Raw genomic sequence first — 514,487 nt, 5'->3', positions numbered from 1 at the left:
AACACTCATCCCTCTCTTTATATCTGGAAACACAGCTGCTCAGTGCTAGAAATGGTCTGCTCATACGGCTTGATTTAGCCAAATTTAGCTTAATGAACAGGCATTTTCCTCTCTTTCTCTCATATACTTCAGTCAATTGAAATATTTAAGTTAATAAATTGAAGCCACTGGACAAAAAGAGTAAAATAAAATAGTGGTTAAATAACTTCTTTGTCCAGAGCTTACATTAGGAAACTATGAGATTTATTACCTTTTGATAGTCAATCTATCAAGAAGAGCTGTGAAATGCACTTAACATTGACCTTGAGGGAAATAAAACCCAGGTTCTTTGCCCATCACAGTGCTATTTTTATCAGATCAAAATTAAGGAGCACAAGGAAAGGAACAAAGAACAAAAATTATTTTGAAATCAACACAAAGGGTATCACTAAAGGAATTTTTCTTAAAGTAATTTCATAAATTAAATAACTGGATATTTAAAAAACCAAAAGTTCCAAATTTCTCAACACTAAAACCTTCTAACTGTTACAATTCTCAGATGAGTAGTAATTTTCCGAACTATAATTTGTGATTACCTTCAGATGGGTAGAGGGGAAAATAACATCTCTATAATAAATATGCCCTCATTAATAACTACTGTGACATCAAAATTTCTAAATAAGTAAAATCTTACCAATTTTAAGTGATCCTTTTTATTTATTTGTTTGCTTGCTTGCTTCTCAGTACACTTAGATGTCTGTAACATTTTGAGCAATAATGTCCTTTAATTAGAATCAGCATAAATGTGCCTATGTTCAATAAAAAAGTGTCATAATGTAGATTTGACTTATAATAATTGTGACATAATAAGAAGTTATATGTCAGTTGCAACAGAGATTTATATCAGCTAAATTACAAATAAGAGAGACTAAAAGTAAAGATATCAATGTCATAATAAAATGGAAGATTTAGAATTCAGATATTCTTGCTTTAGATGAAATAAATAAAGTATTTTGGATCTGTGGTGGATTGAATAGTGTCCTCCCAAAATTCTTGAACTGCTGGAACCTCAGAATGTAACCTTATTTGAAAAGAGGGTCATTACAGATGTAATCAAAATAAGGATCAAGGGGCTTCCCTGGTGGTGCAGCAGTTAAGAATGCTCCTGCCAATGCAGGGGACACGGGTTCGAGCCCTGGTCCAGGAAGATCCCACATGTCGTGGAGCAACTAAGCCCTTGCGCCACAACTACTAAGCCTGCGCTCTGGAACCCGCAAGCCACAACTCCTGAGCCCGTGTGCCACAACTACTGAACCCGCGTGCCTAGAGCCCATGCTCTGCAACAAAAGAAGCCACTGCAATGAGAAGCCCACGCACCACAACGAAGAGTAGCCCCTGCTCACTGCAACTAGAGAACGCCCACATGCAGAAATGAAGGCCCTACACAGCCAAAAATAAATAAATAAATTAATTAATTAATTAATTAAAAAAATAAGGATCGAAGTGAGAACATACTAGATTAGGGTGGACCCCTAAATCCAATTATTTATGTCTTTATAAGAAGAGGAAAGCACACAGAGAGACACACACAGAGAGAAGAAAGTCATGTAAGATGGTTAAGGAAGGCAACTAAAAGCCAAGGAAAACCAAGGATTGTTAGGAGCCACCAAAGGCTAGCAAGAAGCAAGGAAGGATTTGTGCTTCCCCAGAGCCTTCAGAAAGAACATAGCCCTGCCAACACTTTGATTTCCAACTTATAGACTCCAGAACTGTGAGAGAAATTTTCTGCTGTTTTACACCACCTAGTTGGTGGTAATTTGTTATGGCAGCTCTAGGAAACAAATATAGGGTCTAATGTAGCTATTTTCATAACCAACCAATGTATTTTAGTATTATGCTGACTGCATTCTTTATTTTGTCCTCTTCTTTAACCTCTCTTATTGTAGAAATAGAGATTAAGAACAGTTTGTTTTATGATGATTATAGCAACCAGTATTTATTCACTCAACAAACATTTGCGCACTGCATTAGTAAAGATAATTTTGCCCAAAAGCAACAGAAATTTCCACTAAAAGTGATTTAAACCAAAGATATTTAATTACTTGGCAAGACAAGCAGTGCACTGAAAGGTGGTTTCAAGGTTGGTTTGCAAACTCAATGATTTCTTCAAAGACCAAGAGTCCTGTTCTGCCATCTCAGCCTATTGACTCTGGGATCCTGATTTGTTTGTCACGGTAGCAGGATAGCTGCTGAAGCTCCAAATATCATATCCTTGCATATCAGGAAAGACAATCTTAATGGCCTCCTAGCAGACTTCCCCTTACATGCGATTATCCAAGGCTTGGTCACATGCCTATTTCCAGACGTGACAAAGGGGCACAGGATTAATAGTCACCAAGGTCAGTCACTGTTTGTCCCTGATCTCTGGTAACTGTTTCCAGTAAAAGCTAGGATTCTGTGAGCAAAGAAGGAGGAGTAGAATCACTGAGGAAAAGATACGCATATTTAATTTCACACGGCAAAGCCAGATTTCTCACCAAAATAGATGGTCCATGTAAACTACTACCAACAGTGCATGAGGATTCCTATGCCCCACTTGTCATTTCTCTCTCTCTCCTTTTTTTCCCATTCTAACAGGGGTAAACTGATAGCTCATTGTTTTCATGTGCATTTGCATTTCTCTGAATACTAATACTTTTGAACATGTCTTCATATACTTGTTAACCTTTTAGAGTTCCTCTTTTGTAAATTGCCTATTCATATTCTTTGCCCATTTTACAGTTGTGTTTTCTATCTTTTCCTTGTTTATTTTCAGGTGTTCCTACAAAGTACAGATATTTAATCCCTATTGGTTTTAGACATTTCAGATATGTTCTACCCCTCCTGTCACTGGTTTTTCTCCTTGGTTCATGCTGTCCTTCATTGAACAGAAATCCTAATTTAATGAGATTAAAGCGTATATGCCTCACAGAGTTACTGTGAACTTTAAATACGACGATGTATATAAAACTCTTGGCTACAATACCAGGTACAAAGTTAAGAGCTTCCTAAATAAATCTCAGGTATTATTGCTATCGTTGTTATTCATTTAACCTTATTTTTTCCCAGAAGAGTCACAACTGTCTCTTGTTACCATAACACCCTACATGTATTTCTATTGTAGCAATAGTTTTATTGTCTCTTATTGTGGACTGATTGCATCTTTGAGGCCAAGGACCATGCCTTTTTCATCTTGTATTCCCATTATCTAGGACATACTAAGTAAAAATGCTCAATAAATGTATTTTGAATAAACATATGAACAAATGAGGTTTCAAAAAATTTAAATAATGAAGAATACTAACTGGGGGAAAGAATAACTATAGAAATCATGGGAAAGTTTTATATTAAAAATATAAGATAGGAGAAAATATTTTAAAAAGACACATCTGATAAAGGTCTGTTATCCAAAATACAGAAAGAAAATAAGAAAATGAATACCAGATTTTAAAATGGACAAAAGACCTGAACAGACACTTCACCAGAAAAGATATACAGGTGGCAAATAAGCATATGAAAAGATGATCCACATCATAGGTTATCAGAGAAATGCAAATTAAAACAACGAGATACCACTATACACGTATTAGAATGGCCAAAATCTAAACACTGACAACACCAAATGCTAGCAAGGATGTGGAGCAACAGGAACTCTCACACATTGCTGGTGGGAATGCAAAATGGTACAATTACTTTGGAAGGCAGTTTGGCAGTTTCTTACAAAATTAAATGTACTTTTACCACACAGTCCAGCAGTTGTGCTCCCTAGTATTTACCCAAATGAGCTGAAGGCTTATGTCCACACAAAAACCTGTGTGTGGATGTTTATGGCAGTTTTAATCTTTTTTTTTTTTTTCGGTATGCGGGCCTCTCACCGCTGTGGCCTCTCCCACCGCGGAGCACAGGCTCCGGATGCACAGGCCCAGTGGCCATGGCCCATGGGCCCAGCCACTCTGCAGCACGTGGGATCCTCCCCGACCGGGGCACGAACCCGCGTCCCCTGCATCAGCAGGCAGACTCCCAACCACTGCGCCACCAGGGGAGCCCAGGTTTATTCATTTTTGCCAAAACTTGGAAACAACCAAGATGTCCTTCAGTAGGTGAATGGATAAATAAATTGTGGTACATCCACATAGTGGAATATTATTCAGTGCTGAAAATAAATGGGCCATGAAGCCATAAAAAGACATGGAGGAATCTTAAATGTATTACTAAATGAAAAGCCAATTTGTAAAAGCTACATACAATCAATATGTGCTTCCAACTATACAACTTTCTGAAAAAGGCAAAACCATAGAGACTTTTAAAAGATTAGTAGTTGCCAGCGATTGGGGGAAGGGAGAGATGAATAGCCAGAGCACAGAGAATTTTTAGGGCAGTGAAGTTATTCTATATGATACTACAGTGTGGACACATGTCATAATACATTTGACCAACCCATAGAATGTACCACACCAATCGTGAACCCTAATGTAAACTATGGACTTCCGGTGTTAATATAATTACATCACTTGTAACAAATATACCACTGTGGTACAGAATGTCTATAGTGAAGAAGATAGTGTGTATGGTGCAGAGGAGGGAGCAGAAAATATAAGGGAACTCTACTTGCCATTCAATTTTGCTATGAACCTGAAAATTCTCTAAGAAATAAAGGCCTGCTGTATAGCACAGGGAAAAAATAAAAAGAAGGTACAATCTGTTTGCAGGACATATATTAAGTTAACCTTAAAAATGCATTCTAGGGCCTCCCTGGTGGCGCAGTGGTTGAGAGTCCGCCTGCGGATGCAGGGGATACGGGTTCGTGCCCCGGTCTGGGAGGATCCCATATGCAGCGGAGCGGCTGGGCCCGTGAGCCATGGCCGCTGGGCCTGCGCGTCCGGAGCCTGTGCTCCGCAACGGGAGAGGCCACAACAGTGAGAGGCCCGCATACCGCAAAAAGAAAAAAAAAAAAAAAGGCATTCTAATATACATTGGGTGCAGACAAATACTGTTTGATTGCACTTACACAAGGTACATAGAATAGTCAAATTCATGGAGTCAGAAAGTACATTGGTAGATGCCAGGTGCTGGGAGTTAGCGGGGGAGGGGAACAGGGAGTTAGTGTTTAATGGGGACAGAGTTTCAGTTTAGGAAGGTGAAAAATTCAGGAGATGGATGATGGTGAGAGTTGCACAACAATGTGAACGTACTTAGTGCCACTGAACTGTACAGTTAAATATGGTTAAAATACTATGTTTTATATTATGTGACTACCACAATAAAAAAATTTTAATAAATAAATGCATCAATAAAAAGTACAGACCATGTTATTCTTACAGAACAAGAAAAGACAATTGGTGAGGACCAAATTCAGTGAATTATTCTAAAAGAAAATTACATGGTATGTTAAAGAAAGCAAAATAAGTCTATTATTAGTAAGAAAAAGTAGGGACATTTTTAAATGACAAATATTTTTATACTAACAAATATTTTTAACCACATCAGCTAACAAATAGCAAGATGGATAGATTTAAATTGCAAATAAGCAAAACAGTTGTATGGGGCAGTCAGCCAAAGGGAGCAGGACAAAACTTAAAGGGCATGAATAATCTATAAGTCCATAATCATTACTAGACCTTTAGTATTAGCTATATATATCAACACTTGACAGATTCATCAACAACTAAGAAATTCTTTGAGACTCACAAAATATTTTACCAGCCTAAAGATTATTTTAAGTAATGACCCTGAATATTCCCAAATGTCACTGCATCTCTGCAGAGTTAAACTCAGCATTTTGTATAGCTTCCTTGAATGTATATGGATTAGCAAATGATCATCATTTATACCTAAGGAAATTAGGGTTTTAATTTCAGTTTCATAAATTTGGGTTAGACATCAGAAAGAAATTTATGACCATAATGTTTTTTAAGATGTTTGTAAACTACCTCCTCTGGAGATTTTTGTAAATTTTTTAAAAACTGCATCTTTATAATGGTTTTGGCAGTAAGGCTTCTGTAGTTATCATCAAAAATTATATGATTTGGGCTTCCCTGGTGGCGCAGTGGTTGAGAGTCCGCCTGCTGATGCAGGGGACATGGGTTCGTGCCCTGGTCCAGGAGGATCCCACATGCCGCGGAGCGGCTGGGCCCGTGAACCATGGCCGCTGAACCTGTGCGTCCGGAGCCTGTGCTCCGCAATGGGAGAGGCCACAGCAATGAGAGGCCCACGTACCGAAAAAAAAAAAAAAAAAAATATATATATATATATATATATATATGTATGATTCTGTATGTACACCTTAATCTTCCTATTTCTGTATTTAATTTTCTTATTGTCTAAGAAGCATACTTAAGATGTAGAGCCCCTTCCAAGGCCCCCAAGACCAACAGTGATCAGTCTTGACTAGGCATGCTTTTCTCAATATCCTATTTGTTGAATTTCCTCTGTTGAGCCTAATGATCTTAAATATAACCACCATGAATTGCTATCTATGGAGGCTAAAGCTGAACATAGAACCTCTAGAGGCCATCTTTTGGCCTCTTGAGTCTGTTATGGCCTAGTGGTTAAAAATATAGCCCTTGGGGCTTCCCTGGTGGCGCAGTGGTTGGGAGTCTGCCTGACAGTGCAGGGGACACGGGTTCGAGCCCTGGTCTGGGAAGATCCCACATGCCGCGGAGTGGCTAAGCCCTTAGTGGCTAAGTGGCTAATCTCAGAGCCACAACTACTGAGCCTGTGCGTCTGGAGCCTGTGCTCCACAACGGGAGAGGCCACGACAGTGAGAGGCCCGCACACCGCAATGAAGAGTGGCCCCTGCTCGCCGCAACTGGAGAAAGCCCTTGCACAGAAACGAAGACCCAACACAGCCAAAAATAAATATAAATAAATAAATAAATTTATTAAAAAAAAAAAAAGTATAGCCCTTGGAGTCAGTTCTGGTCTTGGCTAGACATTACTAGCTAGTCTCTTTGGTCAAGTTATATAATTCTTCTAAACTTTGGTGTCTTCATATACTAAGCGGAACTAATAATAAGGCATACTTCATGAGATATTGCGTATATATGTATGCTAAAGCCCCTAGTTCAGTGTCTGATACATGACAAGTGTTCAGTTAATAGTTATTAACATTTCCTTCTTCCCATCCATTATGGTCAGCCCCATTCCCTGTCTCCAGCAAGTTCTCTAATTTGTTCTCTGCCTGCCCCAATAGAACACCAAATTTTGGGTCTAAGGGGTCAAAAATTATTCTGGTAATTTGATTGGTAACTGCACTGCAAAATGTACTCCCAGTGCCTTCCTGAGTTTTACTTAATTAATAAAATTAATTATTTTCAATGTTCTTGTTTTTCCCATAACTTCAAGGAAATATTTGCAAAATTCAAGTTAGTATTTCTAATAGTTCTATCCATGGGAATAGTAAAATAGAGTTAAGTTATACTTCACATTGCCAGACACCTCTCTCTGTAGTGGCATATTTAGGGGAAAAAAATGAACTTTTCACATAAATTAGATCTTTCATAGAATTTTGAATTTTATTTGTCTGTTCTGATGAAAAAGCCTAATCTTTCCATGTGTGGTTTCAAAATCTTCTTCACCAATAAGAGATAAATTGTTTTGAATACAGAAGTACATATCAGTGAAAGATATGTAGGGTTATGATGTCAATAACTTTCTATAGCTGCATCCTATTGTTTCAAAAAATACAAAGTAAAAATTACTTTAGTTCTTAAGGGCATCATTAAGGTGTAGAGGTCTGAGAACAAATGTAATCAAAATAAAATGCATTTTTACTCCTTTTGTTTGTACCACAAAATGAATATGAATGCTTTGCTTACATTTCATTTCTTTTTAAAGTTGGAACTTTTTATCATTTGAAAGCTAAGTTGATTTTTCCAGTAAGTAAAACAAATTTTAATGTCCCCATGTAGCTCTCTCTTGTTTTCTTCATCCCTTCTTTAAAGGAGATTTATAATTATTTATTTCAAAAAAAATGTTAATAAGGCCATTTTAAGCCAGGCTCAAGGATTCAAAAGAAAGTTTAGACTTAATTAGAGAAAATTGTCTAAAACTGATCTTGGAGATCTTTGTGAAGACACAATTCGGGCAAGAGAAACATTTTCTGCCTAAGTACCATGTGCCAGGCACACAGTAAGCCCCATAGATGCAAAGTTAAATAGCACAGTTCTTAGTTGCAAGGGGCTCATTCTGCAGGAAGGGAGGAAAAGAGCAGCCACTTGAATAAATAATAGAGTAACAGGGTTCTAGAGCTATGATGAAGGTATATTAAAGTCTTACTGGAGTGTAGAGAAATCGTTAATTCCAGTTAACTTCTCTAAGCCTAGTTTTTCTATTTGTATAATGGAGACTAACATTAGCCCTACCTCATAGGTCATTAAAAAGATTAAATGAGATAATAATGTGAAGCATTGTAGCTTGCATGTGGTAAGTACTCAGTAAGTTTAACAGTTGTCATTATTTTTAGTATTACTATAATTATTATTAGGAAGAGTCAGGGAGGGTTTCACTGAGCAGGCAATATTAGAACTGGGTGTCCAGAGATGGGGGGAAAGAATAAGAATTTGCCTGATCAGAAGGGGCAAGGAGAATTCCAGGCAGAGGTAAGGACACAGTCCAAGATACAAACTGGGGAAAAGCATGCTGTTAATTTTTGAGGAAGGACTAGTAACCCAAGTAACTGGAATGTAGGAGCATGGGTCTGAGTGATGAGAAATGGGGCTAGACTCTGAAGAACCTTGGGCTCAATGCCAAGTGCTGAGCTTCATCCTGTGGGCAGTACACAGCCATCAAAAAAAAGTGTTTTTCCAAGTAGCAAAGCAATACAATCAAATTTATGTTTTAGGAAGACAGCGGTAAAGATACTAGAGACAGGAGGCTACGATAATAGTTTAAATGAGAAAAGTAGTGATAGCTAATAGACAATGCTTATAATGTTCATATGCTAATTATTTGCCTATTTATGTATATTCTTATTACACCTCTATAAAGAAGATGCTATTATCTCCATTTTACAGATGTTAAACTTAGGTATACAGTTGCTAAATCATTTGTTTAAAGTTTCCATGGGTAAGAAGTGTTAAGGCTAGGATTCAAACCCAAAATGTCTTACTCCTGAGCCTGTATATTTAACCACTATCCTTCATTGCTTCTCAATTAATAAGAGTCTAGCAAGAGAAAAAGCAGTAATGGAAAGGGAAGGTGCATTCAAGGGGCATTTTGAAAGTAGAATCAACAGAATTTGATGACTGATTTTTTCACTCAATAAAATTTGAGTGAGTTCCTACCACATGGCAAGCATCTGCAGCTAAAACAATGAAAAAGTATGCATGGCACCTGTTCTCAGGAAGCTTATTTGCCAGTGGAAGAGAAATTTGTGGTTTATATTAAGAACAAAGAAAGAAAGAAATAGAATGATAGTTAATAGAAAATAATACAAGGGGAGCTACTTTACTTAGGTCAATTGTGACTCTGAGAAGGTGATCTTTAAGCTAGCATATAAAGAATCCTAGTAGGCCAGCCATGAGGTAGAAAATCCGAGTTATTAGAGTTCAGCAAAAGGAGAATAGTGGCATGAGATGAGGTTGGAGAATTAGGCAGACACCACATTTAGGGCCGTGGTAAAACTTGCACATAAGTCTGAGTGTTACAAAATGCTCTGAAGAATTTCAAGGAGAGGAGTGAATTGGTGTTGAGGGAAGAGGAGTGAGTAGCAGCTGAGGATTCTCTCAGAATGGGTGACTGAGATGATGCTGTTTCCAACACGAAAGGTATATACAGAAGAAGGAGCAAATTGGAGTCATAGAGGGTAATAGTGAGTTCAGTTTGGGTTACTTAGAGTTTGAATTATCTACAGAGCTGCCAAGCCAAAAACATAGCTCTAGACTGAGCTTACTAGTAGAAGAGTCAAGGGTAGACTTCAACATTTGTGTCATAAGCTGGTCCTTGAAATCAGTGGTGATATCACTCAGGGAGCACCTGCAGATCAGGGTTTAGGCAAAGAAAGATGGAAAACCAGCCTGAAAGGAGGTGATCAATGTGGAAGAAGAAGGACCAATAGGGAGAGAATTTGGGGGTGTAGGGGATTGAGGAGGACACATGCAACAAACATCAAGAAGGAAGAGGCCTGGGAAGAAGGGCTAGATTTGGGGATTCAGAGGTCATTATGATCTTTGCTAGAGCAATTAAAAATCATCTCTCCTTTTTTCACAGAAATCCATCCAGAGCCTGGCCAATCCAATTGCGGTAACATGGGTAAAATCACTTACATGCAACTGTTATATATAGATATCTTTACATTTTATATATCTGTTAATATGATTATAATGATTCATTATTTCAGTTCCTGTTATTGTTTTGTGTTTCCAGAGGCAAAGATACAGTAAGCTGGAAGGAAAGCTTCAAGAAGCAATTTAAACTAAAATTTGAAACAAGAGTATGTTTTCCATAGATGAATTGGGGATGGGGGGTGGGGGAGGTGGGGGAGGGATTTCAAATACCCAGGCAGCAAGGCAAGTTAATATGAAGCCCTTTCCCAGTTAGGCAGAAGTCAGATGACTAGGCTCTAGCAAGTGGAGTCCTCATCAATCAAGACAGTGCACAGGGCCAGCACACGAAATTGAACAGATACCCTGAAGGACACTAAAAACAGAGCCAGACTAGAACATCCAAAATCTATTCATCCATCTAAGAAGCAATATGGAATATGAGAGCCAAGATGTAGAGTCACAACAAGGTGAGAGTAACTGAGGATCCACAGAAGGTAGACATGGCAGGAGGAAGAGAGGCTGAAGAAATTCTCAAGTCAGGTTACATAAGCTGCCACAGTCCGGTGGGGAGAGGAAGAATGTGAATGGGGTTGCAAATACAAGAGATATTTCAAAGAGAGAATCCATGAGATTTGTTGACTATTAGATGTCAAAAAGGGGGAGAGTTTTGGACACAGTGAATGCAAAAATGGGGATACCTTTAACAGACATAGGGAGAAAAGCGAAGGCTAGTTTTAAAAGGTGATGTGAAGGTGAAGAATTTAGATTTGGACGTGTTATTTTGAGGTGATGTTATGTCCAAGTAGAAGTGTCTTCAAGGTCACTGAAATGTGAGATTGGAGGTCGGGATTGGAGGTAGGCCCTGTTTGTATAGATAGAACCAGATGAAGGTGTTGGAATGCATGAAATTCCAAAGAGTTGGAGGTTTAAGAAGAGAGAAAAATCAAGAGTCAAAAGCAGAACCTCTCGTTTGAGACAAGAGTAGAAAGGGAGAAAAAAGAACTAATTGAAGAGGTAGGAAGAAAATTAAAATAGACTAATGTCGCAGAACCCAGAGAGGACTATATGGATGGAGATGGTCACAGGTGAGAGTAAATGCTGTGGGAAAGTAGCTTCAGGCTCTCGCCAGTGTGTCTGTGCCCTCTCTACATTCTCCTCTGTCCATTCCCCAGCACTTCCTCACATAGGTAACTCCCCTACTTGATCAGGGCATCCATTGCCTCCAGAGGATAGCAGGAATGTAGAAAGAAATGGTCAACACTCATATTCTGAATTCCAAAGTAGGCCCTTGAAACGTTTTTGTTTTAAAAAGCTGCACTTTAGAAAAATTGAGGCCTAATGTTTCTTCCAAAAAAGTGCCAAAGTAACACCCACTTACCATCTTCTAGGGAGAAGAGTTTCAAGAGTGAAAGAAGAAAGCTTAGACTCTGACAGGTCCTCACAATAGGCCTTTTTCCTGCCCATCCAAGAGCCAGTCTTGGGGAAGGTAGTAGATAACAGGCCCACCGTGTGAACCTTGAGGGGAGTCTCTAGACAAGGCTTGTGTCTGCTTCACATCGGTGCTCTGCACGTGAGTCACAAAGCGTCCCAAAGAAGTGCCTTGGGACACACAAGGGGAAGGCAGTGGAACAGAGAAGCCCAGTGACAGCTATGGGTGGCTCACGGCCCTGGGGAAGGGAGGGGACACCTTCTCCTTGATTCAGAGAATGAAATATACAAAGCAAACAGCCAGAGGACCAAAGGGTCTTAGAGTCCTTAAAAGGGGTCATATCTGCAGACCTCTGTGTGAACTGTGCAAACAGGAAACCAGATGCAGACCTAGTATATGTCAACATGAGCAATTACCAGCCACCTCAGAGAATTCCAGGGGAGAATTCTCTGCTTATTCAATGCCATAATGCTATACATGACTCCTCTAACACCTGCTCCCTCTCTCTCCCCCCTTAAATGAGATGCCGTCCTAGGGAGAGGAGGGAGAGCATTCTGAACTGGGCTACATTTAAAGCTAAATTACTAGAAATTACCATATTTACCTGTGTTTACCTCAAGTTATAAGATACAGTTCTCTACTATGAGGTGGAAACAAGTGCTGGAAGTAGAAATTAAATTTTATTATGGAAAAATAAAGTGAGTTATCATCTTTTGCACACCCTACTTGTTTGTGTCTGTGGAATTTGCACCTGCTACACATATAGGCCTAACGACTATGTTGCTCCTTAAATAATTACAATATTCTAGTTTTGATACAGACCCCAAAAGACACAAAAATGCTAAAAATTAAGAATAAAATCATACCTAAGCAATATGTAATAGTGCCACAAGGGTTATATATGAGGTTATGGATGTCAGAGAAAAGTAAAGTTTTTTATTCCATTGTAGATAATTAAGTGATAGTGATACAGCCATTAAATTTTCACTACTGCTCTTCTAACGATAGCTATAAAGGACATCAAATATAATCGGTACAGTTAAGTATGTCAAATACCATTCGACTTCTATTCTAAGAACATAGAAATGGAATCTTCTAAAAACAAGTCTATTAAATGCTTTTGAAATTACTTGGACAAAGGATCAATTTTTACCCCAAAATGTTATTATCAGGGAAGAAAGTGCTTTTAAAAATCCATTACATTATTCCAGCTGAGGGTTGTGAGTGAAGTGTAGTGATGATTTATTTTATTACAAAAAAAAAGGTTTATAAAGAAAATCTAACTCCATTAAGAAAAAAAATCAGTATATTCCTTTAGTGCCAAACATTGTCAGCTTTGATCCATTTAAGATGCATGCAATCCTGGCTTTCTCAGGCACCCTAATCAGATTGCAGAGGTCAAGGTGGTGAGCATAACAAAACCTAGGTAATGAATACAGTCTGGCTCTGAACTTTTATCCAGCAATTCTGCTGGATAAAAAAAATCTATCAGTGTTGCACCACAAAATGTTCCAGGAGCCTCAGGTCTCTTCTACCTTTGTGTTAATTCCTTAACCAAACAGGAGACTTACGGAGAGGTTCAGGAAGTCTCTGTTCCCGGATATTTGCTTAATAGTCTTAGTCCTGGGGCCTAGATCATCAATCTAAATGGGTCCCTTTTCTGTTTCTGATGAGTCCCTTCAGGTGACCATTACAGGAAACCTATAGTGGGTAGATGGATTGGTTCTACATCTAGGTCCTTCCTAGAAGAGACAAAGTGTACTAATCCTAAAATGTAAAAGGCACTTCCACTTCAAAAATCCAAAAGAATACGCACTCTGCTAGTACAGATTCATGATTTACCAAAGCCTGGGAAACATGCCTGCTGAGAGGGCTCTGCTTTTCCAGTGGCAGGAGTGAGGAGGGAACCCTGTGCTCTCCGGAGCTCATGGATCATCAGAAAATTCTCTTATTTTCTCAGTCCCTTCTCTCATCCTTTCCTTCACCTTCTTGCTTCATTGTAAACCTGGCTCACCCCTGGGATCCTCTACATACAAGCTGCTTTTCCTCCATTTACCTGGAAATATCGGGCCTTTCAGGTAAAATAAGGTGCAAGATAGGTGTCCTCCTTACTTCACCTCCAGGTCATTCTCTTTCTTTCCTTTCTAAAATTCTCTGACTTTGAATCTCAAATCATCTGTCTATACTACGCCTTACCTCTTCTTGTTGCAAACATCCACCAAATTTTAATTCCTGGCTTATGTCACTCTCTTCAGCACAATTACTGTCTTCACTCTCAGTCACTTCAAAATCCAGCTAGATGATCCTTCCAGTAGTCTAGCCTCTCCTCCATGATCTTGTCCATCACTTTACATCAGCCACTCATTCCTGTGATATATCTTAGATCTTGTTATTACCAAAAATTGAAAACCTTCCATAATCTAAATTTCCAGCCTCTAACTTCCCACCACCACCTATTTTTCTAGCTCACTCTTTTAGAACCCTGTCTTCAAACATCTCTGATCATATCAAAACCAATGATTCATTGATTCTATCACCTTTTCACTTTTCCTCACCTCATCTCAAGTGCTCATGTCCCTCTTCAAAGAATTTGACTTCCACATTCAGTCATTAGAATCCAGGCTTCCCTGGTGGTGCAGTGGTTAAGAATCTGCCTGCCAATGCAGGGGACACAGGTTCGAGCCCTGGTCCAGGAAGATCCCACATGCTGTGGAGCAACGAAGCCTGTGCGCCACAACTACTGAGCCTGTGCTCTAGAGCCCGCGAGCCACAACTACTGAGCCTGCATGGCACAACTACTGAAGCCCACTCACCTAGAGCCCATGCTCCACAACAAGAGAAGCCACCGCAATGAGAAGCCTGTGCACCGCAACAAAGAGTAGCCCCCGCTCAATGCAACTAGAGAAAGCCCGCGCACAGCAACAAAGACCCAATGCAGCCAAAAATAGACAAATTAATTAATTTTTAAAAATCATTACAATCCATTCTCTTACATTCATATTCACTTTGTCATATTCCAGCATACAGCGTATATGCTTGCTTAAAGCCTAACCCCTGTTACAGCCAACTCTCCATTGACAACATGCTCAAAACTCAGTCTAATCCATCATCAAACATGTCTTCAGAATATAGCCTGAATACAACTGATTTTTACCACCTCTGCCATCAACACCCTGGTCCAAGCCACCATCACTCTCTCTCTCTCTCTCTCTCTCATTGTAATAACTCTCTAACTGTTTTTTCTGCCCTCTCTCTCTCTAAACTCTACTCTCCATGCAGTAGCCATAGTAAATCTGTTAACATGTAAGTCAGATCACATCACTCAGCTGCTAAAAACCTCTAATACCTTCCATCTCACCCAGAGTAAAAGCCAATGTCCTTACAATGACTTACCAGGGCTTACCAACCAAATATTTGTACTAAGTAAATATTTGTTGAAAAAATGAATATTTGTGAATAAAGAACTATTCTAAAAATGTATCCATAGTGTCTAAGGATGCCCTCTCTGTGCTTTCCTCCCTACAGCTAAGAGCTTCAGGCTCGAAGTGGGTTACACCTGGCATACCCTCCAGACCACTAGTGGAAACTTCTTAATTGTACTTGAACTCTGTGAGGTCAAGGATGAAGTGTTGATTACTTTTATAACCTTATCCTTAACATGATGGCTGGCACAGAGTAGACTCATATTTTTGTTGTGTTTACCACAAAATACCATACGTGAGGGAAGAAAGGATCTGTGTAGAATCAGTGAACCTGCCCAGGTGGCTTGAGAAATTCATTACCAATATGAAATAATTAGATCCCTGCTGCCACTCATCCTAAAGGATACTGCCAAAACCTCTCACATGATAAAGTCCTTCATCAGAAATCAACAGCTGCAGTTTGGAGTGGATTCCCATTTGGGATCCATGTCTGAAACCCAAGTGTGGCTTCTGTGTCCTTGATCTTTTAATCTATACGCACTTCTTTCCCACTTGGCAGCACACAAGCTTCCTGTACTTCAGTGTCATTTGCTTTAGAGGATAACTGCCTGCTGCTTTGGAATGGACCCAACAGACTCTCCAAAGTGACTTTCAACTCTGCTGTACCCTCTGTATTGTAAGTCAAACCATCCTCAGTGAATTCCTCTCAAACATGATGGAATCTCATCCAGGTGTTATGGTATGCTATAGTATCACAGAGGCAAGCAGAGAGAAACTTTTATTTAAAATAAACATACATATGCTTCTGTATTTATAGATACTTCCTGGAAAGAAAAATAAGACACTATTAATCATAGTAATCCTTGGCAAGAGCATAAAGTGTTAGCATAGAGGATGAAAAAGCATAAATTTACTTTTTCACTTCTATACATTTTGAAAGTTTTAAACCTTGAGTCTATAAGTTTATGAGCTCAGAAACATCCTTCCCAGCTATGTTTAGGGATTGCTTCTGCTTCCCGGCTTACACGTCCTTACAATCTGAGCTCCTCGTTCCGGAGCCGTTGCCTAGAGCTCTCTTCAATTTCAGAAGAAAGATTCTTTTTATTTTACATATTTTCAAAGTAGTTTAATCTAAGGGAGAAACAGGATAAATCTTTATAGAAGATTTGCAAATGTACTTTGTTTCTGTGTTGGCATGTCCAGTGGACTCACTCGAACCAAATAAATAAATAAATATTAGGTAAAGAAAAAAGAAATGTGTGTATGGATTTGATCTAGTTCACTGTAAGTTTTTCAAAGTAAAATTTTGGCTAGCTAGTTTCTATTCGACATGTTATTTTATTATGAATTGCTTTCCTTTCCTCCTGCTTTATATTATACTTTATATATATATTTACTTTTGGGAAGTTTGTGTACAAGTTACAGTATCTATGGGTCTGATAGAATTGGGGACTGCTGGCTAGGGCAAGACTAGTTCCCAGTCTTTTGGATTTCAAATAAAGATAGTAGTAGCTATAGTGCAATGAAGATACTATGTTTAGTAGTCCCTTGATGAGTAGATTCTCTCACTGACCTTTCAAGATTAGAATGCAATTGTTGTAACTCAGTATCAGTTGAGGCTTCCACTTTCCCTTGGGGATTTGTGGAAACTTGACTTGATGCCTTAATTTCAAGCTTTGTGTGAGTACAGGGCCCTTTCTATATCCTTCTTTTGTCTCCACTCAGGTACTGCACTTGGGCACAAAGTTCAAGCCTCCCAGTAATTTCCATGAAAACAAAATAAAATAAGGAAGCAGTACTTTTACTGAAGATTTGGTGTCAGGCAAGTAGCATCTGTTACCTGTCACCAGCAGTAGAAGTCCAAGCACTTCTGCCCACTGCATGTTATTATCAAAGTCTCCAAGGAAAACACAACACTGTCAAGCACTGGAAGGAACAATGCTTTACTCACGTAAAGAGACAGGGCAAGATCAGCTTCAGGAGTGCACAATGGTTTCCCATAGCCAGCAGGTCCCTCTCAGCAGCCAACACAGAACAACTGGCCTACACCAACCCATCTTGTGCAGCAACAGAAGGACCTCATCAGTTTCCTGCAGGGGACAGATATAGCAGTGGGGCTGGTCAGGTGTGATATGAACCCCCCACACTAAACAGAACAAAAGAGTACACATTGGGTGTGAAACAGGGAAAGATATTCCCACACAGGTGACAAGTCTAACACAAGCTGCAGGTGCACTTTATCTCTTGATAAGTAAATGTTCCACGTTCCAGGGCCATTCTTATGCAGCCAAGAAGAGACTGAAAGACTGTGTGCATGAGACTGCCTTTCCAAATATTTAGAAATATCATAGGGAAATGATCTAGAAAAGTACAGTGCAACAAAGTGCTAGGAGGCTGAGTGAGGAGGGATTAGAGCAGGAAGGCAAGGGTTAGAGGAAAAGGATAAGAAAATGTGGTGAGAAAATGGGATATTAAAGTTAGAAATGCATTAGAACTTTTTCCTAATGTGACTTAAAATACCTTAAATGACGGATGAATATGACATCTATGGGTAATAATTTAACAGGCTTAAATACTTTTTTAAAGGTGGAAATGCTAAAAATATTCCCTAAATGAAACAAAACGTGTCACCATTCATTGCATCTGAAAACATTGAGTTAGTAGCAAAGTGTGGAGGAAAAACTATCCATTCCAAGGAAATTTCTAAATCAAACTGCAAAGATATTAACAGATAACATTATCAGTTTAAAAATAATTATTGTCTATATTAAGAACGAAATTCAACCAGATTTTTTTTTTTTTTTTTTTTTTCAGTATGTGGGCCTCTCACTGTTGTGGCCTCTCCCATTGCGGAGCACAGGCTCCGGACGCGCAGGCTCAGCGGCCATGGCTCATGGGCCCAGCTGCTCCGCAGCATGTGGGATCTTCCCAGACCGGGGCACGAACCCGTGTCCCCTGCATTGGCAGGCGGACTCTCAACCACTGCGCCACCAGGGAAGCCCCAGATTTTTAATTAAATAAATAACTTGCCAACTGTTTTAGTCAAGTATTTACATTTTTTTCTCAGCTTTTTTTTTCTTTAAATCCTTACTGGAGTATAATTGTTTTACAATGGTGTGTTAGTTTCTGCTTTATAACAAGTGAATCAGCTATACATTTACATATATCCCCATATCTCCTCCTTCTTGCGTCTCCCTCCCACCCTCCAGGTGGTCACAAAGCACCAAGCTGTTCTCCCTGTGTTATGTGGCTGCTTCCCACTAGCTATCTATTGTACATTTGGCAGTATATATAAGTCCATGCCACTCTCTCACTTTGTCCCAGCTTACCCTTCCCCGTCCCTGTGTCCTCAAGTCCATTCTCTACATCTGCGTCTTTATTCTTGTCCTGCCTCTAGGTTCTTCAGAACCTTTTTTTTTTTTTTAACATGTATATGTGTTAGCATACAGTATTTGTTTTTCTCTTTCTTACTTACTTCACTGTATATGACAGACTCTAGGTCCACCCACCTCACTACAATTAACTCAATTTCGTTCCTATTTATGGCTGAGTAAGATTCCATTGTAGATATGTGCCACATCTTCTTTATCTATTCATATGTCGATGGACACTTAGGTTGCTTCCATGTCCTAGCTATTGTAAGCAGAGCTGCAATAAACATTGCAATACATGACTCTTTTTGAATTATGGTTTTCTCAGGGTATATGCCCAGTAGTGGGATTGCTGTGTCGTATGGTAGTTCTATTTTGAGTTTTTTAAGGAAACTCCATACTATTCTCCATAGTGGCTGTATCAATTTACATTCCCACCAACAGAACAGGAGGGTTCCCTTTTCTCCACACCCTCTCCAGCACTTGTTGTTTGTAGATTTTTTGATGATGGCCATTCTGACTGGTGTGAGGTGATATCTCATTGTAGTTTTGATTTGCATTTCTCTAATGATTAGTGATGTTGAGCATCCTTTCATCTGTTTGTTGGCAATCTGTATATCTTCTTTGGAAAAATGTTTATTTAGTTCTTCTGCCCATTTTTGGAAGGGGTTGTTTGTTTTTTTGATACTGAGCTGCATGAGCTGCTTGTAAATTTTGGAGATTAATCCTTTGTCAGTTGATTCATTTGCAAATATTTTCTCCCATTCTGAGTGTTGTCTTTTCATCTTGTTTATGGTTTCCTTTCCTGTGCAAAAGCTATTAAGTTTCATTAGGTCCCATTTGTTTATTTTTGTTTTTATTTCCATTTCTCTAGGAGGTGGGTCAAAAAGGATCTTGCTCTGATTTATGACATAGAGTGTTCTGCCTATGTTTTCCTCTGAGAGTTTTATAGTGTCTGGACTTACATTTAGGTCTTTAATCCATTTTGAGTTTATTTTTGTATACGGTGTTAGGGAGTGTTCTAATTTCATTCTTTTACAGTAGCTGTCCAGTTTTCCAAGCACCAATTATTGAAGTGGCTGTCTTTTCTCCATTGTATATTCTTGCCTCCTATATCAAAAATAAGGTGAACATATGTGCATGGGTTTATCTATGGGCTTTCTATCCTGTTCCATTGATCTATGTTTCTGTTTTTTATGCCAGTACCATACTGTCTTGATTACTGTAGCTTTGTAGTATAGTCTGAAGTCAGGGAGCCTGATTCCTCCAGCTCTGTTATTCTTTCTCAAGATTGCTTTGGCTATTCGGGGTCTTTTGTGTTTCCATACAAATTGTGAAATTTTTTGTTCTAGTTCTGTGAAAAATGCCATTGGTAGTTTGATAGGGATTGCACTGAATCTGTAGATTGCTTTGGGTAGTATAATCATTTTCACAATGTTGATTCTTCCAATCCAAGAACATGGTATATCTCTCCATTTGTTTGCATCATCTTTAATTTCTTTCATCAGTGTCTTATAATTTTCTGCATACAGATCTTTTGTCTCCTTAGGTAGGTTTATTCCTAGATATTTTATTCCTTTTGTTGCGATGGTAAATGGGAGTATTTCTTTAATCTCTCTTTCAGATTTTTCATCGTTAGTGTATTGGAATGCAAGAGATTTCTGTGCATTATTTTGTATTCTGCTACTTTACCAAATTCATTACTTAGCTCTAGTAGTTTTCTGGTAGCATCTTTAGGGTTCCCTATGTATAGTATCATGTCATCTGCAAATAGTGACAGCTTTACTTCTTTTCCGATTTGGATTCCTTTTATTTAGTTTTCTTCTCTGATTGCTGTGGCTAAGACTTCCAAAACTATGTTGAGTAATAGTGGTGAAAGTGGGCAACCTTGTCTTGTTCCTGATCTTAGAGGAAATGGTTTCAGTTTTTCACCGTCGAGAATGATGTTGGCTGTGGGTTTGTCATATATGGCCTTTATTATGTTGAGGTAAGTTCCCTCTATGCCTACTTTCTGGAGGGTTTTTATCATAAACAGGTGTTGAGTTTTGTCAAAAGCTTTTTCTGCATCTATTGAGATGATTATGTGGTTTTTCTCCTTCAATTTGTTAATATGGTTTATCATATTGATTGATTTGCATATATTGAAGAATCCTTGCATTCCTGGGATAAGCCCCACTTGGTCATGGTGTATGATCCTTTTAATGTGCTGTTGGATTCTGCTTGCTAGTATTTTGTTGAGGATTTTTCCTTCTATGTTCATCAGTGATGTTGGCCTGTAGTTTTCTTTCTTTGTGACATCTTAGTCTGGTTTTGGTATCAGGGTGATGGTGGCCTCATAGAATGAGTTTGGGAGTGTTCCTCCCTTTGCTATAATTTGGAAGAGTTTGAAAAGGATAGGTGTTAACTCTTCTCTAAATGTTTGATAGAATTCACCTGTGAAGCCATCTGGTCCTGGGCTTTTGTTTGTTGGAAGATTTTTAATCACAGTCTCAATTTCAGTGCTTGTGACTGGTCTGTTTATATTTTCTATTTCTTCCTGGTTCAGTCTCCGGAGGTTGTGCTTTTCTAAGAATTTGTCCATTTCTTCCAGGTTGTCCATTTTATTGGCATATAGTTGCTTGTAGTAATCTTTCATAGTCCTTTGTATTTCTGCAGTGTCTGTTGTTACTTCTCCTTTTTCATTTCTAATTCTATTGAGTTGAGTTTTCTCCCTTTCTTTCTTGTAGAGTCTAGCTAATGGTTTATCAATTTTGTTTATCTTCCCAAAGAACCAGCTTTTAGTTTTACTGATCTTTGCTATTGTTTTCTTCATTTCTTTTTCATTTATTTCCAGTCTGATCTTTATGATTTCTTTCCTTCTGTTAACTTTGGGGTTCTTTTGCTCTTCTTTCTCTAATTGCTTTAGGTGTAACATTAGGTTGTTTATTTGAGATGTTTCTTGTTTCTTGAGGTAGGATTGTATTGCTATAAACTTCCCTCTTAGAACTGCTTTTGGTGCATCTCATAGGTTTTGGGTCATTGTGTTTTCATTGTCATATGTTTCTAGGTATTTTTTGATTCCTGCTCTGATTTCTTCAGTGATCTCTTGGTTATTTAGTAGTTTATTGTTTAGCTTCCATGAGTTTGTATTTTTTACAGTTTTTATCTGCTAATTGATATCTAGTCTCATAGTGTTGTGATCAGAAATGACACTTGATATGATTTCAATTTTCTTAAATTACCGAGGCTTGATTTGTCACCTAAGATATGGTCTATCCTGGAGAATGTTCCATGAGCACTTGAGAAGAAATTGTATTCCTTTGTTTTTGGATAGAATGTCCTATAAATATCAATTAAGTCCATCTTGTTTAATGTATCATTTAAAGCTTGTGTTTCCTTATTTATTTCCATTTTCCTTATCTGTCCATTGGTGAAAGTGGGGTGTTAAAGTCCCCTACTATGATTGTGTTACTATCGATTTCCCCTTTATGGCTGTTACTACTTGCCTTATGTATTGAGGTGCTCCGATGTTGGGTGCATAAATATGTACAATTGTTATATCTTCTCCTTTCATTGATCCCTTGATCATTATGTAGTGTCCTTCTTTGTGCTTTGTAATAGTCTTTATTTAAAAGTCTATTTTGTCTGATATGAGAATTGCTACTCCAGCTTTCTTTTGATTTCCATTTGCATGGAATATCTTTTTCGATCCCCTCTCTTTCAGTCTGTATGTGTCCCTAGGTCTGATGTGGGTCTCTTGTAGACAGCATATATACAGGTGTTGTTTTCATATCCATTCAGGCAGTCTATGTCTTTGGGGTAGAGCATTTAATCCTTTTACACTTAAAGTAATTATCAATATGTATGTTCCTATTACCGTTTTCTTAATTGTTTTGGTTTTATTATTGTAGGTTTTTTCCTTCTCTTGTGTTTCCTGCCTAGAGAAGTTCCTTTAGCATTTGTTGCAAAGCTGGTTTTGTAGTGCTGAATTCTCTTAGCCTTTGCTTGTCTGTAAAGATTTTACTTTCTCCTTTGAATCTGAATGAGCTCCTTGCTGGGTAGAGTAATCTTGTTGTAGGTTTTTCCCTTTCATCACTTTAAATATGTCCTGCCACTCCCTTCTGGCCTACAGAGTTTCTGCTGAGAAATCAGCTGTTAACCTTATGGGGATTCCCTTGTATGTTATTTGTTGCTTTTCCCTTCCTGCTTTTAGTATTTTTTCTTTGTATTTAATTTTTGATAGTTTGATTAATATGTGTCTTGGAGTGTTTTTCCTTGGATTTATCCTGTATGGGACTCTCTGCACTTCCTGGACTTGATTGACTGTTTCCTTTCCCATATTAGGGAAGTTTTCAACTATAATCTCTTCAAATATTTTCTCAGTCCCTTTCCTTTTCTCTTCTTCTGAGACCCCTATAATTAGAATGTTCATGCCTTTAACGTTGTCCCAGAGGTCTCTAAGACTGTCCTCAATTCTTTTCATTCTTTTTTCTTTATTCTGCTCTGTAGTAGTTATTTCCACTATTTTATCTTCGGGGTCTCTTATCCGTTCTTCTGCCTCAGTTATTCTGTTATCGATTCCTTCTACAGAATTTTTTATTTCATTTATTTTGTTGTTCATCAGTGTTTGTTTGCTCTTTAGTTCTTCTAGGACCTTGTTAAACATTTCTTGTGTTTTCTCCATTCTATTTCCAAGATTTTGGATCATACTTGCTATCATTATTCTGAGTTCTTTTTCAGATAGACTGCCTATTTCCTCTTCATTTGTCTGGTCTGGTGAGTTTTTACCTTGCTCCTTCATCTGCTGCACATTTCTCTGTCTTCTCATTTTGCTTAACTTACTGTGTTTGGGGTCTCCTTTTTGCAGGCTGCAGGTTTGTAGTTCCTTTTGTTTTTGGTGTCTGCCCCCAGTGGGTACTGTTGGTTCAGTGGGTTGTGTCTGCTTCCTGATGGAGGGGACTGTGCCTGTGTTCTGGTAGATGGGGTTGGATCTTGTCTTTCTGGTGGCAGGAACACATCCGGTGGTGTGTTTTGGGGTGTCTGTGACCTTATTATAATTTAAGGCAGCCTCTCTGCTAATGCGTGGAGTTGTGTTCCTATGTTGCTAGTTGTTTGGTGTGGGGTGTCTAGCACTGTGGCTTGCTGGTCGTTGAGTGGAGCTAAGTCTTAGCATTGAGACGGACGTCTCTGTAAGAGCTTTCACCATTTGATATTACATGGGGCTGGGAGGTCTCTGGTGGTCCAATGTCCTGAACTCAGCTCTCCCACCTAAGAGACTCAGGCCTGACACCCCGTCTGAGCACCAGGATCCTGTCAGCCGCACAGCTCAGAAGAAAAAAGAGGAAATAAAGAAATAAAGAAAAAATAAAATAAAGTTATTAAAATAAAAAATATAAAATATATTATTAAAAAATAAAAAAGTAATAAAATATTTTTAAAAAGAAAAAGAAAAAGAGAGCAACCAAACCAATAAAGAAATCCACCAGTGATAACAAATGCTAAAAACTACACTAAAAAAAAAAAAAAGAGAGAACAAAAAGGACAGACAGAACACTAGGACCAAATGGTAAAAGCAAAGCTATACAGAGAAAATCACACAAAGAAGTATACACATACACACTCACAAAAAGAGATGAAGGAAAAAATATATATATATAAAAAAGGAAGAGAGCAACCAAATCAATAAACAAATCTATCAATGATAATAAGTGCTAAATACTAAACTAAGATAAACTTAAAACCAGAAACAAATTAGACACAGAAAGCAAACCCCAAGTCTACCGTTGCTCCCAATGTCCACCACCCGAATTTTGGAATGATTCACTGTCTATTTTGGTATCCCACAGATGCAGGGTACATCAAGTTGATTGTGGAGATTTAATCCACTGCTCCTGAGGCTTCTGGGAGAAATTTCCCTTTCTCTTCTTTGTTCGCACAGCTCCCGGGGTTCAGCTTTGGATTTGGCCCCACCTCTGCATGTAGGTCACCTGAGGGCATCATTTCCCACCCAGGTGGGATGGGGTTAAAGTAGCATCTGATTAGGGGGCTCTGGGTCACTCAGGCCGGGGGGAGGGAGGGGTACATAATGCGGGGCAAGCCTGCGGAAGCAGAGACCAGCAGTGACCCTGGCAGTGGCGGGCTACACAGGTTCCCGGGAGGGGCGGTGTTGATAGTGACCTGTTCTTGCACACAGGCTTCTAGGTGGCTGCAGCAACAGCCTTAACATCTCATGTTGGTCTCTGGTGTCCGCACTGATAGCCATGGCTCGCGCCCATCTCTGGAGCTCATTTAGGCGGTGCTCTGAATCCTCTCTCCTCACGTACCTTGAAACAATGGTCTCTTGCCTCTTAGGCAGGTCCAGACTTTTTCCCGGACTCCCTCCTGGCTAGCTGTGGTGTACTAGCCCCCTTCAGGCTGTGTTCATGCAGCCAACCCCAGTCCTCTCCCTGGGATCTGACCTCTAAAGTCCAAGCCTCAGCTCCCAGCCCCCACCCACCCCGGCGGTTGAACAGACAAACCTCTCGAGCTGGTGAGTGTTGGTCGACATTGATCCTCTGTGCGGGAACCTCTCCACTTTGCCCTCTGCACCCTTGTTGCTGCACTCTCTTCAGTCACTCTGGAGCTTCCCCCTAGCCCACCCCCCGTCTCTTCCAGTGCAGGGGCTTCCTAGTGTGTGGAAACTTTTCCTGCTTCACAGCTCCCTCCCAGAGGTGCAGGTCCCATCCCTATTCTTTTGTCTCTGTTTTTTTCTTTTTTCTTTTGCCCTACCCAGGCACATGGGGATTTTCTTGCCTTTTGGGAAGTCTGAGGTCTTCTGCCAGTGTTCAGTAGGTGTTCTGTAGGAGTTGTTCCACATGTAGATGTATTTTTGATGTATTTGTGGGGAGGAATGTGATCCTCATGTCTTACTCCTCTGCCATCTTGAAGGTCCTCTGTGTAGAGTGCTTTTGGCCACTGTAAAATTTTGACTTTTTCTCTGAGTGTGATGGGAAGCTGCTGGAGGGTTTTGGGCAAAGAATGACATGATTGGACTTAATTTTTAACAGGATCACTTTAGCTGCTGTGTTGAGAATAGTGGTAGGCCACAGGGCATGGTAGTAAGGAGAACTGTCAGAAGGCTATTGCAATAATGCAGGTGAGAAATGATGGCATTTGGACTGAGGTGGTAGTGATGAAGGCAGAGAGAAGTGCTTGGATTCTGTATGTTGTAAAGCCACAGAAGTTTGTGGCAGATGAAAGAAAGAGAAGAGTCAAGGATGACCCAAGGCTTCTGACCTGAGCAACTGAAAGTATTGAGTGACCATTAACTGAGGTAGAGAAGACTTTGAAAGGACAGCCAGAAGAGGGATGACCACGTAGCTGGCTTTGCAATATTAAATTTGAGGTACCAGTTAGACTTTAGAGGAGGATCATCAAGTAGGAAATTATATACAAGGGTTTCTGTAGTTTGAGGAAAAGTCTAGGCTGGGATTATAAATTTGGGAAGACTAAGCCCATTGATGACATATAAAGCCATGAGACTGGATGATGTTATAATGGGAGTGGATCCATAATGAGAAAAAAAGGTCCAAGGGCTGAGGCCTGGTACCCTCTACAATTAAGAGTTGGGAAGATGAAGAAGAACCAACAAAAGTAACAAAAAAGGAGTAGTCAATGAGGTGAGAGGAAAACTGGGATGTATTATTCTGCCAAATCTAAGTTCATCCTGATTTTAATTTGAAACTTCCGTAGGCATGTGTTGGTAGTGTGAATCAACAACTAATTGTAGACTTCACCTGACTTCTTTTCTATCTACTTGAAAAATTCATAAAATCCTCCTTCCTGAGGATGGCACAAAGACAAGGGGAGACAGAGCCTGTAAGAAGGAGGTGTTTAGTGCTCATAGATGAGTGAGGATGAGGGACCAACAACACAGAATATTTGAATTTACTAGTGTCCCAGAGCACCCAGGTATGACAGCTAAAATGGAGTAGACGGGAATTGTAACCACAGGGAGCAATAACATTAAAGCGATATTAAAAGTGTGATATTGGATTATTATACGGCTTAGGAGTAACAGTGCAACATTCAATTGTGATTAACTAATAATTAATTTCTTTATTATGATTAATCATACAGACAAGAGCTAAGAAATTCAGTCAAAAGCACAAATATTTGATTTAAACAATAAAAGATACCTAGATTATAGAAATGGATGGATGCACTACAACTTCTCTATTTTCATCTCAATGGTTTTAGTCATGTTTTTATACTTTATGTCATTTTGAATTAGGAGATGAGAGTTGTTGCACTGTTGGTTTTTTCAATGTATATTATTAAACACCTTTTTAGTATGGAGAAATGCAATGGATAAATAAGAAAAAGACATTGCCAAAGACAGAAAATCTCTGTACCTTTTGTTATTTATGCATTTAGAGAACTAGTAAACTATGCTATTTTAGGAATACTTTCTTGTTATCTATCATTTTCATAAATAGTTTCTCTCTATGTCTTTTCCATCTAGACAGGTGCGTATTTAGCTCTTTAAAGAGAATTAAAGTAATTTTTGATGTTTTAAAACAAAATAATTCCTACTAGTCCTGAAAAGGAAGAACTGGGGGCTGAAAATAACCTAATTAGCTACTTTTGAGGATCAAATAAAAATTTCTCAGCTCTCCATTTTTATTGTCTAGAAAACCAGTCTCAAGAATTTCATTTATTTCTAAAGTTAATTTTCACATTTTATTCTCATTTCTTTCTTTCTTTCTTTCTTTCTTTTTTTTTTTTTGGCCACGCCTCGCAGCATACAGGATCTTAGTTCCCTGACTAGAGATCAAACCCATGCCCTGTGCAGTGGAAGCACAGAGCCTTAACCACTGGACCACCCAGGAACTACCTCTCATTTACTTTCCTGTGATTCATTGAAGAAGTATATTTTAACTTAAAAGACTCTACAAAGTAATGCCAACAGCAAGTAGAATTTAACCCCCAGTGTGGCTTTTGGTAAGCATAGGCTGTCTATATCATACAGTAGGAGAACTAGCTAAGAGATTTATTAAGCTTGATTCATCTAAAGCAAATAGTAAAGAGGGACCAGTAATTCTGGCTTCTCTGTTATAGAAAATGTAAGAAGATCACAATATATAATAATCATAAGAATGATAATTGTCAATGTTTAGCATGGTTTGTGTGTCAGAGACTGTACATGAACTCTACATTCATTACTCCTAAGCCTTATAATAATCCAACACAATAGCTGTTATTTTACATTTTCTAAAGATGGAGAAATTAAGTCAGAGAGATTAAGCAATGTGCCCAAGGCCACACACCTAATAAGCAGCAGAGCCAGGAAATGAAGTTGTGCTGTTTCTTATCAAAATAGGTTTGGTCATAGATGTTTTTTCTATATTACATTACTTCCTCAATACACTACTTTTATAAAAGAACCGAATTTTTGAGACTTTTTGTAATCCAATTATTTATTTCACTCAATAATAGCGTATAGGAATCCAGAGTCAGGTCAGGAATCCAGACTTGAAAACTTAGGTGTATAAAGTAAATGTAAATTCTTTATTTTGGCTACAGCTATTCCTGATTTCCCTTGAGCCCCTCATCCAGCAGAGTAGGAACAAAATTAACTCTTAGTTCAATATGTTTTAAAGCTTAGTACTACATAATCATTTAAATACTCATTTGGGTAGTATTTCAGTCTCTCTTAGAAAAACATATGTAGTCTCTCAGACAGCCTTTCCCTGCTTCTTTCCCTAAAATGGTTTTCATGTGATGAAGGTAGGGTGTGGCCTCGTTGGGGAGGTGCCAGGGAAGAGTCTGTCAGGCACCTGGTCCTCTGCTTCCCCTGGTCCCTGGGTGATGTCCTTTAGTCAGCTGCTGCTTGATTTTGAGCTGCTGGAGCCATGATCTGAAACCTATTGCCTTGGTCGGGAGCCAGTCATCCCTGTCTCATCTCAGGCAAGAGAAAGAGACAAACATTCCTTTCTTGACCGCCCAGGGCTACTTGACTGATTTCATCTTTCTTGGAAGTAACCATTGTTCCCTTTTATGAATACTTCCACCCTGCTGTGGCAGAGTTAATTATTCCCTTTCTGTGGTTATCACCACTGCTCTGGCTTCTGATCTACTGTCTCAGTGTGGAGTGAGTAGGGGATCCAACAGACCCCACAGATGAAGGATTCAGATACCTAAAACTCCCCTTGGACACTGATGGTACTTTGTGAGACTGGGTCTGTTCAGCTGGAGGATTCCTATTTAGCATCATGCTACATCTCTTTTCTGTGTGTGCCTCTTTGTCTCGTGCTGCAGCAGTCCCTAGCAAGTCTCTCCTTCACCCCATCTCATGGATGCTCTGCGGCACAGGGGAGGCCCATCTGCTCACAGGTATCTGCTGTATCTCTTGGAAGTAGTGAACTTGCAGAGAGTAGTTACTGCTCCCACCCACCTGGCTGACTACAGTCACAACACCTCTTCTCAGTGTTCTTTCCCTCCCTCCAATAGCCCTAGGACTGGTCAACAAGCCAAGAGTCAGCAAGCAACCACCAGGCTTGAGATGTCAGGTTGTTCTCCTACCAGCTACCCTGCAAATTTTCCCAAGGAGGGAAACTCTTGGGCTCCCTTCCCTCATCTTCAAGGAAGGAAACTATTTGAGCACCTCTCTTCCTTCCTCCATGAGGAGAGGGAGAGAAAACCCCTAAAACACTCTAATTTCCCAGTTTCTCACCTCCTCATCTCTGTCTCATTGGTAAAAGTCATCAATCCAATTTTCCCCTCTCATGTGGGAACAAACTAGAAGTCTCTTGCTAAGAATTAGGATTTCTAAATTTTAAAAAAATTTTAAGTTTTTTAAATTGAAGTGTAGTTGCTGTACAATATTATATAAATTACAAGTGTACAATATAGTGATTCACAATTTTTAAAGTTATACTCCATTTATAGTTACTATAAAATATTGGCTTTATTCCCCATGTTGTACAATATGCCCTTGTAGCTTATTTTATAATAGTTTGTACCTCTTATGCCCCTACCCCTATATTGCCCCTCCCCACTGGTAACCACTAGTTTGTTCTCTATATCTGTAAGTCTGCTTCTTTTTTGTTGTAGTCACTAGTTTGTTGTATTTTTTAGGTTCCACTTATAAGTGATATCATACAGTATTTGTCTTTCTCCATCTGACTTATTTCACTTAACATAATACCCTCCCAACCCATCCATGTTGCTGCAACTGGCAAAAGTTCACTCTTTTTTATAGCTGAGTAGTATTCCATTGTACGTGTGTGTGTGTGTGTGTGTGTGTGTGTGTATACATATATATATATATATGTATATATACACGCCACATCTTTGTTATCCATTAATCTGTTGATGGACACTTAGGCTGCTTCCATGTCTGGCTATTGTAAATAATGTTGCTATGAACATTGGGGTGCATGTGTCTTTTTGAATTAGTGGGTTTTTTAAAGATATATACCCAGGAGTGGAATTGCTGGGTCATATGGTAGTTCTATTTTTAGTTTTTTAAAAACCACCAAACTGTTTCCCATAGTAGCTACAACAACAGTGTACACGGGTTCCCATTGTTCTACATCCTCATCAATATTTGCTGTTTGTGCTCTTTTTGATGATAGCCAAACTGACAGGTGTGAGGTGATATCTCGTTGTTTTGATTTGCATTTCCCTGACAATTAGCAATGTTGAGCATCTTTTCATGTGCCTGTTGGCCATCTGCATTTCTTCTTTGGAAAAATGTCTATTTAGCTCTTCTGCCCATTTTTTAATTGGGCTGTTTGTTGAGTTGTATGATCTTTTTATATACGTTGGATATTAATCCCTTATTGGTCATATCACTTACAAATATTTTCTCCCATTCAGTAGGTTGTCTTTTCATTTTGTCAATGGTTCCCTGTGCCGTGCAAGCGCTTTTAAGTTTAATTAAGTCCCATTTGTTTATTTTTGCTTTTACTTCCTTTACTTTCAGAGATAGATCCAAAAAAATATATGATTTGTGCCAAAGAGTGTTCTGGAACTGGGCTTTTTTCAAACTCAGCATTACAGAATTTAGTAATTTTAGGGCTTCCTTGGTGGTGCAGTGGTTGAGAATCTGCCTGCTAATGCAGGGACACTGATTTGAGCCCTGGTCTGGGAGGATCCCACATGCCACGGAGCAACTGGGCCCGTGAGCCACAACTACTGAGCCTGCGCGTCTGGAGCCTGTGCTCCGCAACAAGAGAGGCCACGATAGTGAGAGGCCCGCACACCGCAATGAGGAGTGGACCCCGCTTGCCACAACTAGAGAAAGCCCTTGCACAGAAACGAAGACCCAACACAGCAAAAATAAATTAATTAATTAATAAACTCCTACCCCCAACATCTTATAAAAAAAAAAGAATTTAGTAATTTTATTCTCAGAAAGATGTTATCTCTTTTGTAAGCCTTGCACTGTTTGTAACCTTCTGTAGCTAGAGAAGATTTCAGTTAATACTTCACACTGTCCTGTACTGATGCCTAATATTTAGGATTTAAGACATTTCATTCATTTTGCTTCAATTCTAATGTAATTGTGGTTTTGGTTTGTTTTGCTTTTGTCCAGAAGATTCCCTACTTTATTTCTCTCTGTGTGGTGAAGTTCCCGTTAGTCACTGAGAGTCTGAAAATTTATTAAATGAATTCCTTCTGATAATTGTTACTGGTATATATATATATATATATATATATATATATATATATATATATATATATATATATATATTTTTTTTTTTTTTTTTTTTTTTTTTTTTTTTTTGCGGTACGCGGGCCTCTCACTGCCGCGGCCTCTCCCGTTGCAGAGCACAGGCTCCAGACGCGCAGGCCCAGCAGCCACGGCCCACGGGCCCAGCCGCCCCGCGGCACGTGGGACCCTCCCAGACCAGGGCACGAACCCACGTCCCCTGCATCGGCAGGCGGACTCCCAACCACTGCACCACCGGGGAAGCCCGGTATAATTATTTAATGACTAATTTTAATCAGCTGCTCTTTGTACAAAACATATTTTTTCACTAAGCAAGCACAGAATCATAAAGTTCAGGCCTAAAAAGGACTTTAGATGTTAATTCACGCAAATCTCTTATTTTACAAATGAGAAAACTGAAACTCAGGGTGGTTAGGTAATTTGGCTAGTGTTATATTGTTAGTTTATTAGTAGCTTGGTCAGGACTCCCTAGCCCTTTGGAGCACTTACAAATATTGAATTTGGAATTATTTGTATAATTTTTTATGTATAATCTGACTTACTCCACCCTCACTAAAATTAAAACACTAAATTAAGCTCTGTCAGGGCAGGAACTGTCTATTTTGTTCTCTGCTGTATCACCAATGCCTAGCACAGGCTCTTGTATATAATAAGTGCATAATAAGTATCTGTTAGATAAAGGAATGAATAATGGATGGTTGGATTCAACAAACAAGTATGTAGATTCTACCATGATTTAGGTACTAGCGCGTGGTTTGGGAGTTGCAAAGGTGAATAAGACTGGGTCCAGAAAAGAGGTAGACACAGAAACCAAAGGCTACAGGGACCCCAAGGAATGATTCACTGTGGGAAATTGTGCTTCTTCTTCTCCTGGAATGGGAAGGCAGCCCTGGGTAATAGGGGCTGAGAGCCTCAGCCCTGGATCCCTTCATGAGCTCCTGCAGGATCCAAGACATAGATCTCCACTCAAGACCTTGTACATCATTGCTCCTTAGAAAATTGCATATTGCGTTTCTGTTCTGTTTTATTCTAGAAAAGTGGCTCATAATAAGTTAAAAATACACCAATGTGTCCACAATTTCAGCGGAACAGATGACTCACAGTTCAAATCACATGAAGGGAAATGATTATAAGTCAGCTGTGAACTTATCGGTTCCAGAATAATTTAAGGCACTAGCCTGCCTAGTTCAATGAAGACACCGGTGGAATCTTTTCCATATACGGTTCACAGTCACGTGTAGAGTTGATTTCCCAGGTCCCTTAGGATCCTTTTGATGTTGCCATCTGGTGCTGCAATAGTAGACAGGTTATGTCATTGTCGGGTTGAGTTGTTTTTTCCATCGAGCAAAGTACCAAAGGAGAGAGATGAGATTCCTTCTCCCTGTCCTCACATTCAAACTTTTAGTCACAAGAAGTCAGAGGCCATGAAGAAGAGCTCTCTGTTCATATTAATCACTCAACGAATTATTACCAGAGTCTGTTCTAACCACTAGAGAGAAAGTGGAAAGTGCCACTGGCAAAGAAGGATAAACACTCTCCCCAGTGGCATCCATTGTAGCCATGCCATCTCTCTTCCAGGAGGGTACCCAGGTTGGGAACTACACCATATGGCTGAGGTGGAAATGAAGATGCAGCAGCTGGATGTGAGTAGAGTTGACCTAGAAAGCAGATTTGTAGAATTATATCACCAGTCCCTGACACTGTCATGGATCAGGTATTTCAAAATGAAATGCCTCATATAGACATTCAACAGTGGGCAGTGGCCATCAGCAGATCATTATCCATGGGTCAGTTGAATAATATAAGCCTTCTATACAGAATAAAATAGTTCAGAATTTTGTTTAAATAAAGAGATCAGATAAGCAAGAAAAAATAGTATATAAAATCATAGAGAATGTAGGAAGTATATAGCAGAGACATTGAATATAAAATATCTTTTACTATTAACAGAAATAAAAAATTTTAAAGAACATGGAAAGTTAAGAACAAAGTCTGTAACTGTCTCAAGGAAAAAAAAAGAGGAAGTATTTATGCTATGAAGTTTGCAGCCTGGCTGATAAAGACATAAAATGACCAAGGTTTTGAGATTTAATGTATAGAGTTGCTAAATCAACAACTAAAATTGTTCTAAAATTTCTAGCAGAAAGAGTATAAGGAAGCAAACAGGAAGAGCTCATTTGCTCCATTGTGTGGCATGTGAAAGTGTGTCTGTGAATTAGGATTAATAGTCAGAGTTGTTCACAGAGTTGATTGAAACCATTTGTACATATTCATATATACATTCATATTGTACAGCTAATTCATACATATTCATATTAATGTAAAAGTGAAGATGATGGCCATTACTACAAAACAAGGTACAATTGGCACTATCAGTGGACATGTAAAACTATACAAGGCTGTTCACTGGTTTGGTCCAGCATCTTCTGGTCCCTGCCTGGATGCTCGTGACTGCCATAAGAGTGGTGATAGTTCACCATCAAATCATGTTTACTCATCAGAGAGCTTAAGAATTTAATAGGAATCTATGAACTTTACTAACATTTGCACAGACACAGAGGTGAAGTTACTTTGTCACTGAATTTAATTCATTATGTATTCTCAAACTTTAGAACAATAGGTACCAAATTGCTGCTATGGAAAATATTTCTTGCTTATGAAGATTCAAGGTATTTACTGGTTGAATGGTCTAATGACATATGAAGCAAATGAGATTACCAGCGAAATCCATTCTTTCTTCAACAATTAAAACAGTTTGAAGCTCTAGACATTCATACCTTTCCAAGAATTCAAGACTTTTGAAAGATGGTTCAAGGAAAAATAAGCCAGCAAACCCATATTTACCAAGAACCAAGGTAGCAACTTCACTTTGAAGTGGTTCATAAAGACTTATATGAGGTAGTTTTTAGGTCTGGTTTATTACCACCATTTCTAATTTACCTTAAAACATAAAAGTGGCTTCCTGAAGACAATGAGAGGGAAGTTAAAGTGGTGAAGTGAGAAAAGTAAGGGCAAATTGAGGATTGAATATGGGGAAGGAGAAACACCCCCATTCCACACTCCATTAGTTTCTTTTTATTTCAGGGATAAGATTGATCCACCACATCTTCCACAAGCTCAAATGACAAACTGTTGTCACAGTTATAATAATTCAATGCATAGATATTAATTATCATTCTCATTCTAGTATTTGATGTACCACATCTCATAAAAACAACATTTAAAAAACGTTAGAACAGAATTCTACAGGATTATATGGGAACGAGTCATTTCATGCTGCAGAAACCAAGGAAAGCTTTATGACGAGGATCATATTTCATCAAGAGCCCTGAAGCAGGAAGAATTTAGATGTGCAGAATTGGTGAGCTATTCCAGGCAGAAAGAAGAGCCTGAGCAAAGGAAAAAGGCATCAGGCAAATGTTTCCAAGGAACAGGAAGTGAATCAGTTTAATTTGAGCTTACAATGTGGGAGAGGGAACAGTGGATAATTAAGATCAGGGTCTTAAAAGATAGAATAAGAAATTCAGTAGGCAACAAAATGGACTCTGGAGGCAAAGAATTAGGTTGAGCTTCAACTCTGAACTTACCAGTTCCATTAAGCCTCAAATAACTCAGCGAGTTAAAGAATAATATTCTCACTTTTGTAATAGAGAAAACTGAGGCTTAGACTGGTTAATAACCTGTGGGTATCAGATAGCTGGGTAAGAAAGAGACAAGAGTGGAAATTAGGACTCCACAGCCTATGCTCTTTCCACTCTGCTCTAGTGTCCTCTGCTGCATTGTCATCTTTGGTTTAGTAGCCTTTTCCTCTGTGGACATGATGAGCATTTTGCCACACGGGCTGTGTCTTTGTTTCCTAAAATCCCAGCACAGTGTCTGGCATATATATGTGATTAATAAATGTTAGCTGAATGAAAGAATAAGTATCTAACAACCTGTTTTAATGGCAGAACTGAGCCCAGGAGAGAGGCTAGGGCTGGAGATAAACAGATGTGGAAGACATCTGCTGACAGATCATTGGTGTAACCAGCAGATAGATAAGTTCATATGTGCTTGTAATAAATTCAAAGACCATTTAATGAATACATTGACTTCAGGGTGAGCATAAGAATACTTTCTCTTTCTACTCATATTGAATGGTAGCTATCAAGTCCAAAGATATCAGGATGACTGTCACAACGAAGCCACCAGGGTCATGTTAGGAAACACCTTCTTTTGAAGACATGTACTCAGGATAACAGAGATTGACAAAAACTTCCTCTTCTCTTTTCACAAAGGCAGTTCCAAAGTTGGGACTTTCAACATTTCGTTAGCATGAATAATCTTCACAAATAACACCTGCCAATTTCTGAAAAATTACAAGTGAGACTGTTGTGAAAGACAAGAGAAACACAATTCAAAATTTCCCTAAAAGGAATGTGCCATGGTCTTGTGCTGTGTTTTCTAGAGATGAGAGGAGTGATGACATCTGGGAATCCATTTGGAACTTATAATTTGATAATAGATTAACCAGTGAGAGGCTTTGTTTTGCTTTAAAAATGGAAATGTAGTAATGGCCAACAGTTTTTCAGAAAGGCAGAAACAAGGTCATAACAACATTTTTTTTTGTTCTGATGATTGTGATTCTGCAAAACCAGTGACCAGTGGCAGATGAATGAAAAGACACCTAGCCTATAGCACCAATTATCAGAGATTAGTAGACCCTCTCTTTGATTGGCTTAGATTGCATCCTGTTTTCTAGCTATAGGCATGAGAGATAATAGAGAAGGCAGTTGAAATGCTCAAGCATCGAATTACAGACATGAAAAGAGAAACTTGTATTTATAACTTGATATGGTTAAAACCCTCCGCTGCCCCCCGCCCCCAAATCTAGGCTAGTCAATGGAGATGAGGTTTGAAAATGATCATCCTAAAAAATAATGGAGCAAATAAATTTACAAATTCAAAACATATCAACACATGGGGTTGAAGAAGAAGTAATATTTAAATGTATTATAAATTACTCAAATCATCATTTTAGAGTATTCTTCATGTACATGACACTGTGATGAGCTGTATAGTGATACAACCATGAAGACATACTTTGGGGGCTGGAGCAGATGATAGGAACAAAAGTACATAAATCCTATACAGGGTACAATAGAGATACAGGTTTTCCACACCCTCTGAAAGTAGACCTTTCTTATTAAGTAATTTGTAAGCCAAAATGGTGTAAAGCAAAGAAGCAGGTATCTTAGGACACATCTTGCTAACAGATGCACAAAAAAATCAAGATATGGCTCTCATCAAAAAGACAAGAAATAACAAGTGCTGGTGAGAATGTGGAGAAAAGGGAACCCTTGTGCACTGTTGGTGGGAATATAAATTGGTGCAGCCATTATAAAAACAGTATGGAGGTTCCTCAAAAAATTAAAAATAGAGCTACCATATGATCCAGGAATTCTAATTCCAGGTGTTTATTCGAGAAAATCAAAACACTAATTCAAAAAGACGTATGCACCCCTTGTTCATTGCAGCATTATATACAATAGCTAATATATAGAAGCCGCCTAAGTATCCATTGATAGATGAATAAACAAAGAAGATGTGGTATATATATATACAAAGGAATATTACTCAGCCATAAAAAAGAGTGAAATCTTACCAGTTGCAACAACATGGATGAACCTAGAGGGTATTATGCTTAGTGAAATAAGTCAGACAGAGAATGACAAATACAGTATGATTTCACTTATATGTAGAATCTAAAAAACAAAACAAAACAGGAACAGACTCACAGATACAGAGAACAAACTGGTGGTTGCCAGAAGGGAGAGTGGTGGGGGGACAGGTAAAATAGGTGAAGGGGATTAAGGGGTACAGACTTCTAGTTAAAAAATAAATCACAGGGTTGTAAAGTAGATCATAGGGATTATAGTCAATAATATTGTAATAACTTTGTATGGTGGCAAATGGTAACTAGACATTGTGGTCATTTCTTAATGTAAAAAATATCAAATCACTATGTTGTACACCTGAAACTAACATAATAGTGTAGGTCAATTATAATTTGATGAAAAAGAAAAAGAATTCTGAAAGATAATAAATAAATCACGATAAAGCACAGATGCTCACAGACACAATTCAAAGCTATGGCAGCTTGATGCTGGGGTGCTGAGTGCAGTTCCCAGGGAAGGCGCTTGGTGGTACCACTCTTGCTGCACAGGTCATGTGCTGCCTCTATAACACTAGCTACAAAACAAGTGCTGAATGCCATTTTTTATTTTCTCCTTTTTAGTAAAAGCAAAAATCTTTGGATTTCTTTTGGTTAGAGAAAACAAGTACTAATGCAAGTCTTTCACAAAAGCAAAGTTGCGTAAAGCGAACTATCAAAAACCAGGGGATACCTGTACAAGCACATTCTAGAGAACACCAAGGACACCAAGAAAGAAATTACTTAAATCCACCAGGGCTGAATATAGATGGCTTTTATGAAGAAGGTACATTTAAGTGGATCCTTGTAGCTATGGGAATATTTCACTAAGTGGAAAACAGATGAAATTAATAATAAGTTGAGGGAATCAAGTAAGTAAGGGCTCAGAAATACAAAAGTATAGGATTCATAGGTCACATGTGATCAGTATACTGGAAGATAGACCTAGGAAGGTAAACTGGAATGAAATAATGGAGTGCTTGGAATTCCATGCTAAAAAAATTACAAGTTATTCTCTACACCAGCACTTTCCAAAAGAACTTTCTGTGATGAGAGAATATAGATATATGTATATCTATATTTATATCTAATTCCATCCAACATGGTGGCCACTAGCCACACATGACAATTTAGTACTTGCAGTGTGTCTAGTTCAACTGAGAAACTAAAGTTTTAATTTTATTGTTTTAAAATTATTATTAAATAATGTGTTAAATTTAAATAGCCATAGGTGGCTAGTGTACCAGATGGTACCATAGAGGCTAGTGTACCATATTACCATTGAAGACAATGGTAACCACTAAAATGTTTGCACAAGAGAGTGACATGATTGGAGAAACGCTTTAGTATTAGTTTTCTTTTGCAAAATCTAAAATGTTGATTTATTTGGGGAAGGGACTTTTTTAAATTAGTCACTGCCCATGTTATCTCTACTAGATATTTAGTTTTATGATTTCACCTAATTAGAAAAACACTGTGAAGACTAATTAATTGTATTATAGAAGAACAGTTAATAGAGAAAATGTGACTAAATGAAAAAGATTCTAAAAAACAGTAGCAGATGGTAAATTCTGGTAAGTTTTAAAAATTTCTAGCACACCAACATGAATGTCTTGTGACTCTTGAGAAACAGCACATTTCATTCCTTGGTTGGAAAGATTGTATCTTACTCATCCTAAGCTGATTAATATATGTATTACTAATAGACTGTTCATAAGAGATATAGTAAAAAGACAAAAATAAGCAATGTAGACACTTAAAAGGGCATACTGGTTCTGACACATATGTGTGATTTAGAAATTTTAGGCCTCTAGGCTCACAAAATTGCCAGTTTTCCATAATGATAAAAAAGAATACTAAAAACTCAAATGTGTTCTTTGCATTCTGTGAAAACAAACTTAAAAACATAAATTGGGGCTTCCCTGGTGGCGCAATGGTTGAGAGTCTGCCTGCCGATGCAGGGGACATGGGTTCGTGCCCCGGTCCGGGAAGACCCCACATGCTGCAGAGAGGTTGGGCCCGTGGGCCATGGCCGCTGGGCCTGCGCGTCTGGAGCCTGTGATCCACAACGGGAGAGGCCACAGCGGTGAGAGGCCCGCGTACCGCAAAAACAAACAAACAAACAAAAATAAACATAAATTGATGTCATAGATTTATTTTTCTCTGGGGCTTCTATGAGACTCAGAAAAGCTTTTACTTCAAACTTCTGTCAGAATATTCATTTAAGTCAAAATGAAAATGCTTCTCTATGTATTTTAGCTAGAGCATTTAAATTTAGAAACTCCTTGGAGCTCAAGTTGTTTCCTTATTTGTATTTATCTTAGCCACATTAGGTTGACTGGTGAAGACCCGATTTGATGGAATTACAGATTTCCCATTGGTAGGTAAAATAGTCATGCCAATGAGTGGACATTGAAATCCTAAAACATTAAGTTCCAAATATGTTCTTGAAATAACTGGAAATTCCTCTCTTCTACTTGCACAAGAGGTTGACTTCCTGTGACATGTACATTAACCTAACATGAGCTCAGATGGCCGCACTTAAGCCAAAGGTTGTGTATGAAAACAGAAAATTGGTCAGTGAGTAGCAGAGAGAACTCACCATGTGCCAGGCCTCCTTCAGAGCAAGTCAAAATTCCATTCCATGTATCTGCTTTTCTAAGTTAGCAAGCTACTTGTGGCCAATTAGTTAATAATCTACTACCCTCAGGCCAAAAAACATGAAGTCATCCTTGATGTTTTCTCTTTCTCTCATATACCACATGCAATCTATCCAAAAATCCTGTTTGTTCTATCTTCAAAATATATCTAGAATCTAACCAGTTCTCATCGCCTCTACTGACTTCATCTCTTATCTGAATCACATAGCCTCCCAACTGTTCTCCATGCTCCTACCTTTGCCCTCTGACCGCTTCCTAAACCAGCAGACAGATGTGCCTTTTAAAAATTTAAGTCAGATAGAAAACAAACTTATGGTTACCAAAGGGGAAAGGTGGGGGGGAGGGATAAATTAGGAGGTTGTGATTAACATATACACACTATATATAAAACAGATAAACAATAAGGACCTACTGTATAGCACAGAGAACTCTACTCAATATTCTGTAATAACCTATATGGGAAAAGAATCTGAAAAAGAATAGATATATGTACACCTGAAACTAATAAAGCATTGTAAATTAACTATACTCTAATATAAAATTTAAAAAAATGTTAATATAAGTCAGATCATGTTAGTCTTGGCTCAAAACCCTTCATTAATTTCCCATTTCATTCAAAGGAAAAGTCTAAGAACTTACTAGGTTTACAAGGTCCTACGTGATTTGGCCGCATTCCCCTCTGCCCTTCCCCTCTTTCACTCCGCTCCAGTCAACCCACCCCCTTGCTGCTGCCAAAACATGTCAGGCATCCTTCCCCCCTAGGATATTTGAACTGGCTGCTCCCCCAGTTAACTGACAGAGTTAACTCCCTCACCTTCTCAAATCTTTGCTGGAATGTCACGTTCTCCATGACACCTTTCACCACTCTATTTAAAATTGTAATCAGCCACAGGCTCATGAAAAGATGCTCAACATTGCTAATCATCAGGGAAATGCAAATCAAAACCACAATGCGATATCACCTCACAGCTATCAGAATGGCTATCATCAAAAGTTTACAAATAACAAATGTTTATGAGGATGTGGAGAAGAGGGAACCCTTGTACACTGCTGGTGGGAATATAAATTGGTGCAGCTACTGTGGGAAACTGTTTGGCGGTTTCTCAAAAAACTAAAAATAGAACTACCATATGACCCAGCAATTCCACTCCTGGGTATATATCTGAAAAAAAATGAAAACACTAATTCAAAAAGATACATGCACCCCAATGTTCATAGCACCATTATTTACAATTGCCAAGATATGGAAGCAACTTAAGTATCCATCAACAGATGAATGGATAAAGAAGATGTGGTATATATATACAATGGAATACTACTCAGCCATAAAAAAGAACTAAATTTTGCCATTTGCAACAAATGGATGGATTTGGAGGTCATTATGCTAAATGAAATAAGTCAGAAAAATATAAAAACTATATGATATTGCTTATATATGGAATCTAAAAAATATAGCAACTAGTAAATAAAAAATAAAAGAAGCAGATTCACAGATATAGAGAACAAATTTGTGCTTACAGGGGGAAGGGGCAATATAAGGATAGGGAAATGGGATGTACAAATTATTGGGTGTAAGATAGGCTCAAGGATGTATTGTATCACATAGGGAATATAGCCAATATTTTGTAATAACTGTAAATGAAAAATAACCTTTAAAATTTTTTTTAAAAAACTGAAACTGTCCTCTGGCCCTCCTTACTCTCCTCTGCTTTTTCTTTTCGCATGGTATTTATCACATTCTAACACCCTATATGTTTTATAAATATAAAATATATATATATGATTTATAACATATTATTTTATTGTTTCCACCTTCTAGATATATGTTATACGCATGCATTTTATTTGTCTATGTGCTGAGTAGCACCGCAGTACCTGGCACATACTAGGAACTCAAGAAATATTTGACTGAATGAATGATTATAAAACACTGTTTTCATTTTAATTTGTGTAGCTTAATCATGTATTTATAAACCTATAGACCTTACAAAGACATTGTCTGAATTAGATTTTCTCAGCACCTGAACTCCCACATGGTAAATCAGGAATCCCTACAAATGGCATTAACTCTTTCAAGTCATCATGGTGCAATTTAAAAAGGTTTCAACCTATTTGTTTTAAAAAAATATTAGAGGGCTTCCCTGGTGGCACAGTGGTTGAGAGTCTGCCTGCCGATGCAGGGGATGCGGGTTTGTGCCCCGGTCTGGGAAGATCCCACATGCCGCGGAGCGGCTGGGCCCGTGAACCATGGCTGCTGAGCCTGCGCGTCCGGAGCCTGTGCTCCGCAATGGGAGAGGCCACAACAGTGAGAAGCCCGCATACCGAAAATATTAAATAAATAAATAAATAAATAAATAAATAAAATTTAAAAATATTAGAAAGCTTACTTTTTCCTGCTAGGATATCTTTCTAAATTTCTTTGGCTGAGTCCTAAGCATTCTATACATATAGACACAGATAGTTCATTCCTGCATTCATGCGTATCTATTTTAAGCCAGACATTGTCCAAAGCACTGAGAAAATAGAGATTTCTAGGACATGGTCCCTACTGATGAGAAGCTCAGAATCTTACAGTGAGAAAGACTAAACTGTAAGTAAATCATTACTTACAAACAACATAGTGTTGAGAGCAGCAATTTGACTCTAAGTGCAATAATAAAGGCACAAGCAAAGGGCCACGAATTGCAAATTCACTTTTGATCTGCTTATTAAATGATAAAATAGCATGGAACTGTTAGGACGGCATGGGATTTAAGAATGAGATGGTCTTGGGTTTGAATCTCATACTTCATCATCTTTTACTTTTCAACATATGTCTTTATTGAAGTTTAATATACACACAGAGAAGTGCACATTCTATTTGCACAGCTGAGTGCATTTTCACAAGATGAGAACACCAGTGTAACCTGCACCCAAATCAAGGAGCAGAACGTGATCAGTTTCCCCTAAATTCTTCTTGAGCTCTCTCTGTCACTTCATTCTCCTATGGGTAACCCCTGTCCTGATTTCTAACAGCATAGATTTTTTTGGCCTGTTTTTGTTCTTTATATAAATGAAATCATACAGCTTGTATATTTTGTGTCTTGTGATTACTCAATATTATGTCTGTGAGACTCATCCATGTTGTTACATGTAGCTGTAGACTGTTGATCCTCATTGTTTATAGGATTCCATGCTGTGAATCTAACACAACTTATGTGTTCTACTTGTTGGTGATTGTTGGAGTATATTTTAGTTTAGGACCATTTAAAATAGTGCTTCTGTGAAAATTCTAATACATATCTTTTGGTGAATATAAAAATACATCAGCTTCAATAGTTATTCCCAGTTTTCTAAAGTGGTTGTGCAAGTTTACATTCCCCCAGTAGTGTGTGTGAGTTCTGTTCTAAGTGTTTTTTTTTTTTACCATATACATATTTATATGAGTCATGTACTTTTGTGTCCCCACCATAACAGCCTACCTCCTACCTCTACCTCTATCATATTATTAAAACATAGTATTACATTTACCTGTACTTAATTACTACAAGTCCATGTCTCCCTACTAGACAGTGAACCCTTTGAGTCTTGCTGTTTGTATTCGTAGCTCCAGACACAGGTCTGGATCATACAAGGTTATTTCATAATTGTTTGATCAATTAACATATTAATGAATAGATAGATAAATATATAGGATTTTCCTATTCTTAGTCTATAAATTATATACTTGGAAATTTTCCTAAAGCTTTCAGACACTGTAGGAGAGTTTTCAATCTCTTACCTCTAAGCTCCACTAACCCCCAAATTCCTAGAGGTCTTTGAGATCCAGAATCCAAGTGTCTGGCTCAGCTACTCGGCCAGTGTGGAGAAAAGAAATAGAGCATAGGGAAATTCTGCTTTGGCTGAAGAGTTGTGTTACACATCATTATTTCAGCCTGCATTTACCCCAGATTTCACAGACCAGTATGTATACTCCACATTTACAAAAAAGTAAAAGCCTCAGAAAGATCTTCTAAAAAAAATCCCGTAAATAAGGGGCACACTTATCAGGCCAATGTACACTATATGAAAAGTCTTATCTATTAAGATTTTTTTCTGGATAAACAAAATATTTACAAATGGCCCTGAAAATACAAATAGCCCAGTGAGTTGTCAGTTAGTGAGGGAAATAGAATAATTAGGAGGGAGATATTGGGTTTTTTTTATGCAGAATGAGAGAAATTCAACACTCAAGATTTCAATAAATAGGAATGTTGTGTTGTCTTTTCAACCTCTGAACCATGAAAAAACTTTCAAATAGAAAAGAACCTTAAACAATTAGAAAATCTGTAGAGATAAACTTGTTGTTATACATGTTTTGTTGTTGTACTTGTGTTTTGAAATACATTTCCCCTCAAATACAAAATAACATCTGCTAAAAAAAAAAAGAACGGAAGGAAGGGAATAGGAAAGGAAGAATGGAAGGTTGCCGGCCTTTGTAACATAGAAAGGCATGGTGATGATGAAGTTCTAAGGAATGAGGATGCACAGGGATTTGCAGTTGGACTGATAGTAACTATAGTAGAATCTTGGAATTAGGCTCTCTGAATCTCAGTTATTTCATTTACATAATGAAAGTAATACATATCTCACAGGTTGATTTGAGAATTAAATATGGCATATGCAATATACTTTATAAAGTGCTTGTCACAATGCCTGACTCATAACACTCAATGAATTTTTACCTTGTATTATGACCAAACTTGTCATGACATCATTACTATCAACTATACCAGGGCCTGTGGTAGATCCCGTTAGACTCCTCTCCTGGGGTGAGGAACTGCAACTGAGAAATATTTGACACTTTATCAGTAAAATTTTCTGCAGTTAAACTTGCCCTATTTAAATTATAAATGGCATAAATATCTGTTAGGAATGAATGAGCATTTAAGCATGGCTTCCAACCATCTCTGTGGGGTTTGGGAAGTTGCTGCCCTGGGTACAGAGCCCTTGAGCCTTCTCAAGTGGATGCAGCCAATGGTCTCTACCCTGAGGCAGCTGCTTAATAGCAACAGAGCAAGGTTCAGTCCTTTGCTGAGACATAGCCTGTGTGTCAGCAATGAGCTAGAGAAACATTCTCACCAAGAGGCTCCTCCTCAAGGATGTCTGGATCTTTGGAAAGTTCTAGCTATCACCTCAAAGGTTATCACCATTCCCACTTGCTCTGCTACTTCCAGCAAAGAATCTGGACTCCACCCCCTTGCATCAAATCAACAGTTAAGCATGTTTGATTTTCATCATTACATTTATCACTATCTGATATGTTCTCACTTGTGTCTTTGGTGGGAGAGGGGTTAATTATTTATCTGCTCTTCATTTATCACTATCTTATGTTGTTTCTGCATTTTTATTTGCTTATTGTCCATCTGCACTTCTTACACGCACTCTCCAGGAGAATGTATATTCCTTGACAGAAGGAATTATGTATGTCTTATTCACTGCTGTATAACCCAGCACACTCTCCCAATGTGGGAGCAGAAGAGATTCTGCCTGGAGACACTAGGTAAGCAGTAAGCATCTTGATTCTTTGCAACGATGTATCCCCAAGTAAACAAAGAAACCCTTTATTTACCCACCCTTAGAATTCCATATCAGGGAGCAATGAGCCAGCTTTCCCATGGCAAGAATGTATTTGTTGTTCCTTGTCCTTTCTATTCCCTCTCTTCCAAACAATCAGCCTGGCTTTTAAGCATTACACTTCCCCCATATAGCCCTTCCATAATAGGCTACAACTCCCTTTGCAAAAGTAATTGTGAATACTTGCTTCTTTCGTACATCTGGAACACACCAAAAAGCACTGATTGTCAGTGTATGAGGCTACCTGAAAATCTGCCATATCTCCAGCTACTATGTTTTTTCAGGCTATTTAGAATATTTAGTGCAATGCAGTCTTCATTATTCACTCTCTTTATACAAGCAAGTTGCCATCCTTGCCTGACTACACTAAAGTGCATTTAGAATCATATATCCATTCAGGATTCATTCCTCCCTAGGAGACAAGATGTGAGCTGTACTCTGCCAGATTCTTGTCTGTAAAGGGTGACCTTGAAAGGTCCTGCAGAAAGTGGCCTCTTCAGTCCTAGGTGCTTTGCCTCAGCTGGGCCTGCTCATAAAGTAAGCTTTCAGGCCATGGATCCTGGTAGTTATCAAGCATTGTTGCACAGGGAACAGACAATGCTTCACTACTGCCAAAACCTGCTCTTACACAAGGTAAAGAACGTCAGAAGCTGGAACTATAAATGATGTGGCATATTCTGAGGGCAGAAACGAATTTCTATGGAACACCTGCCTCATTTAAGGCTGCCATATGACACATGGTTTCACTTGTTCAGAAACACTTGTTCAGAAAACTTCATTTACTTTACAAAACTCAATTAATTCTTGAGTTCCCTCCCTGGATAAAACAAAACTGCAGCTATAGTGAAGGCATGAGTAGCAGTCTTTACTGTGACAAGAAATAGAACCAAGAAAAGATCTGCAAAAGATGAACTTGAAATGGACATCCAGACACTGGTTTCTGGAAGCAGTGGCAGTGTTGCCTCTCTCCCTGGTCTGATCCCAGATGGCAATGCCTATCAGAGCCTCCTTTCCTCTGACATGCCCTCCTACGTGTTGGGTCTTGTACGGAATTAGAGGTCATGTTCCCAGGGTGGCATGGACCATTTTCAAGCAGGCAGTGAAAAGACATCATAATGGGGGAAATGGGAAGATACTTGACCCGTAATGCTGCTTTATCACATCAACCCATACCCACCCCAGGGTGCTCCAACGGTCCATGGTCCACCAACAGCACACTCCGATCGGATTAACCGTGGCGCCCAGTCACCTACCAAGCATGTTTCCAGTTTAAGCAGTCTCCGGCTCTCAACCACCACCCACTTCTCGCCTCCACCTTCCCATTCCTCTCTATAGACATAATTAACTAGTTGATTACTTACTAATTCTTCTGTTAGGGAAGATTTCAGCCTCACTGTAAGGCCTTATTCTGAAATCTGTAAGGATTTGTAACACTAACAGAGAAAAATTCGAGATCAGCTAGCAAAACGGTCCTGAAGGATAGAAATACTCAAGATTTAAAATTATCTTAAGGGGATGGAGTCAACACCCTCAGTCCCCTTTTCTCCTTACTCCCAGCTCCCTGTTATGAAGGATCGGTAACCTTAGGAATAAACGATAAATTCTGTGACAATTAGGTTTCTTCCTGGGAGCTCCTCGGTCATGCACGAGTAACTCGTGGGGGGGATGGGGGTCGGGGGGTTCGGGAGAGGTGAAAGGGTCGCACGTTGCTACCGACCCCGACTCTGTTCCTTTGGCCACCTGGTCCCAGGTTGCTGCGTCCCGGGGGCGGCGCGCGCAGGGAAGCGCGGCTCCGGGTGGTGGTGTGACACGGGGGGCGTGACTGCGAGCCCCCCGCGCGCACCCTTCCCCACCCCCGCGCCCCGCTCCGCTCGAGCAGCGTGACTGGCCGCCGCCGTCGTCGCCGCCCGCAGACCGGGTTCGGGAGGCTCAGAGCGCGGCGCGCCGAGCGGGACAAGCAGGCGGGCGGGCTGCTGCCTGGCGTCCGCCGCGCTGTTCTCCTTCCTCCGCTCCCTCCGCCCCTCCGCTGGCGGCCGCACAGCCTCGAGCCTGGGAAGCCGCGGCTCCGAGCCCGCAGCTCCGGCGTGGGGACCAGCACCGAGGCTGGGGCGGCGGGAGCGCTGAGACCACAGTCGCCGCGGAGAGGCGGAGGGGGGCCCGGCCTGGGTAGGCAGAGCCGAGCGCGTATTTGCGTGTGAGAGCGAGGGCTGCGCGGTGCTCGGTGAGGACACCGCCAGCCCCAGCCCAGGTCGCCGCAACCCGGGAGCCTCCCGCCTGCGCCCCAGGGCGCGCGCGGAACAGCCATGAACACCAACGAAGCCAAGGAGTATCTGGCCCGGAGGGAAATCCCGCAGCTTTTCGAGGTAGGGGGCTAGGTCTGGCAGAGAGGAAGGGAGGATCGGGGAGGGCATCCCTGGGGTTCGGGGTGAGAGGCCGCTCGCCGTCCCACCTTGCCGACGCGGGGCACGGAAGTGAAGGCGCTTGCGGAAGCTTGCTCGCCCGCTTGCCCAGGGGTAGCTGCCTGTCTGGCGGGTTGCGGGGTCCTTGTCGGAAGGCTGGACTCAGAAGCCTCCATCTCGAAAATCAAGTTTCAGTCTTCGAACCGGGTTCTGGAAGCAGGCTGCCCCCAGCGCATCCCTCCCATGTGGACCCCCAGAATGGGCTGCTGGCAGCGGCCGGCCGCGCTCTCCGGGGGCGAGGATCAGGCCAGGTGGGTACGCTGGCGCCCAGCAGCCAGCAAGGACTCGGAACTGCGAATCGAGAACCTTAGTCCCTTCGCGCGCCGAGGGTTGGGACCCCCGCGTTGACGGGGAAGTGAGGACGAAAGCAGCCCTCCACAGGGACAGCTTGGGGGAGAGGGATGAAGATGCAAAAAACAAATCCAAACCCATCAAGTGCAGCGCTACCTCCCGGCTGGCTGTCACCCAGCGCTGCTCTGCGCTTTCGGTGAATGAACTCCTGAGCACGTTTTCCCGTCACCTTGGAAGGGATGGTTCTCCTTCCTCACCTCCCCAGCCCATAGCTTTCGCCTGCCCTCACCAACCCACGTAGAGAAGGCGAATCGGAGAGGGAGTGGCGAGGCGGGCGTGACTCCTGTTGCTCTGTCTTCCGACCGCATCGCAGCATCATCTGCACCAGAGACCCGGGAAATGGGGAACACTTTGGGAATGTGGGAGAGGAGGCTTGATGGATCAACTAGAACCTTGGTTAGTTCTAAACCATAGGCTACGTCGCGGATCATCTTGTTTCCTTTCCTTCTCTTCGTATTTGAATTTTAGAACATTCCTGAATCCTATGTGCTTTTACTTAGGTTAAGGAAAAAAAAAAAAAAAAAGGAAGCGAGCCAAGCTTCATAGAGCAAGCTCTGAAACCCGCTCCCCCATTTCTGAAAGATGATAGACTGTAGACTGATGTAGTAAACTAAAAGTTATGCGTTGCTCTTTCTCCTATTTGGGGGGTTTGTTCTGCTAAAAGGAATTTTATAACACTACTTGGGAAAATAATTTTGTCTCTGTTTTCCCAAATTATCTTTAAATGGGCCGCCATAATTACAGATCTCCATTTTCCTCTCACCTCCATAAGCCACCGGTTTCAGGTCCATCTGAAGACAAGATTTCCAGGTAAATCGCCCACTGAGCACAAGCCTAGTATGTGAAACCCCAATCTAGCAATTGTGTTACTAGTATTTGAAAATAATCAGGAGGTGTTGCATAAGGACAGGTCTTGGGGTTATGCAGGATTCTTGTTAAGAGTTTTTCTTTTCTTTTTTTAATTTTCAAAAACTAAATATGGAGATGAAGAGCTGCAGGGTTTTGTCATAAATACTACTACTGAGATCAATGTCATCCCTAAAAGAGTAATTAGAAACATCTGCAGCAGGGCCACCTGATTGCAAAGTGCTTCTTAATAGTACACCTTTTTTCTATATAAATGTAAGTACTGTTTTTCCCCCTTGGTAACCACAGAGGATTTTGATAGTTTGTGTATGAAAATCTACACTGTGCAAATAAGTGATGGCAGGCATTTTTGTTCAGGTGCTATGCTTTTCCTTGGCTTTTCTGCATATGAATGGGATGTTTTAAAATAGTGCACACCCAGAAAAGGAAGTCAACTTGCTTAGGTGAAATACAGATATACAGTGTACTTAAATGCAATCCAAGGCAATGGGAAGCTGGAAGGAGACTGCTGGTGACCTCCAAAAGCTCCATCCTTCCAGTAAGAAAAATCTGTGCTGTGCACAGCACAAGAGAGAAGTAAAACTTGGCAGTTCTCCATGTGATGAGTGTAGACAGCAAAACCAAATGCTTTAAGTTTCCAAACTTAAACCAAACGCTTTAAGTTTGAGGGAGATTTTCTCCCTCAAAACCACAATGTAGGTATACAAAGTTTCTAGGTCTACAAAGTTTAGCAGTTAGATATCTATCAAGCCCAAAACATTGAGCACAGTTGTGGATACTAGACACCATTGTAGACCAAGTGATTGATTATTGAATCTACATATTGTCAAGCAACTAGCTGTATCTAACTGACCTTTTCAGATTTCTTTCTGACTTGAAACATCATATGGGCTAAATGGGATATCTCTGGTAGGTTCAAGTTTGAAATGTGTTTCCATTTTTAGATTAAATGTTAAAACAAAAACCACTTTCCCCTGATGAGTTCTTAACTCTAGTTAACCTTATGGTGTATATATTGATCTTGTATCACTGTACCTTAGAGCAAAGATTTGGCAATTAATTTGAACACTGGGGCAAGTCAAATTAGATTGTTCAAGTTCTCAAAGGGTTGACTCAAGTAGACCGAGTAAAAAATGTTTGCTCGTTGTTTTGGATCCCCGATGGTGGCTGACTATTAGAACAATGGATTTAAACTATCTATGAAGGAGTGGACCTCATTCCCCCTTCTAAAATCAGTTCCCTTTGTGAAGTCAGATATGTTTAGGAAGGCTGGAACCATATTTTCCAGTAAAAAAAAAAAACCTTCATTGAGTGCGTTCACTCATTTTAGGCAATAATAGGGATAAAAAAACTAAAAACCTAATCTTGAGTGACTCGAATTGCAGTTGGATTATGTATGGGGCACAGAAAATCTGGCACTTTTTAAATCCCATATCATATTTTTGCAAGATGCAGAAAGAGGAATATATGGAATCAAAACCATTGACTTGGAATTCCAGGCCTACGAGTTTCTAGCTGAGTAACCTAGATCAACTCACTAACATCTCTGAGCCAGGATTTCCTAGTCTATAAATGGTGATGATAATGCCACATAGGGCTGAAAGTGCACTGGGTAAGCTAAAGCATGCAAAGATACAGAATAAGCCCTGCCACAGAGTTAGCTACATTGAGGTAGGGGGAATCCGAGGAGTTAAACGCAATGTGTGTGTATCTGTGTGTGAGTGTAGCACAGACCCTGACATACAAACTGGGTGTGGATGCCCAGGTTAGTTTTTTCTGCTCCCTCTGCAGTTGAACTCCTCTGATTGAACATTCTAACCTATGTTATTTAGGATTTCAGAGAACAAATGTACCTGGTAGGAACTGCCTACCATTTAGAGCAAATTGCACAAGAATAATTTGAAAATAAAATACTGTATTTAGGAAAGATGTCAGCTTTTCAAAGGGTGTATGTTTTGTGCATTAATAATGGTGATAATAATCCTCTATGCTTTTTCCATGAAATACTCCAAAGGAAAATATTTTGCACATCAGTTCAGTTCCCAGGAATCAGCATTTCCAAATTTATAGCATTTTTAGAAATTAGTACTTATGAAATATCAGACATCAGGTTTTCCTCTGTAATTTCAATGGATATTATAGTGATTTATTATATATCAAATGTTTTTACTTAAACTCAGTCTTTATGTTTTGAGTGAAATTTTTTTTCTAAGTAGACAACAGTTCAGTATGTACCTACCATGTGCGAGGGAAAGTGTCAGAGGCTGGATATTGCGAAATAAATAAGACCCACACTGTATTGTTGAAGAGTTTATAGGTTAGAAGAGGAGACCAACACATAAACTGGTGGTTTTAGTATGAATGACAGGTAAGATAGTTTTTTCTGGGTATCATGAACACCAAGGAAGGGTGTTGGGTCCACAAGCCAACCTGAGGGCTCAGGGGAGACTTCCTGATGATGATGATGATGATGATGATTACAACCACCAACATTTATTATTTACTATGTTCCAGGCACTTAATATGTACTTTACAAATATTTACATACATTATATGTATGTAAAATACATTATATTTACAAAATATTTACATTTTTTAATCCTTAAAAAACCCTCTGAAACTGAGGCTTGGAGCCTTTAAGGATGGGTAGGAATGAGATAAATCATGACTAGAGCATTTTTACACACTGCACTTTATCTCATATTGATAAGGTTCTTCCATTTTAAACAATATAGTTGGCCTTAATTGTTTAAAAGACAGAGAATGCTGAGCTGAAAACTAATTGGTCAAGAATTTAAGGGGGTATTTTAATTACTCAATCAGAGCATAATTTCACCTCTAATTGTTTATTTTTTTTAAATGCAAAGAATCAAAACAACCCAGAATTTAAAGATGGGATATACACTATTCTGACAAAGGTGGTTTAAAAACATATTTTCTGTGGGCATATTGTGTTGTATTTCAGAGCCTTTTGAATGGACTGATGTGTTCTAAGCCTGAAGACCCAGTAGAGTACTTGGAAAGTTGTTTACAGAAAGTAAAGGAACTAGGCGGCTGTGACAAGGTGAAGTGGGATTCATTTGTAAGCCAGGAGAAGAAGACCTTACCTCCACTCAATGGAGGGCAGTCACGGAGATCCTTTCTAAGAAATGGTAATGTATTCGTAGAATAATAGACAGTTTATACTTAGAGCAATTTTCTTTAAAACCTATCATACAAACTGTAGGCAATGATATAATTTAGTAGATTTCCCAGCACCTAAAAGGATATTTGGTCCTGGAATGTGACTATTCTGTCTCTGCTACTAATTCTAATCACCTCCATGATAAGACAAACAAAATTACATACCGTTGTCCAGCACTTCACTAAAAGCTCAATGAAATTTTTTACTGACTCCATTAATTTTGTTTTTTCTTCTTAATTAATTAATTAATTAATCAATTTTTGGCTACGTTGGGTCTTCGTTGCGGTGTGCGGGCTTCTCATTGCTGTGACTTCTCGTGTTGTGGAACATGGGCTCTAGGTGCGGGGGCTTCAGTAGTTGTGGCATGCGGACTCAGTAGTTGTGGCACACGGGCTTAGTTGCTCTGTGGCATGTAGGATCTTCCTGGACTAGGGCTCGAATCCTTGTCCCCTGCATTGGCAGGCGGATTCTTAACCCCTGCGCCACCAGGGAAGTCCTGACTTCATTATTTTGTAAAATGAATTACATTAGCAAACTGAATTTTTCTTAAAATTGCAAATTAGACTTTTCCAAATAAATGAGTAGATGACAGGCAAAATTGATAGTTATTGTATAACTACAACATTTTTTTATTAGGTCAGAAGAGATTTAACTTATTAATGTGTTTCCAAATTCAGAGTTCATATTAATGCATCTGCGTAAATGTTTATACTAGTTAACTCAAGAAGGATTTATTTATTGAATGCAATGTATGAGATTAGGCATTTGGGTGCTACAAAGGAAATGGGATGCATAAACTTGTTTAACAATTTTAGGGATTGTTTGGAACTAAGAACTGGAATTCACTAGAGGAGATTCATGGTATTCCAGCTTTCTGAAATATGTGCTTATCAAAATTAGTTCAATATCAGCCAAGCAGCCTTTTGGGCTCCAGACAAAATTGAGAAGTACAATAGTATGTGCAAAATGGAATCAGTTCCAATCAGAGGAAACCAATTAATTCTTTCCCAGTGGCCCAAATCATTCTATTTTCAAAATTTAAGCCATTCTCAAAAATTGTACCACAAAAAGTTTCAGTTATACAGACAGAATTTGAAGCGGAGACAATTCTATTTGCAATAAATACAAGGGGGAAATAAATCTTAGTTTGTTTTATCTTACTTAGTCATGACCCACTTAGATTTTATTTGAACATGATGTGGGGAAAAGTCAGAGTGTGTTAATTTCTAAGAAACACAAACAGGGAGAAAAAGCAGAAATGACGTCGTCTCAGAAACATCTCCAGAGAGAAGACTCCTTCCCTGTCAATGCAGGGTCACCACTAGGTGATTTAGGCTTGGGTGCTCAAGAGAGAACCTTTAAGCAGTTACCACTACAGCACACCACTTGGTAAATTACTGCTTAAGTGAACAAAATGATATTTTTGTGAGCTTGAAGGGTTCATACACCTTCCCAAAAGGGCTAACTTCCTTCCCAGGGTGTCATCATATGTTAGAATATGGCTCAATGTTAAATACATGCCCTTGGCCCTTGTTAAGTCAAGTGACATAAATATGGGAATTTCTTTTTAAACCTTAAAGCACTAACAAACCTTAGGTATTACTGGATTTAGTCTAAGGTATTTTTATGTTCTTAAATTTAAGTCTAAGAGGATGTGACATTCACTTAGTTGAAAAGCTGGTTATATAAAGTGACTGTTTTGTAACAAAATGAAATTTGAATGCTTCTATTTTATACTGTTACTTGACTTGATTATATGTAGAAGCCAGGCAGGCCAAGTATGTAATAGAGAATGGTGGAAACTGTGGTCAAACTAGAGAACAGAACTAGAGTGAACAATCATTGTCTAAAGGCAGTCAAGCACAAATTTTGGAAAAATGTCGAGCTGAACAAAGTACATCTATGAGGCTACATTGGGCCCACAGATGACCAGTTTGGAACTCTTGATCTAGCAGGATAAGCTAAAATAGGAATGGAAAATGTAGACTTAACTTTCATTAGAACTGAAATCACTAGTTAATTTTAGAATCTCCATATCTGCTAGTACTTTACCAGAATTCCAACTCAGAGATCTTTTAATTAATCATCAAATAAAACCTTTCACATACTATGGTGACAAGAATGTTGTATCACACTGTTTAATAACTGGAACGTAGGCTAAAAGACAGAAAATGGTTTCTAAACTGATTAATCCTATAATAATAAAATATTATTTTATGAAATGCTTTGCACGTGTGTGCTTTGTAGGTTTTTAACTATGATTTACAGAATAGCTTATTAAAATCGACAAAATTGCTAACTTCCCTGTAACTTTAAGCACTATTATTATGTCTAGAAACAAAAAGTGATTCATGCATTTTTTGCTGAAATGTTGACATAGCCATGCTAACATATAATTATCATGAAAAATTATTCCGTGAAATAGAACATTTTAATAATTTTTAAGCAAATTACTTTCCTAGGTAAAAATATGTTAAAAGCAAGGATAAATTATTAGCTGACAGTTCTTTAAAGCATTGTACTGTAAATGTGAGGTGAGCATCCATTTTTTTCTGCCGTTTGTATACAATTGAACAAATAATTACTCACAAATAGGAGTTTTAGTCCCATAGCTCCAACTGTCCATAGAGCTTTTCTTCTGGAATATCTCATTGTCATCTTTACTCAACATGTCCAAAACCAAACATATCATATTTGCTTCAAAACCAGCCCTCCTTTTCTTATTTACATGAAGTCAGCCTATGAGTCAGTTGAGCAATAAAATAACCACTTATTGAGTACTACTATGTTTCAGACACTCTTTTAAGACTGAGAATGTAGCCACCAAAAAATAACAAACATGGCACCTGCCCTTATAGTCTAGTGATGAAGTCAAGTGTTAAAAATATAATTAGAAGTACAATGGATGCTATAGAAAATACCATATGCTATGTTAAAAATATAATTAGAAGCACAATGGATGCTATAGAAAATACCATATACTATAGAACTAACCATATTAACAGGCAGATGGATCCCACCTAAGCCGGGGTTCAAGGTAGGCTTCCTGGAAGAAGTGATATGCTAATACTAAGAGACAGAGAGGTGAGTAGGTATCAACTAGAGAAGGATGGAGGAGATTGAGAGTATACTAGGGAACAGAGAACAGAGATTTCTGACATAGAGGAAGAAGCCAGGATAAAGACAGGAAGGAGAGAAGCCCAGTATTTCTGGAGCATAAAAGAGAGGGCAGAAAGATACTGGATGAAGTGCAATATGTTCCTTATTGTTTTAGACTTGACACTTGGCAATTGTTTTTGAACTGTCATCTTCTGTCATCTCTCATATCTGAATCCGAATCGTGTCCTTCATATCCAACCACTCATTTCCATTTCCCCTACTTCCCCTCTAGTCTAAGCCCTCATCTCTTACCTGTGAACTACTTTAACAGCCTCCTAGCTGCTACCCTTTCTGCTCCTAGTTTCTCCCTACTCAAATCCATTCTAACCACCACCAGGTTAATTTTCCTAAAAAATATATTTCATATTTCATCATGTCATTTCTCTACCCCCCAGAAACCTCCACTGGCTTTCTACCAGATTAAAGCTAAACCCTTTACCCTGATGATCAAGGCCCTCCACATTGTGGCCACACTCTACCTACCCATCTTCTGGCTTTTCTCCATGGGCACCATCTACTTCAGCAAGATTGTTCTCTTTGTTATTGGTTCAGCAAGTATTTATTGGACAGTAACTTTGTGCTAAGCATAGTTCTAGCTCCCAGGGATACAAAGTTCCGGATAGGAAAGGTCCCTGCTGTTACAGAACTTATTCTAATGGGAGAGGACAAACAATGGTGAAGTGGTAGGTGCTGTGCAGAGCATTATTATAAGAGGTGATGTCCTTGAAATTAACTGGCTGGCTACCCTAGATTAAAAGGTCAGTAAAGGGCTTCCCTGGTGGCGCAGTGGTTGAGAATCTGCCTGCCAATGCAGGGGACACAGGTTCGAGCCCTGGTCTGGGAAGATCCCACATGCTGCGGGGCAACTAGGCCCGTGAGCCACAACTACTGAGCCTGCGCGTCTGGAGCCTGCGCTCTGCAACAAGAGAGGCCGTGATAGTGAGGGGCCCATGCACTGCGATGAAGAGTGGCCCCCGCTTGCCGCAACTGGAGAAAGCCCTTACACAGAAATGAAGACCCAACACAGCCATAAATAAATGAATAACTAACTAACTAAAAAAAAAAAAAAGGTCAGTAAAGTGTTCTTATAGGAGGTGACATTTAAGCTGAGGTGTGAATGACAAGAAGCAGTCAGCCATGGGATCAACTAGGAAAGAACATTTCAAGCAATGGACTGTGGTGTAGAAGCAAGCAACTCATAGAGTCTACAGTAGTCCAGATAAATGATGGCGGCTTGGGGAAGAGTTGTGGTAGTGGAGATGGAGAAAAACGTGTGCATTTGGGATATGCTTTGGAGAGAAGTCTATGGGAATAGATGTAAAGAGTGAGGGAAGAAGTTAATCAAGGATAACGCTTAGAGTTTTGCCCTGCATTGGGTGAAGCAGTTCAATTTCAAGGCAGAACTGGATAATGTTGTTAGTGCCTTTCCTGACATAGCTCTTCCCAGAATTTTCTAAAGAATACCCACTGTCGGGAATTTCCTGGTGACGCAGTGGATAAGAATCCGCCTGCCAATGCAGGGAACACTGGTTCAATCCCTGGTCCAGGAAGATCCCACATGCTTCAGAGCAGCTAAGCCCGTGTGCCACAACTACCGAACCTGCGCTCTAGAGCCCATGTGCCACAACTACTGAGCCCACGTGCCACAACTACTAAGTCCGGGTGCCTAGAGCCCATGCTCTACAACAAGAGAAGCCACTGCAGTGAGAAGCCTGCACACTGCAGTGAAGAGTAACCCCCACTCACCACAACTAGAGAAAGCCTGCACACAGCAACAAAGACCCAACACAGCCAAAAATAAATAAAATAAAAAAAAAAAGAATACCCACTGTCATCTGTAGACTACTTCACTCTTTTCGTGGAATTAAAGTGAGTTCCATGAGTCAGTAGTCAATGACCTCATTTATTGTATCAACAGAGAATGGAAAGTTCTACCTGATCTCCAGAGGAAATGTGAGTATTATGCCATGCTAAAATCCAGTAATCCGCTTAGCCAGATTACTCATGGCAGGCCAGGTGACCTCTGTCTCCTTGTGCAGGTGCTTTTTGGGTAGTTAGGGCTTCTCTTTGCCTCCTTGAATACCAGTGCATGGATGAGGAAGGAAAGATCCATGAATCAAACAGTAATAGCTGGTAGAGAGCATCTGCCTCACTTGGGCTTGCCAGCTCTGTCCTCTGATCTATTTGAACATGTCATTTGTATTTCCGATTCTGAGTCTTCGTGTTTCATTTCTACCAACTAAGAAATACTTTCCACTTTTCATCACAAGTTCTAGTCTTTCGAAGTTCAAGTCCTGCCTCTTTTGCAGTCTTTTTCTACCACTCCTGCCCAAATGGATCTACCCATCAATTGAACTCCTATGGTGTTTACCATAAGAGATATTCATTTTAGCACTTATCTTGCCTGGTGTGCATACCGCTGTCAGATATAAGCATGTGAGCTCTAGTTTGTAAGCTCTGTGGGGACAGGACTACCTCTTATTTTATTCTTCTATTGAATCATCCTCAACACACTAACATGTCTGACAATAAACAGCAAAGATTTATTGCTGTTGTAGATGTAAATTTAAATCTTCATAGTTACCTTTTTAAATCAAGGAGATTAAAGATAATAAATATTGATAATGTAAGGTTAAATGATGTTGAAAGATGTTCCAAATATAGAAATCGTTTGCTACTCTTTACCTGTCTTGTGACAGAACCTTAAGTTTTTGTGCATTATGCCACCAAGCCATTCCACTGGACTACAGTAGAGTACCTGAATCATAGTGACTGCATATCTATATTTGTGGATAAATGAAACACGTTGTGCATAAGCATTGCCTCCATCGGCAGCTGCATATGGTTATGAAAGTTGTGAAGGTGTGCACTACAAAACTCTAGGAGCACCATTTTCGGTGACCAGGATGTATACCAACTACCAAGCAAGACTAGGCAGTATTTAAGAAAGTTCCTTGAGGGCAGAGGTTGGCAAACTATGACCCATGGCCAAGTCTGGCTCACTGCCTGTTTTTTATAAACAAAGTTTAATTGGAACACAAGCACATCCATTTGTTTATTTGTTTATTGATTGATTTTGATTGATTTAATTCTTGGCCATGTTGGGTCTTCGTTGCTGCATGCGGGCTTTCTCTAGTTGGGTGAGCGGGGGCTACTCTTCGTTGTGGTGCTCAGGCTTCTCACTGTGGCGGCTTCTCTTGCGGTGGAGCAGGGGCTCTAAGCACACGGGCTTCAGTAGCTGTGGCACGCGGGCTCAGTAGTTGTCGCTCGTGGGCTCTAGAGTGCAGGCTCAGTAGTTGTGGCACATGGGCCTAGTTGCTCTGTGTCATGTGGGATCCTCCCAGACCAGGGCTCAAACCCGTGTCCCCCGCAGTGGCAGGCGGATCCTTAACCACTGAGCCACCAGGGAAGTCCCCATTTCTTTATTTATTGTCTACAACTGTTTTCCTGACTAAGTGGAGTATGAGACTCTCTGTTCCTCAAAGCCCAAAATGTTGATTATCTGGCCCTTTAAGGAAAAGTTTGCTGACGACTTAAGGGGACAGGAGTCTTGTTCCAGTTGAAAAAAATGACTCATTTAATTTTTAAATTTCTTCAACTAATTGGTTAAGTGCAAAAAAATGTTTTATTGTGCTTTTTTTTCCGTTTCAAAGTTATCTTACTCTTTTGCAGTAATGCCTGAAAATTCAAACTTTCCTTATCGACGGTATGATCGGCTCCCTCCAATCCATCAATTCTCCATAGAAAGTGATACAGACCTCTCAGAGACTGCGGAGTTAATTGAGGAGTATGAGGTCTTTGATCCTACTAGACCTCGACCAAAAATCATTCTTGTCTTAGGTACGAGGACAGAAAGCAAAATTCTCATACTGTTGCTCAGTTTGTTTATATATTTACATTTCAAAAATTATGTCAACTATACATCATATTTGCAAATAGTTGGATAATGACAAACAATGGAAACAAAAGCTTGAGAGAGAGTAGATGGAAATATTTTTAGCATAATTTTCAATAAAACATATATTGTTATAATTATATAACCTAATGCTTATTGCACTTTTATAGAATCTCATTATAGTGTCATAGAAATTCTCTGTAATAAATGAAGATTTACCATCTTGTGGTTTTTATTTGCTTAATTTTTAACATAGATAGCTGAATCCATTAGAAGTTTTCTAAACATGATGTGTTTTTTCCCTTTAATTCAACAAATTGAATTTTTATTCACTATTAACTTCAGAGCAAAAAATAAATAACAATAATAATATGTTGGTAAAGATTCATGTAAATGAATCTTCCTTATAACAGACTGGCACCAATGATAAAATCTAAGTTTGGTGTTATCAGACAGGCAAATCTAATAGAATAGTGTTTTACACAGCATGTAACATCTGAGTATTAACGAAAATAACAAAGATAAAAGTTAATTTTTTAAATTGCCACTATGAATCTTATGTTGAGTATGAAAATATCAGTCTGATGCCATTTCACAAGGATTAGGTATTGAAAATGTCTTAAGTAATTTTGCAGAATGCATTTTTGACCACTTTTGCAAATTCTAACTTCCTCAAAAGCTATAAAATTTTGAAGAGTCCTGTCAACCTGAAACATTTGTAGTCATTGTCTCACTTTCCAATTTGACTCAGCTTTCACAAAGATGACCAAAAGCAAAAATCTAGCGTAAGATGTTAAAACTATTCTAGCCAGTAGCTGTTAACCAAGGGCCAAATGTATACAGCCCCCAAGCAAAGAAGTACTGCTCCCAGAAGATGTAACGATGATGGCAACTGGGGAAAAAACATGCAAATAAACACACCAAACTAGAACAAGAATTTAACTTCACCAGTCTAGAAGGAGAGATGTTTGTACATCTATAAGTGTAATGAAAATGAAATTGCAAATATGTTTATCCCTGAATTGTTATATTATAGAAAAATAATTGTAAGACGAGAGTACAGAAATCAGCTTTCTAAAAGTCAAAATATTCTCACGGTTTATGGCAGCCACTATTACGCCATAAATCTCTATTCTTGAAGGTGGAATTTTTGTGTGTGTGCTTAAAAATTTGGGGTTCTTACCTAGAAGACAAGGAAATGCTTCATTAAAAATTAGAGCTACAGGTGGAGAATAATTGGAAATTACTTCACCATTTTATAATGAGATTCTTTCAATTTTGTTTTTCTTGCTGTTAGTACAATATTGGTGATTATTATCAGGATAAACAAATGAAGGCTTGATTGTCCATGAAAAAGGTGTAAAACAAGTTGTTCTTGTATAAAACAGCAATATATGTGAATTTTTTGTGCATTGTGAATTTTATATGAAAATGATTAAACTATTTCAGTAAACTAAGATCTGTGGAGAAGATATAAATGCTTAAATCTCCTACACTTCACAGTTCTTTTTTACTCAATAAAATCAACTTCCTTCCCAAGGGTGTGATTTTGGTTTTAGACTTACACTGTGTGTTGTAACATTTTATGTATTACAAGAATGATACAGAACCAATGAGTGTAAATAACTTTTAGAGGACTGAGGTAAGAGAAGAACAGAAAAAGTGAATCTGAGGTTATCTGAGAAAATTGGGACAATTTTATGACTTTTGAGGAATTATAAAATAATTGTACCTGAACCTTACAAATTTTTATTAGTTCCAACCTGAAAAAGAGTGGGAGAGGTACAGATATCCACATCCAAATAAGCAAAATTTCCCTTCTGGCAATACAGATTTTTTTTTTTAAGGTAACCTTCTTGGTACAGATATTAATGAATCTCTCTTATGTTAGCATAATCATAAAATCTAAGAGTTAGATGGATCCTAATATTTATAAGTAGTAGAATTAAATAAATATAGCAAAATTAAACTTACTCTGGTTTCAGGGAGAAGAAAGTAAGATTAATTTGTTAGGAAGCTCCGGTAATCAAATTCATCCAATAAATTAATGCTCTTCTCTGTCAATTGTGCTAATCGTATTTTTTTGTTGTCTGCTAATGCCTCCATTAATTGACAAAAAATTGTTTTTCCTTGAAGGTGCCATAACTTTCTTAGCATGTCTGAATTTTTAAAAATTCAATATGTTCTCTTATTTTGATGATTTGTCAGATCAGGTGTGAAAATATGAAAGATAACTTTCATTCTTCAGGGATCAAATTAGTTTGAATTTGTTGACGGCATTGATCATGTAATTATTTGTCTTCAAGCCAGTCCATGGCTTGTCTTCAAGCCAGCCCATGGCTTAATAGGCCAAGAGCAGCTATTTGGAACCAAAACTTTTCATTTGTGAAGTAATGAATTTAATACAGTAGTAGTTTATAATGGTAAGTCTAATAGGGTTGGATTTAGAGTTTCTTAGAAAGACAATGTCAAAAATGTAAACAAATTTCTATCATAAGTTTAATAAGGCAATGAAAAGGTGAAAACCAGTTTTATTAGGATCATTATTTGGGATTGAGGTTAAAGAAGGGGTCTCAGTATACTAGCTGATCTTAGAATTCTGCACATTAAAATTTTTTAAGAGGAAATAAGCCCTAGCCAGCCAAGTTCACTCACTCAGAACTCTTCTTACAAAACCCAGAACAAAGCGAAGCAAACACCATTCTTTTTTGCTTATGTTATTTGCAACAAGAATTTTTTTAAATGTACTAAATAATGGTATGTAAAATGATTGCTACCCCCCAAAAAACTTGATAAATTGAATTAGTAGAGAGAACATCAACTCACTTTTCTATTGAATTTTTATTTTTAATATTGCTTAACCAATTATAATTATGTTTCAGTGAATATCACCAAAAACAATTCATTACTTATTATCATTGACTTTTTAAAATATTTTTTCTACAGTCAATAATTTATGATTAAGTATTTTACAATATTTTATTTTTATAATTGCCAACAAATAACAAATTAGACTGGGATGATTGTTATGTGCTTTATTTTGAAATTTGCTCAGACTTTAGATTCCAGTTAGTCTAGGTTGTCTAGAAATATAAATTTACTAAAATAATGTAATATGATTTGGAAATAAAATCTGAGACATACATTTTATAATTTTTTACTGCTTATGCTTTTAAAAAATAAATGGCAGTTACCGATTATTGGTATTGATTTATGTTGCAAAATATTGATTATTTCATGCTAATGTATCACAAAATCAAAACTATCATGAGTTCTATGAAATTGTTCTACCTTAAAGATCTCTTCCATTCACTCTGCGTATTTATTGCATAAAACTTCTTTTGAATTTTAAAGGATATAAGGCAAGGAGATGGATGAACAGACAATTCAAAGAAAGATTTAAATAAGCCATGTCAATATCGGTGTGCCTTTGGTTAAAACTAATTTTTACATTTCACGAAACTGCACGTTAACTCTTTGTTCGGATGTAACACATTTCTGCCATGGCAGTCATTGTTTTTTGTATCTCATAGATTTTTCTTTGATTACAGAGGATAAAAGTATTAGAGTTTACACAGAAAAAGGGAAGTGGTTTCTTTCAACTGCATTATTCAGTTTTTAAAACTAGTAGTTTACTAAAATCGGTAAGGGAAAAAATGTCTCTTTCATCTAATACAATCAATCACAACAATTCTACCCTTTCCTCGGCTAAATCTACACCTCCTCTGCATTCAGAGGTCACACTGAGATGCCACAAGTAGAATGGTTTCTGCCCTGGTACTGGTCTAGACTCTGCATCTCAAGATGAAGATAATAGTTGTATGAAAGGGTGTTTCTTGTTGTATCAGAAGGTCCCAATTTTGCCTGTTTTAAATGATAGGTGGTCCAGGAAGTGGAAAGGGTACTCAGAGTTTGAAAATCGCTGAATGTTATGGATTTCAATACATTTCTGTGGGAGAATTATTAAGGAAGAAGATCCACAGTACCAGCAGCAGTAGGAAATGGAGTCTTATTGCCAAAATAATTACCACTGGAGAACTGGCCCCTCAGGTACTGTTGTATAATTTGCTTCTATTCTGCAAAGATTTTTATACCACTTGTGAGTGTAAGTTTAACTGTGGTTTTTCATCTTTTTTCTTATAAAAGGAAACAACAATTACAGAGATAAAACAAAAATTGATGCAAATGCCTGAGGAAGTGGGCATTGTTATTGATGGATTTCCAAGAGACGTTGCCCAGGCTCTATCTTTTGAGGACCAAGTAAGAATGTCTCCTTATCTTTTAAATGACCTTTTTTTTTTTTTTGCTTAAATATTTGAGATTAAAAATATATATCTATTTCTTGGAAGACTTGCTCTTATTTGGAATGAATTCTAATCTGAAAATGAACAACTACATTCATTTGGGTTGGCAGAAGGTCATTTCGTTGGCACACATGCTTAAAAACTGAAGACAGTCTCTGCCAAAAAGAAAAGATAAAAACCAATAATAGAATTCATTAATTTTTATCAAAAATGCAAATCTCTCTAACCTTTACTTCAGAATACTTTCCCTAAGATTGTATTTTTAATCTTTAATCACTTAAAACAAGCCTTATTCAGTACTGCCCGGGGATGTAAAATATCACCCCATACTCACAGTTAAGGAAGCCCTCTTCACCGGTGTATGAAACACTAAACCACCTATCTATAACAAGGTAGGGTTCAGTTTGCCAAAGTTTACTCAAATTCGAGTAGACTATGCCTGCTCAATACCCAACAATCTATTTGAAAGAGAAATAAATCAATTAAAATATTTTGTATGTCTATTTAATCTTTGTAAAGCTAGTGTGTCTAATTTTTCATTGAAAAATGTTAATTACAAAAATAACAAATTTTAAGTCCTGGTGTAAAAAGTGAACGTCCATTAATGCCCTTCTTCCATTCCACTGCCCATCCTCTCCTGAGAAATAGAAATAGTGTTCAGCTGATTATATATCCTTCCAGGCCTTTTTCTATATACTACACTTTTACACACCCAGGCATGGACATGTGTGCATGCTCATATACAAATGCAGTTTTAATTTTCATAGCTATTTCCAAACTGTCCTCCAAAAAGAATGTTCCAAGTTATAGTCCCATCGATGTTGAATAACAGTATATTTCTCCAGACCCTTTCCAACCAGATATAATTCATACTTAAAATTTTTGCCAACCTGTTAAGTAAGAAACTATTTCACTTTTTATATTTATATTTCTTGAGTTATTACTGAGGTTAAGTATATTTGCAGATACTTATTCACCATTTGTATTTCTTTCCTGTGTGAATGCCTGCTTTCCTTTGCCTATTTTTCTACAAACTTGTTTTTCTGTTTCTTATTTAGAGAAACCTTTAATATATGACCGATATTATATCAAGGAGGACTAAGTCAAATAAGTTGTCAGTTTATGTCTCATATAAAAGAAGTGTGGAGTTAGGCAGTTCAAGGCCAAAGATAGCTTCATGAAAGCTGTCTTTGAATATTCATATTAACTGTTTTGGGGATGCTTATTGTGCTGGAATATCTTTCTCCCCTCCTCAGATCTCTCCCTCCCACAACAAGTCCAGAACCTCTTCTTACTCAGCTTACTGGCTTGGTTCTAATTGCTCTGGCCTTGAAGAGAGAAAAACTAGAAAAATCATTTTTTTGTTTTTGCTATTGCTGCCAAATGATATTGCTGTTGAAAATGGGTACTATGTCAGCCATTCCATGTGATTCATGGCTACAGTGGAAGCATGAGAGCCAAGCAGGCAGGAATTCACACCCAAACCTGGTCCACACTTCATTTCAAATGAAATGCACTTGGCGAGTACAAGCAGAAAAGCTGAGTGATTCTTTCTGTCTATTGCTTTTCAAACATGCTATGTCTCTTGCTTCTCCCCTGGATAATAACTCAGGCAGAGCCTAGAGTTTTCCTGGTCACAGATAGTTTCATTTTTAGGTATTAAAAAGCCCAGTCCACAATTATATCTCAGTAAAGCTGGAAAAAAATTTAATAAAACAAAGCCCAGTCCAATATAAATCAAAACTTCAGTTTCTCATTCAGTTTAACATGTCTGCTATCCTCAGCTTGGGCCTGGTTCAGGCTCAGAAACCTAAAGTGATGTCTCAGAATCCTGAAATTCTTCCTCATGTTGCTTGCAATGGGGCAAGTAGTGAAGAAGGGGCAGAAAATGCATGACTCTCCATCAGCTCTCTCTGCACACCTGATCAATCTCCACCTTCTCTTCTATAGCCTGGTCATGAGTGATGGGCCTTCACCACAATGGGTGAAGGGTCACGGTATCAGTTTGGGGACATCTGCTAGCAGGTTCCATGAGATGGTCTGGTATCTCTCTGTAGAATGTACAGTCACTTGCATTTACTGTTCTGAGCCACACTTCTGAGGCTAGAAAAGTCCAATGTAACATTTTCTTAGGTTGCCACTGTAGCAGCCTAGAGGTTCTTGCCCCCTCAGGCAGTCCAGTGGTGTCTGAAGTTGGTGCTGCCTTTGATGACCTGCAGGAGTTCGGAGAGTGCAGAGGCAAAGCTGCAGTGTTTATGTAAAGCAAAGTGTTAGGGTCAGCCCCTATTACTCCACACCCTAGGTAGGCTTAAGCTCCTGTGATGTCATTTTTTGGGGTACCATTTCTGACACCAAATGTGTGGGGAGTCTCCACACCAATTCTCCAATCCTCTGTCACCAACTAGATGTCCAAGAATTGAATTCAACTCTGACACTAAATATCTGGAGTTAGCACAAATCCTGCAGGTTAAGACTCAGTCCTACATGACTGCCCCCAGCTTCAGACATCATTCAAAAGTCCGAAGGGCACCTGTATTCTCTCCAAACAGCTGTAAATTTGGAGCTTTCCATGACATCCCCCTCAGATTTGATAATTCACTAGACCAACTCACAGAAATCAGGAAAATGCTTTATTTACATTTACCAGTTTATTATAAAGAATACAACTCAGGAACAGCCAAACAGAAGAGGTGTGTAGGGCAAGTTATGGGGTTGACAATGGGGACCTTGAATGCCATCTCTGGGTGCACCTCCCTCCCAGCACGTCAGTGTGTTCACAAACACAAAAGCTCCCCAAACTTCATTGCTGAAGAGTTTTTATAACCCAGTCTTCAAATCCCCTTCCCCTCCATGGAGGCGGGGGAGTGGGGATGAAAGTTCTCACCTTCTAGTCTCATGCTTGGTCTTTCCAGCAAACCAACTCCATCCTGAGGCTATCCAGTGGCCCTGCCCTGAGTCACCTCATTAGATTAGACTCAAGTATAGTCAGAAGGTGCTAATTACGAACAGCAAAAGACATTCCTATCACTCAGGAAATTCCAAGTGTTTTAGAAGCTCTGTGTCAGGAATCAGGGACAAACACTAAATATATATATTTTATTATACCACACTCCTCAAAGTTTTTCTTTAACCAGCTTTTTTTTCACTGAACATGTGGGCATGTATAAACACACAGGCAGAAAATTTTCCCCAAGACTTCCTCACAGGTCCAGAACATAAGAAGAGATGGATTTCTGACATCAGCCATATACACTAGTGATGGTAAGACCATTGTAAGAAAAAGACCTAACACTTAAGTGGACAAAGAAGTGTATTTTTTTTTTTCTCATAGGGAAAAATGTCAACGTGAACAGTCCAGATTGACTGGGCAGCTTTTCTCCTTGAGATCATTTAGGTTTTTTCCAAGTTGTTGTTTTGCCACCTCCTAGGCCATGTCATCATCTGTCTGATCGAAGCCGGGTTGCCATCACATATGGGTTCCAAGTGGCACATAAGGGGAAGAGAACATGAAGGTCTGAAGTCCCAGATCTGGAAGTGGCATCCATCACTTCTGCTAACATGACATTGTTGAGAATTTAGGTGTGCTGTAATTGCAAGGCAGGCTGGGAAACTGAGTCCAGTTCTATTACTGTGGAAGGATGGGAGAACTGACTAGCAGCTTCTACACAAGTTTGCCCCTCTGACCATCCAAATGTCTCCATGCTCCCTTCTTCCCACACAGAATGTACTCACTTGCTCCCTAAAGAACACAGACCAGAACCCCATCATCTAGTTCAAAAGTTGAGAATCTTTATTGATATTCAGTTCTCTCCATTCGGTCCAGATTTGATTCCTCATCACAGACACCTATAAACATCAAGTTATCTAACCTCCCTGCCAACAATAAGCAATGGAGGAGTAATACCAGAAGAAGAGAAATAGAGGCTCCTATTCAGAAAAGGGAATTTGGGCAATATAAATGGTAGTCCCTGAACCACAGCAAGTAAATCCTGTGAGGCAGGGATTGCCAAGGGTCTCTGCCCTGAAAGTGGAGTGATTTCCTGGCTTAGCCCATTGGCAACTCCATTTTCTCTCTCAAGGAGTAACTCTTCGCCTGGTCTCTTCTGAGTCCCCTGGCCCTCTGAGAAGTTCTCCTTATTGTCTATTATTCTGCATGGTCACAGGTCACATCAAAGTGATGTGTTGGAGACTATGCCTTCCTTAGGGGAGGTATTTTAAGTGTGAAAAATAAACAAGCTTTTTCTGGCTAGGCTTATAGTTGCTTTGCATTTTCTCAAAAATTTGGTCGGCTTCTGCTCTTTTTGCTTGCAGGTAGTTCCATGTTCCTGTAACTACATTCAAAGTTCTTTTCTGGACATATCAATAGATATTAAGCTGCTTTGTTTGTTTTCTCATCTTGATGGCAGTTACTTTGAGGCCATATAAAACAACAGGCTTGGGTAGGAAGGCAACATTCTTAGTCTGGGTTTTGCCTTAGGGCTGGGTCCCTACTTTTGGAAGGAGTTGGGTAATTATTGGGAGTCCTTTGAGCAACACTAGCCATATATTCTGCTGTCTAGAGGTATAGAAGCAGTTGGCTTTTTCAATCTTATGAGGTCTTAAATTACCACATACTTTTGTTTTTCTTTATCTGCTTGCAAATTGGTCAGTTCTTTCTTGGGCTAATCTTTTTCTTGTTATATGTTGCCAAACACAACAGAGAACATCAACACATACTAACATTCTAGCTCTTTCTAGCCATTTCATCTCTAACTATGGGCTCCATAAGAACATGGTCTGCCTTCCAAGTTATCACAATAGTTATACCAATCATTTTGCAGTGGTATAACAAGGGTCACCAACTTCCAATCTAAAATATCTGTACCTTTATTGCCCAAGAAAACCAATACCATACAATTTAGTTTTTGATGTAGTAGTGTCCTACTCATATGACTATTGTCTGTATTTTTTAGAGTGAAGCCAAGTTGCTATAATAAAAAGACAGTGGTACAGTGGAGTAACACAGTAACTTATTTCTCTTGTATGTGACAGCCTCTCCATGAATGAGGGCCCTCATTCATTCATAGATTCAGTCCTCACATTCATTCACAGATGCAGGTTCTTTCCAAGTTATTGTTCTTCCAGCCCCTAGGGCAATGGTTCTCAGTTTTTTTAGGTCATAAGACCCTTTAACACTTTTAAAAATTATTAAAGAATTCAAAAAGCTTTCATGTACATGGACTATATCTGTTGATATTTAGCATATGAGAAATTAAAACTGAAATCTTTAAATATTGTCATTAAAAATTACAATAAATCCATACAGGTTAACAAAGATAACACATTTTTATGAAAAGCAATCATGTTTTCCAAAACTAAAAAAAAAAAAAAGTGATATGAGAGGGCTTCCCTGGTGGCGCAGTGGTTGAGAGTCCGCCTGCTGATGCAGGGGACGCAGGTTCGTGCCCCGGTCCGGGAGGATCCCACATGCCACGGTGCGGCTGGGCCCGTGAGCCATGGCCACTGGGCCTGCGCGTCCGTAGCCTGTGCTCTGCAGCGGGAGAGGCCACAACAGTGAGAGGGCCACGTACCGCAAAAAAAAAAAAAAAAAAAAAAAAGATATGAGAAACATTGCTTTACATTTTTACAAATCCCTTTAAGTTCTAGCTTAATATGAGAGAGCTGGATACTTATGTCTGCTTTTGCAGTCCAGCTGCTATGATATCACATTTCACGTAGCCCATGGAAAACTCCTGTACATCTGTGAGAGAATGAGAGTGAAAAGGCACACAGTTTCTCAGTGTTAGTATGAAAATAGTTTTGATCTGTTTCCTCCCTGAAAGGGTCTCAGCAATCCCCAGGGGTCTCGAGAGCACACTTTGATAACCACTGCCCTGGGACATGGTTGACATCTGCGTGGTGAAAGCTAGGTCGCTGCCATGGTTACTTCCAGGTGGTTGGAAGAGGGAGAAGAGTGGAGAAGGTACGTGCTCAACTGCTTAAGTCCCAGACCCCAAGGCAGCACACATCACTTCTCACAGTCCATTGATGAGGACTTGAGAAACATGGCTACATCCTAACTAACAGGAAGGTTGGGACACAGAGTCACGTGGTCACGCATGGGCCTGGCTACAGAGTTGTTATTATGGAAGAGGGGAAAACGGATTTTGAGAAACAGCCAGCACTTCGCACCACAAGTGGCATCTGTGCCCTGTCTTTCCTTCCTGCCCTTACTTCTCGGCCTGAGCTGAGCTCTCCCAGCTCTCAGGCCTGCCGTTTGAGGGGAGACATGGTGACTCTCCTTATCACCATAGTCTAGCCCAGTTTCTCCTCCTTGCATTTTCCTTCCTATCTGAAACATTTCTTCTCATCTTTGGTCTGATTGTTGGCAAGAGATGACAGATTAGTGAGGGGAAGGGAATCCAGCTAGGCAGGAATGGGAAGTCTCAGATCTTTTCACCACCAACCAAACACACTGCACAGCCAAGATTTCAATAGACAGTTTAGAGTCCACAGTCAGAACCTAAGCAAGTTGGTTTTTTTTTTTTTTTTTTTTTTGGTACGCGGGCCTCTCACGGTTGTGGCCTCTCCCGTTGCGGAGCACAGGCTCCGGACGTGCAGGCCCAGCAGCCATGGCTCACGGGCCCAGCTGCTCTGCGGCATGTGGGATCTTCCCGGGCCGGGGCACGAACCCGTGTCCCCTGCATCGGCAGGTAGACTCCCAACCACTGCGCCACCAGGGAAGCCCGGCAAGTTGGTTTTTAAAGGTTGGAGAATTTCATATTTCACGAGCTAGGAGTGGGGAGAAAAGCTTGATTTCTGTAATGAGGATTTATTAACAACACAGTCAAGCTGAAACCAAGAACTCTACAGTGCTATTTTTGAAAATGAAGGTGGAAAGCTTACACTAAATCTATTTAAAAAAAAAAAACTGACAGTAATTAACAATACATTCAACTCTCTGGCCCCAGCTAATTTTCCAATTTTATGTATCTCCCTACTCATTCTACACCACACTGGACTACTTCCTGTTTTTTGCAGTGACCTGCTCCTGCTATTTCCTCAGTGCTATTTATATCATCCCATAACTTGCTTTTCTTCCCTGTGCATTCTGTTTTTGAGCTCCATCTGTTTTGATACGTATAGACCAAGTTCATTCTTATAACTGTTTCATAATGTTGCATCCTATAAATATATCCTGTTTTATTAGTGGAATTTCAGGTTGCTTTAAAATTACTGCTATTACCAACAGCACTGTGATCAACATCCTTGCACACATCTCCCTTTGCATATCTCAAAAAGATCTCTCAGAGAGGCATGGACATATGTACACTACCAAACGTAAGGTAGATAGATAGTGGGAAGCAGCCGCATAGCACAGGGAGATCAGCTCGGTGATTTGTGACCACCTGGAGGGGTGGGATAGGGAGGGTGGGAGGGAGGGAGACGCAAGAGGGAAGGGATATGGGAACAGATGTATATGTATAACTGATTCACTTTGTTATAAAGCAGAAACTAATAAAAAAAAGATCTCTCAGGAATATTTCTAGAAGTGGGTTTTCTAGGGTAGAAGGAAGCTCTGTGTGTGTGTGTGTGTGTGTGTGTGTGTGGTTTTAAACATATATTTTAAATTTGTTAACATGTCATTAAAAAGTGATCTTATAAATTTATGATTACTTCTTTCCTATTTCCCTGATCTCACCAATACTTAGTTTCAAATTTTATTTTCGGTTACCTGATAGATTAGAAATGTTTTTGTATTGCTATTTTAATTTATATTCTCCTAATGACTAGTGAACTGAAATATTTCAGAAACTGTGTTTACTGGCCATCTGCATCTCCTCTTTTTAGAACTGCCAAAACATAAGCTTGGTCCCTTGGATTACTTGAGTTTTTATTAGTGATTTGAACATTCATGATAATAATTCTTTGTTATATATCTTGATTATATTTTCTTCCATTTATATTTTTCTAAATCATGTTTGAAAAGCATATAGAATCATGTCCTATCTTTTGTCCTACAGGAGGTTTAAATTTTAATATGGTAAATTTATTAGAATTTTCCTTTTGGCTTTTGCATTTAGATCTTAAGAAAGCGTTCCCTATAGTCTCAAAAATATTCTATATTTTTCTAGCTATTTTTAGTTTTGTTTTGAAGGTTCAGATATTTATTCTATCTGCATTAATTGTTGTATATAGTGTGAGGAAGAGATAGAATTTTATTGTATGTTTTAAATGGAAATTAAAAATGTATCCAATGGTCCGAAGATCATGTGTTGACTAGTGCATCTTTTTTCCACTGAAATGACTTCTTCCTGTATAGACATGGGTCTGGTACGTGGCTTCTCGCCTCACTTGCTTTGTCTGTTTATGTATTTCTGCATCAATATCATGATTTCAATCAAGGAAATCTAAATTATACCTTGATGCCTGAAGGACAGACCCCTTCCCTTCTTCTTTTCTAAATTGGCTATGCCTATGCATTTACTCTTCTTTATGGATTTTCGAATCAATTTGTCAGACTTATTAAAAACTGTAGAGATTTTTATTCAAATTTCAATATAGATTATATTTTATACAGATTAATTTTCAGAGAACTGACATTTTCCCATCCATGAACATTACCATATCACTCCATTCATTCAAGTCTTGTTTTATGTTCTTCAGTAAGTAAAGTTTTATAGTTTTCCATAGAAAGTCTTGTACATTTTTTGTTAGCTTTGTTCCTAATTTTGCTACTATTATGAATGAGATACCTTTTTTCTAACCAATTCTTCTTAGTGTTCAGTTGATGTTTGTGGAATTAGTGTTTGTGTTTGTGAGTGTGTCTGTCTGTTTCTCCCCTCAGACAGGATCCTATTCTTTTCTCTGTGTCATTTATGCTGTAAACTTCCTTCCATTCTTCTTCCTTTCTCACCATTATCACCCCCATGACCCCCAAACCTGCCCTGCTAACTTAGCATGTTCCTTTATTGTATTGAGTTCCATTAAATGTTTGTTGGTTGGAAGTGGAAAATAAATATTAGTGTCATGGAAGGTAAGGAAACTGAAGCTCAGACAAGTTAAGTAACTTGTCTAAAGCCACCAGCAAGTGAAGTCAGAGCTAGGATTACAAGGACGGGGATACAGATATTCAAGACCACTAGCTTTCTGTCAACTTGAGATCCCAAACTGGCAGCCCTCAGGCTGAATGTAGGCTTCAGACATTTTTTTTGAGTGTATCAAATTCTAAAATTGAAAGACTGCATATTAAAAGGTAGATTTCAGGCTTGTCTGGAAACTTTTGGAGATTTGGTAGCTCCCAGTCCACATTCCTACATCTGAGTAGTGCTGCTGGCATGGGACAATGTACATGCTCTCCAGTTCATGGCAATCCCTCATTCCCACCCCAGTCAGTAGCTCGCCTTTGCATCACCAGCCTGGTCCTTAGAAGGCACTGGAGTCCATACCCCACAGTGCCATGGCCCTCCCCATGGTCCTCCCCTTGTCTCACCTGTGGCTGATTTTAACTGTTGTCACCAAAAAGGAAAAAAAACCTCACAAATATACCCAGACCCTCCATAAGTGACATATGGCTGTCTGACATAGTTGGGGCCACACTGTCAGCCTATATATTAAATATTTGTGAAGCTTAATTTCTCCCACTTGTCAAATTTAAAAAATTGATTCAAAATGAAGATCTAATATTCCTTCCTGCACTCCAGTTCATCATCTTGAGCCATCTTCTGGGGTGCTTACATCGCACTTAAGGAATTATAGATGAGGGGATTAAATATGTCTGATTCATCAGAGATCATTAGCAGTATAACTGAAGTAATGGCTTCTTTAACACAAATTCAAACTCTCATTTAAAGCAGCAGTTCACCGTGGTTTGTTTCCTGAGATGTGTTCTGAGGTGTGGTGTTCATAGTTAAAGCACCAATGCTTAGTGAAAACAGGCACTAAGCATTTTCGCTTGGGTTGTAATGGAATAAGTGGTCAAGTGAAGGAGGTAATGGGGAGGGGACTTTTAAGCCCCCTCAAGACAGCCTAGCTTTGGCCATTGCTTGGGAATATTTATTTTAAATAAAGTAATGACCCAAGATTATCCTTATAATAATGTCAGTCTTACTCATTTGCATCCCTTCAGGCTTCTTGAGTAAGGGAAAAAGGACTCCAGGAATTGTGCCCCAAAGGGTTGTGGCCCGGGACAGACACAGCTCTTGTGAATTCCCTTTCTCACGCATTGTGGGATAAAAGAGGGTGAGACATGCTGGAGCAGGTACATACGACAATTAAAAATTTATTCTTCTTCTAGTTGTGATTTCCTCTAGGATTTGTAATTTAGCCTCACCTTTGCCATTTAAAAGGAGTTTAAGAATAGAGTTAAGTTCTGAGTTTGAGTGAGTGAGATTGGACATATGAGAAATTCTCAACTAGATAAATATAGTTTTAAAAAATGCTTAGAGATAAAATAAAAAATGTTCAGAGGGCTGTCATCCTACTTTCATAGTGAATTGATTTGACAGACTCATAATTTGATTTGCTATTCCTAAGGGAGACAAATTTGATTTGCTTCTAAAGGGGAGTGATTTAATTTTAATTAACAAATTTTTTTCTAAGCATTAGCATGCTCATGCAAAATAGTAAAGAAAATGTGGATGTTTTCCCCCTGGAATTAATGACTTGAAGCTTGCTTTTTTTTTTTTAACATCTTTATTGGAATATAATTGCTTTACAATGGTGTGTTAGTTTCTACCATATAACAAAGTGAATCAGCTATACATATATATATATATATCACGATCTCTCAGGACATCGATTTAAATGGTGGTTGGAGTTAGGCTTCTTTACTAACATGTCTGATGCTTGATTTGAGAGGAAGACTCAAATAGCTGGGGTCTGGAACAGCTGGAGTTCCTCAAGCATCTTTTCCTATCCCATCACATGGAGGTCTCAGGGTGACTGGACTTCACAGTAGCTCAGGGCTCCAAAGACATGTCACCCAAGAGAGCCAGAGGAAGCCCTATCACTTTTTTTAACCTAGCTTCATAGATCATGCATCACATCTATCACTTTCTGTTTGTTAGAAATTAGTCACTAATTCTCCCATATTCAAGGAGCAGGGACTTAGAATCCACTGTTTTTTTAAATTAGGAGAGTGTCAAAAACAAAAAACAAAAAAACTTGTCAGCATGTTTTAAACCACCACACCATGACACTCAGTAAATAGATACCTACTCATTCTTCACTTTGCTCACATCTGTCCCTTCCCTTCATTTCCTTTCTTCCTAGTCTTTTCATGCTAGGTGCTCACTTCCATCTATTGTCTTCACTTTTCCACCTTTCTGGTCCTTATTCTTTCCACATCCAGTCTGTCTTGTGATCTGATTAATGTCCTATGACCAGATTAATCTTTCTAAAAGGCCATTGTCATTAATTCATTCTTCTGGTCGAAAGCCTTTAATGCCAATTACTATCCACAAACATGTTTCTCCCTGTATGGTTTGTTTCAGAATCAGGTACGTGCCTTGCCAAAAAATGTGCATTGTTCAAGTCCCTTCACAGAATTAGAATTTCTCATGAGTGGAACCCAAGAATCTGCAAGTTAACAAGTTAAAAATCTTTAGCAAAGCTGATTCTTAAGCACACTAAAGTGCAAATTGATGTAGTGTTTAACAGCACACAGCAAAGGTTCTCAGCCATAGCATGTTGCCATAGTTATGGAGCAAGCCTGCTGTTGCTAATAATACTGAAGTTCTGAAATTAGAGCATAAGCCCACAGTTATCCCAATAATGTCATCTTCACTAGTCTTCACACTTGCTTTCTTGAGTGGGAGAGAAATTCCTTAGAATGGGAGGAATTTCACATAAGCTGTGTTCTCAGTATTAGTGTTATAGGGTTCTTGGGTCTCTGTGAAATCACTGCCCCGTGCAATCTGATCTGAGATGGACTTGGCTCGTCTTACCATCTCTTGAACACTTTTTGCCCTTGCTGTCTCATTATTTGTCCCTCCTTGATAGTCATTTTTTGCTGTGTGTCAAATCTCACCCTCCCCCGGACACCTTCCCTTAGGATCCCAAGTCTTGGAGATTCCTCTCTACTCTCAGCTCGTTGAGCAAAATATTTTACTGTCTGTAATATTTGTATAGCACTTATCACATAGTACCTTAAATTGATAACTATTAGTTCTTTAAATTTCTGTGTCAGTCGGGTTCCAACAGGAAAGATATAGAACATGCAAACAGGATAAACAGAAAAGTTTTATTAAAAATTATTGAAAGGGTATGTACACCCTTTCAATAAGGAATAAGGAAACTACAAAGGATAGTTCAATATCACAAGGCTGGTAAAAGTGGGATCAGTTACCATCCCCAAGCTCACAGTTCAGTAAGGGGAAGAAGTTTCTTGAACTCAGAGAAAAGACAGATATATGAAGAAGGCTTCCTTACCGAAGCCTTGACCTTTAGTAGAGAGAGGTAGCCAGCTTATGATAAACCCAGAGGACCAGAACCAAGGGAATAGGTATCCAGACTTTCATCTCCTCCCTTCCTCTGACCTCCTCCTGATGTTGACCACAGCCCAAAACCAACTGAAAACCACAGAGCGACAGAACCCATTGATTCATTCCAGAAAGTCAGCCAGCCAGGGCCCAGAGTTGGGGAGAGAATGGTGGAGAGTGGAGCAAGAGAGGCAAGGGGAAAAGATACTGCACAATTACAAATTCATTAAGGCAGAGAGTCTTGCATCTAATTTTTGTCATCCTCACAACCCTGTAATGAGCTATTGAATATAGTCGTTGTTCTGTAACTATATCTTCATTTTTTTATGCCCGCACCCATTGGTTTTATTTGCCCAGAATGCTTGATAAGGATGAGTGATAAAAGGCTTTCCCAATGTTAACATTTTGTATTTTTTGCACAGTGATTCATTCAAACAGAAACTCCTGTATTTCCTTAATTTCCAGACCCAATTTCCTTAATGTCTTAAATAGAAAAGGCCAGTTCCTTGAGAAAATGCAGATGCATTTATAATTTGAGTCTCCTCAGGAATTACCAAAAATATAAATTCAAATTAAACTGGCTGTCATATATTTTGGAAGCCCACAGTACTCTTCTCAGATCCTACCAATTTAGCCTCACTGACTCTAAGCACATCGCATTCTGTGTAGAGTAAATATGTGCACAAGTGTGCCCCGTGTTTTGAGAAAATAAGGTCAGAGATGCTGAAGTTCTATGAAGAATAAACAGGGTCATTGTTTACATTACAAAAGGACTCCTACCTTTACAGAAAGATTCAACTAGGATTTTCATTATTTGGGTAGAAACAAACATACTTTAGTTTTATAATAGTTGCTTTTTAAAAATAAAGGCACAGACAGGTTGAAAATAAAGGACAGAAAAAGATATACCCTGCAAATACTAAAAATAAGAAAGCTGGGGCTTCCTGGTGGCGCAGTGGTTAAGAATCTGCCTGCCAATGCAAGGGACACAGGTTTGAGCCCTGGCCTGGGAAGATCCCACATGCTGTGGAGCAACTAAGCCCATGTGCCAAAACTACTGAGCCTGAGCTCTAGAGCCCGCGAGCCACAACTACTGAGCCCACGTGCCACAACTACTGAAGCTTGCACACCTAGAGCCTGTTCTCAACAAGAGAAGCCACAACAATGAGAAGCCCACACACCGCAATGAACAGTAGCCCCCGCTCACCACAACTAGAGAAAGCCCGCGCACAGCAACGAAGACCCAACTCAGTCAAAAATAAAAATAAATTAATTAATTAAATTTAAAAAAAAAGAAAGCTGGAATGACTTTATTGGTATTAGGTAAAGTAGACTCTAAGACAAAAACTTTTAACAGAAATAAAGAGAACACTTCATAGTGATAGAAAGGTCAATTCATCAGAAAGATAGGAAATTTATAATTTGTATATACCTAATAAAAATGTTTCAAAATATGTGAATCAAGCAGTCGACAGAAATAAGGTGTGAAACAGACAAATCCACACTCATACTTGGTAATTTTAACAATCCTTTCTCACTATTTCACATAAAAACGAGACAAAACATCAGTAAAGACCTGGAAGATCTGAGGAACAATAAACATAACTGGAATACAATATCCAACAACTGCACAGTAGACATTATTTCAAATTCACAAGGGACCTTCATGAAGATAACCTATATACTCGGCCATAACACAAGTCTTAATACATTTTGAAAGCTTGAAATCTTATAGAGTATGTTTTTTGGCCAAAATGGCAGATTTTTCTGCATTTGACAACATTCAGCATTGGTTTATGTAAAAAACTCAGCAAATTGGGAATAGAAGGGAGGAACTTATTTATTTATTTATTTATTTATTATTTATTTATTTATGTGGCCACACCGGGCCTTAGTTGCAGCACGCAGAATCTTTAGTTGCGGCATGCGGGATCTTTATTTTCACCATGCAAACTCTTAGTTGTGGCATATGGGATCTAGTTCCCTGACCAGGGATCAAACCCTGGCCCCCTGCATTGGGAGCATGAAGTCTTAGCCACTGGACCACTGGGGAAGTCCCAGGAGGAACTCTTTTTTTTTTTTTTTTTTGCCGTACGCAGGCCTCTCACTGTTGTGGCCTCTCCCATCATGGAACACAGGCTCTGGATGCGCAGGCTCAGCGGCCATGGCTCACGGGCCCAGCCGCTGCGCGGCATGTGGGATCTTCCCAGACCGGGGCACGAACCCGTGTCCCCTGCATCGGCAGGCGGATTCTCAACCACTGCGCCACCAGGGAAGCCTAGGAGGGACTCTTTTAATCTGATGAGGGCCATCTATAAAAAAACCAATAGCTAATATCATACCTAATTATGAAATATTGAGTGCTTTCTCCCTAAGACTGGGAACTGCAGAGATGTCTACTCTTACCACTTCTATTAAACTTTGTACTAGAGGTTCTAATAATAGCTAAGAGAAGAAAAATAAATTAGAGGCATAAATATAGGAAAGGAAGAAGCAAAACTGTCTGTAGATGTGTATGACGTGATTGTTTACAAAGAAAATCCTAAGGAATCTACAAAATGACTACCAAAACTAATAAATTTAGCAAGGTCACAGAATACAAGGTCAAGGTACAAATCATTTGTAGTTACTATATATTAGCAGCAAATTTCTATGTATTATAAAAATAGGGTGAGCCATCTCTGGTTTATTATTTAATTCCCATGATGACTCCTTATTAAAATATTGACTTAGAAGGATATCTCTATTCAAATACATAGTCATTGGTACCACTCTATAAATGTGGATGGGACAGAGGATAATACACTTGTGTTTGTCTGCATCAAAAAAGTAGTAGTGACTAATTTCCTAATGTGGTGAGTAGCACTTGATTATTGCATTTAATCTGGTGTAGTCTTCAGTTCTCTCTTTTGTATGTGTGGCCAAAAAGAAAAATCTCCCCATTTGTGCTTTAAATAATATCCTCCATGAGTACATAGATTCACAGAAGTACAAATTTTAGAGGCTACTTTACCCTGCATATCATAACTGGTGGTCTCTGCCTCTGGGATTCTGAGTCATTCCAGAGGCAAACAAAAGTAGGCAAAATAAGCACTTTCTCAATCAGCTGACAGCAAAAGTACAGCTTTTACTACATGGAAACTCAGCATTTTTAAAAAACCTTTAAAAAGAATCTTTGAATTAAAAAAGCTTGGTAGTACCAATCTCATTTTGTAAATGAGAAAATTGATTCCCAGAGAGGTTAAGTGACTGGCTGGATTTCATAAATCTAGTTAACGTGAAAGCCAGAGAAACTCTTGAGCTAGAGGAAGCAACCCACTCTTCTATGCCCAGTGCTCTTTCCACCCAACTGTATTGTCTCCCTGAGCAATTGAAAAGGTCAAGTCTAGTCTCAAAGGACTGGGTTGTACCCCGCAAAAGAACCTCTTTAGACTTAGATCCAAAAGGCAGTCCCTAAAACATTTTGAACAGTGGACAACATATTAAAATGACTTTTCAATTCCCCAAAGGATCTATTTTGAAGGAGAAAGCACATTTAGCTTTATTAGTTCTGTGATGTTTACTTCAAAATCATTGTTTGTCTTCATAGTCATTTCCGCATAACTGTTTTTCAAGCATGTCTAAGAGTTTTATCAATAGTATATTGTCTGATTCTTCTCTGCCGAGTAAATGTATTTGTATCTAAGAGAATAATTTTGAATTACATATAATGAAAACCTCTTTAAATTACATATAATGAAAGCCCCAGTTGTTGGGGCTTCCCTGGTGGCGCAGTGGTTGAGAGTCTGCCTGCTGATGCAGGGGAAACGGGTTCGTGCCCCATTCCGGGAAGATCCCACATGCCACGGAGCGGCTGGGCCCGTGAGCCATGGCCGCTGAGCCTGCGTGTCCGGAACCTGTGCTCCGCAACGCGAGAGGCCACAGCAGTGAGAGGCCTGCGTACCGCAAAAAAAAAAAAAAAAAAAGTACCAATTGTTAAGCATTAAAGCAAGTTATTAGAACCAACCATTGATTCTTCTTGTCTAGAAATTTTTAGAAATTCTTTAATATTATTTTTGCAGACACTGAACACTCAATATTTACTGAATGAGTGAGGAAATGAGTAAGTGATAATAAAAGGATAATAGTTTAAAATCTCTGGTGGGCCTTTTCATATCCATGGTTCTTTGCTTTCTATTAAAATTTAATAATGAGCCTTCTGAAAACTCACCCAAGTATGTTGTATTTGAACTACCAAGTATTCTAATATATATTATTCTTTCAGCTGTGTGTATGTACACATGTGCATGTATGTGTATACAAACACAGGGATAGGTAGATAAATAGACATGGATAGGAGGGAGAGAAATATTTGAAAAGTGTTTCCAGCTCAGATTTGTTTCTTCCCAAATTACTCATACATTTCGAAGCACTAAATGAATAAAAATATCCTGTTAGAGTTATTATATTTCAGCACTCTGGCTCCCTGTTAGAGCAAAAAGGCCAAGATGAAGGCAGTTGCTGTGGCCAAAAATGATTCAGCAGTCTGGTTTCAGCTCAGTGGCACCAGAACAGTTTGAAAAGACCCATTTTTACAATAGCCGTTGTCTTCTAGAGCCTTGGAAAATTACTCATTTACTAATGGGAAAGTAAGCTAAAGATCAGCCTGCTGAAACCGCTGAGTAGAATATTGAAAGTGGAAATCAACCATTTTGGGAAAAACTTCCTTGGTTTTAATTTTTTAAAAAACAGTCTTCTCGGGCTTCCCTGGTGGCGCAGTGGTTGAGAGTCCACCTGCCGATGCAGAGGACACGGGTTCGTGCCCCAGTCCGGGAAGATCCCACATGCCGCGGAGTGGCTGGGCCCATGAGCCATGGCCGCTGAGCCTGCGCGTCCAGAGCCTATGCTCCGCAACGGGAGAGACCACAACAGTGAGAGGCCCGTGTACTGCAAAAAACAAAAAAACAAAAAACAAACAAAAAAACCCATCTTCTCTCCACAGCTACTTAGCATTGAAAATCTAGTTAATTGTATTGCTTGTGTGTGTGTGTGTGTGTGTGTGTGTGTGTGTGTTACTCATTATGATTATAGAATGAGATTGAAACTAATTTTTATGTATGGCTTATGGAGCCACCTCACTAATGTGTATAAACCAGCAGTGACAAAAATATTTCATCTGGTTTACTATATTCAAATGGTAATGGCTCCCTGGCCTGCTATGTTGAGAAAGATGTTGAAGCTGAATCCGGAGTGCTATGATCATTAGCAATGATGAAACTCTGCCCATTCCAGATTGAAAGCTTCCGGATGGGCTGTATCTGAGGTGTATAGACTCGAGATTATAACATCTTGAATTCCCATCCCAGATGTTCTAAAACACTGAATCTACTAAGCCCATTTATTAGATCTTTAAAGGAAAAAACATATCCTTTACCCACCTTCTAGAAGTGGGGTTGCATTTAAGGAGCAGGGGATAGGATGGGGATACCCACAGAGACTACTCCTGGTTGTCAGAAAGACTCCTGATTTCACATATAGTGCTGGTCACGTCATTGGGTAGTCTCTCAGCTTAGCTCAGTACTCTGGATGTAACCATGGCTACCAGGCCATCAACTTCTAAAATAAACCTTGAGTTCATCACATTCTGTTACATCAGAGCAATTTAGAGCTGGAGGCCAGATTATGAGATACATTATTAATACAAAATGCAACTATTATACTTCTGGTGCTTGGTAGTATTCAACAAGATCTCACTAAGTGAATGAATAAGTGATAGAAGAGGAATTTGATTATATCAGTAGGATTTCTCATAGATCCAGTTTTGCTTACCAAACATAGACTTGGATATAATTTCTTCATTTCTTCCTCTCTCTACACACTTACCCCAGGAAAAGTGGAGCCCTGGAAAGTTTCTGGAGAAAGAAGATATCTCTTTTAGTCATGTGGTATTCACATGGGCCAAAAGCTTCACAACTCCAGGCCCTGTTCTGTGTCTCTGTTGTGCCCTGCCCCTGGATTTCATTTTGGAACTGTATTCCAACATAGTGGAATTTCCATTGTATTGAAATAATATCTTATGTCTCTGCTTCCACATTGGGATTGGGAGATCCTTGTGGGCAAGCACCATGTGTTGCCCCTTCTGCATCTCTTTCATCCAGTATGGTAGTTGGTGCATAGTAAATGCTCAATATATGTTGAACTGAACACCTATAAATGCATTTCCAAGTAGTGCTAGAACTCTGCTTATCAGTGTAAAAAAAAAAAAAGAAATGAATGAAAAAAGAGGGATCTAGTTAACCACTGTGGGAACATATTTAAATAGTTAATAAACACAGATTGAATGAGTGGAAGAATGAAGGAATCTTCCTTAGTGGTTCTCATACTTATGATGCCCGAGAAAATCTTAAAAACAAGATGTTCTAAAGATATGTTCTCAAATTCTGACTGGAATTTGGGTCTTACTTAATGCCTCAAAGGTTGTCTGAGGATATGAGTTTAAAGTATTTTCCATCATTATCTATATGAATGAGAAGAGTTACTCTAAGATAAGCTAAGCAGAGAGAGAATGTAATGTCTAAGGAAGAGAGGGAAATACCATCCCCCCTCCTCCAGCTACTAATAACTTAATAGTCTTTTCTGAATTTCCTTGGAGACAGCCTTTGTGTTTAAGTAAATGCTAAGCAATCAACATATATAAGTGTGAAAGAGAAGTGTATTCAGCATGCTCTTCTTTTTTTTTTAACATCTTTATTGGAGTATAATTGCTTTACAATGGTGTGTTAGTTTCTGCTTTATAACAAAGTGAATCAGTTATACATATACATACATCCCCATATCTCCTCCCTCTTGCGTCTCCCTCCCACCCTCCCTATCCCACCCCTCTAGGTGGTCACAAAGTACCAAGCTGATCTCCCTGTGCTATGTGGCTGCTTCCCACTAGCTATCTATTTTATATTTGGTAGTGTATATATGTCAATGTTACTCTCTCACCTCGTCCCAGCTTACCCTTCCCCCTCCCCGTGTCCTCAAGTCCATTCTCTACATCTGCATCATTATTCCTGACCTTCCCCTAGGTTCTTCATAACCATATATATTTTTTTCTTTTTTTTTTTTAGATTCCATATATATGTGTTAGCATATGGCATTTTTCTCTTTCTGACATACTTCACTCTGTATGACAGACTCTGGGTCCATCCACCTCACTACAAATAACTCAGTTTCATTTCTTTTTATGGCTGAGTATTGTTCCATTGTATATATATATGCCACATCTTCTTTATCCATTCATCTATTGAGGGACACTTAGGTTGCTTCTATGTCCTGGCTATTGTAAATAGAGCTGCAATGAACACTGTGGTACATGACTCTTTTTGAATTATGGTTTTCTCAGGGCATATGCCCAGTAGTGGGATTGCTGGGTCATATGGTAGTTCTATTTGTAGTTTTTTAAGGAACCTCCAGACTGTTCTCCATAGTGGCTGTATCAATTTACATTCCCACCAACAGTGCAAGAGGGTTCCCTTTTCTCCACACCCTCTCCAGCATTTATTGCTTGTAGATTTTTTGATGATGGCCATTCTGACTGGTGTGAGGTGATAACTCATTGTAGTTTTGATTTGCATTTCTCTAATGATTAGTGATGCTGAGCATTCTTTCATGTGTTTGTTGGCAATCTGTATGTCCTCTTTGGAGAAATGTCTATTTAAGTCTTCTGTCCATTTTTGGATTGGGTTGGGATTTTTTTTGAATATTTAGCTGCATGAGCTGCTTATAAATTTTGGAGATTAGTCCTTTGTCAGTTGCTTCATTTGCAAATATTTTCTCCCATTCTGAGGGTTGTCTCTCATCTTCTTTATGGTTTCCTTTGCTGTGCAAAAGCTTTGAAGTTTCATTAGGTCCCATTTGTTTATTTTTGTTTTTATTTCCATTTCTCTACAAGGTGGGTCAAAAAGGATCTTGCTCTTATTTATGTCATAGAGTGTTCTGCCTATGTTTTCCTCTAAGAGTTTTATAGTGTCTAGCCTTACATTTTGGCCTTTAATCCATTTTCAGTTTATTTTTGTGTATGGTGTTAGGGAATGTTCTAATTTCATTCTTTTACATGTAGGTGTTTAGTTTTCCCAGCACCACTTATTGAAGAGGCTGTCTTTTCTCCATTGTATATTCTTGCCTCCTTTATCAAAAATAAGGTGACCATATATGCATGGGTTTATCTCTGGGCTTTTGATATTGTTCCATTGATCTATATTTCTGTTTTTGTGCCAGTACCATACTGTCTTGATTACTGTAGCTTTGTAGTATAGTCTGAAGTCAGGGAGCCTGATTCCTCCAGCTCCGTTTTTCTTTCTCAAGATTGCTTTGGCTATTCGGGGTCTTTTGTGTTTCCATACAAATTGTGAAATTTTTTGTTCTAGCTCTGTGAAAAATGCCATTGGTAGTTTGATAGGGACTGCATTGAATCTGTAGATTGCTTTGGGTAGTAGAGTCATTTTCACAATGTTGATTCTTCCAATCCAAGAACATGGTATATCTCTCCATTTGTTGGTATTATCTTTAATTTCTTTCATCAGTGTTTTATAGTTTTCTGCATACAGGTCTTTTGTCTCCTTAGGTAGGTTTATTCCTAGGTATTTTATTCCTTTTGTTGCAATGGTAAATGGGAGTGTTTCCTTAATTTCTCTTTCAGATTTTTCATCATTAGTGTATAGGAATGCAAGAGATTTCTGTGCATGAATTTTGTATCCTGCTACTTTACCAAATTCATTGATTAGCACTAGTAGTTTTCTGGTAGTGTCTTTAGGATTCTCTATGTATAGTATCATGTCATCTGCAAACAGTGACAGATTTACTTCTTTTCCGATTTGGATTCCTTTTATTTCTTTTTCTTCTCTGATGTCTGTGACTAAAGCTTCCAAAAGTATGTTGAATAATAGTGGTGAGAGTGCAAGTTGTCTTGCTCTTGATCTTAGTGGAAATTGTTCAGTTTTTCACCATTGAGAACGATGTTGGCTGTTGGTTTGTCATATACGGCCTTTATTATGTTGAGGTAAGTTCCCTCTATCGGCATGCATCTTCTTTTGAAGCATTAGCTTCTTTCAAGCCACATATATCTAGATAACTTACACTTGAGAAAAAGATACCAGATTTTTCTTTGGACTGATACCAAAGCTGAAGGGCAAAAAAGTATATTTCCATCTAAACTTCAAATAGAAATCTTCAATAACGGCTTTTAGTGGTGAATTTTCAGCCTGTATTCCACTCAGTAAGTCTGCGCATGGAGTATTAATGGAACTATCACATAATTTCTTATCTACTTTACATTCCCATATCAGTTAGCACTTAATATACTCTTGAATTTCATTTTCCTCCAAGAAATGCTTTTAAAAGATTCGAAAATGTGCTTTTTGCTTTAATTTCTGAGTCACTTTTCTAATACTTCCTTTGAATGGATGCAGTATGTCTCAAAGCATAAAATCCAGTTGTCTAAAATCAGTAGGTCAGGGAGAAACTGCACTGTTCTTGCTTTATAAAATGAATATATTTTATCTCATTTGCTGCAACCAAAAATATACCCTGTATTTAGCTCCAACAGTTGTTTTTTTTTTTTTTTTTTTTTTTGGAAAACTGAATGCTATGCAGTAAACCAGACAGGAATTTGGACCACATGATCATTAAGAATCCTTACCTCTCTTCTTTGCTTCCATGAATTTAGAATGTAGCGGACAATATAAATGGGGTTTGTGCCCACATACCAATGATAGGATCTCTTGGATAGTTATTCCTATTGTCAGTATTATGGATTTATATATTAAATGCTTGTAAAGAGGCAAGGTATAGAGAGGCACTGGTTTAGAAGTTGGCTAAGGATGAGCAATAGCCACATGCTGAGATCTTCCACTTCAAGGTCTGTCTCTATGGTGATTTTCTTGGCTGGGTCTGGCAACATCAGCCAACATCATCATACAATTGTTTGACTGCTTTCTTAATAGAAACTGTTTTCTGTGGTCTTATCAGTCCTGTGTCACATGCAGTAGTAATGAAGAGTGCAGAAACTGACCACTATGAACCAGGCAGGCATGGCTCATCCCACAGGGGTAAGAACAGCTGTTGTATTTTTGGACTCTACCCATTTGTCTTCATTCCACTCTCCCCTCCAATGTCAGAAGGTCTTTTTGTTTTATTTCAGGGTCGTTTGCCTAATGCTGGCAGTACTGGTTTCTCCTATTTCCTAAATGTTCATTAAAATCAAGCACATCTATAAAGACAGTATTAAGAATAATGATCGTGTTTTACATTGTACTTTATTTGACCTCTATTCATAAGGGGCACATCATTGTAGACAGTTCAGGTTCATTAGCTCTTCCATTAGTTGATCTGCTTGCCTCCAGTCTCTCCCTAACCAATCTGCCCCCTGCACTACCATTGGCATTCATTCTAAGGGACAAAATAAAACATATTACTTCCATGTTTATAAGATAAAACCCCAACTGCTTAGCGTGGAAAGCAATGCCAGCCCATCTAGTCTTGGTTTACCTTTCCAGAACTTCAATTTCTGGCTCCTGATAGGATCCTAGTAAATATTAAGTGAATGAATAAATAAATGAATGAAGTAGATGCCTGCATAATCAAATTAGTGCTGGGGAAAAAATGTCTTGGAAAAAATAGCATTATAAATTTACATTCATTTCCATATTGTCATCCTGGTATATATTAAATAAAACCTTAATCTTTTCCTCTTCATTAAATTCCTCCATCTTGGCAGCTTAATGTACTCCAATTGCTTTTATTGAAATGAAGATTTGCACCATAAAAATCAAACCACAGAAATGTACTTTTCATAAACTAATGATATCTTTTTGAAACCATTAATGATATACTTTGTTCAGCAGATATCATTAATTTGACGTGTGACAAATTATGAAAAGACAGAGTAATGTAGATAACTATTTAACTAAAGTAGTGGAAGCAATATGCATTGGACTGTAAGAGATCACCACTGGGCCATGGAAATGGATAGAATAGAGTTTTTCAATGAGAAACGCCCAAACTATAAAAAATGAAGTTTCACATACTAGCTTTCTCTCTAAGTGAAACGATTAGTTTCTTTCATTTTTGTACTTAATCATATTGATCCACTTAGGATTTTTATTGTTGTTATTTTACTTTTAAAGAGCCTACAACTTCATTAAGTTACTGTTTCAAGCACTCATATCTATATACAGTGTTTCTTATAATATAAAGCAAAGGTTAAAACATAGTTTCCTGGGTCCCATCTCCAGAGCTTTTGATTCAGTAGAATGGAGTGGAGCTCATGAATTTGCATTTCTAACAAGTTTCCAAGGATGCCCATGCAAGGGTAGCTGGTGTAACGACTACTCTCTCAGTAACAGCTGTAGGGGCTTCTTCACATTGTTATCAGAGTTTGCCTCAGTGAAACAAATTTCATTTAATTCCTGTAATTTCACGCAATTGTAACAGTAATGGAAATCTGGAATGGCAGTTTTCTTGTAAGAAAGAACGCTTAGGGAGAATATGTTAACTGACATCCAGTATTATAAGAATAGGCATATGGAAGAGGCCCTCCTCTTTATTCCCATATTTTTTTAAACATTGTGCTAGTCATATTGTATTATAAGTATTGTTCCATCTCAACTACTAAACTATAGCTCCTTAAGGTCAGAGAAAATGTCTTATTCCTCTTCCTAATCAAAGCCTAATACTCTGTACTGATCAGTGGAAATATGAGAGATTAAAATGATATTTGGGGAACAAGCAAGCCTATCCTTAGTCTACTAGTCCTCCACCATGATCCCTAAATCAAATACATGCAGGGACAGCAACTAACAGCAAAAGAAATGTATATTCTTTTACTGTGAAACTTTGTCTTTAAACCCAGTGGAGCCCAAGAGTACCATCTGAACCACAGTGAGAATTCCTTTCCTCTAGGCTCTCAGCAGCTTAGAACCTAAGACCAAATCAGGCCAGGAGACCTCCTCCAACCATAATTCCACCCACTAAGTCTCAGATTGTCACAGTGTCATCACAGAAATATTCATCCAGAGAATGCCATTGAGAAGACAGGAAGTAGAGCCAGGAAGCCATAAATTGTGCCAGTGCTTAGAGGTGCCCAATGCAAGCTTTCTGAAAATTAAGTCCAGCCGATCTCACTAGCTGCACTTGAAAGAAGCAAGTTCAAAAAAAAAAAAAAAAAAAAAAGATGAGCAACAGAGAGGAAGAGAAATGGGTATTACTTCTCAACCTCTTGGAAGTAAAAGAGAGGATCTTAAGTGAGAGAAACCATGCCTCTACCTAAGACTGTAGCTCAGTGAAAAGTCTTGCTCTGACCAACTTTGGCCACACCTTTCTCCTCAAAAGTGAAGGGAAGAGGATGAGGAAGAATGGAAGAGTCTTGAACTTGCTTTCCTTAGAGATTCACATTATCCTACTTCTTGTCCTTTTCTGTAAACCCAAGGGTCTTAATATAATAGCTCAAGTCATGGAGTTTATAACCAAGTTGTGTGGTGCAGAGCCCATGCATGTTAATTGGGAGAAGAGAGCAGACCAAGAAAACAGATGACAGAACTTCATATTTGCCAGGGTCCCAGTTCATCTGTTCCTGTGTCTAGAATTTTCTACTTGTACATGTCAAACAATTTGGAGAGATTCCCAATCAAGACATTAATTGCTTCCCTTATCCTGGAAAAAAAAATTGCCTACCTCTTTAGATTGTCTCCTCTCCAGGAGGATGATGTCTAAAAGATTCTCATCTTGTGAGCTGCAAACTTCATGCAAAATTTGGGTGTTGCATTCCTCTTAGGCCCACATGCTGGCTCTTCTCTATGAATTTCTGGTCTTTTGGAAAGACCACTCTTTCCTTCCCTTCTTTCTCTAGTTAATCCTTTCTTATCTTCAGATTTCAGCTCAATTGTCAGTTCCTCATAGGAGCCTTCCATGATCTCCATGATAAGTTTGGATCTCCCTATTCTCATAGTAAGAGCTACTTACCACAGTTATAGATTTATATTTATCTGTGCGATTCTTTGATTAAAATTTGTCTCCTCTAACTGGCCATAAACTCAACCAGGGAAAGGACATACTGATTTTTGGTCATTGTTAGTCTTTGGTGTATAGAATAGAACCTAGCACATAGTAGGTGCACAGGTTTTGAGTGTGCTTTTTGATGAATTATCACAACCTTGCTCCAACCATTATATATTCTTGCTAACATTTGATATTGTTGGTCTTCTTTCTTAATTTTAGCCATTCTGGTGGGTACGTATTTCAATTTGCATTCCCTGGATTATTAATGATGTTGGCACCTTTTCAATTCATTAGTCATTTGGATAGCCTCTTTTATAAGAATACCTGATCAAGTTTCTTGCCCGTTTTTCTATTGTTTTCTCCTTCGCTTATTGATTTGTAAGATTTCTTTTCATGTTTTCAAAACAAGCCTTCTGTTGATTATATGTGTTGCAAATATCTTCTTCCACTATGCAACTGACATTTTCATTCTCTTACTAGTCTATTTTAATAAATATATTAGTGTTTTTTAATTTTAAAGCCATCCAATTTATCAAACTTTTCTGTTATGGTTAGAGTATTTTAGGCCCTATTTAAGAAATCCTTGTCTTCCCTAAGGTCTAGAAGCTATTTTCTTATATGTCACCTTCTCAAATCTTTATCATTTTACTTTTCACATTTAGATCTGAAAATCCATTTGGAATGAATCTTTGCATATCCTGTAATGTAGGGAGTCAAGAGTCATTGTTTTCCATATGAACATCCAATTGACCCAGTACCATGTATTGAAAAGACTGTGCTTTCCTCACTGCACTGCAAAACCACCTTTGTTGTAAATCATATATTTGGGCAGTGGATCTGATTCTGAGCTCTCTCTCTGTTCCAGTGGTTTACTGGTCTTCCTTAAAACCAATACCACACTGTCTTAATTACTGTAGATTTGTAATAAGTCACACTATCTGGCAGTAAGTTCTATCACTTTATCCTTTTTTTTCAAGATTGTCTTGAAGATTGCCTTGGCCCTTCTTGGCCGTCTGAATTTCCAAATAAATTTCAGAGTCAATTTTTCAATTCCCATACACACATACACAAAAAAAACCCTGCTGGAATTTAAAGATTACATTAAATCTATAGATCAATTTGGGAAGAATGACATTATGATATTGTGTTCCATTCATGAATATGGCATATACCTCATTTTATTTAAATCTTTAATTTCTGCCAAGGTCTGTGTAGTATTCTTGTACCATTTTTCACTAGATTTTCCCCTAGGTAATTAAATGATTTTTTAATTATTTAACTAGCATTTTTATTTCATTTTAAATTGTTTGTTCTTAGTATATAGAAATAAAATTGATTTTTGTATACTGTCCTTCTAGGCAGAGACCATACTGAATTTGCATATTTATTCTTATGGCTTTTAAATTCTTTTGGATTTTTTACACATACAATCATATTATCTCAAATGACTATTATATTTCTTTCCTTTCAATCCTGTGGGGTTTTTTTTTTTCATGTCTTAATTTACTGTCTAAAATGTCCATTACAGTGTTGACTAGAAATAATGATAATGGGCATCTTTATTTCATCTCAGAGGGAAGGTTTCAGCATTTCCCAGTTCAGTATGATGCCTGCTGTAACCTTTATGTATTTATTATTTATCAGATTAAGGATATTCTCTTGCATTCCTAGTTTGATAAGAGTATTTATCGTGAAGGGATGTTAAGTTTTACCAAGTGCTTTTTTCATATTTAAGATGATCATATGATTTTTTCTTCTTTTTTCTTCTGTTGGTTTGGTAAATAACAGTGCTTGATTTTTGAAAGGTAAACACATTTTTCATTCATGGAATAAACCTGAATTGGTCATGGTGTATATAATCCTTTTTATACATTGATGGATTCATTTGCTAATATTTTACTTAGAATATTTGCTTGCGTTCATGAGTGAGATTGACCTATAATTTTTCTTTCTTTTAATGTCCTTGTCAGGCTTTGGATTCAAAGATTATGCAGGCCTAATAAAATGAATTGGGAAGTATTTACTTCTTTATATTTAGTAGAAGGGTTTCTGTTATATTGGTGTCTGATACAATCCACTAGTGAAACCATCTGGATTCAGAGTTTTCTTTGTGTAAGAGTTTTGAATTGTGGATTTAATATCTTCCATAAATAAAGAGCCATTCTTGTTTTCTGTTTATTCTTTTTTTGGGGGGGAGTTGTGTTTTTCTAGAAATCTGTCCATTTCATATATATTTTCCAATTTGTTTTCATGAAGTGTTTCCTAATATCCTATTTTATCATCTTAATCTCTGTACGATATTTAGGGGTACCTTCCTGTTTATTCTCAATATTTTGCCTTTTCTTTTCCTCGATTAGTTTCACCAGGGATTATCGATTTTATTAGTGTTTTCAAAGAATGAACCCTTAGCTATAATGTGTTTATTATGCATTTTAATTATGTATGTAATTTAATTTATGCTCTTATATTTTTCCTTTTTTAGTAGACCTAAAAGGTCTGATTTTTTTTTTCTTCTTTTTTTTAAACCATTTTGAGATGGATGTTTAGATCACTAATTCCAAGCTTTCTTTTTTCCCCTAATATATTCATTTAAGGCATTAAATGTCCCTGTAACTATGGATATAGCTACATCCCACAAGTTTTGGAATGTTATATATAATTTGATCATAATTTAGTTAAAAATATTTTTATTTCCATTGTGATTTCTTTGACCCAGGAATTATATTGAAATGTATCACTTAATTTCCAAACAGGGATTTTCTATTTATATTTTTATTATTTATGCAAAGTTTATTTCCATTGTAGTCATTAAAGATAATCTGTGTGATCATTTGAAATTTGTTTAGATTTCCTTTATGGCTCAGAATATGGTCAACTTTCTTAAATTTTCTGTCTGTATTTTAAAATTTTTGTGTTCAACTTGATGGTTATAGTTTATAAATATGTATCAATTTGTTAATTATATTAAACTCTTCTATATCCTTACTGATTTTTTTCCATATTGATTTTCTTGCCACTTGTTCTATCAGTTATTTGGAAAGATTTATGAAAATCTCCCACTCTGACTGTGGATTTGTAACTTTCTACTTTTAGTCCTGTCCAAGTTCAGTATACTTTGAGCATATATTATTGGGTAATGCAAATTAAGAGTTATTATGTCTTCCTGGATAATTAAATCTTTTATCATAATGAAATGACACTCTTTACCTCTAGTAATATTTCTCTCCCTAAAGTTGACTACATTGTCTGATTTTTTTTCACCTTTATTGAGGTATAATTGGCAAATAAAAATTGCATATGTTTAAGGCATACAATTTGACGTTTTGGTATATATATACATTGTGCAGTAGTCACCACAATCCAGCTCACTAACATAGCCACACTTCACACAGTTACAGCTTTCTTCTTTTTAAAAAAATTTTTTTTGTGATGAGAACACTTGAGCTCTACCATCTAAGCAAAGTTCAAGTACACAATACAGTACTATTAACTATCTGTGGTCATATTGCTGTACATTAGATCTCCAGAACTTATTCATCTTGCATAACTGATACCTTGCACCCTTTGACCAACATCTCCCCATCTCCCCCTCCACCCAGCGCCTGACAACAACCATTCTACTCTCTGCTTTTGTGGATCTGACTACGTTAGACTCCACATAAAAGTGAGATCATGCAATATTTGTTTTTCTGTGTCTGGCTTATTACACTTAACATAATGTCTTCCAGGTTCATCCATGTTGTCACAAATGGCAGGTTTTCCTGCTTGTTTAAGGCTGAATATTTAGCTGTGTGTGTATATGTATATATATATATGTGTGTGTGTGTGTGTGTATATATATATATATATATATATATATACACATATATAATACTAATTTTCTTTACCTATTCATTCATCAAGGGACTTTCAGGTTGTTTCCATATCTTGGCTATTGTAAATAATGCTGCAATGATCAAGGGAGTGCAGATATCTCTTTGAGATACTGATTTTATTTACTTTGGATATATACCCAGAAGTGGGATTACTGAATTGAGGTAGTTCTATTTTTAATTTTTTTTGAGGAATCTCCATGCTGTTTTCCATTGTTGCTGAACCAATTTACATTCCCACCAACAGTGCACAAGGGGTCCCTTTTCCTCACATCCTCACCAACACTTATCTTTTGTCTTTTGATAATGGCCCTTCTAACAGCTGTGAGGTGATATCTCATTGTGTTGTTTTGTTGTTGTTGTTGTTTGTTTTGGGGGGTATTTTTTGCTGCACTGCACAGCTTGAGGGATCTTAGTTCCCCAACCAGGGATTGAACCTGGGCCCCAGCAGTGAAAACGCCAAGCCCTAACCGCTGGACTGCCAAGGAATTCCCCCGTTGTGGTTTTGATTTGCACTTCCCTGATGATTAGTGATTCTGAGCACATTTTTTTTGTACCTGTTGGCCATTTGTATGTCCTCTAATGAGAAATGTCTGTTCAAGTCGTTTGCCCTTTATTTTGTAGAAAATGGATTGTTAGGCATTTTATTAATTTAAAAAATTTATTGAGGAATAATTGTATTAATTACAATTATATTAGTTTCAGGTCTACAACCTAATGATTCCATATTTGTATATACTGCAAAATGATCACCACAGTAAGTCTAGTTAATGTCCATCACCGTACATAGTTATAAAAATTTTTCCTCATGATGAGAACTTTCAAGACCCACTTTCCTAGTGGATACATTCAATTGATATTTTCCATTTTTTTCTTTGCCCATTTTTAATTGGATTTGATATTTGTATGGTTTTACCACCTTTCTATTGGTTAATGTTTCCATGGTATGTTTTTTCCATCCCTTTACTTTTAGCATTTCAAGTGTACTGCTGTATCGAACACCTCTGATGCCCTACCTTATATTCTCTCAACCCACCTTTTATTTGGCCTTTGCTGCTGTGACCAGTTTTGTACCCATGTAATGCTGCCCAGGACAGCAACTCACTGACTTCCTGCCCTGAGATATACACATTGTGAAAGTGTGAAGGAGGCAATGTGCCAAGGGGGTACTTTTGACCAGCAGGGGACAGACTCTGCTAAATAGAGGCTCCTCACACATGTCCCCTTAGAAGGGCCAGCAGCATGGCATCCCAGTCTCCATCACAGTGACTAACCTGACACTGCACCTTTGCACTGGCTTGCCCCCTCCTCTGCATTCTCCCCAGTCCCCACTCCTGCTTTCCTGCCTATGGCTGCTTTGATGCTATTCCACATGGCCTGAAAAGCCTAAAATGTTTGCTGTCTGACCCTTTACAAAAAAAGTTCGCTGATTCCTGTTCTACAGATTATGACACGCATCATTAACTTATTCATGTCTCATAGAAATCAGTACTTTACCACTTCCTAAACAAGATCTTAGAACAGTTGAACTTCATTTACCTGCCTCATGACTCATCTCTGTTTTAAGTACCATAAGATACTTTTAATATTTTTTTATATGGTCAATCTTCATTTAAGTTCACCCACAGATTTATCATTTCATTGCTCTTCATTCATTCCTCTGGGCCAGATTTCTATCTTGGATCATTTTTCTTCTACCAGAAGAATATTCTTTAATATTTCCATTAGAGTAGAATTCTCTCAGTGTTTGTTTGTTTGAAAATATCTGTATTTACTTTTAGTTTTTGAAAGATATTTTGACTGAATATTGAAACCTAGATGGGCAGTTATTTTTTATTGGCACTTTAAAGATGCCATTTCATTGTTTTCTGGCTTTCATTGTTCCTTTGGCAGATTTAGCTGTCTGGTTATTGCTCCTCTGAAGGTAATCTATCATTTCTTTTTTCTGGCTGCTTTAAAGATTTTTTTTTTTTGTCTGTCTAGCCTTTCAGCAGTTTTATTATGATATGCTTAGATCTGAGTTTTTTCTTCTTGGATTTTATATTGCTTCTTGAATCTGGGACTTGATATTATTTATGAGTTTGGAAAATTCTTAGCTATTACATTTTCAAACACTGCTTCTTCATTTTCTCTCTTCTCCTTCTAGAATTTTCTAAGCATTGTCTCATATGTCTCTGTTGCTCTTTTCTGTACTTTTTCTATCCCTCTCTCCCCCTTGCTTCACTCTGGTTATTTTCTCCCGAACTTTTAGTTCACTAATTCTGTTTTCAATGCCTAATTGGCTATTAACACATTTAATATAATGAGGATATGGGATGATCCTAAATGGAATTTAGTCCTGTGAAGGCTGATTCACACAAACTCTGATGGTATAGCTCTTTAGGATTCCAACCAGGAACCTAAGTTGGGAACAGCAGTAGTAGTTTCTAGAGTTCCTCCTCTGTGGTGGGCCCCATATTCCAGTTTTTGTCCCCTCAGCCCCATAGTCCATTAAGAGCTTTGCCCAGAAATTATCTCCATGTTAAATGATAGTGAAGTCCAGGTGTCTATCCTTTTCCCCTTTTTGATCTAGTCTAGCCTCTGCAATAATGGTGTATGTTCAATAAATGCTTAATGGGTGAAAGAAATGATTTCTTTTACATTTTCCATATAGGCAGAATTAAGAAAGCCAATTTTAGCCCAGTATTAGAAAAAACATCCCAGTTATTAGAGTTATCCAGTAATGAAAGGGGCTGCCTCAAAAGTAGTGAGGCATCACAAGAAATGCTCACAAACAACATTCAAGTTTAAAGTTCAAGTTTAAAAATCACTTGTCAAGGGCTTCCCTGGTGGTACAGTGGTTGGGGGTCTGCCTGCCGATGCAGGGGACACAGATTCGTGCCCCAGTCTGGGAGGATCCCACATGCCGCAGAGCGGCTGGGCCCGTGAGCCATGGCCGCTGAGCCTGAGCGTCCGGAGCCTGTGCTCCACAATGGGAGAGGCCCACGTACTGCAGGAAAAAAAAAAAAAATCACTTGTCAGGAGACTGTAGAGATGATTACAGGTTTGGCATTAATTTGGGCTAGATAACCTCCAAGATTTTCTCATCTCTTATTTCTGTGATTCCAGTTTTTGTTCCAACTGTGATCTTCTCTCTTTGTGGTTTTTTTTTTTTTTCATACTTTGCTTCTTGCTTTCTGACAGTGATCTGAACTATGGAGTGTAGGCCTTTTAACATGTCTTCATAAAGAATATGGCAGTCAAAAGCACTGACAGTTAAGAAGAGAGCTCACTAAAATAAGCTCACTTAGTAGTCTGATACTGCGAATAATACATCTTTGCTAATCAAAGATGGTCATAGGTTCTTTTTAACAGAGTAATCATTCAGATAAGGGACTTTGAGAAAATGGATAGAGGAAGATTGACTTGTCCATATAATGACAGGGAAAAAAAAACATTGATTTAGTTGATCCAATGGGAGAAAAAATATCAGCAATTGGGAAGTTTACTTCCATGCAGACAAAAGTGATATCTTGGTCTTTGTTCTCATTTATTTATTTACTCACTCATTCATTCAATCAACAAATACATTTTGAGAACATAGGCTAAGAAAAGGTATGCCAAGGATCCACTTTGTTTGGTGATACTTTTCAATGTTTCATGAGTGAATTTCATGAAAACTTTCTAGGTGCTTCACATCTTCTGGGAAAGAATGATGTCTGCTTCTATTTTACATTTTGGGGGAAAAAACATAAACAATTAAATTTTTTCTTTTAAAATTGAGCACTGTTGGAGAACGAGGGTCCTAATGAGTGGGCATATGCGGGGGTGACTAGGAATCAGGTGAGCATGCTTGTGGCTGAGATCACTGTTGAGCAGTCAGCTGGTTATCCCAGCTGCCATGGAGGTCTCGTCTGTTCCACGTTTTAATTTTTTGTATCACTGGTAATATGCTGTTTAGTTTATACCAAGAAAAGACAGCAAGTTAATTACAATTATAAAATTAAATAGCTTTGCAGATTCACCTCAAAGTTATCTATATCAAACCTGAATTTGCATTCCTTGATCAAAAATCTTAGATATAAAAAATATATTAAAAAATAAAAATAAATATCAAATACGTAGGAATAATTTTTAAATGGGCAAGAACATTACATAGAAAACTACAGAGCTCTGCAATAAAAAGTATTGGGAGAAATTAAAGAAACAACAGCAACAACAAATATCTTAGATATTCTACTCGTTTCCTGTAAACTTATAACTGCTTTTTTTTAAGTCTATTAATTAAAATAAACAAAATGCAGTTTTATTCAAAGTGTAAAAAAGTCTTTTATAAATTTCAAGCTAATTTCAAAACCAGTTCTAAAAGACAAAATATAGTGATGATTACATATTTAAGTCTCCCCATAACCTCATTGTGTTAACTAGGGAGAAGCATATACACTGCAGTCTGAAACAAAACACAAAATGTATTAAAGCATTTAATTTGTTTAAATGCAAAATGCAAGAATTTCTAAATGCAGGTTTTACCTGCATTCAACACTGAGCTAGTAGTTGAAGTTTTTTCCGTATTTTAATATACAATATGACCAAACCAAGAACAATATAATGTCATTTTAATTTTTAAAAAATAAATTTATTTTTATTTATTTATTTTTGGCTGTGTTGGGTCTTTGCTGCAGCGCACGGGTTTTCTCTAGTTGCGGCAAGCAGCGGCTACTCTTTCTCGTGATACGAGGGCTTCTATTGTGGTGGCTTCTCTTGTTGAGGAGCATGGGCTCTAGGTGCGCCACCTTCAGTAGTTGTGGTGTGTGGACTCGGTAGTTGTGGCGCACGGGCTTAGTTGCTCCACGGCATGTGGGATCTTCCCGGACCAGGGCTCAAACCCGTGTCTCCTGCATCGGCCAGCAGATTCTTAACCACTGCACCACCAGGGAAGCCCTGTCATTTTAATTTATTTGTCAAAAATTGTCTTCTCCCTTATATGCTATTCAAACTAAATTTAAAAGGATGTCATTTGTTATGTTGGGTAAGACTGAATATTACCAAAGATTTTATTTAATTTGAATTTTGCATTATATTATTTGATAGTATAAAAGTTTTAACTTCAGATAATCTCTTTACCATATATCACACAAAAATTACAAAGTGATTTTATAAATTGTTAAGGGTTCTCAAATCTACTTAAAAGTGTTTTATGGGACATATTAAACTACTGAGATGGGAAGGGAAAAATAGTTGAGAAAACTGAAGTTCAGAGATATTGAAACTTTTACCCAAGGACAAATGACTAATAGAAGATTCTAGATATAAAATAAGGATGATCTGATTCTGAAATTCATGCTCTTAATCACTTATGCAAGTATGTGCCTGTGCTTACACAGTGGCAGTGGGAACTGGGAGAAGGGGAATCTGAACAGTGTTTCAAGACAAAACTCCACAGTCCATGGTGATAGCTCCGAGAGACTGAAGTTTTGATAAGGGTTATAAATGATATTAAGATTTCTAGCTGAGAATTCAAAAAGATACAGTGTTCATAGCAGCGTTATTTATAATTGCCAAGGTACGGAAGTAACCTAAATGTCCATCAGCGGATGAATGGATGAAGATGTGGTGTATATGCCACTTGCAGCAACATGGATAGACTTGGAGGGAATTATGCTAAGTGAAATAAGTCAGACAGAGAAAGGCAAATTCTATATGATATCACTTATATGTGGAATCTTAAAAATAAAACAAACTAGGGAATAAAACAAAAAAGAAGCAGACTCACAGTTATAGAGAACAAACTGGTGGTTACCAGGGGGAAGGGGGGAGGGGCAATATAAGAATTTTAAAAGGAGTTATTATGGGATTATATGAAATCACATTTGTGAAACTTTTGAAAATTGTAAAACACTATAGAATTTAAAGAATCTTTCATTCAGGGCTTCCTTGGTGGCGTAGTGGTTAAGAATCCACCTGCCAATGCAGGGGACACGGGTTCGAGCCCTGGTCCGGGAAGATCCCACATACCACAGAGCAACTAAGCCCGAGCACCACAAATACTAAGCCTGCTCTCTAGAGCCCACAAGCCACAACTACTGAAGCCCGTGTGCCTAGAGCCCATGCTCCGCAACCACAATGAGAAGCCCACACATCACAGCGATGAGTAGCTCCCATACCTACTCACCGCAACTAGAGAAAGCCTGTGCACAGCAACAAAGACCCAATGCAGCCAAAAATAAATAAATAAATTTATTTAAAAGTTTAAAAAAAGACTTCTAGGGCTTCCCTGGTGGTGCAGTGGTTGGGAGTCCGCCTGCCGATGCAGGGGATGCAGGTTCGTGCCCCAGTCTGGGAAGATCCCACATGCCGCGGAAAGGCTGGGCCTGTGAGCCATGACCACTGGGCCTGCAGGTCCGGAGCCTGTTCTCCGCCACGGGAGAGGCCAAAACAGTGAGAGGCCTGCGTACTGCAAAAAAAAAAAAAAAAAAAAAAAGGCTTCTAGTTGAGAGACTCAGGAAAGTAGTGTTGCTACCATAAAAATAAATAAATAAACAAATACATATATAAGCAAGATGGGAATTTCATTCAGGTAAAAAGGTGCTGGAACTGATTTGGCCTTGCTGAGTCACAGGTAATATTAAGACTTTCAGGGCTTCCCTGGCAGTCCAGTGGTTAAGGCTTCGCCTTCCAGTGCAGGGGTTGTGGGTTCAATCCCTGGTTGGGGAGCTAAGATCCCACATGCCTCACGGCCAAAAAACCACAACATAAAAACAGAAGCAATGTTGTAACAAATTCAATAAAGACTTTTAAAATGATCCACATAAAAAAAACTTTAAAAAAAAAGACTTGGGCTTCCCTGGTGGCGCAGTGGTTGAGAGTCCGCCTGCCGATGCAGGGGACACGGGTTCGTGCCCCTATCCTGGAAGATCCCACATGCCGCGGAGCGGCTGGGCCCGCGAGCCATGGCCGCGGAGCCTGTGTGTCCGGAGCCTGTGCTCCGCAACGGGAGAGGCCACAGCAGTGAGAGGCCCGCGTACAGCAAAAAAAAAAAAAAAAAAAAAAAAAAAAAAAAAAAGACTTTCAGGTAGAGCCGTCATATAAGCATTTGATAATATAGGACATAAGTGCTGTTGAAAGTCAGTGCTGAAAATGTACATTTGGAATCCATCAACAAAAGATAGGTGGTTGAAACCAGAACAGTGGAAGGGAGCTGAGAGAACAAGAACCTGGAGAGGGAAAACCAAAACAAAACATTATCTAAGGCTCATAAACATCATTATTTGTGAGTGTTACATTTTTAAGGAAAAAAATTTGAGCAAAGAGAAAAAAGAATACAGAACAAAAAGTTAAATGAGAACCAGGACAATATAGAATCATGAAAACCAAGAGATAGTAAACATGGCTAAAACTCGTTGAGCACCTACCATTGATCAAGTTTGTGTTGATCTTATTTAATCTTTATAATAACTCAGGGAGGAGGTTCATGTATCTCTTTTGACAGATGAAGATATGGAGGCTTAGTAAAGTTAAGCCATATGCCCATAGCTCAGCTGATAAATCCTAGGGCAAGAACTGTAATCCATGTTTCCCAGACTCCAGGGTCCATTTTCTAACCAGTGGTCTCAAGAGTGCACAATGCAAACCACTGTAGTGTGGGAAGAAAATGTTAAAATTACTATTATCATGTGTCATCCTTTTAAAATTGCATTTTTGTGTGTATTTTACAACATACATACTATTATACAATATATTACATACATATGTATGTATGTACATATGTAATACATACAATATATTAGTATGGTAGTACATGGCTATCATACATTCATGCATAATTTATGATTTAATAAGTATATATTTATTGAGGTATATGTTCAAATAATATACTAATGTGAGGATACAATAAAAAATTTTTGGAGATCATTTCTTTAAAGCGCTATGCAAAACTGCCTCTTTTTCTTGTCTCATTTTCAACAAGAAAGTACATTCACTTTAAATGATCATGTTATCTTTTACATACATTACTAGTTCTAATTGAGTTAAATAAAAACTGTTTAGTTCATAGGTTCTTTTTATTTTATTCCTTGGTATTTTCAGAAATTTATGAAGGCCTTTGAGCTATTTGATTCTTTGTAATAGTGGAGGGAACACAGACCAAAGACCAGACAGGCCTGGGTTCAAATATCACCTTTGACCTTACTGACCATGTGACCTCAGACAAGTACTTAATTTCTCGGAGCCTCAGTTTGCTCATCTTTAAAATGGAGATAATATTTACCTTGCAGATTGTTGTAAAGTTTAGCAACAGCATAAGGAAATAACTTAGCACTGGGCCTGGCATACAGTACATACTTTTAAAAAGGCAGCACGTAGTAATAATAGCAGCAGTACTTGTTTACTGTAGAGAATATCTGTAGCTCAATAGTCATTTCCCCTCTAAACAGGTCACATCTACCTTTGGCAGAGTTTGGCCTGTATTAATCTTAACTTGAAACTTGAAAACTTGTTTGAACATAGACAAAAAGTATTTTCCAGAAATTTGGAGGACCACTGTACATGACTCTGTGAGTTGAAGTATACCATTTACATGGACTGTAATAGCAATAGCTCCTCCTGGCCTTGTGTGGAGCCATAGCCCTAGAAATATGCTGGCAAAAACATAGAGGGTCAAAAATATAGCAGCCTCCACAGACCCAGAAGAGAGAAATGCCACTGCCCACACTCACATTGGTTGGTATGTTGAATGCCTGTCTACTTGTTTGATGCTCTCCACAGATCTGTACTCCCGACTTGGTGGTGTTCCTGGCCTGTACCAATCAGAGGCTCAAAGAAAGATTACTGAAGCGTGCAGAGCAACAGGGGCGGCCTGATGACAATTTGAAAGCTACCCAAAGGAGACTAATGAACTTCAAGCAGAACGCTGCTCCATTGGTTAAATACTTCCAGGAAAAGGGGCTCATCATGACAGTAAGTTAGATATACTTTACATGTCTAGTACAAGAACGATCTTTCAGATTTCTAATTATCCTATGTTCTTCTCATTTAGAAATACTTTTACCTTAAAAAAGTGACTTTTCTTGGGTGGACATCCAATGAAAAATAATTGGTAATTTTGACCTGATTTGCTTTTATTAAGCCATGATGGTAAAAACACTTTCACTTTAGTTTAATTGATTTTACAAAAAATGATAAATTTTAACCTTGGCTAGAATTCTGTGGCCCCCGAATTTTAAAGTATTTTTAAATAATTTTTTGATCATTTTAAGCAATATTGGCCCAGTTTCTCAACTCTTCTGTCTTTGAAAACCTAATAAAATTGATAGGCTTATAAACAGAATTGATACAGTGTTATATTAGACTTAAATTGTAAGTTAGACTTTATCATAGGTTACCACATAAAGAAATGAGATTCTGATGGCCCAAAAAGTTATTAAGGATTTGACTTGTCATAAAGAAGTGATATTGTCTCAAAATGGAAGGCATCAATCTTTCTGCTCCATCAATACAATGCAAATATTAACTTTGTTCATAAACAGTTTGTTTTGTGGTTAATGATACTGAATGTGCCAAAGAAGGATATGAAGCTGAATCACTGGTTAGTACAGTTATTAGAATACAGGAAGCTGGAGGTGAAAACTCAGCTAAATTTATGATCCCCACACATCAGAGATTCAATTATGGAATAGAGGAGACAGAGGATCATTGGCCAGCTGAGGCATTTTGCAGAAGAAGACACTAAAACCAAAGCAGCTCGGGGTGCTTTGTGGTGGTAGCAGACCTCGGCACAACCCTCCCTTCAGCCCTTAGCTCTTCTCACGAGACCAGAGATTCTTGTCTAGTGGGGCTACAAGCTGTGGAGAATCTGATGAAAGTGATACATGCCCATCCCAATAAAATGCACATAAGATGCTTTCCATAAATTTTAGGTAAATCTATGAAGCCCATCCACAGAGCTCCTATGACCTAACAATTACTGTGTTAAAAATCTCTTCACTAGGCTAAAATGCCCTTAGATTGAAAGAGACAGTCAATGACATTTGAATAATAATCTCTTTGCAGTCTTTTTAGCACTATAAAGAAATATTTATTAGAATTTGCCCTTTGAGTCAAAGTTGTCATGTCAGAGAATTATAAATCTGACCTGAAAGCTGTTCACAATGCCAGAGTCCATTTATGGTCTAAAAGAGACATTGAGTGATATGAAAGATTCAAGAAAATCAGGGTGGATGTTTCTCTGGCTCTTTTTTGTTGGGGTTGTTGCTTGTTTCTCCTGGAAATTAGCAATGCTGACTTCTATGTCGTGTCATAAAAATAGAAATTTACCCTACAGGGCTTCCCTGGTGGCGCAGTGGTTGAGAGTCCGCCTGCCGATGCAGGGGACACGGGTTCGTGCCCCGGTCCGGGAAGATCCCACATGCCGCGGAGCGGCTAGGCCCGTGAGCCATGGCCGCTGAGCCTGTGCGTCCGGAGCCTGTGCTCCGCAAGGGGAGAGGCCACAACAGTGAGAGGCCCACGTAACAAAAAAAAAAAAAAAAGAAATTTACCCTACAGACCAAAGCCCAACTGCAAGCTGCAGAACCAGAGTTTTAACTGATGTTTGCAAGGCTTAAAGGTATTACCAGAGTGTCTCTGATTACTCCCTGCTTGTCACGTTCATCATCACAAGAAGAAGATATTTCCCAAATGAATGCAGAGTAGGGACTGTTAATCTACTAATATTTTGCATGGAGGTGAAATGCCATTGCCTCTAATTCAGGGAGTCAATAACAATGCGTATGACAGCCTGTAACCTCCCTGCTAAACCCCGATGAGCTTTAAGATAAATGCCTCTAATTACTGGGAGAAGACTTGCAAAGGTGACTTGAAAGGTGACTTTCAAATGTCACCTTTTGAAATTCGGTGAACACAAACACAGGCTAAGCTCTGGGAAATGTCACCGGAAATTTTAGTCTGACAAAAGAGTGAGTGCAGTATTCTGAAACACGTGACCTTCTTCAGAACCTGGATCATAGGTCGCTCTGGGAATTAAAATATACTTGGTAGCATTTCTGCTTTTCAAGATGCGTTAAATTATTAAAACGGTTAACCTGATTAATCAAAAACATATTAAGATTTTAATAAAACTCTTGGAGTTAATAGATTAAACCCCAATATTTCCTTTTCTCTGTAATTTTTTTTTCTTTTTCTTCTACCTGCCCCTCCTAATTGATTCATTTATTCATTCAGTAAATATGTGTTGAGAACCAGTGGGTGCCAGACCCTCTGCTAGGTGCTAGGGGTGCAATGCTAAATAAGCAAAAGGTAAGGATCTTTATTTTATTTCCTGACACACTTCAAACTCCTAGAACAGTGCCGCTCTGGTATGCAGTATGTTGCCAGTAAATGAACAGAGCTTGCAGTCTATGGGGAAACAGATATTAAACAATGAGTTATTAAGTGTGATGACTGTTGTAAAGGAGAATGTACAGGGGAGCCTCACATATATGTCGTGCACTACAGGAATGCCCCGTAGTGAGTAGAACAGACTCTCTCCGCCCGCGAGTAGGATTCATCATTGATTTTGGTGTGAGGTTCTTAAAGACCACAGAGACCACATACCTCTCAGTCCAGGTGAGAAACTTTATCTTGGTGCTCCTCTTCCCTAGGGATTTAGAGTCTGAAACCCTTCACCTGGAATCTCAGCTCTACTGCTGTTTAATAAATTCATGGTGCTCTAGGACTCAGTCTCTATCTATAACTTGGAGATGATGTTACCGACCGCATAATGTTGTATGGGTGAAATGAGAGGATGCATGTAGCCTGGCAGACGATGGCAGTGCAGAGGTCGTGGTTCGGATGCACCATGTAGCCACATTGCCTGGTCCAGATTCCTGCTGCATCACCTACCACCCATGTGACCTCCTGAAGGTTACTTATCTTGTCTGTGACTCAGATGCCCGACCCATGCAGTGGGTGTAATTATAGGTCCTACCTCAGTGTAATTGTGTGGAGTAAGTGGATATCAAGTGCTTAGAACGGTGCCAGGAATGTTGTAAGTGAAATATAAGTGATTGAAATTATTTTGTAATTTTCGTATTTCCTCCTTTTTCTTCCTTCCACCTCTAATGACCATTTTTGGAACCTACAATTACCACTCACAAATCCGTGCTCTTGGAGGGTACTCTGTTGCCTTTTCTCCCATAGATAAGTGCAAAATGAAGAATTTAGATTTTAAAAACTTTTCCCCAAATTCTCTTTTTTTCTTTAAAAGTGTCTGTTAATCAGTTAGAAAATTGTCCCAGTGTTTTCTTTGACTTCTTTATCACCCGTGTAATCAAGCTGTATAATGGGTATGTGTCAATATGGTAGCTGAATTGTAACAGATGTCAACCCATTCTTTTTTCTTTTTCACTTCAACATTAACTGTATTGGTTGGCAGATTTGACTGAAGAACAAATCCAGTTTGAAGAGAAAACCTAATCAAAATAGCCAGGGAAACAGGCTGTTGCCTGAACACTGTATCTTATTGACATGGTTCCCATCACATGGACTACTTCACTTTTATTCTTTTCTAATACTTGTCTGTATACAGTCATCCATGCAAGTATGAATTAAATGATAGGAAATCACAAGGCTAGTATGTTAGGGACTTCATAGAATCTTTTCAGACAAGCTTGTATGTTGTTTTTTAACTTACCATAGGTTGCATGTAATAGCTCATCATGTCTTTTACAGCTTTTTGCTCCTAATTAAAGATTAGGATGCTGTGACTTCCCAAAGTTTATCAGTTTTTCTTTGAAGTTTGTTTTAGTATTCCTGGGACTAGGAAAGTTATGTATTTGGTCTTCCTGAGTGAGCTATGTCTCATGACATTTTGGAGCTCTTGGACTTCGTGAAACTGTATAAAAACCCCAATAATGTGTCTGCTTAGAGATAATTTTTTATCTTTATTTTATTTTATTTAGTCTTTGTTTTAGTCATCTTCACAAGGTGGAACCCTTTTTAAAGAAATAGTGCTAATTCCCTTGTGGTCCAGTGGTTAAGACTCTTGTGCTCTCACTGTGGAGGGCCCTTGTTCGATCCCTGGTCAGGGAACTTAAAATTCCACAAGCCGTGCAGCATGGCCAAGAAAAAAAAAAGAAATATTATTAGTTGAAACAGGTCAAGTCTTTACAAGCTTGATGAACTCTTTAAAAAATATATGCTGTTTTGTTTATATTTTTAAGAAAAGCGTCATTTAAATGCTTGAAAAATAATAGGGTAAGATGTAGTGTTTATGTTATTATTTTCCAGAATGCATGTGCCATTGGATATTCCACTCAGCTGGAACAACATTCAACTTACCAGGGAAATGGTTGCACACTCATGTGCATTGAACAAACACTACTTAATGTGGATGACAATCAGTGAAGGTCCACATTTAGTTTTAGACTGTGAAGTAAGCTGATGGTCATTTTTCTTCTGGACTTTTTATAGGAGGAAACAAGGGAAGCATAACTTAAAAATGAGAAGTAAGCTAGAGTCATAGGATGTATGAAGAGGCCTACTAACTAATACTCTGATTAACTGACTGGATCTCTTCAGCCAGGAAATGTGAAAGATGTTAAAACAGGATTATTTCTTGTTCACCAACACCAATTTTCCTAGGGAAGCAGGTGAGGGACTAATTATAAACCATCTTAGCATATAACAAGGCCACATAGGCCAGTGATTCCCTAATTTCAGTAATTAATAGATCAGGAAAAAAATTTTAATGGGCTAAGATGAAGTTGGGTTTTTTTTTAAGACTTTATTTTTTTAGAGCAGTTTTAGGCCCACAGCAAAACTGAATGGAGGATACAGAGATTTCTTGTATTCTTCCTGCCCCTACACATGAATGGCCTCTCCCATTATCAACATCCTCCACCAGAGTGTTATATTTGTTACAGTCAATGAACCTATATTGACACATCATAATCTCTCAAAGCTCATAGTTTACCTTAGGGTTCACACTTGGTGTGGTACATGCTATGCTTTTGGACAAATGTACAGTGACATGTATCCATCATTACAATATCATATAGAGTATTTTCACTGCCCTTAAATACCTCTGTGCTCTGCTTGTTCATCCCTCACCCATCCACATCCCCCAGCCTGGCTCCTGGCAACCACTGATCTTTTTACTGTCTTCATAGTTTTACCTTTTCCAAAATGTCATATAGTTGGAATCTATATAGCCTTTTCAGATTGGCTTCTTTCATTTTAATTTCCCCCAATGGCTTGATAGCTCATTTTTTGGAGCACTAAATAACATTCCATTGTCTGGATATACCACAGTTTATCTATTCACCTACTGAAGGGCATCTTGGTGGCTTCCAAGTTTTTGCAATTATGAATAAAGCTGCTGTAAATATCCGTGTACAGATTTTTGTGTGGACATAAGTTTTCAGTTCATTTCAATAAATACCAAGGAGCATGTTTGCGGGTAAGAGTGTGCGTAGTTTTGAAAGAAACTGCCGAACTGTCTTCCAAAGTGGCTGTGTCATTTTGCATTCTCACCAGTAACACATTTGGTGTTGTCAGTGTTCCAGATTTTGGCCATTCTAGTAGGTCTGTAGTAGTAGCTTGTTTTAATTTGCATTTCCCAAGTTGACTTTTAAAAAAATTTTACTAAATGAGGGCATTAGAAAGGGAAAAAAATCTATTATTGCCATTGTTTGAAAGGGATATTTTTAGCACAAAAAAATTAGGAATAGCATAGCTCCAAATAAAGTCTCTAAACAAATCTGTTTGACTATAAGAAAAATTCCTAACATTTGCCTTATTTTTGTCATTTTGTTATGGATTAGGGAACACTTCTTCATAAACTGGCATCAGTACTGGGGAACCCCTGGCATAGAGAACACATCCTTGTCAAAACCACACTATTAGTGATTCACCAGGCATTGTCCCTGAGCCCCCCAGATAACCCCATTAGCACTACATTTACTTAATTTGCCCCTATGACTTCCTTCAAATTTGAGAATGCGCCCATGATGTATTTCAAATTTACCACTGAAACTATGTAATTCCCATCCCACCAGGCACTCCTAGCCAGAGGGAAAATAAACAGGAATAGTAAAAGTTAATTTAGACAGAACTGCTGAATAATTATTTCTTAATTAACTTCAGTTTTCATAGGCATCAACACTAGGATTTTAAATACAAGTACACTTATCCCTAAACTCCTAGTGCACAGCCATTGGTTAATTATCGCCATCTCCACTAGCATCACTGCATGGGGTGGTAGGAAAGAAATCTAAACAGCACAAGCCCTCTGTAAATTCAGCAGCCCACATAAACAGAAGAAAGGCAATGAAAATACCCGATAACAGTTTACTCAGACAAACCCATACTCCTAAAATTACTAGGAGGAAAATTCTGTTATTGCATCCCAATGCTTGAGGTTGATAAATCTGTAATATGTAAATAATGAAGCTATATTTCCTTTATATACCATCACTGATTATATGCTGTTTAAGCATTCATTGTTATGTAACCAAAAGCCCCCACTAATTCCTATTTGGTGGATTTAGTAACTAAGATAGAAAATAGTCAGGGAGAAGTTTTCAAAGGTTAATAAATGGGAAAGTCTATGGGGGTATTCTGTAAGATATTTTCTTGGGTGATGATGGTATATACGTGCACCTGGATATATGGTCCTCTGAATTGTTTTAAATTCAAAGTACTTTTTCATACAGATGAAATTATTTCCAAAACAGAACAGACTCACAGACTTAGAGACTGAACTTATGGTTACCGGGGGGAGTTGGAGGGAGGGATAGATTGAAAGTTTGGGATTGACATGCACACACTGCTATATTTTAAATAGATAACCATGCAACTTCCCTGGTGGTCCAGAGCATAAGGCTCTGTGCTCCTAATGCAGGGGGCTCAGGTTCGATCCCTGGTCAGGGAACTAGATCCCACATGCATGCCACAACCAAAGGTCCCACGTGCTGCAACTAAGACCTGGTGCAGCCTAAATAAATAAATAAGTATTTTTTAAAAGACAAAGGAAAAAATATATTTAAAAAATAAAATAGATAACCAACAAGGACCTACTGTAAAAATAAATAGAGAAATAAATAAATTTTTTAATTCAAAGTATTTTAAATCTAGTTGACAGTACTTTCTGGCATCAAACCTAATACTGATAGAGCCTCAATGTGAAGCACCCCAAAGAAACATGAGAAATATCCATTTTTGGCTTGACTTAAAAGCAGCTTATAAGGAATCACACTGTCTGGGCAACAAGCATTTATCAAATCCTACTGTGTGCAAAGCTGGCAAGACAGTGCTGCCCTAGAAAAAGTACCATGGCCTACTTTAGGAGGGTACCATCTCTGTGTATTAGTCAGTGGGACCCATTTAATTTACCTAGTGACACAGACCTTTGTATCCTGGCTTTAAAATATCCAGAACTAAATTGAAAAGTGAATCTGATTACTTTCATAACTGTCATTATTGTGGGCTCTAAAAACTAAAATACAATTATGATACCAGTTTCATTCTCGGACCTTTTATATATAGAAAGGAAAATAAAAGCACTGAGAGATCACTATTTGCTCATAAAGTGGCAACCTACTTGTAGCAAAGTAACATCCACATTCTGAGGCAAATTATGCTGGTTCCTAAACAGCATCAAAACAAAAGGGAGAACAAGCAGATACTGTATTTACAGCTAATTCTGTTGTTCTGTCTTAGTAACAAGCAAGCACCCTGACTCACAACTTTTCCATACCCAAAGCTCACTCAGTATCAGACCTATCCATACTCTACTGTCAGAGAGCAAACTAAATGACTCAGAGAATGCGGCTCCTTTCAAAGTGGGAAATTGATGCCAACCACATGGCAAACCTATCGTCGGTGCCTGATGAGAAGAGCTCTCACACCAAGAAATGCAATACACTCATTGTGATGTTTCATACAGATGTTTACAGGAAAAATGAGGACAAACTTAAAGAATGAACATGGTTCCATCCCCAAAAGGATATGATATTTTTCTGCTGATTTTATTATTACAAATACCCATGAAATAGAGTCCAAAAAGCTCTATGCACTACTCTTTAATCAGCTAAAGTATAAACTAGGGTCCTTACATGATGGGTCCTACCATGAAATAAGTAGTATGGATAAAATCAAGGTAATATTCAAGTGAACACATGTGGAAAATTCACATTAAGAAAATCCCAATTCCAAGAACTATTATTGACAAGTCTACCTAAGAATACTTTAGTTTAAGGCCTGGGGCTGCCTTCTACAATAGCTTGTCTTTATTTATAATTTATTTTAAGTAAAATAAAGCAGATTAGTAGATAGTTGGTAGCTGAATGTCATGTCACACTAACGGCTTCTTGTAAACTCTTGTTTCAGCTCTTCAGTTCTTGACAGGAAAATGTACACACACAAACACACACACACACATTTTTAGCTGGTCACTTCTCCAAGAGAAGCTATCTGATCAGAACAATAATTATGATAATAGTGTCAGCAAGGGCTTCCCTGGCGGCTCAGTGGTTAAGAATCCACCTGCCAATGCAGGGGACACAGGTTCGAGCCCTGGTCCAGGAAGATCCCACATGCCGTGGAGCAACTAAGCCTGCGAGCCACAATTACTGAGCCCACGTGCCACATCTACTGAAGCCCATGCACCTAGAACCCGTGCTCTGCAACGAGAGAGACCACCGCAATAAGCCCACGCACCACAATGAAGAGTAGGCCCTGCTCGCCACAACTAGAGAAAGCCCGTGCACAGCAACAAAGACCCAACACAGCCAAAAATAAATAGATTGGTTAAATTAAAAAAAAAATAGTGTCAGTGAACATTCCACACTTCCAGAATTAGATCTTAATTTATTTTAATATTTTATACTGAGACTTATCAGAAACATGAGTAAGAAAATAATATTTTTTGTAAAGTTCTTGGACTAAATTCTTTCTGTTTCAGACGAAACTAATTGGAATTGATCAATGTATTTAAATAGATACACTATAGCTAAATTAAGTGACCAAAAATAAAAAAGAAGACAAAAGAAAAGAAAAAGAACAGGCATTTAAGACTTACCAGTGAGGAAAATACAAGAATATATTATGAATAGATGGTGTCAAAAAACAATAGCTAACAATTTATAAGCGCTTAATATGTGCTTGGTACTATTCAAAATGCTTCACATGTGGTAGGTCCTTAATCCTCACCAGATCTCTGAGTCTTATATTATTATCATCTCCATTTTGTAAATGAGAAAGCTGAAGCACACCAAAGTGTAGCTGGCCCAGTATCCCATAAGAGCAGTAGAGCCTTGGCCCAGACACAGAGCGCTGACCCCAGAGGCAGCACCTGTGATTGCTATGTTGTCCCTTCATTGAAACGTGACACTTATGCACTCTGGATCTTGAAGAGAAAGCCCATTACTGCTTTCTTCAAGCATTTATCATTTGATAAGCACCTCTATTCAGCTGTAATCGCTTATGTTTCTTTGAAAAGAATAAATAAGAAAATTAATTCTGTTGGTGCATTACACTGAGAGGTTTTTCAAAAAGTAATTTTACTAGATAACAGATGTAAAATAATTAAGATAATTCATAAAATTGATTAATCTGAGCACACATTACAAGAAGAAAATTTTACTGGGAATGGCCAGTTATTGAGCCTTGTATTTTTGTTTATCTACACTACCCATCATTTCTGATCTTGTTCAGTTCTACAAATCAAATGTAAAACCATGGCTGCAGTTCTGCTTCAGGCAAAACCCTATCCTTATCTACTTGAAGGTTTATAATTCATCTTCCCCATTATGACAGTCCTTTTATAGTCATCCATTTTTATCAAGGGCCTATTGCATGTCAAACAAAGGGACCACATCAGGCACTGTAGAGAACAGAAAGATGATATGGAGGTAGATCTGCCTTCATGGAGTTTGTGTGCAGGCAATAACGTAAACATAAATAACTTGAATATAGTACAGGAGGGGGTAAGTGTCACACACAGAGGTGTAATGGGCCAGGAAGAGTCAGGAGCAGGGAAGTGACTTACTCCTGGAAAGATTAAGAAAGACTTTCCTAGAAACATTGGCACTTGTGGGTTGGGAAAGAGAACCCAGAAATGGAAAGGAAGGGCATTATAAGCAGACATGAACAGACACAAGGTGGGGAGGGTATATGACGAAGTAGTGAGAATTAGAAAGGAAGGGGGACAGATGTGCTGAGGTCAAAATGAGGAAGGCCCTGAAGTGCTCAGCTAAGGAGGAAGGGTTAGTCTATGGGCAGGAGTGAGCTTTAAAGGCTCTGAGCAAGGGAATGAGACAACTGGAAATATAAGCGCATAGCTGTGTGTAAAACATTGAATGGAGAAAGCATCTGGAAGGGATTTGGTAACGACCTAAGCTGGGATAGTGACTGTGGGTGCCACAGGGTTTTACTTCTCCATGGGGCAGAATCTACAACCATCTGGAACCAACCACAAACGTGGGAGTAACCAAAAAAAGTGCTTGAGGAAGAATAGCACTCATAAATCACCTGTATATGAGATATAACATACATTTTACCAATTTAATTATTTTCATTTCTTATTTGGACAGTATTCATGGCAAAGTTGAAAGAAAAGAGGATGGGAAAAGAAAACTAATGTACTAAGGATTGTGATTAGCTAAAGCATTGTAAAGTGACATTAAAATCCAAGCAAAGAGACAGCAGAGTCCATTGAATTTCCAATTATTCTTTCCACAAATAGTTGTTTCAAAATAACTCATTGAGTAAATAAATTAATAAATTTAGTAAAAACTTATAGATATATTTGGAACCATTTATTTTCATGGCAGAGAGCCCTATACATTTTACAGATATGAGGATATAGTTCCATTAAACCACTGCACAGTAGTCAGTTATAATAAAAAATATAAGGTTTGTACCTGTTAACGATATGTTTGATTACAAGCAACAGAATAGCTGAATAACTATGGCTTAACCAAACAGGTTTATTTGACTTGTGTAAAAATAAGTAGAGAGATGGATGATCTAAGGCTAGTACAGTGACTTAATGGTGTCATCAAGGAACCATGCTCCTTCTATCTTTCTGTTCCACCCTATTTGACGTGTTTCTTCATTGTAGCAAAATGGCTGCTGCTGCTGTAGTCATCAAATCCAGAATTCCAAATAGGACAAAGAGGGTAGGGCAAAAGGCTGGGTAACCATATCTATTACCCTTTGCAAAGAAAGCAAGAGCTTTCCCATAAATCCCCTCTGTCTCCCTCATTGACTCACACTTAGGTCTCATCAGTCATAACTAGGTCACAGGTTTCCCCCTGCCTTCAAGGGAGGCTGTGAAATGAATTGTTTAGCTTCCCAGCCTCTGATGTAGAGGAAAGCAAAGGAAAAGAGTTAGGACAAATGTTAAATAAACCAACCTGCAATAACCACTACAAGGTTTAAAAAAAATTCCATTTTCTTGGTTTAAAAAGATATTGGGAAATACATTTGCTACGAATTCTGTCCAAAATAGTTTGAGTAGAAAGTGTCTGTGCTTCGTAATAGCTACATTTCAGTAAGTACTTTGAATATTCCAGGACCTTTAGCCACTTTATATCCAAGTCTCACAATCATCCTTAAAGTTTAATGAAAGGAACAGGTTCAGAGATGTTCAGGAACATACCATAAATGCCAGAGCCAGTAAATGAGGGTGCTGAGGTTTGAAATAGGTCCTGTCTCAGAGTCCACTCAGTTAATAACAAGGGATTGAGCCAGACTTGCAGCCAAGAAAAGAGTTAGCCTCCCTCTCAAGACAGTCAGGAAAGATATTGATAAAGCCATAGTAATGGGAATGACAAGATGTTATTGACTGAGAAATCTAATTCTAGAAATGGAGAAGGACTAACATACTAGATCAAATGCTATGCCAGCTCTTTACCTCTTTTAATCTTTACCACTTTTAATCACTCAACCCTGTTAGGTAGGTATTAAAATTATTTAGTGCCTTGGATGTGCCAGGTGTTATAGCTAACTTAGCTGATTTCAGGTAAAGACAAGAGCTTTGCTATCCTTTCTCAGATAAATCCTAAACGGTACAACCTGACTCTTGCCTCACCCACTTTGTGTCTCACTCTGACATTACTCTTCCGTCTTCGGTCTGCCCTGCATCACCCTTCAGACTCAGCACGTGCTGTTGTCTCATCTGCTGTGACTGGCTCACCTCTCATCCTTCCTCTCACCTAGCCAGCCTCTGGAAGCCTCAGTCCCAAGGGTGGTGCCTCCACCTCGTTTACCCTGACCTAGCAGGTGAGGCATAGACAGATATGCAGACATGCCCCTGCTCTGAAGGAGCTCAGGTGGAAAGGGGGAGAGAGGGGATAAACGAGTGGCCTCAAAGCATCTGACCATTATGATGATAGAAGGATGCACAAAGGGCTGCAAGGTGGGGCAAATTGCCTCTGCCTTCTCCATGGTAACTCCTGTGGGACTGAATGAAGTCCAAACACTCTGGACAATCTATGGAGCTTACTCCACGCATTCAAGGAAGTAATCAGACATTTGAAATTACTGAGTGAGGGGTCCTAGTCATTACCAAGTTCAGGATTGGAAACAGAAAGAGGTGGACAGAAAAGACTGAATCAAAGGCTGAACAGTGAGGGAAGGAGTGAGGAAATAAAAGAAATTTTGTATTAACCATTCTAATTTCTTGGTGATTGCCCCCTCCTTAATTTAGGAATTTAATTGTGCACAGTATCAAATAAACTTAAAAATCTACTCACTCATCAATTTCTTTTTAAGCAATTGTTTTGAGATTTCTAGTTAATAGGGGGTACTCAAATATTAATGAAGACATTGATTTCTGGCCTTCAGATCTTCTATATGAAGTAGCAAAACAACCCTGAATTTAAAAGGATGTCTGTAGAAAAGAAACCTGGGTGTACATAAGTTGTAGCTGTTCTCTTCAGTAACCAGCTTAGCAGGGACTGTGCAGCCAGAACAGTACCAGATACACAGAGTGCTTTAAAATATCAATATTTGTTGAATTAATGCATTAAGTTATGAGTTGCATTGAATGAGTTAGTTCTAATAAGTTTAGTGGTAACAAGACCTTGTTTAGACTTCATTCATTTGGATTGGATAAGTAGCTTTTCAGTAGTGTTTTAAACTCAGGCTTTCAAAAATTCATGCTTTCCCCTATGGTCTGGCCTCTAACCGTTGCCAATTCACAGGTTACTTGAAGGTGTCAGCAACCTTGAGAGATTTCTCAGAAAATACTAAGTATTGCTTCAAACAATTTCTACAATTGTTGTCAAATTTAGGATCAAGGAAGAAAAAAAGAAACAGTGGATTTTTTTTAAGAATCTTGTTTCTTTTTTAAAATATTTATTTACTTATTTTATTATCCATTTATTTATTTTAGCTGAGCTGGGTCTTAGTTGCAGCATGCTGGATTTTTAGTTGCGGCATGGGGACTTCTTAGTTGCTTCTTTTTTAAAAAAAATTAATTTATTTATTTAAAAAAATGTCATTGGAGTATAGTTGCTTCACAATATTGTTAGTTTCTACTGTACAGCAGAGTGAATCAGCAATATGTTTACATATATCTCCTCTTTTCTGGATTTCCTTCCCATTTAGGTCACCCAGAGCATTGAGTAGAGTTCCCAGTGCTATACAGTAGGTTCTCATTAGTTAATTATTTTATACATCGTATCAATAGTGTATGTATGTCAATCCCAATCTCCCAATTTAGTTGCTTCTTAGTTGCAGCATGACGGCTCTTAATTGCAGCATGCATGCGGGATCTAGTTCCCCGACCAGGGATCAAACCTGGGCCCCCTGCATTGGGAGCACAGAGTCTTATGAACTGGACCACCAGGGAAGTCCCAAGAATCTTGTTTCTTACCAGAAAATCTAGTTTGAAGATATTGAGTTTGTTATGCAATGGGAAATGTGATTTTTCTTCTATCCTGAAACTTCTGCTTAAAAATGTGAATACAGACATGGCCATCATTTGGTACATACTTGATAATGTTTATTTTTAGTTTTTCTACCACAGCTTTAGAGTTCATATGTTCATGATAAATTCATTCTGACAGAAGTCCCAAAAGATTATATGATCCCTTACAACTGAATTCAGTAGTAATTTCCAACTAAACCCTCTCTCTCTCAGAAGATCTTAAAGCCACGGGTGCAATCCCCTTAGCTCTATTAGCAATGTTGGATGACTGCAGCTTCTGATTACGTTTTCATTTCATCAATTCCATCTGAATTTCTAAAACACTGAAATTTGTTATTAACAATATCAATTAATTAATTTCCTAAAATTGTATGGGTAGACAATTCCATAATGGCACTGCTCTACTCCATGTTCTGTGAAATGATACCTCTGCTTTAAAACTGGAAGAGAAGAGAAGAAACATAGGAAACTTCAGTTGGCTCAAATTATTTTCTCCTACTTGTAGTTGCTCACAGACTGCATTCTCTTGAGCTGGGGGCTGTTGCCTGAGCTTTTCCCTCTCTCTGCAGTCCTGATCATCTTTGCCACTGCGTTGACCTCTCTGGGCTGTCACACTCGAGATGGCTTCCTCTGGGAATCCACTCTGTCTGGGACAGATGCCTCCACCTATGAGATCTCCAACACCCCTTTTGATTCCTATCATGACAGTTATTACCCTATTTTATAATTCTACTTCTTTATGATTCTAGTATCCTTCAACTATAATTCTACTGTCTTTATAATTTCACCGTCTACTTTCTTTTGTATCACTTTACTGTTGTCTTCAATATTTTATCTCTAGCACCTAACTTGGAGCCCATAAGTCCATATATGGGGGGGAGGGAGCAAAAACAAAGCCAAAAAACACCTTTCACCTTGAAAACCTTTTTTCTCATCTTTGCAGTTAATCCTAGGTTACATCTTTTAAGTATTCTACAAGAATTCCCTGGCAGTCCAGTGTTTAGGAATCTGTGTTCTCACTGCCAGGGACCCAGGTTCAATCCCTGTTCAGGGAACTAAAATCCCACAAGCCATGCAGCCAAAAAAAAAAAAAAAAAAGAAAAGAATTCTAGTCTTTACATTGCCCTAAACATGCTTTGTTTTCCTTTGAAGTGTTAGGTCTCTTGATTCAAAATTTAACTCTTAAATTGCACATCAGATTTTGATTTTTTTGTCTTTGTTGTTCCACACTCTCATAAGGTAAATTAGAATTCTTCAAATAATGCAAATTTCAAAAAGAATATGCAATGTTTGAAGCAAAAGTTCCATGAGGGAAAGTATTTTGAGTGATTTCTTTACCACTAATATCCCAAACTCCTAGAACACTGTCTGTCATGTAGTAGATGCTCAATAAATATTTACTGAATGAAACATAGATTTAAACCAACACCCTAATCACATACTGGATTGGAGACATAAAGAGAAAAAGATGAATATGGCCAGACAAGTGAAAACAGCACCATTTATCAACAGAGAAAAACAAGGCCAGTGATTAAAAACTCAGAGGCAAACCAATCATGGTTGTAGGCCTTTAACCAGCTCTTGGCCTTGCACAAGTTACAGAAACTCTCAGGTCCTCAGTTATGACATTGGAAAACTGAATCTCATATTACGTACCTCCTAGGTAGGTTGTGAAGATTAAGGGAGAAAAGGTAATTAAAGCATTCAATACAGTGCCTAGCAGAGAGAAAGCACTAATCAGGCATGGCTGTTATTATTATTATTTGGATGGTATTGCCCCCTGCACTGGCCAGAAGTATTATTAATGCTATAGCAACCACATGTGCTGTGTTACTTTCTTATCTTGATTCTTTTATTATATCAGATTTATGACAAGATAAAAATTCCTGTGATCCAGAGACATGTTTTAAGGTAACTGTTGCAGCTCCTGTGAAATGATGAACTAAAAAAATTGAACCCAGCTGGAAGAAGCGTTGCCAAACCTCTCACCAGCTGTAAAAGCCCTTCAGAAGCTATTTTATAGACTCTTGATGTTGATTTCTTTCTTCTCTCTTTTCTTCTTCCAAGCTTGCTTTCACTTGGAAGCAAATCTCTTCCTTGATTTCTTTCCCCTTTCTCCCTCCCTGAGGATGGTCTCAGACACCAAGAATGATGGGTAGGGCTGCTGGTTCCATACATTTGTTCATGCCTGGATCATTCAGAAACCCTGCTCAATTTCTAACATATTCAAAGGAACCCCATGCTAGGAAAATACTACAAGGAACTCAATGATAAATATGACATTCAGCAAAACATAGTGTAGTATCATGGGCCAAAGGCTGGCTTTTTGTTTCTTTTTGTTTTTTTTTGGCCACACCGCACAGCATGTGGGATATTAGTTCCTGACCAGGGATCAAACACATGCCCCCTGCCGTGGAAGCACAGATTCTTAACCACTGGACCACCAGGGAAGACCTCAAAGCCTGGCTTTGAAGTCACAAAGACCAGGGTTTGAATCCTGGCAAGTTTCTTGACTTCTCTGAACTGGAGTATCCTCATATGTAAAATGGGGCTGGAGTTAACTGACTTGCAAGATTAATTAAGGTTAGAAATAATATGAATAAAGAACTCATATCACATGGGTGGTTAAATAAATGACATCTGCAGTTATTAATGTAATCCATAGTCCAAGCTCTAAAACACTTAGAAAAAGTCTAATAAAAATATGTCCAAAACAGGGGCTTCCCTGGTGGCGCGGTGGTTGAGAGTCCGCCTGCCGATGCAGGGGACACGGGTTCGTGCCCCGGTCTGGGAAGATCCCACATGCCGTGGAGCAGCTGGGCCCGTGAGCCATGGCCGCTGAGCCTGCGCATCCGGAGCCTGTGCTCCGCAACAGGAGAGGCCACAAGAGTGAGAGGCCCGCGTACCGCAAAAAAAAAAAAAAAAAAAAAAGTCCAAAATATTCATAATGAATAATAGCTTACATTTGTTGAGCACTTCACTGTATGACCAACATCATGCAAGTATATTTTAAGAAGATGACTATACCCAGTGATAAATTCATCATGTGCTCATAATGTCTAAGGTATATCCATTCAAAGTGATGGATTCCATGGGAAAGCAGAAATCCACTTCCGAAAACCACTCATTACTTTTCAAAATGACTAAATCAGGAGACAACACCAACAGCTACTTATTTTAATGGAGACATTTTTCAGAAGAAATGTCAACCACAAATCTGTCTTGGCAGATGCATGCTATGTTATTTTCTATCCTTTTCCTTCGCAACATTGGCAAGCAGAGCTGCCTGAAGGATGAGCAGCTTTCAAGTTTCAATCCAGAGGATTAAAAATGGAGTCTGTTTACTTCTGTTTTTAATTCTTTTTATGTAAAAATGTTATTCTTCCTTTTGAAAACAAGTGATATTTGTGGAGAGGATGTGTGTGTGTGTGTGTGTGTGTGTGTGTATGCCTACATGTGAGTGGGTGCTGGGGGTAAAGAATGCAGACAAGTGTAAGGAGAAAATAAAAAGCATCCATTATTCTGCAACCCAGAAAAAAACGCTGTTAACATTTCGGGTCTTTTCCATGCAGTGTTTTTCTATATTTTGATAGTATGGCGGCTGAAATCATATTGTGCTATACATTAAACATTATTTAACTAAAATTATATCATGAACATGTTTGCAAGATATTTACTTTCCCTTTTAAAGCCGTAATAGTAATGAATAACCTAGTGTATCTACTTCAGAGAATTGACATGAAGTCCAGATTAGAAAAGATGTGAGGGTCCTTTGTAAGTCACTTGTAGAGCACACAAATGAGATCATTATTTACTCTGATGCATATGATTTGAGGCGTCAAAAAGCCCATATTTATTATGCATTTACAGAGCACTCTGAAAACCGCTGTGGGGATCCAGAAAAGACTTAACACAGCTCCTGACCCCAGAGAGTTCATAGTCTGGTCCAAGAAATGAAGCTAAAATATGAAAACATTACAGAAAAGCAGAGGGTTAAGCTCTTCTTTTGACTATGAGTAGAACTTAGCCTAATTATTTAAAAAGAGTGCTCAGATCTTGAATTCCTTCTATCCTTGGTTCTTTCAATTTTAAAATGAGTCATGCTTCAGAGAATTATTTTTTTCTTACCTCAGACATAATTATAATTTTACCCCCAATAATGTGATTTGCCAGTTGAATAGTAAATTTCCAGCCCACCTGGAAAAAAAAAAAGAAAGAGAAAGAGGAAAGAAAAGGTCTATTTTTGTAAACTCAGATCATTTATAATGATTTGTTTAAATTAAAACTAGTATTTTATAGAGAAAGACCCCTGGACTAAAAAAAAAAAAAAAAAAAAGAATTATAAAATGAGAAAGCTTCTTAAGATTCTATTAGTTTATGTTACAGAAAAAAATCTAAACTATTTTTTTTTCCAGAAGCATATAAGGGGTATTTTTACATAATTATGTTACTATGGAAAATTCCCATGTTTGGTTATGTCTGAAAGGTGGAATTAAGAATAATTTTAATCTTTTTTCTTCTCTTTTTCTACAAATTTTTCTACTATAATATGTATCCTGTTGATAATCTAGAAAAAAGAAAATTACTAAGAACTCATACGCTCAAAGATCAAAAATAACATTGTCAACCAGTTTAAATAAATAAGAAGTGGGAGAATTCAGCTCAAATAAACAAAGCACAGCAATACGATATCTACAGGAAACCAGTGCAATATTTTCCATGAGGGAAAAGTACATACTAAGCTTCCTTGAACTCTACAGAACCTCTCCCCAGATGATTCACTAGCTTTCCTTCAAATTATTTATTTGGTTTCACGGTATGTCAAACAACTGTCAAATTCAGCGGCAGTGTTTTTTCTCTCTCCATGAAGTCTACTGGGAATTCATACTATCAAAATTGTCCAAAGTTAAATAACTTCGTCAGAGCCAGGAATTGAATTAACAGACCAAGGGATAGATCTTGGATTAGCTGAGGCTCAGGGATAAATTGGGAAAGGGACCAAGTAGAGAGTTTAGCAAGATGTAGAAAATGCAGGAATAGCATAGGAAAAAAGTTAAATGAAACAGTCAGCAGAAGGATAAAGAAATGGATTTTCTTAGGGCTCAGCCCAAGGAAGGCATTAGGTTGTTTGTCCATTCATTAATTCAATAAGTATGTATTGTTGGTGCTAATTAGATTATATAAAGAGCAACAGAGTCTTAATTAAAAACAACATCTTAAGGCTGGTAGAGGAAGATGAGGCAAGGAGGGGAAGAGAAAGTAGTCAAAGATGGGGGAGAAAAGGAGAACCAGGTACCATACCTATACCATACCTAAATTAAAAGTGCTCCAGGAAGAGAGGCATCAACTGTCCAAAGTTGCTTCTGAGGGAAGTCAAGTAAGATGAGGACTGAAAAAAACCCGTTCCTGTTATAAATTGGAGGGTAGTTAGAGAATTTTATTGTCCATTGTTCATTTGGAGTAGACACCAGATAGGAGTAGGCAGTGGAATAAGTGGGAGGTGAGAAGAGAGCTGGATAAGCAGGTGTCAAAAACTCAAGGCATTTGACTGTGGGGGAAAAGAGAAAAATAAAGCAGTACTTAGATGGAAGAGTGTAGCTGAGGAAACAGTTGTTGCTTTTGTTTTACATCCATTGCTTTCGTTTCAGAGAGGGGAGACTTGAGTGAGTTTCAATGCTGGTGGAAGGGACATGGTTGAAAGGAAGAGGCTGACATGACCCCATGAATGTAAGAAGCCTTATCTAAAAGTCTAGAACAGGTCCAAACCAGCAATTCAACCAATATCAGCAAATATATGTTAAGTCCTTATAGGCTAGGAATCAAAACTGAACAAGATAAGTTCCCTGCTTTTTAGAAACTACAGCTTGATATCAACTCACAGGAAGAGAATCTATTCAGGGGAAGAGACAGGAAGCCACATAATTAATATGTGTCAAAATAAAATCCAGAAGACAATTACCAGAAGAACAGGACAGACAATAAAAGCCCACGAACCATTACGAAATCTCCTGAACATTCCCCACAGAGGCCGTCCCAATTCATCCTCCAGCCTTCGCCCCTCTTGCTTAAGTTGCCCTTTCTCTTCCGTTCTTCCTTTCAGATCCTGTCTTTTGTCCCTGGTTATTTCACCTCTTTTCCCTGACTATTCCAGCCTCTGTCAGTCTCCTCTGTTTCTGAATTCCTTTACCACTTAACATGTGTACTGCACAATTCAGCTCTTAGCTATTTTCCGGGAGACAGTGTTGTATTAAGGTAAGGAACCCCAACTGCATGGTCTCAGAGTGACCTGGGTCAAATCCAACCTGTATCACTCCCTACACGCAGGACCTGAGCAAGTCCTGCATCTAGTTTCTCCATCTCTAGAATGAGCAGGTAAATCTACCTCTGAAGGTCACTATCAAGAGTACATGAAATATATATATGTGTAACTGATTCACTTTGCTGCACACCTGAAACTAACACAACACTGTAAGTCAACTATACTCCAATAAAACTTTTTTTAAAAAAGCATACATGAAATAATATTTATCGGGCAACTGAAACAGTCTGGGCTCTTGACCCAGACTGTGTGTGTTAGAATCTGGGTTCTACTGGGGCATCTTGGGCAGGTTACTTAACCTATCTGGGGTTAAAATTCCTCCTTTATAAAAGGAGTTTCTAACTGCTGCCTACCTCATAGAGTTGTTGAAAGAATGAGGCAGTATCAATAAAGATCTTAAAACATCACTAGGCATGTAATAAGTACTATGTAAATGTTCGTGGTTATTATTATCTTCTTCCCTGCCGTGTATTATTAGACTAAAAAATAGTTTACTTAAAATATTTGCTACTCACCCTTTAGCAATATTAGCAATAATTCTAGTTTTCAGGTAATTTCATTTCAGTGAGCACACTGTTTTAATTTTTAAGAAACTTCTGTGTTGTTTTGACTTTTCTGTTTATTATGTGTATTTAATAATGGCTGTATTATATATGCTTCCCCAATTGTGGTTCAATACTCTAATACTTTAAAACTGCTAAAAGTTCAAGATACAGTTCCAACCTATATATGTGGTGGGTGGGTGAGGGCATCCCCACAGCAATAAGCAATTCTCTGATGCTAGCTTGGTGTCCTACAATTCAACTCAATTCTGGTACTCTCTGTTCGGAAACTGCATCAGATTCCACTGGTTAAGGGCTCAGTCCCACAAGACTGTCCCCCACCATCCCCACTTCAGAAGCCAGGTCTGTGCTTCTGACCTACTAAACTATAGCTTGGAGGTTCCAATGACCCCTACCTTGGGTTCAATTAATTTACTATCGCGACTCACAAAACTCAGAGAAACAATTAATTTACTAGATTACTGGCTTATTATAAAAGGATATAACTCAGGAACAGCCAGTTAGAAGAAATACTTATGGAGAAAGGGCATGAGGCATGGCTACGAGCACACCACTCTCCCCAGATCTCCATGTGTTCACCAACCCAGAAGCTTTCCAATCCCTCTCTCTTCTTTTGGGTATTTATGGAGACTTCACTACAGAGGCATGATTGATTAAATCACTGGCCATTGGTGACTGAACTCAGTATCCAGCTCTACTCCTCTGCCCTCCCTGGTGGGAGGTAGGGGGTGGGACTGGAAGTTCCAACCCTCTAATCACGGGGTAGGTTCTTTGGGCCACCAGCCCCCATCCTGAGTGGGGAGATGCAAAAGTCACCTCATTAACAGAACAAAAGACATCTTTATCATTCTCATTAGTCAGGAAATTCTAAGGGTTTTAGGAAATCTGTTCTGGAAATAGGAACTAAGATCACATAAGTATTTCTTATTATAAATCATAATATCACAGCCACCATTATCTGCCCAAGCAACTAAAATGTCACAACTCATGAGTCCCTGGAAAGGCCACTTCGGCATCAATCTGATCCCTCTTCTTAGCTTGTACTTATCCTATACATAAAAACAAAGGATTAGAAATAATTAACTAAAATAATAAAGCTATAAATTATGCAAATTACAAAATTTTTAAAAAGTACTCCAACAGAAGTCTTACTCTGAGCAGGCCATTAGTCAATGCACAGAAGAAATAAAAATGATCAACAAACACATTGTAAAAACGTTTTACTTCACTAGTCATCAGAAAACTCAAATCAACAGTAAGACTTTTTTTTTTTAATTGAAGCATAGTTGATTTACAATGTTGGTTACTTTCTGGTGTACAGCAAAGTGATTCAGTCATATTTGTTTTTCCAGATTCTTTTCCATTACAGTTTATTACAAGATATTGAGTATAGTTCCCTATACTGTACAATAGGACTTGTTTATCTATTTTATATATAGCAATTTGGATCTGCCAGTCCCAAACTCCTAACTTATCCCTCCAACCCCACCTTTCCCTTTTGGTATCCATAACTTTGTTTTCTATAAAACTCTATTTTTATGTGTCAAATTAAAAGAGATTATTTAAAGTATAGTACTCAGTGTTGACTGAGTACTATATAAACTATATAAACTGTTGCCACTTTGAAAAGTAATTTGGCAACATATATCAAGAGCCTTGGCAATGACATGCCTTTTGACTCAATAATTTCACTCCTAGAAATGTGTTCTGGTGAAATGACCATAGATAAGGATAAGTGTTTATGAAGAAGAATATTCATCAAAGATATATTTGCTTCCTTGGTGATTTCATCCACCCCCATATCTATAAATTCTCTATACACTGCTGACTTCCAAATTTATACCTCCAAGTTCAACCTCTTCCTTTAACTCTGGACTCCCCTATCCAACTGCCCACTTGACATCTCCATCTGGGTGTCTAATAGGCATCTCAGACTTAACTATACAAACTGACCTCCGGCTTCCTGATCTCCCACCACACCCGCCCCAACCCTGCTCTATTCTAGTCTTCAGCTGATGCCACCTCTATCCTTCTGTGGTAACTTAAGCCAAAAACTTCATAATCTTTGACTCCTCTCCTGTCTGCCAACAAATCCTACTGGCTCTTCATTCAAAGTATATCAAAATTCTTCTGCTTCTCAGGACCTCCATCACTACCACCCTAGCCCAGGATACACCATCTCTCTCCTGGATTATCATGATAGCCTCCTAACTGGTCTTCTTGCTTCTGTGTCCCCTGAAGGCTAGTCACGTAGCAGCCCAAGGAAACATTTTAAAAAGCTAATTAGCTTATGTCATTCCCCTATTCAAATCCTTTAACAGCATGTCATCTCAGAGTAAAAACCAAAGTCTTTACCCGTGTGGCCTTATATCTGCTGTGGTGTCCTGTTATCGCTCTGACCTCATGCCTCCTTCTTTCCTCTTTGTTTATTCATTTCACTCACTGTACTCGCTACTGTTCTCAGAATGCTGCAGGCACAGTTCTGCCACAGGGCCTTACTTTTGCTGTTCCCTACCCTTGGGGTGCTCCTCCCTGATATCCACATGCCTTGCTTCTTACAGCCTTCAAGTCTTTGTTCAGATGTTACCTTCTCTTTGAGATCTTACTTGACCCATTATTCAAAATTGCAACATCCTTTCACCCGCACTCTCTATCCCCTTTATCTGCTTTATTTTTCTCCAAGACTTTTATTACCTTCTAATATGCCATTTAATTTATTTTATTCATTGTCTACCTCTCCCTATTAGATTGTAAGCTCCATGAAGGCAGCAATTTTTTTGTATACTTTATTCATTGTTATTTCATAATGCCTATAATAGTACATGGTACATAGTACATGTTCAATAAGCATTTGTTGAATGGATTAACAAATTTACAAGAGCAAAAAAAGGAAATAAAGTCCAACAATAGGAGAACTACTCAATAGCGGCACATTAAAACAATGAAATGTTTATAAACATGGAGTCATGTTTTCAAAGACTTTTAGTACCATAGAAATGTGCAAAATTTAAAACTATCTAGTAACATTATACTTTTTTTAATCTTGAAGGAAATACAGCAAAATCTTAATTTTGGATACCTCTAGGTGATAATTTTACAAGACGTTTCTTGTTATCTTTTTTGTAGTACCTTTTTATTGCCAAACATTATACATAAATGTTGCTTTTATAAACAGTTTTTTTCCAAAAACCATATAATGGAAATAGGATAATTATCATCCCAGCTACTATTTTTCAAGGATGTCACAGATTTTATGTACTGGTGCTAAGTCTTTTCTGTACCTTTGGAAGCAGACAAAATAACTAAGGTTTGGAGTCAGATAGGTTAAGTTCCTACTTAGCCTCCTTAAGCCTCCATTTGTTCATCTGTGAACTAGGCTAACACTATCTCCAGAGAACTTCTATACAGATTAAAAGTATATAAAACATTTGGTCCAGTACCTAGCACATTGTAAGCCTCTGTAATTTGAATATACTATTGCTATTTTTGGTTTGGTTGTCATTATTATCTCTCATCTGTTTAACGATCTTTAACTGTAATGTGGATAAGATTGTAATATTTACAGATTAAGGAATTTGCCCAAGTTCATATAGCAAGTGAGTGGCAGAGCCAGAATTCCTTCTGTGTCTGCCTAGCTGCAAAGCCAATGCTCTTTCTATCACCCGCTTCTACCTCTACCCCAGGAATAATGATTGCAAAGTTTTATTTTCACTGTGAGTCCCAAAAAGTTTGGTATCAAGTTATCTGTCCTCAGTTGCTTTATTTTTGACACTCTGCTTTGGATGCATGTGTGAACATAAACCATATGTCTTAGAGTTAAATTATCAGGAAAGAACATGTGGTTTTAACTTGTGGACTATTTTCAGTCTAAAATCTCTCTCTTCACTAAGGTCAAGTCATAATGACAAGGGATTGTTACTGGGCTAAAATGCTGGTAAATCACTCAGTGATTTAAAATCAACTTTTGGCTTGTATACTTTCCAAGTGGAGAGCTTAGTGCTTTTTTAAATTTCTTGAATAATTACAATTAATGCATATTAGACCACACCCATCATTGACAAAAGTCAGTGATCTTGTGAGTAGTAGCATCAACTTCAGAAAGGCCGAGACTCTGCAGTTACTATCTGTTGGCCTTTGGTTCCAAAATTAAATATTCTCAGGAGAACTTGCAAGATATATTATAGAGGGTTCTTTTTTCTCCTGATTGAATAATGTGATAATAGTTTAATAGTTATATATACATTTTTAAAGATATATATATATATATATATATATAAAATATTAATTTAATAATCCAGTTCCATTTAACAATCAAATATGGCCATATATCACTCCTTAAACAACCTACACTATTTGCAGTTTGTACCAGATTACCATATGCCTGGTTCTTTGAAATGGTGCTCATTTTCATCCTTATTCAAAGCCTTATTCAAAGGAGGTTTTGTTATCTATTCTACATCAAGAAAGCTGAGGCTCAGAGAGGTTGAATAACCTTTCTTAATCAGGATATGATACAGATACAGATTTTAAACGAAGATCTATCTAATTCCAAAGCTTGTTCTCTCTCTAACACACAACCTCAAATGTATTCAAAAATAATATATGTTTACCAAGATCTACTTTTAAAACACAAATAACAATCTAAATTTCTAAGGAAGTGTTACATTAGCAAATGGTTTTTTTCAATAAAAACAGACTACTTTTATTTTCTCTAATTTTCTTCTTCAAATAAGTAATCTAAACAACTCTTTTGTAGTATTGTAGGCGCTCCCAAATTATTCAAGTTAGTATAGTCTTCTGTTATCATCGTAGTCTGTTATCACACATAAAATCTTTGTATCTCCTGTATCAATTAAACATTAGAGCTATATTAATTTTGGCCTCCTCCATCTATTTGTTTGAGGGCAAAATGAGACTATACTGCCTTTTGTATAATATACAGTATATGAAAATGGTAAATGCAAATAAAAATAAGAATCTGTAGTATTAGAATTACTTGTAATACAAGGAAAGAGTATTGATGTTTTACTTCACGTGTCATTATTACTTTTAAAGTTAGTAAACATTTAAGTAGTTTCAAGAAGCATTTTGAAAAAGCATTCAGGATAAATTCATTATAAATTATTAAAGGAAAGTGGACAAGTTTTGGAGTTGAGAGTACAGCCATGCTCTTCCAAAATACAACTTTAAAATCACTGCCAGTACCTGCCGTTTCCAATATGGCACTTTCTATTGCTGTGACGTAGCAATTACATCAGCTTTGAGAAAGCCATGTAATTTCCCAGCATTACTTTTCTTCCCAAAATAGCATCCAGTGCTCTTGAGAGACACTTCTCTCAGAGGCATGTTTCTGCCCTTGTAGACAGGCTGAAGTGACACGAGTCTGGGACCAGAGATGAGGTAGATGCCGTTTTCACAGCTCTGGTCCCTCCCAGCTGCTTCTCACCTGCTCACACCTGTCCCAGGCAACATGTACACAGCTTTTGTTTTCACACTTCACCTCCAGCCCTGAAGAGAAGTCTAGGAGTGGGCTTGGCTGCCTGACACTTTTTTCCAAAAGTCACTGAAAAGTGATTAAGCCCCAAATCTCAAAGCTGAAAGGAAGCAAATTCTCCCTTTCAGCCTCTAACAAATCATCCCCTACATGATCTCCCTCACAAATTCTCAGGCACCATCATGCCTTATAGGCTGTCTCAAAAGTAAACCTTCACACCAAGCAAAAGAAATTGCAAACAGACTGGGGGGAATTTGGATTACAATTTATTTTTCAGCTCCATGTATGATAACTGAATAATTTACTCTGTCTTAGTGAATGGGGTTTAAAAACTTCAGATGGATCAAGATTGTCAAAAGGGACATGTCAACCTAAATAAAAGGCAAGCACAAAATTGTTAAAAAGATGAGTTCATTCAGGAATAGCAGAGGAATACAGGCGAGTCCATTGATGGTTTGGGGTAGGCTGTATTTATGGGCAGAGAATGTTAAGAGGGGAGAATTCAATTAGAGACTTAAAATCAAAACCAAAGCAAGACCAGCTTTGAAAATTTCCCAAGCAGACAAAACCAGTGCAGTCATACAAAGCTCATTCAGCTTATTTTGTGAGACCGCCTGACCTAGATCAGTTCTTGTTCATGCCTCTGGAAACCATGAGTAAAGCTTCCCAAGGGTAAATATGAGGCAACCCCTGAGCAATTCCCTGTCATTAAAGAAAATTCCAATATTATCAGTTTTCTATAAATTGGGCAGTTACAGGGAAATGGGTCTTTCAGTCCTTAAGTTTTGTCTTCCTGAGGGCACATGCAGGAGATTTTCTATTTTATAGCCGATTTAGATTGAAATTCTTTCACAGACCATAGATTGGTATAGAAACACTGAAGGCATTCCTTCTCTTGGTTATCCTCCCATTTAGTATTTTTGGAAAGCCACACTGAGTAGAAGAAAGGGAATATTTTACCTCACCTCATGTAGGAGTGAGCTGCCAGCCTCCAGCCCTGGCCAGTCCAGCTCAGCATGCCTGCCTCACAGTGCAGGGCCAGTGGCCAGGGAACCAGGCTCGGGACCCTCCCTCCCAACCGGGCATTGCTTCAAAAAAGCCCAGTGCCTTCTCAGCCAGGCAAGTACCTCCAGGATCCTTCTGGCTGTCTGTTGCTTTCCTGAAGTTAACAATGACTGCCATACTTTGTTCCACAACTACTTTCTAATGTCTTCCTTTCTGCCAATCATCTGCCTTTTTTTTTTTTTTTTTTTTGGCTGCATTGGGTCTTTGTTGCGGTGCGCGGGCTTCTCATTGCAGTGGCTTCTCTTATTGCAGAGCACGGCACGCGGGCTTCAGTAGTTGTGGCGCATGGGCTTAGTTGCTCCACGGCTTGTGGGATCTACCCGGGCCAGGGTTCGAACCCGTGTCCCCTGAATTGGCAGGTGGATTCTTAACCACTGCGCCACCAGGGAAGCCCCAATCTAACTTTTTATTCTTTTTTTTTTGGTTTTTTTAAATCATTTGTGCGTGGCTGGATGTCACTTTTCATTACCTGCTAACTCCATCCCATGCAGAACAAGAGAGGATGTGGGCATGGGGAGACTATCAATATCCACACTCTTTTTCCATTCACATGTCTTCACACAGTTCAGGGCTTCTCTCTTGCAGTCAGAATTCTGCTTAGGCTCTGATTCATGATAATGTGCTTTTATTCCTAACTATAGTTCTCACATAACCAGGAGCCCTTCTTGGCATTATTGACAGCCTTCCAAGAACATATGTATGTGGCTTACTTAAAAGAACAGTCCTAGCTTGTCCAGGAGCTGGCTAGTCTGTCTAGGTAGGCAAGAGGCGACAGGGGCCCAACCTTAAAGTTTTCATTGAAGACTAGAGATGTCCAGATGGAACATCTTACATTTTGTCCAGATGGAACATCTTATATTTTATAGACTTGGAGGTGCTATTTGGAAAGGAGGTTTCTAAGGAGGCAGCAAAAGCAACAAGTTTGGAAGTCAATTCAATGACACTTTTAGGTCTGCTAGTAAGCCTTTTCTGTCTGGAGTGCCCTGGCCTGGTTCATTTTATTCTCACTGTTGCCCACCCCTCAGGCATTTGAGAATCGACTTGAAAGTTTGGTTGCAGAGAATATGGACTCTCAAGTCAGGCAGTCCTGTGTTCTGACAGTAACTCTGTCATTTACCACCCTCATGACATTGGAGCAGCTCACCTTTCACTGGGGTCAGCTTGCTTCTCTATAAAATAGAAATAATAACTCCTACTCCACAGGATTATTAGGAGGACTTAACATTTAGGAGACTCTTAATGTTAGGAGCCTAACACAGAATAAACGTTTGATACATTAAAGTCTCCATTATTTCACGACTCCATATTTAGTGTGCAAACTAGAGAATAATAGAGGGAAAGGGAAGACAATTTTTAGTTGTTAAATTTTGGTGCTTACGGTCAGAATGGCCATCATCAAAAAATCTACAAACAATAAATGCTGGAGAGGGTGTGGAGAAAAGGGAACCCTCTTGCACTGTTGGTGGGAATGTAAATTGATACAGCCACTATGGAGAACAGTATGGAGGGTCCTTAAAAACTAAACATAGAACTACCATACGACGCAGCAATCCCACACCTGGGCATATACCCTGAGAAAACCATAATTCAAAAAGAGTCATATGGGGCTTCCCTGGTGGTTGAGAGTCCGCCTGCCGATGCAGGGGACACGGTTTCGTGCTCTGGTCCGGGAAGATCCCACATGCCGCAGAGCGGCTGGGCCCGTGAGCCATGGCCGCTGAGCCTGCGCGTCTGGAGCCTGTGCTCCACAACGGGAGAGACCACAACAGTGAGAGGCCCGCGTACCACAAAAAAAAAAAAAAAAAAGAAGTCATGTACTACAATTTTCATTGCAGCTCTATTTACAATAGCCAGGACCTGGAAGCAACCTAGGAGTCCATCAACAGATGAATGGATAAAGAAGATGTGACACATATGTACAATGGAATATTACTCAGCCATAAAAAGAAATGAAGTTGAGTTATTTGTAGTGAGGTGGATGGACCTAGAATCTGTCATACAGAGTGAAGTAAGTCAGAAAGAGAAAAACAAATACCGTATGCTAACACATATATATGGAATCTAAAAAAAAAAAAATGGTCATGAAGAATCTAGGGGCAAGACGGGAATAAAGACACAGAGCTACTAGAGAATGGACTTGAGGACAGGGGGATGGGGAAGGGTGAGCTGGGACAAAGTGAGAGAGTGGCATGGACATATATACATTACCAAACATAAAATAGATAGCTGGTGGGAAACAGCCGCATAGCACAGGGAGATCAGCTCTGTGCTTTGTGACCACCTAGAGGGGTGGGATAGGGAGGGTGGGAGGGAGGGAGATGCAAGAGGGAAGAGATATGGGAACATATATATATGTATAACTGACTCACTTTGTTATAAAGCAGAAACTAACACACCATTGTAAAGCAATTATACTCCAATAAAGATGTTAAAAAAAATTGGTGCTTATCAACACTCCTTGGAAAGATCCATCCTGGGAGAAGGAGGAGGGATTGAAGTGACAGAATTCCTTGATTTAACTAATTCTGCCCAGGCTGCTTGACCCTCTCAGAAATGACCTGCCATCCTCCATGAAAGCATGCGCTCATCTGAACCTTTGGATCTCTCAATCCGCTTGTGATTTTGTTTGTTGTTATTATACCTAATCCTTACTAATGCAGCATGCTCTGTTAGCATGTGCTTATCTCTGATAAATCACAAATAATAACCCACTCTCTTCATACATTTTTAATCACTGTCACTTACTTGACCTTGAATAACACTACTGGATTTTTTTAATGTTTCCTATGAAATTTTAGAAAAGTGTTTTAAAAAAATTCTAAGAATACAAATTGCACAACACAGAAAGAAATGCATGCCATTTCCCTTTCACAGTAACAGGGATGAAAATACGGGGACTTAACCCAATCATGATAATACTTCTTTTTTTTTTTTTTTTGCGGAACATGGGCCTCTCGCTGTTGTGGCCTCTCCCGTTGCGGAACACAGGCTCGGGACACGCAGGCTCCGTGGCCATGGCTCACGGGCCCAGCCACTCCGCAGCATATGGGATCTTCTGGGGCACGAACCCATGTCCCCTACATCGGCAGGCGGACTCTCAACCACTGCACCACCAGGGAAGCCCGATAATACTTCTTTTATGAGCACAAACACCAAAATTTAGACATCCAAAGACCTACATACCTTTTCCCCCATCTTTACATGGAAAAAAATATTATTAAATTTCAGCACTCCAGGAAATTAGAAAAAGGAGAAGCCTTAACAAAACCAGGCTTGTGATTAAATTTCTACGTTTAATATTCTAAAATAGAAGTATGACTCTTAATCATTTTTAATACATTTAACTTACTAATGTCAAAATGCCAATGTTTCAGAAAGAGTTTCTGAACCCCACTCTCTCTTTGATCAAAAATGTATCAAATCCCTTTAGATTTATAAGGACTCAGATTTACTCATGCAAAAAGCAGCATTGGGTAAAAGGGACTTTGGGAGGTCTTCTCGCCACCTGAATGCCCCTAGACAAAAATCTTTAACCATAGTTTCTAAACATTTTGACTTTCTTCTAAGTAAAATATTAATAACTGAATATAGTGTGTGTGTACAAGATGAAAGCATCTTGTATGTAATTAAATGCCCAACTTTTGCTCTTAGAATTTTAGCATGAACACTTACCAGTTAAAAATTCTACATAAACACCATTTTATTGTAGGGATTTATCTAATTTGCTTAGCTTTTTTTTTGTTCTTTGATGTTTAGGTTTCCAAATTTTTACTTTTGTTTATCCGTGTCCATGCTTTTAATTACTTTTCTCAGGATTGTTTCCAAGAAGTAAAATTTCCATGTTATTTTTTTAATTCTTTTGTTTGTTTGTTTTGTTTTTGTTTTGTTTTGTTTTTTGGCTGCATTGGGTCTTCGTTGCCGCACACGTGCTTTCTCTAGTTGTGGAGAGTGGGAGCTACTCTTCGTTGAGGTGCGCAAGCTTCTCACCGCAGTGGCTTCTTTTGTTGAGGCACCCGGGCCCTGGAGCATGAGGGCTTCAGTAGTTGTGGTGCGTGGGCTCAGTAGTTGTGGCTCGCTGGCTCTAGAGTGCAAGCTCAGTAGTTGTGGCTCACAGGCTTAGTTGCTCCATGGCATGTGGGATCTTCCTGGACCAGAGATCAAACACGTGTCCCCTGCACTGGCAGGCGGCTTCTTAACCACTGTGCCACCAGGAAAGTCCCGAGTTCTTTTTATTTAATTCTTGATATCTATTGCAAAATTACCTTCCAGAATAAGCTGATAATAGTTTATACTCCCATGAGTTGTGCACAGAGAGTTCCCACCTCACTGAGTTCTTGTTAACAATGGGCACTATCTCTTTTTTAAAATATTTTATAGTTGAGACATAGGCTTAAAAATGAAAGAGTTCTTAGATATCATTTGGTGTAACCTTTCATTCAACAGAGAATTTGTCTTCTCAATCCTTTTACTGTAAGTTCCTTGAGGAGAAGGACTCTCTTATCCATCGTTATAATCCCAGTACCTACCATACAGTGATACATTATGTTTGTTGAGTCAAAGAGTGAATAAAATAAATAAACATATGATTGAATAAGGATATGTCTATCCTTAATAATCACCTAATTGCCAGATGATTTTTCAGAATTTGTTTGCATACTCCCTAAAGTAAATTGTAAATGCTTTTGATGAAGGAAGTATGTTCTTTATTTTAGAAGTAACTTCTAACTCTTAAACATTACACTGTAATCAGTATATCAGAAAAGTCTATTTTAAAATATTATTTTAACATCAAAAATTACCCAATACACATATCCAGAGGAAACTCTAATTCAAAGAAATACATGCACCCATTATTCATAGCAGCACTATTTACAGTAGCCAAGACATGGAAGCAACCTAAATGTCCATTGACAGATGACTGGATAAAGAAGATGTGGTACATATATACAGTGAAATATTACTCAGGCATAAAAAAGAACAAAACAATGCCATTTGCAGTGACATGGATGGACCTAGAGATTATTGTACTAAGCGAAGTAAGTCAGGCAGAGAAAGACAAATACCTTATGACATCACTTACGTGTGGAATCTAAAATATGATACAAATGAACTTACTTCCAAAACAGAAAGAGACTCACAGACATAGAAAACAAACTTATGGTTACCAAAGAGGAAAGGTGGTGGAGGAGGGATAAATTAGGAGTTTGGAATTAGCAGATAAAAACTACTATATATAACATAGATAAACAACAAGGTCCTACTGTTTAGCACAGGGAACTATATTCAATATCCTATAATAAATCATAATGGAAAAGAATATGAAAAAGAATATATATATATATGTATGTATAACTGAATCACTTTGCTGTACAACAGAAACTAACACAACATTTTAAATCAACTATACTTCAATTTTTAAAAATTGCCCAATAAACTGTATGTATGTCTTCAGCCGATAAAATACGTATATTGGAGAAACATGTCCTTTCTGACGATGTAGAACGTCATTTTTCAACTGAGTTAATTCTAGCTCAGAGTCAGTAAACACTCACCAGAAATTAGATTGGTGTCTCATTTTAACAAAGCATGTGCCAAAAATATAGAATTTAGTTTTAGCCTCTTGTTTGCCTACCATTCTTAGTACTATCTCATAATAATTCAAAATGGGTATGCTCATCTCGTTTACAATCCAGACCATTCTAGAAAAGCTGTGGGAAACTTGTCCTTGAACAGTTTCCAGTTTTGTTTTCTTAGCCAAGCAAAATGCCCTTGGGCTTGCTTTTATTCTTTCTGTTTTACCTCACTTGATAGTAAAGTGACCAATTAATTCTCCAAGTAGTTATCATGAAATCCTCCAAATAAGAATTTCCTTTTGAGGGCTTCCCTGGTGGTGCAGTGGTTGAGAGTCCGCCTGCCGATGCAGGGGACACGGGTTCGTGCCCCGGTCCGCGAAGGTCCCACATGCCGCAGAGCGGCTGGGCCCGTGAGCCATGACCGCTGAGCCTGCGTGTCCGGAGTCCGTGCTCCACAACGGGAGAGGCCACAACAGTGAGAGGTCCGCGTACCGCAAAAAAAAAAAAAAGAATTTCCTTTTGAGTTAAAATTCCCTATTACATTTCAATTCAGTTCTTTGATGCCAATTGAGTTAATGCTTTTTCTCAGAACCAAGAGAAGGAAACCAAAAGGTATCAGGTTTAACAATATTCCTTCCAAATATGCTTTATTTTCTGTAAATACAAGTTTGTTTTACATATAATAGAGAGACCTAAAAGTTACATTGAAAAAGCTGTTAATACATTAGTTTAATGTTCACTAAGTTTCTCTGATTCCTCAATTTTAACAGTATTAGTAAGTGCATTCTTATTAATTCATAAAATGAATAAATGAATTCCTTTGACATGAGTTATGTAACATCAATAACAGGATCACTATTTACTCTGTGCTTATTACGTGCCAAGCAGTGAGCTAAATGACTCATATTTATTATTTCATTTAGTCCTCTCAATAACGATATACTTTAAGGTATTATTAGCCTCATCTTAGAGATGAGGAAACTGAGGCGAGAGAGAGAGACTTGAAAGTACTTGGCCAAGACCACGCAGCTCTAGCGACTCAAGCCGGGTCAAAACCTTGTGCTCACACTGCTGCAGTGTAACACAAGGCAGTTCAGATCATTGACGTAAAGCAGGAATGCTGAAACATTTTGTCTGGCATGCAAAACTTGATCAGTAGCTCCCCTTGATACTGCGCTGAGGCAGGTGAGCAATTCAAGCTCTATCAGAGTGTTTGGGATGCCTAGTAGTGCCAGTCATAAAGGCAGGAAATGAGATGACAGTTTGCCTGCTGAGATCTGCCATCCATGCCTAGAAAGAAATACTGGAGCAAGTGGAAATGAGAACTAACTGTCTTAGAACTGGACTTCCCTAGAGTGTTGATGCTCTGTGTCCCATCTATATTCTCCTCATGTTTTGCTCAATGTGAGAAAAGTTGTTGTTGTTGTTTTACAGTCTCTGTAAGTCACAAATATTTTGATGCACTGAATTTGCAGCTGTTCTTCAGGGTCCCTGCTGTGCTTCCTAGGTCCCTGTCTGGGGATATTGTACAGCAGATAACCTGTAGGGCTGGGAAACTGTATCCCACTGGATCATCTTAATGTTGCACTGGCTACTTTTCCCCTACGCCCACACAATAGAATGCAGCTATTCAGAGAGACTGCAGTAATCAAACAGATTCAAAGTGCTGGTTCCATACAAGAGACAATGTCGTATAAGGAAAAGATCATGGTTTGGAATTTGGAAGCCGGGTTTGATTCTCAACCCTGCCACTTGGTATATGTGTGACCTAATGACTTAATTTCTGAACCTCTGTTTGCTCATCTTTGGAAATGGACAAATCATGTTAATATCTATTTCACTAGGCTGCTGTTATGCTCAAGTGAAAGAATGTGGATGCAAATATATTGTAAAATACCAAAGAGCTAGGTGCTTTAGTTATTAGAGGTTTGTGTAACAGCTAATGTGTAATTTTTTTAATGTTTTTCAATTTCTTATGAAAAAAATAGCAGTAAAAGTCATGCTTCAGTGCTTTAACACATTCGCCACAGCCTCAGACTTCTGGCGCTGCCTGAAAACTCAAAGAAGGCACCACAGATTTATGTCACTTGAAACTCCAGACACTGAACAATAATTAGGGAACATAACTGTAATTTGACTTACAGTCTACAGACACATGGTTCAGGCTCCCTGCCTCTCTCCTCCTACTTACTTAGTACAAATCAAGAGGGAGGGCAAGCAGTTTGAGGCAGGCTCTGAGGATGCTCACTTCCAAGCGACTGGGGAAAGGGAGCCTGCCATGTCTACAGCTGATGTAATACCAAGCTAAAAAGTGAAAACTTCAGTGCACCCAATGCCAGGAAAAAACCCTGTCTTATTCTTTTAAAATTATTACTGGTTTAGTCAGTGGTGTGTGTAGGTATTCCTGTGGGTCTTCTCTTTGATTTTTTTTCCTCTTTGATTTTCCAAAAGACCCATTAGCTTTTTGGTGTTGTGTTTACTAGAAAGGTTGCACAATGTCAACCAATGTACAAAGGGATTTGGATAAAATGAGAAATAAACAGAAGTCCCTCCTTCATTAAGTGATACCATTAAATAACATGGCTCTGTAGTAAAGCTGAAGTAAGCAATTATATCACTCTACCTGAGTGTTCAAAGTAATGTGACAGTCACTTGCCCCAGAAGTATGAAGAACATCCTCTCCTCCTCTTTTGTAGGCTGATTGTCCTCTCAGACTTTGTGTTGTCATTCTTGGTTTCTCTCTTGACCACCCCTCACCCCTTCTCCTCATACTCTGTGGCAGCTCCAAGCCCATACATCAGGGTCCTCGATACTGGGGTCTTCTCAACTTGGATGTCCCATGGACAGTTTAACAGTCCGTCCAAGACTGAATTTACAATTTCTGCCCTTCCCCAACCCTGCTTCTACCCTACATCCTTACCTCAAAAAAATGTTAATACCATCTCCTAAGGAGCCTCAATCACTCTCAGCCACCCTCTAATCAATGACCAAGTTCTCATCATCCTAATCCCTAGGTATCTCTTTGGGTTGGCCCCTCCTCTTTATTCCTACTGCTACAGTTATCATTTAGGTCCTCCACCCACTCCCGTTCCTCTTGCTGGCATTTCTAAAATAACCTACCAATTTCCCTTTTCCAACCCAATCCCTTCCAGACAATAAGCACATGCTTCATGGGTGACATGTATGATCATGTCACTCAACTGCTTAAAATCCTTCATTGCTTGCCTGTTACCTCTTGAATAAAATGAGGATTCCTTAGCATGAACTTAGGACTATACTACCATGTTCCTTTCTTACTCTGCTGAAATACTAGTGGTTCCTTAAGTGGGGAATACAGTTTTATACCTCTGTGCTTTTGTAAAAGATGCTACTTTGCACACCTTTTACCCTTGGAGAATTCCTACTCATTCTTTAAGATTTAATTTGAATGTTACAATCTCTATGAAACTTTCCTCCTCTGTGTTTCTCTAGCAACTTGTGAATACCTCCTTCTTGATAACACTTATGTTGTTTTATTACATTTTTTTAATAAAAATTATGAAACAGCTTTATTCAACACAGCCAAGGAAAGTATCAGAAATCTGCAAGGTAGTTCAATAGAAGTTACCCAAACACAGAGGGGAAAAACAAACAAAAGCCCACAGAACTGAGCATACCAAATAATCTAACATACATGTTACTTGAATCCCAGAAGAGAAAGAAAAGAGAATAGAGCAAAACAATTTAAATTTAATTTAAATTGAAGAAAAAATTTTCCAAAAATTAATTATGGACACTAAACCACAGATACAAGAAGCTCAGAGAACACCAAGCAGTGTAAATACAAAAACAAACACAACATCTAAGCATATAATAATCAAACTGCTGCAAACAAGAGACGAAGAGAAAATCTTGAAGGCAGCCAGAGAATAAAAGACACGTTTTATACGGAGGAACAAAGATAAGAATCACAACACACTTCTTGTCAGAAAACTTAAAAGCCAGAAGATAATGAAGTTACATCTTCAAAGTGCTGAAGCGAAAATAAAAAGATCAACAAAGAATTTTGTACCAGTCAAAAATGAAGAAATGAAGACTTCCTCAGACAAATAAAACTGAGAGAATTCAGTGCCAGCAGACCTACAATTCAAGAAAAGTTAAAGGAAAACTTATTTTTTCTTATTTTTTAATTACTTGAAAAGAAAACTGTCTAAAGTAAGATCAGGGAATTCCCCGGCTGTCCAGTGGTTAGGACTCTGTGCCTTCACTGCCGAGGGCCCAGGTTCAGTCCCTGGTCGGGGAACTAAGATCCCACAAGCCACGTGGCATGGCCAAAAATAAATAAATAAGTAAATAAATAAAGTAAAATCAATAGGCGTGTAATTTGTGTTTATAGCATATTTAAAAGTAAGATGTACAGCAATGTAAATTGTAAAATGCAGGAGCATAAAAGATGAAAGGTAGGAATATATGATCATAAGAGCCTTATACTACACGTGAAACAGCATAATAATGTTTGAAGGTGTCTGATTAATTAAAGGTGTATACTAAAACAAGATTGCATTGATGAAGAAACCAGGGAGACGTCATCATATGAACTGAAGTGAGTGTATGTGAAAGAGTATGCAAAACTGAGGAAGCTCTCCAGGGAGGATAATGGAGCTGCAAAGGCTACAAGGACTAGGGTTGATGCAACTAAAGTGACAGAAGTACTTAGACTCTCTAGACTGAGGGGAGGCTTAGATATCTTATGACAGCAAACTGCCATAGGTTTGAACAGAGAAGAGGTACAATAAACAGTGTTTGAGGAGGGTTATTATTCCAGCTGCTCATCTGGATGGGGGACATGCTTTCACAGGCTTGGGAAGTCTGGGCAAAAACACACCACAGCAGGCACAAGAGAGAACACACTGCATTCATTCTGTAAAATCATGTTTCTTAATTTTGCTCCCCAGTCCTAACCACTAATGCAGCATTGTCCCACGGTCCTGTGGGGCAAACATGTCATGTGCCTTTTGACCTTGGTGGGTCTAGGGTGATCCAGCATGAGAAGGACCAGTGACTAAGTAGGAGGGGTCAGTGTATGGCAGAGATCCTTAGCTCTGGGTGAGCCCTGGCAGGAAGCTTCAGACCGTCTCCCTGTGCGTAAGTGCCCCCCCTTGCAATGGGTGCTGTTGGCATCTTTGGCACCTCCTCTGGAGACCTGCTGACTGTGGTTTGCAGAGTGCATTAATCACCATCATTATCACAGACCCCTGAAAGGGAGAAGCTTCAGGTTTCTTGCTTCCTTTCTCTGCTGACGGCAGGTAAGAGGACAATTATTTGTCCTTTGCATTTATGAGTCCGAAGATTAGCATCAGAGATTCCTGAGGGCTGTACTCTGCACACTCTTAAAGGGCCATTTAGGGTCCTTTGTTTCTAGTGATTCAAATAATCTTCATGGTGAGTAACAGACCTGCAAGTGTGGTAAATTTGAGGATGGAGGATCATGTTCTATGTCCTGAATTTATGATTTAATTAGTGGTTTCCTTAACTCTGTGACTAGTACACATGGGCTGAGGCAGGTATATCTGTCTTTAAAGAATAGGCAAGATGTCCAAGTTGAAATTTGAAAAGAAAATAAATGTTGGGGCAGAAACAAAGGAGATAGTAGACTTTGTGGATAGTGCTGTTTGCTCCCCATGTTTTTGTTGCATGGCATTTTTCAGATTATAACTTGTACATGACAAGAACCTAAAACTCATAAATAACTGATCTGGGTCAGTGCTTAAAGTATGCATTTCACACAGGCCTTGAAAGCCAAAGGAGTCTAAAACATATTTGACTATCCCCTGTGGGTTTTCTGTTTCTGTAGCATGTCAACAGCTTGCAGGGTTCCAAGGAACCAATAATTATTAATGACAGCATCCTGAAGTTCGCACTGAGCCCACAGAGTAGAGTGCTGGAAACTGTCCAGAAAGCATATTCACTGGATAGGCCAGCTGACATGTGATGGCTGCCAGGTGCAGCTCCTATTGGCATCTTCCCTAGCAGGGCTAGGGTGGTGAAAAGAACTGCTGAGAACAGTATACAGTGCTGTATGCCAATTATATCTCAATAAGACCAGAGGAAGAAAAAAGAAAGGAACTGCTGAGGACACCACACCTCAACCCTGGAGGCTAGAAGGAAAGTGCAGTAACATGCAAAACCCGAGCCTAGAGCTCTCAGGGCTTCACTTCATCATAACAGCTCACTTTAAAAAATTTTTTTTTCCTTTTTTTTTTGCGATACGCGGGCATCTCACTGCTGTGGCCTCTCCCGCTGCGGAGCACAGGCTCCGGACGTGCAGGCTCAGCGGCCATGGCTCACGGGCCCAGCCGCTCCGCGGCATGTGGGATCTTCCCGGACCGGGGCACGAACCCGTGTCCCCTGCATCAGCAGGCGGACTCTCAACCACTGCGCCACCAGGGAAGCCCTAAAAAAAATTTTTCTTTAAATTGTAGTTAATTTACAATGTTTCAGGTGTAATGAATCAGCAAAGTGATTCAGTTTTACGTATACATATATTCTTTTTCAGATTCTTGTCTGTTATAGGTTATTACAAGATATTGAATATAGTCCCCTGTGCTATACAGTGGGTCCTTGTTTATCTTTTTTATATACAGTGGTGTGTATCTGTTAAACCCAAATTCCCAGTTTATCTGTTCCCCACCCCCTTTCCCCTTTCGTAATCATATACTTAAGAGCTCACTTTTAAGAGCACTTGCCAAGCATCTGATACTGTACTAAGCAATTCACAGCCAGTCCTCCCAAATCCCCATGCCGTTGTGAGCAGTATTGTTATCCCTGGTTTTACACACTAGAAACTAAGGTTTAGAGAAGGTACATGACTGCCTAAGGTCACAGAACTAGTAAGTGCAAGAGCAGGTCTAGCACCAGTGACAAGTCCAGAGCCTGCGTTTCCATCCATTTGGGCTCTACCCTCTCCCTCCTGTATGTATCTGGGGGATGTTCATTCAGCTTCTCAAATAGTTGCTATGTATAACACACTGTGTTAAACCCCAATGGAAAATTGTGAGCACACATGTCTTCATTTAATCAACATGCATGTATTGATCACCTCTGCTGTACCAGGCACTGTGCTAAGCACGGGGCACAAACATGGTTAAGATACAGCCCTTCCCTCAAGGAATGCACTAACTGGTGGTGGGGACAGACAGGTACCAAGTACTGTCAAGTACTGAGTACCAAGTACTGTCAAGATAGAAGTGTGCCACGGAGACTGGGCCCTCTAAGAAGGTCAAGGAAAATCTCCAAGAGGAGGTGTCTCTGAGCCGAGCCATGAAGGAAAATAGGAGTTAGCTGGGCGAAGAGTGGAGACCAAGGCAGTCTAGGCAGAGAGAGCATGGAGGCAAAAGCATGGCATGGTCAGGAAACAGCAGGTTTATTGTGACTGGAATTTAGACCAAGGAGGGGACGTGGAAGAGTTGAAACTAAAATCTTACTTCACTTTTCAATTTAATGTTATTAATGCTTTAAGGTTCAAGTCCTCTTGGAACATTAATAAAGAAAATTCTCTGTTTCTTAAACAAGAGATTCAGTTTAGCCCAGATTCCAGTTGTCCATTTATTTCTTCAACCAATATTTAACTCCAGGTGAGTTTGTGCAAGGCACTGTGCTCAGCACCAGAGGCTGCAAAGAACAACCCAGAGTCCCTGCTTTCAAAGACATCGTGTACGGGTGAGACAGATACACAAACAGGCAGTTATAAAATATGTCTTTACTGAGTACTCAACAGGATTACTTCAGAGGTTTGCTTAACAGAATTCTGAAATAGGAATTCTGAACCATCCTTCTTCAGCTCATAACCAAAAGTCCATAAACTTTTGGGGTTCCCAGGTAACTCTATCTCTTCATTACCAATATTCTCCTATCGTTATTACCTAGAGCACTCAGCATTCCCTATTGTATTCAGCTAAACTCTAGAAAATACTATTATCCAAAAGTAGCTACCATCTTATTATGGAAAATAAATTCCACGTTGATGTGGACACAGTCCTACTGAGAACACTAGAAAGTGTTAAAATAAGCAAGTAATAGTTTAATGAGAAAAAAACTTAAACCCAATGATTAACTTTCAGGGACTGTTTGCCAGGCCTCCCTCACCATGTACACATGGCGCCTTCCCCCACCCCTCAGTGCAGGGAGATGCTGTTCAGGTTGAAGGCCATTGCCACACTGGCTGGGTATCTCAGGCAGCAGTTTTCACCCAGCAGTTCCTCTGTGAACTTTTGTGAAACAGATTTTCAAGCATTCCTTTCATTAAGAATTTTTTTTTTGCATGAAGATGATATTAAGACCTTTCAATGTTTTCCCCCATAAATTAGATGAACTAATTCCTCTTAAATTTTATTGTAAGACTGATTTCCTAATCCTTTAGTTGTTCTTCTGTCTATGCTTAGAAATTGTGCACAAAATGTAAGACTGGGGAGAATGATGGCAATGACTATTTGATTTCAATACTGCTATCCCTTCTAAGAGCTTACAACACAGTTTTTATATGTTTTGATTCTACCTTATGCCACCAACCATCTGTGGGCTCTTGAGCAAGTCATTCACATTTTGGGGCCTCAGTTTCTTCAACTGTTAACCAAGAGTTAACATTGGATACTAGATGTTCTCTAAGGAATCTTCCAGCCCTCAAACCCTACATGGTATGATGTTATTGTTAACAGTAACAGTAACACTTCTGCAGCCAGTATCACAGGATTCTTGAGGTACCTGTCATCTGGAACCTAAATTTGGCTAAGTTTATTGCTAAAAGTAACCTCTTGTGCAGACAACTCACTGATAAGGCTAATAAAAGAAATACAAAGAGTATGAATGAATATGTTCATCAGTTTGACTGCCATAACTAAATTAAGCTTACCCCTAGAACACAATTTAGTACCATATGAGAAAAACCATTATTATGATAAATATCAACAGCATGATTTTAAAAAATCATGATGAGTTTATGAATAGATTCCTCAAAAAGACATTTAATAGAAATGTACATCTGCCTGGATTTTTTGAAAAGTAAAAATTTAAGCATGAAATGATTCTTTTATAATAAGATTTACTTAAAATTAAGAGTCACTATACTTAACAAAGACATATTTCAGACATTTCCAAACAAAACAAGAGTTCACTTTCTTGTACTTGAGCTTTCTGCATTATTTGATTCCTGCCATTGTAATAAGTTCAAAAAAGGGGATCAATAGAGAAATAAAGAGAGGACAAATATCACCATTGCAAACTATTCATAGCTAGAAAATCCAGGGTACTAAACTAAAAGCTATGTATTAGTCTGCTTGGGTTGCTGTAACAAAATATCACAGACCATGTGGCTTTAACAACAGAAATTTATTTTCTCACAGTTTTGGAGGCTAGAAGTTCAAGATCAGGGTGACATCAGGCTTGGTTTCTTTTGAGACTTCTGTTTCTGGCTTTTAGAGGGCTTCCTTCTCTTTGTGTCTTCACGCAGCAGAGAGAGAGAAGCTCTGACGTCTCTTCCTCTTCTCATAAGGACACTAGTTCTATCAGATTAGGTCCCCACCCTTATGACCCCATTTAACCTTAGTTACTTCCCTAAAGGCCCTGTCTCCAAATACAGTCACACTGGGGGTTAGAGCTTCAACATATGTCTTCAGGGGGAGGACACAATGTAGTCTACAGCAAGCTGTTAGAAAATTTAGTAGGAGGATTGGGTCAAGATGGCAGAGTAGAAGGATGTGCACTCACTCCTTCTTGCGAGAACACTGGCATCACAACTAACTGCTGAACAACCATCGACAGAAAGACACTGGAACTCACCAAAAAAGACACCCTGTATCTAAAGACAAAGGAGAAGCCACAATGAGATGGTAGGAGGGGTGCAATCGTCATAAAATCAAATCCCATAACCGCTGCATGGGTGACTCACAAACTGGAGAACAATTATACCACAGAAGTCCACCCACTGGCGTAAAGGTTCTGAACCCCATGTCAGGCTTCTCAACCTGGGGGTCCAGCAATGGAAGGAGGAATCCCCAGAGAATCAGACTTTGAAGGCCAGTGGGATTTGATTGCAGGACTTCAACGGGACTGGTGGAAACAGAGACTCCCCTCTTGAAGGGCACACACAAAGTAGTGTGCACATCGGGACCCAGGGGAAGGAGCAGTGACCCCATAGGAGACTGAACCAGACCTACCTGCTAGTGTTGGAGGGCCTCCTGCAGAGGCCGGGGGTAGCTGTGGCTCACTGTGGGGACAAGGACACTGGCAGCAGCAGTTCTGGGAAGTACTCATTGGCATGAGCCCTCCTGGAGTCCACCATTAGCCCCACCAAAGAGCCTGTAGGCTCCAGTGTTGGGTCGCCTCAGGCCAAACAACCAACAGGGAGGGAACCCAGCCCCACCCATCAGCAGACAAGCAGATTAAAGTTTTACTGAGCTCTATGCACCAGGGCAACACCCAGCTCTACCCACCACCAGTCCTTCCCATCAGGAAGCTTGCACAAGCCTCTTAGATGGCCTTATCCACCAGAGGGCACACAGCAGAAGCAAGAAGAACTACAATCCTGCAGCCTGCAGAATGAAAAACACAATCACAGAAAGATAGACAAAATAAAAAGGCAGAGGATTATATCTCAGATGAAGGAACAAGATAAAATCCCAGAAAAACAACTAAATGAAGTGGAGATAGGCAACCTTTCAAAAAAAGAATTCAGAATAATGATAGTGAAGATGATCCAGGACCTCGGAAAAAGAAAGGAGACAAAGATCGAGAAGATGCAAGAAATGTTTAACAAAGACCTAGAAGAATTAAAGAACAAATAAACAGAGATGAACAATACAATAACTGAAATGAAAACTACACTAGAAGGAATCAATAGAGGAATAACTGAGGCAGAAGAACAGATAAGTGACCCGGAAGACAGAATGGTGGAAATCACAGCCATGGAACAGAATAAAGAAAAAAGAATGAAAAGAAGTGAAGACAGCCTAAGAGACCTCTGGGACAACATTAAATGCAACAACATTCACATTATAGGGGTCCCAGAAGAAGAAGAGAGACAGAAAGACCAGAGAAAATATTTGAAGAGATTATAGTCGAAAACTTCCCTAACATGGGAAAAGAAATAGCCACCACCCAAGTCCAGGAAGCACAGAGAGTCCCAGGCAGGATAAACCCAAGGAGAAACAGGCCGAGACACATAGTAATCAAATTGACAAAAATTAAAGGCATAGAAAATTTAGTAAAGGGACTGGTCAAAAATTGAGAAATAATAAAGAAAAAAGGGTTCCACTTGAAAATAATAAATATCTGCTACTTAAGCTAATATGGCATTCTCCAACACTGAGCAGATAAAATTGCCAAGCCTTAATGGGAGAAATAAAGACCAATTTGAGTGAAAGCCAACATATACCTTGCTGCTGACTGTAATATTTAAGAAGACTCAAAGTTCAAATCCAATCAAAATATCAAAATGTAATGTCAACTTATAAAGAACTTAATAAAATGATTGAGAAGTGCAAAATATAGATGTATGTTAAATCAACTATTTTTAAATGGTGATAATGCTCTGTGGAGTGAACAGTTGTCAATATAAAGAAAAATCAATGCAACTCAAACTTTATACCATAGGCTATAGTAAGCTCCAGTTGAACAAAACAGCAAAATTTATGGGTTTTTCAGAAAAAAATGCAGTGGTATAATTGTTCCAAGTCTGAAAGTAAACATATTTGCTTTTACTTTTGGACCAACATAAGAAATAATAAGTAAATGAATTTTATTATTAAAATTTTTAAAATATGTTATACTAGAGATATAATGAAACCAACATGAATGTGATAGTTATATTCACATCTAAACTTCACATTTAAAGAAAGCTAAAAGCACAATAACAAGTCCATATTTACAGATGGATATGAATAAATATCATTTAGGAAAAAAATGTTCACACTTGGCTGGTAATCAAGGAAATATTGATTAACCAAAATATGCAGTGCCACCTCACAACTACTTAAATTATCAAAAATAATGAAGTTCTACATTGACAGAGCTGTAGTGTATACTAATACATTTCAGGCAGTCATGTAAGTTTTATACAATCATTATGAAAAATAGTTGAAACTATGTAACAAGATCTTTCAAAATGACCCTATCATTTTATGTAGCAATATTACTAAGACTATGTAATGATAATTATAGCTACTACACTTACTGAGAACTTACTTGAGTAAGCACTGCACCAGACACTTTATAGATATGATTTCCCCTCCTTACTAAAATACTCCAGGTAGATATTGCTGACTGTGTTTTAAAGATGAGGAAACTGAGATCCAGAAAGGTTAAATAAATCAGAGAGGTCAGAGAGGCTCAGATCTTGGTTAACCCAAGTTCTTTCTACCACACCATGCTGCCTCTGAAGGAATGCAAAGGAAAAATAGGAAAAGAAAAAGAGAAAACAAAGGAAAAGGGAAGGGAAAGAGAAGAACAAGGAAGAAAAGAAATAGGAAACTTTTTTCGACTAGTCTGTTTGACTCTTAAGGAAAACTAGAAATAGCCAATGCCCAATGATAGCTATGGAAGCCAATTCAAAGTGTAGAAAAGCATCAATCAAAATGAGCACACCCCTTTTATTCAGTAATTCTTCTAAAAGTATGTAATGATGGCACTAATAATAATAAAAAATTGATGAACAGCAGGACTATGGATTATTCAGTAGTCATGGAGTGAGAGGAAGTATAGATTAGTGGAAATGAATTGCATGGGTGCAGGTCTGTCCCTTACTAGGTGTTGAACAGTAAGGTTAAACTCTTAAACTCGGTGTTACTTAATTTCCTCATGTGTAAAATGAGGAGAAAATAGTGCCTACTTCATAGATATTTTAGTGGGCTGAATGAGTGGATAAATGTTGAGCAGCAAGAACGGTACCTGATCCGTGTGTGACAGTAGAAATAATTGCAAAATGTGATAACACATTGAATATATGTTTTAAAAAATGCCAAGAAAACACTATGTGAACACATTCAGAAGGGTCATAAAGGCAAAGAAATATTTGCAGTTTTAGGTCGAAAATTTCCATATTTATCTTTCTATAACATTGGAAAAATGCAATTTTTTAAATTAACTTTAACTTGAAAAGACAGTGTTTTGCCAAGGACTTGTGCAGAATGTAAATATGAAATCAAACAGTAATTCTCTGAGAGGGTTAGAGATAATACACACGTTCAGGAATCCATAATGACTATCACCATCTTACCCCCCTGCCTTAACAACTGTTTATGCAAAAAATGTTGGCACTTCACATATTCCTGTAAAAGGCAACCAGTCAAGAAATGGAACTCAGAATCCTTTAATGACCTATTTAATGCCACATAATTCAGAAGAGAAAATAAATTCTAGTGGCTGCTTAATAAACAGAAGTAATTTGAAGCCTAACTAGGTGAAGTTTGGTCCAAATATCCATTATTAGGAGTCAGATAGAGGGGAACAAAAACAGAAGCACATACTTACACATTGTAAAATCTCAGTTTAATTTTATGAAAATTAAAGAATTTCCAAAATATCATGACAGAAGGGCTAAACTGCCCTGTCCTGAGCATCTCACCCACCGCATAGTAATCTATTAACATTTTGGTGAATATACTCTTTATTCCTGGTACTAATAATGCACATTATTAAAATGCTATAATACACAAGTCAATTCATATTACAATAAAACTACTCTAAATATTTGTTGTTTTGTAATTTATGCTGTATTAATTTTATTATTTATAAATGAGATCAAATCTGGTTCAGCATTATGCCCTATTTTTTACATGGTATAACTATTATTTATTCCATTTTTAAATCCTTAGGTAAACTATCTATATAGCCATAAAATGAAATCAAAAAATTTAAGATCTAATTGTAAATAATATTTTTAATCAGAAGTAAGACTTAACCATTACTACATTTAATCCTGCTTTTAAGTAACTAATTGAAAATGGCTTTTATTTCCAATTTTTAACTTTAAGTAAAGATTTGAGTCAGATTAAGAATGGTTAGTTGACCTACTCGTGTTTATTTCCTCTCCGTCTCAAGAGTCCAGTAAAGTGATGAGGAAGGATTTTTTTAATGTACAAAGTACAAGGACAATGATAACAGGAGAGGCCATCCATGACTAAGAAAGTCCAATAAATTTTTGTAAGACGGAAGGCAGGAGGGATACAAGTGACTGATTTAACAGGAAAGAAGAAAGTCACAGTTTAAATTGTATAAAAGGAAGTTATGGGGCTTCCCTGGTGGCACAGTGGTTGGGAGTCCGCCTGCCGATGCAGGGGACGCGGGTTCGTGCCCCGGTCCGGGAGGATCCCACATGCCGCGGAGCACCTGGGCCCGAGAGCCATGGCCGCTGAGCTTGCGCGTCCGGAGCCTGTGCTCCGCAACGGGAGGGGCCACGGCGGTGAGAGGCCCGCATACCGCAAAAAAAAAAAAAAGGAGGTTATGAACAAGAAAAAGCAAGGCTTTGGAGAGGTTCAGGATTTGGATGTACCAGGTATAGCAGAACATAAAGATAAGCTCAGCACCAAATACAGACATTTATTGAAAAAGAGCTGGCTCCTCCCACCTGCTTCCCACGAACAGAACATGGTTACCCATGCTCCTCCCCCTAGGAGAAATTCTGAGAGCTCTTCTCCATGGAAATAAACCAGGAAAAACTCAAGATGAAACACACCAAGCATATTAGTTTGCTAGGGCTGCCATAACAAAGTACCACAGACTGGGCAGCTTAAACAACAGAAATTTATTTTCTCATAGGTCTGGAGGCTTAGACGTCTGAGATCAAAGTGTCCACAGACTTGGTTTCTTCTGAGACCTCTCTCTCTTTGGCTTGCAGATGGCCGTCTTCTCCCTGGGTTTTCACATGGTCTTCCCTCTGTGTCATCTGTGTCCTAATCTCCTCTTATAAGGACCAGCCATACTGGATTAGGGCCCACCTGTAAGACCCCATTTTAACGTGATTACCTCTTGAAAGACCCTATCTCTAAATGCAGTCGCATTCTGAGGTACTGAGGATAAGGACTTCAGTATATGAATTTGGGGGGACACAAGTCAGCCCATAACACCTAGTACAGCAGCCAAGGTGAGATATAGGCTGAAAGTGGATTGAGAGCCTGGCCACAAGGTCCTTAGACCACGGCCCCTTGCCCTGCCCTGTGCACTGCGTCAGTGGTCAAGACCTTCTCCTCTGGCTAGAGATCAGTCACACCTCTCGAGAGAAACTAATGGGCCCCAATGAAGGATATTCTAATGTTTGAGAGATCCCTTGGCAAAATGGCCCACTCATGAATATGCCAACCATACCAGGGGAGAAGTGGGGGAGGGATATACCGGGAGATTTGGACTGACGTATACACACTAATATTTATAAAATAGATAACTAATAAGGACCTACTGTATAGCACAGGAACTATACTCAATACTCTGTAATGACCTATATGGAAAAGAATCTAAAAGAGTGGATATATGTATATGTATAACTGATTCATTTTGTTGTACAGCAGAAAGTAACACAACATTGTAAATCAACTATACTCCAATAAAATTTTTTTTAAAAATACTCCGACCAAAAAGAATTTTGAGGAGAGTTTCCAGCATGAAAGCAGGTGCAATATACACAACAGAAAATAATGAATCTGGAAGGAATGGAGACATGCAGGAAATGAGAGAAAACATTAATAATATTCTAGTTACATCTTCAGAGCAATAGGAGAAAATAGTGTCACCACAGGACAGGAGCAAGATGCATAAGAAAGCATTAATTATTAAATGGAAAAGTGATCTAATATTATCAAGAGATCACAACAATAAAGAGGTGCAAAGAGGTGTAAGAGATAAATCCTAAAACTGATAAATCAAGAAATAGCAGTATAACTATATTATTCATAATTGCAATAACTTCCAGAAGAAACATCTAAAATAAAAATGTGTTTTACCTGCAAGAAAAAGTAGAGTGCTCCTTTTCACTAAGCCTTACAATAACGTATTCTTTTTCTTTTTAACTCTGGATGTACTGTTTTGATTTAATTATTTTTAAGTTTAAAAAATGATTTGGGGACTTCCCTGGTGGCGCAGTGGTTAAGAACCTGCCTGTCAATTGGGAGATTGGGATTGACACATATATATTAATATGTATAAAATGGGTAACTGATAAGAACCTGCTGTATAAAAAAATAAATAGAATTTAAAAAATAAAAAAAAATTTAATTTAAAAAAATTTAAAAAGAACCTGCCTGCCAATGCAAGGGACACAGGTTTGAGCCCTGGTCTGGGAAGATCCCACCTGCCATGGAGCAACTAAGCCAGTGTGCCTCAACTACTGAGCCTGTGCTCTAGAGCCCACAAGCCACAACTACTGAAGCCCGCACGCCTAGAGCCCATGCTTCATGACAAGAGAAGCCACCCACACACCACAACGAAGAGTAGCCCCAGCTCACTGCAACTAGAAACAAAGCCCACGCGCAGCAATGAAGACCCAACGCAGACAAAAATAAATTAAAAAAAAAAAGATTTGGAATAGTCATAACCTTGCTTAATAGAATAGCTGTGTTCCTGGCAATACATGTAGATTAATTTTTATAAATCAATCAATATTCGTTATCTCCGAGCCCTTTTAGTAAAGCCCAATCAATTATTTAGGCTCTGTGAAGTAATATAGGATCTATAAGACAGTCCATTCCTTCCATGAGTCTGTGGTTTATTCAGAATGACAACACTGTAAGGCAGCATATTCCCAGTACTAAATAAAAGTAATGGACTGGAAAACCTCAGGACATCAGAGAAGAGATGGTCTGATGTGGCCTTCAGCTCACGGAGAAGGGAGGCAGAGTCGAGCAGTGGGAAGAAGCAGGCAGTGAGCGGAGGGGTGCCGAGGCCTTTCCCACGGGCATGACAGGAGGCAAGTGGGAGCAAAGGCAAGCAGCTCAGATGTGATGGTGAGACGGATAGTGTATTAGTTTGCTAGGGCCACCATAAAAAAATACCACAGAACAGGTGGCTTCCACAACAGAAATTTATTTTCCCACAGTTCTGGAGGCCAGAAGTCCAAGATCAGGGTGTCAGTGGGTTTGGTTTCTTCTGAGACTGCTCTCTAGGTGGAAGATAGCCACCTTCTTGCTTTTTTCTCACATGGTCTTCCCTCTGTCTGTGTTGTCTGTGTCCAAACCTCCTTTGCTTATAAGGACATCAGTGATATTGGATTAGAGCCCATCCTAACGACCCCATTTTTATTGCTTACCTCTTTAAAGGCCCTATCTCCCCAAACAGTCACAATCTAAGGTATTGAAGGTCAGGGCTCCAATATTTGCATTTGGGGGACACAATTAGCCCATACCAGTAGTAAACCAGCTTGGCAGCAGTGTAAGGTTTGTATATTTTTTAAATATTTATTTATTTTTATTTATTTATTTGGCTGTGTTGGGTCTTAGTTGCAGCACGCAGGATCTTCGTTGAGGCATGTGGGGTCTTTCTTTGCAACACACGGGCTCTCTAGCTGTGGCACACGGGCACCAGACTGCGCAGGCTCAATACTTGTGGCTCACAGGCTTAGTTAGTTGTCCCGCAGCATGTGAGATCTTAGTTCCCTGACCATCGATCGAACCTGTGTCCCCTGCATTGGAAGGCGAATTCTTAATCACCGGACCACCAGGGAAGTCCCAAAATTTGTATTTTAAAAGGGGGGTGTATACTGGGCATATACCCTGAGAAAACCATAATTCAAAAAGAGTTATGTACCTAAATGTTCATAGCAGCCCTATTTACAATAGCCCGGAGATGGAAACAACCTAAGTGTCCATCATCGGATGAATGGGTAAAGAAGATGTGGCACATATATACAATGGAATATTACTCAGCCATAAAAAGAAACAAAATTGAGCTATTTGTAATGAGGTGGATGGACCTAGAGTCTGTCATACAGAGTGAAGTAAGTCAGAAAGAGAAAGACAAATACTGTATGCTGACACATATATATGGAATTTAAGAAAAAATGTCATGAAGAACATAGGGGTAAGACAGGAATAAAGACACAGACCTACGAGAGAATGGACTTGAGGATATGGGGAGGGGGAAGGGTAAGCTGTGACAAAGCGAAAGAGAGGCATGGACATATATACACTATCAAACATAAGGTAGATAGCTAGTGGGAAGCAGCCGCATAGCACAGGGAGATCAGCTCGGTGCTTTGTGACCACCTAGAAGGGTGTGACAGGGAGGGTGGGAGGGAGACGCAAGAAGGAGGGGATATGGGAACATATGTATATGTATAACTGATTAAATTTGTTATAAAGCAGAAACTAACACACCATTGTTAAGAAATTATACTCCAATAAAGATGTAAAAAAAAAGGGGGGGTGTGTAATGGGAATAATTCCGAAGGAGCAATCTGGAGAGGCAATGCCAAGTGTGGACTTTATTTCATAGGAAATAACATGTCCCTGAACATTTTTGAGCAAGACGTAGGCAAGATCAGCCTGGTGGTGGTATGTGGAATGCTACGATCAGGAGATCAGACCAGAGGTCGGTGAAGAATTAAGCAGTTATTGCAATATTCCAGTTAGGGGGTGAGAGTGATTTTAACTGTAACAATGGCTGTGGCAATGGAAAGGAAAGAAATTAGAATATTACAGATGGAAAAGCTTAGAGATTCACAATATTTACACCTCCAAGGAACTTTGAAAATTATTTTCATAGCATAGGGAACTATATTCAATATCCTGTGATAAACTAATGGAAAAAATATGAAAAAGAATGTGTGTATAAAAATTACACAACATTGTAAATCAACTATACTTCAATAAAATAAATTTTAAAGAAATAAAATTAATTTATCCTGTCACTGGAAATTTCTAGAATGTCATTACAACCAATCAGAGCCTTTGACTAGCATGAGCTAGCTACTGTTACTTTACCTAGTTAACAAGGGCAAGCAAATAAACTCAAGGTGTTAGTTGGCTCTTTGAGAATTTTTGTGAATAAAAGTACAACCTCCATTAGGTATTCTGAAATACAAAATACCTAGAAAAGTAACTTATGGATGTTTATCACTGCTTTCTGAGACCCCAGGAAGACTCGCAAGTTGGAAACTACTGACTGGACCCAGAATGTCTCCATTTATAGGTAAAGAAATGTAACCAGTTACATCCCAAATCACACGTCAAGTTTATTAGCAAAATGGAGCCAGAATGAGCCTCTTGTATCTTGTTCAAAATCAGTTACATTCTGCTGAGAATTAGCAGGACCTGGTGTGTCTGCCTAGTTGCACTTTTAGGGAACAATCAAGTCGCTTGAAAAGTAAATAATAATCCCCTCATTTATCTTTTGCTTAAGACTAGATTTTCCATCATTAAATGTTTGCTTAAAGCAAGATAAACCATTATTTCTGGGTTAAAATTGGCTGCTAAAACCACCACCTGGATACTTTTTCTAACACTGATTTCCAAGCTACTTATTTTCTGATTATCCTGCCATTTTAAATAAGAACAAGCATTACTGATTCTTCATCCATTCTGACCTAATGGCACATTAAAAGTCACATTGTTTAAAAGTTCCATTGTCTTATGCATACATAAATGGGGCTTTAACAAGGCCAAGGTTTGAATCCTTTATTCCACTCCATGATGTTTTTCATCTTCCATAACTCTGCCCACAGACTATCACTACGTTTGGGCATTCATTGCTTCTTCAGACCAGCCTCAAAGATCTCCATGGTGATGTCTGTATTTTATGGCATAAGTCAAGCTGCTAGATTAGCAGGTGGTTGTCATTAAAGGGGAGGAAAAGTGGATCAGAGATGCCCTGTCCCTGTTATATGCTACATTTAGGGAGAAAATTAAACTGTGTATTCTCTTCTGGATGATCACCACCCCTATCATTTGCTCTCTTGTTCGTTCCCTCTCTCTCCCTCGCTCTCTCTCTCTCTCTCTCTCTCTCTCTGTAAGCTGTTCTCAGCATTCAGGTACAGCCTTTGCTGCCAAATCTTTAGTGTCTCAGAGTAACCCAAAATCCATGTAGAATATTCTGCATCTTACCTTTCTTTTTTCACAGTAAGCATTCCTCATGTATGGGAAATGGTGATAATTTAGAATGAAACGTGGGAGAAATACTTTTAAATCTTGTCAGCTACATAACACCTGACATATAAGAGAACTCATTCACTACTGAAAACAAAGTGTGGGAAGGATGAGATCTATTTAATAAAAAGAAGAAGAAGATTGGTCAAGCCTTGAGCTTTCTCCTCTTGGCCTAAAGGAGAATGGCCAAGTAGCAAGACGTTTTTGGTGGGGTGACCAGAAGAGTTGCTGTTTCAATAGACAGGCTGAGTCCCAGACCACAGATTAAGGAAGCAAATTCAGAATATCAGAGAATGTGGCAGAAAGTAGAGATGAACTGGAGGACTGGAAGGAAAAGGATCTAGCTCGGGGAATGATAACTATCCTGTCTGGAAAATAGAAGTCTCAGTGATAACTGAATAGCATAATTAAGGATGTGTAAAGCTTATGGCGTTGATTACAGTAACTGACTTCTTTGACTAAACCAAAACCTGAGTTGCAATGGACTGTATTTAGAGGCCTGCCATATATTAAAGCTAGATAGCCTAAGGATGATTCTCTGATGTTCAGAGGGACACTGTAGAATTATTTTGATGTGATGCAGTATTGGTGAAAGTCAAGACCACATCCTCCTGAGAGAAGAAAATGGTGGAGATGGGGAAGGAATGGTGATGTTCAATTTTGAAACATGTGGGAAAGATATTTGCAAATTCTTGTTCCAAATGCGAAAGAAATTGGATGAATCTATGGCTACCACAAGAAGAATTTCTGGGCCTCACTGACAAAAGAAGAAAGGAGAAAAAGTGGCATTATCTGGGGCACAGAGATTGCCTGGTGCAGCAGAAATGCTGAATTATGTAAGTAAAGTACAGAAAAGTGACTGGAGGACGCAGTGAGAAGGGAGAAGACTACAGAAAAGAGGAAGATAGAGGAAATGAATACAATTTTACTTTTTAAAAGAAATTGATAAAGTGATTAATGTGAAATTGGGGAGGTAAAATCATTGCAAATGATTACTATTTTAACAATTGTCATTATTTTGAAAGCACAGTTCCTCTAAACTTCTTTTTTAAAACAGGATGATTTATATGGCAGGCAGACCTCAAACATGGGTCTTTGTGAATTCGAGTGAGAATTGGGCCCTAGCTGGACACTCGAGGTCTGATATAACCCTGTGATTCTGTGGTTTGGGGAAGGATCACCAGTTATAAAGGATAGTTAGCTATTTGAAAGGACACTTGCAGAATATTAAGAAGAGCATTCTGCTCTTGTCTGAATATCATACCCGGTTACAATCAGTTATGCTTAATTTCACAAAAAAACTTCTTTGATATAACGTGATCTCCAATAGGATGAAATGCCTAGACCACGCACTCATCTATAATTATTCATAACCTCATTATCTGTCGTAGTTTATAAAACAGAGATGTGAGGGCTTCCCTGGTGGCGCGGTGGTTGAGAGTCCGCCTGCCGATGCAGGGGGCGCGGGTTCGTGCCCCGGTCCGGGAGGATCCCACATGCCGTGGAGCAGCTGGGCCCGTGAGCCATGGCCGCTGGGCCTGCGCGTCTGGTGCCTGTGCTCCGCAACGGGAGAGGCCCCAGCAGTGAGAGGCCCGCGTATCGCAAAAAAACAAAACAAAACAAAACAGAGATGTGAAAGTTTTGACCAGAGTACGTTTCACTGTGTGAAACTTGTATTTTGCCAGACTGCTGTATGTGTCTTGGGTGGCTCATTACCACTGTCATTAAACAGTTGATAAAACTGTAACACTGGACACTTAGGTGAGCATGTAGAGCCCAGAATTTGTGAAGCTAACAATCAACTTCTACACAGAATGACAAGCCCAGATCACTCATAAAGAGTAAAAGAAAAAATATCAATGGGAATAAACACTGAACCAGAGAGATGATCAAAATCACCAACCCATCCAAAAAAGAAGCCCTTTATTCCAGTTTTGAAAGAATGTAAGAAATAAAAACAAACCCCAAAATGTTTTTTATAAATTCATAAATAAAATTTTTGTTCTATTTACTTTATATCCATTTTACAGCATGATTTCTTAGTTTAAAAGTGAGGAAATTCTAAGAAAGCTAAGATTAAAAAAAAGGCAGAGTGAAGCCTTAATAAGAATACTTTAAAAGTACATGTTCAATCCCTTTAGAAGAACAATAGATTATTTTTATCTGTGTATTTTAAAGAAGTTCTAGAAATTTATGGTTAATCATTATTGGTATATTTACTTGAAAGCTGCATTATCAAAAGTTGTATATGAATAGCACATGGGCATGTTTTGTCTTGGGTTGGATTCTGCAGCAGCAGAGCTTCTGAGAGAGTCTGTTGAGGGATTGCTCTCAGAAGACACCTGTCGTTGAGTGAGGGGAACAGGAAAAGGCAGGGAAAGAAGGCAGATGCAAATTAAAAATTTCAGGAGCAGTCCAGGCTCAGCCTGATCTCACCAGAAGCTCCATACAGAGAATTGCACAGAGATGGTCCAGGTGATAGGGAGCTGCTTCCAGGCAGCACTTGTCAGCCAAGAGCAGTCCTCCAGAAAAGGGTCTGGGGGTGAGCTGTTAGCAGCCAATACTCTCAGCAGCTGGGGAGGGGTTTACCAACCTGGTATATATATTTGTCTCTCTCAGGACCTTCTTCAAATAAAAACATCCTCAGGCTATTGATGTGGCCCACTGTCTGTCCATAGCAGGTGCTCAATTAATAGCTAATGGGTGAGTAAATAAATGGATAGATGCCACAGGAAAGACACCATAAACCATATAATAAAAAATAGATAATAATAATAACTAGCATTTATAAAACATTTGCCATGTGCAGACACTATGCATGGATTATTTTTGTGAGGTAGGAACTGTTATTACCCCCCGTTTACACCTGCAGAAACAGAGATGATGTGTTTTCCGGAGTCACATAGCTGGTGTGATATCAGAGCTCACACTCTTAACCTCTTCATTGTACCAAATGCTCAGAAATGAGGAAGGTGGATTAGAGTAAAACAAATATTGAAAACCACTGACCCTGGATCACTTATAGCTTCACAGAGTGGCTTCGTTTTCCTTGTAAAAGATGGAACTACCAGCTGTACCTCCCTCCTTCTAAAAGACCAGGCATATCAACTCCAAGATGGTGCTTGAATAAAATAAGAAATTCTAGAATCCTTGGAACACGCAGAGTGGTTGAAATATCTAGAAGATTCCCAGTCTTTTTGTCTCTGCTATGTGACAGATGAACCACTGAATAAGCACATATATAATTATACTTTCTAAATTGGTTGTTTAGGTTTAGGCCTGGCTGCAATTAAAACTATACCATAAATACTATTAGACGGCATGAGATTAAAATGGATGTTAATTATTTTTCGGTGTTCCTCCAAGGAGCAAGTTTCCAGACTTAAACTCTCATGAATCTTATGGGGGAAATCCTCAAACACATTTGGGGCCGTTCTAATGAGTGGCTTTGCTCTTCTTCAGGGTAATTACTAGTTTGCTCTGTGCCGTTTATAAGCTAAGCGACTTAAAGTTTAAGCTATATCCCTCTGTAATTCACTTGACATGTTAAAGAAAAACTTAAAATAACACATTTTAAATGAATACTAATATTATCTTAAAGTGAGATAAGTATCTGGCTACTTACAAATCTTTAAAAATTATGTATCTGAATTTTAAATAGATAACTCTTATTGCCTTCTCTTCAGTGTGTGCTCAGGGGATTATGTTTAACCCCCTTGGCTGTCGTCCAGCTGTGTTCATTGCGACCAGAGAAACGCAGGACCTGAATCTGCACATTCATAATCATGATTCTCACTCTCCTGACAAGACCGCTAAGTAGGTCATGATTTTATGCCAAAAGGAAATGGCCTTTTAGTGGCCAAAGGACTGTTTTTTATACTCCGTGGAAACCTGTTTTGGTGCTAGTATTAACGTCATTGCTGTAGTTTATCATTCCAAATTTATCACTTATCCCTCAATCTTCCATTTTTGCCTTTCCTACCAGGAAATAGTGATGGGACTTCTTTTTAAATATTTTAAAATTCAGGAAATCATTTATATTAGTTATTCCCAGCTTTTGGGGTAAGCACAGAAATGTAGCCTAGTTCTTAAGGCATGATTTTTATGATACCTTACACTTCTTTTTGAGACAGAACTGTTGAGATCACAATTCATTTATTTATTCACTTATAGGACGTTTGGTCCAAAAAAAGGTTGTGGAAAAGTGAAAGTGAGGCACAGATTGGGGTGATTTGTTGCTATTGTGGCTTTTATTTCCTTTATCAATGTTATAATGATATTTATAAAATAAATGTAAGCCAGGGAGATTTTTTATTGATTTTTAAAAATTTTTATAGGCATATAGTTGATTTACAACCAGGGAGATTTTTAAAAAGCAGAAGCAATGATGAGACCTAAGAAGTTGTCAGAAAGAGATGTAAATCATTTCGGACTTAAAAGAATTTATCCCATTTTAAATGCTTTCAGGAAATGTGATTCTACATAGACAACCATTTGCTACTCCCTAGTATAGTAATAGGTAACGCTTTTTGAGATTTACTATGTGCCAAGCTCTACAATAATAATAGATTCTCTTACTTAACCCTTTTAGCAGTCCACAACCATGTGATGTAGGCACTACGGCTATCACCTTTCTATGGATGAGGAAAGAGGCTTAGAGAATCACAAAGTCACACAACTAGTAATGGTAGGGCTAGGATGTGAATCCAGGTCATCTAGCTTAAGAGTCTTTCTCTACACCTTATCATTTCCCTTGAGGGTTACCTGTGGTCAAAGCAAAACAATGAATTATTATTGACATTATTGAGAAACCTAATTCTCCAACCAGATAAAGAATTGTGTAGATCTGGCTGCGTGTTTTCTGATTCCTAAATTGTTGTCAGATAAAGAAGAATATCTTTATTAGATCTGGGGCAGCCACAAACCCAGACAAGAATGTTTATGGGTCCTAAATATTTGGGACTCAAATGGCCTCATCTCCTCTGACACTTTTTCTAATCCTCAAATCCCATGTATCCACACATCCTTCTTAATCCCCCTTTCCGCTCTGAGACCAATTAATCCTCCTTTCTCCTCTGATCTCCCATGTACATTTCTCTATAGCTCTGTGACTGCCTTTATTCTATACTAATGTTAGGGTTCAAGTGAATGTCCCCTCACTGGACTATGAATTCTTCAAGGGCAAGAGTATTATTTTACCGAGCACTGAACCTCCAGTGCATGGCATATAGTAGGTGCACAAGATGTGTTTTTAATGAATAAATTAATAAAAGTTTCCACACACTCAATAGTGTCATTTTCTCACTTATCTTTAATGGAGAGGACATTCATAACAGGGGAAAACGCAGTCTTCTTTATTCTACTATGTGATACTGGAGTGAAACATCTTTGCATACCATACCCACAGCACATGTTAGGTACTCAAATATTTGTTGACTAAATGAAAACCATCTGTGAGAACCTTCCAATAGCTTGCAAGAGGTCTTGCAGGATGTGATACATTTCCTAAATATTCTACAAAGTCACTTCATCATTTTGTAAAAGCTGATATATTTACCTTTGCTTTTGTGTAATCAAAGCTGCCTTATTCTATGAGCCTGAAGGTTGCATTTGAAATTGACATTAGTTTTGGTTTTCTCAGGCTCAGCTTTTTGTCCTGAGGCTCTTAACAGATTCTTATTGGCTTTGGTCTCCACTGGCACGTCCCATGTGTACCATGTGGAATGCTGTCTATAAAATTTTGGAGAAGTCTATTGCTTTGCAAATACTATGCACTTTTTATACCTTAGGTAAGCTTACCAGTTCCCAGCCCCTTTAGGAGGAAGCTCACCATGTCCACGATGGCAGAGATAAATCATAAAGAGAAGCAGACTTGGCTGGAGACAGCACGGAGGTTAATCACTTTTCAGAAGCTATGCTCATTTCATCTTTGAGGGAAGTCACTCCTTCATAGAACAGAATCTCTCATTGCTGATATCTACGGGAGGCTAGACAGGATTTCTTCTAGGGTCTCAAGTATATCTGAAAATGAAAAAAAGGAATACTTAAACAAAAATTAGCCTCAAACAAACAAACAAAAGTGATGGAGAAGGTGAAGCAGGACACACATGGACAAGTTTCCATGGGATGAGATAGAGGCATATTCTGCATCTGTATCCCCTTTTTCACTCATCTTCATCCTCTCTAGCCACCCACCTCAGCTACTGCCTGAAAGATCTATCAATACCATACTTACCCAACAGAATCAACCCAGGGCTACACATGATTTGAATTTGCTGAGTGCAAGATTGGTTGAGTGATATGTGGCCAAGGGAATTTCTAGATGACCCACTTCAAAATTCAACAAATAAAATATAGATATTGCTTATGGATGACAAGTAATCTCTTTTTCTACATGTTGCTTCTAGTCAAAGGTCTAATGACTTTAGCAGAGGAATGTGAAGAGTAACCATCCTTTTAGTTGAGTCAGCTAAAACCACATAAAGTCAGAATCAGAAGAATTTATAAGGATTTTTTATCCATTTGCACATTAATTCCTCTCCTCTGTCCATGGACCTAAATATAAATCCTATTATTATAAATCTGATTTCCATTCTCATAATTTTATTTTTCTTGCTTGCTTCATTTATATTTTTCCTAAAACTTGGAACAAAATAGCTGAATTATCCAAAGGCCCAATGGTATTAAATTGTTACATAATCCTCCATTCTTTTTTTTAATTACTTTTTACCATCAAACCATAGCCATCTTGTTAATAAGTTAATTACTCTGAAACAAAGACCAGATTGGTTTTTTGGGAACTTGGTACTAACCACATTATCACAAAGTACTAAACCTGGGGTTAGTGCATAAAGGAAAAAATGAGGATGGTTTTTTAAATGGCTCTGAAATTGGAAATGACCTTAAAACTAAAAATAAAGGGGAAAAAGACGTATACACACTACCATGTATAAAATTGATAGCTAGTGGGAACCTGCTGTATAGCACAGGGAGCTCAGCTCAGTGCTCTGTGGTGACCTAGATGAGTGGGATGGGAGGTGGGTGGGAGGGAGGTCCCAGAGGGAGGGGATATATGTATACATACAGCTGATTCATTTCGTTGCACAACAGAAACTGGCACAACATTGTAAAGCAACTACACTCCAATTAAAAAAAAAAAAGAAATGAATGTGGGATAACTAACTGCATAGGATTTATTCTTCACAGAGCTAAGCAGCTTAGTTCTTAAGAGCACACGTGTAGTATAGTAAGACAAAAGTAAGACACACCTGAGTTCATACCCAAGCCCTGTTCTTCACCAGTTTTGACCTTAAATAAGTATTACCTGTCTGAGCTATTTCCTTGGGAGAGTGACACCTCGGGTTGCTCTGGGTGTTATTGAGATGTTTACAAAGTGCTTCGCCTATTGCCTGGCAGATAGTAAGTGCTTAATAAATGGTAACTACTGTTATGCCCATGAGCTCATCTGTCACCTTCCTGTGGACACAGCCCAGCACACAGTACATGCACATGCCCAGGGATTTCTGGTAGAGGAAGCAGCTACCAGATCAAAAACCTCAAGAAAGCCGTCAGATAACTTCAGGAAGCAAGAAGGTGTATCACCACCCAATCCCTTCTCAGAAGGTGAATCCCAAAATCTTAAGACAAAGTCACCTTCAGTTTCTTCAAAGAAACTGTGGCTTTCATACCTTTATTCCTTGTCACTAAAAGAAATGCCCTTCCTTTCCTTTCTTCACTTCACTTAGTCTCACTTGTTCAGACTTTGACTCATGGATCAGCTTCTCCAGGAAGCTGTCTCTGACCCTCCCCTAACCCCACACTGCCCACCTGCACAGTCCCAACCCCCAGAACACCCCATGTACACCCCATCAAGGCCCTTCTTGCATGGAACTGTTATTAACGATTTACTTATCAGTTTCTCAACATAGACCTTAAACTCCATGAGGGCAAAAGCACTGCCATATTTGACTGAATTAAATTAAATTATTTCCCCAAAGTCATACTTATAATACTTCTTGTCCATGTCTCCAAAAAGGGGAAACATTAGCATGATTCTTCTAAGAGCTTTTTTATTATCCAGAACAATTGCTGGCTACTCCAATAAAATCTGTTTTCATCAGTGTTAAATGCCATCCTAAAGAAATTTGTATAGAGAGACAATCTCTCAGTACTGGTAACATAGAAAGTGTGTACTAACTAAAAAGGAATTTGATTTAAAATCCTAACTCTTTTTCTGCTTGTAAGCAACATGTTTCATCCTAAGGTCCCGTGTTGACATTGCAAGATCCATTTCCCTTTGCTTTTCGTTTTCTGAGCTGATCTCTTTGATTCCACTTGATCTCCACTAAATCTCCCATGTAATTATGAACTGGCCACATTTGGCTAGGGTTGTTAAAGTCAACACCGCTGGTGAGATATTTTTAAAAATAAAAGAATGGGGCTTCCCTGGTGGCTCAGTGGTTGAGAGTCCGCCTGCCGATGCAGGGGACACGGGTTCGTGCCACGGTCCGGGAGGATCCCACGTGCCGCGGAGCGGCTGGGCCCGTGAGTCATGGCTGCTGAGCCTGCGCGTCCGGAGCCTGTGCTCCACAACGGGAGAGGCCACAACAGTGAGAGGCCCGCGTACCGCAAAAAATAAAATAAAATAATAAAATAAAATAAAAGAATGAAGCATCTCAACTGGGAAAAGAAAGGAAAGCAAAAAATTAGTGAAAGAAAGAATGAGCCTGATCTTCCCGAGGCCTAAATTAGTCCCTAGTCACACATCTGGCGCTTTGGCAGCAGGTAGTTTTTTCAGGCTTCCAGGGTATCACTTAGGGCTCTACAGAGGAGACACTTGAGCACTAGAGAGAATGGAGCCTGTAATTATGAAAGGTACCAAATGTCACGGGAGGCTGAAATTTGACTTCTGAGGCTCTTAACTAGTTTTAGTTTGGACGATTTCTTGGCAGAGGTTTAAATCTTTATGCCACCACCTTGTAGTTTTATAAAGTCTCAAATTTCTGAAATGCTGGGAGGAGAGGGAAAAAAGAGAAAATAGGAAGGGAAAGGGTACTCTAATTAATTGAATTTTCTGGTTAACTGAGTCTGACAAGTATTTGTTGTCTAACTGATGGGCTCAGCACCCTGCTAGGTGCAGTAGAGAAAATGTAGGAACCACATGATGTGATTCTTGTCTACAGTGAGTATATCTTGCCTATTTTCCTCCATTTTCTTCCTGTAACCTTTCTTTATCAAATCTTTTCGAAGTATTTTAATCCTTGTTTGTGCCTTAATAATTACAGAGAACCTAACATGATTTAATCCTCTTTTCATGTATTTTCAGTACCCAGCGCATACCTGGGACAAAGTAGGTGCTCGATAAATATTTACTGAGTTGAATTACATCTTGTAGATCCATCCTGATCCTAAGACATATTCGAAAACTTTTCTTATCTGACAAAATCCACTGTATCAACCTATTTGCTGGGTTGCAGATCTATTCCTTTAATTAACTTCTGAGTGAGAAGCAACGCATCATTTAGTAGTATCATCTTAAAAATATATTAAATCTGTTCACATGTACTAAAATAGGGGTTTTTTTTCAGCTACACCTCCATTAGACTAATTACAGGTTCGATCTCTGGTCAGGGAACTAAGATCCTGCAAGCCACACGGTACGGCCAAAAACAAAATGAGTTCCCTGGCCTAGTGGTTAGGATTCCGTGGTTTCACTGACAAGAGCCTGGGTTCAATCCCCGGTCAAGGAACTGATGCCACAAGCCTCAAGGCAAGGCCAAAAAGAATAAAAAGGATATCTATGCCTTTTATATATATGCTTTCTGTGGCAACTTAATTTTACTTCACTTTTTTTTCCAGCTTGAGATATAATTGACATATTACATTGTATAAGTTTCAGATATACAATGAGATGATTTGATACACATATATGTTGTGAAATGATTCCCATGATAAGGTTGTTAACACACCCATTACCTCACATGATTACAGTGTGTGTGTATATGTGTGTGTGGTGAGAACATTTAAGATCTACTCTCTTAGCAACTTTCTAGTATACGATACAGTATTGTTAACTCTAGTCACCATGTTGAATATTGGATCCACAGAATTTATTCATCTTATAATGGAAATGTGTATCCTTTGACTGACATCTCCCCATTTCCTCCACCCCTTAGGCCCTGGCAACCACCATTCTACTCTCTTGTTTCTGGAGTTTGGCTTTTTTTTAAGATGCCACATGGAGCAACTTAACCTGAAAATTGTCCTCTCATAGTGCCAACAGATCCATGAGCAAAATATTGAGCACTTGATATCAGTTCATTATCTGGACATTGCTCAGTCTGAGGATGTCTGCTTTAGGGCTCCACTTTAGCCTGCAAAGTATTAAAAATCAGCTACTGTAGCCACATACCATTCAGCTCAAAAATTGTTCCAGAACCAGTTTCCACCACCAACTTGGATTCTTTATGCTTTGACTCTTCCCAGCAACCTTCTGCAAGTCCTGAGACCTAGTCTCTCCCCTCTTATTGCAGGCGGTCTGGCTCTGGATCCACCATCCCCTAATGAGACAACCCAGAGTAAGGAGCTCTGGGAAAGGAGTCTGGAATGCTGCCCCCCAGTCAGGGGCAGGACTGAAGCCCTGGCTGGGATGTGAGGAGGAGCAGCTGAGCCAAGGCTGTGCCTCAGGTGCTGGGGGATAAGGAACCCCTGGGGCAAAACCAGAGCAGCTTCTACAGGAAGTGTTAGACTGAAAATGGACCCAGACCCAAAATCTACTCTCCAACCCCAGAGAGGCTCTTAGAAGGAGGGCAGGCCTACTCTTTCTTTGATTACTGAGGAAGGATTGAGTGGTAATGAGAGGAGAAAAACAGAATCCACGCTAGATGACTTCAGTCCTCTTAACAAACTAAAGGGCAGGGTTGTTTAAGTTGTAGAAGGCTACTGGGGAAGGTACAGCTAGAGTCAACAGTAGACAAAGAGGATGGAGGAGCAGTAGCCAGCTTCACTGTGAAATTGATAACTTTAAGCTAAAGACCGCGAGAGAGAGCTCTATTTGGAGTTGGGACATCTTCCGCCTCTTGCGGTCAGCTTTGCCTGTCCTTGCTTCTTCTGATGCTCCTGGCCAGCCTGCAGAGAGGTTCTTCTGCCAACAGACACATCCATCTGGCAGTGTACACATATTATACAGAGAAATAAAATCACCTACTATAGCCTCAAAATGGAAGACAAGATCAAGAATTTTTTTTTTCTTTTTTTTGTGGTACGCAGACCTCTCACTGTTTTGGTCTCTCCCGTTGCGGAACACAGGCTCCGGATGCTCAGGCTCAGCGGCCATGGCTCACGGGCCCAGCCGCTCCGCAGCATGTGGGATCTTCCAGGACCGGGGCACGAACCTGTGTCCCCTGCATCGGCAGGCAGACTCTCAACAACTGCACCACCAGGGAAGCCTGAGATCAAGAATATTTGAGTATATTGCATCTGGACCTGGCTTGGCTTGGCTTCAGTCTGTCCTGAGAGTACTCCTTTAGGGCTTTAACTCTGGTTTGTTCTGCAAGAGCCCAGCTAAGATCTGTGGCTGCCCCATGGAGCTGAGAGCTGATCCTCACAGCCTTGGCCGTTCGATGTAGACAAATGTGGATTCGGATCCTGGTTCCACCACCCACGTGATATGGCTTTCCCAGACAGAATGTTGTCCCTACCCACCCCACCCCCAACCAAATCTACTTCAATGCTTCTCTTCAAATTTTGTGTTTAATTATGAAGCTTTAGAAACACAGTTCTGCGGAATAATATAAACTGTGATTACTCCATCGCTCATAACTACAGATTTCACTCCCGGGACCACAAGTTTTTTAATGATCACTATTTTAGTACAAACTCCAATTTTTGTTGTAGGAAAACAAAGTACTATAAAGAGGACATGAACCAATCAATTCTTTAGAAGGAAGTCTCAAGACATATAAAAGAAAAGATTTGAAGGACCAGTGTTTTGCATGTTGAAGGATCTCCAGTAGCAAATGATGAAAACCATTTGATAGAGAGCATACTTAATTGAAATCCCTTGCAGGAAACCAGGGAGAAGTAAAATGTTGAAGAAGCTGGTATGATGCTCAGAGAATGAGACGTATGGGATATATAAAACTGAGACAATACTAATAACAGAGCCAATTTATTTCCTTTTCAAATATTGAAGCAGAGAATATACAGGAGACAGAGCTAAGTTTAATGAAAGTGGAATCTAGAAAGACTGAACTGTTATCCTCCCTTTTGAGTCCTTTTAGGATATTTTATACACCTAACATTCCCAGCTAGCAGAGCTAAGAATACAGAATGCCTTGTCTCTGTGGAGAGGATCTGGGCAGCCTCTTGCAGTCTGAAAATCAGAGCCAAAAGAAAACAAGAACTCATTTCTGCCATTAAAATTGCAAACCGTCATTGTTGCTTTCTCCTCAGATGGTGCCTAATTCTGCTCAATCTACTATAATTTCCTTTCCTAATCTAGATATATTTTGTATGATTTTGAAAGCTGTTACAACATTTGTTATTCAACTTAAAACATGTTGTGAGTGAACTGGGGAATTTGGTAAGCATCTCATTTTGAAATTTCCAATTGACCTCCCCAGCCCTCTTACATTAAATGACATAAAACAAATCATGCAGACTGTGTCCTCTGCGAGTTCTTTCCCTCAGAATAAGAAAAGAGGTTTGTTAAGATTGCTAGATATTAAATAACTATCACCAAAAAGATAAAGGGCCCACCTAATCACAGAATTTCAGAGCTGGGAACAACCTCGGACATCATCTGGCCTAGTGGCATAGAGTTACATCTGCCCCCAAAGCTTGTTTCTGACCCACGAGATCTATAGAAACTGTTATTTCTAGAACCTTCATCACCCTATACCTATGCTACCCCTGCAGTATTATCACTTCTACTATTCTCTGTATTTTGAAGTTTACAGCACAGGTTCTTGCAGGTCAAAATCAGAGAGATAGAGACAGAGAAAGAGAGAGAAGGAAGAAAGGAAGGAAGGAAGGAAGGAAGGGAGGGAGGAAGGGAGGAAGGAAAGGAAGGAGATCATTGTTACTTGAGTTTCAAAACACTATTTAGAAACCCCAAAACTGAGAATGCTTTGGTGTAGATGAGGGTTTCCCAACTTCAGCACTATTGACATTTTAGACTGGATAATTCTCCATTGTGAGAGGGCTGTCCTGTGTACTGTAAGGTAGTTAGCAGCGTCCCTAGACAATAGCCTCCCCCCTTCCAGTTGTGACAACCAAAAATATCTACCAGCATTGCCAAATATTGGGGCAGGGGTGGGAGGGGTGGACAAAATTATTCCTGGTTGAGAACCACGGATGTGTATGGTTTGTGCAAAAACAGATAGTAAGTAAAAAGTCCGATGATTGAAAAGCCACTTCTCCACTCACCATACACACAACCTCTCCAACACTGAATGTTACCAATTTGTAAAGATCTTTGTCCATTAAGTGGCAGTTGTCCTGATAGTACTCAACCAGAATGCTCTTCAAGGTCCGTATGCCACATAACTTGCCAAATGACTAGAGACAAGAATCCCATGCTAGTCCTGGAGCTGTCAAAGTGAGATGTTACAGAAAATAAAGAAGACTAGGTTAAATTCTGTGGTCCTGATGCAAGAGTCAGTGGGCTTCAACAACATCTGTATAATCCCAGAGTTGAGTTGGCTGTGTGGGTGTCACCTTCCTTCCTTGGGGCTCCTTGTTCGTGGTCCAATCACTTAAGAGTGGTCCGTTGAGGAATCTACTTAAGACATAGTAGATACTCAGCAAATATTTGTTGAATGCTTTCATGAATGATGTTTTACTTTTTGCATTTTGCCTTTTGGATTGGACAGTTAAGTACTTTAGTCTGCCAGAGCTAAACATATTCTTGTTCAAATCAACTGGAGGATAGAATATCTCCTAGAAAATCTCAGAGTCAGTTGTATTCCTTATTACACAATCCCCACGTTTAAAAACAAAGTGTATGCGTGTGTGTGTGTGTGTGTGTGTGTGTAGCATACACATGCCTTGTTCAAAGTACAGAAGTGACCAAAGGTCTATAGAACATACTCCCTCAGCCTTAAGGAGGAAAAAGAAGGACTGCAGTTATGCCAGGCTCTGTATTGGGGTATTAAATACACCATCTCTTTAGTCCTCACAATAATTGTATATATGCTAAGAACAGGGAAATAAGTTGTTCAAGATCAGACTGCTGCTACAGGGAAAGCAGAAACTCAGATCAAGCTCTGGTTGAGTTTTAAGCTGCCTAAGCCAGTTTACAAGCTTCCCCTGACTCACTTGGCCCATGTGCCCTGGGCCTCAGTCACTTGTTGAATGGAGAGCTGTCCACCGATGCCCTGCCTTCCAGCATGGCTGATGGACCCAGCCAGCCTCTTAAGGATGAAGGCTGGGCTTCATTGTCCCCAGCCTGGTGGGAGCCTGTGCAGAGATGGCTCCCAGGCCCAACCAGACCAGACCTGCAGGGGGCTGGGCACCTTCCAGCACTTCTAGATCCAGATGCTTTGCCACTCCCTGGGGCATGGGATCTGGCTTCCCAGGGGCTGCCCCGGGGTCTAGGAAACACAACCAAGAGGTGGGGGGACTTAACTCTTCATAAGGAAAACTTGGACCAGTGGAAGCAGGAAACTGAAAAGACAGCATATAAATGCCTCCCTCCTCAGACTGTTCTGAGATGTACTGGTTCCATTTAGCCTTTCTGGAGACCAGCTGTGACTTTGTGAAGCTGGGGCCCAGATCAGTAACATGCCACCTTACATTTGCTTTGCTTTCTTCTTTGTCTCACTTCTCTTTTTCTTTCAAACGTACTGCCCTGGGGTTACATGCATACGCGTGCCCCCAATAAAGTGTTAACCTATAAGTTTTGCCTTAGGTTCTGTTTTCTGGGGAACTACGGCTAAAACATAAGCTTATGCTTTTTTATTTATAAAATTATATGCTGCCACCCATCTTTCAAAAGCCCAAGAAAAAAATAAAAACAAACCCCCTCTTAGTAGAACTTACCCCTTACTGATGATAGCTGACAGACATTTTGAAAGAAAAAAACCAGCCATGGTCTATGGGTGTGGGAAGCAGTGCATTAAGGTGGCACTAATCTTGCCTTGGTGGTCCCCTCGTATCTGTCCTAACCACCATCTGCTTTTCTCGCCCTCGCGTTTAGACAGAAGGGCTGTTAACACTCATTTGAGCAGCAGGGCTATATCTGTCTGACTATGATGATCACATGTAGCCTGATAGGATAGAAAGTGTCAGTCATCCTAAGTGCAAGTCCTACTTCTCCTGCTTGTTAGCTGTTTGACTTGAGAAAGTCATAGTATCTGAGTAGGTATTTCCTCACCTGTAAAATAGAAACAAGACGATCTGCCTCACCTTTCCCGTGGGCTGATGTGACATAGTGAAAGTACTTTACAGCACCATACGATGAGCTTTAACTGTGTAAGGGGAGATTAGGTAATAACTTTCTAGTCTGGGCTTCTAAACTCCTCTCACTAAAAATAATGAAGCACTTCAGTAGGAAAATATAAAGGAATAAATCACTTAAATCTTTTCAAATATCTTCAAGATAATAATTAAGGTTAAAAACCAAGATGGAATAAAAAAGACTATTTTCCCTCCCATGAACAAACAAAAATAAATAAACAGAAAATATATATTTAAAAAAAAACAATTTTAAGACACTGGACATCAGACAATGAGGTGATTCCCTGAGAGAAAGGAAACAAATGTGGTGAGCCCTGTGATTGTCCCCAGCTTATTACTGGAGACTTTCCAGCTACAGTGCATGGAGAAGGAAGCCTTGTGGAGATGGGTAGACTCCAAGAGTTGAGGAAATGGAGCTGAGAGTGCAAGAGACCCAAGGTGGATGGATTGCAGAGGACAGAGTACCAGAGATGCACAGAGAGAGAACTCTGGAGATCTGCAGAGGGTTCCCCTCCAGCATCCAGCAGAGTACTAATCAGGGCATGCATATGAGCAAACTGCTCAAAACTGAGGGAAAAACCACCCAAAAGGATCAGCAGGAACAGTAGCTGGGGCTCACACCAGCCTGAGAAGAGTGCTTGTTTCTACAGCCAGACTGGAAAATCCCTTAATTCACAAGGAAATGGGTAGAGTACTTCAAAGTGTCTTGCCTCAACAGGGCGGAATAATTAACCCTAAACTAAACACTGCTCTGGTCCAGTCCAACAAATCTTAAACACAAGACCTGAAATGATCAAGTTGTTTCCAAGTAACTAAACTACATTCCAGAATGAAACTCAAGAATATAGAAATACAAAAACACCTACCATCCAACATGGTCAAATTGTCAATGCCTGGCATCCAGTAAAAAATTACCAGGCATGCAAAGAAACAGGAAAATATGCCCCATAATAATGAGGGAAATCAATCAAAACCAACTCCGTTGTAGGAATTAGTAGAGAAGGATATTAGAAGTTATTATAATTGTATTTCATGTGTTTAAAACCTTAAATAGAGACACAGATATTTTTAAAGACTCAAATCAAACATCTATGGATAAAAACTACAATGTCCAAGATGAAACATATCCAGGATGGAATTAATAGTATATCCATACAATGGAATACTACTCAGCAAGGAAAAGGAATAAACTTGATAAATCTCAAAATAATTGTGCAGAGTGAAAGAATCCAGACAAAAATATTTCAAGTTGTACAATTCCTTTTACATGAAATTCTAGAAGATGCAAATAATCTCTAGTCACAGAAAACATATCAATGATTACCTGATGGGGGGGGCAGGAGAAAGGGATTCCCAAGGGACACAAGGAAACTTTGGGGGGAGGCGATGGAGATGTTCACTATTTTGATTTTTATGATGGTTTCACAGGTGTATACAGATGTCAAAGCTTACCATTTTGTACACTTTAAATACATGCAGTTTATTGTATATCAGTTATAACTCAGTAAGCCTATTTTAAAAAAACAAAGAGACAAAAGTGTATTTCTAAAAACCACTGAGGGACTTCCCTGGTGGTCCAGTGGCTAAGACTCCACACTCCCAGTGCAGGGGGCCCCGGTTCGATCCCTGATCAGGGAACTAGATCTCACATGCTGCAACTAAAGACCCCGCACGCAGCAGTGAAGATCTCATGAGCTGCAACTAAGACCCAGCACAGCCAAATAAATAAATATTTAAAAACCACTGAATAACTTGGGAAATAGAGGATTTATAAATGTAACCACATTTTTAATATTTAAAATTTTGTAAATTTTAGAGAATGGTAAAATATTTGAATCCATAATTTTTGTTACATCTAAACCTATAGTGTCTGTAGACTATACCTAAAGAAAAGCATCTATAGTATTTGTATAGTAGCTAAAATTTGGTTTGAGGGTCTCTTTTTTCTTTTTTTAACAATAAATTAGAAAATCTATCCCCATGTTGTTTAGAAATATTTTTTTATGAAGGAGGCGGCGGCGGGGGGGATTTCAAAACAAAACTAAGGGCCAGAAAAGCACAAGTTATGGGTTTTTCCAAAGCTTGTTTTAGAAATTAAGAAAATTCTATACAGTTTTCTTAACCGTTAGTGACTGTACACTTACTCCCTAACACCCCTCTCTGTTTGATATGAGGTCCGGGCTTGAAAAACCCTCTAAATATCTGATTAAAGACAGTTCCTGTTGTCCTGCTTCATTAGAGATACAGTTGTGTGATGCATGTTCATTATATTTTGGAATGAATTAATTTATGTATCCTCATGTTCCCAACTTGTCTGTCCTGATTTCTCCCAGTTTGATGCTGACCGAGACGAGGATGAGGTGTTCTATGACATCAGCATGGCAGTTGACAGCAAGTTATTTCCAAACAAAGAGGCTGCAGCAGGTAAGTCACTGTGTCCTTTGGGCTGCAGTATACCCTGATCCCCTGCCAAGCGTCTAGGACTTTGTAGTAAGGTTGGAGCTCAACAGACTGCCGTAAGGTCATAAGGATGATGTTGTCCTCAGGTCTTTACACCTTCTGGTTTAAAAATAAAGGCACAAAACGACATAGAAAAGAGCCATACATCCGGCTCTTAACAGTTACTGCCTTTCTTCCAGTCATTGAAAATGCAAATTAGCAGGCAGTCACAATGTAACAAAGGACCTCTGTTACTATAATTTTAAAAAACTGATCTAACCCACAATTTGTGCAACAATAAAAGTTACAGTTTCTCCAGAACTCCCTAACTCATACATGTCTCTCCTGTGCCACCTGGGAAAAGCCTCCTCTTTGGTGTGATAGCTGCTCCCATCCCGACCCACAGCCCCTGTTGTGGCCCCGCCCCTTCTCTTCCTATGTCTAGAAGTTTGACGTTGGACAATCGTGCAGGGTAATCATACCCCTTTAAGTAGGCGGTACTCACATTTCTGTCCTTGACCCTTCTCTCACTCTCTTTTACTCTTTCTCTGGGCCAGCTCCTTGTCCGTCCTGGTTTCAACCATCAATTCTATGTGGATGACTCTCAAATCTTTCTCAGTCCTCACCTTTCTTCTCAGTTATGGCCTCAGTGAATAAAGACCAAAAGTTCCGGGCCGTAAAGAAAAAGGCTAAACACCTAAAAGTTTGAAGCCGTATTTGAAGCTCACTGCGAGTAGGTTCGAAGAAAGACAGAGTTTTTTAAAAGGCAGTAGTCTTTCTGGACAGACCCGCCGAGCACAGACAGCTGACGTAAACTCGCCTGCCTCTTTTTCCAGTGATATTTACAGAAAGATGGCCTATTGCAGGGCAAGAGGGAGTGTTGTTGAGAAGCATGTAAGATCCTGTCAACAGAAGTACCACTGCTCCAAAAACTGCTGTGACACGTGTGCTTTTATTTTAATGTTTCATGTAGAACATTCATTTAGACCTCTAACAACAAATATCTATCGACTAGATACCCTCAGTTTCCAAACCGTGGAACAGAGGAGAAGATGTAAGCGGCCCCTTCTTTAGAACTCCCGGCACTTTATGGCTCTCAAGTAGCATTTCTCCAAAGTAGCCTCGTCCTATAGTGATGTAGCTGGGCTGGCCTGTGTGCAATTCAGTAACTGTGTCTTTGTCCTCTTCATGTGCACGGTGCCTGGCCCATAGCAGAGGTTTCCAGGAGACCACTCCTTCCTCTCTACAACTCTGAGCTTATGAACAGAGGGGTCTGTGCTCACAGCCTCAACTCCCCCTAGCTCCCTTCCACTTCCAAGACCCCTGAAAACTGGGTTCTGCTCCAGCCTTAAAGTAAACCTGTTCTATCTGTAACAGCCCTGGTGAGCGAAGGGAACCCAGGAGGGCTTGTGGTAAGCCAGAAATAAGCCATACCTCCCCTTCCAGAGGCAGCCACTTCACAGCCCCATGTTACTGTGCCATTAAGGAATGGGCCAGTGTTGCTGGATCCTTCTCTCTCTCCAGAGAAAACAGAAACCTGCACCAGCAGGTGCAATCTCCCATCTTGTGAATGTTGGTGACTCAGTCAATTAAATAAGCCATGTCCGTGGCCTCTGCTCTGTGACTCGGCAGCCCCCAGGTTTTCTCCCTTGGCTCTTCCCTTCTCCTGAATCCTCTCTCTGCAGTATCTCAGCTGCCCCCACTGCTCCCATATCACCTCCACGTGAATAGCTTTCAATTCCTTTAAATTTTTTACATAAAAATCGTATATGTTTAAGATGTACTACACGATGATTTGATTTGTGAAATGATTACTACAGTCCAGCTAATTAACATACTTCATCTTCATATAGTTACCATTCTTCTGTTTGATGAATGAGCATCTGAAACATATTCTCTTAGCAATTTTCCAGTATTCAATACATATTATGAACTGTCATCACCTTGCTGTGCATTGGATCTCTAGGCATATTCTTCCTACGTAACTGCAACTTTGTACCCTTTGGTCACAATCTCCCCATTTCCCCCACCTGTGTGTCTGTGGCAACCACCATTCTACTCTCTGCCTCTATGTGTTTGACTTTTTTAGGTCCCACATGCAAGGGAGATCACGCAGTTTTTCTCTTTTAAGAGAGCCAGGCAAAAGTGTCCCTGCCCTCACACCTCACACCGATCATGGATCGTCGTTCCTCAGACACCTTGGGAGTCCAGGCCTCCTTCACTATCCCTAGCGAACTCATCGAAGCCTTTGTCATTCCTGGCCCTCCCGTCCGTCTGTTAGGAATCCTGTTGCTGCTATGGGGATCCTCCCTGAATGCAGCTCTGATCACATGACAAAAACCAAAACAAAGCAAAACCTTCCATGACTTTCCTGCAGGATGAGCACCAGGGTTCTTACTGTGGCAAAAATATCCTTAGCTTTCCTGCAGTGGTCCTGTCCCCGTCAGAGCGTCACCTCTCCCCTCCCTCACACCAGCTTCCTCCAGCTCCTGAATGCCTCAGGTACCTTCCTGCCCCTGGCCATTTGCACAAAGTACTGGGAACCACCTATCTCCATTTGCATCCCTCTACTCTCTCACCTCTTCATCCCGTCCTTCACCTGACCGGGTCCTGCTTTGTATCTCAGTTTAAAAGTGATTTCCTCAAGGAAACGTTCTCAGACCCCATCCCAGACTACATCCCTGTGTAGTCCTCTGCCCTTTACCTTCAGGGCATTCATTGCAACTATGATTATATAATTAGGTATAGGATTGTTTGTTAAAAATCTATTTCCTTTACAAGAGTGCAAGACTTCATGAGTACAGAGAGTATACGTGAGCGTTGGTTTGAAACCCGGTATGAATCTCATGCGAGATGCCACATTAGCCCTTTCTCTTCTAGCTGGCCACCTCAGCTGGGCTACTCACCTGGGCCCGTCACCTCACAGCCACACCAAATTTCCTTTGGCTCCAGAGCAGAGTGTGCATTTGCTTGCCTCCAGACCAGAGAATGCCAGCCCCTGAACCTCTGCACCCTGTCTGTGGTATTTCCTCCTCCATGGAGCCCTCCAGTAATACTTCTAGCAGAGTCATCTGCCTACATCACTCAGTGCCTCTGGGCCTCAGTGTCCCCATCTATAAGGAAAGAATATTAGCGCTACCTCATAGGACAGTTGTGAAGAGTAAATGGCTTATGTGTATGAAGCATGCGGCTGTCCCGTTAAAAAGGTTAAGTATAGGTTAGTATCTTTGCTGAGGATTTCAGGGGTCGCAGGGAGAGACCACATCTTATGCAGCACAGCCTTTCCCCATTTTCCTAGGTTGACTTCTACCCTCTTCTCCCTCTCTTCCTCCCTTCTGCCACTGCTGCCATGGAGTAACTAAAAAAAAAAAAAAATTCCCCCTTCTCTTCTCACCCAGAACAGTCCCCCAAGTTCTCTTGAGGAGCTTCCTTCTAGTCCCAGATACTGCCAGGATATTTTTTTCCAAAGAAATACAATGCCCTCCTTCAAAGGAATTCTAACACAAACTGCTACTAACACTTCCAAGTCTGTTGGAATTAGAGCTGGATTCTCCGTGCCTAATGCCTAAGGCGCTTAGAAGGGATTTAATGTTCGAAGTGCGAATGGAGCGAATGATTAAGATTGAGATCCACACCACTGTAAAGCAATTATACTCCAATAAAGATGCTAAAAAAAAAAAAAAAAAAAAAAAGATTGAGGGCTTCCCTGGTGGCGCAGTGGTTGAGAGTCTGCCTGCCGATGCAGGGGACACAGGTTCGTGCCCCGGTCTGGGAAGATCCCACATTGCCGCGGAGCAGCTAGGCCCGTGAGCCATGGCTGCTGGGCCTGCGCGTCCAGAGCCTGTGCTCCACAACGGGAGAGGCCACAGCAGTGAGAAGCCCACGTAATGCAAAAAGAAAAAAAAAAAAAAGATTGAGATCCACAAAAGTGAAACGTAACTGTCCTTTTATCCATTTTTCAGTCATTCAGCATATATGTATCAAATGCATAGAATTTCTAAGTTTTGTTCTTAGATTCAGAGAAGAAATACAACCCCACCTAAAGCTGCTGACGGTTTAGCAGTAGAGACAGGAGAAGGGAGAGACCGCTTTCCTCAGACGGGGCAGGAGAAATGTGAGAGGAGCTTTATCTGCAGACGCCTTTCACCGTGCAGGAAACCCTGCCTTGCAGGAGTCTCCTTCTATCTGGTACTCCAAGTGGGAAGAGGGCCTTCCTAAAACTTCAGATCAAAGATCCACTAGGAGGAAAAAAGTCTTTACCAGTGTCCCAGAAGGCAGTATGGTTAGCCTTCCTGTACCTCTGAAGCCAATTTGTCATCTTCCCACTTAAATTTAAGGAGATGACCTGAAAATATTTCCGAAGACCATTCAATGTCTAAAACTAGTGACAGTGAGTGCCCCCTGTGGGGTTCTATTTCATACCTTCCTCTGTTATCTATGGGAAGGATACTTTTAAATCTGAAAAGAAATCAAGAAATTCAAAATAGGGGGAAATGAAAGCCATACTATCACTTTTGCAAAAGGTCCTAATTTGCTGTCTTGAGTAACAAGATCATTGCAGTTGTTTTGGTTAAATTATCCAATGAAAGATGGCAAAAATATGTACATATGGTTACATTTACCTCCCTATTTTGTATGTCAAGCTTTATACTATTATTAAAGGTCCCATTTTCAGCAAACCAAGCAACCAATACTAAAAGAAAATGAAAGCTATTCAATCATTATCTGAGCTGATAATGACATCCTTTTTCTATGCCTTCTATGATCTATTAGTACTGTTGCCAAGAGCAACAGCATGTCAAGAAATTCCACCCCTTGATGATACAATAAAATTTCTGTTAAAAACATTTTATTAAAAGATGGCGGAAGAGTAAGACGCGGAGATCACCTTCCTCCCCACGGATACACCAGAAATACAGCTACACGTGGAACAACTCCTACAGAACACCTACTGAATGCTGGCAGAAGACCCCAGACCTCCCAAAAGGCAAGAAACTCCCCACATACCTGGGTAGGGCAAAGCGGAGAGATTCCCGCACAGAGGATCGGTGCCGAGCGGCACTCACCTGCCCGAGAGGCTTGTCTGCTCGCCCGCCAGGGCGGGCGGCGCTGGAAGCTGAGGCTTGGGCGTCGGTCAGAGCGCAGGGAAAGGACTGGGGCTGGCGGCGAGAACTCAGCCTGAAGGGGGCTAATGTGCCACAGCTAGCCGGCAGGGAGTCCGGGAAAACTCTGGAGCTGCCGAAGAGGCAAGAGACTTTTTCTTCCCTCTTGGTTTCCTGGTGCGCGAGGAGAGGGGATTAAGAGCGCTGCTTAAAGGGGCTCCACAGACGGGCGAGAGTCACGACTGAAAGCGCGGAGCCCAGTGACGGGCGTGGGACGCTGGGGCTGCTGCTGCTGCCGCCAAGAAGCCTGTGTGCGAGCGCAGGTCACTGTCCACACCGCCCTTCCGGGAGCCTGTGCAGCCCGCCACTGCCGGGGTCCAGGGGCGGCTTCCCTGGGAGAACGCACGGCGCGCCTCGGGCTGGTGCAACGTCACGCCGAACTCTGCCGCTGCAGGCTCGCCCCGCACTCCGTGCCCCTCCCTCCCGCCCGGCCTGAGTGAGCAAGAGTCCCCGAAGAGGCTGCTCCTTTAACCCTGTCCTGTCTGAGCGAAGAACAGATGCCCTCCGGCGACCTACACGCAGAGGCGGGGCCAAATCCAAAGCTGAGATCCAGGAGCTGTGAGAACAAAGAAGAGAAAGGGAAACCTCTCCCAGCAGCCTCAGAAGCAGCGGATTAAAGCTCCACAATCAACTTGATGTACCCTGCATCTGTGGAATACATGAATAGACAACACATCATCCCAAATTGAGGAGCCAGGAGTCAGTGCTGTGCCTCTGAGGTGAAAGAGCCAACTTCAGGACACTGGTCCACAAGAGACCTCCCAGCTCCACATAATATCAAACGGCGAAAATCTTCCAGAGATCTCCATCTCAACACCAGCACCCAGCTTCACTCAACGACCAGCAAGCTACAGTGCTGGACACCCTATGCCAAACAACTAGCAAGACAGAAACACAACGCCACCCATTAGCAGAGAGGTGGCCTAAAATCATAAAAAGTCCGCAGACACCCCAGAACACACCACCAGACGTGGACCTGCCCACCAGAAAGACAAGATCCAGCCTCATTCACCAGAACACAGGCACTAGTCCCTTCCACCAGGAAGCCTACACAACCCACTAAACCAACCTTAGCCACTGGGGACAGACACCAAAAACAACGGGAACTACGAACCTGCAGCCTGCAAAAAGGAGACCCCAAACACAGTAACATAAGCAAAATGAGAAGACAGAAAAACACACAGCAGGAGAAGGAACAAGATAAAAACCCACCAGACCTAACAAATGAAGACGTAATAGGCAGTCTACCTGAAAAAGCATTCAGAATAATGATGGTAAAGATGATCCAAGATTCTATTTCCCAGATCCAAAATCTTGGAAATAGAATAGACAAAATGCAAGAAACAGTTAACAAGGACCTAGAAGAACTAAAGATGAATCAAGCATTGATTAAAAACACAATACATGAAATAAAAAATACTCTAGATGGGATCAATAGCAGAATAACTGAGGCAGAAGAACGGATAAGTGAGGTGGAAGATAAAATAGTGGAAATAACTGCTGCAGAGCAAAATAAAGAAAAAAGAATGAAAAGAACAGAGGACGGTCTCAGAGACCTCTGGGACAACATTAAACGCACCAACATTCGAATTATAGGGGTTCCAGAAGAAGAAGAGAAAAAGAAAGGGACTGAGAAAATATTTGAAGAGATTATAGTTGAAAACTTCCTTAATATGGGAAAGGAAATAGTTAATCAAGTCCAGGAGGCACAGAGAGTCCCATACAGAATAAATCCAAGGAGAAATACGCCAAGACACATATTAATCAAACTGTCAAAAATTAAACACAAAGAAATCATATTAAAAGCAGCAAGGCAAAACAACAAATAACACACAAGGGAATCCCCATCAGGATAACAGCTGATCTCTCAGCAGAAACTCTACAAGCCAGAAGGGAGTGGCAGGACATAATTAAAGTGATGAAGGAGAAAAACCTGCAACCAAGATTACTCTACCCAGCAAGGATCTCATTCAGATTTGATGGAGAAATTAAAACGTTTACAGACAAGCAAAAGCTGAGAGAGTTCAGCACCACCAAACCAGCTTTACAACAAATGCTAAAGGAACTTCTCTAGGCAAGAAACACAACAGAAGGAAAAGACCTACAATAACGAACCCAAAACAATTAAGAAAATGGGAATAGGAACATACATATCGATAATTACCTTAAATGTAAATGGACTAAATGCTCCCACCAAAAGACACAGACTGGCTGAATGGATACAAAAACAAGACCCATATATATGCTGGCTACAAGAGACCCACTTCAGACCTAGAGACACTTACAGACTGAAAGTAAGGGGATGGAAAAAGATATTCCATGCAAATGGAAACCAAAAGAAAGCTGGAGTAGCACTTCTCATATCAGACAAAATAGACTTTAAAATAAAGACTACTAGAAGAGACAAAGAAGGACACTACATAATGATCAAGGGATCGATCCAAGAAGAAGATATAACAATTGTAAATATTTATGCACCAAACATAGGAGCACCTCAATACATAAGGCAAATACTAACACCCATAAAAGGAGAAATCGACAGTAACACAATCATAGTAGGGGACTTTAACACCCCACTTTCACCAATGGACAGATCTTCCAAAATGAAAATAAATAAGGAAACACAAGCTTTAAATGATACTTTAAACAAGATGGACTTAATTGATATTTATAGGACATTCCATCCAAAAACAACAGAATACACATTTTTCTCAAGTGCTCATGGAACATTCTCCAGGATAGATCATATCTTGGGTCACAAATCAAGCCTTGGTAAATTTAAGAAAATTGAAATTGTATCAAGTGTCTTTTCTGACCACAATGCTATGAGACTAGATATCAATTACAGGAAAAGAGCTGTAAAAAATACAAACACATGGAGGCTAAACAATACACTACTTAATAACGAAGTGATCACTGAAGAAATCAAAGAGGAAATTAAAAAATACCTAGAAACAAATGACAATGGAGACACGACGACCCAAAACCTATGGGATGCAGCAAAAGCAGTTCTAAGAGGGAAGTTTATAGCAATACAATCCCACCTTAAGAAACAGGAAACATCTCGAATAAACAACCTAACCTTGCACCTAAAGCAATTAGAGAAAGAAGAACAAAAACACCCCAAAGTTAGCAGACGGAAAGAAATCATAAAAATCAGATCAGAAATAAATGAAAAAGAAATGAAGGAAACGATAGCAAAGATCAATAAAACTAAAAGCTGGTTCTTTGAGAAGATAAACAAAATTGATAAACCATTAGCCAGACTCATCAAGAAAAGAAGGGAGAAGACTCAAATCAATAGAATTAGAAATGAAAAGGGAGAAGTAACAACTGACACTGCAGAAATACAAAAGATCATGAGAGATTACTACAAGCAACTCTATGCCCATAAAATGGACAACCTGGAAGAAATGGACAAATTCTTAGAAATGCACAACCTGCCAAGACTGACTCAGGAAGAAATAGAAAATATGAATAGACCAATCACAAGCACTGAAATTGAAACTGTGATTAAAAATCTTCCATCAAACAAAAGCCCAGGACCAGATGGCTTCACAGGCGAATTCTATCAAACATTTAGAGAAGAGCTAACACCCATCCTTCTCAAACTCTTCCAAACAATATCAGAGGAAGGAACACTCCCAAACTCATTGTACGAGGCCACCATCACCTTGATACCAAAACCAGGCAAGGATGTCACAAAGAAAGAAAACTACAGTCCAATATCACTGATGAACATAGATGCAAAAATCCTCAACAAAATACTAGCAAACAGAATCCAACAGCACATTAAAAGGATCATACACCATGATCAAGTGGGGTTTATTCCAGGAATGCAAGGATTCTTCAATATACGCAAATCAATCAATGTGATACACCATATTAACAAGTTGAAGGAGAAAAACCATATGATCATCTCAATAGATGCAGAGAAAGCTTTCGACAAAATTCAACACCCATTTATGATAAAAACCCTGCAGAAAGTAGGCATAGAGGGAACTTTCCTCAACATCATAAAGGCCATATATGACAAACCCACAGCCAACATTGTCCTCAATGGTGAAAAACTAAAACCATTTCCACTAAGATCAGGAACAAGACAAGGCTGCCCACTCTCACCACTCTTATTCAACATAGTTTTGGAAGTTTTAGCCACAGCAATCAGAGAAGTAAAGGAAATAAAAGGAATCCAAATTGGAAAAGAAGAAGTAAAGCTGTCACTGTTTGCAGATGACATGATACTATACATAGAGAATCCTAAAGATGCTACCGAAAAACTACTAGAACTAATCAATGAATTTGGTAAAGTAGCAGGATACAAAATTAATGTACAGAAATCTCTGGCATTCCTGTACACTAATGATGAAAAATCTGAAAATGAAATCAAGAAAACACTTCCATTTACCATTGCAACAAAAAGAATAAAATATCTAGGAATAAACCTACCTAAGGAGACAAAAGACCTGTATGCAGAAAATTATAAGACACTGATGAAAGAAATTAAAGATGATACAAATAGATGGAGAGATATACCATGCTCCTGGATTGGAAGAATCAATATTGTGAAAATGACTCTACTACCCAAAGCAATCTACAGATTCAATGCAATCCCTATCAAACTACCACTGGCATTTTTCACAGAACTAGAACAAAAAATTTCAAAATTTGTTTGGAAAAACAAAAGACCCCGAATAGCCAAAGCAATCCTGAGAACGAAAAACGGAGCTGGAGGAATCAGGCTCCCTGACTTCAGACTATACTACAAAGCTACAGTAATCAAGACAGTGTGGTACTGGCATAAAAACAGAAAGATAGATCAGTGGATCAGGATAGAAAGCCCAGAGATAAACCCACGCACATATGGCCAACTTATCTTTGATAAAGGAGGCAGGAATGTACAGTGGAGAAAGGACAGCCTCTTCAATAAGTGGTGCTGGGAAAACTGGACAGGGACATGTAAAAGTTTGAGATAAGATCATTCCCTAACACCATACACAAAAATAAGCTCAAAATGGATTAAAGACTTAAATGTAAGGCCAGAAACTATCAAACTCTTAGAGGAAAACGTAGGTAGAACACTCTATGACATAAATCACAGCAAGATCCTTTTGGACCCACCTCCTAGAGAAATGGAAATAAAAACAAAGATAAACAAATGGGACCTAATGAAACTTCAAAGCTTTTGCACAGCAAAGGAAACCATAAACAAGACCAAAAGACAACCCTCAGAATGGGAGAAAATATTTGCAAATGAAGCAACTGACAAAGGATTAATCTCCAAAATTTATAAACAGCTCATGCAGCTCAATAGCAAAAAAACAAACAACCCAATCCAAAAATGGGCAGAAGACTTAAATAGGCATTTCTCTAAAGAAGATATACAGACTGCCAACAAACACATGAAAGAATGCTCAACATCATTAATCATTAGAGAAATGCAAATCAAAACTACAATGAGATATCATATCACACCAGTCAGAATGGCCATCATCAAGAAATCTAGAAACAATAAATGCTGGAGAGGGTGTGGAGAAAAGGGAACACTCTTGCACTGCTGGTGGGAATGTGAATTGGTACAGCCACTATGGAGAACAGTATGGAGGTTCCTTAAAAAACTAAAAATAGGGGCCTCCCTGGTGGCGCAGTGGTTGAGAGTCCGCCTGCCGATGCAGGGGATACGGGTTCGTGCCCCGGTCCGGGAGGATCCCATATGCCGCGGAGCGGCTGGGCCCGTGGGCCATGGCCGCTGGGCCTGAGCGTCCGGAGCCTGTGCTCCACAGCGGGAGAGGCCACAACAGTGAGAGGCCCGCATACCGGAAAAAAAAAAAAAAAAAAAAAAAAAAAAAACTAAAAATAGAACTACCATATGACCCAGCAATCCCACTACTAGGCATATACCCTGATAAAACCATAATTCAAAAAGAGACATGTATCAAAATGTTCATTGCAGCTCTATTCACAATAGCCCGAAGCTGGAAACAACCTAAGTGTCCATCATCGGCTGAATGGATAAAGAAGATGTGGCACATATATACAATGGAATATTACTCAGCCATAAAAAGAAACGAAACTGAGCTATTTGTAATGAGGTGGATAGACCTAGAGTCTGTCATACAGAGTGAAGTAAGTCAGAAAGAGAAAGACAAATACCGTATGCTAACACATATATACGGAATTAAAAAAAAAAAAAGTCATGAAGGACCTAGGGGCAAAACGGGAATAAAGACGCAGACCTACTTGAGAATGGACTTGAGGATATGGGGAGGGGGAAGGGTAAGCTGTGACAAAGCGAAAGAGAGGCATGGACATATATACACTACCAAACGTAAGGTAGATAGATAGTGGGAAGCAGCCGCAGAGCACAGGGAGATCAGCTCGGTGCTTTGTGACCGCCTGGAGGGGTGGGATGGGGAGGGTGGGAGGGAGGGAGATGCATGAGGGAAGGGATGTGGGAACAGATGTATATGTATGACTGATTCACTTTGTTATAAAGCAGAAACTAATTAAAAAATTAAAAAAAAACATTTTATTAGGAAAGCCAATCTCTTCTTCCTTATAAGGAGAAGTTGCTTTTTAAACAAAGACTTCTTCATTCTACCATCGCTGAAGATAGCTTTCTAATAATCTTGTTTCATTTTCAAATATTAATGTGTAATATCTCTGTTAACTGGGTTGTCTAAGAGTCCTTCACGTTGTACTTTATTAAAACGACCAAAAGAACAGTTTCTAATTAAATAAGTAGGACACAGGAACTGAAACAGCTATATGTTTAATGAGCTTTTGTGTTCAGATCACGTTGCTCACTGCACATGAATCACTCTAGATTCCAAGGGGAGGGTATCATTTGACTATCTATCACCACTAGTCAGTGGTGAATAATATCCATATTGTGGAAGTAACGAAAGCTAGTTAAAATTGGCATTGCCTTTAATGGTGCTGTCACTAGCAGCCACCTTGACTGTCACAGGCTAGAGTGACACCTCTTTATTGCACTTTCTATTCTTCCCTTTCCTCAGCCACCCAGTGATCCACTTCATCATCGGCCATTCACTGTTCCTATTTTCTCAGAATGTAGAAGAGATAGCACACTCCTCCAAGGTCCTCCCCTGTAGAGCACTGTAATGAAAGGTCATGTTTATAAAGTCATTTGGATTTTGCCTGCTTACAGCTTGGAGTCAGCAGGCTATGTTAAAAATGGGAGCAGTGACTTCTGTCTTTGATCTCAGTCACTTTCTGCATGACCTTGGCCAAGCTATATAACTTCTCCACAGCTCATTTTCCTCTTTTCTAAAGTGACAGGGTAGGATTCTATGAAATATTAAATTCTAAAATGTCCATGATCTTAAAATGGAATAATGCACGTTTTACTTCTGACATCTTTACTGTCTCCCAACACATAAGTGCAAAATGGTCTTCCAACTGGGTTCTGAGACATCAGGTAGTTTGGCCCTAAGGTACACCTTTTATTTATAAGGTGCACCTTATAAATAAAAGTATTTATCTGAAAAATACTTAAAACACAGAGACAGAAAAATTACAAGTATATAATCCTTCTACTTAAAAAATTATATATAAAATTAATGTTTCCATATCACCCCTCTAGCCTCACTTTATTAATAGTCCTCCCAACTCCATTCTACAAGCACCTTATTAACACTGGTGTTGCCAAGGGCATCACCAAGAATTGTGCAGTACACATTTATGCAACTATACATGGTAGCTCTACAGTTAGTTACTTGTCCAAAATTGTTTGATGGGTCAGGTATCTCCATTTTGAAAGCCTTTACTGTACTTAAAAAAAAATTTTTTTTAAATTACAAACACAACAAACAATGGTGTTACTGCTTAGTACTTAGTCGATTTGATAATGGGTTAGTACTTAGTCAATTTGGTGAACAGCAGGGGTAATGATGAGAAGAGTAGAAATGATGAAAGACTGTGTGGGGACACACCTTGATTCTTTTTCTTGAAGAAAGTATGGAAGCAGCATCTCTGGGAGAGGTCCATATCTGAGAAGTGTGTGAGATGCTTGACATTTTTTTGAAAATTCATCTTCATTAAACATTACTCATTGCATATTCTGAACAAGAGTTATTTGGCAAGGGCAAGTTTACAATGAAGCATGGAGTGGTTGGTTTCTTCACAGGGTGCCTGCCTTTTTATGGACAGCACTGAATTCTGTCTTTCTGGCTAGTTAGGTAATATATATTTCCCAGCAAGAAAGAGTCATTAGATGAGGACGATGAATCAATTGTGCTTCAGGAGTCCCATTAAGAAAATTACTGGTTTAAGTGTGAGCCTTGGGGATTAATGGGAACGTAATTCAGTGTAACTTGTAGTACCTAAGGGGGAAAAACTCTATATTAATATGTTAAGTTAACCTGATTTTTCTCACCTTCGGGGACTAAGGTGACCCAAAGGCTAGAGGAAAAACTTCTCAGGTTCTCATGGAATGAGCAAACTCAGCCCTTCTTTTCCTGGAAACCCCTTGCTCTACTCTCACTCTGTACTTTGCTCCTGGTGTTCCTTCTTTCTCAGCCACCATTGCACACCCTTAAACCACTTCTCCTCCTGGACCACCCGTATTCACCCTCACAGTTTAGACTCACAAACTATTTCCTTGTGAAGAATCCCACCCCCATCACCTCCTCTAGTAATAATCAGAATTAGTCTTTCTTTTTGGTTTCTGAAACTTGCTGTTGATAAATTCATCTCCTCCACAAGATCATTGTCTTCTTAAGGGTGCAGACAGTGTCTAGGTATCTGTGTTACCAAACCGTACTTGGGTCTACTCCCCCACATGCAGTAAAACCAGTCTACTGACACCACGTTGTGGTGAAGGAAAGTGCAGCATTTATTGCAGGGTGACCAACAAGGAGTTCAGAACAGCTAGTGCTCAAAAAGCCCAAATTCTCTGTGGATTTCAACAAAGTATTTTTAAAAGCCAAGTGAGGGAGAGTGTCCCAGGGTATGTGATCAGCTTGTGCACAATTCTCTGATTGGTTGATGGTGAGGTAACTGGGCAGTGTCACAGGGGTTAACATTATCAATCCTTAGGCACTAGTAGATCTGAGAGCTAGGTGTTCATGATCGTCATGTAGTTAATTTCTTCCATTTGGTGGTGGTTTTAGCATCTGTAAAACAACTCAGGAAATGTGCATCAGATACTATTATCTAGGTATTTCAGAGAGGAGCTAAAGCAGAGGATATGGGGGAGGGGGTCTGTCCTGGGAAGGCCCCATAGGGTCCTGCTCTGTTACATCTGCATTTTCCATCTGCAGGCCAAACAGTGCCTGACAGATGGGAAGAGTCTGGAAATATTTGTAAACAGGACAATATGGAAACTTGGTGGGCGTTTGTTTGCCTCAGAAATGTACACGGATGGCCTCCATCAGGTAATCTTTGTTTTTCTAACCTTAGGTTCAAGAGACCTTGATCCTTTGATGATGTTGGACACTGGAGAGATCACTGATACAGGATCTGATTATGAAGATCAGGTACTTAGAATCTAAAAATATTTCTCTATTTAAATGTTTCTAATTTTAGTCTTTATAAATGTTTCATGAAAATTAGAATTACAAATCATTCTGTGAAATGTTTACAGAGAACTAAAATAATCTATCCCATGATAAATCATACAGCTTTTATACATTAACTTTGGCCCTTTAACCCTCCCTTATCCACAGATTCAAAGTGGCAATTAATTAAGGAAAGATTTGCGGTCAAAAGTTACATGAGATAGAAGTGAGGTTACATGAGGTTCTTTTGGCCAAGAATTTGCCTGTGTCTCTATCCCTTCCCTGTAATAAGCCCACGGTATTTACTAAGCATTGGTTACAGGTTCAGGGCTCTGCTTTTCTCTTTCTAACCTTTGAAAGGACTGATGACCAAGGACAACAGAGCCAAGATATTAATATATTTTCTATTTGAATAAAACCAAAGAAATTTATCTGGGTCATTTTTTTCTCAGCAGAAGAACTCTTCCTCCTGCTCTATTTTAATGATCCAAAATAGTTGGCAAATGATCCCAGTCTCTAATTAGGCCTTATTTTTTAAAAAGCATCATGTCTGAAACTTCCTTCCATTCTCATCAGTGCTCCTCTGTGGTGGCTGAAAGCCAAGTGAGCATGTTCTTCTGGAATTGTTTTTCCCCCATTTTCAGCTAATATGTGTAACAAATAAAGGGGATAGATCTGACCAGTGTCCAAATGTAATGGCTGTCTCTCTGTTTCACATACATATTCAAAAGCTATTTTCACAAGCATTATGTTTCTTCCCTGATATCACAAAGCAAGGAGAAGATATTGACAAGTCTTTAAAATACTTTTTGGCATATATTAAGCACTTCATACATACTAAACATTGTGATAAGTTCCTTAACTTTACTATCATACTAATTCCTCACAACATCTCTAGTATATAGGAATTATTATCTTTATTTCATAATTAAGAGAATTAAGACTCCAAGAGTAATTTGCGCACAGTTACGCAAATAGTTTCACAGTGGGGAAGTGAACTCAGGGCACCTTCCTTAACACCTGCACTCTGCCACGCTCATCCTCACCTCCAAAGACAGGGCATTCAGTGGTGCTTTTTTGGAGCCTTTTCAGTTGCTAACTCTTAAGACCCCAGCAAGGGCAAATGCCAGACAACCACTGTGAAGGGTGAGCTCACCATCCAAAATTACAGACCGCAACAAGGAATGAACCGTAGCAAGAAATCCAGCTGACTAAACAAATGGAAGGGTTCACACTCCAAGGACTGGGGATAACAGAAAAGCCTGAAAGAAATCTTAATCTGGGAATATTTAAAATATCCAAGGAGATAAAGGGAAGATTAGAAACCATGAAACAAGTACAGGAAAGAATGGAAAGGAAGAAGCAGGAAGGAATAGGAAGGAAGAAATAGAAATTCTAGGCACAAAAAAATATTGTCATTGCAATAAAAATTCAATTAACAGGTTGAAGAGTAGACTAGACACAGCTAAAAAGAGACAATGATAGGGGTGGGGGTGGGATGAACTGGGAGATTGAGATTGACTTATATACACTAATATATATAAAAGAGATAACAAATAAGAACCTGCTGCACAGTACAGGGAACTCCACTTCACTGTACAGTAGAAACTAACACAACATTGTAAAACAACTATACCCCGATTAAAAGAAGAGAGAGAGAGAGAGACGATGATAGAGCTGAGGAAATTTCCTTCAAATGAAACAGAGCGCTAAATCATTGTCAAAGAAAGAACTTAGGAGACACTGAGGATGGAATGATTGGGTCAATATATTCTAACAGGAGCTGCAGGAGAATAAAATGGAGTGGATGGGGCACAGCTGCATTTTAACAGATAATGGTTGAGAACTTTAAAGAGGTGAGAAAAGACAAGTCCCCAGATTGAAGGAGCACATCCAGTCCTGAGCAGGAAAAAAAAATCCTCGCCTATTCTTTTTCCATTTAGCTCCTCAACAAATATTAACAGAGCACCTACTATGTGCCAGGTACCATTTAGGCGCTTGGAATATCTAACTGTATAAAACAGGCAAGAATCTTACATACAGGTGGGGAAGACATATAGTAAACAATAAACATAATATATTAGTAAATTCTCTAGATAGTTAAGTGCTATGAGAAGAAAAAAAAAGTAGAAAACGGTAGGAGGGTTAGGAATGCTGGGTTGGGGAGGGCAGATTACAGTATTAAACAGGAGAGTCAATATTAACTAGGATGGCCTCATTTAAGAGGTGAGATTTGAGCAAAGACTTGTAAAACATAGAGAGCACAGAGGACAAAAATAAAATATTAATAGTGAAAAGGCATTACCTATAAAAGAAAAGCAATTTGGGGGACAGAAGATTAAATGAAGCAAGGGTTTGCATTTATTGAGTACTTACTCTAAGCCAGACACTGTGTTTTATGGTTTACATGCATTATTGCTAATCTTTACAATAACTCAAAAAGGTAGCTCAGGGCTTCCCTGGTGGCGCAGTGGTTGAGAGTCCGCTTGCCGATGCAGGGGACACAGGTTCGTGCCCCGGTCTGGGAGGATCCCACATGCCGCAGAGCAGCTGGGCCTGTGAGCCATGGCTGCTGAGCCTGCGCATCTGGAGCCTGTGCTCCGCAACGGGAGAGGCCACAACAGTGAGAGGCCCGTGTACCGAAAAAAAAAAAAAAAGAAGGTAGCTCTGTTTATCCCCAATTTACAGCTCAGGAAACTGGAGCTCATAGAGGTTAAATGACTTCCCAAGACCAAACAGCTAACAAGCAGTTGAGTCAGGAATCAAACTATGATCACCCCAACACCAAAATCTAGTTTATGCTTTCACACTCCAAATAAAGCCATTATGAAGGTCACTGGTAATCTATCACCAATTCCAGTTAACACTTTTTAAAAAATTAATTTATTTATTTATTTTTGGCTGTATTGGGTCTTTCTCTAGTTGTGGCGAGCAGGGGCTACTCTTCGCTGCAGTGCACGGGCTTCTCACTGCGGTGGCTTCTCTTGTTGCGGACCACGGGCTCTAGGCACATGGGCTTCAGTAGTTGTGGCTCGCAGACTCTAGAACGCAGGCTCAGTAGTTGTGGTGCAAGGGCTTAGTTGCTCCACAGCACGTGGGATCTTCCCAGACCAGGGCTCGAACCCGTGTCCCCTGCATTGGCAGGCGGACTCTTTTTTTTTTTTAGTATTAGTTGTTTTTTGTTTGTTTGTTTGTTTGTTTATACTGTAGGTTCTTATTAGTCATCAATTTTATACACATCAGTGTATACATGTCAATCCCAATCGCCCAATTCAGCACACCACCATCCCCACCCCACCGCGGTTTTCCCCCCTTGGTGTCCATACGTTTGTTCTCTACATCTGTGTCTCAACTTCTACCCTGCAAACCGGTTCATCTGTACCATATTTCTAGTTTCCACATACATGCATTAATATATGATATTTGTTTTTCTCTTTCTGACTTACTTCACTCTGTATGACAGTCTCTAGATCCATCCACATCTCAACAAATGACTCAATTTCATTCCGTTTTATGGCTGAGTAATATTCCATTGTATATATGTACCACAACTTCTTTATCCATTCGTCTCTTGATGGGCATTTACGTTGCTTCCATGATGTGGCTATTGTAAATAGTGTTGCAATGAACATTGGGGTGCATGTGTCTTTTTGAATTATGGTTTTCTCTCTGGGTATACGCCCAGTAGTGGGGTTGCTGGATCATATGGTAATTCTATTTTTAGTTTTTTAAGGAACCTCCATAATGTTCTCCATAGTGGCTGTATCAATTTACATTCCCACCAACAGTGCAAGAGGGTTCCCTTTTCTCCACACCCTCTCCAGCATTTATTGTTTGTAGATTTTCTGATGATGCCCATTCTAACTGGTGTGAGGTGATACCTCATTGTAGTTTTGATTTGCATTTCTCTAATAATTAGCGATGTTGAGCAACTTTTCATGTGCTTCTTGACCATCTGTATGTCTTCTTTGGAGAAATGTCTATTTAGGTCTTCTGCCCATTTTTGCATTGGGTTGTTTGTTTCTTTAATATTGAGCTGTATGAGCTGTTTATATATTTTGGAGATTAATCCTTTGTCCATTGATTCATTTGCAAATATTTTCTCCCATTCTGAGGGTTGTCTTTTCGTCTTGTTTATGGTTTCCTTTGCTGTGCAAAAGCTTTGAAGTTGCATTAGGTCCCACTTGTTTATTTTTGTTTTTATTTCCATTACTCTAGGAGATGGATTAAAAAAGATCTTGCTGTGATTTATTTCAAGGAGTGTTCTTCCTATGTTTTCCTCTAAGAGTTTTATAGTGTCTGGTCTTACATTTAGGTCTCGAATCCATTTTGAGTTTATTTTTGTGTATGGTGTTACGGAGTGTTCTAATTTCATTCTTTTACATGTAGCTGTCCAGTTTTCCCAGCACCACTTATTGGAGAAAAGACTTACTGTCTTTTCTCCATTGTATATCTTTGCCTTCTTTGTCATAGACTAGTTGACCATAGGTGCATAGGTTTATCTCTGGACTTTCTATCTTGTTCCATTGATCTATGTTTTTGTTTTTGTGCCAGTACCATATTGTCTTGATTACTGTAGCTTTGTAGTATAGGCAGGCAGACTCTTAACCACTGTGCCACCAGAGAAGTCCCCCAGTTAACACTTTTTAGTTATCTTTCTTGGCCTTTGCTGCCTTTGATACACCACACTTTTACTGTAAAAGACCAGGTAGTAAATATTTTAGGCTTTGTGAACCATAAGGGATTTGCTGCAGCTACTCAAACCCTGCCATTGTAGTGCAAAAGCAGCCACAACTATATTTAAACAAGAGTATGGCTGTGCTCCAGTAAAACTTTACTTATGGGCACTGAAATTTGAATTCCACATATTTTCCTGTGATTTATTTCAACTGTTCGAAAACGTAAAGCCCATTCTTAACTGAGAGGCTGTGCATAAAACAGGCAGCAGAGTGGATTTGACCTGGAGGCCATAGTTTGCTGACCGCGGCTATAAACCATCCCCATTTCTCTTTTTTTTTTTTTTTTTTTTTTTTTGTGGTACGCGGGCCTCTCACTGTTGTGGCCTCTGCTGCTGCGGAGCACAGGCTCCGGACGTGCAGGCTCACGGGCCCAGCCGCTCCGCGGCATGTGGGATCTTCCCGGACCGGGGCACGAACCCGTATCCCCTTCATCAGCAGGCGGACTCTCAACCACTGCGCCACCAGGGAAGCCAACCGTCCCCATTTCTTGACAGTGTCCTCTCCATTAGCTTCTAACACTTCTATAATATTTAATACTGTTCTAAGTGTTTCACATTTATTACCTCATTTTATCCTGAGACAATTATGTGAAATTGATATTATTATCACCATTTTACTGATAAGGAAAGTGAGGTACAGTGAAATTAAGCAGTTTATGTAAGGTCACACAGCTGGCAAGAGGTAAAGACAGAATTCAAACACAGCCGTCTGACTGCAGAGCCAGGATCAGGAAAGATAGGTGAGGCTCTGCTATGGTAACAAATAAAACTCAAAATCTGAGTGTTTTCCTTCCAGTGAGACCTCCAGAGGGATCGTGGATGGGAAAGGAAAAAGCATGGGAAGGGGGACCTGCTCTTCATTGCACATTTCTTCCTCCCACGATCATTTGACATCCCTAGTCACTGACTCTCCCTCTGTGTGAAGAGGCAAAAGGATGGAAAACAGAGCTTACTCAGGTGCCCAGGAAGAGAGAGACGGGTTTAGTGAGTGTGAAGCCAGCCTGGGCCACAAAGCTCTGGCCCCCACCATGTGTCCTCTCTCTGGCATTCCTCCTACTTCTTGGCTCACTCTTTCTTGCTTTCCTTGCTGAGCTGCACTCTGTTGGTCTATTATTTCAGTGCGGGTGCCCACCAGCATCCTGGCCAGGGACCCTTCAATCCTCACTGCACATATTCTCCTTTGAGAAGCTTGACCACAGCCAGTTTCTCTTTTCCTAAGAGAAACCTCAACATGGAAACATGGAAACCTCAACAAGGTTGGGGCTCTGTTCACAAGGAATAGTGAGGAAATGTGAGCATTTCACTTCACTCAGAATTCCCTGGTGGGGTCCCAGCGCCTACGTCTGCCTGCTAAACAGCACTGACTGGATTTCCCATGTGCATCTCAAACTCAACATGTCCAAAACTGAACTCACCATCTTCCCCCACAAAATCTGTTCTTCCTTCTGCTTCCCCTAATTCTGTGAATGATACCACCATCCTCCCAGCTGCCCAAGCCAGAGACCAAGGCATCTTCCTAGTCTCCTTCCTTTCTCTCCCTCCCTACACCAGTTTGATCAAGAAGCTGATCAGCTGGTCAGTTCTCCTTTGCAAGCATCTCTCCTTCCCTCCCCAGTTCCAATGTCACTGTCCTGGTTCACACCCTGACCCTTCTTCCCCAGGACCACTGAGACAGTCTCCTAACCAGTCTCCCTTCCCCAGGCTCCACACCCATCAAAATCATCTTGCTGAAAAGCCAAGCCAATCATCACATTCCACTGCTTAAAACTCTTCATGGCTCCTCATTGATGTCAGAATTAAATCAGAACCTCTTATCATAATACATGGGAACTTTCAAATTAGAGTCTGACCCTCTCCCCTCTTTCCCCAAACTCTTCCCTTGCCAATCACTAAAACACACTGAACGCTCCAGCCACACCAAGCCATTTACAGTTCCCCGCAAGTGGGTTGTGCTTTGCACAGTCTCTTTCCTCTATATGGAAGCTTCCGCAACCCTATCACCCCTATGCCGGATAACCCCTACTCATGCTCCATCAGAACCACGCTTCTCCCTGAGGAAGCCCTTCTCATTACATGTCACCTTCTTGGGGGATCCATGAGACCCTGTGTTGTAATATCTTGTTGCATTGCAGGGACTGTGTTCTGCTCTCCTGCCCGGCACACAGTATGTGCTCAATAAATGTCCATTTTTTTTAAAAGTCAATAAAATGATTTCCAGTTCTTCTACTTAATATGTAACTTTTTGATAACTTGCTAACTCCTTCAAACCTGGGTTTCATCTTCTCAAAAGTGATGACAGTAACCCCACTTAGACATGCTGTTTGGAGAAGTAGGGAGTATAAGGTACCTTGTATGGAACAAATGCTTCATAAATGTGAACCCCTTTCTATCCTCCCCCAGACCCAACTTTTCAGCAATCAGTGTCTTTCTGTAGCTGACAGAGGCCACCATTGCTTCAGTTAAGTGAATCTTAATGGAGCACTTACGGTTTTCAGTCTGGCATGTAGGAGCTTAAAAATTACCACTGTCCTAACAAATAAAAAGCTGAACAAACTGAAAAGTCTCTTCTTAGAAGTGAGGTCACAAGGCAAACTGCTGCACCTAAAATTGGAGAAACAGGCAGATTCAGCGAATCACAACTTACCAGAGCAGAAAACCTCCACAAGAACCAGGGCCAGGGTAAGAAAACCTAAACTGTAATTGATGAATTGCTGGAGGCTCAATGTAGGCAAGTCTGAGGATAAAAACTCCATGGGCATCCAGTCATGGGGTCCCCAAACTTTTGTGGGTTTTACCACTAGGAGCTCTACCAGATTCTCACAGTGAATATCAGTCTCCTCATGCTTCCAGCAGGCAGAGGTGAAAAATAAATCATTTTGAAAGCCACCTGAGCACTCTGTTCTTAACAAGGCCTGCTCTCAAGAGAAACTAACCTACTGGGGCTTTATTAGAGCCTAACCTACCTAGGAGACTGGAAATACCCAACTCCATCCCCCTCTAGCCATCCTGTCTCATCTAAGGGGGGGAAACCTGAGAAGCAGTGGTGAAGTTCACAGTCCAGGGGCACAGGCTCACCAAAAGACTGAGACCTCATCATAGGACTATGTACACTTCATAGAACGTGTCTCCTCCCCCCACACTTTACCACTATAGTAATAAAAGCTTATTTACTGCAGTTCCTTTTACTTAGTACATCACATACATCTTTCAACAAAAAATTATAAAACATACTAAAGGTAAAAACACAGTTTGGAGAGACTGAACAAGCATTAGAACAAGAGTCTTCAGATAAGTCAGGAATACTGAACTTATCAGAATAGGAGTTCTTTAAAACTATGATTAATATGCTAAGAGCTTAAATTGAAAAAGTAGACAACATGCAAAAACATATGGCTAATGTAATCGAGAGATGAAATTCCTAAGAATCAAAAAGAAATGTTAGAGATCAGAATCACTGTAACAGAAATGGAGAATGTCTCTGTTGGGCTCAATAATACACAGGACATGGGTGAGGAAAAATATCTCTGATCTTGAAGATATGACAAGAGAAAGTTCCAAAACTGAAAGTCAAGAGAAAAAAGACTGAAAAAAACCCCCAGAATATTCAAAAGCTGTGAGACAATTACAAAAGGTGTAATATATCAATATATATAATGGGAATATTGGAAAGAAAAGAAAGAGAAAGAAACAGAAGAAATATTTGAGGCAATAATGATGGGAATTTCCCCAAATTAATGTCAGGCACCAAACCACAGATTCAGGAAGCTCAGAGAACACCAAGCAGGTTAAATATAAAAACAATCAAAAACTACATCTACCCATAATCATATTCAAACTGCAGAAAATCAAAGACAAAGAAAAAAATCTTGAAAGAAGCAAGAGGAAAAATATATCTTAACTACAGAGAAGCAAAGATAAGAAAAACATCTGGCTTCTCCTCAGAAACCATACAAGCAAGAAGAGAGTGGAGTGAAATATTTAAAGTGTTGAAGGAAAAAAAACCTAGACTTTAGTATCCTGTGAAATTATCCTTCAGAAGTGAAAGAGAAATAGACTATCTCAGACAAACAAAAATTGAGGCAATTTGTTACCAGTAGACCTGCCTTGCAAGAAATGCTAAAAGAAGTTCTTTAGAGAGAAGGAAAATGATATAGGTCAGAAATTTGGATCTACATAAAGAAAGGAAGAGTATCAGAGAATGAATAAGTGAAGGTAAAATAAAAACTTATTTTTCTTATTCTTAATTGATCTAACCAATAATAGTGTGTTCAAAATAATAGCAACAATATATTTTATTATGTGTGTTTATGCATAAATGAAATGAATGACAGCAAGGGATGGAAGGGAGGAATTAGGAATATTTTGTTATTACAAGGTACTTATACTGTCCACTTATTTGAAAGTGGATTTGGATTAGTTTAAATATATATTGCAAATTCTAGGGCAACCACCCTTTTTAAAAAAAGGTGTAAAAAGAAATATAATCGATATGCTAAGAAAGGAGAGAAAATGGAATCATATGAAATGTTCAGTTAAAGCCACCAATGCAGAAAAAGTTTGGAAGACAAAAATAAAAACAAAGAACATGGGCAATAAATAGAAAATAGTAACAAATATGCTAGATGATAATCCAACTATATCAACAAACAATTTAAATATCAGTGATCTAAATACTTCAAAGACAGAGTTTTTCAAAGTAGATCAAAATACAAGATCCAACCACATGCTGTCTACAAGATACCTATCTTAAATATAAACACACATATAGATAAATGTAAAGGAATGGAGAAAGATATATCATGTTAGCACTAATTAAAAGAAAGCAGGGGGCTTCCCTGGTGGCACAGTGGTTGAGAGTCTGCCTGCCGATGCAGGGGACACAGGTTCATGCCCCGGTCCGGGAAGATCCCACATGCCATGGAGCGGCTGGGCCTGTGAGCCATGGCCACTGAGCCTGTGCGTCCGAAGCCTGTGCTCCGCAACGGGAGAGGCCACAACAGTGAGAAGCCCGCTTATGGCAAAAAAAAAAAAAGAAAAAAGAAAGCAGGAATAGCTATATTAATTTCAGACAGGGCAAAACTTCAGAGCAAGGAAAGTTATCAGGGATAAAGAAGGGCAGTACATAATGATAAAGGGGGGTGGGGTCAATACTCCAGGAAGACATAACAATTCATAATGTATATGCTCCTAACAACAGAGTTTCTAGATGCAGCATCTGCCCAAGTCCTTGATCCCATTCCTTCCATTTGCCCCAGGACCTTGAGCCATTAACTGATACTGCTTTATCTTTCTAAAGTTCTCATCTTCAGAGTATCTTTTTTCTCTATCTAACAAGCCACCATCCCCACTTTGAAGAAAGAGGTAGCCATCAACAGTGCCAAGTGTCATAGAAAGACCAAGTAGGATACTGTCTTTCCTCACCCTTTTCCTTCAACGCCGTATTTGGTGAAAGAGATGTCAGCTGCCCTGCTCCTACGTCCTCACCTTCCATTCTGTCCTATAAAACAACTTCTGCCTACCTATTCCCCTAAGAGACAATTAAGAGCCATCTAACTGATGTCAAGTCAGGAGAACATTTCCTGTTTCTTACAATGTCTGGGGCTCCAGATGCTTGATGGCACTTCTGCTTTCTCAGAAGTCTTGGTTCCCTTGGCTTATGCCACCTCTATGGCCATTATTTCTTTGTCTCCTCCCCACTCCCCAGCATGGTTTTTCTTACTCTGCCCTGCCTTTAAAATATTGTGTTGACCAAGTTCCTTTTTATTGTCTGTTTGTTTAATGCCAGCTTTCAAGGAAGGAAGAATATGTTTGACACTGTTTTATACTCATTCTGTTTAAAACCTGTCTAGATGCCTTAATGGGCTCTGTCAGGAGTGGGAGGGTCCCTCTTCTTTTACAACTCCTTCAGCCATGCCCATGACTTCTACTTTATTAATTTATGTATTCATTCAACTAATATATAGTAGAGACTATCTGATGTGCCAGATTTTTAAATGAGCTACTGAAAATATATGGGGAGCAAAAGAAGACACAGTTCCTACTATCATGGCTTTTATGGTAGAAATAGATAATAGTAGAATAATCACATAAATATAATAGTAAAACTGAATTAAGTATTTGGGAGAAGAAGTACATAGTGCAGTGTGTATGATCAAGTGGGATTTATCCCAGGGATGCAAGGATTTTTCAGTATCCATAAATCAATCAGTATGATACACCACATCAACAAATTGAAGAATAAAAACTATATGATCATCTCAATAGATGCAGAAAAAGCTTTTGACAAAATCCAACACCCATTTATGATAAAAACTCTCTAGAAAGTGAGCATAGAGGGAACATACCTCAACATAATAAAAGTCATACATGACAAATCTACAGCTAACATCATTCTCAACAGTGAAAAGCTGAAAGCATTTCCCCTAAGATCAGGAACAGGACAAGGATGTCCACTTTTGCCACTTTTATTCAGCATAGTTTTGGAAATCCTAGCCATGGCAATCAGAGAAGAAAAAGAAATAAAGGGAATCCAAATTGGAAAAGAAGAGGTAAAACTGTCACTGTTTGCAGATGACATGATACATAGAAAATCTTAAAGATGCTACCAGAAAACTACTAGGGCTCATCAGTGAATTTGGTCAAGTTGCAGGATACAAAATTAATACACAGAAATCTTTTGCATTTCTATACACTAACAATGAAAGATCAGACAGAAAAATTAAAGAAACAATCCCATTTACCATCACATCAAAAAGAATAAAATACCTAGGAATAAACCTATCTAAGGAGGCAAAAGACTTGTACTCCAAAAACTATAACATGCTGATGAAAGAAATCAAAGATGAAACAAACAGATGGAAAGATATACCATGTTCTTGGATTGGAAGAATCGATATTGTCAAAATGACTACACAACCCAAGGCAATCTACAGATTCAACGCAATCCCTATCAAATTACCAACGGCATTTTTCACAGAACTAGAACAAAAAATCTTAAAATATGTATGGAGACAAAAAAGACCCTGAATAACCACCTAGAGGGGTGGGATAGAGAAGCAAGAGGGAGGGGATATAGGGATACATGTATACATATAGCTGATTCACTTTGTGATACAGCAGAAACTAACACACAATTGTAAAGCAATTATACTCCAATAAAGATGTTAGAAAAAAAAAAAAAGACCCCAAATAGCCAAAGCAATCTTGAGAAAGAAAAACGGAGCTGGAGGAATCAGGCTCCCTGACTTCAGACTATACTACAAAGCTACTGTTATCAAAACAGTATGATATGGCACAAAAACAGAAATATAGATCAATGAAACAGGATAGAAAGCCCAGAAAAAAACACACGCCTATGGTCAATTAATCTACAGCAAAGGAGGCAAGACTATACAATGGTGAAAAGCCATTCTGTTCAATAAATAGTGCTGGGAAAACTGGACAGCTACATGTTAAAAAATAAAATTAGAACATTTTTTAACACCATACACAAAAATAAACTCAAAATGGATTAAAGACCTAAATGCAAGACCAGTTACTATAAAAATCTTAGAGGAAAACATAGAACACACTTTGACATAAATTGCAGCAATATCTTTTTTGACCCATCTCCTAGAGTAATGGAAATAAAACCAAAAATAAACAAATGGGACCTCATGAAGCTCAAAAGCTTTTGCACAGCAAAGGAAACCATAAACAAAACAAAAAGACAACCCACAGAATTGGAGAAAATATTTGCAAACAATGCAACTGACAAGAGATTAATCTCCAAAGTTTACAAACAGCTCATTTGGCTCAATATCAAAAAAACAAACAACCTGGGGCTTCCCTGGTGGCGCAGTGGTTGAGAGTCCGCCTGCTGATGCAGGGGACACGGGTTCATGCCCTGGTCTGGGAAGATCCCACATGCCACAGAGCGGCTAGGCCCGTGAGCCATGGCCGCTGAGCCTGAGCATCCGGAGCCTGTGCTCCGCAGCAGGAGAGGCCACAACGGTGAGAGGCCCACGTACCGCAAAAAAAAAAAAACCCAAAAACAACCTAATTAAAAAATAGGCAGAAGACCTAAATAGACATTTCTCCAAAGAAGACATACAGATGGCCAAGAGGCATATTAAATATGCTCAACATTGCTAATTATTAGAGAAATGCAAATCAAAACTGCAATGAGATATCACCTCACACCAGTCAGAATGGCCATCATCAAAAAATCTACAAACAATAAATGCTCGAGAGGGTGTGGAGAAAAGGGAACCCTCCTATGCTGTTGGTAGGAATATAAACTGGTACAGCCACTCTGGAGAACAGCATGGAGGTTCCTTCAAAACTAAAAATAGAACTACCCATATGACCCAGCAATCCCACTCCTGGGCATATATCCAGACAAAACCATGGTTCAAAAGGAGACATGCACCCCAATGTTCATTGCAGTGCTGTTTACAATAGCCAAGACATGGAAACAACCTAAATGTCTATCGACAGATGAATGGATAAAGAAGATGTGGTACATATATACAATGGACTATTACTCAGACATTATAAAGAATAAAATAATGCCATTTGCAGCAACATGGATGGACCTGGAGATTATCATACTAAGTGAAGTAAGTCAGAAAGAGAAAGACAAATATCATATGATATCACTTATATGTAAAACCTAAAAAAGTGATTCAAATGAATGTATTTACAAAACAGAAAGAGACTCACAGACTTAGAGAACAAACTTATGGTTACCAGGAGGAGGAGAGGGATAGATTGGGAGTTTGGGATTGATATGTACACACTGCTGTATTTAAAATAGATAACCAATAAGGACCTACTGTATAGCACAGGGAACTCTGCTCAATATTTTGTAAAAACCTAAATGGGAAAAGAATTTGTAAAAGAATAGATACATGTATATGTATAACTGAATCACTTTGAGGTACACCTGAAATTAACACAACATTGTTAATCAACTAAACTCTAATATAAAATAAAAATTAAAAAAATAAAAGAAGTACATAGTGCAGTGCATAGATGTGGTCAGGTGATCAGTGAGGTGAGGAGAGGCTTTTCTAAGACAAGAGATGCTTCAGTTGAGATCTGAAAGATGAGTAAGAGGTAACCAGGTATGTGTGAGAAAGTGAAAGAACAGGAAAGGATGGGGAGCACAAGGTATGTTCAGAAAGAGGAGATAGCCTGTATAAGCAGGAAGAGGCACAGCATGTGGAGTGAGGCCAGTGTGACTGATTGCAGAGTAAAGGGGAAGGGGGTGTGAGATGAGCCTGGAGAGTGGGGCAATGGGAAGTACTGAAGAGTTGTTTTCTCTTGTTTCAGGTAGAGGAGGGTGTGTTAACATTATATTTGTGTTTAAATTTTAAAAAAAGATTGTGCTGGCTGCAATATGAAGAACATTTGGAGGAAGGTGAGAATGGATCTGGGAAGTCCAGGGAGAGGCTGCAGCAGTCCAGGCAAGAGATCATGAATGGTACCTTGGAGTGGAGTAGTGGAGGAGATGGACAGGAAGGGATGAATTTGAGAGGTACTTGTGAGGTAAAATCAACAGGACTTTGTGCTGGAATGGAAATAAGAGCCAAGAGGGAGTAAGCTGTTGAAGATGATGCCTGGGTTTTTAACTTGTACAGTTGGGTGGATGGTAGTGACATTCACTGAGCAAGAACAGTAAGAGGACACCAGCTCCATAAGGAAAGAGCATGAATATCATTTTAGACATGCTGAGTACAAAGTGCTTTAATGCACCCAAGTAGAGAATTCAAGTGAAGAGTTAAATATACAGGTCTGGTGCTTAGAGGAAAGATCTGGGCTGGACATATAAATTTGTGAGCTTCTGAATATAGGTAGAGCTTGAAACTGAGTGGAGATGAGATACTTAAAGAAAGACAGCAGAATTGAGAAGAGAGAAAAGAGGGTCTAAAGCTGAGTACTGAGGAAATTTAAAGGCTGGGTAGAGGAAGACAAGGCAGCAAAAAAGATGTGAAAGAAGCTGTTAGAAAGATAGGAGGAAAGTCAGCAGAATGTGGTATTCTAAAAGGCAAAGAAAACAGTATTTCAAGAAGCAGAGAGTGTCAAGTGTTGATTCAAAGATTAGAAAAAGGGAGAATGAAAAATGGCCATTGTATATAGAAACAAGGAAATTGTTGACCTTCCAAAGAGCTGCTGGGAGAGGCTGTCTTGTTTGTTTGTAATAGAAGACACTTGAACATGTTTAAAAACTCATAGGAAGGATCCACTCATTCATGAGAAGGATAATAGACAACAGAGAGGCAGTTTCCTCTGAATACAGGAGGAACTAAAGCACAGGGTTTTCAAGCACAGGTGGAGAGACAAGCCTAAGAACAGAAGAGGGACCACATGCACGTTGTAACATAAGGAACATCGATTGGATGGGAGTGTGGGTTTATATATTTAATAGTGGGATGCTCATGAGGCAAAACCATCTGTTAAGAGTGCAAGATTTGAAGCGAGTGGAGGATTGAAACATTGTGGAATCCAGCAAAGAATGAACTAAGGAAACCTAACAGGATTGGAGTCTCATATAGAGTATGAGAGCCCATTTGACATTAGTCCTGAAAATTGGTTTTTGACCAATCGATCCTTTTCATTTTTTTCCATTTTTTTAGCAAATGTTAGTTGGGTGTCCCAGAGGTGCCAGACACTCTTCTAGGACTAAAGATACTAAAGAAAGCGGAGGAACTCCCAAGGGGCACAGAGATTGTCCATAGTATGCTTCACTCAGTAATGGAATTTTACCGAATATGCTAACAGGGCAGAGCATTAGCAGTGTAAGGGATGGTGCACCAAGGACAGGGAGGGAAGTGGACAGACCACAGTTAGGGAGCAAAGCCCAGAAGACCTAGAAGTACATTTGACTTCTTTAAAAATATAACTCTGGGGGCTTCCCTGGTGGCGCAGTGGTTGAGAGTCCGCCTGCTGATGAAGGGGATACGGGTTCGTGCCCTGGTCTGGGAAGATCCCACATGCCGCGGAGAGGCCAGGCCCGTGAGCCATGGCCGCTGAGCCTGCACTTCTGGAGCCTGTGCTCCGCAACGGGAGAGGCCACAACAGTGAGAGGTCCGTGTACCGCAAAAAAAAAAAAAAAAAAAAAAAAAAAAAAAAAAAAATATATATATATATATATATATATATATATATATATATATATATATAAAACTCTATGCCACAAATATGAACCAGCTCTTTATTAAAAAGAATATTTGATCCTAGCAATCCTACAAGGATCATTTCAAACCCTGCTTCTTCTTCCTTGAGACCTTCTCTAATAATTAAAGAAGATATTCATTTCTTGCCTGTCCCACTGAACACCCAAAGCACTTGAGGTTCATACCCTGTCTTTTTTTTTTTTTTTTTTTTCTGCGGTGTGTGGGCCTCTCACTGTTGTGGCCTCTCCCGTTGCGGAGCACAGGCTCCGGACGCTCAGGTTCAATGGCCATGGCTCACGGGCCCAGCCGCTCACGGCATGTGGTATCTTCCCGGACTGGGGCATGAACCCGTGTCCCCTGCATCGGCAGGCGGTCTCTCAACCACTGTGCCACCAGGGAAGCCCCATACCCTAAGTCTTAACACTTGATTATATGTAATTTTGTATTTCATTGCACACTGACTCTTATTACTCCCTGATTGTCTCCTTCATGCATCCATTATGAGAAAGAGCATTACTGTGGAGCCAGACAGACCTAGTTCAAATTCATTGCCACACTTATGGGTTGTAAGTTACTTAACCTCTTCAAGCCTGAGTTTCTTCATCTGTAAATACAAACATAATACCCCCAGGCTATTTGCATTAAAAGACATGATCCACGTAAAAGCACCTGACACAGTCGACCATGCAGTAAATATTTCCTCTTCTTTCTTTCCTTCTTGAGAGGGAGGGTGCTATCATGTACTTCTTTTGTGTCTACTACACTGTGACAGGGACAATGTCAGGATCAAAATAGACTTACTGAATAAAATCATAATGCCACATTCCCCGGTCAGAACAGATAACAGACTTCAACGTGTGTGTGCACACATGTGTATTTCAAAAGAATTTCCGTAGAGATAGTCAGCTTCTAAATCAAGAAATATTGCACTAAGCCAAAACCTGTGTTAGGTTGTATGTGTAAAGCTGATTTAAAATAGTGCCATTCCCAAAGCAGTATATTTCAACAATACAGCACTGATCATAATTTGGAGATTTATCAGGTTGTAGCTGACACCCTGAGTCCTATTCTAATGGGTAAATCAGGTTTTTCCGGCAAGTTCTACAAGGACTGACTGAAGCTGGGAAGCTGGAATGGCCTGGTTTACCTCTCACCTCTGTAGGAAGTACCTGTACTTGGTAGTGAAAACTATTGGTGGCCTCTTGGAAGCATGAAAGCAGGGACTTAGGAGAGGGAGAAGGACCCAGGTCAGAAAGATGTAAGTCTAGCTTTCCCGAAACACTAAAACAAAAATATTTGCTGCACGTTCAGGCAGCCAGCCCTTCCTGACTGTCTCCATGGGCCACGGGCCGTTTGCAGCTAATTGATTCTGTAAGAAGAAAGACAAGTCCCATTTTCAAACCTCATAAATTATATAAGGATGTATTTTCACCATTCTTCACTGAAAAGTCAGGGGTATCCTTCACATTTTCAGTATAGATATTAAACACTAAACAGCAACATTGTGACTTAGGTTACCAATTTTGAGCCAGAAGTTCAGTATATTTCCACACTCTGAGACATAAAAGTGAATGCCTCATCACAATGCAGGTCTGGTGTGACCCATCACAGGACTAGAGGAGAAATCTTTGAAGAAGGAAATAAGAACTGATAGAATTCCTTATTTCTAAGCAATAGGATATACTCCAGGGGTAAAAACATATGAAGGACTGATCAGTAGAGACCGTTTGCTTTTCTCTTTTCAAAAACCCTATTATTCTTGTCAGACAGGTTTTAAAATTAATTTCATGAGCTCCTGTGACATCTTATTAACCGGAATAACCTTGAATGCCCTGTCATTTTGAAGGCAAAATGAAAATATTTGTGATAACATAATAGCATCCCTGCATAATAAAGGAAAGGAAATAGAACTCATGTGTGACCCGTGATGTGATGTGCCTTGGAGCCTTAAAAGACAGGAAACTGTTGTTAATGGGAAACCAGATAACCTTCTGGGCTTATTATGTATTTACAGAAGTAAGGGTGGGGAGAGTGCACAAAAGCCTGAAAACCCAATCTAAAAGCAAACACAGGCTCATACAGACTTAAATGCGAGTGGCAAGAAAGGGATGTGGGGAGGCTGCCCTTTGCTCCTCGGAGTCGGTTGCCAAGGAGCGAGGTTACCATTGTCCACCAACTGATGAATTATCTGTCTTTTTCTATGGGGTTTCGGGAATTTTTGTGTCAAATCCATGGTTTTATCAGGAATGGTGGTTGCAGCTAGGCAAATAAAGGCCCCCAGGCTTAGAGTCCTGGACGGGTTTGAATTCTGGTTCTACCACTTAGTGACTTCGTGCTGTTGACAGACACATCCACTTACTTCCCTGAGCCTCAGCTTCCAAATCTATAGAATGAAGAAAATAATGTGAAGATTAAAGAGCTGATTTCTCTATCAAGGCATTCTAACAGATGTAAAGCACTATACGTGTAGTTACAGAAACATAAAGTCTTAACATGATGATTGTTTACTGTAAGTTTCTCACATCCTCTTTTGAATGTAGATAGAAAATACTACAGAACACCAGTTTTCCATTCAGGATTTTGGAAGGACCCATCCCTTCAAAATACATTAAATAATAGCACAGAGAGGAAGAAAATAATAAAACAGTGAAAATTTACTTGGGATTCCAGTCCCATCCTGAAAGGTTTCAGCAGACTTGCCTTACTTTTACCAGCACTTATTCCTATTTCTGTCATAGCACTCATCACATGTGTTATGGTCATTTGTATACATGTCTTTCTCCCCCAGGAGATTATATCTAGGGACCCGGACAATGTCTACTTCACTATAATTCCTCAATTCTTTGCATAATGCTTGAGAAAGTATAGGAAGGCAATTCAGAAATATTTTCTTCACAAACAGAATAAAGAAGAATCTCAAAGGGATGTACAAGGAAGAAGCCTGATATTCTATAAACTATAAACAGAGAACAGGAATTAAAACAAATCTACATGCAATGGTGACATTTTTTTAATTTACATGTTTTCAAAAGAGGGTAGCAGAGGGCTTCCCTGGTGGCGCAGTGGTTTAGAGTCCACCTGCCGATGCAGGGGACACGGGTTCGTGCCCCTATCCCGGAAGATCCCACATGCCGCGGAGCGGCTGGGCCCGCGACCCATGGCCGCGGAGCCTGTGTGTCCGGAGCCTGTGCTCCGCAACGGGAGAGCCCACAGCAGTGGGAGGCCCGCGTACAGCAAAAAAAAAAAAAAAAAAAAAAAAAAAAGAGGGTAGCAGGATGTTAAGGGATCTAAAAACTATCAGACGAGACATGGATGAAGGATCTGGAAATATCTAAGCGGAGAAGTACGTTTTCCCGAGAGTATGGCCTGCCCGCTCCATGGTGGGCAGGGTTTGTGGTCTGGTTCACAACTCTATTTCCAGTGCCTTGCACAGCACCTGACTCATGCTCAACAATTAACTGTTCAGTGAAGAAGTTCGGTTATCTGTAAGGGACTATATTATTTTAGAAGAGAGAACTAGACTTCTATATTACTATGTAAGAAAGAATCAAGTCCTAGAGATGGTAATTACAAGGTGGAATTCAGATCAATAGGAAGGAGTTTTCTAACTAGTGTTATCCAGCTGAATACCTCACTGAAGATATTCAAACAAATTCTAGGTAGCCATTCTTCAGGGATGCTTACAAAAAATGATTTTTGTACTGGGTGGCAAAATTATATGCCTCCTAAGGTCCTTCCCATCTCTGAGTCTGTTTGTTTAAGAAAGGGCTAAAGTGTGTGTGTGTGTGTGTGTGTGTGTGTGTGTAACATCAACTCCCACCATCATTATCCCAGAAATATCTAAATATCACCCCCACTAGCCTGCTTCAGTACCTAAAATCCTATCTCTATGGAATCTAAAGGGGGGTGATATTGTGTCACTAGAAGGTCTCTCTCAATTTTTCATCATTAGCTTATATCATTTAACCAAATGTAACTAACTGCAGCTGAATAAAATTTCTATCATCTTAGAACATTGTTAATTGTACAATCCTTCTCAGGCTCAAATTCAGACCAGTAAAAATTATTGTATTATGAAATATCAAAAATCATAGGAGTTTTCTTTTAAAAGATAACCCTATTAGGAGGAGTAGAAACATATTAAGTAACTGTTGGCCATTGACCCTGAAGCACAAATGAGTTCCTTATCATTAAGCAGAGCTGGTGTTGTGCAGGGGGGTACTGTGGTTAAAACCATGGGTTGGGGTGTTAGACTATCTGGATTTAAGTTCTGGTTCTGCCAATTACTACCCGTGTGATCTTGAACTTCTCAATGCCAAAGGTTCCTCACTTGCAAAATGGGGGTTTTGTGAAGACTAAATGAGATAATATATACCATACACTTAGAACAATAATAATTGCTAAAATGTATCAAGTACCTACGGAGAATCAGGCACAATGGTAAGCAGTGTTCAGTTATCTTAACAACCCTACCTGCAGCCCCAAGTTTCACTTGAGACTTAGAGATACTAAGCAACTTTTCCCAGGTCACACAGCGGGAGAGAGGCAGAGCTGTACCACGCTGCACCCTCTCCATCCTCTCCAGTGCCAGAACCTGTGCTCCTAGCCTCCACCACCTCCTCACTGAGGACGGCGCTCTCTACCCTTGCATTTATGAGGGATTTTTAGAGTAAGAACCTGCAAGAAAAGTAATCATAATAATAGCTAAAATTTCTTGAGTGCTTTCTATGTTTCAGGCACGATTCAGAGCACATCACATGCATTAAACCTGGCCACAATCTTGTGAGGCTTTTTTTTTTTAATTCCCATTTTACAGACGTAAAACTAAGACCCAGAAAGGTTAAATAACATGTCAAGGATTCAAAACCAGGCAGTCTGACATCACTGAGACTACCACACTATGGTTCCTCTTCAGGATAGCCCTTGAAGGGGACTTTGGAAAACCAAGAAACCATGTTCAGTTCCAAGATCTAAAGGAAGACAGGGTGTTGGGGTGACGAGGAATCAAAGACAGTTGGAGCTCATTTACCCTTGGATGATTTTGCTAGAACTCCCCACGAGGTCAGGCGTGGGAATGGGCCCAGAGAAGAACAAACGAGATGGACTTTGGAGTCACACCATGTAGCGCTAGGGATGGGGCTTCTGTTTGCTTGTCTTGTCTTTTTTTTGGCTGCGTTGGGTCTTCGTTGCTGCGCACGGTCTTTCTCTAGTTGTGGTGAGTGGTGGCTACTCTTCGTTGCGGTGCTCAGGCTCCAGGTGCGCGGACTTCAATCGTTGTGGCTCGCGGGCTCTAGAGCGCAGGCTCAGTAGTTGCATGGGCCTCATTGCTCTGAGACATGTGGGACCTTCCCAGACCAGGGCTCGAACCTGTGTCCCCTGCATTGGCAGGTGGACTCTTAACCACTGCGCCACCAGGGAAGCCCTGTTTGTCTTGTCTTTGATTTAGAGGTTTGCTGACTCATGAAGAACACACTTGGTTCTAAACAGTAAATGCAACAACACTCCTTTTAAAACCACTTTGCTTTTTGATTAATCTTGTCTAGAGGAAACTGGCAGAGAACACAACCTAAAACTTGCAGTTTTTTACTGTATGTTCATAACCTTGAAGAAAATTCAGAGTCAGCAGCTTTTATTAAGTGCCTATCCTATGCCCAGAGCTCTCGTGATCTGGCTTCATCTTAACCACAACCCTGGGAGGAAAGTATCATTATCCCCAAGGTCACACAACTAGTAATGTCTTCACTCCAAGTTCATCTCTTTCCAGTAAGTCATGCTGCTGCCCCAGAATCTATAATAATGATCCTCAGAAAACCTCTCCTCACACACACACACAAAAACTAGCTTATATTTTATCCTAGTATTTGCAATCATAGGAGTTAATCTCTTCACAGGCTTATATAAAATGAGCAGGGCCTCCCTGGTGGCGCAGTGGTTGAGAGTCCGCCTGCCGATGCAGGGGACACGGGTTCGTGCCCCGGTCCAGGAGGATCCCATATGCCGCGGAGCGGCTGGGCCCGTGAGCCATGGCCGCTGAGCCTGCGCATCCGGAGCCTGTGCTCCGCAACGGGAGAGGCCACAACAGTGAGAAGCCCGCGTACCGCAAAAAAAAAATAAAATAAAAAAATAAAAATAAAATGAGCAAGCCCTGTAAACAAATGTCTAAGATTGTAAAAAATGTCAAGTCTGTCAAAATGTCAAGATTGCTTCTCTTTCAGTACATAATATGCTTCCATTTCCTTTTTTTTCTTTTTTTTTAGTTTAACAACTTTTTTCGTATTTATAAAATCAAAACTACATGCCAGGGAAAGTTTGAAAAATTACAGTGAGTATAAAAAAGAAAATTAACATTAATATTTTGGAGCATTTCATTGATTACTAGATAGATATTTAATCAAGTTATAATCAAATTTTTTCATTTAATAATATAGACTTTCCCATGTCATTGAACCATTTTTGTAAACACATTTTTAATGACAGTATAAAATATAATTCTACTATTCTACTACAAATATGATACTAGGTGTACTATATTTATTTTCATCATTCCCCCACTGCAGGGCACTTATTTTTCATCTTTTCACTGCTATAAACGTTGCTGCCCTGGCATATCATTACACATCAACTTTGCCCAAATCTCTGATCATTATTCTAGGAGAGATTACTAATAATGGGATTATTGGGCCAAAGTGTATTAAGGGCAGTATTGCAATATTTTCACTTCTTTTAATTAGATACACTTCAATAATAAAGCAAGGATTATTGATGGGACAAAAGAATTCTAAGGAGGAAGATTTTCAGATAAGGCTGTTTATCTAAATTGTTTGAAATAAGAGCTGTCAAACTGGGTCAGATTTAGTCCCACATGACTCAGGATGCAGAGTGTACATTAAATACTAAAATATCTGCAGTCCATTGATCAAGAGGCCAGTCCTCCAAAATGTCAGTCACCCTCATGGCCAGGCTAGGTTAAGTCTCTAGGACGTGTAGCAGAACCCCTCCCAGGCTTTTCCTTGCAAGCAAGTTAAGTCCACAATCAGTCCTTAATTTCACAAGCAGTTGCTTAGTTTCTTTGGGCCCGGCTCTGTGCTGGTGTTTCCATGACCTTCTTCCTTTCTCTAGAAACAATATTATTCAAAATGTCCAAGAGTTTGTGTCATTTCCAAACACATAGGCTTTCTTAAATATTTAAAGCTAGTTCCCAGAACATCTCCATTAATCTTCTTATGTTTCATTTGACCTTCCTATTACCTATGGAAGAAAATGTGTTTTTAAAGGAACGAAAGAAATTTGTAGAAGCAGAAGTAGGAAACAGAACTAAATTGATTTTTATAAGATATATAAGACAGACTAAAAAATATAGAGAATGATATAGCAAACACCATTTACCCACTTTCCAGCTTAAGAAATAAAATATTGCAAATAATTGAAGGCTTCTGTGCCCTGCCACAATCACTTCCCCTGGCCCTTTCCAGAGGTGTCTACTATTCTGAATTCAGTCTTTATATCAATCCCACATCTGTCTTTATATTTCTACTCTGTGTGCAGCTATGTCACTAGAATATATGTTCCAGGAAAGCAGGCACTTTGCTTTATTCACTGCCATATCACCAACACTTAAAATGTTTAGGGCTTCCCTGGTGGCGCAGTGGTTGAGAGTCTGCCTGCCGATGCAGGGGACGCGGGTTCGTGCCCCGGCCTGGGAGGATCCCACATGCCGCGGGGCGGCTGGGCCCGTGAGCCATGGCCGCTGAGCGGGCGCGTCCGGAGCCTGTGCTCCGCAGCGGGAGAGGCCACAACAGTGAGAGGCCCGCATACCACAAAAAAAAAAAAAAAAAAAAAAATTGCATCTGGCACAGGGTAGGTCTTCAATAAAGATTTATTTTATGTAAAATAGATTGTGTATTTCCAAGCAATGTAGGGTTTTTCTTTCATGTTTCTGACCCTTATAAATTGTTCCATGTTGCACACATCCTCCTCAATGTATGCTGATAACGTAACTCTGCTTCATTCATTTTTACTGCAACATAGCATTCCAATGTAAGACTATAACACAATTTAGTTATCAATTCTTCTGCCAATGGGCATTTAGGTTGTTTCCAATGTTTAATTCTGTAAATTTGGTGCAGTGAACATCCTGGCACTTTCTTATTCAATTGTGTAGGAGCTTCTCTATAACAAATAACAGGGGAGAAAGTGGAAAGAGACTGGCCCTTGTCTTTCCTAAATCTCTTCCTCTTCCAAATCTCTGCTGGGGTGAATGGAAAGATGGGAAATCAGCACAGCCCTCTGGGCATCACAAGTAAAATGGAGCCAGTTGGCCAGCTAATCTTTCAATGCGTTTGTTCATCTTCAACTTTACTACGCATTTCCAAACTGCTCTCACCAAACTGATTCTTTTAAATATTTAAATGTAATAATTATATACCCAAAGTAATTGGATTTATGCAATTCTGTCACTTTGCGCAATTCTATCAGTAAAAAACTGTGTAAGCACAGTTATGCTGTACTTGAAGTATACATATCAACTCTAACTTAGAAACGTTTTTAGCAACAGTGGTACAGTAGTTAGGTAAGGACTGTAGACTGCCTCCATGTAACATTTCTGTATCTTTCTAAATCAGGCCCTGTCCTTGTAGGTAATGGAAGTTTCATTCTCAGTCATGGCATGAGAAACCCCTTCTTCCTCTCCTTCAGGGTCTTACTAGAGTCTGAGAAGACTTACCTGGTCCAAAAAGTTTGAGGAAGAGTCTTTGGTTTTCAGCCCTTTATGGTCCACATGAGATGGCTTATTGTTCAAGCCTGTGTTTATCCACTCAAAAGTGGACTGCTGCACTCACAGCAGGCACGCTACTGTGACCAGCTGGACCACAGGGGCAGTTGAGATCCCAGCCATCCACCTTCCAAACCCACTATTGGTCTTGGTGCTTCCTGGGACTGTTGGTGTAGGAGTGGGGTCAGGTCCCCTCAATTCACAAACTACCAACCTTTTTGTTGGAATATTTGCACTTTCCTGTCTGGGAAAGGCAGTACTGGCCCATTCCCCTCTCCTCAATTCCTACTTTAATCGTACCCTTTCTTGGACAATGCTACTCCTAGCGCTTAGCATTCTCTTGTTTATTTATATTTGTTTTTGTAATGAACCAACAGCAGAAAATAAGACATGATTACTTCTTCATCACATATCTGACTAGCTTTATTTCTAGAGATTTTTAATCATTTTGATTTTCATCAGCTTTTATTTACTCTGAGAATGATTGCAGTCAACTGATGTATATTTAAATTCTATAAACCAGACCATAGCTATCTGGTTGGCTTTATGTTTTCCAAACAGATTTCAAATAGATTTACCAAAGCAGGAAATTAATATTTATTAATTTATTAATAAAGAAAAAAACATTGTCAGTTGAATGGATAGCACTTCTTTCTACTTGCAGCTCTTCACTACGGAAAGTGAAGTCTGGGCAAAACTATGTTTTAAAAGCTCTCTAGGAGATTTTAATGTGCAGTTGGCATGAGACCCACGGCCACTAGCTTAGAAGGCTGATAGCTGAAAGGGATCAAGTGCCCAAAAATAGTAGAGCAGATCAAAAGCACCAGGAGCTTTCCAAAATGTAAGAAAATATGATCTTTTCAAATTTGTTTAAATGTGAAAAATGTGTGCCAGTTCATGAAGGTGACCCCAGTCAGAGTAAGTGTAAGTGGGGTGCCAGGGATTTTGCAAGTTCTGTACTTGCAAAAGTTTTTCAGCAAAGTGTCTGGTGGAGAAAACAACCAGAGAAGCTCCTAAAACAGCAAATAATTTCTCAAGATTTACAGTTTTTAAATACCTACAAAGATTAGACTGTAGTCTCTGAACTTGCAGGAAAATGGGGCTAAACCCCACTCCAAAAGCTGTTTCCCCTCTGAGCAGGGAGAGGTCTCATTTGACATCAGCCTGAATAAAGACTTCTCAGGGGACTTCCCTGGTGGCACAGTGCTTAAGAATCCACCTGCCAATGCAGGGAACACAGGTTCCATGTCTGGGAAGATCCCACATGCTGCAGAGCAACTAAGCCTGAGTACCACAACTACTGATCCTGCGCTCTAGAGCCTGTGAGCCACAACTATGGAAGCCCCTGTGCCTAGAGCCCATGATCCATAACAAGAGAAGCCACTGCAATGAGAAGCCCACGCACTGCAACAAAGGGTAGCCCCAGCTCACCGCAACTAGAGAAAGCCCGCGCACAGCAATGAAGACCTAATGCAGCCAAAAATTAATTAATTAATTAATTGATTAAAAAAGACTTCTCAGGAGGTTAACAGACTGTGTTCTGGTATTACACCTGCTGGAGCAGAGCCACCTGAACATGGGTACATTTCCCCATCTCCAAACTTGAGCTGGGGCCTAGAAGGTGCGTAGGATTTGACCAGGCAGAGAGCGTGTGTGCAGGGAAGAGAGAAAACATATGAAAGCACAGACTTGAAAGAATGAGCAGGGCCCACAGTTCCAAGTAAGATTACCAAGCATCACAACTTGCCTGGCTCTGTCTTGATTTAAAGGCTGAAAGTTCCACATGCTGGGAACCCCTTGCTCTTGGCAAACAGTGATGGTTGGTCACTCTAGTCTCAAAGAACGATGAGGAGTGGTGTGCAGGGCATCACTGAAGTCTAAAGCCTGCTCTTCTCACCTGTCTTGTGCAGCTTGTTCTGAAGGCCTATAAAATTCCTCTACATGGGCCTGTTTGACCCTCTTTCCAGTGTCTGGGGTCTGATGTCTTCCTCTCTAAAGTTTCTTTTATTTTTCTGGAGCACATCCTGTAATAGCTTCCCTAAAAACAGCTGATGGAAGGTAAAAATGTTTGTCTTCCAGTACTAAATGGTTTTACTCTTTCCTCATAATTTTCTGATGGGTTACTGGGTATTTAATCCAAGAGTGGCAGTCAGCTTTCCTCAAAATGTTGAAGGCTGGGCTTCCCTGGTGGCGCAGTGGTTGAGAGTCCGCCTGCCGATGCAGGGGACACGGGTTCGTGCCTTGGTCCGGGAAGATCCCACATGCCGTGGACTGGCTGGGCCCGTGAGCCATGGCCGCTGAGCCTGCACGTCTGGAGCCTGTGTTGTGCAACGGGAGAGGCCATAACAGTGAGAGGCCCGTGTACCGCAAAAAAAAAAAATGTTGAAGGCATCATGCCATTGTCTTCTACCTCACCGGACTGCAGTCTGGGGTTATTCTGATTTTCCATCCTCTGCCATTGTGACCTATGTCTTCCCATCCTCCCTCCATCCCTGGAAGTTTTTAAAGATCTGAAGTTTCACAGTGATGTGGCTTGGTGTGGATCTTTTTTCATTCATTGCACTGGGCATTTGATGTGACCTTTCAAGGTGTAGACTCAGGTCCTTCAACCTTGGAACATTTTATAATCTTTTTTTTTTTTTTTTGGCTCATTTTCTACCTTCTGCTATTGCTGTTCTTGCTTTTTAGTTAATCCTTTTTTTTGGCCGCGCCCTCGGCATGTGGGATCTTAGTTCCCCAACCAGAGATTGAACGTGCACCCCTTGCATTGGCTGGGCTGAGTCTAAACCACTGGACCACCAAGGACGTCCCCTGTTCCTGCTTTATTGGATGTTAGGCTTCCTGAATTGACCCTCTCATTCTCTTCTCCCATTTTCTCCCTCTTAACTTTTCTATTACGTTTTGCTTTCTGGGAAATTCCTTAACCTCACATTCCAATTGTTCTACTGAATTTATTTCAGCTATTATATTTTTAATTTTCAAGAGCTCTTTCTTCTTTTCTAACTGTTCCTTTCACATGTCATAAGTTTTTATTTTGGGCTGTAATATTTCATATATTTTCTGAGAATAATAATGTTTAGATTACTTTCTAAATTTTCCTCATTTCTTACATTATTTTTATTTCTTTTGGATGTATTTTGTTTATTTGGACCCCTTTCTTTCATATTCGAAGGTTTCTTCCTAAATTTTGGGATCCACAGCTGTCCATTTATATTAAAGGCGAGGCAGGTTAACAGCTCTCTGTGCATGGGGGCTCTGAAGTAGGAAGCTTTAGTCCAGCATGGTCAGGCAGTGTATTAGTTTCTTAATACTGCTATAACAAATTACCACAGACTTAGTGACTTAAGACTGCACAAACTTATCACTTATAGTTCTGGGGGTCAGAAGTTCTTAAAGTTGAGATATCAGCAGAGCTGTCTGCCTTCTGGAGGCTCTAGGGGAGAATCTGTTTCCTTGCCTTTTCCAGCTTCCAGAGGCTCCCTGCATTCCTTAGCTTGTGGCCCCTTCCTCTGCCTTCAAGGTCAGCAGTGTAGCATCTTCAAATTGTCTATCCCTCTCCCTCCCTCCTTTCTTCCCTCTCTGACAACTACCACTTTCTTACATCTCCTATTCTGACTCTGACCATCCTACCCCTCTCTTTAAGTGTTCATGTAAGGGCTTCCCTGGTGGCGCAGTAGTTAAGGATCCGCCTGCCAATGCAGGGGACACTGGTTCAAACCCTGGTCCAGGAAGATCCCACATGCCACGGAGCAACTAAACCCATATGCCACAACTACTGAGCCTGAGCTCTAGAGCCCACGAGCCACAACTACTGAGCCCACATACCACAACTACCGAAGCCCATGTGCCTAGAGCCCATGTTCCACAACAAGAGAAGCCACCCCAATGAGAAGCCCCCGTACCACAGCGAAGAGTAGCCCCCGCTCGCTGCAACTAGAGGAAGCCTGCGTGCGGCAACAAAGACCCAACACAGCCAAAAATAAAAATTTAAAAAGGAAAAAAAAAGAATTCATGTCATTATATCTACCCCTACAGCTTCTGAGTCAGTAAGTCTGAGATACAGTCTGAGAATGTGCATTTCTTACAAGTTCCCATGTGATGCTGATGCTTCGACTCCAGGAACCACACTTCGAGAACTACATACAGATCTAATGCGTACCTATGAGCATTGTCTTGTTCACCTCTACACCCCCAGCACCTAGCACAGTATTTGGCACATAGTAAGGCCTCAATCGATGGGAGCTATTATTATCATCATTACTAATATAAGGAGCTGGGACAGGAAGAAGAGATACTATTTAAATTTATCTTAAGTTTCTTGAGCTAGGAAATAGTTGCTTAAATATCTGTGACTTTTGAATCATTAAAATTTTAATTTTATTTTAAATTAAATTAAAAAAAATTTTATCCTATTTTAAAGAAATAAAGCTTAAAATCTTTTATCTGGTACTGTGCACGTACCAAGTGGAAACACTGACATTCAGAGAAATCTGTGAAGGCTGTAAATCTCAGTCTTCCAATAAGCAGAGTGATCATTTCAGGCCTCAGGTACATCTAGAATCTCAAAAATACGACACAGTTCTAGATCTTGTCCAAGAATATAAATAAAAATTTCTTTAATAAAAGAGTCATCAAGGGCTTCCCTGGTGGCGTAGTGGTTGGGGGGCCACCTGCCAATGTGGGGGATGCGGGTTCGTGCCCCAGTCTGGGAGGATCCCACATGCCGCGGAACAGCTGGGCCCATGAGCCGTGGCCGCTGAGCCTGCACGTCCGGAGCCTGTGCTCCGCAATGGGAGAGGCCGCAGTAGTGAGAGGCCTGCGTACAGAAAAAAAAAAAAAAAAAAAGTCATCAAGACAGAAAAAAGAACACATTCAAATGCAGGGACTGTGTCCAATGGATGCTGATAAAGTGACTCGGACCTTAACAGAATGGGTCACCATATGCACAAAATAAGCAAAGGGGTAGATAGAGATTATATCATTCCTAGCTTCATTGCAAAAGATGAATCAAATGAAGAGCTTTTAAAATGATAATAAATGTCACAGGAAATATACAAAGCATGACAAAGAAAGAATGGATATTTTTATGTAGACACACTCCTCCATCCTTTAAACAGGGATTTCTTACCAAACCCAGATTAGAACATTCATTTATTTGCTCATGCACATTAGCACCAGTAAAAATGAAAAAACATAATACCCATTGTCTTTTGGAAGTTAATTTGCCAATCCTGCCAATCTACATTTCAAGTTGGCTTAAAATGATTCAGGGGGTCAACCAAAATATACTAGGAATATCATTTGAAGAACAGAAAATTTTCTTTGTAGAAGGACAAACAGTAAGTAGTCTTTGTAGAAGTACAAACAGTAATTTTCTTTGCAGAAGGACGAACAAAGTAGAAAGCATTTCTGACTTTCTAAGACTATTTCCTGTCTTTCCAAGGTCCATAAGCTCTTATCCTACTAAAAAGTTGTAGACAAGAGACAAGATGGTCTATATTATCCACATCATAAACTTTACCATTACAGCTTCCACACAAGAAGATGAACAGGCCAAGGAACACTTTCACTGTCTTGATCTGGGTTAACTTGGCCTGGCACGTTGTAGGTGCTTAACAAATATTTGTTGAATAACTGGATGGACGGATGGATGAATGGATGGGTGGATGGGTGGATGGGTGGAAGGATGAATGGATGAGTTATATGTAAGTCCTGAATTTTCTGTTTAATATTTTTTTTACTTGAGTAGTACATGTTTATTTTATAGAAATTATAAGATGTATTTAAAAGGAAAAGGAAGGGTAAGCTGGGATGAAGTGAGAGAGTGGCATGGACATATATACACTACCAAATGTAAAACAGAGAGCTAGTGGGAAGCAGTTGCATGGCACAGGGAGATCAGCTCGGTGCTTTGTGAACACCTAGAGGGGTGGGATAGGGAGGGTGGGAGGGAGATGCAAGAGTGAGGAGAAACGGGGATATATGTATACGTATAGCTGATTCACTTTGTTATACAGCAGAAACTAACACACCACTGTAAAGCAATTATACTCCAATAAAGATGTTAAAAAATAAAAAGACAAATACTGTATGATATCATTTACAGGTGGAATTTAAAAATTTTTTAAAAACCCAAGTTCATAGATACAGAGAACAAATTTGGTGGTTGTCAGAAGCAGGGGCTGGGGGGAAGTAGGTGAAATGGGTGAAGGGGGTCAAAAGGTACAAACTTCCCAGTTATAAAATAAATAACTCCTGGGGATGTAATATATAACATGGCAACTATAGTTAATAATGTACTGTATTGCATTTTTGAAAGTTGCTAAGAGAGTAGATCTTAAAAGTTCTCATCACAAGAAAAAATTATAACTATGTATGGTGACAGGTGTTAACTAGACTTATGTGGTGATCATTTTGCAATATATATAAATATCAAATCATTATGCTGTATACCTGAAACTAATATATGTCAGTTATACCACAATAAAAAATAATAAAAATATTTAAAATGAAACAAATAAAAGGAAAAGGATCTATAACCATGGACCCACATTTAAACCATTTAATATGCTAACATTTAAATTTTTACAAAGAACTTTTGTGTATACATACATTTTTATAAAAATGGGATCACAGTATTTCTTCTCTTTAGTTGCCTATTTATTCACATAATACTATGTTGTGAACCTCTTTCAATACTAGTCAATATGCTTCCTCACCATTTTTGAGTAGTTGCATAAAAGTAGAAAAAAACACAATAATCTTGGAATTTTGTAAGTCTCTATACCTTAAAATAATAAAACTGGATTTGCTGAAAATATTCTTGAGATAAGCTAGGAATATTATTATTAATAACTTGAACCCTGCTTTAATGAAGAAAAGTAATTTATATCAATTCTGTGGTAAACTGCATTGCCTCAGGTTATCTGAAAATTTTTTCTCTTGACTAATTTAATTGTATCCCTGCTGCCTTATCTGAAGCTTAACATCAAATCCTTTCTTATGGCATGCAAAGAATTCTGATCTTAATGGATAATCCTGTGGGATTATCATAAATATGGATTAGTTGGGCGTGAATTAATGAACCATTTCAAAAAATTACAGGAGAATGTGGGAGGGAGGACCTTCTTCTTCCCTCCTAATGTTTGAGGGAGGCCCGATAACTAGCACCCCTTCTCCCTGCCTGACTTCTGAACAGTTGAGAATTCTCCCAAACACTCCCCCTCTCCTCTGGAGAGGAGTAAGTGACCAGAGCTCAGCAGAGTTAGTCTGTTAATAATAAGTTAGGCCCACATTGATTTAGTGCTTTTATAAAGCATCTCATCTGAGTCAAGAAATTGTCAATATATCAATTCAACAGCTACGTATTTAACACCTACTAAATTCCGGACACAGTGCCAGATTCTGGGGTTACCAAATTTAATTAAGATTCTCTTAGTCCTTACCTTCAAAGATCTCAGGCTTGTGGGAAAGATAAGCATGTTACAAAAACATACCCTCATTATGTGTGTACCTTAGTTAAGATTCTTTTGGTTGCAAGTTACAAAAACCTGTTTAGCTTCAGCAAAAAGGTAAACTTATCATAAAGCTTTGGGGACCTCTCACACATCCAAAGAAGAATGTACCCAAGCACTTGGAACAATGCTGGATTAGGTGCTGAAAGGCCATTAAGAATTTCCCTCCACTGTATGTCTGCACCCCTCTATGCATTACCTTCTTTTCTCTCTCTGCAGACCTGTTTCTTTGCTAGTCGTATTTACATTGTGGTCTACTAACTGGTCCAGCCAACACAGAAGCCAATCTCTCTCCATCTGAATTCATAGGGAAGGATGTTAATTGTCCAGACTTGGTGTGGGTGCACTGCTGATCCAGTCACCGGTGGCTAGAGTCACATTTTAGGGGCAGGATGAGGGCTGATCAGAGAGTCCAATAAATGTTCATTGCATTGAGAAATTATAGAAGTGCTATGAGTTAGTGAGGAGGGAGCCACTTACTATGTTCTATGTTCAAGGCACTGTGGAAGATGAAAAGATAAATAAAATTCACAACTAACTGAGAGTATGATGCGGTGTGCACTCTCACAGAGATATAACATGCTCTGTGAGCACATCGGAGAAGGAGATTAATCCCAATGAGAGGAAGGAGAGAGATTCTTGAGTTCAGTCTTAAAATGGGCCTTCTAACAAGAGGAGTTGTAGGAAGCTAGGCAGGTCATTCTAGGTAAAAATAAAAGGCTGAGTATCGAGGTTGGAAATGGCTGTGCGCACAGGGGAACAGCCAGGAGGGTATGTGGGAGCAGACAATGACACAGATGAGCCGGGAGGGGTATTGTTGACTGGCTGGCAGGTCCAAATCCTGATGAAATTTCTAAGCCCTCTCTCCCCAGGACATATTTTTCTCATTCATGAAAGCAAAGTGCTGCCACTTCAGGTCCCTATGGAGAGAGAATACTGATATCAGGCCAGGAAAAAAAGCAACAGCTCAAGACTACCTTTTTTTAAAAGCTCACTGCCACTTTCAGTAGATGAAAAATGTGTATCTGCAATTCACTGAAGGCAGTGAGTAGTCTGTTCTTGAGTTGCTGTGGCAACTGCTCAATTAAGTGAAAAAAAGGAAGAAAAATGTACTCTAGTTGTTCTTGAGCTTAACATTCTTTTTTTAAAAAGAAAGAAAGAAGGTAACGTGTGGTGAGATATTTTCCCCAAGTCTTTCCTAAGACTCTGCGCCTCACTTTGCATTTCAAGTAGCGTGTCCTGCTTCCCTTTCCCTGCCAAGCCAGATGCTAGGCCTGCTGTCTTCGTGGTTGGGAACGTGAGCCCCAGATTTCATCTCAGAATTTTCTGAGGTAACATTTGCTTACTTCCAACTTCCACGGAAGGCCGCTTTTATAGATTTCTATTGTTAAGGTAGTGGAGTGGATCCTGTAAGGGAAAAGTAGGTGGGAATAGTGGGTGGGTTCTAGCACCCAAGACTTAGAACATTAAACAAGAGATGTTACTTTTCTGAAGACACAAAAAATAACTCCTGCCTGATATACTAAGAAACAAAGGATATAATAAGAGCACCTTAGATGTGTACAATAATTTGCTATTTATAAAACTTTTAATTGCCTCATTTCCTCTTAGCCACCACCCTCTGGTGTGGGCATTTCTCTCATCACTTTAGACAGAAGGACACCTCTAAGCCATGGTTCAGGGAATGATCTTTTTTGTGTGTGTGTGTGGTACGCGGGCCTCTCACTGTTGTGGCCTCTCCCATTGCGGAGCAAGGGTCCGGACGTGCAGGCTCAGCGGCCATGGCTCACGGGCCCAGCCGCTCTGCAGCATGTGGGATCTTCCCGGACCGGGGCACGAACCCGCGTTCCCTGCATCGGCAGGCAGACTCTCAACCACTGGGCCAACAGGGAAGCCCTCAGGGAATGATCTTAATACAACACGGAACCAATCATGTCACGTCTCTGCTTACAGTCCTCAATACCTCTCTGCCCTTTGTTCCTGGGGTAAGACCTGAGTCCTCACCGTGGCCCTGAGGCCCCACAGGATGCCTCAGCGCACCGTCCTCCCAGCCTCCCGACTCTGTGTCCAGCCCTGCTGGCCTCCCGCGACTCCTCTAGGGTGTGGTCTGCTCCTCCTTTGCAGCAGCTGAGGGCTCTTCCTGCTGAGAGAGGCTTGTCTTTCCCCACCCACCGTCCCCTCTTGCCCACTTGGCCAACTTAGCGCCCAAGAAGCTATAGTTTTAAATGTTGGTGCCCAGGTTTTGGAATCAGACGGACCTGAGTTCGAATCTCAGCCCTCACATTAGCTCCATGACTCAGGCACCTCCCTTAACCCCTAAGACACAGCTTCAAATATGTAGACTGGGAACGATAGCACCTTTTTCAGTAGGCTGAAAATGAGAAAATGCCCAATAAATGTATTTATTGTTATTATAACCAATATGATAAAATGACGGAAACATTAGTTCAGGGTTTAGAATGCACTGAAATGCTTTTTTTTTTTTTTTAAATAAATTTATTTACTTACTGATTTTTGGCTGCTTTGGGTCTTCATTGCCGCACGCAGGCTTTCGCTAGTTGTGGCGAGCGGGAGCTACCCCCTTCGCTGCAGTGTGCAGGCTTCCCATTGCAGTGGCTTCTTGTTGCTGACCATGGGCTCTAGGTACACGGGCTCAGTAGTTGTGGCTCGCGGGCTTAGCTGCTCCACGGCATGTGGGATCTTCCCGGACCAGGGCTCAAACCTGTGTCCCCTGCATTGACAGGCAGATTCTTAACCATTGCACCACCAGGGAAGCCCCTGAAATGCTTTTTTAAAGTTGTCTCCACTGCCTACTTCACCTGTTAGCACTTTCCCCCCAAAAAATAACTCTGCACATTGGGGTGTTATTGCACCAGCAGGTTGGGGTGTTTAGAGACGCAAATTCTGTACCTGGAATAGTCTGGAAGTTTATCCGTGAACCATCGAACTTGCTGATCTTAGTCTGTCCCCAAAGACTATCAATGCAAAGAGGTATTACCACACAGGGTAGCATTAAGTAAACAACTCACATCTTAAGTGGATGATAAGGAGTATAAAGGAATCATAATTTGTAATGGAAAAGCACGAAGAGCAGCAACAAAGCATCCTTCCTGGAAACTGTAAGACTGCCAGTTTCAGCACGTGTACATGCCGGACCTGTATAGCGGCCAAATGCTTAGAGTACTGAACTAGAGTCCTCCAAAAGCTCTAAAACATGCTGATTTTAAGTCTGGATTCTGAACATTATTAACCTTTAATAACTTCTGTATCAATTAGTGGTAAATGCCTTCAGGTAGAGGCAAAAACTGAAATTCTATATATTTGCACCTTTGTTCACCCAAGAAAGGATTTTGCAACCGTGAATAAATTCAGTAGGATTCAGTGAGGTTGCCTGCACGTAACCTAACTACAGTTGGCTTAAACAATTTAAAAGGTGGTTTTCTCTCTTAACCACAGTCCAGGGATAAATGGTTGTGGGGTTGGTGCAGCAGTGGCCACACACGGTCAGACCGGTTCCCTCTTTCCTATCCGTCCTCCTCGGCGTGTGGGCAGACCTCCCTTCAAGGTCGCAAGATGGCAGCAGTGCCTCCAAACAGCGCTTTTCCCCACACAACCATTTGCAAAACTGGAATGGGTGAGTGAGGCTGATTCTCCCCGTGTGTGTCCCTCTCTCTTCTGAATAGGGAGGAAATCTCTCCTCTGAAGCATCCCCCCGCCAAAGATTGCTTTTTACATCCTTTTGGCCCAGATTTGGCCACAAGCCCGTACCCATCATGCAGAGGATGGGAAAGCAAGGATTTGGCATTTTCAGCATCTGAAGAGGGAGGTGGCTGCAGCCTGCAAGAAGAAGGTGGGCTGTTGAGTAGGGGTCTAGGGGTGTCTGCCAAAGGGCTTAGGGAGGAGGGCAGAGGAGGTGGCCCTGGCAGAGCTCTGGTGCCTTCCATGCCACCTCCACCCAGAGTGGCTCCATTCTTCTTCCACATAGAATCCTGCTCAAATAAAAGCTTCCGTGGACAAACATCATCTGTAACCCTTCGCCGCAAACTCAAATACCTAATATACTAATACCTGATATATGTCAGTGAGTCAAAATTATTTGTTCACTAGTACATTCCCAGCATCCAGAATAGTTCCTAGCATATAGGAGGAGCTTGTATTCATTTCCTATTGCTGCTATAACAAATTGCCACAAACTTGGTGGATTAAAATAACACAAATTTGTTATCTTACAGTTCTGGAGGTCAGAAATTCAAAATGGGTTTACAGGGCTAAAATCAGGGTACCAGCAAGATAGCATTCCTTCTGGAGTAGTTGGGGGAAATCCATTTCCTTGCCTCTTTCTGCTTCTAGAGGTTGCCCACATTTCTTGGCTTGTAGCCACCTTCCAGCAATGGCATCACTCCGACATCTTCTGCTATCACATTTTCTCTGATTGCGTCCATCCTGCCTCTCATAATGTTTCCTGTGGTTACACTGGGCCCACCCAGATAATCCAGGATGATTTCCCCATCTCAAAAACCTTAACTTAATCATATCTGCAAGTCACTTTGGCCATGTAAGATAACATATCCACAGGTTCCAAGAATTAGGAGGTGGACATCTTTGAGGATGTGCATATCATTCTGTCTACCACAGAGCTCAATAAATATTTGTAGAATTGTTGAATGAGCAGTAGAATCTCGGCATTGGAAGCTGGTTTAGATAGCATGTAGTCTAACCTCTTACAAGGTCTAGGAATCTCCTCACTGGCAGATTCCATGTCTGCTTGAATACTTCTGGTGCTGGGGGCTCTCCACCTTCCAAATTAACCTTTCCACTGTTGGACAGCTATAGACCTTAGACATTTAGACCTTTCTTCCTTAGGTTACTTCTGCCCTTCTTTCTGGAGAAATCTACACATTGTATCTTCTATATGACTCTTCTTCCCCAATTTTGGAAAAAACAAAATGACATTGTCTTTATCATTTACAGATCTTCACTTAACACACCTCCATCTCAGTAACTGGGGTTACAAAAAGATGAAAGACAGCTTCCAATCTTCAAGGGGGTTATTGTGAAAGTGAATCCTACACATAAGAAGTTAAATAACAATACAGTTAAATGAGTTCATCCATGTTAAGTGCTCAGTACTGTGCCTGGCATGTAACAAGTGATCCAAAAACGTTACCTGCTCCTGTTGCTGTTATTACCATTCACAGATGCTCTGGGTCAAATTACTGATGCACCTGGAGTTCGCTGATGCAGCAGTGACTGGAGAAGGCTCAGGGAGGAGGAGGGATGGGAGGAGAGGCAGAATGTAAACAAACTCAGGGTAAAGGGGAAGGCATTCCAAACACAGAAGGCAGGTGTTCAGAGGCCAGATTAAACAGGTCAAGTTCTAGGAAAATGAATAGATTTATTTATCTCATGTAGGGTTTATCTTAACTAGCTTGGGCAAAACAGCATGAACTTGGGCTTCCCTGGTGGTGCAGTGGTTGGGAGTCTGCCTGCCAATGCAGGGGACACGAGTTCGAGCCCTGGTCTGGGAGGATCCCACATGCCGTGGAGCAACTAGGCCCATAAGCCGCAACTACTGAGCCTGCGCGTCTGGAGCCTGTGCTCCGCAACAAGAGAGGCCACGAGAAGTGAGAGGCCCGTGCACTGCGAAGAAGAGTGGTCCCCGCTTGCCACAACTAGAGAAAGCCCTCGCACAGAAACGAAGACCCAACACAGCAAAAATAAATACATAAATTAATAAACTCCTACCTCCAACATCTTCTTTAAAAAAAAAAAAAAAAAACAGCATGAACTTTATCCAAGTTGTAGATAGCAGCTGTAGATAGCAACTGCCCCGCTGTCTCTCCAAGCTCTCTCCTCCTGAACCCTTCCTGGGACTTGTAGAGACTTAAGCCCCATGGTCTCAAGTCTAGTGATCGCTTCTAGTGGAAAGAACACTTCTTTCGACCTGCCTCTTTGATTCCCAGCTCCAGCCTGGAGATCATCTTTAGCTCCTCTTTGCTCTATGCTCCACGGCCACTAACTAACCCTGTCCCACTCCTCACTCAGCCTTACCCCCTAAAACCTGAAGGAACTGAACACAGACGTTGAAGCTGGAGAATAACAAAAGTGAGAGAAGTAGAGGCAAGGTCAGAGCTAGACTGTAGATGTATGGGTGGTCCATGGAAAGCTGTTTGTTGCATCTGTAATAGTGATAAGCATGAAGTACTTCAGGCCACCGAAAAAGCAGGGGGCACACCCGTGACGAGCAGAGGACTCAGAAGGAAGAGGAATCAGCAGGAGTTTGCAAGGAGTTCTTCCAACCCTCCACTTGCTCACCCCATCCAGATACGCCTTCTCCCAACCTTACTTCCTTTTTAAAGAAAGATGGTGGGACAAAGGATGATGAATGATTCTGTGCAATATTTTCCTCTCTGAAAAACACATGAACACACATACAGTATGCTTTAATCTAATAATCTGATTTGCCATTTTGCTGAGGCTGTCTCATAAAGAGCCTATATCCTCATAGCATCTACAAAAGTACCCAAGACAGGCCAATATGCTCTGTAATTCCCAAAGATTCACACTAAGCTTTGCCATTTTATTTCTGTTTCATAAGGAATCAGAAAACAAAAGTGGTAAAGGCCAAATAACTCTCCTTGGTAAAACTCTAGTCAGGAGTGACTTTATGGCCAACATTCACTTTAAATGAGATGAAATCAGAATGAGAACTTTGGTCCCTTCTTTAAACCACAAGACTTGCAAAGCCCTAAGGCTAAATCTGGCACATGAAGCCAAGACCAAGTGTTTCCTCTGTACTCTTCCAGCAATGAGTTGAGTTGGATGTATTTTTGAGATGATGAAAACAGGAACTTACAGGAAAACATCAGGGAAAAACTTCTTTCTTTAAAATTTCTTACTAGAGACACAAACATTTCAATTTATACATAAAAGAAGAAAAATACCATTCCTCCTTAAGAACTAGATCTGTAAACCACTATTTAAAGTAGTTCATGTAGAGAACCTGCAATTTAATAAGATGAGGAAAAGGCTAGCCTAGCATCCCCTATATTTTTTCCTCCCTATTTACTCAATTATACAAATACTTCCACAGCAAGACCTCTAATTGTGTAGACTTCAGTGAAAGAGAAATGGAACTTGCAGTAAAATAAATTATTGGGTGTAATTAAATTACATACCATTTCCCATACTTTTTTTTTCAAATTGCCCATTACTTTAAATGAAAACATTTTTAGAAAAGAACTGTAAACACTCAAAGCATTTCTCAAGGACCATTCTCCCTTCTTCCTGCTGATACAATGTAGGTTTTGTTCCATTTTCCAATATTCTCCTGCTGAAGATCTGAGGAATTTCAAAACTTCATTCACCAGTAAAACTTGAGAGTTCCACTTTCAAATCACCTGATGAACAGGATCCAGCTTCAGTCCCTCTTTTAGCAGATGAATCCATCTTCATCTCTATTCATGTTACACCATGAGCGTTCCCTACCCTTGTGTAGTGCAGTCGCTCGATACACTCTGTCCTCCTGCACTTGACACACAGACAAGTCATCATGCTCCTTCTGGGGCAGCAGGAGAGGTGTTTAGAACACGAGCTTGGGAATCAGAAAACCCCACTGGCTGGAGCATCCTGAACAAGTCACATAAGCTTTCTGAGCCTGAGTTTCCCCATCTGAAATATGGGAAATAGCAAACCTGCTTACCTGCTAGTGTTTTCTGGAGGATCCGATGAAATCACACATATTACAAACACTCCAAATATTACCCAAATAGCAGTTCCGATAACCATTTTTAAAATTGTTTATGTGAGGTGTTTTGCTGTTTTTGTTCCTTAACAGGCATAAAGAAAGAGAATCCAAAAGTCTCATTTTCAGGTTCCAAAATGGGGAAATGGTACTATTTTATTTATTCTTTTTTACTTATTCTTCTTTCCTGTTAAGATTCTGGTTCTCAGTAAAGATGAACCCTTCTGAGAACTGCAGGACCTTTTGAGCCTCAACCCCAGCCCTACTTCCCTGCTATTGCTTCTTATAATCAGAGATAGTGTCTTTAGACAAATTTAAATAGAAAATCCTCATATGCTAGCATTTCATGGTTCATGATTCTCCCAGAATTTGGATGATCTGCTTAGAACTAGTTGAAGTAAGAAAAAGTTAGAAAACACTGCTCCTCACATTGTCTCAGAAACGACAGAATCTCTTTGAAATCAATTTTTTTTGGATTTTGAAAAGAAATTAAAAATGGATTGTTATCTGTGCTCAGTGCCAGAGAAAGAAAATAGTTTTTTCTTTGCAGTATTTGTGAATTTTAGGGCCAAAAATTAATCTTTGCTGTGGCATTTTATTGTTATATAAAGCCTCTTTCTCATAATCCCACTTGAAGCTATACACATTTTTTATGCCAAGAAACACACACACTGGTTGTTGTTTTTTTTAATTTATTTTTTGGCTGCATTGGGTCTTCATTGCTGCGCACGGGCTTTCTCTAGTTGTGGCAACCGGGGGCTACTCTTCATTGTGGTGCGCAGGCTTCTCACTGCGGAGGCTTCTCTTGTTGTGGAGTATGGGCTCTAGGTGCATGGGCTTCAGTAGTTGTGGCTCGCGGGCTCTAGAGTGCAGGCTCAGTAGCTGTGGCGCAAGGGCTTAGTTGCTCTGTGGCATGTGGGATCTTCCCGAACCAGGGATTGAACCCGTGTCCCCTGTATTGGCCGGCAGATCCTTAATCACTGTGCCACCAGGAACATCCACACACACACTGTTTAATACAAACAAGAACTAGGAAAACACTCCCAAAATGACCTACTACTTCCCTCTCCTTCCCAGGGGAGGTTTGTTTTGTTGTCCCCAAAAGGATTTTAAAAATCAACACCATCTACTCAAGGAGGGGCAGTAGAGGATCTGATGACTGCCCCCCCCACACACACACACACATAACAGTAAGAGGATGCTGATGAGGAAATGTAGCTTGGTATCAGGGCACTAGGTCGGTCCTCAGCCCAGCTCTGCACAGCAGTGGAAGCTCAGATACATCCCAATCCAGTGGTGCAACAGAACTTTAGTTACATCATTCCTATCAGGGTTGCAGCAAGGATCCAGTAAGATTATATCTGTAGAAATGCTGCCAGAGCTGTAAAGCACTGTTTAAGTGTCAGCTTCATATTATGACATGATCTGCTTGTGACAGGGGCGCTGGTCCCATAACCAGGAGCAGATGCTGTGCTGACATCAAAGCAGGATGAAGAACTTCACCATAGATGGAGAACCATCTATGAAGTTATGTTGTTTTGATCTTGCTCACCAAAAATTCAATAATTCAAGGCACTGGGAGTGACAAAACATCCATATCTCAAGGTGAAGATAATAGGACCTCTGATCCAAAAGGAAAACACAAACACACACCAATTAGCTGCTCTTCCTACAAAGAATACCAGAATCCAGCCTTGCAGAAGTAGTTGCTTGCCTACAGATCCACGCAGGGAAGTAAAGTTGAATTCAGGTTGCTTTTACTCTCCTTACGGCTCTGGCTTGACTGGGAATGAGGGATAGAGACCAAAACCAATCTGTAGTCCAAATCCAGCTTCCCCATAAAGCCACCAATCCTATCCTGAGGTTCTAAATGTGTTCAACAGGATTCTAGATTTCTCACCATCAACTACCAATATATTATCAAATACCTAGCACAAAAAAAATGTGGCAATGGGCTTCCCTGGTGGCGCAGTGGTTGAGAGTCCGCCTGCTGATGCAGGGGACACGGGTTCGTGCCCCAGTCTGGGAGGATCCCACATGCCGCGGAGCGACTGGGCCCGTGAGCCATGGCCGCTGAGCCTGCGCGTCCGGAGCCTGTGCTCCGCAACGGGAGAGGCCACAACAGTGAGGGGCCTGTGTACCACAAAAAAAAAAAAAAAAAAAGTGGCAACCTGAGTTGGGTTTTGGGGGCTAGTGGTTTTACTGCAGGCTTTCCTACCTTCACCAGTATTAACAGCATCATTGCAGGCTATGTCTGGGTTCCAGACTAGTGAGTCACAAATGGCACTTACATAAATCTGTGCCTGTTTTTGTACTACCTCTCTTTGTAAGTTTCTTCATATTTGGTATGCAGCTTCATGCCCCCAAAGCCTAGTTTTACACTGCAGAAAGTCTTCTATGTCTCACTGTACCAACAAAGCCTAACCCCGCATTCAGACTTACAGGCAACAAAGGGCTTAGTGGATAGAACAGCAACAAGGTAAAAGGCTGCAACCCCCAGAGGCACCCACAGGTACCCAGGGTGGAACTCCGTTGTTAGTGGGTTGTGTTTTCTCCAAGAATGCCTCACAGAAGATGCAGCTACAGTGGAACTGGATATAAACACCTTATCAGCCATTTCTCCAAGAAGCTTATCTAACATTTTGCACCTTATATAACTGACATTCTGAAATTAATGCCTCTTATTCAGAACACACCTAGCATTTGAAAAGAAAAGAGAAAAGAATTAGGGCCCCTGGAGGCTGTATGACATCTTTTCACCAAAACCAGAAGTGTTTGCCTTTCACTGGTTGTTTCATGTATGTGTGTGTGTTTAAGATGTCAGATAAATTTTATCTACAAAAGATCACTTGTGAAGTTTATTGAGCATTACGGGAAAATAACACCCTGCAATCAAACATCCCATTCACCTGGGTTTTCATGTCAGTGAGTGCAGTGCAGCACTTTCCTGATGGAGAGTTTTTGACGGCTGCATCTATGCTCCAGAAACTTGTTCACTATCAATGCATTCATGGAAATGAATCTGGGACTCATCTGAAGCACTTGGGCAAAGCAGAACAGAAGACTGTGAATAAGAGCTGTGGATAAAAGCAGGTCAGACTCAAGAAGCCAAATAAAGGTCAGAAAGGCCCTTTTACAACCTGGCGCATTGTTTTATGAATTCAGAATAACCCTGATCAAACTCCCAAGACATAATAGCCAGGTACAAGAAAGATCTGTTACAGTTTGGTCTATAAGATGGGTGTAAGTCTGATAATTCAACAATAGTATTAAAAATTGAGAGAAAAGACCTCATGGTTTCCTCTTAACATTACCTGAATATATTCAATAGCTGTTTGACAAGCAATAAGCAGAGTCTGATTAAACGATTCTTTTCCAGCAAAGGCTATTGAGCCTCTTTCTATGTAGCTGCATCTTAGGCAGACATATTAATTTCTTCAAATAGGTCCCTGTCTCAGGTGGGCTTCCCTAGAAGCAGAGGCTAAGATGGGGATTCTTTGCAAGTGTGTTATTAGGTGTGCTCTTGTGAGACAGGGAGAGATGCAGGATAGGGCAGGGGGGAGAAGCCAGCTGGATATTAGCTTCAACTTGATCTCAAGGGGACCCCTGGGGAACAACTTATACCAGAGTCATCCCAGCTTGAGGGAGGGACCAGACTCCTGTGTGCTCTTAGCAGCAGCTGGGGGATGGGTGTACCAGCCAGCTGAGCAGCAGGACACTAACAGATCCACTATGGTAGCTAAGATGATGGGACTAAATCTCTAGGAGCCAGACTGTGTGTTAGGAGATGTGGTTCTCATTCCAACCCTGGCCTCACTAAGGACATGATGATATGGCCACGGGGCCCTCACATGGCCTCTGCAACTACCAATTTCCTCATCTGTAAAATGGGAGAGCAGGGGTGGTAGAGTAGGATTAGACGGTCCTTGCATAATGTGAAATGCAATGATTTCAGTAAGGGAAGTGGGGGGAGGCTCACTGAGGAATAGTGGATGTTTTTTTCTATTCATGGAAAGCAGAGTTAATTAATGTAAATGTGTCCCTGAATAACTAGTCCATTGACTACTCTTCCCTCACCTGGAATAGCTCTGGATACACAGGCAAATCTAGGAAGACAGGCAACAAAGTTGCCCTGAAGGCGTATGTTCTAAAAAAGGATGGCAAGTTTCTGTTTTCAAATAAAATGCTTTTGTGGCAGTTTACCTAAAGGGAGCATTAATACAACAAGGCAACCTCATTTAACTGACTCCTGTATCAAAGCAAATTAGAGGCAAGAGGCTGGAGTAAAGCATGAGCCAGAGGCTGTCCCTGAAAAACTACACAGCCTCTAGGGAGAGCAGTTTGGAAACATCTATCAAAATTATAAATACATTTATTCTTTGCCTGCACAGCACGCTCTCTGAGAATTTATCCTACAGGTATATATGTGTGAAATGACATATATATGAGTTTATTCATTGTGCTACTTTTTCAAAAATAGTCCAAGATTGTGAACAACTCAATGGTCCATCAATAAAGAACTAGTTAAAAACAATAACAACTATGGTACCTTCCATACAGTGGAATACTGTATAACCCAAGAACATCTGTATGGACACAGAAGGTTCTCCTGGATATATGGATAAGTGAAAAAACAAAGGGAAGAACAGTATTATCATATTAGTATGTATATTATAAACACATATGCATATATAATATGTCTGCTTCTTTCTGTGTAATGGAGGTAATAAGATCATATAGTTATACTCAAGTGTATCCTTAGATATCTAGAAGTCAGTTTTTGTGTATCTGGAAAGATAACCAAAAAAAAAACTTTTATGAGTGGTTATCTCTAAGGGATGAGGGAGTGAGAAGGTGGGATGGATAGAGACAGAGGTGGGAGTGAGAAATCTCACCAATGCCTTTTTACAGATTTCCTTTCTGGATTTTTTTTCCCAACCATCATGGGTTTTTCTGTAAGGAAAAGGGAGGAGCTGTTTGATTAAAAAATAAAATGGAAATTTAAAAGGCAAGCATCAATCAAAGCTGGCCATCCCAACCTCCCTTATTTCATGCTTTCATTCAGGGATTGGCAAACTGAGGCTGTTGGTTAAGTAGTGAGACCATATGGCTCACAATGCTGAAAAGGTTTACTATCTGGCCCTTTCCAGAAAGTTTGCCAAGTCCAGCTGTAAATCATGGAGTTGTCTGCAAAATAGCTGTACTCCTCCTATCAGTGAGGTTCAAGTACTTCTATCAGTTTTGTCTTCTTTACATCAGCTTTTCTGACCACAGAGAGTTATACACCAAGGAAAAAGGCAGGATATTGCACCTATTACAAAGAGCATGAACTCTGGGGACAGACAGCCCAGGTTTAAATCTGGGCTTTGTCCCTCACTACTATGTGGCCTTGGGCAACTAACTTCTTGAAATCAGTATGGTTTTCATCTGTAAAAGCTGGGTAATAATGGTACCTCCTTCACAGAATCGTTTTGGAAGGTTAAGTATGTTAATGCTGGCAAGAAGTTTAGTACAATGTCTGTTAGTATTATCTAATATTTTGATTTTTTATAAACAGGGTGATGACCAGTTAAATGTGTTTGAAGAAGACACCATAGGAGGTGAGCTTTCTTTACTGATCAGACCAAAGTTGTCATTTTAGTAGCTCTGAGCATGTCTTTTTTATTAAACACCACTAAGAGATAATAATCTACCAACAGCTTGTACTCTTCCCTTAGCCAGGGAACATGATTAAGATTGGGACTCTTTGGCTCTCTCTCCTCTTGATCCATGTAAAGAATCAAAGGGACACCTTACTAAGAGGTGCATTTCCTTACTGCCCAGAGAACATGAGTCCCAAGATGCTCAATGAACAGAGGATGCTCGGTTAAAATACCCAATCCCCTTTGGAAGATTCAAATGTATAAGAGCACAGCAAGACTTCCACATGTCCTGTAGGAAAGAGAGGTGGCTATCTTTAATTCACCATTCTTCAAATTTTATTGGAACACAAAAGTCTTTTTCCTGCATCGTGGTTACTACTCTGCAGTGTACCATTGGGATGCAACCTAAGAAACACCCAAATTATACTGCTTCATAATTTTGTCATGTTAAAAGTCTTGCCAAAACTAAAAAATCCAACCATAATTAGCTACACATGGAACTGAAAATAGATAAAATTATGTGAATTTGAGTTTGTTCAAAAAAAGATAAGTTTCATGATTGCCCTAGAAAAAAATACCTTCTATCATTTCCACTCTGAAATAACTGTTGTTATAATTATGGTCTGTGGAAATATATTTACATTGACTGGGAGCATATACAAGTAAGTGAATTGGCTTTCTAAATAACCCCAGCTCTAATCCTGCTGCTCCAGGAGCATGAGGTAGTAGATAAAGTGTCATTTGATGATGATGGCAAGAGCAGTACGTAAAAATTGCAGTCACCAAATGACATAATGGTGATTCATGAGGAAAAGGCACATAAACATGAGCCAAGTGCAAATAATCAACTCAGCCCCAACTGGATGGGGATTGACTGATTGCTGAATAAAGTTTCCTTTCTTCCTGGTTATAAAATTAACACATTCGTGTGGAAATTTTTTTAAGGTAGAAAATAAGAGCCATCTAAGACCTTATGACCTCTAAATAATCATGGGTAACATTCTGGTTTATTTTATTGCAGTGTATTGTCTATATACCTATTTCTACCTAGTTGAGAATACATGTGTATATACAAACATTATCTCCAATATTTTGTACCTATCATAACATAAGCATGTTCCCATGTCATTAAAAACTCTCTATAAACTTAATTTGTAATAACCACATTGTATGAACGTACTATCATTTTATGAATGTACCACCATTAATTTTTAAAAATAACTAGTAATTTTTAAAAAATAACTATTTTTTTAAACTGGAATAAGATAACCATACTAATACTAACAATAATAACCACTTTCCTAGATCACAAATACATTAAATGTTGCTCAGCTTCATAAAAGTAAACTAGAAGAAAGAAGTAAACTAGAAGTATGGAGAACATGAGATGACCATTTGGCTCCACATGTTAAAAGCATCAATCTATCTGCCTTTAACAGAAAGCTCCAGATAATACTCGATTTTTCCAGTCACCATGGGCTACTCTGTAAAGAGACTGAAGCACCTGTTTGATTTCAGAGAACAATAACAAAAAATCCTTTCATGTGAAAACCAAATGGTTCCAGACCCCCAAATTCACCTCTTTCCTCTGTTTCCAGCTCTTTTCCCCTTGTCTTCTTCTTCTTCTACCCCAACTCAATTCTTCATGCCCTATTCCCTCTCTCTCTCTCTCTTCTCTCTCTCTCTCTCTCTGTCACTCTCTGTCTCTATCTCTCTCTGGTAGGGTTGGGCCTTTCACTCAACTAATAATGGATTCCTGCAAAAATGTAGCATTGTGTATATAAATGAACCACTTCGTGATTACCTACTACATCATGTGACAACTGGAAATCTTTTAGGGCTCCACAAACTCTGAAGAGTTTTGCACTTTGCCAAAAATCCCTAATCATTCCTTTGCCTTCAAGCAGTGGTTCCCAAGATTCAGTTCTCACTGACCACCTTCATGACTTTTATCTCTATGCTATCTATTCTATATATATTATATAGAATACTGTATACTATAATATATAATGTGATAGCATATATTATACTATACTATATACTATATAATACTATATACTATATAATACTATATACTATATAGTATAAAACCAGGGTTTCAATACAGTTTTTCTTTCTGTATAACTTAAATTATTCTTATTTTAAAGGTTTCACGGAAGATTTGAGAAAGTGTAAAATTATCTTCCTGATTGGTGAGTAACAGCCCTCAAATTTTCAAATGTAATTGCTAATAATAACAGTGTGGTAAGGAAAAAAGACTACTCATTTCTCAACCTGTTTTGAAGTCTTGGCCCTTTTTTAGTCAAGATTACACCCCTGAGGCTTCTGGATCATTCCTTTCATTTATACAGTTTTATATTACTTTGGCTTTGTATCTTTTCAGCATAGACAAAGCAGGACTCTAAGGAATATCAAACTCCTGAGTTTAGCTCTATGATAATAAAATGCATTATAATCCCACAGGTAAAAGGATGCCTATGTCTGTTAAAATCTAACACCTTTTCTGTTTGAACAATGACCTGCTCTTCCCTAAACTAAGTACATCAGTAACCACATATTCAAGTATCCCTTAATAACCATACCCTGCATTTCATACAGCTAACAACAAAAACAATCTCGTTTGTTTTATGCCCTAGTACAAAGAAACTCATTGGGAAACAAATTGTGGGATAAAATTCATTTCGGATTAACCAGCATTTTCTGAGCACCTATTATGTTCCAAGTTATCTCCTTTAATCCTTACACAATCTTATAGGTTGGCGGTCCATCCCTATTACATATCTAGTACACAGACAAGAAAAGTGAGCCTCAGAAGGTTAAGCAACTTGTCCAAGGTCACAGAGTTTATTAGTATGAGAACCAGATTTCCAGTTTTTCTCTTGGGAATAAATGGGACTAGTTGCACAGCAGTAAAATTACATAGAATAGGACAAAATATCGTTACATCACCTCCCAAAACTTAGTGCTTTTCCCTCTAGCTAGTCAAGTCTATAGAAAAGTTAATTCAGTCACTTAACACTGTACATTTTTCAGAAAATACCTTTTTATATTCAGAAATAATGAAAAGGTCCACGCCTCCTCAATGAGTGGGAAAAAGAATGGTTATCAGCACCCTAGAAATATACTCAGATATACTTAGAATCTTGCACCCTAAAGTCAGGATTCTTCCTTGGAAATCTCTCAGTAAACCTCCCTCATTTTCAGATGAAGAAACTGAGTCACAGAGAATTTAAGGGGTTTGAGGCAGGTCATTCAAACAACTGGTGGCAGAGAGGAGACCAGGGCCTATGGCTGTGGTTCCCCATTTTTGGGCCCTCCTCACCCCACCACTGAGTTATGTGGGTTGTCACCCTAGACGGTCCCCCACATTTAATCATCCACCAACTACTTACTGAATATTGGACCCATGCTGGGCAGTACAGTGAGCAGGGATCAGAGAGTTTCCATCTTAGAGGAAAAGGAGAACTAATCAAATTATTATCACAAACCTTGAAAAGCAGTGGGAAGGAAACAAAGAACTGAAACAGCGAACAAGCAGGGTGAAGTGTTTGGGGTAAAAATGGGTGATCAGGGAAGGCCCTGTGAAAGTGACATTTAAGCAGGGAACTAAAGGAAAAGATGGATGACTGAAGAGATTAGTGGGAGGTGAGAGGAAGACGAAGTCTAGCTAAAGTGAACAGCGTGTCTAAGCAGTGAGAATTCTTGAGCTCAACTGAGTTCTGTTTCTGACCTGCTTGTCTCTAGTTGACCTTAGCCTTGGGAACTGGATGGACTATTGCCGCACTTAGTTTACATTCTTTTCAGAAAGTAAAAGTACATTATGCCTACTCCTTACTGAAAAGAAACTCACCATCATAATTTCAAAGAAAATTCCCCTTTCCACACAAATTTTAATCAATTATCTTGGCATCTAGAGTATACACAATAAATTATACTTTCTGTCCAGCTTTTATCTTAGAGGCCAAATTAGGAAAAGGGGAGACTCTTTAAACTTGAAGTTCAGGAATCCAAAGAATGAGGCTTTATTATCACATAGCAATCTGTGTTTTTAATAATGTGGTCCAAAAAAAAGCTTTTTAAAATAGTACAGCATGTTTTGTGGTGGTTGTTATTGTCTCTAAGAATAATATTATTTCAGATTTACCCATTGTTTGGCACCATACTTGAATTTTGAGTGTATTTTCAAATATTGCTTCTATCTAACCAGGCCTAAAGATCTCAGCTCACCTGTTACTAAGCCCTGTGCCCTTCAGAAGGTGAAATAGCACAATATAAAATCTGGCATCAGGACTTCCCTGGTGATCCAGTGGTTGAGATACCGTGCTTCCGATGCAGGGGATGCGGGTTTGATCCTTGGTTGGGGAACTAAGATCCCACATGCCATGCAGTGCGGCCAAGAAAAAAAAAAGTCTGGCACCAGACAAACCTTAAGACCCTCCAGGGTCCACAGACCACACTAAAAACTGCTGCTCTGAATAAAGTTTTTCTTTTTTATATATCAGCCAGACTCTCCTGTACTTCAACTTGTTAGTCAGTCACTATTCTAGAAAAGAAAGATTTCAGCTTACTGTTTGGGCCATGTACAAAGCAATAAGAAGAAAAATGATGGATTCTGCTTGAAAATTAAGGCTTTAGTTCTAAATATACTTACGCCTTGAACAACATGGGTTTGAATTGCACGGGTCCACTTACACGCTGATTTTTTTCAATAGTAAATACTACAGTACTACCCGGTCCAGGTTGGTTAAATCCATGGATTCAGAACCATGTATCAGCAGGAACCAAGTATTCAGAGAGCTGGCTATAAGTCATACATGGATTTTCTATTGCAGGGAGGGTTCATACCCCTAAGCCCCACATTGTTCAAGGATCAACTGTACTTTCTCAACAGATGGCAGGATGGTATTCTGAGGCTGTATTATTGCAGGTCAATTTGAAGCTCATAAAAATACTCGGGATGTCGTCGACACACCCATAGCAGTTTTGGTGAGCTTTAATCAACAACAGTCAGCTGATTTCAGTAAAGTAAGTGTGGTTTTGTCTATATGAGAAGATGGCTGAATTTTTCATTTTTCAAATTATTGTTCTGACAGCTACCAAGACAGGTAGGGTTGTAGTATTAGCCAGAACCTAGGTTGACATTGTCACTGTTAGTCTTAAGATAATAATATTAATATTCCTAAAGTATCCTGTTTTAAAGTCTCCTGGTTCCCTTTTGCCCACAGAAGGGTCCAACTCCTTAGTTTGGCCTCCAAAGCTCTCTCCCTACTGGCCTCAATATGTCTTCCCCTTTTCCCACACAGGAGTCTTCAGCCCCAACCTCACCTGCACCATTATTATCTCTTGAACTTTCCTCTGCTTTTGCCAGTCCTCTCACCTGAAATGTCTTCTCCCCTGACTAATCATGCCCCAAGGTCAGGTTTAATTCTTAGGTCTCTGTGCGGTCTTCTCTGATCTCCAGCCTTCCTCCTCTGTGCTTCTCCATCCCTGTGTCTGCATCACTCATTTAGATGCCCAGAATGACTAGAACAACAAATATTTGTTGGAATAATGAATTCTTTAAGAAGCAGTGTGGTCAGCTTCCGTAACAACTGAAATAGCAATTGGAATTCCTGAACCAGAACTGACAGGCTGCTTCTGGCAGGATGGTTTTCAGGTTAATTATGAACCCAACCAGACGCTTCTTATGCCATGTGGCTGCTGCCTTCTCACAGAGGACAAGCCACACAAACCCTCCCCATCCCAAGCTGCTGCTATTTCCTGCTCATTTGCAAAATAGTTTTAAGTGGGGACAAATAATTGCACTGACTGCCCTCTGAGTTGAAAAATGTTCAGAGAAAGTGTACCGTGTGGATCAAAGGGAAAAGTGACAAGGATGGACCTAGTTGGCCCTTTGAATGTTGTTGTGAAAATTATTGCCTCTATGTTCATGAAGAAGGCAGCTCAGTAGCTATTTATAGAGAAATGCCTTCCAAAGAACAGATAAGAGATCCCACAGGATAGGGCCTGGTGATCAAAGGATTGAAAAGGGTTCTATGGTTGTTCAAAAACAAGATATAAGAACTGTGCTGGGGACTTCCCTGCTGGCGCAGTGGTTAAGAATCCGCTTGCCAAGGCAGGGGACACAGGTTTGAGCCCTGGTCCGGGAAGATCTCACATGCCGCGGAGCAACTAAGCTCGTACGTCACAACTACCGAGCCTGTGCTCTAGAGCCCACGAGCCACAACTACTGAGCCTGTGAGCCACAACTACTGAAGCCTGTGTGCCTAGAGCCCGTGATCCACAACAAGAGAAGCCACCGCAGTGAGAAGCCCGCGCACCACAACGAAGAGTAGCCCCCGCTCGCTGCAACTAGGGAAAGCCCGCACACAGCAATGAAGACCCAACGCAGCCAAGAATTAATTAATTGATAAATTTAAAAAAAAAACAAAGAACTGTGCTGATGTACAAGACTGGGACGCAATCTTTGCCGAAAACAGAAAATTATTTGGAAAATGCAAAAATATCTTAAAGGGCCTCGTGACATCCCATTAACAGGCTCCTAAAGTTTTTCACAACCTTTTCTGGGACATTTCTTTCCTTTTTTCTTTTTTTAAATCTCTTGATCATTATCTTGCTATTATCCAATCTATTTTGGCTTCTTTTCCCCTTCTCTGCTTTTCATGGCCTGCCTATCCCCCAAATGTAGCATAACCTGAATTCCCATTAATTCCTATCCAAAGCCTTGGTAGAAGTTCTTCAGTTTGGAAAATCATCTGACTTTACAGGAGAAGGGTGAGACTAATGACATAATGATCAAGACATCATTCAATGGCTGTAGCTTTCAGTGTAGCAGGAACACAGAGGGCCTTGTGTACCTTGGCATTGGTGCTGATCCACCGCTTTTAAGTAGTAAGCTTTGGGAGGTACTTGTATAATATTTTGTGTTATTCTGTGCATTTTTTCACCACCGCACAACTAGTCCTATTTATTTCTTGGAGGAAAACTAAAGAAATGAGAAGTTTTGCTTAAAACCCAATATCTCAATGCCTGTCATTATTTTATTAAGGTCTATTGCCATTTCATAGTTGCTCTGTTATTAAAGAACTATGAATAAATCTAATTTTTAGAGAGTTTTCCTTGGAGATCAGGTTAAACATTTTTGGTGGAATTGACCCATGTATTTGGTCAAATTACAAATGAAAATGAAATTTGATTGTTTAACTTGATGTAGCTATGATAGAAGCCAATGTTTACTGAACACTTACACAGCAGGCACTGTACAAAATGCTTTATAATGTTGTCTTACTTAATGTATCTGCTCTATGGAGTATTATCGCCATCCTATTTTTCAAGTAAGACATCAGAGAGTTAAGTAATTTACTAGTAAATGATGGATCCAGGGCTTGAAAGCTTGGATTTTATCATTAGCAAAGATGCTGCCAGTTGTTTTCCTTGAAGTGACAGGCTCACTTTATTACTTTTCAAGAAAATGTTTGCCAGACACTCAAGTCTGAAAACACATAGTTTTATCTGTTATTCAGTCTTTCAGAAGGTAAAAATGGTGTTCAACTAAAAAACAGCTAGTTCAACAACTCAAACGATCACACAGTGCTTTTCTTGAGAAAACTATTAAATGCACCTGGCTGTGCTGAAGTGCCTTACACATCTTCCCATTTTGTCTCACAAAATATTACAATAATATGTACTTAAGGTCAAAATTAAACTTTTTCATTGCTTCATCAAGAGCATTCTTAAGTAACAATGGCATTGTTTTCTTTTTCTTTCTTTCTTTCTTTCTTTCTTTCTTTCTTTCTTTCTTTCTTTCTTTCTTTTCTGTGAGTTCATGGTGGTGAAGAATACTAGAATAATTGGCTTTGATTGGCACCGCAGGTTTACAGCCATTGCTTTTCCACCATCAGTGAAAAGCAAATAACCTCTTAGTATTGTAATGAAAATAGGGGACCAGAGTCTGTGGACAACACTATGAGAACCCTAGGGTTAATTGGATTTGGGGGTGTGTTGTTGGGCAGCTATATGAAACCCCAGACTTAGCGTTTGGGAGATCTTGTAGGGAAAAAGTCCCTTGTGCTTTGTTTTCACCTGTCCTTTCAAAAGCAAATAACCAGGACTTCCCTGTTGGCACAGTGGTTAAGAATCTGCCTGCCAATGCAGGGGACACAGGATCAATCCCTGGTCCAGGAAGATCCCACATGCTGCAGAGCAACTAAACCCGTGTGCCACAGCTACTGAGCCCGTGTGCCACAACTACTGAGCACATGCGCCTAGAGCCTGTGCTCTGCAACAAGAGAACCCACCACAATGAGAAGCCTGTGCACCACAATGAAGAGTAGCCCCTGCTCGCCGCAACTAGAGAAAGCCCGAGCGCAGCAACGAGGACCCAAAGCAGCCAAAAATAAATAAATAAATAAATAAATATATTTTTTTTTAAAAGCAAATAATCTCACAAATGTGAGGAAGCAGTTGGGGAAAGGGGTGCATCTACCAAAAGTCCCTGTTTCTCTGGGCTTCTGTGGGCCTGGAAAAGTTCTGAACGTTTCTCTGTACCCCATGGTGCAAGGGATGCCTGAAAGGAAAGTTTGGGTGCTAGTCAGAACTGGCAAAGAGAAATGCATCTGGAGAACCAGGAGGAGGCTCCAGAAAAGGGGCTAAATGGAAGGTGGAGGGGACACACCCCGGGGAACCAACAGCACCGGGAAGACCAGGACTGAAGGAAGGGTGAAGAAAACCCTTGAGATGGGAGACAGCCCTGACCTGGAAACTGAACTTCGAGCTTGTCTAAGTCCATTTGGGCTAACAAAATACCATAGACTAAAAAACAGAAATTTATTTCTCACTGTTCTAGAGACAGGAAGTCTAAGATCAAAGCACCGACAGATTCAGTGACTGGTGAGAACGCATTCCTGGTTCCTATACAGCCATCTTCTCACTGTGCCCTCACATGGTGGAAGGGGCTAGAGAGCTCTCTGGGGCCTCTTTTATAAGGACACTAATCTTATTCATGGGGTCTCCACCCTCGTGACCCACGCACCTCCCAAAGGCCCCACCTCCTAATACCATCACATTAGACTTTAGGATTTAACATAAGAATAGGGGGAGGGGGACACAAAGAACTGGACTATCAGGGTTATCAAAAATGATTGGATTAGGCTAAGAAAACCCAGCCTAGACTTGGTTGAGTTTCCACCATGAAGAGAAAACAGGCAGCTCATGAGCTAGGCTGAGTTCACATAGAGAAATGTTTCCATCTGACTCCAAAGCCTGTGGCTTGCCCTAACTGTGAAACATCATCCCTGCTCTAGACACAGCCACGTGATTGCCACAGCTCTTTCTCCCCTGAAGGGGTGTAGTTACTAAGGGCCCCTTTGGCACTCACCCTGGCCAATACCTGTTTTTCAAAGTCCAGGCCATTCAGGATGGAAGTAACAGGAGACACACTGGGCCTCTTTCCAAGACAATCTCAAATATATTTACAAAACAATGGGATATCTTCTAACGTTGGAGAAATGCAGGCATTGTGTGCTGACTATGAACCTACTTAATTACATAAACCTTTTCACTGCAAAAAGCTCTAAGTATGTTTAACTAGAACAAAACCCTTTCTTCATTTATACAGACCAAATTAATAAACCTTTATCAAGGGCTCACTATGCTTAAAGAACTGTGAGGTTCAAAAAGACATTAAACAATACTTGGAACACTGCATGACATGGCAGAAGGGATTTTTTTCTCCGTGTTTTTAAAATTATTTCCTCAAAGAAAAGAATGTTGCTGAGTTAAGTCATCCAGAAGGGCAAATTATTGCTAAAAAGAAAAGAGCATAAGTGAGTAAGTTTTACCAGGTAAAGTGAAGGCGACCTCACAGCCTCACACTCATTGTCTCCCTACCCATTTGTTGAGCTCTTTTTGGAAATGCCATTAATTCACTAACAGAGTCACCTGGTGAAGTTTTAGGTACTGAGCCTGTTCACTCAGTCAAGGCCACATCTCCAAGCTTGACTCACTGAAAGCCCCTTTTGCTTGTTCCAAGAGCCATGAAGAATGATCACTGGACACTGGCAGATGCTACAGACCCAAGACCCAGCACTGGAGATGAGAGAACACCCAAAATCTTATGTTTGTATCCCAGCTCTGTGTGCCCTTGGACCAATCCCTTAGCCTCTCTATAACATAATTATTCTCCAGTTTGTGGGTCACCCACCCGAGTATGGGATTTGATTATATCTCTAGTCTGTCCCTCCTACCTATCTTGTTGTGGTTCCATCTTTATGTCTTTAGCTGTAGAGGATCTTTTCTAGTAGGTTTCAGTCTTTTTCAACAATGGTCATTCTGCAGATTGTGATTTTGGTGTGCTCATGACAGGAGGTGAGCTTACGGTCCTTCTACTCTGCCATCTTGGTCACTCACCTCCTAGCCTCTCTGAATTTCTTTTAAATGGCAAAATAATGTTTGTCCTCTATTCACCCCAAGTTTGAATAGCCAATGAGTTGACATGTTGCGAACTGTTTTCTTAATTGGAAGCATGTACAACAGAGACATGGCCGCAAGGAAATGAAGTGTGAAGACAACTGAGTAAGCCAAAGTTCCCATCCTCTACCTCAAAAATGTTTATTTTATTTACCTCATAAAAAGATTAAAACTGGCATATACTGGGGACTTATTTTGTTCCATATACTGTGCCATCTTTATACATATTATCTTATTTTATCATCAGACCAGTCATCTGTACTCATATACTTCCCCATTTTACAGATGAAGAAATGGAGGTCCATAAAGGTTAAGTAAATTTCCTAAGGTTGCACAGTTAGTAAGTGACAAGAGTTAAGATTCAGACCAAATTTCTCAGACTTCAAAGCTCATGCTATCGAAGGGTATGTAAATATATAGTGAGGAGGCCAAAATCTAGGTGTGGTTGTGAGAATATGGTAGATGAGGGAAGGGTTTGCCATAATTCTTTGAATAAGTACCTCAATTTTCTATTTTACTTTGTTCCTATATATCTAGCTATTGATGTCTGAAAACAATGACAAAATAATAAGACATCAAATGGGTATCAATGAAAAAGACCTCTGAGTGCCCCAGCTATGTCTCTCCCAGTTATGTGCAATTCCACATTAACTTCAAAAAAGGAAACAATTTGACCTCATATCTGAAGCATTACTGAACCCCTCCCAAAGCACACTGTTTTCAGAATATATTGATACATTGCATCTTTTACTAAGACATATTGTGGGCACCTTTTTGTGAGCTTTACCAAAACTATTTCAGAAGGCTAAGGGCTGCAACTAGCAAATGTCTGAGGATGTGGTACTGGTTGGATGTGAGGAAGCTCGGTGCTTCTGGGGTGTTCTTATGGGTTGGATGGAGTACCCTGACTCCATATTGATCTCAAACGATGGCTGAGTATGGAGGTGGAGGAAAAAATGGCCTAAGCTAAAGGATACATAGACTTTAAGGGAGCTGCTTAACTCCCCGAATGATAAATCTGTTCCCTTGCTGCTATATTAAATTCTTCCATTGGGTATATATTCTTTTGGGTTACTTTCATTAATTCATTTGGTACATTTTTTGAGTTTCTCCTATATGTCAGCAAAGAGATAGACTTCAGTGTACAAAGATAAAAGACAAGGCTCCCTAATCTCAAGGAGCTCACGTTGTAGGGAGGGGACAAAGAAATGGTACAGCTGGTACATGCAATGGCAGAAGCATAGGTGATGGAGAGAAAGATGAAGTGGGGACGTGAGGGTGGAGAGGGGAGAGTCAGAGCTGAGTCCTGAGGAAGAAAAGGAATTGGCCAAGTGCAAGTGGGAAGATGACTGGGGTGTGCCCACACACAGAGAGGGAACAAGTGTGCAAGAGGAAGCCCCAGAAGTGAGGGGGTGGGAAGTAGTGCGAGGCAGAGCTGGAGACAAGACAAGGTCTGGATCGTGACCAGGCTAAGAAATATGAACTTAATCCTGTAGCAATGAGGAGCCGTCAGGGCTTTTCTTCAGTCACGTGTCATCCGATGCAGGTTTCAGAAAGAGCACCGTGACAGCAGGGAATGGGAGCCAAGGCTACGGTGGGGAGGTCAGTCCACAGGCCATCTGGATGGTCATACAGGTGAGGAACAAAGAGGCAGTTGAAAGGGAAAAGAGGAAACAGATCCAAGAGATTGTAGGACATAGAATCAACAGGATTTAAAGATCCATTGTGTGTACAGGTGAATTAGAAGAATTAGCATGACTCAAGTGGCTGGTTTAGACCACTGGGTAGACAGAGGTGCCATTCAAGGTGATAAGGAATGTGGGGTAGAACTCGGTTTTGGGGAGCCATAAAGAGTTCAGTTCTAAACATTTCAAGACTGAGATGCTTATGGGACATCCAGAGGTAATGTCCATTAAACAAGAGGTTTTTGAGATCTGGTACCCAGAATACAAGTTCTGGCTATAGGAAGAGATGTAGAATTCACCAGGATATCAATCATAGGTGAGGACATGTATGTGGGAGGGATCACCCAGTGAGCTTGGGTAGAGGGAGGCTAGAGGAAAGCTGAGATCTGAAGGCTTGGAAACACCCATGCCAGAGCCAAAGGAGGAAAGAGAGGAAAGCAGAAAACAAGAGCAAATAGTGTCATAGAAGGCAAGGGAGGAGAGAGTTTTCATCCAGGAAAGTTTAAATAAAATGTAATGAAAATTGTCTGTTGGATTTAGCAACCAAAGAGCTATTGGTAACTTTGGTAAGAGCAATTCCAGTGGAAAACAAGAAAGTAAAGCCAGTGGGTTTGGGGTGATTAAGAGGTAAGGGAATGAAGATGTACTCAATTCTAAGAGAAAGAAAAGACCTAGGGCAGTATCTAAAGGAAAAGGAGGCTCCAGAGTGAAATATTTCTTAAATATAAGAGAGTCAAGCACATTTGTATAAATAGACAGTACAGAGTCTAGTTAAGAGTATGAACTACTTGAGTTCAAATCCCAGCTTTCCCATGTCCTAGCTGTGTGAACTTGGGCAACATCCTTACACTCACTCTTCCTCAGTTTCCTCATCTGTGATGTGGAAGCAATGATAGTGCCAAGGTCATAGGGTTGACGTGAGAATGAAATGAGTTAACATGTGTCACAGTGCTCTTAGTAAATACTCAACAAGCATTAGCCATCAGTATAACTACCGTATATTGAGTTAGGGGAGACAACCAATAAGAAAGAGAATATCTTGATAAAAGGGGGATGAAGATGGAATCAGAAGTTAATTGGAACCTACAATTGGAACCCATCAGCAGCCATGACAGATATTTAGAGATTGGTTAAATTCCTGTATCTGCTTCTGATGTCGTTCATTCAAATTAAACACTCCCTAAGGGATTGACTGTTAAATGGGGTTTTACCTAGAATAGATGTGGTTGGCTAGGATCAGGGTGAGTTGAGGTGAGAAAGTATCTATTAAACCTTTGGCTTAAGCCTGCCTATTGGCTGCCATTTCCTCTTGTGGACACATTCCTGAAGTTGTTTACAACAACACAGCAAGTTTTTACTGTGGGAGACCATATTTAGCCTTGAGGAACGAAGCATAATAACAAGCCAGTGATTAAGGGGGCAGTGACTGTTTTGGACTTTGGCCTTCCTATATGTAACATTCCCAAAGTATTTCCCCCTCATTTTGCTCCAAGCTCTAGGACCGAGAGTCTCAGAGCACCTTTTTAGCTGTAAAAACATGTTAATTTGTTTATTTATTATTTTTGGCTGCGTTGGGTCTTTGTTGCTGCATGCAGGCTTTCTCTAGTTGCAGCGAGCAGGGGCTACTCTTCATTGTAGTGCACGGGCTTCTCACTGCGGTGGCTTCTCTTGTTGCAGAGCACAGGATCTAGGCATGCGGGTTTCAGTAGTTGTGGCTCATGGGCTCAGTAGTTGTGGCGCACGGGCTTAGTTGCTCCACCACACGTGGGATCTTCCCGGACCAGGGATCGAACCCATGTTTCCTACATTGGTAGATGGATTCTTATCCACTGCATCTCCAGGGAAGTCCCTTTTTAGCTGTAAATGAAATATATGTAAACCATCAGATGGTCAAGGCAATGAAGGACTCTTTCCTCGTAAACGAATGCGGCTATTTTGCTTTAATGTGACAGGTTCCTGTGACCCAGCTGATATTTTCTTCCCATATTTTCTGGGGCACTCCTGATGGTCCTACCACACCTTGAGGAACATCTTCTACCAGAAAGCTGATCACCATGTTCACACCACACACTTGCCCAATGACCTTACTTTAAAGGGGAAGGAACATATTTGGTCCAATTATATATTTCCCTGCTTGGACTAACTCCTGGAGTAAACACGTGGGAAGCTGACATGGGCAGAGCAGCATGCAGAGCACAGTTGTGTTTTTCTTGGAAGTCCTCAGCTTGGTCTTGGGGGAGGCAAGCCCCCAGACTGTCCCTCATTCCAACATCTATTGTTGAGAATGGAAGAGAATGTTAAGCAGTGAGAAACCTGGCACTTAGTAGGTGTTCAATATAAGTCTTTAGAATGAATGAATGAATGAATGAATGGGAAAGCAAGATGATGAGAGCTAAGATTAAGTTATTGTCCCCACATTCCCCAAGCTCAGCTGTGGTAAATAAAGACACGGTGTCAGAAATAACAGTATTAACCTGTCTTCTACTAATAACCATTTTGGAGTCATAATGATAAGAGCAGAGGTTTTAAGTAAAACTATAAGGCTTGGCCATTTTTAAGAACCAGCTATAACTAAGAGATTCTTCCTCTGGATGGGTCCTGAAAGAGCAATATGGACTCTTCACGAAGTCTTCCTGGCCCCTTCCCACCAAACAAAGACAAAAACAAATATGGCTTTTGCTGGGTAAGGTAGCATGTGGCTTCTGTATCAGAATCAAGTTCCAGTCACCACTATGTAGCTAGCATAGATGCCAGGAAGCAAAATACAAAACAAAGAGCTAGCAAATCATTCCATTGGTTGTACTGATTCCGACTGTCACCATCCTTCAGAGAAGGGAGTATGGACTGGAGTTCATATGTTGCTAAATTGTCGTTAAAGATAGGAGAGCAAAGGGCTTCCCTGGTGGCGCAGTGGTTAAGAATCTGCTTGCCAATGAAGGGAACACGGGTTCATGCCCCTGTTCGGGAGGATCCCACATGCCTCAGAGCGGCTGGGCCCGTGAGCCATGGCCGCTGAGCCTGCGCGTCCGGAGCCTGTGCTCCGCAACGGGAGAGGCCACAACAGTGAGAGGCCCGCATACTGCAAAAAAAAAAAAAGATAGGAGAGCAAGAAAAAGCTGAATTATGCATCATCACTACAGTAAATACAAGGGAGATTTTTTTAAATTTTTAATGTCATCACCCCTCAAGGAGCGTATAATCTATTTGATGAAGCAAGAATTAATGCTTATGAAAACTTTAGAACCAATACAGGACAGGTACACAAAGGAGCTATTCAGTGAGTGTTAGCAGGGATGAGGGGATGAAGAAAGCACAGTGGCTGAATGGTCGGGATCCCCTTTTTGGAGAAGCTGAGAACCAAGGGGAGCCTCAGTGAATGGATGGGGTCCCGTAAGTTTGGGAGAGGGTTGGGGAGATGGGGGGCTCCAAGAAGGGAAATTTTAAGTAAGGAACCAATCACAGTGGTAGGAGTATGCCCCTCCTGGCCCAAGAACAGAAAGGAAATGGCCAAATCACAGAAGCCCTGGATACTGAGGAATGATGTGATCAAAGAGGTGTTGACCAAGGACCAGTCCAGGGCTTGTAAACAGGCAAGGAAACACCAGGAGGGAAAAACTTCCCTTGATGAATCTGCCCATACACCTCTCATATTTACCTTCTAGTTTTACAGGACTTTTTTTTTTTTTATGTTCTCAGGGAAAATAGGGGTAGGAGGATGCAAACTTGGAAAAGGTTTGTGGGACTTCCCTGGTGGCCCAGTGGTTAAGAGTCTGCCTTCCAATGCAGGGGACGTGGGTTCAATCCCTGGTCGGGGAAAAGACTCCACATGCTGCGAGGCAACTAAGCCCGCATGCCACAACTACAGAGCCCACTCCCTCAAGCCCCCGCACAACTAGAGAGCCCGCACGCCACAACTACTGAGCCTGCATGCCACAGGTACTGAGCCCGCGCACTCTGGAGCCCGAGTACCACAACTAAGGGCCCAGACACCGCAACTAAGACCCGACGCAGCCAAAAATAAAATAAAATAAATATTTTTTTTGAAAAAGAAAGAAAGAAAGAAAAGGTTTACATCTCCAGTATCTCAGATTGAACAAAAACAACTGGTTAGAGCCCTTGTTTTCAAGTCCTCTCCAAAGAAGGAAGAGCCCTAAATTAAAATGTTAACTCCAACGCTGCACAACATCACTGGAAGGGGCTATCCTAGGCTTGAGCCCCAGTGGAGAGAACTGGCTGCATGTGCTTGGTCTCCCTGCAGGTGAGAGGGTCTCTTTCTGTTGCACAGCTACTGTCTTTAAGAAGGTCTTCCTAAGACCTAGTCAAAACCTGCTCTGTCAAAACTTCCACTGTTTTGACTTCCGGGTAAGATGGCAGAAGAGTAAGACGCGGAGATCACCTTCCTCCCCACGGATACACCAGAAATACAGCTACACGTGGAACAACTCCTACAGAACACCTACTGAATGCTGGCAGAAGACCCCAGACCTCCCAAAAGGCAAGAAACTCCCCACATACCTGGGTAGGGCAAAGCGGAGAGATCCCCACACAGAGGATCGGTGCCGACCGGCACTCACCAGCCCGAGAGGCTTGTCTGCTCGCCCGCAGGGGCGCGCAGCGCTGGAAGCTGAGGCTCGGGCTTCTGTCAGAGCGCAGAGAGAGGACTGGGGCTGGCGGCGAGAACTCAGCGTGAAGGGGGCTAATGTGCCACAGCTAGCCGGCAGGGAGTCCGGGAAAACTCTGGAGCTGCCGAAGAGGCAAGAGACTTTTTCTTCCCTCTTGGTTTCCTGGTGCGCGAGGAGAGGGGATTAAGAGCGCTGCTTAAAGGGGCTCCACAGACGGGCGCGAGTCGCGATTGAAAGCACGGAGCCCAGTGACGGGCGTGGGACGCTGGGGCTGCTGCTGCTGCCGCCAAGAAGCCTGTGTGCGAGCGCAGGTCACTGCCCACACAGCCCTTCCGGGAGCCTGTGCAGCCCGACACTGCCGGGGTCCCGGGATCCAGGGGCGGCTTCCCTGGGAGAACGCACGGCGCGCCTCGGGCTGGTGCAACGTCACGCCGAACTCTGCCGCTGCAGGCTCGCCCCGCACTCCGTGCCCCTCCCTCCCGCCCGGCCTGAGTGAGCCAGAGTCCCCGAAGAGGCTGCTCCTTTAACCCTGTCCTGTCTGAGCGAAGAACAGACGCCCTCCGGCGACCTACACGCAGAGGCGGGGCCAAATCCAAAGCTGAGACCCAGGAGCTGTGAGAACAAAGAAGAGAAAGGGAAACCTCTCCCAGCAGCCTCAGAAGCAGCGGATTAAAGCTCCACAATCAACTTGATGTACCCTGCATCTGTGGAATACATGAATAGACAACACATCATCCCAAATTGAGGAGCCCGGAGTCAGTGCTGTGCCTCTGAGGTGGGAGAGCCAACTTCAGGACACTGGTCCACAAGAGACCTCCCAGCTCCACATAATATCAAACGGCAAAAATCTTCCAGAGATCTCCATCTCAACACCAGCACCCAGCTTCACTCAATGACCAGCAAGCTACAGTGCTGGACACCCTATGCCAAACAACTAGCAAGACAGGAACACAACGCCACCCATTAGCAGAGAGGTGGCCTAAAATCATAAGAAGTCCGCAGACACCCCAAAACACACCACCAGACGTGGACCTGCCCACCAGAAAGACAAGATCCAGCCTCATCCACCAGAACACAGGCACTAGTCCCCTCCACCAGGAAGCCTACACAACCCACTAAACCAACCTTAGCCACTAGGGACAGACACCAAAAACAACAGGAACTACGAACCTGCAGCCTGCAAAAACGAGACCCCAAACACAGTAACATAAGCAAAATGAGAAGACAGAAAAACACACAGCAGGAGAAGGAGCAAAATAAAAACCCACAGACCTAACAAATGAAGAGGTACTAGGCAGTCTACCTGAAAAAGAATTCAGAATAATGATGGTAAAGATGATCCAAGATTCTATTTCCCAGATCCAAAATCTTGGAAATAGAATAGACAAAATGCAAGAAACAGTTAACAAGGATCTAGAAGAACTAAAGATGAATCAAGCATCGATTAAAAACACAATAAATGAATTAAAAAATACTCTAGATGGGATCAATAGCAGAATAACTGAGGCAGAAGAACGGATAATGAGGTGGAAGATAAAATAGTGGAAATAACTGCTGCAGAGCAAAATAAAGAAAAAAGAATGAAAAGAACAGAGGACAGTCTCAGAGACCTCTGGGACAACATTAAATGCACCAACATTCGAATTATAGGGGTTCCAGAAGAAGAAGAGAAAAAGAAAGGGACTGAGAAAATATTTGAAGAGATTATAGTTGAAAACTTCCCTAATATGGGAAAGGAAATAGTTAATCAACTCCAGGAGGCACAGAGAGTCCCATACAGAATAAATCCAAGGAGAAATATTCCAAGACACATATTAATCAAACTGTCAAAAATTAAACACAAAGAAATCATATTAAAAGCAGCAAGGCAAAAACAACAAATAACACACAAGGGAATCCCCATTAGGATAACAGCTGATCTCAGCAGAAACTCTACAAGCCAGAAGGGAGTGGCAGGACATAATTAAAGTGATGAAGGGGAGAAACCTGCAACCAAGATTACTCTACCCAGCAAGGATCTCATTCAGATTTGATGGAGAAATTAAAACGTTTACAGACAAGCAAAAGCTGAGAGAGTTCAGCACCACCAAACCAGCTTTACAACAAATGCTAAAGGAAATTCTCTAGGCAAGAAACACAACAGAAGGAAAAGACCCACAATAACGAACCCAAAACAATTAAGAAAATGGGAATAGGAACATACATATCAATAATTACCTTAAATGTAAATGGACTAAATGCTCCCACCAAAAGACACAGAGTGGCTGAATGGATACAAAAACAAGACCCATATATATGCTGTCTACAAGAGACCCACTTCAGACCTAGAGACACATACAGACTGAAAGTAAGGGGATGGAAAAAGATATTCCATGCAAATGGAAATCAAAAGAAAGCTGGAGTAGCAATTCTCATATCAGACAAAATAGATTTTAAAATAAAGACTACTAGAAGAGACAAAGAAGAACACTACCTAATGATCAAGGGATCGATCCAAGAAGAAGATATAACAATTGTAAATATTTATGCACCCAACATAGGAGCACCTCAATACATAAGGCAAATACTAACAGCCATAAAAGGAGAAATCGACAGTAACACAATCATAGTAGGGGACTTTAACACCCCACTTTCACCAATGGACAGATCCTCCAAAATGAAAATAAATAAGGAAACACAAGCTTTAAATGATACATTAAACAAGATGGACTTAATTGATATTTATAGGACATTCCATCCAAAAACAACAGAATACACATTTTTCTCAAGTGCTCATGGAACATTCTCCAGGATAGATCATATCTTGGGTCACAAATCAAGCCTTGGTAAATTTAAGAAAATTGAAATTGTATCAAGTATCTTTTCCGACTACAATGCTATGAGACTAGATATCAATTACAGGAAAAGAGCTGTAAAAAATACAAACACATGGAGGCTAAACAATACACTACTTAATAACGAAGTGATCACTGAAGAAATCAAAGAGGAAATTAAAAAATACCTAGAAACAAATGACAATGGAGACACGACGACCCAAAACCTATGGGATGCAGCAAAAGCAGTTCTAAGAGGGAAGTTTATAGCAATACAATCCCACCTTAAGAAACAGGAAACATCTCGAATAAACAACCTAACCTTGCACCTAAAGTACTTAGAGAAAGAAGAACAAAAACATCCCAAAGTTAGCAGAAGGAAAGAAATCATAAAAATCAGATCAGAAATAAATGAAAAAGAAATGAAGGAAACGATAGCAAAGATCAATAAAACTAAAAGCTGGTTCTTTGAGAAGATAAACAAAATTGATAAACCATTAGCCAGACTCATCAAGTAAAAAAGGGAGAAGACTCAAATCAATAGAATTAGAAATGAAAAAGGAGAAGTAACAACTGACACTGCAGAAATACAAAAGATCATGAGAGATTACTATACGCAACTCTATGCCAATAAAATGGACAACCTGGAAGAAATGGACAAATTCTTAGAAATGCACAACCTGCCAAGACTGAATCAGGAAGAAATAGAAAATATGAACAGACCAATCACAAGCACTGAAATTGAAACTGTGATAAAAAATCTTCCAACAAACAAAAGCCCAGGACCAGATGGCTTCACAGGTGAATTCTATCAAGCATTTAGAGAAGAGCTAACACCTATCCTTCTCAAACTCTTCCAAAATATAGCAGAGGGAGGAACACTCCCAAACTCATTCTACAAGGCCACCATCACCTTGATAGCAAAACCAGACAAGGATGTCACAAAGAAAGAAAACTACAGGCCAATATCACTGATGAACATAGATGCAAAAATCCTCAACAAAATACTAGCAAACAGAATCCAACAGCACATTAAAAGGATCATACACCATGATCAAGTGGGGTTTATTCCAGGAATGCAAGGATTCTTCAATATATGCAAATCAATCAACGTGATACACCATATTAACAAATTGAAGGAGAAAAACCATATGATCATCTCAATAGATGCAGAGAAAGCTTTCGACAAAATTCAACACCCATTTATGATAAAAACCCTGCAGAAAGTAGGCATAGAGGGAACTTTCCTCAACATCATAAAGGCCATATATGACAAACCCACAGCCAGCATCGTCCTCAATGGTGAAAAACTGAAACCATTTCCACTAAGATCAGGAACAAGACAAGGTTGCCCACTCTCACCACTCTTATTCAACCTAGTTTTGGAAGTTTTAGCCACAGCAATCAGAGAAGAAAAGGAAATAAAAGGAATCCAAATTGGAAAAGAAGAAGTAAAGCTGTCACTGTTTGCAGATGACATGATACTATACATAGAGAATCCTAAAGATGCTACCAGAAAACTACTAGAGCTAATCAATGAATTTGGTAAAGTTGCAGGATACAAAATTAATGCACAGAAATCTCTGGCATTCCTATATACTAATGATGAAAAATCTGAAAGTGAAATCAAGGAAACACTCCCATTTACCATTGCAACAAAAAGAATAAAATATCTAGGAATAAACCTACCTAAGGAGACAAAAGACCTGTATGCAGAAAATTATAAGACACTGATGAAAGAAATTAAAGATGATACAAATAGATGGAGAGATGTACCATGTTCTTGGATTGGAAGAATCAACATTGTGAAAATGACTCTACTACCCAAAGCAATCTACAGATTCAATGCAATCCCTATCAAACTACCACTGGCATTTTTCACAGAACTAGAACAAAAAATTTCACAATTTGTATGGAAACACAAAAGACCCCGAATATCCAAAGCAATCTTGAGAACGAAAAATGGAGCTGGAGGAATCAGGCTCCCTGACTTCAGACTATACTACAAAGGTACAGTAATCAAGACAGTATGGTACTGGCACAAAAACAGAAAGATAGATCAATGGAACAGGATAGAAAGCCCAGAGTTAAACACACGGACATATGGTCACCTTATCTTTGATAAAGGAGGCAGGAATGTACAGTGGAGAAAGGACAGTCTCTTCAATAAGTGGTGCTGGGAAAACTGGATAGGGACATGTAAAAGTATGAGATTAGATCACTCCCTAACACCATACACAAAAATAAGCTCAAAATGGATTAAAGACCTAAATGTAAGGCCAGACACTATCAAACTCTTAGAGGAAAACATAGGCAGAACACTCTATGACATAAATCACAGCAAGATCCTTTCTGACCCACCTCCTAGAGAAATGGAAATAAAGACAAAAATAAACACATGGGACCTAATGAAACTTAAAAGCTTTTGCACAGCAAAGGAAACCATAAACAAGACCAAAAGACAACCCTCAGAATGGGAGAAAATAATTGCAAATGAAGCAACTGACAAAGGATTAATCTCTAAAATTTATAAGCAGCTCATGCAGCTCAATAACAAAAAAACAAACAATCCAATCCAAAAATGGGTAGAAGACCTAAATAGACATTTCTCCACAGAAGATATACAGACTGCCAACAAACACATGAAAGGATGCTCAACATCTTTACTCATTAGAGAAATGCAAATCAAAACTACAATGAGATATCATCTCACACCAGTCAGAATGGCCATCATCAAAAAATCTAGAAACAATAAATGCTGGAGAGGGTGTGGAAAAAAGGGAACACTCTTGCACTGCTGTTGGGAATGTGAATTGGTACAGCCGCTATGGAGAACGGTATGGAGGTTCCTTAAAAAACTACAAATAGAACTACCATATGACCCAGCAATCCCACTACTAGGCATATACCCTGAGAAAACCATAATTCAAAAAGAGACATGTACCAAAATGTTCATAGCAGCCCTATTTACAATAGCCCGGAGATGGAAACAACCTAAGTGTCCATCATCGGATGAATGGATAAAGAAGATGTGGCACATATATACAATGGAATATTACTCAGCCATAAAAAGAAACGAAATTAAGCTATTTGTAATGAGGTGGATAGACCTAGAGTCTGTCATACAGAGTGAAGTAAGTCAGAAAGAGAAAGACAAATACTGTATGCTAACACATATATATGGAATTTAAGAAAAAAAAATGTCATGAAGAACATAGGGGTAAGACAGGAATAAAGACACAGACCTACTAGAGAATGGACTTGAGGATATGGGGAGGGGGAAGGGTAAGCTGTGACAAAGTGAAAGAGCGGCATGGACATATATACACTACCAAACGTAAGGTAGATAGCTATTGGGAAGCAGCCGCATAGCACAGGGAGATCAGCTCGGTGCTTTGTGACCGCCTGGAGGGGTGGGATACGGAGGGTGGGAGGGAGACGCAAAAGGGAGGGGATATGGAAACATATGTATATGTATAACTGATTAAATTTGTTATAAAGCAAAAAAAAAAAAAAAAAAACTTCCACTGTTTTGTTTAATCCTGCCCTGCAGAGCAGCACAGAACAAATCAGCTTCCTCTCCATCATTGTAGCCATTCAAATATTTGAAGACATGTATAACTTCCCTATGAGTCATGTTTTCATCTGATTAAGAACATCCAGCTTCTTCTGTTATTCTATAGGCTGTAAGTTCCTTGAGAGCTGGGCACTGTCTTATCCTTGTGTCCTCAATACTGAAATACTGTATTGCTCGTGTGGATTCTCCATATTAACTTATGGAATGAATGCACAAATTCTAATTTCATCATTTTTCACCCCATCAGGTCTCTTGAACACATGTAGCCAAAATTTCTCCAGAATTTTTGTTTAACTTAAGGATTTTTCTTTTTACAAAATATTACATCTTCATTCTAGAAAATATGTATCAACAACAACAAACCACCCAAAATCCCAAAGCCTGGGAGTGAATAGTATTAAGATTTTGACTTACATTCCTCTTAGATTTTTTTCTATGTATATATATTTTAAGTATACGTTTTTCATCAAAATGAGAGCATGCAATTTTGAAACCTACTTCTTTTTTTTTGTTTGTTTGGTTTTTTTTGTTTTTTGTTACGTGGGCCTCTCACTGTTGTGGCCTCTCCCCTTGCGGAGCACAGGCTCCGGACGCACAGGCTCAGCGGCCATGGCTCACGGGCCTAGCCGCTCCGCGGCATGTGGGATCTTCCCGGACCGGGGCACGAACCCGTGTCCCCTGCATCGGCAGGCGGACTCTCAACCACTGCGCCACCAGGGAAGCCCGAAACCTACTTCTTATACTTAACAAGATATCATGGGCAACTTTCCAAGACTGTAAAACTGAATAAATGATTTAATTTTTAAAGGTTTTTTTGTAACTGAACTGAAACAAAACAGAAAAGCAGTTGGATCATAAGTGTTTAGCTTGATGAATTTTCACTAAGTGGACGCACGCATCTTACCAACACGCAGATCAAGAGATTAAACATAACCAGAATCCATGGTTCTGAAGAACCTCGGGGCAGGACAGGAATAAAGACGCAGATGTAGAGAATGGACTTGAGGACACAGGGAGGGGGAAGGGTGAGCTGGACGAAGTGAGAGAGTGGCATGGACTTATATATACTAACAAATATAGATAGCTAGTGGGAAGCAGCCGCATAGCACAGGGAGATCAGCTTGGTGCTTTGTGACCACCTAGAGGGGTGGGATAGGGAGGGTGGGAGGGAGACACAAGAGGGAGTAGATATGGGGATATATGTATATGTATAGCTGATTCACTTTGTTATAAAGCAGAAACTAACACACCATTGTAAAGCAATTATACTGTAATAAAGATGTTAAAAAAAAAAAAACATAACCACAATCCCAGAAGCGTCCCTGTGCCCTCTTCTATTCACTGCCCCCTGCAAAAAATGCCATAGATATTTTTGAACTTTATGTAAATGGAATCACACTGTATGTATTTGGTTTTATCTGTCTTCTTTCAATGCATCATTTTAATGACCACATACTATTCCTTTGTATTGCTATATTATAATTTATTGAGTTTATTCCTATTGTCATGCATTTTTACTAAATTTTTTGCTTTCATTAAAAATGCTGTGAATATCTATGTAACTAAAACATGATTTTCTCCCCTTAGGATAAATCCATTGACCTGAAAACTTTTAAAACTTTTGACTTATATTACCAACTTGCCCTTTAGAAAGTTTACACCAATTTTATATTCTCATCACAGTGCATAAGACTTCCAATTTCCATGGTATGGCCCAAAATTGAACACAAAACCCCAGATGGAATCCAACTAACATTCACTGCAAATGTCCCTAACCATCTTAAATATCCTCACTTCCTTTTACAGTACAAAAATAGACTGCAAGCACAAATATTCTCCAAGTTCTCTAACAAAGACAAAAACATAGAATGGTAGTGTTGGAAATGACCTTGGAATTTATCTAATCCAACAAGCTCATTTTCACATGAGAATACAAAAACCCAGAGAGGAGAAATATCAAAGCAGACAGATTCCCAACAAAAACCAAACCAGAAAATCATATGTAGAAAAAAAAAAAGCTGCAAAGAAACAAAACAAAATGTATTTTTGGCAGTTATATTTGGGGAGTGAGACCATGGGAGATTTTTCTTCTTTTCACTTTTTCAAGTTGTCTAAATATTCAATAAGGAGCATATATTTCTTATACAGTCAAGAAAAATTATTTTATATAAAAGAAGGGAAAAAATAGAAAGGAGAAGCTGGATTATAAATTGTCTATTATAGTCATTTAATGTGTGCCTAAGATCATAGTGTGAAGGGTCTACAAAATAGGGGAAAAGGTGGCTTGATAAGTTTAAGAATTTGGAAGAGGAGGAGTACTCTAGAAGAATGAAGTCCAAGAATTCAGAGACCCAAACAAGCAGAGCCTGATGAAGCAACTATTAGAAGGCTCCAGTCTGTAAGTTTGTTGTGTCTGGAATAGACCTTGGAGATCTCCGGGTGAAGAAACAGAGGACAGGGTTTTTAGTGGTATTTACTTGTGAGCAGTTTGGAAATCTTGTCTCTGTCCCTGTTGGGATGAGATGGGGTTGGGGTACTATGAGCTGTAGGAGCATCATGGGGTGTAAATGTTTAGGAATCACCATCACGGTGCCTGTGATTTCCTCTCCCCCAAGACCTGAACCTTCCTTGTCATCTGTCTACATAAGAGCTAGAGTTGTGGAATCCAGTTTCAGCGTCTTGTCTTAATTAGACATTTCACATGTCTTGCTATGGCTGTGATGGTATTAGCTGAATGAATTGCAGAATCACAAACCATTAGAGTTGTCAGAACAGAGATAAAATTATGTCTCCCAAAAGTCTCCAAGCTAATAACTGGTGGGGCCTGATATATTTGACAGGTTTAACAAATAAAACTATGAGACAAAATTAAATTTGGATTTTAGATAAGCAGTGACAGTGTTTATTATAAGTATGTTTCATGCAATATCTACTGGACAGCCCGTATTTCAGCTGGCAACCCTAGGGGTCCATGATGAAAACCCATCTCCCAGTGACCATTCTGATTGACTGAAGACTGTACAGTGCTTTTCTGCACAGCAGGTTGGTCTGATTTCCAGGATGACCTTACATATGAGAGGCTGTAGAGCTTAGTGGTTACCAAGGTACAGTTGGCCCTTGGGCATAGTTTTTTCATCTGTATAATAGAGTTACAAAGAGCACCTACTTCATATAGTTGTAAGCATTAAATGAATTATTACAAATAAAACATATAGATAGATACTTATTAGGGTCAAATATCAAGCCAAAAGCACTGTGAACCAGATACCTTTATCTGAACGGTCTGCAGTGACCTCTCGAACTTGTCTCTGACCCACTCTGTTGGTATAAAATAGTCCATAGTCCCCCTCCCGTTACCTCCAGCTCGATGCTGAGAAAACAAAAAGTTCCCTCATCTGCAACAGAAAGGATAGCCTTGCTTTTGATAAGGCAATGCGGATTCTCATTAACTATTATTGCAAGTATTCACTCATGATAGAATCATCTCAGAATTACATTGTAAATATTAAAAGAAAGATCAACACTACAGACTCCCTGCGGTGACCACTGGGGCATTCACAGCAAATGGCCTTCCTTAGATTATCTAGTCTAGAAGTTCAAATCAAGCTAACCATCAGAATCACCTGAGGAAATTTTTTTAAGATCTTTTTTATTTTGAAAATATTTCAAATATTCAGCAAAGCTGAAAGAATTTTATAGTGAACACTAGTAAACCCACTGCCTAGATTCCGCCATTAACATTTACAATAACTGTTTTATCACGTATCTTTCCCTCTATCCACCCCTTTATCCATCCATCAATACATCTTTTTTTCCTTACAAAGTCAATTGCCAATATCTGTATACTTTCCCTGGGGAACTTTCTAAAACTATAAATTCCAAGGCCTCAACCCCAGAGGTTCAGAGATCTACTGATTCAGCAATTTTTCAACCTCTCCAGGTGATTCTGATGCACAGTCAAGTTTGGGAATGTATCAGTCAGAAGAAGCTAAGTTATGCTGTAGTTAGAAGCATAACTAAAAATCTCTGTGATGTAGAACAACAAAGATGTTTCTTCTTTTTCTTCTTCCTCCTCCACCTCCACCTCTTCTTCTTCTTTTTCTGGACTAATGCTACATGTTTGTCAACAGTTGACTGGGCTTCACTCTGGTAACCATGCTTATGGAGCCCCTAGTTTCATGCTAGTTTCATGGCAAAGAGAAAAGAGACACAGAAAACCATGCATTGGCTATAAAAACCTCTGCCTAAATATGACACACATCCACCTCTGCCCCCAGTTCACTGGCAAAAGCAAATCACTTGGGGACTTTTAAGTTCAAAAGGTAGGGATGAGTAATATTTCCTCAGAGAGAAGCACTATTGAAGAGAAGCTGGAATATTTAGGAAATGTAATATAAAATAGCACAGGAAACCACTAATTTAATCCAGACTCTGATTTACAGACTAGGAAGCTATAGCATCTGAGGAGGCAGAGTGACTCTCCCAAGATCTCTCGGCTAGTTCAAACCAGGAATGGTCTAGAACCAAGGTCTCCTAACTCCCAATATTAGGAGGCTACCTCCCTGAAGCTCCCAGATCATTCACCATCCATTCATTCAGTCATTTATTCATTGATTGATCTGATAACTATTGCATGCCTACTATACACCATGTACCGATAAATAAGGCACAGTCCCTGCTATCAAGAAGTTCCCAGTCCCGTGTGAAATTCTTCCACATAACCTTCAGCTGACCCTATCACTGGCATTCTTCATCCTATTCAGCAAATAACCTGAAGCAGCAGTGCATTTCAGAACGAATAGAGATACTGTCTTTGAGGATAAAGATCTATTTTTCTTAACTGTTTCTGGTCAGAGAGAGCCAATTCCCAGCAACCCTGCTGAAACTCTGCATGGTGACACAGCTCATCCAAGATACAGGATATTTAAAGTGACTCATGGGCCCACAGTGGTTGAGGATCATTCCTAGGGCACAGTCATTTCATGATCTGATGGCAGAATAGCTTTTCCCTTAAAGGAATCATTCAGTTACAAAAACCTGAACCCTATCTTGAAGCCCATTTTCATTCAGACAGAAAGAAATATTTCAAGAGGTAGAAATCTGATAGATTTTTAAAGAACACTGAGGACTATCTAAAAATAGGATAGTTTGATTTACAGAAGATTTGATACCTTCACAGACTGTGACTGTGAAGACTATCTGTCTTTAAAGATGTTAAAATAGTACCACAATATAAAATGATGTATCTGATCTTTGTAAAAGCACAGAATGTTAGAGCTGGGAGGACTTCTAAGCAGCAGTAACAGGAGCTGCCTCATTTTACAGACAATAATCATGATGCTTATTGAGTATTTCACTGTGCCAGCTACTGTTCCAAGCAATTTATATGCATTATCACATTTTGTCCTCACAACCAATAGGCATTTTGATCATCTCTATTTTGTAATTGAAGAGGTTGAAGCTCAGAGAGGATAAGTGACTCCATTAAAGTCATCTCACCAGATAAAGATCTGGGGTGTGAACCTAGAATTCGACTCCTTTGGTCCAGGGTTCCTTTAATGGGAAAAGGAATATAGTTGTCACTCTTGTGGGGGCATAAGGCTCCTAGACATTGACTCTATTCAACAATTGCCTGTGATACTTCGCAAGGTTCTGTGGGGAGACCAACATAAATAAAGCAGTTTCTACTCTCTGTGAGTTTCTGCCTGGCAAAGGAAGGGAGAGAAAATGGGCATATTATGTGTCTGGAAATCAAGGGCAAAGAGAATTTTAAGATGTTTATCAGTGGTGTTAAATGCTACTAAAGAGTCAAAGACAGTAAAGACTAGAAGAAGGTCATTGAATAAGATGACAATTATGCAATTGCTGTTGAACTTTAAAGATCAATTTCAGAGAGTGATGAGGGTAGGAGGTAGCTTGCAAGAGGCTAAGGAGTCAATAAAAGAGGAGGAAATGGAAATGGGCAGTTTCAGGCTACTGGAAAAAAGCAAAAGAATGTAAAGATAACTAGAGGATACAGACAATGGTGGAAATATTTTTATTTGGATGGGGAAGAGCTAAGCATGTTGTTTACAGAAGAGATGGTGCCAACAGAGAGGAATGAATTTAATGTGGACTAGAAAGAGAGGATCAAGTTTTTGGAGCAGGCAGGAAGAAAGGATCCATTCACCATTAAAGTATTTACTATTTCAGTCACTATTATAATGTAGACAACCTATAAACACAGTAGACAACGGTATTTGAGGCACTATGTTTGGGCACTGTGGTAAGCAAAGCATACCCATATCCTGTAGAGTCTAATATGGAAGACAGACTTTAAGTAAATTATAGATGATAGATAGGTAGATAAATAGATAGATAGGATAGGTGATAGAGACAGTAGATGGATAGATGATAGGTAGATATAGATGATGGATAGATGTAGATGATAGATAATTGATAGATATGATAGATGATAAGAGATAGGTGAAAGATATAGACAATGGATATATAGATAATAGATGATAGATAGATAGATAGACAGATAGATAGTAATTATATTCTGTGAAAAATGCTATGAAGGAAAACGCTGAGGTGCTACAAGAGCCAAAGCAGAGAAGTTAGCCTTAGGCTGACTAGTTGTATAGCATCTTCCAAATGAGAGAAAGGAGAGATGGAGGACAAAGGATAAAGATACATATATTTTGCAAATGTTGAGGAAAGAAGATAATCGTCACCTTCTTAGTGAATAATAGGAAGATATAAATGCCTGTTAAAAGTGAGAGGAGGGGCTCCCCTCGTGGCGCAGTGGTTGAGAGTCTGCCTGCCGATGCAGGGGACACGGGTTCGTGCCCCGGTCCGGGAGCATCCTGCATGCCGTGGAGCGGCTAGGCCCGTGAGCCATGGCCGCTGAGCCTGCGCGTCCGGAGCCTGTGCTCCGCAACGGGAGAGGCCGCAACAGTGAGAGGCCCCCGTACCGCAAAAAAAAAAAAAAAAAAAAAAAAGTGAGAGGAATAAGAGTAGGTTTGAGGATTTACGGACAATGGGGAAATATATTAGAATCCATCCTTGGACATCAAATTTGGTATCAGCAAAAGAAGACTATCTGCCAAGAAGCATTCAAAGCTATTATGAAGTTAGATAGAAACCCAGTTGGCTCGGTTTTCTGACCTTCTTATGGAATTCTTAGCAACCCAGAGTAGATACAAATCAAGTAAATGGTGGGTTGGGCAGAAAGCAGGCTGGTGGTTCTCATCACAGTCACAATAGAATTCAAAGGGTGCAAAGGATTCAGAGTTACTAGAAAGGGGCTGGTGTCCAGCTGGTCAGGGAGGTAAGTGGAGCCCAAAGGGAATGGACCTACTTGATGAGGTCACAGTGAGAACAGAGAACAATTTGAGAAGAAGTGAGGTCAAGAGAAAAGAGACAGGGAGAAGAAGAAGACATGAGCAGGGTGGGAGGACAGACCCAAGTAATGATGAACTTTCAAGTTCATCCAGATCAAAGGTGAGCTAAAATTGGGTTAGTGATGAAGGTCATTGGTGCTAAAGAGGTTTAGAGAACACTGAGGCTGGGGTGGGATGGGAATTAAGGCCTGAAAAGCTTTGTTGATGACATTGGAACCTGTAGAATGCTGTCCCCTCTGCTTTGCCTTAGAGAAAATAAACTTTATGAGTTTTCCAAACCAGATACATATATTTGTAAATGTACAGTCAAATATGTGTGTGTGTGTGTCAACACACACACTAATACATATCTTAATTACCTGCAAGTGGTCTGGACGTCTCAGAGTGATGGCTAGTCCCCATACTTGTTGCTGGATTATGTTTGATTCCAACCTTGATATGCTGGATGACACCCTGCAGATGTAACTCAGGAAGAACTAACGGGATGAGTAACCTCCTCTCGTTATAAGTAGCATTTATCAAGCACCAATTTTTCTTGGCAGAGAGATGTGACAAGGGAGATTTGGAACAAAGGGACAGATTTCAGAAACTTTTCGAATGTAGACTCAACTTTTCAAAGTTGCTTAGTGACTGGTCAGAAATGGAAGATGAGGAGGAAGGAGAGCAAAGGTAGAATGAGGCAGCGAGTTGGTTCTTATTTCCCCCCATTTTACAGATGAGGAAACTAAGACTCAGAGAAGTTAAAAGACTCACCCAGAACCACTCGACTAGTAAGTGGTAGAGCCAGGGGTTATTACTCGACCCATCTGTCCTGTGCCCTTCCCAGTACACCATGCTCCCTGTCCCACCGTTCTCTGCAAGACCTTTTCATGTTCCAAGTCACTTTGCTGAAGATACCAAGCTCAGCCTTCTGCTCTTCTTTTCCACACTTCCCAGGCATTAGCAAACGTAATCATACGTGTTTTCCCCTGCCTGAGCGAGGAGTCTCTCCCAGCGGCCCTGCAGCGGTGTTGACAGGCCTGGCTTGTAGCCCCCTCACGCTGCTGTGATGCTGGGCTCACCTGTCGGCTTCCCCTTAGAGGGTGAGTTCTCTGATGGAAGACAGGGCCTCTGAATCTTTCGATTCCCACCTCTTAGCACAGTGTCTGACCCACAGTAGCTGGCCAACAGATGTTTGTCAAATGAAGAGCAGTATTAATAGGCCTCAAGCTTAGTTCCAGGTTGCATCCTACAGTTAACAAGATGCAATAAAATGTCAACCAAGGACACTAGAGCCTGCTCTACACCATTACTATTCAAAACACTGTTAAGTGTAATAGAAACATGTCCATGCATTTGTCTGTATTTGGGATCCAGCTAATTATCAACCTGACATCAGTATTTACTTGGGCTTTCTTTCTGAGTGCAGAATGTGCTCTAACACACCAGCTTTGCTGTTTTGTTCTTTTCGCCCTGAGGCCAAGCACCCTGCAAAGTCACATAGGAGGCAGGTCTTCTCCTGCAGAGCCCAGCTAATGAATCCAGGAGCTGTCCCCTGAGAGGATTGCCCCAGAAGATAAAAAGCACGCTGGAAAAGGTGGCTCAGGCGGGCATGCTCAGGTGATGCAGCTTGTTTCACTTCCACCTCAGAGAACACCAGGTACCAAGGAGGATGCACGAGGGAGAATCCAGCCATGGACCCTGGGCTCCCAAATCCCCTGCAGGCTCTTCCCCTTCCTTCGGTGCAGCGTTAAGGGGAGGGATGCACTGAGCTGGAGGTTCACAGTATCTACACTTCTCACAATATAGCACCTTTGGCCTCACATGGAAAAAAATTTTGATCACATTGGTTGAGAATAAAGATTTTTCACTTTTTTTTTTTTTTTTGGAAGTGTTGACAGACCCTTTCGAACTGGAACCTCCTACCCCAGGCTGTCTTTGTGAATCACACCAAGCAGTACTGTGTATAGGTTTGTTCAGGGGTTGAGCCTTGAGTCGTGATACAGGAAAAATCAGTGAGATGACAGTAAATGTGACAGCTCCTCATCTCTGTCAGCCGTCTCGTCACCAGAGAACACAGCCCACTTGTTCAGATAGGTGGCACCTCGAAAGAGTTCTTCCCATGTAACAAATTATCCCAGAAGGGTATCAAGGCTCCATTGCTTTTAATTTAAAAGTCATAAGTGAAGGCCTCAAAGAAATGTCAGAGACAGTGTATGAAAATTCATACGTCTCCTAGCAGTTTTTGTGCCTTCACGGCAGTGACAATCATCACTTTGTTCTCGGGTTTGGAGCCGTGGGAAGAATCAAACCATTGTGTAGATTACTTAAAATTCCACTGTGCCTGCACCGTTTGCCCAAGAATGTTAAGAATTTGCAGCTGTCGCTCCCATGAAAGGTTTCTAACTGGGGTAGTGGCTGCTGTTTCACACACAGCTGTGGTGAATTTGAGCTGAAGATTTTTAATTGCCTTTGTGTCGAGATTTATTAAATAACATTTTAGAGAAGCAAAAACTGTAATAGTCATATTAGTAGGTTGCTGAAGGAAGAAAAAAATTGGAACGCAGCATTTTTGCCCTGTAAGCCAAGTCTGAAAATATCTTTCCCATGTGACTGGCTTCCAGCCATCCCAGCAAAAGAGTTTCTAGGTAAATCCGGCCACAGAAGCCCTCGTGGCCGCTGCAGGAGCCTAGCCCTTTGTTCCCCTTACTGCTTTATCTGGAAGCACTTCTCCCCTGAGTGGCCTTCCCTTGTTTCCACTCTCCATTTCCATTATCTCAGGAGACAGGAGTCATAGTGCTTGGAGCAAACAGCACTAGCTGGCAATCGGCCGCTCCTGCTAAATGGTCTGCATTATTTTTGCAAGCCTTTGTAATTGCTGTTTTCCTACTACATCTAGGCCATCCATGACAATACTGTGAGGGGTCTGAACCCTCCCCATTTGGCTGAGAGCAGCTGTAAGGATGAGCAGGAGTCAGAAAACGTGGACCTTTCCTGGATTTCCTGCCAAGGCAAGGGAGAGGGAGTGAGAGGCCCTTCTACTGATGAGGGACCACAGCTAATGCCCCTCAAGAGGGGTCTTGCCAATTGTTCTGAGAAAGGAGTTTTGAAGATGAAGAGAGGCCAGCCAGGAAAATTGCAGAACAAGTCATAAATCCTCATTGCTATGCTAAAAACCTCAATTGTGTTTTACATTTCAGTTCAATATTTCCTTTTAACAGGGAATCCTCCAGGCATTAAGAAGCACCTACAGTGTACAGGTGCTGTGCTATAGGCACTGTGGGGGCAGAAAGTCGAGTGGGAGACCTAGACTAAGCATAAGACAGGCCAAGGGCACCCCAGCTCTGGTTACATCACTCACCCCAAGGGAGGTGAGGGGGACAAGCTGATGCCAGAAGGGGACAGCACTGGGTCCAGGCCTAAGGGATAAAGAGGATCTTGATAGTTAGAGGGGGAAACAAAAGCCTTCCAGGCTGAGGACCCAAGAATAGCAAAAGCACGTTGGAAAAGCATATCTTGATGTCTATGGTTCCATTTATATAATTTTCTCAGAATGACATAGTTATAGACAGATTTAGTGGTGGCCAGAGGTTAAGGATGGAGGGGTTGTGTGTAGGAGAGAAGTGGGTGTGGCTGTAAAAGGAAAACATGAGGGATTCTTGTGGTGATGGAAATGTTCTATATCTTCATTGCATCAATGCTAATATTCTGGTTGTGATATTGTGCTGTAGTTTTGCAAGACGTCACCACAAGGGAAAATTGGTAAAGGATACATGGGATCTCTCTATATTATTCTTACAACTGTGAATCTGCAATTATCTCAAAGTAAAGTTTTTTCTAAAAGTTTGTCTTGAGGAAGGGGCAGTCTACAGTTGGACATGACAATGTTGGGTGAGGATAAGAAATGAAGAAAAATGTTGGAGAGGTTGGATGGAACTAGATTCTAGAAGCTAGAAATGCCACTCTAAGGAGTTGGGATTTCATTCTGTGAGGAATGGCAAGCCACTGAATGCTCTGAGCTGGGCAGTGACATGCTTTTCAGGCAAATCATCCTGCTAGCAGGTCTGCTGGACCTCAAAGCCTCACCCATTGCCCAACGCAGAGGCAGGATGGCTGCTGCACACCGAGAGCATGAGGACCTGAACCATGGAGGTGAATCTGGGCACAGCAGCCAAGAGAGGTGGGAACACCTCTGAGAGCCAGAGTCCAGGCTTCGGATCCTAGACTGCTACTTACTTGCTCTTGCCACCTAAGGCAGCTAATTCTCAGTGCCTCCGCTTCCCCATCTGTAAAATGGGAATAATACCAGGGTCTGCCTCTCTTAAGATCATTTAAAATTAATATACACAAAATGCTTAGAGCAGTGACCAGTACAGTAAGCACCTGGCAAAGGTTAGCTATTATTATTTTCAAGATGTAAAAGCTTACAACTTAGCAACTAGTTGAACTTTGGGAGGGGCAAAGAAAGAGTCAAGATGTAATGTTCATCAAAGGACTATGGGAGATCATCAGTAATAATAGCTAGAAAACAACAGGAAAATTCATATTGAGGGACATTCTATAAAATAAATATTTATAATCTTCAAAAGTGTCAGGGAAACACGGAGGAACTGTTCCTTCCAGAAGAAGACCAAAAGGACATGACAACCAAAGGCAGCACATGATTCTGAACTGGATCCATTGGCTTCAGAGGACATTATTGAGATGATTGGGACAATTCCACTGAAATGTGAATGGGGTCTGAAGATGTAGTTATTTAGGAGGATGTGTTTGGTTCCTTGTCCAGAGGAAATGACATTAAAGTGTTCTGTAGCCATGAGGCATCAGGTTGGCCGCTGATTCTTAAATGTTTCAGAAAGTTCTTTGTACTCATAACTCTTCTGTAGGTTTGTGTTTGAAAATGAAAATAATTTTTTTATTGAAATATAGTTGATTTACAATGTTGTGCTAGCTTCAGGTGCACAGCACAGTGATTCAGTTATATATTTATCTTCTCTTTCTCAGATTCTTTTCTCTTATAGGTTATTATAAAATATTGAGTATAGTTCCTTGTGCTATACAGTAGGTCCTTGTTGGTTATCTATTTTATATATAGTAGTGTGTATATGTTAATCCCAAACTCCTAATTTATCCCCCTCCTCTTGCCACTTTGGTAACCATAAATTTGAAAACAATTTATTTTTAAAGTAATGGCTAGCATTTGTTGAACATTCACAGCGTAGCAGGCACTGTGGTCCGTGCTTTGCACATGAGCGGATTCAGTGCCCCAGGAAACGTCTCTGACATGCATGTCTACCAAATTGGGATTGTGGAGCCCTACTCTGCCCCCTGTAACAGCTGGAACTCCTCCCCACTAGACCACCTATAGTGACTGCTATTTTTTGTCTACAACACCATCTGCCGTCCATGGACAGTAAGCTTGTTGAGGGCAAGGTCTGTGTCCCATTCTCCAGTGTATCCACAGCTCTGGACATGCTCCCGGTAAATCATCACTGTTCAGTCCATGCTGGTGGATGAAGCACTGAGGCCTGCTCACCACAGTGACTATAGCCCAAAATGAGGCACCAGATTTGGGATGGATGTCTGATACATGACTTCTTTTCTAGGTGGCCCAGGCTCTGGCAAAGGCACACAGTGTGAAAAGCTGGTGGAAAAATACGGATTTACACATCTCTCAACTGGCAAGCTCCTGCGGAATGAGCTGTCATCAGAATCTGAAAGAAGTAAATTGATCAGGAACATCATGGAACGTGGAGAGCTGGTGCCCTCAGTAAGCAAAAGCTGCCTTCTCTGGCTGGGGAGAGATTTGGGAGTGTTGCAATTAATCTAAGCTTCTGGAACAAAGAAACCCAAAAAGTGCGATAGCTGTATTTCATTTCTTTCTCATGTAACAGTCCAGAGGCAGGCGGGAGGTCCTCAGCAGAGACCCATCTGCCAGACCAAGTTGTCCAGGCCCAGGTTCCTTCTGTCTTGTTGCCCTGCCAGCCCCTTGAATGTTACCTTGTTTCATATTTTCTTCTCAAATTGGTCCCCGCTTTAGAGTTAAAATCTTCAAAGCAGAAGTGAGCTTGGTGCAGCAGAACCTAGAATTAGAACCCACTGGAAAATATAAAACAACATTTTGGTCTAGTTCTGAGAGGTATAATGACATTAACTTGAAATTTGGTATCTTTCCTGTGTGGCTGAAGTAAAGAATATCCCTTTTATTTACCTTTTCTTGTTTGTTTTCAAGTCACTGTCCATCTCTGAGAAGCTAAATGCCACTGGTATCAAAAAACATTCATCCCTTCCAGACTAGGTCCCACACTAGGCTCTGTAGTCAGGCCTCTTACAATGCAGCCCCTATTAGCTAACAGAGCTTTATGCTTCCTCTTCAACCAGCTACAGTCTGCTTCCCACCTGGAAGCCAGAATGGTCCTCATGAAAGGAAACAGACCATTGCAGTTGACTCTCAGTGGGCCTCCTTCTTGCCCATTCTTTCCCCATACAGTTTACTCTTTTCACAGCAGCCAGAGTGATTTCTTGAAAACGTTTATCCCCTTCCCCAGAAGCTTCCAACAGCCCCTCACCACACTTAGAATGAAATCCAGAGTCCTTCCCGTGGCTCTGGACTCCAGCTTGCTCTCTGACGCTGTTTCCCACCACTCTCACGTTTATTCTCAGCCAACCAGTCACTTCCTCATTGTTCCTCCCACAGGCCAGGCTGTTCCTGCCTCAGGGCCTTTGCACTTGCTCTTTCCTTGGCCAGAGCCCTCTTCCTTCATATATGCATATAGTTTGCTCCTTTACTTCATCCAAATCTCTACTTAAATATCACAATTTATCAGAGACCCTTGCTGAGCACCCCATCTAAAATAGCACCTGTAACATTCTGCTTCTTCTGTCCTGCTTTAATTTTGTTCCTAGTAGTTCTCTCTAGCTGATTATTTCTATATATTTACTTGTTCGTCTATTATCTGTCTTTTTCACTAGAATGTAAGCTTCATGCAGATTTAATTCATTATTATCTAGGGATAGTTTCTGACCGTGCTTACGATGGCTGCATTCCCCAAGTCCCTGCCAAAAGTCAGAGGATGCCTGGGACCCAGAGAACACAAGGAATTCCCCCCAGTTTGGGCAGCTGGTTGCATTTTCCTACATCCGTTCCCAAGCTTCCATGTATCCCTCCTTCCTTATTTTCCATAAGTGCAAGTTAAATCAAATTTTTTAACAAAGTGATATTGCTAGAAAATGCTACTTCATATCTACTGAAAGTCTCCTCAAGTCAGTGAATGTCAAATTTTATAAAATATTTACTGGAACAGATCAACAGTGAAGCACATTTTATACCATGTTTTGTCTAGTTTTAAACTGGCATTAGGCCTAATTCAAGGAGTGCTACTGTATGAAATATAGCACTATATTTCACCTAATCTAAGATGTCATTATTTTTAGACACCTCAGTAAAATATAACCAATAAAAATATACTGGTAAGAAAAAAACACTATTAAACTATGACCCAGCACTGACTGTAAGGTACCTACCAATTCTATAAACATTAAAATGGGGGGAGTGAGATTTGGAGTTGATGAAATACAGTATATTGCTGCCTGCTGTTAATCTTTTTTTAACTAATTTTTATTGGAGTATAGTTGCTTTACACTGTTGTGATGGTTTCTGCTGTACAGCAAAGTAAATCAGTTATACGTATACATATATCTCCTCTTTTTTAGATTTCCTTCCCACTTAGGTCACCACAGAGCGTTGAGTATAGTTCCCTGTGCTATACAGTGGGTTCTCATTAGTTATGTATTTTATACATATTAGTGTATATATGTCAATCCCAGTCTCCCAATTCATCCCACTCCCGCTCCCTTCCCTCCTTGGTATCCGTAAGTTTGTTCTCAACATCTTACTGTTATCTCTCTCCCTCCCATGATGGGATGGCTCGGGAGAACTGTGCTGACTCCAGAGTTGCTCTGTGGAAAAGCTCGGATCCTGACTGCTCTCCCTCTGCTCCAGGGCATCATTCTGGAGCTCCTGAAGGAGGCCATGGTGGCCAACCTCAGAAACACCAAAGGTTTCCTGATTGATGGCTATCCTCAGGAAGTGAAGCAAGGGGAAGAGTTCGGACGTAGGGTGAGTGTTGTTATGGGGATCATACCAGAAGAAAAGTAGGGGACATCATCGAGGCTGGGGGATAAATTCGAAGTCTATGCCTTTCTCAGTTACATTAAATAAAACTTTCTATTACAAATGGCAGAAACTCAGCATGCAGGCCAAAAAAAGGGTGGAGGGTGGGAACGCTGGTGGTGGATTTATGGGTTCAAGTAACTAAAACTTCCAAGAGCAGTTCACACTTGGTTGGATCCATGTATTCAAATTTGTTCATCAGTGATCTGAAGTTCTCCATCTCTTGGATAGTTTTTCTTTGCGTTGGCCTCACTTTCTTCCTGTTACAGGCTTATATTCTACCAACTAAGTGATCTCACAGAAAAGTGTTTCTATTCTCCAGCAAAAAACCCAGGATTTTGTTTCATTATCCTGGATTATCAGGTCCTGGGCTCATCACTGAACCAATCACTGTGGATATCCAGGAATATCCTGGTCCAGCCTGGAGGACCAGGGCAAGGATGGGAAGAAAGGAGGGAGAATGGGCACCACAGCTGAACCATGAAAAGAAAGGGAAGGGAATTACCCAAAGAAAAATAGGATGCCCTTAGAAGAAGGCAAGGAGAAAGGTTGCTGGACAGGCAGAATCAGATATATGTACCCCTATGACCATCCCAGGATCAGATATATGTCCCACCCTCTTCACTAGGAGGCCACTCACAGGGGAACAGCAGGAAGTAAAAAATATTGTTCCTATCATTTATTGAGCCTACTCTGGGCTAAGTCCTGGTCTACACATTTTACACACATTATCTCTAATTTTACAAAGTCCAAGCAAGAGGGAAACAATTGTCCCCATTTATTAAACAAAGATTCCAGAGCCTACAAGAATTAATATTTATATAGAGATCTCTTTAGACTAGTTTTAAAAACATTTTTATATATGTTATTTCATTTGATATATTTTTAATAACCTTTTAGATAGAGAGAGGAGGTATTTTCTTCATGGTAAAGGTGATGAGTTAAGCCCAGAGAGGTTACATGGCTTCCCCACAGCCCCACAGCTAGTAAGTGCCAACTCACTGGTAAGTGACAACTACTGGTAGGACTAAGATTTGGGGGGCCCATCTCCATCCATCTCTAACACTGCAACGTTGATTAGGGGTAATGGTACTTGTGTGTCCCCTGGGAGTTAGTCTGACCTCCTTCTGAGTCTCTGTTTTAATTAATTTCCTTAGATGGTATCTAAATACTTAAAGGACAATTGCTCACCTTCCCTTGCATTTCCTATTTACAACCAGAGCCAGAGAAGAAATTCCCTGGCCCAGTTGCCAAGGGTGGGCCTTAACCCCCAGGTCTGACTTTCTGAATCTCAACTCAGGAGGCTTTATCAACAAGATGGGGGTGGGCAGGGAGAAATGGATTTATGTGGCAGCACCTGGGACTGTGGCATTTCCTGATGAGCACTCGTACCAGAAATCTAAACAGCCTTCTCCCACCAAACAAACCACTTTAAGAGATCAGACTTCTATATAATCAACCACTTTTTTACAAAATGGAATTGGGAGGATTGTTCTAGTTTTTTAAAAAATCATGGTCATATTTTATCATGTTCTGTGTATTTACAGAACATAAAATTTACCACCTTAACCGATTTTGAGTGTACACTTCAGTCATGTTAATTGTATTCGTATTTTTGTGCAACCAATCTCCAGAACTCTTTTCAACTTGCAAAACTGAAACTCTACACTTATTAAACTCCCCATTTCCCTGACCCCTGCCCCCTGACAACCACTGTTCCACTTTCTGTCTTTATGAATTGACTACTCTACATACCTCACATAAGTGCAATCAGACAGATATGTCCTTTTGTCACTGGCTTATTTCATTTAGCATAAGGTCCTCAAGGTTCATTCATGTTGTAGCATGTGTTAAAATTTCCTTCCTTGTTAAAGATGAATAATATTTTGTTTATCCATTCATTCATTGATGGCTACTTGGGTTACTTCAACTTTTTGCCTATTGTAAATAATGCTGCTATGAATGTACGTGTACAGATTGTTCTTCAAGACCCTGCTTTCAACTCTTTTGGGTATATACACAGAAGTGAAATTGCTAGATCATATGGTAATTCTATTTTTAATTTTTTGAGGAACAAATACATATGCATACATACTGCCAGCCATAGTAGCCGCACCATTTTACATTCCCACCAGCAGTGCATAATGGTTTCAGTTTCTCTACATCCTCGCCAACACATATTGTCTGTTTTTTTGATAGTAACCATCCTAATGGGTGTGAAGTGGTATCTCATTGTGATTTGGGTTTGCATTTCCCTAATGATTAATGATGTTGAGCATCTTTTCATGTGCTTTTTGGCCATTTGTATGTCTTCTTTGGAGAAACGTCTGTTCAAGTCTTTTGCCCATTTTTAAACCAGGTTGTTTGGTTTTGCTGTTGAATTGTAGGAGTCTGGGGTATGTTCTGGATTTTAACCCCCTATCAGATATATGATTTGCTAATAATTTCTCCCATTACATAGGTTGCCTTTTTACTCTGTTGATTGTGTCCTTTGATGCACAGAAGTTTTTAATTTTTATATAATCCAATTTATCTATTTTTGCTTTTGTTTCCTGTGCTTTTGGTATCATGTCCAAGAAATTATTATCAAATCCAGTGTCATGAAGCTTTTCCCCTGTTTTCTCTTAAGAATTTTGCAGTTTTCACTCTTACATTTAGGTCTTTAATCCATTTTGACTTAATTTTTGTATGTAGTGTAATGTAAGGGTCCAACTCTATTCTTTGCATGGAGATCACCAGTTGTCCCAACACCACTGATTGAAAAGACTGTTTTTTCCCCATTGAGTGGTCTTGGACCCTTGTCAAAAATCATTTGACCGTGTATCTGAGAGTTCATTTTTGGGTTCTATATTATATTCCATTGGTCTAAGTTACTGACTTTATGCCAGTACCACACTGTTTTGATTACTGTAGCTTTGTAATAGTTTTTAAATCAGGAAGTAAGAGCTCTCCAACTTTGTTCTTTTTCAAGGTTGCTTTGGCTATTCAGGGTCCCTTGAGATTCCACATGAACTTTAGGGCGGATATTTCTATTTCTGCAACAACAACAAAAAAATGTCATTGGAACTTTGATAGGGATTGCATTAAATCTGTAGATCACTTCTGTAGTATTGACATCTTAACAATATTAAGTATTCCACGGATTCTCGTACATTTTTGTTTATTCTGATCTTCTAGCCAGTGTCCATGATGTAAATAAGTCTCCTGGGGATACTCTTGAACTGAGGAACAAGGGCATCTTTCCTGCACCACCTCTGAATTAGGGCCTCTGCAAGGCCAAGGGTGAGGGGAGATCCAGAGAAGAGGAAGGGGTGGTCGGGGGCCCTTGAGGGGCTCCCTGCTTATTGGAAATTGGCAGTTGTGTAAACATGCCATTAAAACACAAGAGGGCAAAACCTTAAAAAAAAAGAAAAAACACATATACACAAGGGAGATGAGCGCTAACTGCTGCCAGCGAGCAGTGTTGGTTGAGGTTCAGGCTTCAAGGTGGCAGCACCCCACCAGATTATCTCACACTTGAACTTGCCCATGAACTTAAGGTCTGAGAGTCCTGGCAAGGTCTCTGGAACAGTCAGAAAAGGTCACAAACTTGCTTGGAAGTGCTGGGGAAAATATTCTTTTCAATGTCCTTTTTTTAAATTGCTCTCGGTGGTAGTAGAATAGTCTTTGAAACCCCCAAGTGGCCAAGTGTAATAAATAAGGTGTAGGGAAAAGATAAGCATCTTTTTTGTCAACTACTGTGTGCAAACAACAACAAAATTATGATCTTTATTCTCCTTTGGGAACTTTTTAAACTGGGTCTGAAGGCAAATATCTGAACTTAGGCCTATGGGGTCCAAACTGTTTGGAGCAGTGACAGCACTGTTGCACTCATGTAGAGCCTCCCAAGGTAACATCTTTAAAGCGCATCACTTATGCTGTCTGGAGTCAAAAAAGCTGGATGTTCACCTTGGTCATAGATTAGTGTGATCCTGGTCATGTCACTCAACTTCAGATTCCTCCTCTGTAAAATAGAGAGAATAATGTAGCTGCCAAATCCTATTTAGAGGGTTTTGTGAGGATCAAATGATGTAACACACATAAATGTGTTTCCTAAGCTATAAAAGGTTATAAAATATTATCTACTTTAGGGTCACCCATTTTTCAATCACATTTCATTCAAGCCCATAAATTCCCGCTCTGTCATGCCTTTCTCCTTTGCTTATAACCCAGGATGGGTGAGTTCAGGACTTTAGATGGCCAACCAGTCTTTCCCTGGCCTTTGGGTAAATATGAATTCAAATCATCCATACGATCTTCCTAAAGTAAAGCAAAACTTCCTTCCCCACTGTGGGTCCCATTCAGACAGGTTTTAGAAAGTGTCAGATAAGAGGCTTAGCTAGAACTTAGGAGCGAGAAGAGTCATTAACGTGATGACTGGATAGTTTCAACCAATGCTAAAATTCATGATGCACTTCCAAAAATATACAAGTGCCCCTTTCATTTATGAACCGGCGACCTTCAAGTGAGATGTCTACGAAGACAGTCTTTTGCATTCTGCTGGAAGGAGTTTGCAAAGATCAAGCATGATCTTGATTTGTCCCTGGGTACAGCAATTTAGAAGATTCTAATATCAATTTGGCTTGTATGCAGGAGAACACATCCAGCCCTCCAAAACAAGCACTGCTTTAAACCTGACCAGAACAACAAAGATGCTACAAACACGGAATGAGCCGCTGTTGATTCATTTATGCCCTGAAGGGACCCAATCATTTGTACAGCCCCGTCCAAATTACAGGCAAGCATTTCATTTGAAATTTGACAAAGACAAATAGAGATGTATGATTTTCCCCAGAGATTCAGAGTAATAAGCCTGGCTGAGAGCACAGTGAGTGTTTTTTGTGTATCTGTCAGGCCTGCGACTCTATTTGAAGCCCATTCAGGCCTACGGATGGTTTTCCAGCCCATAGACGCCTCACCAGCCCTTCTGTATCACAGAGACTGATGTGTCTGATGCTTGGGACCATCTGTGGCTGAAAAAAATCCAGTTCAGTTAGTTAAGCTGATGTTTTTGCATACTATAGCTGATTGCTCTGAAAGGCAGGTCCTTTGAGGATCTGCTTGGCTACCATACAGAACACCATTAAGACCAAGTACAAACTCATGTCCATAGCTTAGGGGTAAGTCTGTATGTGCTTTCTCTATTACCACCCTATCTTCTCTTCCCAAGCCTACTTTTCCCCCCATCGAATTAATGATCTGTGCCTTCAGTATCCAACATAGTGTGCTAAGGAAGGGAAGGTTGTCACTGTGTGTGTGTGTGTGTGTGAGAGAGAGAGAGAGAGAGAGAGAGAGAGAGAGAGAGAGAAGGAATATGAAGGAGGAGCTGGGGTTTCTAACCACCATCCCCAGCTCCCACCCCATTTGCGAACCCCTAGTTATAGTCACTTCGTGGCACAGGCCTGTATTTAGAGCCTGGGTTTATAAGTCCAAGACAAGTCATTTGACTCTACATAGTTCAATTTCCTCTTCTATAAAATATAGGTGGAAAATAGCTACCTCCAACCATTAAAAAATAAAAAAAGAAGAAAGAAAGAAAAGAAATCTTGTCATTTGCAACACCATAGATGGATTTAGAGGGTATTTTGCTAAGTGAATGAGTCAGACAGAGAAAGACAAATATCTCATGATCTACTTATATGTGGAATCTAAAAAACCAACCAAACAAACAAAAACAAAAACAGACTCATAGATACAGAGAACAAACAGGTGGTTGCCAGAAGGGAGGGGTTGAGGAGTGGGCAAAATAAGTGGAGAGGATTGAGATGTACAAACCTCCAGTTGTATAATAAATAAGTCACGGGTATAACATACAGCATAGGGAATATGGTCAGTAATATCGTAATAACTTTATATGAGGACAGATGGTAACTAGACTCGTCATGGTGATCATTTCATAATGTATGTGAGTGTTAAAGCATTGTGTAGTACACCTGAAAGGAACATAATATTGTATGTCAACTATATTTCAGTTAAAAAAAGGAAAAATTGCTACCTCAGTGCTTGTTTGGAGGATTGGCTGAAATCCTTGAAATGTGCCTTATATATGTATAAGCCTGCATATGATGTTCAATACATTGTTACAGTTTTTTTTTCAAAATTATGTATATTTTTTCTGATTATAGAAGTAGGAATTATATAGATATGAAACAGTACAGGAAAATGTAAAGCAAAGACTAACTAACCACCCAGAGAACACTCTGATGTCTGGTCTTCCAGTCTTGGTTCTACCTATCTTCATGCAGTTAAAATCATACAGGATACATAACTATCTGAATAATAGCTGTTATTTTTTGAGCACTTAAAATGTGCCCGGCACTGAACTAGATGCTTTACCCATGTCATTGTATTAATCTTTACAGTCCTATTCAGGATTGTATTAATTGTATTAATCTTTACAATCCTATTCAGTAAGTATTATTATTCCCACCTTATAGATTATTCTTATCTCAAGGAGGCTGTGTGCTTAGCCTGACTCCCTGGTGTGAAATGGAAACGCTTTCCTGTGTTAACCCAGCATTTCAGCAGCCAAGCTAAACACATGTTAACAGAAGTGAAATGCACGGGTTTGCTCTTGCCTTTTCCTCCCAGAAGCCTCTTAGCTGAAATTCAGCCCTTAGCCTGACTATGCAGATGAGTTTCCTGGATGTGTGGATAATGACAGTGTATCCCTCTGCCTGATTGCTCTGAACTGTCTCATAACACTGTTCATCTATAGAATCAGTGATTCTGTTTATAAGTGCATTCTAATCTTTGGAATGAACTCTTAGCAAAAAACAAACCAAAAAAAAGGTTATGAGTCTGGCCAAAAACTTTCTAGTTGGTGTGTCCTAGTGGCTTGGAATTGTGGCAAGCCTTGGGACCACCTTGGGATTCTCCACTTGAGATTTTCCACTCTCTTTTTCCAACTTGCGGTTCATAGCAGAACTTTTTTTTTTTTTTTTTTTTTTTTGCGGTACGCAGGCCTCTCACTGTTGTGGCCTCTCCCGTTGCGGAGCACAGGCTCCGGACGCGCAGGCTCAGCGGCCATGGCTCACGGGCCCAGCCACTCTGCGGCATGTGGGATCTTCCCGGACCGGGGCACGAACCTGTGTCCCCTGCATCGGCAGGCGGACTCTCAACCACTGCGCCACCAGGGAAGCCCCAGTGCAGAACTTTTGAGCTATGTAATGGCAGCACCAGGGCAGATGTTAAGGCGGCGATGGGGTGGTATTATTATCAGGGTTGTGTGTTCAGCAATGCTGGAATGACCCCATCACCCCTCCTCTACTGAGGTTCCCCAAGGGGATAAAGCTCAGGAGTGAGAACAAATGGGAAATAGGCCTGTGGCTCTGTTGTTAGCCGGGCCTTACCTCCCAGTGCAGTGAGGCTGGTAGATGCGCTGGAGCGTACGACTTAGGCTAAAAGCACGGGTGGGGCCTCTGACTCTTTCTAAATTCAAATCTGACCAACAGAAGTGCAAAGGGATGAAAATGAATCTTGCCAGGCCCACATTAAATAACAGTAGCTCACATTTATGCAGTGCTTGAAATGGGCCATGTATTAACTCATTTAATCCTCGGCAGCCGTCCTATGAGGCAGAGACTCTTGTCATCCTCATTTAAAATGAGGCAACTGAGGCACCCAGAGAGAACAAGAAAGCTGGTACTCTGAACCTTCGAAAGTTCCTGAATGGCAGGACCCTGCACGCTGGTAATATGGCCTAACCCGTGTCCTGACTTAATCAGAAGAAAACTAAAGTGGGGTGCAGAGGAGAGCAGGGAAAACGCCTCCTCCTGCTCTACCTGCTGGAATTCTCGAGGCAAAGCCATCATCACAAGTCAGCTGACACCCTCATCCTGGTGGGCTGCTCTCATCTGGAGTGAGTGCGGATCCCAACTAGATCCCCAAAGGCAGCGAAAGCAAGTTTCCGCAAAAGAAAACTAAATGGCCTCTGACACCGTCCACTTCTTTTCCTACTACCCCACCCTCCTCTCCTGGCTCCACTTGGCCCACCAGGCATCTGGCCAGAGTCCCATTCTGAAGGCTCTGGCACCTTCCACTAAGGTGAAGTCACCAGGCTTTGGAGTTACATGCAGCTGGCTCAGGACTGTCCCTAACTAGTCCTCAGTGATTGGGGGCAAGTTAACCTCTGTGGGCCTCCATTTCCTCCCCACAGGGGTTAGGGCGATGGCACAGTGCGCCCGCTGCTGAAATGTTCTTACATATCTCAATGCCCTCCCAAGGGCACTTGTGCTCTAATAAGGGTCCCCTGAATACCCAAAGGCCATGAAGAGCCCAGCACTGCAGTGGCAGAATTCCAGGGAGCCAGCAGGGGAGTGCTGGGGACATGGAGTTGTCACCAAGTCTCTGTGACTCATCCAGACAAGGACAGAGTTCTCTGTTCTCCCCTCCACGGGATGTTAGAGCAGGGGTCCCCAGCCCCCAGGACGCAGACTGGTACGGGTCCTCAACCTCTTAGAAACCGGGCCACAGCAGGAGGTGAGTGGTGGGTGAGCGAGTGAAGCTTCATCTGCCGCTCCCCATTGCCCCCCATGGCTCCCCATCACCCCCCGTGGCTCCCCATCGCTGGTATTACCACCTGAACCACCCACCCCCTCTGCCCCATGTGTCTGTGGAAAAAATTGTCTTCCACGAAAGCATCCCTGGTGCCAAAAAAGTTGGGGACCGCTGTGTTAGAGGCTAACCATAGTCCAGGGAAAAAAGGCAGAGCTACTACAAGGGACTTTCTAAAGAAATATATCAAAGCGTTTTGAAAAATGATTGAATGGTATTTCACTCAAACATTTCAAAAACTTTTAGGTGTTAAAAGCATCAGTGGAAGAAATGAGCTCTGAAGCCATGAAAGGACATGGAAGAAACTTGAATGCATATTGCTAAGTGAAAGAAGCCAGCCTGAAAAGGCTACACACTGGATGAGTTCAACACTATGATATTCTGGGAAAGGCAATTCTATAGAAACAGTAAAAAAAAAAAAAGATCAGTAGTTGCCAGGGTTAGAGAGGAGAGAGAGGGAGGAATGGATAGGAAGAGCACAGGAGATTTTCAGAGGGGTGAAAGTATTACATATTATGCTATAATGGTGGACCATGACATGATCCAACTGTCAACCCATAGAATGTACAACACAAAGGATGAACTTTAATGTCAACTATGGACTTCAGTTAATGCTTCAGTATTGTTTCATTAATTGTAACAAATGTACCACCCTAAAGACATCATAGGGGAAACCAGGGGAGGGGAATTATATGGTAATTTTCTGTACTATCTGCTCAATTTTCCCGTAAACCTAAAACTTAAAATCTATTAATTAAAAAAAAAAAAAGAATCAGTGGTACAGGCCACTTCCAAATGGAATGGCTGCTTGACAGTTTTTTATGTAGGAAGGGAGTGCTGACTCCAGGAGAAATAGGTTAGGTCAAACCCCAATCTTGGCACGAGAGCAGCTTCTCAAGGTATTATTTTGTGAAGAATCACCTGGGGATCTTCTTAAAATCCAGAGTCAGCAGGTCGAGGATGGTGCCTGAGCACCTGCATTTCTAACAAGCTCCCAAATGAAGCCTGTGCTCCTGGTTCACAGCCCACACTTTGAGAATCAAGGTGGAAGCTCCCTCTCTGTCCTGCACTTATTTCAGTTCATTTATTGCCATCTCCTGCTCAGACACACATTATCTCTGTTTGTACCTGAATGAGTCCCTGAAGTGTCGTCCGTGTCCTCACAACTGGCCTGAAAACCGCCGCAGTAAGAAAAATCACCTAGTCTCCAAACACAACCCCGGCCGGAAACTGCTCCAGGAGCCAAACTCTGTAACTAAGCCCTAGGCTGCCTCCCAAGCTCGCCCTCTGCTGGTGGATAAGGGTCATTGTCTTCTAAACTTTCACCCAGCTTTCTTACTGCTCAAATGCTCTTTTTTTTTCTTCCAATGAATAAAGACAGAGAGTTAGATGACATGTTCCAGAGGTTTATTTCACTCTTCTAGATTTTGGAGAATTTTTCCACTCTGTTTCTTAAAGTACATCCTTCAGAGGGGGTAGATAAATCATTGAACAGCACTTACTGACAACTTAACGGCTCTGCGTGTTGTCTTAAAGTCCTCCCCTACCCTGACTTTGTTCCCATCCCTCCCAGGCGCTTTCCATAGTGGGGCGGTAAACTTTCGTTTACATTGCAAGATCAGAAGAGAGCAACAATTTCTTCTGATCCAGGGTTGAGATTGGTAGTGGAGGCAAGGTTGGTATCCTCCAGAGACAGACAGCAGAAGCAAAAGAACACTTTAAGGGAAGGATGGGGAGATAGGGAGAGACACACTACCGATCATACACTATCACTCATTCATGAAAACATTTCTTTGCTACCTACTATATACAAGACTTGGGATCAGGAGCTGAGCATTCCTAACGCCTACACACAAAGAGATCATAGCCTAGTACGGGACATAACATAGTGACTGATACTTACCAAGTGTTTCCATATGCCAAGCAATCTACTTACATTACCTTATTTAATTGTATTTAACCCTCACAGCAATTCTGTGATCATCCTCATTGAACAAATGAGAAAGATGGGGGTGCAGAGAAGTTGAGTGACACCTTTAGTTAATGATGAAATCAGGTAACTTAAAGAAACAATTTGTTATTTTCTCTCATAGGGTTTTGGGTGTTGATGGGCTCAGCTGGCTGGTTCTCACTTGAGGTCCTTTATTCAGCTGCAGTCAGATAGTTGATAAGGCTGAGTAGACATGTCTGGAGCAGGGGCTGGGATGTCTACAACAGCCAAGGTCTGGTCAGGCATCTCTGTCCACATGGCCTCTCTGTATGGCTAGCTTGGGCTCTTCCCAGCCTAGCAGTCAGAGTCATTGGACATCTTAGATGGCAGTTGACCAGGCAGGAACTGCAAAACTTCTTATGATCTTGCTCCTAAAAGCATGTGGCTTTACAATAGCCAGGACATGGAAGCAACCTAAGTATCCATAGACAGATGAATGGATAAAGAAGATGTGGCACATATATACAATGGAATATTACTCAGCCATAAAAAGAAACGAAATTGAGTTATTTGTAGTGAGGTGGTTGGACCTAGAGACTGTCATACAGAGTGAAGTAAGTCAGAAAGAGAAAAACAAATACCATATGCTAACACATATATTTGGAATCTAAAAAAAAAAAAACAAATGGTCGTGAAGAACCTAGGGGCAAGACGGGAATAAAGATGCAGACCTACTAGAGAATGGACTCGAGGACACGGGGAGGGGGAAGTGTAAGCTGGGACAAAGTGAGAGAGTGGCATGGACTTATATATACTACCAAATATAAAATAGATAGCTAGTGGGAAGCAGCCACATAGCACAGGGAGATCAGCATGGTGCTTTGTGACCACCTAGGGGGTGGGATAGGGAGGGTGGGAGGGAGACACAAGAGGGAGGGGATATGGGGATATATGTATATGTATAGCTGATTCACTCGTTATACAGCAGCAACTAACACACCATTGTAAAGCAATTATACTCCAATAAAGGTGTTAAAAATAAATAAATAAATAAATAAAAGTTAAAAAATAAAAGCATGTGGCATCATTTCCACCATGTTCTGTTGGTCAGTTACAGTTCAGCTCAGATTCAAGGAGGTAGAGGAATGGGCTCTATGTCTCAATGGGGGGAAGAGCTTAAAGTACATGGAGGTAATGAATCAATGAAGACCATCTTGGAGACAAGTCACCACACCAGGATTTGACCCTCAGCAGCCTGACTCGAACCTTTGTGTGCTCAACCATTATGCTCTACTGAGCACCATGTAGTACAGCCACAGCCACATTGTGCTCCTGGTGGCTCATGTAAGATACAGTGGTGGACAAAGAAGGAGGTGATTAGCTTGTCTCAGTAGGTCAGGCAGGGCTCCCAGCAGGAAACACCACACACACACACACACACACACACATCTCCCCTCCCCTTAGTGTGGAGGACAGATTGTGACTGCATTGGGTAGCATTCTATACAATCCCTGCATTACAGGAGGTGACCTAAAAGCTGAGGCCAAGAGACAGCTCTGAGGCAGCCTGTGGAGAGCCGCTGACGTGGAAATAAGGAGCCGTGATATCCTGTCCCAACTCTGCCACAATGTAGGTCTGGGACCCTGAGAGGAAGCAGAAGTAAAGAACTAGGGATCCCAGGTCTTTCCAGAACCTCGCTGAGTGGAATTTCTGAGCATGTTGTGCCCCCTCCCCATCCCCAGATTGGAGACCCTCGCTTGGTGATCTGTATGGACTGCTCGGCAGACACCATGACCAACCGCCTTCTCCAGAGGAGTGGGGGCAGCCCGCGCGCGGACGACAGAACCGCTATCACCAAGCGCCTTGAGACCTACTACCGGGCCTCCATCCCCATGGTCGCCTACTATGAGACGAAAACACAGCTACATAAGGTGAGTCACCTCACAGCCCCCCAAAATGAACCAGCCACCCACTTTTTTTTCAAAAAAGAGAAGAAATAGGAAATTTCGGTTAAGGGATCTTGGAATTAGAACTGCATATAGCTGCACAATTTGGGCCAAAATATGAGTCCCTTACTCTCTTCACTTTTTTTTTTTTTTTTGTGGTACGCAGGCCTCTCACTGTTGTGGCCTCTCCCGTTGTGGAGCACAGGCTCCGGACGTGCAGGCTCAGCGGCCATGGCTCACGGGCCTAGCCGCTCCGCGGCATGTGGGATCTTCCCAGACCGGGGCACGAACCTGTGTCCCCTGCATTGTCAGGCGGACTCTCAACCACTGCACCACCAGGGAAGCCCTCTCTTCACTTTTGTATGTCATATGGACCATGAAAAGCTGACCATACAATGTTTATATATGCCATTATGGTTGCTGGAAACCGGTCCTATTTCCAAGAAAGAGGGAGAGAAGGAAGGAGGAAGGGAGGGGGGAGGGAGGGAGGGGGAGGGAGGGGGAGAGGGGGGAGGGGAGAGGGAGGGAGGGAGGAGGGAGGAAGGGAGGGAGGATGGGGGGAGGAAGGGAGGGAGGAAGGGAGGAAGGGAGGGAGGCATGGGTGAGGCATAAGTTCTGCCTCCCAGACCTCAGCTGCATAGGAGGATCCAGAAGGTCTCGTCTAGATCTAAAATTCAACAACTTTGCATTTCTAGATTTTTGCCTAGTTCATAATTGGCCCTTGGCTGCCTCAGTTTCTTTTTCTTTTTTTTTTTTTTTGCGGTATGTGGGCCTCTCACTATTGTGGCCTCTCCCGTTGCGGAGCACAGGCTCCGGACACGCAGGCTCAATGGCCATGGCTCATGGGCCAAGCCACTCCGTGGCATGTGGGATCCTCCCAGACCGGGGCATGAACCCGTGTCCCCTGCATCGGCAGGCAGACTCTCAACCACTGTGCCACCAGGGAAGCCCCTGCCTCAGTTTCTTGCAATGACTAGTGTTATTGGGCAAAGCAGCATATGGGGCCAGGAGAGCAGATGAGGTGAAACAGTGAGGAAATGGGTGGTGTCAACTCAATCATCACGAGAGCTAATCCATGCTGAGTCCCTGTTAAGTTCACGAATTTGGGAAAACTACCCAATCCCCATTCATTCACTCATTTAATAACTATGTGTCAAGCACCTCCTATGGACCATCCACTGCCCTGGTGGTTTGGATGCAGGTGATAAGATGCGGTTCTTGCCTGCTAGAGCCTTGGGTTTAGTAGGGGAGAGAGACACATCTGGGATCACCATATGGGGTCAAAGAGAGCACAGAGTGAGTTCCAAGGGCCCTTTAACCTGGTCTGAGGGGAGACGGAAGGCACTGAGGAAGGTCACCAGAGGAGAACTAAGCTGAGCCCGAGGTGCGGGTGCCGTACGGGGAGCAGAGCTCCTCACACAGAAGGAGCTTGGCTGTGACCTATAGTGGCCAGGAAACGAGGGACAAGGGGTGGAGGTGGAGAGGCAAGCAAGGACCAGATCAAGATGAACCTATCATAGGAGCCCATAATTATCCTGAGGATGATGACGGGAACTACCAAAGGGGACAGACATAGTCAGGGTTTCCATTTAGAAAGCTCCCTCCATCAGCCTTTTGGAGAATGGGTCCCAAGCAGGTCAGGCCAAGAGACCACTGGGAGGCTGGGGCGTATCCAGGAACCAAAACCCTGAGGACCCAACGCAGAGGAGAGAGAGTGAACGGCTACTATCTGCTTTTCCCAGGAAGTTACAAGGAGACATCAGTCAATCAATAACAAACTTGTCTCGGAGACAGCTACATGATCCATTCCTTGGGGGAAACCACTGATAATGAATTCTTATCTTCTGAGCCTGTAAATGGTCCATTTTCCAGACTCCTACGAACTTAGCCCTGTGTCGAATCTGAAAGGTGCTCCATGATTTAACTCAGAGATGTCATGTATGTGACATGAGAGCTATCATCCCCGCCTTCTGCACCCACAGCAGACACTGCTACGGCATCGTGGTGCTTTCCTCAAGACCCAGTCGTGGCCTCGTGAGGTTGATAGCACAGCGGGCCAGGCATCTCCTTCCGATTGCTAGGACTTGATGAGCAAGACGAATCCTATTTGCTGTACATCATGTAACCTCCAGTGGCTACATAAAAACAAAGACCTAGATCATTAGAAACAAGCAAACAAAAAGTGCACTATGTAAGAGCAGGGTTGTAAGAATTCAGGTGGCAGAGGCCTTTCCAGGATTGGTGATTTCCACCCTTCGTGCCGCCTAGAACACACATGGAAATGACCTTCCACTTTCAAGATTTGCAGAGGTGAGAAAAGTCCCTAAGAAATTCAGAGTCAGAAAAGCTCTTTTACTTCTCTCCTGTATTATTCCAACCTAAATTCTACACACTCACAAGTGATTGGCACGTGCATGCGGGGCTAAGCGAGTTCTCAGATAGAGCTGATTTCTGGAATCCTCCTTAGAAATTTAATATCTAAGTTAACGGGAAAGGGAGTTTCCAGTCCCACACGGCTCATCTCTGCAGGTCCCCGCCCCGGATTTTGGAGATGCTGGCTGTTGGGTCTGTGGTGAGGTAACATGTATGATCCACTTGGCAAATATTTAAAACCACTCCAGCCCTGACTCCAGAACAGCGTGGGCTCCAGCCCTCAGGACTCCCAGAGGGCCTCTCTGAAGAAGCTGCTTTGTCCCTGCCTCTGCCCCGGGACTGTCCTCACCCATGCAGCTGCAGAGATGAACAGCCTTCCTCCCCCACCTGGAGTAGAGACAGCACAGGGTGGCCTAGTGCTAGCCCAGGGGACCAGGGAGGTGACAATGTTTTGCAGGTGCCCCATGGGGCTGGCCAGCAGCTCGGGCCACAGAGGGGGACTGGAGGAGAAGCGAGAGAGCAACCTGGCTTGGTTTCCATTGGAGGTGAAAGTCTCTGTCCCTTTGCATTCTCTGGCCTTCTGGGCTCTTTCCTGGTCTCCGAGCATCAGCTTAATTGCCTCCTGATTTGAAGTGACAGCCTGTGTCTTGTTCCCGCAATGCTCTTTGGATTCTTAGTTCCCATTCCCTGTCTCGTTGGTTATTGAGCCCAAGGCGGGGCTGCTCACTCTCCAGGTGGGCTCCTGGATCATTTAAGGAGTTTTCTTAAACTAGATGGGGGTGGTGAATGCACTTCAAGATGCAAGTGAGATGAATCAGTAGCTCAGTGAGATTTCTTTAGGAATTAGAGCTGCCCAGTGGTCCAGCCCAGAAACAGAGGACCCTCCAAAAGCACTTCCCTCAGACCTCAGTGTTGCCCAGTTATGTTTACGGTCGATCCATCCCCTGACACCTTTACTGCCTAATGATAATCAGCCCTTTTGGCCACCAACTAGCTGGAAAAGTGCAATGAAATTTCAAACAAAAGTAATAAAAAAGCAAAGCAGAACTTTTTTTTTTTCTTGGTCTATCAGTTTTTTTGTTTTGTTTTGTTTTGTTTTTGCAACTTTATTGGAGTATAATTGCTTCACAATGGTGTATTAGTTTCTGCTTTATAACAGTGAATCAGTTATACATATACATCTGTTCCCATATCCCTTCCGTCTTGTGTCTCCCTCCCTCCCACCCTCCCTTTCCCACCCCTCCAGTCGGTCACAAAGCACTGAGCTGATCTCCCTGTGCTATGTGGCTGCTTCCCATTAGCTATCTACCTTATGTTTGGTAGTGTATATATGTCCATGCCACTCTCTTGCTTTGTCACAAATTACCCTTCCCCCTCCCCATATCCTCAAGTCCATTCTCTAGTAGGTCTGTGTCTTTATTCCCAAAGCAGAGCTTATATAGCCACTGCCTTATTCTTTGTCTTTGTTATGCCATCATCATACAATAAAGTTAGAGCTTCTTGTAACATAAACCAAGGGATAGAAGCATATGTGATCCAAATGGATCCCCTGACCTTCCGTTTTCCTCTCTCACAACACCAGCTTTGCGCTGCATCTAAGAAAGAATTAGAACTTTCTTCCATGTCACTCCATTCCTCCTTGCACTCAGGGCAGACATCATTAGTCAGCTGTGGTACTACCTTCCCACCCAGTCTGGACGCTGCCTCAGAAACTTTCTCAACACAGCAATACAGGTAGTCACACACAACTCACTAGAGTTGACCTGTAAGAGAAAGCTTTTTTCACCTTGAGGGAGAGAATTTATTATTGAAGAAATAATTGAAATGTAGCATTTTGAAGTGAACAGCACAGTAATTGTCCAGAGGTTGCCTGGTAGAGAGAATACTGGCCTGGGTATAAGAAAACCCAAGCCACAGTGGTGTGAATGAGCTTCGGGAACTTGGTGAGTCATTTCACAGCTAAACCTCTCAGCAGAATAAAATGGATGGACAGGATGGGATCTCCTGGAATACCCTAGGTCTCTCACTCCATGCTTCTCAGGGAAAAAAAACAAAAAACAAAAAACATATATTTGTAATCATAAAAGTAACACATACTTGTTTTAGAAAATATAGAAAACTAGGTAGTCCCATCACTCAGAGGCAAACATTCTGGATTATTTCCTTCAAATATTTTGGCTATGAATTTTTAAAGCATGATGGTGACCACAGGTATATTTATGAGGTTGTAGGTAAGAGGCACCAACCCTAGCTGGCCTGACCTGAAACACAGAGCTTACTTGTAAGGTTATGTGAACTGAGGCTGAAACGCAGCAGGTCCAGGAAGCCCATGGGACCAGGCTTCCTTAGGCTCTTCGCACCTGTCTTTCCCTCCTTCTCTCTCTCATCTTGATTTTTCTCTTTCTCTGGCCCAGAAGCTAGAATATGGCAAACGTGCAGCTTCCATGTTCATGTTACCACAACAGCTCCAAATTCCAGAGAGAAATATTCTGATTGGCCTTGTTTTGCTCCAGTCCCTGGGCCTATCAGCTATGGCCAGGCAGGCGGGGTCACGTGGGGCTTTTTTCACTTGTTGTGGCTGTTTTATTGAGTGCATAGCACGTGTGGAGACACAGCAATAAACAAGACAAAGTCCCTCACTGAAAAGAGAAGAGCAGTAGACAAGAAAATAAAATAATTGCTAATAGGATTAGATCTATGAATAAGACAAAACAGAGTGACTTGTTAAGGGTGGGGACTTTAGACAGGTGTTTGGAAAGTCTCTAAGGAGGTAGCATTTGAATGAAGACCTGACTAATAAAAACATGGTTGCATGGTTGCCTGGGACTCTTCCCTAAAAACTGAGGGGAGAACAAGGAATTTCCAGAAAAGAAGATCTTGTGAACTGGGAGAAATTCCAGAAATAGCTTCCTCAAGTGGCATGTACAGAAGTGTATAAATTGATATTTAAAACCTCTCCTTTTGCTAAGGATAAAAGTAACAACTACTTTTAAAAAAGAAACTAGAAAATTTAAGAGCATAGAGATAAAAATTATCCAGAATTCTTCGACGAAAATATAATCATTAATGAACATTTTGGTATATTTTCTTACATTTGTGCTTCTTCATTTTTTAAAAATAAATTTATTTATTTTATTTATTTATTTTTGGCTGCTTTGTTTCTTCGTTGCTGTGCAAGCTGTGCGTGGCTTTCCTTAGTTGCGGTGAGCAGGGGCTACTCTTCGTTGCAGTGCGCGGGCTGCTCATGGCAGTGGCTTCTCTTGTTGCAGAGCATGGGCTCTAGGTGTGTGGGCTTCGGTAGTTGTGGCACACAGACTCATAGTTGTGGTTCGTGGGCTCTAGAGCATAGGCTCAGTAGTTGTGGTGCACAGGCTTAGTTGCTCCGCGGCATGTGGGATCTTCCTGAACCAGGGCTCGAACCCGTGTCCCCTGCATTGGCAGGTGGATTCTTAACCACTGCGCCACCAGGGAGGCCCTCTTGATTTTTTAATGTACTTTTTGCTCATGGCATCATAAGCCCAGAAATACCCCCAGGCCATAGAGGAAGTGGTCCTGGTAACAGATGATATCCATCCCTGGGTTATTTATTAGTCTTAATCAATTTAACACATAAAAAGAGAGGCCAATGACTCATTAAACATGCATTCAACAGATGCAGAAAATCCAGTTCCTTGGCAACTTGGCTATTGTAAAGGAGAAAATAAATTATTCGTTCAACAGTTCTTCTGCTGCAGTGTCCCAACTTCATAAATAGCTTAGCCATTTTTAGTAAGTCCCAAAATACAGCTGTACCCATTTATTGTTCTGGGTAGTCATCCAACCTGGCAGGAGACTTCCTGTGAACTGAGGGATAAAGAATGAGAAATGTAGTTGCTGCAACTTCCATGAAAGGAGTGGAAGCAGAAGGCAGCATCGAATCAAATTTTACCCCTTGGATGCAAAATCCACTTGATAGCCCTTAGCCAAGTGCATTCCTAAGATAGGAGTCTAGCACAAGGCAAGGAAAAACTCAGATTACTTTTATACCTTGAATTCTCTGTACTCAAATTCTTCTTTCAATTGGCTAAAATAACTCTTGACCTAATTTTTAGTTCAATCTCTCTACGAATACCTGAGAATGTCACTATGGTGGTTTGTTACACAAATAACCGTTTCACTGTATATAAAATTTAGGTCACAATATTTCTCTATGGCAAGTCAGTAAACATTGCCCCATTGTTTTGAAGCATTTAGTGTGCTGGAAGAAAGGCAAAAACAAATTTGGAAGTAAACTTTTTCCAACTAGTATCTTTAAAGAAAAAATTTTAATGTTTTTCCGTGTAATTTAAAACTGGAGTCCAGATATAGATCTGCTTTTCAGTGATTTTCAATGGCATGACAGTTTTTTTTTAACTCAAGAACGTTTGCTGTATTTTTTATGTACCACTGTTCCTTGTTTTTCTCAAGAACACATAACTCTCTTCCTTCTACCCCAGTGCCATCCAATGGAAATTAAATGTGAGCCATATGTGTAATTTTAAATTTTCTAGTAGCCACAATATAACATTAGTTTCAGGTGTACAACATAGTGATTTGAAATTCAAATACATTACAAAATGATCACCATAATGAATCTAGTAACCATCTGTTCCCTTACCAAGTTACTACAGTATTGTTGACCACATTCCTTAGGCTGTATATCACATCTCCATGACTTATCTATTTTATAACTGGAAGTGTGTACCTCTTAAACTCCTTCACCAATTTGGGCCAACCTCCCGAACCTCCCTTCCCCTCCCTTCTGACAACCTCCCATTTTCTCTCTGTGTCTATGAGTCTGTTTTATTTATTTTATTTTATTTTTTTTAAAGAAGATGTTGGGGGTAGGAGTTTATTAATTAATTTATTTATTTTTGCTGTGTTGGGTCTTCGTTTCTGTGCGAGGGCTTTCTCTAGGTGTGGCAAGCGGGGGCCACTCTTCATCGCGGTGCGCGGGCCTCTCACTCGCGGCCTTTCCTGTTGTGGAGCACAGGCTCCAGACACGCAGGCTCAGTAGTTGTGGCTCACGGGCTTAGTTGCTCCGCGGCATGTGGGATCCTCCCAGACCAGGACTCGAACCCGCATCCCCTGCATTAGCAGGCAGACTCCCAAGAACTGCACCACCAGGGAAGCCCCTATGAGTCTGTTTTTATTTTGTTTTGTTTGTTTGTTTTGTTTCTTAGATTCCACATATAAATGAGATTATGCAGTATTTGTCTTTCTCTGTCTTGACTTATTTCACTTAGCATAATATCCTCTAGATCCATCTATGTTGTCACAGATGGCAAGAGTTCATTCTTTTTATGGCTGAGTAGTATTCCATTGTTTATGCACCACATCTTCTTTATCCATTCATCTACTGGTGGACATTAAGGTTGCTTCCATATCTTGGCTATCGTGAATAATGATGCATATATGTTTTCAAATTAGTGTTTTTGTTTTCTTAGGGTAAATACTCAGAAGTGGAATTGTTGGATCACGAGGTAGTTCTGTTTTTAATTTTTTGAGGAACATCCATATTGTTTTCCACAGTGTGTGCAGTGATTTACATTCCCACCAACAGTGCACAAGGGTTCCCTTTTCTCCACACCCTCGTCAGCACTTGTTATTTGTGGTCTTTTTGATGATGGCCATTCTGACAGGTGTGAGGTGATATCTCACTGTGATTTTGATTTACATTTCCCTGATGATCAGTGACATTGAGCATCTTTTCATGTGTCTGTTGGCCAACTGTATGTCTTTTTTGGAAAAATGTCTATTCAGAGCCTAAGTAGAGGGTTTTTTTAACCCATTAATTTTCACTTCCCTTTCTCTCCTTGTTGTCCTGAGACGAGTTCTTCAACATGTAGAAAAACTTTGGGATTCCCTGGATGCCTGGCCTCTTCGATCAATGCCCCACCTCAGCTGAGTTTACTTCTCAGTTCTGAGTCTGAAGCTTTCCTTAATTCAATCTGGACCTGCCCTGGTTGAGTGCTACTAGCAACCTGGATTTGGAGAAAACTCTCCCTCCTGCCTGCTGGCCCAGGAGGAAGGAAGGTACATGAAGGAGAGAGTGATCTAGAGGAGTCCTGAGGTTCTATCCTCCCGCTTGACAAATGAGGCATAAATCTTCCATCTGTCTCTGAGAGACTTAAGAAATCCATTCCTTATGAGTCTGTTTGAAATACTCTTCTCTCCACCCCACTCCATTCCTGATTGTCAGGGCTTCACTAGATTCCTGCAAAGAGCTTTTGGTTTGATACAGTATTCTTTGCACCCCTGTGGTCCTGTTGAACTGAGCTGTGCTCACTGCAGCCTTGTCTCCTCCCAGGACAGCAGGCAGAAGAGAACACCAGACTTTTGTTCTCTTCTGTACACATTCCTGATTGTCTTCCTCTGTGGTTGCTCTCATCATACGGCGGGTTTAGGTTTTGCTTTTATCCAGCTCAGGGCAGTCCTTTCACTGGGGTCCACCCTAACTCAGAAACTCTGCGGTAGTCACTGCCACGGATTCTACCAGCAGAGAACTGGTGCTGTTCCATCTAAGGTCCTTGATATAGTCCGAAGACATTTATGGGGCATCTCCAACATCCAAATGCTGGGTGGTTAGTGCTGGGTATTCAGAGAGGAAAAGAGACAGATGAAACTCTGCACCCACAGCAAGGTTGTAAATGTATCAATAGTAATAGGATTTACAGAATGCTCCAGGTCTTTGGGAGCAAAAAAGCTTGGGTCTGGAAAGGTAGGTAACAGCTTCAGAAAGAAGCAGACATTTGAGCTGGGTCCTAAAGGATGAGCAGAAGTTCGAGCCAGATGGAAGGGAGCAGACCAAGGCTCTGACATGAGAAGGAGACCAGTAGTGCTAGCACAGGACGTAGTGTGCACAGATGGATTAAAGTGAGGGGAAGACTTGACTAAAAAGCAAAGTAGAGGCTTCATTCCTCCTTCATACAATAAATATTCTAGATCAGCATTGTCCAACAGGGATATAATCTGGGCCAAATAGGTAATTTACAATTTCCTAGCAGTCGCATTAACCAAAAAAATGTAAAAAGAAACAAGTGAGATTAATTTTTAACCTAATATAGCCTAAATGTTATCATTTTAACATGTAATCAATATAAAAAATCATTAATGTGATGGTTTTATATTCTTTTTTCAATCTATGTCTTCAAAATCTGGTATTTAAGCATATCTCAATTCAGACTCTAAATTTTCATCAGAAATACTACAATGGTATTTGTATGTCATAAAATTTCCAGTTGAAAAGGTAGATTTCACATACCCAACTTGTTCAAATATATTTTTTAATGTTCCAATAATTGAGTCAAATATTAGTTTTAAAAGTTAGATTCACTTTAATTATAGAATATCAAAAACTTAATTCCTCATTTATACTAGCCACATTTCAAGTGTTCAGTAGCCACCTGTGGCTAGTGTTTACTGTATCCTGGATAGTTCTAGCCTCTTCTAGAAAGTTTGAACTAAGTACTGCAAGTAATGAAGGGAACCACTAATTTCAAGCAGGGACATGGCTGATCAGATCTGTTTTAGAAAAGTCACTTTAAGAAAGGACAGTTTTTTGGTTTTTTTGTTTTTTCATGTCTGTGAGAAGATCTGTTAGTCAAATTTAAACTACAGACAGAATTGAGAGGAAGAGAAAGAAGGAAAGGGAGCAGCAGGTAACATTTTAAATGGACAAACTGCTGGTACTTTGGGAAGTCCTGTGTATAGAACCATCATTAATGTGCAGATTATGAATCATCCTTGTATTTTTGCTAAAGCTTGTCCTTAAAGCTCTCTAAAGTAAAGGTGTACGTAGTCCTCCTTCTTTCTAAGGCCTTGAGAGTGAGGAGGAATGTGTGGCCTGACCAGATCTCTGAAATGGACGACTCCCCAGGGGCAGCCTTTTCCATGACCCCGACTTTGGAAAAGCACATCTAATGATTGTCCAGAGACGTGCACAAGTGCTGCATGTGAAGGGCTTGGCCATGGCTGGGCACCACGCTCTGCTCTGGCTGTGAGGGATCCCTGTGATGTAAGGCTCTGTCTGGTTGAACAGAGGACAGGGTTAGAAGAGGAAAAAGGTGGCCAACACCCACACAATCATCATAAAACACTCAATAGCAGCTTGGTTTTTTTCCCAGGAGCCCCATGGCGCCAATGAAACTCAAGCAATGTTTTGACAGTGTGGGAAAATTCAGGAAAAACACCCCATCTGGGCAGTGTTTGAACCAGCCAACTGTTTTTTCTTTTTTAACATCCTTATTAGAGTATAATTGCTTCACAATGGTGTGTTAGTTTCTGCTTTATAACAAAGTGAATCAGCTATACATATACATATGTTCCCATAGCTCTTCCCTCTTGCATCTCCCTCCCACCCTCCCTGTCCCACCCTTCTAGGTGGTCACAAAGTACCGAGCTGAGCTCCCTGTGCTATGCAGCTGCTTCCCACTAGCTATTTTATATTTGGTAAAGTATATATGTCCATGCCACTCTCTCACTTCGTCCCAGCTTACACTTCCCCCTCCCCGTGTCCTCAAGTCCATTCTCTATGTCTGCGTCTTTATTCCTGTCCTGCCCCTAGGTTCTTCGGAACCTTTTTTTCTTTTTTTAGATTCCATATATATGTGTTAGCATACAGTATTTGTTTTTCTCTTTCTGACTTACTTCACTTTGTATGACAGTCTCTATGTCCATCCATCTCACTACAAATAACTCAATTTCATTTCTTTTTATGGCTAAGAAATATTCCATTGTATATATGTGCCACATCTTCTTTATCCATTCATCTGTCTATGGATACTTAGGTTGCTTCCATGTCCTGGCTATTGTAAATAGAGCTGCAATGAACATTGTGGTACATGACTTTTTTATTTTATTTTTTTTTTTCTGGTACGCGGGCCTCTCAATGTTGTGGCCTCTCCCGTTGCGGAACACAGGCTCCGGACGCGCAGGCTCAGCGGCCATGGCTCACGGGCCCAGCCACTCCGCGGCATGTGGGATCCTCCCGGACCAGGGCACGAACCCATGTCCCCTGCATCGGCAGGCGAACTCTCAACCACTGCGTCACCAGGGAAGCCCTACATGACTCTTTTTGAATTATGGTTTTCTCAGGGTATATGCCCCAGCCAACTGTTTTACGGTTCATAAATTCATAGAACTAAGGAGTAGACAAAACGTGCAATTCCCAAGGTGGTGTAACTACTTTCCTAATTTGCAATCTGTTCTGCTGATGGCTGGGCAGAAATACTATCTCTGACTGCTCTACTTTTCCTTCCAGAAATCAGGTGAAACCTCAGAAATTTAATCATATTTCCTGTTCACTTGCCTTTAGTTTTTTTATTTAAAAAAATCTTTTGTATATTGATCAGGGTATCACTTACTGCAGGATTTTATAAGTCTCAGACCAAAAGTGATAAATTCTTCAAGTCAGAAGCAAATCCACTCACCTGGTTTTCAATTAAATTAAATATATTAAAACCTCATATATTCTGACTCTGCTGATTCAGAATTGGAGATCCTTTGGGAAAAGATCACAAAGCTTACTTTTACTCTCCATGGGAAAAGAGGGTTGCTGTAAGTTAATATTATCACATTGATTACGGGGTGAAAACTTACCGTATGTGGGAGGACATCTTATTTTCGAGTTTGCACAATTGCTGAGGAAGTTCTCTTCACACTGTACAATTAGTATGCTAATTACACAGGATTCTTATCTGTTCATCAAGGACTAAACACTAGCACCTTGTGAGCTCATTTAAATTTGCTAAAGTTGTAAGCACCGAGAATAGTTCCTATAGCTTAGAAAGCACTTAGGAAGTTGGTTCTTTTCCATTTCCTATGAGTTCCACAGTTATATATGAAAATATAAAAGCCACTTGTTGTTCTCTTAAAATACTCCCCATGTGGGAATTAGATGAGATTCAGGAAATGATCAGGTCATCTCTGAAGAACTGAAGGAGAAATCTGGAGAGTAGACAGAGGGCTTTGATCCCACTCAGTTCAGTTGGGCTCTCTTTTGCTCCATAAAAATCCAGTCTATACCTCCCCCACCACACACACAGAGCTTCTATAAGAAAAAAGATGTTATCTCATTGCCTCTCAATTTTTGTTCTCAGAATTCTGCTTCTTGGGCCTAATGAGGGTATCAGATTAACTTCATATATTTCCCACTCACCCAAGTCAAAGGCTGCTTTTTCCATCTAGAAAAGTTTGATTATTTGATTCTGTCTTGAAACCTCCTCATGTCTGTGGGCTCCACAGAGGCACACACCACAGCACGTGACTCTGGATGGCAATGAGCAGCTTTCTTTTATTTAATTAAATAAATAAAGGCCTGGATTTAAGCCACAAAGCAAAATGAAGAGGGAGGTTTTGGATGGAAATAGAAGCAGGAGATGGCCCAGCTAAAGCTCCGGGGCATGACTCACTCCTTCAGCCCAGCTTGCAGCTTCCCCCAAACATCAGCCTTGGCCTGATTGACAAGATCCCGCTGCAAAGCCTTCTGCCTCCCAGTCTCAGACGTCAGAAAGTATCAAGTGTCGCCCTTCAGATGCTTGTGCTCATTAGCCCTTGTTTCTGAAACCAAGTTGCCCAGCTTTTACAAGAGAGAATCCATATCTTTCTATAAAGTCCAGATAGTGGGTCAGAAAATGGGCTCCAAGAGTGTGTTTCTGCTCCTACAATAGCCTGTTTCTGTGAGGAAAGGGAAGAAGGAATGGGAAAATGAGGGTACTTTTTTAAATTGAAATATAGTTGATTTACGATGTTGTGTTAGTTTCAGGTGTACAGCAAAGTGATTGTTATACATATATATTTATATTCATTTTTTAGATTCTTTTCCATTATAGGTTATTACAAGATATTGAGTATAGTTCCCTGTGCTATACAGTAGGTCCTTGTTGGTTATCTATTTTATATTTTTAATTTTTAAAAATATTTATTTATTTATTTATTGGCTGCTTTGGGTCTTAGTTGCGGCACACAGGATCTTTCGTTGCAGCACGCGGGCTCTTCATTGCGGTGCGTGGGCTTCTCTCTAGTTGTGGCACACAGGCTCTCTAGTTGTGACACCCGGGCTCAGTAGTTGCAGCATGAGGGCTTAGTTGCCCCACGGCATGTGGGATCTTAGTTCCCCGACCAGGGATCGAACCGGGGTTCCCTGCATTGCAAGATGGATTCTTAACCACTGGACCACCAGTGAAGTCCCTGGTTATCTACTTTACATAAGGTAGTGTGTATATTTTAATCCCAAACTCCTAATTTATCCCTCCCCTGTGCCTTTCCCTTTTGGTAGCCATAAATTTATTTTCTATGTCTATGAGTCTATTTCTGTTTTGTAAATAAGTTCATTTGCATCATTTTTTTTAGATTCCACATATAAGCGATATCATATGATATTTGTCTTTCTCTTTCTGACTTACTTCACTTAGTATGATAATCTCTAGGTCTATCCATGTTGCTGCAAATGGCATTATTTCACTCTTCTTAATGGTTGAGTAATATTCCATTGTATATGTGTACCACATCTTCTTTATCCATTCATCTGTCAATGGACACTTAGGTTGCTTCCATGTCTTGAGTATTGTAAATAATGCTGATGTGAACATTGGGGGGTTTGTATCTTTTCGAATTATAGTTTTCTCCAAATATATGCCCAGGAGTGGGATCACTGGATATCTAGAGGATACTTTCTAGATACCTATCTAGAGCCAATCTCTGAGGAAACAAATGTTTCTGTTTGATTATGTCAACCTATTCCTTAAAAACCATTACCCGACTCCCCATTATTCTTATATAATAGTCTATTAGCCTCTTTATAGTCAACCTCTTTTTATTATTCCAGCTTCACTCCTTGCTACTCCCACTAAGTTCAACCATCCAGCTATTTTGAACTGGTGGATGTAATATACAAGGATGTAGTCAACAAGTACAAGGACTTTGGAGTCAGAGACCTGGGTTTGAACCAGGTGTCTGACACTTGCTTAGCTGTATGACCTTGGGAAATTTAATTCATCTTTCAGGACCTGAGTTTCATCGTCTGTGAAATGGGGATAACAATACCTGTCGCCTAAGATCATTGTGAGAATTACCTGTTTGTTTAAAAGCACTTGTGCTAGGGAGGAGGGGAGGATGAGCAGGGGTTGGAAGAAGGGAGCAAGTGAGAGGAGAGGGAATGAGAGAGGAGCAGAAAAGGGAGGGTGTGATAGATGGAGGGAGCCCAGTAGGGAGTGAGGGAGTGAGCAAAGCAGGGATGGAGGGATGGACGGGATTAAGAGAGGGCAGGAGGGAGGGGAGAAAAGGAAGGGAGAAAGTAAAGCAAGGGTGAAAGTGAAAAAAAAAAATAGCACTTATGCTTCATTAGTAGCAAAGTGTATTATTTTTCACCATAGTTTTTTGTTTTTGTTTTTTTTCTGTGGTACGCGGGCCTCTCACTGTTGTGGCCTCTCCCGTTGCGGAGCACAGGCTCCGGACGCGCAGGCTCAGCGGCCATGGCTCACAGGCCCAGCCGCTCCATGGCATGTGGGATCTTTCCGGACCGGGGCACGAACCCGTGTCCCCTGCATCGGCAGGCGGACTCTCAACCAGTGCGCCACCAGGGAAGCCCTAAAGTGTATTATTTTTAATGATGATGACGATGACAACTTTCCTCAGGAAGCTTCCTGCCCTCCCAAGATTGTGTAAAGTATCCCTTTATCCAGAGCTCCTGTGTTTACCTGACAACAGTGTGAAATCCTGTTGTCTCTACCCTTGAGCTGTGAGCTCCTTGAGAGCAGGACCATTATGTCCATTTCACCGTGGTTTCTCCAGCATGTAATATATTGTTGGCAGCCAGAAGATGTTTGTTGGTTGAAAGAGAAAGGAAGAAGAGGTAAAGCAACAAGCAAGGTGGTATGAGGGACAGAAAACCACAAAGTCCCTGCCTGCCAGATGCAGAGCCGCCAGCCAGGGAGACAAACCAACTGCGGGTTGCTCTTTAACCCTCCTGTAAGGATCAAGTATGATACGTTTATGGGGAAGAGGGGGAGAAGCTGAAAAAATGTTTTTAGGTTTTATTTTTTTCCTTGTTGTGAGATACAGCATACATACAGGAATGCATAAAAGTTATATGTAAAATTTGAAGAATTATAAAATGAACACCGTGTAATCATCATGCAGGTCAAGAAACAGCAGTCACAGAAGTTCTGCCACATGTCTCTCCCTCCCAGTCAGATCTCCCTTCTTCTCCCCAGGAAGTAACCACCATCCTGACGTGTATGATAATTATTTCCCTGGTTCACTGTGGTTTTATCATCTGTGTATGGATCCCTAATTGATATAATTTAGCTTTGCTCATTTTTGAACTTCATATAAATTGAATCGTACTGAATGCATATTTTTTCAACTTGTTTCTTTCCCTCAACCTTGTGAGATTAATCCATGTTGCTGGATGTAGCTGTAGTTTGTTTGTTTTTTCCATTACTATAGTATTCCATTACATGACTATGCCACAATTTATTTATCCATCTACTGTTGATGGACATTTGCAATTTTTCCAGTTTGGGACTACTACAAACAATGCTTCTACAAACATCGTTATTATCTATTTTCTAGGATATTTAAATGTGTACTTTTTTTTTTTTATCTGGCTGTGCCGGGTCTTAGTTGTGGCACACGGGATCTTTGTTGTGGCATGCGAACTCTTAGGTGCGGCATGTGGGATCTAGTTCCCTGACCAGGGATTGAACCCGGGCCCCCTTGCTTTGGGAGCGTGGAGTCTTACCCACTGGACCACCAGGGAAGTCCCTAAATGTGTACTTTTTTTTTTTTTTTTCCTTTTGAGCATTCATTCTACCTCTGGAATCCCAGGGGTTGTGAAATCAAAACTCATTTGCACAAAGAAGGTAGACAGGAACTGAAGCAATCATCTAGAGTTTCTCAAAGTGTGGTCCGAGATGACCCACGTCAAAATCATCTGTAGAACTTGTTTAAATTCGCGGATTAGAAGGCCCAGCCGAAACTCACCAAATGAGAACCTCTGGAGATGAAGTATGAAAAAGCTGCATTTTAGCAAGCTTACAACCCCACCCCTTCCATGAGTCTCATTCGGATCACCAGGCCTCTACTTTCTATGGATGCTACATGTGCGGTGGGACAAATCTCAGTGGTTGGCACAATGTTAGGAAATGTTGAGAGGAGGGGGTGGTGGTGCCTTCATGCCCGGGAAATCAGCTCCCTCCTACTTCCTCTGTTGTTGGCTCCTTGCCCTGGCGTATCAACAATCTCCAAGAGGGCTCTGCCCTTAGCACTTAGCACACCTGCAAGTTGAGGTCTCAACTTTTGCTTTCTTTTCCACACCCGTCCTTCTCATCCCCCAGCCTCTGCCCTATTCCTACCCTGCTCCAAACACTCCAGAACACTCAGAAGTCTCATTTTAACTAACTCAAAGCCTTTCCGTGACCTTTAACAATACTTTATCTACCTCAATAAGCACCTAGCTCTTGCTGTTGTTGTTAGACAGGCTGTAGGTTCATAGCAAACTTGAGCACAAAGTAGAGTTCTCATATTCCCCGTGTCCCAAAACACACACAACCTCTCCCACTATCAACATCCCACATGGAGTTCCCCGGTGGCCTAGCGGTTAGGATTCTGAGCTTTCACTGCAGGGGGCCTGGGTTCAATCCCTGGTCGGGGAACAGAGATCCTGTAAGCCACGCGGTGTGGCCAAAAAAAAAAAAAAAAAACCCAGAACAAAAATATCCCACACAGGAGTAGCACATTCGTTATAACTGATGAACCTACATCAACACATCATTACCATTCAAAGTCCATAGTTTACATTAGGGTTCACTCTTGGCGTTGCACGTTCTATGGGTTTTGACAAATGTATAGCGACATGTATCCACCATTATAGTATCACACAGAATAGTTTCACTACCATAAAAATCCTGCATTCCACCTACTCATTTCTCTCCCCTCAGCTCTCGATCTTTTTTAGTCTCCACAGTTTTGCCATTTTTCCATTATGTCATATTGTATGCAGCCTTTTGAGATTGGCTTCTTTCATTTAGTAATATGCATTTAAGTTTCCTCCAAGTCTTTTCATGGCTTGAGAGCTCATTTCTTTTGAGCACTAAATAATATCCCATTGTTTGGATGTACCACAGTTTATTTATCCACTCACCTAAGGACAACTCGGTTGCTTCCAAGTTTTGGCAATCATGAATAAAGCTCCTATAAACATGTGTGCAGCATTTTGTGTGGACATACGTTTTCTACTCCTTTGGGTAAGTACCAGAGCACAGGCTGCTGGATCATATGCTAAGAATGTTTAATTTGTAAGAAACTGCCGAACTCTTTTCCCAAGTGACTGTACCCTTTTGCATTCCCATCAGCAAAGAATGAGAGTTCCTGTTGCTCCACATCCTCACCAGTATTTGATGACGTGTTTTAGATTTTGCCCATTTTAATAGGTGTGTAGTCGTGTCTTGTTTTTTTAATTAGGCACCTAGTTTTTAAACAACTACTCTTTTCTCTGTGATTTTGGAGTCCTGTGTTTTAAAATTTTGCACAGCAACTTATAAGCGGGTAATCTTTTTATTACTAAAAGTGGCCTTATTTACAAACATTTCTTAAGACTAACTTTCTCTTTCTTTCCTTTTTAACATAGATAAATGCAGAGGGGACGCCAGAGGAAGTTTTTCTTCAACTCTGCACAGCTATTGACTCTATTTTCTGAAGGCAAAAATGCATGTATGTTAAGGAGAGTAGAGACAGAGAAAAATATTGAAAGTTCATCCCATAACACTGTATGTTTCCATTTAAACCTTTTGTATGCCCCCCACCCCCAAATCCTGACATTGCTGTTTGCTTCCCAGCTTGACCCAAGAGGTGTCTGGAAATCATGCATGGTGTATTTGGTATTATCGAACCTTTTCTTCCTAAGTCAGACAGCTGTCTGCACTCACAGCAGCACACTTTTCTATCACCTCTGAGCTAAATTAGTACATGAACAGCAGTGCAGTGCCCATCTGTGTCAGTTGTGCCTTCAGGACTTACTAGAGTCTGATCATTCGGTTCTACTCTCGCAGATAGGGAGGAGTTAGCATCCCTAACGCCCCATCACATCTTCCTTCCTCTTCTGAAGATTTATCTCTTGTTACCTGATTAAGGCCCTTAAGATGGGGGGCAGGCCTGGGCCTCTTCCTCTGGACGCTGTTTCCTCAAGTCTCATCCAGCTCAGAGCTGAAGAGATTGGGTTGACGAGACCACCCATTGTTCATAACAAATTTGATTAAATTTGAAAAAATGTGATGAGCTTTTTTATATGTGAAATTGTATAGCTTTTCCAAGATAGCAAAATCTAGACTAGTCACCGGTAACATTTCTCTATTCATTTCTATGATACTGGCTACTTGGAATAGTGTCGTATTGGCTAAGTGAACAAATTGAATAAATTATCTAATAACCTAGTCTCTTCTATACCTGGTGGTGCATTGGGGGAATTATACGTTAAAACCAATGACCACACAGAATTTAAAAGCATGCGGTGGTTTGTTATCACATTCACTGGACTAATGTCAACTTATGGCTTTGGTTTTAAATGATTATCTATTTAGTTACCAAGCAAGTAAGAAATATAGTAACAAAACTGACCTGGGTGGAAAGGGCATGTCAGTACACCATGTTTAACAGATCCCAATGCTGTATCTGTTCCATACAGGCCTTTTCCAGGGGTTTGCAAACCCTTTATCCGTATGTAAAATTGTGTTTCCTCAAATCAAACCGGTGAAGTTGGGTTTCTCTTTTGTGCTATCAGTTGCCAAGTAAGAGTTTCTTATATATTCTACTGGAATAACTGCATCTTCCACTCAGTCACTAGAAAAGACCATAGTTTCCGTTTGCATGATTTTTTTTCTTCAATGGTTGTGCAGATAAGGATCCATTTCTGGGACAGAATTGTATTTTTTAAATCTTTTTTTTTTCTTGAAATGGATATGTATAAATAAAGTAAATGGAACACAGGATAACTCTTTTTCTATTTATTTGTAACTCACATCATTCTGGAAAGCATTTGAAGCCTTATTCCAAACAGAATTAGAAGCAAACACAGTAAGAGTTGAGATTTATGATATGCTCATATGGTTTTAATTTTGGCCATAGGCCAGTTTTGAGCTATTACAGAAAGAACTTCCAGTGTAATTCGTGATACATGGTATTTCCTTTTACTCTAGCAGTCATTCTTAAACAGAAATGTCAGTGTTTGCTAAAGAAGAAATTAAATTTCTTTGGTTACAATTACGCCTCTATTAACAAAAAGGGGCATGTTCCTACAACTCACACAGTTGTCAAATACTTCATTACTACCCCGAGTTGTAACACTCTCTACAGGGGAGGACAAGGAGTATTTGAGCAAATCAGAAAAAGAGAGTTACAGGATGAAAATTATCAGTTGTGCCAGAAAACACAAAGTGACTCTTTGTAGGAATTAACATTCTTTAAACACATACCACATATTGGTCAACAGCCCATGCCCACCACAGCTTTGATAGACAGCAGGGCAGCAGACAAGCCCAGCCATGGCTTTTATGGCTGCAGTTGGCCACCCTCTTGAAAAAGATCAGCAGGGGTAAATGGCTTTGCCCGGAAGAAGAGTATCTAGAGGTGCAAAGCAAGTCTTCTACAGAACTGTTAAAACAGGTTGACTTGACTTGAATGGCTTGATATGACATCACTGAAGTCACTAAAGCAGGAAAGGACCTTAGAGGTCTCTGCCCCTCGAAGAAGACCTTGTCTGTATGTAGAAGACATCAGAACACAGTCCAAACTCCTTCACAATGATCTACATTCAAGGCCTCACCTGATCTGGCCCTCTGCCCTCTCTCACCTCAACAACTACCACTCGCCTCTTACTCATTTGGTTCAAGCTACACTGGCCCTCTTAACGTTGCCTGAACAAGCTAAGCTCTCTACTGGATCAGGGCCCTTGCCCTTGCTCTCCTCCTGCCTCTTTCTCCGGATTATCCACAAGCCTAATTCCCTCACTCCATTTAGGTCTCTGTTCAATTTTACCCTTGTTGTTGAGGTGTTCTTTGATTATTCCCTCTAAATGGCAGGCTGGTCCCGATCCGTCCATCATTTTTTTTTTTCAAGCATTATTTTTCTTCACAGCATTTATGTCTGTGTAAAATTACATAGTATTTTTTATTTACTTGTTTACTGCAGGTCTTCGGCATTAGAATATAAGCTTCAGAAGGGCAAGGCTCTGTATCCTCAGTCCCACACATAGCAGTCATTATGGAGAGCTAACATTTAAATCCTCTGAACCTTAGTTTTCTCATCTGTACCATGGAGGTCACAATAGTTAGCAACCTCATAGAGGTGCTGTGCTGATTAAACAGGTTAATAATACATGTAAATCATTTACTAGTTCCCAGTGCTCAATAAGAGGCAGTTCTTTGTCAACATTTGTTGAGGGTCTCACTTCCACAACTGAGACTAGGACCCAGAATTTCCATGCTAGTTAACATTACATCACTCTAAAAACATGGCAGAAAATGGGGTCCCAGAGAGAACCAAAATCTCAGCCACCCAGGTTTGAACCACATCCTCTAGATAAAATAGGATGTAATGATCCTTTATTCCTCCCAGAGCCCTGTAAAGGAGATCTCCTGAGGCAAACCCTCTAAGGGTCCCACAGAGGCACTCACAGACACACTCAGACATAGGTGGTTTCTCTAACTTCCTAGAGAAAAATGTAACCAAAACATTGGTCCTACTACCAATAAATATTTATTGAGAATCTACTAAGAGCCAGGCCCTAGGGATAAAGATAGACACGGATGGTCTCTGTCCTCATGGAGCTAAATGTGACACCATGCTCAAAAATCCATTTAATCAGCTACTTGAACTGTAGGGGAAAAGGTTTTTTTTTTTTTTTTTTTCTGGGATCACATAAACAGAAGCCCATTTTTCTTCAAGATGTGAAATAAAAACAAACCTTTAGAACCTAAATAGGACATAATCTTGTGTAAAAATCTACTTGTTATCTGGAGGCTTTCAATCTACCCAGTGTACCTAGAATAATGCCCTTCAAACTTTGTTATCCACAGTAAGAAGTATAGTTTATATAGCATGCCACTCTTATGTTTATAAATAACATAGAAATTTGTGAAGTATTTATCCTTAATACATGTCATATATTATTTTTTTAATTTCATAAAAAAGTGTTCCTCATACCTCAGTAAATTGTTGTGTTCTGCAATTTAATTTAAACGAAAGAGAAAAGGAGAGAAAAATGGACACAGCATACTATTAGGTTAAGTGAGAGGCACCAAATATGCATGGAAACAAATCGTAACTGAGGCAGATGACCCAAGTCTTCAGTCCCAGCTTCACCTAAAGCCTCATGACCACATGTCTGCTGTCAAATTAGAATATGTAAATTATGTGTTTTCCTAATTCGTCATGGGGCAGACGATTTCACAGATTGATGGGTCTCCCCATCCACAGATATGCTGCTCTATTCTGAACTATAAACCTGGACATGTGCTCACGTTTGTACTCTAGGGTGCATACCGCACCAGAAGAAAAGACAGAAAAGCAACTCCTGCACACCTCCACCTCCACCATCTCTGAGACCCCTGACACAAAGGGAATATTCTTGCTCAGACGCTGACTCTGAAGCAATCTGTCTGGGTTAAAATCTAAGCATCACCACTTTACTAACTATATGACCTTGGGCAAGTTACTTAACCTCTCTGGCTAGATTTCCTCATATGAAAACAGGATAAAAATGAACCTGCCTCATAAGGTTGTACGAATTAAATTCGTTACCGTATGCTTGCTTGGCACATAACAAGCACCCTATCCGTGTTTGCTATTATTCTTAGCACACATCACACACCAACCAAAATTCCCTCTGCCTAAAAACATTAAAGCAGTGGTTTTAGGTGTCATTAAAAGTTCCTTCAGTTCTTAGCAAATAACTTGAGCAGAATATTTCAGGAAATACAACTGACCTACTGAATACTACTAAATAAGTGATGCTTTAACAAGTAGGTCTATGTTGTCTTTTACAACCAATGCTTCTGTGTAGGAGATGGAAGACCTACTTGCAAATGAGAGCCCTGTGCATTCCTGCAGTCCTCACATTAAAACAACAACAAAACACATTACCACTACTACTACCCTTTTAAAGCCATGAGGACTATTTGCTTGGAGCTGAAAAATGCAAAATAAACACATCTTTGCTCAAGCAGAAAATAATCCTCTTTGTTACTCAAAATTCTCAAAATCTTTGTCCTTAAAAAAATACATTTAAGTGGATTTATTTTGTCTATTCTTCTTATATAAATATCAATTGTATCACTCTTTCAAAGCATACTTCATACTTTATGGGATTTTTGAATGGCTCTGAATGGCTCTCCAAAACTGACTGGTATTACTTCTATGCAAACACAGAAGTTACAGAAGTTACCATCAAGTGCTACTTCAACTTTACTACAAGTTGAAGGTAGATCTCTGGCATATTCACTTGTAGTTTAATAGCCAAATGCCCAGAATGTTAATGATTCCCCTCTTCTTGCCCCAACTAATAATTCCAGAGCAAAAACTCTAACTCAAGTCCATTTCCTTTTCTTCTGATGTGATATATTTTATCAAAATCATCAGTATTCTTTAATCAATATATTACTTTAAAATTCTCATATTTCTATAGTTAAAATTATATTACTTTTCTCAATTAAAAAAATTCAGGGTATGATTTCAGTACCCTGCAATGTATTGAAGAGGACTGGTAAATAATGTCCCCTTGATTTCAAATTGGAAAAAACAGGAGACTCTAAAAATTGCATCAGTATACTTAATCAATCTTAGAATATTTATATTTTCTTTTCCAGTAGTCAATAATAATTTCCACGGAATACAGTGATTTTCAAAAACCACTTATTTAACACAAGGGGGGCTTATTTCATCAGAAAGAATGATGGTTAGGTTACAAGTTTTCAACTTAAGTTTAGTTTTCACATCTGGACATTAATAATTGTCTTTTTCTTTAACCATGGTACATATTCTTTTTTGTTAACCTAGTTTAGTGTTTCAGCACACACACTGAGTGAAAACATTACCATCTTTTACAGAGCTTCTCAAGTTTACCTTCTTTTCCATCATATAGCCCTTACTCTTTTTTAAGGGACAGATAGGTAAAGGAAAAAAGAAAAAAAAAAAACCTTAAAAAATTGTTTTGGTTTTAATACTAGTAAAAATAAAATCCAAAATCTAACCGAAGGAAGTCACAACAAGCTTTCTATAATATAAACAGACAGTATCCACATAGTTTATTTCTCACAGTTCTTCTGACAAATGAACATTATTCAAGAACATACTGTATACACAGATAAGAAGAAACATACAAAATGTTTTAAATGATGCACAACAAAATCCAGCAGTATAAAAGAATGCACGTGAACTCTTGCTCACTGCACAGACTAAATTTAATCACTTGTTTAAATAGTAATAAAAATACAATCTTTTATGGATCTTGTGCAGACTACAAAAGAGGGAAATTATTACCATATATATGATTTTTCTATTAGGCAGTTTTCTTCAATGAGTTGCACTGACAACTCAAAATACAGAGGCAGAAGGCTGTGTATTTTAAAGGAATTAATGTTGTGAATTAGAGACTTTACACGGTTACTACCACTGGCACTTTTCACCATAGTTTGTACACATCACATGATCATCTTATATAACATTACATTTAAAAAATATATCTGAGTGACAATTTCATAACATTTACACACCATGAGTTGGTTAAGGAAGCAATGCCACAGTTGCCTCCTGTAGTGCTTCACTGTTGGTAATAAGGACAGTTCATTGTGGTTAAAAGAAATTAGACATCAATATGGTTAAGCAGCTCCAATTTACTAAAGGCCATCAGCGGCCACCACTGGGACAGTGAGTTCTTTTAAAGTGTATATATCCTAGAAGCAAACACCATCATTGGTTAAAACTTTGTCTAAGGAAGTCAGTTTCTGTGCTGGAAACTATTTTCACAAAACTGAAAGCTACTAAACTGTTTTAATATAAATACTTTGTCTTCTCATTAGCAGTTATGACCAAGTTCTTTGAAACCTTTGGAATTTACTCTCTCTTTAATATGTGCTCTCATTTCCATCTCACCCATTTAAGATCACCACCTAAAAGGCTTTAAGGTGGTGGTGAGAATTTCACCAGGGAAACCCTTTTGCTCACCAGGAATGTTCAGCTGTTGAACAGTGATCTAGAGCCACAACGGTGCAGAGCTGTTGACGAGAACACTCAGGAAGCTGTCATGCTGTGAGTGTCATTTCAGGGAAAGTAGAGAATCTTTCCAAACTGTGCACATAATTCACAATGATACCATTGCTATGTGTTGAAGAGGACTAGTATACGATGTTCTCTTCCATGTCATCTGTTTGCTGGAAAGTAGTTTGGGTCAAGGTAATTATAACTGGTGCCCTGGGACACACAGTAGTCTCTGTCTAAGAATGTCTCTGACCTATAAACAGGTTCTAGTTGGTGATCTTCCTTGTGAATATCTGTTTCATGAAGGCTGAAAAGAAAACACACACACACACACAAACACATCATTACATGGCATTGGATGCATTTTGGTCTAGATATTATCAAACTTCCTCACAGCTCTACCTGTTTAAATCCATTAATCTATCAAAATCTCTAATGGAAAGTTACTTGAGATATGGTGTCATTAAGGAAAATTTCTTAATTGTCTAGAATAGCAAAGTTCAACCCATTAAATGTGGTGATTTTCTAAGCAGTTTAGAAATCAAACTCACTAGTGTCTGAGAAGCTCTTGTCAAAATTTAAGACTTACAATGAAAGATAACACTTACCAGTCTGAACAAGAATCACAGAAATCCAAAGACATTTCTGGAGGACAATCCTGGCAGTGCCACCGAACACCCTGGATAGGTTCTATGCCACAGTTATCACACTATTAAAGATTCAGAGAGAAAAAGTATTAAACTGTATCGTTCTCAAGCTTTCTTTATTCCTGCTGGGCAACACATAATGTGCACATAGACATTCTCTCCTCTCTCCCCATGCACCATACAGTGGGATAACACAAAAAATGGTTATAAATTAGGCACAATTTCTAGCAAACTAGCTGAAACTCTATCCATTCAAGATTGAGCTACAATACAGATGGGTGAGAGGAACATCATAATATGCTTTAATTTATTTTTAAAAATCTTAAGTAAATCATCGGCAAACTTGGGCATTTGGTTATTAGTAGCTATTGACTTGAAAGGTACCTCAGACCAGTGTACAATGACTGGGATTGAGAACCACTGACTTAATACCATAGTTAAAACTATCCAAATATGTTACAGAACTATTTAAAACAGGCTACCACAGCTAACATAAACCCAAGTGAACACAAAATCCTCTCTGAACTTTCATCGTACTGAGTTACTTTCCAAAGCCTTGAAGGCTCCTAATAACCAATGCCCACCATGAAGAAAAGGCAAATTTAGCTCTTTCTCAGTGTTGTGGCAGTGTGGTAGCCCTCGGTATGTTCTGCGCAATCTTGGAAATCAAAGTAAATCTCATTTCTAGTTTCTTTGATCATCAGGCCAACTAGAGTGGCTGACAGACTGGCAAACAAGCCACAGCTGGGTCTTACAACAAAATTATGAGAAGTGGAGAGAGTTTCTTCCTGGAAAGACATAGCTGTCAATTAGGAAAATCTCTAAATGGAGAAGCAGGACCACTGAAAGATCAAGAAAATAAAATCATTTAATATAGTCTGGCTAATAGCCACTCCAGAGGATCAGAGGTATAAGAATTTTGTTTTAAATTTATTAAGTCACAGCATACATCAGTATTTTTATGTGTACCACTACCAGCAAATCTGTAGTTCATGGTCTCAATTTTACTTCCTCCAATCCCACCAAGTATAGCCAGTTCTAATGTCTAAGGTGTTCTCAAACCTGTCAATCTCTCTATTTCTGTAGCCACCAGTCAAGTTCAGGACATTCTCATCTTTTGTCTAAATTAATGAAGAGAATCTCGAACTAGTCTCCCTGCCCTCAGCCTTGCTTTCTTCCTATCCATTCTCCATACTAATGCCAGAATGATCTTTTTCCCCCTTCACTTAATTTTTTTTCAATTACATAAAAAATATACATGAACAAATTATTATTTAAAGAATTTAACAATACTGTAGTCAGAGATTAAGAGTTATCCACTCTAAACCCACTGCCTTCCTAAGGGTTGTATTGTTTAAGGAAATAGAATGATCTGTCCAAAATGCAAATTTCATGTTACTCTGCTTAAAATCCTTCAAAGTTTCTCCAACATTTTAGAAGAATTTAAACTCCTTAGCAAAATTTCCAAGGCAACTAAATAGCCTCTCACTACTCTCCAGTATGCAGGCTAGTCACACTCAACTAATTCATTCATTTAACTTCTCTAAATCACTTATGAGATGAAAACAGAATAGGGAAGGATGTGAGTCCATCTTGTTTACTGCTGAATCCCTAGCACTTAGCAAAGTGCCTGGAACATAAATGGATATTTCAAAATTTTGTGGCATGAATAAATGTATTTCTACTAGCCCCTCAAAAAACAGCAGAGATAACTGAATCTGAATGGGGAAAAGAAATTTCTGATCCATGAACAACAGCAACAACAAAAGAAATACCTCTATGGATGAATGGATAAAGAAAATGTGTTCTCTCTCTTTCTCTATACACGCACACACACACACACACACACACAGGAATATTATTCAGTCATAAAACAGAAGGAAATCCTGCCATTTGTGACAATATGGATGAAACCTAAGGACATTATGCTAAGTGAAATATATCAGACACAGAAAGACAAATACTATATGATCTCACTTAAATGTAGAATCCAAAAAAGTTAAATTCACAGAAGCAAAGAATTAGAATGGAGGTTGCTGAGGGTTGCCAGGGGCTGGGGGGCAGGGGGGAGGTAGTGGTGGGCGTGTTGTCATTGGTCAAAGGGTACAAACTTTCAGTTATAAGATGAATAAGTTCTGGAGGTCTAATGTACAACACAGTAATTATAGTTAATAATACTGCATTGCATACTTGAAATTTGCTGAGAGAGCAGATGTTAAGTGTTCTTATCTCAAAAAAAAATAAAAGATAACTATGCGAGGTGAATTTTCTTTGCATCTTAAATTTTTTGTACACCTTAAATATGTACAGTTTTTATTTGTCAGTTATATCTCAGTAAATTTGGGGTGGGGGAACAGCTAGAAAAACTTCTCATCTCATATATTACCTCAAAGTATACCTGTATATTTTTCTTCTCTATCTTTACTGAATCATAAATCTCTTGACACCAGTAACTGTGGCACACTACTTTGTATAAATGAACAGGACAAGAGCTAAACTTACTTTTATCTGTGTGCTTGAAAGTCGTGGAGCTTAAAGCTCCGAAAACCACCTTAAATATATCTTATCATCCTTTCAAAAATTAAATGAATAGAAAAATTAAGTAGAATTTACCTTGAAGCCCACATGTTGCACAAATCCACTTTCGGCTTGCATTTGCTGAAGTTTCTGTTTTTTTAACTTTTTAAACTGTAATAGTTCCTTATATTCAGGTAAATTCCTATACATAATAGGAATACTTTCTTCATCCTATTGAAAAAAAACAAAACACAAAACAAAAATGTTAGTTTCATAATTAAAATGAACTAGTATAAGAAATACTGATAAAGAATATTTTTCTATGGACAAGATATTTTTCACATTTAAGAGACCCTCAACCTTTTAGGGCTCACAGAAAATCAGCACTACTATCAGCAGTATTTTAGACTAATACTTCTGGAGGTCTTCTTTTTTTTTTTTTTTTTTTGCAGTACACGGGCCTCTCACCCTCTCACTAAGAAGTCCTAGACGGCTTCTTAATGCAATAGTAATACTGAACTGTAGTAGGCATCTTCATAATGCAAGTACCAGGGGAACAAGGCGTGACTCCCACCTCTGTCATACACTAACGCAGTTCAACCCCATCCCAACGAGTTCATGGCGACTTGGAAGACTCCTTGTAATCTGCTTCTTCCTGATCTGCAGGAAGCTCCTCTTCTCCAATCTAACAGATTTTTAAGCTTCCTCAGGTAAATATGACATTTTCTTAACAACAAGCAAACTAATCTCTGCTCTGTTTTCTGCTCAGTACTCCCAATGATCAAGACAGTACATTCCTCTTACTCAAAAGGATAAACTTAAGTTACAAAGATTATTATTTACAATAAAGAAATGAACAGTAAAAGCTATATGAATTTGAAGTTGACAGATGAATAACTAACTGCTTCCTATTTTCCCAATTTATTTGTGCTCTGCTACCCAGGATCCATTTCTTCCCTTTGCTACCTCATGACTGATCCCATGGTCACTGATTTCCACAACCCTCCAAAAAGCATCCCCAATTCATTAATCCCGTGGTTCCATCAATTCCCAATCCTGGACCAGACAACCCCTGCACCCCCCGTTCCTCCTGCTCTCCATGTTAGGTATTATTAACTACTATATTTATATTATATCAAGGAAACTGATGTTTATAGAAATTATAACATATGCCCAAGCTTACATAGTTAATTAGTTGCAGATTCAAGTGATTTGAACCCAGATTTGTCTATATAACTAACCCCTTACACACCTAGCAGCCCAAGGCCTAAATCTAAGTGTTATCCTTAATTTTATACTGTCATATCTAATATAACATAATTCTGTCACTACTTAATACTACCTAAAATCTCTCTCATATCAGTCCTCTATAGCATCCACTCCCTCCTCTGTCTCACTGTTGCTAAAAATGGCTTCCTCGCTATCTACAGTGTCAAGTCCAAAGTCCTCAGCTGGATAATGATTCTTTATAATCTCACACTTCACCTACCTTATCTCCCACTATCTTTCATCCATTTCAAATTCTTGTCAACTAAAGATGTTAAATTATAGCTACTGCCTTCCTATGTTACCCCTGAGAAAGACAACATAAATAATGTAATAAATATGTAATACCAATAAATATGATGTAACCCATATAATTAAATAATGTAGTAAGAAATTTTATAATAAAATGTATTAAATTTAGAGATTTTAGGCAAATACAAAGAATACAAATTCTGCTAAATTTTTTAATTTGCATTTTAAGTCTAAGGGTATTATTAAATTTGGTCAACAAGATTAAGTTAGATATATGTATACATATAGCTGATTCACTCTGTTATACAGCAGAAATTAACACAACATTGTTAAGCAATTATACTCCAATAAAGATGTTAAAAAAAAAAGTTAAATCACCTCACACCCACTAAGATGGCTACTATCAAAATTAAAAAATAGTAATAATAAATGTTGGCAAGGATGTAGAGAAACTGAAACTTTTGTACACTGTTGGTGAGAATATAAAATGTTGTAGCCATTATGGAAAACAGTACTGTGGTTCCTCAAAAAATGAAACAGAATTACCATATGATCCAGCAATTCCACTTCTGGGTATATACCCAAAAGAATTTGAGAGCAGAGACTCCAACAGCTATTTGTACACCCGTGTTCACAGCAGCATTAGTCACAACAGCAAAAAGGTGGAAGCAACCCAAGTGTCCATTGACAGAAGAATGGATAAATAAAATGTGGTATGCACACTCAATGGAATATTATTTGGCCATAAAAAGGAAGGAAATTGTGACACATGTTACGTGATGGATGAACCTTGATGACATTATGCTAAGTGATATAAGCCAGTCACAAAAGGACAAAAACTGTATGATTCTACCTATATGAGGTACCCAGAGTAGTCAAATTCAAAGAGACAGAAAGTAGAATGGTAGTTGCCAGGAGCTAGAAGGAGGAGGGAATTGGGAGATGATGTTTACTGGATGCAGTTTCAGTTTTGCAAGACATAAAGAGTTCTGGAGATTCGTTGCACAATAATGTAAATGTACTTTAACACCACTGAACTGTACACTCAAAATTGGCTGGTAAATTTTCTGTTATGGGTATTCAGCACAATTAAAAATTAAAATTCCATACTATTCAGCCATCAAAAAAAAAAGATAAAATCTTGCCAGCTGTGGCAACAAGGATGGACTTTGAGGGAATTGATGCAAAGTGAAATAAGTCAGAGGAGAAAGACAAATACCAAGATTTCACTCTTATGTTGAATATTAAAAAACATAAAATAAATAAACAAACAAACAAATTAAAACAAAAACACATACAGGTACGGAGAAAAGATTGGTGTTCTTTCCACAGAGGGGAAGAGTGGTAGGGGGAGGGAGAAATGGGTAGAGGGAGTCAAATGTATGGTGATGGATAGAAACTAGATTTTTTGGTGGTGAGCACACTGTAGTGCATATATATTAGTTGAATTACAATGCTGCACACATGAAACATATAATGTTATAAACCAATGTTACCTTAAAATGAACAAATAAATATTTTTAACATGCTCACCCATAAACAGATTTCCTAGTTATAATCATTTTAAATTTACTTAAAGGAGAAATACTATGACCAATTTCAAGGGGGTCTAAATGGTATACAGACTGACTCTCTAGCTACTGGTTTTCTGAAAAGAGAAACTGAAATCTATACATTTTACACTAGAGGATTCATAAATATACATTTAAATAGCTATTTTAAAGTAATCAGAATGATGTAAACTGGTGCTCATTTTAAAATAAATAAATAAAATCAACCAAACAAAAGCTAAATCAAATTCAACCACCTATACTATACTATATTTTGCCAATTTTCTCAAAATGTACTTCTTTTAAGCAACCCATCATCACTCCTCACCTAGCTAAGTTTTATTCATCCTTCAATGGCCAACTTGACTATCACTTCCTTGGGTCTTCTACTTAAACTCTCAATCTGAATTAAGTACCTCTAAAATAATTACAATGACACCTACTTTTGAAGAATTTTTAAAATTTTGTAATTTATTGATGTGATTACACATTTATCTCCTCCCACAAAACTAAGATTTATGAGAACCCCAAGATCATAGATATTTTATTCATAACTATGGAGCTGACCTCTAGCAGAGCCTGTTACATATTAAGTGTAAATAAACATTTCTCAAATGAGTAATTCTAATAGTCACAAAATACAAAATTACACACAAATGCCATATCTTAAGACACAGCAGAATCTAGCTGTTTTTCAAAAAGACAAGTTTAAAAAGAAAAAAAAAATTTAAGAATACAGTCATTTTACAGTAGTTTCATACCAAAGTATACAATCAGTGTTTGATTAATCTAGAAACAGAACAAAGGAGACTTATTTTTATCTGCTGACTTTTCATTAAAATCTCCTTTTCCAGTTACCATATATAATCAAAGTATTAAGGAAGATATGAGGCAATCTTCATGTCCTTTAAGCAAGGAATAAGAATCATGTTACTTATTGAGGAAGAATTTTAGCATAGTAAAATAAAAAATATTAACAGCAATAAAAAGGAATCTCTGAATGTAAAGTAAAATGAAATGAATTAACCTAAATTAGCATCCAGTTGATGACAACACAGAGAGGAATTAGTCCAAGAGGATTTTAAAAGTATAATTTATATGGGAACATATGTATATGTATAACTGATTAAATTTGTTATAAAGCAAAAAAAAAAAAAAGTATAATTTGACTTTATTTCTGTAGTTGGGTATATCCTAAGGCAAAAACAGTGCTACCCGGGGCTTCCCTGGTGGCGCAATGGTTGAGAGTCCGCCTGCGGATGCAGGGGACGTGGGTTCGTGCCCCGTTCTGGGAAGATCCCACATGGCGCGGAGCGGCTAGCCCCGTGAGCCATGGCCGCTGAGCCTGCGCGTCCGGAGCCTGTGCTCCGCAAAAACAGGGCTACCCAAAAAACCTGTTTTCAGGATCATATTGTTGATGGCAGTGTTAGTATTATTAAATTCTGAGACTACTGTGGGCAGTGTGAGACAAAGAAAGTAAGCATTATGTTGATGTCACTGATAACTGGAATTTTCAGCATGGGAGAAAAATGATACATATTAAAGATCAACACGGGTTAAGTAAAATTCCCGCAGTCCTTAAGTTGAATTTGAAATAAAATGATGAATTTATGATGTCTTTTAATTTTAACAAATATATAACATATTTCTCAGCTCTGTCCACTATATAGGCTTAGATACAATGATCAATCCAGTAGCAAGTAACATCCTATATCAGGATAGAGCCTACAAATACCATTTCTCAATAAAAGAAAGCAGAACTGACTCCAGGTCTGAAGCAGGAAATATACAAGATGAGCCTGGAATTTCCTTGTGCTACCGGACAGTAAGGAAGCTATAAAAGATTACTAGAGTCTTGTCAAAAGAACTCAAAATCCAGCTTGAATAGGTTACAACCAACCAATGGGCCAATTTGTACACTAATAAAGACAATAATATCAATGCACTGAAACACATTAAATATATTTTAAGTCCAACAATTCATAAGACTACAAAAATTTTAAAACCTCATGAATCAATCTGGAGGATATCAGAGAACAAACTCATTATTTTAAAAACAAGAAAATAAAGGGAAGAATCAAGCAGTTATGCTGCGTTTTCTGTATGTAACTTAGGATAATCAAATAGTTGATGGGGGGGGTTACTTTGTGAATATTCTATCAAATAAATGAAGAAAGGATTTTACTATTTTGTAACATCTAATGAGTTAATGGATCTAAGCAACAATGCATGCTATGTCAAACCGATAAAAGTATACATGAAGTAGTCCTGCCCATCCTAACAAACAAAAAAACAAATAAACCTGAATCTGATCAGTTATCTAGACCTATCAACTTATAGGAAATTCAGGGAACAGAGGAACAGATTAAATGACACCAAGGAGATGCAAACAATAAAATCCACACTGAGGTAAATTCTACAAGACAAATAACCCAGTTTTTCAACAAAACAAATGTGAGAGGGGAAAAAAGAGGAGAGAGAAAAGGGCGGGGGGTGGGGAGGAACTACTGCAATTTTTGATTGGGGAAATGTGAACTGACTGTATATCTGGATTATATAAAGAAGTACCTTTTAATAAACATGACAATGATATTTTATAATGTCTGGAACTTGCTCCAAAATAATCCCAGACAGAAAGTTGGGTGGGTAGGAAGTATAGATGAAGATAAGATTGCCACAAACTGATAACTGTTAAAGTTGAATAATGGGTACACATGGGTTTATTTTTGTATATGCTTGAAAGTTTCTTCATAAAAACATTTTAAAAGCCCATTGTAAAATAAGTTTGACTAGTTAATTAAAAGAAAAGAAAGCAACATTCTCTGAAGAATAGGAATAAATAATTAGGAAATCCTGGTGCTCCCATTCTGTATCCTGGTCTGTATAATACATAGATAAAGATAGATAGATAGATAGATAGACAGATATAAATATAGTATAAATAGATAACTTACTGATGCCTCCTCCATAGCAGTGTTCATGTGGCTACGAAAACAGGATCGGTCATCATCTTCATCCATATACACTGGTGGTTCATGGGAAGTCATGAAAGTGGAAGGTTTAAAGAGATGCTTATTAAGGGGGTGCTGTCGTCTGCTTGTTGAAGACTAAGTGAGAAAACAAATTTTTAATTGGGATAGTGGACAATCATTAAAAGAATCAAAAATATAAATGCTACTTCCTGCAAGTCTGCCTAATCAGAAGGACTGCACCTCTACCCTTCAGCATACTCTTACGTGGTTGCTTTTTCTATTTAATCTGGATTTTTAAAAAGACAACAAGCCTTAAATGAAAACAAACCAAACCAACAAACAGAAATGTAGGCAGAATACCTACGTGGAGTATAATGGACCATATGCTCATTATGTAGCTTATATTTGTATCCCAAACATTTATTACACTCTTGGCATTCACATGCTGAGCTCGGCTTAAGGTCATCTTACAGATGATCAAGGAGGATGAAGTTAGCCAAAGCCAGATATAAAACTATCAAGTAAAAAGAAAATTCCCCCAACACGATGAATGTCTGAAAATAGTATCTAACACTGATTGACTGCTTACTCTTTGTCAATGTCACTTAACCCTCAAAACATTCCTGTAAAGTAGTTATTATCACTTCTAATTTAAAGGTGAAAAAACGGAGGCATGAGGAGGTTAACTTTCTTGTTCAAGGTACTGCAGCTAGGCAGTAGTAGAATCAAGATTATAAACAAGGCCTCTGTGGAGCCAAAGGCCTCCCTTTGAACAGCTATGCAGACTTCCTCTCTTCACTAACAGCACCGCCACAAAGAATAACCTCAGCCACACAGAGAACCATCATTTCATTTCAAAATTCAAACTTTAACCATGTCAGGACTTCCCTGGTGGCACAGTGGTTAAGAATCCGCCTGCCAATGCAGGTGACACGGGTTAGAGCCCTGGTCCAGGAAGATCCCACATGCCGTGGAGCAACTAAGCCTGTGCGTCACAACTACTGAGCCTGCTCTCTAGAGCCCATGAGCCACAACTACTGAACCCGCATGCTACAACTGAAGCCCACACTCCTAGAGCCTGTGCTCCGCAAGAAGAGAAGACACCGCAATGAGAAGCCCGCGCACCACAACAAAAACTAGCCCCCGCTCACCGCAACGAGAGAAAGCCTGTGCGCAGCAGCAAAGACCCAACACAGCCAAAAATAAATAAATAAATTAATTAATTAATTAAATTTATTTAAAACAAAACAAAACAAAAAACCTCTAACCATGTCTATGACTGGGCTAGATCTCTGCAGTCAAAATGTCTGTTAACTTAAAATTCAGTGCACCCAAAGAAGGGAACACATTTAGGTTTCTTTAGTATTCCTGTTGTTATCATCATCTAGTCTTAGTGGTGAAAACATAAGGTGCACAGCACATCTAAAGATAACCTAGAAATCACCAAAATTAAAGCTGTTAAGTTAAATGGTGGTTATCAAAGTTCCAACATTCTGAAGTTATAGGATGAACTCTACATATCTAAATTGATAATACTATATTTGGGGAGAAAAAAATCCAAAATACTTAAAACATCTGACAAATTAAAACAAGCTTCCATAGCTTGGTAAAAAGAATAAAAACAAAATTTTTAAAACATGGAGCTATATAGACAATATTCTTAATGTAAAATAGTTAGCTTCACTAAGGAAGGGTAACAGCATTCGATTGGCTCCTAGCTTCTCTTTAGGTGAACGGGGGCAGTTGCAGGGGAGTGGAAGTACCCAGATGATTTACCAAGGAAATGAAAGAAAGCCAATTACGTGCTTTACTTTTTCGCAATTAAAGCAAAAAATTGGCTATAATTCTATGCAGTGTTCTATGTAGGAGAGGGACGGTAGCTTTTTCACTGTACAGAGCAGCAGAGAAGAGTGGAAAAGGCTTAGGTGCAGAATCAGAAGATCAATGATTCCCAGACTTACCAGCTATGTGACTAGACAATTTACTCAATGTACTTAGTTTTCTCATCTATAAAAATGTTGTAGAACAGTACCTAGCCCACAGCATTCAACAGTAATAACAAAAGCTATCTATTAATATTATCATGAGTAAAGTGAAGGTGATACTACCTACACTTCTAGAATTATAGTGAGGATTAAATATCTTAATAAACATTTCTAACCTTGGATTTATATAGTATATGTATAAAACAGAAATTGATTATATTTATTAAAGAAACAAACATCCTAAAAACTTTAACATCACAAAGGCCTTTTTGACATTATGTACAATCTAATATCTTTCAAATAGCACTCATTCACATAAACTAACCTACTCCTAAGAAAATAATGAATAATCGTCATTGAAGCTCAGAGTAGCAATAATGGAATCCTACCATATATAAGAAAATGTTTAGAGTGAGTCAAATTTTAAAAATAAAATAACCCTGTTCTGATAAATATATAAACTTTTACACAGGAACTCTGACTTTGATGAATTTAATCTGAGATCTAAGGTTTACTTTTATCTATTTTCTTTTTACCTTTTTGGAGTATATATATAAGTTTGGTGTTCTGCCTGGGACTGGAATGCCAGCTTTAGTTAGTTTTATGAAATACTTCTGCACTCGGCTGGCAACCTAAGGAAACACGACAAGCCTTTTAACGTAATAAATGACAAGACATGCAGTACCAGAATAGTTTTTTAAAATAGTTTTTAAAACATCCACGTGTATCTTAATGAATAGTAACCACTTAAAATCTACCATAAATCTAGAAATAATTTTAAATTGCCACCAAAGACACTTATGTTTTAAAATAGAGACAAAAAAATTGTTAAAATAAATTAAATCTGTTTGATTCCAAAGCTAAACACATTTTCAACTTGTGAACACTAGTGCTTGTAGCATAAAAACACATCTATTAATACCAATGGGAATGTGACAGATATTTTTTTAGAAAGACAATCAGGGAATACTGACTAAGGCACTATCACAAATCTATTAGCACAGTCTAACCAAAAAGCACAAACTGGTGCACTCTTTAAACATTCAAGAGACACCAAGTCCATTACTTTTTTATTTTTAAGTAATGATCCAAAGCGGAATTATCTCAGAGTTGTTTCTAAAATCAACAGAAAAATACACAATGTTGTTTTTTAAAACTCCACATACTATAGCACTGTGTAGCTAAATACGAAGGGGCAGGTCTACTGATTTTAGCTTCACTATCCTTCATTTAAAAAACCATCAAAAACATGCCAACAATATGCGGCTATCTCCTCAATTACCTGCTTTGCTGTCCTATTGCCCAGTTCATCTGCTATCTTCTGCCAGCGTCGAGATTCTACTTCTTCAGGAGGGTATTTCAAGAGTAGTTGTTCAAGCTTTTTCTAAGCCAAACCAAAGACCAAATTTAAGAAAGTTTAATACTGAGTTTCTAAGTAAATACATTCACCTTTCATCTTAAACTATAATACTCCCTCCCCAACTTTGGGGGTTAGATCAACTAGAAATCCTCATGCTAGGAAAAATTTCTAGTAAGGAATTTAAGACTTCACAAGAAAAATAAGATTAGAAAATAAACCTATGAAAGACCTTATAAAGATTTTCTATGCACTTCAGTAAAAAAGGAAAGCACCCCCAACAAAGAAAATAATTAATTAATATGTTACATATCTTAGTGATTTCCACTGACCACTTTATCTTGCTAGACTATGTTTAGGCTTGCCACTATGGATCTGACAAAACTATGTAAATTCATTTGGATTTAGACAGAATACTAAAAGAGATCTTTTCCTCCTTTGTGTGGTCCTTCATTCAAATATTTAATTTTAATATTCTGACCTATCTCCTAAATTCTCCCATAGTCCTAAGGATGCAAAATAGTCCAAATGTTGGAAATAAAAGTTTCCTGAAGCTTTTTATAAACTGATAAACTCATTATAGCTGTGGGGCTAATCCTCACATGAGATAGAGATGTGTCTCAAACCTTACCCACAAACAATCCTAGCTATATGCCAAGATGTAAGAGAACACTCTGACCTTGGCTTTGCCAGCTCCCCTCCAAACAAAAACAAGAATTCACTTGGAAGCACAGCTTTACTTGGCTCCAGGTTTTTGTCTCACAAAGCTGCATTACAAAAACTTTACTCGGGCCTCCCTGGTGGCGCAGTGGTTGAGAGTCCGCCTGCCGATGCAGGGGACACGGGTTCGTGCCCTGGTCTGGGAGGATCCCATATGCCGCGGAGCGGCTGGGCCCGTGAGCCGTGGCCGCTGAGCCTGCGCGTCCGGAGCCTGTGCTCCGCAACGGGAGAGGCCACAACAGTGAGAGGCCCGCGTACCGCAAAAAAAAAAAAAAAAAAAAAAAAAAAAACTTTACTCCATCTGTTTCAATATCTTTTTCAATCCCCCTCCCAAAACCCAGGTTCCTTATTTAAAAATTATCCCCAAAATGGAATTCATATATTCTCAGAATGCAAAATTCTTGAAGTATGCAAAAAGGTATACAGAAATAAGTTTAAATATTTTAAATTCATGGTTAATAGGGATTACATACAACAATATACACTTTACTCATAATACTGGCTCTAATTTTAACTGCTTTTTTTTTTTTTTTAACCTACACAATTTAGAAATATCTATTACCTGTTCTTCAACAGTCCACAACTGGTTAAATGTTTCAGGTTTGGTATCATCACACAGGCGTCCTCTTATCATCTACATATAAAACAAGGTTTTTGTCAGAGAGAAAAAGCAAAGACTACTCTTTGATACAGCCAAATAACACACAAATTGTGAAATTTTTAATTAATTTCAAAATATGTGAGTAAATTTATTTTTTTAATGTGTACATAATTTATTGCTTACAAAATGTTTTCGTGTTCTTTTATTTCATTTGGTTTTATACTCCTAGCAATCCTGAGATATAGGTGACAGCAACTTCATTTTAAAGAAAAAGAAATGTTACTTTTTCTTTTTTTTTTTAATAATCATTGTTATATTGCTTATATTTTATTTGAATTACCTTTCTTTGGTAGATTGCAAATCATCTGAAAACCAAAGAATTCAAATATTTTTAACAAATCCATTTTCCAATTAGTGTCTTGTACCTCAGAAGAGTATTTCCATCCCAATCTTTTAAATAAAGCATCACATCCACCCTCACAAAGAAAAATGAAGGAAACAAAGCATGAATACACACCAGGTGCATCTTTCTCCTTTGTTATCTATTTATTCTTTACTTTTGAAATATGAACAGTTTTATTTCTAGCCTAAGGATGTGGGGAAACATCTTGAAGAGATCATATGTACTGACTGTTTAGGGCAGATTTAGAAATAATAATGTACCATATATATTCTTTGCTAACAATGAGGAAATTATACACGGAATTTTTTCCATTATAATATTTTTAATGTGTTAGTCTTTTTATTTAAGTAATAATAAAGTAATATCCTAAACATATGTCTTGCTCATAAAATGGAGCCTAATATCAATTTTCCTAAAATGTACATAATATTTTTAACTGGTTACACAGCTCAACATACCCCTATCTTTATGGCTATTGTTTATTTTAAAGAAATGTTACTTTTTCATTCTGAACCCACATGTTTATTGAAGTTCATCTAACTAACAGCAGCAAGGCCAGGTTACAACCAGCAAATCCTAGTTACATTCCACTACACACACAGAGTTCTTATTTTTATTATTATTTTTATTTATTTATTTATTTATTTATTTTTTGCGGTATGTGGGCCTCTCACTGCTGTGGCCTCTCCCGTTGCGGAGCACAGGCTCTGGACACGCAGGCTCAGCGGCCATGGCTCACGGGCCCAGCCGCTCCGCGGCATGTGGGACCCTCCCGGACCGGGGCACGAACCCGTATCCTCTGCATTGGCAGGCGGACTCTCAACCACTGTGCCACCAGGGAAGCCCAAGAGCTCTTATTTTTAGAATAAATACTGTATTATGTGTCAGGCACTGAACTGGGCATGTTACATGTACTACTCATTATATTCCTCACAACAACTCTACAACATAGGGTGATATTAATCACATTTTATATAAGAGGAAACGGCAGCTTGGAGACTCTAATATAGATGACATCTGAAGTTCCACAGCTAGTAAGTGGTGGAGTTATGATTTCAACCCAGCTTTTTCTTAACTTCAAAGTTCATGCTCTCACTATACCTTCAAGTGAAAGACTGCTTGAATTTTAAGAATACAAACCAGCAAAATGTTAAAATGTTTTGTCTATAATTCAAATTTTCCTGCTCCAGCACTTTATCCTGCTTACCTGAGGACGACTGTTTGAGCCTTCTGGACCATCACTCAAAGGCAACATAGAGTATGAAAGGGACTCTCCATCCTTCCTAGGATCTAAAGGACTTTTTGGTCTAGCAGGTAAACCTACTAAAAAGAAAACCACGTATAGGATTATTAAAGCAAGACTTTGTCACGTAGTTCTCTAATTAAATTCGTATCATGTAATTTCTTACCTTTATCAAAAACTAGTTTAACTCTCCTAGTATGTCTTTTGCGATTTTTAAATTCTCTTTCAAAGTTCCCAAGGCTATTGGTATATTGGTCCCATACAATCTCGGGCAATTGAACAACTCTCTGTGGATATGGAAGCCCTATATCAGCCTGGTGGGGGAAAAAAATGAAAGTGACAAACTAAGTTTAATTCAAGAAATTATCAACTACAACCAAATTTTCAGACGACTCCAAATCTAAATAATCATCAACTGAGCATTTCTATTCACTTTTTGAATCCAACAGCCAATGAAGTTAATACAGTCTAAACATTAAATGGTAGAGATGATAGCCAAGTAAAGGAAAATGAACTTAACAAAACGTAAGCACTATTTTTAGAGGTCTAAAGCTGAACTATATAAACATACTGTACTTTATCACTAACACACTTCAAACAGAAATAGCAAAGAAAGATTTTTATCTCTAAGAACAGCACATGAAATGTGTTTGACTGAAATATAATAGATATGAGTTGACACACAGAATTTATTTTTAATGGACCCATGTGTTCCTGACTTATCCATAAAACTATTAATTATTTTCACACTATATAGCTCAGCACGTGTACAAAAAAAATCACATTTTGAGAATCAAAACTACATCTTCAGTTTACTTGGAATTCAATTGCTTTGCCAACCACCTTTAGAGAAGTTATTAGTTGTCATAATTACTAAAACCAGGTCATTATGATCAATCTTTTTTTTTTTTTTTTTTTTTTGCGGTACGCGGGCCTCTCACTGTTGTGGCCTCTCCCGTTGCGGAGCACAGGCTCCGGACGTGTAGGCCCAGCGGCCGTGGCTCACGGGCCCAGCCGCTCCGTGGCAGGTGGGATCTTCCCAGACCAGGGCACAAACCCGCATCCCCTGCATCGGCAGGCGGACTCTCAACCACTGCGCCACCAGGGAAGCCCATGATCAATCTTTTGATAGGGATTTGGGTTTCATAGGTGGGTGTATTTGTCAGAACTCATATAATGGTAAAATTGGGATTTCTGAATTTCATCTTATGTAAATTTCACCTGAAAAAGTTAAAAAAAAATTTAGTTAACGATATGCATTCTGAAGTGTTTTGGTGTTAAGTGTGCATGTCTGCAACTCTGGAATGCATCAAATGCATTCCATCTTGAAATAAGATAAAATGGTGGATGGAAGAATTGCATAAACATACAATCAAGCAAATATAATAAAATGTTAATGGTAGAATCTGGGGGTGGATGTGTGTGCTAACTATACAGTACTTTCCACTTTTTTGTCTACTTAACATTTTTCAAAATAAAACGTAGAGAAAAAAATCAGGTCATAAATTATGAAATTGGCAAGCAAAATCCACTTTGTGACACAGAATTCTTAATTTTTATTTTGCTTGTGACATATTATATTAGTACCGTCATCATAATAGCACATATTAGTCTAAGGTTCAACTTTAGAAAAATTAGAACAGAGTGTCTTTTAAAATAATGATGGTAGTAATATCAAAGAAAGCTAACAAGCCGTAAAGGTTCCCTGCATTCTATATACCAGTATATAATCCAAGTTTCCTTAATTTCAATTAGGAGTTTTTAGATGTCCACTAAAACAAAGAGATCACATGTCAACAACTTAACTACTCTGGTAAACCTAAAGAAAATAGACAATTTAAGCATACTTGAGTTAACACAGAAAAACTGAAAACTCAAACTTCTAAATTAAATCCAGCAGAAAATTTTCTTTCCAAGGAACATAAGTCTTTCATGATTACCAAAGTATCTGGGATTTAATACACATTTGTACATTTTTGAAAAAATTCTTAAGATAGTCAATATCACATCTCTGTTTCTGAGATAAAGTGAAAAGAAATTCAGTTCTAAACTAAACACAGAAATGGAAAACCAGCAAATAACCAACCACATACGTATCTAGTAAATTGTGCATAATTGCAACTTTTTGCCCACCCAAGAACATGAATAAAATGCGATTAAGGTTAAAACACCATCTGTTTTAGTTGAATCAATGATAAGTAAACACTGTAAGTGCTGTATCTTTTTGCACCAGCAAATTGTTTCATGACAGCAGTGCAGAATCAATAAACACCTAAGTGGGCCCACTATAAGACAGAGGTTAAAATAGGGTTCTAAAAACTCTAGAAGGTTTAACAAATCAATATATAGATCCTACATCTATTATGATATTCAGTGTTCTGAAAGCAGAGAAAGGAATGCTTGCCAAGTAAATAACATAACTAGAAAAATCCAAATCCAAACAATAATCATCTAAATAAAATGAAGTCCCCAGGGCCGTTCCCTCAACACCTGGTAGACCACTTTTGTGACTCATTAAAAACTAGTAACTAATAACTAAATTTGTCATACTGAACAGGCTAAATTTTTGTGTTAAGGTGAAAAAGAGTATTCTTTTTCATAGTTTTTCAGTTTTAATCTTTTCAGACAATGCTGATTAACATTTGCCTCTCAAATTTACTGAATAATTAGGGGGCCCCTAATTCAAGACACATACTATGGCATAAATGCACATCTAGATTATCTCCATGTTTACACACTAAGAAAGTTATAAAAACTTGAATCACTTTCAAATGGTTAACTGCTTAAATATGAAAGTTATGTTTTAAGGAAAAAATAAAATTATAAGGAATTTTAAACTAAAATAAAAGAACATTTCAAAACTAAGTAAAATTTATATACGTCATTCTCATAGACTTGGCAACCATAACCTTAAAGACATTTAAAATATAGTTTTTGTTTGTATCACCATTGTTTTCTATCTCACTATGTTCAGAGTTAGAAAAGTAACTCTAAACTAAGCAGTAAATAAATACTAAAGTATTTTTTCTTTTAGCTTCAACAATCTTGAAGTCCTGAAAGCAAAACAGGGAAAATATTTTTAAGATGGGGAAGGAAGAAAGTAACAGAAAAAGACTGTAAAAATGGCTAGGAACAGGACATCAAGTTTCTATACACACATCCAATTAAAGCTCCTAGCTATCTTCATTGAGGTATATTTTATTGTGTGTTTGGAGGGGGGTCAAGGAAGGCAGTATTCTGCCTTCAGTAATATGGTTAATTACAGAATGGGAAAAAATTAAACATTTAAAAAAGTATATATTCATATAAAAAGAATAAACCGAGTTATTACCAAATACATCTCAATAAATCTTAAAAATTGCTCAATATATACCTTCTTCTGGAGTTTTTCCACAAATCCAATGGGATTTTTTAGAGCTTCTTTCTGATGTCTGCCTAAGTTTTCAAGGTCCTGGACTGCTTGAGAACGTTGAGCCTCAAGTACAGCAATCGTCTGTAACAGTCTCTGATAACTACAGAGACAAAAAAAAAAAGCCCTCACTAAAATTTTCTAGTTACAACAATAAAAACTGAGTTCAAGCCATGATCTACTATTAAGTCACACAGTCTTTGTAAAGTTACCTGAAAGAGTTTTAGTAAAACATATTACTGGGAATAAATGAGGTCTTCCTGAGTTACGAAGTACCTAGTCAGAAAATATCAGTTAGAGAAAGCAAAGCCTTATTCTCCCATCTAAAGTTCTTAATTCTTGAACCAGAACAAGTACAGAAAGTAAGAAAGCAAGCATCTTGACTTTCCAGCAATCCAAGTCATTAAGAAACAGCTAAATTAAAAAAAAAATTTTTTTTTTTAAATCGTAAGATTTTTAGCACCAGGAGGGATCACCAAATTCAGTCCCTCTGTTGTATTCTGTTGGAATAAGAAATCTGAGGCAAATTTTCTTGACCAGAGTTACAAGAAACTGTCATATAATTCAGACATGATCTTAGTTGTCATGGTTCTCATTTGCTCTTTCTGTTATACCTCCATTCTAGAGGAAGTTTACTTCCCTGTCAATTCTTAAGTATTAAACATTTTTATAGAAGAAAGAACTCAAAGATATTTTTTACTTCCCTGCCTACAGCAGTCTATTTAGCACAGCTAACATAGAATTTTACCCACACAAACCTACTATCTGTTCATATTCTCCTCCCCCCAACCCCAGTTCAAATTGTCCCGCCTCTCTGTCTAATTTCACATATCAATACACATAAGGAAACACGTTAGCACAAAACCCCTGAATACTCGAATACATTTTGCAAAAAGAACCAAGAACAAATCACTCCAAGTTCACTTCAAAATAAGTCACTAGGTCTTTAAAATATTAGTGAAGCACAATTTTTCTTTATGTCTTTGAATAAATTTCACTCTGTTTCCCAAAGACTATAAACTCCATAATAGCAAACACATCTGAAAAGTCCACTGTTTTGTTTATTCAGTGTGCAGCACACTTCCCAACATATAGATGCTCAGTAAATATTCTTTGAATGAACAAATGGACAGATGTTCTGTGCAATCAAAAGTATACTGAAACTTGTAGGTCCGGAAGTTAGCAAACAAGCAGAAATTTCAAGGGTAAAACAATGCAATTTTTTTTTTTTTTTGCGGTACGCGGGCCTCTCACTGCTGTGGCCTCTCCCGTTGCGGAGCACAGCCTCCGCAACGATGCACAGGCTTAGCGGCCATGGCTCACGGGCCCAGCCGCTCTGCGGCATGTGGGATCTTCCCGGACCGGGGCACGAACCCGTGTCCCCTGCATCGGCAGGCGGACTCCCAACCACTGCGCCACCAGGGAAGCCCCAAACAATGCAATTTTGATGTTCAGACATGGTGTAACTGCAACATGACATTCTCTATTAGAACACCGTTTCAGCCCCCTGCCTAAAACATATTCTTATTCTCAAGTCCCTTGTTAACTAATCCTTGATGAGATGTTTAATAATCAAGGTAAAACTCTGAAGGGTATGGCTTCTCTCAAGCTAGAGATACTTCATTCAAAAGTTAGAACTGAATTGGAAAGCAAGGGCTGTACTAAGTTACTCCTGGATCAGTTACAGAGGTTAACCCTAAACTCACTTTCACTCTGTCTCTGTTTCCTTTGAGGTGTATGGCGTGTACAAACCTTGACCGTGCTGGTGTTTTCTTACCAGGAAGGCTCACCCACGCTCAATCTTAGGGTGATTGTACTGAGTCAGGTAGAACCTAACCTAACCTCTCTATAATACTCTTAATTGCCATATTTCACCTTCAGAACGCCTACCCCATGTAGCTGAATAACCAAAGACTTATCATGGTGTCTCTGTGATGACTGACCCCTGCTTTAAATAGGAGGACACACTTCTGTATCATCAATATGAAAATGATTATGAGTCTATTAAACTTGCAGCAAACTAGTGTAAGCAAGTAACAATTAATGAGGCACAAGTAAGAACAGAGTTATAGGAAAAAACAAGCAGAGGCTTGAAAAAGTGCTAGTCAGTCACTGCCACTGGGAAGGCCTCTATTTGAAGTCAGTAAATTATAACAATTTTTACTGTATGTAAATTATTCCACAATGATTCTGGCTTTAAAAAATAATTCCAACAGAGATTACAAAGAAAGTATAACTCTTCACTCCCTATTTTGCTTCTCTTCAATCAAGATTAAATGATTAGCAAATTGAAAGACCTAATATATACATTGGTAAAGACTTAAAAGTCCAGAATAAGTGAAAAGACTGTAAGAAGATAGTGAGTTTAAGTCTTCTAGCCCAGCTAATTTGAATAATTTCCTAGAGTATTCAGAGATTTTACCAATAAGATTATCATACATATCCCTAAGCAGAGATGGAGGAAATAAAAAACTGGCATGACATCTAAAAAACAGTGTAATACAGATAAATCTAATTTCAATCCTACCCATCCACTCACTTCAGCTCTAAAAGCTGGAATGTGACCCAGGCATCAATCAAGGCAAGATTCATCTGTTCATTAATTTAGGCACTATCCTTAAAAGCTTCAGTAATTATCAAAGTAAATCAGGAACAGAGCTTAGGTATAATAGAGGATCTACCACTACACCAGAGAGGGAGTAAAGGAACTGGATGGGAACGAATGGGACAGGACTGCCATATTGTGGGGGATGGAGGATGGGCATGTAAGGGTCCATCATACCAGTCTGTCCACTTTTTTGTATGCTTGAAGTTCTCCACAATGAATTAAAAAGAAAACTCCAACTTGAGTTCAAATTAACCGGTGACGTGGCCACTGTTCTCTTCCTGGGCTAATAGGATCATACTCACTACTGTATTCAGCTCTGCTTTGAAAGACAAACAGGTTCATGACCACACAAGATGGATGGGAGACTATGTAATATGAAATAATAATAGTGTCAAACATTTACTGAATGTGTACTATATATATTGTACAATGTGCAATTAGGCAATTCTCATAATCAACTTACAAGATAGGTACCATTACCCTTATTTCACAGATAAGTAAACCAAGGCACAGATCATGCCAGCCATTTGTTCCACAATGTGATGTGAGGAATAATTTAATTAGCCAAGAAATGGGAACCTCCAATAAAATATTATTTCAATCTTTATGTAACATGCAGCTATGTGGAAAAGAAAATAGACTTGTCTTATAACGTACAAAGGGGCAAACTAAAATCAAATTGTGATAAGGCACAATATGAAGCAAAACCTTTTCTCAGTCAAAACCAATAAAAGATGGTAGGATAGCACCCAATCACCATAGATGTTCACAGAGATATTTAAAGGAAATTCAAGCATTAAAAAATCCTGAAACTCTTTTACTCCAGTAAAACATGCTGCTTTCAATTCTGCTATTCACTGAACCAAGTAAGAGGATGGAAAGACTGGGGAAAAAAAAAAGTATAAACTTTTACAAGAATGCAAGTAGAGTACAGCTTCCCCACACAGACAACTTTGTATTAAATCTATCAAAATTATTTTTTATCTATTTCTAAAGCTGAATCCAATGCAAAGAACAGCAAGCTTAGCTGTGGCAGATAATTGTTAAATTTTGTTTCATGTCTTCAACATAAAAAGAATTTTAGCTTGTATACTGAGGAATCACATTTGACTAAAATAGAAATACTCTTCAAATCTACATCTAAGTTACTTTCACTACCTTTCACTCTCCAAATCTTCCTGAATTCTTTACTCACTTCTGTGAATTTTAAAACATTTAAATGAAAGAGTATATTTGTAAAAATACTGATGTCTGAAAGAGGATACCAAGAATTAACAATCTAGAAGTTTAATTGTATTGTCCAATTTCTAGACAGTGATATTACACACACTATGAGAGAGTGAGAGTGAGAGTGTGTGTGTGTGTGAGAGAGAGAGAGAGAGAGAGAGAGAGGAGAAAGATTTTATTTCCAAGCAAGCCAGAATCTTTTTCAAGGAGTCAGATTTCAATTCTATTGTGGAAGGTTACATGGCATTTGTAATTTTAAAAACTAATGGGGAAACTATTTATTTATTTATTTATTTTTGGCTGCATTGGGTCTTCATTGCTGCACACGGGCTTTCTCTAGTTGCAGCAAGCAGGGGCTACTCTTCGTTGTGGTGTGTGGGCTTCTCTTGTTGTGCAGCATGGGCTCTAGGCACATGGGCTTCAGTAGTTGTGGCACACAGGCTCAGTAGTTGTGGCTCACAGGCTCTAGAGCGCAGGCTCAGTAGTTGTGGTGCACGGGCTTAGTCGCTCTGCGGCATGTGGGATCTTCCCAGACCAGGGCTCAAACCCGTATCCCCTGCACTGGCAGGTGGATTCTTAACCACTGTGCCACCATTGAAGTCCCCGGGAAAACATTTAAAAAAATCTAAACTGAGGGTTATTCTGCCCCTAAAATTGGCTTGATTATTCAGTCATTAAATAGTGTCACTAAAGACCTCACCATCACCAAAAAAAAAAAAAAAAAAAAAAAGGAAAGGAAAAAAAAGAGAAAGCTATTCTAGATCAGGAGTCTACAACCTATGGTCTGCCTGTTTTTTTTGTTTTTGCGGTATGTGGGCCTCTCACTGTTATGGCCTCTCCCGTTGCGGAGCACAGGCTCCGGACGCGCAGGCTCAGCAGCCATGGCTCATGGGCCCAGCTGCTCCGCGGCATGTGGGATCTTCCTGGACCAGGGCACGAACCCGTGTCCTCTGCATCGGCAGGCGGACTCCCAACCACTGTGCCACCAGGGAAGCCCATGCCTGTTTTTTTAAATAAAGTTTTATTGGAACATAGCTACACTCATTTGTTTACACAATGTCTATGGCTGTTTTCTAGCTACAATGACACAGTGGAGTAGCTGTAAAGTGGAGTTGATCCCCAAAGCCTAAAATATTACTATCTTCGCCTTTAGGGAAAAGTCTGCAAGGCCCTGCTCTAGATCTAAAGATACAGAGACATGACAACCAAATGTAATGCATAATCTGAGATTAGCTCCCACAGAGGGAAAACGGACATTTGGGTGTATAGATGAAAAAATTTTAATATATTGCTGTTTATATCAGTGCCAAACTGGTGTAATAAAGTAGTTAAGGTTATGTAGGAGAACGTCCTTGTTTTTAGGAGACATATACTAACATATACGGGTGATAAGTCTACAACACACTTTAAAAGAGCTTAGCAGGCACTCCCCTGGTGGTCCAGTGTCTGCGCTCCCAATGCAGGGGGCCTGGGTTCGATCCCTGGTCAGGGAACTAGATCCCACATGCCACAACTAAGATTTCGCATGTCACAACTAAAAGATTCCGCATGCCGCAATGAAGATCCCACGGGCCTCAACTAAGACCCGGCGCAGCCAAATTAACTAACTAATTAATTAATTAAAAACCGGCTTAGCAAAAAGAAAAGTTTTATAGTATATGAGGTGGGAACGAAGATGAGGGGGAAAGAGTAACATGATTATTATTAGCTGGAACACTAAGCTTGATTAAACACACTGAAAAAAACTAGAGGGAGTAACATGACATAATAATAAATCTATTAGTTTATACTGTAAGAAGAAAAGGAAAAGGGGTATAGGAAAAACTTCCAATCAGATGACTTAACAAATGTTTTCACATGTGTGCACAAATGCACACTTGTATGCATTGTGAGTAGAAGGAAATAAGAAAAAGAAGAGCAAGATTTATTATAGATTTTATTTTCAACAGGACAAAGTTATGTAAAGCAAATTGGTTCTCAAAAATAACAGTAACATTTTAACAAAATTTTAAACAATAACAAATTTCATCATAGCAATCTACCAGGATAAAACAATTGAGGGAGGAGCCTCAATTTACTCTAACTATACCATTATCTTAACTAAGTGTGGCATTTTCTACTGTCTGCAAGATGTTGAGCTCACCATGTATATACATGATTGAACAGAAATTACTTTTATGAAAGTAGAACACACGGTTTTTAAAATTACTGTCTTCCTTCACGAAGGATTTGAAACACTAAAACTACAGGATTTGCAAATTCACAAATGGTCTCTCTCACTTTTCATTAGAGAATGATCAAAAAGACTTTTATGAAATTCTGTGTTAAGACAGAAACTAATATGTCTTTCCAGATATAAAGATCAACCCTGTATTGAAAACAACTAAAAATGCTGAATTAAAAACAAATAAAGAGGGACTTCCCTGGTGGTACAGTGGTTAAGAATCCGCCCACCAATGCAGGGGACACGGGGTTCGAGCCCTGGTCCAGGAAGATCCCACATGTCGCGGAGCAACTAAGCCCATGCGCCATAACTACAGAGCCTGTGCTCTAGAGCTTGGGAGCCACAACTACTGGGCCCACACACCACAACTATTGAAGCCCGTGTGCCAAGAGCCCATGCTCCACAACAAGAGAAGCCACCATGATGAGAAGCCAACTCACAGCAACGAAGAGTAGCCCCTGCTCACCGCAACTAGAGAAAGCCCGTGCGCAGCAACAAAGACCCAACACAGCCAAAAATTTTAAAAATAAATAAATTAAATAAATAAATAAATAAATAAAAACAAATAAAGAAAAAACCATGTACTTTTTTATTTTAAAAGCATAGAAGAACCAGTAAGATACTAAGACTTTTTTTAAAATTAATTATTATTATTATTTTTTTTTGCGGTACACGGGCCTCTCCCATTGCGGAGCACAGGCTCTGGACGCGCAGGCTCAGCAGCCATGGCTCACGGGCCTAGCCACTCCGCGGCACGTGGGATCTTCCCGGACCGGGGCACGAACCCGTGTCCCCTGCATCGGCAGGCAGACTCTAAACCACTCCGCCACCAGGGAAGCCCCTAAGACTTTTTATTAATAGGCCAAAATCTAAGTGAAGGCATAAACTGAGAGAATCAAATGCAGCACAACACCACTTTGGCCTTGAGGGCAGGTACTTCACTTGGTCAGGGAACAGAAAACAAAGCCAACAAGGTAGGAAGTCCAATAAGAGACCCTCTCCCATCAAGTTGTGACCCTACCCCCTCACTCCCACCACCCCACAGGAGACTTGCTTTGGGACTCAGGAACCAAGCACATAAAAATTTCAACAATAAAAAGCTGTTACCACAGATAGTCCTTGTATATATTTGCTGCCCCAAATCATATTAACTGGGTGGCCTAAAAGAACTGAAGCCATGACTATCATTTAAAGCAGTCATTCTGGACTGGTATACACACACCCATCCCCACCAACATACCCATAGAAGTGAACGCAATTTTCTTGGGAGGAATACAATTTTATTGCAGCCCTCAAAGATAACTAATAAATAATTTTCCAAAGAAAGTGAACAGCTCACATCTTAAAATTATCAAGCATACAGGAAAACTAGACACAAAGAATAAGAATAAAACACAAGCTTGAAAATACCTATATGGAATAGGAAACTACAAAAACTGAGTATATAGCTTTGAAAAGGAAGCAAATTAAAATTCTAAAAATATAATAGTTAAAACTAAAAGCTCGGGCCTCCCTGGTGGCGCAGTGGTTGAGAGTCCGCCTGCCGATGCAGGGGATACGGGTTCGTGCCCCGGTCTGGGAGGATCCCATATGCCGCGGAGCGGCTGGGCCCGTGAGCCATGGCCGCTGGGCCTGCGCGTCCGGAGCCTGTGCTCCGCAACAGGAGAGGCCACAGCAGTGAGAGGCCCACATACCGCAAAAAGAAAAAAAAAAAAAAAAAAAAAAAACTAAAAGCTCAACAGGCACAAACTTCAGCTTCCAGGAAAATGTAGATTAGGCAAATTCAGAATAAACCCTTCATTGAAGACAAGCTGAAAAAAAATATGTAAAAACTCTGAAAAGCATCAATGAGCTAACAGAATTATAAGTATTATCAGGTCAAGATCCATGAGAAGACAGAAACCAGAAAGTGAAACTATGTTGTGGGGCGCTTTTGCCCAGAAACAATTTACTGATCCAGAAGAGGAGATTGATAGGCTTCTGATAGCTTAAAATGGAAGAAGATCAAGCTGGAGTCTAGGGCCTACCAAGGGTGAGACTCTGAGAAATCAGCTTATGCTCTGGCCTGGGATCCTGAAGGGCTACACCCTAGGAATAAGGCTGAACAGGAAGTAAAAGACCCTCTCAGAGAAGACCAGAATATCTTAGTTAGTAATTAACTAGTAAGGCTGAAAATGCACATACCCCAAGACCCAGACGTCCCATATACAGGAATGTAACTTCAAGAAACTCTCAAATATACACAGCAGCATATATTTTGGGCAGCCTTATTCATGACAACTCCAAACCAGAAACATCCCAAAGGTCCATCTAAGCAGAATGGATAAACTGTGATATGGGTATACAATGGAATACTACACAGCAATGAAAATGGACAAACTACATCTATTTATACAACACAAATGAATATCACAAACATAATGTATCACAAAGAATACTAAACTAAACTTCATTGTTTCTGAATACATACATAGGTGGTAAAACCTTTTAAAATAGCAAAGAATGATTTTCACAAAAGTAAAACAGTGGTTATCTCTGAGAAGAAGGGGGTATAACTGAGGAACTATTCACAGGGGACTTCTGGAGTGCTGTCAATATTGTATTTCTTAACCTAGATTGTGGTTAAACAATTATAGGCTTTTTGATTCCATAACTACTCTATATCTGTATGTAAATACTTCATTACTGTTATATGCATGAGATATTGTACCTTTTTTTTTTAAGGGAAAGTTTTCTAGGGAGACAATGTTGCAGAGAGATCACTTCTACTCTTTTCAAACTATTTAGGATTCACATAGGAGTCCTAGTTCAAGTCCAAGCTCCATCAGCAACTAACTATGGGACCTTATTCAAGTCATTAAAAGTTGGGCCTTAGCTTCCTCAGCTATAAAATGAGAAGAATGGACCTGATAAGTGATTGCAAAAACTTTTTTCAAAGTGAAACATTCTAGGATTATAAGACACTTGTTCAATTCTGGTCAATCATTATTTTATGTTCTTCCTGAGTTAAAAATGGACTCAGTTTATACTGTACACATAAATACAGCATTAAGTCACTGTTGACTTCATACAGAACATATCTAAGACTTGGGTTCATCAGCTCTGCCCATAGTGAGGAGTAAGTGCTCTCCAAGGAGAAGGTATTTTAAAAGATCTAAGGAGTAAGTTTACCCTACATCACAATGTCTACTCATGATACATTAATGGCTTTTCTCTCAAAGAAGCTACTTCCAAAAAGAAATTACCTGGAATATGATGGCTGTGGTTTATGAAGAGACTGGCTATTCCCTAAATCACTGAATAGTATACTTCCTGAAGGTGGGAATTGTTAGGTACACCTATCCCTCTAGTTTTTAAAATATATGTCTTACCTCATTTATTACATTATACAATCCTTGAGAGAAAAGCCATTTTTCTACTTCTTTAATAATGTCCCATAGGATATTAAGGTTCACAAGACATAGAAAGTGCTCATAAAGATGAAAACAAATAAACAAAAACCACAAGAGAAAATATGATCTGAATAGTTATTTGGATGGATGGCTTTTCAGTGGTTAAACAACTGTTTACAGAACACTGTTTCAATGGTGTATATATGTTCTTGTTATTTCTTTATATATGCTAAAGGTACATATAGCCTCAATCCTTTTCAACAGTCAAGACTCAGATGAACACACAAAAGGTATACTTAAGCAAATTCATGGATGACATGAAGCTGAGAAGGACAGCAAATACTTTAGATGAAAAAAAGTCAGGATTAAAAAATAACAAGCAACCTCTAGAAAACTAGACAAGAAGAAATTTAACTACATAAACAAAAAATCTGGAATTGGACTACAAAATAACCAGACAAGTACAGGATGGCACGAAGTTGCCTTAACAGGCATAAAAAACTGCGAGCCTCCCAGTTGATCCTAAGTACAATTATGAGGTTGAAGTGTGAAGTGGCTGCTCAAAAACATATATTAGCTTGTACTTGTATGAACCCATTCAAACACTTAACCAAGCATGCTCATTGTACAAAGAGCACTACATCAGCTGTTCCTGAAGGATACAAGTATAATCGATATGCAGCCCTACCCTTAAGACCATTACAATTTAAGTAAGAGGGTGTTCATATGTATATTGGTAGTTGCTTATTTAAATACTGAAAAAACAAGAAAGCTTATAAAATTCCTAGTCAATTCCTAAAATTTGCAAGAATTATAGTGATTAATGTACTGTAAGAGAAAAACACATAGGTAAAAGTTGACTAACCATGATGAGCTTTTAAGCATGAAATGAACAAAGCTATCACTCCTGGGAAACCCAAGCAATATTTCATACAAGAAGCAAAAATCAAGTTGAATCCTGAAAAATATGTGGTATTTTTAAAGGAAAAGGGAAAAGGAGGTTAAGATATTATAGACAGAATAAATAGTGCAAGAGAAAGCACAGCAGCAGGTTAAGTCTGTGTTAAGTTGAGAGAATAGTGATAGTATGAAGAATATAAAACATGAGGACAAGTTGAAAACACAAAATAAAAACTCTTTAAATGACTACTAGAAAGAGCTGTAGATCTGATGGGACAAAGAGATATGGTTTCTAGTCCCATTCTGACAAGCTGTGGTCAAGATCAAATCTACTACCCTGTATCATATCAGGCCTTCTGTTTCTTCTTGTACTGATACAAAATAAGACTTTCTAAAATCACTTTCCACTTCTGTAATTCCCAGGAAGTACCACTTGAGCATCTATATTCAAAAATGCAACAGAGAGCAACTGGAAGTTTCAAACAATGATATAAGAAAGCATTTGCCTTTGGAAGGCTAACATGGCTGCAATGTGTAAGATAAACTTGAGAGAAATGAAAATGGCAATGGAAACCACATAGAAAGCTATGTGGCTAGTGTATAACATTACATGCTAAACACCGTATTTTACACTGACGTATACCCAGAAGTTTTTAACCAGCTAGGGCTCTGAAAAGTTAAAAGAAAGTAGTTGGCAGAAGACAGCACATTAAAACTGTCATCAAAATATGAGAGCTTGTTATGTAGAAAAGGGAAGAGACATATTCTAAGTCACCCCAAAGTCAAAATCACATCATTCAAGAGAAGTTCTAGGGAAGAACTTCAAAAAAAGGAAAGATTTCATAAAGCAGTGAGTTCCCTGTCACAAGATAAGTTTAAATAGATACTGAATGATCACCATCAAAGGACACTGTACAGGTGTTATAAATTTGGCAGAAGTTTGGAGTAGGCTTTGTTTCATCAAGGACACTCCAAAGTAAGTTTCTAAAGATATTAGAAAGAGTGTTAAAAATAAATTTCTTCAGTCTCAAAAGGCTATATGTTATGATTCCAATAGTATTACATTTTGTGAAAGATAGAACTACAGACATAGTAAAGAGATCAGTAGTTCCCAGAAACTCAGGGGAAAGGAGGAGGGTTAAGTACAGGAAACAAAGGTTATTATTTTTTTTTAATACCAGTGAAATTATTTTGTATGGTACTGTAATGTTGGATCCATGACATTATACATTTGTCAAAAGCATATAAAACTTTAAAGCATAAAGAATGTACCTTAATGTATGCAAATTTTTAAAAAATCATTTAGTAGGTCAGGGGACCCTAGGAAGGAATATAAACTGTGACACAAGGATCTAAGTGTACAATAAATGCATGAAACAACCTCACTAAAGCGGGTAGAAGGAAAAGGTCCTGACCTAGGTAACTCTGGAAATGAGTAGCATCTCAAGGATAAAAGGTAAAAGGAACTTCACATAAGCACTATATTCTACTTGACATAGTTATTTCCCATAGAAGTAAGAGTTAACAATTCTAATACTGCTATACACATATAATGGAATTAAACAAATAAATGGGTGATGGATGGCCAGGTTTGCTAGTGCTGGAGAATTTACAGATAAATAAGGAGAGGAGCTAAAAGGATCCATATGGTAATATAATGAATTCGAGATAGAGTCAAAGTATGAACTCATGTTTAGCTTTGTATATATACAGATGATTACATATAGAAATATTTATAGATATGTGTATATACACAGGTTAGTAAACACACATATATTTTCTTGTCAGCTGAGACAGATAAATAAAAGCAACAACAACCCTCAGCAGCCAGCACACAGAACCCAAATACTGACTTCTAACACTGTTCTGCAATGAAGGGAAATGGGGTTCCTTACAGAGAAGGCTGATTCTAGGACTGGGGCAGGAAATACACAAGTTGAATCTGGAGTATTTTAAAGTGCCAGAAAGTAAGAAAGTGCTTGAAAAACAAACAAATACATACAACAAAAATACACCACCTTAATAGGACACAGGAGCCAACAGAAAGTTTCCCAATGGCCAAAGCTGAAACAATTTGAGCAATAAAATAGAGTGGTACTAAATTATACCCAAAGTCTGAAAGTAAATATTTATGAGTCTATACTTTATATAAATAAATGACTGAAGGAAGAATGAGTGAGAAGGAGGAAGCAAGGGAAGAAGGATGGAAGGGAGGGAGGGAGGGGGAAAGGAGTGAGGGAGGGAGGGAGGAAAAAAAAGAGAAAAAAAATCTCCCATGTAGAAGATTTCCAAATAATTTATGGAGACACTCTGCCCTCAAGGAGAGAGAACATAACCCCCACTCCTTAAGTGTAGGCTGTGCATAGTGACTTCTTTCCAAAGAATAGAGTACGGAAAGTGGAGAGTAACCTTACAGTGGAGAAACCTGACAAATATTACCAGGCGATCAAGGTCAACAACTGTAATAAATCATATTAATAGTATATCCCTTGGGAAGAGCTAAAATTGCCATTATATGCAGATGACATGATACTACATATGGAAAACCCTAGACTCCACACAAAAACTACTAGAACTGATAAACGAATTCAGCAAGGTAGCAGGATATAAGACTAACATACAGAAATCGGCTGTATTTCTTTACACTAACAATGAAATATTAGAAAGGGAATGTAAACAAACAATCCCTTTTAAAATAGGATCAAAAGAAAAAAAAGTACTAAGGAATAAACCTGACCAAGGAGGTGAAAGACTTAAATGCTGAGAATTTTTAAATGTTAATAAACATTAACAAAGGAAACTGAAGATGATTCAAAGAAATGGAAAGATCCCATGCTCTTGGATTGGAAGAATTAATATTCTTAAAGTGGCCATCCTACCCAAAGCAATCTACAGATTTAATGTGATCCCTAACAAATTACCCATGACATTTTTCACAGACCTAGAACAAATAATCCTAAAATTTCTATGGAACCATAAAACACCCAGAATTGCCAAAGCAATCCTGAGGAAAGAGACCAAAGCAGGAGGCATAACCATCCTAGACTTCAGACAATATACAAAGCTTCAGTAATCAAAACTGTGTGGTATTGGCACGAAAACAGACACGTGGAGCACTTCCCTGGTGGTCCCGTGGTAAAGAATCCACCTTACAATGCAGGGAATGGGGGTTCGATCCCTGTTCGAGGGACTAAGAACCCACATGCCACGGGGCAATTGAGCACGCACGCCACAACTACTGAGCTCACGGGCCTCAACCAGAGAGCCTATGTGCCGCAAACTACAGAGCCCGTGCACTCTGGAACCCAGATGCCACAACTACAGAGCCCACACTCCCTGGACCCTGCATGCCACAACTACAGAAAACCTGTATGCCACAACTAGACAGAAGTCCACACACCACAACAAAGAGGCTGCACGCCACAACGAAAAGATCCTGCATGCCTCAACAAACATCTCACATGCCGCGACTAAGACCCAACACAGCCAAAAATAATAAAATAAATAACAAATCTTAAAAAAAAAATAGACACATGGATCAATGGAACAGAATAGAGAGCCCAGAAATAAACTATCTTTGACAAAGGAGGCAACAATATACAACGGAGAAAGTCTCTTCAGCAAGTGGTGTTGGGAAAGCTGGAGAGCTGCATGTAAATCAATGAAGTTAGGGGCTTCCCTGGTGGTGTAGTGGTTGAGAGTCTGCCTGCCGATACAGGGGACACGGGTTAGTGCCCCAGTCTGGGAAGATCCCACATGCCGCAGAGCGGCTAGGCCCGTGAGCCATGGCCGCTGAGCCTGCGCATCCGGAGCCTGTGCTCCGCAGCGGGAGAGGCCACAACAGTGAGAGGCCCGCATACCACAAAAAAGAAAAAAAAAAAAAAAAAAAAATCAATGAAGTTAGAACACACCCTCACACCATACACAAAATAAACTCAAAATGGCTTAAAGACTTAAATATAAGACATGACACCATAAAACTCCTAGAAGAGAACATAGGCAAAACATTCTCTGACATAAATCGTACCAATGTTTTCTTAGGTCAGTATCCCAGGGCAACAGAAATAAAACCAAAATTAAACAAATGGGACCTAATCAAACTTACAAGTTTTTGTACAGCAGAGGAAACCATAAACAAAATGAAAGGACAATCCAAGAAAATATTTGCAAATGATGCAAATGACAAGGGCTTAATTTCCAAAATATACAAACAGTTCATACAACTCAATAACAAAAAACAACCCAATTGAAAAATGAGCAGAAGATCTAAATAGAAGACATACAGATGGCCAACAGGCACATGAAAAGATGCTAAACATCACAAATTATTAGAGAAATGCAAATCAAAAATACAATGAGGTACCACCTCACATCTGTCAAAATGACCATCATTAAAAAGTCTACAAATAAATGCTGGAGAGGGTGTGGAGAAAAAGGAACCCTCTCACACTGTTGGTTGGAAGGGAAATTGGTATAGCCACTATGGAAAACAGGATGGAGGGTCCTCAAAAAACTTAAAATAGAGTTGCCATATGATCCTGCAATCCCACGCCTGTGCATATATCTGGAGAAAAACATGGTTCAAAAGGATACATGCACCCCAATGCTCCTTACAGTGCTGTTCACAATGGCCAAGACATGGAAACCACCTAAATGTCCATCGACAGATGAGAAAGGATACATGCACCTCAATGTTCCTTGCAGTGCTGTTCACAATAGCCAAGACATGGAAACAACCCAAATGTTCATCGACAGATGAATGGATAAAGAAGATGTGGTACATATATACAGTGGAATACTACTCAGCCATAAAAAAGAATGAAATAATACCATTTGCAGCAACATGGACAGACATAGAGATTATCATACTAAGTGAAGTCAGAAAGAGAAAGACAAATACCATAGGATATCACTTATATGTGGAATCTAAAATATCACATAAATGAACTTATGTATGAAACAGAAACAGACTCACAGACATAGAGAACAGACTTGTGGTTGCCAAGGGGGAACGGGGGTGGAGGAGGGACTGGGAATTTGGGAATAGCAGATGCAAACTATTATACAGAGAATAAACTATTATATAGAGAATAAACAACAAACTCCTACTATATAAGGAACTATATTCAATATCCTGTGATAAACCATAATGGAAAAGAATATGAACAAGAATATGTATATGTATAACTGAATCACTTTGCCATAGAGTAGAAATTAACACAACACTGTAAATCAACTATACTTCAATAAAATAAATTTTTTTAAAAACTAGTATTTCCCTTGGTATGAAATGACAAAAATGGCACTTTACCTCTGTGGTCTTCCTCCCAAAAACCCACAACCCCAGTTTAATCAAGAGGAAAACATCAAACAAATTCCAATAGAGAGGAATCTATAATATTCCACTGGTATCCCTCAAAACTGCCCAGGTCATCAACAAGGAAAGTTTGAGAAACTGTCACAACCAACAGAAGACTAAGGAGACATAAAAACTAAATGTAATATGGTATCCTAAGTGGGATTCTAGAACAGAAAAAGGACATTAGTTAAAAATTAAGGAACTCTGAATAAGGTATGGACTTTGGTTAATAGTAACATTAACATTGATTCATTAATTGTAATAAATGTAACATACTAATGTAAAATATTACTAATGGGGGAAATTGGGTAGGGAGTGATGGGAACTCTCTGTAATATGCTCTCGATTCTTCTATAAATCTATAAATCTTTTTAATAAAATAAATTTCTCAACCTTCCCTATAGCCATTATTCCTTTACTATCTTGGAATAGCAAAAGGGAAAGTATTTGGTTGAAGTATGTAGTTAAGATTCCACCAGTTGAAATATCAGAATTTAAGACATCCCATCTAATTATTTTAAAATTAAAATTTTTTGTTAGCAAATTATCATTTATTTTGGGTTAAACTTTACCACATAGAGGAATCATTTTAATGGTTCTAGAACTTGCCAATTTATAAATAATTCTCAGCTGCTATCTCTGTTCCATATATTTGTTGAAAACACCTTTATAGTATTAATTTATTCTGCTTAAGACTGATCACTGCTAGAGTATTTCAAATGTAAAATCTTTGTCCAATAAATCTAATCTCTAGACCTACTACAGTTATTCAACTTAGGCTACTGAGTAAGCGCAACTCTAGTCTTTTAATTTTAGTGCTTCAGCATAGTAGTGACATTAAAATAAACACCATTATGCCTGACCTAGCTACTACATACTCTTAAAAAACACATTCTGGGGACTTCCCTTGTGGCACAGTGGTTAAGAATCTGTCTGCCAATGCAGGGGACATGGGTTCGAGCCGTGGTCTGGGAAGATCCCACATGCCACAGAGCAACTAAGTCCGTGCGCCACAACTACTGAGCCTGCACTCTGGAGCCCACATGCCACAACTACTGAGTCCATGTGCTGCAACTACTGAAGCCCATATGCCGAGAGCCTGTGCTCCACAACAAGAGAAGCCACCGCAATGAGAAGCCCGTGCACCACAACAAAGAATAGTCCCCGCCTGCAAAAACTAAAGAAAGCCCGTGCACAGGAATGAAGACCCAACACAGCCCAAAATAAATGATTTTAGAAAATAAAAAATACATTCTGATGGGGAGGCTGCAGGGAGGAAAAGTTTAAAAATAATAGTTCTTCCAGTTTAATAATGGTAGATGTTTCATAAAACAGTATTAGGGACTTCCCTGGTGGTCCAGTGGTTAAGACTCTGCACTCCCAATGCATGGGGCACAGGTTCAATCCCTGGTCAGGGAACTAGATCCCACATGCCGCAACTAAAAAAATAAGATTCCACATGCCACAACTAAAGAGCGTGCACACCACAACAAATATCCTGCGTGCTGCAACTAAGACCCAGCATAGCCAAATAAACAAATAAATATTTTTTAAAAAACAGTATTAGACCAACTTTAGTATTTACAACACAGTGGATTATAAAGTATATTTATGAGTGGTAAAAAATGTATTTAAGTGTATATGCATCTGCTAAGAACACAATTTACATAAAATTTTAAAATCACAAGATGGAATAAAAATTTTTTTACTTCTGTATTGATATTGCTACCTTATAATCTCATTATACTACTATTAACTTTACTCTTTGCACAGCTATTGTTACCTTCTTTGTAACTCGCATTTCATGAATATTTATTGAGTATATATTAGTTATGTTTATATGTGATATTTATCCTTGATCAAAACTTTACTCTTTGCACAGCTATTGTTACCTTCCTTGTAACTCTCATTTCATGAATATTTATTGAGTATATATTAGTTAACATATGTGATCATATTTATCCTTGAACAAAAAACCTTTGAAATAGGTATTATTACATTGCAGATGACATAACCAAAACTTGGAAATACAGGTACACTCCTGCTACAAAATTCTTTCCATAATATAATTTACACAACATAATTTATGTGTAATATTGAGTTTAGATTTCATACACTAGGAAAATGAGCCTAAACCAAAAACTCAGAAATTATCTAAAACCTAACATGAGGCCTTAATTTCCTGCCCCATTTTAGATATAACAGAATAGTAATAAAATTAGCCTATTTAACAACTCTTCCTTTTCCTACTCATCTACTAATACAAATATTAATTCAATAACAACACAACAGAGGAGAAAGAAGAATATCAGGGTTTTTTTAATTTAAATGTATCATAAATAGAGTAAACAATGTCTTAACTCAAACATGTCATTCATTAATAAAAAAAGAGGTTTGACAGTCTCAAACAGTTGTACAAAAATACCTGCCCCTTCCCCAAAAGCCTTCATTATGTATGTTCTCAATGTGTAGGTAGTCCCCTGAAAGAAGTGTAATTTCTAATATGTTTCAAAAGGTATTTCCATTAAGGTTTCATCAAATATCCTGAAGATACAGTCATTCTTTCAATGGTCTCTACAATAAAAGTAATCAGATTTCTCTTTTCTGAGTCTATCTTAGTACCTGGAAACTGGCCTAGGATAGATCTAGATTGGAGTCTACAATCTCTGTCTACAATACTTTAACAACAACAACAACAAAAAGCATGATAGTTAAGCTATATTTTCCTTGTCTCATCACTTTTTGTTTTATTTGGGTCTAACTTAAATAGAAGGCTTAAACAAGCTTCATATATATTTCTATACTCTGATGCCAAAGTACGGTTTATAACATAGTTTTTCTTAGTTCCAAATACCTGAAGAAGCAGCATGATTTCATTCTGTTTTCATTAACTCATTCACCTCCCACGCTAAAGTACTTCATTAAACACTCATGATACAAAGGGCCTTTTCCTATCAGAGGTATCAGTCAAGGGGGCAACACAAATAAGTAAACAGCCAATTACAATATGGGGTATGAGTGTTTTAAAGAGGAATGCACACAATATAGGAGGGCTTTGAACGGAGGTCTCTGAGGGTCAGGAAAAGCTTCCCAAAGGAAATTCAGCTGAGACCAGAAGGAAGAAAGGGAATTAGCTGGGGAAGAGGTGTAGAAGGGAAGAAGAGTTCAAGAATTTTTCCAACCAAACAGAAGGAACATTATGCAGAAATGCTTCTAGGCAAAACACAGGACCTAAGACCAGAAAAGAGCTTTGGTACGACTGGGAGTGAAGACAGAGTTGAGGCTCGAGAGGCAGAATGGGATCAATTACACACAGCTCTGTAAAGTCAAGAGTGAACCTGATTTTAAGGGCCATGGGAAGCTCTGGAGGAGTTTTAAGCTGAAGGAAAAAAATGTTGCTTTTTACAAAAAGCATTCACACCAGAACAAGGAGAATGGATTAGAGTGGAGCAAGACTCCAGAAGGAGACCAATTAATGAGCTCTTGTTGTAATAACCCAGAGGAAAGACAGACTGTATTAAGGTAGTGGGCATGGAGAAAGAATGAGGTAAGTAGGTAATTTGAGAGATTTATATGGGAGGTTCTATAGCACTTGGTGACTACTTGGACAAAAGAAATATTCCAAAAAAAAAAAAATTTCAAGAAGGAGGGCCAGTGAAGCCAACTTCTAATTTAAAAAAAAAATCTGAGGTAAAAGGCTATGTCCACTAGATTTCATACAAGGAAATCATTAATAAGTCACTTCAGAGGTGCGCTGGGAGGTTGAAGCTAGACTTCAATACTTTAGGATTGAGTGAAAAGTTAACAAAGGAGAAATGAGAAATAGAATCAATTTAGTCAAGAAATTTAGCTGTGAAGGGGAGAAAGTAAGTAGTTGAAAGGTATTTGGGAAATGAAAAGATAATCTTTAAATCAGGAAAGACTTAAGCATGTTTAAATGCAGATGGGAAAGGGACCATTAGAAAGGTTGATTCTGAAAACTCAGTTGAGAGTAATAACAAACAGAGCAAGGTCTCTAAAAGAAAGTAAGAGGGGATGGGACCTGACTCACTGGTAGAAGGCTTAGCCTCAGGTAGGAAAAAGAAATCCCTTCACTTTACAGTCTGTTTTTCCTCCTCATCATCACCATCATCATTTTGTATTGAAAACTTAGTATTTCTAAGATATTATGTTAAGCCCTTTACAACCACTGGCAGCCCTATATGTATTACTACTCTCTTTTTGCAGATGAGGAAACAAAACTTCAAGGAGGTTAAGTAATTTGCCCAAGGCTTCAAGTAGTGGATTTGAACTCAGCTAAGCCTCTCTGACTCCCAAGAGCATAATCAGTACATTATACTCTCACTCATGAAGGATGGGTACAGATGCACATAAATATGGAGCAAGATGTTGACTGAGGTAGTAGTTCTGCTCCAGTGCCTTTTGTTCCCCCATGAAGTAGGAAGCCAGGGCATCTGTAGAGTGAGGTGCTGGTGGCTTAGTGAGAGTAAAAAAGATTTTTAAAAGTCATGAAAAAAAAGCTGATTAGGAAAAAATGGAAGGTACATACCACCTGAGAGGCCCCCAACTGTAATTGGAAACCATAAATTTACAGTGGTACCAGTATGCAGAAGTATGTGATTTTCCTTCAGTAGGAACAAAGGAAAGGCAATGGGAGAGGGGAGGAAAAAATGTTGGCAAGAAAACTATGCAGTTAAAGATCAGGGAATCCAAGGCAGATAAAAGGAAGCAAGGACAGATAAGGGCAAATACAGAAAACGTATAGAGTTGTTAAGTAAGAAACTGTATATTCTATGTATTTATTTGCCAATTATCAGCTGTCCATCTATTCTGGGACAATTACTAGGGGAGGAAAACAAAAGGTAAGCCATATACATATACACTGCAATCACATCTCAAATGTTATGGAAAAGTAAGAGCTTCATAAACATTCCTGAAATATTAAATAATTAATTGAGACATTGCAGACATAAGAATGGTGAAAGGGAACAAAATACCTGGAAGAACTGAAAGCAAGACTGTCACTAAAATACAATTGGGATGGAAATGGGTAGTGGCTTAAAATGTGTCTCCCTACACTACTATATATAAAATAGATAACTAATAAGGACCTACTGTATAGCACAGGGAACTCTACTCAATATGTTATAATGACCTACATGGGAAAAGAATCTTTTAGATATATGCATAACAGATTCACTTTGCTATACACTTGAAACTAATACAACATTGTAAATCAACTATACTCCAATAAAAAAAATTTAAAGGAATACATTAAATACATAAATAAATAGATAAAATGTGTCTCCCTAAACTCCTCCAGGAAAGAGACCAACTCTTACTCATCTTTACATATATGGTTTCTCTAAGACTATTCCAAGCTTACAGCAGCACTCAACAGATGTTTGCTGAACTGAATTATGTCAGGGCAAAGCAACAGCAGCCCAGACTGCATGTTTGTTGATTAATAAAATTAATTTTAAAAGATTTATATCTGTGAATCCGTGTGATACACCACATCAACAAATTGAAGAATAAAAACCACATAATCATCTCAACAGATGCAGAAAAAGCTTTTGACAAAATTCAATACCCATTTATAAAGACTCTCCAGAGGGTGGGCATAGAGGGAACATACCTCGACATAATAAAGGCCATATATGACAAACCTAGAGCTAACATCATACTCAATGGTGAAAAGCTGAAAGCATTTCCTCTAAGATCAGGAACAAGACAAGGGTGCCCACTCTGACCACTTTTATTCAACATAGTTTTGGAAGTCCCAGCCACGGCAACCAGAGAAGAAAAAGAAATAAGAGAAATCCAAATTGGAAAGAAGAAGTAAAACTGTCACTGTCTGCAGATGACATGACAGTATATACAAAGAAAACCCTACAGATGCTACCAGAAAACTACTAGAGCTCATCAATGAATTCGGTCAAGCTGCAGGATACAAAATTAATACACAGAAATCTGTTGCATTTCTGTACACTAACAACAAAAGACCGAAAGAGAAATTAAAGAAACAATCCCATTTACTGTCACATCAAAAAGAATAAAATACCTAGGAATAAACCTAAGGAGACAAAAGACTTGTACAGTACTCTGAAAACTATAAGACGCTGATGAAAGAAACTGATGATGACACAAACAGACGGAACGATATACCATGTTCTTGGATTGGAAGAATCGACATTGTTAAAATGACTATACTACCCGAGGCAATCTACAGATTCAATGCAATCCCTATCAAATTACCAATGGCATTTTTCACAGAACTAGAAAAAAAAAATCTTAAAATTTGTATGGAGACACAAAAGACCCCGAATAACCAAGGCAATCTTGAGAAAGAAAAACGGAACTGGAGGAATCAGGCTCCCTGACTTCAGTCTATACTACAAAACTACAGTCATCAAAACAGTATGGTAATGGCACCAAAACAGTAATATAGATCAATGGCACAGGATAGAAAGCCCAGAAATAAACCAATGCACCTATGGTCAATCTACGACAAAGAGGCAAGACTATACAATGGAGGAAAGATAGTCTCTTCAATAAATGGTGCTGTGAAAACTGGACAGCTACATGTTAAAAAATAAAATTAGAACATTTTTTCACAGCATACAAAAATAAACTCAAAAGGATTAAAGACCTAAATGTAAGACCAGATACTATAAAACCCTTAGAGGAAAACAAAAGCAGAACACCCTTTGACACGAATCACAGCAAGATCTTTTTTGATCTGTCTCCTAGAGTAATGGAAATAAAAACAAAAATAAACAAATGGGACCTAATTAAACCTAAGAGCTTTCGCACAGCAAAGAAAACCATAAACAAGACGAAAGACAACCCACAGAATGGGAGAAAATATATGCAAACAATGCAACCAACAAGAGATTAGTCTCCAAAATTTACAAACAACTCATGTGGATCAACGTCAAAAAGACAAACAACCCAATCAAAAAATGGGCAGAAGACCTAAACAGACATTTCTCCAAAAAAAACCCACACAGATGGCTAAGAGGCATGTGAAAAGATGCTCGACATAACTAATTATTAGAGAAATGCAAATCAAAACTACAATGAGGGGATTTCCCTGGTGGAGCAATGGATAAGACTCTGCACTTCCAATGCAGGGGGCCCAGGTTCGACCCCTGGTCAGGGAACTAGATCCCTCATGTATGCCACAACTAAGACTTCGCATGCCACAACTAAGGAGCTGGCGAGCCACAACTAAGGAGCCCTGGAGCTGCAACTAAGGAGGAGTCCACCTGCCGCAACCAAGGAGCCCACATGCTGCAACTAAGGAGCCAACAAGCCACAACTAAGGAGCCCACCTGCTGTAACTAAGACCTGGTGCAACCAAACAAATAAATAGATCTTAAAATAAAAAAAAAAATTACAATGAGCTATCACCTCACACCAGTCAGAATGGCCATAATCAAAAAAAATATACAAACAAGGGCTTCCCTGGTGGCGCAGTGGTTAAGAATCCACCTGCCAATGCAGGGGACACGGGTTCGATCCCTGTCCAGGAAGATCCCACATGCCGTGGAGCAACTAAGCCTGTGCGCCACAAATATTGAGCCTGTGCTCTAGAGCCCGCAAGCCACAACTACTGAAGCCCGCGCACCTAGAGCCCGTGCTCCGCAACAAGAGAAGACACTGCAATGCGAAGCCCGCGCACCACAAGAAAAAGTAGGCCCCGCTCGCTGCAACTAGAGAAAGCCCGCATGCAACAATGAAGACCCAATGCAGCCAAAAAAAAAAAAAAAAAGTCTATAAACCATATGCTGGAGAGGGTGTGGAGAAAAGGGAATCCCCCTACACTGTTGGTAAGAATGTAAATTGGTATAGCCACTATGGAGAACAATATGGAGGCCCCTTCAAAAACTAAAAATAGAGCTACCATATGATTAAGCAATCCCACACCTGGGCATATATCTGGAAAAAAATATGGTTCAAAAGAATATATGCACCTCAATGTTCACTGCACTGCTGTTCACAATAGCCAAGACATGGAAGCAACCTAAATGTCTACCAACACATGAATGGATAAAGAAGAAGTGGTATATGTATACAATGGAATATTACTCAACCATTAAAAAGAATGAAATAATGCCATTTGCAGCAACACGGATGGACCTGGAGATTATCATAATAAATGAAGTAAGTCAGACAGAAAAAGACAAATATATGATATCGCTTATATATGGAATCTAAAAAGAAAAAAAATTGATACAAATGAACTTATATACAAAACACAAAGAGACTCACAAACTTAGAGAACAAACTTATGGTTACCAGGGGGAAGGGTGGTGGGGAGAGACAGACTGGGAGTTTGGACATGACATGTACACACTGCTGTATTTAAAACAAATAACTAGGCTTCCCTGGTGGTGCAGTGATTAAGAATCTGCCTGCCAATGCACTGGACACAGGTTCGATCCCTGGTCAGGGAAGATCCCAAATGCTGCGGAGCAACTAAGCCCGTGTGCCACAACTACTGAGCCTGCACTCTAGAGCCCGCTAGCCACAACAACTGAGCCCGCATGCCACAACTACTGAAGTCCACGTGCCTAGAGCCCATGCTCCACAACGAGAAGCCAACACAGCGAGAAGCCTGTGCACCACAACAAAGAGTAGCCCCACTCGCCACAACTAGAGGAAGCCCACACGCAGGAATGAAGACACAACACAGGCAAAAATAAATAAATTTATAAAAATGAATAAATAAAATAAAATAGATAACCAACAAGGACCTACTGTATAGCACAGGGAGCTATGCTCGCTACTCTGTAATAACCTAACTGGGAAAAGAATTTGAAAAAGAACAGATACATGTATATGTATAACTGAATCACTTTGCTGTACACCTGAAACTAACACAGCATTGTTAATCAAATATAATCAAAAAAAAAAAAAGGATCTATAGTACTGAAGCACCAGCTTTAACCAAAGGTAATTACCCTAGCACTGAAAGACTTGTGAGCTCTAAATCACAATGCCAGTGACGGACTTGGATTTCACCTACACTTAATTAAGAACACCTAATAAGTCAAAATAGATGCTGGTCACACACAATCATTTATTTTTACATGATTTATGAGCGTGCTTAACAAGCTACTGTAATTTTTTTCACCCCATCTTTAAGATAGTTCTAAACTAATTAGTTAAACCTAGGACTTTGAACATGGCAGACAAAAATTACTATGTCTAGAAAAAAAATAATTGCTTAAAACTAGAACGATCTATTTATTCAAGAGCCTGCCAATTCAAGTTTCAGCTAGGCTAGTAAGACATTAGAAAATCATATTTGTAAGAATAATACCTATTTTTAAATTAATCATAAGAAATCCATGTAATTTGAGTTCGCATTTTTGTTGTGGTCTTCAAATGTTACTGCATATTAGCTGAAGTGTTCCAGAAAACTGAAAGATTTCAATCGTTTCTTAGAATCAAAGAAATGATGGAAGATTTTCTCAAGGACATATCTCTTTTTTCAGTAAATGAATATTAACACAAATGAAGACTGAGGGAAACTATAACTGATAATTTACAGATATTTACTTATTACTTGCTCTTCAAAGTATAAGACCAAATAAATAAAATATGATCAGAGTGCAACATATTACCATAAAACCACTTCTCACATAATGCTATTTGGACTGGCCCTTTAAAATTCTATGCTGCCTGTCATCTAATGGCTTATAAACAATATAAGAATGTTTTGATATTATTGTAGATTATAATAGTTATGCTTAATAAATGTCAGAAGCCATCTTATTATAAATGCCAAATTAAAGATTAGCACTCACTTTTAAGGGTCATAAAAAGAAAAAAGGAAAATACATGTTCTAAGTTTAAGTTTTTCCCCTAAAAATAAATTTAACATTTTAAATTAAATTAAATTATTTTTTTTCTGCTGCCTTGGGTCTTCTTGCTGTGCGCGGGCTTTCTCTAGTTGCGGCAAGCGGGGGCTACTCTTTGTTGCGGTGCGCGAGCTTCTCTTTGTTGTGGTGCGCGAGCTTCTCACTGCAGTGGCTTCTCTTTGTTGCGAAGCACGGGCTCTAGATGCGTGGGCTTCAGTAGTTGTGGCACTCGGGCTTCAGTAGTTGTGGCTTGCAGGCTCTAGAGCACAGGCTCAGTAGTTGTGGTGTATGGGCTTAGTTGTTCCATGGCATGTGGGATCTTCCTGGACCAGGGCTCAAACCCGTGTCCCCTGCATTGGCAGGCAGATTCTTAACCACTGCGCCACCAGGGAAATTCAAATTTAAAAATTTTAATGAGAGGCTTTCCCTGGTGGCACAGTGGTTGAGAGTCCGCCTGCCGATGCAGGGGACACGGGTTCGTGCCCCGGTCCGGGAAGATCCCACATGCCGTGGAGCGGCTGGGCCCGTGAGCCATGGCCGCTGAGCCTGCATGTCTGGAGCCTGTGCTCCACAACGGGAGAGGCCACAACAGTGAGAGGCCCGTGTACCGCAAAAAAATAAAATAAAATAAAATAAAATTAGTAGGGGGGCTTCCCTGGTGGCGCAGTGGTTGGGAGTCCGCCTGCTGATGCAGAGGACATGGGTTCGTGCCCTGGTCCAGGAAGATCCCACATGCCGCGGAGCGGCTGGGCCCGTGAGCCATGGCCGCTGAGCCTGCGCGTCCAGAGCCTGTGCTCCACAGCGGGAGGGGCCTCAGCGGTGAGAGGCCCGTGTACCAAAAAAATAAAATAAAAAAATAAAAAATTTTGGAGAAGTTTATAGTTTCTTCACTGAAGTGGTAAAATTTGACTAGCACACCCTCAGGACTGTTATACAGACCAAAATAATAATAATAGTAACAATTTTAAACTTTTATAAGAAATTAAGAGTAGAAACTGCCTGGTCTGAGAGTCAGGAAACATGGAACAAGTGGCAACTCTGCCACTAATCTTGCAATCTTGAACATGACTCATCTTTTCTGGTTTAGGTTTTTACACCTATAAATTTAGAGGGATAAAACAGCCTCTGAAACCATTATCATCACAGCAACTGTAAAGTGGTAGAATAAATCTCTTTATCCAGTAGGTCATAATAGTAAACAAGCAATTTTGCTGTTCCTCTAAAGAGAAAAATAAAAGCCAGGTTTAATTACATGGATGATTAGCATAATAGCTGCCACTTCTACAACTAGGAGCTGACTTTCACCACGATGAACCCTAGATCTAGTCCAGTCATTTATTAAACGATTTATTAACTACTGTTTCTTCATCCTAAAGTAGCAAAGAATTAAAAATAACATGGATGACTGGATATAAAAATCAGATGTGAGTACAGCCTTGAAAGCAAAGAGAAATAAAACGAGGAGAAAAACAAAAAAAACAGAAGAGCCCAGGGTGTGCCTAGCTAGCTTCAAGTTCCAAATCCCTCACAATATTTATGTTTATCTACTTTCATATCAAAACATAGCTTCAGAGTCTAACCATGGGCAACGGACCAGAAGTTATAATCCACTTCTAATATTAGAGAAGGAAGTAAATGTAAAAAGAACATTCATTCTTCAAAGAAGCCTTAATGAATGGGGTGGCAGGAATGACTGCACAGCATGGCACCAGCAGTAGAGGCATCTACAACCATCAATCTCCACAATGCTGTAACCCCAGTTGCTCCCTCTTCTCCTTCTCTCTTTGCTTTCACAAGTGATGATCAGCAGACCAAATAATTCAAGGAAGCCTTCTTTTTACTTAATAAAAAAATGGCAACACCACCATCACAGTACATGAACTTAGGGTAGTCAGAAAGGTTGTTCAAAATTAAACAGATGCAGAACTATAGAATATAATCAAGGAGTAGGATGGTCTTTCCACAGTATTATGTCCCAGAATTTTTTACTATGATGACTAGAAAAATGAGACAGAGGCGGTGGGGAGAGATCCATAAAATATGCTAAATCTTTAACAAAGACGGTAATGATTAAATCAATGTGAAGAAACTACATCATGTACAACAAACCTGGTCCCACCTTCAAAGAAACTCACAATCTAGGAAAGAAGAGTGATAGATGATGCATATGCAAAATGGCTATAAAGTTTTTCTGAAATTCTTCAGAGCCAAGTTCATTAGTCACATTAGGTTCAGGTTAGTGAGGAATGAAAGAACATCAGTTTCATTACTTACAACTTCATTTCTGACACAAAGTATATTTATTTCTCCATGTTGTATTTCTGTACCAAACCTGATTAAGAAACCAAGTAAAAATTGAATATCCTTCAAAAATAACTGCCACTGAGGATATTCTGTAAGCTGTTAGAAACTGAGTTCCAAAAACATTTTGAGCATGATGGTTGAGTCCAGTGAAGTGAGGCACTGATATCTGTAAAGTGAAAGATGTTCTACTTATTTTTGCTTTTTAAATAAAACTTAGCAAATCAGTAGTACTACCTATAGTCACATGCTACCTAATATCAATATAACCACTATGTGATTCCTGTATGTCAAAGACCCCTTCAAATTAACTAATATTTTTAATCACATATTTAAAAGGAAGTAACTATAACACAGAACCTTCAAGAAGGCTCCTAAGTCTACATACATTATACATTCCTGAGTTCTCTTTATCTTATTAACAATTTTCTCTTAAAGAATTCTCATTAATTGGTTAGGCATGTTTCCCATCCTTGCCCTTGCAGAAACCATGATTCCTCTCCCCCAAATCACTGGTTTTTCTCTAAATAACCAGTATTCATATTTATTATCATTAGTATTACTGGCTTCAATTTCCCAGTATGAAGAAAATTCACAAGTCTCTGATTCCTAAGATTCCTTTGGTGTTCTTCTTAAGAATGATAGTAATACTTAAAATGTCAGTCTAATTATAATAGATCACCATGATTTGGCTAAAATAACCCAAAGTTGTTTTCACTGTAAAGTGAATGCCAGCTGAGGCCAACAGTTTCTCTAAATGTATTATTAGGATTCTATAACCCTGACTTCAAGAGAGAATCTACTAATATTTTTTTAAAATTCCCCACTTAAGCAAAAAATTAATAATAACTGACTTTTCCTTGTTAAAAACAATGATTTTCATATTTTTGTACCAAGCAGCTCTACTGGTAAAAATAAAATAAAAATTGTGGCACATGCTTCCAATATATGTATACTTACTTATAAATTATGTTTTACTGTACTTATTATATACATTATAAACATATACAAAGAACCCCCAAAATTCTTAAGAATAAGGAAAAATACATATAAATAGCATTTTCTTCCTATCTCCCAATGGATTTTCTTGAGCATCCTCTGGTATGCACATACCTCACCCATACTTTGTCATTCTTTTTACTGTGTTAAAATTCACATAATAAAAAATTCACCATTTTAACCATTTTAAAGCATACAATTAAGTGGCATTTAGTACATTCACAATGTTGTGCAACCATCAGCCCCTAGCAACCATTAACCTGCTTTTTATCTCTATGAATATGCTTCTTCTAGATATTTCACATAAATGAAATCACACAATATGTGACCTATTGTGTCTGGCTTCTTTCACTTAGCATAATATTTTCAAAATTCATCCATGTTGTAACATGTAAAAGTACTTCATTCCTTTGTATTGATAAAACTTCATCTTTTAATCAATTCATCAGTTTACGGACATTTGAGTTGTATCCACCTTCTTACTATTGTGAACAGTGCTGCCACAAACATCTGTGTGCAAGGGTTTTTTATCTGAATACCTGTTTTTAAAAATTCTTTTCAGTATGTATCTAAAAGTGGAATTGCTGTATCATATGGTAATTTTATGTTTAATATATCAAGGAACTGCCAAACAGATTGCTACAGTGGGTGTACCATTTTATTTTACATTCCCACTAGCAATGTATGAGGATTCCCACAACCCATTTTACAGATATCTAACTGATCAAGAATACAATTTGGGGCCTCCCTGGTGGCGCAGTGGTTGAGAGTCCGCCTGCCGATGCAGGGGATACGGGTTCGTGCCCCGGTCTGGGAGGATCCCATATGCCGCGGAGCGGCTGGGCCCGTGAGCCATGGCCGCTGGGCCTGCGCATCCGGAGCCTGTGCTCCGCAACGGGAGAGGCCACAACAGTGAGAGGCCCACATACCGCAAAAAGAAAAAAAAGAAAAAAAAAAAAATACAATTTGACACAAAACACCAACTGGTCTATAATGGGCATGTTTTGACCACCTACATTGCCCACCAACCTCTTTCCTAGAAGATATCCTTGCAGAAAGGATATGCCACAACAGACTGCCTCCAGCTCCACCCCACCTCCCTCCCACAGTAATTCCACCCCTGACCATTGGTAATTTTGCCAGGGATAGAAACCTGACCAAGGAGAGTCCATCTACTGAAAAGTCAATAACCAGGTTCTCTTTAGAGAATGTGAGAAGCAGCTCTGCAGAATAAAGATGACGCAGTGTGGGGATCAGGGCAAGCACAGTGGAAAGTCACTGCCATTTGCAAACTGAAATTATGGGGGAAAGAAGGCAAAAAGTGTGCAAAGAAACATTGGTAAAGAGAAACAGAGGTAAGAGAGTATAATCTTGGATACTGACAGGTTATAATTTCATGAGGCTTGGTTAGACTTTATTTCCTGACACTGGATATTCATAAGACTGTTTACTATTTATTCAAGATAAACTTTTTTTTAATTTGACATACTTTAAATGGGTTTCTGATTCCTGAAACCAGCAAGTTCTTACTAAAACAAGCTCTGACCACCTTGACTTTATTTCTCTCACTAGTTTTAAATAACCTGAAGAGGTTCCTTACTAATTAATGGATTTTAATATTTTGTATTCAAATTGAATACCTTTTGAAGAACCATACAAAGGCTTTCACAGGAAGTTTTTAAAAGAATGTGAGTATCATTCTTTTTAATCCACACTTTTATAGCCTTCCAAATAATGTGTTTTTTTCCCTCCCTAAAGACTCCAGGTTTCTTGTAGTAATAAATCTTAAAAGATGATCTTTCAACTTGTTCCTAGTACCTGTTTTTCTCAATCTATTCAACAGAATTCTTGAGTTTTCCTTCTTAAATAGGAAGCTGAGTGCAACTGTATTGTGGTCAATATTATAAAAGTTGCACAGTCATCTAGAAAAAATCCTGACCAGTCAGACCAAGATTCACATATTTTCCCTACTCAAGAGTTTTAGATTACCCACTCTAAGAAACAATCCTCTGTAACATCTAAAAAGTTCACCTTCTATCCTGGAATTGCAAATAAAGTTTCAAATAATTGCGACAAGCTAGTAATTTCTAGTTATAAGCTACTACTCTAACAGGCAACACACCTCAAATATAAGCAAACTACAAATCTGTTAGGGTATCTGATCATTTCACAATAACTTCAAAGGCACAGGATATGTCTTGTCATATTTAATTATTTCTAGTATCTACTCAAAATTATGAGTTTGTACAGAGAAAGGTGGATAATAACCTCTGATGAAAATCTTTAAATAACAGGACAGACACACATACATAGACAGGGACACACATTTTCTTTCAAGTCCTTCAATTCAATAAAGACAATCTCAACCAAATTCTTATCATTCCATATGCTTTCTAAAGGCTGCTGGCAAAACTCTAGATTGTAAAAATATATCTGAAGCCATATAAAACATTCTGTTCATACCAAACTTGTAAATTTGTTTTATAATACAATGACTTCCTCTCTTTGGGTCTGGTATTAACAACTGAGCTTACTTTTTTTTTTTTTTTTTTTGCGGTACACGGGCCTCTCACTGTTGTGGCCTCTCCTGTTGCGGAGCACAGGCTCCGGATGCACAGGCTCAGCGGCCATGGCTCACGGGCCCAGCCGCTCCGCGGCATGTGGGATCTTCCCAGACCAGGGCACGAACCCATGTCCCCTGCATCGGCAGGCGGACTCTCAACCACTGCGCCACCAGGCAAGCCCCTGAGCTTACTTTTTTATGTGACCATGTAAAAACATTATTTTAACCAGGTATTGTGTTCAGACAACCATCCCTGATCATGAGACACACCCTTTTATCTCCCCACTCCCTGCCATTATCTCTTCCCAGTTCCTGAGTTTAGTGAACTATGTGAATTATTATGCAGGTTATTCATTTTTTCTTTTGAAAATTTAAAGTCTAGATGTTTTTAAGTAAAAAAAAGGGAAATCATCACTAATACTAACTCCATAAATTCAGAATCTTAAAAGTCAAACTAATGGTATAAAAAAATTTCTAGTATGAAAAGCATGCCCAATTTTTCTGACATTTTTCAAAGCAGGATAAGGCTTGACATATCAATGATGATACATCAACCAACTAGTAAGGCATGGACACCTCAAAGAGCTTGAGGTTCACTGTATGGTACATGTTTACAGGAAATTATAATTTGCTATGACAAAGAACACAAGGAGTAATTAATCAGTCATGGGAAGATATGAAAGATCTCACAGAGAATATGATATCTAAACTGTGACAGCCTTCTCCCTTTGCAGACAGGGAAAGGAAGGTAACCAGGGAAAGGGGGTTAAGAGTGGACTAGAGCAGGCAGTTAGGCATATGAGAAATTCTAGAGTGAAAGAATACAATCATCAAGGAACTAAAGGCTTAATCTGTTTCAAATATAGAGAGGCAGAAAGTAAAGGAGAATATTTTAAAATCATACAATAATTCATTTTAAAGAATAGGTTTTGGGGCTTCCCTGGTGGCGCAGTGGTTGAGAATCTGCCTGCTAATGCAGGGGACACGGGTTCGAGCCCTGGTCTGGGAGGATCCCACATGCCGCAGAGCAACTAGGCCCGTGAGCCACAACTACTGAGCCTGAGCGTCTGGAGCCTGTGCTCCGCAACAAGAGAGGCCGCGATAGTGAGAGGCCCGCGCACCACGATGAAGAGTGGCCCCCGCTTGCCACAACTAGAGAAAGCCCTCGCACAGAAAGGAAGACCCAACACAGCAAAAATAAATTAATTAATTAATAAACTCCTACCCCCAACATCTTCTTAAAAAAAAAAAAAAGAATAGGTTTTATTTTAAAGACATTTATGCCAGCTACAATACAGGAATCCATGGGGGAAACAATATACTCATCACAGAAAGCAACTGAGGAACCATTTCCAATAATCTAGAAAAGAGAAGATAGTGGCATTAATTTAAGATTAATTTAAGAAAGTGACATTAATAATAAAGAAATAAAGTTGAATCAACATTGGTGGGAGAGGAGGGTATGGTGAAGAAGTAACTGAAGAAAAATAGGAGTACGTTTTTCTAGACTGGGCAAATGAAAGACCCTACCAACTAAGTAAAAAGATGGTGTTGTTGGGCTTCCCTAGTGGCGCAGTGGTTGAGAGTCCGCCTGCCAATGCGGGGGACACGGGTTCGTGCCCCCATCTGGGAAGATCCCACATGCCGTGAAGCGGCTAGGCCCGTGAGCCATGTAAATGGAGATATCTTATAAACGGTCCAACGTTCAAGAATAATCTGATTGGACATATAAATTTGGAAATCCATCAGTATATAAGATGGCAATTTCACAGCAGTGAGAATGCCCAGAGAGCATGCAAAATATGAAGAAAGTAAACAACTGAAGCCTGAGCAGGGCCAAAAGTAAAGGGAAGAGCAGACAAAGAGAATTCAAAATCACATATATGGATAGACAGATAGACAGACATATATGAAACAATAATTAGAATTACAGAAATCAAATCATGTCAACTTTATAGATGAGAAAACTGACAACCACAGAAGTTAAAGACATTTACCCAGCTCCATAGTACCAGTTTAAAACAGTAATGGAAGGGGACTGGAACACTCCTCAAATCTAGTCCAACCTCTGAAAATAATTTACAAATAAAAAATTTTTAAATATTGAGATTCTACAATTAAATGAGTTAGCATTTTAAAAACATAAACACTGGGAATTCCCAGGCAGTTCAGTGGTTAAGACTCCATGCTTCCACTGTAGGGGGCCCAGGTTCCAGCCCTGGTTGGGGAGCTAAGACCCTGCATGCTGTGTAGTGCAGCCAAAAATAAAAAATAAGTAAATAAAAAGAAAAACACAAACATTATCTACTCATGATTGGTGCCTTAAAAAAAACTCTAATTTTGACAGAAAATATTATATTTGTTGCCTTTAATCTGACTCTTCACACCCATATATATGTTTTGAAGTGTTTATTAAGAAGGTACTTTAGGTTTTGATTGTAATCTTTTTCACTCGCACTTCCTACCCTCATTGCCAATAAACTTTTAGCATGACCCTTGCTCTCTAACTAAAGTTTAAGCAGAGCAAAATAATCTTATGCTCTTATATTCTGAGACCTATTATTTAAAACATGATAAAAATACATTTAAAAATTATGGGGAAAGATAATGTGAGATAAGTGAAAAGTAGCAAAGAAAGAAAGAGTTCAGCCAAAATTTTTCAACCTAATACAAATGATAAAAATTCCAGTCCCAGGCAAAATAGATTTCTGCACAATACTCTACATTTAATTTTATTTAAGAAAAAAATATATACAAGAAACTGGATTAAACTGATATTTGTAAAAAGGGAGCATTCACCATGGCTTTCTGAAAGTATAATACAGAAAGTTTGGTCCAGCAAAAAGATCTGAAGGGTCTAAGAAAAAGAGCTAACTAAAATCCAGATACATTACATTACTCCTTAATCATTTATGGCTATCATTCTAAACCTAGTAAACAATGTTTCATATCTTCTTGTATGTCACTTTCTCTTTTACCCTCCTCCTGAAGTATATATCAACCAGTAACCCAACTTTTTACTTCTGCTTCAACCGTAACAATACCTAATCAACACAACTAAAACAATGTCAAGTTTCTTTTACCTTCATTCTTCAATTCAAATTGTTATTATTCCAATTTCTCTGACTTAAGCTGCTTAGCAAAAGAAGTCACTTAAACTGATTTTTAAGGTATAACTAAAAACTAGGGACTTCCCTGGTGGTCCCCAGTGGCTAAGACTCCACACTCCCGATGCAGGGGGCCCGGGTTCGATCCCTGGTCGGAACTAGATCCTACATGCATGCCGCAACTAAGAGTTTGCATGCCACAACTAAGACCCGGTGCAGCCAAATAAATAAATAAATATTTTTTTAAAGAAACAAAAACAAGAAAACTAGCCCTCAGTGTCACAGGAACATCAACAAAAAATCATTTCCAAATGGCCAAACCGTAGGCTGGGCATGAGTGTCATGAGAAGAAAACACACCTAATGTATATTAAAATTAAATCAGGGCTTCCCTGGTGGTGCTGTGGTTGAGAGTCCGCCTGCTGATGCAGGGGACACGGGTTTGTGCCCCGGTCTGGGAAGATCCCACATGCCGTGGAGCGGCTGGGCCCGTGAGCCATGGCCGCTGAGCCTGCGTGTCCGGAGCCTGTGCTCCGCAACGGGAGAGGCCACAACAGTGAGAGGCCCGCGTACCTCGAAAAAAAAAACAAAAAAACCCCAGAGATTTTCACTTCCAGTTATGACAGAGTAGCTAACACTGAATACCCTCCTGCTATACATAACTAGAAAACTGGAGAAAATATAGAAACAATTACTGTTAGACAATGGACAACAGGCAGAGCAGAACTATGACCTGTGAGAGAGGGCAAACAAATGAGCCAAGCCCTAGGATCACACTCACTTTCTACATAGAAGTACCATCAGTATCATGAAATAAGAAGGGGTCTGGATGAGCAGAGAGACAGAAAACAGGGTTTGGGCAAGCTGAAGCAGCTGGAATTTGTGGAACAGAGCACCAAAGAAGAAGCAAAACAGAAAAGGATGGAACACAGGAACCTAGAGTCTTTGGCTTGAACATAAAGCTGCACATATAAAACATGAGATTCCACAGGACCAAGCAAAGAGTAACTACCAGTATTCTCACGAGGCTAGCTAGAGTCATTAGGGTTTCAACTAGCCAGAGTAAAGACCTTTTTAAAAGAGACACCAGAAAGGCCATGGCATAGAAGTGAGGCTAAACTAGATCTAGAGCACAAGCTACTCTGGAGTTCCTCCTAACAGAGCTAAAAGTATAAGCCTTATTAAGACCAAGCTTATTATCAAGTAAATTAACTGCCTGTCAGATCAAATTTCAACACTTTTTAAAGAAAGAACAAAATCCAGACAGTCAACAACATATTTACAATGTCCACCACACAAATATTACTAGATATATGAAAATAAAATCATAACACACTACAGAGAATTGTCTACTGAGAGAACCCTGAACAAATTACTCAGTCTCCTCTCATCACTTTACAAATTTCCGTCTGTTAAAATCAGAGATTAAAGAGACAAGTAGAAGCAGCTTTCCATAATAATGCAAAGGAAATGTGGTAGAGAGATTCCACTAAAGAAAGAGGGAGGAAGAGAGAAGGGTGGGGAGGAGGAGTAGAACGGTCACAGACAGATCTTCCCACTAATTACTCTACATTATAATACCTGATGACATGCATCACCACAGAAACAGTATATATGGTATAGGCTACTAATACGTAAAAATACAACATTTTTAGCCTACTATAAAAATTTACAGAAATAAAGCTCCTGCAACTAAAGGCTAAGCTTCAATCAGTCTCAAATAAATGATAAGTATTTTAGATGGGTTTTATTTCTAATGAGTATTTATTGCCATGTATAAAGAAACAACTATTGTTTATTCAAAATTTAGATACCTGGTAACTTACATAAGACACAGCCTCCAAATCAGAAAAGAAGCAAACAAGAAAACCCACAATTAAAAAAAAACAACAACACTTCATGAACTAATGCTCATTTACTAATTCAAAAAGAAATTTCTCAGTGCATCTCTCAAAAATCATAAGACAATTCTTACAAGCTTGGTTATTCTTGGTTTCCAAGTTGAAAGAAAACTGAAAGCAATTAGAAGGGAAGGCTGAGTTATTAGAAGGTAAGTACCATCACAGCACAAGTGACTAATGAAAGTCAACAAAATTTAAGAAGAAAATCATAAGAAGCCAGAGAACTTAGAAAAGAACATCGAAAAGAAGCCACAGTCTAAGAGCATAAAAAGTGGAGAAGCCCAAATCATTTAACACAGGTGAAAACAGACCTTCTGGCAGTGATGCCAGAAAAAGTATCACCACATAACCTCTGCCAGGAAAGATGACCCTAAATCAAAAGGAACAGATTAAATTACACTCGAGTATAAATATAGTTCAATCACAGGCAGATAGTTACTTTTGGAAACCACTGACATTAGTTGAAATAAAAGATGTTGGTATTCAAAGGAAAAAACAAAGAATTCACTGAATATTTTGACTAGTCAATGGCTTACTCCACTTCAACCCAAAATTTTATACTTAGGACACTTATCTCCCTCCTCCCATTAATCTTTGTGTCAAACTACTGGGGCCAATCTGGCTCTTGTATTCCACAGTGTTTTCCCATGAGTTTTCCCTAGTAACTTTTGACTTTAATATACCTAATTGCATTCTAAACTACCCTCCATAAAGTATTTTTTGCATATTATCCAAATCCTCTATGTAAAGTCAAGTTGTAGCTGTAACTTTATTTCCCCAGTTTACTGTACATGGGAGTTACCCTTCACAGACACACTAACAAAATGTTCTTCAAAACAATGAATACGGGCTTCCCTGGTGGCGCAGTGGTTAAGAAGTGGTTAAGCCTGTGCGCCACAACTACTGAGCCTGCGCTCTAGAGCCCACAAGCCATGACTACTGAAGCCCCACGCGCCTAGAGCCCACGCTCTGCAACAAGAGAAGCCACCACAATGAGAAGCCTGCAGACCGCAATGAAGAGAAGCCCCCACTCGCCGCAACTAGAGAAAACCCGTGCACAGCAATGAAGACCCAATGCAGCCAAAAATAAAAAAATAAATAAATAAAATTTGTTAAAAAAAAAAAAAAAAAAAAAAAACACAGGGCTTCCCTGGTGGCTCAGTGGTTGAGAGTCCGCCTGCCGATGCAGGTGACGCGGGTTCGTGCTCCGATCCGGGAGGATCCCACATGCCGCGGAGCAGCTGGGCCCATGAGCCATGGCCGCTGAGCCTGTGCGTCCGGAGCCTGTGCTCCACAACGGGAGAGGCCACAGCAGTGAGAGGCCCGCGTAAAGCAAAAAAAAAAAAAAAAAAAAAGAACATGAAAGTATTTCATTCAATAAACAGGTTACTTACCTATAAGGCTGATTCTCTGACAGATAAAAACAAATAATTATGATTACAATTAACAGAGCTTAAACTTGGGCTAACAAATTTTGAAAACTGGGTATCCAAGATCTGCTCCATTAGAGTCCTCAACCTAGAAATCCCAAAAGTCCATGGAATAAATCTTTATCGGATCAGGGAACCTAGTTCAGACTATCAATTAAAAGACAGAAGTTCTAACCCCATTTCTACCCAGAATTCATCATACTGTAAGTAAATAACCTAAAAACCTTGATTATGAGTTAGGAAACAGGGACTGTATACTGCCACCTATGTTGTCTATTTCCAAGTAGTTGTGGGTGTCAAATAAGAAACTAGATGAAATTACTTTGTAAATTATGAAACACAGTACAAATGTAAAATTATTTTATCCAGGGCAGGATGACACCTCTAGTGCTTTCTAAGCCTAGCCTTGGGGTTTTCTGGCCCTTTGAAAGAAATTACCTTGACAAACAATAAAAGTAGTCTCATAGGAAGTAGTGAATCTAGAAGAATTGATGAGGATTTTCCTATGTAGCTTCTGAAACTGATGAAGTATCAAATGATTCCTCATAAGTATTGTGCAACAGAAGGACATATAATTATCTAGTACATTAATGTTTTCAGAGAATCAAGTTTGAAACTACAATTCTTGTAATATTCCTTAATATGATTTGAAAACAAGATTTTTACCTGAACACTACATGAGCAACACTCTTAGTTGAGCAATAACTATCTTACTCTTAGGCTTTCATTATCTAGAAACTTACAAATCAATATCAACATTAGCAATATTATCAATGAGTTAAATCATTTGTAAGACCTCAAAAATCTAGAAACCCTAAATCTGACTTTCCACCCTCTATCTGTTCATAAAAGCTTTCATGAAGCTATCCAAGGCCCTTCAAGTACAAATTTAAGTATTCTTGTACAATGAGAATTCAGAGGCAACTGACCAAATCACATTTTTATTTGAAAATTTATTTTCCAGTGACTGCCTTGTGAATTAGAAGGAAAGCTCCGAACATTAAATCCCAGGACCTGAAATCTTCCATATCTTCTCTCCCTAGAACCAGAACTTCAAAATTTAGAGGTCAGTTTCAGTGTCTCTGATTCAAAATCAGCAAAAGGTCCATTCTCAAACAGAAAAAGCAATCTACAGTTAAGCACATGATCTCAGTTAGTCCAGCTATTTAGGCCAAAAAGCGAGTCATTAGGTGTTATCTACCACTTTAACAGACTCTATCAACCTTGAAGATGAGAGTGTCTTGAGCTGAAGTATATTTCTTTTCGATTCCCCACCCCCTAATCTTTAAGAAGGCATATTCTAGTAAAATACTGCACAGCTGGAATCACACCAGAGAAGAAGATACGCTTTAGTCCCTTGATCACAGTGGAGTTCTCCATTTGGATAAATAAATACATAAAAGCACCTATGGGTTTATATGCTGGAGAAGAGGGATGGCATCTAGAGAGGAAACAGGGCAAGCACCCAAAACATCTGCAGGCTCTTTTCTCTGGTCTATGGCCTAATTACCATGAATCGGGTCTAAGTCTAGGACTTGACATACAATATCTTTTCAAACATTTACAAGTGATTAGATGACCTTGTATATGATATCCCTGCAAACAAGATGGATAAATTATAGGATGAATGCTAGGATAGAAGGTTGCTGATTAATTAATGTTAATTCAAAGAACTGTAACTGGAACAAAGAGCTATGGCCTCCTGGCTCCAGACAAAGAGCTACGTCACACTCAGTGCCTTCTATTCATAATATGTTTTCTAAACTGGCCATCAGGAAGTACTCATTCCCTAGTGGTGGAGATCTGTGTGTGCAGGGGGACAATAATCCATCTATTCCAAGTGTCTTTTTTTTTTCTTTCTTTCCCCAAAGTACCATTTTCCAACTGCCAGAAATTTATTTGAGAATTAAAAGCACTAGACAGGTATCATGATGCTATTTTCAACAATGACAATTTGGGTAAAAAGAGTCAAAACATTTTCTCTAACCATCTCCTGGTTCTAGATAGGAACAGGGATTTTACTGGAAGAGATTACATGTGGTATGATCAAACACCTCATCCCAATTTTTCTTAAATTATCTTTAACCAAGATGCTAATCAAGATGCTCCCTCTCCATCCCACTTCTGATCTGCTTCCTTTGGGGGGAAAAAAAGTTAAAAGAGAAGGGTCAAAGGTGCTATTTTCAAAAGATTTGGAAAAAGCAAAAAAGCAAGAAGGAATGAATTCTGTTGCCCCAAGTCACCCAACAAGGCACTAATTTAAGTTGAGAACACTGTCCTAATAAAGCAACTATCATCCAAATTCCAAAGTACTCTGTATATCCTAAGGAACCCATGAAACTATTGTTTTCATTCTCAAAGGTTTAGGAATATGCACCTCACTCTTCAAATGTTATGGCCACTATCTTTAAAGAATCATTTTATAGGAACATCACTCTTCAGAATCACCAGAAGAGCTCTTACCAAAAAAGTAACATAATGTACTAATGGGAAAATATTTTCCATGATTAATAACCAGTTAACCCTTAATAAGAGAGTACCTCTTTTGCCAAAGACACTATAAAAAGCAAAGAATAGAACAGAATATCATTTTGTAAATATGCATACTTCCAGACTTTTCGGTATTTCCCCCAAGACACATGCTCTGCTTCCTAGTGCCTGCAGGAAAAAAATCTACTTTTGAAAACTTATACATGATACTAATGGTAAGAACTCAAATTTATCTCAAATTGAAAAAACTTCATTTATGAATTGTTTTTCATCTCAAACTGGACTTCAAACATTTCAAATACATGAAAATGCTAACAGTTCCACAAAATAAGTAAAATGCTCAGAATGATCTATGAAACACAATATTAAAATGCTGTTTATAAAGAAAACAGAAGAAAATTTTCAGAAAAGAGACCTATGCTAAAAGGCCACCATGTTATCATGTACAAATCTAAACTATCTATAATGCGTGGCAAAAGATTATATTCTACAAGCAGGATTTAATACTTTCATCCAATATATAGCAGGATCTGACAGCTGCCACAACAAAAACATTAAAAAGTTCCTCAAATAAGTATTTTTACAGTTTATATAATCTGATATTGTGATATTTATTCAAAAGCCTACCCTGTAAAAGTAAACGTGATTAAGTCTATCTTTTACTATTGCTGATCATGATATTTATGATAAGCACTTTTGTTAACAGTTCCTTTCACGATTTAGACATAGTCCAATTCGTTTGTTATTGCCCAGAGTACTGTAAAGAAAATCTAAGCAAAATCGCGATAAATCTGGACACGGAATTCTTTATTTTAAAAAGTACCTTTATCACAAAGGTTGAGAACAGATAGTATTTTAAGACACAGTCTCCCTTTATAATTTAGAATCAGGAAGAAAAAAAAATCTGTCTCAAATGCTTTATGTAAACTATAGAGCAGACTTAACTCTTGCTAATAAGCTAATTACAACATACAACTAGCTGTCACAGTATTAACAGTAATATCTACTTCTCTACATCACAAAAGTCAAAGATGATGCATAAAGTATATTGTTTAAATCAAAAGTTTTAACTGGAAATTAGATGTAAGTAACTAAGGTAAATGTAGATTTGTAGCCTGCCAGATTTCCCTTATATGGATGATGTTTATTCACTCATTAATTGTTCTACATTATGTGGACACCATATACACTTCATAAAGCTCTACAACTACAAATCAAAGTGTACTGTGATAACTAAAGACGTTTCTATTTTATAAATTAACTCAAATGATATAAAACTTATTAAAAAATAAAAACACCATCAACCATGTTTCCACATCTTTTCTAATTTGAGATGTGTGAAATCTCAAAACTAGAAAACCATATCGCCATTGAGAAGGCTAACAAAGCTGGATGTTAGTCTTTTTTTTGGAAAACTTTTTTTTTAAGAGTTGAGAATATCATTGTGTTAAACCCAAAATTTCAGCTAAAGCATTAATTTTAGCTGTAATAAAAATGCTATAGACATTTATGAATAAATGAAAACTTGGGGAATAATAAACAAAGCAGAATTCATGGTTACCATATTTACACATACTCTTTGTTGTGTTTCAGTGCCACATGATCTGATTCAAAGTAATAAACATCAGGATCATCATCTTCCTCTTCTGTAATGTGCGGATTGGCACTCTCTTTGGCAGATGGCAAATGTCCAATATTGAGTCTTGCCTCTGAGGATGGCTTACTTCGTCCTTCATTCCCATAATTTTCAGAGTCACAACATATGCCTTTTTCATTGTGAGAAATTTCATCGGGATTTGTGAGAGACTGACTTATATTATCACTAACAGGTGCATTTGTCTCACTGGGATTAAGATTATTCTCCTCAAGTTGTCCATTTTCTCTGCAAGGAGAACTGTTTTTAGTGGGACTACCTCTGGTAGGGGCCGCCCTCCGGGGTGAAGTTCTCAGAGTATACCGATGTTCTTGAGGTTCTGATAAAGACATCATTTGAGCCGAAATACAGTCTAGAACAGAAGATGGTTCTGGTTCTCCGGAGACTGGCATACTCTCAAGACTTGTGTCCAGGGCGTTATTGGTGTTTTCATTACACTGCTCTTTTGAGGCACTGCTATCTCCCACCACATCTACTTCCTCCTCAGAATCCCTTAAAGATGAATGAATTTCAGAAAAGGGGCCTGTAGCTGGCTCAGTAGTCAGCTGATTAACATGTTCCACAGGCAGGCAGGCAGTTACTATTTTGTGGTCCTCCAACTTGACCTGCACTTCTGAATTTGTGCAAGGCACGTTATGGTCTATATAACTGTCCTCCTTCCTACTACCAAGGAACATTGAAGTGTGGGTATCCGAATCCCCATTTTCAGCTACTGATTTCTCCTGCAACACATAGGAACCAGTGCTATTTTGTTTAGTGTTCCCATCGGACTGACAGTCATCACAGTTTACAACAGCTGAATCACTGTCATCAACACCATTGACAGCCAAATAGCCCGTGATTTCTTCAACTACTGTAGAATTAAGTGGCCCTTCCTCACTGACATTCACCTTTTTAATTTCCCTTTTCTCACAATCATCCAGTATAAGACATCGACAAGCTCGTTTAGTCCCTTGAAAATCTGCATCATTGTCCACTACTGTACTCCTCTGTTCTACTGACTCCTTGTCTGATTTTATAGGTGAATCTTCTTCTGAACTGTTTGGTGCTTCAGATCTAAGACAACGCTTAATTCTTTTTAAAACTGGTGAAACAGGTTCTGTTTGCCTTCTTTCACAATTTTCTACAGACTGCCTTTCTACATTATCTTTTTCTGAAGAAGGAAGTCCTCTTTTCCTAGGGCTTACCCATGATTCTCGAGTACTCTGCTGTTTTATATCAGTAGTTCTCCCATTATTATTTCCTTTCTGTATTTGCACAGGCTCTGGTCTCTTCTTTGGTGATCTTGATCGTACTTGAGAATGAGAAGAGATTTCTTCAGGATGAGCAATGCTACGATTCCTTAAAGTTCTACCACAAAAAGATTCATCCAAGCCGTTTAACCCCACTGTTGATCTTGTAACACGAGTAGATCGGGAAGCAGCCATACTATGGCAAGTCCCTACAATACGGTCATCATGATCCACTCATTGGGAAACCTTCAAAAACGTAAACAAAATAATGAGAAAAAGGTAATAGTTAATACACCTAAAACAAAAGTATAAAGCTATAACTTTTTAATCCATGTATAGCCATATTAAATTTTGTGATATAATTATTAACATTTCCAAAAGTGATAATATTAACTAACAATTATATGGCACTTAATACGCTCCAGGAATCGTTCTATATGCTTTACGTATGTTAACTCACTTGTCTAACAACAATTAGAATAAGTGCTTATTATCATTCCTACTTCATAAATGAGGAGATTGAGGCACATACAGTTTAAGTAATCTGTCCAAATTCACACAGCTAGTAAACTGCTGGGCAGGGCTCTAGATTCCATGCTCTTAACCTTCCTCGCTATGTATCTACCTCTCAGATATACAGGGGCAAAGGGCCCAGAAAGATCTCTCTCAAAGACAGGACTTCATCTTGGTTATTAAAATAATAATCTTGAATTTATATAGCAGCTATCACATAAACTATCCCAATCACTTCTCATGTTTTCTCAAAACACTTCTGGGAGGTAAAAAGACAGGCTCTGCTTTTTTTAATTCACTCTTACTAAAATGAGTTTCAGGTCAAATTCTTTGATAACAAATTACGTGGCATCCAAAAAATTCTGGTTGCAGTAGAATTTTTTATAAGTAAGCAGATGAACAGAAATTGCAGTAGAATTTTTTATAAGTAAGCAGATGAACAGAAATTGCAGTAGAATTTTTTATAACTAAGCAGATGAACAGAAATCACAACCGTAGCTTATACTTGCTAAGAGCAATACAGAGCAAAGCCAAGCCACCCTAGTCTCTACAAGTAGAGCCACAAATTAGCAAGTGAAAGGAAGTATTCTAAAGAGGATAGAAGAAAAAGGGAAAGAAGCACACTACCAAACAAATATTACATTTAAGAAATCAGGAATACACATATAACCCCATCCTTTCCTTCTTTGAACTCCTGAGTATATGTGTATGCCACAGTATTAATGCATGTTGAGGAGATGAGCAGGCTTTCTGGTGTGGATGCTTTGGTGCTTCTATAACACAAATGAGAGAGAAACTGAAAACTGCACTGATTGATCCATTTGGATAAAGTGAGTGATTCAGTGATTATTTTCCAAGGTTCTCCCAACAAGCAGAATTAAAGGAGCTGTTAAAATTTCAAGTCTCCATTCTTCTGCTCCTCCTCTATTTAGCTTTCAAAAGGTGCTTTGCCCCTTCACTGCCTGACTTCGAATGGGGTGCAGGATGGACAGAGAAAAGAGGCCAGTAATGGTTGTAGTACAAAGCTGCACAGGAACCTCTTCCCTCATCCCTTTTGCCAGCTTTCCCACAAGCTCACTCTCCTATAACCCTCCAAATGCCATTCTACCCCTCTCCCCACAAATCAAATACAATCTCTCCTTTGCCTCAACTTAGAAGTATCTAACAGTTGGAAAGGTTATTAAGAGCTACAGAAGATACAGCAACACGGTGTCACATACAAAAAAAAGAAACTGCCTTCTTGTTCTTGCCTGCTGACAAAATGAATAAAGTGAAGAAGTATCCTGTAAAATATGTAAGTCAGTTGAATTTAGTTTTGTTTCAGAGTATGGCATACTTCTAAATTTTTAATTAACAATTTTTTAAAACCTTACAAGACTCACAAAATCAGCCCTGGGATTAAAGTGTGAAAATTCTTTCTAGAGAATTCCATAGCAATCACATGAACAGTAAGTATGGAACACTGATCAGAATTTAAAAATAATGCTTTTCAAAGTAAACTTTTACTCTTTTGGGACTCATTAGTCAGACCTGATGTATAATTCTCTTCTGTTAAAATCTTCTTATCAAGATTAGTCTATTTTTATTCACAGGTAATAAACAGTGAATGACCCATAAAAATCCACTTTTAATTACAAAACTTTAAGTTAAACTTCAAATGATGTTTCAAAAGAGCACAAACTAAAAAATATTAAAATCAATGTATTTGTTTCATGTACCCAAATCTGGAGCTTTCAAATTTGAAGATAACAGATTTTTAAATATTAAATACCTATGTAAATATAACAAAGAAAACATAAGTTAATTTTATAAACTTTATTTACAAAACCTAATGCAAATATCTTTAATGCCAATTTGATTATATTTGTGATTTATGGTTCAAAAATAATATTGGCAATAGTAATATAAACACACACACAAAAAACTGTTTATCTTTATTTTTAAAAATATGATGCCAATCAAGGGCATATAAACTTCAAATGATTCTGGTAACAGGCATTCCTAGCCCTTTTCTCTCCACACCAATCCAAATGAGAGCAAAATTTCTGCCTTATCATTATTAATGAAATAATCCTATTATTAGCAGTACCCAAAACTACTAACAAAGAATATATATATATCATTATAAAACACCACCTATAATGAGGGTCTGTTTTATTTCTGCACCATTCCAGTGATCAAAACACTGCTCAACATGAAATATTAAAACTTTTTTCATTTCTTTTGCTCCCTAAAAATCTTTTTATTCCGTTCACAACTACAATGAAGTCCAAGTTTTAGAGTTCTCAAACCCTATGCTATTGGGCCATATTTTAAACGAAACTGTTTTGTGATAAGAACCCTTGTGGTACCTCAAACTCTTGCAACTCAAAGTGTGGCCTGAACACCTGAAACTAACACAACATTGTAAATAGACTATACTCCAATAAAAAGTTAAAAAAAAAAGAAACCAATAGGATATTTTGTACAGAAATTTGGTGACTCATATTTACTGTCCTTAAAGTATAAAAGTCTTAAAAAAAAAAAAAGTGTGGCCTGAAAACTAGCACCATGGACATCTACTGGAAGCTTGTTACAAATGCAGAATATCAGGCCCTGCCTTAGACCTTCCAATTAATCTGATTCCCAGGTCATTAAATGTCTATTAGGGTTTGAGAAGCAGTGCCTTAGACCACTGCATCCAGACAGTAGTCTATTAAAATATATCAAGTTTCAAACTAAATTAGACCATTTATAACATATCCTTTAATTCTTTATTCGATCCTAATAATAAAAAATTTATAAATAAAACCATTATCCCTTTGGCTGAGGAAGCACCAAATAGAGTACTATAAAAATCTCTTGCCTGAAATTAACATATTACATATACTTAAGGTATTAAATTGGTTAAAATTCTGAAGATTAGAGTTAAGTGAAATTTCAACACTCTTCCTTCTAATGATTTTTTTCTTCTGTTCTAAACTATTTCTTCATTATCTTTTCTATTTTTGAATAAGCATTTATAAAGACACATATTTTCTGTAGTTATCTGATAAACTGAGTGCAAAATTCAATTACCGAAAAGAGACTAACAATGTTCCAATTATCTCAACCAAGTCTCAACATTGTTTTGCCATGCTTTGTAAAGTATTATAGACTAAAGCAGTTGTCTTCCTCATTTTAGCTGCATAACACAAGAGTTACTAAAGAAATTCAGTGAAGAGGTTTGGAGTACAAAATTATATTCCTGCCAAATATTAAGTTGCTAAAGGAAGAGAAAGAAACTCATTTACAAACAAAGTATCTCAGAAAATATCCCTGCTAGTTAAGTAAACAGTTAACATGGTTTAAACATTAGCCAGCACCCAACTAGAACTGGTAATTCAATCAATCACTCTAGTTTTAGAATTAAGGGAAACTGTTAGTTAACAGATTCATATGGGCAAAACCCAATCTGGCAACTAGAATGACGTTTTTCCTATGTTATCCACAAACTAATGAATATGGCATTTTCTACAACAGAGGGAAGAGAATATAATCAATCACTAGAATTCCTCTCTTCCCCACCTTCGTAAGTTTTCATTCTATTGCAGGACATATCTCAGAAGGAGAGTCAACCAAATTTTACCCTGTCCATTCACATTAAGGCCCAAATCCTACCTATAATTCCATATGTCTCACCCATTTATTTACTGTTGAACTACCCTCTCCCAAATTTGAATTTACTTGTAGGATCTAATTATAAGATTCTCAAATATAATTATAGGATTCTGAAACACTCTCTGAAACAGTATCAGCTATGTTTCAGATCATAAATTTCCAGCCCCTGTGATCACATCTGTATCACTGTTTCAGTGACTGAAAGTAAAATGGTCCACCTAATGAAACACTACTCCAGCTATCTATCACCTTTACTTTAGAAATCTCAAAAGATATTTCAAAGACATTGCCTGTAAGCTTTTGTTCCACTATAATTACTGAAGTAGTATGGTTTATTTTGGGAATTGAAGGACTGGCAATCCTTCATTAACATCAATGTTCTAGCTGATATTTATTTAGTTTTATTAAGTGAACAATTTTTAGGAACTGGTCATGTTACCATGTAGACAAACCAAAGTGAAAGGCAAAAAGAACAAGAGCAGTTGGGAAGTGTTACCAATGACTCTTTTTCTATTTGTCTAGAACATAAACAGGAACTGTTTAATAACGGTTTAGGGACTATCCTTGTCATACAATTCTTTTAAGACAAATTTCTTCGCTGAGCAATTACCACTATTATCTATAATGTCAAAAGTATCTATAAGGTTAAAAGAAGAAGAGTGAGACCTGGGCACCTACCTATGCAATTCAACTTAAGGTTCTTAATATCAGCCTCTTTGAATCCTGGGAACTCTATTACATACTATCTTGATCCCTTGTTTAAAGGGATCTCTTCTTTCTTCCCCATTCAGAGAGGGGCGAGGGGGTAGGCAGAGAGACATAGATATAGAGAGAGCTGAATGAATATACACTTAAAAAGATAAGTGGGGAGAAAGAGAAGTCAAGGAATTTCATACTACCCTTGAATCAAAAATACCTAGAGTGTCAAAGAAAGGTATAATGCTCTAGAGATTCCAATGTACTTTAAGTCACTTCATTTATCCCCTGTTGGAAAAATATTTCATCCCTATGTCATTCCCTATAGCTCTGCACTCCTGTGAACAGCTACCCAGACTGCACAATTTCCATGCACCGAAGGAAGTATAGAAAAATAACAAGCCTCCTCTCCTTAATTACAGGCAAACAAACAGACTTTAGTTGTCTTCACTACTACAAAACTAAATAACTTACCTGTACAACCAAAGATCTATCATTGTGGAAATATTATCTCTTTTCCTTATATCCTGAAGGAGTTGGAGCTATGATCTAGAATAGAGCTTAAGCATCATGGTTTCAGACTCTCAGCTTCAGCCATGGAGAATACTAGAACTTCCTAAATTCCTTTCTTTAAAAATAAAATAATAAAAAAAAGAATTAAAGAATCAAATTAACTTATGCTAAAATATTTTAGTAACATCTTTGGTAATTCTTGTTAACTTTGTAGCCTCAGAGATATCAAGAAACTGGAAAAGGATTTTTAGAAACCAACAAAAACAAACCAAAAAGAGCTTGAAATATACTAAATCTTTACAACAACTCAGTATTATTTTGAGTCAAAATGTAACTCAGTTCTTTTCTAGAGTTTAAGGCAATATTGTTTTGAGGTGACCCAAAGACTGCCCTTGATAAGAAGATTTCTCATACAGAATTTATAATCTCTTACTCTTATTCTAGAGGCCTTCCCAAAGTTTGGCTTTCAGGTACTTAAAACTAGGGACTGAACAACAAAAATAATTTAGATTATGTACAACAAAGAATCAACCAAGTCTTCTGCAATATATATACATTATAACTTTGGTTATATCCAGTGCTGTAAGACTTTACAAAGGGAATTTTTTTATAAAGGGAAATTTCTATTATTTTTGGCATATGGATTTTCAACAAAAACAATAAGGATTTTCTGGCTTTAGTACCCAGTTGGTCAGATATTTTAATTAATCTAATTATAATCCAATTCTTGGAGAGTCTGGTTAATTACAGTTTCACTTTATAATAATGTATTATGATATCCTTTTTAGAGAATCTGGATAAATGGGTTACTATGAGTGCCCATCCAAAAACAAGGAGGAACACCAGGAAAAAGACTAGCAATGTTCATGATGGAAATTTTCACTTTATTATAAACATAAAACTAGATATTCTAAAAGTGACACTATTTTTGGTAAAGGATTGCAACTTAAAAACTAATGCAAAAAAATTTTTAGATAAAAACTGATGCAATTATCAAGTTTTGTAAACTAGATTTACTGCCTAGAAAAAATAAATAGATTACAGTTTAAGTCAGCAAAAGGGCAACAAGGTTAATATCTAATATCTATAGATGCAACCTCTCCCAGATATGTCTTCTAAATTCTTGAAAAGCACAAGGTAGGAAAATTGTCTAAATAAAATTATTTAATACTACATTAAAAAATGTTCTAAATTAATATGAGGAGGGTGCACAGTGAAAAATGGTCCTACAAAAAAGTAACCCTTGACTTGAAACTTCACTCTTCTTATAACAGATTCAAATTGCCAACACCTTTGTATTCAACCCTGAAATCCCTTCACAAACATGGTAAAGCATTACACTGTATGGTGTATGGAGATGGTAGCAATCAACAGAGCCAAAGAGGATCCACGGTTTAGGATGTGTCTCCCGAGTATTCACCGGCACGCCCATTCCAGCACTCTATCAAGTTCCAATCAGTCACGTTACTATCCTATTTGGGTAGGGTTTGCTGTTGAAACATCATCCGTTATGATATTTGCCAGGCAAGGAGATCTGCAACAGTTATTTTCACAGAAGAACTGATACTTACAGCTGAGTCCTACCAGTATTAAGATAAACAGGATCATGCAGATGATTAGGCAGATTAGGCTTCTTAAAAGCCTAATACATTGAAAAGGAAACTTCAATTACTTCTACTAACTAAAGCCCGCTTGGCCTTAATTAAGATTACATTTTTTCTTACCTTTTTTAAAAGTGTTTCGCCTAGTATTTGATTCCCAAGCGTCTGCATTTATCTGTCATCACTGTTAATGTCCATGTTACACTGAGACTTCAGGTATTACTTATTTATATGGTTGTACTAGCACAACTTGATATCTGTGAAGGGAAACCACAATATAGTCACTATGGATGTGTTACTGTTTACAGATTTGTGGATAAAACTGATAATATTTCTTAACACACCACACACTGTATTTTCTAATAAATTTCACAAATAATTCCTTATATTTAGCTACAAAATATGTGTTATTTTTTAGCAGACTAAGATGATTTGTTAACACTCTTACAAATGCTTCTCACAGTACCCACATAAAATATTTCAAATTTAATTCTAAATTAAAATTCTTAAAAGTTTTAGAGCTCCTTAGATTCCTTTTCTGACTACCAATGTAGACATACAGATATATGTGTAATTTCTCAGACATTAAAAGTACTTTTTTGTGTTTTATAACAACATTAGGGAATAAATCTAGAAAGCTTAAGAATGCAGTAAAAAAGATTAAGACTTTCCCCTAAATGTGACTTTAAAACATTCTATGTCTTTTAAAGTAACATTTTTGTCTTGGTTAGATTATCCCTCTGTGACTAACTTGACCATGTTATTTTGAATATAAATAGAAAATAAATGTGACAAAATAAGTGAAGAAACAAATCAAGATGTAGCTGTACAAACGTTCCTTAAAAAAAAGTAAGCTTCTTAAAAACATACACATGGTTGTAGGTTACAAGTCTGAGAAACACATCAATGTGCTTACAATGATAATGAAAAGCATTATATAAAACTTTAAGTAATTTCTACCCATTTATTATTGGGAAAATAAGCTAAAAAAAGTCATATATATGTCAAAGAAATCTATCAATGGCATTCTAAAATGATTCAGCATGGTGTACCATTCCAAATTCCTGTATAATAAAAAGAAAGAGTAAAAATCTACACAGAAAATGCAGATAGCCTTACATCTGTTTTGTGGATAAAATTTGTTACTGGAGTTGTCAACCTGACAGATGTTCTCAGTGAAAAGTTTCACTAAAATACAGTAGAAAACTAACATAATGTCAATTATATTTAAATTTTTTTTAATTGGAGGAAAAAAAACAATAGACAGCGATTAAGAAATACTAATATCTATCCTCAAACACTTCATTCCTATTATTTGTTTTCTTTTTTTTTTCCCCCTCCACTCCACACGTCTTGTGGGATCCTAGTTCCCCGACCAGGGATTGAACCTGGGTCCCCTGCAGTGGAAGCACAGAGTCCTAACCACTGGACTGCCAGTGCATTACCTCATTTGTTTTCAAATGTTAAAAAAGACTTTAGGAAATGCCATAAAAAATTAATACAGATCTAGGTATTCCTAAATTTAAAAGTTGATATAAATTCTCTTGTAACAAGCAAGGAGTTAAAGTAGTCAAAACTCTTCTTATATTCCCTACATAGCAGTCTTCATTTCATTCACTATACATTTCATATTTAAGATTCTGCACAAATACTATATGCTTTCTGGAGCAGAAAAGCTACTTAGAATTGTGACAAGCTACAATAATTTTTAAATTTGAACGATTTAAGTATATAACTTATTTCCAGAAGTTTAAAAAACATAGCTACTTTGTCTTTTGAAACGCATACAAAATAGAAAACAAACCATTTAAATCCCATTCCTAAGGCCTTATTTATTCTTTGCCACAGAGCTTTGCTTGTTTTCACGTACTAGCAAAATTCATTGACTATTCAAGAATTCCAAAAGCAAATCCAGAAACCAATCTTGACTGAAAAGAATTACTTTTCCTACCATTTGCAGTCTAACACTAGTACTACTGTGTTAAACAGATTACGGATCTCAGATTCATGGCACATATGAAATCACTTCAAAAGACTACAGAAAATCTCACTAGAAAATATATCAGTTCTAGTAATATAACAAAGTTATAAGCCACACAACATACTATAAAAGTAAAACAATGACATCCAAGCTAAATGCAATCTAAATGATAAGACACTGAATTTTTTTTTTTTTTTTAGTTTTATAAGACCTTGGGGAAAAAAACTCAGAACAAAGGTTATAATATAGATTCATATTTCACACCCAATTCTTCAGTTGTTATAAGCAAAAATACTGAACACATGCACTGCACTACACTCTGGCTTTAAGTGATTTTAAAAGAAAACAGAGAGAGGGACATTCAAAGCTCCTTGTAAAAAGCATTAAGATAATGGTCAAAGATAAATACTTTTCCTAGACAATTAAGTTTATCACAGTTACTTGCTATAGAGAGCTGAACCGAATTTTCACTTGGTTCAAAGTATGACCAAGAAGATCACACTTTCCTGGCTCCCTAAATTGTTTGTAACCACAGGTGCAATGTCTTGGATGCCTCTTACAGATTTCAGAGATAAGCCTATTACACAGTCAACAGAAAGGAAATAGAAAGAGCATCAGATTTGGTGGAAGGGGAAGGAAATATGATTCTCTACCCACCATCAATAATAACTGTTTGACCAAGAGAAAACCACTTTGCACTTCTGCGTTTCATTTCTTCACCTATAAAACAGGAGACATAATACCTGCCGACTACATCTCAGGGTTACTATAAAGTTCAGTGAGATTATACCTGCAAAGTAGTCAAACTTTAGTGTGCCTAAGAAGTTCCTGGAACTAACTGCCCCAGATATTCAGATTCAGCAGGTCTGGACATGCACACATAAATCTTTATTTTTAATTAACCACTTCAGGTCATTCCAATGTAGGGATCCCCCAAAGATGAGGCTCACCCTTTGAAAAAAAAATTCCATCACTTTCTTCTGAAACTTTAGTGTTTGTAAGCATTATCCTAGGGGCTTATTTAAAATACAAATTTTTAAACCTCATCCTTAGAAATTCAGATTCAATAAAGTTGGGGCAGGACACAGAATCCTCATTTTTATCAAACACTACAGGTGACTGAGATGTAAATGGCTCATGACCCATCCTTTTACAAACCCTGAACTAGATTCTTCCCCATACACGTTTCTCAAATCGTTCCCCACCTCTCTAGTGTCATCCATGACTAACATTAGGCCTTCAGCACTTCTCACTTGAACTAACCCACATGACTTGTAATTAGTCCCTCTACTTTAAGTCTTGTCCCTTACAAATGCATGGTCTACAGGGGGGGTCTAAAGCACACATTTCTGTCATTCTCTTATCTAAAACCCTTCCAAGGGACTTCCGCTTCTGGCCAAGACAGGGTAACAGAGATGAGATTTACGTTCCTATCCGAAACAACTAAAAATCTGGGCAGGGCTTCCCTGGTGGCGCAGTGGTTGAGAGTCCGCCTGCTGATGCAGGGGACACGGGTTCGTGCCCCGGTCCGGGAGGATCCCACATGCCGCGGAGCGGTTGGGCCCGTGAGCCATGGCCGCTGGGCCTGTGCGTCCGGAGCCTGTGCTCCGCAACGGGAGAGGCCACAACAGTGAGAGGCCCGCGTACCGCAAAAAAAAAAAAAAAAAAAAAAAAAAAAAATCTGGGCAAAATATATGAAAATGTTTTTCAGACACTGGAAACCAGACAATTTAGGAGAGTGATCGATGAAAGAGAAGAAACAAAGCAAAAAGCCCCAGCTTCCTGCTTGGAGAGTTTCCAAGCTTCAGAGTGAGGAGGGTGATCCCAGGCAAAGCAGTCTCCCTGATTTAAGAAAATGAAGCACAGAGTCTGGGGAGACCCAAGTAGCTAAGGTTCCCAGAACACTTGTACCAGAGAGGAGGCAGCTTCAGAGAGAGCAAGTAAGACCTCAGGAGATACGCAGAGATCCTCCTCAAGTCTTGAGCTGAGCACTGATCAGTATATGCAGTGTATCCAAGGCCTGGAAAACCACTCTTACCCATAGCCAGGGGTATGCTAGAAAATGTGTAACAACTAAGGGCAGTTGGTGGTTTATAGTTCCTGGTTTGCAGGGTTACCAATGACTCTGGTGTGAATACTCCTACCCATGGCCAATTTCAAGCTATCAAGGAATATCACTGAGTGCAAAGATGGGAAGAGATACATGGTAACACATTAAACATTACAGAATATTTCTAAAATAGTGATACAATAAATTACCACTAAAGCATCAAAATAGTAATAAGTAATAATATAATTTGGAAGTAATGAGTTTTGAGTATTTATCACCTTTATTCTTAATATAACTGATTTAACTGTAAGTGTATATAATTTAATTCTATTTAGAATTAAGCCAGCTCACAAACTTCCCGATATTTTGAAAACTGGCCCTCACAAGCTCTAGTATACCACTGCCTGTGGCTCACACAGGGCCAGGAATAGTTTGTATACCTACCAGCCAGAGTAGAAAACCTCATAATTCATAAGACATCAAGTACAGTGCTCAGGAGGGCATTGCCTCAGTAGAGGGACAAAATGAGCTCTAGACTAAAGATTGCTCTAGTCCCACCTAACAAAGATTAAAAGCAAGCCCCAAAAGAATAAATCCATTTGCAAGGAACTTAACTGTATCCCAGAACAAAGCTCAAAAATATTTATAGGAATACAAAAACGTCTAGCACCAAACAACGTAAAATGACAATGTCTGGCATCCAATAAAAAATTACCAGACATGCTAAGAAACAGGAAGATACTACATATAATGAGAAAATCAATCAATAAAAAAGGACACATACATAAAAGATTTACTAGGCAGGAACATTAAATCAGTTATAACTGTAGTTAATACATTCAGAAAGATAAATGGAAAGATTAAGCATGTTAGGTACAGATATGAAAGATATTTTTAAAAATTGATTCTTCTAGTAATGAAAAATGCTGGTTGGGATAAACAGCAGATTAGATACTGCAAAGAAAATGTCAATGAACATGAAAGCATAGCAACAGAAACTACAAAATAAAACACAGAGACAAACAAGACTGAATAAAAAAAGCATAAATGAGCTGTGAGACAACATCAAGTGGCCTAGTAGATGGGTAACTGGAATGCACAAAAGAAGCAGAAAAAAATGTCTGAAAAAGTAATGGCCCCAAATTTTTCAAATTTGACGGAAATTATAAACACACAGATCACAGAGACTAAACCCCAAGCACAAGAAACATGAAGAAAACCACAGCACATCATAAGCAAATTGCTTTAAACAAGTTAAAAAAAAAAAAAAGAATATCTTAAAAGCAGACAGAGAAAAATGACACATTATATACACGGGAAGAATAAGACTGAAAGCAGACTATTCACTAGAAACAACACAAGACACAAGACACTGAAGTTTATCTTCATACTGAAAGAAACTATCAACTGATAATTCGATAGTTTTTGAAGGGTATGTTCTCTAAGGTGAAATAAAGATGATTTCACATGGTAAATGTTGGAAGATGCCATCACCAACAGAAATAAACTATAGGAAATGTTAGGGGACTTCCCTGGTGGTCCAGTGGTTAAGACTCTGTGCTTCCACTGCAGGGGACGTGGGTTCGATCCCTGGTTAGGGAACTAAGATCCTGCATGCTGCGTGGAGCAGCCCCCACCCACCCCCCCAAAAAAATGTTAAAAGAAGTTCTTCAGGCAGAAGAAAAAAGATACTGGTTGGAACTCTGGATCTAACCAAATGTATGAAAAGCACCAGAAATGGGAAATGAGGGTAAATCTAAAAGAGTTTTCCCCTTAGTTGTTATATCTCTTTAAAAGATAACTGGGACTTCCCAGGTGGTACAGTGGTTAAGAATCCCCTGCCAATGCAGGGGACATGGGTTCGAGCCCTGGGCCCAGAAGATCCCACATGCCTCGGAGCAACTAAGCCCATGCAATACAACTACTGAAGCCCGCGCGCCTAGAACCTGTGCTCTGCAACAAGAGAAGCCACCGCAACTAGAGAAAGCCTGCATGCAGCAACAAAGACTCAATGCAGCCAAAAATGAATAAATAAATAAATAAATTTATTTATTTAAAAAAAAGATAATTGACTATTTAAAACAAAGTAATACCAATATACTATGAAGTTTATAACATGCACAGAAGTAAAAGGTAATAACAGCACAACAACCAGGAAGGTAATAATAGCACAACAACCAGGTAATAATAGCACAACAACAACCTTACAACAATACAATGTTGTAAGGTTCTTATACTACATGTGAAGTGGTATAATATAATTTCAAGATACTCTGTGATAAGTTAAAGATGTAGACTATGAACCCTAAAAGCAATCACTTGCAAAAAAAAGATAGTTAATAAGCCAACAAAAGAAATAAAACAAAACATAAAAAAATACTAAATCCAAAAGAGGGCAGAATAGAGGGAAAAGAGAACAAAGACAATATAGGAAAAAAATTTAAACAATAGCAAGGTAGTAGGTTTAAACTTAACTACAGCTAATGTAAATGGTCTAAAATCAGTTTTAAAATAGTTATTTGGAAAAAGTTGCTTGGAAAGAATAACAATCAATAAATATTTAAAGATTCAAGTAACATAAATTAACCATGATGGAATTAAATTAGAAATCAATACTAAAAGTATATCTCAAAATCCTGAAATATCTCAAAATAAATAGCATGTTTCTAAATACCCCATGAGTCAAAGAAGAAAGAGAAATGAAGGGAGAAATTAGAAAATAGTGTAACTAAATGAAAATAAAAACACAACATATTAGCATCTGTGGGATGCAACAAAAGCAGCACTTAAAGGAAAATTTATAGCAGAAAACATTAGAAAAGAAATAAGAACTCAACATAATGACATCAACTTCCACCTTAAGAAACTAGGGAAAAAAAGAATAATATAACCCATATAAAAAAGAAAGGGAATAATAAAGAACAGAAATCAATGAAAACTGAAAACAGAAAAACAAACATCAATAAAACTGATAAATCTCTTGTCAGACTGCTCAGGAAAAAATATATAAATTATTAATTTTAAGAAACAAAGAGGGACTTTCCTGGTGGTCCAGTGGTTAAGAATCCGCCTTCCAATGCAGGGGACGTGGGTTCAACCCTTGGTCGGGGAACTAAGATCCCACGTGCCGTGGGGCAACTGAGCTCACAAGCCTCAACTAGAGAGCCTGTGTGCCGCAACTACAGAACCCACGTGTTCTGGAGCCTGTGTGCCACAACTAGAGAGAAGCCCACACACCACAACAAAAGATCCCACATGCCGCAACTAAGACCCGACACAACCAAATAAATAGATAAATTTTAAAAAATGTGGTATAACTGTAGATTCTGTATTTAAAAGATAATTATTCCAACAAGGGACCCAAGACAAATCAATGGGGGGAAAAATAATCTTCCCAAAAAATGGTGCTAACAAAAATGGAATATCCACATGCAAGAGAAAGCTGGACACCTATTTTTGCATTACGTTCAAAAATTAACTCAAAATGAATCAAAGACCAATGTGTAGGAGCTAAAATTATAATATTCTTAGAAGAAAAATGAATATAAATACTTGTTACCTTGGATTAGACAATGGTTTCTTACAAATGACCCTAAAAGCACAAGCAACCAAGGACAAATACTACATGATTCCACTTACATGAGGTAACTAAAGTAGTCAAATTCATAGAGACAGAAAATACACTGGTGGTTTCCAGAGACTAGGGAAAGAGGGTAATGGAAAGTTATTGTTTAATGGATAGAGTTACAGTTCTACAAAATCAAATTAGTTCTAGAGGTGGATGATAGTGATGACTGCCCAACAATGTGAATGTACTTAATGCCATTAAAACTGTGCACTTTAGGGACTTCCCTGGCAGCGCAGTGGTTAAGAATCTGCCTGCCAATGCAGGGGACACGGGTTTGAGCCCTAGTCCAGGAAAATCCCACATGCTGCGGAGCAACCAAGGCCGAGAGCCACAACTACTGAGCCCACGTGCCACAACTACTGAGGCCCGTGCACCTGGAGCCCGAGCACTGCAATGAAAAGTAGCTCCCACTCACTGCAACCAGAGAAAGTCTGTGCACAGCAACGAAGACCCAATGCGGTCAAAAAACAAAAACAAAACTGTACACTTTAAAAATGGTCAATTTTAGGGACTTAAACACACACACACACACACACACGAATATTAGCCACAAAAAGAATGAAATATTGCCATTTGCAGCAACATGGATAGACTTAGAGATTAGGCTTAGTGAAATAAGTCAGACAGGAAGACATATACTATATGATATCACTTACATGTGAAGTCTAAAAAATAATACAAATGAATATATATGCAAAACAGACTCACAGATATAGAAAACAAACTTGTGGTTACCAAAAGGGAGAGGGAAGGGGGGATGGACAAATTAGCAGTATGGGATTGATAGATACAAACTACTATAAAACAGATAAGCAACAAGGATATACCATATAGCACAGGGAATTATATACTTTAATCTTGTAATAACCTATAATAGAATATAACCTGCAAAAATACTGAATCACTATGCTTTACACCTGAAACTAACATAATAGTACATGTCAACTACACTTCAATGTTTAAAATGGTCAATTTTATGTTATGTATATTCTACCACAATTTAAAAATTAAAACTAAAAAGAAAGAAGCAACCAAAGGAAAATACAGATAAAGTGGAATCATCAAAATTTAAACCTTTTGTGCTTCTAAGAACTCTATCAAGATAACGAGACAAACCACAGAATGACAGAAAATATCTGTAAATCACTCATCTACAAAGAACCTTTACAACTAAACAAAAAGACAAGCAATCTAAAAAATGAGCAATGGACTTGAATACATATTTCTGCAAAAAAGATGTACAAAAAGCCAATAAGCTCATGAAAAGATGCTGAATATCATTGGTCATCAGGGAAATACAAGTCAAAACCAAAATGAAATATCACTTCATACCCACCATGATTAATATGACAAAAAAATGGATAACAATACTGACAGGATATGGAGAAATTGGTACCCTCATAACTTGCTGGTGTAAATACAAAATGTTGCAGCTGCTTTGGAAAAGTCTGGCAGGTCCTTAATAAGTTAAACATAGAAGTACCATATGACCCAGAAATTTCACTCCTAGATATATACCCAGCAAAAAGAAAACACTTTCACACAAAAACTTGTCCATGAATGTTCATAGCAACATTATTCATAATAGGCAAAAAGTGAAAACAACCCAAATGTCCATAAACTGCTGAATGGATATATAAAATGTGGTACACAATGGAATATTCATTCAGCCATTAAAAAGGAGTGAGGTGTTGACACATGCTACAACATGGATGAACCTTAAAAACATAAGTGAAAGAAGCCAGTCACAAAAGGTCACATATTGTATAATTCTATTTATATGAAATGTCCAGAACAGGCAAATTCATAGCCAAAAGCTACAAAAAGGAGATTAGTGGTTGCAGAGACTGGAGGAAGGGAGGAGATGGTAGAAAGTGATTGCTAATGGGTATGGGGTTTCTTTTTAGAGTGATGAAAGTATTCTGCAGGTGATGGTTATGTAACTTGGTGAATATATTAAAAATTACTGAATTATACACTTTAAAGGGGTGAATTTTATTATATCTAAATTTTATATTATCTCTCTCTTTTTTTTTTTTTTTTTGGCTGTACCTCACGGCATGCAGGATCTTAGTTCCTTGACCAGGGACCGAACCCATGCCCCCTGCAGTAGAAGCACAGTCTTAGCCACTGGACCGCCAGGGAAGTCCCCTATGTTATCTCATTTTTTATGTTATTTTTAACTTACCTATTAAAAGTACGGTATACATACAGAGAAGTATGCAAATTTTAAACGTGCAGCTTGATGAATTATCACAAAGTGTAGAGGTATATATATATTTTTAAGAGTTCCAAGGATAATTTTGATAAACAAACAACCAAGGATTAAAACTACTACCTCTGCCTCAAGTGTCTTTACCTTCTTTCCTTTGCTCAGCTAACATTTATCTTGCCCTTCAAGTCACAGATCAGATGCAACCAACTCCTATAAGAAGCTATGTGGGGCTTCCCTGATGGCACAGAGGTTAAGAATCCACCTGTCAATGCAGGGGACACGGGTTCGAGCCCTGATCTGGGAAGATCCCACTATGCCGTGGAGCAACTAAGCCCAAGCGCCACAACTACTGAAGCCTGCACGCCTAGAGCCTGTGCTCCACAACAAGAAGCCACTGCAATGAGAAGCCCGCGCACCACAAGGAAGAGTAGCCCCGGCTCACCGCCAACTACAGAAAGCCCGCGCACAGCAACGAAGACCCAATGCACCCCCCAAAATTAAATAAATAAATAAAAAAAAGACTTCAGCCACAAGGAAGCTATGTGTTCTCAGGGAATCCTGTGCATAGCTCTTATCATACCACTGAGCACGTGTGGTATTTTCCGAGTTCTTTTTTAAAGCAAGAACTCTTAAATTATATGCTAAAGAAACAGAAGAAAGTAAAGCTGCTCTAGTTAAAAACAAGGGTAAAGTCATTACGTGACAGTAAGCTTGCCCACCCTCTCTCAAACTATTCCCCTAGGAGTCTGAAAATTACTACTTACTATACTCTTCTATTCACTTGTATTTCATTCACCAAAACTAGTTTATAGCAAGGCCTCTCATATCATTTCCCTGATGCTTAGAAAACATTAATTAAACATTATTACTGAGACATTATTCAAACTAAAAGTAAATATGGAGGATAAATCAGTAAGGGGAAAAATGTTTAAGAAAAGGGAAACAGTATCAATGGAGGTACTGAAACAGAAAAAGCCTTGGCATATCAGAGGAACTGAAATGAGGCCAGTGAGGCTGGACCTTAAGTGGGCAAGGGAGGAAGCATCATGAAATAAGCTTTAAAGCAGACAGGTGTCAGACCATGAAGGGCTTTGTAGGCCATAATAGGAATTTGATCTTTGGGGTTTTTTAAATTTACTTTTTAATTTTGTTATGTACTTTTAATCTGAAGTATTTATTCCATAGAAGAATTTTAAAGAAGAGAATGACGCAATCTAATATACAGTTTTAAAAGATCATTCTGACTGCTGTGTGAATGTGAACTCAAGAGCATAATGGGAAGGGAACAAGAGTACCCTAATAAATTTGAACAAAGGGAATAAAAGAATAAACATGTAAGCAGGAAAGTGACTACATCCAATATTGTCACTTGTTTTCATTCATTCAACAAATACTAACTGGGACCAACTGTGGTCCTTGCACTGTTCTGGACACTGGGAAAAGTAAAGTTCCTGCTTTCACAGAGCTTACATTTTGTTTTGTTTTGTTTTGTTTTGTTTTTTTGCAGTATGCGGGCCTCTCACTGTTGTAGCCTCTCCCATTGCGGAGCACAGGCTCTGGACGCGCAGGCTCAGAGGCCATGGCTCACGGGCCCAGCCGCTCCGTGGCATGTAGGATCTTCCCAGACCGGGGCACGAACCCGTGTCCCCTGCATCGGCAGGCAGACTCTCAACCACTGCGCCACCAGGGAAGCCCAGAGCTTACATTTTGTATAAACAATTCAACAGATAAATTATGTCAGATAAGTACTACAAAACATAAAGCAAGATAAGACAATGAAAATGATGGGAGTGGTCAGGGGGGAATTCTCTAATGACTTAACATTTTTTAAATTAATTTTTTTATTGGAGTATAGTTGATTTACAATGTTGTGTTAGTTTCTGCTGTACAGCAAAGTAAATCAGTTATAATATACATATATACACCCTTTTTTAGATTCTATTCCCATATTGGTCATTACAGAGTACTGAGTAGAGTTCCCTGTCCTATACAGTAGGTTCTTATTGGTTACCTATTTTATATATAGTAGTGTGTATATGTCAATCCCAATCTCCCAATTTATCCCTCCCCCACCTTTCCCCCTTGGTAACCATAAGTTTGTTTTCTACATCTGTGACTCTATTTCTGTTTTGTAAACAGGTTCATTTATACCATTTTTTTAGATTCCACATATAAGTGTTATCATATGATATTTGTCATTCTCTGCCTCACTTACTTCACTCAGTATGACAATCTCTAAGAATGACCTAACATTTGAATAGCAATCATGTAGGACCTGGTAGGCAATGGTAAGGACTTTGGATTTTATTCAGAGTGAGATGAAAGCCACTGGAGAATTTTAATCAAGGGAGTACCATGATCTGACATTTATTTAAAAGGATCATTCCAACAGCTCTGTGCAGAACAGACTGTAGACAGCAAGAGCAGAAACATGAAGGACAGTTCCAGAGGATATTACTGCTATGGGAGAAATACCAGTGCATTATCAGAGGAAGTGGCAAGAAAGTAGCCACTTCAACCTAGATTTTGAAAGCAGGCCAAATCGAATTCACTATCATTAATAATCTGGATGTGGAGCTTTAAAAGAAAGGAGCTTTAAAAGAAAGTCAAAGATTCTAAGAACTACTCCTCCTCTGCTCAGGAGTACTCTGCAAGATTCTGTCCTACTCCCTCCTTTGTTACTGCCTTCTTTTATCCTTGCACAATAACTTCAGTGCTGTGGGCTCTCAAACTATACAGCACCTTCTACATTTCCCTTCAGAGCTTCAGTTCTATATCCAACTGCCCGCTGGACTCTATAAAAACCTCAAATTCTACTTGTTCAGAAGTGAATTCACCTCTTCCCTTCAGCCCCAATACCAATACCTGGTTCCTCCATCAGAATTACTTACCTAAATGAATGATACTACAAAATACCCTACTGCCAAAACTAAAATCCCAGGAGTAACCTTTTTAATTCCCTTTTCCTCTATCATCCAACCCACCCACCCATAGCCATATCCAATCATTCATCATATTTTCTTTTGTACATTATGTGCACTTTTAATGATGTCACAGCACAAGGGTAAGGAAGATCATTTAATCTGCTTCCTCTGACTTATGGTATATAAGTGAATGTTCTAATGTTAGTTCAAAGAAAAATTAAGGGAGTCAAATCTTCAGCAAACAAAACAATAAAGTTATAGGAGAAGGATTAATGTTTGGGAAATGGTGTTATTATGACCTACAAATACACAAGTTATCTTTTATAAACACCTATATCTAACTCCACAAAGAACATATATTCCAAGTTGTTGATAAAAATTCGCATTTTCCCAATGATTTACAACCTCAACTGCACAGATGAATTATCAGTAGAAAATCTTTTGATCCCAAATACATAAACCTTTTCATAAAAACTCTTTTAAAAATGCTTTTTAAACAAATATATAGCACCAAGTGAGAGAGTTCATTTGAATGCTACCCATTTTACAGTGATGGAATGAAATGTGAAAGGCCATCACAATGCCTAAGGATAATTTAAAGGTCTCTATTAGTATTCCAAGTTCAAAAACTGGACTGCATCAGAAAAAAAATTAAAAGAACAAGGAAGAAAACTTCAATAGAGTTCTCCAAATTTCCCCTGAATACAACATCTATTTCTATTTTCCCAGACGCAGCATCAAAAGACTTCAACCAGAAATATTTAAAGCTTGATACTTTTTCATTTTGGGGTCTTTTGACCTTCTTCCCTTGGCTAGAAAGTCAATTACAGTTTTGCACTTCAACTTTAAGTAAGCTCCTTACAAACAGAGGATAAAAGCAGAGTATTTTTCCCTTACCAGAGGCAAAGTCTAAAGTCACTTTGTAATAGCTAAGTCAGCCAGACTCAAGGAGTCTAGTGGCTTATAAACAAACTATTAACTGTTCTTAACTACATATCAACAAAGCATGTTTATTTCTGTAGCAGAAGTTCTAGCCTATCGAGCAAATTAAAGAAACCTAGGAAGACTGGAATAAAAGATATTTGAAAACACTGGAAAACTCAAAATCAGTCTTTGAAAAAATCTGTAAACATGAATCAAAGGTGATTCGTCTATACGGTGTAAAGGTACCTACAGCATATATTTGAAAGGAATCTTAATATACTGGGTGTTGGGGTGGGGGGAGAGTTTTAGGTTCCAATCCAAACTAAACTACTTACTAGTTTATATGACCTTGAGCAATTAACTGACACTCATTCCTCACCTGTGAAATGGGGAAAAAGCATTCCTACCACACAGAATTATCCTGAGATTTAAATGAAATAATTTATATAAAGTACTCCCAGTACATATTACATAATCAATAGATACACATAATAATGATTGTTAACATTTATTATGTCCAATGCTAGGCACTATACTTTATATTCATCATCTCATTTAAAACTCTCAAAAACCTAGGGGAGGGCTTCCCTGGTGGCACAGTGGTTGACAGTCTGCCTGCCGATGCAGGGGACACGAGTTCGTGCCCCGGTCCGGGAAGGTCCCACATGCCGCGGAGCGGCTGGGCCCGTGAGCCACGGCCGCTGAGCCTGCGCGTCCGGAGCCTGTGCTCCGCAACAGGAGAGGCCACAACAGCGAGAGGCCCGTGTACTACAAAAAAAAAAAAAAAACCTAGGGGAGGGGTCTTATTATTATTCCCATTTTACACATGAGAAAACTAAGGCTTGAAAAGTTAAATATTTTCTTCAACATTACACAGATAATTAAGTGGCAGAAAAGAGTCTTACCCACTTTGATATTGTGCTTTACAATAACAACTTTCTCATTATACCTTCACAATAATCTCAAAAGTATACAGGATAGGCATGATCTTCATTTCCTGTAGCATATGGCAACAAACTCAAGAAACGCCTACGATCACACAACTAATAAAGCCAGAATTTGAGCCTAGGTCTTATTGCTCAAACCAGAGTTCAATCTATGAGACTATGTGGCTCTCTATATTATGGTAATAACTCTGTAAACACTGTGAATGAAGAACTCCTTCCAGAAAAAAACAAGAGAGGTTATATCTAATAAACAGATGATACATGACCTATGTTAATACTTCCTCCCAATGGCTGTCAACAGTCAAATTTAGCAGAAGTTAAAATACAGATTCACTTAAGAATATCAGTAACACCATTACCCTACTTACATGAAGTCTGTGAGAATATCCCAGTGCTAATCAAAAGCAGAAGATATTTTGACAGGTCCATTACTGTTTTTTGCATGTGCTTCTTGTTTAAACAATGACATCATTTAATAGAGAACTAGAAGAGAGTTTTATACTTCTTTGTAAGTCATTCAGTCTCTCCTGCAAACTCATTCCCTCTCTCTGTTCATAAGAGGGAAAAGATTTCCATCTTTGGAAAGGTGTGAAGACTGAACACAAGACAGCACCTAAGGCTTGATACGAAAAGTGCCCTTCATTGTATTTATCTCCTATTTGTCTCCTAGAATAGAAAACTTAAGAGAAGCAAGCCAATTAAATAGTTAATATTGACACAACATGATCAAACAAATGGTCTGTAAGATCAAAATTAAAATTGCTTCTTCTATAATTACCTTTACTTTGACTGGATTTTAGTCATGACAATATTTTTAAATATTTAAAAGAAACAGCTACTTTTCTGGTTGTTGTTGTTGGGGGTAGGAGTATATTAATTAATTTATTTATTTTTGCTGTGTTGGGTCTTCGTTTTTGTGCAAGGGCTTTCTCTAGTTGTGGCAAGCGGGGGCCACTCTTCATCGCGGTGCGCGGGCCTCTCACTATCACGGCCTCTCGTTGCTGAGCACAGGCTCCAGACGCGCAGGCTCAGTAGTTGTGGCTCATGGGCCTAGTTGCTCCGCGGCATGTGGGATCTTCCCAGACCAGGGCTCGAACCCGTGTCCCCTGCATTAGCAGGCAGATTCTCAACCACTGTGCCACCAGGGAAGCCCCAGCTACTTACTTTTTAACCAAAAGGGGTATGAGCAAATATGGTCATCTGATTCATGACAAAGGTAAAACTATAGTACAGTGGGGAAAGAAAGGTTTTCTTCAATAGATTACAGAGGGTCAACTAGATATCCATATGGAATAAAATGTGATTTGACTACTACCTCATGCCGTACACAAAAATCAATTCAGATAGACTACGGATCTAAATGGGAAAGGTAAAAAAAATTTTTTAACTTTTTAGAAAAATTTAAAAACTTTTTAGCAGGAGAACAGCTTCATCATCTTGGAACAGGCAAAGATTTTCTTGAACAGGTCACAGAAAGCAGCATTTGAAAAAATGGAATTTCCTGACGGTCCAGTGGTTAGGACTGCTTCCATTGCAGGGGGCACTGGGTCGATCCCTGGTTGGGGAACGAAGATCCCCATCGTGTTGCGGCCAAAAACAAAAAAACAAAAAAACAAAAGAAAGAAAATAAAATAAAATGGATCAACTGGATTATGTTACAATTTTAGAACTTCTGTTCAGCAAAAGATACCATTAAGAGAATGAAAAGGCAATCCAGAGTGGGAAGAGATATTTGCAATGTATATTTCAATCAAAAAAGGACTCATGTTCCAATATATTTTTAAAATTCCTATAAACCAATAAGAACAAGATACACACCTAATGTTTTTTAAACAGGCAAAGATTTGACCACACAAAAAATTAAAGCCAATTAGCCAATAAACATGAAATGATGCTCTACTTCATTATTCATCAAGGAAACAAAAATCAAAACCATATGACTATGATTTTTTAAAAAGGCAAAACAAAAATTGACAAGAGGGAATTCCCTGGCGATTCAGTGGTTCAGACTCTGGTGCTTTCATTGCCAAGGGCCCAGGTTCAATACCTGGTCGGGGAACTAAGATCCCACAAACCTAGACCACGGCAACAACAACAACAAAAAAATTGACCAAGAATGTGGAGCAACCAGAACTCTGATACACTACTGGCAAGAGTGTAAACTGATAAAACCACTCTGAAAAACTGTCAATATCTACAGTTCAATAAATACACACTGTCTGACCCAATCATTTCAATCCTAGGTATATAGCCAATAGAAATGTATACATATGGGGGAAAAAAAAGAAATGCATGCATATGTTCATCTAAAGACATGTATAAGAATGTTCATAGCAGCACTATTTGTAACTACCTAAATGCCCATCAACAATAGATATATAACTTGTTGATTATTCACACAATGAAATAGTACACAACAATGAAAATAAGCTAAAAGTTCACGCAACAATAAAAAGCTCATAAGCATAATGTTTAGCCAAAGAAGCAGACACAAAGGAGTACATACTGTATGTTTCCATTTATATAAAGTTCAAGAACAGGTAAGACTAATGTGTGTTGATACAGTTGATTTAAACATGGCTGACCCCAACTACATGTATATATGTATATGTACACATACACACACACACACAGAGCATATGACGCAAGCAGTACCAATCACAGTTCCTCCATGAGATCTGTTTGTATGGCTAATGAAATAGCCTAACAGATAGGATTTTTCTCTAGAGTAGCAAAAAATAAGGTTGAAATTCCCCGTGGCCAAGCAAAAGAAGGAAAAAGAGCCCTAAAGGGCCATCATTTAAACAGTTTGATTTAGTTCTGCCTGAAGCGAGATAAACAATCTGAACTTTTCAACTTCATAAGTCAAAAATATTCCCTTAGTTGACTGATGACTTTCAAAGAATGAAATGAGAATGCATCTATACATCATTCTGAGGTCCAAACTAGCTTGGTTGTTCATGGAACAGACCAGTTTGGAAATGATTCTTGGACTAGCAAGACTGATTTATTTCAAGATACATTAACTGAGCACGTTATGTCACTATGCACTTACCATCATTAAGACAGAATCTCAGCTCTGTACAATGGTTCACCTTCAGTAAACACTTCCAATGTAAGTATTAATAATTCAGCAAGGTCTATGTGAAACGCCTGATGTAAAGATCCCTCTATTAACTTCAATTTGTATAAATGTCTTCCTTTCAGTAATATTCCTCACTAAAACTATCTTTCAGAGCTGCCTAGCTGTAAATAACATTTTGAAAATGGTTACAAATAATTATGATTGTGCTTGTTTTAAAATATTAAAAACAAGTCTTACACATATTGTAAATCCACTATACTTCAGTTGTTAAAAGTCTTATATTTATAATGATTTTAAATTCAAATTCTGCAATGCTCTAGAGTGGTTATGAATTTCTCAATTAGTTAAATTTAGAGAAAAGGATAGATTTCCATTAATTTTATTCAGTGATTTTTATCTTTAAGGATGTTATGTAATGTCAGTTCTCTAAAAGCCAGTCACAGTTAACAAATGATTACTTAATCCTTTCTAAAAGACATGTTCCATCTGTCCTAAGAATTCTCAATGGTTTTGGTCAACACAGATATCAAGAACCAACAATGAAGACTAGGAAAAGTCTTCTAACACAACATTTTTAATCAACTATATGCCAATATAAAATTAAAAAATTTTTTTAAAGACTAGGAAAAATCTTAAAAGCAAATAAAAAAATCAACAGGAGACAAACTAAGGTAAAGAGTCATATTGAATTAGGACATTTTCCCATTCTTCTCTCAGGACAGAGTCCTCCAAGAAATATTTTTTGATATCATCATCAAGGGCTGAATATCAAAATGCAAAACCCTTGAAATCTTATCAGATTTCTAGCAATTCCTCTAAGTCCTTGAATTTTTACTGTCAATTATCTCAGAGAGGACAAAAAAATTTCACCAGTATACTAATCCACCTCTAAGTGGATGCTCCACCACCTCTAAGAATCTATAGAGGTTAGGGAGTTCCCAAGCTAGTTTTGATATTTCAGAAATCTAAAACTGCCATAACACAAGTCTCATATAGTTGATTCTCATTATTCACAGTAGTTATGTTCCATAAAGTTGCCACAAACACTGAATTAGCCAATACTGAACCATTTCTCCTAAGGGAAATGCAGAGTTAAGTTCCTGCAAGCCTCTGGTCACATTTTCATCATCTGATCAATACATAACCTTGTTTTATGCATGTTTCTGTTTAAATACACCTTATTTAATATATATTATTGATTCATTAACATTGAACTTACAGCCAACAGCACTGTAACTAGTACTAAAATGAAACTTGTCTAACACATATTTTCTATTTTCTCTGTAAGATACATCACAACCTCTGTAAGATACATCACAACCATCACAACCTAGATAGCACTTCAGCACGACACTTGGAGGTCACTTTAAACAGCAAAATCTCACCCCCAGAAACACAAAAATGTGAAAGACATGGCACTAAACAGACCATGAAAAGAACACTGTTTACAGTATGCGAGCTGAAAGAAGGCAGGTCATGACCTTGTTCAACCTCAGTTAGGAACATGTGCCTTGGGCAACTCAAATTTTTCACCACTCTGCACGTTTGTGAATGACCATGAAAGCTCCAGGAGTATTGATTTTGGTGTTACAAATAAATTTTAGCAAGTAGGTGAATTCATAAGTACAAAACCTGCAAATAATGAAAATCAACCATATTTACATTCTTATCAGTCTACCTGTTTCTTGACTAGACAGTTATATGGCCACATTAGTTATCTCATTGCTGACCCTAAGTATTAATAATGCAATTTTTTTAGTAAAAACCTTTGAAAATATAGATTTGAGGGGAAATAATAAATGAGAAGTTTTATAGGGAAAGAGTTGGGAACTGTTATCCAGAAAATACACATACCTAAAAAACAAATAGAAGATAATCTTATCTTAATTCTATTTTTCTGCTTAAGAAATTTTAATGTGCTAATATAATTGACCTAACCTAGGATCATGTGTTTAGAACACATGATACTGCAAAAACAAGGTAAAGCATTCTCACAAGCATAAAGCACAGTATACAACTGCAGGCTTCTGGACTTCAATCTACTGTTAAATCAGTGTGGAATACTTTTCTGGTTAATTCCCTCACTTCTTTCAGTCCTCTGCTCAGATATCACTGTATCAGGCTTCCCTGACCACCTACATATGATATTCCCTGATGGCCACTCCTTGCCTCCACACAACCACAATCTCCATCCCCTTTACCCTACTCCAGTTTTTTCGACAGCACTTATCACCATCTGACATATGTTTAAATCATATGAAACTTCCAGTTTAGTTGGTCAAAAATGATCAAATAACAGCCTTTTAATAAGGTTCAATGGAATATTTGCTTGCTACCTCCCACAACTTAAATATAATCTCCACTAGAAGGACGTTGTCTGTTTTCTTCTCTTTTATAATCCAGAGCCTAGTCAGAGCTTGATGTCTAATACTATTTGTTAATACAATCATTATTAGACACATCCTTAATATAAAGTACAAATATAGCTTAACCCATTTCAACAACCACTTAATATACTAGTGTATTCCCTTCCATTCCTATTATATGTGCATTTTTTAAGTCAAAATTCACATTCATATTCTTAATTTTACATTCTGCCTCACATACACTTAACATTTCACACGGTTAAGTCTTAAAATTGTTAATGGATATAGAAAAACCTTGTAAGCAGTCCCTAATTCAACCATATCCATTCTGTTAGGACATTTAGACTACTTCTGATACTTTATTATTGATTACAAATAACCCTTTGATGAATGTCCTTGTACATTCTGTACATTTCTGCATCCCTGACTACTTGTTTAAAACAGACTTATTGGGTCCTAGGACATGAAACTTTTAGGGTTGTGATGAACACCGTCAAGTTGCTTTTAAGATAAAGCTTTTATATTTTTATATTTTATACTTGTTAATATAAAGCTGCATATGTTAAAACTTCTAAATTTAAGGTGACTACAAAACAATGCATTAAAATATCCTTATTAAGCATATTTTATATAGAAAGGTGGCTTATACTACAATAATTTGCTATCACTTGATGTACCTTTAAGTGTTTTAATGTTACTAATGAAAGACGATTTTAGATTTAGGCTAACCAATATATTATTCCATTTAATGTTTTCTAATAAACCTAATCAACTTTTTTAAATTTTAAAAAAGTTTAATCTGATATTCTGATTTAAAAAAAGAAAAAAGAGCATTTCGAAGAAAGTGTGTGGCGGTGAGGAAGGGCTCAGATTTTTATTTTTTTTCCAATTCCTAGACATCTCAGAGAAAAAACAAAAACAAAAAACTGAAGATGGCATGTCATAAATATGGCAGAAATCAATAAAGGTTAAAAGGGACACTTCCTAGAAGTTCTGTGAAGGTGTTCTGATATTCTGCTCAAGGCTACAGAATGGTTATATATACTGATTCTAAGGTATTTCAATTTACCTAAGGAATATTTTCTTATCTGAAAAACCACAGAGTAACTTGACATTGAGGCAGCAATGTTTATCAGAGAAACACATAGGTGCCGAATGCCAAATGGCTGATTATCAGAACTTTAGACTAAACATATCTCTCAGGAACCATTGCCAAATGCCAGTTCACTCCATTGTTTTAAGGTCATGGCCCAACTGCCCACTGTAAGAAACCCCAGTGTAAAAGATTATTTACCAAGAAACACAGGACATGGAGGGGCGGGGTGGGGGGGGGCGTAAAAAAAGATGTCAAGTGTCATCAAGCTTCCCTACTAAAAGATAGAGTTTTACGCTGTTCTCCTTTATCACGTCTAATTTCTGGTTTTAATATCAAACGCTTATCACTAAAGTCTTTTTATCTTTTTTTTCCCCCTGTCCTATTTCCCTATTACCTGTTGGTTTCAAGTGAGAGAAATCCAAACTCAAACTGGTATAAGCAAACAAAGAAAATTACTGACTTAGTAACTGAATGACCTAGGGGTAGATTTAGCTGAGGTACAGGAATTCGATGTCATTAAAATCCAGTTTTTATTCCACTTTTAGCTCCGTTTTTGGATATTTAACATTCAAACATATTTATTAAGTATCTACTTTGTTTTAGATGTTGTGGAAGCAGTGGAAATAAGACAGGTAAGGAAGGTCCCTACTTTTATTGAGTTTACACTCCAGTAACAGTAAAGTCTCGAGATTCACTCTGATTGGACTAACTTCAGTCATGTGCTCATCTCTCATGAACCAATCACTTGGCCAGTGGTGAGCTGATCCGGCTTTAGCCTGGATAATATATTCCACCCCTAGGACTAGGTATGGGCCTGCACTGGATCACGTTAACGTCCTTTATCTTTTTATACCTCTCTTTCTACAATAATAACCCTTCTCCCAATCAGTATGTTCATCAAAATCTTATAGAAAACACCTAAATTGGATATTCCAAATTAAACCCTGCTTTATAACTAAACCATTTCTGATGATTTTATTTTTCACTAAAAAAAGTTTTATCTTTATCCAGAAGAAATAAATTAATGTAATTTTTGTTCATTTCTCCAGAAATGTCAGCATAAACTTCACCATACAGAGCTATGAAACTTTCTATAAATCGATGGAAAAGTTAGCGCAGATTCACATTTTAAACTAATCATACAAATATAAAAGATAATCTTTTCCCTAGAAGTGAAAGGATAAAACTTTTATGATTCTATGATTTCATAACAAAAGTAGTAAAAACATTTAGGTTTAAAATCTTTCGAAAATTAACATTATGTGATATCATTTACATAAAGTTCAAATCAGAGAAACTAATCTATATTATCAGAAGTCAAGATAAAGGTTACCCTTGGCATGGGGAAGTAGAAAGTGACTGAAAGGAGGTTCTGCTGGGACTTCCCTGGTGGTCCAGTGGGTAAGACTCCGTGCTCCCAGTGCAGGGGCCTGGGTTCAATCCCTGGTCAGGGAACTAGATCCCACATGCTGCAACTAAGACCTGGTGCAACCATGTGTATATATATATATTTTTTTTTCTTTCTTTTTTTTTTTGGAAGGGAGGGAGGAAGAAAAGAAACAAAGGAGGCACTGCTAATGTTCTCTTTCTTGATCTAGTTGCTGGTTCAGTTTCTGGAAATTCACTGACCTTTATACTTAATGATGATGTGTTTTTCATATTTATGTTATACCTCAACAAAAAGGTTTTGAAAAAGTTTATTACATTTGCAATTAACACTCCTATAAACAAGAAGCTAGAAGAATAAACTTACAGTAGAGATGTATCAATAGGGACCAATAATAATGAAGAGGCACATTTCATTTTCTAGCAGGTAAAGGTATGCCTCTTAAGTAACAGGCCACAATTACTTCTATCCCATTATTTTAGAGCCCAACTATCGTTCTTCTTCCCTTCACTTTATACTATCATTGTGACCAAATCCAAGTTTCCAATCATTCTGGGCTAATCTCCATTTCTTCCAATTTATATCTAGCAATAGCTGTTCCAACAGGAACCACACATTTATGAACACACAATATAAACAAAACATATATTTTTCATTTATAAAAACTTTTCTGGGGGGCTTCCCTGATGGCGCAGTGGTTGAGAGTCCACTTGCCAATGCGGGGTCACTGGTTCGTGCACCGGTCCGGAAAGATCCTGCATGCCGCGGAGCGGCTGGGCCCATGAGCCATGGCCGCTGAGCCTGCGCGTCCGGAGCCTGCGCGTCCGGAGCTAGCTCCGCAACGGGAGAGGCCACAACAGTAAGAGGCCCGCGTATTACAAAAAACAAAAAACTTTTCTGGGAAAATTCAGGAACTCAAATTCCATATATACTCTAAGTGCATTTGCCACCTTAATTTGTCATCAATAAATTGAGCATTAATTGTTTTAACTCTAAAAAAAAAAAAAAATCACTAGATCCCCTCATAAAAATCACCCAGAAAAGCATGCAGTTAACAATGGAACACATACAAAAAGTAAACTTCCAATGCAATGATTGAAAACACCCTCAGATGTTATTCAGCCCTGAAGACACACCCTAACAGCTTTTTTGACACTTAGAGGAAAATGAATATGAACTTTATATTTAGATATTTGGTAACAAACTACAATTCTCTGAGGAGAGATTTTCTCTTGTATAAAAGAGGAAAGCATACCAATCTTAATATTGATAATTATCATATTAATAAAATGAGATCATTGTAGAATGTTGTCAGTTTCCTTTATCCAATTCAGGGGAGTTTCTAAACTCACAAGATATCCCCTTCTCCATTTTTGAGCAGTTCAAAGTGGTAACAGGGTACTTTTAAACATGATGCAAAAAAAAAAACACTTTTAATTACCTTTATTGGAGAAGAGAGTTACAAATATGTCAGGGTGGAAAATTGGAATACACACTGCAGTTACTGGAATTGAAGGTATCAGTGCATATAGCCTGAATCTAAACAAAAGGAAACACAAATTGAGGTACATTCAACAAAATAAGGGGCCTAAACTCTTCAAAAATGTCAAGGTCAAGAAACTTGAGGAACTGTTCCAGATTAAAGGAGACTAGAAAGACAGGATAATTAAATACAACGCATGATCCTTGATCTTAAAGTGATGAAAGTATTAGGATAACTGACAAAATTTGATTATGGACTATAAATTAGATATTATATTAATGTTAAATTTCCTGATTTTGATCATTGTAGCTGTGATTTTTTAAAAGAATATCCCAGTTAAGGAAAAAAGTCTGGCAGTATACCTGGATCTAATTCCACTCTATGAAACTTCATTACAGCCCTTCATTACCTGAAAATAGCTGCCGCCTCCCGTTCTCCACCCATTCCAACCAAGTCATCCCTTCTCCACAGTAAGCACTCCAAACTCCTTCAAAGGTTCTCAGACACTTCATCATCACCTGGTTACCCTCCTCTTGACACATTCAATTTTTCATTTACTGTTCTTAAAATGCAGCTTCTAGAAGCAAGGCCAACATTGTAAACACGTTCTAACCAACATGGAATACATATTATGGTATATCCCTTATTATGGACAGAATCCCATTAATACAACCTGGTACCTCATTTGTTTTGTTTTGTTCTTTTTTAAACAACTCACACTGTTGGATCTCTGGGATTATGCAAAACCAAACTCCTAAAATTCTCTTATCAAATCCAGCTAGTTCTTCCCCCAGTTGCAAAGGTTTCTCTTCTCAGTGGCCACACCATTTAAATCCCCCTGAAGCTTTTAATCAAGTCATCACTTCTCTCCTTCCTTTGAAACTCCCAACTTTGACCTGCATTTCCTTCTAGATTTCCTCCTACCTCTGAGATAAATTTTCTAAGGCCTTTCCCCTCCATTTTCTCATGCAGTGTGACTCCTCTCTGCTCCCGACAAAATGTTCATGTCCCTTTCTAACCCTCTCTCCATAGGTGAAGTCAAACTCTTTCAGATAAATTTAATCTATAAACAGTTTTATATTTCTAGCCCCAACCAATAGCCAAAACTTCAGACTGGCATATTTTGAGCTCTCAATCTAGATATCCCAAAAGTAGTTGTATTCAACAAGTACAAATCCCTAGTCATTTTCTTTCTACCTCCAAAAAACTATCTCTTCCCTATGTCAACAATCTAAAGGACATATATCTAATCACCCAAACTAAAAAACTTTGAGACATCTTAACTCTTTCCTTTTCCCATCAGTATACAATCAATAAACCCTACTACTTCTACTTCTGAAATGTCCTGAAAAAAACCTTCTACTCTTTCTGTCCTATTGTTATTGCCCCAGGTCAGGCCATCATCACCCCATTTAAACAACTGTAATAGCCTAATTAATCTCCCATTCCAATGTATTATTTATCTATTCACAAATATATGTCTTAATAAACAGAGCCCTGACTGATTTTTCAGTCCCCTAATTAGAAAAAAAAAAAAAAAGAGAACAAACAAAACACCACAATGACTTTCTCCCATCTTCAATTCCTAGAAAACTTTTCTTCCTCAAAACCCAATTCAATGATCCATCAGAATTAAATGCTCTCTTTTGTTCCCATAACACTTAAATCTTCTATCACAGAATTTACAATGTATAGTTTGATGTGTGTATATTCCTTACTTGATTACAGGCTACTTGAGGAAACAGTGCAATTCATGTTTTATTCTCTAGTTAGTACAGTTCTTTAAAATCAGTGAACTGAACAGAATTCTACTGAGAACTTTTTCAATCGAATTCCATACTTTTTCAGAAGTTTTTCACTTTTAAGTAACTCAAACTATAGGTTCCTGCCTGTGATTTCAGACAAAATTTTGAAAGCTGTTTTCAGTCATCTATCCTTGCCAGGTGAGTTGTATATATGCACAACTGTATATTTATGCAAAGTATTAATAAAAATATTAAAATAGACAAGGACAAAAAAAGCCTTTTTAGATACATCTCTTAAGTTTGACATAAATCCCTCTGTACCAGTACTTAAGAAAGGTTATTTTACACGTATTAATGTAATGTTCTTAATGCTGATGAACTAGCCTATTTCTCTACCTTACCTCCAAGGACTGGAAAATGATTTCAAAAACTACTGTTTGTTTTTTTTTTAAATAAGACTTTGTCTGTTTCTAATCTTCTGGCATATTCTGATTCACCACAAATTAACAAAAGCTATCAACAACTCTCTCAGTTCCTTTGTGACATTTAAATGATCTAAAACCTGTGGCATTAGCCAAATAGGTAGAAAATGAATTCTTGGAATCCAATCAAGTGGTGAAACAACCTGGGTGGGGTTTACAGAACTTTATCAGGCAATGGAATTAAAAGGCAGTTACAAAAAGCCTTAAACTTGAATGGAGAAGAAACCAAAAGACATTGTCTTGGAGTTCCACTGTTACCATATCACAATTTTTGTTAAAGGTTCAATGTGTCCATGTTTGGAATGAGAAAAACCACCTGGACAAAGGCAGCTTCCGAAGCCAATCAATATCAGGTTGATAATCAGCCAGTCAAGAGATGGTAACTGGTCTGTAGGTTCATAAACTGTGTCACAGAAATTTCAACCTGCTTGAGACAACAGAACTATTCCCTTAAGTGACTCTCTGCCAAGGTGAATTAGAATTAAATACTACTAAAATTTAAGTATTATATATCAAACCCACAATATTAATATTACCATGTTAAGTTTACAACCATGTATTTTTTCTTTAAGTTTTTATAGTGTTTAAGAGAACTTTAACATTATAGAATCTGACAGCCTTATAATTCTAAATTTAAAATAGTAACTGACTTCAGCCTTAGGACATTAAGTTTAAAGGTATAAAGTATTTGGTTTGGTTAATAAGCAATATTGTAATGCTTAAGAGAAATTATGACTGACTATAAGTTCCACTTATTAATTTTAAAGGAGTTTTAAGTATCCGGGAAAGTCCTGCTTGTTGAAATTTTAATTTACTCCGTAAGGTATATAAAGTGCTAAAAAAAAAAGTAAAATCCAGTATAATTAATGTGTAAATATAAGGAATATAATTAAGTTAAGCAGCAGTAGTAGTGCTACTAACAGCTAACATTCAAAGAGCATTTTCCTAGTGCTCAACATTGTTCCAAGTACTTTACAATATAAAGTCATTCATTCAACAAATAATCACTGAGCATACACCATGAACTAGGTATCGTTCCAAGATCTGAGAATTAAATCAGTGAACATAAATCAGTGAATTATGAAAACATAATTTCAACCTTCGTGGATCTCATATTTTAATGAGAAGAGGCAAACAATAAATATCAAATATGATAATTACTGCGAAGAAAAATAAACCAGGGAAACTGAAAGGAGGAAGTGCTCTTTTAGATGGTATGAAGAGGGTCGCACCAGTAAGCATCATTCACAGGGGAGTCTATGTAAATGATGCCCCTTGGAAAGTCCGTCAGGGAAAACCTCCCTAGACCAAGTGACATTTGAACCTAAGAAATGAGGGAGCAAGGCATGCAAATATATGTGTATTACAGAAAAAGAAAACAAGTACAAAAGCCATTTTACCTGGAAAGGGTGTTTTAAGGGAGATTTAATCTCTTCAGCAAGAATTACTAAGATACAGTAATCAAAGTGTCATCCCCCCACCCAGGAAAACAAAAATATTCTTAGTTTATATGAAACTTGCTAAATTTATTAATAGAGTAATAAAATGTATAAGTTGAACTTAAAAGACAAGTTTTTTAATTTGTTAACTACTCAATATTATTTTACCAAAACTTGTAAATGGTCTTCTTTACACCCAAAAGCAGCCACAGACATCAAGAAACAATGATACTTCATTGCTCTAAGTAATTCATTAGAACTAGAGATCTAAATTTATTTAATGAAACTAGATGCTCTTTACCACATAACAATCATGGAATAGTCTCCTCTTTAAACAAGGTTGTGTCCCTTCCAGTATGAAAGTCATTTTCCTAGATGTAAGAGAAGTAAAACAGGATTTGAGTAGTTGTCATTATTTAATATCTACCCAATGAATGGGCCTCTTTCTTCCTTACTTATCTTGCTGAGTTTAGCTAAAGCCCTCCCTTGTTGGCTTAAGCATTTTTTGCAAACTTTAACTCATTCAGAGCTCTAGCCTCCCCATATTCCTACTGACACATTTTAGTATTAACCATCAGTTATAAACCATTAGTAATGCAGGTATTCTTGATACGTTTTCTTTTGAAGTTTATTAGAAATTACCTATGTGAAAGTCACAATATTTTCTCTGAATAACTCATGCATTTTTCTCCCCTCAGTGGAAACTTTTTGTAATTTTAATACATGTTCCATTTTTTAAAATAACATGTTTCATTTTTAAGTGCCTTCTATCAGTATTGTCTACATCATCTGTGGTCATTACCAATCTTTTTTCTGACCTTTCTGAAACTTGCTTTTCTGTGAATTTCTACCTAATAATTTAAAATCCAAAGTGACACAGTCTCTAACTTTTGATTCCCATGATTTCCATTTCTATCTAGGAGACAAAGAACAGTATTTTGGAAAAGCATGGACTTTGAAATCAGACAGATATTTGTCACTTACTAGCCGTGTAACAAACTTCTCTGAGTCTCCATTTCGACGTCAATAAAGAACAGATTTAATGAGCACCTTATATACTCTATATGTAAGTAGAAGGTATGTATCATTTATATTGAGGAAAACAAGAGCTTAGATATAAGCAATTTTCTTAAAGTCACAGAGTTTCTAAGTGCTAGAGCCAGGATTTAAATCCAGGTCTATCTGATTCCAAGCCCATGTTCTTTTTGCTACAACACAAAGAAGAGACTATAAAATGGGTCCACTTGCCCAAAACAAATGTTCAATAATAGTTAATTCCACACGTCCCTCACTGTTCTTCCTTGTTGGTCGGAATCAATTTCATACCAGCAGTTCTCGTCCACATTCAGGAGACCAAACTGCCAGCAAATAATGTATCAAAAGCTCTGATAATCTTTATTGTTAATATATTGTTTAATTAATCCACTTAATTAAAAGTAAAGGGTTTCCCTGGTGGCGCAGTGGTTGAGAGTCCACCTGCCGATGCAGGGGACACGGGTTCGTGCCCCAGTCCGCGAAGATCCCAGGTGCCGCAGAGCGGCTGGGCCCGTGAGCCATGGCCGCTGAGCCTGCGCGTCCGGAGCCTGTGCTCCGCAACGGGAGAGGCCACAACAGTGAGAGGCCCGCGTACCGCAAAAAAAAAAAAAGAAAAGTAAAAATTCTATTACATTATGCCACACGTAATTTTCAGACATTTTTGTGTTAAAAGAGCCTTATATTCAATCATAAAAACCCAGGGTTAGAGAGACATAAAAAGTCAGGTGACTGAACTACCTTATTCAGCATAATGTGCTACTCAACCTCAAAATTCTTAAAAGAAACAATGCAGCGAAAAAGGGTTTAAAAAAAAAAAAACTGTCATTCTTGTGAGGTATTCAGATCAAGACAACAGAAATGCTTACCATAGTTTTCCAGAAACCAAGCAACCACCAAACAGAACTCTGTATTTGTCAATATCATCATGGAACTATAGTTTCCCTTAATTATCTTCTCTTTCTCCTCATTCTCTCTTCATACGATTGAATAGCCAATTAAGTGAATGAAAGAATGTTTCCTAGGCCTAAGCACTACCATTCACATCACTTTGAATCCTGCCAATCAGTTAACTGATCTGAGTGAACAGAAACTAAGGGCTAGAACACTAATTTTTTTTCCATTTCTTAAAAGTAAGTTTAAAAAAGGTTTATGGATTAAGGTTTATACACAGGTTTTTACTACTAATAATGTAGTATGGTACTATATTGAAGGACTTCTAAAATGCACCAGCTGACTTTTTAAAAATCTATAATAAGCTGAAAGTGAGACTGACAAAAAAAGAAAAAGAAATCAGATTGATGGAAATGTTCTAAAACTGGACTGTGGAAATGGTTGCACAACAATGTAAATTTACTAAAAATCAATGAATTGTACACTTAAAAATTATGACTCAAATCCTCCCCAAATAACCTATTATTAATGTGACCAGAATGCTTTCTTATACTATTACCTTGAAATAAACACCATCATTTAGATTTATTATTCTGCAAATATGCATGCTTACTTGAAATGAACCCCAAGTATAGTTTCAGCACATAGGGGCCTCTAAGTACTGAACTACAACTGTGGTCCTCTTTTTTTTTTTTTCTTTTTGGTACGCGGGTCTCTCACTGTTGTGGCCTCTCCCGTTGCGGAGCACAGGCTCCGGACGTGCAGGCTCAGGGGCCATGGCTCACGGGCCCAGCCGCTCCACGGCATGTGGGATCTTCCCGGACCGGGGCATGAACCCGTGTCCCCTGCATCGGCAGGCGGACTCTCAACCACTGCGCCACCAGGGAAACCCGGTCCTCTTTAATAAACAAATACAATTCTTGAATATATGAACTTATCATTGTACAGAATTTTAAATGAAACACTAACCAGTAAGAGCTGCCTTACTAAAACTGCACACAAAACAAAAGTATAATGGAACAAAGAGTTTGGATAAATAACACCTTGATGAATAAACTTAAGTGATTTCTATTCTTAAAAACCAAAGTATTCAAATCACAGCTACTTCCAGTTCTGTTTTTGTATATAAAACACAATATTTTAGCAAAAACAGTCCTTGAAGATCTGGAAGAAAATTCAAATGCCACTGTAAAATTTGACACACAAAAAATTCATTAGAATATATGTCAATACAATGGAGCTCGAACAACAAGGAAGACACATATACATGCACATAAATGGTCCTGATGATAGCATCTCAAACCCCAAAAGCAGAGTTTGAATGCTTAAGTTCATATCCTAAACCCTGCATTCAATGCCTGTGTGACACTGAGCAAGATACTTAACCCCTCTGCCTCAACTTGCTCATTTGCAGAGTGAGGATAAAAGTAAACATCCCTGGACTTCCCTGGTGGCACAGTGGTTGGGAGTCCACCTGCCAGTGCAGGGGACGTGGGTTGGAGCCCTGGTCCGGGAGGATCCTACATGCCTCAGAGCAGCTGAACCCGTGTGCCACAGTTACTGAGCCTGCACTCTGGAGCCCGAGAGCCACAACTGCTGAGGCCCGTGCACCTGGAGCCCGTGCTCTGAAACAGGGGAGGTCACCACAATGAGAGGCCCGTGCACAGCAACAAAGACCCAACACATACATACATACATACATACATACATAAATAACATCCCTACAAGGTTGTGAGGACCAAATAATAATGAATACAGTATTTACATGTATCTAGCATACAGCAAATGTTCAATAATTTTACATTAGTATTATTTTTATAATGATAATAAAAATCATCTAGAGCAGCCCTTCACAATGTTCAATATACATTCAAACTGCCTGGGAATCTAGTTAAAACGAGATTGTTATCGAGAAGGTCTGAAATTTCCATTTCTAACAAGCTCCCAGACAGGTGTCAAGGAAGGACGCTTCTGAGTTACGAGGATGGTTCTCAAGCTTTGGCACACACCAGAATCACTTGGAGGGCTAGTTTAAAATAGATTTCTAGGTTTCACCCCAGAGTTTGAGAGAATTTGCACCTTTAACAGATTGCCAACTGAAATTCCCAGGACCATATTTTAAGAAATAATGCTCAAAGGTTCTCAGCTAGGATGTACATCAGAAACACCTGTGGGGGTTTTGTTTGTTTTTAAATGTAGGTGCCTTTACTATACCCTAGTATTGTGTGGTCTCCTAATCTATTAAACCTGACACTCATGCACTGTTTTGTTTTGTTTTTTTTTTTTGCGGTACCCGGGTCTCTCACTGCTGTGGCCTCTCCTGTTGCGGAGCACAGGCTCCGGAGCGCAGGCTCAGCAGCCATGGCTCACGGGCCCAGCTGCTCCACAGCATGTGGGATCTTCCCGGACCGGGGCACGAACCCGTGTCCCCTGCATCGGCAGGCGGACTCTCAACCACTGCGCCACGAGGGAAGCCCTCATGCACTGTTTTTAAAGAATAAAAACAAACAAAACTTCCAGGTGATTATGATGTATGCTAAAGTTTGAGAACAACTGCCTTATAGTTACAAACAAATCAAAATTTCCTTCATGAAATTTTGCTAAGTTTTTGCTAAATTTTGCTAGAAAGAAAAGTACCTATCCATAAATGTGCCTTAGGTCAAACTGGAAATTGTCCTGACTCATTCACCAAGAACAGCATTTATTCAAATTTAGTGGTAACTCTATAACCTTTACAAAAGTCAATTACTTTTTCCTTCACTCTTCATGAGATGTTCTCCTATAACATGATGCCCAAAGTCAAACATTTAAAATATCTAGGCAAAAAAAAAAAAAAATTTTTTTAGGAATTAGTCTAAATTTTTGCATAACGTTTAATTTCCACAAAAGCTCAGCAAATGAAAGAGTACTAGGGTACAAAATGTAGGTATGTGTTACTCTTAAATTATACTTGAACAAAACATCTAATTTTGACAGTTACAGGCCATTTATAATATTCTGGTCCTAATAATTACTGAGTGACAGCAAGCAAAATTCGTTTATAAAGGAAATTAAGTGTATCTTCCAGGCTAACTGTGGGACTTAAATGAAAGAAAAACTATCTGCAGGAACGCAGTAATAAATCTTTCCTACGTCTTCCTTTAAAATTAAGAAAGTGAAATGGAGGGGTAGAAAAGAAAGTACAAAGGGAGAATTTCTCATAAGAAAGTTACACTTAACACTTGAAGCCAGACTGAAAGGAGTTGCTAACTAGGTATAGCTGACTCTCAATTTTTTAGTAGCCTACAATTTGATCTATAATCTGTATACCACAATGTTATACTGTTCATAAATACAAAATAAATATTTTAAAAGTAAAATGACTTAACCTGAGACTTTTTATGAGAGGGGAGGGAAGGGGAGGGGTGGGTACTCAGGACATTCTTTGAAATAACAGTGGATACTACAGGGTAGCTGTCATAAAAATTTGAATGGGAATCACTGCTTGAAAGGAATTCAAAGAATGAAAAAAAAGCTGCCAACTCATAGGATAAAAGTCCAAAAAGCCATTAGCTGGTCAGGAATGCTATACCAAAGTTTTCAAAACAAAATTTTTAAGTAGGAGGAAAAAAAAAAAAAAAAAAGGTGAGGTACTCTTGAAGGCCATCAATGACAGAAATTAAAAGCATCCTGTTTGCCCAAACAACATTAAAACACAAACAGGGTCTACCACACAATCTGAAAGCAAAGAAGGTAGTTCTTTGATGTCCCCTTCTAGAGTTCCTGAAAACTATGAATACCGTAAGAAAAATGTCTAAGTGCTGAGATGTCCAGGTATAAACTAGATCAAGTTCTAGGATTTCTCAAGTTACTTATATCAAAACAGGATAACAATGCATTAATGTTTATAAAGGAAGTTAAAGTTCAAAACCAGACAAAATTATTCTATGGTACTAGAAATCGAAATAGTGATTTCTCATGGGCGTGGGGAGTTAATGACCACAATACAGCACAAGACAGTTTCCAGGGTTTTGATAATGTTCTGTTTCTCAGTAATAATTACACAGGTGTATTCACATTGTGAAAATTCACTGAACTGTACACTTAGGAGAACTTTGTGTATTAATATGCTAATCATATTTATATATTTTTTAAAGTGGGGGGGAGGGAGGAAATTTCTCCCTCAGGAAATGAAACGTATTACTGCAAAAGCAACATTAAAAATTTTTAGGGACTTCCCTGGTGGCGCAGTGGTTAAGAATCCGCCTGCCAATGCAGGGGACAAGGGTTCGAGCCCTGGTCCGGGAAGATCCCACATGCTGCGGAGCAACTATGCCCGTGAGCCACAACTACTGAGCCTGCACTCTAGAGCCGGCAAGCCACACTACTGAGCCCACGTGCCACAACTACTGAAGCCCACGCACCTAGAGCCCATGCTCCACAATGAGAAGCCACCGCCATGAGAAGCCCGCACACCACAATGAAGAGCAGCCCCCGCTCGCCGCAACTAGAGAAAGCCCATGAGTAGCAACAAAGACCCAACACAGCCAAAAATAAATAAATTTATATATATATAAAAAATTTAGTGGCGACCATTCAGATTAAGAATTACAGGTTTAGGGTGGGGAGTAGAGAGTTAATATAGAGAAGTATTAGAAAGCTCCTCAAGGGCTTTCAGTAGATAAATCTCACAAACATACATACACACACCTTTTTCAGGAGGAAAAAATCTTGGTACCTCCCTCTATAATACAGCCAAGCTAAATTTCACTCTATTTATGAAACACATAAATCTGCTTCTAATGGGGAAGTGTATATAAGCTGCAGTATCTACTTTCCTTAAACTTCTGTCCAATTTTTAAAAAAAGTTATTAGTAAGGAGGTAAGTAAATGCCAGAACACAATTAGCAACTGCTATTACTGGACCACTTCAGTGCCCTTCCGAAAAATAAACTCACCCCTTAGCGGGTAGCAGAATTCTAGTAGAAATAAAAGATATAAATTATGTTCCAATCCTTATAAATTCTCATCCCCATCCAAGGTAAAAGGAAATTTCATCACACCTGGTTCCTCATCTGCAATTCTCTTTATGTAATACCCAAGCACAGGACATATGTGTTTTCAAATATTTACTACGTTTTCATACAAAGTTAATCTGTTTTTTCTTCCTAGCAATTATGTAACCACAACATTCTGTAGCCAACAGAAAGTGCTAGTCAATATTTAATAAAATAATAGCTTGGAACATTACAGTTTTAAAATGTAAGTAAGTATAAATATCTCACTTTTAAAAAAATTATTTTATTATCTTGAATAATTATTTCATAAAGGAAAAAACAAACCACACATTTGTAAACAATAAGAACTTTAAACATTTAAAAAGCTCTCCTTGGCATGGATGCCCTCACTAATGCTCACATAGAATTTCTCAGATTCTTTATTTAATTTCAGTAAATGCACAACATTGCCGTCATTCTTAACAGCTGAAGAACAAAGGAATTGTGATTCTGGAACTTGAGTCTTAGAACTGCTAATGAACACTTTTTTTTTCTAAATATTTTAGAGGGATGTGATGTCAAGTTGTATATTACTATTTAATGTGGGAAACACCTTAAGCACACATCCTAAATTGTTGATCTTAGAAGTTTATTTCTTTAATTCCACAAAATCTACCAAAGTAGTTTTTCTCTTTACAGCATCTTGTACTGTACCTTTACATAGTTTCATATTTTATCTTCTCAAGAAAGGAGAAATTGCTTCACTTAATCCTACTTAATTCTGGTATATGGGAAAAGAATATTTCAAATTTTGGTTGACAAAAGGAATTATAAAACATTGTTTTGTACAAAATGAGCTTTTATTATCCTCAAATTATTAAGTGCTTTCAAAAATCGATAAGAAAACAAACACAATAAAGAGACCAGGGCAAAAGATATTAAACATGTAGTAAGAATCATCTAAAAAACAATACTATTTTTTTTAAGTTTGGGATTAAAAACAAGCAATATAAGATATAAACATTTAAAATGTAAAAATGAAACACGCAAAACAAAGAAAAATTATTTAATAAATAGACTTGAGACAATTACCGATTTGCAGGAAAACATTTACATTCTCATACCAATGCCAGATGAGATAAAAAGTTAAATTTATTTAAATCTAACTTAGAAAAACTAAAATAAATAGTATTAAGATCAGTATTATTTATTTATTACATTTCTAGAGAAGGAAGAATTTTGTAACATCAGAAATAAAACAAAATTAGGCCAATGATTTGATTATATTAATTTTAAAATTCTGTTTATCTGAAAAACTCACAAAAGAAATACACCTATTAAGCATAATGTTTCACCCCAGTAGTAATCTAAGAAAAAAAAAGTTATAATACGACTTATCCCCTATTATGTTTTTATAAACAATACTTAATGTTGATGTATAGAGCCAACAGCCACTCCAATGTGAATATAAATTGATCCTTTTGACAAATATCGTGACACAGTTTTAAGAGCCTTTAAAATGTACCTAAAAATTATACCTGTAATATACTAGAAGATAATACTATATATAAGAAACACCTTATATATAAATGTTCTTCACACTCTTACGCAAAAAACTAGAACAGGAGAATGATATACATCTACACATGGAACATCATACAACCACTTATAATGATGGTTAAAAATACTCATTGTGAGAATGGGAAAATGTTACCTAACATTAGGTTAAAAGCAGGACACGAAATTAAATATGTTTTATCTGTAAACATGTAAAAAATATATTTTTAAATAATAGAAGAAATACATCAAAATTTTAATATGGTTATATTAATTCCCAAGATTCAAAATCCTCAAACCAGTCATCAAAATCATTAAAACACACACAAATATACACACTTAATACCTAAATCAAGTGCTATACACTATCACTCTAACACTGAAGGGAGCGTAAGGTTTAAATTAACATATTAAAAGAGACTGAAGGGCTTCCCTGGTGGCGCAGTGGTTGATAGTCCGCCTGCCAATGCAGGGGACGCAGGTTCGTGCCCCAGTCCGCGGCTGGGCCCGTGAGCCATGGCCGTTGAGCCTGCGCGTCCGGAGCCTGTGCTCCGCAACAGGAGAGGCCACAACAGTGAGAGGCCCGCGTACCGCAAAAAAATAAATAAAAATAAATAAATAAATAAATAGATAGATAGATAGATAAATAAGACTGAAAAGGCAAGCAAAGCAACAAACAAAATCTACTACAAAAAGAAACATTTCTCACCTCTGGACATTCAGCTGTGCTAAGGATGGAGACTCACTATCAGGATTCAGAACTATACAACTGATTCACAGATATGTCATTTACTAATTCTAATTATCTGCTCTGAAAATTCCTTCATCAACAAATGTGCCTGTCTTTAGCCAATTGGTTAATTATTACTGATATCAAATATTAAATGTAATAGAGTCGTACATGGGAGGCAACTCCTTGAAATAGTAAATAAGGAAATAAGTAGATAAAAGCAATAAAATAAAACAAAGAAAATTCCACACACAGCAGCCCCATTTTTTGGGGGGGTATCAGATGAGTTCTGTTAAGTGAATTTTCTAGAAAACTGAAACGAATTTATTAAAAAGCTTTGAAAACGTTTACCCTTATAAGAATCTTCTAAAAAGACACCAATTTCTTAATTCCTTAAACACAGTACAGAGTAAAAGTTTATTTATGATTTATTTATGATTAAGATCATCGTGACAGACCATGTACTATACTACAACATTGTGATTCCCTCAGAAGTTAATGATTATAGGACTGTATGTCTACATGAAATGGCCTTAAAACACTATCCTTTTATAGTTCCATATACTTTTTAATAGCTCTTCTTCAGTAGCCTTGAAATAAGATGACATTTCAGTTGTCAGCGTGCCTAACTCCAATGGCCAACCTTGCAAATTGTAATCTGTGGGCTGAAAAATCAGATAACCAACCCTGTTGGGGCTGCAAAATGTTAAGTTATTTACTCCAGTTAGTAGTTTCTGAATAAAGCTCATAGGCTTATTATACTTGGTTACAGTTATTTTGAAGCCTCAGGATCTCTGCTGTTTGAAATGACTAAAATCACAATCACTCAAAAAATGTTTAATTACTAACTGCAACTTACACATATTCTGGAGTTCCAAAATAATCATAATAACTGAATAGTTTGGTAGTCCCCTCAAAGTTACTCAACTCACTTGTCTGTGACCAGAGAAAAATTACCTACATAAGTTGAGAAATAACAGATGAAAAGAAAAAGAAGGAAGAAGTGAGAAGGACAAGTTCAAATGAAATAGCAAAGTCCATACTGCATGGTTCTAGAAGGCAAGAGTTACGACTTTGGGAAATATTTACACATAGTGCTTTTTAAAGTATAATTACAGTGGTTATCAGGATATTAACTATAGAAAACTGCACTACAGTGTATACCACATATATATTAAATAGTACTTTAAAAATCAAGACTGGGAATTCCCTCGTGGTCCAGTGGTTAGGACTCTGCGCTTTCACTGTCAAGGCCAAAAAAACAAAAAACAAAACAAAACAAAAAACATGCAAAGACTTTCAGCAAATATTCCTCATACTTAAACTGACAATGAATTTTCATATGAAATGGTAGATTGTTTAAAAAAGCGCCTGCACGTACTTTCACTGATATTTCTGGTCAAGTAATTTCCTGTAATTTGTCTTGGACACTGGTTCAGAAGAGGCAGGAAATAAAATGTACATTCTTCATATAATTAATATGTAACATAGGTATTACACTATATAGTTACAAAGTTACAGGTCTATGGAAACTAGCATTGTGTCATATCTAAAGAAAAAAAAACCGGGGTTTCCCTGGTGGCGCAGTGGTTGAGGGTACGCCTGCCGATGCAGGGGACGTGGGTTCGTGCCCTGATCCGGGAAGATCCCACATGCCGCGGAGCGGCTGGGCCCGTGAGCCATGGCCGCTAAGTCTGCGCGTCGTCGCGGAGCCTGTGCTCCGCAACGGGAGAGGCCACAACAGTGAGAGGCCCACGTACCGCAAAAAAATAAATAAATAAATAAATAAATAAATAAATAAATAAATAAATCCAAGTGAGGACATCATATTATCACTTTTGTTAATATCCTCTGATTACTGAAGCTCATTAGCTCTCATAGATCACTTCTGTGACAGTAATAACTGAGAAAGAGGAAAATAAAATTTCCTGGTTAAGTTTTACTCAAGCAAAGCTCAACTCACATAAGATATATTTCTCTTCTTGTATTTTCTCAGTATATTTCTACCCAGTATATGGGTATTTTAGTGTCTGTAAAAGTCTGCTAATTCCTAAGATCCGCTACCAAAAACAGTTTATAAAACAAAGTTGTACGAATAAGTAACATATATTATTACAAGGATCAGATGCACATGAGAACTCTGAAGGCCCAATTCCCAAGCGAAACTTTGTAAAGTTTGCAAAGGCCATTATAGAACTGTGATCTTTTGAATCCACTGTCATTTTCACAAGTTCCTACTTCTAAAAACATAAAATAAGTAAAGAATTCACAAAGTTCCGATTAAACATCAACTTCAGTTGATTTTTTTTGGGGGGGGACAGGTGATATCAAGCACATCTGGGGGTGGGCTGAAACCTGTTTAAAAAAAATTATTTAAGAGGAAAAAAATTGCCTCACATACTAATTCCAAATTCTGGTCAACTCAAGTCACCCTCCCGCCATCAAGAACAGACTTTTTGGACCATGGCTCTGTCAACCTTCTACTATCCGTTCTTTTCTCTGCAACTTGTCCAATTCCATTTCAATATCAACCTATACACACTCCCATGTCTCCTTTTCCTCTTTCCCACATCTCACCTCTCAACACTAACTTTTATTCCCCAACATTCCTATTTTAACTAGTACAAGAGAAAACTACAGTGACCAAAACGAGTGGTCACTTTTTTTATGTGACAAGTGTGATAAATAATATTGCTGGTAGTTTGGAGGGAAAAATACAAAAAACAATCACAAAATGCTGCTTAGCAACTTCTGAGTATATGTATGTTTGTCTGTATTAACTACTGATGTTTGTCTGTATTAACTACTGATGTATCTTCCACTCTTCAGTTGAGAACTATTTAATTAAGCTGATAACTTTTTAAACTTCTGGAAAACTCCGATATACACACTTGGGTAACAGTTTAGAATATATAAGTTATCAAGAAATATAAACATATAAATGTAAATAGATAGCACAACTATTAAACATAAAAATATAAAACTCAAGTGACAAAACATTTAAATCTTTAAATCTTATTTCACATGTACTTTATTTTTGTACAAAGCGACCAGCATACCACCCTACAGTAAAAATAATGCTCTCACTCAAGCTATTTTCACAAAACTATACCACCAAAAAATCTGTACAAAAAATTTACTTTTTTAAAGCACGTATTCATGAGTCAGAAAACCACTAAATAAAAATATGTGAGCAGATAAAATTTTTACAGATTGCTAACGTTGTGACAGAGTATCTTAAAACAACACCCCTCCGTTTCCTCCTCTTTGTTAAAAAAAATAAAACACATGGAAAATATCTGGAATAATACATAGCTACCGCTAAGAGTGTTTACAGAGATATAGGACTGAGGGAGGCAACTTGGTAGAATGTAACAGGAAGCATTTTACCCTTTATTTTTCTCCGTACTAAGTGTAGAGGAAAATAACACGTTTGTAGTTTAAAAAAAATTATGACTGGATTACCTAATTCTCTGATTAGTTTGCGATTAATTTACCACTACGAATACTAAATAAATCCAGACTGCTCAAAAATACGAAAAAAAAGTATACTATAAATTCATCTTTGATAAAACATTGAAGAGTTGGAGAAAAACTAATCTTGCGTCAAATTCATTTAAGGAAAAACTGAACTCAAGCTTTGATATCAGAGTTTACGAAGAGAGGTTTGCTTTTAAATTTGACTTAAAACATTCCACTATTGCCTTAAATACGTAAACTAAAGCAATCATCCCTGAACAACAAAGATGGCAAACTCATAACAATAGTAATGAAAATCCTATCGGAAAAAAAAAACTTATCGATAATTATGAGTTAATAGGCACGTATCAAAAAAATTAAAAGTGGTTTTATTCTGACATCAGGTATTGTCAGAGATATAAAGGATCCCTCCAAATACTGCCAAAAGTTACCGTAAACACAAAGCTAGAGTGATGAGGAAGTTAGCAATGACCAAATAAATGGGAGTAAATGATGCCCAGAGAGAAAAAATGGAATGCGCTCTATTTTAAGCGTCTGAGAAGGGGCCCTGGAGAAAGGTTCTGCAGCAGAAACAAGCAACAGAATGGTTAACAGGTCTGGAATTCTTCAGAAAATGGCAACAAGGGGAAAAACTGACAAGAACGTCTGAAAGAGGAACGGTATCCAATGGAATCCTCACGTCTGTGCGAACACGGCTCCGTACTTCCAGTGAGACGGGGGAGGAACTATCACTGAGCGGGGGAGAAGGAGCCCGGGCTGAGGGGTGGCTTCTGCAGGTGGCGAAGCGCCCGCAGGGGGGTGGGGAGGAGGATCTTGTCGCCTCAATTGGGTCAATGTATTCCCTTCAAGACTACAGGAAGATGACGCAGCACGGCTCCCGGCACCAAGGGCACTTGCCCCCGGCCCCTCCCTCGCAACTTGCCTTGTAGAAAGAGTTGCGGGTCCCAGGCCCCCGGAACCCAAGGCTCCGCCATCCAGGACAACTGCTCTGCCAACAAGGTCCCGCGAGAATCGAGAGATCTCGCGATACAAACCCACTAGCATCTCGCGAGTTTCCTCTAGAACCAACATGGCGGTACAGAGAAATCAGTACTTCGGAATTTAGAAAGGGTTTCATTTACGAAAAGAATGTGTATAACAGAGAAAGAGCAGGAAGTCTTTTCCGCCTTATATTTCTCTTCATACTCCCCTAGTAGAGATGAAAAGCGGCAAACAACCCTAAAGCCTCCGACGACCACGGTTGCACTACACAGACACAGCAATCTTCTGCCTCAGCCAGCCTCCGAGCCTGTCACGTGGAAACATTCTCGGCGTGCCGGTCACGTGGACCACTACTGAGCGAGCGCGCGCCCGCCACCCTCCCCAGAGCCCTCCCCGCCCCCCTTTTGCCCGCGCACACGTGCGCGCGCCCCCCCGCCCCACGTGGGGGCTTCGCCGTCGCCGCCGTCGCCGCCGCCGCCTCCAGCCCACCCCTCCTAGCACTCGGTTCCAAATCCGGGTCCCAGAGCCGATCATCCCCGAGATCCCTCGTCCTCCATTCCCCCTCCCCCATCTGGCCCCCACCACGTGCCCCGAGCGCCTGCTCACCTTTCGGGCGGGGCCGAGCACCGCAGGCCACTCCGGGAGGCGCCGCCGCCGTGGCCGCTCTCCGCCCCCGCCACGGCACTGGCTCGGCTGGCCGCCGCCGCAGGAAGCTCGACAGCGGCGCTGGGGCGCTTCCAGGTGGGTCCCCGCCTCCCGTTCCTGCCACTTCCCGCAGCACCAGTGGCTCCTTCCGGTCCCCTCCTTTCTCGTCCTTGCTGGGACTGGCGGGCTGCGGCGGCAGCGGCTGCAGCTGCAGGCGCGCTCACTACACCGCCTGCTGGTAACCGCGGCCGGTGCAGCGCCGGCGGCCCAGGAGAGCCGGGGACTGCCGAGGTCCACCCCCGCGATCCGCCCCCGCTCCTGGGCGAGGGTTGGTCTTCTGAGGGCGGGACCCAGTCCATCCCCTACGGCTGTCTAACTTGGCTCTAGCCTTGGAGGAAAGGCGTTCCTGGAGCGCCGCGGTTGGAAGTCCGCTTCATCCTGGCTTTTGTTGCCTCTTGAGAGATTTGTACACCCTCTTTCCTTAGTAATGTGGTCTCAGGTAGAAAAATATCTGTGTGTGTATATTGTATGTGCTCCTGCCTACCTCATCTCCCACCGCATAGCTCCCTCGCCCACCTCTCTGGCTTTCCCTCTGTTCCTACAACACGCAGGCTCGATCCACTTCACGACTTTGCGCTTGCTGTTCCCTCTGGCTGGAACACTTCCTCCAGATTTCTTTTAACTCGTTCGGCACGTATTTCAGGTCCTTTGTCAAAGGTCGATATCTGAGTCTTCGCAGACCGCTCTATCCAAAGGAGCACACTTGCACCGCCGCTTTTGCTGTCTTTACACGCTTACATTTCTTCATGACAGTTATCACTTGCAGACCTTATTTATCTGTCCTCTGCCACCAAGAATGTGAGATCTGGGGGGGGGGTTGAATTTTATTTATTTGTTTCTATAACAGGTTCTTACTAGTTATCCATTTTATACATATTAGTGTATATATGTCAATCCCAATCTCCCAGTTCATCACATCACCACCACAACCACCCGCTGCTTTCCCCCCTTGGTGACCGGACATTTGTTCTCTACGTCTGTCTCTATTTCTGCCCTGCAAACCGGTTGATCTGTACCATTTTTTTAGGTTCCACATATATGCGTTAATATACTATACATGTTTTTTTCTTTCTGACTTACTTCACTCTGTATGACAGTCTCTAGATCCATCCACGTCTCTACAAATGACCCAGTTTCGTTCCTTTTTATGGCTGAGTAATATTCCATGGTATATATGTGTGACATTTTCTTTATCCATTCATCTGTTGATGGGCATTTAGGTTGCTTCCATGACCTGGCTATTGTAAATAGTGCTGCAGTGAACATTGGGGTGCATGTGTCTTTTTGAATTATGGTTTTCTCTGGGAATATGCCCAGTAGTGGGATTGCTGGGTCATGTGGTAATTCTATTTTTAGTTTTCTAAGGAAACTCCATACTGTTCTCCATAGTGGCTGTGTCAATTTACATTCCCACCAACAGGGCAAGAGGGTTTCCTTTACTCCACACCCTCTCCGACATTTGTTGTTTGTAGATTTTCTGATGATGCCCATGCTAACTGGTGTGAGGTGATACCTCATTGTACTTTTGATTTGCATTTCTCTAATAATTAGTGATGTTGAGCAGCTTTTCATGTGCTTCTTGGCCATCTGTATGTCTTCTTTGGAGATGTGTCTATTTAGGTCTTCTGCCCATTTTTTGATTGGGTTGTTTCTTTTTTTGATATTGAGCTCCATGAGCTGTTTATATATTTTGGAGATTAATCCTTTGTTTGTTGATTCACTTGCAAACACTTTCTCCCATTCTGAGGGTTGTCTTTTCGTCTTGTTTGTAGTTTCCTTTGCTTTGCAAAAGCTTTTAAGTTTCATTAGGTCCCCTTTGTTTATTATTGTTTTAATTTCCATTACTCTAGGAGGTGGATCAAAAAAGATCTTGCTGTGATTTACATCAAAGAGTGTTCTTCCTATGTCTTCCTCTAAGAGTTTTATAGCGTCCAGTCTTACATTTAGGTCTCTAATCCATTTTGAGTTTATTTTTGTGTATGGTGTTAGGGAGTGTTCTAATTTCATTCTTTTACATGTAGCTATCCAGTTTTCCCAGCACCACTTATTGAAGAGACTGTCTTTTCTCCAGTGTATATCCTTGCCTCCTTTGTCATAGATTAGTTGACCATAGGTGCATGGGTTTATCTCTGGGCTTTCTATCCTGTTCTATTGATCTATATTTGTTTTTGTGCCAGTACCATGCTGTCTTGAATACTGTACCTTTGTAGTATAGTCTAAAGTCAGGGAGTACGATTCCTCCAGATCCCTTTTTTTCCCTCAAGACTGCTTTGGCTATTCGGGGTCTTTTGTGTCTCCATACAAATTTTAAGATTTTTTGTTCTAGTTCTGTAAAAAATGCAAAAAATGCCATTGGTAATTTGACAGGGATTGCATTGAATCTGTAGATTGCTTTGGGTAGTATAGTCATTTTCACAATATTGATTCTTCCAATCCAAGAACATGGTATATCTCTCCATCTGTTTCTATCATCTTTAATTTCTTTCAGCAATGTCTTATAGTTTTCTGCATACAGGTCTTTTTTCTCCCTAGGTAGGTTTATTCCTAGGTATTTTGTTCTTTTTCTTGCAGTGGTAAATGGGAGTGTTTCCTTAATTTCTCTTTCAGATTTTTCATCATTAGTGTATAGGAATGCCGGAGATTTCTATGCATTAATTTTGTATCCTGCAACTTTACCAAATTCATTGATTAGCTGTAGTAGTTTTCTCATGGCATCTTTAGGATTATCCATGTATAGTATCATTTCATCTCCACAAACAGTGATAGTTTTACTTCTTCTTTTCCAATTTGTATTCCTCTTATTTCTTTTTCTTCTCTGATTGCCATGGCTAGGACTTCCAAAACTATGTTGAATAATAGTGGCGAGAGTGGACATCCTTGGCTTGTTCCTGATCTTAGAGGAAATGCTTTCAGTTTTTCACCATTGACAACCATGTTTGCCATGGGTTTGTCGTATATGGCCTTCATTATGTTGAGGTAGGTTCCTTCTATGCCCACCTTCTGGAGAGTATTTATCATAAATGGATGTTGAATTTTGTCAGAAGCTTTTTCTGCATCTATTGAGATGATCATATGGTTTTTATCCTTCAGTTTGTTAATATGGTATATCACACTGATTGATTTGTGTATATTAAAGAATCCTTGCAACCCTGGGATAAATCCCACTTGATCATGGTGTATGATCCTTTTAATGTGTTATTGGGTTCTGTTTGCTAGTGTTTTGTGAGGACTTTTGCATCTATATTCATCAGTGATATTGGTCTTTAATTTTCTTTTTTTGTAATATCTTTGTCTGGTTTTGGTATCAGGGTGATGGTGGCCTCATAGAATGAGTTTGGGAGTGTTCCTTCCTCTGCAGTGTTTTGGAAGAGTTTGAGAAGGATGGGTGTTAGCTCATCTCTAAATGTTAGATAGAATTCACCTGTGAAGCCATCTGGTCCTGGACTTTTGTTTGTTGGAAGATTTTTAATCACAGTTTTAATTTCAGTGCTTGTGATCGGTCTGTTTATAGTTTCTGTTCCTTCCTGGTTCAGTCTCGGAAGGTTGTGCTTTTCTAAGAATTTGTCCATTTCTTCCAGGTTGTCCATTTTATTGGCATAGAGTTGCTTGTAGTAGTCTGTTAGGATGCTTTGTATTTCTGCGGTGTCTGTTGTAACTTCTCCTTTTTCATTTCTGATTTTATTGATTTGAGTTGTCTCCCTCTTTTTCTTGATGAGTCTGGCTAATGGTTTATCAATTTTGTTTATTATCTCAAAGAACCAGCTTTTAGGGTTTTTTTGTTTTTTGAATTTTTGAATTTTTTTTTTATACAGCATGTTCTTATTAGTTATCCATTTTATACATATTAGTGTATATATGTCAATCCCAATCTCCCAATTCATCACACCACCACCACCACCCCGCCACTTTCCCCCCTTGGTGTCCATACTTTTGTTCTCTACATCTGTGTCTCTATTTCTGCCCTGCAAACTGAGAACCAGCTTTTAGTTTTATTGATCTTTGCTATCGTTTTCTTTGTTTCTATTTTATTCATTTCTGCTCTGATCTTTGATTCCTTTCCTTCTGTAACTTTCAGTTTTGTTTGTTCTTCTTTCTCTAGTTTCTTTAGGTGAAAAGTTCGATTGTTTATTTGAGATTTTTCTTGTTTCTTGAGGTAGGCTTGTATTGCTATAAACTTCCCTCTTAGAACTGCTTTTGCTGCAACCCATAGGTTTTGGATCATTGTGTTTTCATTGTCATTTGTCTCTAGGTATGTTTTGGTTTCCTTTTTGATTTCTTCAGTGATCTCTTGGTTATTTAGTAACGTATTGTTTAGCCTCATGTGTTTGTGTTTTTTACGTTTTTTTCCCTGTAATTGATTTCTAATCTCACAGCGTTGTGGTCAGAAAAGATGCTTGATATGACTTCAATTTTCTTAAATTTACTGAGGCTTGATTTGTGACCCAAGATGTACTCTATCCTGGAGAATGTTCCATGTGCACTGAGAAGAAAGTGTAATCTGCTTTTGGATGGAATATCCTATAAATATCAATTAAATCTGTCTGGTCTATTGTGTCATTTAAAGCTTGTGATTCCTTATTAATTTTCATTTTGAATGATCTGTCCATTGGTGTAAGTGAGGTGTTAAAGTCCCCTACTATTATTGTGTTACTTTCGATTTCCTCTTCTATAGCTGTTAGCATTTGCCTTATATATTGAGGTGCTCCTATGTTGAGCATGTATATATTTATACTTGTTATATCTTCTTCTTGGATTGATCCCTTGATCATTGTGTAGTGTCCTTCCTTGTCTCTCGTAACATTCTTTATTTTAAAGTCTATTTTATCTGATATGAGTATTGCTACTCCAGATTTCTTTTGATTTCCATTTGCATGGAATATCTTTTTCATCCCCTCACTTTTAGTCTGTATGTGTTCCTAGGTCTGAAGTGGGTCTCTTGTAGACAGCATATATATGAGTCTTGTTTTTGTATCCATTCAGCGAGCCCACGTCTTTTGCCTAGGGCATTTAATCCATTCACGTTTAAGGTAATTATCGATATGTATGTTCCTATTACCATTTTCTTAATTGTTATTGGTTTGTTTTTGTAGGTCCTTTTCTTCTCTTGTGTTTCCCACTTAGAGAAGTTCCCTTAGCATTTGTTGTAGAGCTGGTTTGGTGGTGCTGAATTCTCTTAGCTTTTGCTTGTCTGTAAAGCTTTTGATTTCTCCGTCTGAATGAGATCCTTGCCGGGTACAGTAATCTTGGTTGTAGGTTCTTCCCTTTTATCAGTTTAAATATATCATGTCACTCCCTTCTGGCTTGTAGAGTTTCTGCTGAGAAATCAGCTATTAACCTTATGGGAGTTCCCTTGTATGATATTTGTCGTATTTCCCTTGTTGCTTTCAATAGTTTTTCTTTGTCTTTAGTTTTTGTCAATTTGATTACTATGCATCTTGGTGTGTTTCTTCTTGGGTTTATCCTGCCTGGGACTCTGTGTACTTCCTGGACTTGGGTGACTATTTCCTTTCCCATGTTATGGAAGTTTTTGACTCTAATCTCTTCAAATATTTTCTCAGGTCATTTCTCTCTCTCTTCTCCTTCTGGGACCCCTATAATGTGAATGTTGTTGGGTTTAATGTTGTCCCAGCAGTCTCTTAGGTTGTCTTCATTTCTTTATATTCTTTTTTTCTTTATTCTGCTCCACAGCAGTGAATTCCACCATTCTGTCTTCCAGATCACTTATCTCTTCTTCTGCCTCAGTTATTTTGCTATATATTCCTTCTAGTGTATTTTTCATTTCGGTTATTGTATTGTTCATCTCTGTTTGTCCTTTAATTCTTCTAGGTATTTGTTCTTTAATTCTTCTAGGTCTTTTTTAAACATTTCTTGTATCTTCTATATCTTTGCCTCCATTCTTTTTCTGAGGTCCTGGATCATCTTCACTCTCATTATTCTGAAATCTTTTTCTGGAAGATTGCCTATCTCCATTTCATTTAGTTGTTTTTCTGGGGTTTTATCTTGTTCCTTCATCTGGTACAAAGTCCTCTGCCTTTTCATTTTCTCTTTCTGTGAATGTGGTTTTCCTTCCACAGGCTGCAGAACTGTAGTTCTTGCTTCTGCTGTCTGCCCTCTGGTGGATGAGGCTATCTAAGAGGCTTGTGCAAGCTTCCTCATGGGAGGGACTAGTGATGAGTAGAGCTGGGTGTTGCTCTGGTGGGCAGAGATCAGTCAAACTTTAATCTGCTTGTCTGCTGATGGTTAGGGCTGGGTTCCCTCCCTGTTGGGTGTTTGGCCTGAGGCGACCCAGCACTGGAGCCTATGTGGCTCTTTGGTGGGGCTAATGGCAGAGTCTGGGAGGGCTCACGCCAAGGAGTACTTCCTAGAACTTCTGCTGCCAGTGTCCTTGTCCCCACGGTGAGACACAGCCACCCCCCGCCTCTGCTGGAGAGCCTCCGACACTAGCAGGTAGGTCTGGTTCAGTCTCCTGTGGGGTCACTGCTCCTTCCCTTGAGTCCCGATGCGCACACTACTTTGTGTGTGCCCTCCAAGAGTGCAGTCTCTTTCCCCCAGTCCTGTCAAAGTCCTGCAATCAAATCCCTCTAGCCTTTAAAGTCTGATTCTCTAGGAATTCCTCCTCCCATTGACACACCCCCCAGGTTGGGAAGCCTGACCTGGGGCTCATAACCTTCACTCCAGTGGGTAGACTTCTGTGGTATAAGTGTTCTCCAGTTTGTGAGTCACCCACCCAGCAGTTATGGGATTTGATTTTACTGTGATTGCGCCCCTCCTGCCATCTCATTGTGGCTTCTCCTTTGTCTTTGGATGTGGGGTATCTTTTTTGGTGAGTTCCAGTGTCTTCCTCTCGATAATTGTTCAGCAGTTAGTTGTGATTCTGGTACTCTCGCAAGAGGGAGTCCTGAGATCCTTTTAGGCAGGGACTTTGTAACCTTTGATCTTGCTGTATCCACAGAACCTGTGTCTGGAACAAAGCAGTGTATGATACTGTATTAAATTATATCAAGGAACTATAGTGAGCATGGAGGAAAATAAAGGCCCAATATCCATTGATGGAGATAAGTACTTACTTTGGGTTGGTAGTTTCATTGACAACCTCACCTTTTATGAGCTGTGAAAAAGCTGAAATAAATCTCCTTCCCTCTATATAGTTTGAAGATTATATTCCAAAAATATCAAATGCAGTGGTAGAAGCTGTTTTAACTGGAGCTCTTCAGCAATTGTCCAGTACTGCTTCATTGCTTTTGTTTACCTTGTGTTTGAAACTTTTTTTTCAGGCAAGTGGCTATGTGCCTCCTTTTATTTTGCTAATAAAAGTTATTAAATTCTTGAAATGCCTTTTTGTATTTGTTTTAGTTGAGAGTTCAACTCAAAATAACATCTGCTTGGAGACCAGGGATAGCAGGTATATTTTTATACTGACACATCAACAAGCCTTTATTGAATCTAATAGTTCCAGGCCCTATACTAGGACTAGAGACACAAAAATTAACAAAACAAGGTTTCCCCACCTTGCTCTATATGCTTTTAAGAGCCACATACTAATTTATGGTAACCTTAACAATTAGCTCTTCTCGAGTCCTATGTGCCAGGCAGTATGCTATGTACTTTTTATACCGTATCCTATTTTAGGCTTCCAGTAATCCTGAGATAGATGCTATTAGTGGGGGACACTGAAATGTACTTCTCAGATCCCCTTCAGGAACGAGGGACATACTACCCCAGCAGCCAGGAATGTTGCCCACAGACAGCCATAGCTATCAGATGTCAGACCCCTTCTGGCATTGCCTAATGTCACACCCCTTCCCCAGGAGGCAGATATCTGTCTACAAATTGTTGGAAGGCCCAGCCCTCTCACCTCAAGTTGGGACAGTTCTGATGGATCATCACATCCCCAGAACAACCTGCATTCCATTAAGACTGCATTGCAGCTCGACTTCTCCCTCTGCCCCATCTTCCCTTCTCTCTCACAAGTGATGATCCGAAGAGCATTCCCTAATAAATATGCACACTAATCATATAAGAGTCTTCTTTCTGGAGAACCCAACATGTGACACTATTCACATTTTTTTTTTGATGAGAAAATAGGCTTAGAGAGGTTAAGTAGCTTACCCAAGTTTGAGCTGCAGAAGTTCTATATAGAGATATAAATAAAGTATTGTGGCAACAGAGGAGGACTTGGGAGAGGTTTTCTACAAGGGTTGGCATTTGAGTTACAGCATGACTTTGCAGAGAATAAAGACCATTTTCAGCCGAGGGAACTGCATGAATGTGAATGTGTGGGAATGTGAGAGGGGAACTACAAGTAGCCCCAACTGGCTGCACTCAAGGGTCTTTAAACCAAGCATTAAAGGAGCGATCTCAACTGACCCCAAGGGCTCCAGGTTAGTACTGGTTTCGACATTTATCACATCACAGATCCAGAACCACTTTCTTTTTCCACAGTCCATTTACAGTGTAAAGAAGATTTTGAAAAAGTCCCTCAAAAAGAATGGTAGAATTAGAAAAATCACCATTTTGCAACCTGTAATAAAATAACTGAATCAGGCAATAATATCAGTAGATAATATTCGTTGATAAGTTGATCAGTAACTTTATGATGAAAGGATTGAGCTCTTACCATCTGAACCCACTGATCAATCCTTGAATCATTAAAAGTGGGATAACCAAATATTGTGTGACCCCCTCACTTCACCAGGCTCATCAGACATGTTGGACAGTTATATTGGTGTCTCCCAGTGAACTATGCCTCCTGGTATTCAAGCCCTTATATAGTTCCCTCCCAAAAGAAGATGGCCAAGAATGGTAGTGTCAGTTCCAGTCCCAACCCTTTAGAAGCTTGCAGCATTTTCTTTCACCTTCCTGGAATGTAGCTGCGGGGGAGTAAGGAAGATTGGGCTATCCTTCTACAGAGGGAAGCCATACGGAAAGGCCCTGGGGGACGAGATCCTGGAGAGAGAGGCCTTGATGGAAATAAATGTAGTGCCTCAGCCAAGAGCTCCAAGGCCCTGGTTATATGAGAAGCCTTCTTGGACCTTCCAGCACAGCAAATCTGCCAGCTCAGTTAACCTCATGAGTGACTCCAGACAACAACACAGGGAGAAGAACCACCCAGACCCAGAAAATTATGAAAAATAGTAAATCTTCATTTTAAGTCAGTAAGTTTTGGGGCCCTTTGTCACACTACAAAGGATCATCTTCAATTTGAGTAGCATCATGACTTTACTGTTAGAGAACTACGCCAGCTGCTATGTTCATGAACAGTCTCATACTTCAGTGTCCTCAGGTCCTGTAGCAGAACTTCACATGGGTGAGAGACAGAGAATTGAAGGAAATTAAACCCAAAAGGCTTGTCTGATAAATCTGCACCTGAATAGTTGCTATCATAAATAACTATGCCTCCATAATTTTGCCACACAATACACAATTCAGACATGAATTATCAAAGTCACTATCTACTTAGTATTTGGAGCGCTATAGAGGGATGGGCTGGTGTCCTGGACTTTCTGCCATCGGTGACATGTGAAAAGCACTGTGGGATTATGCATTTGACAGGGCATGTTATATGCACCCAAAACTGGGGAGAGAGATGCTGTGCATTTACTAGGTACTTTGTATCTTTTAAACATTTAGTTTTGTAACAACTCAAGGTAGATACTCATTTTGCAGATGAGGAAACTGAGGTGAGAGAACTTGCCAAGGTCACACAGCTAATAGGTGGAAGAGCCTGTATTCAATGTAAGCAATTTGACTATTGTAGATTGATTGTATTAGTGACCTTAATTGTTCACATCTCTCTGTATCCACGTCTTTTGCCAAGTGCCTATCATTAAAAGTAGAATGTATTCCCCCCTCCTTGATTCTGAGTTACACCACACAACTTGCTTTTTGGTCAAGCAAATATTAGCAGATAGGACATATGCAGAGACTTGAAAACGACTTGTCCCTCTGCCATGACCAAGAGAACATGTTGAAGGACATAAGAAACAGAACCAGTTTGCTCCGGTCATCTCCATGGAAGTCATCCTCGATCATCCCAACCCTAGACAAATGAGTGAGCCTAGCAAAGGTTAGAGGCCAGCCTAGCCGTCCCTCAGCTGACTGCAGATACACAAGTGAGGAGTGAGCCCAGGGGAGATCAGCCAAGGCCTGATTAGCTCAATTCCCCAGACTTGTAAAATAAATCAATGTTCTTGTATACTACTGAGTTTTTGTGGTTGTTACATAGCATGATTGTAGCAAAAGTAATTGATACAATGGCTCTGAAGCCCCTTCTGCTAATGACTACTTATACTGCTTTTCAGATTGTTCAAGTTTTAGGTGACTGACGCGTAAGTAGATACATTCGGCAAAGAGTTAGAAATTTGAGAATAGAGTTTGTAAGAGGCATTGAGGGTAGTAAAATATACTTGAGAATCATTTTCAAATAAGTGATATTGGGACTTCCCTGGTTGTCCAGTGGGTAAGACTCCACACTCCCAATGCAGGGGGCCTGGGTTCGATCCCTGATCAGGGCACTACAGGCGTCCCCAACCCCTGGGCCATGGACCAGTACCGGTCCGCGGCCTGTTAGGAACTGGGCCCCACAGTAGGAGGTGAGCAGCGGGCGAGCGAGTGAAGCTTCATCTGCCGCCCCCCATAGTTCACGTTACCGCCTGAACCCCCCGTTTCTCACATTACCGCATGAACCTTACCCCCCAATTTTGTGGAAAAATTGTTTTCCACAGAACCGGTCCCTGGTGCCAAAAAGTTTGTGGACCACTGGGGAACTAGATCCCACATGCATGCTGCAACTAACAGTTTGCATGCCACAACTAAGACCCGGCACAGACTAAATAAATAAATATTTGAAAAAAATATTTTAAAAATAATAAAAAAGTAAAAGAAAGCAGCCGCATAGCACAGGGAAATCAGCCCAGTGCTTTGTGACCACCTAGAAGGGTGGGATAGGGAGGGTGGGAGGGAGGGAGATGCAAGAGGGAGGGGATATGGGAACATATGTATATGTATTGCTGATTCACTTTGTTATAAAGCAGAAACTAACACACAATTGTAAAACAATTATACTCCAATAAAGATGTTAAAAAAATAAATAAAAGAAGTGATATTCAGGGAATTCCCTGGTGGTCCAGTGGTTAAGATTCCTGCTCTCAGTGCCAAGGACCTGGGTTCAATCCCTGGTCAGGGAACTAAGATGCCACAAGCCGTGCAGCACAGCCAAAAAAAAAAAAAAAAAAAAAAGACATGATGTTGAAAGCAAGGGAGTAAACGAGCTCTCTAAATAAGAGGATATGTATTTACAAAGGTAGAACAACAGAGATTTATCATTTAACATCCAGAAAGAGAAGCCACAGTAGGCAGATATGCAGAGAGGAAAACAATGGGTGGAAAGCAGCACCATGCAACTTGAAGGAGGGAAGTTTCAGGATATAGTTGTCACTGAGAAAGTCATTGGACTTTCTAACTGGAAATTTACTTGTGACTTCTGACAGAAGCATAGGTTTTGGAATCAGACACATGTGGGCTTGAATTCTGACACTTAATAGTTGTATGTACTCAGGAACATTAATTTGTTTGTAAACACATTTAGCCTAGTGTCTGACACTTGCTAAGAACTCAAACTTAGTAGGGATTAGTAGTGGTTGTGTTAATAGTTTTGAATGATAGCCCATTTTTTTCCCCTAGAGAAACAGGAGGTAAGGGGGCAGGGCACAACCTTTAGAAGAATGACACAGCCCAAGGACATGACATAAACTGATTAGAAGCAAATAGGTCCAAGAGGGCAGACAAGTCAACTTCCACTAGATCTTGAGCCTCAGTATACGCTCATTGTAACACATCAGCAAGCTAAATGACACACCCACAGGCACCATGACAGTCCCAAGGCTGACCATAAAGGTCAAGAAGTGGGCCATGGGCCCAATTTCTGGAAATCCCCACCCCTTCCCCAAAATAGCTGGAATACTCCTCCCACTCATTAGCCTATGAAATTACCCACCCCTATAAAAACTGACAACCCCCATACCCTGGTGCCTTTCTCACCTTCTGAGACAACCCACACTCTCTGTGGAGTGTGTTTCTCCATAAACAAATCTTACCTATCACTTTGTCTCACTCGGAATTCTTTCTGTGACATCAAGAACCTGAGCTTCATTAAGTCCTGAGACCAGGTGCGTGATCTCAGTTAAAATACTGTGGGTTCAAGTCCCAATATGGGTTTTGGCTGGGTTTGAGTCCCGGCACATGGGTTCAAGTCCCAATCTGAGTTACATGGCAGTTTCTTCCTAATCTCCTTACAATCCTTCAAAATGGTAACTAGTATATTCAAACTGATCATCTTCCTTTGAGACTTAAGGGAGTAGCTTCAAAACACAAGGAAATTGCATCTTTCTGATAAAATTAACTGCATATAATATTCCAAAGTTAGTTATGAAAATAGTAATGATTGCTAATAAGCCATATAAGAGAAAAAAAATTTTTTTGAGCCAGGTGGTAACAGTAAAAGCCAGAGATTTGAAAAGTAAAGAGGGTAAATACTGAAGTGGAAGCAAGGAGTGAAACAGAGCAGGACCCTGTGCAGCCCTCCCGGTATAAACCCTTTCTATGTCCCCTGTTTCTTGTTTGTAGGAAATAGGCTTCATTCAGCCTCCTAGACCTTCTCTGTATTCCAAAGGGCAGACTCAAACAGTTGCTAACCAGGGAAATGAGGGAACGCAAAAACAAAGGAGGAGCAGTCAAGAAACAATAGTGCAGGGGCTTCCCTGGTGGTGCAGTGGTTAAGAATCCGCCTGCCAATGCAGGGGACACGGGTTCCAGACTTGGTCCGGGAAGATCCCACATGCCACAGAGCAACTAAGCCTGTGCGCCACAACTACTGAAGCCCACACGCCTAGAGCCTGTGCTCCACAACAAGAGAAGCCACCACAGTGAGAAGCCCGCGCACCGCAATGAAGAGTAGCGCCCCCTGCCGCTCACCGCAACAGGTGAAAGCCCGTGCGCAGCAACGAAGACCCAACACAGCCAAAAATAAATAAATTAATAATTTTTAAAAAAAAACAACCGTGCAGAATGGGGTGAGATCCTGGTTCCTCCTGGGGGATGTGCATAACAATTTGATACATATCTCTGAGTTCTTCTACAGGAACTAAGATCCCCACCCAGGTGGAAGATGGTAACTTGAGGCTGAGCATAAGCACTGGACCCCAGACCAATTGGAACCAGAAGGCTGATGACTGGGATTCCTGGAATACCACCCTGTTACCTCACCACCAACCAATTAAAGGAGGGTTACACATCCGGCAGCCCTGCCCCCAAATTTTGCCTATAAAGATGTCTCTCTGAAACCTACTGGGGGAGGTGGGATGTTTTGAACACTAGCTTCCCTGGACTCATTGGCGCCTTACAGTAAATGCTGCACTTTCCTTCACCACGACCTGGTGTCAGTAGATTGGCTTTACTGTGCACAGGCAAGGGGACCCAAGTTTGTTTCAGTAACAAGAGTGTAGACCAATCAAGAACTTTGTCAGTAAGTATGATACTGGCACAAAAATAAATATAGATCACAAATATAGAAATATTGATCAATGGAACAGGATAGAAAGCCCAGAAATAAACCCATGCACCTACGTGTAATCTACGCTAAAGGAGGCAAGACTATACAATGGAGGAAAGACAGTCTCTTCAATAAATGGTGCTGGGAAAACTGGACAGCTACATGTAAAAAAATGAAATTAGAACATTCTTTAACACCATACACAAAAATAAACTCAAAATGGATTAAAGATCTAAATGTAAGATGGTATACTATAAAACTCTCAGAGGAAAACACAGGCAGAACACTTTTATTAAAAAAAATTATTTATTTATTTATTTTTGGCTGCATTGGGTCTTCGTTGCTGTGTGACGGTTTTCTCTAGTTGTGGCAAGCAGGGGCTACTCTTCGTTGCGGTGCACAGGCTACTCATTGCGGTGGCTTCTCTTGTTGTGGAGCATGGGCTCTAGGCACGCAGGCCTCAGTAGTTGTGGCTCACGGGCTCTAGAACGCAGGCTCAGTAGTTGGGGCACACAGGCTTAGTTGCTCCGTGGCATGTGGGATCTTCCCGGACCAACCAGGGCTCAAACCCATGTCCCCTGCACTGGCAGGCAGATTCTTAACCACTGAGCCACCAGGGAAGTCCCAGGCAGAACACTCTTTGACATAAATCTCACGAATATCTTTTCAATCCGTCTCCTAGAGTAATGGAAATAAAAACAAAAATAAACAAATAGGACCTACTTAAACTCAAAAGCTTTTGCACAGCAAAGGAAACCATAAACAAAAAGAAAAGACAACCCACAGAATGGGAGAAAATATTTGCAAACAACCTGACCGACAAGGGATTAATCTCCAAAATTTACAAACAGCTCATGCAGCTCAATATCAAAAAATCAAACAACCCCCAAAAAAATGGGCAGGCAGAAGACCTAAAAAGACATGTCTCTGAAGAAGACATACAGATGACCAAGAGGCACATGAAAAGATGCTCAACATAGCTAATTATTTAGAGCAATGCAAATCAAAACTATGAAATATCACCTCACACCAGTCAGAATGGCTATCATCAAAAAGTCTACAACAGGGCTTCCCTGGTGGTGCAGTGGTTAAGAATCCGTCTGCCAATGCAGGGGACACAGGTTTGAGCCCTGGTCTGGGAAGGTCCCACATGACTCGGAGCAACTAAGCCCGTGCACCACAACTACTGAGCCTGCACTCTAGAGCCCGCGAGCCACAACTACTGAGCCCGTGTGCCACAACTACTGAAGCCTGCATGCCTAGAGCCCGTGCTCCGCAACAGGAGGAGCCACCGCAATGAGAAGCCTGCGCACCACAACAAAGAGTGGCCCCCGCTTGCTGCAACTAGAGAAAAGCCCACGCGCAGCAACAAAGACCCAATGCAGCCGAAAATAAAATAAAAATAAAAGTCTACAACAATAAATGCTGGAGAGGGTGTGAAGAAAAGGCAGCTCTCCTACAGTGTTGGTGGGAATGTACATTGGTACAGCCACTATGGAGAACAGTATGGAGGTTCCTTCAAAAACTAAAAACAGCTACTGTATGATCCAGAAATCCCACTCCTGGGCATATATCTGGAGAAAAACATTGTTCAAAAGGATACATGCACCCCATTGTTCATTGCAGTGCTGTTTACAATAGCCAAGATGTAGAAGCAGCCTAAATGTCCATCAATATGTGAATGGATAAAGAAAATGTGGATAAATTCCAATATACAATGGAATATTACTCAGCCATTAAAAAGAAAGAAATAATGCCATTTGCAGCAACATGGATGGACCTGGAGATTATCATACTAAGTGAAGGAAGTCAGACAAAGGTATATATCATATATGATATCACTTATATGCAGAATCTTTAAAAAATGATACAAATGAACTTATTTACAAAACAGAAAGAAACCCAGACTTAAGAGAACGAACTTATGGTTACCAGGGGGGAAGGGTGGAGGGAGGGATAAATTAGGAGTTTAACATATGCACACTACTATATATAAAATAGGTAACCAACAGGGAACTACTGTATAACACAGGGAACTATACTCAATTATTTTGTAATAACCTACAAGGGAAAAGAATCTGAAAAAAATAGATATATCGATATATGTATGTATAACTGAACCACTTTGCTGTACACCTGAAACTAACACAAGATTATAAATCAACTATACCTCAATAAAAAAAATATGGTGTGGCAAATTGGTCTAGGAAATACTAACTTCCCTCATCTTCTCCCTCCCAATAAGAGAAAATTTAGCAAGAGCGAAGGCAGGGTAAGGTGCAAGTGAAAAGGGGAAGTTTGAGAAAGTCTATGGTGTGGATACTTAAATTTGTTTGTTTTGTTATTGGCCATGATGTGGTGCATGTGGCATCTTGGTCCCCGACCAGGGATCAAACCCGTGCCCCGTGCAGTGAAAGCGTTGAGTCCTAACCACTGGACCGTCAGGGAAGTCCCAATACTTAATTTTAAAATGTACTGAGGTGTATTACAATGGATTACCATTTCAGCCATAAAAAAGAATGAAATGTTGCCATTTGCAGCAACATGGATGGACTTGGAGGGTATTAGGCTAAGTGAAATAAGTCAGACAGAAAAATACAAATACTGTACGATATCACTTATGTGTGGAATCTAAAAAATACAACAAACTAATGAATATAACAAAAGAGAAGCAGACTCACAGATACAGAGAACTAGTGGCTACCAGTGGGTAGAGGGAGTGGGGGGCAATATAAGGGTCAGGGATTAAGAGGTGCAAATTATTAGGTATAAAATAAGCTACAAGGATATACTGTACAACATGGGGAATATAGCCAATATTTTGTAATAACTATAAATGGAGTATATAACCTTTAAGAATTGTGAATCACTATATTGTACACCTGTAACTTACATAATGTTGTACCTCAACTACACTTCAATTAAAAATTTTTTAATTAAAAAACAATGTACTGAGGGAAGTGAAAGGGCATGAAAAGTACCCTGAATGAATAAATAAATTCATGGGTGAAGAGAGGAAGTCAGAGAGGGAAACAGAAGGGCTTCTCCTTTCTCTAATGCAGAAAGATGCCAAATATTAAGAGGTGGCAACAGAAGGAAGACAAAGAAGCTTATGCCTTCTCAATCTTAACAAAAGAGGGGTAAGTTATTTACTGCAACCAAGGGAAAGGCAAGGTTTGGAAGAGCTGGTGTGGTAGTATGTTATCCTGACGAATTGACAAAGGATCACTGAAGATTTCACTGAACTCTGGGAGCTAAATTGATGCAAAAATAAGTATCTTATGATTACCATGTAAAGGTATATAGATATTGTTAGTCTTCCCATCTTCACTTTTTAAGTTCAGTGATTCTAAATGGTTCTGAAATTCTATGCCTTCTTAAACTACATTTTAAAACTGCAAGCAGTTTAGTAATAGTTCAGGATATATGAGTATCGGAGTATATACTTCTTAATTAACCTGAATCCATAATTTTGCAATGCAAAATCATAACCTTTTTGAGCAATGGAGTCATTCACAGGATCAAGGGAGATTAAATTTTTTAAACTTGGGGGGTAGGGTTGGTAAAAACTGCTTTTTGACCCCAATTTTTTTTTTTTTTTTTTTGCCTCACGGTACGTGGGATCTTAGTTCCCTGACCAGGGATTGAACCTATGCCCCCTGCAGTGGAAGTGCAGAGTCCTAACCACTGGACTACCAGGAAATGCCCTTTTTATTTTGAAAAATTTCAAACCTATTGGAAGTTACAAGAATAGGGTGAACCCCTATATTCGCCAATTATTTTTTTACTTAACCTTTTTAAAACTCAAAGTACAGTTGATGTATAACATTATATGTTACAGGTGTACAATATAGTGATTCACAATTTTTAAAGGTTGTACTCCATTTATAGTTATTTTAACATATTGACTATATTCCCTGTGCTGTACAATATACCCTTGTAGCTTATTTTATACCTAATAGTCTGCATCTCTTAATCCCCTCCCCCTGTATTGCCCCTCACCCCTTCCCTCTACCCACTTGTAACCACTAGTTTGTTCTCTGCATCTGTGAGTCGGCTTCTCTTTTGTTTTATTCCCTAGTTTGTTGTATTTTTTAGATTCCACATATAAATGATGTCATACAGTATTTGTCTTTCTCTTTCTTATTTCATTTAGCCTAATACCATCCAAGTCCATCCATGTTGCTGCAAATGACAACATTTCATTCTTTTTATGGCTGAGTATATATATATATATATATATATATATATATATATATATATATATATACATATACACACACACATTTCACATCTTGTTTATCCATTCATCTGCAGATGGGCACTTAGGTTGATTCCATGTCTTGGCAATTATAAATAATGCTGTTATGAACATCGGGGTGCATGTATCTTTTCGAATTCGTGTTTATATATTTTTTGGATATACACCCAGGAATGGAACGGCTGGGTCATACAGTAGTTCTATTTTCAGTTTTTTGAGAAACCTCCATACTGTTTTCCACAGTGGCTGCACCAATTTACATTCCCGCCAAGAGTGTACAAGGGTTCCCTTTTCTCCACATCCTGGCCAACATTTGTTATTTGTTTCCTTTTTAATGATAGCCATTGTGACAGATGTGAGGTGACATGTCATTGTGGTTTTGATTTGCTTCACCAATTATTAACACTTGCCACCTCTTTGCACTCTCTCTCCCTGCTTTATCTCTCACATATGTTTATTTCATATAGCATGACTTTAACCCTAAAAACTTTACCATGTATTTCCTACCAAGGTCATTCCCTCACATTACTACAGTAGTTATCACACTCAAGAAATTTAACATTGATACATTACTATTATCTAATATATACTCCCTATCCAAATTTCCCCAACTGTCTCAGTATCACTCCTTATAAATTATTTCCTCCAATCCAGGATCACACATTACATTTTGTTGTCATGTTCTCTTAAACTTCATCAGTCTTTTCTTGTCTTTCATAACACTAACTTTTTGAAGAGTCCAGGAAAGCTGTTCTGTATAATGTGCCTTTTTTAAACAATTATCACAATTCCCCCCCAACTCGCCTCATGATTAGATTCAGATTAAATATTTTTGGCAGCCCTCTTACAAAGATGTGTCGTTAAAAGTTACACATTTTGAAAAGGAGAAAGAGAATAAAGGACTACATCATCAAGTGCCAAATTATGTCAAGTATAATATATATAACAATACACATAACTATCATAATCTTATGATCAAGTATGGCAGACACAGATTTTCAGACCACTCTTCAAGAAAGCACTCATTACCCAGATGAGAGAAGAGTGCTTGGCTGATAGCATCTTGCTATTAGTCCCTCCAGTGTCAATATGAGGTCACTCTCTTTTCCAGGTAGCCACTAGTCAGTGACAGTACAAGAGCCTAGCCATTTCTGCCCAATGCAAGACTTCTCTAATGGACAATCTTAGCTCCAGATCTTTCCACGGAGCTGGCAGAAACTGTCAGGTCAGCATTATGTTCTGATAACTCCTGCTCAGTCCTGCTTCCTCCCATTTTCTTTCACTGATGTTACTTCCCAAGAAATCATTTGTACTTCTAACTCCATCTCAGTGTCTGTGTCCTGGAAAACCCAACCTGAAACATTCTCGTTTAAGAGATGAAAAACCTGGAGACAGAACTCTAAGTGCTGTTCCAACTCATAGCTGGAATATGACTTATCTACTAGGATTTGAACAGAAGCAAACTGACTCCAGAGTCCAAAAACTAATCACCTTCATGTTATAAATCAATGTAGTATTCTTAAAATATTGTAGGCTCTCACTATCCCTTAACTGCAATTTTCCTATTTCTCAGCTTAAGTATTTCGAAGAAAATCATCCTCAGAGAAACCATATCTTTTATTTGACACCTGTTAACACATATGCCAACTTTCAGCTGAGAGTCTGTGGGACTGCTAATAATCTTTTATGTACTATTTTGTTATGTATTTTGATGATTATAATGTAAAAAAATATATATAAACCTTTAGAGACCAGTATTTTTTTTTTTTTTTTTAGGCTGCCCTGCACGGCATGCAGAACTTCCCCAACCAGGGATTGAACCCATGCCCCAGTAGGAGCAAGGAGTCTTAAGCACTGGACCACCAGTGAAGTCCAAGACCAGTATTCTTTACCATATTATATATCCCAATGACAGATGCTATTAATGAATCTGATAGTAATACTATAATCTGTTTTAAAGTAATTCAGTGGGAGAAAATATGGTGAATAAGAACAGTGGTATAAAGTTGCAATGACTTTAGTTGGAGTCCCATATCTGCTACTTCTTTGCTGTACGACTTTGGGCAAACCACCTGACCTAAGTCATAGGGTTGTAATTTGGATTAAATATAAGTAATGCGGGATTTCCCTGGTGGTGCAGTGGTTAAGAATCTGCCTGCCAATGCAGGGGACACGGGTTCGAGCCCTGGTCCAGGAAGATCCCACATGCCGCAGAGCAACTAAGCCCGTGCGCCACAACTACAGAACCTGTGCACTAGAGCCCACGAGGCACAACTATTGAGCCCGTGTGCCACAACTACTGAAGCCCGCATGCCTAGAGCCTGTGCTCCACAACAAAGAGAAGCCACTGCAATGAGAAACCTGCACACTGCAACAAAGAGTAGCCCCCGCTCGCTGCAACTAGAGAAAACCTGCACACAGCAATGAAGACCCAGCATAGCCAAAACTAACTAACTAAATAAATTTATTTTAAAAAAAAATATATATATATATAAGTAATGCCCTTAGTTGAGTAGCTGAAACATCATAAATATGTAATAAATGGCAAGCACTATTAAAAATGAATCTTTTTTGATTATCTCCTAAATGCCAGGCATTACACTGATCTCTGGTAATACAAGACAGATCAGTAATATCATTCAATCCTTGAAGAGGATTATAGATAATCATGAGAAAGAAGAAAACTAAAAACTATTTTTTTTAAAAATTCAAATAGATTCTAATAGCTGACTATTTCATTTCACTAAATACCAAAACTTTAAATACTATACCAAATGACTTCTTATTTTGCATACTTCTGATTAAGGAATAACAAGACATTAACATTAACAAACTTTATACCCTTCACCCTTAATATCTATCAAATAAGTACATCCCAGTTATACATTTTTAAATCATTTTTATTGAACTAATTTTAATAACACTGTTTTAGCTGGTGGCAGTTGCCCCAAACCAAAACAAAGCCATTGTGAATGCTATTCAACATTCTCAAAGTAATCCAGTTTGTTTTTGTACTTGGAATATAGTTAAACTTTTGACATCACATAAGCAAGCAAATAGCAGTGCATATTATATTATTCAAAAAGACTTTATGCATTTCATTTAAAAAATCATTTTGCGAGAGGCTTCAGCTTTATCAACAATCTCATTGACACATTCTATACTCCATGCTCTCAAAATAAAAAGTGCCCTAAAACTAACCCTAAGTTTTTTACTGATATTAATGAATACTATTCAGGGTTATAGGAACTGAAATTTAACATTTTACAGTGTAAGAGGCAATAAATTACTAATATCTGTTGACACAAATTCCACTCAGACTAAATACACCATTGATACACTCAAAAAGACATTTTGTAAATATTAATATGCTAGTTTATATGCTGCAGTGCAAAAGAAGTGACACCCTAAAAGTTTCCTGAGCTTTAGGAGATTAACAACATTTTTCTGACTACTACTCTCCATTTAAAATAGGCTCTTTATTATATGAAGCCATGTCAAAACTATACAATTAAATTAGGTTTTTGGAGAACTGAAAAGATTGGTCAGAATTATGGTGGCTTAGGGTAATGAAAAAGTTTTCAAAGCAAAAGTATTTACAAAGCTACAAAGGATACTATGGATTTACATGTAGTATAAAGATCAAAGATAACCTACTGATTACCAAATGATCACAATTATTCCTTCTTTTTTCAAAAATATTACACTGAAAGACTTTATGATAAGTTATCTAGCATTAAATATACCAACCTGTAGAATATTATACATTTTGACACATTCTTCCATAATGCCCAGTAAGAAGGAATAAAAGATAAGATATTAAAAATCAAGAAAATAAACATGCTTTTAGGAATGTTTTCGCATGGGAATATGTCAGCAGAAGTGAAAATGATTTCTCATCAGAACTCTCTATATCCTCAAAATTACAAAGGCCGAGTTTCTACTTCAATTTTTTCTTCTGCTTGTACTACATCAGGATCAACATGAACAACCGGAGGTCGTAGGATAACTTCAGGCCCTCCACCATATATAGACTGTAGAAAATTCCATGTTTCTTCAGAAATCTGACCAGAATCTGCTCCTAAAATTAAGTATATAGAGAAAGAATAATATTTATAAACCTACATATTCATACTGCAAAAGCTTTCATAATGTACCCCCAGCATGAATACTCTAGGAATAATTGAGAACTTTTGGAACATGAATCTTCAGACTACCGGCCCATACTGTTATAAGTTGCAACTTTATGGTCTGCCTTAAAAAGTTAGAGATCCTTTTTCCTGCCTCCTATTAACAGCCTTAAAATCTTTCTTCAGATAAAAATTAAACATTGGCAATGTTTCCACTATTTGTCCTAATTCATGTATGAATTACATCATTGAGCTGGATATAAAGGTGGTATAGATGGCTAATGATGATATATTCTTAACAGTGTGACAAATTACTAACAAGTAAAGGCTTAGTAGTATTAGTCAAACTTACCTTGCCTGAGTATCACATTGCCATATTTGGTGACTGCAATTTTAGTGTTATCAATAGGACCTGGAGGATCTAAGTCAAAAGGAAAAACAAATAATCAAAATGTATAAATGCACCAAAGAACTGCATATTTCTAAGCCTGAATTAATGAAGGATATAACTGTATAATCAGATTATTTTTTAGTCAGATTATTATAGTCAGTTCTTAACTGTCTTCTTCTGAGCTTCTTCCTTTTTTGGTCTTAATTCCCCCAAAATGGAACCAGGAAAGAAGCTGAGAGAAGTTCTCTCACTACCATGCAAAATTTAATAAAAATGATTTCTTAAGTATCCATCTGGGGATTATAGGTTAAAATGCACCTTTAATGCTACAAAAGAACAATTCTTTGTAATTTAAAAAGAAATGCAATTCTTGGTTTTAGACCTTCATTAAACTAAAAATAAAAGCATTATAAAATGAAATGTTAAAATGCATCATTTTTTTTTTTTTTTTTTTTTAAGCTGTGCCCTGCGGCTTACAGGATCTTAGTTCCCCGACCAGGGACTGAACCGAGGCCCTCAGCAGTGAAAGTGCAGAATCCTAACCACTGGACTGCCAGTGAATTCCCAAAGTGCATCCTTTTTTTAATTTAAGGAAAGAAACCTTGTTTTCCCCCTGGATACAAATATACAGTGCATGTTCATTATCAAAAACTGTTTAAAAAAACAAAAAGGCACAAGAAGCAAAAAGATACTGTTATCCTAGTACAGAAAGACAGGCAACTGTTCTAGTACCTTTGAGGTCTTTCTGCCTTTGCATATGTTTGCCTTTTTCTTTTTTTAAACAAAAGTTTCCAACTATGCATACTGCATTATAACCTTTTTCATATATCAAGAACATCTTATTTTTAAATTTTAAACAGTTACACAAATAATTTTTAAAGTCCACATAGTATCCCATTGTAATGGATAAACTATAGTTTAACCAGTCTTATTGTTGGATTTTGTTTTTAAATTTTCAGTGTTAAGATCACAGACTAACTTTTATTCAGTTATTTTATATCTGCTATGAATATGCTATAATCCATGAGAATTTTTAAAAAATTTAAAATAACCAACATATAAACTAGAATGTACATTTTTTTCTCTCTTGTTCAGTAGTGTAATCCCAAGTGCATGTAGATATTCAAAAAACATTTGTTAAATAAACAAAATATCTGCAAAGAATTTCGTCTTTCAGTTAAACACTTACCTCCATCCTTACCCTTCACAAAACTTTCCCATTCTCTAAACCACTGCATACTGATGCAATAAAAAGTAGCTGGAGAATCCTCCTCTTGGAATGCTCTGTTGAGCTATAGAGGGAAAAAAATTAGTCATCTAAAATCTAGAACTTGCTTTGTAGCAGAACAATACAACCATTCTACTTCAGCATCTGATAAGGCCAATTCTTCACACACAAAGAATGTGACTTGTTGATGCTAAGTTAACAATACTAGGATACATGGTAACACCTAATAAACATTCTAGGTTATATCTCAAAGTTTATCAAGTATACACAAAAGGGGCATAATGATTGGATAAGTGAAAATGGTCAAGATAAAGTCTTCAAAGCAATAAATACTCCACATATTTATTAAAAATCTGATGTGTAAATCTTATTTAAACATACCATACCCACTGTCTACATCTTACTTCCATTCACTTAAGATACTGGTAGACATGTTGCTATTACAAACAGAATGTTGAAATGAAAAGTTCTGTACATGTTATTTCATAGACAATAAACATATATATAGGACTTCCCTGGTGGCGCAGTGGTTAAGAATATGCCTGCCAATGCAGAGGACACAGGTTCGATCGCTGGTCAGGGAAGATTCCACATGCCGCGGAGCAGCTGAGCCCGTGTGCCCCAACTACTGAGCCTGCGCTCTAGAGCCCGTGAGACACAACTACTGAAGCCCGCAAGCCACAACTACTGAAGCCTGCGTGCCTAGAGCCTGTACTCCGCAACAAGAGAAGCCACTACAACGAAGAGTGGCCCCCGCTTGCCGCAAATAGAGAAAGCCCAGGCACAGCAACAAAGACCCAATGCAGCTGAAGATAAATAAATAAATATTTTAAAAAACAACAACAACATATATATAGGATAAATTCTCAAAAGTGGTAGGACAGTCCTTGAAGACGTTCCACTTTCTCCTCTAGTCCCAAGGCCCAAGAAATGGGTATGTGACTCAAACTAGGCGAAACTCCTAGAAATGGAAATCTTCAGAGCAGTAACTTAATGATTGGAATGGAATCATTCCAATGTCAATTTTGTTAGCTACACAGGAATACCTTGGTTCCTGAATTTCTGGAGGTCTGGTTATTCAATTTTTCTTTTCAATAAATTTCTTTTTTTGCTTAAGCTAGCCAATCTGACTTCTATGACTTTCAATTAAAAAACCGAACTGGGGAGTTCCCCAGTGGCCTAGTGGTTAGGATTCCGGGCTTTCACTGCCCTGGCCCGGCTTCAATCCCTGGTCATGGAACTGAGATCCCGCAAGCCATGCAGCTCAGCCAAAACAAAACAAACAAAAAACCAAACAAACAAAAAAACACCAAAAAAACAAGACGAAACCAAAAACCAAACTGACAGAAAAACTGGCATAAAAAGAGGGGAACAGAGGCTTCCCTGGTGGCGCAGTGGTTAAGAATCCACCTGCCAATGCAGGGGACACAGGTTCGAGCCCTGGTCCGGGAAGATCCCACATGCCACGGAGCAAATAAGCCCATGCACCACAACTACTTCGTGCGCCACAACTACTTAAGCCCGCATGCCTAGAGCCCGTGCTCTGCAACAAGAGAAGCCACTGCAATGAGAAGACTGTGCACCACAACAAAGAGTAGCCCCCCCTTCCGCAACTAGAGAAAAGCCCTTGCAGCAACGAAGACCCAACGTAGCCAAAAATAAAATAAAATAAATAAATAAATTTAAAAAAAAAAGAGGAACAGCAACAGAGCCTGAGGAAAATGAAGGGTATTTGAAAATTATCTAATTGTAATAGTGTGAAAAGACAGTGAGACTCCTGAAGATATCTCATGCTGGGTAACTAAATGCCCACGGTACATACTACCTATGGACAAAAACAGTTAAGTTCAGCTCATTTCTCCCCTACGATCAAATCTAATCCAAACCCTGCCATTGTCCCCAGAGATCCCTATAATAATAGCTCAGAAGTACCTCTGTGATCTGGCCCCATGATTTGACTTCATCTTCTAGTACTTTCCTCCTCATTTATTCACTTGTGGTCACACAAACCTCTTTGTTATTCCCAAAATCAAGCAGATACATTCCTGTCTCTCAAAGCCTTTGCATGGGTATCCCTTCTTTTTACAGATATTTGAGTATCTCCCTCACCTCCTTCAAGTCTTTGCTTAAATGTCACCTTTTCAATGAGGCCGATCTTGATCACACTGTTTATAAATGCACCTGACTCCTCCCCTCATCACTATACTCCTGATCCTCTTATCCTGTTAGATATCTTCCTTCACCGTAGAACTCATTACCTTTTGATATATAATATATTTGTTATTTATTAAATGTAAGCTCTTTAAGGGCAAGGATCTTTCTGGGACACAAGGTAGCTGCTTCCACAGAACAATGAAAGACTATGAATAATGTGATTATGTGATTGCCTCTGATGAAATCAAGGCACGTTTGTCTCCAGGTAAAGAATTAAAGTTTGGACTTCCTGTGATGTACAACTTATCCTTAGAGAACTGAGATTTCTGAAATGTAACGTTAGACTGATTCTGTCAGATGAATCCGTTTCATTCACAGCATTACCAGGTTTGGACACTTTCAGGACTTTCTTTCTCTCTGGCATTAGGACATTTCTTCCTTATGTGTCTAGGTGGGGGCTTTTGAAAACTGAGTTAAGTATAATCACCCCAGTTATTTAAAGACATCTGTTTCTCTCTAGTTCTCAGAAATTAAACTGTTGCTCTCAAAGGAGTTCCACCTCTCTACTCTCTTCTAAAATACCTATTAGAAAAACATTGGATTCTGTATCTATCCAACGTGTCAAAACTTTTGTTTTCCACCTGTTTATCCTTGTGCTTCATTTTAGGAGAAACCCTTCACTAGATCTTTCAGTACACTAATATGCTCTCCAGCAGTATTTATTCTGCCATTCAGTCAACCCATCTATTGAGTTTTGTTTTGTTTTTAGGATACAATATGCTTATGCATCTCTCTGAGAATCAATCATTTATTTTAAGGCATAACTTAGGAAGACACAATTCTTTCTAGGTATTACAAGCTATCTAAGGTTAACGCCTTCTTTAACCAACCCAAGGGTCCACATTCACTGCTCAATCCAAGCAGACACCTTCGTGCTTGCCGCTTAGTACAATGCAGGAGGCAGAGTGCTGAGATCACTATTAGTACCTGCCGCTTCCAAGCTTAAAGCCTGTGTGGTCATTTCCCATGACGTTGGTTCGCTTCTTCAAACTGATCCTATCTGCTTTCTCAATTTTTCAGCAACTCCACTTAATTTCCAGTCTAGCAAGGGCACCTATTTTTGTACTCTAGTGTTCTGTTTTTTAAATTTTTTTTGTGGCATGCGGGATCCCAGTTCCCTGACTAGAGATGGAACCCAGGCCGCCTGCCTGCAATGGGAGCTCAGAGTCTTAACCACTGGACCGCCACGTAAGTCCTGTTATTTTTTTATACTAAGACATTGCTTTTTTTCTTTTTTTCAAAGGGGTGGTGGTAGAATAAGGCAAAAAAAAAACCTAGTGCTATGGAATAATTATAGACTTGCATTTTATAAAACAGCTTCATTAAAGTATAATCCACACAGTGTTAGTGTAAAGTTCAATGGTTTTCAGTAAGTTTATAATTGTGCAGCCACCAACACAATCCAGTTTAAAACACTTTTGACACTCCAAAAACTCCCCTGTGCCAGTTTACAATCAGTCACTTCCTCTCAGCCCCAGGAAACCACTGACCTACTTTGTGTTTGTTTTTTTTTTAATTAATTAATTAATTTGGTTGCACTGGGTCTTCGTTGTGCCTCAAGGGCTCCTTAGTTGCAGCTCACAGGCTCCTTAGTTGTGGCAGGTGAACTCTTAGCTCCGGCATACATGTGGGATCTAGTTCCTTGACCAGGGATCAAACCCAGGCCCCCTGCATCAGGAGCACAGAGTCATCCAATGTGCCACCAGGGAAGTCCCTATCCTTTTTTTTAGATATTTCATATAAGTGGAATTAGACATTACATATTCGTTTTTGTCTTGTTCCTTTCACTTGGCATAATGTTCCTAAGATTCATCATATTGCTGCATGCATCAGTAGTTCTACCTTTTTTACGCTTAGTAGTATACCACAGCTTTTTTATCTATTTGCCACCTGATAGACATCAATTTCCAGTTTGGGGCAATTATGAGCAATTCTGCTCATGAACATTTGTGTACAGGGTTTTGCAGACATAAGTGTTCATTCTCTGGAGTAAATACCTAGGAGTGAGATTGCTGAGTCATGTGCTAAGTGTTTGTTTAACCTATAAGAAATTGTCAAACTGGTTGTCATCTGGCATGTGACACCACATGCCCACCAACAGTGTTTATATGAGAATTCTAGTTGCTCTACATTTTTGTCAGAACTTGATATTGTCCACTTCTTTATTTTAGCCATTCTAAGAAGTGTGTAATGGTATCTCACTGTGGCTTTAATTTGCATTTTACTGATGACTACTGAGAGTGTGTACCTTTTCATGTGCTTATCACTCATATCTTAAGGATAATGTATATTAAAATATTTTCTTATTTTTAAATTGGAATATCTATCTTCTTGAGTTGTACGAATTCTTTATATAATCTTACATAATCTGGATATATACAAGCCCCTTGATGATAAATGATTTACAAATGCTTAGAACTGGATTTGGGCCTACCTTCCTAACCTACAGTGTTTCTTCCAGTATCACCGTTTGTTGGTCTTACTGAATGTCTCATTTCCTGAGATGATATCCCATATCACCTCTGATTATGTAACTAATTTTACACAAAATAAATGAAGCAATGGGCTCACATCCATAGAATTCACTGACTTTACCATATGGCATCACCTAAAAGTTGCTGGCCTACTGAATACTGTTTTTGTGCCTGGGTGGCAAAACACTGTGGGGTTGGTACTATCCTATAGGATGTAGTATATGCCCCAAACTAGAAACAACCCTATGGTGCTGTAAAGGAAGTAGAAGAGTTTATCTATTACTACCTACTGACACAAAAGCTTTTTTGCTTCTAATTATCACAACTTTGGCCTCTACTAGTTTAGAGGTATTAGGTTCCAAAGGGACACAACAATGATTTTACTGGACTGGAAGATGAGACACTCCTCTGGCCATTTTGGGTTCCTCATGTCACTGAACCAAGAGGCAAAGTGGGTAGGGCTATATAAAAAGTAGAATAAAATGACTACTACACAACAGAAACAAGGAGAACTATGTCTGAAAATCAGGTTATACCCACTGTATTAGTTTCAGAGGGGGGCTATAGCAAATCACCACAAACTTGGTGGCTGAAACCAGATTATTTTTTCTCTCAAAGTTCTGGAGGTCAGAAGTCCAAACCAAGGTGTAGGCATGACCGTGCTTCTTGTGGAGAAGAAGGGGAGATTTAGGGGAGATTCGGTTCCTTGCCTCTTCAACCTTCTGCTTTGTGAGTGTATATTCCAATCTCTGTCTTCTGTCTCCATATGGCTTTCACCTCTTCTCTCTGTGTATCTCTCCTCTGTGCATCTCTTTATAAGGGCACTTATCATTAGACTTAGGGTCCATGCAGATAATCCAGGTTGATCTTGTCTCAAGGTCCTTAATTATATATAAAAAGACCCTTTTCATAAATAAAGTCAATTCACAGGGATTAGGACACGGAAACACCTTTTTTGGGGACCAGCATTCAATCCACTATAAGCACCATTCAGTATTTCCATATCCACAGATTAAAAGTTCATAGACAACTAGAGAAATCTAACACAGGCAAGACTACAAAGAGCTGAGACTCTTTAGGAACGAAGGTCTGGGTTACTTTATCAGGTAAATAACCAGCTGAAGTGCTGGCTGAGAAAACAGAGAATATGGAATGGGTAGTTATAAGCTGTAGACACATATTTCTTCCTTCCCCCATGCACTGGGTTGGCCAAAAAGTTCATTTGGTTTTAAGTAGAACTAAAAGACACCTTTTTCATTTTCCCCAAGAATTTTATTGAACAATGTATTCACTAACCCAACGAACTTTTTGGCCAACCCAATACATATTTGTAAATATTCCTAAATTTGTGAAAAATTACTAATTTATTTTTCCTTTCTTTCATTCCTCTACTTCATATAAGGTATGTTGGTGGTGGTTAATCTTATGGTTTATTCTTTAGATTGCAGAATATAAAAGGGAGATTATGACTAAACTGACTGAACTAAATATGAATGATCATCATCCAGAAATGGATAACTAACTGATGGGACTTTGGGTTTCCCAAGTTTAGGGAAAGGATAAATGCTGCATCTATTAGTACATGAGCTAGCTGCATCATGTTAGGCACAAACATGATACTATTGCTACTGTTGTTGCTGACGTATGAATGCATGACAAGGGGGGCAAACTATACTGTATTTATTGTCTGTTAATACATCATTTCCATTCATTCTTACACTCTCTTCTATGAAAAGAGAAGACTTCATTTTCCAGGATCGCTTGCCAGTAGTGCTCCAGATCAGTCATTGCCAATGATATATGCAATATATGGAAGGCACAAGAGAAAGAGAAATTTCCCCCACATCCTCTGGTGGTAGTTGCGGCAGGACTGAGGCCTCCACAGATGGCACAAGTAGGGTTTTGCCACCACTTCCAAGCATCTTCCCAAGAATCCCTCACTCGGTGCCACAGGCAGCTAACATCTTTAACAGCAGCATCCTCAGGATAACCCACCAGGGTCCTGAGATCAGCGGCTTATCAAGTCTATCAAGTTTCTGAGCATTCTCCTGAGACTTGCCAGTGGTAAGCAACATAGGTAATTTCCAGAAGCTTTGTGCAATTAAAAAATTCTTTTTAGCTTTGGAACAATCTCAAACTTACAGGAAAACTCCAGTAAAATACGAAGAAATTTTCTTTTCCTAGACCATTTCAGAGTAAGTTGCTAAACACACAAGGACTTTTTCCTACACATTTAACACAAATGATGAAAATGTGGAAATTAACATCGATATAATACTAGCACCTAATCCTCAGACTCCATCAAGTTTTTCTAATTGATCCAGTAATGTTGTTTATAGCCAAAAGATCCAGTTCAGAATCACTTGTTGGGACTTCCCTAGCGATCCAGCGGTTAAGACTCCACGCTTCCATTGCAGGGGGTGCGGATTCGATCCCTGGTCGGGGAACTAGGATGCCACATGCCGCTCGGCCGAAAAAACAAACACAAGCAAGAATCACTTGTTGCATGTAACTTCATATTTCCTTTAAGGTGGCACAGTTCCTCAGTCCTAACTTTCACGATCTTGACAATTTTGAAGATTACAAGCCAGTTGTTTTATAAAATGTCCCCCAATTTGGGTCTGCCAGGCTTTCCTCATTTGAAACTCAGGTTATGCACTGTCTACCAAACAAGAGATGCTGTGTTCTTCTCATTGTATCCTATCCTAGCACATGATTTTGATATATTCCACTGCTACTGATGTTCACTTTAATGACTTCATTGAGTTGGTTGCCAGACTCTTCTTGCTTAGTCTTTTCTCTTCGAAATTAATACGTATTTTGTGGGGAATAAGCTGGAACTATGTTAATATTCCATTCCGCATCAGTCTTTCAATTTATTCACTTATTATAACAGTATGAACACAATATCTCCTATTTTGTTTAATGCATTATAATACCATTATAATTTATTTTGAAGCATAAATTGTCCCAAATTTGGCAAGTAAAAGTCCCTTCAAGCTGGCTTCTGTGTACTTTTGACATTTCCCCATCATTCTTCAAAAACTTCTTTAATTTCTGGAACAGTGAGAAATTCCAAGCTCATCTTGTAATTCCCCTGCCCCGGCCCTGAAAGCAGCCATTTCTCCAAGGAGGGCTGCTTCCTTTTACTAGAGAAAGATGTTTAGAAGCCAAGATCCAAAGGGAGCCAGGTATGCTCAATCCTACTGGAGTTAATACTGCTTCCAGGCCTTTTCAGTGCCAGAGTTAGGAAATTAACTTAGGTACATCATTTATTTCTATATATGTGTACACATACACACATTTATACCTCTATATGTATATATGTATCTATCACAGTGAGTTCACAAAGATGCCTACAATTTTAATCCAATAACAAAGAGTCCATTTTAGTTTCCTCTCTTTCGATATCTGTAACTCCCTTATCTGACAAATAAGAAATCTGGCTCTCATTACACTCATATTATCTGATCAATCCTACACATGGAATCAATCCCTCAGTTTTACCACCACCACTAAGCTGTGCCGCCTCACACAGCAATCTCCAGCCAACACAGGCATCCACTGCTACGTTGCCCGGGCTCCAACATCCTTGACCAGGCCCACACCACTACACAGAAGCTTTCTTTACCTTGTCTGGGCTCTGAGACCCCACTTGACCCGCTGTGCCCACTCCTACCTCCAGTATGGCAGCCTTCCAGATTTCCTGAAAGTCAGCTATGGTCTTCTTGATCTTCACTACCCAGTCTTTTTAGTAGTTATTTAACTCTTTCATTGCCTGTATTCCTATTCTACTCAAAATACTTAGAATGGCTTCTGTTGATCAAATCCTAACGTATGGGACTTCCCTGGTGGTCCAGTGGTTAAGACGCCATGCTCCCAATGCAGCGGGGCCGGGTTCAATCCCTGGTCAGGGAACTAGATCCCACATGCATGCCACAACTAAGAGCTCGTATGCCGCAGCTAAAGATCCTGCACGCAGCAATGAAGGTCCTGTGTGCCGCAACTAAGAGCCGGTACAGCCAAATTAATAAATAAATATTTTTTTAAAAAACCCTAACGGATATAGTCATTAGCCATTTATTTAAGCATTCGTGGAATGAACTACTTTTAATATTCAACTAAAATTTGCCTCCTTATATTTAGAAAGCAAAGGAGGCTCAAGCACAAAAAATCAATCCACACCTGTAATATCTTCCTGTGTATGTGAAAATTTCTTTACTTTACGCAAAGGCACACACACACACACACACAAAACACCCCTATATCTATGAAAAGAAGCCTGTGGCCACAACATGGAATGTACTGTTCATCTATAATATCTGCTCAATTAACTTCTCCCCTTCTTTTACTAAAAGAATCTCAATCTTCCCTTATAGAATTATCCCTCCACCAATATAATTTCAATAGAAATATCAATGAACATGCCTCTCAGGTGACTCAAACTCTAGTAGTATTCTCTACTAGGAATCGAATAATAAATAAATGGTTGGAGCTGTATTACTGACAGCAGCACTTTGAAGAAACTTATTTCTTGCTACCTGGACAAATGGAACTATACTAGTCTTTGTCCATAAAACCTGGTTATTCAGCTCTTCCTATTGATTCTGTGATCAGACTTTCTGTTGCTTGCAATCAAGAAATGCCTCATAACATACTCACTTTGTGGGAACTAGGTATAAGTATAGAGAGTCCCCCAAAACAATATTATATTTCACAAAGGGGTGGAAGTAAAGAATGCAATCTGAGTAGATGCTTTCAGAAAAACCACTAACTTAAGGAAACTTATAATTTACCATTTCAATAAGGAGATTTCTTGCCAGTGCCAATACATAAAACAAAATTTATTACCAATTTATTACCAATCCATGAAAACAAAAACCCCCAAAAGAAGAACTTAACTCACTAGAACTATAGTCACCTGACTGGGGTCTCTCACTGTTATGAGCCCATGAGACTTAAAATGTATTACAACTCTTTCATCCAATCATTTCCCTAACATCGTTCCTCTAATTGTCAGTTCTTTATCTTTATTCTAGATCATTTTTATAATTTGAAAAGCATCATTTTTTTACCCGAATAAAAATTTCCAATTCAATTTTTCTTCTTTTTTCAATTTTCTCCACCTCAATCTGGCAAGTGTGACAAATGTACAGATGGTTGACGGCTGGTCCTCCTCCATACCTAATGCGTGAAGAATTTAATAAGTATGATAATCTGGAAGTAAGCTGATGTTCTAGGAAATGTGTCCAAGTTTTAGTAAAATGGAAAAACCAAATTATCGTAAGGACCTGATTTTATGTTTTTCAGGGTCGCTGATTTTATCAGTTTATTGACTTACTGATTCATCTGTATTTCAACTTTCCCTTACAGCTACTTTTGTTACAAAATATGTTTGTTGCAACAACATAAAGTAAAAGAAGTGGCTGTCAAAAGTTAGCATACAACATATAAATCTTAAGTTATACACAGCCACAGTTTTAATCAAGTTTTAATTAGACGAAGGCTTCCCCTGGCCACTAAGTAAGAATTCATAGGATGAATTATTGTCAATATTTAAGAAAAAATATTTAAGAAAAATATCACGGCATACTTTTAGAGATACAGATTATCAGAACATAAAACTTAGAATTAGTTATCTAGACTAGGGCCACACTAGCCACAAAAGTCTCTCTACTCACACTTCAGAGTGAATAAATGAAGAAGGGAATATTCCACATAAGCAACATACAGCACAGGGAGCATATACAAAATAATCCAATCTCCTTTTAATGAATTTCACAACCTGATTTCCATAATACCATATTGTCTGATTTAAAAAACAAACCTGCTATATAGGTTATCCCAAATGTTCTGAGGCAGCATCAATACCAGGTCTTCAATATAACTAGCTTTTCGTGGAGGAACACCTAAAAAAGTTTAAATGGATCTGTCTCATTCTTAAATTCCTTTATATTACTTTTAACTGATTAATCACTGGCATTTTTTCCAATCATTATTCTTAAAAACTCTCCCCAAAAGGTTAAAAATTAAGTATATGTTCCTAAAGATGAACATATTTCTTGAAATAGAGAAAAATAAGTTAACCAAGATGTTCAAGTCCTTAACTTACATAAATCTTCACTAAGCCTTGACTGTGTATTGGGGCAAGCCAGAGATAAATCAGAGACAATCTTTCCTTCATGGAGTTTATGAGCTAGCAGTAGAAATGAAGAATTGATATGAATAACCATAATAAAAGGCAGGCACAGACAAATGCCATAAAAGGATTATAGGGAGATTTGGAACCAGAAGAGACTTAAGTTAGTAGCTCAAGTAGGGAAATAATAAGAGAAAAATTCACATACAGAAATATTTTCAAGGTTTAGATTTCTAAATCCAATACAGGACATTTCTACTATCTCTTGTGGTTTCACCACAAAAATAATTAATTAATGAGAATATCAAGTCTTCAACCATGAAATTTAATTAAGGTGTCACACTAAGGTTGTCATGGGAACACGCACTAACACAGTCAGTCACAAAGGCATAAATTACATTTAGCAAAAAACTGCATGAGGTTTTTTTTGTTAAGCTCCGAGTACATTTTCATAGTTAGGAAAAGAGTCAGCTATTCATTTAGACAAAAGGGGTAAGAGCCACGGATACAGGTGGAGCTGCATGTCTCTCAGCTGAGAAAAATGATGGGCAATAGAAGTGTTCACTGCACCATAATTACCTGTTTATGCATCTGTCTTTACTATGAAATTAAAGCTATGCAAATAGAAATAGTGTTTCTGGTATTTTCAGGCTCTAGCACAGGGTTTGGAACAGGTACTCAGTAAATATCTGTTCTATGAAAAGGCTACAGATTGCCTATAATTAGAAGAAAAAGCTAATTTCTGAAACCATAGCAAAATAAACACATTTAAGTTGGAATGTAGATGGGGAAATGGAAAATAAATGGAAGAGGAAAATTCTTGGCTCTTTCCTTATTTGTAAATTATTTAACAGCAAATCCCTACCACTACTTTCCATTACAGAGTTTCTTACCTCCATGAATACAGAGAAAATCATTATTTGAAATAGGGCCAGGTTCAGCAAAGGTCTTAAATTTATTTAGCCACTGTCGAGAAATATAAAACTGAAGGAGACTTGGTTCCATTATGTTCAACAAATTTGATATCCTCCGCCTCTCTTTTTGTGCTTCTTCACTGCTCTTCCTATTAAGGGACAGTGATTCATTAAATTCAATATGCATTTTACTCCATTAGATTAGTAAGTGGACTTTTCCGCTCACTTATTAGACTTAGCACACACATTTACACAGTCATCCCTCTATATCCGTGGGGGATTGGTTCCAGGACCCTTGCAAATACCAAAATCTGTGGATGCTTAAGTCCCTATATAAAATGGTGTAGCATTTGCATATAACCTATGCACAGCCTCTCATATACTTTAAATCATCTCTAGATTACTTATAATACCTAAAAAATGTAAATGCTATACAAACACTGGTAAATACAGCATAAGTGGTATGTAGATAGTACTGGTGTGCAATTTTAAGTTTTGCTTTTTGGAACTTTCTGGAATCGTTTTCCCCCCAATATTTTCAATATGCCGTTGGTTGAATCCTCGGATGTGGAACCAATGGATATGGAGGGTGGACTGAACTGTGAATCTTGTTAGGTCTTGAAAATTATTCATGAGAAATATACTTTGTTCCACCCTGCCCCCACTACATTACACACTCTAGGGGTGATACTATATCTTAACTACTAGTATCCACATTATTGCTAGAGAACAGACATTCAAATGATTGTTAATAAGATCTAAACAGTTAATTTGCTTTCCCATTTTAGTAGTTATTACAATCTTTTAGAAGATACTAAAAGGTACCAAGGATTTATTTTTATATTAATACCTCCTTTTTTTAAAAATTTTTATTTTGGCCATGCTGCGTGGCATGCAGAACTTCCCCAACCAGGGATTGAACCCATGCCCCCTGCATTGGAAGCGCGGAGTCTTAACCACTGGACCATCAGGGAAGTCCAATACCTCTTTTATTAGCTATGTTAGGAGAAAATATGGTTCTTAATTCCTACTGTCAGTGCCTAATTTTTAAAATTAAAACCAGTCTTTCTAAAACAAAATATATTCCTTTGCCCTTCAACTAAATGACTTAACATTCTCTTAACAAAAGATCATTCTGCATGCAACCTTTCACTTTTACTCACATAATGAAATGAGAGTAAAACAATTTCTAATCTTTACTCAGAAATCTACTTTGAAAGCCTTAGAAGTCACTGTTAACCTCAACATGAGATGTTCTGTCATATTTGTCAAAACAGCCTATCCAGGAGAGTTATTTCCTCACCTGTAGAAGAGAACATAAGCTTCTGCATTTTGTACAGTAGATTCTGAAACTTCAGTGACACTTTGGTCATCAAATTCATACCAGAGATTATTTAAATTGTTTCGGCAGTAGGCAATATAGTGTCCACCTGAATTTAAGCAGAAAAAATTTAAATAATTTCAGTAATAAAAAGATATAGCAAGAACTATCTTCGTATTCTTTTCCAGTAGGTACCCTTACCACCACCACTTGAGGAAATGAAAATCAGGACAGAGAACGTAATCTTAAAAACCCAGTGTAAAAACAATCATGTTAAAGTCCTTATTATTTAGCTTTACATAAAACATAATTTCCAGTATTTTAAACTTCAGAGTAAAATTATTCAATTTCCTAAAATTTCTGACATATTTTTAATAACCAAAATAAAATAATTATAAAAATCTACTTTTATATTTTTTTCTTTTGTTCAATCAGGTCTTGTTTAAGAGATCAATTCAGATGTTTCTTTTTTTTTAAATCTAAAAACATATGTTAAACTTGGATACTTACTACTTGCAGTTCCATGGTGACAAATGACTGACAGAAGATCATAGGTAACAATTTGAGCTGGACTATCTTTAGCAAGAAATGGCTGAAGATCCAGGCCTTCCAGTGGAAATGAAACATGGGTACTGATTTTGGTGGAAAACATCAGTTCATGTCTGAATCTTTTAAGATGGATGCACAAAATCTTTTTAAAAGAGAAACATAGGATTATTTAAAATTCTACTGTTTCATATGCTACATAAAAGAGTCTATTAAATATACATATTGTCAAGATTAAACATTATCCTGCAATTCTGATAACCTGATTCCAGAGATGTTAAAATGTGGAAATGATGAAACATGGTACTTCCTAAGTTCATAGCTACTGGCTTCTCCAATTTTACACTTTATACCTGCAAGACCCTACAGTATCTGATTAAACTGTGTTCAACACAGTTTTACTGCTAAGGGCACTTACTTGGTATGCAACTCAGTATTTTAAAAATGGATAATCTTAATAGGGTATACACAGCCACTGGTCAATAGAACCATTCCATTCTTCAACCAAAGCTAAAGAATTTACTACACCATGTTATATTAATGCCTTACCTATCACATAAAATAAATTAAATTGTGATAAAGCCCATACCTCAGGAAACTTTTGTACTTTACAAAACTTTACTCCATTCCTCAATCTAAGGGGTGAAAAGAGAAAACCAATTTTAATAAACCTGTTTCCCATACAAATCTACAAAACCTTTAGTATTTTCAAATATACAGCAAAATCTTTTAGAAAATGCAGAAATAAAGGTATCAGACTAAAAATGCTTACTACCGAATTATACGCTACCAATTAAAAAAATACTAATAAAACACTGGAACCGCTTATTGTAAAAAATTATTAATTAAGACATCAGTAATAAAAATTTAGAGTTGTATAATTCTTTGATGAAAATCTTCTACTATCTATGGCCTGGCTATGCCTTTTTTTTTTTTTTTTTTTTTTTTTTGCGGTATGTGGGCCTCTCACTGTTGTGGCCTCTCCCGTTGCGGAGCACAGGCTCCGGACGCACAGGCCCAGCGGCCATGGCTCACGGGCCCAGCCGCTCCGCGGCATGTGGGATCTTCCCAGACCGGGGCACGAACCCGTGTCCCCTGCATCGGCAGGCGGACTCTCAACCACTGCGCCACCAGGGAAGCCCCTGGCTATGCCTTTATAACATTCAGATATCATGTAAAACTGGGTAAAATAAAATTCCAATTTCATAGAATTGGTTGGTCAGGTCAATATATTACAACCTTTATTCCTAAATGTGAAAACAAATAACTTAAAATAGAGTGGTTATTATTAATAATCAAAAAAAATTTTTTTTTCCAGCCACACCACGCGGCTTGTAAGATCTTAGTTCCCCAACCAGCGATCGAACCCGGGCCCTTGGCAGTGAGAGCGCAGAGTCCTAACCACTGGACTGCCAGGGAATTACCAATAATCAATATTAATTTATACTTGACAGATCTCTACTTTGGATTCTGGGGTAGATGCAAGTTCTTTTCCATCTTCACTATTATCTTTTCCCTAGTTGGCACGGTTTTTCCAAGAAAGATTCCCCCTCTGGGCCAACTCCGTCTTCAGCTATCAGCTGTGGCTTCAAGGACAAACTGATAATAAATACTTTCCAATTCATTAGAGGTGTGTTTTTTTCCAGAAAGTACAAGGCAGCTTTTCTTCCTTATTGACCTAACAATACACTATTCCTTTTTGTGATGAAGAAGACCAACAGCTGCAGATCAACATTTCCCTGCGTTTTTGACAAAAGCCAGAAGTTTGTATTATGAAGACTCTATTAATAGATCTTATTCGGAGGCCATTATTTTTCTATCAGAGAGATTCAGAAAAATTTTCCAGTTCCCTCTACCTCAGACATATTTGCTTTCAATTCTCCATTTACTTTTCTTTTCTAACTCATCAACAAGAAGCCTTAAAAGCCTAAACTTATTACAAGATAGAAAAAGGCAGCTAGTAGTAGATATAAAGAAATAAAATCATAAAAAATCATGTCTTTTTTATTCGGCCCTCATACAGCAGGTAACATTAGACATGGTATAACCTTTCTGAATTTTACATAAACTTGAAACTATGTACCTTTATAGTCACTTTCACTTCCTAAATCTAGCCTGTTAAGGTGGTAAATCAGAAAAGAATATTGCGTTATTTATGATGACAGAATTAACCTATGTAATAAAAATGTATGTTATATATCCTAGTATATATTTACAACATATTTGGAAAATGTTTTATGCAAAATTACATACTTACTTTATATCTTAAAATACACTGTCATATCTTAGCTAAGCCTATTAAATTTGTTAAATTTTTAACCTCAGATTTGTTTTACAGAACAACCAGTCATTTTTTATTAGGACAAAGCTTACTGGCCTTTATATTTTTCTAAATAGAACGGAAAATTAACCCTACATGCCCAATTCAAATTACCAAGAAAAATACCATTTAAAATACAAAACATGCAATTGAAAGCATTGCCAATGACACTTACTTTTTGCATTTTTCACAACTGTACATATTGTCACCTGAAAACAAAACAGATCTGGTCATTCCTCTCAAACTAAAAGCAAGTTATTTTCTTTTCTGCAATTCTTTGAGCTTGTAATGCTGAACCCATAGAACAGTAACACAAGGCTCACATTTTTTAGTCTCTGCTCGAGTCAGCACATTTACCACGCCTACAACACCCTTTACCTGCTCTTTTTTCAACCTTGAAGGCATATCTCAAATAACATCCTGTACACTTATTCACTCAACAAAATTTACTGACTGCTTATTATATGTCCAAGCAAGGGGCTGGACACACAAAAATAGTGAAGGCTTGGATCTTAAATACTACAGAGAAATTCAGACTAATCCAGATATACAAGTAAGTTTTTTACATTTTGGTTGAATTTTCTCTTTTTTCAATCCCAGAGAAGATTTTAGACACTTCAAATATCATACTGTCTAGTACTATAGGAATCTGTATCAATTATTTCAGGATATTATTTATAGTGTTTATGTTGTCATGGTAGATACTGGCACTGTGGCAATATGGGCAAGTACTGTTTGAGCTGCCTCAAAACTCAGCTTTGGGCTTCCCTGGTGGCGCTGTGGTTAAGAATCCGCCCGTCAATGCAGAGGACACTGGTTCGAGCCCTGGTCTGGGAAGATCCCACATGCCGCAGAGCAGCTAAACCCGTGCGCCACAACTACTGAGCCTGCATGCACTCTAGAGCCTGCAAGCCACAACTACTGAAGCTCGCGTGCATAGAGCCCGTGCTCCGCAACAAGAGAAGACACCGCAGTGAGAAGCCCGCACACTGCAAAGAAGAGCAGTCCCCGCCCGACGCAACTAGAGAAAGCCCGCGCACAGCAAGGAAGACTCAACACAGCCAAAAATAAATTAAAAAAAAAACTCAGCTTTTATGAATACATTCTATATTTAGTCCCACTAGTATTTTAGATCACTCACAACAGTTTAGCCATAGATGAAAACTATTTCGTATTTCTTACCTTTTAGTTCATCTCTGGCGAAGAAGGCAGCAAGACAATCTTGCAAGGTTACTATTGGACCCCAAAACCAGCTAGGGACACATGAGACAACAAACCTGAAACATTATTGATAGAAAAAAGAAAGGAAATGTTCTGCCAGTACAGCAGAAACAGCAGTTTTAACAATCAACTAATACAAAGAAAACACATACATACCTCTTCACATATTCCATGAAAAAAGCTATCCACCCTTGTGGAGCATATGCTTCGCCACATGATCCTGCTTTGACTATAGATGTTGGATGACTTGATGAATGCAGCTTAGCAAGGTCTTCCTTGCCAGGAATCGGCAAGGACAGATCTTGAAAGGTCTCGAGGGTTACAGACACCTAAAATTGTTTTGTGTTTTAAGAATGGGATGAAAATAATCCAGCACAAACATTTGAGGATTGATTTTAGATGGCAAAGATCAAAGCAAATTATAATAAGAAAAAACAAAAAAACAAACTGCTTTTTATATAGTAATAACAAAGCTAAAATAGTAATAACGAAAGCAAAATTGCTTTGTACCAGGTGCTGTTCTAAATTTAATCTTCACATAAACCTTATGAGGTAACTACTAACATCCCCATTAGTAAAGGACATTGCAGTAAAGAGGAGTATCTCACACACAGCCACTGTAGCCTGAGTTCCAAACTGTTAAGCACTACTGCATTTATTTTTGAAAATGACCTCTAGTGATAGTTTTTAAATGTAGCTTAAAAAACAAGATGCGAAACCTAAACAGCTGAAAACATTTCAGGATAATTCCATTTAAATATCTGGTACCAAAATAGCCTACATTAAGATAACCCTATTGAAAACCCTTAGATTTGACTTAATTCTAACACAATAACTGAAAACTTACTTTGGGGTTTTGTTTTTTTTTTGAGATAGTTCATTTTACATTCATCTTAATTATATTCATCACTGCACTGAAGTAAAACTGTTCTTAAGAAAACCTCTAGGAAACTCAGGAATTTAGAGGTATTATTAAAAATCTCATGATGATTTTAATTCATGCTCTTGTTTATGAACCTGATACTACTTTTATTATCTGAATCCAAACTTAACATGGGAAAATATTTACAAGCCATACAACCAAGTGGAGAAGATACATACATAGCCTTGTGCCTGTGAATAACAACAGTTTCCTACTAATTTCATCAGCCTTGGGAGAATATGCATGTGTTACAAATTCTCGTTGCTGAGCAGCATCTCTCCTTTGTATGTGACCAGAGACGAAGAACTGAGTTAATTCTTCCTGCTAAATGCATGCCTGTCCAGTGACAGGTCAAGACCCATCCTTAAATCAGTATGTTACTATTGCTTCCAACAAACAAGTTCTACTCCTAGAATCAATTTATACTTCTGGAAACACAAGAAATACATGTATAATCATCAACAACAAGGAAAAGAAATTAAACTTTCACACCATTTTGTCAGGTTTTTTTTAAAAAGAGCATTTGACAGAAATTTCCTGTGTATTATAATTCTTTCATACTCACCCTATCACAAGTCAGACACTGCACTGAACTAATGATTGTTCCATCAAATATGTCTGAAATAACACTTCGGTATTTCTTGTGCTGTTTTTTTCTCTTTGGAGATGATGCAGACTGAGCTAGGATTGAAAAACAAGTATAGAAATTTTTTTTAGAAATCAAAGTAGTTCCTTTAGCATTTTTTTCTGAAATCTTTTAACAGCAAAATTACTATGCTGAAGAAAGTTGTCAAAATACCATTCAAAAGCATTACCTAAGGAAAACACACACACACACACACACACACACACACACACACACACACACACACACACAAAACCCTCAAAGAGAAACTACGATGAAATAGAAAGTATTCAGCTTCCCATCTTGACTTCAACCAGAATAGTTTTGCTTTTACTTATTTGCTTTTGCTCCCAAGTAAGGCTTTATTTGAAGAAAGGATTCTATTAAGCTTTGAGAGTTCTTTATATATTTTAGATACAAGTCCTTTGTCAGCTATGCGATTTGCAAATATTTTCTTCCAATCTTATCTTTTCATTCTCTTAACAGAGTCTTTTGCCAAGAAAGATTTTAATTTTTTTCTTTTACGGACCATGCTTTTGATGTCTTTGATGTCTTTAAAGAATTCTAACACAAGGTCATGAAAACTCTTATAAGAGTTTTACAGTTTTACATTTTCTAATACTGGAACTCTCATACATAGCTGGTAGGAAAGCAAAATGATACGGCCACTCTGAAAAACAATTTCATACAACATTAAGCATAAAACTAACATAAAACCCAATAACCCCACATCCAGGTGTTTAACCTAAACAAATGAAAATTTATGTTCATACAGAAACCAGTACATAAATGTTTATAGCAACATTATTCATAATTGCCAAAAACTGGAAACAAATTCAAGTATTTGTCAGTGAGTGAATAAACAGTAGTACAGTCACACAATGAAATACTACTCAGTAATAAAAAAGAACTATTCAGACCTGCGACGTGACTGTATCTCAAATTCATTATGCTAAGTGAAAGCAGCCTGTTTCAAAAGACTATGTCTGTATGATTCTATTTATATGACATTCTTCAAAAGGAAAAACAATAGGAATAGAGAACAGATTCACAGGGCTGGGGCTTTGGGAGGAGTAGTGGGATGGTCTGGTAGTATAAGGGAATTCTTTGGGGGTACTGGAGCTGTTCTATATTCTGTTTGTGGTGATGGTAACAATCTATGCACGTGTTGAAACTCAGACCCCTACACCAAAAGAGTGAATTCTGTTGTATGTAAATTTGTGCCACACACACAGAAAAATTTTAAATCATGGTTGTGTAAAACTATGCTGTCAATTTAAAAAGCTTGAATAATATTTCATAATTAACACTTTAAACTATCAAAGCAAAGGAACCTGAATAATTGAAGCTTCTACCTTTTTTGTGTGTGGGTGCCAATCCTGGCCACAAACTGCCTGATTTCGGAGGGCTTGCTGATAAACGTGGGTTAACACCTTCACTTGACGGGAGGGTCTGTGATGTAGACAGTTCATTCGAATGGACATCAGTAATATATTCTGTAATATTTAAAATTTGTATTATTACCTTAAATAGTAAAATTATTCCACCTGTCAAATAAAGCTTTCTTCATCTGAGATTTTGAACACAATTCACATTAATAAATGTCAGGTGAAATACCTGATAGACATTAGGCTTGCTAAGCAAACTAACAAGTGATTTTCCCCCTAGGAATCTAATTAACGTTTATAACACATTACTGCTGTAGGCAATCCAGAAAGTGTGCAAATATAAGTGTGGAAATATAAAGCCAAAGAGGATCATATTTGTCCTAACTTAGTATTTAAAAACCAAAAGCAATTTAGGGCAGTTTTTTAGAAAGCTTTAAAACTATATGGGAGAAAAAGAGATTATCCTCCCAAACTGGCATAGTAAGCAAAATCTAACAAGAAATTTAGGCATAAAGTAATTATAAATTATTTTACTGTTATAAAAGGAAATAAAACCCTCTGTCAGAAAAAAACACCTTTTTTGGAATTAAATTATGAATCAAGAAAATATAAGCTCTATGAGAGCTATCTTGATTTGCTGTTGGATTCCTAGTACATAACATATATTCCAGGGCAAGAGACTGCTCAAAAAGTATTTGAGTGAAGAAAAGAGAATTGTACATAACAGACCCTGAAACAGAATGATTTCAGGGATTTTTCCAGATAATGCAAAGTAAATGACTTTTATTACTTTCACAGAGGCATTTCTCATTATCCCAACCATGACTAAAAGCAGACTGCATAATATTGGGGGAAGAAAGAGGAGGAGACTTGCTCTAGCCTTTCAGAAGGGAATAAAGTTAATTATCATCTAGGTCAGGGATTGGCAAATGTTTCCTGTAAAAGACCAGATAGTAAATATTTTAGGTTTTGCGTGTCACATTTCTCAATCAGAAAATGTAAAAGCTCAGATCCCTGATCCAGGTCATCAATTAGTTACTAATTGTAAGAATAAACTCGCTATGGAACAATAAAGAACCAGTATGTCAAGTAATCAGGCTTAATCAGGCTTTTGATGAGGAAAGGCTAGATAGCAGATGGCTAAGTCTTTCAATACTGAAATTTCACATATCTATTGACTAAACAACTTCTAACCACATTTAAACTTCTAAACATGACATCAGTATAATCAAGGAGCCTAACACGTTTTCCTGACTAGAAGGCATTTATGCACTGCACATGGGTGAACCACAAGTATTCCTGTGGTTAAGGAAATATCCTTCTCCTCCAGAAAAAATGTGGGGTTCAAAAACGTAAGTAAATTGTTTAGTAGTTCCTACTCTTCAGTAATTACAAAAGATAAATTTTTTATGTTCCTTGTCTGCCACTTACTTTAAGATCAGAGAATCTGAACCTCTGATGGTTTAATTTTATGTGCTTTGGAGAATTAAATACCACATTAAGCTAACACAAGTTAACCCTAGAAGAAATAAATGTAAAATGCAAAGCAACCTAGCTCAACTATCTTTCATTTGGCCACTTGCTCTTTCCCAAAGGAACAATGACATGTACTACGGTATAATCTATCGTAACAGGGTTCATTATAGTTAATTAAATTCCTATGCCAAACATACACCAAGTATTTCGTAGCTGATATGACTCCAATGACAGCAATCTAAATCTAACAGTCTACAATTTGGATTATTTTGCTATTTTGCAGATCTCAACCGAATCTGCTTTAAATGACATTAACTTAACACTCACATGCAAATAGTACTAAACTCTACTAGTTAGAAAGCCCAAAAGTAACATCTATTTAATACCCTCTTTCTTTCAATTAGTATGGTTGAACTATAATGTCATATACTACACACAAAATATCAAGCTAAAGCTATTAATTATTCTATTTCATTTTTATTATGCTAAATATAAACTGTGAACATTAACATGTAAATTAGAAATGTGTTCTAAAGTCACATGTCAGACTAATTCCGCTCTCCCCCAAATCAGAAGATGGTAAAATTACAAATATCATCTTAAATATAAACACATCTTGCACCCTTTGTCTAAAAATGAAACACTATCATTTGCAAATTATAAAAATTGTCACCTGAAGCTCTGCTGTGTATTTGCACTTTGACAGTCTCCTGATTGTTCAAGTCAACTGTTTCAGACACAGAGTCTCTATCTAATTCTCCTTCAGAATTCGCTTTATTAATCTTATTGCACATCTTCTCTTTTTGCCAATCTTTTGACATTTCTGAATTATTTTCATCATCCTGAATTAACATTGTTGTTTCATTATTATCTTCAGAAAAGCTTCTAGACGCATTTTCATTTTCGGCTTTATCACTGCTGCTACAAGATTCACAAGACTGAAAATCTGCATCTGATTGGCTCTTGTCTTCCTCTATGGTCTCCTCAGTCATTAGAGTTTGAGGATCCTCTTCTACTTCCATGACCTGTTCTTTCAGTTCTTCATGAAGCAGATCCATTAAACATCGAAGGAATTCTTGAGCATCCTAATATATAAGCAACATAGATATTACCATTTCATTAAAAATACATGTATGTAGAAATGAGAAAATATACAAAATGTTGTTAGCAACTGATTTCTAAATGTGTAGCATTATACTAAGGAAATACAACTTTGTAGACAAAAGGCATTGGAGGGATAGGAAGCACTAAGTTCTAAAAAGTTATGTAAATAAAACAAAAGGAATTAAAAAACTGAACATGTATTTCAATTAAAACTAAAAAAAACAATAACAACAGCAACAAAAAACTGAAGATGATCTGGAGGTCAGCTTTAGTACTGCTGCTATTTTAGAGAACTTGAGTAAGGATTTGCCTCATCTGACAATAAGAATTCAGAGAGATATCCTGAATTCAAGTATAAGTTTGGCTTAAAACTAAAGCTTTATCTAATTTTGCACTGTATCTCAAAAATCCTTGATCAACCTAGAATGTTTATTGAAAATACAAATTCGTAGGCCCCAACTTATGTCTACCAAGTCTCTGTGATCCAGGAATTTGCAACAGAAAAAGTTAACAGAGAACAGGTATTGTTTTGAAAAAGAAACACATGTGAGGACCAGGTATTAACATGAAAAACATTATATAAAGTACAATAATTGAAACTGCCATTGGTATCAATCCAAAAAATTACAAGTCAATGAAACAGATTAGAAAGCCCAGAAACAGACCTTATTATATATTAACAAATTAATAAAGAAGAAACTTTTAAAACCAGATAAGAAAATTCTTAAATCTGTAGTTTCGTAAAATTTGTTAGCTGTTTGCGAAAAATTAAATTTGGATTATGTTGTAATGTGAAATAAATGACACATGTCTAAAGAATTTTTTTAATTAAATCATAAAATACAGAAAATACAGGTAAAATCTCTCTCTGCATGTGGAACTTTTCAAAGCTAAAAGCGCTAGAATATACTGACATATTTAAACACCCCAAAATTTAAAATTTCTAGAAAAATATGAAATTAAGAGAAATGTGGAAAAATGTAAGCCAAAAATATGATATGGGGTTATTATTCTTAGAATTGCAAATGAGTATATAATAGCATAATGCATACATAATAGCATTTTGCAAATGTATTAAAGATTAATATTATGAATAAAAAGCAATAAAGACGTACCTGCTGAGAATACCCCCGAAATGTTGGATTTACAGTTTTAATTCCTTGAAACAGATTAGTAGGCACAACAAATCCTGGCCTGAGGAAGAAAACATTTTTAGGAAGAAATCTGTGATTTTTAGTTTTTATTTTAGAAATGAGCAATCAGGGACTTCCCTGATGGTCCAGTGGTTGAGAATCCACTTTCCAACACAGGGGACACGGGTTTAATCCCTGGTCAGGGAACTAAGATCCCACATGCCCCGGGGCAACTAAGTCCGCGCTCCAAAACTAAGGAGCCCACGTGCCACAACTAAAGAGCCTGCATGCCGCAACTACAGAGTCCAAGTGCTCTGGAGCCCATGCAACACAACTAAAGAGCCTGTGTGGTACAACTACTGAGCCCGCACACTCTGGAGCCTGCGTGCCACAACTAGAGAGAACCCGTGTGGGCAATAAAGACCTGACATAGCCAAAAATAAATAAATAAATATTTTTTTAAAAAAGAAACAAACAATCAAAAATTCAAAGAGTTAAACTGAAAAGTATTTGTGTTTCAAAAAATCATTCAAAATTGCCCAGTACTGGGACTTCCCTGGTGGTTCAGTGGCTGAGACTCCACACTCCCAATGCAAGGGGCCCAGGTTTGATCCCTGGTCAGAGAACTAGATCCCACATGCTGCAACTAAGACCCGGCACAGCCAAATAAACAAATAAAATAAATAAATATTTTTTAAAAAAAGAGGGCGTGTGTGGTGGTGGTGGGACGAATTGGGAGATTGGGGTTGACATATATACACTAATATGTATAAAATAGATAAGTAATAAGAACCTGCTGTATAAAAAAATAAATAAAATAAAATTTTAAAATTAAAAAAAAATATATATATATACAGGGACTTCCCTGGTGGCGCAGTGGTTAAGAATCTGCCTGTCAATGCAGGGGACATGGGTTTGAGCCCTGGTCCAGGAAGATCCCACATGCCATGGAGCAACTAAGCCGTGTGCCACAACTACTGAGCCTGTGCTCTAGAGCCCACGAGCCACAACTACTGAGCCCCGCGCGCCTAGAGCCTGTGCTCCGCAACAAGAGGAGCCACCACAATGAGAAGCCCGCGCACCACAACGAAGAGTAGCCCCTGCTCACCACAACTAGAGAAAGCTCGTGCACAGCAATGAAGACCCAACATAGCCAAAATAAAATTGATGAATTTTAAAAAAAAGATTAAAAGACTGCCCCTTCGTTTAAAAAAGAAAACACAGTGAGAAAAAAAAGAGAAAAAAAACAAAAACAAACAAAAAGTGCCCAGTATTATGCTTCACAGGTTCATCAAAATAGCTTATTTTTGATATTTAAGCTATGTAATTTATTGTTCTCCTCCCTAATGAAATGATTATGCTCTACTATATGATTTTTCAAAAAATACTTCTAATTACTTAAAATAATATTTTAATTACTTAAAATTCTTGGGATAAGTATATCTAGTACACTATCTAAATAAAAATTTTAAACCAGCCATCAAATACTCATGCAAACAAAAATGAAAAGTAAACCAGATGCAAGATTTAATCACTTAAAATTCTGTACTATAACACTTCTGAAGTTTAGTAAACTTCCAAGAATATTAAGTTTATAGTTTTAGGGCAAAGAAGCTTAAACATAGCAGTTAAGGATTAGTTCTAGCTATGCAGTAAGGAACTTAGAAACATTAGAACCCTTGGCAGCAACGGGTAATACTCAATAGGGATAAATGACAAGAGAGAATTCTGTCTCTTGAATATTAGAAATGTGAATGACATATACCTTCACATTCCAAAATAATTCATTGAAACAATCTTTTCCTAGCATACTGAAATGACAGTAATAACAAATTTTTAACTCAAGAGGTACTCTTTAGTAGGGAGTCAAATATCTCAAAGAAAACTGAAGCACTTAGGAATATAAGAACATGAAAGCTTTGGTGATTGTTTTCTTAGGAGAAAGGCTGGGCAGTTCTTAGGAACCATTAAATGCAACTTTCTGAATAGTTCTAATACAAAATATTACAGCAAACAATTATTTTTCTAATGCTACACTTAGAGCAAATAAACATAGGCAGAAAAATAAACATTCATATATGCCTCTATGGTCTGATTTTAGCATTGTGAGAATGCCTACTCCTGAATTAAAAATCAAAAGTGTCAGTAACAGCAGCTTTAACAGTTCAACATTTTATCTCCAGTCCAGGTATTTCATTTGGATGTTCATTTTCAAATATAACATGCCCCAAACTGAATGTCTCAAATTTGTCTACTTTTTATAGCTCTATAAATGCACCTGCAAATGTTTAATATTTATGATGTTCATTTAAAAATATAATAATGAAAATAAACATATTAAGTACATACCTGCTTTTATGCCACAGCTCTGTCATCAGTTTGAGATAACTTTTACAAATAGCTGGTTTCTTATCTGTTCGGGCTAGTCCTCCACAATGAAGAAAAAATTGTGTCAAAGGTGGGCTAGTTTAAAAAAAAGATGTTAAAAAAAAAAAGTTAGAGTGCAGTCACAGCTTAATACTCATTGACTTCTAGTCATTCAATGAATTGACAGCACATAGAGCCCTGTATCTGTCACTTCTTTGCTCCCTTTTACAGCTTCACATTCTTTCCTTCATTATCTTGCTCGACCCATCAAATCAGATTTGACCCACCACATCAGAGTCCTCAGTGCTGCCAAATCCAGTAAACACCTTTCATTTCCCCCGTAGCAGCATTTGTCACAGGTGGTTTACCCCCTTCTCTTAACCAATGTAATGCACTTTTTTACTTTTCTTCTTGACCTCTCTGGTAACTCTTTTCCCTCTTTATTGTTTTTTCTGCTCTTACCAGGTATCTAACTATCAGGGTTCCTCAGGACTTGATCCTATGACTTTTCATCTCTTCCCTGGGTGATCATCTGCAGAACATTCCATACTGCACCTACCTACTTTACAGGACTATAATTAAGAAAAAAAAACCTAATTGCTTTATTAGAGACTTTCCACCTACAGAAAAATATAAAATATTTTCCTAGGACCTCTGAACTAAAAGTGATTTGAGGAATTAATTAGTTCAAGCTCCTCATTTTCTAGATGTAAAAACAAATAACTTCCTCAAAGACATACAACCACCTAGGGTCTGAGCCAGGACCAGCAGTCTTAGGAAACTATAGGCACGGTCAAAGCAACCCCATTGGGACAACAATGGATTATGTCCCAACTCAGTTTCTTGCCTACTCTACCTTAAGAGTTACTCAGCAAGAAAGAGGAAATAACTTTTTCAGGAATATTTACACATTTAGGCTTTAGTTAATCCAGATAATTTTTTAAGTGGGGGCATTTCAGAAAAGGTGGGGAGGCAGCACTATGTGTTGAGAGGGGTGAGGGAAGAGGTACAGCAAGGATTTAATGGGATCCTGTTGGCTAGGGGAATTGAATATAATTGTCACCTTTTCCCCATATTACTATTAATGTATATTTTTCTTTTCTCTTCTCACTCCTTTTTTCTGAGTGTACTACAGCAGCACGGTTTTCTGCTCCAAGAGTAACTCTATTATTTTTTTTTATATAATTTTATTTTATTTATTTATTTTTGGCTGCACTGGGTCTTTGTTGCTGTGCACGGGCTTTCTCTCGTTGCAGTGAGTGGGGCTACTCTTCGTTGCAGTGTGCGGGCTTCTCACTGAGGTGGCTTCCCTTGTTGCGGAGCACAGGCTCTAGCCTCGCAGGCTTCAGTAGCTGCGGCACATGCGCAGGCTCAGTAGTTGTGGCTCATGGGCTCTGGAGCACAGGCTCAGTAGTTGTGGTACACAGGCTCAGTAGTTGTGGCGCACGGGCTTAGTTGCTCCATGGCATGTGGGATCTTCCCAGACCAGGGATCAAACCCGTGTCCCCTGCCTTGGCAGGTGGATTCCTAACCACTGCACCAACAGGGAAGTCCTCCAAGAGTAACTTTAAAAAACTATACTGGGCTTCCCTGGTGGCACAGTGGTTGAGAGTCCGCCTGCCGAGGCAGGGGACACGGGTTCATGCCCCAGTCTGGGAAGATCCCACATGCCGTGGAGCGGCTGGGCCCGTGAGCCATGGCCGCTGAGCCTGTGCATCTGGAGCCTGTGCTCCGCAACGGGAGAGGCCACAACGGTGAGAGGCCCGCGTACCGCAAAAAAAACAAAAACAAAAAAAAACTATACTAACAAAATTAATTTCTCTACTTACCAATTGGAAAGAGCCTGCAAAGCAGCATTCATATAACAAGTATTTCCAATATTTTTCAAACCTGTAAGACCTATTAGGAAAAATTATAAGTTATGTCATCATTCAATAATGCAATGACTCAATTTTATGAGTGTTCGCTGAATATGTAACTAGGTAATTATTACGGTTCCCGAGCTATGTTAAGGAAATACAAAATACATTATAGGAATACAAACAGCAACTTGAATAACTCAAAGAGGTCAGACTTACACCAAAGTGTTAATATTCAGAAAATTATTTAAATATATCCTTAAAGGGTTAAGATTCCCTTACATCAACTATAAAACAGAAAAGTCTGTACTAAACTATACAGATAGTTTATACTAACAACTGTGGGCTTTAGTAAAGTGATGCCAGAGAAACGAAGCATCAAAGTTGTCAGTTTGCTTTTTCACAGATACAATTTTACTAGGTCAAATTTCAGAATTTTTTTTTAAATACAATTACTTTATTGATTTCTTACAATCAAATACTGCCAATTAACATTACTTCCACTCATGCATCATTAAAAACAAAAGGATATTTCCTTGGTATTTTCAAGTTATGCATAATACAATAAATAAACCAAAAAAAGTTAGAACTTAAAAATGTACCCTGATTATGTAAACTGATAATTTTTTTTAAAAAGCATAAGCATAACCAATAATCTGATTCCTAGAATTTTTTTTTGTAATTATCTTCTGATCATCTCTAGATTTTGAAATTTTCACATGATACAATTTCCTAAAGAAATGGACAGTAGCATACAAAGGAGTGTTATACAGGAGAATTATTTTACCTCTTGCCTTAAGTTCATCTTCTTCTTCCACTTCTATGTCCAGATCATCAAATACAGCAACCAGAGGAGTTTTTAATGTTGTGTTACTGGGTATTTTAAAATCCTTGATAACAGAAAAGATAGCAGGCTTGAACAAATCCTTAGGTCAAAATTTTTTTTTAATTTGTTCGCAGCTTATCTCTAGACTTCTACAATCTCTCCTGATACTTGTTACTAAAGTTATTTTGCATCCTTTTATGCGTATGAAATAGTTTTAAATATTTTTTAAAATTCCAATATTAATTCCTGAGAATTGGATTAACTCAAGAGGTTGCAACTGGTGACTTGGTCAAATGTTAGTCCACAGTGTTTTAAAAAAAAGGACAAAAACTGAAACAAAAGCAAAACTTTGAGCTAATATTTTAAAAATTGGGTGAGCTCACATAAAAATCAAATTCTGCAAGTTCTCTTCTAATAGCAGAAGATCAAAGTACACCGAACCCATTTAGCAACCATCAGTGGGAGGAGGAAACTCAACAGCAGAATGTACTTGGCACATGCTCTGGTTCTCCAACTTATTACAGCTTATTTCTCTTCTTCAAGGCATGCATATATGTACTTATACCCACCCACTTTATACATTTACTTTACCTTCCTGGAATCTGTAGATACTAGATATTTGGGTAGGCCCCACATTCTCACTTTGGTGTATTGAAATACAGAGAAGTAGAGCAGCTTTAAAAAAAATCATTCAGGGCTTCCCTGGTGGCACAGTGGTTGAGAGTCCGCCTACCAATGCAGGGGACACGGGTTCGTGCCCCGGTCCGGGAGGATCCCACATGCTGCCACGGAGCGGCTGGGCCCGTGAGCCATGGCCACTGAGCCTGCGCGTCCGGAGCCTGTGCTCCGCAACGGGAGAGGCCACAATAGTGAGAGGCCCGCGTACCGCAAAAAAAAAAAATCATTCAAAATCTTACCTCCTACAAAATTGTTTGAAAAATCTTAATGACATTTGAATGGTTTCCAATACTGTTATTCTATAATTAATGTTCTGATGAACTGGGTTCAAACAGCCTGTAAATTTTATACTGCTAAAAAAATCTGTACAAATAACTTTTTTTTTCTTCTGAGTAATTTCTTCAACAATGGGATCATCAGGAAGTTGTATGAAATTAAATTCATGCCTTTTATGTGTTATAAATATAACTCACCAGAAAATTATTTACAAGCTATCAGAAAAGTATCAGTATACTTATTCAACCAGATTCAGCATTCACTAAGAGTTTGCAATCATAATCTATTTGGGCAGAAATGGCAGATAGCTGTTTTAACTTACTTTTCTTTAGTCACTGATGATTATTTTCTCAATGTGTTTTAATTTGTATTTCTTTCTTTTTCTCTTTTTTTTTTTTGCGGTACGCGGGCCTCTCACTGTTGTGGCCTCTCTCGGAGCACAGGCTCCGGGCGCGCAGGCTCAGTGGCCATGGCTCATGGGCCCAGCCGCTCCGCGGCATGTGGGATCTTCCCGGACCGGGGCACGAACCTGCATCCCCTGCATCGGCAGGCGGACTCTCAACCTCTGCGCCACCAGGGAAGCCCTAATTTGTATTTCTTCTTTGTGAACTATCTGTACTTATTCTTTAGATTATTATAAATTGTTATCAGTTCCTCATGTGATTAAACTTTTAATTACCACATTTTTGTTAATAGTGTTAGAGGGTTCAGGCAAACTTATTTTCAAACTACCATGGCATTCAAAGAAAACCAAAAAACACGTTTTTGAATGATAAATAGGTATCAGTAGGAGAAACAGTAATGATGGTAACTTATGAACTAGAGTTATTCAACTATGAAACTAGAAATGCAACAAGTATACCTTGTCTAAAATCTAGTCACTTTAAGTTATATAATGTGTGAGGCAAGCAAATTTACTCTCACAAATATCTACCATCAGAATGTGATACAAAGATACAACACAAAAAATCTTAAGAACTGGTATCAAAGAACACAATTATAGAAATACAATGTGATTTCTATAACACAGAAGGAAAAAACTCACTGATGTGTTAATTAAACCATACAGACCAAATGATGATAGGACGTCAACTATTCTTATTTTTTTCATTCCTTTTCCTATTTTTTCTTTCTTTTTTTTTTTTTGGCCATGCCGTGTGGCAGGTGGGATCTTAGTTCCCCAACTAGGGATCGAACCCGTGCGCCCTGAAGTGGAAGCGTGGAGTCTTACCCACTGGAGGGCAGGGAAATCCCTCCCTTTCCTATTTTTTTATATGACTAGGAAAGTCTCAATATTAAGTGACCAATCTTTGCAAGCTTACCCATCTTTTGTAACCAAACACTGATGTTAAGCTTTAATGTATTCTATCTGGTTTTCAATAAATTAGTAAAATGTTTACAGTAATATACATGGGAGTGAAGCAGGGAGGGAAATGAGGAAAAGAGAGCTGAATTAGGGCCTATCAAAGAAGGCCCATCACCTCTCCTAGAATCAGACTGACTAGAAAAAGAAACACTATTTAAACCAGCTGTTTTTTTAAGTTTTTAAAACACATCAGGTGCTTTTCCATCTTCAGACAGGTGTGGGCTTCAATTTCACTCTAATCCATCACTCTACAAAAGAACAAAGGCCAGCTTCGGTGTTTCATTTGAGGAAAAAAGGCACATTATGGAAATTTTTTAAAATACAAGTGAAGTAGGGCTCTTAGATTTCAGCTACATGACAAATTCTGAAATTATTACCTGAAAATATTTGATATTTTAATTACACAGATTTAGATTATTACCTGGACACTATTTTCTTGTGTTTGGTGAAGTGGTTTTACATGAGGTAATGAAGGCTGAGTTCCTAATTTTCTATCCAAAAATACTTCTTTGCTGCAAGCATAACACCATACTCGAAGAGTGGTAAGGTTCACAGTTAAATAATGCTTTGTCTCCTGTATAATTTCATGTGAGAGAGAGAAGAGGAACCAAAATTATAGCTGAAAACCTTTCAGAGATCATAGAAGATAAACTGCTGGCCTTTGATGAATAACAGTATACTCAAAAGAGAAAATTTAAACTGGAGCACCAAAAAACCATTTTTTAGATAAATTGCTAATGCATAGTGAATAGTAACAATATCTAAGCCTACTCCAAAAGTTATTCTATTGTCATTTTTCACCACTATTCATTATAAAGGTAAACACAAGAGTTATTGTAAGACTATGCTTTTCAGTTAGCAAGTAATTATAATACAAGAAAATTGACAATAGCACAGTTAACTGTTCCAGGAGATCAGAATGGCAAAAGAATATAAATGACATGAATCAAAGCACAAAACAGCTCAAGCGAAAGTGAATATGATCTTGGATATATGAAACTCCAGCCCTTCTCAACTAGAGTTTTGCAAGAGGATAATGCCCTATAGACAATGATCTGAGTAACTATTTTCTCAATTCTCCCAAGAATGGTACATAGTACCACCATTCTAGGTGCACCAAAGAGAAGTAAATTAACTAGGTACCATGATGCCTGAGAGCCTTAATTAATTCTCTTGAGGAACTGGTTGAGAACAGTTAATGCTGTAGAGATAAATATGAACAAGACACTTCATTCTCAAGAAAATGTATAGTTTAGAATGGGAGCTCTATCTAATCTGTAAAAGAAGCATGCCAGAATTACACACAAGCACCAAACAACCAGGGTGACGTAGAAACGGGACTCCAGTAAGGAGGATGTAGAGAAAAAGGTATATGAGTTGAGACCTGAAGTCAGTCAGGCCCTGGCATAGCCTAGGCTTCTATTCTTGACTTCAACTTACATATCCTACTAATATCTTCAGCTACCACCTCCATACATCTGGAGGTACGTTTCTTAAATCACTACTCTCTTAATTACAACCTCTTTCTAATATTGATCTTAGCAATTCCCCTCCCCACCATTTTATAAGCTAAGATTTAACTCGCTTATTAAAAAAAAAAAGAAAAATGGACAAAATTTTGAATTACAACTTAATGCTGTATTTGCTTTCCCTTTCCTTCAGGCTCTCTTTAAAAAACATCTTGCACGAAATTTTTCTACATACATACCTGAGAATGTATGGTGCTATGATCTACTTGTGATTCACCACAGCCAACATATGAACATCTGTTCTATAAATAATTATATAAAAAGGAAAATTAGGTATTTTATAACATGTAAGTTTAAAATAATAGCATTACAATTACATTTACAATGAAGTTCTGATCACATGGTTTAACGGAAAGATTAAATGACTTCCCAAGTCAGTTATTTTAACCAAAAGGTACTAGGCACAAAAGAATATAACCGGAATATTTCTAAGCTAAAAGATATGTCTCCACTAATAAAAGGTGAGGGTAAAATATTTTAGTGATTTACCAAACTCTGCAAAAAGCACTGTAAGTTTAAGCCCAAAGTTTAAAGTTTAATTTTATAATCGATAATGATCTTCTTAATGTTCATTTATGAAGTCCTCTAAGTGTCAAAAAAAATCTTCTAGTTAACCTTATTCAGATATAAATTTTTATAACAAACTTTTGAGAAGAAACATACACATACCTCCAGACACGCCCAAAGGTTTGGTCCTCTGACTTTACAATCCTGACAAGAACCCTATGGAAGGAAAATCACACAGACAACATTACCATTACATAAATACAGCCAAATATATACATTCACTAATATCATATATAAAAAAATTGGACTCATGAACATAGAATATTGTAGTAATCTACAGAAAACACATATTTGGGAGAAAAACGAATATGATTTTTTAAAGGAAGAAAAAAAGCCCTCTTTCTTACATGAGATTTTTGTATTAAATCTTCTTTAGTTATTTCACCAACTGAATCCAAATGCGGACAATGACCTCGAAAAGCTGACATTTTGTTAGAAATGTTTTCCTGTTTCTCAAAGCTTTCCAAATGAGGTAATACCTACAGAAAAATTGACCAGAAAAGTCAATTTTAAAAGTGCTAATATATTAAAAATTATTAAAAGATAAAACAAGACACGTACATGTTTATAAGTTTGCCCTACAAAAGTATATATTTTCAAATACATCTAGGGTACTTTCACAATTGAAGTTAATTTCAACATTGGAAGTTTCTCTACTAATAAATAATCATTTTATTAAAATTGATACCTATGAGTCAGTGTAAGTTTGTTTCTCCATTACTTTTGCTGCTTTTTCCCCCTTCTCCCATTTCACTTTTTAGAGGTAAATAAAAGGGAAAAAAATTCAGGTTATTCAATTTAAGTATTTTTATCCCCTCTTATTTTTCGTTTAAAAAGATTAACCCTGGGCCTCCCTGGTGGCGCAGTGGTTGAGAGTCCGCCTGCCGATGCAGGGGACGCGGGTTCGTGCCCCGGTCTGGGAGGATCCCACATGCCGCGGAGCGGCTGGGCCCGTGAGCCATGGCCGCTGGGCCTGCGCGTCCGGAGCCTGTGCTCCGCAACGGGAGAGGCCACAGCAGTGAGAGGCCCACATACCGCAAAAAGAAAAAAAAAAAAAAAAAAAAAAAAAAGATTAACCCTTAGGCTAGAATTGGAATTGAAAAGAAAAAGAATTCAAATGGAAACCTTCATTTTCACAGTAGCAACAGCCCACTGATGATATAAATGTAATAGTTTGGTATCCTAGCAATAAACCAGCATAGTCACTTTATATCAGAGTTTCTCAACCCTGGCACCACTGACACTTCAGGCCAGATAATTCTCTCTTGTGGAGGGTTGTCCTGTACATTGTAAGATATTTAGCAACATTTCTTCTTCTACCCACTAGATGCCAGAACACCCTCACTACTACCACTCCGAGCTCTGACAACCAATGTCATTAGACAGTGTAAAATTATGTCCTCTGGGGACAAAGTCATCCCAGGTTGAGAATCACATTATCATATGATTCTTCCAACAACACTGAGATAGGCACCATTATTATCTTCATCTGCATGTAAGGCTAATAAGAGAAGAAAACCTGAGTTCACACTGTTAACATAGGATTCAAACTAGGATTTGAATCCACCTGTATATCTCATGGGTAAGAGCCAAGGACTCTAAAGTCAAATAGACCTGAGGATACCAGTAAGTGCTGAATGTCGTACTCCTACCGTAAGGATTAAATGAGGTAGTACATGTCACGTGTGTCGCGTGTGTATACTACACATACACATAAAACTTTATTAGGCACTCTGCATCATCCCTTGAGGCTTTTTTATCTGACCAGTAAAGGTCTCAGACCTCCCTCCCCTATGAGACAACCAGTTTAAGACTGAGGTAGTTTCCCAAATCAATAAGTTTCCTAATATTCTTCAGGAGTTTCCTCAATTCCATTAAAGTAAACAGAAGGCAAAGTATTTTGCAATCCCAGTGAACTTAATTTCCTCCAAGACATCACAATGTACCGTAAGATCACTAAATTTTATCTACCTGTACTTTAAATCTTATGAATCATAGAGCAAACTTATACACTGCATTCAATGCCCAGATTATCTTACGAATGGTTTAAGTGAGTGATTTCCAAGTAAACGTCTCAAGTCTAACTCAGTTAAGGATTTCTAGGTCTTCTTTGGACTGTACATTCTACCCATCTATCTATCTATCTATCGGCTGTGTTGGGTCTTTGTTGCTGCACATGGGCTTTCTCTAGTTGCAGAGAGTGGGGGCTCTCTTCGTTGCGGTGCGCAAACTTCTCAATGCAGTGGCTTCTCTTATTGTGGAGCACGGGCTGTAGGCACGTGGGTTTCAATAGTTGCAGCACAGGAGCTCAGTAGTTGTGGCTTGTGGGCTCTAGAGCGCAAGCTCAGTAGCTATGGCGCACGGGCTTAGTTGCTCCGCAGCATGTGGGATCTTCCCAGACCAGGGATCGAACCCGTGTCCCCTGCACTAGCAGGCGGATTGTTAACCACTGCACCACCAGGGGAAGTCCCAGACTGTACATTCTTAATAACAGGGCATTTCATGAACTTTCATTCACCTTTGGGGTTTGAGAACATTATTTGGGAAAAAGTTAAGAAACTTTCTAGGAAAGAATAAACAATTATAAATGTGCTGAAATATTAACACATTAGAAGACATATTAAATAAAAAGGTTCTATCAGATCAAATCAAATGATAAGTCCAATATTATACTGCAACCTACAAAATACAACAGGAATAACGCTGGGGTTGATATTGAATAAGTCATTATTTATAAATACCACATTACTATATGATATTACATAAGCCATGCTCCTGACTTTCAGAGCATGAAGTTAAACTTAAAATAATTGTTAATATTTTCCATTTTTTATTTATGCAGGGAGGAGGGTTTCCCACCCACCTCTCACTTCCTTTTGTAATTAGATATCTTTTCCCTCTTATCCAATTACTCCCACTTGCAACAATAATGGAGTGACACAGACCAGATTTACCCTCTCAAATAAGTAAGAAACCAGACCAAAAAATATAAAATAATGGTTTTCAGACACAGACACTGGACAACAGGCACTGCAGAATACTGATCCATAAGAAGATAAAAACAAGGTGACTGCCCCAACTTACTGCCTGGAGAGAATTTCCTTCTAGGCCACAGTACAGGTAGAAGAAAACCCAAACAGATTTTGGTGATCTCTCTAAGTTGAAGAGACAGAGTTGAAAATTCAGGGAGGCCAAGGTGAGTAACAGACAGTAAAGAACTGAATAGAGAGCAAGTGAACTCTGGAGATTCATAAAGGGCTAACATTATGTTTTCAACCAGTACTGATGAGCATGTGCCTGTGATTAAACTACCCTAAGAAGGGGAAAGAACTACTGGAAAGGAGCAGGTAGAACAATTCTCAAAGCCAACCCAGGTCTGTCTGTGTTTCCACCACCCAGAGTTGAAAGATTTCACAATACAGAGGGAACAAAATAGCATACTCAGAAGGGTATTGCCTTAGTATTGGGAAAAAATTATCTCTAGAAGAAAGACTACTTTGGTTCTGCCTTCAAAAAGTTCAAAAGAGAGCATTACAGGGTCAAACTGTTCCCAAGGAATTTAACTGTGTCCCAGAAAAAAAATGAAGAACATTTAAAGGAATGAAAACAACCAGCACCCAACAAGGTAAAAATCAAATGCCTGGCATCCAATCAAAAACTATAAGATATACAGGGGCTTCCCTGGCAGCACCGTGGTTAAGAATCTGCCTGCCAGTGCAGGGGACACAGGTTCGAGCCCTGGTCCGGGAAGATCCCACATGCCGTGGAGCAACTAAGACCGTGCGCCACAACTACAGAGCCTGTGCTCTAGAGCCTGCAAGCCACAACTAATGAGCCCACGTGCCACAACTTCTGAAGCCCACACACCTAGAGCCCATGCTCCACAACAAGAGAAGCCACAACAATGAGAAGCCCGTGCACCACTACAAAGAGTAGTCCCCACTCGCCACAACTAGAGAAAGCCCGCGCACAGCAACAAAGACCCAATGCAGCCAAAAATAAACAAATAAATTAATTAATTTTTAAAAATTATAAGATATACAATGAAGGAAAATCTGACCCTCAGTGGGGAAGAAAAACTAAGGGACCCAGACATAAGATAGATGATAGAATAAAGGATACAAATGATAAGGAGAGACATGAAAGATAGGAAAAAAAGAAAAAAGAAAGACCCAAATCAAGTATCTAGATGTTAAAAAAAAAAAAAATCTGAGGTGAAAAATACAATGGATGAGATTAAGAGTAGACAAGACAAGGCAAAAGAATAATGAACTTGAAGACACAGCAAAAGAAACTATGGGGATTCCCTGGTGGCGCAGTGGTTGGGAGTCCGCCTGCCAATGCCGGGGACACGGGTTCGTGCCCTGGTCCGGGAAGATCCCACATGCCGCAGAGCGGCTGGGCCCGGAGCCATGGCCGCTGAGCCTGCGCGTCCGGAGCCTGTGCTCTGCAACGGGAGAAGCCACAGCAGTGAGAGGCCCGCGTACCGCAAAGGAAAACAAAAAACAAAAACAACAACAACAACAAAAAAGAAACTATGAGACACAAAGATGGAGAAAATTAAACAAGAGCCTCACTCAGCTAGATGGAAAAGTCTGAACAGGATGAAAACTAAAAAACCTACAAATTGAAGCAACACAAGATATAAGAACAAATAAAACCACAGCATATCAAAAACAAGTTGCTTAAAACCAGTAACAGGACAGACGTCTTAAAAGCAGCCCCAAAAGACCCATAATGTATACTAGAAACAACATAAGCTGGAAGGCAGAGGAGCAACATCTTTACAGTTTACTGAAGGAACGCTGTCAACCAAGAACTCCATAACTAGGAAAATATCTTTCAAAAACAAAGGCAAAATAAAGACTGCATTAGACATAATAAAGCTGAAAGAATTTATCACCATCATACCTGCACTATAAAACCTGTAGGTATGCTTTAATAATTTTCCATATAAATCATACACAGATACAGATACAGAGATATACATGGCCATCTTTTTTGTCAATAATATTTTATTTTTTCAATAATATTTTAAAAGATATCCATTTATGTCAAAATTTTCATGGCTACATATGAAATGCATTCACACATGGATGCATGCAATCAATTCTTCTAATAATAGACTTCCACTTTGCTTCCATATTCTGCCACTATAAAATCCATGTAAACATAATGAGTGGGCCATTATATTTGTATACATGGGCCAATTTATAAAAATAGATTTTACAATATTACTTTCCAAAAATGCTATAACAATTCACATTTCCATTCATAAGGGAATACCATTTTCTGCACATCAACACCATTTTCTATACTAGTAAAGGTATTACTGGCTTTCTTTTTTTTAACTGTTGTCATTTGATGGGTATGCTGTTATATTTCACTAGTATTTAATTTGCATTGCCTTGACGTGCCTGGCTAGCTCAGTCAGTGGAGCATGAGACTCTCTAATTTGCATTACCTTGACAACCTGTGAGACTCTCTTTTCATGAATTTTATAGCCTCCTAGATCTGTTATTTTATTTAATGGCTCTTTAAATCTTTGCCCTTTTTACAATTGGGTTGATAGCCTCTTCTTGTAAACAGAATCCTGTCTTCTATACTGCAACCATTTTTCAAACTTACTATTATCTATTAAGTTTTTAATTTTTAATTTTGATGAAATACACATAAGTTTATCATCCTAACCATTTTTTTTTTTGCGGTACACAGGTCTCTCACTGTTGTGGCCTCCCCCGTTGCGGAGCACAGGCTCCAGACGTGCAGGCTCAGCGGCCATGGCTCACGGGCCTAGCCGCTCCGCGGCATGTGGGATCTTCCCGGACCGGGGCATGAACCCGTGTCCCCTGCATCGGCAGGCGGACTCTCAACCACTGCACCACCAGGGAAGCCCATCCTAACCATTTTTAAATGTACAGTTCATTAGCATTAAGTATACTCACATTGTTGGGCAATCAATCTCCAGAACTCATCTCATCTTGCAAAAGTGAAACTCCACAGCATTACACAGCAACTCTCCATTCCCCCTCCCACCAACCACTGGCAACCACCATTTCACTTTTTGTCTCTACAAATTTGACTAGTCAGGGTACTTCGCAAGTGAAATAGAGTATTTTGTTTATGACTTATTGTACTTAGCATAATGTCCTCAAAGTTCATTGATTTTATAGCTTGGGCCAGAATTTCCTTCCTTTTCCTGACTGAATAACATTCAATTGTGGTGATATCTCACTGTGGTTTTGATTTGCATTTTTGCAATTAGTAATGTTGAGCATCTTTTCATGTGCTTGTTAGGCATTTATTTATATACCTTCTTTGGAGAAAAGTCTATTCAAGTACTTCAGCCATTTTTTTAATTGAGTTGTTTGCATTTTTGTTGTTGAGTTGTAGAAGTCCTTTATATACTCTGGATATTTAACTCCTTATCAGATACACGATTTGCAAATATTTTCACCCATTCCATAGGTGGCCTTTTCACTCTGTTGACTGTGCCCTTTGATGGACAGAAGTTTCTAACTGATATAATCCAAGTTATCTATTTACTTTTGTGACCTGTGCTTTTAGTGTCATATCCAGGAAGTCGCTGCCAAATCCAGTGTCACAGTTCCCCCCTCTATGTTTTCTTCTAAGAGTTTTAGTTCTTATGTTTAGGCCTTTGACCCACTAAAGTCAATTTTTGTATGTTTGTGTAAGGTAGGGATCCAATGTCATATTTTTGCATATGGATATACAGTTTGCTCAATACCCTTTCTTGAAAAGACTGTTTTTTCTCCCACTGAATGGTCTTGGCACTCTTGGCAAAAAACATTTGACCAGAGGATACTTTACTAAGATGGTGAAGTAGGCAGACACTGAGCTCACCTCCTTCCACACACACACAAAAGTTACAACTATTTACAGAGCAACTATCTATGAGAATGACCTGAAGACTAGCAGAAAAGATTTCCAGAACTAAAGATATGAAGAAGGAACCATGAAATAGATAGAAGGAGCAGAGATGCAATATAGTCAAGACCCACACGCCTGAGTAGGCAACCCACAAACAGGAGAATAATCACAATTGCAGGGAATTCCCTGGTGGTCCAATGGTTAAGAATCCACCTTCCAGTGCAGGGGATGCAGGTTGGATCCCTGGTTGGGCAACTAAGACCACACGTGCTGCAAGGCAACTAAGCCTGTGCACCGCAACTACTGAGCCCACAAGCCACAACTAAACTAGAGAGCCTGCACACCACAACTAGAGAGAAGCCCACGCACCACAATGAAGAGTCCACGTGCTGCAATGAAAGATCCCGTGTACCATAACTAAGACCAGACACAGCCAAAAATAAGGAAAATTTTAAAGGAAATCACTACTACAGAGTTTCTCCACAAGGAGTAAAGGTTCTGAGCCCCACACTGGGCTCTCCAGCCTGAGGGATATGCAAAGTGAAAATGAGCCCCCAGAATATCTAGCTCTGAAGGCCAGCAGGGCTTGAGTATGGGAAAGCTGGAGGTCTGCAGAAAACAAAACTCCACTCTTGACTGGCAACCTCTACAAGTGGCAGCACCTGGCAGCCAACCAGGCCAGGGGCCAGCCCCAGCCACTAGCACACCCACAGCAGTCAGTGTTGCCACAGCAGAAGACCCCACAGTTGCCCCTTATTTGATAAGGGATCAATATCCAAAATATAGAAAAAACTCACACAACCCAACATCAAAGATGCAAGCAACCTGATTTAAAAATGGGCATTTTAGGGCTTCCCTGGTGGCGCAGTGGTTGAGAGTCCGCCTGCCGATGCAGGGGACACGGGTTCGTGCCCCGGTCTGGGAAGATCCCACATGCCATGGAGCAGCTAGGCCCGTGAGCCATGGCCGCTGAGCCAGCGCATCTGGAGCCTGTGCTCTGCAACGGGAGAGGCCACAACAGTGAGAGGCCCGCGTACCGCAAGAAAAAAAAGAAAAAAAAAAAGGGCATTTTAAATAGACATTTTCCATAAAAGACATACAGGTAGCTAACAGACACATGAAAAGATGCTCAGCATCACTAATCATCAGGCAAATGCAAATCAAAACTGCAATGAGATATCACCTCATACCTGTCAAAATGCCTATTATCAAAAAGACAACAAACAAGTGTTGGTGAGGATGTGGAGAAAAGGGAACCCTCATGCCCTGTTGGTGGGAATGAAAATTGGTACAGCCACTACGGGAAACACTATGGAAGTTTCTCATAAAATTAAAAATAGAACTATCATATGATCCAGCTATTCCACTTCTGCATACTTTTCTGAAGAAGAAAAAAACACTAATTAAAAAACATACATGTGCATCCCTATGTTACTGCAATATTATTTACAACAGCCAAAATATGGAAACAACCTAAGTATCCATCAACAGATGAATGGATAAAAAAACATGTGGGGTGTATACGCACACACACACACAAACACACACATATACACAAAATGGAATACTACTCAGCCATAAAAAAGAATGAAACCTTGCCATTTGTGACTACATGGATGGACCTAGAGGGTATTATACTAAGAGAAATAAGTCAAAATAAGAAAGACAAATACATATACATGGAATCTAAAAAACAAAACAGAAACAGACACATAAACACAGAGAACAGGTGGCTGCCAAAGGGGAAGGGGTGGGGGCATGACAAGAAAAAAAAATTAAAGTAACTGAGTGAGGTAATGAATGCTAATTAGCTTGACTGTGGTAAGTACTTTACAATGTATGTTTATATGAAACTGGCACATTGTACACCTTATGTACAAAAATTTTTGCCAGGGGCTTCCCTGGTGGCACAGTGGTTGAGAGTCCGCCTGCCGATGCAGGCGACACAGGTTCGTGCCCCAGTCCGGGAAGATCCCACATGCCACGGAGCGGCTAGGTCCATGAGCCATGGCCGCTGAGCCTGCGCATCCGGAGCCTGTGCTCCGCAACGGGAGAGGCCACAACAGTGAGAGGCCCGTGTACCGCAAAAAAAAAAAAAAAAAAGCCTAAAAAAATTTTTGTCAATTATACCTCAATAAAGCTGAAAATAGATTTTCTTAAAATTTGGGCTCTATGCTATTCCATTAGTCTATATGCCTACCTTAGTGCCAAAACTATTATTAACTTTCTTATGGTATGCTTTATCATTAAAAGTTTGCATTTTTATAAAATCAGACAGATCTCATTCTATAATAGCATCTGAGTTTCCAATCTTAAGGTTTCCTTCACCCTAATTAATAGAGCTAAAGCTGTAGAATACCCTTAAATTATTTTTAACAAGGCTTTTAATCTATCTGGAGTTTATCTTAAGATAGGAATCCAATTTTATTTTCTTCCAGATGGGAAGACATTTGTACCAGTGCCTTTATTATACAATCTACACATTTCCCACTGAATTATAATCCTATCTTTATCCTTTATTAAATTGGCACATAAAATATTTCTGGATTTTCTTTGTTTGTTTGTTTGTTTGTTTTTTTCAGTACACGGGCCTCTCACTGTTGTGGCCTCTCCCGTTGTGGAGCACAGGCTCTGGACGCGCAGGCTCAGTGGCCATGGCTCACAGGTCCAGCCGCTCCGCGGCATATGGGATCCTCCCAGACCGAGGCACGAACCCGTGTCCCCTGCATCGGCAGGCGGACTCTCAACCACTGCACCACAAGGGAAGCCCTGGATTTTCTATTTTTTTAAACTCATCTGTCTATGCCCAAATTATATTAATCTAATTCAGAGACTAATATTCTACACAGAATAGTTGGATAACTGTAAAACATACTTCCTTCACTGTTCCATTTCCATTTCCTTGGCTACTCTCTAAGTACACTAGACAACCTGATAATTTTACCTCTTCTGTTCCAATATTAATACCAGCTATTTAATTTTACTGTTTTAACGCACTTATTAGAACCTCTAAAGGCAATCTAGAATATAAAGGTGATTGTAAGCATCCGTGTAAGGGTCCTTACATTAATGTTTTGCGATTTAGGATATCTGCTATAATTTTTTTCCATTCTTAATGTACTTATATTTTTAAAATCAGAAATGGTCTTCCAAATTGAAGTACAGGGACTTCCTTGGTGGCACACTGGTTAAGAATCTGCTTGCCAATGCAGGGGACCCAGGTTCAAGCCCCTGCTCCGGGAAGATCCCACATGCCACAGAGCAACTAAGCCCATGTGCCACAACTACAGACCCTGTGCTCTAGAACCTGAGAGCCACAACTACTGAACCCCTGCACTGCAACTACTGAAGCCTGCGTGCCTAGAGCCTGTGCTCCGCAACAAGAGAAGCCACTGAAATGAAAAGCCCGCACACCACAATGAAGAGTTGCCACCGCTGGCCACTAGAAAAGCAAAGACCCAACGCAGTCAAAAATAAAATAAATTAATTTTAAAAACTGAAGTAGGGCTTCCCTGGTGGCGCAGTGGTTGAGAGTCCGCCTGCCGATGCAGGGGACACGGGTTCGTGCCCCAGTCCGGGAAGACCCCACATGCTGCGGAGCGGCTGAGCCCGTGAGCCATGGCTGTTGGGCCTGCGCGTCCGGAGCCTGTGCTCCGCAAAGGGAGAGGTCACAACAGTGAGAGGCCCACATACCGCAAAAAAAAAAAAACAAAAACAAAACTGAAGTATAGTTGATTTATACTATTATATTAGTTAGAACTGGTCTTAATGAACTCAATCGAATGCCTTTTCACGGCGGAGTCAAGATGGTGTACTAGAAGGACGTGGAATTCAAAACTCCTCACAATTAGGGTACATACCAGGCACTGGTGGGGGACCACAGAGACCTAAGGGGATGGGGGAACCCCCAGCGACCATCTTGTGGGATCTCAGTTTGCAGGCTGGAGGTCAGGCCCAACCTCCTGTGGTGGGAGTTCCAAGTCGAACTCACTGGACTAACAGAGAACCTCAGACCCCAGGAAATATTAATCAGAGTGAGGCCCCCCAGGGGTCCTGATCTCAGCACCAAGACCCAGCTCTAACCAACTGCCTCCAAACTCTATTGCTGGATGTCGCAGGCCAAACAACCAGTAAGACAAGAATACAGCACCATCCATCAAAAAAAAAAAAAAAAAGAAATAACAAAAAAATAGGTTACAGCGCTTCCCTGGTGGTGGTGGTTGAGAATGTGCCTGCCAATGCAGGGGACATGGGTTCAAGCCCTGGTCTGGGAAGATCCCACATGCCACGGAGCAACTAGGCCCGTGAGCCACAACTACCGAGCTTGCGCGTCTGGAGCTTGTGCTCCGCAACAAGAGAGGCCGCGACAGTGAGAGGCCCGCGCACCACGATGAAGAGTGGCCCCCAATAGCCACAACTAGAGAAAGCCCTCGCACAGAAACGAAGACCCAACACAGCCAAAAATATAAGTTAATTTAATTTAATTAAAAAAAAAAATATATATATATATATATATATATGTTACAGATGAAGGAGCAAGGTAAAAACCTACAAGTCCAAATAAATGAAGACGAAATAGGCAACCTACCTGAAAAAGAATTCAGAGTAATGATAGTAAAGATGATCCAAAATCTCGGAAACACAATGGAAAAAACACAAGAAACGTTAAACAAGGTTCTAGAAGAACTAAAGAGCAAACAAACAAGTGATGAACAACACAATTACTGAAATTAAAAATACTATAGAAGGAATCAATAGCAGAATAACTGGGCAGAAGAACAGATAAGTCACCTGGAAGATAAAATGGTGGGAAAACTACTGGGGAGCAAAATAAAGAAAAAAGAATGAAAAGAATTGAGGACAGTCTCAGAGACCTCTGGGACAACATTAAATGCACCAACATTCGAATTATAGGGGTCCCAGAAGAAGAGAAAAAGAAAGGGACTGAGAAAATATCTGAAGAGAATATAGTCGAACACTTCCCTAACATGGGAAAGGAAATAGTCAATCAAGTTCAGGAATCACAGAGAGTTTCATACAGGATAAATCCAAGGAGAAACATGCCAAGACACATATTAATCAAACTATCAAAAATTAAATACAAAGTAAAAATATTAAAAGCAGCAAGGGAAAAGCAGCAAATAACATACAAGGGAATCCCCGTAAGGTTAACAGCTGATCTTTCAGCAGAAACTCTGCAAGCCAGAAAGGAGTGGCAGGACATATTCAAAGTGATGAAAGGGAAAAACCTACAATGAAGAATACTCTAGTCAGCAAGGATCTCATTCAGATTCAACGGAGAAATTAAAATGCTTACAGATAAGCAAAAGTTAAAAGAATTCAGCACCACCAAACCAACTTTACAACAAATGCTAAAGGAACTTCCCTAGGAAGGAAACACAAGAGAAGGAAAAGACCTACAAAAACAAACCCAAAACAATAAAGAAAATGGTAATAGGAACATACAAATTGATAATTACCTTAAATGTAAATGGATAAATGCTCCAACCAAAACACATATACTGGCTGAACAGATACAAAAACAAGACCCATATATCTGCTGTCTATACAGGAGACCCACTTCAGACCTAGGGACACATACAGACTGAAAGTGAGGGGATGGAAAAAGATATTCCATGCAAATGGAAATCAAAAGAAAGCTGGAGTAGCAATTCTCGTATCAGACAACATAGACTTTAAATAAAGACTATTACAAGAGACAATGAAGGACACTATAACGTGATCAAGGGATCAATCCAAGAAGAAAATATAACTATTGTAAATACTTATGCACCCAATATAGGAGCACCTCAATACATAAGGCGAATGCTAACAGCCATAAAAGAGGAAATAGACAGTAACACAATCATAGTAGGGGACTTTAACATCCCACTTTCACCAATGGACAGATCATCCAAAATGAAAATAAATAAGGAAACAAAAACTTTAAATGACACATTAAACAAGATGGACTTCATTGATATTTATAGGACATTCCATCCATAAACAACACAGTACACTTTCTTCTCTAGTGTGCATAGAACGTTCTCCAGGATAGACCATATCTTGGGTCACAAATCAAGCCTCGGTAAATTTAAGAAACCTGAAATTGGGCTTCCCTGGTGGCGTAGTGGTTGAGAGCCCGCCTGCCGATGCAGGGGACATGGGTTTGTGCCCCGGTCCGGGAAGATCCCACATGCAGCAGAGCGGCTGGGCCCGTGAGCCATGGCCGCTGAGCCTGTGCGTCTGGAGCCTGTACTCCCCGACGGGAGAGGCCACAGCGGTGAGGCCCGTGTACCGCAAAAAAAAAAAAAAACAGAAACCTGAAATCATATCAAGTATCTTTTATGATCACAACACTACGAAAATAGATATCAATTACAAGAAAAAAACTGTAAAAAATACAAACACATGGAGCCTAAACAATACGTTACTAAATAATCAAGAGATCACTGAAGAAATCAAAGAGGAAATCAAATAATACCTAGAAACAAATGACAATGAAAACACGATGACCCAAAACCTATGGGATGCAGCAAAAGCAGTTCTAAGAGGGAAGTTAAAAGCAATACAATCCTACCTCAAGAAACAAAAAAAAAAACTCAAATAAACAACCTAAACTTAAACCTAAAGCAATTAAAGAAAAAAGAACCAAAAAACCCCCAAAGTTAGCAGAAGGAAAGAAATCATAAAGATCAGATCAGAAATAAATGAAAAAGAAATGAAGGAAAAAATAACAAAGATCAATAAAACTAAAATCTGGCTCTTTGAGAAGATAAACAAAATTGATAAACCATTAGCCAGGCTCACCAAGAAAAAAAGGGAGAAGTCTCAAATCAACAGAATTAGAAATGAAAAATGAGAAGTAACAATTGACACTGTAGAAATACAAAAGATCATGAGAGATTACTACAAGCAACTATATGCCAATAAAATGGACAACCTGGAAAAAATGGACAAATTCTTAGAAAAGCACAACCTTCCGAGACTGAACCAGGAAGGAACAGAAACTATAAACAGACCGATCACAAGCACTGAAATTGAAACTGTGATTGAAAATCTTCCAACAAACAAAAGACCAGGACCAGATGGCTTCACAAGCAAATTCTATCAAACATTTAGAAAAGAGCTAACACCTATCCTTCTCAAACTCTTCCACAATATAGCAGAGAGAGGAACACTCCCAAACTCATTCTATGAGGCCACCATCACCCTGATATCTAAACCAGACAAAGATGTCACAAAAAAAGAAAACTGCAAGCCAACATCTCTGATGAACATAGATGCAAAAATCCTCACCAAAATACTAGCAAACAGAATCCAACAGCATATTAAAAGGATCATACACTATTATCAAGTGGGGTTTAACCCAGTAATGCAAGGACTCTTCAATATATGCAAATCAAACAATGTGATACACCATACTAACAAACTGAAAAATAAAAACCATATGATCATCTCAATAAATGCAGAAAAAGCTTCCCACAAAATTCAACACCCATTTATGATAAAAACACTCCAGAAAGTAGGCATAGAGGGAACTTACCTCAACATAATAAAAGCCATATATGACAAACCCACAGCCGACATCGTTCTCAATGGTGCAAAACTGAAACCATTTCCTCTAATAATCAGGAACAAGACAAAGTTGCCCACTCTCACCACTATTATTCATCATAGTTTTGGAAGTTTTACCCACAGAAATCAGAGAAGAAAAACAAATAAAAGGAATCCAAATCAGAAAAGAAGAAGTAAAGCTTTCACTGTTTGCAGATGACATGATACTATACATAGAAAATCCTAAAGATGCTACCAGAAAACTACTAGAGCTAATCAATGAATTTGGTAAAGTACCAGAATACAAAATTAATGCACAGAAATCTCTTGCATTCCTCTACACTAATAATGAAAAATCTGAAAGAGAAATTAAGGAAACACTCCCATTTACCACTGCAACAAAAAGACTAAAACACCTAGGAATAAACCTACCTAAGGAGACAAAAGACCTGTATGCAGAAAACTATGATGCTGATGAAAGAAATTAAAGATGATACAAACAAATGGAGAGATATACCATGTTCTTGGATTGGAAGAATCAACATAGTGAAAGTGACTAGACTACCCAAAGCAATCTACAGATTCAATGCAATCCCTATCAAACTACCAATGGCATTTTTCACAGAACTAGAACAAAAAAATTCACAATTTGTATGGAAACACAAAAGACTCCGAATAGCCAAAGCAATATTGAGAAAGAATAACAGAGCTGGAGGAATCAGGCTCCCTGACTTCAGACTATACTACAAAGCTACAGTAATCAAGACAGTATGGTACTGGCACAAAAAAAAACAGAAAGATAGATCAATGGAACGGAATAAAAAGCCCAGAGATAAACCCACACACATATGGTCACCTTATCTTTGATAAAGGAGGTAAGAGTATAAAATGGAGAAAAGTCCCCTCAATAAGTGGTGCTGGGAAAACTGGACAGCTACATGTAAAAGAATGAAACTAGAACACTTCCTAACACCATACACAAAAATAAACTCAAAATGGACTAAAGACCTAAATGTAAGACCAGACACTATACAATTCTTGGAGGAAAACACAGGCAGAACACTCTATGACATTAATCACAGCAAGATCCTTTTTGACCCACCTCCTAGAGAAACGGAAATAGAAACAAAAATAAACAAATGGGACCTAATGAATCTTAAAAGCTTTTGCACAGCAAAGGAAACCATAAACAAGACTAAAAGACAACCCTCAGAATGGGAGAAAATATTTGCAAATGAAGCAACTGACAAATGATTAATCTCCAAAATATACAAGCAGCTCAGTCAGCTCACTATCAAAAAAACAAAAAACCCAATTCAAAAATGGGCAGAAGACCTAAATGGACATTTCTCCAAAAAAGGTATACAGATTGCCAACAAACACATGAAAAGATGCTCAACATCACTAATCATTAGAGAAAGGCAAATCACAACTACAGTGAGGTATCACCTCACACTGGTCAGAATGGCCATCGTCACAAGGTCTACAAAAGACAAATGCTGGAGAGGGTGTGGAGAAAAGGGAACCCTCTTGCACTGTTGGTGGGAATGTAAATTGACACAGCCTCTATGAAGAACAGTATGAAGGTTCCTTAGAAAACTAAAAACAGAACTACTATATAACCCAACAATCCCACTACTGTGCACATACCCTGAGAAAACCATAATTCAGAAGGAGTCATGTACCACAATGTTTACTGTAGCACTATTTACAACAGCCAGGACATGGAAGCAACCTAAGTGTCCATAGACAGATGAATGGATAAAGAAGATGTGGCACATATATACAATGGAATATTACTCAGCCATAAAAAGAAATGAAATTGAGTTATTTGTAGTGAAGTGGATGGACCTAGAGTCTGTCATACAGACTGAAGTAAGCCAGAAAGAGAAAAACAAATACCACATGCTAACACATATATATGGAATCTAAAAAAAAAAAATGGTTCTCATGAACCTAGGGGCAGGACAGGAATAAAGACACAGATGTGGAGAATGGACCTGAGGACATGGGGAAGGGGAAGCTGGGATGAAGTGAAAGAGTAACACTGACATATATACACTACCAAATGTAAAATAGATAGCTAGTGGGAAGCAGTTGCATAGCACAGGGAGATCAGCTAGGTGCGCTGTGACCACCTAGAGGGGTGGGATAAGGAGGGTGGGAGGGAGACTCAAGATGCAGGAGATATGGGGATACACGTATGCATATAGCTGATTCACTTTGTTATACAGCAGAAACTAACACAACATTGTAAAGCAATTATACTGCAATAAAGTTGTTTTTTTAAAAAAAAAAAACAGGCCTTTTCAGCAGCTACGGACAGCTTTCTAGACTCCTTGCTTCATTTGTTGATATTATCTATTATATTAACAGACTTGATAATAAGGGTCCTTGCACTGATGTAATACACCCTACTGGGTCAAAATGTACTATTAGTCCATTGTTTCATATCTAAATTCTATTGGCTAATATTGTATTTAGAAATTTTGCATTTCTAGATGTGAGATTGACTTTTTTTTTTGCTTTATAACAAATTTAATCAGTTATACATATACATATGTTCCCATATCCCCTCCCTTTTGCGTCTCCCTCCCACCCTCCCTATCCCACCCCTCCAGGCGGTCACAAAGCACCGAGCTGATCTCCCTGTGCTATGCGGCTGCTTCCCACTAGCTATCTACCTTACGTTTGGTAGTGTATATATGTCCATGCCGCTCTTTCGCTTTCTCACAGCATACCCTTCCCCCTCCTCGTATCCTCAAGTCCATTCTCTAGTAGGTCTGTGTCTTTATTCCTGTCTTACCCCTATGTTCTTCGTGACATTATTTTTCTTAAATTCCTTATATATGTGTCAGCATACAGTATTTGTCTTTCTCTTTTTGACTTAATTCACTCTGTATGACAGACTCTAGGTCCATCCACCTCATTACAAATAGGTTAATTTCACTTCTTTTTATGGCTGAGTAATATTCCATTGTATATATGTGCCACATCTTCTTTATCCATTCATCCGATGATGGAGACTTAGGTTGTTTCCAGCTCCGGGCTATTGTAAATAGGGCTGCTATGAACATTTTGGTACATGACTCTTTTTGAATTATGGTTTTCTCAGGGTATATGCCCAGTAGTGGGATTGCTGGGTCATATGGTAGTTCTATTTGTAGTTTTTTAAGAAACCTCCATACCATTCTCCACAGTGGCTGTACCAACTCACATTCCCACCAGCAGTGCAAGAGTGTTCCCTTTTTTCCACACCCTCTCCAGCATTTATTGTTTCTAGATTTTTTTTTTTTTTTAAAGAAGATGTTGGGGGTAGGGGTTTTTTAATTAATTTATTTATTTTTGCTGTATTGCATCTTCGTTTCTGTGCAAGGGCTTTCTCTAGTGTCGCGAGAGGGGGCCACTCTTCATCGCGGTGCGCGGGCCTCTCACTATGGCGGCCTCTTGTTGCGGAGCACAAGCTCCAGATGCGCAGGCTCAGTAGTTGTGTGGCTCATGGGCCCAGCCGCTCTGCGGCATGTGGGATCCTCCCAGACCAGGGCTCGAACCCGTGTCCCCTGCATTAGCAGGCAGACTCCCAACCACTGCGCCACAAGGGAAGCCCAGTTTCTAGATTTTTTGATAATGGCCATTCTGACTGGTGTGAGATGATATCTCATTGTAGTTTTGATTTGCATTTCTCTAATGAGTAAAGATGTTGAGCATCCTTTCATGTGTTTGTTGGCAGTCTGTATATCTTCTGTGGAGAAATGTCTATTTAGGTCTTCTGCCTATTTTTGGATTGGGTTGTTTGTTTTTTTGTTATTGAGCTGCATGAGCTGCTTATAAACTTTGTGGAGATTAATCCTTTGTCAGCTGCTTCATTTGCAAATATTTTCTCCCATTCTGAGGGTTGTCTTTTGGTCTTGTTTATGGTTTCCTTTGCTGTGCAAAAGCTTTTAAGTTTCATTAGGTCCCATGTGTTTATTTTTGTCTTTATTTCCATTTCTCTAGGAGGGGGGTCAAAAAGGATCTTGCTGTGATTTATGTCATAGACTGTTCTGCCTATGTTTTCCTCTAAGAGTGTTATAGTGTCTGGCCTTACATTTAGGTCTTTAATCCATTTTGAGCTTATTTTTCTGTATGGTGTTAGGGAGTGAACTAATCTCATACTTTTACATGTAGCTCTCCAGTTTTCCCAGCACCACTTATTGAAGAGACTGTCCTTTCTCCACTGTACATTCCTGCCTCCTTTATCAAAGATAAGGTGACCATATGTGTGTGGGTTTATCTCTGGGCTTTCTATCCTGTTCCACTGATCTATCTTTCTGTTTTTCAGCCAGTACCATACTGTCTTGATTACTGTAGCTTTGTAGTATAGTCTGAAGTCAGGGAGCCTGATTCCTCCAGCTCTGTTATTCTTTCTCAAGATTGCTTTGGCTATTCGGGGTCTTTTGTGTTTCCATACAAATTGTGAAATTTTTTGTTTTAGTTCTGTGAAAAATGCCGGTGGTAGTTTGATAGGGATTGCATTGAATCTGTAGATTGCTTTGGGTAGTAGAGTCATTTTCACAATGTTGATTCTTCCAATCCAAGAACATGGTACATCTCTCCATCTATTTGTATCATCTTTAATTTCTTTCATCAGTGTCTTATAATTTTCTGCATACAGGTCTTTTGTCTCCTTAGGTAGGTTTATTCCTAGATATTTTATTCTTTTTGTTGCAATGGTAAATGGGAGTGTTTCCTTGATTTCACTTTCAGATTTTTCATCATTAGTATATAGGAATGCCAGAGATTTCTGTGCATTAATTTTGTATCCTGCTACTTTACCAAATTCATTGATTAGCTCTAGTAGTTTTCTGGTAGCATCTTTAGGATTCTCTATGTATAGTATCATGTCATCTGCAAACAGTGACAGCTTTACTTCTTCTTTTCCGATTTGGATTCCTATTTCCTTTTCTTCTCTGATTGCTGTGGCTAAAACTTCCAAAACTATGTTGAATAAGAGTGGTGAGAGTGGGCAGCCTTGTCTTGTTCCTGATCTTAGTGGAAATGGTTTCAGTTTTTCACCATTGAGGACAATGTTGGCTGTGGGTTTGTCATATATGGTCTTTATTATGTTGAGGAAAGTTCCCTCTATGCCTACTTTCTGCAGGGTTTTTATCATAAATGGGTGTTGAATTTTGTCGAAAGCTTTCTCTGCATCTATTGAGATGATCATATGGTTTTTCTCCTTCAATTTGTTAATACGGTGTATCACACTGATTGATTTACGTATACTGAAGAATCCTTGCATACCTGGAATAAACCCCACTTGATCATGGTGTATGATCCTTTTAATGTGCTGTTGGATTGTGTTTGCTAGTATTTTGTTGAGGATTTTTGCATCTATGTTCATCAGTGATATTGACCTGTAGTTTTCTTTCTTTGTGACATCCTTGTCTGGTATTGGTATCAAGGTGAGGGCGGCCTCGTAGAATGAGTTTGGGAGTGTTCCTCCCTCAGCTATATTTTGGAAGAGTTTGAGAAGGATAGGTGTTAGCTCTTCTCTAAATGCTTGATAGAATTCGCCTGTGAAGCCATCTGGTCCTGGGCTTTTGTTTGTTGGAAGATTTTTTATCACAGTTTCAATTTCAGTGCTTGTGATTGGTCTGTTCATATTTTCTATTTCTACCTGATTCAGTCTTGGCAGGCTGTGCATTTCTAAGAATTTGTCCATTTCTTCCAGGTTGTCCATTTCATTGGCATAGAGTTGCTTGTAGTAATCTCTCATGATCTTTTTTATTTCTGCAGTGTCAGTTGTTACTTCTCCTTTTTATTTCTTATTCTATTGATTTGAGTCTTCTCCCTTTTTTTCTTGATGAGTCTGGCTAATGGTTTATCAATTTTGTTTATCTTCTCAAAGAACCAGCTTTTAGTTTTATTGATCTTTGCTATTGTTTCCTTCATTTCTTTTTCATTTCTTTCTGATCTGATCTTTATGATTTCTTTCCTTCTGCTAACTTTGGGATGTTTTTGTTCTTCTTTCTCTAATTGCTTTAGGTGCAAGGTTAGGTTGTTTATTCGAGATGTGTCCTGTTTCTTAAGGTAGGATTGTATTGCTATAAACTTCCCCCTTTGAACTGCTTTTGCTGCATCCCATAGGTTTTGGGTTGTCGTGTCTCCATTGTCATTTGTTTCTAGGTATTTTTAAATTTCCTTTCTGATTTCTTCAGTGATCACTTCGTTATTAGGTAGTGTATTGTTTAGCCTCCATGTGCTTGTATTTTTTACAGCTCTTTTCCTGTAATTGATATCTAGTCTCATAGCATTGTGGTCGGAAAAGATACTTGATACAATTTCAATTTTCTTAAATTTACCAAGGCTTGATTTGTGACCGAAGATATGATCTATCCTGGAGAATGTTCCATGGGCACTTGAGAAAAATGTGTATTCTGTTGTTTTTGGATGGAATGTCCTATAAATATCAATTAAGTCCATCTTGTTTAGTGTATCATTTAAAGCTTGTGTTTCCTTATTTATTTTCATTTTGGATGATCTGTCCATTGGTGAAAGTGGGGTGTTAAAGTCCCCTACTATGATTGTGTTACTGTCGATTTCTCCTTTTATGGCTGTTAGTGTTTGCCTTATGTATTGAGGTGCTCCTATGTTGGGTGCCTAAATATTTACAATTGTTATATCTTCTTCTTGGATCGATCCCTTGATCATTATGTAGTGTCCTCCTTTGTCTCTTCTAGTAGTCTTTATTTTAAAGTCTATTTTGTCTGATACGAGAATTGCTACTCCAGCTTTCTTTTGCTGTTCATTTACATCGAATATCTTTTTTTATCCCCTTACTTTCAGTCTGTATGTGTCTCTAGGTCTGAAGTGGGTCTCTTGTAGACAGCATATATATGGGTCTTGTTTTTGTATCCATTCAGCCAATCTGTGTCTTTTGGTGGGAGCATTTAGTCCATTTACATTTAAGGTGATTATCGATATGTATGTTCCTATTCCCATTTTCTTAATTGTTTTGAGTTCGTTTTTGTAGGTCTTTTCCTTCTGTTGTGTTTCTTGCCTAGAGAAGTTCCTTTAGCATCTGTTGTAAAGTTGGTTTGGTGGTGCTGAACTCTCTCAGCTTTTGCTTGTCTGTAAACGTTTTAATTTCTCCATCAAATCTGAATGAGATCCTTGCTGGGTAGAGTAATCTTGGTTGCAGGTTTCTCTCCTTCATCACTTTAATTATGTCCTGCCACTCCCTTCTGGCTTGTAGAGTTTCTGCTGAGAGATCAGCTGTTATCCTGATGGGGATTCCCTTGTGTGTTATTTGTTGTTTTTTCCTTGCTGCTTTTAATGTGATTTCTTTGTGTTTAATTTTTGACAGTTTGATTAATATGTGTCTTGGCATATTTCTCCTTGGATTTATTCTGTATGGGACTCTCTGTGCCTCCTGGACTTGATTAACTATTTCCTTTCCCATATTAGGGAAGTTTTCAACTATAATCTCTTCAAATATTTTCTCAGTCCCTTTTTCTCTTCTTCTTCTGGAACCCCTATAATTCGAATGTTGGTGCATTTAATGTTGTCCCAGAGGTCTCTGAGACTGTCCTTTGTTCTTTTCATTCTTTTTTCTTTATTTTGCTCTGCATCAGTTATTTCCACTATTTTATCTTCCACCTCACTTATCTGTTCTTCTGCCTCAGTTATTTTGCTATTGATCCCATCTAGAGTATTTTTCATTTCATGTATTGTGTTTTTAATCGATGCTTGATTCATCTTTAGTTCTTCTAGGTCCTTGTTAACTGTTTCTTGCATTTTGTCTATTCTATTTCCAAGATTTTGGATCTTGGAAATAGTATCTTGAATCATCTTTACTATCATTATTCTGAATTCTTTTTCAGGTAGACTGCCTATTACCTCTTCATTTGTTAGGTCTGATGGGTTTTTATCTTGCTCCTTCTCCTGCTGTGTGTTTTTCTGTCTTCTCATTTTGCTTATGTTACTGTGTTTGGGGTCTCCTTTTTGCAGGCTGCAGGTTCGTAGTTCCCGTTGTTTTTGGTGTCTGTCCCCAGTGGCTAAGGTTGGTTTAGTGGGTTGTGTAGGCTTCCTGGTGGAGGGGACTAGTGCCTGTGTTCTGGTGGATGAGGCTGGATCTTGTCTTTCTGGTCGGCAGGTCCACGTCTGGTGGTGTGTTTTGGGGTGTCTGCGGACTTTTTATGATTTTAGGCAGCCTCTCTGCTAATGGGTGCGTTGTGTTCCTGTCTTGCTAGTTGTATGGCATAGGGTGTCCAGCACTGTAGCTTGCTGGTCGTTGAGTGAAGCTGGGTGCTGGTGTTGAGATGGAGATCTCTGGAAGATTTTTGCCGTTTGATATTATGTGGAGCTGGGAGGTCTCTTGTGGACCAGTGTCCTGAAGTTGGCTCTCCCACCTCAGAGGCACAGCACTGACTCCTGGCTCCTCAATTTGGGATGATTTGTTGTCTATTCATGTATTCCACAGATGCAGGGTACATCAAGTTGATTGTGGAGCTTTAATCCGCTGCTTCTGAGGCTGCTGGGAAAGGTTTCCCTTTCTCTTCTTTGTTCTCACAGCTCCCGGGTCTCAGCTTTGGATTTGGCCCCGCCTCTGTGTGTAGGTCGCCGGAGGGCGTCTGTTCTTCGCTCAGACAGGACAGGGTTAAAGGAGCAGCCTCTTCGGGGACTCTGGCTCACTCAGGCCAGGCGGGAGGGAGGGGCACGGAGTGCGGGGCGAGCCTGCAGCGGCAGAGGCCGGTGTGACGTTGCAGCAGCCTGAGGCACGCCGTGCGTTCTCCCAGGGAAGCCGTCCCTGGAACCCGGGACCCTGGCAGTGACGGGCTGCACAGGCTCCCCGGAAAGGGGGCGTGGACAGTGACCTGCGCTCGCACACAGGCCTCTTGGCGGTGGCAGCAGTAGCCCCAGTGTCCCACGCCCGTCTCTGGGCTCCGCGCTTTCAGCCGCGGCTCGCGCCCGTCTGTGGGTCTCCTTTAAGCAGCGCTCTTAATCCCCTCTCCTCGTGCACCAGGAAACCAAGAGGGAAGAAAAAGTCTGTTGCCTCTTCGGCAGCTCCAGAGTTTTCCCGGACTCCCTCCCAGCTAGCTGTGACGCATTAGCCCCCTTCAGGCTGAGTTCTCACCGCCAGCCCCAGTCCCCTCCCTGTGCTCTGACCGAAGCCTGAGCCTCAGCTTCCACCGCCGCCTGCCCCGGCGGGCGAGCAGACAAGCCTCTCGGGCTAGTGAGTGCCGGTCGGCACCGATCCTCTGTGCGGGAATCTCTCCGCTTTGCCCCACCCAGGTATGTGGGGAGTTTCTTGCCTTTTGGGAGGTCTGAGGTCTTCTATCAGCGTTCAGTAGGTGTTCTGTAGGAGTTGTTCCACGTGTAGCTGTATTTCTGGTGTATCTGTGGGGAGGAAGGTGATCTCCGCGTCTTACTCTTCCGCCATCTTCCCCGGAAGTTCTTGACCTTTTTTGATAGCATTTTTCATCGGGGATAAAAGTATCGGGTTGGCCAAAAAGTTTGTAACATCTTATGGAAAAACCCTTATGAACTTTTTGGCCAACCCAATATGTGTGCTTCACAGAACGCACTGGGTAGCTTTGCGTCTTTAATAACATAGAATACGGTTTTTAAAAAAAACTATATGTTGTTTATAAACTAAATAAAAGTCAGCTGTGAAACCATCTGCTATGCTGACTCTTTCAAGGACAGATCTTCAATGACCTTTTCAATCCTTAGCAAGAACTGGTCAATTCAACTTTTCTGCTTCTTGGGTCAATTTTATTAATTTATATTTTGCTATAAAATTATCCATTAGGGCTTCCCTGGTGGTGCAGTGGTTGAGAGTCCACCTGCCAATGCAGGGGACATGGGTTCGTGCCCCGGTCCGGGAAGATCCCACATGCCGCGGAGCGGCTAGGCCTGTGAGCCATGGCCGCTGAGCCTGCGCATCTGGAGCCTGTGCTCCGCAACGGGAGAGGCCACAACAGTGAGAGGCCCGCGTATCACAAAAAACAAAAAAAACAAAAACAAAAAATTATCCATTAATCTCGACTTTCAACTTTGGCATCATGGCATAACATGTAGTATTCCCAAGAAGGTTCGCATAAAATTCCATTAACCTCTCCTATACCTGGGTATCTATGATGTCTCCTTCCTCATTCCTCATATTGCATATTTTTACTCCACTTTCTTCTCTTCTATATGAGGTTTATCTAATTCATCAGTCCTCGCAAAGAACCAGCTTTGGGATTTATCCTTCCCACTATTTTTGTTTTGTTGTTTCCAATTCCATTAATTACAGTTTTATCTTTAATCCCCATGTCCTATTTGGTTTCTGTTTTATTTTCTTAATCCCTAAATATGGGAACTGAATATTCTTAGTTTTATTTACTTAATAATAAAAGTATTTAAACTATACATTTTCGTCTTAATACCAATGTTTGCCAATGAGATGGAAATGTTCTTCTCACCACTTTCTAGACAATATGTTATCTCACTTTTGACTGTAAAATGTTTTAAGTGCATCAATACAAGAATGGATATATATATACACATATACATATACATATATATACGTATATATATATTCATGACTGAACACTACACATCAGTTTAACTTCGTGAACTTGACGGATAATTTATCAACATGAATAGATCTAAAGGACATAATGTTGAATGGAAAAAAAGCAAGACGCAGAATAATACATTCTCTATGATACCACTGAAGTAAAAATTTAAAACCTGAGGGAAGAATACATTAGGAGTTTGGGATTATCAGATACAAACTACTATATATAAAACAGGTAAACAAGGTCCTACTGTATAGCACAGGGAACTATATTTAATTATCTTGTAATAAACTATGATGGAAAAAAATGTGAAAAAAAATATATGTACAACAGAATCACTTTGCCATAGACCAGAAACTAATACAACATTGTAAATTAACTATACTTCAGTTAAAATAAAAATAACAAAAAAAATTAAAAAAACAATGTTCAAAAAAAAAAGCCCCAAAACAAAACATGCATAATAGCGCATTGTATCTGTATGTACATATCCACTGTAAAAGCATAAAAATACAGTTTTGAAGGTTATGTACTCAGAATGTTGCCTCACAGCAAAGAAGAAAGGGTGACTAGAGAAAGATTAGTCCTCTCCATTCTGCTATTAATGTTCTGGTATTTAAACAACTTAATGAGAATTAATTTGCAGATAACATGATACTATACACAGAAAATCCTAAAGATGCTACTAGAAAACTACTAGAGCTAATCAATGAATTTGGTGAAGTTGCAGGATACAAAATTAATACACAGAAATCTCTTGCATTCCTATACACTAACAACAAAAGATCAGAAAGAGAAATTAAGGAAACAGTCCCATTTACCATCACAACAAAAAGAATAAAATACCTAAGAATAAACCTACCTAAGGAGGCCAAAGACCTGTACTCAGAAAGCTATAAGATACTTGGACTTCCCTGGTGGTCCAGTGGTTAAGAATCAGCCTTCCAATGCAGGGGACACGGGTTTGATCCCTGGTCGCGGAAGTAAGATCACACATACCATGGGGCAACTAAGCCTGCATGCTCTGGAGCCTGTGCACCACAACTAGAGAGCCCGCGTGCCACAACTACTGAGCCCCCAAGCTCTAGAGCCCGCACGCCACAACTAGAGAGAAGCCTGCTCACTGAAACGACAGATCTCACATCTCGAACGAAGATTCCACACACGGGAACTAAGACCCGACACAGCCAAATACATAAAAATAAATAAATTTATTTTTAAAAAAAGAAAACTATAAGATACTGATGAAAACAATCAAAGATGAACAGATGGAAAGATATACCATGTTCTTGGATCAGAAGAAGCAATACTGTGAAAATGAATATACTACCCAAAGCAATCTACAGATTCAATGCAATCCCCATCAAATTACCAATGGCATTTTTTCACAGAATTAGAACAAAACATTTTACAATTTGTATGGAAACACAAAAGACCCCAAATAACCAAAGCAATCTTGAGAAAGAAAAACAGAACTGGAGGAATCAGGCTCCCTGACTTCAGACTATACTACAAAGCTACAGTAATCGAGAGAGTATGGTAGTGGCACAAAAACAGAAACATAGATCAATGGAACAGGATAAAAAGCCCAGAGATAAACCCACACACCTACTGTCACCTAATCTATGACAAAGGAGGCAAGAATATACAATGGGGAAAAGACAGTCTCTTCAATAAGTGGTGCTGGGAAAACTGGACAGCTACATGTAAAAGAATGAAATTAGAACACTCCCTAACATCATACACAAAAATAAACTCAAAGTGGATCAGAGACCTAAATGTAAGGCCAGACACTATAAAACTCTTACAAGAAAACATAAGCAGAACACTCTTTGACATAAATTGCAACAAGATCTTTTTTGATCCACTTCCTAGAGTAATGAAAATTAAAACAAAAATAAACAAAGGGATCTAATTAAACTTAAAAGCTTTTGCACAGCAAAGGAAACCATAAACAAAACGAAAAGCCGACCCTCACAATGGAAGAAAATATATGCAAGTGAAGAAACCAAGAAGGGATTAAGCTCCAAAATATACAAATCTACAAAACTATTAATCTACAAAACTCTAAGACTCCCCTGGAAGCTTGGGGATCACAGGTTGGGAATTACTAGAGGGCAAAAAAAATTCAAACTGTGCATGGAAATTAAGGCTTTCCATAATTTGACCTCAATTTGTCCTGACCTTTGCAATCTTTTATCAGACAACTTTTCCCTCTATCTACCCTATCTGGACAATTTGAAATCTCCTCAGCAATAATGATGGTAATAACAACAGAAAAATCTTCCAGATTGAAATGATAGCATCATGCTGTATGATGTACAGCTTTGGCAGGGGCTCAAGTGCCCATCTGTAGATTCAAAACTGCTTCTGAAGATATTACTTTTAAGGGGGTGGGGAAGATATTACTTTTTAGCAGTACAATCCCCAAATCTTCAGGCCCCAAATTCTGACCCGGTCATCCTAATAACAGAATAGCAGACATTCAAGTTTTAATACAGGAAAAGCATAGGGACCAGTGTTATTAATATTTGTTACACATCAAGACAGTTGGTAACCTAAGGAGAACCTTTTAATATTGAAAAACTGCCTATATTCCATTATCTAGTCTATTCCAAAAAGTAAAGCTATTTATAAAGAATCAGAATCAAGCGACTGTGACAAAAAAATGTGTCAGGAGAACTGGTTGCTAATTTATTAGTTACACAGAAGGTTAATATGAATCCAGAAGAAACTCTGTATTAGCAGATGGCAGAACTGTTCAAAATTTTTAACAAAAATCTGGATAAAGACATAGAAGGCAGGCTAGTGAAATCTAATTATAAAATTATAAAAATAATTAAAGAAATGACATTTTATTTAGAAAAATGAGCTAAGATTAACAAGCATGGATATAGTATTCCAAATTGGCATTTAAAGAGTCTACTGTTGGGGGCTTCCCTGGTGGCAGAGGGGTTGAGAATCTGCCTGCCAATGCAGGGGACACGTGTTCGAGCCCTGGTCTGGGAGGATCCCACATGCCGTGGAGCGACTGGGCCCATGAGCCACAACTACTGAGCCTGCGTGTCTGGAGCCTGTGCTCCGCAACAAGAGAGGCCACGATAGTGAGAGGCCTGCGCACCGCAATGAAGAGTGGCCCCTGCTCGCCGCAACTAGAGAAAGCCCTCGCACAGAAACGAAGACCCCACACACCCAAAAATAAATTAATTACTTAAAAAAAAAAGAGAGTCTACTGTCTAAAGTAAGGCCAAAAAAAGGGTTTCAGGTATTTAGATTCTAGATGCTAGAAGATGAAGGAAACAACAGTGCAGTTCTCACTCAATTTATCAACAGAATAGGTTTCAGAATAAAAAGAGAAGCCAGTCTTATTGTACTCATAAACTAAGTAGATTACATAGTGAATGTTTTATTTATGAAAAACATTAAAAGCTACAGAATACAAATACCTTCCAAAGACAGTCTTAAATAATTTGAAAACTGTATCGTCATAAAGACAACACTATGGCTAAAAGTAAAGTTTCTGGAGCAAAGCTACCTGGGTTCAAATCCAAGCTCCACTATGTCCTAGGTTTGTGACCAGGGTTAAGTCACTTCTCTGTGCCTCAGTTCCCTCATCTATAAAATTGAGATAATTACAAAAATCTACCTCGTGGAGTTGGGGGGGTATTATATAACACATTTGTTAACATATATAAATTACTTCGAACAGAGTGAGCGTAAGCACTCAATACATGTTAACTATTATGAGCAAAAATTGAAAGTATGGATGTTATGTTTAGACAGCAGAAGGCAAAAGTTGGAGGACTTGAGGGGAGTTCCCTGGCGGTCCAGCGGTTAGGACTCAGCGCTTTCACTGCCCAGGCCCTGGTTGGGGAACTACGATCCCGCAAGTCACTCCAAGCAGCCAAAAAAAAAAAACGTTGGAGGACTTGATACATGCATTCTAATTATTTGGACATTAAGACCAAAGTAAGAGAGATCTTTTCTTTTTTACGTAACTTGAGAAATTTAGAAATGGCAACTCCAGTCAATGGTGAAGATTTTCAACAATTAGAGCTATATAAAAATGGAAGGGGGAACCTTGGGAAGTAGGATGTTCCCCATCATTGTTACTCACAGAGGCTGGAAGACCAACTGTCAGGTGTTTCAAAGGACAGCATTTTGCCCTAAAGTCAATTCTAAGATTCTCTGACTGCAAAAAAACTGATTTGTCTGTCAGTAGTTTCAACCTATACAACTGTTCCATTACTACAACTAATCTTACTAGTCCAACTGTACTATTTTATCTTTTACCTTTTTAAACTGTTCTTTTAAAATTATTTATTTTTGGCTGCATTGGGTCTTCGTTGTTCTGCCTGGGATTTCTCTAGTTGCGGTGAGTGGGGGCTACTCTTCACTGCAGTGCATGGGCTTCTCATTGTGGTGGCTTCTCTTGTTGTGGAGCACGGGCTCTAGGCGCGTGAGCTTCAGTAGTTTTAGCTCACAGGCACTAGAGCGCAAGGCTCAGTAGTTGTGGTGCACGGGCTTGGTTGTTCCGGGGCACGTGGGATCTTCCCGGACCAAGGATCAAACCCGTGTCCCCTGCATTGGTAGGCGGATTCTTAACCACTGCACCACCCTGGAAGCCCCCAACTGTACTATTTTATTTTATTTTTAATTTTATTTATTATTTTTAGCTGTGTTGGGTCTTTGTTGCTGTGCGCGGCTTTCTTCTAGTTGAGGCGAGTGGGGGCTGCTCTTCGTTGCAGTGCGTGTGCTTCTCATTGCGGTGCCTTCTCTTGTTGCAGGGCACGGGCTCTACGTGGGCGGGCTTCAGTAGTTGTAGCATGTGGACTCAGTAGTTGTGGTTCGCAGGCTCTAGAACGCAGGCTCAGTAGCTGTGGCGCACAGGCTTAGCTGCTCTGCAGCATGTGGGATCTTCCTGGACCAGAGCTCGAACCCCTGTCCCCTGCATTGGCAGGTGGATTCTTAACCACTGAGCCACCAGGGAAGCCCAACTGTACTATTTTAAATACTAGGTTTCAAAATTATTTTAATGGTAAAAATACAACATTATAACCTTACAGCTTATTTTTCCATATTTACCATAGAAGAAAATTACTATACAACAAAATCAAGCCAAAAAAATTGACAATAAAAGTATCAATATCAGCAAAGAGTACAATAGGCAGAAAAGTTTATTTTATTCTAAATCAATCCATAATAAGAGTCCATGGAGACTTTTAATCTATAAAATATGCTGATGAGCACTTTTTTTTTTTTTTTTTTTTGTGGTACGCAGGCCTCTCACCGCTGTGATGAGCACTTTTTAAAAAATATATTTATTTATTTGGTTGTGCCGGGTCTTAAGTTGCGGCTCATGGGCTCCTTAGTTGTGGCATGTGAACTCTTAGTTGCAGCACGCGTGTGGGATCTAGTTCCATTACCAGGGATCAAACCAGGGCCCCCAGTGGATAAGACATGGAGTCTTATCCACTGCGCCACCAGGGAAGTCCCCTGATGAGCACTGTTTTCTTTTTAAATTTATTTATTTATTTATGGCTGCGTTGGGTCTTTGTTGCTGTGCGCGGGCTTTCTCTACTTTCGGCGAGCGGGGGATACTCTTCGTTGTGGTGCACGGCCTTCTCATTGCGGTGGCTTCTTTTGTTGCGGATCATGGGCTCTAGGCGTGCAGGCTTCAGTAGTTCTGGCACACGGGCTCAGCAGTTGTGGTGCACAGGCTTAGTTGCTCCGTGGCATGTGAGCTTCCCTGACCAGGGCTTAAACCCGTGTCCCCTGCATTGGCAAGCAGATTCTTAAACAATGTGCCACCAGGGAAGTCCCCTGATGAGCACTTTTAAGAACTGTGTTTCTTGTCCTTTAAACAAATATTCTAGCAAACACAAACTCCTTAAAATCTTCGCACAGATCTCACAGTCCTATAACTCTTCCCCTAATCGTTCTTAATTTTCGCTCAAACCATAACAAAGAAAAAGAAATTTAGTACTAATCTTCTCATTTCCCTTTTCTTAAAAACATCTGTCCCTTTGACCCTTAACAGTCTAATTAATGAGAAGCTTACTGAGTCTATTAAGAGAACTATATAATCTCCTAACTGATTGCTCTACCTGCAATCTAGCTGTTCTAGAACCTATTCTTAACACTGCCACAATAAACCACCCAAAAGCATAGCTCCAATCCGGCAACCTCGCTTTAAATAAAACTCCTTAAATCAAGATTTGTAAACATTAATCAGCATTTCCTACAAAGAAAAAAGATCTGTCCAATAACAGCAAAGTATAGTCAACTGTAGCCTTATCTAGTTGAAATAATTGTGACAAACACTAGGCAGAGGGGGAAGAGAGAAGAGAGAGGGAGCAAGAGGAAGAGAAATGGAGGACAAGAATAAATGAATATAACAGAGTTCTAATAGAAGCGCAAATCAGCTGATGGTGATTTTCACCCTAAGTCACTTCTGAGCAAGATGGAGGGGTAATTAAATTAACAGAATATCAACATTATGGGACAGTCATTAAAACTACTTAAGTAGAACATGTAGAATCATGGAAAAACAAATGCAACCACCATATTCAAATGAGAACCACTCTAAGAAATTTTGTCAATTTTTTTCTTTACCAGAATATTGTTGATTATAAAAAAGAATCAGAATTTATTCATCTAAATAATGCCTCTACTAAAAATACTAGCAATTCCTCCTTCAGGATTTTATAAATAGTTAAAAAATATAAGAAATCTTCTTATTCTATGTCACATTCAGTCTCATATTTTCACCATACTGCCGTATTTCAGGACGCACTAGCCCCAGGCATTTAGAGGTTAATTTAACAAAGGCCCAATCAAGTATGGGTCAGACACTGTGTACCTAGTAGGGGTGGCAGCACTGTTCAGATCTCCACCCTACTTTCCCCTTTGAATGACTGGTCACCTACACTCTACTTTATCAACACTCTTCAACACCCTGTAATTAATTCCTTTATTCTCCTGAAATAACTAATTTGAATGTCAGTGACCTTCTGTCAACCCTCCTCAATCACAAGTTACATAACTCTCAAACCTCAGTGCCATTTTAGAGTCCCTCCTCATTTTCTATATTCTACTAGTTGCCAAATTCTACTGCTTGCTTCTTTTATCCATCACTTCTCAACTCACATTTCTTCTAGATCTCCACCTAAATTGAGGCTTTTATTTCACATCTTGATTATTTAATAAGAATGCCTATTAACAGACACAGTTGACATCTGGCCCCCATCCCTTCAGCTCACCTTGCAGCTGGTACAGATAGTATCCTGACAGCTTCCCACCTCCACCAACAGGAGCCTGCCCAACCCTAGCTAAGACAATGGGAAGTGCTCGAAACATTTCAAAAACAATCTCAATCAGTGAGGACTGGAGTAGGTGGAAAAACTCCCCAGCTACCCTCCAGTTAGTAGGACAATTCTAAGGCAGCTCTACAAAAATGTCCACAGGATTAACCCCCAGTTGCCCATCACTGGCTTTTTTTCCCTTTCCTGACTCTTTACCCACTCCCTCACTTGTGCTTCCTGGCATCTCACCTGCACCCATGTTATCTCAAGGTCTGCTTACAAGATAGCACTTTGGAGAAACTATAAGGGCCACAAAAGTGACACTATTGGGGCTTCCCTGGTGGCGCAGTGGCTGAGAGTCCGCCTGCCAATGCAGGGGACACGGGTTCGTGCCCCGGTCCGGGAAGATTCCACATGCCGCGGAGCGGCTGGGCCCGTGAGCCATGGCCGCTGAGCCTGCGCGTCCGGAGCCTGCGCTCCACAACGGGAGAGACCACAACAGTGAGAGGCCCACATAACGCAAAAAAAAAAAAAAAAAAGTGACACTATCAAGATCTTGCTTAACCTAAAGCTGCCCAAGTGTTCTCTTGGTCTCAATCATCTCCCAATTACAGCTCATTCTGCATTCATATGGATCACATACCTCTTCTAACCAAACATCTTCAATGAAGCCCTTCGTAATTTGTCTTTTTCATCTCCTATTTCTAACTTAGATAAATCATAACTTATTATCAGCCAAATTGTTGTACTGATCCTTTCTCAAATATAAGTTGTACCTTTCCAGGAACGCAATAATCTATTGTTTTTAGAAATGTCCTCCAATATTCGCCTGTTGAAAACCTTGCAAAGCTCACTCATCTCAAATATCATCTCTATCAAGATTCAATCACAAGTAAGGTCTCCCTCACCTAAATTCCTGATTGTAATAGTCATAAGACATTTTACCACAGTTTTGTAAAAAACTACCCTACTTGACTACAAGCCTGACTTTAAATTCTTTAAGGGTAGAAACCACGTTCCATTCTTTTTATTTTCCAAAGGGCTTTCTTTCCCTGATAGACCCGTAGATATTGACCTACATGGACTTCTAAAGTAACTTTTGAAAAGAACATTTATTCTTATATATGCATTCTTAAGTATTAGTACAAAATTCATGCTCCTTTTTATAGACAAACAAACTGAGCTTATCTCAGACTCTTTGGGACTAACCTATTTATCAAAATGCTCCTGAAATCGCATGCAGACTTAAAAAAAAGTTTAAAAACGACACTAAAGAAAGCTGTTACTTATTCCTTTATTTTTGGGAAATGATTACATTTCATGTTTCTCACCAAAAATCTTTCACCATTTATGTACTTCATTTCCTTGCAAAGAGTCCAGAGTCTGTCCCATGTTATACTTCACAGTGCTCCAATACTTAGCTGAATTCCAATTTATATCAAAGGCTACTTCAAGATTATTTCAGGCTTTAGGGAAATTCTGATCCTTACACAATCTCGAAATGCTCCTGTCATGGGAAAAGACTTTACTTCTTGGCATTTCTAACTCAGAGGACTGGCATGAGGATCAAATAAGATTGTATATGCGAAAGGTCATTGAAAATTCTAACAATAAATAAATGTACAAATTATCTCCTTAACTCTGAATTTCAAACGATTAAAATAATCTATTTACTACAATCTGACGTCATTAAATTCACTGTTATTTGTTACAAATAGGCTATAAAGTCGTAAGTTATAAAGAGCTCAAGACAAAAAAGTGAAAGCTGGCTATAAACCAGATCAAAAATAAGAAGCAATCTTAAGTAGACTATCCCTCTTGCATATGGCAAGAGGTCAAATATTTTATTCCTGCAATACTTTTGTACTGTCCTTTTTTTTTTAATCCTGCCAAAGTAAATTAAATAACATCAAGCCCCCGGTGTAGTATAACTTATTACTATTACTTTTCCTTAAAATTAGCGCTGTCTTTCAGTAAGATTCCTACTTTTCCCCATGTTTATATTAATAGCATGAATTCACTAACAATATTCGTATTAGGTTCAAATCAAATACCTTATTATCTGCTTTGGTCAGAACTTTCCAAACGATACAACTGTCTCAACCAGAACTGGAACTAGAACAGCCTCATTATTTTTTGAAACAAGCTTTCTTTAAAAGAAAAATAATCTCATTAAACTAAAAAAATCTACTCTTCTATACATCTATTAAGCAAGAAGTCTAGAGATCCTTATCGTAAGTTTAGAGCCTATGCTCCTGCCAGCGTTTTCCCCTCTGGCCCAATCTTCCCGGCCTTATACAGATTATATGAGAGCATAAATCCTAAAAATACTTGAGTGCAAAACACCCATAATCATCCAACAGCTCAATTTGCACCCTGTAAATATTCCAATGAAGAGTATTTTGTAGCAGTAAAATATGTAAGATTAACGGTCTGGGAAACCACACACCATGGAAGCTGACTCAAACAAAAGCTGCGGATGGACAGACCGCAAGGGGTAACCTCTGAAACAGTAAGGATTAAATATTCGTCTAAGAAAAATTTCAGTGACGATGACGCCTAGGTTTTCCTGCTGACAACAATGAATACGGGACCCCTGGGGCTGCACGAATGGGTCCGATCACCCCAACTACGCCACAAAGCGAAACCAGAACCCAGGAGCCAGCGCACTGCGGGGCTTTCAGTCGCCTGCGCCCACCGTGCTGGGCTGATAAGCCGGCATGCGGAGACCGAGGAAAAGAGAGGAGGCCCGCTTCGGGACTCGTCTCACCCGTCCTTCCTTCCGCTTCCCAGGGGAGCGCCCCCTGGGGACCCTTCCTCAAATCTACGACTGACTCGCATCCTCCGCCGCCCCTACTGGGGAGGCCACCAATCATCCCTGCAGCGCACAGTACCGGAGGGGCCTAGGCCTTCTATCCACCCGCTCGCTCACCACCACCCCGAACCAAGAAAAAGAGGCCGCTGCAGCAGCCACAGTCCCGGCGCGCGGGAGCGAAAACACAAACCGACCCCTGGCTGCAGGCGAGGCGCACTTCGGCCCCGCGCCCCTCCCAACAGCTACGCGCTCACCTCCACGGCCTTCCCCACGGGCCCCGCCAGCGCGGCCGACGGTGGCCTGCGGCCGCACCTCCCACCAGCTCCTCTTTTCCTCCCCTGGCTTAGGAGGGGGCGGCTTCGCTTCTAGATGGCCGGAAAACGGACCCGCAGCTCAGCCTGCGGGATACCAGCCTCCCGGCCACTTCCCGCAGCAGCTCCAGCTCCTTCCGGTGTTTCCGCAACCGCCGCCGGCGTCTAGGGCGTCACAGGAGGGCGAGGAGGGCGGGCAGGGGCGGGGCCGCGAGGAAAGCTCGTCCCGCCTCTGGGGCGTAGCCGCGGAGGCCGGGTCCAGGTGTGGAGACCCAAGCTGCTCTCACAGCTGGGACTTCCAAAGTAGCTAGCGGCACAGGGGCCGTACGTGCAGAGCAGTTTTAGATTTGGGGCACTTTTCGTTTCTACACATGTTCTCCCCCTCTTCTGCAGTCACACTACGACCATTAGCAGGTCTGTCTCTATGCATTACAGAATTTGCGTTAAGGCTGTCCACTGAAGGGCCTCAGGTTTCCGACCTTGTGCAAAGAAAAATTAGACTACTTAATTCAATTCAACCCTTTTTCCTTCCTCTCCTCTTTCTTCTCCCAACGTCTTCGGACATAGACTCTCTGAAAGTCATTGCGTTTATTTTTCCACATCTACAAAGTAGAAATTCATCTCTCCCATTTTCCCTTAGGCCAAGATCAAGATCAAATCAAATATTTATTGAAACTTTAGTATCTGCTTAGTGACTAGAGCATTTGAAGAGATCTGCCTTGTAATTTATGGATCTGTTAAAATCCGTTCAATTGATTGATATGCAAATAATAAAAACACTTAAATTAATAGTAATTAATTGTTCAAATTGCCAGTTTCAACATGTCTGTTTACCTCTATCTTTTTGGTCTCCCAAATGGGAGCTTGTACTCAAGCATTATGTAAGATGCTCAATCTCCATCAGCAACAAATAGAGAATATGAGAGCTTTCAATTCCATTCATATGGTAAAAATAGAAGAAGCTTTGCCAGCATCCTATATAGGGATTGACACCAAGGCCTCAGTTTGCACCACAACCTATCCTGGGTTCACTGATGGTCAGCGTATTTCAAAATATTGCAGTTTACATGCTTCAGGATGTCAGCAATGTGGTTAATTTTTATTTTTAAAAAATCAAATATCTAAATGTTTTTAAATGTTTATACTCCTCTGTAAAGACATAAGAGAACGATCATGAAAATCATTTGTTCCCTGATGTCTTGTAGCGAAGTACTGTCTGACTTAAAGGAGAGTTTTATAGGTTTATTTGAAAAAAGACAAGTGTTTTAAATTTTCTGACCTTTGCTGTGATGACAAGTAGCTGTCAATGATATGCTAATAACAAAAAAAATTTTAATATATACATTTATCCTATGGCCCCAAAGTAAAAGTTGTGTTTCAAAAACGAGTGAGAACTGCTTTTGGAAAGAAACTTGTACAATGAAGAGAGCATTTTGAAAAAGGAGGTTTGAAACTGTTTCCATTATTTAGTAATATTGCTGCCAAAAATTGTGTCACCTATAAAAAACTCATCTCTGCATCAAAAGACACAATTAAGAGATGAAAAATCAAGCCAGCAAATAGAAGATATTTTAAATATGTATTGGGTTGGCCAAAAACTTCCTTCAGTTTTTAAGTAAAAATAAAAAACACATTTTTCATTTTCACCATGAACTTTATTGAACAACATATTCACCGTTTTATTCCACTTCCTTCTGCCATTTTTCAGGCAACTTCATGATTCCAACTTCCCAAAAATTTTTATCTTTTTGAGCAAAGAACTGTTCCAGGTGTCTTTTACAGTCTTCCAGGGAACTGAAATTTTTTCCATTAAGAGAATTTTGTAAAGACCAAAATAAATGGAAATCCGAAGGTGCAATGTCTGGTGAATACGGTGGATGAATCAGAACTTCCCAGCCAAGCTGTAACAGCTTTTGCCTGGTCATGAAAGAAACACGCGGTCTTGCGTTATCCTGATGGAAGACTATGCGTTTTCTGTTGACTAATTCCGGATGCTTTTCGTTGAGTGCTGCTTTCAGTTGGTCTAACTGGGAGCAGTACTTGTCAGAATTAATCGTCTGGTTTTCAGGAAGGAGCTCATAATAAACTCCCTTCCAATCCCACCATATACACAGCATCACCTTCTTTGGATGAAGACCGGCCTTTGGTGTGGTTGGTGGTGTTTTACTTCTCTCGCCCCACGATCTCTTCCATTCCACGTTATTGTACAGTGTCCACTTGTCATTGCCCGTCACAATTTCTTTCAAAAATGGAACGTTTTCATTACGTTTAAGTAGAGAATCTCATGCAGAAATATGGTCAA

General features: G+C 39.1%; 3 protein-coding genes across 12 annotated transcripts; 1 reads left to right on the top strand and 2 right to left on the bottom strand.

Annotated features, from left to right (window-relative positions):
* Positions 1 to 47,452: 47,452 nt before the first annotated feature.
* AK5 (adenylate kinase 5) lies at positions 47,453 to 302,564 on the top strand (the record flags this gene model as incomplete). 6 transcript variants are annotated; one of them, XM_081225210.1, is made up of 14 exons in its annotated part: positions 47,453 to 47,512; positions 51,792 to 51,978; positions 58,842 to 59,009; positions 62,945 to 63,114; positions 63,211 to 63,324; positions 101,464 to 101,655; positions 172,515 to 172,605; positions 187,206 to 187,282; positions 232,786 to 232,828; positions 235,018 to 235,062; positions 269,005 to 269,168; positions 271,401 to 271,517; positions 283,839 to 284,027; positions 302,071 to 302,564. In XM_081225210.1, the coding sequence occupies 14 exons, from the start codon at positions 47,453 to 47,455 to the stop codon at positions 302,131 to 302,133; spliced, it is 1,680 nt and encodes a 559-aa protein (XP_081081336.1). In that variant the 3' UTR covers positions 302,134 to 302,564. The 6 variants fall into 6 exon arrangements, with proteins under 6 accessions (XP_081081336.1, XP_081081335.1, XP_081081337.1 ...); XM_081225209.1 differs by having other exon boundaries at positions 302,065 to 302,564; XM_081225211.1 differs by having other exon boundaries at positions 283,839 to 284,031; positions 302,065 to 302,564.
* A 5,134-nt stretch (positions 302,565 to 307,698) lies between these two features.
* On the bottom strand, positions 307,699 to 419,925 carry ZZZ3 (zinc finger ZZ-type containing 3). 4 transcript variants are annotated; one of them, XM_081224355.1, is made up of 14 exons: positions 419,835 to 419,925; positions 377,950 to 378,083; positions 376,187 to 376,340; positions 369,555 to 371,110; positions 327,571 to 327,709; positions 324,364 to 324,511; positions 324,162 to 324,277; positions 322,513 to 322,584; positions 321,156 to 321,257; positions 320,410 to 320,505; positions 317,871 to 318,023; positions 311,945 to 312,079; positions 309,293 to 309,393; positions 307,699 to 308,991 (listed from the first exon to the last, which is right to left on the bottom strand). In XM_081224355.1, the coding sequence occupies exons 4-14, from the start codon at positions 371,057 to 371,059 to the stop codon at positions 308,847 to 308,849; spliced, it is 2,712 nt and encodes a 903-aa protein (XP_081080481.1). In that variant the 5' UTR covers positions 371,060 to 371,110; positions 376,187 to 376,340; positions 377,950 to 378,083; positions 419,835 to 419,925; the 3' UTR covers positions 307,699 to 308,846. The 4 variants fall into 4 exon arrangements, with proteins under 4 accessions (XP_081080481.1, XP_081080484.1, XP_081080482.1 ...); XM_081224358.1 differs by having other exon boundaries at positions 324,162 to 324,274; XM_081224356.1 differs by lacking the exon at positions 419,835 to 419,925 and adding an exon at positions 419,170 to 419,259.
* Positions 419,926 to 440,622: 20,697 nt separating this feature from the next.
* USP33 (ubiquitin specific peptidase 33) lies at positions 440,623 to 512,354 on the bottom strand. 2 transcript variants are annotated; one of them, XM_081226586.1, is made up of 24 exons: positions 512,129 to 512,354; positions 477,105 to 477,236; positions 476,860 to 476,913; positions 476,370 to 476,432; positions 475,083 to 475,235; positions 472,303 to 472,405; positions 471,486 to 471,555; positions 469,639 to 469,752; positions 467,272 to 467,350; positions 465,726 to 466,137; positions 463,544 to 463,684; positions 462,129 to 462,244; positions 460,798 to 460,970; positions 460,603 to 460,697; positions 459,596 to 459,629; positions 457,690 to 457,735; positions 457,065 to 457,245; positions 456,537 to 456,663; positions 455,213 to 455,382; positions 454,008 to 454,089; positions 453,256 to 453,364; positions 443,454 to 443,556; positions 442,226 to 442,294; positions 440,623 to 441,824 (listed from the first exon to the last, which is right to left on the bottom strand). In XM_081226586.1, exons 2-24 carry the CDS (start codon positions 477,183 to 477,185, stop codon positions 441,667 to 441,669), a joined length of 2,733 nt encoding a protein of 910 aa, XP_081082712.1. In that variant the 5' UTR covers positions 477,186 to 477,236; positions 512,129 to 512,354; the 3' UTR covers positions 440,623 to 441,666. The 2 variants fall into 2 exon arrangements, with proteins under 2 accessions (XP_081082712.1, XP_081082713.1); XM_081226587.1 differs by having other exon boundaries at positions 460,603 to 460,673.
* Between the last annotated feature and the right edge of the window lie 2,133 nt (positions 512,355 to 514,487).

This window comes from Mesoplodon bidens (assembly GCF_964165515.1).
Source record: "Mesoplodon bidens genome assembly, chromosome: 2".
In the NCBI taxonomy this organism is placed as follows: Eukaryota; Metazoa; Chordata; class Mammalia; order Artiodactyla; family Ziphiidae; genus Mesoplodon; species Mesoplodon bidens.
The sequence above is the reverse complement of the archived record's forward strand: the minus strand, read 5'-3'. Positions and strand labels throughout refer to the sequence as shown.

Bases quoted from the DNA above. Each gene is read 5' to 3' on its own strand.
- ZZZ3 (XM_081224355.1), bottom strand. From the start codon at position 371,059: ATGGCTGCTTCCCGATCTACTCGTGTTACAAGATCAACAGTGGGGTTA. The intron at 327,710-369,554 runs GTATGTGTAAAT...TTGTCTCTGTAG, and splicing joins GCACTGAAACACAACAAAGA to TTATCAGAGACTGTTACAGA. The intron at 324,512-327,570 runs GTATATATTGAG...TTCCCCCACCAG, and splicing joins TGGAAAAACTCCAGAAGAAG to GCTGATATAGGGCTTCCATA.
- USP33 (XM_081226586.1), bottom strand. From the start codon at position 477,185: ATGTCAGCTTTTCGAGGTCATTGTCCGCATTTGGATTCAGTTGGTGAA. The intron at 476,914-477,104 runs GTAAGAAAGAGG...TTCCTTCCATAG, and splicing joins ATTTAATACAAAAATCTCAT to GGTTCTTGTCAGGATTGTAA. The intron at 472,406-475,082 runs GTAATAATCTAA...TCTGTTATCAAG, and splicing joins CACAAGAAAATAGTGTCCAG to GATTTTAAAATACCCAGTAA.